This window comes from Mesoplodon bidens (assembly GCF_964165515.1).
Source record: "Mesoplodon bidens genome assembly, chromosome: 9".
NCBI classification, from domain to species: Eukaryota; Metazoa; Chordata; class Mammalia; order Artiodactyla; family Ziphiidae; genus Mesoplodon; species Mesoplodon bidens.
This window is the reverse complement of record NC_138166.1, coordinates 90,179,776-90,756,491: the sequence shown is the minus strand read 5'-3', so window position 1 is coordinate 90,756,491 and position 576,716 is coordinate 90,179,776. Positions and strand designations below refer to the sequence as shown.

The following is a 576,716-nucleotide window of genomic DNA, read 5'->3' as shown; positions in this document are numbered from 1 at the left end:
CTAGTGCCTCCATAGACCATTTCCGAGAATTCCACCTACTCACTCATCTTCAGCCACACTATTTCCATGGAGAGACCTATTTGTCTATTCCTTGTGTAGTACTGCACTTAGTGCAGAGCCAGGCATAGAATTTCCACTCAATAAATATTTGCTGAATAATTGATTTTATGAACAGATGGAAGAATAAATAATATTTGACTCCTGACTTGTTTGGCCAGCCCATTAAATTAGACCATAGTTCTAAAAAATTGGATGCCAAATGGTTCTCTTATTCCTAGTCCCTGTCCTGATATTCTGCCTTTTGAATCCATCCTTTTGAACTGGAGTCTTAAATTACTTTTTAAAGGATTCCATGGAAATTAAAGACATTCACTCTGCTTCTGCTTTAATGAATATCCCTTGTTTATCACTTAGGGATGCAGTAGGTAACAGATGGTCCATTAAAAATAGGTGCTTTGAGGAAAGGTTAATAAGGGTACTATGTACAAAGGTGATGACAGCGTTTAGGAAATCCAACAAAGAGTAGTGCAAGACCCTGGATAGTCTGCCACAGTTCTTAGCTCCAATCTATCTCTTCAGTCTGACTTTTCTTTGCAGGTATAACTACTTTGAATTGAAAAATTATTGCCAACTCTTGAGGCAATTGGTGTAAGAAATATGATTAGAACTCTTAGGAATGAATAAGGGAAATAAAAAACTAAAGTCTCAGTTTTCATATTCAATAATTTAACTTGAAAACCTCAAGGAGCTTCATAAGAATTTATCCCGAATATTTCTAAAGATGGCTATGATTTTTTTCATCCTCTTCTCCTCACCAAAAAATTAAAAAAAATTTTTTTAAAAGGGAAGATTTTAATTTTAGCAAGTTGGATTCTAGCTAGGAAAATACACAACAGATCTTGGTGGTTCCTGAACTACCTTGAAAAGCAAATATAGTAGTCACTTGAATGCATATATTATTTTGAAATAAATTTTAAAATTTAATCATTGGAATCTATAGCTGGCCCTACCAACACCATTTGGGGACTGGTCTGCACTGACAAGACTTCAAGAAGCATTTGCTTATCTTGTGACAATATTCTGAAATTCTTTGGACTTGAGGACATGGGGAGGAGGAAGGGTAAGCTGGGACGAACTGAGAGAGTAGCATTGACTTATATACACTACCAAATGTAAAATAGATAGCTAGTGGGAAGCAGCTGCATTGCACGGGGAGATCAGCTCAGTGCTTTGTGATCACCTAGAAGGGTGGGATAGGGAGGGTGGGGGGGGGAGACGCAAGAGGGAAGGGATATGGGGATATATGTATACATATAGCTGAATCACTTTGTTATACAGCAGAAACTAACGTACCATTGTAAAGCAATTATACTCCAATAAAAAATGTTAAAAACAAATCTATAGCTAAAATAAATAAATAAAGTAAAAAAAAATTCTGAAATTCTTGATTCATACCTGACAGTACCTCTTAAAAGACTTTCCTTACAAACTTGAACTTATTAGGGAAGGGGAATACAATATCCTCTACTGTAAGCACATATGAAATCTACCTATTGTCTATTAATTTCCTACTGCCTGAGTGTGCTCTTTTAAATGTGAAAGAGCAGTCTGTTTCCTTACTTACAGGTGATCACATTGGTGTAGGCCAAATCATTTAACTTCATAAGTCACATATTCTTCATTTGAAAAGGGGGATAATAATGAGTACTGCTAAGAGTTAGGTATAAGGAGTAGTTTGGGGTAAAATACAGTTCACTGAAAAAGTCACTAGACATGTTATGAAGGGGTGTTTGTTTCACTAATGATGGTTTCACTGTTTTGTTTGAGGTTAGCAGGAACTCTTCTGTTTGAAGACTAATGTCAGAGTATCTGACAATCTTATCAAAAGTTCTAAAAATGCCAATAACTGTCAAAAACTTGAGAAGGTTTAAGGTGAAAAAAAGCTGTTCTGCCTTATCAAAAGCTTCAAACTCCTAAGAGCTGCACTACTGTCATACAATACCACAACACTAGTGGGGTGTCAACACAGAAATATATATATATGTGTGTGTGTGTTATATATATATATATACACACATATATCTTCCCTGGAAAGGAATAAGGGGATACCAATGTAGGAATATTATATTTTTTCTTTTTTCTGTCCTGTAGAATTTATCTACATTTTTGATAATGAAATACAAGATTCCTGAAAACAGATTTACTCTGCCACAATATGCAGTTTGGTCATAAAGTGCTTATCTTTTACTGCTAAGTACAACTAAGATATGGAAATCACATCTTGGTTAAAATAAGAGATGGTGCATTGCTTTTCTTTTCCTTGTTTATAGTGTAAAACAAGTTTATATTCATTCCTCATCCTCTTTTGTTCGATTAGTTGAAACACTCATGCTTTTCTTGATAATTTTTGAGATTTAGATTTTTGCCTGTATCGTATTTTTAGGTAGAAAAGATAGATGAATGAATTTACTCTGAGGGGCATTCTATTTAATTTCCTAAATGTATCTTTCAACTTAATACACAAAATAAGACTCCACATAGCATGAATTCTCTGGAACACCTACCTAGTGGTGTGCCCACTCTAATCCCAGACACACACAGATCAATCTCAAATCCTCAAATCACATGAGCTCTCGGCAGTTGCTTAAAGCATCATAGACCACAGATATCAACTTTCAACCCCCAGTGTCAATTCTAATCTTCTGTAAAATATTTCTGATGGTGATTTGTTTAATCTTTAAAGTGCTTAGAATAATGTAATATTTTGACTAAACCAATGAGATTTCCTGAGGTAGTACAGCTGGGAAATGGTATCATCAGGACCAGAAACCATTCTCCAGCAGCTGCCCTCGTGTTCCTCCACTTCACCAAAATAAAGGATGACCATATAACATATTATCCAAACCAGCACTTTTGCGGGTGGAGGTACAAGAGGCATAATTAATTACATCATGCCAACTGATGTAAACCAGTTCTTGACCCAGGAAACCAGGTCAAGTGGCTTCTATGTGCTTCCAGCTTGTGATAAACCATTTGTAGGATTTGAGTCCTGGCTGTACCACATACCAGCTGTGACCTTGGGCAATTACATGGTCTCACAGAGCCTCCAATTCCCTACCTATAAAATGGGTATAATAACCTCTCATTTAATTATGGCCAGATCTAAGTAATAAAATACGTGGCATATAAAATGAGTTATATCTGTGTAAGATACCAATAATTGTATTACTGTGATATGTATGATTATTCAAGCAAAAAACTAAATTAAAGAACTTGACCATATCCAGAAGGAAATGATAATTGCATTCTGGATGTTTCAAAGTTAATTCTCTGTTCTGAAGAAGTGATCCTGAGGGTCCAGAGGTGTCACTTGTTTTAGAAAAGCACCTGTGGGTTGATGAGATACTTAGTGCTCTGCAAAGTACAGTCCGAAAAGTCCTCAAATCTTTAGTCTCTATTACAGATTTCCAGTTTAATAAGTGTTATAAATATATAGCTTTTATTGAATGTTCCTCTTTTTTGGGCACTCTGCTAGGAACTTTTCAAACTCTACATAGTTACCTCTAATCCTCAAAATATTGCTTATATAAATATATGTAATTTATTGCATTACTGCATACATATAAATATGGATAATCTTTATATGCGAAGAAATTAAGTGCCTTTCTCAAGGTCAAATAACTAGTGAGTGGAGAGAGAGAGAGAACAGTGACCATGTATCAGGCACTGTCTCAAGTAGACAAATGCAAACATGGTATTTGTATTATAAAGTCTACAGGCAGAGACAAAAATTTATTCACATATTCTACAAACATAAATAATATTGCAATTGTGAAAAATGTGGAAGGATTTGATGGAGTTAGAAAATCAGGGGAGACATTTCTGAAAATGTCATACCTGATTTGAGATTTAAAGGATTATTACGAGTTAACTAGGTAGTGAAGGATGAGGAGAGCTTTTCAGAAAGTCATACCAAGTGCATGTGCAAAGGTCCTTTGGCAGGAGAGGGCATGATGAGGGTAATTGTGACATGTGCAATGTGGCAAGAGCAATGAAATCGCGTGAGAATGTGGTGAAAGGTCAGGATGGAGAGGAGGAAGGGGCCAGCCCATGAAGGGCTTGGAGAAAGGAATCTGGACATTGTCCAAAGAAGAACTCACTAACAGGTTTTAAGCAGGGGAGTTCAGATTTGCCTTCTGAACAGATCACTCTGGCTGCAGGGTACAAGGCGCATGGGATTGTGTCAGAGTTGACATGGCAGGGTCAGTTAGGCCACTTGCACTATGTAGTAGCATTAATGGAAATGGGAGAAACTTATGGATAATTTGATAGATTTGATATTTATGAGGTAAAATTGGGAGGATTTGAAGCATGCTTGGGTGAAAATCAAGAATGATGGCTTGGTTTCCATTTTTGTGCACTAAGTAGATGATGGGTTAAGAAACAGCACAATAGGGCTACTTCTGTGGGTGAACTCGTGAATGAAAGTTTGGATCTGGTGAGTTTGAGGTAAGTCTGAGATATCCAAGAGGCGTTCTGAAGTAGATAGACAATATGATATGCAAGTTTGGTGTTCACTGGAGACGAACGGGATGGAGATAATATTTATGTCTTACCACATTTAAGGGGATAATAAAAGCTGGAGTTACAGATGAGATTGTGTTTGGAGAGAATAATGAGATAAGAGAGAGCCAAGTACGTAGTTGAGGAACTTGAACTGACCATTGCTGGGAAAGCTGAAGCTGATACTTAATGACCATCAGGGAGGATATAGAGAATTCCTTTTTCTAGATGGAGGTGAGAAAATGTGGCAAAAGACATTCTGACCAACCCTGAGAAATGAAGAATCTAAGTTTATCAAAAACTTGAGTAGGAAAATGTCTGAATGGATCCTTTCCTGGGGCTAGAGTCAGCAACACCTCTTTGTCAAGGACATAGTCATCTCTAAGCCCATTCACTGTGGTACTTCTTATATATACCTGACAACATTCTGCAGTAGTTTGAGTGGGATTTGACTTGCTTCTCCTTATTTGGAAAGAGGAAAGGAATTCCAGGTCAATGTCTCAAAGTCAATCATGTGGGGAAAGCGCAAAAAAGAGGAAAGCTTCCCTACATACTTGGCCCACCAAGTATTTCTAGAAACCTGAGCACACCTGGAGCCCCTCTATGCAATATTTTAGATATTTGAGAAATGGAAAGCAGTGGATAGAAAAAGTGCTCTGGAGCAGTTTTCATGTGGTAGAGAAAGTGAAATGAAAATATTTGAGGGTAGAGCTAGATAGACCTCACACTAATTTGTATTGAAATTAGCACTTTATCAAGTGAGGAACTTGTCCTAGTTGGTATACTTTCTTAAAGAATACCAAGGAGTACCTAGAAGCTGACTTCCAAAATGTTCACAAGTGTATTCTAAACATGATGAATCATATGAGAAAAATATTTTATTGTTGAGTTTTCTGACTCGTATAATGCTCCATTTAAGAATACAGCTTGGCCAAAACACATCCAAGGACATAGCATGTAATTGTTATCATTTTCTAAGTATTTCTGGGATTTGGCACCACTGTTTCCTCAGCACTGAATTTGGAAATTGAAATGTCTTTGTACACATGCCTCATCGACACTTAAGCCAACACTCCTTCAGTACGTTGAATATTTTCCATTGCTTCATGCCTCAGTCCTTGTATTTGTGAATCACTTTCCATTAAATTCCTACTACCATCTCTTTTCCTTTTATAAATAAAATGCATAATATATACATGATTATACAGACCTATATAAATATATGTAATTTATAGCAATGCAATATATATATATATAGTATATACTATATATATATATATATATGACTAAAACCCTATCAGAATTACACTTAATTTATAGACTAAAACATATGTTTTCTTTAAGAATATACAGTCTTCAGCTATTTTAGTGTTTTCATTGCCTTTATTAAACAACCTCACTATGGGATTTGGAATTCACATACATTTAAGTAACTGTAGTTTAATATAAGATTTTTTAAAAGACTAAGACTTTACACCACGTGTGTGTTTCTTTCTAATGAATGTTGTATTTCTCACTCTTAAATAAAAAAGCAAAACAGTGGAGACAAGAAAGATACCAGGTTCCTTTGTCATGACAGGTTTTCAGGAATCATTAAAGCTAATGTAACCTTATAATCCTAGTTTGCCTGTTACATAAACTAACCTGTACATGGCCATGGAAGACTATTGGCTAAAACTGGATTCCTCATAGACGTGTGCACACTGAGCATAAACTTCAGCTCCCTTTTTCATCATGTCTGAAATGTCCAATAATTTTGTTCTTCCTTTGTCCTCCCAAGTTTGTGATCATGCAGAGCTTCTCACACACCGTCTTCAACAAAAGGCTTGTCAGGCTTTGTCTTCCAGATTTGGGTCCAATACTTAATCATGACAAATTCCCAGCTGATGGTGGTGCCTGCTCATGTCCCCACAAGGCCTCGCTTAAAACAGCTGGTTTAAAACAGCACATCAGTATGTCCAGATCTCTTCACAGGGTGACTGAGGGCTGGTGTCCACCACCTCGTGAACAGGGAGGGCCCAAAAGACCAGAGAGAATCGATGCTATGTTGTTCAGAAATCATTACAAATGGAAACCATCCTCTACACAGCATTTATTTCATTTACAGCAAAGCTTTTGCCCTTCGTCCATATTTTTGCTATGTTGTTTCGTTTTGATATTTAAAGCATATGTGTCATTATCAGCAGTTTTTCAAAAATTCTTTTTTTGCTTTCTGGAGTAGCAATGTCAACCACAGCAAAAATCAAAAACGAGCCCCAGGGAAACAGTAATTTTTGTGTTTGCCTCTCAAAACATTTATAAAAATTACTTTTAAAGAAATGTTAGTAGAGACTTTACCAAAAATATTAAAAAGAGATGAAGGAAATACACATACAAAAAAAATACAAAGAATTTGGAAAAAGAAAAGAATTTCTATTAAATAGGTATTGTTATTCCTTTGAGAGAGCTTAGGGGTAAGACTTTTTTTTCCTTCGTTGGGATTTATTTTTATTGCTCCTGGTTCATTCTTAATTTTATTCCTTATGGTTATTTTTTTCTGCTTAAGTAAAAAACTTTTTAGATTATTGCTTCTGTGTAGGGTTGAGAAAAAGTAAAATGCTTTTATTCAGCCATTTAATATCTGGTCTTTAAATGACCTCCTGTACTCCTTTATTCATAAACAGAATAGTGAGAATCCCAAGAAAAGTAAAAATAATCTGGTTGATAATTTTACTTTTTCTGTAAGATGAGACTTGCATTCCAGTCTTGTTTTTCAGGATACCAGACATTTTGACTATTTGACCATCTGTTGCATATTTGAAGTAAATGTCACTCCTAAGTTTTTATACCATTCAGAGGTATAAAGAGATATAAACCTAAAAAGAATGCCTGAGAGGGATTTTTGGAAGGAATATGCTGAGAAATTATCACTTTTTCTTATACTCAGCTCTCTAGATAGTCACATTGGTATTAAAAGCATCATATTGTACAGTGTAGACTGTTTGGTGGCACCCATCATGATGATATGCATTTGTAGATGTCTTCTAGGTGTTATATTTCAGGCATCTTTTCTCACCACAATCCCATGTAACCACTGGCATGCACCGAAGACATGGCTTTCAGATGACTGGGATGTATTGGTGGCAGACACAAAGCTAAGACTTATATGATCCTAAAGGCTATGAGAAAATTCTGCAGTTTACTGGCCATAGCACAGAGGAGACAGATGAATTTTTTCTTCAATATCATTTGGCTGACCTGAGGGTTCAATACCTTCTCTAGTAGAGTTCCATATGTTTTTGGAAGTAGTAGAAAGGTTATGCCTGTGGGCAGTGTCAAGATATACATGGTGAATCTTGTGTGTTTGTATGCATATGTGTATTTGTATGTGCATCTGTGTATCAGTGTGCATGTGTGTTTATATGCCTGAGTATGTGTGACTGCATATGTGTATTAAGAGGAGGTTGAAGAATTACTTCTAAATTGCCAATTAATTACCACTAATTCTAAATGATGAAATAATGGAATGATTTACTCTGAATACCCATATGAGGAGAATGTGTTTGCATACATGATCTGTGCAAAAACATATGATGGACATCATGTAAAGCGTATGTCTAAAGTAGCTTTTATTGGAGATATCATAGAATTCAAGCATCTGCTGTGTTTCTCTTTAAATTTTAATACGCTAATTTATCTTTATGTAAATGTATCAGTATGGTTGTTTTTAAACTCTGATCTTAAAATCATGGCACTCAAAGTTTCCCAAGAGAAAAAATATGAAGACCCTATTTATAAGTAAGCAATAGACTTTATGTCTAAGAAAAACTTTCCTGTGGATAGCGTTTTAAATGTAAATTTTTTACCATAAATAATAGATGCCTTGTTAATTATCATAATGCTTTGGTAAAAGTTTTCATTAGACTATAAAAATCAGTTGTTCTATGGAGAACAGTATGGAGGCTCCTTAAAAAACTAAAAATAGAACTACCATATGACTCAGCTATCCCACTACTGGGCATATACACTGAGAATACCATAATTCAAAAAAAGTCATGTACCACAATGTTCATTGCAGCACTATTTACAATAGCCAGAACATGGAAGCAAACTAAGTGTCCATCGACAGATGAATGGATAAAGAAGATGTGGCACATATATACAATAGAATATTACTCAGCCATAAAAAGAAACGAAACTGAGCTATTTGTAATGAGGTGGATAGACCTAGAGTCTGTCATACAGAGTGAAGTAAGTCAGAAAGAGAAAGACAAATACCGTATGCTAATACATATATACGGAATTAAAAAAAAAAAAAAGTCATGAAGGACCTAGGGGCAAAACGGGAATAAAGACACAGACCTACTTGAGAATGGACTTGAGGATATGGGGAGGGGGAAGGGTAAGCTGTGACAAAGCGAAAGAGAGGCATGGACATATATACACTACCAAATGTAAGGTAGATAGATAGTGGGAAGCAGCCGCAGAGCACAGGGAGATCAGCTCGGTGCTTTGTGACCGCCTGGAGGGGTGGGATGGGGAGGGTGGGAGGGAGGGAGATGCATGAGGGAAGGGATGTGGGAACAGATGTATATGTATGACTGATTCACTTTGTTATAAAGCAGAAACTAAAAGAAAAAAAAAAGAAGAAGATGTGGCACATATATACAATAGAATATTACTCAGCCATAAAAAGAAACGAAACTGAGTTATTTGTAGTGAGGTGGATAGACCTATAGTCTGTAATACAAAGTGAAGTAAGAAAGAGAAAAACAAATACCATATCCTAACACATATATATGGACTCTAAAAAAAAAAAAAGGTTCTGAAGAACCTACGAGCCGGACAGGAATAAAGACGCAGATGTAGAGAATGGACTTGAGGATACAGGGAGGGGGAAGGGTAAGCTGGGACGAAGTGAGAGAGTGGCATGGATTTATATATACACTACCAAATGTAAAATGGATAGCTAGTGGGAAGCAGCCGCATGGCACAGGGAGATCAGCTCGGTGGTTTGTGACCACCTAGAGGGGTGGGATAGGGAGGGTGGGAGGGACACACAAGAGGGAGGCGATATGGGGATATATGTATATGCATAGCTGATTCACTTTGTTATAAAGCAGAAACTAACACACCACTGTAAAACAATTATACTCCAATAAAGATGTTAAAAAAAATCAGTTGTTCTAAAATTGTGGTCCACATCAGGATCACTTGGGTATTTATTTGAAACAGATTCTCAGATCACACCTCAGATCTGCTAATAGGGCCCCACAACTTGCAGGTGATTCTATTGTGGGCTAAAGTTTTTGAGAACTTCTGACGTAAGGCATAATATAATATGGCCCTAGTAAAGATACTCATACTGTCACAAATGTTAAGTACCCACCTTACATACAAGGGCAGTAAGGAGAGTAAGACTTACTTTGTTGAAGATAATTAAGGATAAAGTGAATTATAACATTTTTATATACAAATAGTCCAACAATTGTGCAGATTTAAATTATCCACCTCTGCAATCCATTGTAATTCTTTCTGGACATAGACACAATTTATTCACTAACACCAGACTTCCCTGGTGGTCCAAGCTTCCAATGCAGGGGGCATGGGTTTGATACCTGGTCAGGGAACTAAGATCCTGCATGCTGCAGGGTGTGGCCAAGAGAAAAAAAAGGGGGGGGGATGAGATATTCACTAACACCATCCCTTATCTTATAATAATAACTTGAAAACAATACTCATTTAAAAAAATCCTTCAATATTACTTCCAAACATATCTACATTTTCAGTAAATGTATAGTTTAAGGATTCAGATGAGCTGCTGGGTACATGCAAGTACAGAAGATGGGTGCCTTTTTTCCTTCACAGTTTCCCATGACTCACTGTGTGTGTGTGTGTGTGTGTGTGTGTGTGTGTGTGTGTGTTTAAGAAGCCAAAGAATAGATATTCTAGAATGTCACTACTTAATAAATATCTATCTATATTCCACAACTTACCACATTGTGCTTCCTCCATTTTTGGATGAAAAAGACTGACATATATTATAAAGTGGAAACTTCTTCCATTATGATGGCAAGATGTTTTTCTCCTCTCAGTATTTCCAACCACCTAGTCAGGAATAGCATTTGACAATACATCAATACAGTATTCAATTCAAATTCTAAAAAATGAATTGAGAACGTTTCACTGGAACAATAATAAACTAATGAGAATTGACAGAAAATCCAGTTTTTTTTCTAGAAATGATTTTGGTTTACATAAGGAACAGTAATTCACAAGGGTGGACTATGGCATAAAAGGGAAAATTTCGGAAGTGGGTGGCCTTCCAAGAACGTCATAAAATTCAAAGAAAACTAGAGTTCACTGAAAAGAGTCTCTCCCATTTCATGCATTGGTATCTAAAGATTATCTAAAGATTATCTTTAGATTAATCTAAAGATTCCAATAGGAATCTTTCAAATGTTCAGTGTTTATGCTTTTTCTATTAAAATGCAAGCATCTCTTGGCATTGCATGCCCACTATCAGCTAACATCATGACAATGTTTGCTAAGTAAGGACTTGTGCTAATGGACCAAAGAAAATGTTCTGAGGAATGTGGGTAGTTGAGTGGACAAGGAAAGGATGATAATTGCTATGGAGAAAATGTAGGACACTTAGAAACAAACTATATATTTTGTAATTTCTTGGAGAAACTTTCAATATCATACTACAATAAAAATTTTTGGCCTTTAATGTATGGGATGCTGTACTGGCCCCAAACTGAAAAGAGTGGTTCGTAACATACAGTGGTTGTACAATTTTTCCTTGTTTTTAAAAGTGTAAAACATTCTGAAGGTCATCCCTTCCTCCCAGTATGATTATTTTTTATTTCACAAAAATCAGTTAATTTGGAGGAGAGCGAAGCTGTATGTCAATGAATTGGTTGCAATCTCATCAGGCAATCAGACGTGAGATCAACACAGCTGTTGGAACAGAAACAGCCAGGATGATTCTAGAGGACTGTCAGGAACACAGAGGCAAAAAGCATTGTTGTCACGTGGGGTGACACCAAAGATTTATTAATATATTCCTCCAAGAGATATTTAAAATAAGTGCTATGTTTCCCAAGATTATGACACAGTGTAATAGTAATATGGGTAGGGTTTTGGATGTTCTTTAATGTCTTCCTTCAAAAGCAAATACTACTTTCTTTCAAAATTGGGTGTATAAAATCTACTTTTGTTACTCTGAAGCAACATATATCATATTACATACTCAGACTTTGTGTATAATATATTTATTTGCATACAGAAATATGTATTTCTATTATACATTTTATTACTCTATTTATAGAATATGTATATTAAGCATACAGCATATTCCAGGAAGATACATTAAATATGCACACAGTTCATGCTGTAGCGTGCACCCTTTTAAGAGAAGCATATTTAAGAGGCATGGTATTATATATACATGCTGAACATACATTTTGCACAATTCATCCAGCTTTGGGTGCTTCCCTAATCTATTTGCAACGCCAGTGCTGTGATTGTTGAAAGGGATACTATCAAACTGGGGAAAAGGCAACTACCAGTGAACTAAGTAGGAGAAAATAAAAGTAGATTGCATTTCTAGGTATATGTTGCCATTGTTTTGAACTCCCGTCTCTCCCAATGTCAGATGTTTAGGGTCAAAAAAGTGGTGAATGGACAAAGAGCAGGAGTATGTGGGACCTCCAGCTTTGATATTCAAACCAGAAAGCTTATCCTATGTGGCTTATTATACTGATGACTTTGTCCTACCACTTGGGAGCTGACATTAAATTAATGATGAACGGGTAAAAAGGCAATCATTTCTTTTTTCAAGAAATGAACTAGCTTTTTCACATTCTTAAATTCCTCTTCTTATAAGACCGCTCTGGGATATTTACATTATTGCTATGAGGAAAGAAGAAGTTCTTGACAGATATTTACCTTTCCAGTGAAGATAAAGGAGATGAATCATATTGTTTCTGAAAGAGGCTGTTAAGGTTTTTGACAGGAAAAATAGCAGCTCCAATAGAAAGTGAACATATCAACTGCAACCATTTTAATAGCCAACTACTTCAACTTCAATTGACTGGACACTGTGGCAATCATAAGTGGACATTAAGATGTTGGAAACAATGTGCTATGTGCATGGTCTGGTGATTTTGGCTATATAGATGTGTCCTGCGTTCCCAGTCTGTGAATTACAAATACACCAGACTCAATGGATGACAGTGCGTCTGATACATGATTGGTGAACATTACCTTTTTCAAACAGATGAACAATTTGCATTGATATTCTAAGAGTGAAACAGGATTATTTTCCCACTTATATAAAGCAAGCTCTCGAATCCCTTAAAATAGGCCAGGGTTTCTCAACTTTGGCACTGCTGACATTTTGAGCCAAAAAATTTAGTTGTGGGGTCTATCCTGTGCATTGTAAGCTGTTTAGCAGCATCCCTGGCCCCTATATTCACTAGATGCCAATAGCCCTCCCTCAAGTTGTGACAACCAACAATGTCTCCACACATTGTTAAATGTCCCCTGGGAGGAAAAATAGTCCCTAGTTGGGAGCCACTGAAATAGACAAATCCAGCAATAGTTAATGCAAGCCTTTGGATGCAGTCTCCATATCTTTCTAATCATCTACTATTTTCAGTATTCTTTCCATTTTTCTGATTCCAGTTTACAAAGCTTCCATGATGTGTCAGTCTATATTCAATTCCTTTCTTTAATTTTTGATTGTTTCTCTTTCAATAAGGTTGTGGTAGATACGGTGAAGATCAAGAATAGAAGAAAGGAAAGCATGTAATGGCAATGGAGAGTAAGAGGCAGCTTGATTCACGATGAGTTGGATTGCTAGAGAAGGCAAAAAAGGACCCAAATCCTGAATCCTCAATCCTTGAATCCAAAGAGTTCATCCCAACTAAAATGATACGTTGACTTGAAGAAACAAAATAAAAATAAATATGGATTTTAAATGTAAAAGTTTACATTAAGGTAGAATAAAGATATCTGTATGAACTGATGCTGTATGTTTATAAATAGAAGATTTAGTTGGGGAAGAATGACTGAAGTTGTTGAAACAAGAAGTTATTTTTATAAAGGGTAAGTTATATACAAAACTTATTGGCAATTTGCTTCTTACTAATTGTTCTTTTTTGTTGTTATTTGCCTTGTGCTTTTTTTCAGCTCTCAAAATTTTTGAGATGCCATCAGTGAGGCAAGTCACACAAAATAACTCTAATTGAAGTGCTAAAGTCTAATACTGACAAATTCATCATGCAACTCACATGGATATTACTGGTCAAGTTATCATAAAGCCCATAAATCTAAAATGCAAAATGTGAAATTTGAAAAGGGTTTTATAAATTTGATTTCTATTGATTGGGCCATCTTTAAAAAATCTGACTGGAAGACTATAGCAAATATAGTAAGAAAAAAAAGTTGAGGGGTAAAAATAACTAAGTGTGAGTCAATATAATTGTATATTTATTTGGGGTACCAGTAAAAAGTCTTACATAGACAAGATTTATATAAAGCCGCCGTTGGGTAATCGTTTCTGATATGACTTTTCTATGGTCTAGAATTTAAAAAAATGGTGAGAAGTGGCACAGGTGCAGCCACTTGTGTTCTTTAAGATTTTGCTGAGCTCACTTGGCCTTTTTAGGTATCCGTAACATTTCTGCCATAAAGATTACTACTTCTATTGACAGAATTTTGAAGTTAAAAAATTTTAGGGAGAACTGATGATTTGAGGGGAAAAAAAGGTGGTTTCAGTATATGTTTTTTAATTACTCTATTTTTCTTTCCCTCCATAGGTCATAGGATGGTTATAAACCTCACTTATCTGTAAGTTGAGTATCATCCTTTAGCAAGCATTGAGGAGAAGGTTTTATTCTCTTGGGACTGACCCAAAAGTCATTGGTGCCACATGAATAAGTTAATCCTATTTAAGATTCCAGATGAATAAAGCAGCATCTTCCTGCTGACAAAGGCCAGGAGTTCATGTTTACAAGTTAGCATGTCATACATAGGTTAGGCAGATCAGGTTGAAACAGGATGCCCTTTCAACCTTCTATTTTCTTACCTCAAAATTCACCTGACCTCAGTAAACTTTCTCCAACAAGAATGACCATTGTTCAATTTGATGAAACCTCAATTTAAAAAATGACTTTGGTTTCTCAAGCATGTTTATATATTAAGTAGGCTATTCTATTAAAATAAGAGGCTAGTTTAGTAGAAAACCAGATTGGTGAAAATATTTCACATGAAGAATCATAAGTGAACTAAATTCTCATAGGGTTTTATACCCCCAAAGAATGCAAAAGACACAGTGGGCAGGGGTGAAATACCCTTTTTCATGGCTGTCTCTGTATTTAGTGAAAGTCCTGCAGATTTTGCCCTTACACAATGTAAAACAGGGAAGTATAAAAACCAACGCCATATGAGAAAAATAATGATGTAATTAAGCTTCTTGCTTGTTTTTGTTTGCTCTCTTTTGATGGTGGGAAAGGCAAAAAAAGATAAGCATTTATTATGTTGCAATTCTCCACATAAAACCATAACAAGAGAATAATATATGTTAAACACTCCGGAGGCCATTTCTACATCCTTTTTTGATCTTCTTTGTTCACTTCGCCATTGTATAATGGCTTTCTTTATGTTTAACTCTCCAGGTTAGTTTGTAACTGTGGCATTTCATCCTCATATGGACACTTGGGAACAAAAAAATGAAAAACAGGAGTGAGGTTATTATTCTTTTTGTGCAGAGATAAAATTATAGATTCAGAAGCCCTTCTTCAAGAGAGTATGAGAAAGCATAGATCATTTCTTAAATCCACAGTTCCAACATGTCTCCTTAATGGTCTCCTTGCTCCTAAACTGACAGGGTTTATAAGGTGCAAGTTTCAAACTGGAGCACAGGCACCATAAGAGTGTCACTGTTGGGCTCCTTAATTGCACATTCCATGATAAGACTATAAAGTGCAATGGCAGAGATTTGATAACTAGGAGCTCTTTTATTCTGTTTCTTTTCGCCAAGCTCCCCTTGACTACCTTCTTTCTTTACAAAGATGTTTTACCTTGTGGCGCCTATGTTCTTATAATGACACATGAGAAGGTGTTTAAAGGTCTTCTTGAAGGTGGCATTACAAAGTGCATAGCAGGCAGGGTTGATAGTGCTGTTGATGTAACAGAGCCAATAACCAATCGTCCACACTGTGTTGGGGATGCAGGGTGCACAGAAGGTGTTAATGAGCACCATGACATTGTATGGGGCCCAAGTGATGATGAAAGCCAACAGAATGGCCAAGATCGTCCTGGTCACTTTCTTTTCCCGGGAAGGAGGAGGCTTCTTTTTTGCAGGCTGCTTGGTCATCTTTACAATCTTGCGAGCAACAATGTTCTGTTTTTCATTTCCATTCTGACCTGAAGAACCAACTACCTCCACGGTGGTATTAGCTGGGGTACATGAGTCACCTTTTTGGGTCTTGGTGACAATTTTGATGCATGTTTGCTTTGAGTTCTCATCTTTGGAGTGGCCCAGGGAAGTGGAAACTGTGTTTTCATCCTGGGTTATTTCATCATCTCTCATATTAGAGGCGACAGCACTGACTGAGGTGGAATCATTGGAGCTTTCCTTTTCCTCCCCCTGGACACAGTTTTCAGTCACAGCATCTCTGGGAGCTTTGCCGTTCTGGATTTTGTTGTGCTCCAGGCCATCATCACTACCAGGCATGTTGTTGTTTTTTGGCTTCACTATCCTTCCTTGTACCAGACTTGGAGAAACTGGATCTTGGTTGGCCACAGGCTCCTTTTTGTCCTTCTTTATCCTGCTCTTACTGGCTCGGGATATGTGCCAGTATAACACAGTCATGATGATCACAGGCAAATAGAAAGCTGCAATGGCCGTGCCAAAGGTGACAGCAGCATTGGAAAAAAACTGGATGTAGCATTCCCCATCCTCCACAGTTCTCACCCCTACAATGAACTGCCAGAAGAGAATGGCCGGAGCCCAGAGGATAAAGGAGAGGACCCAGGCAGCTGCAATCATCATACCTGCCATTTTTGTGGTCCGCTTGACGGGATAGGTGAGTGGTTTTGTGACACAGAAGTATCTGTCAAAGCTGATGATGAGCAGATTCATTACGGAGGCATTGCTGACCACGTAGTCCAGGGCTAGCCAAAGGTCACACACCACAGGTCCCAAAGGCCAGTAGCCAATCACAGTGTAAAGGGTATACAAGTTCATGGAGAAAACACCAATGATGAGGTCAGCACAGGCCAAGCTGAACAAAAAGTAATTGTTGACGGTCTGGAGGTGGCGGTTGACTTTAATGGAGACCATGACCAGGATATTCCCAATAATGGTCACCAAACTGAGGGACCCAGCCACAAGGACAATAAAAACCACTTCGAATGTCTTATAAGGACTGGTCAGAGCCAGGCCATTGTTAGAGGAGTTTGTTGAGTTATTCATTTTGTGTTCTCTAATCAGTAGCCAAGTAGCCAAATACACATTTAAACCTGCAGGGAAATAGAATAAAATTAACAAATACATAATATAAACATTGCTTGCAAATATATCAGATTTCTCTCTTTTGAACTACATTTTTTACTCCAAAATCTTCCTTCTTTCTCCTACAAGTTTATTGTGACTACCTGCCTCAATTCCCCCTATGAAAAGCAAAGACTTTAAATGAAGGATTCAAAAGATCCTTTCAGGCTGGCAATGTAGTCTGATGACATTCTGAATATGTTCATATCTAGAACTGAATATCTATCTATCTATCTATCTGTCATCAGTCAATTTAACTGAGCATAATATTGATGAATTGAACTAAATAAGCCAAAATTATACAAAACACTTTCCAAAGCATCAGGAGATTTCTGGTATAGACATAAAAATTAATAAACCAATAGGAGGACTAAATTATGGGGGAAGCATAAAACATATAATATTGTGTGTGACTTTTTCCACCAGGTTTCTCTAAGTGTTTTTCATAATAATACTGATAATGATAATAATAAAGATAATAACGATACTCCTTTTAGCCAATACATTCCCCCCAGTGGGTATTATTTTTTTCTGATCTCCATTTTACACTTGTAGTAAGTGTCACATAGCATATTCTATGTAGTTAGCAATATTCCATATCCTGCAAAAGAAATTATTTATCAAATGTATATTGATATGATTATACGAATTTTCTGATTTTTTTTCAAATCACTACTAAGTATATTATCTTACTGTTCTTCCAGACAAATCTTTGGTACAGTCAAGCTAGAAATTATATTTGTTCAGCAGAACAGGGCGCTGAAGCCCAGAAAGATTAACTAATTTATATAAGGTCACACATCAAGTGAATGATAGAGATAAGACTATGAACCTTAGTTTGTTCAATCATTCACTCATTCACTTTGTCCTCACATACCTATTAAGTAACTCAGGATTAAGCATTATGATATACTCTGGGTATTCCCTGATAATTAAGACAAGGTCCTTGCCTGTGAGAGGCATACGCTCTGGTGGCAGTGATGTGTTGGTAAAGGAGCAATTATTAAACTGGAGTGCACTTTCTGCTGCCCAACCCTGTTGTGTTTAAGCAAACACATGTTCACCATTTTCAGATAATATCATCAAAGTCTGGAGACAATTGAGCAATCTTTCATAAGGGACACTGGAAAGAAAGTTGAGTTTATCAAATGAGCTATGACATATTTCTGGGGACACAACCTCTGAAGGAAGTGGCCCAAGTTGACAAAATCAATGAGTTGTGTGTATCAGAAAGTAAGCATTGTTGAAAAGTTATTTGTTGGCATTTTGAAATTGAGAAATCTCTATTCATTCAGGTCCCCCTAATTACAAAGAAATACAGATGGGTCAGTGGTTTTCCCTTGAAATTCATGTAGAAAATTATTTCATAGTACAAATAGCATTTAAACGAAATGGATTATTCTTCTTGGAAAGCATGTTATCTTCAAGTATATTTTTAAAAAACAAGAACTTAGGAGGAATTTGGCCTTAATAAACAAGACCCAAAACTCAGAAGCCATAAGAAAAATATATGTGAGCACTACATAATTATTTGAAATTTTTGCATAAAAAAAGTAAAAATAAAAATTGGGAAACAATATTTGTAAAAGCACGTGATAAAAAGTTACCTAATGTCCTTAATATAAAATGTTTTGAAATGAAATAAGGAAAGATGAGAAGACTAACAATCTAAAACATTGATATACTTGCTAGATGAAAGACAAATTAAATGTTAAATTTTAATCATATGAAAAGATATTCAACCTCACAATTTAAAAATGCAAATATGTTGTCATTAGTTGGGATATAAGAGGTGGTTTAGTCATTCCATGACCTACTATCCTGACCCTAACTCATCATTCTAAGCACCCTAAAAGGCAAAGACACCCAAATCCAAGTCACCCAAAGACAACTGTAATATAGAGTGAGAAAAGAAAATGCAGACACAAACAGTGGAAACCATTTCTTCATCCACAGTTGTTAAAATTATTGGACATTATTGGTTGGAGTTATTGGGGCAATTTCCTTGCAGGGAACCGTATCTATATCTCTAAAAATGTAAATACATTTATAAAAATTTAACATTGAAGAAACACTTGTCTCAGGAATACTACATATAGGAATTTATATTTCAGCTATAGTTAGAAAAATGTGCAAGAGGTCTACTCAAGGACGTCCATTCAGAAATATTACAGCAAAAAAAAACCACCTAGAAACATTAAAACAATTCATTGACAGAGGTCTCATCATAAATTTCTTAAGGAAAACATAAGGAATTTGAGTTTAATCCCTAAGTCATGGAGAAACTTTGAAGAGTTTAATCAGGAAAGTAGTTTTGATGGAATGGAATTTACCATATTTTGTTTCAAAATTCTCCATATTCTGTTTTACCCATCTCTGTGAATCCTATTACCATCAAGTTAAAATTCTTAGCTATCTCCTGGCTTCCTGCCTCTCCCACACTTCCTGCAACCATGACCTGTCAACTCTACCTTTTAAGTATCTTCTGAAGTTATACCTTGTTCCCATTTTCACTCCCATTTCCTTATGTTAGGCCCTACTTACTTGTATCATTGACACAATTAGACTCTTGATAAAATTTATAATCTTGCCCCCCTTGCATCTTTCCTGAAGTATCTCAGAACTTCCCTAAATATCCCACATTAAAGGCAATTACATGCAGTTATCCAAACACAACACTGTATGTTACTTCATGCCATTTTCCATCCTTGTCTTGTATCTTAAAAGAACCTCCCCCGCCTCCCCTCATCCTTACATCCTCACATTTCTCACCTGTCTGCCTCCTATTCAGCCTTCAGGCATCATCAACTCTATGAAACCCTTTTGATAGCTTTTAGCCTAGCTGTTTTTTCCATAGCATGCCTCATATCATTTTATTCTGTTCTGTTGCTCTTATTTGCCTGTTTGTCTAGAGTTATTTGAATATCAAGTGGAAAGCTGAGTAAATTATATTCCTCAGACTATACCCAACATCCTCATCAGTCTCTGCATGGTCCTCTTATTTTTATTTCATCAATGTTTTCCTTCTTTTCATTGTTATTTCTCACATCCCATTACCCCTTCTCTCCTTTAGAACATGTTCAAGTTGCTTGTACTATTTCTTTGGCTAGATATGCAACTCTGGAAAATATACATTTTTTCCCTTATGATCTTAATTTACGAAATGGTACTGTGTCTTAGATGTTGTTTTGTTTCTTTTTATTTTTCACTCCATTTTATGTTTTTATATTGCTCCAGCTATTTCAAATGCATTGCTTCTATTGATAATTCCATAGTGAGTAAATCATAGCATCTTTTCTGATACATTTCTCTAGTGATGCACATGCAGTTTGCCTCAAACTGCTTGAAATGGTGCTGAAATTAAAATTTTCCTATTGTGTCATGGACTTGAGTTACAAATTTCCCTATCATATATCCCAAGATAGGGACCAAGGCACTGGATGAAGGCATGGGTATAAGCCTTCTTCTGACTACAGTCATATTATTCTCTTGGATAGCTGCAGAGGATCCTACTCTGACCAGGTAAGTCCTGTTTCTTAATAACCTTTAAACAATTGTTATTATGCAACTTTGTAATATTTTCCAATCCCAGAGAGACAACATGCAGCTTTTTATCTTAATTTCTATTTCTCTGATTACTAGAGAGGCTGAGCACTTTGTTTCCTACAGTTAGTAGCCTTTCAGGTTTCAGTTTTTGTAGATCCCCTGTTTAGACCTTTGACCCATAGGACACTGATTGATACACTGTCTATGTAGTTTTCTTTGTCACTAACAAAACTGTGAATTTTGACTTCTGAGTCTTTGTAGCTCTACCATCCAGCTCACTGCCTCGAATATAACTGGTGTTCAAAAATGTTTGTTGAATCAATACAGGATCAACAATTAATATTATTAATTCAACCCCTATTTACCTAATCAGTGTAATTGTTTCAATACCACTGCTTTTGGTCATTACTTATACAATTGTTTATTCATGTAATTTATTTGAACAAAATAATTTCACTAATCCAATCATTATTCTAATGATTCCTTGTTAGCTAATATAACAGTAAGTTCAGAATTCTGGCCTCCTTATAAGCTTGCTTTTGTCTATTCATTAGAAAAGTTCATGGATATTTTTAGAATTGAGTTATATGTATGTTTCAAAATGTTCATTTTAATATTTTGATTGAAAAGTACCAAATATTAATTTTCCCAGTATCCTTTTTGACACTTTAATTTATTCTTCACACTCATTTTAATAAAACATAGAGCAATATTTATTTTATTTAAAAAATATTTTTGGTGACTTCCTCTGGAGAATTTTATATATATATATAAAACATTTAAGTTAAAAAATAAACTAGCTTGGGGCTTCCCTGGTGGCGCAGTGGTTGAGAGTCCGCCTGCCGATTCAGGGGACGCAGGTTCGTGCCCTGGTCCGGGAGGATCCCACATGCTGCGGAGCGGCTGGGCCCGTGAGCCATGGCTGCTGAGCCTGCGCGTCTGGAGCCTGTGCTCCACAGAGGGAGAGTCCACAGCAGTGAGAGGCCCGCGTACCAAAATAAATAAATAAATAAATAAATAAACTAGCTTGATCTCTTATTTTATGGAAATAAGAAACTGTAAGAACGAGTAAGGGATTTGGTTCTTGCCATAACTTCTGCTAAAAACAATATTATTATTCTAAAACTTTACAATAACATAAAGCTTCATGATTCTTATGCTTATGAGCATGCTTTACACTTTCAATTAAAAAAAATAATTGAAAGAAAAAATAATCTTAGGACTCTAAACATATGTTATCTCACTTAATATTAACAACTCTATAAAATATACAGAACAGGTCCTATCATCCCCTTTATCTTAAGAAGTAAGCTCAGCCTATATGAAGAGATTAAGTGAATTGTCTTGGTTTCAAGGCCAGTGAGTAAATGTCTGAAACTCAAATCAATGTCTTTACCCTTCGGTTAGATACTCTCTCTATTTCTCTCCCCACTTGAGGACTATCCTCTACCCAACAGAGGTTGCTAGCTAAGACAGATTCCATTCTAGGGTCTTGGAATGCTTATTCAAGTCAAACATAGTAAATTTATACAGTGTTAACATACTTAGTTGCTATCGTACCCTCTAAAATTTTAGAGTTATAATATTTACTTGTTTATACTAATGCTATATGTAAAAATGGAAAACATTCACTTAGAAGCAAGCACAAGTATTTGAAGAATGGCATTCCTTTCTCCTCACGTGATACACAGGCCTACGTAAGGACTGTTCCTCTTCTATTAAAGAAAACAGCTTTCTTTCATAAAGCTCTAGGCACCTCTGCTGTTTACAGTTCTGTAAAAGTTTTTACCTCTGATGTGGCATCATAGGATTTTATTAAAGCAATAATTGTTACATCATTGATGAAAAAACATAATCACAACAAAGTAAACAATGAAGATGACCTTTAAAGGACTCAATATCTTAATATGGCAAACGCATAATAATCCATTTGTTATTTTACTGCTAGTTTATGACTAAGTCCTGAAAATACTACAGAAACTTAAGAGGAAAGAAAATTGTGTCCTTAGCTTCTTCACTACTTGAGTCCCTATATGTAGCAGTGAGGAATGTAGCGGTTTAATATTATCCTGGCAAAGCTGTGGGTGCTAATCTCTGCTCTTAATTATTAGCTATGTTTTTTTCTTCTCAAATAAGAATAATAGCAACCCTATTTTTCATCTAGAGTTGTGGTAAGATCAAGTGAGATAATGTCTCAGAACCCTGATCTATAAATGTTAAGTATTAAATAAATACTATTAATATTTACTATTGTTAAATGAGTATAAATTAATCACCTTTCCTAATAGTACAGAAAATTGTGTGTGTGTGTGTGTGTGTGTGTATGAAATAGATTAAGAGCGAGGAAAAGTGGGGTGTAGTGGTACTGGTAATACTAAGTTATCATTATCAATGATATTAAGTTATTAATAATATTAAATAATCAATGATAATAATAATATTGATAATAATACAATAAATGTTGAGCATGATTACTCTTCACAGCAACTCCTGAGGTGATGATTATTATTATACACCTTTTTATAAATATTGAACTAAAGATCAAATAATTAAGAATCAAATTGAGATTCAAACCCAAATTACTTGGCTCCAGACTCAGTATTTATATTCATTGTTTATCTGAGGAACAGTTTTACCTAGCAGCCAGTGTGAGCCCCCCAAATTTATCATAATTTATTTATGACTAATCCAAGTTCAAGTTGGGTCTTTGGATTAGACAACAGCAGATCATGAGGTCCGGGCCAATACTGTGACTTTGGACAGGAGATGTTCACAATGAGACAAAGAGTTAGTAAGTGAGGTTCTGCACATGAAAATATGTGACATTTAAGATTAAAACATTTTTCTAAAAGCAATCATCATAAAAACATATCACCAGGTAAACTGATATGTAACTTCTCACAAAATTTTCACGTCAACTACACAGAAGTTCTAACATTGACAGTAACTGATCTTTTGGAACTGTTACAGAGAAAATGCTAACTTAAATGATTTTTAAAAAATTTCATGGGGGACTTCCCTGGCGGTCCAGTGGTTAAGACTTGGTACTACCAATGCAGGTGGCACAGGTTCAATCCCTGGTAGGGGAACTAAGATCCCGCATGCCGTTCGGCACGGCCAAAAAAAAAAAAATTCTAATGTATATTTGAATACACAGCGAAAATTTGATAAAATAAATGGGGTTTTCTCCACACTCTGCCCAAGTCAGGCAAGATGCCTGATATATAATGATCATTTTCACAGGTGCATACACAACATAATAAGCTAATAATAAATTTATTAATACATGTGTAACCTAAATGCTAGAATTTTCTGCACATTATTTTATTTAATTCTCACAATACTCTGAAAACAATAATCATCTTTTCCAGCTTTACAGATGACTGTGATCAGACAGCTGGCAAATACTAGGGTTATGGTCCAAATTTAGGTATCCGACTCCTATGGTCACATTCTTTCTACTACGTCATACCAGGAAACAAAAGCTGATTTATTAAAAAAAGCTTTCTAGGGTTTCCCTGGTGGCAAAGTGGTTAAGATCCGCCTGCCAATGCAGGGGACATGGATTTGAGCCCTGGTCTGGAAAGATCCCACATGCCACGGAGCAACAAAGCCTGTGTGCTACAACTACTGAGCCTGTGCTCTAGAGCCCGCGAGCGGCAACTAGAAGCCCACGTGCCTAGAGCCCGTGCTCCGCAGCAAGAGAAGCCACCGCAACAAGAAGCCCGTGCACCGCAATGAAGAGTAGGCCCTGCTCGCCACAACTAGAGAAAGCCCGTGCACAGAAACGAAGACCCAATGCAGCCAAAAATAAATAAATAAAAATTAAAAAAAAAAAGCTTTCTAGAAGAATTTTAAAAATCAGGAAAAAAGGAGACCATGGTTGACAACAAGTGGACTCCAGGGAAAGAAGATATGTGGTTGCATAAAAAATTTTCAGAACAAGAAGTCAAGAGGAATTCACATAAACCTGAATTTATGATTGTTTATATTTAAAGTTTCTTTTAAAAATGTAATCTTAATCTATATGCTTTCTATAGATTTCTAACTTCTGCTGCTATTTAAATACATTACTAAAAATGGCAAAGTTTTCTGGGGTTTGTTTGTCCCTCTCTTTCAGACACTGGTCTCTAAGAAGCAGCCTAATCATTGAGCAAACACTAGGGATAAAATCATCAGCCTCGCCAGTGTTGCCTGAAATTCCCTCAACTGATAGAGTAATAAGGCCCATTTTAGCTTTTTAAGTTGCATATATAAGGGCTAAACACCACAGTCTGTCCTGAGCTAATTAAAAGTTGACTTCAACAATATTATGCTTAGATATCTAGCTTTCAGTACAAGATAACAACTATTATAAAAAACATGAAAAATTATAAGGATGATCGAATAAAATATCAGACTGTCATTAGAAACAAGACTATACCAGGAACAAGGAGCTAGCAGACAGTCTAGGAGACTTACCCATACCTCTTCTCTGCCTTAAGAATGAAATGGTAATTTTACACCATGTTATCATCAGTTAGAAAGCAAACGAAGCTTATTTATTTTTAATTTTGTAGTATATATTTCTAAATTAATATACTATATTGTATAATGATCTGATGAACTAAAATCTAACTGTGTAATTTCCCTGACGTGGAAGAGTGACCATTGAGGTATATAGTCTATACTCTGTTTTAGATCTTCTACACATTCAATCAGTCCCACTAATTTTTAAAACCTTTGATATGGGAATTTAATAGGCTTGAGATTATTCCTACATCAATGACCGATCACTTCTGCCATCAATGGTGTTGGAGAGAAAAATAAAGAAAAGAAAAGAGATTTGGGGAGAGACTTTTTAAGGAAGTCTTGGGAAGCAAAGTCCCTTTTCTCTAAAGAGAGCTTTCAATGTACAAAGTTTTGATACTGATGTAGTAGATGATATAATTTGCTTATATTGTGATGACCCTTACAAATCTTGAATGTCTTTCAATTTTACTTAAAGGAAAAGAAGAGTTCTGTTCCCGGGGCCCAGGAGACAGTGCAGCTCTGATAGCTGATAATATTGACATTCCACACTCTGGTACTTTTTCAGCATCAGACAGAAATGGAGTAAATTTCCACTTTTTTTCCCCTTTAATCAGGTTTTCTTTCAAGTGACACATTAGGAGTCAATACACATATCGAGAGCTTTTTCGATCTGAAAAATGAGCTCCTGAATCTCACTACATGAGCAGCTATGCTGGGGGTGGTGGCCGCAGAGAGCAATGGCAGCCCTGCTAGGAAACCAGAGCTTTCTCTGTTTCTTTCTTCATTCTAAAACAGCTTATTGAATTTCCGTTATGAACAGATCTTCATTTGCCTTCAAGGGCTGTGGAGGATCAAAGTGAAGGAGTAACGAGTGACCAAACAAAAAATAGAACACATTCTCATCCACAAAGAGTTTATAACCTAGGGGACACACAAACTGCTAACGAAATATCCAGCTACCTAAAACAACTCTGGATGAATACAATGACAAGTGCCAGGGCTAAGAAAGGCTGGTCAGATTGGGGTGAAAAAAATATAGAAGGCTTCCTGGAAACCTTTCCTATTATTTCTATCTCCCTTCTCTTTCTCTTTTTTCCTTCCCTTCACCATTTGCTTTGTGTGACATTTTTCTTTACTCTGTTCTCAAGATTGCGCATTATATATCTTTCAGGAAAGTGCAATGTACTTTGGTGGATATCCACCCCAGTGCATTGGGGCTGACCACCCGCAGGTTCAGAAACACAAAATAAAACTTAGCCGTTGACTCACCTACACCGACCTTTTAATTATATCTGAAAAGATGTGTTGAAAGTATTCTGAAAGCAATGTGTAGAGTTTTTCTCATTTAGAAAATTACAGCCAAGTATTGCAGACTTTACTGGGTATGCATTACATAAAATATTTGAAAAAAGAAAGCCTCACTTATAACATTGCATTTATTAGGCCTTACGTTTTGTGCACTTCACTGGATGTAAGTTGCACTTTCATAAAAAAGAAAAAAATTTAAAAGCAAATGGTAAATAGGCATGAAAGTAGCTGAAACAGCAATTTGATCCGCACATTAGTACAAATACAAGAGAATTCATGAATTTTTCCAGCGTGAAAACCTTAAAGAATTTCCAAGCCCTTATTACAATGTAAACATGTTTGCAGTTTTGGCTGTCTGTCAAAAATAATACTATTCTTCGTGATGCTGGGACAAACTTCAACTCCATGTTCGCCAAGCTATCTCCTGCCTTCTTCAAAACACATCCTAAACAGCACTTACTCTAGAAAAATGTCATGACTAAGAGGGAAAGAGACCTAACAATGATTTAACTAGTACCCTTGTCCTTGTCTCTATGTCTGTGGCTCCTTTTAGTTATTTTTTTAACACAACCCACCTCCTGCCAAAAGGGAAAAGTGGTCTGGACAGTTATAAACAAAGCATGATCTGGAATAAATCACTCTTTTGACTTTTCAAAATGAAATTCTACCTGAATAAGCACTGCAGCACCCTTTCTTTTCTGTACCAGGAATTTGACTGAACTCCAACACTGATAATCAACATCATCTAGTAAATGGGGCTGACAAAATAGTGCATTCTAGACCAGACAGCAGCTAAAGTGGAGAAAGCCCTCTGTCTAAAGGTTTTTATGTCCTCACAAGGAAGAGGAGTGAAAGGAAAATGGGAGCAATCCTCGAAGAGCTACTGAAAGTTGTATATGATTAGGCAGCTGTATTTGAATTGATGCCTGTGTCTTTCTTACCATCTTGAGAAGTTGGAAATTTGTATATTCGGCTTTCTGTATTCTGTTTTGTTTTTTCCTAAAATAGGCAGGCTGCTGGTTTAATAACTTGAAATTAGTTAATTCATTGCTTGAATTAAACATGTGAATCAAATTTGCAGAGGGATTGAGGCTTGTTATGACGCTGATAGAAAATTCTAGATTGAAAACTGTTGTTCTAGAGAAGCTGAGGAATTCCAAACAATGCATCCCTTTACAGATTCTTTTCAATGGTGCACATGCCTTCTGCTGAAAGCTGAGACTGAGCACAAGCACAAGGCAACATGGAGTTTTGGATAGTAGCTCAAGGACAGCTTTGAAGAGAGGAATGAAAATTAGTTTAGGCTCAGAGAGAAGTTTAAAAGTAAGTTAATAGTTTCCTTTCAAGAGTAGACTGGAATTTTAAAGAATAAATGGGATCAGAAGTTGTGTAAAGATTAGGAGGTACAGGAAGAAGTGAAATTTCTTCTGACTATAAAGAAAATACAAATTTAGATAAGACATTTATAACAGGTATGTAGAGAAAAGGACATTTAGTTGTACTTAGGAATCTAGTATTTATTTTAAGCGTGTCTCTGCTTAAGGTTGCCTTGCGTATGGAAAGAAAAAAAAGTTAATCAATGCATGTGTTGCTTTTTTCATAAAAACCCACATATGAAAGGTAAAGGTAAGTGGATTGTGTTTTATAGGCATAATTTTCTTGCTTATAACCTCTGAAAAAAAATGCACCCATGTGTGTAAGTTTAACAGACATCATCATTCCTCTGGTAGTAAAGCCTAGAAATAGGCATAGAGTCCAAAGGAACAAAAGACTCCATAAGGTTGAATCTTGGGTCCTTTAACTTTTCAATGACAGAAATGACACAGGCTTCTTATACTTATGATTCATACCAGATTCAATGAAGCTATAAAAATAAAGTAGTAACAAAGTGTAAAGAGTAATGGGCAGCAACTATTTTTATTGTTTCCAACTGAAATACAAAATGATTGTTTCCTCAGAGTCTGATTGCAGCCTATTTCTAGAACGGAGCAAAATGACCACAGTGTTATCCCACTAAAATGTGAAAAATGAGAGCATGGAGAAGATTAAAGTCTTTACTAAATGATCTAATGGCAATTGAGATGAGGCAACATAAAAAGCTACATCAACTCAGCAAAGATTTTTGTATCCAAAGCTCTAATTTAGAGTTAAAATAAAGCAAGTTGGTCAGAGAGAATGAAGAACTTCATGTGGTAAATCAGGACAGTCAACTCTCCTACCTGCTTGAACTAAAGCCACTTTCTTGGTGATAACCACAGGCGAAATCATGACATAATTTACGATATGTGATACATGTGTCACATAGGCCATCACATGCTGCTCTAACCCTCCCTTCCCCCAATCCCATTCCCTTTCTTCTCCCAACACCACAAGTTCAAGCCCAACTAAATACTTAAATCAACTCCTCCTCACTTTCAGACTCTCCAAACACTTTGAAAAATCAGATTCTCATTCAGACTGAGCTAGAATTATAGGCCTTAACCTTTACTTTTCCCCAGGAGGCAGGTTCCATGTTGACCAAGCCCAGTATGAGGCCATGACAAAAATGACACTTCCTTTCTCAAGCTATACCATCTTAGCTAATCATTACCCCCAACACAATTTATATGCCTTCATCCCCACCATGTCATCTAGTAAAAAAGCAGCTAAACGTTGAGCAGTCCACATTATAAAGGTATTGAAATACAACGTCTAGACCTAAATAATGCATGAGAAGGGAAGATTGTCAAATAGACTGTAAATGGATTGAGGCTCACGCACACGTCTGCTAGACAGGATGCTCAGTCTGTCAAGCACAATTATACCATCAGCTAAGCAGTTTTAGTTTGTGCTATCTGCTGGGATAGGATTATATCTAGCTGGACCTCTAACAGAGCATGTTAGAAGAGGATCCTGTAAGCAATTAATCTCTGAAACAATGTAAAATGAAAGGAAATAGGAAGCTAAGAGAAGTTGCCCTGGATTCCTTCACCTAACCACTGTGTGTGCAAGTGTGAGCCAGCTGTCAGTGTGTTAGCTGAAGAAGAAGGGATTCTAACCCCTTGAAGAAGAAAAGAAAGAAAGAAAGTCTCTGCTCTTAAAATGACAGTAGTCTAAGGAAAATTCCTCATAAAGTATCACTTCCTCTTGAGGGAGAGAGCAGCAAAGACCCACCGGACCTAGATACCCCTCTATCTGATGTGCCAGCAGAAGGGCTGGCCTCCTGGCTCCAAAAGGGTGGTCTAACTTTTCTTTCTGTAGCCTTTATACACAGATAAGCATAATGGGTTTCTGGATGCAGGAGATAAAGCTTTGGAATTAAACCTGAGACTGAAACCGATCTCTGCTAGTTTCTAGCTGTATGGACTTAAAAGCTTAGAGCAACAAGGTCACATGATTTGTGAATATGCATAAAATGAATCTGTGACTTACATTTACCAGATTCTCTAAATGCTGTTTAGAAAAACTATTGTTAAAATTTCATTTTAGCAGTTCTGCTAATTTAAAGTGAATACTTTATAACAACAAAACAAAAATATTCATTCTGTCAAACGCTAGCTCTCTTGGGTGAGTTTTTCCAGGCCTTTTCTTGTTTACCCATGCTATTTCTTGTGACTTCTTCAAAATCTTTATCCAAATACTTATCTGCTACATGTTTATTCACTCTGCCCCTCATCCATCCTATCTTCAGCGAGTGTGGCATGTAAGAGACAGCACAGATTGTCTGAGGGACCACCACAAGGGGCCGATTTCCCAATCTCTAATGATGTTACTCCTCTGCCATGACTGGCTAGAAATAAGAAACATTATTTATGTTATGGTTACTACAAAACATTTATCTAGAAATACTATTCCACAAACAGCAGACATAGCCTCATCGATGAGGTTGGCGCTGACCTCCAATTGCAAGATGAGGGATCAGGACCTACAGTACTGCTGGTCTTTTGGGGATCAGAAGGCCCACCCCAACCTGCTGAGCAGGGCCCCTCCAGTGTGCCATGGCACACTTCACATCCTTAGCCTGTGTATGAGGTCTATGCGTCTCTCAGTCAGTCTCCACTCTGGTTCACGCTTGGCCATCAGGGAACATTTCGTCCAAGTGTTCCAAGGAAAGACTCATTTGTAGGCAGCCTCTTAGTCTCTGTTCTTCATAATAAAACATCCTCAGTTTTGTGTCTGCATTTAGGAATGTAACTTGTGAGCAGCCTGCCTCTGGCTCTTCCCCTGTTTGGTTGCTTTCAAAGCCCACTGTAAGGCTGGAAGGTGACAGCTTGACCCACTTTGCTACGTGCTTTTTCTTTTTCTTTTTTTTGTTATTGTTATTAAAACAACAAATTACTATGTACACAAAGCAGAAAGTCACAGTGGTATAGCCCTGTCTAAGACAGGGAAGAGAAAGTATCCAAACTACAGAAATACCCAAAACAGGCATGTTGGGGGGTCGGGACTGTGAAACTGGGTGGGGTGAATTTTCATTATTTTTGGCACAATTCCTGGTACATCCTCAGATTTCCAAACTGTGTTTTAAAATAAAGATTGGGAGCCACTTGAATAAAGTTTAATTTCTATTAACATATAATTCCAAGTTTTATAACCAAGTTTTTAACAGCAGACCTATAGCTAGCTCCTTTATTCTTACTATGAACTACACATTCTTACTCAACCAAAAACAAATCTTTAAATGGTCACTTTAAAAGACTCAATGGATTTACAGAATGCAAACAATATTTTCATATGTTGAGGTTAAATGAATTTAAAAAATAAGAATTACTTTCAAGAAAATGGAAATTCCTTGAGTATAAAAGCCAGAGAATAAGAAATCATGAAATGTAGTTTTGTACATGGTCAGGGTTTGGATGGATAAGAGCAACAAGGTAGAAAGACCCTTATTTTGTAACTCGAGGGTAAAGCAAAGTGAAAAAAAGATGATTTGAAAGAAAGATAGATTAGGGAAGCCTTTGAGAATATTTTGTTTAGTTGCTTTAAAAAAAAAAAAAGGATGACAAAGCTGAAAAGAAGAAAACCCTGGTGATTGTGGGTCTAAACAATTAAGAACAATTGGTACCACTGTTGAGGCATGAGGTTAAGAAAGCAGAAAAGAATGGCATACACGCGACATGGAAAGAGAATGGCCCTAGGGTTAATCTTGCAAATAGGAGGGAAAGGGTTAAGGATGAGAGTAGATTCCATTAGTTTTGGAGATGTCAAGGAATAGGGTGTTTAGGAAACTTCCTAAAGGCTCTCTATTGAGTATGAGAAAGGTGGGGTATGGCAGAGGACCTAAGGAGTATGGAGACTCCACGGCAGTGAAGACCACTTAAGTAAGATATAATAAACTATTGATGACATTGATCAAGCTGGGATCATGAGATCTCATTGACCAGGATCTCTAACTGGATTTCAATTTCAAATCGATCTATCTCATCACCTGAGTCACTGTCTGTCTATAGCCCTGGCTAGACCTAACCTTCTGACCATGAGTTGAGTACCTTCCCTTTGACAACCCCAAACTCAAGTCAGGGCATATAAGCACACTCCAAAGTTTCTAAATTCTCCAAGAATAAGTTTTCTCATTGCTTGTGCAGTGAAAACACTGGCTCAGCAGATCCATTTCAAGAATTAAATGAGATAACATAAAGGAATTCAAACCAAGCCTCCTAGTCCTGGCTCCTCAACATTTATCCACAGGTATAAGTAAAAGCTTAAAGTTGGCTCTGGCTAGGTTGGGAGGAGAGGTGAAAAGAGAATTACTTTCACAGTTTGTAAAATTGTCAACTGTACAATAGGTCTGCTGGAACTGTTGCTTAACTACTTTCTGTTATTTAGAAAGTATATTCTTGAATTTCCATGAATTGCATAGATTCCCTCTACTTATCCCATATGATGACAATTTTCATGAAGTCACAACCTCTCTCAAATAATCACCATTACTGAATTCTACAAATTTGTAATAAGTAAATTTGCTAATAATTGTTTCCTGTTCACCAACATGAATCAGAAACTGATTCTAAGTTGCCGTATAGTAGCAGTGTACATATTGGGAAGGCAGTATGTGCTATGTTTTCTTTTTACCTATCCTGTTATGTAGAGCAAATGGCACCAGATTATGAATATACAAAGCAAAAAGGTACCATGTGTTATGTATGACTAGCATTTAACTATAATATTAACACATTTTTGAAGGATAATAGTAAATGGCTTTATTAATAATGACTCAAATGCTTTCCATTTTTATGCTATATGATGAAAAATAAATACATGAAAAAGAAAAGAAGTATATAAATATTAAATAGTGTGAATGGGGCAGTTTAATGACCAAATTAAACAAACCAACCATGTGAAATAAGCCTCGGCTCAAAATGATCAATTTATCTGAGTGAGGGTTCTCCTCTAATTTTAAAATTTGATATTGTCCAATACTGGCAGCTGAATGACTCTGAGGAAACTTCCCTGCTGCCCTAACTTTTACACCAAGAAACCACCTATTTTGCTCTCTTTTTGCTGGCTAGTGGCTGGTCCTACTGTCTTGTCCTTCTGAGCCTCTGTGTGTGTGTGTGTGTGTGTGTGTGTTTGTGTGTGTGTGTTTTCTTTTTTAATTTAGGAACTTGAGGGTGCTATCTGGGAGGGGCTTTTATTTTGAATCTGTTTCATCTCAAAAGAAAAATTTTCAACTATGCAAGATGGCGTCTTCTTTAGGAATTCAAGCCAACTGACAGTAGACACATAACCACTCCACACACTCCACTTCTCACACTGATCTCTGTTTGTTTTTAAACAGCAGTGTTGGTCTAAACTCATTCAAAGAGAAGGGGTCTGTGATGTTAAAATACTTGCAGCCTCAATCAGGAGATGGTGTTTACCTACCTGAGTTTGATTTTTGTCCTTTGTGGCAGTGAGGATGTTCAACTCCATTGTCTCTTTCAGCTTAAATGCACTGTAGGATTCTAATTTTACTTTAATTCTCTTAGGATCCATATAATGCTGACTGGGAGGTCAGAAATGACCATCAGTGATTTCGGCCTTAGATCTGTATTTTCCTAACTACTGTACCGCATGCACCTATAGAGAGGAAACAGCTCTGTCTTGAGTTTACACTATTTGGGTTTTGCTGTACTTACTGAAGAGACCTCTGCTCTGTGTCAGCTGGTTTTCTTTGGCACTATCACCCTGCCTCTCACCCCCAACATTCTGGTACATCTCAGCTTCCCTCTGTGACCTTTTATCCATGCAAGCTTGAAAATTAGATTCAAATTGCTATCTGTATCTTCATTTCACTCTCCATATTGAAAAAGTACAAGCATGAGCTAATTCTCTCAATCTAGCTCCATATTTATTTACCAACTCATTAAAAAGCAGCTTTAGCACTGGAGCAAGAGATCATGTATTAGGGAAGGAAAGCAATTTACTTGGCAAGTTCATTTGTGTATTCTCTCCAAAGTCAGGGCAAAGGTTTGTCCTTGGGATAAGAGTGTTTTCTCACCCAGTCTGGTCTCTCTGGCTGTTTGATTCCTCAATTAACTGACACCTCCGGGCTGGTGATTTCATCCTGGACTTATTTAGTGAACAGACTAGAAATAGTCGTCCAGTGACTTACATGTTGGTTTTATAGTTATCACTGTAATCGCTGCCTAAATATTCCTGCAACAAAGGAGGAAAGCGAAAGGAAGGCTTCTGGAGAGGGTGTGTTTGAGATATGCAACACTTTGCAAAGGGTATTTTGACAATTTCAACTGGAGGCTGGAAATCTAAACAAAAGTACAAAATCAGACAAGAATCAATTGGCTCTTGTATTATGTTTTGTGTTATAGAGCAGAATTTAGTGCCAAGTATTTCTGCATTGTCTCAACTAAGAATGGTGTGTTTTTCTTTTTCACTTAAAAAGTACTTGAGATTTATTTATGATATATTTTTGCTCTGCTTACAGATTTCCCTCTGCCCTTGACATTAAAAAGTAAAAATTATCATGATTTTTTTCTCATTTTTAAATTAGTACATTAGAAAAGTAAACCAAAATAAAAAGATTTTGAATTATTCATACTTGACTCATAAGAGCTATTATCCTCCTTACTTGACCATTCAACAAATAATTTTCTTCCACCTAAATTCAGGGGATAAAATAGTGAATAATACTGACTTGTTTCCTGTTGTCAAAGACCTTACACAATCATCGGAGGCACCTGTGAACTTTTATTTTTATTGAGATTTTGTTGTATATCTTCCTATATACATGCACGTGAGCATGCAGTGAATACAATCACCTATAACTTTAGAAGTCTCAGATCACATGGTAGACGTCAATTCACTGTCTCAGTGGGGCCAGGTAGGGGACTGGAAGAGTGAGAAAAGCAAGGTGCATGGCTGGTGGGCCTGGGAGAGAAGGAGAGGCAGAGAACCTCCACAGTCCAGCCCCAGCTGAGGGTGGGAATGTAGTCACAAAGTTGTCGGATGTTCAGAATTGTAAAGGTACACTGGAAATCCGGGTTCCTATGTGTATTCTCCCAATGTATAAATCTTTGCTCAATGTTATAAAATACTGACAAGCAAGGAAAACAAGTCTGTGTGTGTACAGATTTGGCCTCTAGGCCCCTACTTTATGACCTTTGACATTTACTGGCTGATAACATTTTCAAATAAAGATAATAACAGACTTTAGATAATCTTCTAATGCATCATTTTAGTGGGTACATGATATTTAGTTTTGCGGTCATATCATTATTTATTAAACAATCTTTTATTTGTGACACTTAGGTCCTTTTCAGTTTTACACTCTAATACACAATGGTGCGCTGAACTTTCATGTACATTTTCTTTCTTTTATAGATCACTAATTGCTTTCTTAGGATAAACTCCTAAAAGTTGGATCATTAGCCAAAATGATCTACACTTGCTGTTTTTGATAGTAAATTCCCACCATCAACTGATGATTATGTTATTTTCCTACAGCTAACAAAAATAAGAATTATCATTAAAATAAATTTGCAAATCAGATGAATAAAATATCCTATCAGTTTGAAGTTTTAGCTATCATTTTATTGACTTGTGAAGTTTTATATTTTTCATGTTACTGACCATTGACATTTTTTATTGCCCTTTTTACATGGGAATTTTTGGACATGTGTTATATCTATTAATGTTTAAATTTATTGGTATCATTCAAACATTCAGACTTTCTCCAGTCCAAATAAGTAAATATTTAAGATAATTTCCTTTAGCTGTTTCACGTATTTTATACTTGAAATTGCAATTTATATGGATTATATTTTAGAATAAGGTATGAAGATATGTAATATTGATTTTTTTCCCCAAATAGCTTAAATGTCACTCCAGGAACATTTATTAAATAACTTACAGTTTCTCCACAAATTTGAAAAGCTAATTCTACCATCTAGTAAATATTTCTATAAACTTAGATCTATTTCTGGGCTTTCTATTCTATTCCATTATTTTATCCATTTTATCCTTGTACCAGTATTTAATTTTATTATATATTTAGAAGCTCTAATTATAAATCTCATTTATTAGTGCACTGTTTTTAATTGTTTACTATATTTTCATTCTTTTTATATAAACTTTAGAGGATTTTGTGAACTCCTTTTCATTATGGAATTTTTACTGGACTGTTATAAATGAATTTGGGAAAAACAACGACTATGTCGTATTAAATCTTTTCATCCAGCAATGTTTTACCATTCATTCAAGTTTTCTCCTTTGTCCCTCTGTGATGTCTTGTAGTTTTCTTCATATATATTTAACATGAAGCATATTTGTATATATCTTGCAAAGACTGAACTTATTTATAGTTGTACAATAAATATAATTTTTTGTCACTATATTTCTAATTGTGATGTATGCATATGCACACAATTCATATAGACTATAAGGGATATGTTCATAAAATAAAATTATTTTGTATTTGGCCACTTCTATATAATGTATATAGGATATATTCATATGGGAAAGCTATTATTTTGCATCTGGCCTCTTTCCATGTACAAATAATTGATATATCAATTAAAAATCGTGCTTATATATTTATTAAAGTTCATATTATTCCACAGACTTATCATCTTTGAATGAGGATTACTGAAATAACTTGGTGGCTATTCTCTTGCCACCAAATTTATTTTGTATAAAACTAAAAGTTTTCCAAAATGATAAATACAGCACATAAATCTGCACAGCCCCTCTTCCCAATTAAATCAACTATTTCACTCTATAATTAACTGAGATTGTATAAAATCTAGTACCATTTATAAGTTAGTTTTTCTCAAATAATTTAAGATACTTATAAACATTCTTATCCAAAATATTTAATATATTTGCCTTAACCACATATAACTTGAAAAATAACCTAATAATGATGACAATTCTTTGAGTAAAGACAGTAAAGCTAAATGTGCCTCTGTGTTGGAAAGGAGCAGAAGGCACTTTGGAAAGTGCCTTTTGTATTGTATTGTATTGTATAATGACATAAATACCTCTGTATTAAATAAGGAATTGATGTGGCTTATGTGTTGTGGCCCAGCAAGGTTGTAATAGTATTTTTTAAGCCAAAGATATAATACTGATTAACTTGCAATGCAAGAGTACCTCGAAAATAAATTTCATATGGAATAACCACTAAATGTCAGTAAATGCAGACACAAAATACATTACTGACTCTTCTGAATTACCATTGATGTTTGAGCTCTGACACTTTTGACTATAAAAATGACAGGTTTATTTTTGTTTTAGAATGTCCCCTCATTCTCCCTGAGGTCTGTCACATTGTGATAGGAAGGTCAGGGAAGGGGTTGGAGCCCGGCAGCAGGTACACTCAAAGAGGCAGAGAGAGCATTTGGAACAGCAAGGTCCTGATTTCGCCTTTCATTATTGAGTCCTCTGCACTTACATGGCATCGCCACAATCACAGAAGCAAACAGCCTTTAAACAAAAGAGTGGAAAGATGATCACACCCGTTTTTTAGCATTGTGTTTATGAGCTAATTGACTGAATTTTTCACTTTTCAGTTGGTGGCTGTGACTTGTATGTGGACTGATTTTGTGAGCTCTTTCTTCTTTTGAAAAAAAAAACAAAAAACAACTATAGAAAGCATTTGGGGGGTCTGTATTTTTCCCCATCTTGCTTATTTCCTCTGCTTTTGGGTTCTATTTCCTTGATCGTAGACTTCTGGAATAAGAATTTGATGGCTAATGTATGTGAAAGCTTTTATTAATGAAATAAGGTCAAAACCTTGCACCTACCCCATTTCCATGCTCTTCTTAGCCTGGGCTTATTTTGTTGACAAGCAGAAAGGTGCTGGGCTAGAGTTGGTTGCTTTCCCATCAACTGCCACCCCAAACACTTCTCCACACACCTGCCAAGAGGCTGTGGCTTCACCTTCAAGGGAGTTTGTGCATGTCCACAGCCTTATGTCTCTCTTCACATTCCCTAGGGAGCTAGTACTGAAAAGAGCTGACATTTTTTGAATATCTAAAAAGAATAGGCCTGATGTCAAGGGTCGTACTATTGTTAGCCTTTTAGGTTTAAGAAAACTAAGGAATAGAGCTGCAATGAACATTTTGGTACATGTCTCTTTTTGAATTATGGTTTTCTCAGGGTATATGCCTACTTGAGAATGGACTTGAGGATATGGGGAGGGGGAAGGGTAAGCTGTGACAAAGCGAAAGAGAGGCAAGGACATATATACACTACCAAACGTAAGGTAGATAGATAGTGGGAAGCAGCCGCAGAGCACAGGGAGATCAGCTCGGTGCTTTGTGACTGCCTGGAGGGGTGGGATGGGGAGGGTGGGAGGGAGGGAGATGCATGAGGGAAGGGATGTGGGAACAGATGTATATGTATGACTGATTCACTTTGTTATAAAGCAGAAACTAATAAAAAAAAAAAAAGAAAAAAAAAAAAAGAAAACTAAGGAACATAAAAGTAAGTAAGTTTTCCAATGCCAGCTAGTGGTGGTGCTCAGACCTGAAGCCAAGGGGGTCTGATAGCAAAACTTTTTGCTCATGATCAGGTAAACTTCTCACTTGTCAGAGCAGAAACATGCTATTTCTCTCTCTCTCTCTTTCTCTGTGTGTGTGTTTGTGTGTGTGTGAAGATAGTTGTAACTCGTCTCTATAAATAAAAACACCACTCAGTGAACTGGACTCATTATAAACTCATCAATATCTACCAAATCTATTATGATTAATTTTATGCTTCAATGTGGCTAGGCCATAGTGTCCATTTATTTCACCAAACACAAATCTAGATGCTGCTCTGAAGGTATTTTGTAGATGTGGTTATAATGTCTACAATCAGTTGAATTGAAGTAAAGGAGATTGCCTTCAATAATACAAGCAGGCCTCATCCAATCAGCTGAAGTCTTAAGAGCAATAACTGAGGGTTTTGGAGAAGAAATTATGCCTCAAAACTGCTGCATCAATTCCTGTCTGAGTTTCCAGCCTGCTGGCCTGCTCTACAGATTTCAGTCTTGCTGATCCCCATTAACTGCACTGAACTGCATTAAAATGAATCTAGTTAGCTAGCTAGCTAGCTAGAGTACATCTTTGTTATTCTTGGTAGTTATACTCTATAAAGCCCACTTGGATACTAAATTAGTGAATCCCAAACAATTGCTCCTAGGGGAAATATAGGGTTAGGTTCCTGCAAGCCTCTGGTCACAACATTTTGTCATTTAATCAATATATAACCTTGTTTTATGTATGTGTATGTTACTGTTTAAAGACATCTTATTTAACATATATTGTTGATTCATTAACAATAAACTCATAGCCAACAGCACTATAATTTATGTCTGAACGATGCTTATCTAACACATATCTTTTCTCCATAAGGCACATCACAGCTTTCTTGTGCTTAGGAATCTTAGACAGCACTGCAGCACTATGCTTGACGATCATTTCAAACAGCAAAATCACCAAGAAAAAACACAAAAATGAGAAAAATGTGACACTAAATGGACCAAGAAAAGGACACAAGAAGACACAGTATCACCTTTGACCTCAGCTGGGAACATGTATGTCAGGTAACTCAGATTTTTCACTTCTTTATGTGTGTCTGGAAATCACCATAAAAGCACCACAAGTGTTGATTTGAGGGTTACAAAGGAATTTTAGCAAGTAGTGAATTCACGAATAAGGAATCCATTCATAATGAATATCAACTGTGTATATATATAGATATATATACATACACACATATCCTGTTGGTTCTGTTTTTTTGGAGAACATTGATACAATGACGACATCAACATAACCTCAAATAAAGTGACATTTATATTAATTATGAATAACTGAGTGTAGAAAATGAAACCAGAGCCTCGTGAAAAATATTAATATTATGCCCAATTTAACAGTAGAACTTATTAGACTTAATCTGATAATTTGCAAATGTGCACCTGAATTAAGGACATACAGAGAGAGATTAAGCCTGTATTTATACTTCAACCTATCATATGGGGAAAACATTTCAAATTATTTGTTAGGTGTAAATTCAAAACCTCGATTGTTAGGCTGCCTGTAATCATTGAGTATACTGAATCCACTTACACCTATGGACACTACACATACTGATAAACTGATCTGTGTTGCTTCACTCATTCCCCTTAGTTCTGTTACCAACCATGAGTATCACATGTGAGATAAAAATTCACTGACTGAAAGGGTTTTTTGGTGCTTTACATGTGTGGTTGAACATGTATTATTATTATATATAAATTAGAACTTAAACATATGTATACTGTTAATATATATGTGATCTACAACTTTTGTAACCAAACAATAGAATTTTGAAATGATATATTCTCAGTGTTAGTCCTCACCCTCCTCTTTATTCCCTCCTCTTTATTTCTCCTTATGAATGTGATAGTCTCTGTTACATGGTCCTCTGGTTTCCTCTTACCTCACAATTCCCTTTTCTTTAGTACTGGGATGAAGTTTATCTCTTTAGTAGTCAACAGATAAGGGTCAAGAGCCTATGTACTAACCAGAATGGAGGTTTGTTTGATATCAGGACGAATATCCAAATTCAGAAAATTCTGTCATATTAAGCAATGTGATTAAAACCGTGTATGGGTCCTCTTCTTGATAAGTTGAATCAGCTTGATTTGGAACAGCAGATACATCTTAATGAATAGCTTGTCTTTGGCCTGTGCTTAGTCTCTTTAGGCTGCAGTTAATAAAATATCCTAACATGGCAACCTAGATTAATTTCAATTTTTAAAATCATAATAGTGTCTGATGTTCAATTTGACCTGACATATCTACCTTTCCAAAGGATTATTGTGACTTTATATAACTTAAATTTGTGTCTATAAAATGTGTTAATTATAGCAACCATGGTTTGCTTTCATGATAAAGTGTATTCGCCAAGTCCCCCTCACATGGCATCGTTCAAAATTGATTATGCACATAAGTCTATCAGGCATACATGGCAGAGGAACAGTTTCCATCACAGAGAAAGAAAACCAGGAGAACACTGATAATCTGTGTAAATATCTTGGAAAAATTGTATCCCCTCCAGACCTCTAGATTGTAGGAATGGAAAGCTAACCCAAGCCTGGCAATGTCCTGAAATAGAATAATTATGGTACCCATCTCAACAATTTGCTGTAGGAACTAAATAGGACCATGATAATGTGGTAGGGAGAAGTCTGAGAATATTTAGAGAGGCAAGAAATTGCAGTGCATATAAAGTTCGTGGTGCTGGAAGTGCAAAATTGAGTCTGGGAAAGGTGAAAGGAGGTGGCTGAGAGAAAGAAATTAAATTATGGAACATTCCTGTGTCCTGCTAAAGAAACTCAGACTTTATGTTATAGTGGTTGGAGACCTGATGAGAGGTTCTATACAATGGATAAATTTGTATTTTAAGCAGATCTATGAAACCATTGTGCAGGGGATGGATTTGAAGGGACAAGATCACTAGCAGGGAGAACAGTACCTAGGCCACAGCAATGATCCATGACAAAGAACAGACCTAGGGCAGAAATGGTAGGGATGGAAAAGAGATGCTAGGTTTTAAAATGTGTGATTTAATGTAGAGGATGAAGGAGGAGTCAAAGATAATATACACGTTTCTATCATTAGTGTGAACTTGAAATAGCAGAGGGACTTGAACCCCTTACAAAAGGCTAATGAAACTACTGTGGAGATCACTGATGTGTATCTTTAGCAGTGAGCTTGCAAGACAAGGTGGATTTTATTCTCATCCTGTAAAACACTTCTTGATTAAGCATCTGGCTTTGAATAGGTTTGCATTTACCATGTATCACACTGAGTAAGAGCCCTTAGGTCCTGATGACCTAAATTTGAATTCTACTTCAATCATTAATTACTGTGTGACCTTGAATAAGTTAAGTAACTACTTTAACCTTCATGTTTTTAAATATTAAATACAAATAAAGAAGATCTATTAAATGGGAGGAGATATACAAAGGCAAGATGCAAAAAGTAAAAACCATATAGGTAAACATTATTGAGTCCTACATAATTTACTCCAGGATGGATTTTCCAGTAACATGTATAGAAATAAATATGTAAAATATGAAGTCAATGTAGCATTGTGGTCAAGAGGATGATTTCTAAAATTAGACTAATGAGGACTAGGATCCTGGCTCTATCATTTCCTAACCACGTGACTTTCAATGTTACATAGTGTCTCCATGTGTTAATCTCCTCTTTTATAAAATGGGAAAAATGGTACCCAGCTAATAGGTTTGATAGGAAGACTATGTGAAAGGATAAATATAAAGCATGTTGAATGTTTCTTTAAACTTATTGCACTGAATAAGTGTTAATTATTGTTATGAATATATAGATTTGTCTATAACATACATGTATGTGTGTATATATATAAAATATACACATACATATATAGACATTTATTTGGCTGTACCATATGAAATTGCTAATATTAAACCATTTTGAAAGACAAAAATGGGAATGATTTATAGTTTAATCACATATAATATGTGATAATATTCAATCATATATATATAAAAATATATACATATCTAGTTTCTTTTTTTTTTTTTTGCTTGTCTTCTCAGGCAAGCAATGGCTTCAGGACATAGTTGAATTAACTAACCTCTAAATTACTGTTTGCCTACTCTGTTACCATTTTAAGAGAAGCAGTAAAGAGTGGAGGCTGAGGCAGACTGTACCACTGGATTCTAACTCAGACCTATGTAACCTGGGACAAGTTATTTAACCTCTCTAAGCCTTGGTTATCTCCTCTACAAAATGAATAAATCATAATATTGCCAGAAGCATTAACTGACATAAAGTATGTAGAGTGCATAGCATAGAAGCCAGCAGAGAGTGAGCAAACATGTTAACTATTACTACACAAATTATTAATTATTCACTAAAATTCCATTTTCGACAGATGATTACATTACTGTTTCTGTCATGCAACTTTTTCCTTCCCCACACCGCCCTCCTGCAGGGTTTCCTTCCCAGATCTCACCTTCCTTCTCTTCCCTCTTCTTCCCTTTCTTTAATTTCCTTTCCTTTTTAATGAGAAACCACTCTCACTGACTACATCTGAATTCTTCTGGATATATCTGTCTATAAAACAACTTTTCCTGGAAGAAAATACATTGATTTTGAATTTTTTAAAAAAATTTTTAGGGGGATGAGATATCTTTGAATTTTTTTTTTAAGTAAGATATACATACACATATTCCTTCTCATTCCAGAAGGGAAAAATACTAATACAAAACCAATCTATGAGCCTTTTTTCCCTACCTATTTGCCCGTAAAAAAAAAAAAATGTAATAAAATAAAAATGTTGAAACTCTTGGGATCAGTAAAGAGTGTTATACATAGTCCCTGAAAGAGAGAAGGGCCTAACTGAAGCCTGAATGTGGTTAAGAGAATACTTAAGTGGCTCCAGAGAGGGCAATTTGGTTATGACTGAAAGAGGTGGGATGCAAATTTAGAGGCTGATCTCCTGGAAATAGTCATTGGTAGCCCAAATTGATGCACCCTTGCCTGTGTACAGTTTATTCATTTGCCCTACCTCAGTCCATTGGCACAGCTGTAGTCACTGTGCAGCGCAGGGGTAAATGTACCTATTTGAGAGGCTCTGAGGTCTGTACTGCTAGGACCATGCTAAGTAAACATTGGGTGTGCAATAAATGGTGTCTGGTTAATTTAATAACTAGAAGAAAACCTGGGCATAGCTTTGAGAGAAATTTTCTCCAGACCCATATTTTGACCTCTAATTCTGCATGGCAAGGGAGGAGTCTCTGGCTTCAGAATGCACAAATGCAGGACACAATGGGTAAACTATGAGACAGCCCCCATCAGGTGCAGAAAGAAGCAGAAGCCTAGGGATCACAGAGCTGGGGATGAGTCTGAAGCAAGACAGGGAACCCTCTGAATCGCTGTCTGGAGCAAAAGAAAGTTCTGAATGTTGGCTGCTGCTGCTCTAACAGTCGCCCTGATGCTTACTCTGGAGCAGGGCCACAGAGGAAAGGCAGGTGTGAACCTGGAATTCAGGGAAATGAGAAACGGAGAAAGGAGAAGAGGAAAAAGAAAGAGAAATTAAAAAAAGAAAAAATATCTGAAGGCAGTAAGAAACTGTGTCAAGGACACTGGAGGTACATTTACTCAAGTAGAAGAGCAAACCATTTTTGTTTGGTTTGTTCTGGTTTTACCTGTTTGTTTTGGTTTAACTTAATACAAGGAAGGGTATGGGATATTTTGCATAGGTTTACAGGTGGAATTTAAGTTAATAAATGAACAAAAGAAAGAAAGAATGAATGAATGTCCCAATAAACAAATAAATCCAATATAGGATGTGTGTATCTCATATACAATCAGAGGGATTTTGAACAACATAAAACCTCTAATTACACTACAATTGGAAAGGGTCCCTATAGATAAAGGAGGCCCAGATAAGGTGTATATTATGCAGGTTCTGCTGATTGAACCTGATCAAGAATGGACCTGCTCCAGGGATTGAGGGAAGAATTATTTGACATTTTCTTAGCTGTATGTCTTTGCACATTCACACCAAATTTTTAATAAGATAAACACTGTCAAAATTACAATCAAGCAAATCATGGAAGGGCAAACATAGCTGATCCTAATTGGCCAAATATATCTTAATGGATGAACCAAAGATGTGAGAAGTAAGGAAGTCTGTGTCTGGCAGACAGTTGCGCAGTTTACTATGAATTGAACTAACCTATTTTCAGGACCTTGCAGAACCAGTATATACACTCTGCTCTTTTACTGCAATGAGAGCCTGTAGCTTAGACTCTATTGATAATAGGATTGAGTCCATACACACACTGCTTAGACATTTTTGGAGAATGAATGACAGAGCAGGAGAGTATTAATATAAATAATTTAGTCTCAGAGAAAAAAATGGAGTACCTAGAGAAGTAGAGTAGGATACTTTATACTTATTACTTTTTTAAAACTGCCCAGATAAGGAAGTGCTTTGGTACTTCCATAGACATTGGTTCAACTTAAGAAATACTTATGGAGTGGGTTCAGGGCCTGCTGAAAAGGGTGATCATCTTCATTTCCATCACTGCCTAAATGAGTCATAAATCAGCTGACTGTACTTCCATCTATTTTTAGAATGGTGGAGGGATGGGCCACTTGATGTAGTTGTTGAGGATCCTTTATATCGAAGAGAAGAAATACGAGGCATCATCCATTCTCAAGATCTCTTCCCTTCTAACCCTTTGTGCTAAGGAAAAGCTATTAGATTTTGTTTGCCTCACTCACTGGTTAAAAAATTACCTCAAAGGAAAGCTGGCCTTCGCCAAATGAATATGGAAAATATTGATGTAATCTTACATGTTCTTCATCCAAAGAGGTTTGTAAAGTAATTGAGTCCCATTTAACTCAGCAAATCTACCTTAATATTGGCTATCTCTGGTGTAATACTACATAAGGAACTTACAGAAATGCTCACATTAAAATATTTCCTGAATATAAGATAAACAAGTTAGGCTACACTGGAACTATCTCTAAAATGCTGATTAAGGTTCTTTCTTGGAGACATTCCCAGGAGACGGAAATGTAATGCTGTCTTAGATTGGTACAAACTTCACTGGTTTCTTCAATACCATAACTCAGGATATTGCAGATATTAGAGGTGGCTTTCATACTGAATTCTAACAACCTCTAAAATCCTAGTAGCTGGTCAAAAACTATATGGTTGAAATGCACATGTTCACCTGCAGATTTCACCTCAACACTGTGAGTTGAAGATTTGGAATCAGGGCTTCCAACACCTTACATGATGCTAGAGCAGCATGTACAAAGTTTGTTCTATAGAACACTTGTTCCATGAGCTGTTAAAAGATATTCTTTAGAATAACCATTCATTTCATTGTGAAATAAATTTGGGAAAAGTCACACCCTCAATTCTTCTTTTGGTGAGTCACTATTTACACTGCTTTATTAAAAATGCTGCAGTCAAGAAAACATTAACTTAGCTTATTTCAATATTTCTCAAAATTATTTGACCAGAATATCTTCTAACAAGATAAATATATGTGTGTGTATATGTATATATATGTGTGTGTGTGTATGTATGTATGTGTATATACATGTATGTGTGTATATGTGTGTGTATGTGTGTGTATATGTGTATGTGTGTGTATATGTGTATGTGTGTGTATATGTGTGCATATATGTGTGTATGTGTATATATATGTGTTGTATGTGTGTTTGTATATATATGTGTGTGTATATATGTGTGTGTATATGTATTTGTGTTTGTGTGTGTGTGTGTGTGTGTATATATATATATATATATATATATATATATATATATATATGCCATAGAACATAGTTTGGGAGCACTATGCCAAATGAATCAATAAACTGATGGGCATTGAATTGAAATAGTTGAAGTTTCCTGGATATTCCAATGAATATTTTACCTCTTTGCATTAGTACATACTGTTCCTTCTCCCTAGAATGACCGTCTGTCATTAGTAATCCACCTACTCCCCTGCCCTGTCCATATATTGCATGAGACCCTTCAAGTCCCAGCTTAAAAGTAATTTCCTGTGGGAAGTCTTTCCTGATACCTCAAGACTACATGGGGTGTCCCTTCTCTGATCTTTCCTAATACTGTGAACTAGCTCTATATTAGCATTTACAACTCTTTCTACTCCTTTTGAAGGAACTGACTGTGGCTTGTTCTCTGTTGTAAACCTACCTCTCTAAAGACCCTGTATGTGGGAAATGATAAACAAACATTTGATAAATAGACGAGTGGGAAAAACAAAAATCAGAGAACCATATCCTCAGACAGGTTTGGCTGATCAGGAAGAGATGTAATAATATCTTGTGGAGAGAGGTTCAGGGAATCAGAGGAAACCACAGCTTCCCTTTAACTTTAGAAATTTATCCCAGAGCAAATGGATATCACATAACCATTAAAATGATAGAATCAGTCTACCGGACATTAAACTCTTAGTCATGTGGACAAGAAAGCCCTTGGGATAATTTTTTCCAAAGTTGCTTACCAATCTGCTTTAGAGGGCAGCCATGCGGGGAGCTTCTCTTGGATTCCAAAACAAACAGATGTTCTGTCTCCAACAATGTTGCCGAGCTACTTATGTTTTTTTTTCCTTAAGAGCCAATAGTAGTACACATAGTACAATAGGAATTTTATGCATTTGCATGGAGGAACAACTACACTATTTTCATAGTCAATAGACTGCAACATTTCCAGAAACAAAACTCTGTGAATGGAATTAAGAAAATGACTGTCCTTGAGGGAAAGAAACTCGCTAGTGGACCCAGTTAGAGAATTAGGGGTGTTGTTCCAGGGACCAAGTTGATTCAGGCCTAGTTGTGAGATCCATCTCTGCAACAGGAAACAAGAGTCTCTCTCTTTAAATAAGCTTAAATTTGACCTGAATGAACATCGTGCTCTGAGTAAAAGTATTGGGTTGGCTAAAACGTTTGTTCTCATTTTTCATACCATCTTATGGAAAAACCCGAATGAACTTTTTGGCCAACCCTATAAGACCAAAGGCTCATGTAGGGCTCTCCTCTATAGTCACAAACGTTCAGTACCTCAAAGTCTCAGACAATAGACTCCTCAGCTTTTCCTTTTATTTTGTCTTCAAATAACAAACCTTATGCCAGACTGTGCCCAGTTCACAAACCTGCTCTCTCATACATTACTGTGTCACTTGTGCAAGTTCCCTGGCTACTTTCTCAGTTCACAAATCTAGAAAGTAGGGATGATAATAATATCATCTACATTATTGGGTATGATCAGGATTAAATTCGTTATTAGGTGTCTGGCACTTATAGTAATAAGCACTTAGTAAGTGTTAGCTATTATTAATTTCATTTGTATTAATAATGCTTAATAATAATAATTTATCATTCATAAAGTGGCAATGTCACTCACTCCCTCTCTTATTCAAAATCTTCTAAGATATTCCCAAATCTAAACACCTAACGTTGAAAATAGGCTATCTCATACAATACTTCAATATTCCACTATTTCTTGTTATTCAGTCTAAAGCTCAGCCTAGAGATTTCCTAAGTATACCTCTAACATGCTTAGCCCTTAGTCTAACCTTCAGGTTTTGTACATACGGTTCCTTTTTCATACTATATCTTTTCTTCTCTCTGATTAGTCAATATCTAACCATTCTTCCAGGTCTAGTTCCAATGGAACTTGATTGGAAAGATCATTCTCCCACCTCTATAATCATGATACTTTATCTTCTGAACCAAACAAATAACATTGTGTCACACACGGGTACTGATGTATATTTCACATAGACATATCTTAATACACTCATCTTGAAAATACAAACAAGAATACCATTATTCTTAAGTGTATTGGAATTTCCTGATCTACCCACAGTGTGGTTGGAAAAGGTGATAAATCACCCTACTCTATTTTCTTGTTTTGTTTCTGTCAGTTGGCTCTTGTATTATGGGCACTAATCACATTTTTTTTTTCCAAACACTGCACCAACTTGCAAAAATGAGGCCAATAGGAAGAGATAAAACAAAAAGAAATATTTTAGCACTCCTAATAAAGTAGCAAATATCTGCTCCTTGATATTATAGACTTTGTTTGAAGGCAGTAAAAGATAACATTTTAATATTTGAGAATGCCAATGCGATTATTTTATTGTTGAATTTTATTTTGTTTTATTGGGGGCACTGCAGATTAGTTTTTCCCAACCTAAAAAGTAAAACTTTACTCTCTGCCTCCTTCCCCACCTTTTGTGAAAATAACTACTAATTAGCTCCTTTCTCCTTCCTTTCCTCCTGCTCTGTCCTTCTCTACTGGGATCTGTGATTGAGAATGTATGTATTTCTTTAATTATAAATATAATTTTATTTGGGAAAGGGCTATGGACCATGATTACACCCATTTACCCTACTTTTTCAGAGTAAGGAGAAGGGGGAGAGTTTCTTCTGTGGGAGTCGTGTGCCTCTCCAGAACACAAGCAGGAAACAAGAAAGTGAGTCCTAAGTCACTTAGGAGAATTACTTTTCCTATAGAGTGCTATATGTACCACTTCTCTGATACCAGTTTACATCCTGACACCTTCTGCAAGGAGTCTTCTTCAATTATTGCTCATTCCTATAAGCTTTAAAGTACTTACTTTTGAAACTGCATAGTTTAGCAACTAAGTATATGCTGTCTTGCATTGTTCAGTCTGTGAACAAGCCAGAAACCTGGAAATCATCCTTAAATCTCCCCACATTAAATTTTTTTAAAACTCCTTAGGACACTATCTCCTTTATATTCTGTTTATTAGTCACCACTTTTGTATTATTACCATCACTGTATTAGATCAGAGTCTCACCAGATCTCACCCTCCAAGGTCACCCAACTGGTATCCTGCTTTCAGTCTTACTCATTCAAATATATCCTCTACTCCGGCTCTCAATAACCTTTCTAATTTACAAACTTAACTATGCCAATTTGCTGTTGTAAATTACTCTACAGAGAATAAAATCCCAACATGAAATGGCTTACAAGACCTTTCATGAAATGGCTTCTGCCTGATTGCCAAGCCTTGTCTCAAGCCAGTACTATATTCTCCCACACTACACACTTACCAGAATAATATACAATAGCAACACTAAGTTAGCTGCAGTGATTGTAATAAGACAGATGTACTCAAGCCAGTGTATTTTCATGCATTCTGTTCCTTCTAGTTGAATGCCTCACTGCTTAAATTTTCCCTCCAAATCTTGGCTAAAATGTTCCCGCATCAAATAAAGTCTTCCGTGACCACTCCAGTAAAACTTAAATTTTTTTCCTTATGATTTCCAGTACAATTTATGTGTTTTCATTCTAACAAATTTCTTGTTATGCAATGGTGTTTGCAATTCCATGTTCTCAATTAGAGCTTAGGGATAAGCAGTGAATCTTCTCTTCTTAGCACAGTGTCTAGGACATAGAAAGTTTTCAATATATATTTATAGAATAAATGAATAGCCTAACTTTAGACTTAAAATATATTGACCTGAAAACAAAGATCAGAATAATCCTCTCAGTGACAAAATCAGCATTGAGTGTTTGGAAGAAGCTTATTAAGTACATTCTGATAAACAGACTGATTTATTCAGATAACATAAACATAAGATACTCTCCAATTTTATTTCTTATGTTTATCAAGGAATTGTCCATTAAAAATTAACAAAAATATGAGATTGCAGCAGGCATTAGAGTGACAATATAACAAAATGTTTTATTCTCAAGAAAAGTAATTTAACTATTTTCCATTCTTGAGAATCAGACAAATAGTATACTGACTAGAAATTATTTGCCATCATGTTAGACTATTAGACTATTTTTATATTTTTTCTCTGTTATTTCATAATGGGATCAAATCATCCCAAGAACTACTTGGCTCTTTAGAAGGACAGACCAACAAATGGATACGATCATCATCACCACCACCATCACAACCATTATCAACACTGCCAACACCACCATCATTACTAAAATCATCACTATTACCACTATCATCACCACCACCATCACCACCACCACCACCATCACCATCATTACCTACCACTGTCATCCCCACCACCATCACCACCACCACCATCAGCACCATCAGCACCATCACCAACACCACCACCACCACCACCACCACCACCACCACCACCATCACCACCACCATCACCACAACCATCACCACCACCACCACCATCACCATCATTACTACCACCATCACAACCACCACTACACCTTCATCAACATTTAAAATACTGGCCACAAGCATATGTTAAATTCCAGCCTAATTCATTCAAAGCTGAACTCCATTTGGCAGAAGTATCAGCCATAATTTTTTTCTTTTTTCTTTCTCAAGAAATTAAATCTGAGAAAATGCTAGAGGGAATGGAATCACTGGCCTGGAAAAGCAGAGTTCTTGGCAAGCGGCAGACCGTTATGTCACTGACAGAAGGAGAGAGAATAAATAATGGAAGCGCCACAAGCTATTGTTTCTGGAAACAAGATATATCAAGTATTAGATGCTGTTATCCTCTAGGTTGGACAAAACAAGGCAGAGATTCAAAGAAGGAGGCTTAAAATGAACACAGATACCAGAAACTTCCCCCAAGGCAGAAGGTAGAAGAGGCATTTAAGAATAAGGATTTTTACTCTCACATAAAAAAAAAATAATCCTTTGGTTTTAACTGTAAGTGGATTTATGTGTTTTTGAAAGATGGCCTTTAATGAACTTTAGGAGAGAAGCCAGGGTAAAAAAGAGTCATACAGACATGCCCCCAAACAGCTGCATTTCTATTCCTCCAAGGCTTAGTATGCATAATGTCCAAATATCAGATCAATCAGACACAAGACAGTCAAACCATTTTGCCCTTTCTAGAATCATGTAAACAAAGCAGCAGGTTTCAAATAGTTAAACATAGAGTTCAGAGTTTTTAATCACCCTTTCCGCCCTTTAGAGATTAACACCAAAAATACAGATGCAAGTAGAGGATTCAAAGACAAAAAATAAAAAAGAAAGATCCTGAAGCTTGTAAGGAACACAAGACTCTTTTAGTTTGTCCTTTGTTTCTAATGCAGAACTTTACCCAACTTGTAAAAGAAAGATAGCAATCACCAATTGCTTTTGTAAAAAGTAAATCTATTCTCTTTCCTTTCATATGTTTTTCTTCCTGGCTCTTTTTATGACTATCGTTTTCTGTCATATTTTCCCAAAACTTCCTTAATGTATCTTTAACTTATCCATCTAAACTCACCAAAGTAGTGTGGTCTAAACTATGGGATGTAGTTAAAAGAGTATGGGAAGATGGTAGAGTGAATCTGAGTCCTAATCTATGTTGGCTACTCTCTGTGTGACTTAGAGGCAAACATTTTAGCTTCTGTGGACTTCTGGTCCATCATCTAGAAAATGAACAAGTTTATCTAGATGATCTCTGAGATTCGGTCCTAATTTTAATGTTTCCGGTTTCTAGGCTGGCAGATTCCAGCAACTGTCTTGAGAATTATTTCATTCAACATTCAACCTATTTTTTCAGTGCTTATAATTGCCGGACACTGGGCTAAATTTAATATTAATCAACAGGATGGAGAAGAATGAATTAATTTATTTTGCCCAATTTTTCCAATTATTTTTCTCAGATGTTTTGAAATTTGAGGAAGTTAAAAGAACATTATATTCACCTTCTCTGTTTTACAATGAAACCTGAAGAAACAATGGTGATCTTAGGCTTATGGCACAAGCAAAATCTCTGAGAGTCATTAGTGAGGCAGGTGAGTGAGACAGCATAACTGTGTCAAGTTATAAAGAAAAAGGTGAAAAGAGAAATGCTCTTTTTCCTCCGCATATTGACATGGACATTTTTACAGGGGTAAAAAGTTTTGAGAACCAGATCACATGGTGGAGAAATATATTTAGCCTGCTAGCACAAAGTAGGTGGTCATTAAATGCTGTTGAATGAATGAAGAACTGAAGGCAAATCAAGCCAAGAATTATTTTCTGAGACCTATGTGCTCAGTACAAAGAAGTCTATGACATGGTCTCTGCATTAAAGTAGAATTACAATATAGTTTGGAAGAATTATGTGCTCCCAGCCCTGTGTAGTCACGTGCAAGTTAAACAAAATATAGAATTGCAACAGTTTATAAGAATAATAGAAGAAATATAATAAGCTAAAGGTGGGTAGGGTTTGAAGAAGAGCGGAGGGGTATATTTTGTAAGGGAGTCATAAAAGCAGCAAGTGTCATGAAGAAAGCATGAATAAACAGATTTAGTTGAAGAAGAGGAGGTATATAAAGGAGTACAAAGAAATAAAGCTAGAAATATGGTTTGGAACCAAACCATAAAGACACTCTTTGTTATGGAATGAATGTTTGTATGCCTCCCTCCAAGATTTATGCACTGAAGCCCTGGCCCCAAAGAGATGGTATTGTGATGGGGCCTTTGGGAGGTAATGAGGGTTAGATTAGGTCATGAAAGTGAGACACTCATGATGGGACTAGTGCTCTTAAAAGAAGAGATAACAGAGAGCTCTCTCTCTCTCTCTCTCTCTCTGCCATGTAAGGACACAATGAGAACGCTTCTGTTAGCAACCGAATGGGTCAGCACCTTGATCTTGGACTTCCCAGCCTCCAGAATTGTGAGAAAAAAAATTATATTGTTTAAGCTACCCAGTCAATGGTATTTTGATATGGCAGCCGAGTTGAATAATGTACACTTTATCAAATAGCTACTGGGAAACACTGGTTTTGAGACAGTAGTTTTGGGAAGATAAGCAATAATTAAAGTAGCATTTTGAAAGATTAATGCGCTGGAAGGGTGCATGTTAGTATATGGGAGATTAGGAGGCGTCAAAGAGAAGGAAGATAGATTGGTGGCAGTGCCCAGTGAGAAGACTCTTATAATAATGAAATGCAATGATGTAATATTTGTGGGAACAAGGACATGAAAGAAAACACTGGGCAGAGGATAAGCATTGGAGCAAAGTTTACTCAAAGTGATACATAAAACCTGGTAGATGGTTTGGGGATGAGGTTTTTGGAATTAAGTGGAAAATCTGAAGTGGGATACTTTCAGGGTCTGGAGGTGAGCAAGGCAGTGGGTCAAGAATTTGGAGGCACATGGAAATCAGAGTGCAAGGTAAGGTGGTAACCAGGCAGATAATTAGGAATCAGATGAGTCTGGGTAAGAGAAACAAATCTTAATCTAAGGCTAGATAGAATATACGGAAGCAAAAAAAAAAAATAGACAACTTGGGATTAGATATTTAGGAGGTACTATTAGGTCAATAAATGTTTTATTCTTTAAAATATTTATGATAAGTCATCCCTCAGTCTTTGTTTAAACAATTGCAATGCTGGAAAACTTCCAACTATGAAAGTAGCTCATTCTACTTTTGTACAGATCTAATTATTCAGAAGCTATTCTTTATTCTAAAATGAAGTCCACCACCTTCTCCTAAAAAAAAAAAAAAAAAAAAAAAAACCAAAAACTTGATTCTATGTCTATTTTCTGCAGATATTTTAAAATATGTTTAATTTCTAAATAACATCCCCTCAAATAATTGAAGATGACTATCCCTGCCTCTTTCTAAGCAAAATATATCTATTTCCTTCAAACATTCATCATATAACATTGTTTCAATATTATATAGAACTGAATACAATATTCAAATAGGCTCTGGTGAGTGAAATTATTACTGGTCTTTCCTTGAGCACAATATTTCCATTAACGTTCATATGATCATAGAACATATTTGGTGTTACCGGTTTATGTTAATGTATGTTAATATTGGATCAAGACAGAGCAGTGAATACAATGTTTACCCATCTTACCTCTCAAACTCCCATTATGTGCCATGAATGTGTGTGTAGGGATGTGAAGCAAATCCACAACAGAGCTATAAAGCTATAAATAGTTTCAGCATTTTACAAAATTCTTAAAAGATAGAAACATTTGGGATCATATTATGAAAGAAAGGAAATCACAGGTTAAGACTATTCAGAGCATAAGTGTAGCTGTGTAGTTTCTAAAGTTTAGAACTCTAAACTTACAGCATGGACCCAGCAAGTGAAAAGGGACTAAGGAACAGAAAGGGAAAATCTAACAGAAATTACAGAAAGAGGGAACAGAAATAACATAAGGGAGGAAATAATAAAAGAAAGGAAGATTTCTAGATCTAAGTAAAGTTCCAGTCTTCAAGTTGGAAGGGCCTAATGTGTGCTGAGGATATATTTGCAGTTAACTTATAAAATGTCCAGATTTTCTTTATATGAATTATTAGCTAGATCTACTTCCCTGTACTTGGATAGTTGATATTTTGAACCCCTTTAAAATTTAATTTTGGTTTAATTTTTTTATTGTTCCATAAAGTCAACATATTTCTGAATTCTGACTCCAATATGATACCCATTCATTTTCCCTCCCATATTGGCATTATTCATAACTTTGCTAATCACACCCACTTTGTCACCAATGCATTCATAAAATGCTAATAAGCCAGACCAAGCAACACTCTAATTGGGTAAGTTAGCTTTTATGGTCCTTTCAAGAAATAATTAATTAATCTTTTCTGGATAAAACCGATCAATCGGTTTTGAGCTGTACTTTATCCTCTTGCTGTATTCTAGCCCAAACACAGATCCTGAAAAATATTGTTAAATGGCTAGTTATACTAAAAATGTACAAATATATAATATTCTTCTGTTATGTCAGTTCAGAAAACTCGATGAAGTTTCTATTTACACAGTGTTATGAATCCATGATTGTTCCCTGCAACAACAGATCCTAATTTTCAATCTGTGCCTAAGCCATCAGCCAAAACGTACAGCTTGCTCATGACGTCAAGTTCACCAGTATGTAGGTTCTTAAATTATCCTTTGTCTGCTTTGTGAAATATCAAGTCAACATTTCATCCTTCCTGTGTTATGACACTTCTTTCATCCTACAGCATTTTAAAGACACTGATTCCACAAGCACATCAACAAATCATTTTAATATCTAAATTTAGTTTCTACTTACAATACAATTAAAATAGTGGTTCCCGTGTCTACGTGAAAACAGCAAGGTATAGATCAGTTGTGTATGCTGCCATTTGTGTAAAAAGCAAGGGTAATTTTTATGCAAATTCCAGAATTTGTGGAGAATTATGCACAAAATTCATTCCATTCGTTGGCTTTCTGGGAGGAAACTGAGAGGACAAGAATCTGGAGGCTGCAAGCAGGAAAAATAGTACGTGACTCTATGTACCACATCGATTTCTATCATGTGCATCTATTCTTTACTCAAAGGAATTTTAAAAATTGAAAAAAAAAATCAAGCGACTTCCAGGTTTTGGAATTCTAAGAACCAATAAGACTTAAAAATAGGAACTAACATAACATTGCTAACTTTTAACTTCATTGCATAAAAACATTACAGCTAACTTACTTTATATGGCATAGTAACTACATATACTTTGCTTTTTATTTCATTCTATAAAGACACTACAACTCACATCTACCATCACCATCATTTCATCAAAAAAAACAAACCCCAAAATATGTGAAAACTGCAAAGACAAATGAGGAAAATATCAGAATAAAGGACACTTGAAAATTAGAGTTTTATTAAAAATTCAACTAAATTGTTTTTACCACCATTTTTTTTTATTTTGCAGAAGACAAACATTTAAGAGCCAGTGATTCAAACCACCGAGACTCTTCTACGCTAACTTTTCCTTTCTTGGCATCAATTATTATTCTGCCCTTTCTAGTTTACAGTATATTCTCCTCCTGAGAAAAATGCAGAAGCAGAACAATATTTTCTGAGTTCCATTTCCTTTCCGTAGTCTGCTAAAATTATACTGTATTCTATAAAGCAGGGGATCCCGCTTTTCTTAGAGCTCTTTCTCCAAATGAAGGTTTGTGGTTATTTTTGCCATGTACTTCAGCCTCTCTCTCTCTCTTTTTTTAAATAACATATCTTAGCTCTTTAGGTATTTTTCCTCCAAATATTATTCCTACATTCCAGCATGTTATTCTTTTGTATTTATTTTTGTCTATATGCTTCACATCCCAATTTGTATACGTACCCCTTTAATACATAAACTCATCATAATTATGGATTCTGTAGCTGACCACTGGGAGGCTGATTTAGGAAACTGTGCTATCAACTGAGATGAAACCTCTTTTCTAATTCATTTTTGCGTCTATAGGAGCTTCTCTTTCTCCATCATGACTGTTTTAATTATATATATTGTTCTCACTTTATTTTTTGGACCCTTCATTTATTTTTGAGCTATTTTTTTTTCTTTTAGAGTATCGGGCTCTGGACATAAAATTTTACTTATACCTCCTCTTCTCTTTTGAAGCTTCCTTTGCAAAATGTAATCATTATTATGTACAGTGAAATGGCATGGCCATGCTCTCTATTTCTTTTTGCTTTTATTTCACCTATCAATTTGCTTTTGTCAATGAGAATTAAATCCATACTAGCAATTCCACCATTACTACTTTTTCAATTTTGAGTTACGGAATCGACAGTAAAACAAGATATTTCCTTTTAGATTATTTCTATTTAGCAAAAATTGACTCCTAACCAATATGTAGATATTTGAATTCCCTCACCGTTAATATATGTTGTTTCTGTATTAGTTTGGATACCTGGATTAAGAAAGCATTTTGATGAGGTAGTCTGTATAAATCACCCTAAACACCACTGCTTCTGTTTCTCTATTAATTTGTCATAATTTAAAAGCTCATCACAATGCTTCTCTATATTAATTTATAGATTTCTATACTTTAATGTAATGCTTTTCTTGAAGATATAATTGACATATAATGTTATGTTAGTTTTGGTTGTATAACATAATGATTAGATATTTGTATGCATTTTAATATAATTCTTGATATACAAATTCCACCATTTATATTACATTTGTTTTCTTTAAACAGAGTATAACTTCTGTGGCATTGCATCAGCCGTGAGTCCTACTTAAGCTTTCCAATATCTGTAATAATCTATAATACCCAGAAAATAATTTCTTCAAATTATTTTTTAAAAGTTTCAGAAAAGAAAGGAGCTTAATTCCTTTCAAGGTAAGTAGAGAATTGTGGTTAGTTTTAGTTACTTTTAGTAAAGTGTAATCAATTATTTTATTATGTGTAGTTGTTCCATTGATCAGAAAGGAGAAGTATGATAACTGAATAGATGTCACAGAGAGAAGACAGACTAGGGGCATTGCTGCCTGTACTACAGACCCCTATGGACAGTATGCTCTGAATATACGCTATGAAGGTAGGGGCAACTCTATCTTAATGGACCTTTCAGCACATTTTTTTTTCTAACTGCAAAGGAAAATGTGGTAGAAATCCACTATTTCCTACAGGAGACTGAACAAAGAAAGAAGAAAGCATTTTGACCATGCTCACTAGTCTCGTAATATTTTCTAATATTTTTTGCAGGCAGACAGTTGAAAATTGTTTTGCCTGTAAACTGCCAAGGCCAACTAAGGACCATAATACAAAGGGTCCAAGCAGCCTTCTATAGGCATACAGAGGTCATAGAATGTCAAGATTTGGGTTAGGCTTCATTGCCTACAAAACCTATAGGAGAGTAAGAGTTAAACTTGCATTAGAAAAAGCTGAAGCAGAAGTTTTCTGCTAAATAGCAATAATATATAACTGTATTTTATGTAAAGTTTCTTAATTTGTTTCTAATTCTCTTTAAGATATATATTGATGTATAGCTATATTTACCCATTTCTTAAACATTGCAATTAACTGATACTTATAAATTATTTGAAGATTATAGTCTCATGAAAATACTGTCAGAGTTTACTTTTTTTCACTATATACACCTGGGCAAGAATTATTTGGTTAGCTACATTTTGGCCAACATGTGTGGCCCAGCAGCAAATAGTCAAACATTCAAAATAAGAATATTCCACGAATAAAATCTATTTCAATGACCAAATGTCATATGGACTCAACCAAACAGTGCAGTATACAAGTGGGAAGTAAAATGAAAGGACATAAGTGTCACCAAAAGAAGCGCTGCTTCTAACATTTGGAACCAATCAGAAATCTTCAATAAACTTCTGCTATAGAAAGTCTGTCCAAGTCTATATATACATATATATACATATATACACACATATATATGTATATATATATAGGCTGGTGGTTCTCAATTCCAGAAGCATATTAGAATCATATGGAAAATTTTTTAAATTAATGGTTTTGCCCAGGTTCCACCCAAGTGGTTTTGATTTAACTGTTCCAGCATGGGATCCCAGGCATTAGTATTAGGTGATTCTAATGTGAAATCAGGGCTAAGATCCCTGGTTAGGGAAACCATGACTCTAGGTGGGAACAGATGAACCACAGCTGATACATCTGAACTAGATTAGTGGGAAAATATATCTTGTACAAAGAAAAATCAATGTCATATATTAATTTCAGCATATTTTTCCTTTTATTTTCATCCTTGAAAACAAAATATCCTAGATCGTGGAGCATGCAGTAAATTAACTTCCTCTTGAGCTTCCATGAACACATTTTTCTGGTGAAGGATACATCACCCCCACTGCAATGTAACCAATGTTCCCCATAAATTGTAAATTCTTCCAGGATAGGGATCATGTGTTCTTTAACTCTGTTTCTTATTTGCTCATTACTATGCATGGTGCTTATGAGATAAATACTTGTTCAATAAATGCATTAATTAATGCAAAATATAAAGGGAATGGGCAAGCATTCCGGGACTGGGGTCACCATTACTCTGGCTATCCTCCCTTTATCTTTCATTCCTTTTCTTCTGGTCTAAACTTTGTGCTCTCTTCCCTTCTATTTCTTTCTTGTTTTGCTCTTCTTGAACTCTTGGACAATATTTTGACTCAAAGATAATTCTCTTTCCTCCAACACACACTTCTGCTCCCTTCTTTCACTCTTCCATGTAATATCACAAATCCAGTTCTACGAAGTTTGGCTCACATTCACTCTGTATATACTAACATAAGTGCTTAATCATAACCGTGTTAAGCCTGCACTACAATTTCTATCTTCAGTTTACCTACAAGTGGATAAGTTCTTTGAAAGCAAGCATTCTATGTTACATTCACCATCATTCCTACTACAAGATAGAGCATATTTTAAGCCCTTACTACTGGCTAACTTTCAGGGGTTTAATTATTTTTCTGTGAGTGAACTCTGAGTCACTTTGAGGCATTTTTTGGTAGTACAGAAAGTATTTTGAATACATTTATATTTTCATTAGGCCTCTACATTAGGTCTCTTGTAACAGAGATGCTGTTGTTTATTCCTAATACATGGCCATTCTCTAGCAGGTAAAGCATATCTTTTTAGTGTGTACTGTTTTTCTTTTTTTTTCCAAGCTGATTCTAAGTAAATGAAATACATACTCTTTTCAAAAATTTTATTTCTCCATTAACTTTGAATTGAAAGGATGTTTTCACATTTGAATGTGAACGGTCTAACAGATGACCTCAGGGACCAGGGCATGGCTTTTGGCTCTTATTTAGAGTTTACCTAATTTTCTCCTCCACGCCCCTCTCTACCACCACTCCACCCCCTACCACACATTCAGTTCACCATAATATTGTTACTACAGAGTTTTAAAAATTTGTCAATATGCCCCTCAGTGTAGTCCATCTGAGAACCTCCAGCTGTTCCATTACCTTTTACAGATGTTTGGAAAAAGTGGCTGAGAAGCTGGACCCTGAACCGCTTCTGGGCCTGGTACTGATGTCTGGTGCACAGTGGTGACCAAGTCTTCATGCCTGTTTTCCCCTCATCCCCTTCCTCTTTTCTCCACATACAAATGGCCAGCTCTTCTCCTGTGGGTTCCTTTCCCCTTCCTTCTCTTCATATTCCTCCCCCTCTACCTTCCTCTCAGCTTTCCATTTCTGGACCCCTTTCCTTATCTCTTTTCTCTAACAAAATTTATCTAAACACCTCTTTCAGTTAAAAAGAAAAATTTGAGAATTTACTCACCAATAAATTTACATAATTTATAAATAAATGAATAAATATAAATCTACTCCTGTCTTAATGCTTACATTAAAATATACCCCAGAGTATAAATTTTAAAGAATGAGAAAAAAAAGAAACAATATCTTAAAACACTACTTTTTAATTTATTATTTGAATGGGAACTTTTTCTTTCATTAAAAATGTACAATTAGAAATATCTTTAGTGAGGATAATTTGGTTGAAGACACATCATCTTAAAGTTATCTTGGGGTAACATTTTAGAATACACTAATTTAAAGGTTTCCTTCTAAGCTCAGTTTATTTCTATACTTATGAGATTGGTTTATTGAGTCTAACACAGTGAGCTATAAACATGAAATTGTAAGTATTTTATTAAGCACTGGCTCAACCATACTTGGTCAAATCACTCTTTAAGGTTATCTGAAGGTGATCCCAGCCATTTTTACTAACTATAATTTAGTCCACTCTACTTTAAGACATCCTCTGTCACCAGGGACTAATTCTCTGGTTGCTGAGTGGGGCTGGATAGTGATCTATTTGACTCCTCCCCCTACTTGAGCACTTTGGAATGAGTGAGTGGGGTGTTCTGGCCCTGGGACATTGTTTACACCTGTGCCCACGACCTAGCTCCTCTGGTGTTGGGAGTCAGGAAAAAGGAAGAGGGAAGGAGAAGCTCCTCTTGCACAGCTTTTACACCTGTGCTATGTACAGGTAGTCCTAAGTTCAGGTTCATTCCCTGGGCTTCTGGCAACTTCTGTCAATGTGGCAGTCTCCACGTGGCTGACCTAGGTGGTGTTCTAGGGCAGTGAGCAGCTTTATTCCAGCCCTTTCCATCTCCTAACACACAGAGAAGCAGTTTTGTCCATCTTAGGCCACTGGCAATATCTCACTCCTTCAACCCTCTCTCAGGTTGGGGCAAAGCTTCTTGGTGGCCTGGTTCTGGGACAACCACTGAGCTCCTGCCCTTCCTCTGCTTTCTGTTCTCCTTCATCTGGAGCCTTAGGAACCACTGGGGTAGTATCTGTACTACATGAGGCTGCCAGAAACTGGGGTGGGATAGTCCACCACCCTTAATTTTATCCTCAACGTATGCTCTAGCCTTTTATCACCCACTTCAAAAATCTCCAGAACAGAAAAATGTGGGTGCTGGTTTCTTCCTAAGCACATCTTCCATATTCCGGGGACACTGTGAAGCTCCCCTAACAGCTCTCTCACCAGTGTGCACATGTCCACTCTGACAGAGCTCAGTATAGGCCTGCTGGATTGGCAATCTTAGAACCAGATGTCAGTATCCACATGTCTCAGGCATCCTTATCTTAATAAACAAATTTCTTGTTACTCCGTCACCCGAATCATTTATCTTGGGCAAAAGGGCACAGATCCCTTTAAATGTATACACTGGGATATATTTCAATGTAAAAATTAGTTTGGTTTTAGATACATATTTATTCATTTATTTATATAAATTTATTGGTGGATAAATTCTCAATTTCTTTTTTAAGCTAAACGATGCCTATAGAGAACACTAGTAGAGGTAAGAGGCAAGGAAAGGAGTCTGGGAACAGATGATAAGAAGAAGACAGAAGGAAAAGAATATGAAGAGAAGGAAGAGGAAAGAACCTCAGGGGAGAGGAAGAACCAGTCAGTCATATGTGGAGGAAAGAGGAGAGGAAAGAGATGAAGCGTCAACAGGTGAAGAGGATGACTCAGGTCACCGTTTTTCACATGACATCAGAAGAGGTTCAGGGTCTCCAGGACACAAGTAAAAAGACAGTCTCTCAGCCTCTTTTTCCAGACATTTTCAAAGGCAAGGGAACAGCTGGTGGGCCTCAGACAAACTATACTGAGAGGCATACAGTCACATTCTTAAAACTCTGGAATAATAATTTACTGTCAACTGAAGAGGTATTAAGGACACAGCTGGTGGCCCTTTTTCTTCCAATCTCCATTGTAGGACTATTTCATGTATTTATGTCTCTTCCAAACCCCTGCACTTCCTTACCCTTCTCAGTCTCAGCAGATGACCTTGTTCCTCTTCTTACAGTAAAAAACCAGAAGTGAATTAAAGAAAATGTCCACTTGTTCCCACTAGGCCATTGACATAGCCAGGGCCAAGTACTCTGCCCAAGCTGCCACTATCAAGGGTGAAGTCTCTGCCTCTCAGCTAGGGACAACATCCACCTTGTTCAATAGGTTTCATTTTCTCTCATCTACTCCAAGATGTCTCTCTACTAACTTTCCCCTCCCCTCTCACCTGGCTATTCCCATCAGCATACAAATGTGCCTTAACTAATAATTTACCAAATTTGTGTTAGAAAATTAAAAGAATTATTTAAAATGATACCAGTGTAGGCAGGTTCAAAATGTGTCTCCAAATCGAACAAACTGCATAATATCAAGCAGTCACAGGGAGTGATTGTTACTTTTCCAAATCAGGTGATCAAATTGCAAATATTTAGTTATTAAACTTCTAGCTTGTATCAAAAATTAATTTGATTTTCTTAGTGAATGGATAAAAAATTTTTCCTGAATTGATAAAATGTTATAAGTAATTAGAGATGTGGCTTCAATAAAATCTTTATATTTTAGTTTAGATATGAAAATTTCTTATGCAGTAACCAAAGTCATTGAGAGGTCATAACATTTTAAAATTGGTCCCAGAATTCTACAAAACATCTCATATTCAGTAAAGAAAACTTTTCATCTGACTGAGAGGTGACTAGACACTAAAAGTTCAATATAATATAGAGACACAGTCTTGGTCTATGCCTTGTGGTTTTCTCAGATGTATATATATCTTTCCATATATATTTGTCACTTGTCATAGATTGTAACTCATTTCTCAGGTGTCACTAAGCAGTAGTTCAAAGATAATCCAATCTTTTTATAATGTTAAGGGTGTCATTTCTCTGACTTATGTGTTTGTCAGCTTGTTTAATAATTCTGGTTCATTTGCAGGAGCATCAACTCAGTAGACCAGTAGTAAGTCAACAACCTTGACATCAGAACCCACTGAATACTTTGCCAATAGTGAAACTACCTGTTTCTTTACTTAATAGAGCTATTTTAGAGAAAAACACCAGTTTACAATTTTTGTGTTGATAGGAGGGGGCTGCCTCCAACAGATGTGCTGGACAAAGCACAGAAATGGCCATTCAAAACCCTGGCTTCCTGCCCTGGGTGAGCTCCTGACTTATTTTGCTGCCTATCCAGCATAAACTGAAGTGGGGTTTTGGCAGGTCTACAGAGCTAGCCAAGATGGTTGTCAACCCAGGCCCAAATACCTACTTTTTCCATTAGGCCTTCCTGAGGAGACATGAAGGAGGAAGAGTCTCCCCAGTTTTCTCGAGCAGTGGGTCCCAGGGCTAACTGCACAGCACCTCAAATGTAGCCTCCGAGTAGTACAAGGCCAGTGTTTGCTGAGGCGTCAGTGGGAAGAGGGGTCATCATTCTACTGTTTGCATACATCCTGTGGTACAAGGGGTATAATAACAATAAAAGCAAAAGCCAAAAAAAAAAAAAAAAACTTGCTATGGTCCCATCCTTCTCTCTGTTCCCTGCCTATATTGATTTTTTCACTTTAGTTTACATTAAACAACCCTCTTGGCAACTGACTATATAGCCACAGGCAAAGGGAGGCTCCTGTGTCAGCAGTCCCCATTAATTTAATAACAAAGGATAACATGAGGATGCTCTAACAATAGAAAAGAAGTATACTATTGATAGTAATTTTCAAACCCTCTGGGCAGAGGGGGAGTGGGAATGTGGGCAGAGGCTTCCCATCTCGTTTTGCAACTAATAAGCTCCACTTATATCTTTTTTATATATATTAGTGTTCCATAATGGAGAATTTTGAAACCTGATCTATTTCCAATCTGGGCTTCCTGTTTCTATCTATACCCATTAATCTTAGGTCAGAGTGAAGCAGCTTCTAGATGACTAAGTATTGGCATTTCTCCTTAAACAGTATATTTATATTAAGGATCATCTAGAAAACAGTTCAAACTGAAAAGAAACAGTACATAAAAAAGAATGCATAAAAACCAAGGAAGAATTAAAACAAAAAAGCCACTAACAATCCTTTCTCTTTTTTTTTTTTTTTTTTTTGCGGTAGGCGGGCCTCTCACTGTTGTGGCCTCTCCCCTTGCAGAGCACAGGCTCCGGACGCGCAGGCTCAGCAGCCATGGCTCACGGGCCCAGCCACTCCGCGGCATGTGGGATCCTCCCAGACCGGGGCACGAACCCGTGTCCCCTGCATCGGCAGGCGGACTCTCAACCACTGCGCCACCAGGGAAGCCCCCTTTCTCTTTTTTGTCTAGTGAAGGCCATATGCTATTCTATGCCATTCCAGAATCTTGAAATAGACTGGATCCATCCTTTCACAAGATCACCCTCCTTGTTCAAATTCTTTTTAAATCCTACTCACTATGATGACAATTATAGTATCTTTCCTGTTCCCACCAAAAATCTACATCAGGGTAGACTGAGAATCTAAACATTTTTCCTTTTGAGTTATTTCTAACACCAAGAGTGGTACAAGGATGAGAAAAGGCACTGAGTAAATATCAGTTGATGCATTATCCCCATTTACTCAAGTAACGTAAAATATATAACAAATAAATTCAAATAAAAACTCATTATATATGCAGACAACAAGTGTAGTTAGTGTTCATACGGTGATTTATAACACTTTGCGTACATAACATATGTTGAATGTGCCAAGTTGAAATTCAAGCATCAAGAGAACAAGTCCTCATTCAGTCCTCATTGTTATCAACTTAGTTTTATGATAGTATTTTAAAAAAGAACTAGCACTGGGAATTCCCTGGAGATCCAGTGGTTAGGACTCCGTGCTTTCACTGCTGAGGGCATGGCTTCAATCCCTGGTTGGGGAACTAACACCCCGCAAGCTGCACAGCACAGCCATACATACATACATACATACATACATACAAATAAATAAATAAATAAATGAATAAATAAATAAAAACTAGCACCAAATGGCATAAAGAACTCCCCACACTTCTATGTGTGAGTAGTTAATGCAAAATTGTGACAAACTGCTCCAACCAATGCTTTCTAGGACTCCAACAGACTGACAGGACCAAATGTGTCTCTTTAAGAAAAGAACTTGAAAAGAAAAAGGCCATGACACTCCTCATGGGAATGAAATGGTAAACTAAGCCATGTTCCATCATGACTGTGGATATACAGCTCATGGTTGGTACTTGATGAATAATATGCTGATAATGCATGTACTAGAATGTATCTCATTTTACTCTGATATTGAAATTGAGACTTTGCCATTGAGGAAGTAATGAGTCAAGTAGGAGAGACTGAAGGCAGGAATATTCCAAGGAAATAAACATGTATCAAGTTGAAACATCAAAGGAATAGTTACTGCAAGTGCCATTTTCACTCACATTATTATTATTATTTAGACCAGCAGCATAATTTACAAGAATTGAATTAATGCATTGAAATGAATGGAATATAAGATATCTTGGCTAGTGAAGGATGCAGTCAGGACACATTTTAGAATTTAGTCATGACAAATTGACAGGAAAGGTGAATGCTTTTCTCAAAAAGGAGTAAAGAGAACACAAATGTTTAATACAAATAGTATTGAAGAAAATACAAATGTTTAAAACTCTTTTATGGCTAAATGGAATTTACAACTACTGCAGCAATAGGGAAACTGTGGGAGATGGTTTATCCTGCAGTTCCTCTACCTGTGAAAATAATTAACATCCAACTAAATTAAAATTACCATAGAGATCAAGACCTGCTCCATTTAAATTAATGTGCCCTGAAGAGGAGAAAACAATTGAAGCAGCCAGTGAGAAATGTTATTAGTGAAAATGGAGTCTAACTAAAGCATTTCTTTCTGTAACACATAGCACATGTCAAGGAATTTACAATAAAACTCATTACACAGATTCAAATATGTCATGACTTTGTTATATATCAAAATTAAGAGATTTTTTTGCTTATCTTTTTGCCCATTAAAGTATCACTCTATTTCTTTTCATGGCTATACTTTAGCTATCATGTATTTTTGAATGGAGGAAATATTCATGGGTAAGGAGAAGTGAAGAGGATAATATGACAAAAACACCAAGGAAAAACTCCCTTAGGGTACCTATGAGCACTTGCTAAGCTTCTCTTGGCCATTTTCCTTTCTTGTTCTGCACACCATCCCCAACTTTAACTAGCAATCTATACTTTTATCCTAGAACTTCTATTCTGAGCCCAGGCTCATATATCCTACTACCTACAACACAGACCCTAAAGGAACCAAGAAAGCAAAGTGCAGTACCAGCAGGGGTCATTAATATCCTTAGGCAGAGGGAAGAGAAGAAAGAGATTTCTGAAACCAGGGTGTAACTATGTGGGGAGGACTCCCTGACAGGTACTCCAGTCTTCAGTAGAGGGACAAAGCAATCTATAGTGACCTGGAAGAAGGACAGATAAGTTAATAAATACCATTAGCTAACTATCCTCTTGTTTTATGATGTACTAGTGTCTCTCATTGGTTGAACCCAATTGGCAGCTAAAGGGCAAGAGAACTCATGGATGGAGACTATATGGGTCAGCTTCCTGAGACACTAAGCATGATAAAAGAGTGGAGAATGAAATATATCCAGCACACCTACCTTTTAAAAACTCTTTCATTACACTTTCTTCTCAAGTGCTCATGGAACATTCTCCAGGATAGATCATACTTTGGGTCACAAATAAAGCCTCGGTAAATTTAAGAAAATTGAAATCATATCAAGTATCTTTTCTGACTATAAAGCTATGAGACTAGATATCAATAATAGGAAAAAAACTGTAAAAAACACAAACACATGAAGGCTAAACAATACACTACTAAATAACTAAGAGATCGCTGAAGAAATCAAAGAGGAAATAAAAAAATAACTACAAACAAATGGCAATGAAGACACAATGAGCCAAAACCTATGGGATGCAGCAAAAGCAGTTCTAAGAGGGAAGTTTATAGCAATACAATCTTACCTCAAGAAACAAGAAACATCTCAAATTAACAACCTAACCTTACACCTAAAGCAATTAGAGAAAGAAGAATAAAAAAACCCCAAAGTTAGCAGAAGGAAAGAAATCATAAAAATCAGATCAGAAATAAATGAAAAAGAAATGAAGGAAACAATAGCAAAGATCAATAAAACTAAAAGCTGGTTCTTTGAGAAGATAAACAGAATTGATAAACCATTAGCCAGACACATCAAGAAAAAAAGGAAGAAGACTCAAATCAAGAGAATTAGAAATGAAAAAGGAGAAGTAACAACTGACAGTGCAGAAATACAAAGGATCATGAGAGATTACTACAAGCAACTCTATGCCAGTAAAATGGACAACCTGAAAGAAATGGACAAATTCTAAGGAAAGCACAACCTTCTGAGACTGAACCAGGAAGAAATAGAAAATATGAACAGACCAATCATAAGCACTGAAATTGAAACTGTGATTAAACATCCTCCACAAACAAAAGCCCAGGACCAGATGGCTTCACAGGCCAATTCTATCAGACATTTTAAAAAGAGCTAACACCTATCCTTCTCAAACTCTTCCAAAATAGAGCAGAGGGAGGAACATTCCCAAACTCATTCTTCGAGGCCACCATCACCCTGATACCAAAACCAAACAAAGATGTCACAAAAAAAGAAAACTACAGGCCAATATCACTGATGAACACAGATGCAAAACTCCTCCATTAAATACTAGCAAACAGACTCCAACAGCACATTAAAAGGAGCATACACCATGATCAAGTGGGGTTTATCCCAGGAATGCAAGGATTCTGCAATATATGCAAATCAATGTGATACACCATATTAATAAATTGAAGGATATAAACCATCTGATCATCTCAATAGGTGTAGAAAAAGCTTTCAACAAAATTCAACACCCATTTATGATAAAAACCCTGCAGAAAGTAGGCATAGGGGAACTTAGCTTAGCATAATAAAGGCCACATATGACAAACCCACAGCCAACATCATTCTCAATGGTGAAAAACTGAAACCATTTCCTCTAAGATTAGGAACAAGAGAAGGTTGCCCACTCTCACCACTATTATTCAACATAGTTTTGGAAGTTTCAGCCACAGCAATCAGAGAAGAAAAAGAAATAAAAGGAATCCAAATCGGAAAAGAAGAAGTAAAGCTGTCACCGTTTGCAGATGACATGATACTATACATAAAGAATCCTAAAGAAGCTACCAGAAAACTACTAGAGCTAATCAATGAATTTGGTAAAGTTGTACAATAAAAAATTAATACACAGCAATACCTTGCATTCCTATACACTAATGATGAAAAATCTGAAAGAGAAATTAAGGAAACACTCTTTTACCAATGCACCAAAAAAATAAAATACCTAGAAATAAACCTACCTAAGGAGACAAAAGACCTGTATGCAGAAAGCTATAAGACACTGATGAAAGAAATTAAAGATGATACAAACAGATGAAGAGATATACCATGTTCTTGGATTGGAAGAATCAACATTGTGAAAGTGAAAATACTACCCAAAGCAATCTACAGATTCAATGTAACCCCTATCAAACTGCCAGTGACATTTTTCACAGAACTAGAACAAAAATTTCACAATTTGTATGGAAACACAAAAGACCTCGAATAGTAAAACCTATCTTGAGAAAGAAAAACGGAGCAGGAGCAATCAGGCTCCCAGACTTCAGACTATACTACAAAGCTACAGTAATCACGGCAGTATAGTACTGGCACAAATACAGATCAGTGGAACAGGATGGAAAGCCCAGCGATAAACCCATGCACATATGGTCACCTTATCTTTGATAAAGGAGGCAAGAGTATACAATGGAGAAAAGACAGCCTCTGCAATAAGTGGTGCTGGGAAAACTGGACAGGTACATGTAAAAGAATGAAACTGGAACACTCCCTAACACAATACACAAAAATAAACTCAAAATGGATTAAAGATCTAAATGTAAGGCCAGTCACTATAAAACTCTTGGAGGAAAACATAGGCAGAACACTCTATGACATAAATCACAGCAAGATCCTTTTTGACCCACCTCCTAGAGAAATGGAAATAAAAACAAAAATAAACAAATGGGATCTAATGAAACTTTTAGCTTTTGCACAGCAAAGGAAACCATAAACAAGATGAAAAGACAGCCCTCAGAATGGGAGAAAATATTTGCAAATGAAGCAACTGACAAAGGATTAATCTCCAAAATTTACAGGCAGCTCATGCAGCTCAATTTCAGAAAAACAAGCAACCCAATCCAAAAATGGGCAGAAGACCTAAATAGACATTTCACCAATGAAGGTATACAGATTGCCAACAAACACATGAAAGGATGCTCAACATCACTAACCATTAGAGAAATGCAAATCAAAACTACAACGAGGTATCACCTCACAGCAGTCAGAATGGCCATCATCAAGAAATCTACAAACAGTAAATGCTGGAGGGGGTATGGAGAAAAGGGAACCCTCTTGCACTGTTGGTGGGAATGTAAATTGATACAGCCACTATGGAGAACAGTATGGAGATTCCTTAAAAAACTAAAAATAGAACTACCATATGACCCAGTAATCCCACTACTGGGCATATACCCTGAGAAAACCATAATTCAAAAGAGTCATGTACCAAAATGTTCATTGTAGCTCTATTTACAATAGCCAGGACATGGAAGCAACCCAAGTGCCCATCATCGGATGAATGGATAATGAAGATGTGGCACATATATACAACGGAATATTACTCAGCCATAAAAAGAAACGAAATTGAGATATTTGTAGTGAGGTGGATGGACCTAGAGTCTGTCATACAGAGTGAAGTAAGTCAGAAAGAGAAAAACAAATACCGTATGCTAACACATATATATGGAATCTGTAAAAAAGAAAAATGGTTCTGAGGATCCTAGGGGTAGGACAGGAATAAAGACGCAGACTCAGAGAATGGACTTGAGGACACAGGGAGTGGGAAGTGTAAGCTGGGACGAGGTGAAAGAGTGGCATTGACATATATACACTACCAAATGTAAAATAGTTAGCTAGTGGGAAGCAGCCATATAGCACAGGGAAATCATCTCCATGCTTTGTGAGCACCTAGAGGGGCGTGATAGGGAGGGTGGGAGGTGGGAGGGAGATGCAAGAGGGAGGGGATATGAGGATATATGTATACATATAGCTGATTCACTTTTTATACAGTAGAAACTAACACAACATTGTAAAGCAGTTATACTCCAATAAAGATGTTTTAAAAAGTCACAAAGTAGAAAGAAATAAAAAAATAAAAAGCCTTTCATATTTTTCCTATGTTCTGATCTTCCTGTGTTGTTTGTAGTTCCATGAACTCATTGTACTCGGGAGAAATAATCAGAAAGGGTCTTCAGATAGGAATCCATTGAATGTGAAAAGGAAAACACAAGAGGGTTAGCCAAAAGGAACCAAATAAGCTGAATTAATAAACATAGATGATAAGATGCAAGTCCATGGGACCTTATGGAAAGACAGGTAATGTGGAGGAAGAAGCTGGCAGAATTGTGGAAGGATTTACCTTCTTTTGATTCTAGAAGTAAGATGAACAACAAGCAAAAGAAAGAGTGGTGAAAGTTGGAGATTCCACATAAAGCTAAACATGTATACCTAGTTTATTTGCTCAAACAGGTCACCAACTGTGAACAACGATCTTGTGGGGGAAAATATGCATATGTGTGTATAATAGAGTAGAGAACAGGAGAGACAGATTGGTTGACCTTGGACCACTTCCTCCTCCATTCTGGTAGCTTATCAAGATGCCACTCACAGTCTGTGTTACCAGAACACAAAGTTTTGACTGGCATAAGTAGCTGAGCTCTGAAGGCTTCCTCCCATGTTTAAAAAGCCATTTCTCCACCAGGATTGATGCCTTGTTACATATGTGAGCAGTTCATCTTTGGCCCAAGCTCCCCTCTCATCATCATGGTCAGAGGATGGAGGCACACTGGTAGGAAGAATGCAGGTGCCTCTTTGGGGCACTATCCTGCTGCGTAGACAAGTCCTCCTGCCTCCACTCTATGCTGCGTCACTGATGGTTCCAAGCTGAGGGGGATGTAAGGGTACCACCCTGAGCCCACAGGCACCACCATATTGAGGCTGCCGTGCCTTCCCCTGACTTGCTTTGTCAGCCTGAAAAAACTGGCTCATTTTTCAGGGCATACAATGCCTGATCTAGCATAGAACTAAAAATGTTTGTTCCCATGTCTGTTTCTGCCGCTGCCTATGAGCTCCCTGAGGGCAAGAATCGCACCTATCCTGTATATTTTCACTGCCTGTCAGGTGAATGCATAAATCAGGTATTCAGTGAACACTTGTTGATTGAATTACCATGCATGTGGCATAACTGTCCCATTTTATGTGAGATTTTACTAAATACGGGTTCCTAAGGACAGGTAAAATAAATTAAACCACTCCTATAACCAAGATATTTGTGATCTTGGAGAATCCCAGAAAAAAAGTGCATCAGAAAAGCTATCTCCATACTGAATTGCATTTTGGTAAAGCTGAAATAGAAGATAATGACCCCATGAAGCATCTGCAAAATCTATTTATCAATACCAGGGAGTCAGTGTTATTGCTACTGACAGCTAACCTAGGGAAAAGTGGAGCACCTAGATATTCAGTCTCTGAATATTTAAAAAAAAAAAAGAAAAAAGGAGATAGTCTATAAGGCTATGTCAGAAGATATCCAAGAGGGAGTTTCCTAGAGTATACATTTTGGCTACAAAGAGTAGAAGATACTGGTCTAGAAGTCAGAAGACCAGAGTTTAAGGATTTAAGGATTTAAGCACGCTGAACGATGCCCCTGGACCTCAGTTCCTCTTCTGTAAAACAGCATGTTTGGATTATAAGGTCTTCAATAATAGCTTAATTAATTCTATAAATCAATAAAGTAAATAAGGGAATAACAGTAAAAGAAGTAAGGAGGAGAAAAATCAAGAGAGGAAAGAGAGAAATTAATTTAAAATATTGCTTTGAAAAGAATGTTTTGCACTCTGTAATGATAGAACATAGTGTAATTATAAATATTATATTTTATATTGTCCTATTGGAAAGAAACAACTATTTGTCCTGTACCAAATATTGGAAAGAGATGGTTGGTGTCTTCAAAGGTCTCTTCTCTTCCCACACCCCCACAAGCCCATCCATCTACTTATGTCTTTCTGACAACCAGCCCACTATCCATAGGGTTCATCTCACAGAATGCAGTGGGACTGACCAATGGGACACATTCTGCTCCCACCCACCTTGAAGATCTGTGGTTTCATTGCAATATTTAAGGGGTTAGGAAGCCAGATCCTGTGCATCTGATAGGGGAGCAATTTGAGTTGCATACAAACGGCTTCATAAACACTATTTTCTCCTCAATCTGAGAGCCACTGAAGGAGGAGAAAGAAAAGAGCAAGAAGGCAAGATAGGGTGGCAGAACCTGGAGAACTGACAGCAGGAAAAGAGACAAAGAATGCATATAGACCACAGGATGCCACTCAGTAGAAAAATAGGATTTCCCTCTAGTTCATCTCAGCACATTGTTCAAGGAAAATGATTCGGTGCTTAAAATGATGAATAATGGGGGTGGGAAGGAGGGAGGAATGAATGAATTGATGAATGAGTGAACTCACTAAAATATTGCCCTTGTGCAGTATTCTTCCCTTCCAGATCTCAAGTTATTATTTGAGGATATCACTAGAAATGACACAAAATCACTTCCCCCTGTCTTCTCACATGCCAATCCCCTACTCCCTCTTTTCTCATATGCAATCAAAGGTGGAAGAGTGACGAGTTATCAAGTGTGTTATAAATACCATGAAACAAAGGCTAAGGAAGCTGTAGTAATAAAATCTAAATCTGACCAGCCAGCCAGCCTCTCTAGCAAGTCACATTTTATTATTTTCTGCTCCAACTGTCATTCCTCTAATGCCTATCATATATCTTAGGCAAGGTTTCAAATCATATCTACATTGACCCCCCCCCCCATCTTTCTCCAGACTGGGAGTTCTGTGCTAGTGGTTGCTTTACAACAAATTCCATGTATCATCAGAATTGACAGGGTTCCCTTGTAATTCATGTGTCTGGCACATTTTGCTACATTTCTGTTGGAAAAATAAAGCTGAGGTAACAAGAACCATCCTAGCTGGATATTCCACACAATCCCGTGCAAATGGCCTCACCCAGGTGCCCCTCTGTTTGAAGAGGAGGAATCTCAGTGGAAAGGAAGCCATGACATAAAATATTGGGTTAGTTCAGTCCTAGTTCAGGCTCTTCTACCAAGTTACTGTGGGTTTCGTACACCTTACTTCCTCTTCTTGATGCAAACTCAACATTTCTAAAATGGGAGTATCTTAATAGAAAAGGGCAATAACCACAATAGAAAAATGAACAAAAAGTATTAACAGACATTTCACAGAATAGGAAAACATTCATGATCAATAAATGAAGAGATGCTCAGCCTCATTAGTAATCAGAGTAATTCAAGTGAAGACCACCATGAGATACCACTTTTCTCCCAGTAGATATGGGCAACGACAAAGAAATATTATAATACCAAGTGGTGAAAACAATGTGAATGAACATGATCCCTTCTACACTGCTGGAGAAACTTTCTCTTCTAGAAAACAGTTCGGTCTTATCTTAAAGTTAAATATTTCTACTTTCTGTATCTAGTCATTCCTCATAGTATAGTATTATGCTATAGAAACAAGATTACATTTAAAGTCTGAATAAATGATAATTTATTTTTCTGTATTTTTACCTGTATACTTACCTGGATTTAAGGGTACAAAAAAGGGTAGATTCATAAATGAACAGATTGATATATGTATGTAGAGTTTTATATGATTATTTCAGACTGTTTCTACAAACATCTAACTTGATCATTTAAAAAGTCAGTGTTAGGCAAAGTTGACATTATGGCTATATATATATATATATATATATATTTTTTTTTTTTTTTTGCGATATGCGGGCCTCTCACTGTTGTGGCCTTTCCCGTTGCGGAGCACAGGCTCCGGACGTGCAGGCTCAGCGGCCATGGCTCACGGGCCCAGCCGCTCTGCAGCATGTGGGATCTTCCCGGACCGGGGCACGAACCCATGTCCCCTGCATCGGCAGGCTGACTCTCAACCACTGCGCCACCAGAGAAGCCCCATTATGGCTATATTTTTGAGATAAAGAATCAGACTTAGAAATTAATTGACTCACTAGAGAAAGTGTGGATCCAGAGTTAGATGTCAATTCTACTAAACTGGTACAAGAGAACGAAAGTTCAGACAAGCCTGGGTTTGGACTTCTGTACTAAGCCCTTGCTGGCATTACTAACCTTAGAAGAAGTATTTCACCTCTCTGAGTTTCTAGGTCTTCATCTATTAAAAAATGAGGATACACGTCCATGCCTCTCTTTCGCCTTGTCACAGCCCACGTGGACGTGTATACACTACCAAACGTAAGGTAGATAGATAGTGGGAAGCAGCCGCAGAGCACAGGGAGATCAGCTCGGTGCTTTGTGACCGCCTGGAGGGGTGGGATGGGGAGGGTGGGAGGGAGGGAGATGCATGAGGGAAGGGATGTGGGAACAGATGTATATGTATGACTGATTCACTTTGTTATAAAGCAGAAACTAATTTAAAAAATAAATAAATAAACTTTAAAAAAAAAATGGAAAAAAAAAATGAGGATAATTATGCCTACATTCTGGAGTTTTTATGAAGACTAAATGAGATTTATCTACTGTGCGATAAATATTCATTTCTGACTTCTCTACCTTCTGTAATAGGGTTTCTTTGCAATGAGCCACAGACAACAAATGCCATCTTGCTTCACCCAGTGCCTCTGTGTGAATGAGCACAGACACATCTTTAAATCATTGTTTCAATTGGCTAATGCTATCCTGTTCCAAATCCCAGGCCCTCTGGTTACTGCCTTCTTTCATTCCACCTTGGTTGCTTCCTGCTCTGAACCTCTGTGGAGCAACTGTGAACTGACGTGCCTCTACTTCCCATCCCCAAGGATGCCGCCTCCCTAGATTATCCATGGGAAACTGCTCATTTTCTCACTCTCTGGGCACCACAGGGCCTGTGGGGGGAGGATGTTCTTACTTCCTTTTACTGTTCAAACCCTTTCCTCTTCACCAAATAAAAACAATTTGACATTCCTGCAATTTAATCCTACCTCCTCTGCCACTTAGCCAAGTCCATGCTCACCCAATCACTTTTTCAGAAGATTTTGGCTCTTGACTCATGGTATTTCTCTGCATTTCTGATCCCACTAACTGCTTGGGTGATTTAAATATCCACACCGTTAATCCACTGAATGTCTCAGACTAACATTTCCTTGACATCTTCAACTCTGTTTGCCCTCACTTCCACTCCATTTCAGTGATCCTTTCCCATTGGCACAAGTGTGACTTTGTTGTAGCAGAATTATTCCATCTCTGAAATCTTAAATATTTTACTCTCTGACTACAACTTAGTATTCTTGCTCACTACTTTTCTTACTTCCAATATACTATCTTCTTAACTGTAGAAATATCTCCTATTAAGTCCTCTACTTTTCTTCCAGTTAATAACTTTAATCCTAACCTCATCTTCTCATTTACACCCCACTTAGACAACACACCACAGTCCCTTGTTTTACTACTTGGTATACCTGCATCCCTTGCTCCTTGCTGTTCTGCAGAATCCTTCTTGTGAACTATGTTATTCCAGATGCTCCAGCAGCAGAGTGAACTATTGTCTGCTGCTGCAAAAAGTCACCCAGCCATGAGGACTGGAACCATGATGAAGACAAGATCCCAATCTCACCAGTGTCCTCCTTAGTCATCTCTTCGTCCAAACTCCCTCAACAGCTATTTCAAATCTTCACTACTCTTCTCAAGTTTTCCCAACTCACAATTGTCTTGTCTCCTACAATATCAGGAACTGCAGCAATCAAGAGAGAAAGCATTAATCATCCTCCCTTGCCACCTGCTGACTTCTCTCCAGTTGTTCCTAATCTTTTCTCCTGACACTGTGGAGGGCAACCTCCCTTAGCTGCATTTAACCCCACCACCAGATCCTGTCAACTCCAACCTCCTCAAGGTCCTTAATCTCTCTGTTCCTTGATCTTTAAACTGTAAAGGATAATAATATTATTGGGGGAAATAATAATAAAAGAAGAGCTTCTTAGCAGCGATCCCAGATAGGAAGAATCCCTATCAGGTTAAGAGGTACATGACATAACTGAAGAAGCCTCCTGGGCAGATAGCCAGACCAGCAATGATGAAACAGCTATAATAAATTTTCCATGGAGAAGACTGTGTTGTTACTTAAGTTGATAAAAATCCATAAAAATCACTTTACTGCATGTCTACACTGATCTTTGTTATTATCAAAGTAGAACCCCCCCCAAATACCTGAATTACTGTATTGTTTTTACCTCAACTTCACGTTCTATCTGTAACATTATTTCTATCCTTCTAATACTCCTTCCATCCCTAGATATTAAGAAAATGGAAGAATTTTTAAAAAGAGACACACTTTTTTCTAGATTTAATGTCTCTTTTTATTTTTTTCCTTTCTCGGCCACCTGTACATCTGAAAACAATCATTCTAAACTGTTGTTATAGTTGATAATTTCATGGTGTTCCAAGTGCTTGCTGGCCTTAGACATAAGACTTGCCAAATCCTTCCTCTGTCTCTGAGACCATGATGGTTTGATCCAGTTTATAACTGGGGATGAGAAACTAAAACAATTTGATTAACATAAAATGGAGGATTTCATTTTTTTTCCTAATATGATTCCTCTTTTTTCTAGTTGACCTCTTTCTCACCCAGCCCTCCCTAGCCACTCATGCACCATTTTTTGGCACTTTCCACCTCATGCATCTTAAAGCTTTTCTCTTTGTGCTTATCTACACCTGTATATCCAGGCCTATAGGTAACTCCCAGGGGCCTGGCAGGTGAGGCTGCTTCTCTCCCAGTGTCTTTCATTCCTTGCTGACAGAGACACCTGTGTTTCCATGCAGAAAACCAATTTGGAGGGTCATGTTGGTCCTATTACTGTGGCTGTGGTTGGTAAGTGCATACTCCATAGCTGAGAGTGCTGCTACCTGCCACAGAGCTGTGCATGATTTTCAGTTTGGTTCTGTCCTTATGTTTGAATGTGTCCAGATATCCCCTTTTGTATACATAGGAAGGTGCTGTCTATTAGCCCATGTGTTTGTTTGTATTTATAAGTATGCACATTCTCTCCCTTTGTGACGTTTAGTTTGAGATACTTTGTATTTTCCATAAGTGGGCTTATAGACCATCTTAATTTCTGTTCCATTCTCCTGCTGAGCTCCTATGAGAACACCTGACACTATATCAATTTAAAACATGATCCTACCTTGAAAAGCTTGTTGGTTCCTGTCTCCGTTTTTTTTGGTGTTTGCAAGAACCTCTTTTTATCTTGCCCTAAAATGTTCCCAGGAGATAATACCAAGTTAAGGAATCACCAATTCAGGGACAGATTTTTGGTCAATGAAATATTAGTTTGGCATCTATTACCAGCCTAATAGGAACAGTATGCATCATAGATGCATAAATTAGCATAATTAGAGAATTATGCAAAGTAACTCTCTCTCTATATATATATATATAATTTAATAAAAAGGGACTAAATATTCTGGTGACAGAAAGTCATGTTCCTAATGTGTTTTTGTTTTCAATTTTTTTTTTTTTTTTTTGCGGTACGCGGGCCTCTCACTTTTGTGGCCTCTCCCGTTGCGGAGCACAGGCTCCGGATGCGCAGGCTCAGCGGCCATGGCTCACGGGCCCAGACACTCCGCGGCATGTGTGATCTTCCCGGCCCGGGGCACGAACCTGTGTCCCCTGCATCGGCAGGCGGACTCTCAACCACTGCGCCACCAGGGAAGCCCTGTTTTCAATTTTGGGGAGCAAACAGCAGTTGTAAGCTAAATTGTTTTCACCAAAAACTAAAGAAACAAATGAGGAAGAAAACATTGTATCAGGAATAATCAAAGGCATAGATAGAATAAAAGGAGGACAAGAGAAGAGATAAAATGTTTAACATGTAACAGATTTATTCTGCACAGCACTAGAGACAACCTCAGTAATGGCTGAGTGTCACTAGGAGACAGATGACCGTTAAAAGTAAGAAAGATCCCTGATGTCAGGTGTGCCCCTGTAATGGGATGGGCTGCACTGCAAAACAGGGCACTTCCCTCTACTGCAAGTGTCCACAGAAAGGCTAAAAGGCTGTCTGTTACAGGAGCTGAAGACAGAGCTCCTATGTGAGCTGGGCTTGGTGACCTCCAAGTTCCCTTCCAACCCTCAGAGGCTGTGATTAAAATGGAAATGTGAATACACTGCATTTCCTAGTACGGAATGAAGACTCTGACAGTAAGAGATTAGTCAATGATGTGAAGGACAAAGAGAAAAAAGGAGAAGAAAAGAACCAAATGAAAAAAATTCTCCGATGCATTGTCTGTGGCTGCCCCGGTGAGTGCCTGCAAAGCAGCAAAGCATGAGAAAAATCAAAGAGGATAAAGAGATTTGGGAAAAACTAAAATATTTCTCTGCATTCCTCTTCACCAGGAGGATGACAAGCAAAGTCCTGCCCTGGGGTTATTCTTCCTCGACAGTGAAGGTGAGCCTCTGTCAAGGAGTGATGTGTTAGATGAAAGGGTAAAGGGACAAGAGAACCAAAAATGCCAGACATCACAGAAAAAGGAGGCGAGTGCTGAGAGAATGAGAGAGCTGCACTTTGGGCTTCCCAGAAAAAAAAAATGTGTTTTATCTTTCAAAATAGGCACCTTGAAAACTGAGTCCTGCAGGGGGGCCCTGTCTGTCATTGGGTGTTAGCAACAGGACTGACGCTGGTCCTCCAGGACGGTGGCCAGAAGCGCCTCCTAAGGGATGGAGAAGCATGAGCTTCTGGAAGTTGCCAGGACACAAAAGCCTGCTTTTCCCATTGCACAAATCAGAAGTGAAGAAAACACTGGCTATGATTTGCTTGGATGGGGGCCTTCTTGTGAAAGGATCCAGCTCCATCAGAAGTTGGGGACCTTTAGTGAGATGACACTCATTCCCAATGAGCGAAATGCAGCAGACCGTATATACTGCATGCTTAACGTCTTTGTCCTGCTAGGTTAATGTGTGAAGAGCTATACTAGATGTCTGAAAGACTGAGACTCCTTGTACCTGCCCCGCCCAGAGTTTCAGCTCAAACTCTAAAGGCTGAACAAGTATTTTCAATTCATTATTTCAATAAAACCTCACAAGTATCAAAAAGTAAGATAAACTGGTCTCTGTTAGGCCTAGGAAATAGAGGCTTAGAAAGATGTACTTATTAGCCCAAAGACACACAGCTAGAAATGGACTGAGCCACGGTGTTAAGCCTGGACTATCTGACTCCAGAACCTGCAGGAATGTACTTTGGTGACTATGCAGAAGCATTCATTACTACTAGGATGCCTTACACTGGGCTCATAATTATCAACAACAAATGAAAAATAAAAACAAAATAAAAGCACAAAAATCTCAGTGACTATAGCATGGCATTTCACTTGACTTTTCCTGGAGTCACATTATATGTTTTCATCAAATCAGTCAAAGAAAACTAGAGGAAGACACTAATGACAGGTTGTAAAAAGACAAACATTTCAAGCCATGAAAAAACACAGAGGAAACTTAAATGCCTATTACTCAGTGAAAGAAGCTAATCTGAAGAGACTATATGCTATGTGATTCCAACCATATGACATTCTAGAGAAGGCAAAACTATGGAGACAGTAAAAAGATCGGTGGTTTCCAGGGGTGGGAGTGGAGGGATGGATAGTTAGAGCTCAGAGGATATTTTGAGCAGTGAAAATACTCTGTAAGATACTATAATGATATATCCATGTCATTATTTGCTTGTCCAAACCTATAAAATGTACCAGTGTGAACCCTAATATCCTAATACAAACTACAGACTTTCAGTGGTTATGATGAGTCAGTGTAGGTTCATCAATTGCAACTAGTGTAAGACTCCTGAGAGGGATGTTGGTAATAAGGGAAACTATGCATGTGAGGGAGCAGGGAACATATGGGGAATCTCTGTATCTTCCTCTCAATTTTACTGTGAACCTAAAACTGCTATAAAAGATATTGGGGGTGGGGGAAGGTCGAAGAAAAACCTCTCTCGGCTGCATGGAAGAAATGTATGTGGAAAACCTACCATACTGTCCAGGACAAGGTGGTTTCCTTTGCTTCAGTCATTGTCATTTTGAATGTCTTATTTGCAATAGTAGTATACAGACCTGGATATTCACTCACCCTCTTCTCTTAACTAGCTGTAGTTCTTGATAGATCATGTACCTGTTTAGAGCTTAATTTTCCTCACTTGATGATGAAGGGACAAGACAACATTATGTCTGAGGTCCCTTTTGGTGCTACAAGTTAATGATTCTAGATATTGGTTGCAAGCAGGTCATAAAATCTTCTGAATGCCAAGTTAAGGTATCTGGATTTTATCCTGCCTACCATGGAGGAAGCACTGAAGGGTTTTCAGTTGCAGGCTGATGTAACAGTGGTAGTATTTTTGGAAGATTAATCTCATAACAGGATGCAGGATGAATTGTACTAAGAAAAGCTTAGTGGTATGAAGTTCAGATAAGAGGTTAATGCAGTAAACCCAGGCCTGAGCAGATAAGGAGGCGTACTAGAGCCCTGTCCTGGAATCTTTATGTAGGACTATATTATTAGCTGGGCAGGGTAAAATCCCTGTTCTACTTGATAGTCCTTCAAATGTTAGGGGACAATATGCTTCTACTTGGTCCCTGCTGGGCCAGGTTAAACTTCCTCAGTTGTGTCAGCTGATCCTCAAATGAGCATTACTTCACGGGTAAAGTTATTTCAAAGTCAAGCAAACATCTACCACTTATCAGTGGTATTATATAACCTTTCTAACTCACAGTTTTTGCTGTGAGTTATATTGTTTGCATATACATTACAAAAACAACAGTATCTAATTCCCAGGGTTTCTGAAAAAATTAAATAGAAATGCATTAGCTCATGGTTGAAAGTTTAATATATGTTCAATAAATACTACCTCCTACTTCCCTCCCCTGGAAACATTCCAGATTGTAAGTGCCTTTCTTAGTTCGTGATTCAGAGTTAACAGGGATAATCATAATGGTTAACTGACTTTGTGCCAGGCCCCATTTTGAGCACCTGGGCTATTAAATCTCATAATAACTCCCTAAGCCACGTACTATTGTTAACTCCATCTTACAGTTGAGGAATCTAAGGTACAAGACAATTAAGTAACTTTCCCAAAGTCACACAACCAGTCACACAGCCAGGGTTTAGCCAGGCAGTCACACAGCCAGGGTTTAGCCAGGCAGTCTGATTCTAGAGTCTATGTCCTTAACCACTACATAAGGTTTTCTCTCCAGGACGGATCTGCCAGAGAGAGTGGTACCCTTAACTGCTTCCTGTTCAGTCACTACCTCAGATTGTATTCAAGGCGTTATAGCATCTGAATCACACCACTGATGTATTGATTTCGTCATCAAATTAAGTGACTCTTTCATAAAAACTGCTCTATCTTCTTCCTATTTGGCTTATTTTTCAAATTTTAGAGTGTAATAGTATACTTATTCTCTTAAATATCATCTTTTAAAAAAATAAATAAATTTATTTATGTATTTATTTTTGGCTGTGTTGGGTCTTCATTGCTACGTGTGGGCTTTCTCTAGTTGTGGCGAGTGGAAGCTACTCTTTGTTGTGGTGTGCGGGCTTCTCATTGCGGTGGCTTCTCTTGTTGCAGAGCGTGGGCTCTAGGCTCGCAGGCTTCAGTAGTTACGGCATGTGGGCTCAGTAGTTGTGGCTCGCAGGCTCTAGAGCACAGGCTCAGTAGTTGTGGCGCACGGGCTTAGTTGCTCCGCAGCATGTGGGATCTTCCCAGACCAGGGATTGAACCCGTGTCCCTTGCATTGGCAGGCGGATTCTGAACCACTGCGCCACCAGAGAAGTCCCTCTCTTAAATATCATCTAACCAGTTTGGGCTCATTATTTAAACCTACTGATGATGCTGAGACTTCTGATTCTAAATCTTAAAACTATTCTGTTCAGCTATTATTCTCCAGTGTTTCACGTTTTTTTCTGGGCTTTATCTGAACCACTAATAAATGTAGTCCAAAGCATAAGAACCAAGTACAGAACAAAACACAACTAGGGACTTGTTCTGAAACTAATACTGATATGCAAACAACATTAATTGGATAGAATTTTATATTTGGCTATGAAGTCACGTAGATAAATTGCCTTATGTTTCATGATACTTAATTTTCAGTATAGATTCTCCTGTAAGACTTCATCAAATGCCAATTTAAATTATACTAAAATGTGAGTTTTATTCTTTTCATGGTACCAGTTGTGTGACCTTTCCTTGTAATTCATTTAATTTAAATGAAGCTCTATCTCCTCACTTGAAAAACATGGATGGTAAGTCCCACTATACTTATTTTGCTCATTTTTTTGCTAGTCAAATTAAAGAATATCTAATATTATTTACTTGATATTTCACACCCATAATTTGATTTTAAAGAGTAGTAACATTTACATGGAATGCTAACATATAAAAAGTCCTTTTGTGTATTCTTTTCTCATTCAGTCTTCACGACAACCATTAGCTGGGTAGAAGAAATACTATTATCCTTGGTTTACAGATACAGACACATTAAAACTGAAGAAGTTAATTTCCCAAATCCACATAACTCGAAAGGGGCACAACTAGAACTTGAGATTAGGTCTGTTTAACTCAAGTACATATTATTGTTTTTAAAACAGGTAAAGCCCTGAATAAAACTACAAGTTAAATAGGCTCCACATCTTTGTAAGCCTATAAAAGAAGAGATAAAATAGCCATTCTTTCTAAAAGAAAACCGAACTACTTCTTTTAGAGTCATGGGGTTTGTCTTGTCTTTTAAGAGGACCTGTGTGACAGATTCTCTGCTACTTCTTCATGGGGACAAGTAGGTTGATGTCTGTGATGGCTAAGTGAAGCCAAAATTAGGAGCTGAATTTGTAAAACAAGACCAGCCAAGGTTTCCCTAAGCTAAAATCATTGTCTCTAGTGATCCTGTTCTTAAAATTGGAATTATTTAAATGTTAAACTTCCTCACTCTTCCAGCGCTCTTCTTTTAAAAGCTTCTGAAGCCATTAGCCAAAGGCCCAATAATACGGCTACTCTGAGGGACAAGCAACCTTCCCAGCAACAAATTATTCCAGTGTAGTGTGTAGAGATAGTATTCAGATCCTGACAAGAAGCAGAAGCAAGGGCCAGGTCACCTAACTCCATTCCACCCAGCTGGCTGAAATCTCCCAACTCCAGAAATGACTTCCACTCTTTCACAGAGCAAAATCCAGTGATCCAGTTACATCTACAGCCCCGCCCATGACAATGTCGATGCTTTTGCACTCACCATCATGAAACCATCAGGCTCAATTCCTCTTTATTTCTGGGACAAACTCTCAATTAGAGAACAACCACAGGAGATCTCCTCCCATTGCACTTCATGCAAGAAATGTCATCATCAACCATGTGTTTGGTAATGAAAGAAAATGGGATCTATTCCCCTTCCTAAACCCAATGGTCATGTTTGATGTCAAGTGTGACTTCAAGACCTGAATCACTATCTTTTCAAACCCATCTCATATATCTAAGTCAATCAAAAGAAAATTCTTCATGCTTCTCCATTTGGGTAAGTGCATATGGCTCATTTTCTCATCAACTTACTTGAAACCCTAATTATACTGAACCAGATGTTGTGTTTAACACCAATGGATGTGGCAAGCAGTTGGCTTTTGACAGTGACACAAATGTCAATTCAAACTGCTTAGTCTCTACCCAGGGAGCTGGAATTCAATGCAATCACAATCATTGCCTCGTCTCTTATTTTTAGCTTGTTAAATAAAAAGAGTGACCAAGTGGTGAATGTACTGTAATAAAGTGAATCTACATGCAGGATAGATCATAACAAAATCATTACTATCCAAAAAAAAATATTTGAGAAAGAAAATAGTTTCACTAAATTCTTAAATAATTCTTATTAAATTAATACATTCAGTTTGGCTTCTTATTCATATATAGAATTAAAGTGAGAAAAAAGAAATTTTGTAAAAAGCCCAGATTCTCCCTAACTCTAAAGTTATTTTGTCTTGAGCCTGTATGTTTGAGTCAATGAGGATGATAACTTCATTTATGTAGCCATTGAGAACTACGATCATTCTCTCTATAGAGCACTGAATAAATCAGAAAGAAATTATCAAAATCTAACTCTTTTCATCCTAGTCAAAACCTCTGTTTTTGGGCCAAGAGAGAATAAGAAAAGCCAAAGTATATTAGTATTCAGAATGTAATGGAGTGCAATGTACTCCTAGTTTAAATAACTGGGCTTGTAAGAAACTCTATTCATGTTGACTAGTTTGATAGAAATGGTTTGATCTTGGGACTTGAAGGCATGTATGATCTTGATCTGTTTGAAATAGAGCACATTACAGGAGAGCAGTAATACAAAGTCTCCAGCTATATCCAGACACCTCAATATAGAGCCTTTTCAACATATAAAGAAAGCAAGTAGAGACATAAAGAGGTAATATGGAAGAAAATGCCAAATGTACTATTAAAAATGTTGCAGATATTTGAAAATTATAATTGATTTGATCTCTGACTACAAGGTAGCACAAAGTAATTATTGAAAAATTAGAAAATGCAGAGAAGCAAATCAAAATGATAGCTGTACTTAAGGCCCATATTACTTCATTCTTCATTTTTATGTATACAAAAAATTCAGACATACACACACAGACACAAGGATCTTAAAGCATTTAGCTATGATTGATTTGTATCTGTGATGACTGGTTTATGAATTTTGAATTATGTTGTTCATTTAAAGGCAATTTTTATATTAATATTCAACTAAACTCTTAGTAAGTGCATAGTAATCACTTATTACAACCAATTATAGTACAATGTGGTGTGACATTTGTAGTTTCCACCTTTGTTCCTGATTATGGGAAATTTAAGACTAAGTGACATTTAAAATATTCCCTTTTCTCTAGTTGTCTGCATCTGAGTACATACATATCTTAATCTAAAGTATTTCATAGGCATAGACACCATTCAGACCATCAGCAATAGTAGTTAGCTACTTACTTGATATTAGAAGAGTACATGGCCTTGGAAAGGGATATTTTATATATGTTGATGTATTAGACAGTAATTAGTTTCATGGGCTAGACTGATGATGGAAAATCCTCACCCTACCCAAACATGGATTTGAATCTTGCAAACAAGTTTTTTTGTCAAGAGTTACAAATAAGAGAGCCTCCTAGTGGAAGAGTAGGGGTGCTAAGGCAGTGACAGTTGTAGGGTAAATATTTTTTAATGTAAATGTCACTGAGGGTTAATGGTGGAGGCTCTGACTTTGAGTTAGATCCATTCTGCCTTCTCTGGGAAGACAAAGTTTCCAGAGGACTGGTGTTTAAGTGAAGAGGAAATGAGCTGTTCCCTGTCCAAATCTAGCTAAATCTACCGTATTCTCTGAGCTTCCATGGATACATGAGCAAATCTTAAAGCAGTAGTGTTCCTTTTTGATTAAAATAACAATAGATGTTATGAGCTTGAAGATGGCTCCCTGTCTTCAGTTTAATTTAACCTGATAAAAGTAAAAGAGAATTGCAGAGTGGGGTCACCTAAGAAAACAGAACACTCTGGAACAGCCCCCCAAAAGACTTCAGCCTCAATGGGAACAGCTGCTCTCTGAAAGGACAATTCAGAGTTCAATACAAAGTCAATGTGTAAATCTCAGCCCCTGTAGCTGATTTTCTTTATGCTTGTTTAAACCTCACCATTTTCAGTTGCCTGATACTACCTACTATTTAATCAAATCCATTTAATTTCAAGTTATCTAATCTACTGTTTCACATCAGGGCTACTGTGCACTTACTCCACTGAGTACCTTGTTTAAGCCCTCATTTTGTAATTGATGCTGTATGCTTTACGGAAGAAAATAGTTTTCCATCTATCTATCTATCTATCTATCTATCTATCTATCTATCTATCTATCATCTATCTATTTATCTATATACAGGTCTGTTTCTGAGGTCTCTATTTTATTCTTTGGGCCAATTTGTTTATCCTTGCATAGAGGTACAGGGCTTTAATATAAATTTGTAAGTCTTAATATTTGGTAGAACAAAAATTTTCAGTTTCCCTGGCTCTTTATTCCTCCATTGAAATTTTAGAATTTGCTTATAAAGTTCCATAAAAATTCCTATTAGAGATTTTAATTAGAATTTCACTGAATCTAAAGCACAATTAAGGGAGAATTGATATCTTTAAAATTCTGTCTCCCTAACTTTGAATATAAATCTAATCTCTGTTTATTTAGATCATTAATGCCTTACAGTTTTAATGATTTACTTGTTCAAGTGAAACTATTTTTTATATTTATTTCAAGGCTATTGACAATATCTGATACTATAGTAAATAATGTCCTTTGTACAGTTATATTTTCTGATTATTTGTGGCTAGGGCATAGTAAGGCAATTTCCTTTTTGCATATTAATAAACAGGTCTATTATTTCTAATAATTTACTTGGAGACTGTCTTGGTTTTCTACGTATTTTGTCACATCATTTGTAAATAATGACAGTTTTAGTTAGTCCTTTCTAAACTTTATTCTTCTAATTTCTGTTTTCTTGTTCAATATGCTGGTCACGACCTCCATTTATTGGCAAAGCAACTGTAATGATAGTGGGCATCTGTTTTCATTCCTGATATTTAAAAACATTTCTAGTGTTAAGTATATCATTTCTGAAATGGAATGGCACCAGATAGCCGGCTCATTGAGTTCTATCTCTTTTACTAGACTGCAAGCTCTTCAAAGACAAGTGTTATTTCTGTGTGTTCCTATTTCTATATTGCATAGCATGGTGGGGGGGGGCGGTTACAGAGTCAGGCATGACCTCTAAGCCAGTCATGTCCAGTAGCAATGATGATGTCTCCAATCTGGATCATGTAACCAATGTCCAGTGGTACCTCCAGTGCGGACAGAACTGTGGCTGTTCAGTTCTTACCTATTAATGGATTCAGGAAAGTAATACAAGGCCAAAATATCTGATCTAATTTTATGTCAACATAATTTTTTTTCAAAACTTTAAATCTGATCATTTTTATTTCTTTGAGAAATAAATGTAGGAATAACATAGGATAAAGAATTGTAATAAAAGAATTCTTGCTCAGCAATGATTAACTAAGCATCTTTTTCATTTCAGGTATTGTACTAAGTGCTGGGGATGTGATGAATCATAAGGCAAGCCTTAGTCATAAGGAATTTTCTATTCACTTAGGATAAGTTTCTCAAACTTGCCTGCATATTAAAATCACCTGGAGAACTTTTAGAATATTTTGAGGCCCAGTGTGTACCCCATACCGATGAAACCAGATGCTCTGAGTGTGAGACGTAAGGAGTATTTTTTTGAAGTTTCTCAATGATTCCAATGTTCAAGGATGAGAACCACTGAGTTAAGGAGTCTGGCGTATAAACGTAAGACATTTCCCAACTCTAGACTATACAGCGTATGTGCCAACAGGATGATAGAGATAAGAAATGAAGACTTGGGCCTTGAGAAAATAGTAGAAATGGATTTGTGTGTGTCATATCTAGGAACTCTTGCCTAACCCAAGGTCACAAAAATGTACTCCCATTAATCTATTTGTTTATCTTCATTTGTTTATTGTCTTGACTACTTTAGTTTTCTAGTACATCTTGAAATAGGAAAGAATGAGTCCTTCAAATACGCTTTCCTTTTCCAATATTGTTTTGGCTATTCTGGGTCCCCTTGAAATTTCATATGAATTTTAAGATTACCTTGTTAACTTCTGCAAAAAGAAGTTTCTTCAAAAAGACATCTGGAATTTTGATAGAGATTATTTTGAAGCAGTAGATCAATTTGGAGAGTATTGCCATCTTAACAATACTAAGTCTTCTGATACATGACCGTGGGCTATCTTCCTAATTATTTAGGTCTTCCTTCATTTATTTCAACTATGTTTTGTAGTTTTCATAGTACAAATTTTGCACTTTTGTTAAATTTGTTTCTGAGTGTTTTGTTATTTTTGATCTTATTATGAATGGATTGTTTTCCTAATTTCATCTCAGATTTTTCATTGTGAGTGCATAGAAATGCAATTTTTGGTGTGTATTGGCCTCGTGTCCTGCAACCTTGCTTAACTCACTTATTAGATATAATAGCTTTGCTTATGATTTTCTATATAAAGATCATGTCAGCTCTAAACAGTGATAATTCTTCCTTTACAATTGGATATCTTTTTTTTCTTGCCGAATTGTCCTTGCCAGAATTTCTCATACAGTGTTGAATAGAAGTGGACATCCTTGTTTTGTTCCTGATCTTAGGGAGAAAACATTTAGTTTTTCACCATTAAGCTTAATGTTACATGTGTTATTTCGTAGATACCCTTTATCAGGTTGAGGGCTTTCCTTTGTATTCCTACTTTGTTAAGTGTTTATCCTGAAGGGATGTTGGACTTAGTCAAATGTATTTTCAGTGTTTATTGAGATAATCATGTGTACTTTGTGTGGTTCATTGTTTTGATAAGGTGTACTACATTAGCTGATTTTTTAGATGTTAAACGAATCTTGCAAATCTGAGACAAATCTCACTCGGTCATGATGTGTGATCATTTTTATATGTTTTTGGATTCAGCGGCTAGTATTTTGTGGAGAATTTCTGTATCTATATTCATAATAGGTATCAGTCCATAGTTTTCTTGTTATGCCTTTGTCTGGTTTTGGTGTCAGGATAATATTGACCTCATAGAAAGGGTTGGACAGTGTTCTCTCCATTTCTGTTTTTTTCTGAGTTGGTAAAGAATTGGTGTTAATTCTCCTTTTAAACATTTGGTAGAATTCACCAGTGAGATCATCTGGGCCTGGCTTTTCTCTGTGGGGAGTTTTAAATTTACGAATTCAATCTTCTATTTCTTCTTGAGTCATTTTCATTAGTTTGTGTGTTTCTAGGATTTTGTCTTTTTACCTATGTTAACTCACTTGTTAACATAAAATTGTTCATTGTATTCTTTTATAGTCATTTTTATTTCTGTAACATCAGTAATGTAAATTTTAAAGCAGCTTATTATTTTTATGGTTATTATTTTATCAAATGAAACCTACATAAAACACCAATATATAAAACTGATGAGACAGCTCCTCCAAAAATCTCAGCAGCTCGATCCCCTTGTCCTCTCTGGGGGCTCCTGAGGCAACCCTAAAAGAACCAGATTACCCTACAGAACACAAGTTAAAAGTCTTGTATGTAGGGCTAAGCATTATGTTTGTTTGTTTTTTGTTTGAATTTTAGGTGTAGCCAGGATATTCTTGTTTTGGGATCTGGATGTCTGGACTTGAAATGTATTTTTCAGTCACTTCTCTGGAAGTGAAAATTGAAGCAAGACGTTTAAGTAGTTAAGGAAAAATATGCAGTCTTCAAAAGATCAGGTCAAGGAGGCAAGTCTGGACCATGTGAGTGAGGTCTGCAAAGTAAAATGGAAAAAAACAGGCGCATCCAGGAATGCACAACATTATAGGGAAACAGGAAGTAATTTCAAAAAGATCTTTGGATTTAGTATCTTAGTACACTATGGTACTTTGAATGATTTACAATCAACTGTCACCAATCATAATTATCTGTCCCTTTAGGATATACCTCACTCGGCCTCCTCTCTGATGGTACCCAAAGGCATCTTCATAACTCCAGGAGATCCATGCCATTTCTAGTTGCTGCCTTAAGCTGCTCCCACAGCTTTGAGGCTTAGAGCTTGCCACTTTAGGAATCAAAGTCTTTATCACTTAACTGCTATACTTAGTGCATTATCTCTCTCTAGGTTTCAGCTGTTCCTGCTGTGCATTTGCTGGAACAAAAATTCCTTTCTGTCTTTGTGCCCAAAGTAGTTCAACTGAATTGAAAGCTCAAGTATTGTCACTTCCCAACATACTTTTAAATTCTCTTATCAGAAAAGACACATTTTTGAATTTCCCATTTGTTATTTATGCCAACTTCCAAAAAGGTTCTGAAGATGTTTATAAGCATTAACTATGCACATATCTAAGCCATTGAAACCGAGAAAAAAATAAAATAACTTTAGGAATGTAAATAAAGAGATAATTGTACCAGAAAATTTAGGATAAGACAATTCTTGTGACTGAACACGCTATTAAATCTCAAGACTCCTACAGATAAAATAAAGTGGGAATATTGAATAAAGACATTTCTGCACATTATTTTTTATTGTGTAACAAATGATAATTTTAGTTGAAGAATTAATGTATCAGCCAAAAAAAATTCTCCTAGAAAAGTGTCTCTCAAATTTAATGTGTGAACAAATCAGCTGAGGATCCAATTAAAATGCAGATTGTGATTCAGAAGTTTTGGGGCCTAAGCATCTGCATTTCCAACTAGACCCCAGACGAAGTTGAAGCACAATAAGATCCTTTTGGAAACTTTACTGCTGGCACACCCATATGGCAATTCAGCAAAGAACAATGGCTAAATAATACCCAAAGGAACTTATAGTCCTAAAGTTAAAAATGATATAAAGAAAGCAACTAGCAAATAATCTAGAATTTTAATTACTGAATTAATAATGCCCCTTCTCATTCAAAATGCATTTCAGACTCTTAACTTACGTTTAACATAAAATTTTCGAGGATGGCTAGTGCAAAAAAGAATAGGCAATGGGAATGCCACATAAAAATTCACATCAACTGAAACAAATAGATTGCAGCTCCACCTATCAGCCAGAGTAACAGACAAGGAGGAAAAGTTGCAGTGATTTGAGAACCTGACCAATCACAAGTATCTTCTATACTGACAAAATAAAGTCCTTGATTAGCCACAATATGCAGTTTTGTCACTGAATGGCAGAAGTCACTATTTATTTGTTGAATAAAAGAATAAATAAATTAATGCAACATATGAAACATATAGTTTAGAAAAATCTACAAACCAGATAGTATGGTTGTATTCCTTTAAAGCTATGGTATATGAACAGAAATAACTCTTAAGAAATTAAAATTCAGCTAGATTATCACTACTACCACAGGTGCCCATTCTCTACCATCAACCATTCTTTATTTCTTTGTTCTAATTGTTTCCCACATGTAGCATATATTGAGCTTTCTTTTAAAATATTATTTGACAATCTCTGTCATTTAATGGAACATTCAGTCCATTCATATTTAGTGTAATGACTAACAGACTTGCTATTAATTTTTCCATTTAATATGATTATTATTTATTCTCCTATGTGGTTTCTTCTTTATCTTCTTCCTTTTTGCTGACTTAATGGATATTATATTCACTCTATTTTTGTCTTTGTTAACTTGGAGTTTCATTACTTCTCTCTAATTAGTAATCTTTTTATCTCAATAAGCAGACACATATATTTCCGCTATTTGAAAACAGAATACCAAGTATTCCACTCCTCCCCCAACTTGCTCTGTTCTTCAGTTCCACAATTATTTACCTTCTCCATGAGTACCTTTTCCCCTCTATGATTCAGGGTTTCATTGTTCAGTTAACTCATAGGTTATCATCTCCCGCCCACATGGAAGCTCTGGTCTGAGAGAGATGAGTCTGAAAGTGGCAAGAAGGAGAGAGGAAATAAAGGAGTGGTCAAAAGTGGGGCTCCCTCTTCTTTCCAGGGCCTGAATTTCCTGAAGGAACTTGGAACCTGATAGAGGTGAGAACCCTGGAACCTGGTAGAGGTAAGGAGGTGGCTACTATATATCTTTATTTCTTCCAGCTTTCTTGAATTAGCAGTGAAAACATGGGTGGGCTGAGGCAGAACAAATAACTTCCTTCTCAGGTAAATAGCTATGTCAAAAATTAAGAGGCAAAATATACATTTCTTCATGCTCTATTCAGAAAAACTATTGTGCTTTTGGAAGCAAAGACAGAGTTCTAATGGTTTTAATTTGGTTCAAAATTAAGAAGTTTGGGGCTTCCCTGGTGGCGCAGTGGTTGAGAGTCCGCCTGCCGATGCAGGGGACATGGGTTTGTGCCCCGGTCCGGGAAGATCCCACATGCCGTGGAGAGGCAAGGAAGTCTGGAGACTTCATACTGTTTTCCATAGTGGCTGCACCAATTTACATTCCCACCAACAGGGCACAAGGAAACAAGGGTTTCCTTCCCTCCACATCCTCACCAAATATTTATCTCTTGTCTTTTTGACAGTAGCTATTCTAACAGGTGTGAGGTGATAGCTCACTGTGGTTTGATTTTCATCTCAATAAAGCTGAAAAAATTAACAAGTTTGGCTTAATTCAATTAGCAAATTTGAAGCTGCTTCCACAGAACAAGTTGGTAGGGAAAAAAGGTAAAATTACTAAAGGCTCTATACTTCTATTGATCATGGAAAATGATATACTGTGATATAATAGGAAATACAGTGTTGGTCTTTGCTCTGGTTCCTAGCACAAGAATTCTAAAAACCATGGAATTTTCTAAGTGATATAGGTGATAGAAGCATCTTTTGTTCCAAAGAGGCAACACTTGGTGGGTGCCTAGATAGCTTCAGGCTGGGGGTTGGTACCCAGAAAAACAAAATAATTAGAAGCCCCAGCCCCAGTGTTTAGAGAGAGGAGAGGGACTGGAAATTGAGTTAATATTCAATCATGCCTATGTGATGAAACCGTCCTTAAAAAACTCTAAACGACAGAGTATGAGGAGCTTCTGGGTTGATGAATGCATTCACGTGCTAGGAGGGTGGCCTACTTCAACTCCACAGGAACAGAAGCTTCTGTGCTTGGGATCCTTCTTGACCTCACCCTATGTACCTCTTCATGTGGCTGTTCATTTGTACCCTTTATTATATACTTTATAATAAGCCAGTAATAGTAGGTAAAGTCTCTCCCTAAGTTCTGAGTTACTACAGCAAATTACTGAACCTGAGGAGGGGGTCATGGGAACTCTGATTTACAGCCAGCTCAGAAGTACAGGAGGCCCAGGACTTGAGATTGGCATCTTAAGGGAGAGAAGTCTTGTGAGACTAAGCCCTTAACCTGTGGGGTCTACACTAACTCCGGGTAGTTAGTGTCAGAATTGACTTGACTTGTAGGACACCCATTCAGTATCTGGAGAGTTGGAGAATTAGCTGGTGTGGCAAAAAAAAAAAACCCACGAACATTTGGTGTCACATGTTAGGAGAAAAAACAGTTCATAAAGAAGAAAGAGGTGTCCTTCACCTCATCTTGTATACCAGGAAACAATAGAATCTAAGGAGAGGGGGAGTTCCTTTCCTTGTGGTCCTAGATCAGACATAGCTGAGAATCAACATCAGTGTTTACAGTGCTTTACTCCCTCAAGAAATATATCCACATACATCTGTATTCCATCCTCAAAGAAGCCCTCTGAGATAGGCGCTATTCTTGTTTCCATTCCCATCTCAAGTTACATAATCTTATTCTCAGAGGTTAAATGTTTTACCCCTGAAACAGAAGCCAATATGTGGTTTAGCTGGCATTCAAACAAAATATCTGAGTCAAAGTTACGGGCTCTTCCCAATATATAACATTGTCAACAATGCTATAGCTGCAGCTCCTTTGCTATACCATCCTTAAATCATGAGTGAATTCTTCTCTGAAGAATATTTACGAAATAATCTCATTTAGAAAGAAATAGCAGCTGGAATAGCCGCACTGCTAACTCAGTCAATCATTTCCATTATTTGCAATGAATACAAGTAAAGTGTGTGCATATTAGGAACATTGTTTCCTCTTATGTTTTGAAGAATTAAGAAGCATGTGACCATGCTCCAGGATCAACACAGTTTGGGATGTGCAACCCCCCTCAACATTCAGAAAATAATCACTACGAGCTATTGAACATCTACTACTTTCCAGTCTCTATGCTAGATAATTTCCATATTTCCTTGACTTTAAAATCCAACAAAGATATTATTACCCTCAACCTACTCTTTGGAACCATAAAGCTCAAAGAGAGTAAATAAATTACCCAAGGTCACACAGCCAGCAAACTGGGATTTGACCCCAAGTTTATCAACAATTATAGCAACTGACAGCAATGTTTTCTTTCTCCTTTTCCTTCTTCTTCCTTGGCTAATGTTTTCTTATTCTCACACATTTGTTTCTCCCTTTCTTGATCTGTTCTGTGGTATAAGGTTCTGTCTACCAACACCATAGAAAAAGAAACAGTTCCGTTTCTGGAAAAAGACCTGGGGTACATTACGTAAAGCCTGATTTCTACTTAGACGAATAGGAATCCTCATACCACAGGCACTGCAGCATATCGGAGAAATACCCCAACATTTATAATTCTATTTTCAGGGTCTATATCATGAGCCTACTTTCTAGGATTAACCAACTTAAAGTAAGATCCTGTGACATGATGAAATTCTCTGCACAGAATTTAAGAATTTCCGCTCTTATTCTTCTATTTAAATTTTCTAGTAGTGATGAGAATGACAATGAGGGTGTACCTGACTCCCCTGAGAAACACAACTCTATTGATCTTGTTTCCACACTGACTTCAAATAGTTTGTTACTTCAGTGAAAACATTACTTTGGAAATGCTGCCCATAGGTGAGGCATTACAGCGTTACTTATTCTATAATTTGTATATTCTGACATAAGTATTTCCTAAAGGCCTTCATGCTTCCTGAGGAGTCTTTAAGAATATAATTTCCTCAATAATATTTGTCTTCATTCTTTAAGCTGTATTATCTAAGGGCCCATCAACACATGGTGATGATGATCACTTTTGGTTCTAAACTAACAGAAACCTTAGCATTTAAAACATTGTAACATTCCCCCCCACATACACCCATTTTGCACACAAAGAAACTGAGGCTTGGAGAAGTTCAATGACTTGTCCGAGGTCATATAGTCACATAGTTTGCTAGTAGCACACCTGAGATTATAACCCAGGTGTTTTGGCTCCTTGTCCAGAGCACTTTCTGTTGCACCACCCATTCCTCTGTCTGAATTAGAGGTAAAATAATAATAATGAGAATAAAAATAACAACTAATTTTGAGTGCTTACTGTGTATGTAGTCACTGTTTTAAGAGCTTGATACAATGTGGTTTATTTAATCCTCACTACCAACACCATAAACTGGGCACTGTTTATTATTCTCATTTTAATAATGAAGTAGTTGATAAACTACTCGAGTTGATAAACTTGCTCGAGATTAAAGATTATATTCCTTAATACGTGAGCCAAAATTTGAACTCACACTTTCTGACATCAGAAGCTGCCCTCCTGTTACACTATTAACATATTCAAAGGTGTGAACCAATTAGTGACTTTAAGGCAAACAGAAAATGTGTATTGTTTTCACTTGGATGGTCGAGACTGCAGCGGCAAGGGGATCCACTAAACCTGCTAGTTTAGGAAGCACGGCTTGGTTTTCTAAGTTTATCCCTGGGTATAAATAGAATTTCATCAATTATGTCTCCATACATCTGACAGCTGCAGCAGGAACACCATCAGGAGGCATTGCAAACGCTCGAACTGCCTTGTTCCTGGACGGTCTCAGCAGAGTACAAACTAAAGTCTGCAGAGGAATGGAGGCAGGTACAACAGACTCCTGGGACTCAATTCTTTCCCACAAAGAGCTAATTTCTTTCATACCGTCCATTCCCATCACTTCCTTTGAAATGTTTCATGTTACAACTTTCATAAGCAATTTGAACTTCACTGTCTCAGCTAAGAGACTTGGAATAATGGGGCTCCTTATTTACCTTAACATCTAGTTAGAAAAACTCAAATGTGTAAAGTCCAAGATCTGACAGTTATAAAGATAGATAGATTTATGTGATGGGATAGAAAGCATGAATTTTCACACTGGGACAGCTACTGCACAGCACCCCATCTCAGATACTGGCACCAAAATATATATGACTTTACCTGTCCATGAGCAGAGGTCTACTCCTGCCTGACACTTCATAGGTGCTCAAAAATACTCGTTGAACACGATGCTTTGTGACGACTTAGAGGGATGGGATAGGGAGGGTGGGAGGGAGGCTCAAGAGGGAGGGGATGTGGGGATATATGTATACATATAGCTAATTCACTTTGTTGTACAGCAGAAACTAACACAACGTTGTAAAGCAATTATACTCCAATAAAGATGTGGAAAAAATGCATTGAATAAATTAGAGTTGAATTTTAAGTAGGGGCTAGAAGAACCAGATCAAAGCCTAGGATCGGAATTTAAAAATTGTAGACAATTTCCTCCCAAGAGGCGAATAGAAGGTGTAACCACATCTGGCAAGCAGCAGTATGGAGGAAGTCAGAAAAGGTTTTAAGTCACGATAAGGAAATATTCAATGTCAGGCATGTAATCAAGAGAGGAAAAGGGGATGCAATGAGCCAAAGACAAGGAGTCCTGCAAGCGAAGCAAGAGCTGCCTTAGACAAAAAGCCCTGAATATTTTTGCAGCTACAGGAAATGCCAGTGATTAGCTTCCTAATACCCAGTCGATGGAGGAATCCTGCCATACTTAGGAGATTTTGGAGAATCATAAAAGACTATATCTCAAAACACTCCTATTACCTATCATGGATCTACTAACTTTTAACTTTTTTGAAGCTGTTTATGCTTTCAGATTGTTCCAGTTTTGGGGAGAAAAATAAGAGTCATCAATTAATATACTCACTGGGAAGTTAAACCTTCATTTACTCATCACTTAATTGGTCTGTGACCTTGAGCACTGATATATAACTTTACTGAGTCTTAAATTCCTCTATGTAACATGGGGCTAATAACACCTGAGGAGTTAGACATAATTTATAAATAGCACCTAGCTCAGCTAACTGAGATAGAGACTTGAGTTTTTATTTGACCAGAAACCCAATATGACACAGGTATGATAAGGCCAACACAAACACAGACTGCATTAATAAAAGTATGGAGTTCAGGGCTTCCCTGGTGGCGCAGTGGTTGAGAGTCCGCCTGCCGATGCAGGGGACACGGGTTCGTGCCCCGGTCCGGGAGGATCCCACATGCCGCGGAGCGGCTGGGCCCGTGAGCCATGGCCGCTGAGCCTGCGCGTCCGGAGCCTGTGCTCCGCAACGGGAGAGGCCACAGCAGTGAGAGGCCCGCGTACCACAAAAAAAAAAAAAAAAAAGTATGGAGTTCAGATCATGAGAAATAGTGGTCTCATTGTAGTCTTCATTTTTCAGAACACTTACTTCTGGAGACTTATGTTCCATACAGCCCACCACATTTTAAGATGAACATTAACAAATAGCTGTGTATTAGTTACTTGAAGGAAGGGATCATGTCTTATATATCTTTATATCCCTTATAGTTTCACACACAATACCCTATATTTAATAAAAGCTTGATCAATGGTGGCTGAATGGATGAGTGAACAAGTGGTTATAAAACTGTGACAGAGCTGGTACAATTACAGAAGCTGGTTTTGGAGAAGAATAAGTGAAATATTAATACTTTTTCTCAAATACTCTGTGTTACTCCAGAAGGTGGAACCACAGCAGAAAGATGGAATCTATGAAAAATATCGGCTTTCCGTAAAAAGAAGCTTCATGACAATTAGAGTTGTCTGGAGCAGAACATGGGTAGAAGTGAAACTGCATTGGAAGCGTCAAGCATGGCGTGAGTGACCAGGTCAGAGGTGGCTGAGGGGATTTCCACATCGTGTAAGGAGTCTGCCGACATAAATGTTTGGGTTTATTCTATTAATAAATCTATGATGTTATGATAACTTATCCCAGCATGTAAAGTAATTGCCAACCTAGACTTTTCCCAGAGTATCAGTGGGGCAGAATTCAAAAAGATCTTAGAAATAATGTGTATACACACCACACACCCACACAGTTTTCCCTTAGGAACCTTGTATTCAGATTACCAGGTGGGAAATTACTTGTAGCCTACTTATTTGCAGGAGAAGAGAATACCAAAAAAAAAAAAAAAAAAAAAGCAATTCCTTTTATTTTGTTTCTTAAATTATGAAAGCATTTTTTAGTAAAAACATTAGAGAGCCATCTGCAACACTAGTGAAAATATCATTAGGATACATGGTATATGCACGTGCTCACTGAGATACTGGCACATAGGTTGTACTATGTAGCTTTGGGGGTTCATTAATGCAATGCAAATCTCTTTGTGTTGAGTCTATATTCATGACCAGTTCTTTCTAAGAAGCCACTCATCCCTCAGTGCTTAACTTTGGCTAAAAGAAGGTAAACAACAGATTAGATTAAAACAACTCATCAATTGCTTGACTGATGAGGTATTTTCACCCGACTCATCCAATCAGTTTGTGTAGACATAGCGAGGAGCACATGCTTGAGACAAGGTGAAGAGCTTACAGTCTATGTCAGGACCACTGTGATCACAATAACTCAGATTCTGGCTTGGATACTTCACATCTTTACTGCTCACGGTAGAAAAAAATGGTAACTTGCTTGAGTGTCTTTTTAAATCATTTATGACCTCTGTTTTTGTTAGAAGCATTCGTTATTTTCCCTGTGGTTGCCAGATGGGTGGGTAGATCACTTAAAGGAAACATCTTACATAAAATCTGGATCAGATTTGCAATAATGACCTAAAATCCCTCTCCTCTACTAAATTTACAAAATGATATTGTGATTAAAATGTATTTAAGGGTTAATATTTTCCAGGCATTTAATATATGACATTAGTCACTTGGTCATACAATTCTCCTTCTGCACACATCCTATTATAATCTCCATTCAACAGATAAGTAAGTTGAGGCTCAGAGGATTTGGCAAGTATTTGAGAAATCACTTTCTCTCATCCCTTTTTAAAGTGTATTTTTTAAAAAAAAATCAATCAAACAAACAAACAATCCCCAAACGGTCTTCTGTCAAGCTATAAACCTCAGCATAAATGTAAGGAAAGAAGAAACAACTCAACATACAGGGCCTTTGGTAATGAGAATGGAGTGCCAGTAAAACTCTAATTGCTCTCAGTTGCTGAAGAGGGAGTCAAGGATTGCATCCCAGAGGAATGACATCAAAATCAACAATTGAAAGATAAATTGCCATTACCCAAACCTGTCAGAGGGAGTAACCGGGGTGGGGAGGGGTAGGCAGGATACAGAGAGAGTCCAGATCATGATGACTGTAAAGTTCAGGGAGGGCAGGAATATGAAGGAGCTGTACAGGGAGAGTGTGTAGCTGGAGAGAGGGTGGAAAGACATAAACCGGGATAATAAGCCATGGCAGAAGATCCCACAGGATACTGAATGTTACATAAAGAAGCTTTGGCTTTTTACTAAGAAGTACAAGAAGAACATCTTTAAACCAGTGGACAGATTTGCATTGTCAAGTGGTCACACTAGCTAGCATGTGAAGAAGAGCAGGGTCAGAGAGGTAGCCTGGTTAAAAAAATGTTCTTACAATAATCAAGAGGAAATATGATGTGGCACTGAACTAAGGTAGTGGCCTTGCCACATGCAGACAGATTGGAGAAAATTGTTTGTGAGGTAGAAATCATAGATTTCTGATTGATGAGATGTGCTGCAGGAAAGAAAGCAGAGACATCAAAGTTGCTGCTTGAGCAAATGAAGTTTAGGAGAGTATAGAACAGATAGCACTGATCTGGAAACAAGACCTGTGAGTATCTCTGAGGGCCCAGTGGAGGCTGGAGGTCATGGCTTTTAGTGGCCCCAATATTCATGGAGGGGACATTTCCAAGACACAACTTGGAGGGCAAAGTATAGCATCAGAGAAGGCAGACTTCCTTTTACTAGAAAAAGGAATTTTCTGAATGGGAGAAAGTTTAGGGTATGATGGGAGTGTGTCCTAGTCTAGGAGGCAGTGGGGAAAGTGATTTGAAGTAATAACAGAGTATTGAAGTGACAGGTTGTGGATTTAAGCCACTGAAGGGAGAAGGAAGCTGACTTTCTGAAAAAGTGGAGCATCAATGGCAACCCTGTGGTCCATTGGGGAAACTGTACATTGTTTCATAGGGTTACAGAATTTATGGGTGAGGAGAGAGAGAGAGAACAAACTGGACTGGTAAGAAGATACATAATTTTTAAGACCTTATTAGAAAATGGACTTATCCTACAGGTAATGGAGATTATTGAACGATTCTATGAAAGAAGATGACTTGATGGGAGTTGCAAGTTAGAAAGAGCACAATAACTTCATTTTGGATATGAATGTGAGACTTGAAATTATTAATACTAACTGGTCTTTCTAATAATGATTTTTAATTTAGATAAACCATGTTCATTAGACCCTTAAAATATAGGGGAATGTATAACATTTAAAGAAGTATTTCTACCCAATTGAAAGTTTTAATAAAAGCATCTTGTTCCTATAATGATCCTATTTCAAAATTTTAAATGTAATGGAGTATACTCCCATTGTTTGGAAATTCACCTACAGAAACAACTTTTTCCCCCAGTAATGCTGGACAAATGACTGATTTTATACAGTGCTTCGAACTGAAAACAGGCAAAATAAAATGTTATGACATGTCCTAGGGGTCTTCAAAAGGTTATCCATTCAGCATAATATAGAGGAAACGGCCAACTTCTTTCTGCCACATTGCACTTCAGAAATAGCTAGCTGCACAAAAGTTATAAATGTTCATTGCTTGGGAAAAGTATTTGGACCATTGGTAACAGCTATTTCTCTAGATACACCCAGATTTCCATTTTGTAAGAAACCATTAAGCTTGATTTTTTCATATTCATATCTAATTATGCAATGACATTAGGGGACCTCAGTGTGTGGCTCTCCCTAAGGGGAACTACCACCAATGAAAACTATCCATACCTGAAGAAGCAGCAGCAATGAAGTGGGCTGTGAGTGTTGCTAAGATACCTTTCCCATGGTATCTGATTTAAATTGTCAGTTTCCTACTGACCAGGAGTGAAGGACAGGGTCATGAAGCTCCCACAGAAAGATATATCACTGGACTGCTGGAAATTTCTCTACAACACCAGCCTTGAGAGTCAACCTTCTTGCTGACAACGTCAAAACTCACTTCAGGGGAAGATATTCATCACATGATTACAAACTCCACTTTATGAGCATGAAAGTTTAAAGATAACAGCATTGAGATGGATGAACATGGGGGTATAAATTCTAAAAGGCAGTATATAAATCTTAGAATTTCAGTATAATCTTAAAATTTGATAACCTAACATTTTATTGCTTTTTACTCTTAAAAAGAATGAAACAATGAAGAAATTAGTAGCTAGTAATTTTTAGGTCAAAATTGTATCAAATATCTATATGTTACATAGAGGGTATAATGCATGAGCGGAAGTAGTGAATTTCAACTTTCTGTCTCTCCTGAGGTGTTAGTAATTTAATTCATAAACTCTTCCAAGAAACTGAAGGGCATAAAGCTTTAAAGTGAACAGTGCCCAGCTTCGGTGGTTTATAATTTGACTGGAAAGACAAGGCACTTTATTCCCCAAGCACATGTTGGATCTTTCTGTTTCTTGTTTCCTTCATTCATTTCCCCCATTTCTTAAAAGCTTTCTCTTCTACTTTCTCAGCATAAATCACAGTTACTCTAAAACAAAGGCCTTATATGTTATATGCCCATTTCTAGTGAATTTTCAAGTTGATTGCCTCTTTTCTATGATGCGTTATCCACTAGGTAGACTATGCACATGTTTAAGACTCCAGGAGAAGAAACCAAAACGTCCATATCCAATATGACTCCACTTGCCTCTTTTAGGCTGGATCTCACCTACTCCCTAAGGCTAACAACCCTGATCTTACTGGCTAACTTAGCTATTATGAAGGGAGAAAGGTTCTAAATGGGCAAATGAGATGGAAAAAAAATTTTTAATCCTGTATCACAGCTTCTCCTAGGCTCTTCCTGTATTTTCTAGGAAGATGGTGACATTGATTCACAATTGGCATTTATGCTTAAGACTGTACTTTAGCTACGGTGTAAGCTATCAGCAATCTACCACCCATGCTAGTTTACCTCACTCTCTCCTTGTGAAAGGTGGTAAACTGTGCAAAATAGCTCTGAGGATTTGGTAATGCAGAGTGGAACCATAGAGGACACAACCAACTAATCTCCCAGGGCCCCTTTATAACTCTGAGACTGTGGACAGCCAGCAGACAGCCTCTCCTTTCAATGGGTTAAGCACTAGTATGTTCTCACATTATTATGAACCCATAGGAGGTGAAGAGATACATAAAGTTGATTATTCACACATTATTTCTCCATATCAGGTCATAGGAAAAGATAAGGAAGTTAGGAATCTGGTGACTAATGTTGAACAGAGAGAAGATTTGAACACTCAAGTCAGGAAAAAGGGAGAAAAGGGATGTAAGAAAAGAGGAAGACAAGCAGACAATAAGTGGACAAACCTAAAAAAGTACAAAAGGAAGCAAAGAAAAATGAGGAAAGTTAAAAATAGTGAATGTGATATAGTTGTATGTAGAAGTTATCGTGTATTCTTTTAAAATTCATAATACACTTCGTTCTGAAAAGGACGTTGTGAGGTTTTATAATAAACTAAAGGCAGGAGAGACGTTCAAGATGGTGGAGGAGTAAGACGTGGAGATCACCTTCCTCTCCACAAATACATCAGAAATACGTCTACATGTGGAACAACTCCTACAGAACACCCACTGAACGCTGGCAGAAGACCTCAGACTTCCCAAAGGCAAGAAACTCCCCACATACCTGGGTAGGACAAAAGAAAAAAGAAAAAACAGACAAAAGGATAGGGACGGGACCCATGGGAGGGAGCTGTGAAGGAAGAAAGGTTTCCACACACTAGAAGCCCCTTGGCGGGCGGAGACTGCGGGTGGTGGAAGGGGGAGCTTCGGAGCCATGGAGGAGAGCGCAGCAACAGGGGTGCGGAGGGCAAAGCAGAGAGATTCCTGCACAGAGGATCGGTGCCGACCAGCACTCACCAGCCCGAGAGGCTTGTCTGCTCACCCGCCGGGGCGGGCGGGGGCTGGGAGCTGAGGCTCGGGCTTCGGTCTGATCCCACGGAGAGGACTGGGGTTGGCGGTGTGAACACAGCCTGAAGGGGGCTAGTGCTCCACGGCTGGCCGGGAGGGAGTCCGGAAAAAAGTCTGAGCTGCCGAAGAGGCAAGAGACCCTTGTTTCAGGTGCGCGAGGAGAGGGAATTCAGAGCACCGTCTAAAGGAGCTCCAGAGACGGGCGCGAGCCGCGGCTATCAGCGTGGACATCAGCGACGGGCATAGGACGCTAAGGCTGCTGCTGTCGCCACCAAGAAGCCTGTGTGCAAGCACAGGTCACTGTCCCCACCTCCCCTCCCGGGAGCCTGTGCAGCCCGCCACTGCCAGGTTCCCGGGATCCAGGGACAACTTCCCCGGGAGAATGCACGGCGCGCCTCAGGCTGGTGCAACGTCACGCCGGCCTCTGCCGCTGTAGGCTCGCCCCGCATCCGTACCCCTCCCTCCCCCCGGCCTGAGTGAGCCAGAGCCCCTGAATAGGCTGCTCCTTTAACCCCATCCTGTCTGAGCGAAGAACAGATGCCCTCAGGCAACCTAAACGCAGAGGCGGTGCCAAATCCGAAGCTGAGCCCCGGGAGCTGTTCGAACAAAGAAGAGAAAGGGAAACCTCTCCCAGCAGCCACAGGAGCAGCAGCAGATTCAGTCTCCACAATCAACTTGACGTACCCTGCATCTGTGGAATACCTGAATAGACAACGAATCATCCCAAAATTGAGGCAGTGGACTTTGGGAGCAATGATATATATATATATTTTTTCCTTTTTCTCCTTTTGTGAGTGTGCATCTGTATGCTTCTTTGTGCGCTTCTGTCTGTATAGCTTTGCTTTTACCATTTGTCCTAGGGTTCCCTCTGTCTGCTGTTTTATTATTATTATTTTTTTAGTATTGTTTTTAGCACTTGTTATCATTGGTGGATTTGTTTTCTGGTTTGGTGTCTCTCTTCTTTCTTTCTTTCTTTTTTTAAATTACATTTTAATTTTTTAAAATTATTAATAATTATTTTTTTATATTTTATTCCTTCCTTCCTTCCTTCCTTCCCTCCCTCCCTTTCTTTCTTTCTTTTCTCCCTTTTGTTCTGAGCTGTGTGGCTGACAGGGTCTTGGTGCTCCGGCCGTGTTTCAGGCCTGTGTCTCTGAGGTGGGAGAGCCTAGTTCAGGACATTGGTCCACCAGAGACCTCCCAGCTCCATGTAATACCAAACGGCGAAAGCTCTTCCAGAGAACTCCATCTCAGTGCTAAGACCCAGCTCCACTCAACGACCAGCAAGCTCCAGTGCTGGACACACCATGCCAAACAACTAGTAAGACAGGAACACAACCCCACCCATTAGCAGAGAGGCTGCCTAAAATCATAATAAGGTAACAGACACCCCAAAACACACACCTGGACGCAGTCCTGCCCACCAGAAAGACAAGATCCAGGCTCATCCACCAGAACACAGACACCAGTCCCCTCAACCAGGAAGCCTACACAACCCACAGAACCAACCTTAGCCACTGGGGACAGACACCAAAAACAACTGGAACTGAGAACTTGCAGCCTGCGAAAAGGAGACCACAAACCCAGTAAGTTAGGCAAAATGAGAAGATAGAGAAACACACAGAACATGAAGGAGCAAGGTAAAAACCCACCAGACCAAACAAATGAAGAGAAATAGGCAGTCTACTGGAAAAAGAATTCAGAGTAATGGTAGTAAAGATGATCCAAAATCTTGGAAATAGAATGGAGAAAATACAAAAAACCTTTTACAAGGACCTAGAAGAACTAAAGAGCAAACAAACAATGGAGAACAACACAATAAATGAAATTAAAAATTCTCTAGAAGGAATCAATAGCAGAATAACTGAGGCAGAAAAACAGATAAGTGACCTGGAAGATAAAATAGTGGAAATAACTACTGCAGAGCAGAATAAAGAAAAAGGAATGAAAAGAAATGAGGACAGTCTCAGAGACCTCTGGAACAACATTAAATGCACCAACATTCAAATTATAGGGATCCCAGAAGAAGAAGAGAAAAAGAAAGGGACTGAGAAAATATTTGAAGAGATTATAGTTGAAAACTTCCCTAACATGGGGAAGGAAATAGTCACTCAAGTCCAGGAAGCACAGAGAGTCCCATACAGGATAAATCCAAGGAGAAACACGCCAAGACACATATTAATCAAAGTATCAAAAATTAAATACAAAGAAAAAATATTAAAAGCACCACGGGAAAAACAACAAATAATATACAAGAGAATCCCCATAAGGTTAACAGCTGATCTTTCAGCAGAAACTCTGCAAGCCAGAAGGGAGTGGCAGGACATATTTAAAGTGATGAAAGGGAAAAACCTATAACCAAGATTACTCTACCCCAGCAAGGATCTCATTCAGATTTGACGGAGAAATTACAACCTTTACAGACAAGCAAAAGCTAAGAGAATTCAGCACCACCAAACCACCTTTACAACAAATGCCAAAGGAATTTTTCTAGGCAGGAAACACAAGAGAAGGAAAACACCTACAATAACAGACCCAAAACAATTAAGAAAATGGTAATGGGAACATACATATCGATAATAACCTTAAATGTAAATGGATTAAATGCTCCAACCAAAAGACAGAGAATGGCTGAATGGTTACAAAACAAGATCCGTATATATGTGGTCTACAAGAGATCCACTTCAGACCTAGGGGAACATACAGACTGAAAATGAGGGGATGGAAAAAGGTATTCCATGCAAATGGAAATCAAAAGAAAGTTGGAGTAGTAATTCTCATATCAGACAAAATAGACTTTAAAATAAAGACTATTAAAAGAGACAAGAAGAATGCTACATAGTGATCCAGGGATCAATCCAAGAAGCAGATATAACAATTGTAAATATTTATTCACCCAACATAGAAGCACCTCAATACATAAGGCAAAAGCTAACAGCCAGGGGCCTCCCTGGTGGCGCAGTGGTTGAGAGTCCGCCTGCCGATGCAGGGGATGCCGGTTCGTGCCCCGGTCTGGGAGGATCCCATGTGCCGCGGAGCGGCTGGGCCCGTGAGCCATGGCCGCTGGGCCTGCGCGTCCGGAGCCTGTGCTCCGCAACGGGAGAGGCCACAGCAGTGAGAGGCCCGTGTACCGCAAAAAGAAAAAAAAAAAAAGCTAACAGCCATAAAACGGGAAATCGACAGTAACACAATCATAGTAGGGGACTTTAACACCCCACTTTCACCAATGGACAGATCATCCAAAATGAAAATAAATAAGGAAATACAAGCTTTCATTTACACATTAAACAAGATGGACTAACTGATATTTATAGGACATTCCATTCAAAAGCAACAAGATACACTTTCTTCTCAAGTGCTCATGGAACATTCTTCAGGGTAGATCATACCTTGGGTCACAAATGAAGTCTTGGTAAATTTAAGAAAATTGAAGTCATATCAAATATTTTTTCCAACCACAAGGTTTTGAGACTAGATATCAATTACAGGAAAAATTCTGTAAAAGTACAAACAAATGGAGGCTAAACAATACACTAGTTAGTAACTGAGAGACCACTGAATAAATCAAAGAGTAAATTAAAAAATACCTAGAAAGGAATGACAGTGAAAACACAACAAGCCAAAACCTATGGGACGCAGCAAAAGCAGTTCTAAGAGGGAAGTTTATAGCAATACAATCCTACCTCAAGAAACAAGAAAAGTCTCAAATAAACAACCTAACCTTACACCCTAAAGCAATCAGAGAGAGAGGAACAAAAAAACCCCCAAAGTCAGCAGAAGGAAAGAAATCATAAAGATCAGATCAGAAATAAATGAAAAGGAAATAAAGGAAACAATAGCAAAGATCAATAAAACTAAAAGCTGGTGCTTTGAGAAGGTAAACAAAACTGATAAAACATTAGGCAGACTCATCAAGAAAAAAAGGGAGAAGACTCAAATCAATAGAATTAGAAATGAAAAAGGAGAAGTGATAACTGACGCTGCAGAAATACAAAGGATCATGAGAGATTACTACAAGGAATTCTATGCCAATAAAATGGACAATCTGGAAGAAATGGAAAAATTCTTAGGAAAGCATAACCTTCCAAGACTGAACCAGGAAGACACAGAAAATATAAACAGACCAATCACAAGCACTGAAATTGGAACTGTGATAAAAAAATCTTCCAACAAACAAAAGCCCAGGACCAGATGGCTTCACAGGCCAATTCTACCAAACATTTAGAGAAGAGCTAACACCTGTACTTCTCAAACTGTTCCAAAATATAGCAGAGGGAGGAACACACCCAAACTCATTCTATGAGGCCACCATCACCCTGATACCAAAACCAGGCAAAGATGTCACAAAGAAAGAAAACTATCGGCCAATATCACTGATGAACATAGTTGCAAAAATCCTCAACAAAATACTAGCAAACAGAATCCAGCAGCACATTAAAAGGATCATACACCATGATCGAGTGGGGTTTATCCCAGGAATGCAAGAATTCTTCAATATACGCAAACCAATCAATGTGATACACCATATTAACAAACTGAAGGAGAAAAACCATATGACCGTCTCAATAGATGCAGAAAAAGCTTTCAAGAAAATTCAACACCCATTTATGATAAAAACCCTGTAGAAAGTAGGCATAGGGGAACTTACCTCAGCATAATAAAGGCCACATATGACAAACCCACTGCCAACATCATCCTCAATGGTGAAAAACTGAAACCATTTCCTCTAACATCAGGAACAAGACAAGGTTGCCCACTCTCACCACTATTATTCAATGTAGTTTTGGAAGTTTTAGCCACAGCAATCAGAGAAGAGAAAGAAATAAAAGGAATCCAAATCGGAAAAGAAGAGTTAAAGCTGTCACTGTTTGCAGATGACATGATACTATACAGAGAGAATCCTAAAGTTGCAAACAGAAAACTACTAGAGCTAATCAATGAATTTGGTAAAGTAGTAGGATACAAAATTAATACACAGAAATCTCTTGCATTCCTATACACTAATGATGAAAAATCTGAAGAGAAACTAAGGAGACACTCCTATTCACCACTGCAACAAAAAGAATGAAATACCTAGGAATAAACCTACCTGGGGAGACAAAAGACCTGTATGCAGAAAAGTATAAGGCACTGATGAAAGAAATTAAAGATGATATAAAACAGATGGAGATATACACTATGTTCTTGGATTGGAAGAATCAACATTGTGAAAATGACTATACTACCCAAAGCAATCTACAGATTCAATGAAATCCCTATCAAACTACCAATGGCATTTTTCACAGAACTAGAACAAAAAAATTCACAATTTGTGTGTAAACACAAAAGACCCCGAATAGCCAAACCTATCTTGAGAAAGAAAAATGGAGCAGGAGGAATCAGGCTCCCAGTCTTCTGAGTATACTACAAAGCTACAGTAATTAAGAGAGTATGGTACTAGGACAAAAACATAAATATAGGTCAATGGAACAGGATAGAAAGTCCAGAGATAAACCCACACGCATATGGTCACCTTATTTTTGATAAAGGAGGCAAGAGTATACAATGGAGAAAAGACAGCCTCTTCAATAAGTAGTGTTGGGAAAACTGGACAGCTACATGTAAAAGAATGAAATTAGAACAGTCCCTAACACCATCCACAAAAATAGACTCAAAATGGATTAAAGACCTAAATGTAAGGCCAGACACTATCAAACTCTTAGAGGAAAACATAGGCAGAACACTCTATGACATAAATCACAGCAAGATCCTTTTTGACCCACCTCCTAGAGAAATGGAAATAAAACCAAAAATTAAAAAATGGGACCTAATGAAACTTCAAAGCCTTTGCACAGCAAAGGAAACGATAAACAAGACAAAAAGACAACCCTCGGAATGGGAGAAAATATTTGCAAATGAAGCAACTGACACAGGATTAATCTCCAAAATATACAAGTAGCTCATGCAGCTCAGTATCAAAAAAAGAAACAGCCCAATCAAAAATGGGCAGAAGACGTAAACAGACATTTCTCCTAAGAAGATATACATATTGCCAACAAACACATGAAAGGATGCTCAACATCACTAATCATTAGAGAAATGCAAATCAAAACTACAATGAGGTATCACCTCACACCAGTCAGAATGGCCATCATCAAAAAATGTACAACAGTAAATGCTGGAGAGGGTATGGAGAAAAGGGAACCCTCTTGCATTGTTGGTGGGAATGTAAATTGATACAGCCACTATGGAGAACAGTATGGAAGTTCCTTAAAAAACTAAAAACAAACAAACAAACAAACAAAAAAACAACTAAAAATAGAAGTACCATACGACCCAGCAATCCCACCACTGGGCATATACCCTGAGAAAACCATAATTCAAAAAGTCATGCATCACAATGTTCATTGCAGCATTATTTACAATAGTCAGAACATGGAAGCAACCTAAGTGTCCATTGACAGATGAATGGATAAAGAAGATGTGGCACATTTATAGAATGGAGTATTACTCAGCCATAAAAAGAATTGAAATTGAGTTATTTGTAGTGAGGTGGATGGACCTAGAGTCTGTCATACAGAGTGAAGTAAGTCAGAAAGAGAAAAACATATACCATATGCTAACACATATATATGGAATGTAAAAAAAAATAAAAAATGATTATGAAGAAACTAGGGGCAGGACAGGAATAAAGATGCAGACGTAGAGAATGGATTTGAGGATATGGGGAGGGGGAAGGGTAAGCTGGGACGAAGTGAGAGAGTGGCATGGGCATATATACACTACCAAAGGTAAAATATATAGCTAGTCAGAAGCAGCCACATAGCACAGGGAGATCAGCTGGGTGCTTTGTGTCCCCCTAGAGGGGTGGGATAGGGAGGGTGGGAGGGAACCGGAAGAGGGAGGAGATATGGGAACATATGTATATGTAGCTGATTCACTTTGTTATAAAGCAGAAACTAACGCACATTTTAAAGCAATAATACTCCAATCAAAGATGTTAAAAATAAAGTAAAATAAAATAAAATAAAAATTTTTAAAAAGAGCCCGCAGGGCAAAGTCAATAAATAAATAAATAGATAGATAGACAGATACATAAATAAATAAATAAAGACATATTATAGAGCCATCAATAACAGGGTCAAAGGAATAGGAGTCATGAAAAAGGAGGCATAAGTGGTACATAGGAAATCTGTAATAAAGAAAACTTCTAAAATGGAAATCAAAACATGGCTCTCAACTTCAGCTTTCTGAGAGCTAAAGACACATATACGCACGCATTTACTGGTTGCGGTGGGAGGGAAAATACAATGAAATGTTAATTTCTCTTAATCTTGGATTGCAATAGGAACTTACTTTTTGTGTCTTTATATGAAGATCCTTACATAATATAATAAATATAATAATATAGTAAATAGCATTTTTCAGTGGTTGTTTATAAAAACACAGGTACATTATATGCTATAATATTAAAAGTGAGGAAAATTTTTAAAAATGAACCACTAAGGAGGAAGTGGATAGATAAATAAAAGGGAAAAAGGTGAGGAAAAGATAAACTTTAAAGTGGAATGTACATACAGAAGAAAAAAAATAAGAAAGAAAATATTGTGAGAACTTAAAATGTTGCAATACCCACTCAAAGAAAAGGACAGAAAGGGAATAGCCAGAAATTAAACCTTCAACTGAACTAAGTATTATGGTCCCCAGAATCCATATCATGAGGGCACATTTTAGATGAGACACTTTAAATATTTGAAAAATTCTTTTTTTTTCAATGAAGTCCTGGACAGACCCATTATAGAGTGAATGCTTCTCCACAGAGAATCATAGGGTGTCTAAAATGAGGATTAGAAAGCACCGAGCTGATCGGTGCTTTGTGACCACCTAGAGGGGTGGGATAGGGAGGGTGGGAGGGAGACACAAGAGGGAGGAGATATGGGGATATATGTATACATATAGCTGATTCACTTTGTTATACAGCAGAAACTAGCACACCATTGTGAAGCAGTTATACTCCAATAAAGATGTTAAAAAATAAATAAATAAAGTAAAATGAGGATTAGAAAACAGATGAAGAACTATAAGCAAGGCTAGTAAAATGTGTTCTTATTTTCATTTATTCTTCTTTCTAAGATAAAATTTCATTTCAAAGTGATGCAGCTGTTTCTCAAATTGCGATGCTAAAGGCAAATTAGATTGAATTTATGTGCTTACACCACTCCCAATAATAATAATTCTGATATGAAAACTAAGATGGCAATTATAGAGATGGTCTAAGAGGAAAGTTGGAACAACATTTTTCCTAATAAGAGGTACCTAATGCAGATGAAATAGTGAAAAGAATACAGCAATGGTTCCTGTAAATAGGACCTATACCTCACTGATTACATCATCCACTACCCTATTTTTTTAAGATCATTACTCAATTCAGCACCTATATAAAAGCACCTACACGGGCCAGGCTTGGAGATGGACAGAACTCATACACAGATGAATACGACACAGTCATTAGAATACAGGTAACTCTTCCTGGCTTCTATTTCTAAGTAACAAAATGTGATTCTCCAATACACATTTTAGACTATCTCAGGGGACCAAAAAAAAAAGTTTCTTCTTGCCAAAATGTCTCGTGATTTGGAAAACATAGTTGTGCTTGCCACATTTCCTACTGTTTGGTGTCATGCTGTACTGAATTCACTGAGGCTAGTCATTGGCAATGTGGATGAGAATTCTGTCACAAAGAATAATAGTAGGCATTTCTCTGTCAGCCTTCCTACCTGAGCTTCCGAGAATTTTGCATATCACTACCAACATGATTCTCTCTTTCAGTTTATCAGTTGTGACCAGCACTTGGAACTTGTTGACATATGTGGATCTAAAGAAGAAATTCCAATGGAACCGTTATGAGATTCCTCAGTCCCCCTGTAAAGAAAAACATGTTCCAGTCCTTCAAAAGTCTTTGGGTTTCTTAAAAATATACATACGTGACATGAAGAGTGATCAATATGCCCAAATTACTGATCACTTCAATTTAAAACCTATCAGTCAATTCAGGGAAGGTAAATTAGTCACGTCAATGATTCATTATAGTCTCAGCACTTGAAAATTGAACAGACTTTTCTCAGTGAATTATTCAGTAAACTAATCTTATGGTGTGCATGCATAGCCTTTATTAATTAATCCCACTGAACCTAAGATTGATAATGCATGAATGTACTCCGTCACTTTACTCAAGTAACATAACTTTACTAAGGCATTTCTCCTTGTATTCTACTTTCCCTAAACTATAAAAAGGAGCCTTGCAATAGCTATACATCTCTCTTCCCAAATACAACTCTTTTCTCCCCAAGTGCATTTCTTAGAGGAATGATGTGAGCATTGTAGTAGAAGTCTAAGTTCATTAATGATGCTAACTCTTAAAAGGTCTATAAGTCATGCTCTGGATTTAGTATGGACATTTTGGCGGGTGTATTAACCAACCCCTCCCTCTAGTCCACTAGGGTATCACATAGGAGCTTAATTCTGTTCTGAAAAGAAATCGGCCAATTATCTAAAAAGAACTGAATGTACCCAAGGACTTAATTTGCCATTCACTCAGCAGTCTACTTCATTATAATAACAAATGTTTGGCAGTAACTTATAGTTTACCAAAACCTGTCATTTGCATTATCTCTTTTGTTCCCCTACAATAGTTCTGTATGGGAGATAAGGTAGCTTTGCTTAATATTTCTATTTCACAAATGAGGAAACTGAGGCTCAAAAACCCACTGCTTATTAAAGCCATCCAACACACCATCAAGGGAGTGCTTGAATCAGCAAGCACCATGTTCCTTCTCCTGTATAATTCTGCCTCTTTTTCTTTCTGTATTTTACTGGAGTCTGTTCTGATTCCTTTCAGGAGCTGCTCCAGGTGCAGGTCATGATGATCCTACATGATCCTACTTTCAGACAAGGAAGAGGTGAAGTCATTCCCAGGTGGGGACCCAATGTGAAAGCCTTCTAGCACCCTCCAAAGAGCCCTGCTCTGCCTTTCTGAAATAAGCAGACTGACAGTGTTTATTCTTTTACTAACCACTATAATATGCAGTAACAAATGAAAGCTGTAATTGTTTTTCCTCCAAATATAACCCTTCCTTAGATGTGTTTTATGACTCCTTTGCAATCAACTGGAAGGTAGATAAGCCTGAGGTTGCCACTTCAGTGATTTCATAATCAGTTGAGAAAAAGTGCATGAACCAGGAATGAGACTGACAATAATGAAATGAGATAAAAGGAAGTAGAGGTAAGCAATTGCAAGTGTATTTTTGGAATCCTGATGCAAGATAAGAAATTTAGGCATGAGAGGAAAGAAGTTCAAGTCACGTTTCACTTGTATTGTTTGTGTGATCTTTTGCCATAATGTCGACACTTTTCATTCAAAATGTCATATGGCATTTAATGAAGGACCAGATAATGAATGAACAGTAGGCCTTGTTCTTGGCACGTTGTACTACCAATCCAGATAGAAATAGTTTCTGTATTTTGACATGAGTTTTGGGAAATAAGCCTAAAGTGGGCAGTAGACTATATTGGAAAAAGAAAAGCATTTGCAGTCAGATTCCCAGATCTGATATCCACACATTTTGTCATTTCTCTTCAGCTTCATTATCTTTAAAAAATAACACCCACTTCATAGCACTGTTTTGAAAATTAAATGTCATTAAAGTTATAAGCACTTAATACACACATAGAAATGGTAGTTGGTTATTAGTCTTCAGCAAAGTTACATTATGTTACAGGTTTCCAGTCTTGGAAGGCAGAGACAGTTCAGCTTTATTTGCTGTGAGCATCAGCTGAGAAGGAATATCTCCTCAAAAATAGACAAATGTGCTCTCGAGACCTCCTCCAGAAACTGAGAGATGACTTCAGCAAGATTTCCAAAGACTTTTTTTGCCTTGGAAAATTATTCCTTTAAACAACTTCTTCTTGCAGAAACAGAAAACTGATATTCTGCCACGTGAATAATAAATGGGCTAAAACATAACTTATTTTTATCCTAAATCTTTCATTCAGAAAGATGCCAGCCACAAAGAAGGCTCTTTAAAAATATTTATCATATAAATCAATAGAATAGTCTTTTATATTATGAAAGTATTTGGATAGATATTGAATACTCATTAAGTTAGACATTTTGTAAGGAGTTTAATGTATTAAAATATATTAATTAACAATTTATTTATTATAAATTAATATATAAAAATCAATTTCCAATTGCTTTCTGTGTTTTTTTCCTCTTTTATTTCTACCTAATAGTAATGAACTAAATAAAATTATAGTAACAATACTATAATAACTTACTGAGGCTTATCATGTGCCAGGCATCACAGCAAGCTCTTTGGCAGATCATCTCACTTATCCTCCACAGCAACCCTGTGAGATAGGTATCCTTATATTATCCCATTTCACAAAGGATGAAACTAAGGCAAAGATAAATTAATGTTATGTATGTTGGTATTAAATTTATTTAAAGTCAATTAGCAGCTTTGTGGTGGTAATGGCAAATATTTATCTGTTTCAGTTATCTTCTCAAAATTAATATGGTATTTCCATGGGATAACTTAGACTCTGGTCTTATTTCTCATTAAAAATAACAATACTTTAGTTGGTAAAGGTTTTACTAACCAATAAGCTATGTCAAGAGTCAGACGTCCTGGGTTCAGGTTTTAGCTTCGCTACCTCTTGATGAGAAAGAGGAGACCTACATGTACTTGGTAGTTGTTCCCACCAATGTAGAGTGACAGTACTGTTGAGTGTGGTGAAGAGAGTACACTGAAAGGACGACGGGAAGAGGGCATGGGGGTTGAGTTCCTTCAGGAGAGGGAGCAGGATTTATTTTCTGTGTATCTCTAAGAGCAATATTTGTTCACTGCTTTGGTACACATGGGTCAGTAAAGGGCCATTTCCTTGAGCATACTTGGAAATTAACAAGCAATAAATGTAATTCCACTTCTTTTTCTCACTTGAGTACACAACACTGCAAGTGACTAAGGTTAAAGCTAGATCTACTGTCATTTATTTAAAAAGGAAACCCTTCAGATTTTTGTTCTTTAAATATTATTGTCCATAAATTACTGGGAAAACATGTCAAAAATTGATGGAAACACAATAGAGAATCTAAGCTACTTGTGGTATGTGCTCAATAAATATTTGTTGAATTGAATATATTTAGAAGGAGGGAATAAGTCAAGCAATAACTATTTAATTCTTTGACAGCATTCAATATTAAAGAAGTAAATATTTAAACCATAAAGAAAACCACAATGTTACTAAGGGAGAAGAGGGTCAGAATCATTTAATTATCTTTTTCTGATATTAAAAAATGTTTTTTCCTATAAAGAGCATCTCATAGAAAAGAATAAAAATTAGAATCTGTGTTTTAATCACATTTTTAGTGCACAAATTGTAACAAAGAAATTATTCCAAAGAAAATGAAAAATCACCATTAGTCTATTATTTTATTTTTTGAAAACACTGTCTATAGGGATAGATATTCAATATATAAGAATGAAATGGAAGAATTTAATGGGTAGCCATTGAAAATTCAGGGGGCTCTATTGAAAGAGCAGACCCCTTTGTCCACAGAATATATAAAAAGCTGCCTTAAGACTTTTTCTAATCTATATTGATTAGAATACCATAATCTGTATAGAGGAGAAAAACAAAAACAAATTAAACTGAATCATAACACTACATACTTTTCATGTACTAAATGTTAGCTCTGCATCTTTGTTGTTGATTTTGCTGCTATTGTGTTTAAGAAACTATCAATCTAAGATATTATATTAGATATATTATTAGGTATTATATGTTCAAGTATGATGTTAGTTATGTGAAGTGACAAAACATTAATTTTTAATCTATACCACTGCTAAAACCCAACATTTCATTTGCTGAATAAAAACAACTCACTTCCCAAATGAATAATTTAGCATCATTGTGTAGTAAGGTTGTTGGTTCTGTTACTTACACTTATACTAAGGCTATTTGGATGGGATCGATCAGAAATAACTAATGTTTTATCTGGAAGTGACAGAAATCTTGAAATGTCAGCTCCACTACTCAGGAATAGAATTTGTATATTGAAACAACTAAATTATTAAGAAAAAACTAAATTAAAAACGCATCAATCCAAATGACAACTGAGTGACAATAATTTGAATGATTTCATTTGGCATCCTCTCTCTCATTCCCATACACACACACACACACACACACACACACACCACTTAACTTTAATTAACCACACCAAAACCTAAGTCAGTCAGGAGTTAGGAACTCCTCATCACCACAAAACATCAGTAGCACAGAAAAATAGTAACAATAATAAAAGAGCCAGGTTCAGGTTTTCAAAGATGGGAACACGCCATTGAAAGGTGAGAGGAGAGAGCGACCGCAGGTAGGTTCAGTGGTGCCTCAGTACCCACACACCTCCAGTCATGTTCCCTTCTTTGTCCTCCTTTAGTAAACACGAAAGGCTTTATTCTGGGAATCTCAGTGATGAAAAGAGATTCGCAGTCTTCATTTCTTACAAAGGTGACAGGTGTAATCAACTGAGCCAATAAGGCATTTGGTGCTTTCATATAAGGACCTTAAAGTTCTGAAAGATGATTCAAAATCCTGTCTGATTTTGATATAACTACTTGGCTTCAATTCAAACTCTCAGAAAATAAGTGTTAAGGTCATGTGGACCTAGAATGTACTAAAATAATCAATATGTATATGTTTATTATGCTAATCAAAATCATAGCTAATTAATATTTACTGAGTATTTATTGAGCCATGATACTATATGCAGAACTGGACAATACTTTAAATATGAACAAAATGATTAGAGGGGGAGCCCTTTGCTTGAATTACCTAGATATTCTGAATGCAATGTTGTCTTTGCTCTTTTCTACTTACATACTCCCCTAGCCCTAGCCCCAACCCAACCCCTCAATTTGGCACACACCATTACTCACCCAAGTACTCTTGGAGTGTGTGTGTGTGTGTGTGTGTGTGTGTGTGTGTGTCATTTTATCTTGAAGGGGAAATTTATTCATCAAATAACACTTCTTTCACCTATATTGTTGGTTATACTCTGCAAATGATCTAGTACAAGATGATTTCAGTACCTTAAAGTCAGCATTTCTCTAACAAAAATGGTTGTTTATCCATGCATATTTGTATAGATTTGTGTCAGTTACATGAGAAATAGGTATAAATGTGTGCGTGAATTAAAGAAGAAAGTGCCTCTAAAAGTATACACTCGAGTAAGTTTGTGTATGAGACTCTTGGTAGACGTGCTTCAAGAGTGTGAGTTTCAAGAATGTGTTTGTTCTGCATGTGTATGTATATGTGTACATATGTGTTGTGCTTGCATAGATATACATGGAGAAGATCTTGGGATGCAATTTAGCATACTTATCAACCTGAACTCTGCAGATGAATTTCTCTGCATTCAAATCCCAGGACCAAGACTTATAAGCTGTGTAACCTTGAGTAAGTTATTTGAACTCTCTTTGCCTTGGTTTCCTCATCTACAAAGTGGGCATAAAATTTTACCTACCTCTTGGAGTTGTAATGAGGATTAAGTAAAGTAATCTTTTAAAAGTCTTAGCCCTGGCACATTGTAATCAGTAAAAATTGTCTTTTATTATCTCCTCCCCTCCCCAAAGAACACATGCTCTGATAAATATAAATGTGCTTGCCATGTATGTGTCAGAGAATAACACTGGCTATGCCTTGTGTGCATTTATTATTTTCTCCTTTCCCCCACCCTCATAAGTGTTGACACCTTCCCCATCATTAGAATAAAGTAATAGTGGTAAGAATAGTTGGAAGCAATTATTGAGCCCAGGGTAATCCCTGAGTCAATGAGATGAAAGTTAAGTGAGGATCATATGTATCCCTGGCTGATCAGCATATTAAATGTATTAGCACAATGAGCACACACAAAAATAAAGTGGAAAATCTAGGCAAAGACTTAACTCTTTGAGAAAGCAAACTTGAAAACCCATAATTCAAAATAATTTAAAAACTTCCCCGTTGTTCAATACTAGTATAAGTGGCTCTAGCATTTCAAATTCTATGTATATTAAGGCAATCTCACCTACGTATTAGAGGTGCAGACTTATCTTTTATCCTCCCAGTCTACTCTCATATCTGTTTTGCCTCTTCCTTTCACTGACATACGAAGATTTGTAGATAGTGAAAATAGATTCTCTGCTTGTGTTTTCACAGGATATGTATCAACAAAACAACTTAGATTTGCAGATAAACACTGATTCTGTCAAAAATTCCACGTTGAAGATCAGGATGGGCTTGTTCATTTTGAAAAAAAAATTGATCATTCAAAATTTAGTCAATACACATAAGTATAATTGCTATGGTCAAAGAGAAGAAAAGAGATGAAAATTCTTCATTTACTGTTAATTAGTCAGAATGCTCTATTCTACCTAATGTATCAGGGTAAAGGGCCTCACCTCTGCTAGTCAACTGCTTCAGTTTTCCAATTTACAGGTCTGTAAAATCTTTACCACCAATTGTTTTAAAAAAACAATTTATAGATTCCATGTACATGTGTTAGCATACGGTATTTTTCTCCTTCTGACTTACTTCACTCTGTATGACAGACTCTAGGTCCATTCACCTCACTACAAATAACTCAATTTCATTTCTTTTTATGGCTGAGTAATAAAACAATGGTTCTGAAGAAACTAGGCGCAGGACAGGAATAAAGACGCAGAAGTAGAGAATGGACTTGAGGATACGGGGAGAGGGAAGGGTAAGCTGGGACGAAGTGAGAGAGTGGCACGGACATATATACACTACCAAATGTAAAACAGATAGCTAGTGGGAAGAAGCTGCATAGCACAGGGAGATCAGCTTGGTGGTTTGTGACCACCTAGAGGGGTGGGATAGGGAGGGTGGGAGGGACACTCAAGAGGGAGGGGATATGGGGATATGTGTATATGTATAGCTGGTTCACTTTGTTATACAGCAGAAACTAACACAACATTGTAAAGCAATTATACTCCAATAAAGATGTTAAAAATAAATAAATAAAATTTGGCAATTTTCTAGATAAAAGAAAAAAAAAAGAAGGAAGACTAAAATAGAAGTGTTGCCTTACAGCTTAAAGATGGCCGGAAACAGCTGCTTTTTAAACTGATGACCCCCCTCCCCAAGCTCTAAGCACATGATGCTCTTATTCTAAGGTATCTTTTATCTTCATAATTAGAACTGAGAAAATTAAATCCTATTCCTGAAAAAAACAAACAAACAAAATTTATAAAGGCTATCATAATACAATCTGAAAATACATTTATTTTCAGATAAATAAACACCATTTTTATGCCCTATCTTACTTTACCTTTAGTTCAAAAGTGCTAAAGCATTGAAGAAGTGTTGCACCATACTAAAGAGTAAGCACCGTGTAATGGTGCCCTTTCATCTCCTAGATGTTTGATCATGAGCAGATTACTAAAGGCTCAGTTATCCTGTCCCCTAAAAGAAGGATGATGATTAAAACTGGAATCTCATACCATTGTTCTGAGAATTAAATGAGATAATGAGTAGAAAGAACTTAGCATTTCAGGCATATATTAAGTCCTCAGGCTTTTAGTAGCTATAATTTTTCCTATTTTCTATGCCTAAAATGCTCTTTTCCTATTTCCCAAGTAGGAAACTGTTATTCATACTTCAAAGGTAAACCCAAGTGATTCCTTTGTAAATCCTTTGTGACATCTCCAAGCAAGTCAAGCAGATTTTTCCTTGTGGAGAAATAGGGAAGCAACACTATGGAAAGGCAGAATGATATTGGTAGAAGAAACAAGAAAAACTGGGTAAGGGAGGGATTCTATCTTGCCTAGTGAGCTCTTTTTTGTCTTTCCTGAATCCCTGATGGTACCTTCATAGTCTGAGGAGATGAAACTTTTGGAAAGGAAAACAAGGGGTTTACAAACTTGAAAAAGTGTAGGACTAAGATATTTTCCTTGGAAATTTTGGATCTTCCCCTCTCTTATTCTTTTCCTGGTAATGCCTATTTTGTAGGTACTTTTGGCTGAGATGGAGTACAAAACACAAGCGTGTAACAAGGCTGGTTTGAGGCTCAAGGAAGAGGCACAACAGGGCACTTTTCATTTCATTTTTAAAATGTACTCCTTTGCCATATGATCCAGTAATTCCACTCCTTGGCATATATCTGGAGAAAACTCTAATTCCAAAAGATACATGTACCCCATGTTCATAACAGCACTATTTACAATAGCCAAGGTATGGAAGCAACCTAAATGTCCATCGATAAATGAATGGATAAAAAAGATGTGGTACATATATACAATGGAACACTACTCAACCATAAAAAAGAATGAAATAATGCCATTTGTAGCAACATGGATAGACCTAGAGATTATCATACTAAGTGAAGTAAGTCAGAAAGAGAAAGACAAATACCATATGCTATCACATATGTGGAATCTAAAAACTGATACAAATGAACTTATTTACAAAACAGAAACAGACTCACAGACATAGAAAACAAACTTATGGTTACCAAAGGGGAAAGGGGGTGGGGAGGGATAAATTAAGAGTTTGGATTAGTAGATACAAATTACTATATATAAAATAGATAAACAACAAGGTCCTACTGTACAGCACAGAACTATATTCAATATCCTGTAACAAATAATAATGGAAAAGAATATGAAAAAAAGTACTCTTTTCTGGATATGAAAAAATTCAGGATTTAGGATGAAAAGTAGGACTCTAAATATAACTAGAATGTGCTAGAACATCCCTGATTTTGTGTTTCTTAATAACTGGAATATCAAACAAAGTGAGGAGCTTAGAATATTTCACACAAACATCCATCCAGTGAAGTGATAGTGATAGGTTCTCAGGTTCTACGAAGGCAAAGCATCCCATTTATCTCCCAGAGAAGTGACTCAGCTGTTGGTTCTGCCTTCACATTATGGACTGGTTAAGAAGCACTTTCAATCTTGAGGGATAGAAAGTTTTGGATTTGAGATTTTTATAGGTATCTAAGATATTCATGTGTGAAGGCAGCAGAAAGATATATACATAGATATGTATTGGCTCAAGAAATATTAAGTTCATTAAAACAAAACTAAGTATTTGACATTTTTCAAGAGATTGAATCAGAACAAACAATTTAGAAATAGAGAGATCTTGCTATACAAGGACTTATAATCAATAGAAACCAGTGAAACAAGGAGTAGTAAAGTAGTGGTTATACAGTACCAGGCAACTGATTGAAAATATTGGAATAAAATAAAACATGTATAGATGTATATGCATAAATAATAAAAATTCAAAAGTTTAATAGCAATAATTTCACTCTAAATCTTCACATTATATCACAAAAGATCTGAAACTGAGTGTGAAATAAGCATGTTAATTCAAAATATATTACGTTTTATCCTTGGCTTTGATAATTACCATAAAAATAATGATAAAATATAGTTTTTCAAAGTAAAACTAAGAACAAATTAAATTTTGAAAACAGATAAATACTCTTTAAATCACTATGTTGAGTGAGAGATTTCAGAAAGCAAAAGACAGAGAAGGAATGAAACATAAAGGAGGTATAAAATGAAAGCAGAAAAAAAAATGAGAGAAGAAAAAATATGAAATGATTAAACTACCAATTTAAAAGCAAATATTCAAGGATCAAAAAATAAATAAAATCTAATTATATGCTATTTTAAAAACTGACCTGAGCAAAATGGTACAGAGAATTTAAAAAGTATGACAAATGTTTCTCAAAGTAAAAGAAATGGGTAGCAATATTAGTTTCATATAAATTAGAATTACAAGTAAAATGTTTTAAACAGAACAAAGTAGTAATAATTATGTATAAAGTTCAAATATGTATTAAAAAACCTATTAGAATTTAACCAAAATAAATAGGTGTAAGGAATGCAAATACAAATACAAATCAGGTAAAATTTTTTTAAAGCAAGAACAGAAAGAAATGAATAATATAATGAATATGGGGAATGGATATGAATAAAACATGTGTTTATATGTGTGTGTGTATAACTGGCCCTCTTCAATAAAGAATAAAATTTCCTTTTCAATTATTCAAGTAGTTCAAAACTGAAAAACTGAGAAAATTTCAGAAAATAGATATTATAAGGCCACATTTCTGACCAAAATTCATTAAAATCAGAAGTGGGTAAAGAAAATTTTAAATAAGAACAACAAAAGCAACAAATACTCAACACTTTAGATGTTAAAAATTAAAGCGATTATTGAGTTAAAAAAAAAAACAAAGCACAATTTTCAACAAATACTACTATTTGTGTTGAACATTTGATTTTGCTGTCATTGTACTACACACTTACAAATATATTATCTTATTTAATCTTGCTAAGCACTATAAGGTAAGTATTTTCACTATAAATTACAACTGAAGACACCTAGTGAGTTAAAGTTCCTTTCACAATATGTGCAGAAATCAAACCTAAGCCTGCCTCCTTCTAGGCTCATGTTCTTATTAACTAGACTATATTTTAAACTTTTAGATGAGACCAAAGCAATTATTAGACACAAATCCGTAGTTATAAATGATCTCAATACTAAACAAGAAGGATTTTTTAAAAGAAGGAAACTAAGTGTTCAAAGTCAAAAAGTTATAAAAAGAAGTGAAACAAAAATCCTTATGGTATTAGAACAAAATAATATAAGAAATAAATTGTAAAATCAAAACCAATAGAATTAAGAAAATTAAAATTCACAAAACTCTGGAAAACCTTAACAAAAAACCTGAGAAAAATAAAACTGAAAAGAGAAAGAATCATATGACAATTATTTGATAAAAATTGTATGTATTTTCATTAAATAGATAATCAATAGGGAATCCATAATTTACCAAAATTAATTAATGAAGATATATAAAATATAAATAGGCAAACACCTTTGAAAATGTTATAATCAATATTTTTAATTTTTGTAAAAAATAATTTGGACTTTATACTAGAAGTTTTACAAGTGGGCCATTTGAACATATGAAGAATTGATAATCTTCATGCTCTATAAATTCTTCACTGGCATAAGAGAAAAGGGGAAGCTACTAATTAATTTTATATAATCAGTGTGACTCTAATATAAATATGAGCCAAATACAACTAAAAAAGAGTTTTTAAAACTTTAAATCAATCTCAGTTATAAGTGTAAATGCACAAATCTTTAGTAAAATAGTAGCAAATGTAATTCAATAGTACATTAAAAGAATAACATATCATGACAATTAAAGCCATTGAATTTGGAAATATATTAATATTAGGAAAACTAAAATTTGATACATCACATAGTAGTCCCAATAAAACTATATTTATATATACATATAAATACCAATGCATTAAAAACAAAATATTTGACAAACGTAAATTCCTTAATTTTTTATATATAACACCTTCCTTAAATCAAACCCCAATATCATATTACTGGTAAAAGACTTATAGAATTCTTATTAAAATAAAATAAGAATGAATATTTCAACATTGTTATTGTGTTATGATAATACAGTTATGTTGGCAGTTTTATAACATTAATATAAAACATCTACCCAATTCAAAATAAATACAATAAATATATTTATTGCAAAGTGAGGAACATTTTTTATTATTTATGAATAATATACTTAAATACCAATTAAGTCCAATAAATTCAAATTTTAGAAAAAAATGCATTGTTCTATATGCTAGATTGACCTATTACTAAAATTCCTTATATACATAATTAAAATCCACAAATAAATATTTGACTTATACCCCTGTTATTTTTAATTAGCTTTTATAAAAATATATCTTTTATGCTTATTTCCATCCTAATAGAGTACATTGTGACACCACAGCTTTAATAATATCCACAAAAATAACATGTAATTCGATGCAGAGGTGGGAAGTTTATTCCCATTGGTGAAAGAGGGAAGAGTAAGATGTCTTTTTAAAGCAGATTTGCATGTACATTATGGAAGACACCAATTTAATTCCTGAGAAGATGGGGTTAGAAGTGTCCGCTGCTTGTGAACAGCTCAACAGCATGGAGTCCTCCAGGTTGGTGTATCTCTAAACATGACCCACCTGGAGATCCATGGTGTCGAACAATGAACTTTCCAAACCAGCAAGGTCTCCAAAGAGTGAAGGGAGCTCTTCTTCACCACCGTTGGTTGGAGAACACACAACCTACATCTACACTAGCCCAAATTAGTTTCTGTCCTTTGTCTTCTATGTCAGAATTTACTCCATCCATTTTCCATTTCTGGCCCATTTTTAAGCTCCTGCCTATGATGTATACCTTCCAGACTCCAGATTAATCCTGGGCTTGGACATTTGCTTTTGATAAATAAAAATGAACAAGGAAACTAGCAAAAGATTGCAGGTTGTATCTACCTTATCAAAAGGGTCCAGAGAGTACAAAATTTTGGTTGCTGTATAACAAACATATTACAGTGTACTTGGTGGCCAAATATATATACATACATCTTGCTGTGGAATTTCAAAGTTCAACAATGTTTCTGATTGTGATTGTCATCTATACTTAACACAGCAGAGAAAGGATGTCCAGTTAATAGTCATGTGTAAAGTCTGACATGGGGTTGGAACTGCAACTGGCTTTTAAGGGCCTAGTTGTTTATGATTTGTCCTTTCACATTCAGTGTTGTCCTAAGTCCCCCTCAATCTAAGATGCTCCATTCTCCCTGTAATCTGCTTCTAGTGCCCCTGGGGCTGCATTTCATCGGATCCTTGAAGTCCTCTTCTGCCCTGCTCACTTGTGCTGTGCTGCTCGGCTCCTCACAGATGGGCATACCAGCTGTTCCAGAGCCCTGCAGTTACATCTTCTCCAAACATAGCCATTGTCCCTAGGCTGGACTAAGGTGTAGGAAAAGAAAGTGCTTGCATGTATGACATGAGTTCATAGGACCATGGAAGGACTGTGTTTAAATACATGTATGCCATCTGCTTCCAATATTTAGAGGCATTTAACTGAGGTTATGTCTGTTACATGCCATTAGAGAGATAAAAATTAAAATGCACATACCCTCTGAAGACACTGTAGGTTAAACTCTCACTTCTTATGAAGTAGTATCTAAATCCAATCTCTTCCGAAATTTATAGAATTATTATTTCTAAAAATGATTCTAATTATCTTAATTACTGGCAACTGGCTACAAAATAGATGGATAGAAAGATAGGTGGATAGATAGATAGATAGGAAGATGAGTTTAAAAGAAAGATCATAGTATGAATGTTAGTAGTAAAAGATTATTTTCATATTTTGATCTAAGAGTAGGCTTGGATGGCACAGAGAGGACTCTGGAGCCTGTTGAAAGCCATGACAAGAGCAATGATCTGGTAAGGGGAGGCTGAAGTATTATAGACAGCTCTTCATTCATCTAACCAAGTCTAACTAAGAATATCATTTCATTACAGGAGGAGAGAACTATCGAACTTACCAACAATTCTTCCTATCATCTGGCTATGTAATGGATTACTAAAATCAGACATATGTACACACTTCTGTGTCATAAAACCTGGATTTCAGTCTCAGCTCAGGGCTCTGACAATTTATAACCAGCAGCATCTTAGCAAGTCACTTACTCCTGATTCCATGCTTCTCCATGTATTATTTGGAAATAATAACAGGAGTTTATGTGAGATATGAATAAGATAATATATGTGCAAGTTCTTTGTAAGTTGTAAAGCTTACACATTTAAGAAATTTTTAATATTGTTATTTTAGTAAATGCAACAGATCAAGATGGTAAAAGGCTTGGCCCGTACAACAAATGGGATCAAACATCACCTGTATGTTTCTAATAATAGTAATGGTAAGAAGGAGGAAAAATGATATAAGAGAATGGCCATCAAGATCCAAAGATCACTGAAATTCCTGATACTATATTAGAGGCTCCTGTGAGCAGATGCTGATCTGTTTGATTCACTCTGCCACTGGGCCCAGCCCAAAACAGATGCTACATAAATATCTGTTGGATGAAGAAATACATGCTTTCTTCCCTTCAGTATTTAGTGTGTCTGTTTTCAAATCTACCTAGATGGCAAAACCTGTGCATCTGAATTGCCTCAATCCATTTCCATCCTGAACACAGATGCAAACCCACTGTACCTTCCTGTTTTTCCAAAACCAGGGGTCACCACCCAGTGTCCTTAATTTTGTGCAATTCATAATTGTTTGGATCCTGAAAGGATGTTTTCTCTCTCCCAGCAAAGTGGTCACCATATAGGAGTGCCTACACTCCAGGAGCTGTGCAAGACAATCCACTGGCTTGCAGGAAAAATTTATTTTTATCCCAGCCTTTTAAAAAATTGTGCGTATATACAATAATATACGTAAGAGAGTGATAACCCATCTTTCTATATAATTTATAAATAAATAAATACTTATATATTGATCAGGACTCAAAATATTGCTGTGATTAGGTGTATGTAGCTGATATTCTCAGTCCCTACCGGTATCACACATCTTTCAGTGTACTCCTGCTGACTTCTGAATACCTGTATCTGCTTCTCTGTGTCCAAGAGCTTTTACAGGAGCCTAGGATGTCTGCTCTACCCATCCCTTGTGGTAAGCTGGCAATGCCCCAGGAATTTTTAGATCCTAGTTGTAGCCTTCAACTAATGATTACTTCAGCCACTGGTATATAAATATCCCAGCTCCCTCAATCCTCAGGCAAGATAAGTATGAGGCTGGTAATTTTGCACCATTTCATATAATTTCCCATGTATTCAAGCTCCAGTCACGCTCTTGGGTGCCCAGCTTAATGGAAAACTTTTTATTGGCTGCTTCTCCTTCCCTGTTTCACATTCCCTCTTCCCTTGCACTTACTTCCCAACCAGAAGTAGGGTCTTGTTTCTGGGAGAACCAAAGCCAAAGCAGGTGTTTGTTCGAAATCATTCAGAAGCTAGTGCTCCAAACCATGGCACCATCTTATTGATTGTTCAAGGCAATCTGCTCACAATCACTGACAGAGCAAAATCTGTCCTGTTTTACTTCTCTCTATGGTGCAATACAGTTGAAAAGTGGTATAATACCAAAAAAAGTTGGGGGTGGGGACTTCAAAACATTTAGGTAGTCTTAAGACTTGTTTAAGGGTCCCTCTTTCCTTTCACTAGTATCTCCAATGTCCACAATGGGCTGCTCTCAGATTTTCAGTGAGATAGAGACAGAAGAGATACCTCACTTGGGCTATGTTAGTGTCAGAAATAACCCTGCTTTTATTTTTGGGTAATTACTTTTCTCTTACTAATTCATGCAAACAAAATCATGGATAACTGGGTTTCTGTGTTTGTTTTTATTTATTTAAACAGATTTTAATACCTCCTCAAAAACAAAAGGAAACATGATGACAACAATAAAAACTAAGCACTCCTGTTTAGAGGAGATTATTCTTCTTGATCAGATACTTTTCAGTACTTATCTTCCCTTGGTAATTTGCTAGATGTTTGCATGAAAACATGCTTTTTTAAACTATGAATTGTACCCATATCTACTGTTTCTCACCTAATCCATAATACTCTCTATGTAACTTTCCTTCTAAATTTTAACTCTGAAGATTTTGCAGTTCTCATAAACAGTTCTTTGAGTTCAAGGAACTGTAAAACAAGAGTGGATTACTACATTTTATATTTTACAATGTACATAAGCACACTGGAGAGGAGTATGCAGAATTTAATATTCTGCATATACGTCTGCTGCATTTTTTCTAAAGGGAGTAGTGGGATACTTCGCAAGCATCTAATATTAATGCCTGCTTAATTTCTTAATTAGAGTGAGTGACATGTATTCTGACTTTCAGTGAAATGAATTATATGCTTAAATGTCACATTTCTTATGGAAAAATTCTTAAAAAAGCACAACCTTCTGAGACTGAACCAGGAAGAAATAGAAAATATAAACAGACCAATCACAAGCACTGAAATTGAGACTGTGATTAAAAGTCTTCCAACAAACAAAAGCCCAGGACCAGATGGCTTCACAGGTAAATTCTAACAAACATTTAGAGAAGAGCTAAGACCTATCCTTCTCAAACTCTTCCAAAATATAGGAGAGGAAGGAACACTCCCAAACTCATTCTACGAGGCCACCAGCACCCTGATCCCCAAACCAGACAAAGATGTCATAAAAAAAGAAAACTACAGGCCAGTATCACTGATGAACATAGATGCAAAAATCCTCAACAAAATACTAGCAAACAGAATCTAACATCACATTAAAAGGATCATATACCATGATCAAGTGGGGTTTATCCCAGGAATGCAAGGATTCTTCAATATATGCAAATCAATCAATGTGATACACCATATTAACAAACTGAAGGAGAAAAACCATATGATCATCTCAATAGGGGCAGAAAAAGCTTTCAACAAAATTCAACAGCCATTTATGATAAAAACCCTCCAGAAAGTAGGCACAGAGGGAACTTACCTCAGCATAATAAAGGCCATAATGACAAACCCACAGCCAACATCATTCTCAATGGTGAAAAACTGAAACCATTTCCTCTAAGATCAGGAAAAAGACAAGGTTGCCCACTCTCACCACTATTATTCAATGTAGTTTTGGAAGTTTCAGCCACAGCAATCAGAGAAGAAAAAGAAATAAAAGGAATTCAAATCAGAAAAGAAGAAGTAAAACCGTCACTGTTTGCAGATGACATGTTACTATACATAAAGAATCCTAAAGATGCTACCAGAGAACTACCACAGCTAATCAATGAATTTGGTAAAGTAGCATGATAAAAAATTAATACACAGAAATCTCTTGCATTCCTATACACTAATGATGAAAAATCTGCAAGAGAAATTAAGGAAACACTCCCATTTACCATTGCAACAAAAAGAATAAAATACTTAGGAATAAACCTACCTAAGGAGACTAAAGACCTGTATGCAGAAAACTATGACACTGATGAAAGAAATTAAAGATGACACAAACAGATGGAGAGATATACCATGTTCTTGGATTGGAAGAATCAACATTGTGAAAATGACTATACTACACAAAGCAATCTACAGATTCAATGCAATCTCTATCAAACTTCCAATGGCATTTTCCACAGAACTAGAACAAAAAATTTCACAATTTGTAAGGAAACACAAAAGACCCCGAATAGCCAAACTTATCTTGAGAAAGGAAAACGGAGCAGGAGGAATCAGGCTCCCAGACTTCAGACTATATATACTACAAAGCTACAGTAATCAAGACAGTATGGTACTGGCACAAAAACAGAAATACAGATCAGTGGAACAGGACAGAAATCCCAGCGATAAACCCACGCACATATGGTCACCTTATCTTTGATAAAGGAGGCAAGAGTATACAATGGAGAGAAAACAGCCTCTTCAATAAGTGGTGCTCGGAAAAATGGACAGCTACACGTAAAAGAATGACATTAGAACACTCCCTAACACCATACACAAAAATAAACTCAAAATGGATTAAAGACCTAAATGTAAGGCCAGACACTATAAAACTCTTACAGGAAAACATAGGCAAAACACTTTATGAAACTTAAAAGCTTTTGCACAGCAAAGGAAACCATAAACAAGACGAAAAGACAACCCTCAGAATGGGAGAAAATATTTGCAAATGAAGCAAATGACAAAGGATTAATCTCTAAAATTTACAAGCAGCTCATGCAGCTCAATATCAAAAAAACAAGCAACCCAATCCAAAAATGGGCAAAAGACCTAAATTGACATTTCTCCAAAGAAGATATACAGATTGCCAAGAAACACATGAAAGGATGCTCAATATCACTAATCACTAGAGAAATGCAATCAAAACTACAATGAGGTATCATCTCACACCGGTCAGAATGGCCATTATCAAAAAATCTACAAACAATAAATGCTGGAGAGGGTGTGGAGAAAAGGGAACACTCTTGTACTGTTGGTGGGAATGTAAATTGATACAGCCACTATGGAGGACAGTATGGAGGTTCCTTAAAAAACTAAAAATAGAACTACCATATGACCCAGCAATCCCACTACTGGGCATATACCCTGAGAAAACCATAATTCAAAAAGAGTCATGTACCACAATGCTCACTGCAGCACTATTTACAATAGCCAGGACATGGAAGCAACCTAAGTGTCCATCGACAGATGAATGGATAAAGAAGATGTGGCACACATATACGATGGAATATTACTCAGCCATAAAAAGAAACAAAATTGAGTTATCTGTAGTGAGGTGGATGTACCTAGAGTCTGTCATACAGGGTGAAGTAAGTCAGAAAGAGAAAAAGAAATACTGTATGCTAACACATACATATGGAATAAAAAAAAAAAGAGGTTCTGACAAACCTAGGGGCAGGACAACAATAAAGACGCAGACGTAGAGAATGGACTTGAGGACATGGGGAGGGGGAAGGGTAAGCTGGGATGAAGTGAGAGAGTGGCATGGACATATATACACTACCAAATGTAAAATATATAGCTAGTGGGAAGCAGTCGCATAGCACAGGGAGATCAGCTGGGTGCTTTGTGTTCCCTTAGAGGGGTGGGATAGGGAGGGTGCGAGGGAGACGCAAGAGGGAGGGGATATGGGGATATATGTATACGTATAGCTGATTCACTTTGTTGTACAGCAGAAACTAACACACCCTTTAAAGCAATTATACTCCAAAAAAGATGTTAAAAAAGTCACATTTCTTAATCAACAAATATGCAAAGATGTAACATATCTTAGAAAAATGTTCATATTGTTTATCTCACTTGGGTAGTAGATGGAGATCAGGCAGGTTAATAACTGACATCCTCACTACAAAAATCCATTGAGTCTAGAATCAGTAGCTTAGGTTCTTCTTGGGGTGCAGCCAATTAATGGCATAAAAAAGTTAATAAGTAGTCATTTGTGGTCTATGCTGTAACAAAAAGTTCTCTCAGGTATCCAATTGTGGGGTCATTTTCAGTTTGCCAAATGATGGAATTTCAGTACCAAATCAGCTTTTCTTTTAAACTAAGGAATAAGAGCATCATGTGTATAAGAACCCCCTAAAATAAAAGTGTTCATTTTTGAGAGCAATAGTCTATGCCCACTAGCCTAGTGCTAAAATTATACAGATTGTAAAGTTTGAGAGATTACTAAATATATATTCAAGATATGGAAATTCAGAATTGCATACTATTCCTTAGTGGTAAGAGTCCTGAGAATAAAAACTGTGATATTTTGATATAGCACAAACTCACCATGAACCATAAATCGTCCAATTGAAACTGCAGCACATAAAGGATGCTCAGCATATAAATTAGAAGAATTTTCTACTCTTTTGTAAGTGTTTTATGTCAGTTCTTATGTTAGCAACCAGATTTGAAGCTCTTTGAAACCTTTTACTATTGTGTCCATCTTTATAATTAACAGTGTTAGGTTTCTTTAACAAATAAAAACAAATAGTATTCATTTTAGCCTTTTAATTTACTGCTTTGTATAGACATATCATAGCATCACTTTCTCTACCTTCGAATCTACTTCACTCAATATATATTGAATAAATCTTTAACGTCCTTTCTTTTTACTATGTGTCAAAATATGTCTCATCCTTTCTGATCAGCTCCCTCTCTCTCTACCCTTGAAAGTGAATTAGTCACTGGAACAGTCTCATCCTTTCTCCAACAGGGTCACAGGAAGGTCTCCACATAATCTATTAATTAACACACACACACACACACACACACACACACAACTGAATACTCAATTTAACTGTCTTATAGATTTAACAATGTGAGAGAATTAACTGCATGAATGATAAAATCAATGTATCAAAAAATTGGTTATTGATATGACCTAACAATCTCTTCTACTAGTTGTATTTAATACTTGTCATTGGAGATAGCATGTCATCAGATTAAGAGTATTATCTAGATTTAACATTGCACTGAAAACAGTTAGCAACTGATAAATTTTTGTTTTCATTTCTATAAGCACATGATGCTAACATGAGCTTATCAGACAAGCATTCCAAAAAACCATCTCTATGGACTAAGAGAAATACATAAACCTTGAGAAAAAGATTTCATAATCTTCAATGTTAATTCTAACATTCTGTTCTTCTGTTAAATTCATTATCAACTCTTCAGGTAAAATGTCTAATGACCAGAAATAAGATCACTTAGAATTTATTTACTGCCTTTGCTGTGTGGCCACTGATGACATCAGTAGCAATCCCTAAGTACCTAAGAGAGGAATGTATATCCTAGCATAAGCCATCTTTTGTGATCTCACTACAGAAACGGGCCGCAAAATTAGAAAGGATGTTGATTTTAGACAGAGATGACATTTAGAATTTTATTTTCTTTTGGCCAGCATTCTTATTTCTAAAAAATCCTGATAAAAAACACATTGAGGGGAGAAATAAATGAAGGATAAAAGTGGGGAGAAATAGTGATTAGGTTTATACGAAAGTAAAAATGAAAACATGCAGATATGCAAATATGAGCTCTCTCCTGTGAAATACCACAAAAGCCATGTCTGTTTTCACTTCTTATGACTACTTTTAACGCTTGCTATAAATGGCTCTAACAGTGGTGCAGCCATGACCCTTTAATTATACTCTGAGTTACACCTAGGTATTCAGAAGGCAAACACAGAAAACAAAAAGCAGAGATATTAATAAAAGATAAACTGCTTTCAATTAAGAAAACTGACCTAAAACTGCTTTCCAGTTCAGGAGCTCATTTATTGTAAATCTGCCTTTGTTTGTCACCACTTGGCAATTTTACTTCTTAAAGGGACATAGTGTGAGAGTTTTTGAGTTTGGGAACAAATGTGAGTTGAAAATAAACTGAATATATGAATATACATACACAATAGCAGTTTGCCATGCATATGCCAGTAAATAACTAAATGTATACCTTCAGTTCAGATCTCTCTACTAAGACTTGTATATCCATTAGCTTATCCTAACACTCCTCTAAGTAGGTATTGCTTTTCTCAAACACAAATGTTCAAACTAAAATAATCATCCTTCTTATTAAGTCTGGCCCCAGCTCTATCAGCCCCATCGCCTACCCTAGAAACCTAACTGCTCTTCAGGCCTCATTATTTTGTCCAACCTACCACTATCACCACCACCACTCACCCAATCACCCAGGCCAACCTATCCTTTCTTTTTAGTATTTTTCCAATCCATCCCCTCTTTGTATTGACTTGGTTTGGGGGCCATGGCCCTTTCTTACCATGGTGACTTATTTGTCCTCCCTCTTTTCAGTCTTTCTTCTGTCTAAATCACTTTGCATTCTTCAATCACAGTCATTTTTCTTAGAGACCAATCAATCATTTCTCTCCCTTGATCAACCCTTTAATGATGCCTCGGTAAGGAAAATATTAAAGACTCTTGACAGTGTGTCATTGCCAACCTATGCAGCCACATTTCCACCACTCACCGCCCATCACTCTTTAGTCTAGTCGTTCTGGACTACTTTAATAAACACATCATTTTCTGTCCTCTGGTGATTCTTCAACTTCATCTGAGGTTCCATAACCCTAAAGATGTTCTTGTGTACTTTTCATTTTTAGCTAGAACCACTCTGGATACATGGATGTGAGTGCACACATGAACACACACACACAGACACACACACACACACATATGAAGGCAGAATTACCAACTCTAAAAGCACTGGGGCCTTATAGCTCTCTGGGTTATACCTGCTTACAACTTAGTGAATAATCTTCCAGACTGGAGAGTACCACGTTCTAACTAGAAAAATAATCCTTCCTAGTGAGAAAATTAATGTTGCCTTTAGATACACTGGAAGATTTCATCATAATGTTGGACTAGACTAGGGAATTCAGAGAAGTCATGAGACTTGAGAAAAGCAAGACTTGCTCTAACCTCTTATAACCATTGAGAAATCATGTCCCATTCTCAGTGAATTGTGGGGCAGGGTCTCTCTTTGTAATAGAAAACTGAGACTGACTTTCCAAATGTCTCTGATGAATATCATCTCAGATCTTCCAGAGGTCACCTACTTCAGTGCTTTCACTTTCAAATGAGGAGACTGAAGCCCAAATGAATGTGACCCTCTCTCTCAATAGTTCTACTACTACTGTTGATTTTTTTTTCCTTTAGAAAGATTTAGAGGTAATTTTCCCACTGCTCCTATGTTTTCATTTCCCTCTTGCATTATCTGTGAAGAAGTAGAAAGATAAGTCTTTATTATACCATTGACACCCTAGACTATATGAAGCATGGAACAGGTAACAGAAATTTTATATTCAAGACAGCCCACCCAAAAGTCCCTCCAACCTGTCACAAATCACACATTCCCCCAGCTCCCTGACACGTGTATCAAATTAATTGATTTCACTGATGGTCTACAGCTTCATGACTTGCATGGCCAGAAGCAGAGTTTATATTCCTAAAACTACTAGAATCCAATCCATGTTTATATGATAGTGACTATGCTGTTTTTCCTCATTAAATTCTTTATTTGGACATCAAATATATTGAAAAAATTGTTTACAGGTGCTTGAACATCTCACTGGATTCTTTACTTTTTAAAGGTGTGAAAGAGGTTTATAAGTGTGTTTTATTAAACCAAGCAAAGTGTGTCAAGACAGAATCACTGCAATAACAGTATGCATCAGTGAAACGGCATATTAATCCATCAAACACAATTTGGCATCTGAGCCCTTTGCCATAAAAAAGGAAAAAGTGATTTACCAAAGGAATATCATTTTAGGGGCTATGGGCAGGGTGAGGAGGGTATAGTAGTAGGGAAGTTTCAACTGAGTGAATCTTGCTAGTGCAACCAACAGAGATAGAGGGGAATTGGCAAATTAAGACAGAAACTCCAATTGTTTACTAACAGAGTTATATTTAATTTCAGAGAATCCATACTAAGAAGTGTAAACTGGAGCATAGATAGAAACAGTATGGCCAGAAGAGCAGAAACATCAGAAAATGTTCATAGAACCTGCCTATCAATTCTGCATTTTAAATACAACTCTGGACTAATGGAGAGATGGAAATGGAATGAGGAAAAAAAGGCTGTAGTTACAAGTGTACACCAGGAAGAAAAATTGGGGGACTGAATTGCTAAAAACTGGAAGATTTCAAATTACATTTTATTTTAAGAGGGTTCTACAATGTTTTCAAGGCTTAGATTCTCATTATACATGTTCTAAAGTATGTATTATAGGACACATATAAATTATATCAAACTGGAAAAATGAGACCTATTTTAAGCACACAGTTTTATATTTCTACCCACAGGCCTGCTGTGAAAATCAAATGAGAACAATATTGTGAAAATATTTTGTATAATTTTATAACATTTTGAAAATATTATTTCCAGGAATATTTGAATCCATAAAGATAAAATATTCTGCCCTAATTTCCTTTGCTTACCCTAGAAAAAACTTCCCAGTCTAGGATAAGAAGAGATGCCTAGATATTCCAAAGCTCTGTGAGTTACGGAATACTGACTTAGGGGGAAAAAACATTTAAAATAAGCTGCAGTACAAATGTAAAGCCCATTCAACAACAGCCTTCAGTTTGTTAATTTTATCATGTCCCTACTTGACAACAATGACCATCAGGTGAAGAAATACTTGCCCTTTCTGAAGAATTCTTGGGGATTGATGGATGGCCATAGCTAAGTGTTGGATGATTATGGAACGTATTAATAGTTTACATATGGTTTATAGTTTAAGAATATTAAGAACATTTTTCCAATTGAAAAATAAATGCATACACATTGTACAAGTTAAAATAGAACTCCAAAAAACATAAAGTGAAAGTCCACTATGTTTTGTTCTGAGAGATAACCAATATTATGTTTTCTGTATGTCTTTTGGGATTGTTTTTATTTATATGTTACCTTTTATATATCTATTATGATAATCATGATGTTATCACTGGTATCATCCTATATACAGAGTGGTCAGAGAGGATATTTTGAGATCAGATACTTTTGTTTTATGATATAAATACTTTGTAATCTCCTATGGTTTTGCATAATGAGTCACATGAAGGGGTGTCACCTCCAAGCTAAGCATAGTTCGATGATGACAGAACCAAGAAGAGCCAAGAGGGCTTTTTGATGGGGAAGACTATGGCTTTAGGGTGAGAAAAAAGATAGCATGAATTAGTCAAGAGTCAAGAGCAGAGGGAGTGTATAGCCAGAAAAAAAAGAAAAATTGAGGAATAGAAATAAAAAAGAAGTACAGAATAAAATAGGAGTATTTATGAAGAAGAGTGTTCCAGACCAGTAATCAATTACAATCACTTCATCTACCAAGAGTTCCTTTCCTCCTTATCTACCATCTTCCTTCTTTTTAGGAAGGATGGAGCTTCCAGGTCAATGCAACCCCTCAGCCCATTCCCTATTTGCCTTGGGTAGAAAGGTAGTCTAACAGCAGAAGCACAGTTTGGAAATTAAGCTGAGGTGGTTCTATTATCAAGTAAAAGCCTTCTTTGAAATGCCCATAACTCATCCTATGAAAGACTGCAGGATAGGAGAGATCCATCCACTTGGCTTCAAGGTTGGATCCAGGAACCATAATATTCAGTGGTCCCAACGAGCTTGACTGTGAGGCACAACCTCTTGATGAAGTTAAACCTTATCAGGGAGCAACCGAGGAAGGGGGAAGTTAGCCCTGGTAACCTTGTCCTAACTGGTAAGTCCATGGCCTAAATGATGGCGATGACCCACTGGTAGAAGGAGAGAAAGATATGCACCATTATCTATGTCATTATGATCAACCAATAGTATTATTTTAATTGAGGTAAGTGATTGTTTCAGAAGCCCTGGGGCATAATGGAAGGAAGGCATTTGCTTCCTGCCTTTTCAGAAAAGTCTTTGGAGCAGTCTTTGCAACACTGTCCCCAGTCTAAAAGGATCAGCCCTAGAAAGACAACAGGATTAAGGAAGATGTGGGTGCCACTGTCAGTGAAGTGGGGGAGGACAGAGGGCAGATTGTAAGAGGGTGACGAGCAGAGAAGAGGATCATTCCCAGAAGTCTGATGATAATTTCAAGGAAGTCAATGGAATGGCAGCTTTGAGAAGAGAGAAGAGCAAAATAGAGGGACTTTTGTTTGTTTCATAGGATGGAGGATAGAAGAGGTAGGAACACTTAATCTAATTTCATTGTAAAAAACTTTGGTTAGAATTCCTTATTATTTTTCCTTCCTTGGCATCACTCTTAGACATCTTCAAATACATACAAATTTTCTCCATCTTGGTGCTTAAGCCTTAACATATTTACACCCAAATGAACTCATTGACACTGATTTGTCTGTTTGTTTATTTGTTTTTAAGCTTAGGCCTTAATTCTCCATTCTGCTCATGCCATGGATCTTTCCCCTGCCCTTGATCTTTGTTTACTGGTTTGCACATTCTTGGTATTCAGGGACCATCAAGCATGATAACACAGCTAGGGTCTCACAAGACCAATATCATCTCACTGAAGAGCGAGACAACAATTTTCCTTTGTCATAGAAAGTAAATCTTGTTTTTCCAATCTTCTTTTTTTTTTTATAAACAAAAATTTTATCAAGTCACATTCAAAATGCATAAGAAGGGAAATGACTTCTACCTGTTTTCAAAAATATCTCATTTTTATTGTGATGACCATGAAGCTCTTTGCACTTTTCTGAATATATAGAATTTCAGTTTCTCTGTATGCTATGTAATATATACATATCAAAACTTTACCATTTTAACCATTCCAATCTTCTTAAAGTATATTCTCAATTCATGTGTCAAAGCAAGGACTATAATTGACATTAAATAAATTAAATGAAACACAATTCACCAACTATCAATAATTTAAGAAAAAAGGATTTCTTTGAATATAAATTATCATCAGAATTACCCAATGCATGTGCCTTTCCCCTCAGCTTTCAAAGTCAAACTTGGCATTTATCTAAGATGATATCATTCATTCATTCATTCAACTAGTATTAATATCTACTATATACCAGATACTATTTTAGGCCCTGATGGTTCAGTGGTACATTAGAGTTCTTGCCCCTACCTTCTAGTGGGATATTAAAGACATAAACTAAAAGTTACATAAACAACTGCATTAAATTCTAGGAAGGAACTAGACAAGGTGCTAAGATTGCTTATAAACCAAGCCACTATTTTAGACTGATTCACAGGGAAAGGCTTTCCGAGGAGTGGCAGACAATCAGACTGAATAATGAGAAGACGCTTTCCATGCTAAGCATGAGAAGGTTCATATGAAGGGAACAGTAAATGGTGTAAACTCTAAGCAGAAACCTTCAAGCAGAAACGGGCATATCATGTTCAAGAAACTGAAAGACAAACCAGTGTGGCTAAAACCTCATGGAAACAGAGACAGCAGCCCAAGATGAGTCTGGAGAGGTGCGAAGTTCTAGAGCATGCACTGAAGATCATGATAAGGAGTGTGATGAGGGGAGGGAGGGAAGAATCAAACATAAAGCATCACAAACACTCCCTCAGCCAGGTAATCAGGCTTAACATCATCAATAATAAGTCATGTTGATAGCAGATACCCTTGGTCTTCTCCCCAGAAAACCACAGCTTTAATCTAACCATAAGAAAAACACCAGACAAACCAAAATTGAAGGACATTCTACATAATCCATAACCAGGACTCCTCAAAGCTTTCAAGGTCATCAAAAACAAGGAAAACCTGAAATTGTTACAGAGTCAAGGAGTCTAAGGTGATAGACATGACAACTAAATATACTGTTATCTGGAAGGGATCTCAGAACATAAAAAGGATATTGTGTAAAATTAGGGAAATAGTATCAAAGTATGGACTTTAGTTAGTAATAATGTATCAATATTGGTTCACTTGTGTCAAATGTATCATATTATGTAAAATCTTAACAGGGAAAACTAGGTGAGGAGTGTAAGAGGATTCCTATACCATTTTTGTAACTTCTCTATTAGCTCCTCTGAAACTACGCTAAAATTTAAATAGTTTATTTTAAAAACAGTGAGCCCTGAGTTTCTAGACCTAGCAAATTAGTTGATAGTAGTGCCATTTCCTGAAATGAGAAAGATAAGGAGACAGTCGATAAATGTAGGGGGAAGGGAAAACACATTTTAGGAGGTAGCAACATTTTTATTTTGAAGCACCTTAATTTGGAGATGTTAGTGAAACATCCAAAGAGAGATGCCAGGCAAGTGGGAATGGATATCTAGATGACACCTAAAGAATAAATGAGAAAGCAGAATAGTGGTTTCCAGGAGCTGGTTGAGGGTATAGAATAATGGATACAGAGTTTCAGTCAGGGATGGTGAAAAATTTCTGGAGATGGATAATGGTAATGGTTGCATAACAATGACAATATACTTTATGTCACTGAACTGTGCACTTTAAAATGGTTAAAATGTTAAGTTTTATATTATGTATATTTTGCTGCAATTAAAAAAAAGTAAAATTACTCTGGGTGCAGGAACACAAGTACTTATTTCATTACCCCTTTCTGTATTACAAATGTGATAAAGAACACCAAAGTACACACTAAAAGTGCTGTAAAGAATGATGACGTTTGAGAGGGAAGCCTATTCTAGGTGGAAGGTCAAGGAGAGTGTCTCTGAGATGGTAACTTTGAGTTGCTTCATCTTTTTATATGTGTCCTTCCCAGAACCTCTTTTCTTTAAACACTGTTGGCCCCTGTAGGACCACTTCTAAGGATGATAATGTGACCTAGAGACAAAGACACTGGCTTGCATTTGAATCCTAGCTCCAGCTCCTACTGGCACTATGGCCTTGTTTGTGTTATTCAACCTTTCTAAACCTCTTTTTCCTTACCTGTAAAATGGAGATAAAATTTATCTTTAAGTTTGGTGCAGACTGAGTAAGGTTTTATATATATATATATATATATATATATACACACACACACACACACACATATACAGCAATTGGATCATAAGATGTACTCAATAAAGGGCAGCTTTAATATAGACAGTATATTTGAAGAGAGACATCTGTCATAGTCTCCTTCAAGTGGGCACAGCCAGAGTGGCAAACCCTGCACTCTCTTCAGGCTGGAAGGATCTATATCTCACTAGAGCAGAACCCATGGTTTCTGGCTATCAGGATGAAGGCAGTCCTCTGGGGCTTCTCCCTAGAACAACCCTGATAAACAGACTGTTGCTATTCATGATCTTTCTGCCTCTGAGTCACAAGCTCGCACTACTGCAGAACATGGCAATTTCCTATTGAGTACTGACACCCTTTTGGGATTCTGCAAAAGAAATCTACTTAATTTGAAACATAGCCAATGATCATAAAAAAATACTCTGTTCAGAACCTTCTCTTTTTTTCTCAGAATATACGATCAATATCATCGGTTATTCTTAGCTATGCACTCACAGGCCTACACTGCCTTATACTACATGGAACACCGCTGAGCTGATATCACGGTTCTGATTCCATGTGACCACACCTTTCCTTAGATTACATGTCAGTCACCTCCTTCCCAATCTACCTCAGCAGGATACAAGTCAGCACTTCCAGAAATCATATTTAAGTGCAAACTAGACATTTCTTAACTCTCCCCAAGGTAAGGAATATATTATTTCAGTTCTGAAGGAATTTCTTTGAAAATCTGGCAATAACTTTAACCCATGACTTCCAGGTTACAAGAAAAAAAAAAAGACCTACAGGACAATTAATTGTGAGGTTCATGCTGAACTTTGATGGAAAACAATGAGGAACAGCTGGCTATGATAAGGTATGCTAGGGCAGGGAGAATTCTTTATATTCTTCACTGAGTAATCCTAGTCAATTGAGAAAATATCCAAGGTCTCATATCTGCGTTATGTTTGTGAAATAACTCTGGGTCCAAAAGGAATAAGTTAAGTCGGTCTAACAATACAAGAAACATAATTTAAAAGTATGTTCAATATAGGAAAAATAGCATCCCGGTAACAGTACTATACAGATAAACTAAATAAATACAGTTGGAGATTTTATCTGAATCTCAAAGTGTTGTAAATAACAATAATAATTTTAGTGTACTTCATTTGTATAGCATTTTAAGTGGTTATAAAAGGCTTCCAAATTTATTTATTTTGATTCTTGAATAATCTTATGAAGTCAGAAGTATGGTTATTGGTAATATCCATTATAGAAATGAAGAAGCTGCAGAATTGGAGGATGTCCTGAGAGTCACTTTTTTGGAAAAAGATACATTGTACTTGGGTTGGAAAAACTGATTTGTTTCCTGGTTCTGCCATATACTTAAAGTTGAGATTGGGCAAACTCTTAAACATTCATATTCCTCACCTGGAAATGAATAATTAGCACTACCTCACAGGATTATAAATGTAGCAATAGAAGCAAAAAAAAAATGTGAAGGCAGTAAGTGTTAAACAGGCATGTAACAGTTATTCTCTTCCTTAGCTCAAGAAGAGCTAGGCATGCTCCAAAGTCAAATCACCTCTGCATAAGAAGGAGGGGCTCCCCTGTGCACTCAAAGCTACCTGCAAAGGGCTAGCATTCGATTATGGCTGGGCATTCAATCTCACACCACCAGCTAGTCTTCTCAGAACACATCTACGCATCAGCACTGAACACTGTAACAATATTCAAGATAAATACTTCTGAAGGAAATGAGGACAGACACATAGGGCCATGAGACAGAAAAGTTCTTTTTTGAAGAGGTGACCAGTTTTAACTGAAATAATCACACTAACATTTCTTTGAAGCTCCCAAGTCACTTTATTAACAAGAATAATGATTCCTATGATTTTCCCATTGGGGGAAATAAAACAGATCCTAGCCCCAAGTTAAACTAAGGAAAACTGTGAGGCAAGGGGCTCATCAACAGACAGTCTGAGCAGGAAATGCTAATCCCTCATTTCTCAAAATTCATTCCCTAGCAGAGAGAACTTTTGCCCTGAGGACTGAGGGCTGATAACTGGTGTGACTTGAAAAATGTTACTCTTAGTCATCTAGGTAATTTCTTTCTGAAAACCTGCTAAAATATTTCTCACTGAATTCCCATAGCTTCCAACAGCATAGGTCAACTGTTCACTTTAGGCTGAAGCAAGGATTAAGCCAGGAAGGTTCTCAGAGGTTCTCACATCTCTCCTCTCCCCAGTACAGACATGGGCATGAATGTATACATTTATCAGATGTCACGGGAAGGGGGGATTTTGCTCCTGTCCATTTTAAGACAGTAAGGCCTTCCTTAAGTTTCACCATTAGGAGCCCATGGACTAAGCTGTGATTTGATACTCTAGTCTTGTGGGTTATAACAGTGCACAGGTAACATTCAATTGTTTAAATACAGCAGGGCAAAGCAACACATCCAGCAGAGCCAGGGTAAGGAAGAAAAAGAGGGCTAGAATTGTTAATCTGTTGCTGAGGTAATTGCAGTATATCAGTGAGTCCCAGAGAGCACTCCTTAGGGCTTCCAGGGGGAAGCCTTATGTTTCACCCAGAGGATTCAAAAATCCTATAGGTAGCTTTACTTCAAATCTGCCTTTCCAAAGATTCTCCAGCTGGGGTTGTCTCTGTGAATCAAGGGAGGCCATCAGAGCACCTCCCAGGACAAAGAACTTTTCCTCTCTATATCTATTTCTTCAAATGTAACGTGGAGCCACAGTCAGATAATGAGATATTTCCAGGTAAAATGTAAAACATATATATCCAGGGTATCTCACAAAGGGGAGCTGCTTCACAGAGATCAAGCATCAGAGACTTCGTCCTCATCTCCCCTGAGTGGACACTTGGTTTCCTGAGGAGGTAGACAGAATTATTCCTATGAGGCAGGGTTAGTGGGGGTTTGAGTTCCATAATGAATTCCCTGTTTTTTGAGGGTGAGTTAATTCAAGAGAAAAGTTTGGATCCATCATTCTTAATTTACATTTCTGTAACCCATCTAGAAGATTTATCACCAACGAGTTCCCAGTTGACTTCTGTTGCACACTCAAGGGCATTTTGGGCAATGACATAGTGGCTTTTCTGTGAGGAAGGAAGGAAAACACAACCGGATAAGAGTTGGGCTTTCTGAATTCTCATCCAAGCAGTATCGCCCTGGACAAATCACCTGAGATTGCTGATTCTGAATTTCCTCAATTAGTTATTATCCCCCTTTTAAAGTTTTTATGAAAATGAAATGAGGCAATGGATCTAATAATTCATTGTAAAATTGAAAAGTGTTTTTTAAACATAGTATTGTTTATTTTAAACTATCATGTAATAACCCACTAATATGACTTCAAGAGAGTAGCAATCAAGAACAAAGATGAAGAGATGGACATGTGTTCTGAAACCCAAACTGAAACACCTGATCTACTAGGTGTATATCCATGGGACAACAGAATACAGAATTTATCAATTAGAACCACTACAACAAATCAAGTTTCCTTATAACCCAAACTACATGATGTTAGGCTATTATGCTTCACCCATTTTGCCTTAGTTCTAACTAAGTAGAAGTAGTTACACTTTGAGAAGCAATACAAGTATCTGTGAAGCTCCTTCTAAAAGAAGGGTCAGAAAACTTTTTTGTAAAGTGCCAGACAGTAAGTATTATAGACATGGAAAGCTGCATTTGGTTTCTGTTGCTCATGTTTCTTTTTTTTTTTTTTAACAACTCTTTAACAATGCAGAAACCATTCTTGGCTAGAGGCAGTACAGAAACAGAGGCTGCTCTAAAACAGTGCAATGATGAGCTTTGGGAACTCTAAAGACATGCAAATATAAAGGGTTATCTGCTCAAATCCACACTATTCTTTTTCTGACCTCCCAATGTGTACTCTACATATTTTGATACTTTTTCTTTACTCTGTTGTGATAGCCATTGCTTGATAAGTTATAGTAAAGTACAGCTATTCTCTTCATACTTTATATATACATATTTATAATCATTTTATATAAATATATACCTTCAAAATACCTTATATACAATAAGTACTCAATTATAATGTTCGTTGTTGAAGCCATCTAGTCTATGATATATATTTGTTACAGGAGCCCAAGCTGACTAAGGCATTCCCCATTAATCCAGTAAAAGCATCTCACTCTTTAAATGCCCTATTAAATGAAACTTCAGTTGGGTTAGTCTCACCTTTCTCCTCTACTATTGCAGGAGTCCTAATACCTCTATTATAGTACCCATATATTGTGTATGATTGTTTATTCCTCACCTCATCTCCAAGGATAGTTTGTAAGGGCTGGTTATTCATCTTTGTATCCTAGATGTCCAACAGAGTACCTGGATGTGCCTAATTTTGCAGTAAATGTTGAACAATAAATGAATAAACAAGTATTTCCACTGTATCAATACCTGTCCCTTACAAAGCACTTACATGTGCTTTCTATACAATAACTGATAATATTGAAGGGAGATAGAAAAGTAAGCTTTAAATACAGAATGAAAATGATACTGACATGAGTGATGGATTGTTTTTCTCTGTTTTAAATATGGATAATATCCTCTTTATATGAATACATATATATATACATATGTATATATATGTATGTGTATATATATATATATATATACACATACATATATATATATATGTGTATATATATAAAATCTCTGGAATTTGAGCTTTTTTCTGGGAGGGGTGGAGTCGAAGGGAATTCCTAGTCCGGCTCATCTTTTTGAGCAAGCTGTATTCCGTCCAGCCCTCTCTGAAATCCACAGGTGTTCCACAGACAGAGAAGGTAGAAAACGTTGGGGTCTGATTGATTCTCCCTTTCCTCCATCGTTAAGGAGGTGCAATCTGCCAAAGGATTGCCATCCCTATCCAAATCTTTTTTCTCCGAACTTACATGAAGATGAATGAAACATTTTCTAAAAAGGTGGAGGCAAATTAGCTTTCAGTCTCCTCAAATACAGTTTCACTGAAAACAAAGTCTCATTTGCCTTCTGATGCATTACTTACTGGTACCAGCTAATGGCACCAGCTTGTTGATAAGTTTGGGAGCTCACATTGGAGAAAAATAAAACAAACAAACAAAATGATTTCTTGAGATTTTTGTTGAAATGTTTCATTTAAATTTCAGGTCTTCATTTGTGTGGAATTCTCTTCTAGTGAGGCAAGACAAGCAGCTTTATTTCTTGGCAAAAAAACCTTTGATTTTGCCACTCAGTAACCCCTAAAGAGAATACAGTATTTACAAACAAGGCTCTGACATGTTCTCCTATAACTTTCTTGTCCTCTCAGTTTCAAACACCTCTTAAAATAGCTTTGCAAGTGCCTTCCCAACATTCCCCATGAGCACATCACATTCCAGTGTAAGTGACAGTGGTCTGAGAGAGCATTCTGTCACCTCATTGTGAATTTCTCTGGACCATGAAATACCCGGTGTCCCAGACAACACCAATTTTTAACTCATCTCCAATTGCTTCTCCTCTCCATTTTCCACTGACATAAAACAAAGCAAAAAGACAACCAAAACAATGGGCATTTCATTTTGAAAATATTTGTGGCAAAGCTGATTACATTTATGGTTATCAAGACTTCAGGATGAAGTAATCTGCTATTTGGGAAAAAAAGTACATGGACAGAATTAGGAGAGATGACATCAAACTACAGCTTTCCAATTTGTCCCTTTTTCTTGCACTAAAGATACTGCATGAACAATTTTTGCCAATTTGGCAGTACAGTGACAATTGAGTTTCCTAATGACCTCACAAAATGGAGAAACAGAATAAAGAGGTGGATTTCGATGTCATTTCTAAAAGGCTTCATCTATCATATTTCCATCTGCTTTTAAAAATTTGTCATACCTCTCCAGGGAAAAAATGCATTGTGTAATTTGTTTTCAAGTATGTTTTATTATGTAAAGTTAAAAGATTGAGTTGATATCTTTTGATGAGCATCAACATTATTTAAAAAAATATTGGTCCAAATAGATAACTGCAAGGAGTAATGAAAACTCTATTTACATGCAGCTCAGTAGCACAAATGAATAGATGAGATCTCCAAAGCTTCTGGAAAGCAAGAAAGTAGATACTTTCAAGATTGAAGTAGCTCATTGAACCAGGTTTGATCCTCAGCAAGAACCCAGAAGAATGACATAATGGTCAGTCCTTATTATGACAGGTTGGCCCCCGTATCATACCTGTCATTAAAGTTTTGACATTCACTCTTGTTTAAACCTCAGCATTTCCAACAAAATCTTACCACTAAATCATGAGATCCCCCCCCTTTGCAAAACATCAGAGAAGCAGAAAGGGGAGATGGAAAAAGAATCAGAAGTCCCACACAAATGAAAAAGACTATCAAGGGGATTATATAGCTCAGATCTTTCTTAGAAAGAATTAAACTCAAGGATTAAAAATAATCACATGGAACATTTCACAGGGGTAGTCATGATGGGGTAATGAAATTGAAAATGGATTGGGTATCAAGATGTTCAGGCCCCAAATCCTGGCTCTGTCACCTTAAATCATTGTCACCCACAGGACAACCCACTACTGTTTCTTGCTCACAGTCTCCTTAACTGTAAAATAAAGGTAAAAGATTAGATAATGTTGAACACTTCACCAAACTCTTGACTCTATGAATTTGAAGGAACTAAAGGCAAACGAGCAACAGTACAATGGTCTCCAAAATGAATATTCTTAACCACTACTTTATACTGCCTGACAGTGGAGTATGCCTTTTGGGGGACACTGGAACATCAAGTCAGGGAAAGACGTCCAAGCCTTTTCTTACTAAGCTCTCTAGTTGGTGGTGAAGGCCAGTGGAAGTTTCAGGCTGCCAGGGAGCACAGTTCCACTATAACTGCTGAGGCTGCAGCAGTGTTGCTATGGGAGAATGCTAAGCTTGAGTAAGGCACGGGGTAAAAGCGGGTGTGTGAGTGTAGTACCTTCCCCTAGCAGTATTCCTGTGTGATGATAGAGAGGGGTTGGGTAGAAGGGATAGTGGGGGCATAAGCAATGTGATTTGCACAAAGTACATGTTAAGTAATTATTTGTTGAATAAATGAATAAAAGAACAAATAAATGCATACTCCAATTCTATGCATAAGACCAAGGCTATACAGTATGGCAAGGTATGCAGAATGGTACTCCATTTCATGATGTAAATGATTCTCCATCTTTGGTCATATATCTTGTACATGGAGTCAAGCAAAAAGAGTCAGTGGTACTGTAAGTCCATCCTAGTGTGAAAAAAAATGGTGTATTTAAATCATATGTGATCTGTGCTAGCTAAAATTTGTTTCAACATACTCTACACATAATAACAATCCAGATGGGTCCCTTTAAAAGTTCATGTAGCTTTTTTCAAGACTCCATCATCCAGCTCGGGGGGCGGGGTGGGTGTGGATGGCAGCAGCAGCCTTAGAAGGAGGCCCAGCAACTGCGCAGCCACCGCGCTGCTGAAAAGTGCTCATGCCCTGTCCGTGGGCCACCCGGCCATAGGCGTGACAGGTGTGTGAGTGCGCACGTGCCAGGGAGACTGCGGCCCCAGCCCCAGCCCACACCAATGAGAGGGCCCGGCCAGCCCTGGGCTGCGTGGGTGGCTGGTGGGGAGGGGGTCAGCCTAATTGTGTCACTTTTCCCATACACCCGCTGTTGACTCGTCCTCCCAATGGGGCAGAGAGCTGCCACACTGTGCCATACTTGGAGGGACAGATGATTAAGTGTAAAGGAGGATTCTGGCAGTTGGGCTGATTATATGAAAGAAGACATAACACATGTTTAATACTCAGCAGGATGCTTGGCATATAAGGCAAAAGGAGACCTTCAAGATGGCAGAGGAGTAAGATGTGGAGATCACCTTCTTCCCCACAAATATATCAGAAATATATCCACATGTGGAACAGCTCCTACAGAACACCTACTGAACGCTGGAAGAAGACCTCAGACTTCCCAAAAGGCAAGAAACTTCCAATATACCTGGATATATATATATTTTTCCTTTTTCTCATTTGTGAGTGTGTATGTGTATGCTTCTTTGTGTGATTTTGCCTGTATAGTTTAGCTTTTACCATTTGTCCTAAGGTTCTGTCTATCCATTTTTTTTTAGTATAGTTTTTAGCACTTGTTACAATTAGTGGATTTGTATTTCAGTTTGGTTACCCTCTTCTTTCTTTCTTTCATTTTTTAATTATTTCTTAATGTATTTTATTTTTAATAATTTTTTTATTTTAATAACTTTGTTATGTTATTTTATTTTACCTTATTTAATTTTTTTCTTCCTTTCTTTCTTTTTTTCCCAATTTTCTTCTGAGCCATGTGGCTGACAGGGTCTTGGTACTCCGGCCGGGTGTCAGGCCTGTGCCTCTGAGGTGGGAGAGCCAAGTTCAGGACATTGGTCCACCAGAGACCTCCCAGCTCCACATAATATCAAACAGCGAAAGCTCTCCCAGAGATCTCCATCTCGATGCTAAGACCCAGCTCCACTCAACGACCAGCAAGCCACAGTGCTGGACACCCTATGCCAAACAACTAGCAAGACAGGAATACAACCCCACCCATTAGCAGAGAGGCTGCCTAAAATCATAATAAGATCACAGACACCCCAAAACACACACCCGGATGTGGTTCTGCCCACCAGAAAGTCAAGATCAAGATCCAGCCTCATCCCCCAGAATACAGGCACTAGTCCCCGCCACCAGGAAGCCTACACAACCTACTGAACCAACCTTAGGCACTGGGGGCAGGCACCAAAAACAACGGGAACTATGAATCTGCAGCTTGAAAAAAGGAAACCCAAAACACAGTAAGTTAAGCAAAATGAGAAGACAGAGAAACACACAGCAGATGCAGGAGCAAGGTAAAAACCCACCAGAAGAGGAAATAGACAGTCTACCTGAAAAAGAATTCAGAGTAATGAGAGTAAAGATGATCCAAAATCTTGGAAATAGAATGGAGAAAATACAAGAAACATTGAACAAGGACCTAGAAGAACTAAAGAGCAAACAAACAATGATGAACAACACAATAAATGAAATTAAAAATTCTTTAGCAGGAATCAAGACCAGAATAACTGAGGCAGAAGAATGGATAAGTGACCTGTAAGATAAAATAGTGGAAAGAGCTACTGAGAGCAGAATAAAGAAAAAAGAATGAAAAGAATTGAGGACAGTCTCAGAGACCTCTGGGACAACATTAAATGCACCAACATTCAAATTATAGGGGTCCCAGAAGAAGAAGAGAAAAAGAAAGGGACTGAGAAAACACTTGACAAGATTATAGTTGAAAACTTCCCTAATATAGGAAAGGATATAGTCTCTCAAGTCCAGGAAGCACAGAGAGTCTCATACAGGATAAATCCAAGGAGAAACACGCCAAGACACATATTAATCAAACTATCAAAACTTAAATACAAAGAAATATATTAAAAGCAGCAAGGGAAAAACAACAAATAACATACAAGGGAATCCCCATAAGGTTAACAGCTGATCTTTCAGCAGAAACTCTGCAAGCCAGAAGGGAGTGGCAGGACAAATTTAAAGTGATGAAAAGGAAAAACCTACAACCAAGTTTACGCTACCCAGCAAGGATCTCATTCAGATTCGACAGAGAAATTAAAACCTTTACGGACAAACAAAATCTAAGAGAATACAGCACCACAAAACCAGCTCTACAACAAATGCTAAAGGAACTTCTCTAGGCAGGAAACACAGAGAAGGAAAAGACCTACAATACCAAATGCAAAACAATTAAGAAAATGGTAATAGGAACATACATATCGATAATTACCTTAAATGTAAATGGATTAAATGCTCCAACCAAAAGACACAGACTGGCTGAATGGATACAAAAACAAGATCTGTATATATGCTTTCTACAAGAGACCCACTTCAGACCTAGGGGCACATACAGACTGAAAGTGAGGGGATGGAAAAAGATATTCTACGCAAATGGAAATCAAAAGAAAGCTGGAGTAACAATTCTCATATCAGACAAAATAGACTTTAAAATAAAGAGTATCACAGGAGACAGAGAAGGACGCTACATAATGTTCAAGGGATGAATCCAAGAAGAAGATATAACAATTGTAAATATTTATGCCCCCAATATAGGAGCACCTCAATACATAAGGCAAATGCTAGCAGCTATAAAAGGGGAAATCGACAGTAACACAATCATAGTAGGGGACTTTAACACCCCACTTTCACCAATGGACAGAGCATCCAAAATGAAAGTAAATAAGGAAACACAAGCTTTCAATGATACATTAAACAACATGGACTTAATTGATATTTATAGGACATTCCATCCAAAAACAACAATACACTTTCTTCTCAAGTGCCCATGGAACATTCCCCAGGATAGATCATATCTTGGGTCACAAATGAAGCCTTGGTGAATTTAAGAAAATTGAAATCATATCAAGTATCTTTTCCGATAAGAAAAAGAGTAGATATAGGACTAGGTATCAATTACAGAAAAAGACTAGATATAAGACCAGATATCAATTACAGGAAAAAATCTGTAAAAAATACAAATACATGGAGGCTAAACAATACAGTACTTGATAACCAAGAGATCACTAAAGAAATCAAAGAGGAAATCAAAAAATACCTAGAAACAAGTGACAGTGAAAACACGATGACCCAAAACCTATAGGATGCAGCAAAAGCAGTTCTAAGAGGGAAGTTTATAGCAATACAATCTTACCTCAAGAAAGAAGAAACATCTAAAATATACAACCTAAGCTTACACCTAAAGCAATTAGAGAAAGAAGAATAAAAAAAAAACAAAGTTAGCAGAAGGAAAGAAATCATAAAGATCAGATCAGAAATAAGTTAAAAAGAAATGAAGGAAATGATAGCAAAGATCAATAAAACTGAAAGCTGGTTCTTTGAGAAGATAAATAAAATTGATAAACCATTAGCCAGACTCATCCAGAAAAGAAGGGAGAAGACTCAGATCAATAGAATTAGAAATGAAAAAAGAGAAGTAACAATTGACACTGCAGAAATACAAAGGATCATGAGAGATTACTACAAGCAACTATATGCCAGTAAAATGGAGAACCTGGAAGAAATGGACAAATTCTTAAGAAAGCACAATCTTCTGAGACTGAACCAGGAAGACATAGAAAATATAAACAGACAAATCACAAGCACTGAAATTGAAATTGTGATTAAAAATCTTCCAACAAACAAAAGCAAAAACCTTTTATGATAAAAATCCTCCAGAAAGTAGGCACAGAGGGAACTTACCTCAACATAATAAAGGCCATATATGACACACCCACAGCCACCATTGTTCTCAATGGTGAAAAACTGAAATTATTTCCACTAAGATCAGGAACAAGACAAGGTTGCCCACTCTCACCACTATTATTCAACATAGTTTTGGAAGATTAGGGTAGTAAGAAAGTTTGGATGTTTAGTAGACTAATGGCATAAAATCATCATTAAAAATACTGATTGGGCTTCCCTAGTGGCGCAGTGGTTGAGGACGCCTGCTGATGCAGGGGACACGGGTTCGTGCCCCAGTCCGGGAAGATCTCACATGCCGTGGAGTGGCTGGGCCCGTGAGCCATGGCCACTGAGCCTGCACGTCTGGAGCCTGTGCTCCGCAATGGGGGAGGCCACAACAGTGAGAGGCCCGCGTACTGCAAAAATATTTATATATATATATATATATATATATATATATATATATATATATTGATTAAGTTCTGCTATGTGCCAAGCACAGAGCCAGTCATAAGATTCAGTCATGAGAAGAAAAACTTTAAAAACAACAAAATACAAATCCTGCCTTTATGAAGGCTGTCTCTTCTAATGAAACCAGAGAATATCAATGACAACTTCATTCATTGTGTAAAGGAGTTGAATAGAAGGTACATGTTCAAGTCAAAGAGTGTTCCCAAGCAAAGATATTAAAAGTCAAATTTAAAAGGCCTCTTAGGACTTGTCTTACTTTTCAAATAAATTAAGAATGCGCTGACTGCTACTGGTAAAACAAATCAAGTTTATGCTCCATTAAGGGTCAGTAAAAGTATCTTGGGTAAGTTCTCGGGTTTTTTTCTTAGCTTCTTCATGAGCGAGACTGCTGAGGCTTAGAAGATCAACTGGGAAAGAGAAATGGAAAAGGAACAGCTCTGTGATGTCCTTTCTTCCCTCTTCTCATATTTACAGACTCAAAGGAGCCGAAGAGTTGCCTACACTGGATAAACAAACCATTTAAGTCTTTCAACAGAGAGGTGAAAGATTTCTGTTGCCTGAATTACAAAAAAAACCTTGTGAAAAATATAACAGTGGGGAATAAAAATAGTTAAATAAAAACCACAAGATGGCAAGTAATGATGCTCTTTTCTCCCTAAGTTCTGAAATAGAGATTGGATGGGTTAAAGGAAGAAGAAGATAGAATTAAGATATTCAGAGCATGAGTTCTGTGGCTATTATTGAAAAATCCAAGAATTTTAAAACATGGAAATGTAAGATTAGGAAAAATCAAATACAAGAGTAAAACAATATAATATATATAATGAAATGAAAAAAAATTTTCTCTTATGCATAGCTAAAATTTATCTTCAAGGAACAAGAGAAAACATTTACTGATTTAATGAAAATACCAAAGCAAAGCTAATGCAATGGAATGTTATTCAGCCCTAAAAAGAAATGAGCCATCAAACTAAGAAAAGACATGAAGGAAACTTAAATGCATACTACTAAGTTAAAGAAGCCAATCTGAAGAGGCTACACACTATATGACTCCAACTAAATGACATTCTGGAAAAGGCAAAACTATGGAGACAGTAAAAGGATCAGTGGTTGCCAAAGATTAGGAGGGAGAGCGGTATAAATAGGGGGAACACAGTGGATTTTTTAGGGCAATGAAAATACTCTTTATGACACTATAATGGTAGATACATGTTATTATACATTTGTCAAAACTCTTAGAACATACAATAGCAAGAGTGAACCCTACTGTAAACTAGGAACTTCAGGTAACTATGATGTGTCAATGTCAGTGCATTCATTATAACAAATGTACCTCTCTAGTGCCTGATGTTGATTGTGAGGGAAGCTGTCAGTGTATGGGGCAGGGGTATATGGGAATTCACCGTACTTTCTACTCAGTTTTGCTGTGAACCTAAAACTGCTCTTAAAAAACAAAAACAAAAAACAAACAAACCTAGAGCAGCAAGTAATCTTTCAATAATTATACAGAGTAATAAAAAATCAGTTTGAATTTTAGATAACTGATCTATTGATATCATTTCATATTCAATTATACTGAAATATTAAAATAAGAGCACATGGGAGTTTGGGAGAAAAAAATAATTTTTAAAAGTAGTCAAATATTTGCTGCAAGTGGAATGAATAAGTCACACTAATTTAATTAAATGAAGCAAACAGGGATAACGACGTTTAGAAAATCTGACCGGTATATGGCACAGTGATTTCAATGATCTGCAATTCCTAAGTATTAGGGAAATCAGCTAACGGATCTACAGTCACCATCAATTTTTTCTAAAAGTGCATCTCACGCCAAGAGGTGCCAAAATATAGGAATTGGAGCAGTACCTATTAAAGGAGAAGAGACCAGGGCTACCAATTATAGCCTGCACTCTAGATTCAATATCTACTAAAATAATGGGACTAAATCAGAGGGAAAAATATAACAAACCTTGTGCACTGAAAAAGCTGCAGAGAGGCAGGAGCAATTATGTAGCTGAGGATTGAGAAACCGAAGAAAGATCCAAGAGGAACGGATCATGGGAACTCGCATTGCGATAAAGAAGCTAAAATAAGCTAGTGAACATCAAAGGGGAGACGTTTGCCAACCTGTTTCTTCCAGGAAAATGACTCCTGGGATTCAATCTGAACACTTATGTGATAGAAAGATGTCATTTTATTTTGTTTGAATATGGAAACTTGCTGGAGAATAAATATGACCTCTTTTCTATATCACTCCTTGAAAATAAAAGTCATGTAAATTTTTAGTAAATTCTTACAGAGACAGAAGCCAAGGAATCTCCTTTTAAATAAGAGAAGTTTAAAGAGGAATGCTAAGGATGTGAATTTCTTGAAGAATGTGTTATGTAACTGTGAGGGAGAAGAACAGTTATCACTTTAATTAATTAGGGCCCGGTTGTTGCTCCCTTGTGAAAGATAATCCTTGATTAAAAGTGTCAGTATGTAAAAATATTGACTGATATTGAAATGTAAGAGTGTGAAATTTCAATTAATTGTAAAAAATTAGCTTGTATTATCATTTACCAATAGACACTAATGATTCTCGGAGACTTGGGACATACAAACAAATAGTTAGAATTGACAGTGGACACGTAAACAGGAACAGAATTAATCCACTGATGGTTCATCCCTCAGAATAACTAGCTCCTTTGGCCTTTTGTTTTATGTCCTCAATGCAGAGGTTAATGTTAAGTCATAGCAATTGTTTTGTAGAGGAAGGGAATAGATACCACAACAGGAAACAGAAGAAGATCAAATAATATTTTAACAACACATAGTGCTTTCATATTCAACAAAAATGTTCCAACATATATACATTTTATACTCATGAAATCATATTTTATGCCTTAGCAATTCCATACCTGGAAGCCTTATTGAGACTCTTTTCCCCTCTGTGCCTAGAAAGAGCTCCCAGGGGACTATGAAGGAAAAAGCACCTTCAAACTTGAAGACTATTATCAGACTAAGCCAGGAGGTGAGTGGCCAAGACAGACTCTAAATCTACCTGAGACTGATTCCTCCAATATAAACTCTGTTTTCATGATTCCATTTTCTGAACTCAGAGTGTGATATGCTTCCATTTCTTTTTTTCCCCTCTCTCTTTTTCCTTGGCTTTATCAAAGTTAGATGCCAAATAAAATAATGGGATATTCTTTTGAAGAAACTGCTTCTGGTAGTAAAACAAAACAGAAAAACCCCAAAAAACAAAATTTTAAAACTTATCTTTGACTTTAGATGTGAGACTGATGCCCAAAGCAATGAACTCACTCTTAGACCTAAACAAGCTATTTAGTGTCCACAGGCAACAATTTCTGCACTTAGAAAGAAAAAACAACCATCTACCACGTCAGATTGGCGTGAGGTATAGGAATAGTATATGTAAAGAAATGGCACAGGGCCTAAAATTTGGTAGACACGCAAGAAAGAATGGCTATGATTTCATTGTTTTTAATTGTCATTGGTATTGTCAAAGAAGAGTATCTCATCCAAAATTCTGAAATTTTCCCTAACATGGAAACCTTCAATCATGAAAAATATCCCGTCGTGCTCACTTCAAAACAAACACAAAACTTTGACTCCTTGAATGACACCCATCAGCCAGAGACAACAGAAGTTAAACCTACATCATCCACAGCTCTCCCTGCCTTCAGTACTCCCAGCACACAGTATAAAGGGAGAAAATAAGTCTGTAATATTTCGGCTTACATGTGAAGACATAACTGCCCACACCACTGATAAAATCTGATAGCAAAGTAATTTCGACGATGAAGCAAGAAAACAGCAGGCAGATCTGGGAAACACTGTGGCCTTGGGGCTGCTCTTTATCTTCTCCCTAAAATGAAACCAAATGTCCTGATGCTCTCCAAAGAACACAATTAAGTAGAGTTTTCCTATCATTTCCTATTTTCATGCTGGTTATATGGTAGCAGGGCAGAAGGGGGCATAGAGTATTAGAAAATCTTTATCACGTTCAACAATACGAAATTGTATGAAATTTATGTTCTTCCCTTACCAATCAAGTTACTCCATGCTTAGCTTTTATAAAGAGTAGGAAAAATTAGCCTTTAGGTAATTCTTTAGCTCCCCATTTCACTACTTTTAAGAGCTCCTTAGTAGTTAATTAAATAAACAAGAAATAATAGGCTTATCTTCCTATATTATTTCATCTTGTTTACTGGCTTGGCATAGTTGGTGAGGTAAGGGAAAGCTTCGTTGTTTTACTAAAGTGGAAGACATTTTCGTGACCAAGGGTGAGCAATAACATCAGGAAAAATCATCATCTTTCCTCTTCCTAGAAGACGTGTTATATCAGCCTGTTATTGGGGATCATCACAGCGAACCAACATTTTGCAATAGTAACAGTGAAATGTATCCTCATTAACATTTATGACAATTCCCCCACTCTCCTCCACTAGAGCTGGGAGACAGGAAGAGGAAGAGGGTCTGGTGCTTGGTCCAGCTAGATTAGTAATGAAAACCTAGACAGAACACCAGATAGGAGAGTACACAGAGGAGCTTTGGAACCATGAAGATATCTTCCCAAGAAGGTGTCAGAGAGAAAGAGGGATTACGGACAGGGAAAATGAAACAAGGCAGAGGAAAGACATCAAAGGCTTATTTCTTAAATAGCCAGGACTGTTTTAACTCTAAGGACATAAGGTATGCATATGGGACTGTACCCCATCTAAACAAATAGGTATCAGTGTCACATGACATGGAAGAGAAGTATCTTTATATATGGATGTTCTCCTGAATTGTGACTCATCAAATGTAACTGAAAAATCAGATAGTCTCTGGCCACAGCTAAGCTCTCAGTCTCAATGGCCCACACAAGGTGGAAAACTCATCTGATGATACTGGCAGCAACATGGGTTGAACATCTAATCTTCATTCCTCTCCAATGCCCTTTAGATGCCAATTCTTCAATCTGGTATTATTTAAAATGTGGCCCTGTGATTATCCACCTCAGTATCACATGAAGTGCTAAACATCCAGATTTCTGTGTCTGAGCCCAAATCTGCTGACTCAAAATCTTTGCAAGAAGAATAGAGTATTTCAAGGACTCAACCTGTGAATAAACCTCTTTTAAAAGACTTCTTAGAAGACTTTTAAATAGTGATTCAAATAATTCAGAATCTGGTAATTTAAAACACTATACCTGATGACTATGAATGTTGACTGCTGAAAATGTAGATCCAGTCCTGCCATGAGATCAACATTCAAGGGTGTATAGGGTCCTCAGTTTCAGAAAAAAGAAGTTCTGCTTTTCTGAACCCAGTAAACACAGATAACATCAAAATACTGCCCTGCTACCACACGATTGGCTGTTTATTTTCACTGATCTTAAAAACACGGATCTTTAGTTTTGCTTTTGTTGCACATTAGCCATGGTCTGAAAATTTGACTTTAGTATTTGACCTATGGAGATGCCTATAACTTGCTTGATACAATAAAATGGAATGGGGAACGAGGCATATTTTTAGGGTTACCTAGTATCTATACAAAACACTGGGGAAAAATAAAGCTCTGTATTAATAAAGCTCTGTTTCTAACACACTTGAAATGTATATTGCTGTCATTTATACAAATATGGCCTCTGTTCTCATCTTAGATATCATCAGCATCCCTAACAAGTTCCAGTTGGTGCCCCATTACCAGCACCAGGTAAAAATCGTTCAACTTGCCTAGCAGTCTTACAGGTTAACCTTTTTGTAAATAGTTCATCTTAATATCCAAGAAAACAACTCTGCCAATCCCAGAGAGCTCTTTAAAGTGAAAAACCCTAGTTTTCACCTTCCAAGGAACCTGGCTGGGACTATTAAATGCCCCAAATGTCATTATTATTATACTGACTACACATATCAACGTAACAAACACATAATGAATACACAGACTATGTCATGCAGTGTACCTGACTGTGGGAAATTAAATGAGATTATAGGATGTTAAATATTTAACAAAATATCTGCCACACCATAGCTTTTCTTACCAATTATTATTTGTTTGGGGGATGACTAGTATAAGTGTGATATTTATCATTGCTTATTAGTATTATACTAATAATAAATTAGATGAAGAGAAGGAGGAAGAAGAAGAGGAGAAGAATAAAGAGAAAAATAAAGAGCATATTGACCAATATTTATTTTGCATTTACTCTGGGATAGCCATTATGCTAAGCTGTTTGTATGTATTATCTCCTTTTGTGGGGGGAATGGAGAAATGGCTAACATATAGGGCTTGGCATAAAGGCTTTGATCAGTTATGGAAGATTTCATGTGGGTTTGACTTTAGAATTTATCCTAGACAGCTGAGAAACAATAGAAAATTTTTAACAAGAGAATAACATGTTCAGATTTGCATTTTAGAAAGGTTATTCTGGCAGTGTGAGGCATAGATTGTACTAGGGAAAGACTGGAGGTGGGAGACCATAGAAACACAAGGCTCTGGTGGTAGTTCAAGTGAGAGATGCTAAAGATCTAAAAAAGATGTGTGGATGGAGAGCAGGGGATGAATTCCAGACAAGTCTCAGGGATAGGTTTGACTTGATGACACCATTAGATGATGACAGTAGAACTGGCGTGAGGAAGAAAGAAGACATGTTTAGAGCATATCAACCTCACTTCTAATTTGTGAGTAATAATAATATGCAGATTGGTATTCACACAATAATATAGAGCAAAACTTCTAAGTTTCTCACATAACAAAACAACAAATTATACATACAAATTATTATCATCATCATTATCACTATTATATATCTTATCCAGCAAGAACAAATGTGGAGAATGGATACATGTATATGTTTGGCTGAGTTGCTTTGCTGTGCACCTGAAACTATCACAACATTGTTAATTGGCTATACTGCAATATAAAATAAAAAGTTAAAAAAAAAACCCCAATGTTCCCATTCTAAAGATAGAACCCTTCCATTTTGAAATTTAAAGACTTAAACACAGAAAACATTCCACTAGCTTCTTCTTCCAGAGATATCTCAATATCTCCCACAACAAAACTCTTTGTTTCCCATAGAAATATTTTCACAATAATGTTAAACACAGAAGGGTATAAATATCCCCCGTTTCCCATAATTTTCTAGAATTCTACACAGCAAACAGCACTTAATACGCACCAGCAATGAATGTTTCCTACTAATCTCTTTTCTTAAAAACATACTAATTCAGAGTCTTTCTTGCTTTTGTCTACCTCAAATTATCATTGAAATTGAAATTCAAAGTTTAAAAAAATGATGTTCTTGCCCTCTCCACAGTAGTGTGCTTCCTGTTACCGAACACCAGAGGGCGCCATTCAGTGAATGCCTGGATTTGGGAGAGGGGGAAAAACAAAGAAGGAATGCCACTGCTAATAAAGAGACTGATTTTTTAGGGTGTACCCTTATCTACCATGAAACATTACCATGGTAACAGCACCAGTTAAGATGATTGTATATTTAGGTCACAGTATAAAAGAAGGAGCTTGAACATGTGTGCAGAAAAAGGGAAATGAAATAAAGTCAGACAAGAATATATCAAGTGTAGAAGGAGGCAAACCAGGCAGAACGTGCCTCAGACTTTGCTAATTGCAGGCTCACAGAGTCACATCATGCCTTTCAAAGCAAAGGTGGATGATCAACTCTAACTAAAATCAGAAGTTGCCATTCAAACTCAGAACCTTAAGCACCAGCAACCTTAATACAAAGAAAGAGGAACTCATTTGGAGAGACAGCTAGATGGAAAGTTGGGATGTGTGTATTCTGAGGCAGTCCTTGGTTAGCTGCATCACAGTGGGAAAACCTCTTCATCCACTTCAACGCTTAACATGGATAATATCAAAGACTCTCTTTCATCCTTTAGCACCAGACAGAAGAAAATCTCAGTGTCGCTATAGGTGAAAATAGCATCAGCCAAAACATCAGGTGATTTCATTGTCCCTGTTTCCCTCTACCACAGGCAGTCACTGATTAATCAGAACAAGCAGTTTGTGTCAACTAAGAATCTAGTTGGCGATCAATCTTTCTTGCTTAGGGTTTACGGGATACAACAAGAATATGCGGAGTTGAACTAAAAGAATGGGGAGAACATTGTTGAACTCTGAATACCACAGCTGTGATTTCCCCAAACATAGCGGAAAATGTGCAATACAATATTCATCAGCACAATATAAGACAAAGACTGGAGTCCAACACGCTTATGTTTGAATCCAGGGGCTGCGACTTACTAGCTGTGTAATCTCGGGCCATTACCTGACCCCTCTGAATGCTGGTTTCCTCTTCTGTAAAATGGGGACAATAACATCTACTTCATAGGATTGTTGCAATGAGAAAATGAGAAAACTGATTCATCTATTCACTCATTCAACAAGTATTTAATAAACTCCTAGGATGTGCCAGACACTATCTTAAACACTGGGGATAAAGCCCTGACAGAATAGATGATATAACATATGTGAGGTGCTTAGGACACTTTCAGGGACTTAGAACACACTCTATGAAAACGCATTTCCAAGGAAAACGACCTGCTTTCTGTGTCCCACACAAAACACACACTATCACCACCACTACTGCCATGTGACCAAGATGAACTTTGGGGTATGCAGTCAGTACACTTGCTCTGACACCTTCTCAGGAAAGCAGTCCCAACGTCTGCTCAATGAACCAAAGGTAGACAAAATGGGGACAGGTGACAGGGAATGAAAGCCAGGTGGTAACAGTCATGAGGAGGATATATTGACAGTGTTTGATATAGAGGAGTCCACTGAGGAAAACAACACAGGTCCGCATCATAAAATGCCAACCCAACTCAAATATAAGGTTAAATGAAGAAAACCAGGTCCCTCAAGGGAACTGTGTGAAAAAAATGTTTCTGTCAGTCTCTTGGAGACTGACATTACTCCTACTGAGTAAACTGAAGTAAGATTAAGATAAGAGTAAGAGTGGGGTTTGAGTGGTCATATTTAGACCATTACTCATGGGCATTCTCTCACAGGCATACCGCAAAAACTGCCATGGGTGATGGAGGTTATTATAGTGGCTGTTAATGGCATGCCCACAGATTCTTGCCCTCATTTTTTTCACCCATTCCCTCTTCAATTCCTTTATTCTATTGCCCCCTCTTCCTCTTTTGCACTTGCTTTAACTTTGTTCACTGCTGTGGGTCAGAGAGCCATGTGTCTCCTGATCAGCCTGCCTGTCCTCCTCCACTGAAGTGGGTGCCATGCCTTCCCTGCCTTCCCTGGGAGCCAGCAGGCTGTGGTCTGCTGTTTTCTTCAAAACTCTGATGCTGCCCTCCCTCTTCCGGTGCCCTGGGCCCTGGGGGCTGGCTACCCTGAAATTAGAATTGTAAAACTCCCACTGAGTGTATATCCAAGTGCCTGATGTTGGGGGTTATCTGGGCAAAGAAGGGGACAGGATCATGTTTGGAGCAATGTGGTTTTTAAATGTGAAGATAGCAATCTCTGCCCCCTATGCTGACAGACCGGGGTGGAGGGGACTCCTTCCAAAGGGACTTTTACCAATGTTTGACTGCTAGTCTCTTGTACATCCATCCCTGAAGTCAGCTGAGAGCTAAAAACACGTTCTGTGGTTCTCTTGAACTTAAACTAGGATAGGGATATTCAAATCGACCTATTTTCTCACTCCATCCCCCCCACCCCCAGACACCCTCAGACACTTACATAAACAAACACACCTTTCTTTTGTAGGAAGACCAAGCATCTGTCAGGAAGCTCACCCTGAAGTTTTGGGTCCACAGACTTTACCCCACTCCCGCCCCATTTCATTCACAGAGTTTTAAAACAGTAAGCTGAGGTGGTTGGAATTTCCATGCCTTTGTAGGGTCGAGTTTTACTTTTCAGTTTTAATTGGCGTAATTGTTTAGCCTAGTAAAACACAAGTTGCTTATCCTACTGCCACAACTGGACACATTACTAATAACAGTAATAACGATAAAAATTCACAGGGCATTAATTTATTACTTCTTGAATCCTTAGCTGCCAAATCCTGCAAAGCTGCAACATTGTTGGCACAAAATTCTTCCATCCATTTGCCAAGAGTCTCAAAAGTCCACTTTCTGAACTGCAGCCTAATACCGTTCTTACTGTGATCAACTGGTTTACTTCTATGATTATGACCTTGTTGTTATCACCCCGAAGATCACACACACACCCCTAACTGCAGTTTCTTAAGTGTGTCATCATCCTTATTGTTTGCTTATCAAGGAAAATGTACTCTATATATCTCCTTGCTATACAGATTGCCAAAAATGCATACATATATACAGACTGCCAACAAAATACAATGGGGGGCCTTTGGGGCACAAGGCCGGGTTGAACAGCTGGAGTTTATGAGCTGCCTCACTTTCAGAGCCCTCTCAAGACTGGTAAACTCGAATGGCCTGGAGCGAAGTGAGGTGCTGGTCCACTCCAGCACCTGGCCATCTGAACTTCCCCAGAGAAAGGCTGCCCCCCAAGGGTGGGCAGGCGCTGAGGGTCTGGGGCGCCGCAGCATCGGGTCCCTTAATGCTCTGCGCAGCCGCAGCCGAGCTCGAGCGCTGGGGGCCTTTTCCCTCAGTGTCTCCCCCCGCCCCACCCTCAACCCAAATTCAAGTTTTTCCCAGGCCTTTCCGATTGCCCCACTGTTTCTCTCTGCAGTCTGGGCTGGCTCCCCTCGCCTCTGGCCCAGCCCTCGGAGGAACCAAGGCCACCGCCGGGATCGTGCTATGGAGGTGGCCATTGCTGCCGGCACTCGGGGCGGTCGAGCTGGGGACTGTGTGACGGAGCGCGGGCGGGTGTGCCGTACAGCATGTAGATGCGTGTTTGTGTCGCTGGCTGCGTGTACTAGGGGACAGGCAAACTACACGAACCCACTGCCACCCAGCGCTAAGAAAAAGAGCACAAAAAGCAAAACAAACCAAAAAAAGAAAAGATGAAAGGGAACTAGAAAGTCAATGCAGGGGATTCCGGAGCTTGAGGACCTGGAGGCGCCGTGCTCTGGATGGGCTCGCCGCGCCTGGTCTGGCCGACTTGGAGCCCTTGGTGGCCTCCATCACAGACATGCCATGGCCGTGAACTGACTAAGGACACGGTCGGGAAGCTCGGGTGAGATGTCAGAGGACAGCTCTGCTTGCCTTAAGCGTTTACCTCCATTTCTCTGCTCTCCTCCCACCTCTCCGTCCCGAGTGACCCCCCAGAGATATTTCCATACAGGCAACATTGGTCTCAAGGCCTGGGTCTGGTGAGCTTGGCAGACGCTCCTGTGGACGATTTCGTGGCTCAAAGTAGCCTCCAAGAGGGCGACGGGCAGGAGGGTAGAGAAAGTGATGGGGGCGCTGGAAGGAGGCTGGGGCAGTGGGTGTGTGCTGCTTTCTGAGTCAGGGATTTCGGGGAATCTTGAATCTTGACCTCTTAAGAGCTCTCCTAGGCATGCAGCCTCCTGCCCCGCGGGGGGCGCCCCAGGGGCGCGGGGCAGAGCGCACAGGTGGAATTTCTGCTCGATCTCCCCTGCGCGGGCTTGGACCGCACCTCGCAGGTTCCGAGAGCTACAAGTTACCTGCAATCACCCGGGTCCTCAGGTGTGGACTGCGAGGGACACTGTGGGTGCAGCTGTTCGCAATCTGTGACCCCGAACCCCGCCGGGGTGGCCCAGAGCCCATTGTGAGGTGGCTGTCGGCGAAGCCCAGGCACGGTCCGGGACCTCGCGGGCTCCGGGCTGAGACCCTGTCCTCAAGTCGAGGCGGACAGCCGAGCTCGTGTGCGGGCCGAAATGGGATGAACCTGGTTGCAGAAAGCTGCCTCCTCCTCTGTCCTGGGACCCTCTCCTCATTCTTATTCCCCTGCCCCTTGGCCATGCTCCTTGGACCGCAGTACCAAGCCTCTCTCCAGCGACTTGGCGCGGGCGCCCAAAGGGCAGTTCAGAAGGCGGAACCAGGGGGCCATATGGAGCCAGAGGAGCTGGGCCTCCACCCCAAACGCCTGGGAGACGTGGCCAGACCCCAGACTGGAAGGAACGTGAGGGGCAGGAGAGGGCGAAGCTCTCTCGTCTTTTCCTTGACGGCCTGTCGGGGAGGAGGAGGGAGTCGGGTGACAGTGGAGGGAATGGCGGGCTGGGAGAGGGAGCGATGTCCCGGCCGGCGCGGCCCCCAGGCTACCTTTGCCGCCTTCCTCCAGACTCAGGGACCCGCGGAATCGCATCCTTGTCCCGCGCTCTGCCTCTCTTGCCCCTTCTTTCCAGACCCGCCATCGCTGCCCTCAGTTCTCCAAGCCCCAGAAGCCAAAGTTTCCTTTCGAGGATCTGCACTTGTGGAGGAATTCTCCAATTCCCTAACACCTGACCCCTCCGCGCCCGCTCCTGGCAACTGGGAGGGACCCCACGGCGCCAAGGTCCCTGGCGCTGGCAAGCAGAGAGCTGAGCAGCGCGCTGTCCTTACCTGCCGCCGGATTAGCTCCAGGTGCCTCCCCGGGCTGCAATATCCCTGGTGTGGGCTGGCGGGAGCGTAGAGGAGCCCTTCGCGGGTTCGGGGCTCACCGGCCGGGGAGCGAGCTGCGCTGCGCTCAGAGTCCGAGGCCAGGCGCCGGCTTGCTTTCTCCCTTGATCTTGCAAGCGAAAAGGAAAAGATTAGCTGGTGCCGCGACACCCGGAGGGGTGGGGCGGGGGAGGCGGGAGGAGAGCGGACCCGAAGGCTCAGGCCAGAGCTGCGAGGCTCGGGCGCGCGCTAGCAGAGTCGCGCACCCCACACCCGTCCCAGTCGCTTGACGAGTCTGAAACCCCTTTGCGGTGTACACTGGAGTTAAAGTGACACTGCCTCCGCCCTCCACACCAGAACACCAAAGGAGAAGCAAAAAAGGAGTTTCAAACCTGGCTTTCACGAAGAAGCTGAGTCTGGAGAGCAAGACCGAACAGAGACCTGGCTGGACTGGCGAGCTGGGCGGGATTCATTTCTTCACCAAAGTGCTTGGGGAAGTAAGGGAAGTAGTAATTAGTGTAGGGGCAACTAATTACTAATTAGTTCGGTTCCTCTGGCGATCTCCTAGTGGAATCTGCAGTTTCAAGGCTCTGGCCAACCCTCAGGCTGGCGCGCGTGTGCGTTCGTGTTTGTGTGTGCGTGTCCGTGTGTGTGTGTGTGTGTGTGCACGCGCGCACTCGCTGGAGCGGGTCTCTGCGCCCGGGCACCTTTGGTATAACAAGAGAGCGTGCGTGTGTTCGTGAGTGTGTTCGATTAGCTGCAATGGGCGGACAATTTCTGGAGAGAACATTTACAATTTCTTTCAATATGACAGGATTAGTTGCTCCTCCAATGAAATCTTTTCTGCTCTCTGATTTGGCGGTTCTTCTGAGCAAATATGACAGCCTTTTCTCCAGGCTCCTTTCTGCTCCTTTCCACGTCCATCCCCAGAGCCGAGCTCTCCATCTGCAATTTCTACATCAGAGTGTTTACAGTTACTACCACCACCCAGTCCCATTCCTGCAAGTATGACTGCTGTAAAGGTGACATGACATATTGGGAAGGACGCGGTGTTGCTTTTTGATTGCTGAAGATGCTTAAGCCCGGTTTTTCCAGGTGGGAAAATCTTAGAATAAATCCTCTGTGCTTTGTAAACATATAATCGTGCTGAACTATTCACGGATTATTTATTTTTCTGGGACATTGGCAGATGTATAAGAGGAAGAGGTAATTTTTTTCTTTCTTATTTTACACAAGGGTCAATGCCCATGTTTCTTTGACTAATAGGCATTAGATTACAAAGTATTTATGGTGCTTTATGGAATTTGAGATCTCCATGAAAAAAAATTAGGATACAAAGTTTTTGTGTTAAATCAGTCTTAGGTTTTTATTTTTTCATTTTAATGAGAAATCCATTCCAAGAAGAATACTCATTATTTTTAGGTACTAGTCCCAACTGATAAAGATACAATGATATGATTCTAAAGTATAGTTGAGAACAAGACTTGCTTTTGTGAAAGTATGTGTATATAAAGATAACATCAGTGTACGATACGTTATAAGGCTACATTTTCTTTCATCCACCTTCGGCAATCAAATGAAAAGAGCTGAAATCTTAATTGATATATCCAATTAAGTTCAGTTCAAATCTTGATGCCCAGGCCATTGCTAGCTGTCAAAGGGAATACAGAATAGCAAAAGTCACTGTCCCTGTCCTTTATAAGCTCCCCATCTTATTGGCAGGGAAAGACAATCAGATGACAATCAAGATGAATAATTATGCAGCAATATAAATTCATTGATAAATGAAAATTATGTAGATTAAAGGGTCTGCCCTTTCTGTTAACTCATAGCTATCACCAAGCAGGATGTGGCACAAACTTTTTTGGCTTGACTGAAGTCACCCTGAAATAATGCATTATATCCTGTGGCTCTACCTTCAGCCTCCACACCCTCACATCCCACCACCACTGGGAGATTATAAGATACATATGAGAAAATCAAGACAGCTCTGTCCAGTCTTGACCTCAGCCTCCCCCAGCATTTGGTTGTTTACATTAAATATCTGATTTTGTCATTTCTTCTCTCTTAGGTGATCTTTTGAAAATGAATTCACATTTTCCTTTCTTTCTCCATTATTTCTGACTATTAAGCCTCCATAAACCCAAGAAGTTGCTTGGATCTTTAAAACAAAACAGAACAAAACCACATAGATATCCCAAAGCAGAGAAATAAAGGGGAAGGAATTCCTGGCCAGCAATAGAGAAGAAACCCCAGTGATCTGTTGCTATTTTGTTCTTTCATATCATTAATGCTTTTCATATCATAATATTCTTTCATATCATTAATAAAACAGGGCTACACATTCCAAAAGAGCAATAAAGCAAAACGCCAATGAAATCTAATGAATATTTTCTCAAACTTGAATAAAACAGAGTCCATGGATAACTGAACTACCATGTTCGATAGAAGTCATGATACTTGTGGCCTTTTGGAGAGGAGCTGCAAAAGGAAACAGCATTTTTAGCAAGCAATCAGCAATAATGTCCATTTTCTTCTTCTAGGTCATCACTGAAAACACTTTTTTTTAAACATATACTTGCATCTGTGCCACTCATTGTGTGTTTTTGGAGAATTATTTAACTGCTCTATGCCTCATATTTTTAATCTGTAAAAGGGATACAGTAATAGTAACTCTCCCCTGAGGTTTTTATAAGGAATAATAGAGTTCTTTCATGTAAAGTTTTCAGAAGAAGGCCTGACATATAGCAAATTAGCTATAATTATAAGACTGTCAGTCAGGATTTGAAAATAGATTCTTGGGTCATGCCTCTGACCTACTGAATCAGAATATTTAGGAGTGAATCTTGCCAATGGAAACCATACTGTTTCTCAATTTCATGCAACAAGCATGTTAAACATAATCCATCAAAACACCGACCCAAAGAAATCCCATTTTCCCCCTTCTAGTTTCTCTTTCTATACAAGAAAAGATCATGTGTATTCTGAGCATTTTATTTTTATTTCTTAAGACAGTTCACTTTCTGAGATAAAAGAGTACTTCCCCTTGGGCTTCCCTGGTGGTGCAGTGGTTGAGAGTCCGCCTGCCGATGCAGGGGACATGGGTTCGTGTCCCAGTCTGGGAAGATCCCACATGCCGCGGAGCGGCTAGGCCCATGAGCCATGGCCGCTGAGCCTGCGCGTCCAGAGCCTGTGCTCCGCAACAGGAGAGGCCACAACAGTGAGAGGCCTGCGTACTGCAAAAAAAAAAAGAGTACTCCCCCATCCCAGGAATATAGCTTTTACATTTATTAGTAACCCACGATGTGGAACATTTTCAAAAGTGCTTTCTAAAGTCTTTATAGAATGCATCTATGGGTTTCCTTTTATCTACATGCCTATTTTCCACCTCAAAGAACACTAATAAATTAGTAATTTCCACTTGTGAAGCCAAACTTCATTACCTGCAACCTCAGAAAGTTACTTTTAGGCATGTGCTAAAGAACTCAGATGCTCGAAAGGGATGACTTTGAATCTCTGACAAAGTTCCATTTTGAATAAGACTGTAAATAAGATCACCACCAACATGAGGAGAAGGTGAATAACAAGTCTCACTTCTGGGAAGGTGGTGCATATTTTATTGTGCCATGTTGATTTCAATGTTGTAGCAATAATTAGACTTCAGTAATTAGATGCACAAATCAGCACTCTGTCATCATAAGCACATTAAGAGGGTGACGAGTTCAACTCAAGTGATTTCCCACCAGGTTATGGCGTCCATAATATTTTCTTAATTTTCTGCTTTCAAAGAACCAAGAAAATGAATGTGCGAGCCTTGCCTCTATGGGGAAAATGAGCCAGGAGCAAGGAGATTTTGTCTTGTCTTCATCTCCCACTCACACAAACTGTTCAAGATTTGAACTAGGAAAGCACAGCATTTGTCAGCAGGAGGTTTGGGAAAGGCGGGCTGATTTTTCTGATGTATGCCAAAGGAACCTATCTTTTCCTTGACCTCAGTTTGAAATATAACAATCCTGGGTTAAAAGTGAACCTCCACTAGATGACAATCACTGCTTAAAATGGGTGCTACAGTTGCCCTCACTGTTTTGAAATCTTAATAACAGTCCCATAATAGACACACTATTCTTCTTAGAGTTATTTATTTTCCCTGCAAACCTTTCTAGAGAGTAATTTTAAATGCTTCTATTCTTTAGCTAAAAAAGATTATCTTTCTCTCCTAGAAAATCCTAAGCTTTCTTTTTCAGTCCCTGCAATAGGAGTTTCCATATACAAATGAGACTGATTCTGAGTAACAATGCTTGGTGACAGTTTAACAAACAATGCTTTGCTATTTTTTTCCTTCTCCGTTTTTCTTGAAGCTTGGCATCACAGCTGTTTTAAAACTCTTCCTCTCCAAGCAGTGATGGTGTTATCCAAAGCCTGAAAACATTTACTGCTGCTGGGTCTAAAATATTTAAAATACAGAGCTCACTTTCGAACAGGGAATACAAAGAAGGGGGACAAAATGAAACACTCCCCTCTAAGATGTTAAGCAGCTGCAATGGTGATAAATCAGTGTTAAGAATGCAGGAGAAAAAGGCCACATGGGGACACGTGTTTCCTAGAAAAGCATTTAGCGTCTAGGCATTCCTCCTTCCAGGATGTAATGCCCAGTTCCTCTTTAGAGGTGAACCTCTAACACAGGGAGAACAAACATTTCAACCACATCAACCTCAGGGTAGATTTTGACAAACAGCTTAAATTTCCCCTTTTCACAGCCTAAGTGAGATGCTGGAATCTCAGATGGAGATAAGATTCTAGAAAGTTCAAAGTGAAAGTCTTATCAGACTCTTCTAAGTGGGGCCCAAATTATTTGAATCAATGTGTGGTAAAGAGTAGGCTAGGAAATCTCAATATCTTTTCAGTCCATAGGGAAACTCAATTTCTTAGAATTTAGAGTCAACTAGTCACATACTCATGGGAATTCAAATAATTTCTCAGATCATAGTTACCCGGTTCTTAAGCTAACTAAAACTGTCCTTCAAGGGACAGGTGGAAATTTTAAAACATTTCAAAGATATCCTGGGAGGCACCATCACAGAGGACAGAGTCCTCACTAAATTTGATCTACTCTGTTTCTTAAGAGTGACTGAAATAATTGTGACGCACAAAGCAGCCTTCTGCCAAGCAAGACTCAACTGAATGTAGCTGATAATGTCACCCCATGTAGACTTTTTCACTTTAAAGACACTCTTTCTCCTACTAGTGCTCCCAAAGAAGCATTCCCTGATTTACCGTCCCTAATAAGACAGATCCTGGACACTTTGTCCTTTCTTGCTCATTTACTCAGCAAGGTGACTGGGATTTGGGTTTAAGGGCCTCATTTACAAAATCTCATGAGCTGTATTCTATACAAACCTGCAAAAAGGAATGAGGCAAGGTCCCAGGCGAAGTCAATGTATGTGCTACATTTCTACAAGGCTTTTATTGACAAACGCTTTCTTAGAAAGGGAGTTCATTTTAAAAGGATGCCCAATAAACATGCACTGGTAATCACTGAACATTTTCAAGAACAACCACTCAATCTACCCTTAAAGTCCACAGCTGACACAATGTGCTCTCCTTTTATTGATGCCAGGATATGGAGCAGACAGATTTCCCTGCTTGATTGTAATCCCATGGAAATGTTTCTTTCTTGAGCAAGTCTCACGTAAACAAGCTGCCATTGCTTTGCTTCCTTCTGCAGCATTGTGAATTGCACGAGACACTTCTGAGAGTAGAGTGTTTCTCAGAAGCCTATTATAAACTAAATGTGAAGTATGGAAATTGGCTCAACAAAATTAGTATATCATGCAATATTCTCTTAGATACTAGGGCAACAAAAATAAATAACTAAGAAAGGCTCCTGCCCTTCAGAAAGCTAACCCCGTTGGAAAGAACAACAGAAACAGAAATGTTGTTCTTAGGTTCTTGTGATGAAACTTTTGATGCCATAATCCATGAGGGATTCAGGAAAGGACCTGACACTTCTCTATCAGAGAGCTGATTCCATAGGTGGATTTTACATAAGGTACTCTCCCTGGGATTTGGAAGCTATGACAAGTTAGATCTTGGGGGTGAGAGACTCTGGATGATGAAACAATACTTAAAATATTTAAAGCAATTAGCAGGAAGATACTGTTAAAACTGAAGACATATATTAGTGACCATATATTAATGAACAGAATATCCCACTCCAAAACATGCCTCTTTGGAATATTGATTATTTTGAGCTGGTTATTTTTGAGAAAAGGCAGACATAAGAAAAGTTCTGAAAACTGAGTAGCAGTAACCCTTTTGTAAGAGACCTTTTTACATTTGTAAGGGAAATCTCCATTTGTAAGGGTATCTTCCTCTCTGTACCAAGAAGGATGACTCTAAAGCTCTAGAAACAAGTTTTATCAAAGGTGAAGGAGAAAGCTTAAATCTATATAACAACCTTATCCTTATTTACTGTGCTTTTCCTGGTAACCTTCCACAACTGGCCTCTTCCGCCACCCCACCCAACACCTTCTTTTGCCTTTAGTTGGAGATGTTATTTAAGATGATGGCTTGGGCCATTTCAGAAAGTTACTCAGTTTTCCTAGGTCTCTCATGTATACTGGAGGTATACATGTTATTAAAATTTTGTTTGTTTTTTTCATATTAATATTTTATTATAGGGGAATCTCAGCCTCAGCTAAGAACCTAGAAGGGTAGAGGGAAAATTATTTTTCCTCCCCCACACCATCTACCAAAACTTGGGCACATGCTTTTGTAGTATCCAGGGTAGACAAATGTAACTAATATCTAATTTCCAGAGTTAGTTAATGGAGAAGACTAGAGTAGGACAGGAGCATCACTACATACTTTTTGTCCAGGGCACTATGCTCTGGGATGTACTTCCAATTTCACTGTAGCTTTTATTATACTAATTTTGTCTTGTTTTGTGTTTTGGAAGTAATAAGGTGACTGTGAAGTTACTTAGCAGTGAGTATCTCTGGCACATGGACATTTCTATAATTTGAGAAGAAAACTCTTGGGCACGGCCGTTACAGCTTATTCTAATTATATAATGGCATTGGGGATGAGAGTAATGTTACTAAGAACTGGAATGCAGTCCCTGTTTATGGAATGCACTTAAAGCAATGGAAACATTTTTGAGCCATAGTTTATATTTTCAGTTTGCAGAATAATACTAGGCTTATCCCTGAGAATGTTCTCTTAGGTTTCTATATGTCTTGCCCTAGAGCTGGTCCAGAGTGATGAGTGAGAAAATGAAAATGGTGCAAGAATGTAAATTTTCAAGGTGAAAGTGGGAATATGCCGCCCAGTATCTAAGAAGAGCAATGGTATATAGAAAGCCTTTTTATCATCATATAAGAAGTAGGGATTACCTGGACAATACTAGGAAAGTGAAGAAGATGAAAAATTGCTAAGTTATAAATAGTAGACTTGCTTTCAGGGCCAAAACATGGGAAAGATGGGATCCAAAACTCTTCACAGAGCAAAGCAAGGTTCAGGTTCAAACTTCACCACTTATTAGATGTGACCTTGGACAAAATGCTTAATCCCTTTACACCTGTAAAAGGAAAGTCAAAATGGAGCTGGTATCACTAAGAGAGCTCTCTAAAATGGACCCAGAAGGCCACTGAGGAAGTGTGACTTGTGTACATCTTAACCCGGATGAAACCTGACCTTTTGATCTCTTATTGTTTCAGCAGGCATCTAGAACATCTGCCAGAAACTCAAGATACTTATCGGACACTTACCCTAAAATAACTTGTGACAGTCTATCTACTCATCAAACCCTTACCCTAAAATAACTTGTGACAGCCTATTCTTTATTTTTATTTATTTATTTATTTATTTATTTGCGGTACGCGGGCCTCTCACTGTTGTGGCCTCTCCCGCTGCAGAGCACAGGCTCCGGACGTGCAGGCCCAGCGGCCAAGGCTCACGGGCCCAGCCGCTCCGCAGCACGTGGGACCCTCCCGGACCAGGACACGAACCCGTGTCCCCTGCATCGGCAGGCGGACTCCCAACCACTGCGCCACCAGGGAAGCCCCAGCCTATTCTTTAAAGACAAATATTTCCTTTCCTGCATCAGAGTCAATCACAACTCTCTCCAGACAACTTATCAACCTAATGGCTTTTGTCTTTGTAAGACCCTGACTCTTTCTCTTCTCTGATCTTACCCAAATCTGTGTTTCCTGAATTGCAGTTTTTAAGACCCCAAATAAAGCTCTTTGTCCTGTGTAGTCTTGATACTTGTAACTAATGTGTAGAATCTGCCCCAGAGTCGTCACGTTGATTAAATGAAACTGTATTTGCGAAAAGTATTTTGTAAGATGTGAATTATTATTGACAGTGGATATGTAACTAAACTGTGATGTGAATGACTATTTCTTTTCTCCTTACCCATTCCTACTTCCCCAGGCAGGTGTTTCCTCCTTAATTAAAAATAATGTCTACTTAGGAGAATATTAGCCAATATGTGGCTGGGGGACAGGGAAAGTTTGGGGCAGGGTGTTATTCTTGTTCACTCAAGTTATATGTGTAACCTTACTAGAAAGATGAAGCAATCACTGGTGTCTCCTTTCCTTTACTTATTTAGTCTTATCAGCTCCTGGTATGGAATGTCAACGCAAGGTACCCCTTGTCCTTATATGGCTCTTAATGAAGAAATGAAATTTTCGCTCCAAAACAAAGATGCCTGTCCTGCCCTGTGTCAAGCACAGAACTCCCCACAGTTGCTTTGCTCTGGCTTCCAAAACCATGAGTACTCATATCTGTTAGCTATAGAAACTAGTTTCTAATCCTCTAGACCATAACTACATTCTGATAGTAAAAAGAAACAGACTAACTCCTTATGAATCTAAGCTTTCATACAAGGATTTTTTTTTCTGACCACCTAAATTCACAAATGTTCTCTCATTCCAAGCCTTTTTGCCCTTAAACATTTTCTCAGTTGCTACCCTACTCTTATGTGTCCTACTGATTGGTTTGAGATTCACCAGATAATTTTAACCGCAACTCTCTACTTCCTAGTGATTCTGTGTAAGTTTAGACTTGGACTCTTCCTTCTTAAATTTAAAAATAAAAAATCTGGTGTGAACCATGTTTCTCCTGTCTCTTTTAAACGTAACAACATTTCTTATAAATCAGGGTGTGGTTACTGCACTTGGGCTGTAAGCATGGTAGACCCTTCCCCTAATCACCAAAGCAGTTTTCTTTAAGTATATTCAATCTCAAAGTTATTTTGAAGTGGTTAATTGCTCAGAACTTGAACACCTAAAGGGAATATTTCTCAGGCTACAATTATATGAATATAATTCTCATGGAGGAATTTTAAAACTTTTATTAAAATATGAGCTATCTTTGGCACTGGCTTATTACCTTTGGCCAGAATATTAATATGCTATTAACATAAATACATTATTTATATATCATTAGAAATAATCCCAACACATTAAACAGTTTTTTACTATGACTACTTAGTGACAATGACTTATTCTGCAATGTTAGAATTGGTAAAGTTTCTTACTTTCCCTCCAGAACTTCTGATTGTTATATTTATTTCTAATCTGGAGATATCCCTGGTGAAGTTAAGTTGTAAACTGAAAGAAAATAATTGAATTAACAGACTAATGAAGACAGAATAATAGGAATAAGTTCTAAAATTGATTGCAGTAGAGGGAAAGAGATTAGGGTGGGGAGAGGGAATGTGAGGAGACATCTTGAAAAAGGCACTTACCAAGTGAAACTGAAACCAAGCCCCTCTAAAACCTAGTTCCCCTGCCAAATTTATGATTAATCTCTTTACCTACAACTTTACTTCCTTTCTTGTCCTGCCCCTGTTACCCTCAGGATTGAGGAGTATCGAAGAAAAGGGGGAAGTGAAACTGAGCAGGACCCTGCAGGGCCTTCTCAGGTACAAAACCTCTTCGTGTCCCTCATTTCTTGTTTGTAGAAAAAAGGCTTTAGTCTCCTAGGCCTTCACTGAATTCCAAAGAGCAGACTCGAGCAGTTACTAATTAGGGAAGTGAGGGAACGCAGAAACAAAGGAAAAAGAGTCAAGCAAGAAAAGTAATGATAGCTTAAACAATAGGTCAGTAATAAAACAGAGTCCTAGTTCCTCCTCAAGGGATATACATAATAATCTAACACATATCTTTGACTTGTTCTGCAGAAAACAAGACCTTCACCCTGGTGGAGGAGGTGACCTCACGCTGACCAGCACAGCAGACCCCAGACTGGTTGGAACCGGAAGGTTGATGGTTAAGATTCCTGAAACATCACCTTGTCACCTCACCATCAACCAATCAGAAGAAAGTCCATGAGCTGGACCCCTCACCCTGAATGTTGCCTTTAAAAACCCTTCCTTGAAAGCCATCAGGGAGTTCAGGTCTTTTGAGCATGAGCTGCCCATTCTCCTTGCTTGGCAACCTGAAATAAACACTGTAATTTCCTTTACCACAACCCAGTGTCAGTAGACTGGCTTTGCTGTGTGGCAGGTGAGCAGCCCCAAGTTCAGTGTGGTAACAAAATTAGATGTCCTAGTGGAGCCATTACTCATAATCTAAAAAAACAACTAAGAACCAACTCCTGGTGTCTATCACAAAATACATCCATGGGAAGATGGAAGACTAAAACAAGCACTGTCAGAGAAAGGCAATGAGCCACTGCTGTTTTGTGCTCCTTTGCTAAACTGCTAGAAACTACAATATGGCTCTCATACTAAGCTGAAAGTTCTCAGCTCCTCAAATGTGTCTTATAAACCCATTCCATTGAACTGTTTAGGTAAATATGTAGCAGAAACAAAAATAGTCTTGAAAAAGCTTCTATTTCTGTTTGCTTTTTGCTTTCTCCCTTTTGGGGTGACAGTTCTCTCTGTAAACTGCTTTAGAAACCTGGTGGCATAGACAAAGAGAACTTACTCAAAACAGCCTGGAGGTGTGCTGACAGGGTGGAGGAGAGACTTGGAATGTACAGCAATCAAGTTGCTAAGGATAAGCGTCAGAATATAATATCCAAAACCAGCTTGCCATTGTATTTCTCAAAATGGATCCATGGTGAACCAGAAAAATTAATCTAAATGTTTTATTAAAGATATAAATAGCATCTTCTCTGCCAGTTTTACAAAGCACAGCAGTGCTAGGGAGACAGCATTTTTTAAGTATTTCTATGTGACTGTGTATAAACACGCAGAGCATTTATTTAGCTTTCAGTTAGCCCTGAAGGATAAAAGTGACTGTCTAGTATAGACAATACTTCATAATACAATTCCAAACAACATGAATTTGTAGATGAATGGTTCTTTTGGACTTAAGTCTAGAGTCTCCCTTCACCTTCTCCTAAGTCTGCTCCCATCGTTGCCAATGTTTATATTTTTCCTTAATAGTGACCATCTTGATTCACTTAAAAATAACTTGTCAAGCAGTTATTTATGTGCATACTTCTGTGTCATGAGATCAGCAAATGGCAAGCTTCAGATTCTTGTAGAAAGAATGTACCTTGTACACAGTATTGTCCTATTGCAACGGGATGAATTGGGTTTATATGCACATGGACACATCTGGAAACATCAATCAGCCTCTTGTAACTAGGTCCCGTTACGCACTGGAAAGCCTCTCGTATCATGCACATAGAGGACTGCTCATTTGGTCAACATCAAAGGATTAACTCACTCTATATTGTTGAATTACCCCAGTACTGTAAATTTTTAATTTTAGTCTTCATAAATTTAAAAACAAATGTTAACTGCTTGATAGATTTGTTCTAGAATGTATTTCAATATAACCTGGCTTCCTAAATGCAGTGCAAAAGTGATGGCTTAGTAGGAAGTGCCCTGCATCCTAATCCTAACTCTTTCAAGTTATATGGCTTTAAATAATTTATCTCATCCATCATTCACTGTCTTCACCTGCAAAATGGCAGTGTGTTCACCCTAAGTGATTCCAGATTATTTTTAAAATAGTTTAATACCTCAAGATTTATCATATTATATTTTGAGAAACCAGCTATTTATAATACTCCTTTGGCTAAGTTTATGATGATTTTATAATCTTCAATGTTTTAATATGTACTAAGTTTTTAGGTAGAATAACGCCTCCCCTTCTGGAGATGTCCACATCCTAATCTCTGGAACTTCTGACTATGTTACTATAAATGGCAAAAAAAAAAGCGAATTCAGATGGTGAATGGAATTAAAGCTGCTAATCAGCTGACCTTAAAGGGAGATTATCCTGCATCATTCTGTTGGGTCCAATACAACACAAGCATCCTTGAAAGTAGGTAACGAAGACAGAAGACTCAGTATCAGAGTAATGTGATGTGAAAAGAATTTGGCTGGCCATTACTAGCTTTGAACATGGAAAGAGCCATGAGCCAAGGGACCCAGGCAGTCTGTAGAAGCTGGAAAATTAAAAAAACAGAAAAAACAAAAACAGATTCTCTCCTAGAGCCTCCAGAAGGAAGGCAGCCATGCTGACACCTTGATTATATTCCAGTGAGAGCTATACTGGACTTCTGAACTACTAAACTATTGAGACAGAGATAATAAACTTGCATTTTTTTAAGCCACCAAGTTTACGGTATTTTGCTACAGCAGCCATAGCAAACTATATACCAAGTTTCCACTAGTGTGCAAAATGATTTAGGTATTGTAGATTTAACCTGAATTTAGCTTGTCCAAATTTCCAGGTGAGTGCTTATGTTAGTAGTAATATAACTGTGCCAACTATTGTGCCCCCAATCTCAGCTAAGTATAGTGGCTACAGTCACCTTCCCAGAGTGGGAGTGGGGTGAGGGCTGCAAAAGTTTGCGGAAGCCGTTTATTGCTGCTAAACGTTCACCACTTAGGACAGTTTGGCCATATTTACCAGTTTTGAATCAGTACCTTGGAGAGAGGACAGGACACATTGTTTCTTAATAGATTATTGAGATAGGCCCAAATGATGAATTACTCAGTGGTGCCGGCCTCTCTCGAGATCTCTGAGATTTGGGGAGTGACGGGGCTATCATAACCTGAGAAGGAAGTATAAAGTCATCTCCATTCTGAAGCAGTACTTTCCTCACCATCAAGTGCTCTCACCTGGCAAAGCCAGTTGGAGCCAAAATGTCAGATTTTCTCTGAGCCAGTGCAGCATAGCACACGAAGCTTCTGTGAACTTTCTTAGTCTGAATTGCCTTCCTATGACTCCCCATGTGTTAATCTCAATATCTGACTTGAATGTCATAGTCCTTACTTATAATCTGTCTTAGTGCAGCAACCCTCTTGCCTTAGAATAAAGGCAAACTGAGCTCACTACTAGAAGACTTGGATAGAAGATGGTACGGGTTAAAAAAAAAAGGCAGTTTGCGTTATTCATTCATTCATTCATTCATTCATTTAATAAACAATATTTATTTATTGCCTATTCATAAGTCATGCATGGTTCTATGTGCTAGAGATAAGCTAAGTTGACTAGGACAGAATTTTGCTTTCATGGGCATCTTGTCGGGGGAAGTAAGCAATAAACAGCTAGCTAGATAGACAGACCTATAATATCGAACAATGGTGATTACCATAAAATGCAGATGCAGAAGCAAGTGAAAAGACTAGTCTAGATTATGTATTATGCTGTCTGCCAAATATTTATAGTTCTCCCTCCACACAGGCACAAGGTCAGACTGCAGTGGTTGGGGAACGGTCATGTGATTAGGACTAGTTTTGAGATCTGAGTGGCGCTGATGTGACTCAAAGCTGAGCATTTAATTACCAACGTGAGAACCACCAGGACTGTCCCTCCCTCTGGTATAGCAACTGCAATGTTCAAAATGGTAGAAGCTCCATAGTCTGGGTCCCTGAATGACTCCTGCTAACCATTGTGGATAAATAGTGAGTTGTAAAATAAAACTTTGTTATTTTATGCCACAAATATTTGTCTTTTCCTCCACGATATAATCTATCTCACTCTGACTGATAAAGATCTTCAGGAAATGCATGACACAAAGGAGCTGAAATTTCATCAGAGACATGACTGATCATAATTGAGCAACGTTAAGTTCTGGAGTAAGAATATTTCAGACAGGGGAAATAGCTAGTGTAAGGGGCTTAGAGACAGGCACAAGCCAGGCTCGAAGAAAGTGCTGCACAGCTCTGAACCAAGCTTGGACATGGGTCATATCTCGACAATGCCAGTTTGTTTTTTTTCTTCTTGCCTACTAATTTTTATTTCTTCACGTTACTATTTATTTTGAAAAACATGGTAGATGTTTGAACCAGTATTTTTAATTCTTAGAACTCCGACCCAGAAATATAGCTCAGGACCTTTTTTCTTACCTATACAATTATTCTAATCAGATGCAGTCACTTTTTGTCACTATCTTTACACTCTGGCCTAAGTTCTTCTCATAATTTTCTTTGTAACTTTGGGGCAATGCTTAGGAGCTCATGTAGCCTCTGATTCACTTCAATGTCATCATTTTTAATCCCTTTATTTATTAAATAAATATTTATTTACAAACTACAATATGCCAGATTCTGTGCACAGAATCTGGTGAAGAAAGATAGAACTTGCAGGGTAGTGGAGAAGACAAATATAATCACACAAAAATAATCACACAAATTCAATGGAAAATGACAACAATGATAAATGTAATGAAATAAAGGTATGTTGTTCTGAGAGTACATAAAAGGAGGATTTGAATCTGCCTGGAAGGTCAGAGAAGACTTGCCTAGAAAGTGAAGCTTGAGTTTACATCTCACAGATTAGAAGGAATTAATCAGGTAAAGAGTGGAAGAAAATATTTGCTAGGAAAAGGGAACTTCAGCTCAAACCTTCTGTGGTGGGAGAGAGCCCTGAGGATAGAAAAAAAACTAAAAAATATCCAGAATGGATAAAATAAGGAAATTTATGGGATGTCTTTCATGAGAGGAGATGGGTAGGGCAAGCATGGAGGGGGAATGCGATGCATGGCAGTGTTTGGGAACACTGCCTTTACAATAAAATTTATGGGAAGCCACTGGAGGATTTAAGTGGGTAGAAGGAAAAATGACTATAATCAAATGTGTTTTTTAAAAAAATGTTCAGGTCACAGTGAGGAAGATGGATTAGAGGAAGGCAAGAGCAAATGTGGATAGGTCGACATGGCTGCTGCCTAAGATCAATTAACAGATGATGACAACTTTGGGGCATTGTGATGGGAATAGAGAAAAGTGATGAATTCCAAAGTGTTTCGATGAGGTGAATTTGACATTTGGTAAAGAGTGAATATGATGGAGGAAGAGGGAATTCTGAGGATGACACTTTGCAATCTGAATGGTGATGCCACTGACTAAAGCTGGAAACACTGGAAGAGAACAAAGCTCTGAGGAGGTTTCATGTTGACATACTGAATTTGAAGGACCTTTCAGACAAACAAGAGGGGATGACAGATAGACAGTTGGAAATACAGATCTGGAACTCAAACAAAGGGCTAAGCTAGATATGTAACTTTGTGAGTCATTTGCTCCTAGGTGGTAATGGAATCCAGGGGCAAGGCTGAGACTGCCTAGGAGACATCTTAGAAAGAGGAGGAGCAAGGGTGGGAAGCCAGGGAAGATGAATGAAAGATTAGCAGAGCAAGGAGAGAAGGAGCAGAGTGGCAAGATTAGAGCTAGAACTGGATCCGGACACATGTCAGGAGGTCTGGGTTCCATCCACCATGGTCTGGGATCAAGGTGTTAGAGAGTCCGTGCTCCAGTACACAAGTTCTCAGTAAGAGAATTTACTTCACAAATTAATGACTCAGATTATCTGAATTCGAGAAGGAAGGACAGTTCCCTTCTCTGAAATTAGCTATTGCTCTTTTCCGCACAAGTTGTCCCAAGCTTGAGAGTTTATATATCACAGATTCATTCTAAGAACATGACCACTGTCATACAGTGCACTCAGGGATGTGCAGGTAATTAACATACCTATGGGAACAGGAGACCACGTAGCCTTGTGTCTTAGGACTGAAATAAAGCAATAACTTACTTAGAAGATAGACTTCCACCAGATGCAGTATTTGGGACATATGTATATATATTCCAAGCAAACAAGCAGATATCTCCATTGCTTTCAAAACAGATGTTTAAGAAAAGAGCATAATATATGTTTGTGGGGGAATTTCTCAGACACTTATAGAACTTCTATAGACTCTGCTATCTGATTTCCCAACCCATAGAAGGTTAATTGCATCCAATTATAAACATTAAAGAACAGGCTTACAGATACTAATAAGAATGGATGACTAGAAACCTGGAAAGAGTGAACAAAAAAGAAAATCAAGAAAAGATCTTCCTGAGATATCAAGAAACAGAGCTCTTTCGGGCTACAGTGAGAACACACAACCTTTCTTACCCCAATTGCCTGTGAAGCCTTTGCTGTATTACAAGTTGGCTAAGTACTTTTGAGTCATCCTGGTGATCCTGAGGTTGAATTATGTTAACTCTACTCTTTAGAAGGGCAGAAAAGCTCATACACATTGCAAATTAATTTCTTTAAAAAAATAATGGCACTTGAAGAAGTAAACTTCAGTCATTTTGAAAATAAATCTTTTCCAAACCTCTCACTTCCATGTGAGCTATAAATATATAAGCATGCTGTAATCAATGCATTAGCTAATAGTATTAGTATTTCCTGCATTTAGACATTAGCTAGAAGTATATTTAAGCCTAGTGAGTTTGCTAGGACCATCATAACAAAGTACCACAAACTGGTTGGCTTAAACAACAGAGTAATATGGTCTCAAAATTCTGGAGGACAGAAGTCTGAAATCAAGGTGTTGGTAGGGTTAGTTTCTTCTGAGGGCTTCAAGAGAAGGATCTGTTCCAGGCTTCTCTCCTTGGCTTGTAAGGAGAGGCTTCATGTTCACATGGTGTTCTCCAAATTTGGCAAGTTTGTATTCAAATTTAGGGCACACCCTAATGACTTCATTTTAACTTGTAAAGACCCTATTTCCAAAAAAGGTTACATTCTGAGGTACTGGGGTGAGGATTTCAACATACGAATTTTGGAGGGACACAATATTATCCATTGCACTTGATAAAGATGCAAAATGAATAAGTAAACTAATATGTTATATTTTCTATCACCTGTTAATGTTGGTCAAAGACATGCTCTTCAACTTTTATTTTAGTAGTGCTGATGGGTTGCTTTAAATTCACTTGTCTTATCTGTTTCATGATCAAAAGAAGTGTTTAATAATCAATGATTAGCCACTGTGTTTCCATAATACTTACCACAGTCAGCCTGGTGCTCTATTCTTCCATAAATATCCCCTCCTCTAGTTCTCTTGTAATCTTCTGGGGACATGGGCTATGTATTGATCATTTATGTATGCTTGTTGCATCCAGCATTGTGCTTTGTACATGATAAGTCATTAATAAGCATTTTTGAGGTGAACTGAATTGAAATGTTAGTTGAGATAATAAGTTTTCTAAGTGACTGCAGAACTGTTTGAAGTTAATTGATTCACACAGAAGACTGCCTTAGTCTCATTCACCAGGGTCTAATTAAATAAGGTAATAAAAAATTGACAAATGGTGGTTCAATTAGACCAATTCTGTTTCTTGGACATTCATTGGCCCTGAATTTCAGAAGTGATTTTAATGATCTGGGATGATCCAGTCTCATGCCTATAACAACGAACCCAAGGGTTTGGTGGTCTGACAGTCCTCAAGAGTCAATCCAGTAGCATCTTGTACCTGGGTAACGAGGCTGGCACAATTAAAGTTAATCATACCTGATATAACTTTCTCAGAAGCTAATTAAATGAGGGAAAAAGTGTTGTATACAGCTTCTACATATTCACCAATTTACAGGTCGATTCTGATGTCATTTTTAGGTGATACAGTTTTCAGTTCTAACACCACCTTTTCAAAGATACTTTCCTGATCGCATAAAGATACCTCTCTGTATCATTCATTTTCTACCACTTTATCCTTTAGAAATTTTCTTTTTAGTGATGACCACTGTTAAACATAATCTTTTATATTTTTGTCTATTATCTTCTGATCCATGTTTCCCAACCCTCTATTTGAATATAAACTTCACAACAGCAGGTGCCTAGTCATTACTGCTTACTGATATCTTGTTCATCAACCCTGGCTAGAGTAGAAACTCAATTAGTATCTGGTGAGTACGACTCTGCACGACTCCCCTGCTCCCGAACCAGCTCTCTGACCTCACATCTTACATAACTCCCCGCTATTCATGCCACTTAAGCCCTAACAGTTTCCTTGTTCTTCTTCAAACACGTCAGCCACCATGTCCTACCTCAGAGCCTTTGCAGGTATATGTCATATCATTTACTTGGAAAGTTCTGACCACAGAAATCTGCATGCTTTGTGCTTTCACCTCTCTTAGGTCTCTTCTCAAAATAATCTATAGTCTTTTCTGTATAAAAGCCCCCTTTGTCTTGGAGACTTTCATGCTTTGTTTGTCTTATTTTTCTCCATAGCACCAGTTACCACCTGACGCAGCATACATTTATTTGTTGTACTGAATGCTGTGATACACCACTTAGATGTCCCTTCAGGAAGCAGATACTCATTCTCCAAGCTGTGGAGACTGTTACCTGCTCACAGGTTATAAACCTGCTCCACTGGAAATTGGCCTTGGTTAAAGGAAGCTGTCTCACTCAAGGTTTTGTCCCTTCCTAGGGGTAACCCACATCAAGTACATGGTCAGTGCCAAGGCCATCCCAACTCTAGAAATGCCTCTGGGGTTTTCTGAAGCCCTTGTAGCAACTAAGTCTCAGTTTAGCCTTTCCCTCCACCCAAACTTGCTTCACTTACTCTGACATGTGTTGATCCCTAATAGACTTCCTGCACACAATCTCCATTTCAGAGCTTACATGGACTGTAAGCTCCCTGAGAACAGGGACTTTGTCTATCTGATTCACTCTTATTTCCCGTTGCACCCCTCAGTGTCTAGAACAGTGCCTGAAAGGAGCTTGGTTAATATTTGTTGAGCAAATAAATGAATGAGAAGACAGTCATCTCTCCTCCCAGAGAAGAATTTATGGACATGGATGAATTCTATATGTTTTCACTGGGAGACAATACAGAGCAACTTTCAGGAAGGTTATTCAACTCCGTTGAAGTAAGAATGCTGCCACACTATGAACAACCCCTATGGACGATTTATCCTTCATGTCACAATTCCAGTTTTTAGTGTTTTCACAGAAACATCCAGAGTTACTCCCGTGTGATCTCATAGCTCATTTGACTTTCCTACAAACTATATGAAGAAGGCATTTGAGCAATTATCTCTATTTTCTAAATGATAAAACTGAAGATTAAAAAGGTTAAATTGACTCCTCTAAGGTCACTTATTAGCATATAGCAGAACACCCAAACTCAGGTCTTCTGAATTTTTGTGCCATGTTCTTTTTCATTCTTTTGCTAACAATAAATCCAGTTATTAGTGACTGTGTTAATTTCATGTAAATATAAATATTTATAAGCACACACACAGATCTGACTTGCCTAACTTTTATAAAACTTAATGTCGGGGCTTCCCTGGTGGCACAGTGGTTGAGAGTCTGCCTGCTGATGTGGGGGACACGGGTTCGTGCCCCGGTCCAGGAAGATGCCACGTGCCGCGGAGCGGCTGGGCCCGTGAGCCATGGCCGCTGAGCCTGCGCATCCGGAGCCTGTGCTCCGCAACGGGACAGGCCACAACAGTGAGAGCCCTGCGTACTGCAAAAAAACTCCCACAAAAAACAAAAAACTTAATGTCCTTGTTTAAGTGACCAGGTATCCTTCTTTGACTAAGACTCACAAATTACTCTGTAGAGTTGAAACAAGTAAAAAATTAAATAAATCTATTTAATTAAATCTATTGCTTTTAAGATTCATTTGTGAAGTTCTTAAAACTCACTGCAGGAAACAGTAATCATTATGCCATTGATCTTCAGAAGTATTCCTTCTAAGAGCCACCAATTAGTCCTGTTACTATAGAGATGCCAATATGGCTTGTCAGTATAACTTTCTTGCGTAAGTCTAAATTTAAATAGAAGATATGCACAACATATTTATCATACTACAGATGTATTTTATATTAATATAGAGATCTGTCTTTATGCACCCATGTATACATACACAAAACAAAAAAATAAATTTAACCAAGACATGTATAATAATTCTAGCTGAGCAGCTTTTAAATTACATTCAGTATTTTTGACTTCATAATGGATCACCTGAATCTCGAGGCAAATCAGACTAACATCTAATGATATTAAAATACCAAAGCTGTTTTAGAGAAACATTTTTCTGAGGAATGAGTAATACGAACGTGTGGCAGCCATGCCATACAGTCCCATAGACCGCTCAAACCTCCTGCTGGGTTGAGCTCAGTTGACTGGTGACCCTAGCTGCTGTCCTGGATCACGAAGGCCATACTTTCCATAGACTGCTCTAGTGAATGACTACGCCTGGCAGAGGTGCCAAGGCAGGCTAAGCTGGCGAGATGTGGGACTACTCCAACTAGTGGCTTTGGTTCAAGGACTCCATGTTGACCTGGCTAAACCATTCTTTGAACTGTGCAACAGTCCAAGATTCTTTGTACCCAATCCTCCTTCCTTGCCTCTTAACTTTCAAAAATGTTAGATGTGTATTGCTATCTAAAGGATCTCCCTGCCTTGCCTGCTTCTTCCTCCAGTAAATAAATCTCTTAGATGCAATCTAAATCCATATAGGCATTTGCTCCTCAGCAGATCCATATTAATGCAAATGATAAATATCCGTGTATCAGCAGAATGTTCCACTTCCACCTCTCCACTTCCTATACTCAAGCACAAGACCTCAACATAACTTTCAAAATAACCAACGTTTTGACTATTCCTCAATAAGTGTCAAGAAACATCCAGAAATGACTCCAGTGTTATCTCAACCATCACACAGACTATATCCATCCTCAGGATGCGCAAAAAAGAAATTTTTCCTAATGTGGCAATTTTTCATGGTTAATTTTTGGCATGGTTACAGTATGAAAAACGACTGTGGTTGGTATTTCTAGAAATCGTTGCATGGTATGGATCCGATTGGAGAAAAGTAGTATAATGTTTCTTTAGCTTGGGAGGAAAAAAATGATATTCAGCTCTAGAAAAAGGAAAGAAGATTTGGGAAAATGGTGAGGCCATTCTCATCATGATAGCTTATAAGAATGACATAACCACCAGGCAGCGTGTCCCTGCTGGGCATGCTGGAGGGAGAAATGTATCTTCTGAGTGACAAGCTTCACCTTCAGTGAGGGACACATGCAGTAGCTTTATTCCCTGATATATAGCTAGTTACATTATAAACCTTATAATGCAATTATAAATAAACCAATTTTTTTTTCTGGAAACCACTTACATTTACTCAGATGTTCTATGTGAAATTGTATGAGAAAGTACTCTTTAGTAATAATTACATCTTGGAACATATTTTTATCAGAGTAAGTACACTGAAAGAGATATGGGCATCTACTCTGTTTACTCCGCTAAACAGCCTTTGGGTAAGTTTACCTTTGGGTAAATTACCATAGGCTCTCTGAGTTAAAGTTCCCTCATGCAAAACAATGTTGTAATCCCCAGCATCCTTCCTTCAAAGAGTTGTGTATATTCCGTATGCTAATACATATATATGGAATCTAAAAAAAAAAAAAAGGTTCTGAAGAACCTAGGGGCAGGACAGGAATAAAGACACAGACATAGAGAATGGACTTGAGGACACAGGGAAGGGTAAGGGTAAGCTGGGACAAAGTGAGAGAGTGGCATGGACATATATACACTACCAAATGTAAAACAGATAGCTAGTGGGAAGCAGTCGCATAGCACAGGGAGATCAGCTTGGTGCTTTGTGACCACCTAGAGGGGTAGGATAGGGAGATTGGGAGGGAGATGCAAGAGGGAGGGGATATGGGGACATATGTATATGTATAACTGATTCACTTTGTTATAAAGCAGAAACTAACACACCATTGCAAAGCAATTATACTCCAATAAAGATGTTAAATTAAAAAAAGATTTGTGTATATTCAGTTGAGTTGAAGTGTTTATAAGGGCCATGTAAATGAGCAAAATGTACAAAAATAAAAAATATTTTCCTCTTTACAAAAGAAATCTGTCACAAATTTGACAAAAAAAAAAAAAAAATTTAACCCTTCCAGTATTTCACTTGTTAAAACAAAAATTTCAAAATTTAAATATGGGTGGGGGAAGCTCCGTGTGATCTTTTCTGTGTGTTGTACACATGCTTTGTGGTTTTCTATTTTTAGTGCAAAGTGTTTGTGTTGGCTAATGTTGGGCAGATCATCCCATTTCCATTTTCAGGCAAGAATACAGATTTTTAGAGGTACCCCGTACAGTTTATAAATAAATGACAAGGATCTAATATATATCACCCAGAGCTTAAATGTGAATGCTCCCTCCTTTTTTTCCCCAGAACAGGATCCTATAGTGACATTCACATTTCTATTTAATATATTTTATTCCACAAGCTGAAATAACAGCAACAAAATTACAACAAAATCTTCCAACCCCCAGGCCTCTGTTATCTACCTCACTTTTGCCTGTTGACAAGACCCCCAAATAACCCTTCCCCCTAGTTCTAGTCCCTATTCCTTCATATCACTGCCACATTACAGTTCCTAAAGCATCAGTTTGGCAAGGTAAGTCTCCTACTCCGAAATCATCAGTGATTTCCCATTAGATAAAGCTCATCCTCTTTAGACTGACATTCAGAGCTATCTACCATCGGAGTCATACTTCCCTTTTCAGCAATATTTGCCATTATCCTTCTGTATGAACATTTTTCTGTGGGGGGAAAAATGGTTTACTCACTACTTTCAGAACTAAGGATGTACCATTCCACCTTCTTATTCCTCCTCCCCCAGAAATTTCATTCCTCCTCAAATATCACTTAACTATTGAACTGAAACGGTCTTGGGGGATACTTGTCTGAAGTCCTTTATTTTAAACTGAGAAACAGAAAGATTAGGCAGACCTAATTCCTTTAGTGGGTGAAAGCCCCACATTCTAGACCCACAGCTTAGAAATCTGATGTCTATGCTCTTTTCACTGTGCCAGCAACCTGCAGTGAGTTGGCAACTAAAATGAGGCTAATACCCACACCCCATGGATTCTAAAGCAGTGTTCTCTGAGAGCTAACTTAAACGTGACCCCTGTCATTACTCCTTCATGATTAAACCAGTTGGGAATTCACTCTAGCTTTTCTGAATCCCTATATCACTTTTTCTGTCTCTATAATTCACCTGAATAATAACATGTAGTACTTTGTGGCATCTCCTAATTTTTCCTATTGATTTTTAAATTACAAAAGTACTACCTACTAGCTATAATAAATTGAAATTGCATGGAGATGTATAAAGAAAAAATGGAAAGACCACTAACTTCTCTACAGGTTAGCCACCAAAGTAACAACTGCTAGAATTTATTATTGTTTAGACTTATTATTGTTTAGACTTATTTTTCTATGCATCTGTAGTTAGTGTACCTAGAAAAAAAACCCAGTCTGTGCTTCACAGAGCTCATATTCAGTCCTTCCCTTACACTCTCTCTTTTGTTGTCTCCTCCAAGTGCACATACACACATGTACCCACACACACACAGGCCCATGCACACACATTTTAATGTGATCATAATATATATAATCTTTTAGGTTGTTTCCAATGTTTTGCTATAACAAGCAATTTGATGATGACTATTTCTGCTCTTATATAGAATACTTATATAACATTTAGAGGAGAAATTTATCAAAAAGTAATTAGGTCAAATGTATATACACTTAAAATGTAGATAATGTTTTATAACTTCCCTTCCAAAACTCACCAACAGTTCATATGAGGATTTATTTTTCCTCATACTCAACTGGATGGCTCCAGTTTTTCCCAAGCTGACAAAAAATTCTAACATGTTATTATAATATGTATTGTGTACATGAATTGCATTTGTTTGGTTATTTATCTTTTTAGCTGTTTTTAAGCCATGTATCTTTTTTCTGTGCATTTTCCTATCTTTTTATTATTTTCAACATTTCTTCCATTTGTTTTCTGAGCTTTCTTTTACATATTTTCCCATGAATTAGCTTTGTTAAATGTTTTTCCCCTTATTTAAATCTGGAGTGAGAACTTAAGGCAGAGATTTTCTTTTCACCTTTGTTTTTTCAGGGATTTTTAACACAGAACTTGCACAGAGTAGGTGTTTACTACGTACTTATAGCTTGTTTTTCATGGTAGATTGTCTAGCTGTTAATTTTGAGAGCTAAATTAAACAGAAACAAGAGATAACTGAGGACAGACAGATTAGATTTATGGGTTTGAGAGGATTAGCTGTGTCCATGACAAATTCTTTCTTTAATTTAGCATGGTGTCCACAGAGCCAGGGGTGCAGAGCCTACTGACTGGATACTAAGTTTAAACTCACAGTGGGCTGTAGAAGGAGGTCAGCTTTAAAAAAGTTCATGGAGTTAGGGACATTCATTTCTTTTACTGACCTATGGAGGCACTGCCACTTAGAAAACAACAACCTTCTTCATTACTTATTCCACTGCCTATATCCCTCTTCACTACATAATCATGCACATTTTTTTTTGATTTATTTTATTTTATTTATTTTTTATTTTTTATTTTTTTGCTTTATAACAAATTTAATCAGTTATACATATACATATGTTTCCATATCCCCTCCCTTTTGTGTCTCCCTCCCACCCTCCCTATCCCACCCCTCCAGGCGGTCACAATGATTTATTTATTTATTTATTTATTTATTTATTTATTTGTTTGTTTGTTTGTTTCTGCTTTATAACAAAGTGAATCAGTCATACATATACATCTGTTCCCACATCCCTTCCCTCATGCATCTCCCTCCCTCCCACCCTCCCCATCCCACCCATCCAGGTGGTCACAAAGCACCGAGCTGATCTCCCTGTGCTCTGCGGCTGCTTCCCACTATCTATCTACCTTACGTTTGGTAGTGTATATATGTCCATGCCTCTCTTTCGCTTTGTCACAGCTTACCCTTCCCCCTCCCCATATCCACAAGTCCATTCTCAAGTAGGTCTGTGTCTTTATTCCCGTTTTACCCCTAGGTTCTTCATGACATTTTTTTTTTTTTAATTCCGTATATATGTGTTAGCATACGGTATTTGTCTTTCTCCTTCTGACTTACTTCACTTTGTATGACAGACTCTAGGTCTATCCACCTCATTACAAATAGCTCAGTTTCGTTTCTTTTTATGGCTGAGTAATATTCCATTGTATATATGTGCCACATCTTCTTTATCCATTCATCCGATGATGGACACTTAGGTTGTTTCCAGCTTCCGGCTATTGTGAATAGAGCTGCAATGAACATTTTGCTACATGTCTCTTTTGGAATTATGGTTTTCTCAGGGTATATGCCTAGTAGTGGGATTGCTGGGTCATATGGTAGTTCTATTTGTAGTTTTTTAAGGAACCTCCATACTGTTCTCCATAGTGGCTGTACCAATTCACATTCCCACCAGCAGTGCAAGAGTGTTCCCTTTTCTCCACACCCTCTCCAGCATTTATTGTTTCTATATTTCTTGATGATGGCCATTCTGACTGGTGTGAGATGATATCTCATTGTAGTTTTGATTTGCATTTCTCTAATGATTAATGATGTTGAGCATTCTTTCATGTGTTTGTTGGCAGTCTGTATATCTTCTTTGGAGAAATGCCTATTTAAGTCTTCTGCCCATTTTTGGATTGGGTTGTTTGTTTTTTTGCTATTGAGCTGCATGAGCTGTTTATAAATTTTGGAGATTAATCCTTTGTCAGTTGCTTCATTTGCAAATATTTTCTCCCATTCTGAGGGTTGTCTTTTGGTCTTGTTTATGGTTTCCTTTGCTGTGCAAAAGCTTTGAAGTTTCATTAGGTCCCATTTGTTTATCTGTGTTTTTATTTCCATTTCTCTAGGAGGTGGGTCCAAAAGGATCTTGCTGTGATTTATGTCATAGAGTGTTCTACCTATGTTTTCCTCTAAGAGTTTGATAGTTTCTGGCCTTACATTTAAGTCTTTAATGCATTTTGAGCTTATTTTTGTGTATGGTGTTAGGGAATGATCTAATCTCAAACTTTTACATGTCCCTGTCCAGTTTTCCCAGCACCACTTATTGAAGAGGCTGTCCTTTCTCCACTGTACATTCCTGCCTCCTTTATCAAAGATAAGTTGGCCATATGTGCGTGGGTTTATCTCTGGGCTTTCTATCCTGATCCACTGATCTATCTTTCTGTTTTTATGCCAGTACCACACTGTCTTGATTACTGTAGCTTTGTAGTATAGTCTGAAGTCAGGGAGCCTGATTCCTCCAGCTCCGTTTTTCGTTCTCAAGATTGCTTTGGCTATTCGGGGTCTTTTGTTTTTCCAAATAAATTTTGAAATTTTTTGTTCTAGTTCTGTGAAAAATGCCAGTGGTAGTTTGATAGGGATTGCATTGAATCTGTAGATTGCTTTGGGTAGTAGAGTCATTTTCACAATATTGATTCTTCCAATCCAGGAGCATGGTATATCTCTCCATCTATTTGTATCATCTTTAATTTCTTTCATCAGTGTCTTATAATTTTCTGCATACAGGTCTTTTGTCTCCTTAGGTAGGTTTATTCCTAGATATTTTATTCTTTTTGTTGCAATGGTAAATGGGAGTGTTTTCTTGATTTCATTTTCAGATTTTTCATCATTAGTGTACAGGAATGCCAGAGATTTCTGTACATTAATTTTGTATCCTGCTACTTTACCAAATTCATTGATTAGCTCCAGTAGTTTTTCGGTAGCATCTTTAGGATTCTCTATGTATAGTATCATGTCATCTGCAAACAGTGACAGCTTTACTTCTTCTTTTCCAATTTGGATTCCTTTTATTTCCTTTTCTTCTCTGATTGCTGTGGCTAAAACTTCCAAAACTATGTTGAATAAGAGTGGTGAGAGTGGGCAGCCTTGTCTTGTTCCTGATCTTAGTGGAAATGGTTTCAGTTTTTCACCATTGAGGACAATGTTGGCTGTGGGTTTGTCATATATGGCCTTTATGATGTTGAGGAAAGTTCCCTCTATGCCTACTTTCTGCAGGGTTTTTATCATAAATGGGTGTTGAATTTTGTCGAAAGCTTTCTCTGCATCTATTGAGATGATCATATGGTTTTTCTCCTTCAACTTGTTAATATGGTGTATCACATTGATTGATTTGCGTATATTGAAGAATCCTTGCATTCCTGGAATAAACCCCACTTGATCATGGTGTATGATCCTTTTAATGTGCTGTTGGATTCTGTTTGCTAGTATTTTGTTGAGGATTTTTGCATCTATGTTCATCAGTGATATTGGCCTGTAGTTTTCTTTCTTTGTGACATCCTTGCCTGGTTTTGGTATCAAGGTGATGGTGGCCTCGTAGAATGAGTTTGGGAGTGTTCCTTCCTCTGATATTGTTTGGAAGAGTTTGAGAAGGATGGGTGTTAGCTCTTCTCTAAATGTTTGATAGAATTCGCCTGTGAAGCCATCTGGTCCTGGGCTTTTGTTTGATGGAAGATTTTTAATCACAGTTTCAATTTCAGTGCTTGTGATTGGTCTATTCATATTATCTATTTCTTCCTGAGTCAGTCGTGGCAGGTTGTGCATTTCTAAGAATTTGTCCATCTCTTCCAGGTTGTCCATTTTATGGGCATAGAGTTGCTTATAGTAATCTCTCATGATCTTCTGTATTTCTGCAGTGTCAGTTTTTACTTCTCCTTTTTCATTTCTAATTCTATTGATTTGAGTCTTATCCCTTTTTTTCTTGATGAGTCTGGCTAATGGTTTATCAATTTTGTTTATCTTCTCAAAGAACCAGCTTTTAGTTTTATTGATCTTTGCTATCGTTTCCTTCATTTCTTTTTCATTTATTTCTGATCTGATTTTTATGATTTCTTTCCTTCTGCTAACTTTGGGATGTTTTTGTTCTTCTTTCTCTAATTGCTTTAGGTGCAAGGTTAGGTTGTTTATTCGAGATGTTTCCTGTTTCTTAAGGTGGGATTGTATTGCTATAAACTTCCCTCTTAGAACTGCTTTTGCTGCATCCCATAGGTTTTGGGTCGTCGTGTCTCCATTGTCATTTGTTTCTAGGTATTTTTTTATTTCCTCTTTGATTTCTTCAGTGATCACTTCGTTATTAAGTAGTGTATTGTTTAGCCTCCATGTGTTTGTATTTTTTACAGCTCTTTTCCTGTAATTGATATCTAGTCTCATAGCATTGTGGTCAGAAAAGATACTTGATACAATTTAAATTTTCTTAAATTTACCAAGGCTTGATTTGTGACCCAAGATATGATCTATCCTGGAGAACGTTCCATGAGCACTTGAGAAAAATGTGTATTCTGTTGTTTTTGGATGGAATGTCCTATAAATATCAATTAAGTCCATCTTGTTTAATGTATCATTTAAAGCTTGTGTTTCCTTATTTATTTTCATTTTGGAAGATCTGTCCATTGGTGAAAGTGGGGTGTTAAAGTCCCCTACTATGATTGTGTTACTGTCGATTTCTCCTTTTATGGCTGTTAGTATTTGCCTTATGTATTGAGGTGCTCCTATGTTGGGTGCATAAATATTTACAATTGTTATATCTTCTTCTTGGATCGATCCCTTGATCATTATGTGGTGTCCTTCTTTGTCTCTTCTAGTAGTCTTTATTTTAAAGTCTATTTTGTCTGATATGAGAATTGCTACTCCAGCTTTCTTTTGGTTTCCATTTGCATGGAATATCTTTTTCCATCCCCTTACTTTCAGTCTGTATGTGTCTCTAGGTCTGAAGTGGGTCTCTTGTAGACAGCATATATATGGGTCTTGTTTTTGTATCCATTCAGCCAATCTGTGTCTTTTGGTGGGAGCATTTAGTCCATTTACATTTAAGGTAATTATCGATATGTATGTTCCTATTCCCATTTTCTTAATTGTTTTGGGTTCATTATTGTAGGTCTTTTCCTTCATTGTGTTTCTTGCCTAGAGAAGTTCCTTTAGCATTTGTTGTAAAGCTGGTTTGGTGGTGCTGAACTCTCTCAGCTTTTGCTTGTCTGTAAACGTTTTAATTTCTCCATCAAATCTGAATGAGATCCTTGCTGGGTAGAGTAATCTTGGTTGCAGGTTTTTCTCTTTCATCACTTTAATTATGTCCTGCCACTCCCTTCTGGCTTGTAGAGTTTCTGCTGAGAGATCAGCTGTTATCCTGATGGGGATTCCCTTGTGTGTTATTTGTTGTTTTTGCCTTGCTGCTTTTAATATGATTTCTTTGTGTTTAATTTTTGACAGTTTGATTAATATGTGTCTTGGTGTATTTCTCCTTGGATTTATTCTGTATGGGACTCTCTGTGCCTCCTGGACTTGATTAACTATTTCCTTTCCCATATTAGGGAAGTTTTCAACTATAATCTCTTCAAATATTTTCTCAGTCCCTTTCTTTTTCTCTTCTTCTTCTGGAACCCCTATAATTCGAATGTTGGTGCGTTTAATGTTGTCCCAGAGGTCTCTGAGACTGTCCTCTGTTCTTTTCATTCTTTTTTCTTTATTTTGCTCTGCAGCAGTTATTTCCACTATTTTATCTTCCACCTCACTTATCCGTTCTTCTGCCTCAGTTATTCTGCTATTGATCCCATCTAGAGTATTTTTCATTTCATTTATTGTGTTTTTAATCGATGCATGATTCATCTTTAGTTCTTCTAGGTCCTTGTTAACTGTTTCTTGCATTTTGTCTATTCTATTTCCAAGATTTTGGATCTGGGAAATAGAATCTTGGATCAACTTTACCATCATTATTCTGAATTCTTTTTCAGGTAGACTGCCTATTACCTCTTCATTTGTTAGGTCTGGTGGGTTTTTATCTTGCTCCTTCTCCTGCTGTGTGTTTTGCTGTCTTCTCATTTTGCTTATGTTACTGTGTTTGGGGTCTCCTTTTTGCAGGCTGCAGGTTCGTAGTTCCCGTTGTTTTTGGTGTCTGTCCCCAGTGGCTAAGGTTGGTTTAGTGGGTTGTGTAGGCTTCCTGGTGGAGGGGACTAGTGCCTGTGTTCTGGTGGATGAGGCTGGATCTTGTCTTTCTGGTGGGCAGGTCCACGACTGGTGGTGTGTTTTGGGGTGTCTGCGGAGTTTTTATGATTTTAGGCCGCCTCTCTGCTAATGGGTGGCGTTGTGTTCCTGTCTTGCTAGTTGTTTGGCATAGGGTGTCCAGCACTGTAGCTTGCTGGTCGTTGAGTGAAGCTGGGTGCTGCTGTTGAGATGGAGATCTCTGGAAGATTTTCGCCGTTTGATATTATGTGGAGCTGGGAGGTCTCTTGTGGACCAGTGTCCTGAAGTTGGCTCTCCCACCTCAGAGGCACAGCACTGACTCCTGGCTCCTCAATTTGGAATGATTTGTTGTCTATTCATGTATTCCACAGATGCAGGGTACATCAAGTTGATTATGGAGCTTTAATCCGCTGCTTCTGAGGCTGCTGGGAGAGGTTTCCCTTTCTCTTCTTTGTTCTCACAGCTCCTGGGTCTCAGCTTTGGATTTGGCCCCGCCTCTGCGTGTAGGTCGCCGGAGGGCGTCTGTTCTTCGCTCAGACAGGACAGGGTTAAAGGAGCAGCCTCTTCGGGGACTCTGGCTCACTCAGGCCGGGCGGGAGGGAGGGACACGGAGTGCGGGGCGAGCCTGCAGCGGCAGAGGTCGGCGTGACGTTGCACCAGCCCGAGGCGCGCCGTGCGTTCTCCCAGGGAAGCCGCCCCTGGATCCCGGGACCCCGGCAGTGGCGGGCTGCACAGGCTCCCGGAAGGGCGGTGTGGACAGTGACCTGCGCTCGCACACAGGCTTCTTGGCGGCTGCAGCAGCAGCCCCAGCGTCCCACGCCCGTCACTGGGCTCCGCGCTTTCAGTCGTGACTCGCGCCCGTCTGTGGAGCCCCTTTAAGCAGCGCTCTTAATCCCCTCTCCTTGCGCACCAGGAAACCAAGAGGGAAGAAAAAGTCTCTTGCCTCTTCGGCAGCTCCAGAGTTTTCCTGGACTCCCTGCCGGCTAGCTGTGGCACATTAGCCCCCTTCAGGCTGAGTTCTCGCCGCCAGCCCCAGTCCTCTCCCTGCGCTCTGACCGAAGCCCGAGCCTCAGCTTCCAGCGCCGCCCGCCCTGGCGGGCGAGCAAACAAGCCTCTCAGGCTGGTGAGTGCTGCTCGGCACCGATCCTCTGTGCGGGAATCTCTCCGCTTTGCCCTACCCAGTTATGTGGGGAGTTTCTTGCCTTTTGGGAGGTCTGGGGTCTTCTGCCAGCATTCAGTAGGTGTTCTGTAGGAGTTGTTCCACGTGTAGCTGTATTTCTGGTGTATCCGTGGGGAGGAAGGTGATCTCCGCGTCTTACTCTTCCGCCATCTTACCCGGAAGTCTGATTTATTTTTTAATACGATGTCTCAACACTCAAATTATCATCGCTTTGGAGAACAATTTAATCTCCACTAAAGTGGGTTCCTTGGCTCTAAGGATTTGTCCTCCTGTGAAATCTTCTTCTTAAATACAAAATATTCTGTATAGATTACTTGTATTGTGAAAGTAACTCTGTATTTTAAGTGATCTCATAGGATAGGAAGTCTTCTTAGGTATTAAGACTCTGAGTAGATTATAATGGAAGAGACCCACTGTGCTCAGGCCTCAAACCTCTGAGATTCTTTTTTTTCTCCTTTGGGCTTAGTCCGGTTTCATTTGCTCACAGGGGGCCGCATGCAGAGTCCACACACCCAGCACTTCAGACCGGCTAATCATGCACATTTTAAGGCTCCTTCCTATTTTGTTTTCTCACGTGTGAAACTGATACCATGTTTGTGGTAGAAAACATGAACTACACTTAACATCAACTGGTAAGAGCTAAAGGCATATGCTCAAATCCATTTCCTTTCTCTTGATCAGATGAGAATATGCCCCACTCTTTACATCCAGTTGAATGAAAAAATAATAATAAAATGAATATGCATAATGGGTGGAATGAGAGGGAAAACCATAATCTGTACCCTTTTCCTTGAAGCTTGCATCTATCTCAAGAAGGGACTTAGTCTCCTGGTGCCAGCTGCCTCTGCAGCTCAGGGTAAACCTACTTCTTTATATAGCTTAAGGAAGTAGCTACCCAGGAAAAAAAAATCCATGAAATCTAACTCAAATGTCTGTCAAACTGAATATTCTTTCTGTTCTTTCACTGAATTATGTACTTTTCAATGAAAAGTATAGGAAGAACTTGGAGAAATTTCCATCATTTTTTTTTTTTTTTTTTTTTTTTTTTTTTTTGCGGTATGCGGGCCTCTCACTGTTGTGGCCTCTCCCGTTGCGGAGCACAGGCTCCGGATGCGCAGGCCCAGCGGCCATGGCTCACGGGCCCAGCCGCTCCGCGGCATATGGGATCCTCCCAGACCGGGGCACGAACCCGTATCCCCTGCATCGGCAGGCGGACTCTCAACCACTGCGCCACCAGGGAGGCCCTCCATCATTTCTTAACATCCAGAGCTCTCTCCAACACTGTCAAGAGTTCCTGAGTAGGTTGCTGCTTTTCTCAGTGTTCCCAGGGAGTACAGACACACATCACTGCTCTTCTTCCCCATCATTTCCTCTGCATCCCCACTCCCACATCACTAATTTCTTCCATCCATAATGTGAACCACTACCCAGTTACTCCATGCCACTCATTACCTTGCTTTGCTGTCCCTTTTCTGTCATATAGCCCAACAACCCAAGGATAGAAATTGGTAGCTGTGTATGTGATTCTACATGCTTTATTTATTTCTCAAGAATATTGAGGGAAAGTTTACAGCCTTTCAGCTCATCAGAAGAGTGAACACAGTTCTACTCCTGTAGCTTGAACTTGCTCCTTCCTTTGTGTTACAATCTCTTTCACTCTTCTTGTGTAACGTCTTTACCACCCCCTTGTAACAGTAGCATCTCATCCTAACCCTGTACTACTATATCACTCCTCTGTGTTTTACTCCAGCTCATCCTTTGGTCTAATTATCAGAATATTTCCCTCTGATAGATTTCCCTTTTTTCCTTTTCTCAGTGCTTTGGTAACTTTTGTTTTTTAGGAATTACACATTCTTACCTGTGTTCTGAAAGGCCCTTTAGGCAGCAGCCCTTGATATTTCTTACGCTGGTTTGTTACATAAAGGTTTCTAAAAGAGTTGTTAGAGAGCCTGTGAGCTCTGTGATTTATGACTATTGCTCAAGCAGTAGCATAGCTGGAAGAATTGAACAAAATACAGAATCTCAAGGGAAACAAAAAGCTAATGTAAAATGCCATAAACCTCTAGTTTCAAAGGGCTCTTTACAATAATCTAGTCAAGAGTCAGTATTTTATATAAGAGGATACTGCAGCTCAAAGATGATAAGTAATTTACCTAAGGTCACACAACTAATGGGTAGCAGAATGAGGAAAAGGTAACTGCACCCAAGTCTCCTGCTTACTTAGGTTCCTTCCCCTATTTCTTCCATTACAATCACTTCACCCTTTTTCAAGGTCCAGAATCAAACACAGGCTACATGAACCCTCTCTCATTTATCTAGGGGTACACAGATCTCTGGCACACATCAAGAGAGTTTCTTCCCACGGAAGGGAAGTCGGTCTGAGAGCAGCTCAGGAGCTCACAATTGCGTTGTTTTAAGAGCAAACTGCCTCTCTGTTCTGCCTTCTAAATTATAGGGAAGGAAGAATCCAAGTTCCTAATAGTTTTAAATAGACTGCATTGAATGGCATGCTAACAATGAATAACCGTGCCATCCAGGAGAAGCTCATCATCATTCTGGCAGACAGGGACTTGGGGCCAGACCCAGAAGGGAGCTGATGACTCTCAGGGTCCTTGCCCAACTCTAAACCAAAGAAGAAGGCAACAGAGTTTCAAACTGCCTTCCTGTAATAACATTACCAGTTTTATGCTTGGAAAAAGGCGACCTGACTAGCTACTCTGGGTAGCTCATGAGAGCTGCGTGCAAGCATTTTCACTGGATTTGCAAAGCTGCTCTCTCCAGATCTGTTTCAAGATTGCAAGACAACTGGAAAGGGAAGTGGGAGAGAAGTGGATGAAGAGGGCGCCTCCCCAACTAATAACATCTATTTCAGGAAGGTTCATACTTATGAGTACTTAGGTCCATGAGGGCAAGCTACCTTGGACAGAAAGTGGACCTTACTTATTTTAAGGTACCTTATGCATACTATGATTGGTGCCTTGCTTTTTGTTTTCCCTCTATGTATTTAGGGGCTTAGTAAGGAGGGATTCTGAGGGACGGAAGGGAGCATTTTTAACTGTAGACTCCAGATATTCTTTTTTTTAAACATCTTTATCGGAGTATAATGGCTATACAATGGTGTGTTAGTTTCTGCTTTATAATAAAGTGAATCAGCTGTACATATACATATATCCCCATATCTCCTCCCTCTTGTGTCTCCCTCCCGGTCTGAAGTCCAAGAGCCTGATTCCTCCAGCTCTGTGTCTCTTTCTCAAGATTGCTTTGGCTATTCAGGGTCTTTTGTGATTCCATACAAATTGTGAAATTTTTCGGTCTAGTTCTGTGAAAAATGCCATTGGTAGTTTGATAGGGATTGCACTGAATCTGTAGATTGCTTTGGGTAGTACAGTCATTTTCACAATGTTGATTCTTCCAATCCAAGAATATGGTACATCTCTCCATCTGTTTGTATCATCTTTAATTTCTTTCATCAGTGTCTTATAGTTTTCTGCATACAGGTCTTTTGTCTCCTTAGGTAGGTTTATTCCTAGGTATCTTATTCTTTTTGTTGCAGTGGTAAATGGCAATGTTTCCTTAATTCCTCTTTCAGATTTTTCATCATTAGTGTATAGGAAAGCAAGAGATTTCTGTGCATTAATTTTGTATCCTGCTACTTTACCAAATTCATTGATTAGCTCTAGTAGTTTTCTGGTAGTATCTTTAGGATTCTCTATGTATAGTGTCATGTCATCTGCAAACAGTGACAGCTTTACTTCTTCTTTTCTGATTTGGATTCCTTTTATTACTTTTTGGCTAAAACTTCCAAAACTATGTTGAATAATAGTGGTGAGAGTGGACAACCTTCTCTTGTTCCTGATCTTAGAGGAAATGGTTTCAGTTTTTCACCACTGAGAACGATGTTGGCTGTGGATTTGTCATATATGGCCTCTATTATGTTGAGGTAGGTTCCCTCTATGTGTACTTTCTTGAGAGTTTTTATCATAAATGGTTGTTGAATTGTGTCGAAAGCTTTTTCTGCACCTATTGAGATGATCATTTGGTTTTTCTCCTTCAATTTGTTAATATGGTTTATCATGTTGATTGATCTGCGTATATTAAAGAATCCTTGCATTCCTGGGATAAACCCCACTCGATCATGGTGTATGATCCTTTTAATGTGCTGCTGGATTCTGTTTGCTAGTATTTTGTTGAGGATTTTTGCATCTATGTTCATCAGGGATATTGGCCTGTAGTTTTCTTTCTTTGTGACATCTTCATCTGGTTTTGGTATCAGGGTGATGGTGGCCTCGTAGAATGAGTTTGGGAGTGTTGCTCCCTCTGCTATATATTGGAAGAGTTTGAGAAGGATAGGTGTTAGCTCTTCTCTAAATGCTTGATAGAATTCGTCTGTGAAGCCATCTGGTCCTGGGTTTTTGTTTGTTGGAAGATTTTTAATCACAGTCTAAGTTTCAGTGCTTGTGATTGGTCATTTACATTTTCTATTTCTTCCTGGTTCAGTCTTGGAAGGTTGTGCTTTCCTAAGAATTTGTCCATTTCTTCCAGATTGTCCATTTTATTGGCATATAGTTGCTTATAGTAATCTCTCATGATCCTTTGTATTTCTGCAGTGTCAGTTGTTACTTCTCCTTTTTCATTTCTAATTCTATTGATTTGAGTCTTCTCCCTTTTTTCCTTGATGAGTCTGACTAATGGTTTATCAATTTTTTTTTATCTTCTCAAAGAACCAGCTTTTAGTTTTACTGATCTTTGCTATTGTTTCCTTTATTTCTTTTTCATTTATTTCTGATCTGATCTTTATGATTTCTTTTCTTCTGCTCTGTGTTTTTTTTGTTGTTGTTGTTCTTCTTCCTCTAATTGCTTTAGGTGTAAGGTTAGGTTGTTTAAGACTTTTCCTGTTTCTTGAGGTAGGATTGTATTGCTATAAACTTCCCTCTTGGAACTTCTTTTGCTGCATCCCATAGGTTTTGGGTCGTTGTGTTTTCATTGTCATTCGTTTCTAGGTATTTTTTGATTTCCCCTGATTTCTTCAGAGATCTCTTGGTTATTAAGTAGTCTGTTGTTTAGCCTCCATGTGTTTGTATTGTTTTACAGTATTTTTCCTGTAATTGATATCTAGTCTTATAGAGTTGTGGTCGGAGAAGATACTTGATACAATTTCAATTTTCTTAAATTTACCAAGGCTTCATTTGTGACCCAAGATATGATCTATCCTGGAGAATGTTCCATGAGCACTTGAAAAGAACATGTATTCTGTTGTTTTTGGATGCAATGTCCTAAAAATATCAATTAAGTCCATCTTGTTTAAAATGTCATTTAAAGCTTGTGTTTCCTTATTTACTTTCATTTTGGATGCTCTGTCCATTGGTGAAAGTGGTGTGTTAAAGTCCCCTACTATTATTGTGTTACTGTCGACTTCCGCTTTTATGGCTGTTAGCACTTGCCCTATGTATTGAGGTGCTCCTATGTTGGGTACAAAAATATTTACAATTGTTATATCTTCTTGTTGGATTGATCCCTTAATCATTATGTAGTGTTCTTCTTTGTCTCTTGTAAGTCTTTATTTTAAAGTGTATTTTGTCTGATATGAGAATTGCTACTCCAGCATTCTTTTGATTTCCATTTGCATGGAATATCTTTTTCCATCCCCTCACTTTCACTCTGTATGTGTCCCTAGGTCTGAAGTGGGTCTCTTGTAGACAGCATATATACAGGTCTTGTTTTTGTATCCATTCAGCCAATCTGTGTCTTTTGGTTGGAGCATTTAATCCATTTACATTTAAGGTAGTTATCAATATGTATGTCCCTATTACCATTTTCTTAATTGTTTTGGGTTTGTTGTTGTAGGTCTTTTCCTTCTCTGTGTTTCCTGCCTAGAGAAGGTCCTTTAGCATTTGTTGTAGAGCTGGTTTGGTGGTGCTGAATTCTCTTAGCTTTTGCTTGTCTGTAAAGTTTTTAATTTCTCCGTCGAATCTGAATGAGATCCTTGCTGGGTAGAGTAAACTTGGTTGTAGGTTTTTCCCTTTCATCACTTTAAACATGCCCTGCCACTCCCTTCTGGCTTGCAGAGTTTCTGCTGAAAGAACAGCTGTTAACCTTATGGGGATTCCCTTGTATGTTATTTGTTGTTTTTCCCTTGCGGCTTTTAATATATTTTCTTTGTATTTAATTTTTGATAGTTTGATTAATATGTGTCTTGGCATGTTTCTCCTTGGATTTATCCTGTATGGAACTCTCTGTGCTTCCTGGACTTGATTGAGTATTTCCTTTCCCTCGTTATGGAAGTTTTCAACTATAATCTCTTCAAATATTTTCTCAGTCCCTTTCTTTTTCTCTTCTTCTTCTGGGACCCCTATAATTCAAATGTTGGTGCATTTAATGTTGTCCCTGAGGTCTGTGAGAGTGTCCTCAATTCTTTCCATTCTTTTTTCTTTATTTTTCTCTGTGGTAGTTATTTCCACTATTTTATCTTCCAGGTCACTTATCCTCTCTTCTGCCTCAGTTATTCTGCTATTGATTCCTTCTAGAGAATTTTTAATTTCATTTATTGTGTTGTTTATCATTGTCTGTTTGCTCTTTAGTTCTTCTGGGTCCTTGTTAAACATTTCTTGTATTTTCTCCATTCTATTTCCAAGATTTTGGATCATCTTTACTATCATTACTCTGAATTCTTTTTTACATAGGCTGCCTATTTCCTCTTTATTTGTTTGGTCTGGTGGGCTTTTACCTTGTTCCTTCATGTGCTGTGTGTTTCTCTGTCTTCTCATTTTGCTTAACTTACTGTGTTTGGGGTCTCCTTTTCACAGACTGCAGGTTCATAGTTCTCGTTGTTTTTGGTGTCTGCCCCCAGTGGGTAAGGTTGGTTCAGTGGGTTGTGTAGGCTTCCTGGTGTTGGGGACTGGTGCTTGTGTTCTGGTGGATAAGGCTGGATCTTGTCTTTCTGGTGGGCAGGACCATGTCCGGTGGTGTGTTTTGGGGTTCTGTGACCTTATTATGATTGTAGGCAGCCTCTCTCTGCTAATGGGTGGGGCTGTGTTCCTGTCTTGCTAGTTGTTTGCCATAGTGTGTCCAGCACTGCAGCTTGCTGGTCATTGAGTGGAGCTGGGTCTTAGCGTTGAGATTTAGATCTCTGGGAGAGCTTTCACCATTTGATATTACATTGAGCTAGGAGGTCTCTGGTGGACGCATGTCCTGAACTTGGCTCTCCCACCTCAGAGGCACAGGTCTGACACCCGGCCAGAGCATGAAGACCCTGTCAGCCACACTGCTTTTGGGAAGTCTGAAGTGTTCTGCCAGCGTTCAGTAGGTGTTCTGTAGGAGCTGTCCCACATGTAGATGTATTTCTGATGTATTTGTGGGGAGGAAGGTGAACTCCACGTTTTACTCCTCCGCTATCTTGAAGGTCTCTCCCTAGACGTTCGTTTTGTACCAACAATCCTAGTATGGAAAGTTTGTGATACTGTCGTATGTTTCTTTTTTTACTTGACACACAGGATTATTTCTCATTGGGGGGGAAAAAATCTCAAAAATTATATTGCTTTAGTTTAGATTAGACTTGCGAGATAAAATACAGAACACCTAAATTTGAATTTAATATGAACAACAAATAAATTTTTAGTATATATTGTCCCCAAAGTTTCATGCGGTCATAAGTACATTTTTAAACCATTTTTTAAAAACTGAAGTATAGTTAATTTACAATGTTGTGTTAGTTTCTGGTGTGCAGCTAGGTGATTCATGTATCCTTTTCAGATTCTTTTCCATTATAGGTTATTATAAGATGCTGAATATAGTTTCCTGTGCTATACAGTAGGACCTTGTTGTTTATCTATTTTATATATGGTAGTTTGTATCTTTTAATCCAAACTCATAATTTATCCCTCTCCCACCCTTTCCCCTTTGTTAACCATAGTTTGTTTTCTATGTCTGTGAGTCTGTTTCTGTTTCATAAATAAGTTCATTTGTATCTTTTTTTAGATTCCATATATAAGTAATATCATATGATATTTGTCTTTGTCTGACTTACTTCACTTAATATGATAATCTGTAAGTCCATCCATGTTGCTGCAAATGGCATTATTTCATTCTATTTTATGGCTGAGTAATATTCCATTGTGTATATATATATATGTATATACCACACGTTCTTTTCCCATTCATCTGTCAATGGACATTTAAGTTGCTTCCATGTCTTGGCTATGGTAAATAGTGCTGCTATGAACATTGGGGTGAATTTATCTTAGGGTATTAGAGTTTTCTCCAGATAAATGCCCAGGAGTGGGATTGCAGGATCATATGTAACACTATTTTTAGTTTTTAAGGAACCTTTATACTGTTCTCCATAGTGGCTGTACCAATTTACATTCACATCCACAGCTTAGGAGAGTTCCTTTATCTTCACACCCTCTCCAGCATTTATTATTTGTAGATTTTTTGATGACGGGCTGTCTAACTGGTGTGAGGTGATACCTAATTGTAGTTTTGATTTGCATTTCTCTAATAATTAGGGATGTTAACCATCTCTTCATGTGCCTACTGGCCATCTGTATGTTTTCTTTGGAGAAATGTCTGTTTAGGTCTTCTACCCATTTTTTGATTGGGTTATTTGTTTGATATTAAGCTGTATGAGCTATTTGTATATTTAGGAAATTAATCCTTTGTCAGTTGCATCATTTGCAAATATTTTCTCCCTTCTGTAGGTTGTCTTTTTGTTTTGTTCATGGTTTTCTTTGCTGTTCAAAAGCTTTTAAGTTCAATTAGGTCCCAGTTGTTTATTTTTGTTTTTATTTCCATTATTCTAGGTGATGGATCCAAAAAGATATTGCTGAGATTTATGTCAAAGAATGTTTGACATAACACATAAAGAGTGCCTATGTTTTCCTCCAGGAGTTTTATAGTATCTGGTCTTCCATTTAGGTCTTTAATCCATTTTGTGTTTATTTTTGTATATGGTGTTAGAGAATGTTCTAATTTCATTCTTTTACATATAGCTGTCCAGTTTTCCCAGCACTGTGTATTGAAGAGACTTGTCTTTTCTCCATTGTATAGTCTTGCCTCCTTTATTGTAGATTAATTGACCATAAGTGTATGGGTTTATTTCTGGGCTTTCTATTCTGTTCCATTAACCTATATGTCTGTTTCTGTGCCAGTACCATATTGTTTTGATTACTGTAGCACTGTAGTATAGTCTGAAGTCAGGGAGCCTGATTCCTCCAGCTCCATTTTTCTGTCTGAAGACTGCTTTGGCTATTCAGAGTCTTTTGTGTTTCCATACAAATTAAAAAAGCTGTTTTCCTAGTTATGTGAAAAACGCCATTGGTAATTTGATACGATTGAATCTGTAGATTGCCTTGTGTGGTATGGTTATTTTAACAATATTGATCCTTTCAATCCAAGAACATGGTGTATCTTTCCATCTGTTTGTGTCATCCTCAATTTCTTGCATCAGCACATTATAGTTTTCAGAGTACAGGTCTTTTGCCTCCTTAGGTAGGTTTATTCCTAGGTATTTTATCATTTTTGATGTGATGGTAAATGGGATTGTTTCCTTAATTTCTCTTTCTGATATTTCATTGTTAGCATATAGAAATGCAACAGATTTCTGTATATTAATTTTGTATCCAGCAACTTTACCAAATTAATTGATGAGCTCTAGTAGTTTTCTGGTAATGTCTTTAGGATTTTCTACATATAGCACCATGTCATCTGCAAACAGTGACAGTTTTACTTCTTCTTTTCTGATTTTGATTCCTTTTCTTTCTTTTTTTTCTCTGATTTCTGTGGTTAAACTTACAAAACTGTAGAATAAAAGTGGTGAGAGTGGGCATCCTTGTGAAAAGCTTTCAGCTTTTCACCATTGAGTATGATGTTAGCTGTGTGTTTGTCATATATGGCTTTTATTATGTTGAAGTATACTTCCTCTCATAAGTACGTTTTAGAAGTCTTCATTGTTTATCTGAAATTCTGATTTAACTGAGTATTCTTGTATTATTATTCTAACTCTGGCAACCCTCGTTTAGATATCAGCATTGAACCAATTGTGGATTATTCTGCCTCTGGAATTTTAAGAAGTTGTAAGAAGCAGGGAGCTCCTGATACAAATCAATTTTATAGATTCCTTGGGAGGATAATTGGCATAATGCATAAAAGTTGCTAAGCACAATTTTTGGCAAACAAATGCCCAGTAAGTGGCAATGACTTTTCCCCCACCTTCCTCTTCATCCTTCAAAAATATTTATCAAAATATTAATTATAAGATAAAAAATTGTGGAATATTCAACAATGGACTCCTACTCAGCAATATGAATAAACTCTGAAACACATTACAGCATTGTTGAATCACCCAAATATAATTTTGAGTAAAAGTAGCTATGTAAATGAGATTACATTATATATTAATTGCATATATGACATCTGAGGTGGATCATTTTGGATGTATCTCCACCATACAACAAAAGTATTTTTAGTAATAATCATAAAATTAGATGAAAGATAATAATTGAGGAAAAAACAAGGCAAATAGTTAAAAGTAAATGAATTAAAAATCATGTTAGTAAAAGTGATAATTAAAAACATTACAGTAACATGGTAAAAATGAATAATATATATATGATTTTATTTTTATAAAGTGTTCCTTACATGTTTTCATAATTGCATGGGAAAGTGTCTGAAAAACTATACCAAAATAGTGACTCTGATTATCCTTTTTTGGTGGCATGGTTGGGTATTTTCTCTTTGTTTGTTCAATTACTTAATTTCAAGAAAGCATAAGAATTAAAATAAGTAATTTTTTCAGAAAGAAATTTGCTTTAGTTTTGCATTAGCTTTATTTTTTTCCAATGAATATATATTTTCATTTGTAGTAATAACAAGTAAAACTACGTTTCAAAAAGAGAACACCATCTTCCGTATTCACTTGTCTGAAATCAGAATTAAATATTAACAGGTAAACTGTGATGCTTTTGTAATGCCCTCATGGTGGTGCACATGACCACACTCCTACTGATGACTGATGTGTTTTACTGAGTGAGAGACAGGAGTCTGTGGAGTATGGGGTAAAGGGGGTGATGAGAAAGAGAGAGAGAGGAGAAAATTCCACTTGGTTATGATTTTGAAAATCTCTTCAATAAAAAACAAAATATAAACATTATGATGAAACAATAATGTAAAAATTGAAATAAATATGTATGTTAAGCTAAAACATATTGTCTTTTTCCAAATATTTAAATGTTAATGATTAATTTCCATCCAGATTTGAGTAGCTTGTATCTCTTCAGTTAGAGTTAAAAATTTTCTAGAGTGCCTTGAAGGCTCCAATAGGAATGGCTATCTTTGGATAAATAACACATGCCAAGTTGACTTTTGGTCCTTGATCTTTCAGTGACAATGATTGTCAGCCATGAATGGACATACCGTCTCCAATGGAGTATTTAAAAAATCTAACTATCTGGGCAGGATGTCAGTCCTACTGATTCAGAAATTCTGTAGGTGCATCTCTGAAATTTTATTTTTAAAAATTCCACAGTCCATGTTGATGGATAGCCAGGGTTAAACACCATTGCTCTAAGCACAGAGACCTACACTGTAAAAGAAATAAAACCCCAAAGATGGCATTATGTTTTCTTCTCATAATTCTACAGTAGAGCACTGGGTTTCTGGCAACTTTCTTTTATGGGAAGAAGCTAGAAGAAGGTTAATTATGCTCGTGGCATCTTTACATCAGCAAAATAACATTGTGTTTTATAAACTTTAGGGATCATACCATTTTTTTTTTCCTAAGTGTGTTGATACGGTGAATTGCAAGGAATGGTTTTTCAAATATTGAATCAGCCTTGGATTCACATAGAAAAATACTATTTGCTCCATTTGTTTCTTGTTCCTTTATGCCTCTTTTTTTTCTGGCAGCTTTTGGATTACTTATATATTCATAAGAATCTATTTAATCTCCATTATTGGGTTATTATTTATACCTCTTTATAATCTTAATAGTTGCTCTAAAGTTTACAATATGCATATTTAATTAATCACAACCTACCTTCAAATAATATTGTATGGTTTTGCATCTAGCATAAGAATCTTACAAATGACAGTAGATTGCTCCTTCTTATTTTTGTGCTGTTATTGTCATCTGTGTTATTTCTTCAGTTATCAACTCAAACACATTGCTATTACTTACACAGGAGGCCATAAATTACCTTTTAGAGCAATTAAAACGTTAAAAAAAGTATATGTATATTTATATTTACATTTATATTTATGTTAGCCATTTCTAGGAATTTTTATTTCTTTGTATAAATCTAAGCTTTTAATCTTGTATCATATTTGGTCTTCCTGAAAACAATTTTTAAAAACACCTTGTAGTGTAGGTCTGCTGGCAAAGAATTCTCTATTTTTAACTAAAAAAAGGTTCATTTCTCTTTTCCTTATTAAAGATATTTCACTAGGAATAAAATTTGGGGGGTTGACAGCATTTTACTTTTAGCACATTAAACATGGTGATAACTTTCCTTTGGGCTTGCAAAATTTCTGACAATAAGTCTGCTGCAATTTTTCCATTTTTCCTGTATACATCATGTATACTTTTGTTCTCTGTCTTGAAGGTATATTCTTTGCCTGTAGATGATGAATATAATATATCTAGGTGTATTGTGTTTCATTTCCCTTGGTGTTCATCATACTTGGAATTCTCAAAATTTCTTGTATCTGTAGTTTGATGTATTTTGCTATTTTTAGAAAATTCTCAGCCATTATCCCTTCAAATATGCATTCTGTCTCTTTTTTGTTGGGGGGGTGTATTATATGTATGTTAAACCATTTGACATTGTCTCAATTTGGGATGTTCTGTTTTCGTTCTTTCTCTCATTTATTTCTCTTTCTGTTTTAGTTTGGGTAATTAACGTTGAAAAATCATGGGCTTCCCTGGTGGCGCAGTGGTTGAGAGTCCGCCTGCCAATGCAGGGGACACGGGTTTGTGCCCCGGTCTGGGAAGATCCCACATGCCGCGGAGCAGCTGGGCCCGTGAGACATGGCCGCTGAGCCTGCATGTCCGGAGCCTGTGCTCCACAATGGGAGAGGCCACAACAGTGAGAGGCCCACGTACTGGAAAAAAAAAAAAAAAAAAAAAAAAAAAAGAAAAATCATCAACTTTACTGATTCTTCCCTCAGTTGTTTTGAGTCCACTGCTGAGTCTGTCAAAGTGATTTTTCACCTGTGTTACTGTGGTTTTTACTTGTACATTTTCTTTTGATTTTTTTCGTATGGTTTCCATCTCTCTGTTGAAATGTCCCATATTATGGTATTTTGTCAACTTCCTCTGCTTGAGACTTGAACATATTAATAATAAGTTATTTTCAAATGCCTGCTTGAAATTTCAAAATATTGATCATTAAGTCTGCTTGTGTTGACTGCTTTGTCTCTTGACTATACATTGTTTTCTGTCTGCAAGTTTTGGATGTCTCACAACTTTTGATTGATTACTGGCCATAGTTTGCAGGATAGTAGGACTGAGATAATTAGTGTTTATGCCTGAAGTACACATGCTGCTTCTACTGCTAGACCTTCAGACTGGAGATTTGAGTCAATCTAAGAAAATGTTGAACTCTTTGGGGGTTTTGTTGTTGTTATGATTATTTTCAGTGCATCACTGGTTTCAAATTCCTTTGATGTCATCTTATGCTTAATGTGGAGATTGGTGTGAAAGTGTATTTTTCTCAAGTTTCACTGGATAGAAGCACTGCTTTAGCTATATCCAACATATTTTGAGATATTATGTTGTTGATTTTATCGCATTGATAATCTTTTTATTATAACTTTTAACTTCTTCTTTTACTTATAAATTATATAAAAATGTGTTGTTTCATTTCTAAATATTTGGGATATTCCAGATAGCTTTCTGTTATTAATTTGTAATTTAATTATTTTGTGGTCAGAGACTATACCTTGTATGATTTCAATTACTTCATATTTATTTAGCTTTGTTTGTGGCCAAGATCATGGTCTATCTTAGCAAATTTTCTGTGTGTACTTGTAAATAAGATGGGTATAACATTGTACAAGTCTCTGTCAGGTGAATTTTCTTGAACTTTTGTATTGTTCCCTATATCTTTATGTTTACTAATTGTTTCCTTGATTCGTCAATTTTTTCGAGCTGTTGAAATCTCCAAATATAATTATAGATATGTCTATTTCTCCTTTCAGGTCTATACACTTTGCTTCATGTGTTTTGAAAGTTTGTTATTAGGTGCATAAACATTTGAATTGTTATGTCCTACTCATAAATAGAGGGCTTTATTATTATAAAATTATACCCTTTATCACTGGTAATATTCCTTGTTCTGAGTTATACTTTGAAATTAATAAAACTGGACTAGCTTTTTTGAAATTAATATTAGCATGGTGTATATTTTCATCTTTTTATTTTTAATAATTTTTAAAGTATTTTAAAATTTTATTTTATATATATACTTACAAATATAAAAATATTATTTACATTTATATTTAAGTGAACTTTTTGTAGACTATGGTGAAATCTAGCTTATTTATTCAGTCTGAAAATCTCTGCCTTTTGATTGATGAGTTTAGGTTATTTACATTAATGATTTATTTTCAGGGTTAAATTCCAGCAACTCGATAATTGTTTTCTATTTTTTCAACTGTTCCTCATTCCCTGTTCCTCATTTTCTTTTTAATTTGATTATATTTTATGAATTCATTTCATATTTTTTATTGGAGATGTACAGACATATGCGTGTATGTGTGTATGTATATATATAAATATAATTGTTTGATTTTCTTAGTGGATTCCTTAAGGTTTACAGTATACTTTTCTAATGTACACCAGCACAGATATTGTGCAAGGATTCTACAATATAGTATATTTCTATTGTACCTCCATCTGTCATTGTACAATTGTCATATATTTTTTAATAAAAATTTTTATTTTGAGGTATCTGTAGATTTACATGCCATTTGAAGAAATACTACAGAGAGGCCCTATGTAACATCCATCTATTACCAAAAGGTAATATCTTAGAAAATTGTAGTACAATATCCCAATTAGGACATTGGCTTTGATGCAGTCAAGACACAGAACAGGTCATCAACTCAAGGATACCTCATGTTGCCATTTATAGCTACACCCACTTCCTTTCCACCTTAAAATATTAGAAAGTCAAATCCAGCAATATATAAAAAGGCTAACATGTCACAAACAAGTGGAGTTCCTCTCAGAAATGCAAGTTTGGCTCAACATATCTGGTGCCAGACAGCAAGGAATTACTCAAAAATCAATGCCAGTGCATGTCAAAAGTCAAAGGAACCAAACTGAAAGAACTCCAATGGCTACAGCTGTAACAGTTTGAACAACAAAGTAAGTGATTACAGTACTGGCTTATAATTCCCCCAAACAAAATAAATATCCATGAGTCCATGTTGATATAAGCAAATGAATGAATAAGTAAATAAATGGAGGAGAAGGGACAAATCTTTCTTACAGGAGAATTCCAAATGTTAAATATAGAAGGAATGAGGAAAATAAAAATTCACCTCAGTAATAACTGCTCCAGGCATGATCCACCAAGGCATGCTAAAATTTATGGGTGAAACTTCAAGAAGTAACAGGATATTTGCACAGCATCAAAGTATCTCCCCCAAATATATATATATATATATATATATATATATATATATATATATATATATATATATATATATATATATTCATTGCTATGGTGGTTCTAACAGATGTCCCCAAATTATTTGATATTCCTGTCTCCAAGAGGTGGAGATTCATACCTCTCCCTTTGGTTGGACTTACTGCCTCTCTTCTAATAAATAGAGTATGAAAAGGAAAAAAAAAACAGTAAGTTTACAAAGGAGAACTCTCACAGATCTACACTGACAAAATTATCAAAGTTAATACTATCAGTACTAAGTCCTATTGATATCATGTACCTCCTAATATGTGATAATGATCAGAACACTTCACTTCTGTAGTATGTTTCCCCCAAATCCATAATCTCATTCCAGTTATTAAAAAAAAACAGACAAAACTAAATAGAGGGAACACTCCACAAAATACTTAAGAAATACTTTTTTTAAGTATCAATCATGAAAGCAAAGGAAAAAACTAAGAAACTGTCACCGATTGGAAGATACTAAAAATACATGATGATTAAAGCAACATGGCATCCTGATTTGGGTCCTGAAATAGACAGCAGTAGTAGAAAAATTGGTAAAATCTGAATAAAGTGTGTAGTTTAGTTAATTATATTGTACCAATGTTAGTTTTTTAGTTTTTATATACCATGGCGATATAAGATGTTAATATTTGGGGAGCCTGAACAAAGGGAATATAGGAACTCTTTGTATTATCTTTAAAACTCTTCTATAAACTTAAAATTATTTCAGGATAAAAATTACAAAAACAAAATTCCTTATCATTTGTCTACATGGCAAAAATATGAGCCCCAACCACCTCTGTCACTCTCACTCTTCTTGCCTTAGCCAGGACCTCTCTCTTCTAGCCCCAGTACTTGCAGTGATGCTCCCTCCTAACACATGGTTTCTGCACAGGGTATAGAGGTTTTTCCCTCTGGCAGTAATTTAAGCTCTTATCTCCCTTATGAGTGCAGTAATCCCTTACTCACCCTTCAGACCTCAGATCAAACAGCTATGCTTCACTTTGGCACCCATCACTGGAACAAATCCTTTTATAGGCTGTCATATATCATGTACCATTCCTTCATAGCCATAGTCATAGCTGCAATTGTGCATTTGTTTGCATAATTATTTATAAATATTTGTCTCTTCTACCAGACATTAAACTTAATTGTCAGGAACCATATATACTTTATTTTTTTAACTATTGGCAAAAGATTTATGAAATCTAAAATTTAAGAAGAAAGAACAGCATGAATCAATCAAATATCCTCTTTGATGAATGGGATAAAGTTTGTTTGGAGTTCCTTATGAGCTGATTTTTAAAATATAGTATTTGATGAGCTGTGACGCTTGAGCTAATTTTTTATCAATTTCATTTTCTTTTTTTATTTTATATACATATATATTTTAATTGAAGTATAGTTGACTTACAATGTTGTATTAGTTCCAGGTGTACAGCACAGTGATTCTTTTTTAGATTCTTTTCCCTTATATGTTATTACAAAATATTGAGTATAGTTCCCTGTGTTATAAAGTAGGTCCTTGTTTGTTATCTATTTTATATATAGTAGTGTGTATATGTTAATCCCAACCTCCTAATTTATCCCTCTCCTGCCCCTTAACCCTTTGGTAACTATATAGATCAATGAAACAGTATACAAAGCCCAGAAATAAACCCACCCACTTATAGTCAATTAATCTATAACAAAGGAGGCAAGAATATACAATGGAGAAATGACAGTCTCTTCAATATACAGTGCTGGGAAAACTGGACTGCTATATATAAAAGAATGAAATTAGAACATTCTCTAACACCATATACAAAAATAAACACAAAATGGATTAAAGACCTAAATGTAAGAGTAGATACTAGAAAACTCCTAGAGGAAAACATAAGCAGAACACTCTTTGACGTAAATCTCAGCAATATCTTTTTGGATCCATCTCCTAGAATAATGGAAATAGAAACAAAAATAAACAAATGGGACCTAATTAAACTTAAAAGCTTTTGAACGGCAAAGGAAACCATAAGCCAAATGAAAAGACAACTTAAAGAATGGGAGAAAATATTTGCAAATGATGTGACTGACAAGAGATTAATTTCCAAAATATACAAACTGCTTATACAGCTTAATATCAAACAAACAACCCAATCAAAAATGGGCAGAAGACCTAAATAGACAATTCTCCAAAGAAGACATACAGATGGACAATAGGCACATGAAAAGATGATCAACATCCCTAATTATTAGAGAAATGCAAATCAAAACTACAATTAGGTATCACCTCACACCAGTCAGAATGCCCATCATCAAAAAGTCTCCAAATAATAAATGCTGGAGAGGGTGCGGAGAAAATGGAACCCTCCTACACTGTTGGTGGGAATGTAAATTGGTAGAGCCACTATGGAGAACAATATGGAGGTTCCTTAAAAAAATAAAAATAGGGCTTCCCTGGTGGCGCAGTGGTTGGGAGTCTGCCTGCCGATGCAGGGGACACGGGTTCGTGCCCCGGTCCGGGAAGATCCCACATGCCCCGGAGCGGCTGCGCCCGTGAGCCATGGCCGCTGGGCCTGCGCGTTCAGAGCCTGTGCTCCAGAACGGGAGAGGCCACAGCAGTGAGAGGCCCAAGTGCCGCAAAAAAAAAAAGAAAAAAAAAATAAATAAAATTAAAAAAAAAAATAAAAATAGAGCTATAATATGATCCAGCAATCCCACTCCTGGGCATATATCTGGAGAAAACCATAATTTGAAAAGATACATGCACCCCAATGTTCACTGCAGTGCTGTTCACAATAGCCAAGACGTGGAAACAACCTGAATGTCTATAGACAGATGAATGGATAAAGATGTGGTATATACATATATATACACAATGGAATATTACTCAGCCATAAAACAGAATGAAATAATGCCATTTGCAGCAACATGGATGGACCTAGAGATTATCACACTAAGTGAAGTAAGCCAGACAAAGAAGGACAAATATCATATGATACTGCTTTTATGTGGAATCTAAAAAAAAAAAGATACAAATGAACCTATTTACAAAACAGAAATAGTCCCGAAGACATTTATACTTTAATTTATCCAGTGCTTAACAGAGGCTCTGGCACATGGTAGGCACTCAATAAATACTTGTTGAATAAATGATCTAGTCTTTTACATTCCTGAAGCATTCCAAGTTGTTTTACTACTTTCCCACGAAAGAGGGAGGGAGCACTTCCCTCTCTGTCAAGCATGTTGGCAGGCAAAACATCTAGTTATAAAAATTGTATAAGGAAATACTTCAAATGGGGGATCTTTTAGGTATTCTGAGATCCTTCCTTATAGGAAGCAGAAATGTGGCAGATCCCTTTGTTTCTTTCTGCCCAACCCCTCAGCCCAGCAAAATTGCAAGCAACTCTACTATCAGAGTTAAGTATTATGGCTCCTTCAACAACCACTTTCACTCCATGGATAAAGAATAAGAGGATTCAGACATGCTTGCAATGCAAGCTGAGCAAACCATTGTCTCCCCTTTCCTTCCTTCTTCTTTTTTTTTTTTTTTTTTTTCCCTTCGGTTGTTGCTGTTGCCATTGTTAATTGAAAGAAGTTAAAATCCATTTTGCAATTTGCTGTTTATCAGGCAAACGATCCTTTCAGGCAATTCCCAGTGGGAATCATTCTACATTTATATTTTAGGGACATTCCAGTTCAGTGACAGCAGATGGCACATCATAGATAAAATTTTAGAAAGATAGACAATGAAATGCATTCCAGAAAGATAACAAGGTGGCCTTTGCACAGGAAAGAAAAAAAAAAAAAAAGAGCTAGAAATATTGTTTAGAACGAAAACCTTTACACAGGGAACTGGGAGATGTGGGGATGTGAAGAGAGGGAATGTTAACCCTCTCTTGGTCTGGATTTTGAAGTACTGCTTGTCACAGGGCTAGCTTATTGAGAATGGGAATCCTCTATGTTGATTTAATTTCTTGTGGCATCTATAGATCTTTTTTGGGAGTTGAGGAAAGAGTAAGAGGACCTTAATTCCTCCTGGCACTCAGAATAGACTCTTTATACCTCCTTATGCATATGCTATTTATTATTTGACTCTCTGCAGGACTGTTATTAGACATTAGTTGCTATAAACAGAGAACAAAATAACTGGTCCTTTATTAAAAATATATCGGGTATTAATGAGCTGATAGAAAAAATTTCAGATGACAAGTATTTCCCTGATTTGTAAAGCTCAGCTCATTTCTTGCATGGCTAATCTTGACTTATTTTATAAATCCTGTTAAATAGATTATGAAGAGCCCATGATGAGGAATTTTATGGCCTCTTCATAATTTCTTAAACATATTTTTCAACAGAAAGACATTTATGCATATATACTATGTCAGTGTTTAGAAGCAAAGTAGAGAGTAAACATCATTCACCTATAATCACACCATCCAGACAGAGATAATGCCTGCTCCTCCTGCAGGTTTTTAAGTTATGATTGCAAAGAACAATTTTCAACACTATTTTTATTAATTCATTTACTATATCCTAAGTATTTTCTCATATCATGAACGAGTCTTTCTAAATCAAAGGGGATTGGGTCTACAGTATCATATCAGCTGAGTGCACAATTAAAAAAAAGAAGACTTAAACCTCTGAGACGTTTTTAAGCACAGTCTAATGCATGTGCTGAGTGGGGACTGGGTGAGGTCACCTAACAAGATTCCACTTTCTCTCTCCTATTATATGCCAAGCACAAGAGCTGAATATACTGCTACAGATGCAGTTAGATAAACTAGCGAAAATATTTACAGGCAAGAGTTAATTTTAACAAAGATCCTGCCATTTCAGTTGGGGGTTTACCAAGGATTTCCCTTAAAGAAAGACGAAGAGGGATTTTCCACTTTGGGTATGATTTTATGAGCACTGCCAAGTGACTGTTCACCTTCAAATTGCTCAAACATTCTTCTACAATTTTATTTGAAGTTCTCGGTCTTCAGATGGATGTTTTGGATGAGACACTGACTGCTCCATGAAGTCCTCAGTTAGAAAGGTAAGTAGCACAGCATAAGTCCTTGAAGGAATAAGGGATCACAGGAATGACACATTTTAATGGGGGCTGGAAAGTGGAACAAAGGACATGGAGGTACAGTTCATAATGGAGTTCTCAATCGTGGAGCACTAGCCAATAAGATGGGGCCAGGAAAGTGGGGATCATTGGGTAGGCTTTTGCAAACTGAACATATGAGACATGTAGAGACAGAAGGAGTAGGTATATAATACAGAGAGGAAGATGTAGGCAGGAGGACATGAGCATAGCAGCTTCATGAAGTTTGCTGGATATGGGAAATCATAGGAGTGATGAAGCATTAAAGTCAAGGTCAGAATATTTATTTATTTATTTATTTATTTATTTATTTATTTATTTCTGGCTCTCTGGTCTTGTTGAGCGTTTGTGTTATTTAAGATAAGTTTATGTTTTTAGTTTATTTAATGGAGGAGAAAATACTGAATGAGAGAGTAGGGCAAGTTTTGGGAAGCACTTTTTCAATACTTTCATCCAGTGCTTTGCTGGTAAATGTCTGACAGTTAATTCTCTGGGGGAAGGAAAGGAGGAAGCTCTGATTTGTATCATTTGCTGATGTTTATGGTATAAATGTTCCTATCCTGGACAATTTCAAGCTACCAATGGGACAACAGCTGGCTCCCCAAATTCCTAAAAATCTAACAATTGTCTCTGCTGAGCTGTTATGACCTGGCTCTAGCATACATCTATTTTGGGGGGGGGGTTCTTTTGTTTTTTCTTTTTACACAGCTCAGATAGAAAAGGCATTCATATCCCACTAGCAAAAAGTCAGAAAGATTAATCTAGTTTCCCTCCTCCCTCTTCTCCTGCAGGGGTCAAAAGTAAATCTGCAGGTGAAAAGGCAGAAGCACCAGGAGCCAGGTAGCTGGGCTCCTTCCCTCTTTGTCCACTAATGCTTACGTATTTTACTGAACTATGACCCCATCTGGGTTGAGGAGGTCAAGAGAAGAGCCAGAATCACTTAAGAAAGAAATAGCTAATCCTTCCTATAAGGATATAGAAAGATTGAATGAAGATTAGCTCTAAGTGGTATCCCAGCTTTGAGAGCTTATAGCAGCAGTTCTCAACTCTAAATGAAAATTAGAATCAGCTGGGGAGCTTTTAAAATGGCCTAAGACTGATTTCAATCACCAGAGATACTCCTTTAATCAGTCTAGGGTGGGGGCCTGGGTATTGGCATACTTTAAAGGCTCCCCAATTTTGAGAACCACTGGTTTATAGGTTGCTTATAGTTATATTTCTAGATAGATGGTAATGAGCAGAAACAAATGTGTGGAGAGGCAGTTGGTGATGTGTGAAGTTAGAGATGTATCAATATATTTATGTTTTAAAAAGATAGTCGCATTATTATACTGAAACACCTAATAATATTAAATAGTGTCATTTTGGCAAATTGATGTAAACAGAACCAGGCTAACATATTTCAGTTTTGTTAAGAGTTGTCTTTGAGTTTACTGTTTTCCCTGGGACAGTTTCTAAAAACTCTGAGTTGCAACCCAATAGGTGCTACATCTTCAAGTCTTCAGTTGAACTTCTACATAAAAGAAAAAAAAAAACTAGGTTTTTTCTGTCTATGTTTCATAATGACCCCAAAGTCAGAAAGAAAACAATAAAGACCAGTTAATTACACCACTCAGAGAAGTGTTAGACCACATATGCCGGACTTGCAAGAATGACGCACAATAGTTTTGTGACACTCATCTACCTCTAAGGCTAGGAGAGCAAAGGAGTCACAACTCTTCTTAGAGAAGGTTTTTTAGGGGTCAAATTTTGAGTGAGTTGAGGTATTTCCCTCATACCCTCTGGAGAAAGGGGAGAGGGTATTTTATTCTCACTTCCAAATCAGCTGAGAAGGGTTTTAATAGGGTCACTCAGAGAACTTGAGATATATCTCTTGCAGTCTGGAGGAATACAGGGGATAGATATTTGTCTCATCCTCAGATATTTAAAGGCAAAAGTTGTGGCGGGCACTTATGGGAGAGGGAAAGAGAAGTTTCCATGGGAGTCAGCTCAGCTTCCACTAGAAGCAAGGCAACATGTGTCTTTGCTTTGGATACTGAGAGCCATGCAGCAGGGAGCAGTCTACAGGCCATTTTAAAGGGATCTTATCCAAGAGAGCTTCCTTCCAAAGAGAGGCTACCTCAGTAGAAATAAGATGAAGGAGTACCCTCAGATATAGAATCAGAGGGGACTATCTTCATTGAGCATGTTGGTGTCTGGCTGGAACTGCTGCCCATCTAGAGAGAGATACAACCAGGAAGAAGGCCAGCCTTTCAGTTGGCTCAAGGTTTGGTATCCCCATGGTAATAATGTTGCTACAGGCAATTGTCCTCAGCACAAACCTGTCTCTTGGAATTTCTGTTGCTTACTATTCCCAAAACAATTCTCCTACTTTTTGAAGGTCTGAGTGGAATTGTGAACCTAGAAATAAATGTTTTAAATGTGTTCTATCCAAAATGTAATTCCATTTTGGGGGGAGTGGGCAGAGGTTCTCAAAGCATCTACTTCGCATTAACACCAAAACTTTTTAATATCATGTTTCATTGCCTTCATTTCCTCTGCATTTCCTTAAGGAGTATCTCAAGTTCATCTTGCTCATCACTAATTTAATTTTCTGTAGTGCTTCTCTGTCTTTATTTGTTCTCATACATATTTTACTTCTGCCCTTTTATTTTTAATTTTATAAGCTACTGTAACATTTTCATCAGCTGTTTATTCACATCTGCCTCTCATAACTTTTTCTCATTTCAAACTGTAGTCTTATCAATTCTTTGTTCATTTCTCATATCTTAGAGGTCATATTTTCTTAAATTTTATTGAGAACACAAGAACTGACACAGCCTAAATTTTATGTCTGTATCCTGAAATACTTCCTCAAAAGTATGTTAACCCTGCATACTATTTTCCTTTAATGTTGCAGATATTATTATTTATACTCTCTATTATCTATCCTTGAAATAAAAGCTACCTTCTAGCAAAGCATAATACTCATCAAGGGAGAGATGAAGATAAAGATAAAGCTTTTTCTTCTTAATTGCTATCACTGTACCTTAATTGTTGTTAGAATCCTCTTGGCAGATATTAAACTAGAGAACTAGTAGATAAATATACTGACTAGTCAAATTTTACTGGAGTGCAAAGTGTTCTGAAACAGAGAATCCTGGACCTGGTGTGTATTAGTCAGATTTAAAGTAAGAGACATGTGACTCCTCCTTTCACTTGAACATGTAGAGACCACTGTCAGGTTATTAATTGGCTGAATATCAATGTTGTTATATCTTAGAGAACAGAGAGGTCTGAGGAGAGGGAGAGAGTTGAAGGAAGAGCTGGTTGGTAAAGCAGTCAGAACACACATAACATTCATTGATTAACTTTGCCGTCCTGTATGGGTGTAGTTTGTGATGCCCCACAACAACAACAGTAACATCAAAGATCACTGATCGCAGATCACCATAACAAATACTATAATAATGAAAAAAATTGAAATATTGCAAGAATTACCAAAATGTGACAAAGAAACACAAATCCGCAAATGCTGTTGGGAAAATGGCACTGATGGACTAGCTTGATGCAGTGTTGCCACAAAACTTCAATCTGTAAAAATTGTAATATCTGTGAAGCACAATAAAGTGAAGTGCAATAAAATGAGGTACGCCTGTATAGGACTATATCATATCTGAATAGAGAGAGCTTTACTAACTCTTTTGAAATTTACATACTTTTTATTTCCTTTTCTTAACTAATTGCTCTGGCTAGAGCTTCTGGTATGATATTAAATAGCAATGGTGGGGCTTCCCTGGTGGCACAGTGGTTAAGAATTCGCCTGCCAGTGCAGGGAACATGGGTTCGATCCCTGGTCTGGGAAGATCCCACATATCGCGGGGCAACTAAGCCTGTGCACCACAACTACTGAGCCTGCACTCTAGAGCCTGTGAGCCACAACTACTGAGCCTGCCCGCCTAGAGCCCGTGCTCCGCAACAAGAGAAGCCAGCTCAATGAGAAGCCTGCGCACCACAACAGAGAGTAGCCCCTTCTTGCAGCAACCAGAAAAAGCCCACATGTAGCAACGAAGACCCAAAGCAACCAAAAATAAATAAATAAATAAATTCATTAAAAACAAAATAGCAATGGTGAAAGTGGCATTCTTGTCTTGTTCCTGATCTTAGAGACAAAGCTTTCATTTTTCATCACTAATATGATGCTAGTTGTGGATTTTTCATATGTGTCCCTCATCGTGCTGAGGAAGATTCCTTAGTTTTCTTAATGCTTATATCATGAAAGGATGATGTATTTTGTTAAATGCCTCTTCGGTGTCAATTGCAATAGACTATGTTTTTTAAAATATGGGATATTATATTGATTGATTTTCTTTTATGTTCAAAAGCCCTTGCATTCTGGGATAAATCCTACTTGGTTGTGCTGTATAATCCTTTACTATGCTTTTGGATTCACCTTGCTAATATTTTGTTAATGATTTTTTGCATCTATATACATAAAAAATATTGATCTGTAATAGTCTTTTATTTTGATATTTTTATCTGGCTTGATATCAGGGCAATGTAGGCCTCACAGAATGAGTTAAAATTTTTTCCATAATCTTCTATATTTTGGAAGAATTTGAAAAGTATTAATGCTAATTCTTCTTTAATATTAGTTAGAATTCACCAGTGAAGCCAGCCGGTGCTGGACTTTTCTTTGTTGTGAGGTTTTTGATTACTGAATCAATGTATTTATTATTAGATTTATTGAGGTTTTATATTTCTTCTTGAGTAAGTTTAGGTAACTGTATGTTTCCAGGAATTCATCTATTTCATCTAAGTTATCAAATTTGCTGGCATACAATTGTTCACTGTATTCTCATAACCGCTTTGGGTTTTCTGCAATGTCATTAGCAATACCCCCACTTTTATTTCTGATTTTATTTATTTGTATCTTATCTCTTTTTTTCTTTGTCTGTCTAGCTAACTATTTGTCAAATTTGTTCACCTTTCAAAGAAACAATTTTTGGTTTTGTTGATTTTCTATGTTGTTTTTCTATGTTTTATTCATTTAGGTCTGCTTTAATCTTTATTATTTCCTTCTGCTAGCTTTGGATGTAGTTTTTCCATTCTTTTTCTAGCTCCTCAAGGTACAGAGTTAGATAATTGATTTTAGATCTTTCTTCTTTTTTAATGTAGGCACTTAACAGCTATAAATTTCCCTCTAAGCACTGCTTTTGCTACAACCCATATATTTCTGTATTTTATGTTTTTCTTTCATTTATCTCAAGGTATGTTTTCTAATTTCCTTTGTGACTTCTTCCTTGGTTCATTGATTGTTTAAGAGTATTTTGTTTAATTTCCACAGATTGTGGCTGGGGCTGAGGTCATCTGAAGCATTATTCACTCTTATACTTTACACTTGAGCTGGGAAAATGCAAAAGCTAGAACAGCAGTTGAGAATTTCTATCTCACTGTAATCTCTCCAAATGGTCTCTCTAGCATAGCAGCCTCAGGAAAGTCAGACTTCTTTGGGGCCTCCAGGATCCAAAGATGTATGTAACAAGAGAGAGCAAGGAGGCAACTATATCCCTTTGATGTCCTAGATTTAGAAGTCATATAGCATCACTACTTCCCTCTATGTGTCAGAGCAGTCATAAGCTCTGATGAAATTCGAGGCAAAGGAACATAGTCTTCATCTTATCACTGTCTCACTTAAGAAGAGCTAGCAATATGAGAGATATTTTTGTGGTCATTTATTTAGTTAAATACAGTATGAGACAGTGTGATAACAATAATATCAATTTGAACTCCAGATTTTTTTTTAAAGTTTATGTAATGAAGCTTTTTTTGATATGTAAAATAATAGACTTACGGTGGTAGAAAAACACAACCAATCATTTCTGGTGTGTTGTTAATCTTTTTTTGGTGTCTATCTCAAATCACGTATTTGAATAAATTATATTTATCTTTGCTACATTCAATGATATCACATAGTAATTTTAGTGTTGTCATTTGTGCAAATAAAAACGAAGTGACTAATTTTACAGTCCTCATCCACTCTATTACTTTCTTCAAGTAGGTTTTCTGGGCATAGATGTAGCTACACAGAGATAAACAGAATTAAGAATGGAGATACAGAAACTCAAATGTATAATCATATTTACTTACATATGAATTTATATTTTACCTTGTTCTACAGAACTCATTCAGGCCTTGCTTTCTTCACACAAGGTTTACTGGGTGTAGGTATAAATACTGAGGAATAAACATATGAAAGAAGAAACATGGAAACACAAAAATGTCAAATAAAATGTAGAATCATGGGGCTTCCCTGGTGGCGCAGTGGTTGAGAGTCCGCCTGCCGATGCAGGGGACACGGGTTCATGCCCCGGTCCGGGAGGATCCCACATGCCGCGGAGCAGCTGGGCCCGTGAGCCATGGCCACTGAGCCTGCGCGTCCGGAGCCTGTGCTCCACAATGGGAAAGGCCACAGCAGTGAGAGGCCCGTGTACCGCAAAAAAACCAAAAAAACCAAAACAACAACAACAACAAAAAAGTGTAGAATCATGTAATTCATATATGGATGCATATTTTGCCTCATTCCATGATAAGGACTTGAATTGTCAAAAAGATATGTGGGGCTTCCCTGGTGGCGCAGTGGTTGGGAGTCCGCCTGCCGATGCAGGGGACACGGGTTCATGCCCCGGTCCGGGAGGATCCCACATGCCGCGGAGCAGCTGGGCCCGTGAGCCATGGCCACTGAGCCTGCGCGTCCGGAGCCTGTGCTCCACAATGGGAAAGGCCACAGCAGTGAGAGGCCCGTGTACCGCAAAAAAACCAAAAAAACCAAAACAACAACAACAACAAAAAAGTGTAGAATCATGTAATTCATATATGGATGCATATTTTGCCTCATTCCATAAGGACTTGAATTGTCAAAAAGATATGTGGGGCTTCCCTGGTGGCGCAGTGGTTGGGAGTCCGCCTGCCGATGCAGGGGACACGGGTTCATGCCCCGGTCCGGGAGGATCCCACATGCCGCGGAGCGGCTGGGCCTGCGCGTCCGGAGCCTGTGCTCCGCAACGGGAGAGGCCGCAGCGGTGAGAGGCCCGCGTACCACAAAAAAAAAAAAAAAAAAAAAGATATGTGAACGAAAAGGCATCAGTGTTGAACATTCACAGCCTCAACTCTTCTGTTTGAGAATACAAAACAAAGCAAAAATTGCTTTTATCATTATGCATTGGTTTCTGAACTTGTGCAAAGTGGCATAAGAGGTAGTACTAGCTGGATGGATTTACATTGGGAAGGGCATGGTAACTCTGTAGAAGAAAGGGCCATAAGTCAAGAGAGAAGTGATGAGAATACAAAAGTCCTTGTGTGCTGGATTTTAAAATGGAGGATGGTTAAATGATAGGTGAAGCAATTGACAACTGAGCTCTACTGAAGGGAACTTGGGGGAGATAGATGGGTAAAAAGAAGAGTTAAGAAGTGTTACACTGTGAGTGAATGGAACTCTAAAGAGGATTTTCATTTAAACTGCAACTAGAATTTAATCACCTGTTCAGTCTTTTAGGCTATTAAGTTGTCTTTTTTTTTTTTTTTTTTTTTTTGTATAGGACACCATGGTAAGACAGAGCAGTAGATTAAAGACCTAATTGTTTTACTGTCTGATCAATCAGGGTATTCATGAAAGAGGAGCAACAACTCACAGAATACAGTGGAAAGAGTACTTAGCTGGGAATAATGAGATATGAGTTCTCATCTGGGTTCAGGAAGAACAAAGGTTCTTTCTGCCTCTAACCTGCTAAGATTCTGTCTTATTTTAGTTATAAGACAAAAGAAAGATATATAAAATATGTATCCATTTGGTCTTATGCCCTTACCACTTCCAAACGCAAATTGTTCACAAGTAAATGTGCAAGATTAATTATAAATACATTTCTGCAACTGGCAATCAATCATGATATAATCTTCATTTTTCAAAGGAGTTTGGAATACATAGATATATATTATATTGAATATATACATATATTATATATAATAACATATATAATACAAGTAAATATTGGTCTTTGACTACAAAAAGTTTCTAGGAACTTAAAATAGACTTTTAAAAGACTGTCTTTTCACCATGACCACATCTATAAGTGAATCCATTTCTCAGGCAAATTATCTGGCTCTCTTCAGCAATTCATCTTCACTCAACTGATCAGGCAAACTGAACCTGTGTAATTATTGTAGTTATCTGAGGGACCAATTCAATTGGATTTTAATTTGATGTGTTTTAGATCAACAGACACAGTTTAAGGTGTCTGGGAGATGCATGAGGCAATTATCCAAAGAGTTTTAAGTTATTATAGTCTTATTTGTTATGAATTATTTCTCATTAAAGGAAATATATTTGGAGATAATTTTTTCAGTAATGAACTTACTGTGCCTTGTAGACTATTTTAAAATAATCTTTGGGCCTATATTTGTTGCTAACCTATAGAAGCATGATGTGGTAGAAAGCTCAGTGATGTAGGAATCAAATGACTGGGTTGTAGTCCTGCCTAAACTACTAACTTCAGGAAAAGCTCATAATTGCTCAGAGTCCAGCTTCCTCATCAGTAAAATGATAGGATTGAACAAGAGGACGGCTACACTTCTTTTCACCTACAGTATTCTATGACTGTGCCCTCTTTTAATATGCTTGCTCCAAAAGGTATAATAAGTTGCATCTGGAAGAGAAATAAATGTTGAAGTTGATACTACTGTCTACCTGCTCCATTCTTATGTCTCCCCAAACTTCCCAAATGAATCAGGAAATAGCACCACAGTTATCATAGTAGGGCCCAGCCCACATATCCAGCCAATTTTCACTACAGAATACACACAAATAGCTCTTTGGAAATTAAGGAAATACACAAGTGCAAATATTTGTTGCTGATCTTAAAAGAGAGGGCAAAAATCTAGATCAAAGTACAGAAAATCTACACAGACAATAAAAGAAAAAAATCATAGAATATGGAATATATTTTAAAAATACAAGTCTATACAAAAGTCTTTATTTTAATATTTAAAAGAAAGAATCACATGTTCATTCCCACAGCTTTTCTTTCTCTTTAATTTAAACTATAGATATATTTTCTCTTTGTTTTGGTATAAGCTTACTTTGGCTCTCCCTGGAAACCTATGTATCTAGTAAAAACAATAAAAAGAAATTAAAATGTATATATTTAAATGTATTATAAATAATTCATATTTTTTAACATCTTTATTGAAGTATAATTGCTTTACAATGGTGTGTTAGTTTCTGCTTTATAACAAAACGAATCAGCCATACATATACATATATCCCCATATCTCCTCCCTCTTGCATCTCCCTCCCACCCTCCCTATCCCACCCCTCTAGGTGGTCACAAAGCACCAAGCTGATCTCCCTATGCTATGTGGCTGCTGGGCGGGGGAAGGGTAAGCTGGGATGAAGTGAAAGAGTGGCATGGACATACATACACTACTGAATGTAAAATAGTTAGCTACTGGGAAGCAGCAGCATAGCACAGGGAGATCAGCTCGGTGCTTTGCGATGACCTAGAGGGGTAGGATAGGGAGGGTGGGAGGGAGACGCAAGAGGGAGGGGATATGGGGATATGTATGCATATATGGATGATTCACTTTGGTGTACAGCAGAAACTAACACAGTATTGTGAAGCAATTATACTCCAATAAATATCTATTAAAAAAATCTCAGGGTCTTCTGAGTGCAGGTCCCTATATGACTACACAGTTTGCATACCATGAAGTCAGCCCTACATAATCATCCCTTTTCCTATGATATTTAGATAAAATGAATTTTTGTTTGCTTATAATTGTGTATTATTAGCTGTCAGGCTATCTTTGACTAGAAGCTACAAAATGTCAAGGATTATATTCCATGGATATATTCCACTCTGGTTGTTACACATATTACTTATATTCTCCAAAACTGATGTATTCCCATCCATCAAGATTATTTACATAAAGTCCATGCATGGCATGTAATAAACTTCCAATAAATGTTTAACAGCAAAAAAAAAAAAAAAAAAAAAAAAGGATAACCTAAAGAGGGAATTGGCCAAAGATGAAAGTGCAGCAAAGAAGTGAAGAGGGATGATGGGAGACATGGAACTTGAATCTAGCATAAATGGAGTTATAGAAGAAACAACAGACCGTGAGAATGTTGACACTGCCGCCCTCTGAGAGCCTCTAGACATGCAGTCAGAGGAACTCAGTAAAGGTCAACTTTTCATCATAGATGAGGAATGTGGTTGTGGCGAAAAGGATGCAGGCCTCTCAGAGAAAGTGACACCTACAGAAAACCTCCCATTAAAAGGCCTCTCAGACATACTTCATAATATTAAAGCATAAAGGATACAATGTTAGAAGCTGATCCAGAATTAGACTGGAGTATGGCAATTTACCCAGGCACTGGAAAGATACTTGCTCTATATTGTAAGTTACAGTGATGAGAAGGAAAAGGTAAGCACTGTTCAAATTAATCTTGGTAAGTTTTTTACACAGATATAAAACACTTTAATTCTCAAGTTTCCTAATATTTTAAATTACAGTGTACTAAATAAATACATATTTAGTGTAATATTTAAATAAATACTTAATGAGTATTTTATTATTTATGAATAAATTTATAAATTAAAATTTTTTATGATTGTATTATAATAATATAATTGTAGATACATTATTTAAATTGTGTTTTAAAAATTAATAAAAATACTGTAAGTTTATAAAGTTATAACTAATAAACACATCTGTATTTATTAAATAAATAGTTTTATTATTTTTTTCATTTTCCTATATATTTATGACAGAGTTTTTAATATTTTGACAAAAATTTTTTAAGGTTAAAGAGCAATTATGATTTTTCCCATTGGTTAACATTGCTTTGCACAGTTTTGGATTACACAGTCATTTTCATGGTCCTGAACTACTGTGCAAGGTGAAGAGAGCCTGTGTTTGAAATTGTAATTAGCTGCCTCACTCCTTCCTCTCCTTTAGTCCTAATTCCTTCAGGCAGCTGCATTTACTTCTTCTAGCTGTGTCTTGTGATATTTATCTCCACATTTTCAAAAATGTGTTATAATTGCTTTTCCATGACTCATTTTAATTTTTCTTATTTTCTACTGCCTTGTTTTGGGTTCTTTTTTATGGCAGTGTAGTATTTCATTGCTATGTATTATTTTTTTGATTAAATAGAATACAATTTGTTTATTCATTCTACACTTGATGGGCAATTGGTTATATGTTCCTGTTTTTACCTATATAAATAAAGTTTTTAAGAACATTCTTTCATATGTCTTTTGACATTATTTGACATTGACATCTGAAGCATCAATATTTTATTTGCACAGCCATAAATTTATTTTTGACTACATTTACTTCAGAAACCATAGATTTTTTTTAATGGTACACAAAATTAAATTCATATAGTGAATTCCAGCATACATATCAGCTTTATACAACATAATCAGGAACACAACCACTATGTTCCTTAGGGTTTGTTGGTAACAATTTGTTTTCAAAATTACATATAAAAGAGTGATGTTTATCTTCATTAGTGCTTTCTCTTTTATCAGATCAATGACCTGTTCTCTTGGTCCTTCCTGGCCCTGCTTTAGGAGGTGACAACAGAAAGTTCATCTGAGAAGTCAGCATTTGTCTTTGGTTGACAAGATGTTCAAAATTATATTTTAATACCCAATTGATGTATACTTTCAGAGCTTTTAATTATCTCCTAATATTAAAAAAATCTAAATCTATGTATATATTAATGATTCTATTAAATATACATTTTGTCCTTATAAGCTCTCTTATGGAATGTAAAAAGATTATCAATAGAATATTAAATGAACATGTTATTTGAACACTGAAGTATGATGACTAATCACACTCATTCTCCATGCCACCCCACCACCAAGAGCAGAATCAGTTGAGAGAGATTGATATCAAACAGAGGGGTGATCAAAGTATATAACTCTCTACTGGTGAAACTGAATTGGAGAATACAGACTGCCCTGTGGCTGGTTATTATTTCCCCTGGAATTAAATTTATCCTCCTAGAACTGCATTTCCCCCCACATCCAGGGTACACTGTGCCACAGGAAGCGAAACAGAATCCTTGTATCCTAAAGACAGGCTGCTCTGAGAGAGGGGGAAATGCTGGCTGGGTTCCCTTTGTATAGAGCCCTTCTCTAAGCTTGTCTGTCAAAAAAGATCAATTTGAGACAAGGCTACAGTCCCAAATTTCCTAAAGGACCATGGTAGGACTGTGGAGAGAAAGTCAACATGTGGGTAATATTTATATAGTGTTTGCAATGTGCCAACGTCCCTTCTAAAAACCTTTGTATTTACTGAAATAGTTAATACTTACAAAACTCTACATGATATTTCCATTTCAATGATGAATAATTGGAGGCATAGAAAGGGTAAGTAACTTGCTCAAGGTCACACTGCTAGTAAGTGTCTGAGCTGAAATTTAAACCAATGTAGTCTATGTCCAAATTACATAATACTTCCTACAGCCTGCAATTTCTTTTTTCCCCATAATTTGAGGGTAGAGCAGTGTCCCTCAAGGGAGAAAATCAGCTCCCAACTTCAAGGGTCACTTTTTCAATATAGAACATCACATCTTTATCTATATTCCTGGGACTAATATGAGTTCATTTTTTGCCCCTTGCCCTTCCACACTCAGGATTCTGAAATGGGTCTGGGTCATGCATTAATTAAGTTAACTAAAAGATTACCCTATACCCCAATGTTGTTATCTCATCACTATCATGATTCCTACTTCAAATGTTTCCCTACCATTGTATTAAATATAACTCAGTAGAGGTTACTCAATGAACACAAGTGACTCCATAAAATTACTATGATTTTTTTTCATAAAAAACCCAATTTTGAACAATATGAACTCTTCTCCATTATTAAATTATCAAGGAAGAATTAAAAACCAGAAATTTAATTTTGCTCTAGCAGCTCCAAATCCTAAGAAATTAAAATCCTTAAACCCTCTTTTCCAGTTATTTATTCTGGTTAGTTTCAGTCTTGGTCGGGGGGGGTTCTCAGTTCCTGGTGGAGTTGGGGGTTCTGAGCAGCAGCAGCAGCCTGAGTTCTCTTCTGCGTAAAAATGTGTTGGATGTCACCCAAATGTGTGGGATACACCCAAATGTATATCAATCAAACCTATGTTTCTCATGGGTCCAGACTTTTAAGTGTTCTAATGAATTTATAGATCAAATATGTATTGTCTCTCCTTGTCAAATTCCACTAAAACATAGTTACAAATAAAGTATCTATATACACACATATATATGTATACTTATGTATGTATGTATATATACATACATATGTATGGATGGATGGATGGATGGATGTATACATACTCACTGGTATAGAAAAAATGGGGAAAGGAAGGGTTCAACAGATGAAAGGCTTTAGTATACTTTAGGTGGACAGAAAGCAGATGAAGGAATGTGACTGACTCAACTGAATATGGGTGACCCTGTGAGAATACAGCACCTGGTTCCCCCCACTCATTTCTGAAAAGCTTAGGACTTGGAGGCAACAGGCACCAGAAAAGATACAGGGAAACTGAGCTAAAAGCAAGGGGAGTTTGGAAAGAGTTTAAAGTAAAAAGTTGGTATCCTGGTCAGGTCTCCCCTGCTACCCTTTAGCCCTGATAGACATTATCTGGCCCCCTGCATTAGGAGAGCAGGCAACCAGGGAAGTCCTCAAGCTCTTTTTTTTTTTTTTTTAACCTTTAAGCCTGGCTTTGGTCACGTTATATGAGAATGTTCTTAATTCTGGTAGTAGAACTCAAGGTCACCACTATTTCCAATTCCAGATCCAGGAAATATATGACTTCACACTGAGTTTACCTCTTCGTGTTTCCATTCTCTTTCTGATTCATGGAGATGCTCATCTTGAATTTGAGCATTTCTTTATTTTATTTTTTTAAAATTTTTATTGGAGTATAGTTGCTTTACAATGTTGTGTTAGTTTCTACTGTAGAGCAAAGTGAATCAGCTATACATATATATGTACCCCCTCTTTTTATTAGTTTTTTAAACATATCTCTCATTGCAATAAATTATAAATGTAGAGGGCAATAATTTCCTCATTAACTTCTTCTGCCATTTTGAAATACATCTGTCATCATTATACACACATTTAAACACACACATACAGACACACACAAAGTATTGATCTTTCAAATTCAGTATCTTTGCAATAAGACAGATTTGGGGCTGCTAGGTAGGCAGACCCTTACCAATGAGCATTCAAGTGAATATATAGGCAAAGTGGTATTAATGGAGTTATTGGTCTTAAAATGTCTTGTTGAATTTTAATGCTTAACAAGATTTGTCATTACTACAATGTATTGACCTTCATTTTATTTGATATCATGTTTCACAAAAGATGTTAGCTAATTGCATCAATAGGATAAATAAGAACATGAAGTGTAGTCTACTCTAAAAATGTGCAATCTATTTTCAAGCTCTTTTGGGAACTAATTTTGCAGCAGATGTTTGCATACAATGTGCTAACGTCAAACGGTGATTATTTTATTCTTGGAGGAAAATGTATCCATTTTGGAAGAGCTTATACATTCCCTAGAATAACCCCAAGTATCTTAGATAATTTTTTTCTATAATTTCTTATATTTTAAAGATATTTGGGTCATTCTTATCAGACTTAGGAGTTTAACTTGAAAGGCAATAGTTTAGAGGAAAGAGAACAGATTTTAATGTTAGACACATCTGTGATCTAAAACTCACCTCTATTATTTTCTAATTGTGTAAACTTAGGCAAAATTAATTTCTCCAAGCCTTAGCTTTTGTTAAGCAGAGATGACAATGACTATCTTATTTCTAGTACTTCAGTGGTTTAACTGAGATAATGAATATAAACTTCATAATATGGGACTGATATAGAGTTGATGGCCAATACGTGTTAGTTTCAGTGTCTATTTATCCCATATCTGTGAGATTTTATCTTAAAATGCAAATGTGACAATTATGTGCTTCTCCTTCCAGTCATTCTTAATGAGTAAGGTTATGCTTACCAGCTCTTGTACCCCTGCATGGCAGAAAAAAAAAAGCTGGATCAAAAATAGGTATTACTTCCTTATGTATGCATATGTGTTTCTACTTCTCATTGCAGCTTTGGAAAAAGGGTGGTATTTTTAAGATAAGAGCTTGTGAGAAACAATGCAATTATTCAGTCGTTCTGAAAGATGGCCCAGGAGGTATTGTTCTGCTTACATAGGCTCTACAAATAGATAACATCATAATGAATTTTTGTTCTAAGGAGATGTTTTATACCTCAAACATATTAAATATAACAAATGCCAAATGGAATTAAAGAGATGGAACAAAACTCAGTACATTTGTTTCCAATCTAAACTCATCCTTGAGGTACATTAGGACAGAATCCGAGGTATTCTGCCAAAAGAAGGTTTCTTTCTTTTAGTTCCACAAACACCATGTTATGCTATGCATACAGGTGCTTCTCTGTGAGTAGGTCACCATTTATTTTGTAAATACAAATCAGGTAGAGAATACTTGAGCAGGAAATGCTGAAGGTATTACTCTAATGTCAGTTATTTAGGGTAGGAATTTGCAAAAAATGTCATCTAGGAAAACACACACACACACACACACACACACACACACAAACTTTAAGCAAGAAGACCTGGATTCAAATACCAGCTTTAACTCTTTCTACTCCTATGATCATGAACAAGTTAGTCTTTCCAAACTTCAGTTTCGTCACTCCTAAAATACATAATTTTGACAGTCTAACATTACATGCCACATAGATAGTAGATACTGAAACATATAGGTTACTCTCCTTTCTTCCTTGTGTAGGTAATTTTATACCTCCCATAGAAAGCCCTTAGGCAGTTTCTGTGATGAATGCAAGAATTCAAGTTTCAAAATACCAGTGATAGGTTTTTGTTCACATGTGTGACTCCTGCTTCTAGAATTTATATTATGCAATAATCAAGTCAATTGAAAATAGTAAATTAAATATGGAATTAAATGTCATTAAAGTAGTATCATTTTTTGATTTGGTTTAATCTTCTTGATTTTCATTTTCAAGGAAATTAGGAAAACACAAAAATTTGAAGATGAAATACACAATTCAATAAATGTTTGTTACCATATGATCCAGAAATTCCACTCCTAGGTATATACCCAAGAAAAATGAAAATCTATGTCCACACAAAAACTTGTACATCAATATTCATTGAAGTATTATTCACAACAGCCCCAAAATAGAAACAATCCAAATGTCCATCAACTAATGAATTGATAAATAAAAGAGTATATCCATACAATGTTGTATTATTCAGGAATATAAAGAAATTAAGTACTGATATATGCTACAACATGGACAAATCTTGAAACATTCTGCTAAGTGAAAGAAGCCAGTCATAAAGGACCATACATTGTATGGTTCCACTTATGTGAAATATCCAGAATAGGCAAGTCTATAGAGATGGAAACTGTATTGCTTAGGGCAAGGGGGGAGAGTTGGAAGGATTGTGAGATTGCGGGGTAGGGGTGAATGCTAAGGGGTATGGTGGGGTTCTTTTGGGGGGTAATAAAAGCATTCTAGGGCTTCCCTGGTGGCGCAGTGGTTGAGAGTCCGCCTGCCGATGCAGGGGACACGGGTTCGTGCCCCTATCCCGGAAGATCCCACATGCCGTGGAGCGGCTGGGCCCGCGAGCCATGGCCGCGGAGCCTGTGTGTCCGGAGCCTGTGCTCCGCAACGGGAGAGGCCACAGCAGTGAGAGGCCCGCGTACAGAAAAAAAAAAAAAAAAAAAGCATTCTAAAATTGACTGTGGTGATGAATGATCAACTCTGTGATTACCTTAAAAGCCACTGAATTGTACACTAAATGGATGATTTGTATGTGAATTATGTCTCAATGAAGCTGATAAAATAAAGCATGATTTCTGCTATAGGTGAAATAGACATGTTAACAAATAAATTATGATGGCTTCTGTTACAAAGAGCCATTTAATTCATTCACTCATTCTTTCATCATACAGATATTCAGTGAGCATCTACTCTGTGTCAGGCACCATGTTGGGAACAGGACACATACACAGTGGTGAGCAAAATAGATATGGTTTCTGTCCTCATGGAGATAATCACTAATAGCACAGTGACTGGTGCTCCATTGATTTCCTTTGTTTAGAAAAATGAGAGCATGACTCTATTAATTTCTGGGAGTTAATTCCCAGTTCCTGTGTTCTTAATGGTATTACTTTAATTAAGTTTTGCATAAGACGTAAAGGTTTCTCATAACAGTATTTTTAGAAAGAGAGATGGAGTCAAAAAACCAGAAAAATAAGGTACTTCATCTTAGAAAGACCTTGACTCTGGCCTCAAATGTGATCATCTTGGACCAGCTATATAGACTTTTTTTCTGATATTCAACAGTCAGAAATGGTAATAATTTGGAGTTCAAGAGCAAAAATATAGAGACTTGTATGATCAACTAAATAGCTTATTTGCCACAATTTAGGACAACACTGAATCTTTCACCACCTCTGTGCTGCAAAAACCTCCTTCATTAGAAAGAGGTAGTTCAGTGTGTATCACAGTCCAAAGGACATATTGGCAAGAAATGAAGATTTAGCGGAAGAGGCAAGTCAAAATCTTGACCTTTCCTTTTCTCTGTTATTTAGTTTATCCCAGTCAGAATCTGTATCCTTCTTCCAATATGGAGAGGTCTCTTCATGTCTTATTTGTCCCATCCACCTCTCCCTTCTACCCTTCCAATTCACTCAGAAAACTAAGCAGAAATTAGAATGAATCTCAGTAAGAAAAGGGCATGGGACAAGGACTTATTTTAGTCTAGACTAAAAGGGATTTTACTGATACTACATAAATACGTTTATGAGGATATATGCTGTGGATATTTGGAGCCAATGTGCATCAAAGGAACCACTGATCTAGTTGACAGAGTATAATCTTGACACTCAGGAGAACTTGGTGTTCTGACTCCTGCTTTACCACTAACTAGCTGTGTGATGTTAGGCAAATTACCTCCTCAATTCATTAGCTTTTCTCCTTTGTTGATTGAAGGAATTGAACCAGAAGATCTTTCAGTTCCTTTTAGATCCAAAATTAGTATTTCCTTCATAATGTTATAGTCAACTTATAAATTATTCTTCTTATATATTTTGGAGTATAGATGTGGATTAAGAGTATAGGATTTGGAATCAGATAGAGCTGGGAGTGGATGTATATCCTATCATTTATTAGAAAGCTGTTTATGCCCTGGGAAAAGTTTTTATATGCCTCATTTACCTCATCTATAGAAGAAGAAAATAGAATGACCTCATAAGGTTGTTTTGAGGATTTTCAATGACACCCTATACAAAAAGCACCTGGACTACTCTATGTGCTCAATAAATGAAAGCTATTACTATAATTGATCTAGACTAGATGAATTCATTTTATGTAAAGTAGTCTGCTTAGCATCTTTGGTATTATATTTCTCTTATACACAAGGTGTCCATCTGATACATTATAATATTGCATTTTCTTAATATGCTATGTGTCTGTCTCTAGTATATGACAGCCAGAAATGACTTCTAAGCTACAGGCCAATCTCTGAGCCAATGAATTGCTCCAAATACTTGGCTGCTATCTCCTCTCTGTGACCTTCTTAAGAAGATGTCTATACTGACAATGTGGAAATATCATGGGGGAAGTGAGATGTAGGGAGAGAGAAGAGAGTGGAGTTATATAAAGAACACTAGAAGTTAGAAGAGAAAAAGTAAAGGATATAGTATAAAAAGGAATACCTTAGTTTGAATTCCTTATGCTATTATGTTTTCCAAGTCTTTTACAGACACCAAAAATTATTTTTATAATAGGAAACATTATATAACTTATATATAAAAATATATCATTGTATGAAAACAGTACTTTAAGAATTCAAAGTAGCTCTTGAAGAGAGCAGAGCAGAGCCTAACTGGATTTCTTCTCCCTTGTTTAAGATCAGACCTAAGGCACGCACATACAGATGCTTTACATATATCTCACCAGCCATGCATATATTTATAGATATGCTTCCAAAAAAGAGGCACATCTCTACATCTATTTACAGCTGAACATAGGTTTGTATTCACTAAACATAACAATCCTTTCAATCAAATAGACACATACACAAACTCTTATTTGTATTCATCCAAATACACAGACATGCAAACACTGATGCCCACACTTGCATAAAGTATCAATATCTATACCAGCTGAAACTAATGCTTCAGTTTAGTGAAAGGAAGAGAGGGGTTTTTCTCACAACAACCTTTAAACCTTTGTAAGTACAGGGTTTGTTGGGTTTTTTCATTTGTAAAATCTGGCTGTGTAAGATATCCTACTCACTAAAATTGCTTAGGATTTTGAAGTTAAAAATAAATGTTATATAGATAAATTAGTGTTCGCATCTCCCTCCTAGTGTTACATGCAATGACTTCATAAGTGCTCTAGGATAGTGTAAAGTAATGAGCTTCTGGCCTCATTACAGCAGTTTGCTGGGCTGGCCTCTGGGAAACAGCAATGGGAACAGCCTAGAGTCCACGGAAGATGCTGAGGAGATAATGTCCTCTTTGGAACAAAGACTATAATCTTTGGTCCTATAGACTTATTTAAGAGTTCAAATGAGCAAGTTACAGATGTGCTAATGAAAGGCCCAAGAAATATAGCTGATGGGCATAACAGTGATTTTAACCCAGATGTTCCACTGGGTTAAAACAGCATTGTTAGCAGTAGTTCTCAAAATTCAGGTTCTCAAAATCCCTTGGAGGCTTTACTAAAACACAGATTGCTTGGCTCTGCCCCCAGAGCCTTTAATTTAGTAGCTCTGTAGTTGGGGCTGGAGAATTTGTCCTTCTATCAAGTCCCTAAGTGGTAATGATGATGCTGGTCTCTAGACCACACTTGGGAACTGTGCCTTAGAGAGGCAGAAAGATTTAAGGAAGAAGGATGTATCAGAATCTTTCAGGGACTTGAGGTGTGATCTGAGTGGACATACGTAATTTTGTAAAGTTCTGTAGGGAATTCAACTTCACTCCTCTCTCACTCCCAATCCCAACCCTCCAATCCTGCCCCAACCATACTGACAACTAACTACTGGGCTAGGTAAATTATGTGGTTTCAATCACAGAAGCAGATAGTACTAGCTTTAAAAAAAGTCCAGAAGATTGGAAGTATGTATTGCAGATAAAAAGTTATTATGAAGTGGATACACAAAATGGACAGGAGCCCATAGCATTTGCCTCCTCTTTGCCAAGCTACCATAGACTTCTGAAATAAATACTGATTTCTTTTTTATACTAATGTGAACTTAAAGGTATGAAGTGACATGAAAGCCATAAAGCAGAAGAAGGAAACTTCACATTTATGGAAAATTAGTGCCAAAGATTTGCTCGCTGGTAATGTTGATTAGATGTTTTGTACTCTTGGCCAATTAAATCAGCTTCCATACCACAGTGAGTAAATGATGGTTTTGAGTGTCTTGAAGAGTAGAGAGAAGGCAGAGAGAATTAAGGAAAGATCTAAATGATAGCAGAATGCTTTCCTTTTAAGGCAAGACAAAGAAATATCCAGAGGACAAACTTAGGCTTCAGCTTCTGAGATGAATGAAAACGGTTTTAGCTCTCAAAGCTGTAGCTATGGAGCAGCTAGTCCTCACGGTACTGAGTTAATGATGTGGCTGATTGCTTCTATGCACAGAGTCATTATGACTGATACTGGGCAAGTTGCTTAACCTCTTTTGGTCCCAGTTTCCTCATCTGTAAAATGAGGAAATCGGAATAGATGATTTCCGAAGTCCCTTACAGGTCTAACATTTTATGATTTAATGCCTGACTGGCAATGCAACCTCTTAAGTGCCACTGTGCATAGCCATGCATGACTTAAAACATTCCTGTGCAGGGTGCTAGCCTGTCTTCATGATGGAAAGTAAAGAGAGCTAGCTTTAAACAAAACAGTTAAACAATCCAAGTTTTATTTAATCTTCTTTAAGTTTTGTTTAAACTGACTCTCATACCTTTTTTTTTTTTTTTGGCGGTACGTGGGCCTCTCACTGCTGTGGCCTCTCCCATTGCGGAGCACAGGCTCCGGACGCACAGGCTCAGCGGCCACGGCTCACGGGCCCAGCCGCTCCGCGGCATGCGGGATCTTCCCGGACCGAGGCATGAACCCGTGTCCCCTGCATCGGCAGGCGGACTCTCAACCACTGTGCCACCAGGGAAGCCCTCATGCCCTTTTAAATTCCCTTTCAGGCAACCTGGGTTTCCTTGCATTCACTCATTACCCTCTCTTCACACTTCGCTTTCAAAGGCATATTGGGCATTGGTAAAAATGTAGGCAATGTTTTTGGATAACTGATAATCTCCTTAAGGTGACAGTAACACTAAGTGCAGACAACAATTAAAAATCCAGGGGAAGAGCCTGGATAATCAGGTTTAGAATACCAAGCAAAACATTGGCAACACATTTGAGAACTTGCCCAAAAGGGCTGGAGATATGCTTGGTAAAACTGAATGGATGAGAACCTTGATCCTCAAACACATGCTCACAGGATCCAGAAAAATATCAAAACGTGTTGACATAAGGGGCTAAAAAAGTTCAAGCTTAGTGAGTTTGGGGTAAAAAAATACTGAAATAATTGTAACCACATTGTCATGGGGGTATGTAGGCATATAACCAGGGGAAATCCTGGCAGAATCCTTCCCACTGCACTTGAAATCTTACCTTGAAATCTTCCTCTAAGGCTGACTCCTGAGGAAAACCTGATCAGTTGGTCTAGAATCCCTGAAGGCTCAGCTGTATTTTTCTGAACACCCTTCCAAACGTCCTTCCATTTCCTAAAGAGGAACCGTTTGAAGGACCCTGAGCTGGAGGGGAGAGATGGAGGAGCATGTGTCCAGGACTTTTTGGCTTTGACCCAGACACCTGAACTTGGAGCCTTCTTTCCTGAGCACTGGTTTGCCTCCATACCTAGGTCACTTCCCTGTGCTTCTGGCTCTTCTCCTCCATTTTGTAACCACACGTGGTCAAGCACATGGTCATGTTCTGATGCTTTTGACCATCTACCTAAACCCGAGTGACTTAGAGTTACTATACTCACAGTCCCTTCATCTAGAACATCTAGTATCAGGTCTTCAAGACAGAGAATAACTGAAAAGGCTCCCAGATAATTCAAGTAAGAGGCAGAGACATAGAAGAATAGGAAAGCACAGCAAGAATCCTTGTGCTAGGCTGTAGTGGGTAACATGAGTGAGTCAAAATTCAGAATCAGAACATTGCCTCTGAATACATGTATTAGTGGATATATATAAATACAGTTGTAATAACTGATATAATTTAAAGATAATATAAGTAATAATAAAGGAAAAAGAGTTTTTAAACTTGGCTTTACTATGAAAGAATAATAGTAACTTCAAAAATTTATATAAATAAATTTTCCCAAGTGCCTAGTATTACATAAAATAATGAAATTACGTAGCAATTAATCTATCATATTACTAACGACTTACAGCAGTTTGCTCTGAGTTTTGTATGATTACAACATTAAATTCTGGTCAAATATTCTATGATTCTATGTCTTTATGGTTCATTTTTGGAGGAAGTATAGTTATCTGTTCATAACTCAAAAAGAAATTAAAGGGAAGAGTGAATGATTAAACTGTTTTGTTTATAGATTCAGTTTGAAAGATAAACAAATATTGGCCTCTTTAAGATCTCCATTGAGAGTAAAACTACTGCTTTTATCCATTTTCAAAACATTAGAACTAAGCTATTCTTGTGTGAACTGGGATGCAGCTCAGCAGCCCAAGTTTTGTTCTTAATTGTTCCCTTCATGCAGACATGGCCTGGAAGAAAACCAACAACTTGATCCTTTTATTTCTATATCCACTGGCTGGAATAAACCCAGGTTGAATATTTTAAAATAATCACAACCAATTTTGCTTTACTCTTCAATGATTTTATATTGAATACACAATTTAGAGTCCCTTATAAAATTATCAAGGGGTGTTCTAAGAGATTCAGATGAAGCTTTTGATTAATTTTAACTCCAGTTCACTCTTCATATTTTAGCAAAGTGTGAAAACCTACACTGCTTTCCAGCTGTCCTTGGCTCTTCATAGACTAGCTACTGGTCAGAGATAATGGGCAGCATATCTAGATGTACTGGGATACGGCTGAAAGGGGGACACGATACACCTAATTTAACTAATTCAGGGACCAACAGAACACAGCACTACTATGAAGCACAGAGTAGGCCACACATTTGCAAAAAAAATCCCCTACTTCAGGTAGAGGGGGACATAGGAGAAAGCGATCGATGATAGTTTACGAAGACAATGACAAAGGGATGCTATAAAAGTGAGAATAGCATGAGAGTAGAAAAGTGTTTTCCAACTTTTAACCATTCATGTTACAACTTCATGCATTTGCCACATCCACATACCACCTGAACCTGTAATTTAAGTAATTTTACTTAAATATATTTAAATAGACTCATTTAAATAATTTTTAAAATTAGCCTCTTACTCTGAGTTAATATCCCTGGTCACCACGCTCCCCTTCCTTACATCCACATCCCTTGAGATCTTTCCATCAAGAGATAGCATCTACTTCTCTATCCTTAGAATCTGGGTAAGCCCTGTGACTCACTGTGGCCAATAAAATGTGGTAGAAGCATGTTATGCCATTTCTGAGACATTAGGCCTTAAGAGTTCACGCACTTCTGCTTTCTGCTGGGACCCCTGCCTCCACCATGCACTAGTTTGCTATAGTAATGCCTAATTAATACAACCATCTACAACTTTTGTAGTCCTCCTTCCTCAGTTGAAGATGACCTTGGATTGAGGAGGATGGAACCTTGGCAGAAACAGTAAGGAGCATTTATTTTCCTTTCATTGCTGATCATTTCTTCCTTTATAGAGAGGTCAGACTCCTACTTAAGGAGTCTTAAGGAGGTTGATTTTGAGGTAAGACCTGCTTATAAGGTGCATTTGGCTCTGGAGGAATGAAGAGGAGACAAAGCAGCACTATGAGAAAATAAAGGAGAGACTTGCCACTATGGATAGGCCTGGGGTGAAGGTCTAAATTAATAGGGGTCAAGATGAACTTTATCAAAGCTCAGCTCAGCTAAAAGGAAAACAGACCTGGATAAAGAACAGAAATACTGTTCAGGAACATAGTATGCATTTAGCTAATGTGTCTTTAGAGATAACATTGAGATGTGTTAATATAGTTAATTTTTGTTTGTTTGGAGTCTCATATGAGAACAGTACTAGAGTTAGGTGGCAGAATATCTATGCTAGGATTTCCCAATATGATGGACATATCCAATATGACAACAATTACTCCATCAGCCAAGTCTAGGGTACAGATAACAGTGCTAGAAAATTGAGTGGGAATACTGGTAAGTGAAGATTCTAAGTTTTCAGTGTGCTTTGAGTTTCCTTTTTGCTTCTACCCACAAAGGAATGGAAGGAGGTACTTCCTCCAAATAAACCCAGGTGATGTGAGAAATTCAAGATGAAATTTTAAAGTATACATAGACTTGTGCTTAATTTTTTTCTGGAAAAAGTTAAAAGTGATAATCCAGCTGAAGCTGCCTATGAGAGACAATGGAGAGGAAATGCCTATGAGAGGAAATGGTTAAAATGGGAGCGAAAAACCTGTGGAAAAGCCTGAGGATCACTACCTTGGCCAGGTGATCATGTTAACATCAGTGATTACAAATCACGTAGGTAGTTGTGTATTCTTGATATGATGTGATGAAAGTGGCACTTTACTTCTTGGTTTTCCTGCCCCCAAACCCATAACCCCAGTCTCATTATGAGAAAAACATCGGACTAATTCCAATGGAATGGCATCCTACAGTATACTAGACCAGTACTCCTCAAAACTTTCAAGGTCATCAAAAACAAGAAAAGTCTGAAAAACTATCACAACCAAGAGAAACCTAGGAGATATAAGAATTAAATGTAATGTGATTTCCTGGATGGATCCTGGAACAGAAAAAAATTAGGTAAAAACAAGGGAAATACAGATCAACTATGGATTTTAATTAATTATAATATAGCAATATTGGTTCATTAACTGTAGCAAATATACTATACTTATATAGTATAAGAGGTTATTAATGTGGGAAATTGTGTATGGGGTAAAGGGTGTGATGCGGGAACTCTGTACTATCTGCTCATTTTTTTCTGTAAATGTCAAACTGTTCTAAAAGATAAAGTCTATTAAAAAAAAAAAGTGGTAGCACATGGATGAGTAGAAGAGCCCATCAAATGGATGGTGAGTTTACCATGATTTCCCTCCATTATCTCCAAGACTAAACTCAATTCAGCCTAAAATCCTGAAGTGGGCATCGGAGCAGATAGAATTTTAGGAGAAGCCCTCTAGCTCTGGCTCAAGGATCAAGAAAGAGTCTTCTAAAATTCAGATACAATGGGGGTATTACCCATTTTTTATTTCTCTTCTTTTTCTCTTCTTTGTTTTCTTACATTCTAGCCTCCAAACAATCCAATAGTTTAATAGGAACAGGGGTGATGGGAACCCACAAAAGCCTAACACTCTGAAAGAAAAGAAACTTTCTCTCCTTATCAGAGGAGTTATGACCCCAGAGGGCAAGGGAAAAACTCTTGTTACTTCTCTGTGTCTCTGTCCTTCTGTCCCTTGACCCCAGACACAGGCATAGTCCAAAGAAGTACATAAAACAACAAGGTACATAAAGCCTGGTTTCCTCAATGGAACAGCCCAAAGGGAGTACTTAGAAGATTGTAGAGAGGGAAGAACATGGGACTGTGACCTCCTAAAGTCCTATATGAACACCTGGGCTCATCTCTAAGCTGAACATGTATGAAATTGACCTTAAACAGAGCACAAAGACTCTGATAACCGAACTGTGGAATGGACCACCATTCAAGTACCAGTCTGGCCACTGGGTGGTGCACACATGGCATAGATCCTAAAAGTAGGGCTAAGGCTTTGAAAACTGAACTGATACTGGAATCACAACCCACAGAAGGTAGGTCAGGACTTACAGTCTGAACCCAATCAGGATGATTGCTTGCTTAAAAATATAATTAGTATTATCTACATAAATTAAGGCAAACAGTCCCATAACATAAAATTCAAAAAGTTCAGGATATCATCCAAAAGTACTTAGTCTATGAAGAACAAGAAAAATCTCAACTTGCATGAGAAAGAACAATCAGACTTCAACAATGAGATGACACAGATGTATCATTTTTCTATCTAAAGAAGAGCCATATGGAAATTTTAGAACTGAAAAACATAATAACCAAAAATTTTTTTAAAATTCAATGGATTAGCTCAATAGCACAATAGGGAAGACAGAGGTAAGAGTCAGTGAATTTGAAGATTTTGAAGATAAATCAGTAGAAATTATTCAGTATGAACAACAAAGTGTAAACTGATGGAAAAAATTAAATAGAGCCTCAAGGACATATGAGAAAATACCAAAATGTCTAATATTTTTGCTATGAGTGTCTGAGAAAAAAGAGAAAGAATGCAGAGCAAAAAAAAAAAATTGAAAAAAATAGACTGAAAACATCTCAAATTTGTCAAAATAATAAACCTACAGATTCAAGAAGCTCAGCAAATCTTAAAAGAAGAGGCCCCCCAATCCACATCTATACATATCATAATTAAACTGCTTACAACCAAAGATAAAGGAAAAACTCTTAAAAGCACCCAGGGGAAAATAATGCATACTTTTACTGAAATGATGTTTCAGATGACTGTGGATGTCTCGTCAAAAATCCTGGGGCCAGAAAAATGAGCAACAGTATTTCTAGAATGTTGAATGAAAAGAAGTATAATGCAGAATTCTATATCCAGCCAAAATATCCTTCAGAAATAGAAATGAAATAAAATATTCTTAGATTAAGGAAAACTAAGAGGATTTGTTAGTTGCAGACATGCTGTAATAGAATTGTAAAACAATTCTTAAGACAGAAGAAAATTGATACCAAAAGGAAACTTGGAACATCAAGAATGAAGGAAGAGCAACAGAAAAGGTAAATATCGGGGTGAATATAATAGATTGTTCTCCTCCTACTTAGTTGTATAAAATATGTTTTGACAGTTAAAAGCAAAAATTATAACACTGATGAGGTTTTCAATGTTTGTGGATGTAATGCATAAATGACTACAACATAAAGCAGTGGGGAGGGTAAAAGGATCTATATGACGGGAAGGTTCTCCCTGAAGTGGTACAAACATCAGTAAAGTTAAACATGTGTATTCAAGTTAAGATGGAAAAAAAATTGTTTATCATGAAATATATCAAAGTGTAAATAAAATACATATGTATAATTTAAAGAATTAAAAAAATGTGTATTCAAATGCCTAGAGAAACCTCTAAAAATTGTACAAAGGGAAATGCAAATTAAAACTGCCATGAGATACTTCTGTCTACTTATTAGAATGGCTAAAATAAAATATCCTGACAACACCAAGTCCTAAAGAGGAAGAGGAGCAACTGGAACATTGCTGGAGGGAATGAAAAATGGGCCAGCCATGCTGGAAAACAGTTTGGCAGTTTCTTATCAAGTTAAACTCCCACTTATCATGTGACCTACAATCTCACTTTTAGGTGTTTAGAGAAATGAAAACTTATGTTCACACAATTGTACACAAAAGTTTATAGCAGCCGAAATGGCCTTCTGTGGGTGAATGGATGAACAAATTGTAGTACATTTATACGATGGAATACTACTCAGCAGTGAAAAAAGCCAGGAGCTATTGATATATATAACATCTTGGAAGGATCTCAACAGCGTTTTGCTGACGGAAAGAACCCATTCTCAGAAAGTTACATTCTATTTACTTAACATTCTTGTAAAGAAAAAACTGCAGATCAGATCAGCAAGTTGCCAGGTTTAAGGGTGGAAGAGAGTGTGACTACAGAAGGATAGCAAAAGAAAGTCTTTTAGGGTGATGGAACTGTTCTGTATCCTGATTATGGTGGTAGCTATACAAATTTAAGCTTTTTAACAGTCACAGAACTGTATACACACACGTTAATTTTACTGTGTGTTAATATTAAAAAGTATATTTTTAAAAGGCATTCACAGAGATAAGAACAAGAGTAAAATGAGGAGCCAAATGAAATCTATACCTCTCTGAGCACTGAAGATAATAATATAGAATATCCTGTTATAAAAAATATCTTTTGAACTTGAGAGGTCAGAGAAAGCAACCCAATAGTGCTAGATTCACAGAATGTTCTTCATCTGTTGGCCAAATCAAATTAAACAAATCACCAGGACAGATGGCATTCACTCCAAATGTTTTGAAGGAACCCTTTTAATGAGAATGTGGTTCATATCCTCTTGAGTTTTTCCGGTCATAACCTGTTTCACCTCTGAATTTCCAGCTACCGGAGCACCTACAGACCTTTTTATTTTCTGGCCGTTTAACGACAATCATAAGCACTTATAAATGTGAAATATAAATTAATGATAGGGGAATCCAAAAAAGGAGGGATAAATTTAGATTGCCCCTATAGCATTCAGTGAATGATTGTTCATAGAAGTTATCCTGAAATAGTTCTATCTGATATCCAGTGGAGGGGAGAGGCAAAGATGAGTTTTTCAATGAGGACCACTGATGTCTCGGATGCCAATCTCCAAGACCTTGTGAAACTATCAAGCAGAGGAGGAAAGCACCCACAATCATGAAGGGAATTTGAGATAATATAGAGTACACACATAATTGCCATAAAAATAGGAGGAAAAGAGACATGCTGTAACAGAATTGTATTACAGCATGGGTAACACAGAAATGAGAAATTGATGAAAAACTTTGAAAGTTGTCCCTTATAATTATGTCTTGTATGCATATTTATTCATTACCTTCAGTGGAGAAAGGAAATGAATAAATAAAAAATAATAAAAAAAAGTTTTCTTTTTTAAACATCTTTATTGGGGTATAATTGCTTTACAATGTTGCATTAGTTGCTGTTATATAACAAAGTGAATCAGCTATATGAATACATGTATCTCCATATCCCCTCCCTCTTGCGTCTCACTCCCACCCTCCCTAACCCACCCCTCTAGGTGGTCACAAATCACCTAGCTGATCTCCCTATGCTATGCAGCTGCTTCCCACTAGCTATTTTACATTTGGTAGTGTATATATGTCAGTGGAAACTTTTCACTTCGTCTCAGCTTACCCTTTCCCCAACCTGTGTCATCAAGTCCATTCTCTATGCCTGCGTCTTTACTCCTGTCCTGCCCCTAGGTTCTTCAGAACCATTTTTTTTTTTAGATTCCATATATATGCATTAGCATATGGTATTTGTTTTTCTCTTTCTGACTTACTTCACTCTGTATGACAGACTCTAGGTCCATCCACCTCACTACAAATAACTCAGTTTCGTTTCTCTTTATGGGTGAGTAATATTCCATTGTATGTATGTTCCACATCTTCTTTATCCATTCATCTGTCTATGGACACTTAGGTTGCTTCCATGTCCTGGCTATTGTAAATAGAGCTGCAATGAACACTGTGGTACATGACTCTTTTTGAATTATGGTTTTCTCAGGGTATATGCCCAGTAGTGGGATTGCTGGGTTGTATGGTAGTTCTATTTTTAGTTTTTTAAGGAACCTCCATTCTGTTCTCCATAGTGGCTGTATCAATTTATGTTCCCACCAACAGTGAAAGAGGGTTCCCTTTTCTCCATACACTCTCCAGCATTTATTGTTTGTAGATTTTTTGATGATGGCCATTCTGACTGGTGTGAGGTGATAACTCACTGCAGTTTTGATTTGCATTTCTCTAATGATTAGTGGTGTTGAGCATCCTTTCATGTGTTTTTTGGCAATCTGTATATCTTCTTTGGAGAAATGTCTACTTAGGTCTTCTGCCCATTTTTGGATTGAGATGTTTCTTTTTTGATATTGAGCTCCATGAGCTGCTTGTATATTTTGGAGATTAATCCTTTGTCTGTTGATTCATTTGCAAATATTTTCTCCCATTCTGAGGGCTGTCTTTTGGTCTTCTTTATGGTTTCATTTGCTGTGCAAAAGCTTTTAAGTTTCATTAGGTCCCACTTGTTTATTTTTCTTTTTATTTCCATTTCTCTAGGAGGTGGGTCAAAAAGGATCTTGCTGTGATTTATGTCATAGTGTTCTGCCAGTGTTTTCCTCTAAGAGTTTTATCGTGTCTGACCTTACATTCAGGTCTTTAATCCATTTTGAGTTTATTTTTGTGTATCATGTTAGGGAGTGTTCTAATTTCATTCTTTTACATGTAGCTGTCCAGTTTTCCCAGCACCACTTATTGAAGAGGCTGTCATTTCTCCATTGTATATTCTTGCCTCCTTTATCAAAGATAAGGTGACCATATGTGCATGGGTTTATCGCTGGGCTTTCTGTCCTGTTCCATTGATCTATATTTCTGTTTTTGTGGCAGTACCATATTGTCTTGATTACTGTAGCTTTGTAGTATAGTCTGAAGTCCAGGAGCCTGATTCCTCCAGCTCCATTTTAACTTCACAAGATAGCTTTGGCTATTCGAGGTCTTTTGTGTTTCCATACAAATTGTGAAATTTTTTGTTCTAGTTCTGTGAAAAATGCCATTGGTTGTTTGGTAGGGATTGCACTGAATCTGTAGATTGCTTTGGGTAGTATAGTCATTTTCACAATGTTGATTCTTACAATCCAAGGGCATGGTATATCTCTCCATCTCTTTGTATCATCTTTAATTTCTTTCATCAGCGTCTTATAGTTTTCTGCATATAAGTCTTTTGTCTCCTTAGGTAGGTTTATTCCTAGGTATTTTATTCTTTGTGTTGCAATGGTAAATGGGAGTGTTCCTAAATTTCTCTTTCAGATTCTTCATCATTAGTGTACAGGAATGCAAGAGATTTCTGTGCATTAATTTTGTATCCTGCTACTTTACCAGATTCATTGATTAGCTCTAGTAGTTTTCTGGTAGCATCCTTAGGATTCTCTATGTATAGTATCATGTCATATGCAAACACTGACAGCCTTACTTCTTCTTTTCCAATTTGGATTCCTTTTAATTCTCTTCTGCTCTGATGGCAGTGGCTAAAACTATGTTGAATAATATTGGTGAGAGTGGGCAACCTTGTCTTGTTCCTGATCTTAGAGGAAACGATTTCAGTTTTTCACCATTGAGAACAATGTTGGCTGTGGGTTTGTCATATATGGCCTTTATTATGTTGAGGTAAGCTCCCCATATGCCTACTTTCTGGAGGGTTTTTATCATAAATCAGTGTTGAATTTTGTCAAAAGCTTTTTCTGCACCTATTGAGATGATCATATGGTTTTTATCCTTCAGTTTGTTAATATGGTATATCACACTGATTGATTTGCGTATATTGAAGAATCCTTGCATTCCTGGGATAAATCCCACTTGATCATGGTGTATGATCCTTTTAATGTGCTGTTGGATTCTGTTTGCTAGTATTTTGTTGAGGATTTTTGCATCTATGCTCATCAGTGATACTGGCCTGTTGTTTTCTTTCTTTTTGACATCTTTGTCTTGTTCTGGTATCAGGGTGATGGTGGCCTCGTAGAGTGTTCCTCCCTCTGCTAGATTTTGGAAGAGTTTGAGAAGAATATGTGTTAGCTCTTCCCTAAATGTGTCATAGAATTCACCTGTGAAGCCATCTGGTCCTGGGCTTTTGTTTTTTGGAAGATTTTTAGTCACAGTCTCAATTTTAGTGCTTGTGATTTGTCTGTTTATATTTTCTATTTCTTCTTGGTCCAGTCTCAGAAGGTTGTGCTTTTCTAAGAACTTGTCCATTTCTTCCAGGTTGTCATTTTATTGCCATATAGCTGCCTGTAGTAGTCTCTCAGGATCCTCTATATTTCTGTAGGGTCAGCTGTCACTTCTCCTTTTTCATTTCTAATTCTGTTGATTTGAGTCGTCACCCTTTTTTCCTTGATAAGTCTGGCTAATGGTTTATCAATTTTGTTTATATTCTCAAAGAACCAGCTTTTAGTTTTATTGATCTTTGCTACTGTTTCCTTCAATTCTTTTTCATTTATTTCGGATCTGATCGTTATGATTACTTTCCTTCTGCTATCTATGGGTTTTTTTGTTTGTTTGTTTTTTTGTTCTTCTCTAACTGCTTTCAGTGTAAGGTTAGGTTGTTTGAGATGTTTCAGGTAGGATTGTATTGCTATAAAATTCCCTGTTTGAACTGCTTTTGCTGCATCCCATAGGTTTTGTACCATCGTGTTTTCATTGTCATTTGTGTCTAGGTATTTTTTTATTTCCTCTGTGATTTCTTCAATGATGTCTTGGTTATTTAGTAGTGTATTGTTTAGCCTCCACGTGTTTGTATTTTTTAGTTTTTTTCCTGTGATTGGTATCTAGTCTCATAGTGTTGTGGTCGGAAAAGATACTTGAAATGATTTCAATTCTCTTAAATTTACCAAGGCTTGATTTGTGACCCAAGATATGATCTATTCTGGAGAAAGTTCCATGAGCCCTTGAGAAGAACATGTATTCTGTTGTTTTGGGATGGAATGTCCTATAAATATCAATTAAGTCCATCTTGCTTAATGTGTCACTTAATGCTTGTGTTTCCTTATTTATTTTCATTTTGGTTGCTCTGTCCATTTGTGAAAGTGGGATTGGTAAAGTCCCCTACTATGATTGTGTTACTGTCGATTTCCCCTTTTATGGCTGTTGACATTTCCCTTATATATTGAGGTGCTCCTATGCTGGGTGCATAAATATTTACAATTTTTATATCTTCTTCTTGGATTGATCCCTTGATCATTATGTAGCGGCCTTTTTTGTCTCTTGTAATAGTCTTTAAAGTCTATATTGTCTGATATGCGAATTGCTACTCCAGCTTTCTTTTGATTTCCATTTGCATGGAATATCTTTTTCCATCCCCTCACTTTCAGTCTGTATGTGTCCCTAGGTCTGCAGTGGGTCTCTTGTAGAAAGCATATATACGCATCTTGTTTTTTCATCCATTCAGCCAATCTATGTGTTTCGGTTGGAGCATTTAATCCATTTACATTTAAGGTAATTATCGATATGTATGTTCCCATTACCATTTTCTTAATTGTTTTGGGTTTGGTATTGTAGGTCTTTTCCTTCTCCTGTGTTTCTTGCCTAGAGAAGTTCTTTTCACATTTGTTGTAAAGGTGGTTTGGTGGTGCTGAATTCTCTTAGCTTTTGCTTGTTTGTAAAGGTTTTAAGTTCTCCATCAAATCTGAATGAGATCCTTGCTGGGTAGAGTAATCTTGGTTGTAGGTTTTCCCTTTCACCACTTTAAATATGTCCTGTCACTCACTTCTGGCTTGCAGAGTTTCTGCTGAAAGATCAACTGTTAATATTATGGGGAATCCCTTGTATGTTATTTGTTGCTTTTCCCTTGCTGCTTTTAATATTTTTTTCTTTGTATTTTTGGTAGTTTGATTTATATGTGTCTTGGCGTGTTACTCTTTGGATTTATCCTGTATGGGACTCTCTGAGCTTCCTGGACTTGATTGGCTATTCCCTTTCCCCTATTAGGGAAGTTTTCAACTATAATCTCTTCAAATATTTTCTCAGTCCCTTTCTTTTTCTCTTCTTCTTCTGGGAACCCTACAGTTCGCATGTTGGTGCATTTAATGTTTTCCTAGAGGTCTCTGAGACTGTCCTCAATTCTTTTCATTCTTTTTTCTTTATTCTGCTCCATGGTAGTTATTTCCACTATTTTATCTTACAGGTCACTTATCCTCTCTTCTGCCTCAGTTATTCTATTGATTCCTTGTAGAGAATTTTAAATTTCATTTACTGTGTTGTTCATCATTGTCTGTTTGCTCTTTAGTTCTTCTGGGTCCTTGTTAAACATTTCTTGTATATTCTCCATTCTTTTTCTATGATTTTGCGTCTTTACTCTCATTACTCTGAATTCTTTTTCAGGTAGACTGCCTATTTCCTCTTCATTTGTTTGGTCTGGTGGGTTTTTATCTTGCTCCTTCTACTGCTGTGTATTTCTCTGTCTTCTCATTTTGCTTAACTTACTGTGTTTGAGGTCTCTTTTTCAAATTTGCTGGTTCACAGTTCCCATGGTTTTTGGTGTCTGCTCCCAGTGCATAAGGTTGGTTGAATGGGTTGTGTAGGCTTTCTCCCAGTGCATAAGGTTGGTTGAATGGGTTGTGTAGGCTTTCTGGTGAAGGGGACTGATGCCTGTTTTCTGGTGGATGAGGCTGGATCTTGTCCTTCTGGTGGGAGGACCATGTCAGTTGTGTGTTTTGGGGTGTTGTGAACTTATGATTTTAGGCAGCCTCTCTGCTAATGGATGGGGTTGTGTTCCTGTATTGCTAGTTGTTTGGCATGGAGTGTCCACCACTGGAGCTTGCTGGTTGTTGAGTGGAGCTGGGTCTTAGCGTTGAGACATAGGTCTCTGGGAGAGCTCTTGCCAACTGATATCACATGGGCCCAGGAGGTCTCTGGTGGTCCAATGTCCTGAACGCAGCTCTCCTACTTAGAGGCACAGGCCTGACACCTGGCCGGAGCACCAAGATGTGGGTGCTCCCTTCTCCCTTTTCATCTTACTCCTCCACCATCTTGAAGGTCCTCCATGAAAGGCCTTAAGACAAAGTTTTGTTTAAAGTAAACACTGCTCTTTTTGTGTAAGTATCAGGCAGGATTATTGAAGTAATCTTCCAAGGAGCAACTCCATTCTCTATTGTTACCAAAGACTGACATTTTTATAATTCTCTTTCCTGTTCTCTTTGACACTTTTATGAAAATCCTGACATGACCTACCTTGGAAGAAAATAGATTAATCAGACTTCAATGAAAGTCACTTTTTGAATGTGAGTGATTCTCCTCATTTGGCTGAGGGCTAATTGGCTAACAGGGTAGCTGTTTCTCTCCCAAATGTAGGAAGATCTTGAGACAGAAATTGATCAGGCTGTTTTAGTGCTTTATTTCAGAAAGGAGATACAAAGTTTCTAGGTCTGGAAATGAGAACAAATGGGAATGGGAAGAGAAGAATTTTGACAGTTCAATACAGAGAAAATTGTTTACCTAATCAAATGGTGATTCATTAAAATTGATCATAGATTAAGAATTCTTTGTTCCAGCTACATGATAGACTATATATATATATATATATATATATATATATATATATATATATATATACATATAAAATTAATTCTCCCAGCAGCCTTATGAGTTTGGTGTAACAGAGCCTAAGAAGACACTCATTGCAACACTTATGTATCATCTATCCATTAACAAGTAGTGATGGAGCAGGTGAAATTTAACAGTTGCTCTGATGGGCTGGACTGAACATAGCAGAGAGAGTCCCTCTCCTTAGGGAGCTTATGTTCTATGCGGAAAACAGAAATTAAAGAAATAATTATGTTCATGTTCTAGGAACTTTCTAATGGAGCAACTATCCAAACACAGGGATCAGAGAAAGCCTTTCCAAAGAACTAATATTGAGTTTAAAATCTGAAGAATGAATATCAGTTACCAAAGCTGGGCTGGATGTCTCTTCAATGTGATGTTGTGGCCCACCCACCTCATCACTGTATCCTCTGCTTAATTCCACTATGTAATCCATCAAGGTATTGCTTCTGTCCTAACAGTTACATGGTAGAAGCAGCATTAAAATAGATGATGAGATCTGAGGGCACTGAACAAGAATCTAAATCCTAAACATTAACTCCATTTCCTGGTTAATGATTTGGGAGTTTTACAGATAATTATGTTTTCATGAGTGAATTATTAAAATATAAATATTCCTAGAATATAGATAATAACTGACATGAATGTGGTGGTTACCTGGTGCCAAGTTCTATACTTAGGGCTTTACACATATTAATTAAATTCATTATTATAATCACCCTATGAGGCAGACACTAGCATTATCCCCATTATGTAGATGAGGAAAATAAGGCACAGAGAAATTAAGAAAATCCTTTAAGAATACACAGCAAGTAGGTGGTGAGGTAGGATTCACAGCTAAAGTCCATTTTCTTAACCTCTTAACCTCTATACTCATGTATCAACCAGCTGAAAATGAGATCCTATAATTACAGAAGATAAAGATAGTTGTCAAGGAGAATTTAAAGGGAAATGGGGGAAAAGAGTGAAAGGAAGCAGAAAGAACCAGTTACAGAGGGATGATTCAGTCCTGATATGAGAGATGAGAAGGGGCAAAGAAAAACTCCACTTTATAAAACAAAATGCTGCCCTAAGTAGGTGTTTTCATTTATACTAACTGTTACACTAATTTCATTAGGTACAGTTTGGTGGTCCAATGTGAAACTTCTTGGAGTAAAACAGTTCTATAAGAAAACTTGAAAGCTATGGCCCTAATCTCCAGAAAAATTCAAACATATATACTTTTACATATATATCACTTTGAGGATTTTCAGTCCTAGAAGTCATCTATGAAGATGACCATCTCAGGGACCCTGTTTTTTGTTATTCTCTTAACTGTATTGAAATGATTTTCTCAAAATGCTAAAGCCAGGAAAAGAATCTGTCAGCGGTATTTAGAGTTTACAACAAAGTTAATGATAAGGTTCTAAAAATGCTAACTATCAGGGAAGCAATAGAGAAGAATAAATCGTTGTAATGTTAATGAATATCTGTTCTTCCTGTGTAGCCTTCACTCCTGCTACTTATAAGCAGATGGCCAGGTCATTATATTCTTCATTTTATATGCTTGGTCGAGTAGGAAGTAGAATTTACATTTAAAGACATTTCTAGTGGTTTTTGTAAAAGCCCAAAAGTTTTTCAACTTTTATGCTAGATTTCTAGAAGGGGACAAAGAAAGAGGAAAAACTTTGAGGGAAGGAAAAGGGGAAAATAAATGAAATTACGGCTTGGGGTGGGCCCTATTTCATGCCATTTCCCAAAAAGTTGCTCTCACTGGTGGTGACTTCCAGGAGCTTATGGAAAGACAGGACCCTAAGCACTTCTTAGGCCTGGACAACTTTTATGTCCTAAGTACGTCACCAAATAGAGAGTTGCCAGAGAGTTATGACCATATGCAGGCTTGGAAAATACATTGCTCAGTGGCAACCCATATAGACCTATGTCTAAAAGAATCTTCTGGGGACTTCCCTGGTGGTGCAGTAGTTAAGATTCTGCACTCCCAATGCAGGGGACCCGGGTTCCATCCCTGGTCAGGGAACTAGATCCCACATGCATGCCACAACTAAGAGTTTGCATGCCAAAACTAAGGAGCCAGCAAGCCGCAACTAAGGAGGCTGCTGGCCTCAACTAAGGATCCCGCCTGCCACAACTAAGACCCGGCACAACCAAATAAATAAATAAAATAAATATAAAAAAAGAGAATCTTCTGGAATATTTTGTTCAAAACAAGATGCCAAGACCTTTGTATGATTTGTGATTGGAGAGGCAACCCCTTCAATAACTTATACTAAGTTTCCAGATGAGGCTTTAAATCCAATTTAATTTAATTTAATGAAAACTAACATTTTTGTATTGTATTTTGGCACACTTTATTACAAAATGAATATTGATTTTATGCAAGAGGTGGGAAATTTCACATTTGGTGAAGACATTTTGATATTGTATCAGATATTCAAATCAAATTGAAACTCCAATCAAGTAAACTAAGTACTAAGATGAGTATAACAATCGTAGAAAAATCCCTCCCACCTTTACTCTCACCTCAAAAATACCCACTAGCCCTCACATAGTCCTCTCTAAAAGCAGGAAGGCGGATACAAATGCACTTTACATTCTAGTAGAAGTTAGACTATGGAAAAGGGTACGGGAGAGGAACCAATGAGGGTAGGTCTTTCTATTTTCTAGTTTTCAAACTTAATTCTAACTGAGAAACATGTCCTGGAGCTTGAACTGAAAATAGAATTGGAGAAACTACCATGTTTTCTGAACATAGTCTGGGCTGCCCCTTTGGCATGATCTGCTTTGATTCCCTTCCAGCTCCTCTCTCTCTGCTGTTATCTTCTAATGCACCAAATGTGCCTTCTGCAATTAGCATGCCAAGCTTTCTGGCTGACCCAGTGTCCTGGAATGAAATCAATGTTAACAGTTCCTGTGATTCTGGTTGTTTTTGCCTTACTGATGTTTCCTTCTCCCTTCATCCCACCTCCAAACTAATTTTCATTCTATTTGAAAACAACCCAAAATGATGAATTATTTTGTGCTTTTCTGCAGTGGTAAGATTTAATTGGGTTTCCCTGGCTCAGTTCAATTCCTGGCACAACGAAGTCAAAGCCTTGAACATCAGGGACAGATAAGAGGTAAGATGGTGAATAACGTGTCCTGAGCACTATGAAAGTCTGCTGAAAACAATTATGTCACCCACGTATCTCCCTTCACCTTTCTCTCTCCCGTTCTTTCTTTGTTTTTGTGTTGGCAAAATATTTCCAGTATTACATGGAATAACATTAGGATGCAGAAATGTTGTGAATAGCATTAATATCAAAAGAAACTAATTACTTTAATATTCTGGTTCATAGGAAAATAAAATAGTATAAACCTCTCTGCAACTTTATAAAGGGAGTATTGATAATATTTGGTTCTTTCTATTGAATAAAGAAGAGTTAAAAAGAAATGCCAAGCATACCATTTATCTGCTGAAGTGTAACAAGCCACTGTGATTCTGATGCTCATGGGGCAGTTCTGCTGTTTTTTTCTGGGCTCGTCACATGGCTGTAGCCAGCTAGCCCCTTCCTTGGGACTGCAGGATCCAAGATGAACTCACTCCTATGTCTGGGCTTTGGTGCTGCCTGTCGATTGGGGGTCTCTCTCTCTCTCTCTCTCTCTCTCTCTCTCTCTCTCTCTCTCTCTCTCCCTCCCTCCCTCCCTCCATCTCTCTCTCCCTCTCTCTCTCCCCCTCCCTCTCTCTCTCTCTCTCTCTTTCTCTCTCCCTCTCCCTCCCTCCCTCTCTCTCAAAGGTCTTTCATCTTTCATAGGTGAACTTCTAATTGTGCTGGAAGCATTCCAAGGGCTCAGAGATGGAATCCATACATCTTCCTGAGGCTGAGGCTGCAGAAACTCACACAACCTCATTCTATTCAAAGGAAGTCTTCATGCCAGCCAAAATTCAAGGAATAGGGGAATAGACCACACCTTTTGATTGGAAGACTTGCAATAAATGTGCGATCATATTTTATCTACCACACTGAGCAAGTAAAAATTTATATCAGAATTATATGTCTAAATGCCAAGGTGGGCTTCTTGAAGGCAGTGAATATTTATTATATTTATTTTCACATTTCAAGCTCAGAGTGCTACCACATAGTAGATCCCATTATCTGTCTGTTGAACAAGTATTGGTGCCTATGGATTGAGAAAATGTAACAAAAATAAAATAATGATAATTCCTTATGATTGACTACGTAACTTAGTTTTTATGGTTGTTTGTATGAAGTCATTTATTATGTGAGATTAATTTGGGTGGACCTAGAAGCTCTCTTTTAGGGGTACAGAGTAATTTGGAAAAAAATGGCTTGAGGCATTTTAGACTGGAAGTATAACATGTATAAACATCAAAAAGGTGGAAAGACAACTTATACGTAGAGGGCAGTCAGCATATTGTTGAGTGAATAAAGGACTATCAAGTTTGTTGAGCTGAGAAGTGGAAACCAGTGGATTTTTTAAAGGCAAGACAGATAATATCAGATCCAATGTGATAGGTTAGAGGAAGATGTAGAAGGGAATTACTTTCAAAAAGTGGCTCAGCACTTTCCTATTAAGAAGTCTTTACATTCAAACACTGGTTCTTCCACTCAAACAAGTCATTCACAAGTGCTAAATTTAAAGGGGCTACATGGAATACTAAGGAAGCTGGAGTAAATAGAGTTTGTTTTGTATCAGGCTTAAACTCTTTGCTTCTAGGCTCAACCCTAAAGAACCTCTGACTTCCTCTAATTTTGACTCTCCCATTCTCAACACTCTCTACCTGTCTGACCACTGCCACACAGGCCACCTGAGGGGTGATGCTTCTCTGTGATTCTCCTTATGCACCAATTGCAGTAAATACCATCCTGCACTTTGCAGCCTAGGAAACAGTGCTCACTTGTTGGCCATACTCTGTATCCCTAACCAAACTATACATTCCGTAAGGACAGAAAGGTTGTCTAGTCATTTTCCTCTTCTTGCCCTCAGTGATGGTATTCAGTAAATCTCTAACTTAAAATAAACAGAAATATCTTACAAGTATTTTTCTTGCATAGTGGTAATATGCATGCCTTTTATTTTCTCTAAAATGTATTAACATGAGCAAAGCATTTATACCAGTGCCTGACATAAGGAATTGCTAAATGGTATTTTATTGTCCTTACTACCATTATCATTATTACTTGCACATAACTTATAAGCAGATCAGATCAAGGCAACATCTCTCATTGTAGATCCTCTGTCAACCACGGGCAGACTGGCCACCTGCATTAATTGATTTAGGTAACAAATATTCATTGTACATTTCACATGTGCTAAGTTTGCATTTTCAGTGGTAAGCAAAATAGACATGGTTCTTCCCTCCGTGGAGCTTACAATCTGGGTTTGGGGTTGGGGGAAGTACATAATAAGTTAGTGAAGGAGCAAATTACAAATCTCAATAAGTGTTATGAATGGAAAGGAGAAGGTGCTATGTATGAGTACATACGACAGAGGGCAACATACTAGACCAGGTGGTCAAGGGATACCTTTCTGAAGAAGTTACACTTAAGATGAAATAAAAAAATAAAATAACATGGTTCAAGCCCAGAGAACAGTGGTAGAAGAACAGTGTAAACAGAAGGAGTAGCATGGGGTCAAATGCATAAGATGAAAAGAGAGTATAGCAACTGATAAAATAGAAGAATTTCCCATTCTTGGTCTCTGAAGCTGACTACCTAGGTTTAAATCTTGGCCTTTTCCTTTGCTAGCTGTGTGATTCCAAGCAGTTTATTCTGTGCCTCAGTCCACTCATTGATAAAAAGAGGTAATAGTAATTACCTTATAGGGCAGCAGTCCCTAACCTTTTTGGCATCAGGGACCGGTTTCATGGAAGACAATTTTTCCATGGACGGGGGTGGGGGATTGGGGGGATGGTTCAGGCGGTAATTCGAGCAGTGGTTCAGGTGGTAATTCAATCGATGGGGAGCGATGGTTAGCGGCAGGTGAAGCTTTGCTTGCTCGCCCGCCGCTCACCTCCTGCTGTGCAGCCCGATTCCTAACAGGCCTTGTACCCGTACCGGTCTGCGGCCCAGGGGGTGGGAACCCCGGTTATAGGGTACTATGGGGATTAACACGAAAGTGCTTAGCACATTGGCTTAGCACGCTATAAATGCTTTATCAGTATCACTGGAGAAAACTGGGCTGGCTGACTCATTCAGTCAACTATGTGTTGAGAATATACTGCGCCAGGCCTGCTGGTGATGCTCCTGACATACCTGGATCACTGGCCCCTGTATCTCTGCTACTAACCTCTCTTTTTTCAGACAGAAGCACGACATCACTTTGAATGTCTTGCTTTTTGGGTAAGAGTTCCTCAGCAGAGCTGTTTGGGTTCTTAATGATAAAGGCTTACATTTTCCATTCATACCACAGCCCTCTCTTTCCCAAAGCTTGGAATTCTGTAGGTGAAGCTTGGAAGCAGGGAGCGCCTGGGAGAGGTTGGATCAGTGGGCTTTCATGCGGTCTCACACTGCACCCTCCCCAGAATCTCGCACTGTTCTCTTTTACATGCTGCTGCCAGCCTGCAGTTTTATCTTCACACACAGTTTCTCTCTGCTTGCCTTTTATCCCTCCAATCCTCTCCATGTCTCAGAAATCTCAGCCGTATCTCAGACACACAAGCCACAAGTCTTGCCTCCTCTGGCCCTGGAATTTTCTCCTGTGCCCTCAGTAAGAACAGCGTGGAATTCAGGACAGTTAATGCTCTGAATCCTGGACCAAAAGCAGAGAGAAACAATGGACAGAGCCTTCTCTTTCCTCCCGACCCTTCTTTCATATTGACGACTCTCATAATCGTTTCATCCGTTTCTCACAGCAGCCCTAGTAGAAACCCCAATAAACACCCTGATGTTGGCTTTTCCTCCTTCCTAGAGTTGCCCTCACAGTTGCTTCCAGTGATAGCCCGTCAAATTATTACTTACACTCCAGCCCCACAAATAATGGTCACCTCTGCACCTAACAGTACTTTTTATTTTTCCTTCCTTTCTTTTTAAAAATACAAATATTATGTAATTTTAGAAGCTATCTAATAAGAGCCATTTGGAAAATTGAAAAGAAAAGAAAATATATTAGAATATATATATATTTTTTTCTCTCTAGTATATTTTATTCTCTCTACATATATGTACACACACACACATATATACATCCATACACATATACACAAACATATATATTCTTCCTCCATGAGTCCTTGTGTTTAAAGGGAAGAAATGAATTTCTTTAAAAATTTGAGAGTACTACTAACAAGTACACATTTTAGAAGTACAAAGCAGGTAACTTACTGATGTTTCCTCCCTCTGTAGCATTAATGATAGTGGATGCACACATGAAACTCTGAGAACAGCATTCTAAGGTTATATTCAGTGTGCGTTCCTGATATACCACCTGAGAATCCATCCGTATGTCTTTTGCTTAGGAGATATTTTTGAAAAATATCACAGTCCCCTCTACACCTAATAGTACTTTTTCCCCCTTTCTTTCTTTTTTAAAATATAAATACTGTGTAATTCTAGGAACTATCTTATAAAAGTCATTTGTAAAACTCAAAATAAAAGTTACTTAATCAGAAAATCTTTATATATCAGCTATGTAGAGAGACAACTCATTTTCAGCATTTTTTCAAATGCATGCAATTTCAAGTAGTCTGTCTTTTTGTTTCCATGAATGCATTTGTAAATACATGTTTAAGCTTAAATACATTTACCACTTTAAATATGTAAACTATTATTGCTCACTATCTTATCATCATCTATTCTCTTATCTTCATCTGTTCTCTTGCTCCAAGACCTCATCTGTGATTATCAAAGGATATAACATTTTGACAAAATGAAAAGGTAAAGATTACTGACTGGAAAAGCAAGTTACAGAAATACATGGAGTGTGTTGAAAAAAGAAAAATACATTTATGTATGTGTTATTCATCTAACTCTGAGGGACAGATTTATTATTTACTTAATTCTAAGTGAGAGAGAGAAAAGAAGAAGGAGGAGGAGGAGGAAGAGGATGAGGATGATGATGATGATGATGATGATGGGGAAATGAAGAGGAGATCCAGAAAGTATACCCTAAGGTATTAACACCGAGTATGCATTTTTATTATTGTTCATGGGTTTTATTATCTGTACTTCTTATTACAATGCCCATATTTTAGCTTCTACCAAAAAATATACATGTATATGACAACTTACACATGTATATGACAATATATACGTATATATATGTGTATGTATGTGTATGTAACAAACTTGAAGAAAGCACTGATTTAAGTTTTGTTTGAGGCAACTATTTTACTCTTCTGAAAAAGAAACAAAAGAAACACATAGTCTCTTGCCAAGGATAAATCAACTCAGATGCCCACAAGAGGTTTCAAGTTTGCTTGGAATTTCCAAGTTCGTGAATGTTCAGTGGTCTTTAAATTTGGAAACCTGTTTTTCCCATTGCTAATAATATATCTTATGAACTGTCCTACACAAAGCATTAGGTACCCTAAATAAACACTATAAAAATAACCTCCTTTATTTATGGTCATGCTGTTTCAGATGCCCACAACCAATTGTCTCCCCTGCTTTAGAGGCCGGAACCCTTCTTATCTCTCTTCATTTCACCCTTGTCACTCCCAATTCTCTGGCAAGTTTGGTAAACACTAAAAATAAAATAGGCAATATATAGAAAGATGATAAGTAAATAATATATGTAATTTATACCTTCAAATCTTCTTCAATGTGTTCTTTGAGTTAGTTTTCCAGCCTGTTGGATCAAGGAGTCTTCCTTCTTCACATTGTACCACGAATTCTCCCTTAAAAAAAAAAAAGGAAAGGAAAGGAAGGAAGTTGAGAATCAAGCATATGTCACTGTTAATGGAATGATGGAGTCCAGACTATGAGACACACTCCCTGGGATTCCCAGCAGCCTTTGCAACATCTCTAGGTCACTTACCTTTAAGACCCCTCTCCTCAAACTTCACAACCCTATTACATTCTACAGAAGGCCTTTTTTAGGGGCGCCATTCTTTATTTTTATACAGAGCAAATGACTTCCATGGTAAATTTTGGAGGGGAGAGGCAGACCCAGTAGCTTGCTCTGAAAGATTCCTAGAAATAAAGAAGTAAAGGATAAAAGTTCTTTCTCTCCCTCTCTCTCTCTCCCTTCCCCTTTCGACAGTGAGTATAGTTTTCTTTCTGCAACTGAAGAGAGTCAGGCAGAGGGCTGGGTTCCCTGAGAAAGATAAGTGTGTGGGCACTCTAACTCTATTCTTTGTGATGGCTGAGAGCCTTGCCAGACTGCTATAATGTAAAGATACTTCAGAGAAGCAAGGAAATATTGTGAAATTTCATTTACTTAATGGCTTACAGATTGAGTTCCATACAGCCTTGAATATTGTACAGTTTACCTTATAACATATTGTACTATTTTTTAAAACTGTATAAATGATTCTTTCTTAAATAAACGTAGTATTTTTTTCTTCTTTTGAATTAACTAGTTCCAAGTGACCCATCACATCAAAATCATATGTGGAGGGAGAGACCTTCAAGATGGCAGAGGAGTGAGACGTGGAGATCGCCTTCCTCTCCACAAATACATAAGAAATACGTCTACATGTGGAACAACTCCTACAGAACACCTACTGAACGCTGGAAGAAGACCTCAGACTTCCCAAAAGGCAAGAGATCCCCACATACCTGGGTAGGGCAAAAGAAAAAAAGAAAAAACAGACAAAAGAATAGGGACGGGACCTGAACCTCTAGGAGGGAATGTGAAGGATGAAAAGCTTCCACACACTACGAAGACGCTTCACTGGCGGAGACGGGGGTGGCGAGGGGAAAGCTTCCGAGCCGCGGAGGAGAGCACAGCAAGAGGATGCGGAAGGCAAAGCGGAGAGATTGCCGCACAGAGGACCGGTGCTGACCAGCACTCACCAGGCCGAGAGGCTCGTCTGCTCACTCGCCGGGGCAGGCGGGAGCTGGGAGCTGAGGCTCGGGCTTCGGAGGTCGGACCCCAGGGAGAGGACTGGGGTTGGTGGCGTGAACACAGCCTGAAGGGGTTAGTGCCCCACGGGTAGCCTGGAGGGAGTCCGGGAAAAAGTCTGGAGCTGCCGAAGAGGCAAGAGACTTTTTCTCCCCTCTTTGTTTCCCGGTGCGTGAGGAGAGGGGATTCAGAGCGCTGCTTAAAGGAGTTCCAGAGACAGGCGCGAGCCGCGGCTAAAAGCGCGGACCCCAGAGACGGGCATGGGACGCTAAGGCTACTGCTGCCGCCACCAAGAAGCCTGTGTGCGAGCACAGATCACTATCCCCACCTCCCCTTCTGGGAGCCTGTGCAGCCCGCCACTGCCAGGGTCCCGTGATCCAGGGACAACTTCCCCGGGAGAACGCACGGCGCGCCTCAGGCTGGTGCAACGTCACGCTGGCCTCTGACGCTGCAGGCCCGCCCCGCACTCCGTACCCCGCCCCCCTGCCACGGCCTGACTGAGCCGGAGCCCCCGAATAGGCTGCTTCTTTAACCCCGCCCTGTCTGAGGGAAGAACAGACGCCCTCAGGCGACCTACATGCAGAGGCGGGTCCAAATCCAAAGCTGAACCCCAGGATCTGTGCGAAGAAGGGAAAGGGAAATCTCTCTCAGCAGCCTCAGGAGCAGCGGATTAAAGCTCCACAATCAACTTGATGTACCCTGCATCTCTGGAATAACTGAATACACAGTGACTCATCCCAAAATTGAGGCAGTGGACTTTGGAGGCAACTATATATATATATATTTTTACTTTTTCTCTTTTTCTGAGTGTGTATGTGTATGCTTCTTTGTGTGATTTTGTCTGTATAGGTCTGCTTTTACCATTTGTCCACAAGTTCTGTCTCTCCATTTTTCTTCTTTTTTATTACATTTTAATTTTTTTATTTTTAATAATTATTTTTAATAACTTTCTTTTCTTTTCTTTTTTTCTTTCTGCCTTTTCTTCTGAGCCATGTGGCTGACAGGGTCTTGGTGCTCCGCCTGGGTGTCAGGCCTGTGCCTCTGAGGTGGGAGAGCCAAGTTCAGGACATTGGTCACCAGAGACCTCCTGGGTCCACATAATATTAAACAGCAAAAGCTCTCCCAGAGATCTCCATCTCAATGCTAAGACCCAGCTCCACTCAATGACCAGCTCAATGACCAGCTCCACTCAATGACCAGCTCCAGTGCTGGACACCCTATACCAAAAAACTACCAAGACAGCAACACAACCACACCCATTAGTAGAGAGGCTGCCTAAAATCATAAGGTCAGAGACACCCCAAAACACACCACCAGACGTGGTCCTGCCCACCAAAAAGACAAGATCCAGCCTCATCCTCCACAACACAGACACCAGTCCCCTCCACCACCAGGAAGCCTACACAATCCACTGAACCAACCTTAGGCACTGGGGGCAGGCACCAAAAACAACGGGAACTATGAACCTGCAGCCTGTGAAAAGGAGACCCCAAACTCAGTAAGTTAAGCAAAATGAGAAGATAGAGAAACACACAGCAGATGAAGGAGCAAGGTAAAAACCCACCAGACCAAACAAATGAACAGAAATTAAGCAGTCTGTGTGAAAAAGAATTCAGAGTAATGATAGTAAAGATGACCCAAATCATGGAGAAAGAATGGAGAAAATACAAGAAACGTTTAACAAGGACCCAGAAGAACTAAAGAGCAAACAATAATGATGAACAACACAATAAATGAAATTAAATATTCTCTAGAAGAAATCAATAGCAGAATAACTGAGGCAGAAGAACGGATAAGTGACCTGGAAGATAAAATAGTGGAAATAACTACTGCAGAGCAGAATAAAAGAAAAAGAATGCAAAGAATTGAGGACAGTCTAAGAGACCTCTGGGACAACATTAAACGCACCACAATTTGAATTATAGGGGTCCCAGAAGAAGAGAAAAAGAAAAGGACTGAGAAAATATTTGAAGAGATTATAGTTGAAAACTGCCCTAATATGGGAAAGGAAATAGTTAATCAAGTCCAGGAAGCACAGAGTCCCATGCAGGATAAATCCAAGGAGAAACATGCCAAGACACATATTAATCAAACTATCAAAAATTAATTACAAAGAAAAAATATTAAAAGCAGCAAGGGATAAACAACAAATAATATATTAGGGAATCCCCATAATGTTAACAGCTGATCTTTCAGCAGAAACTCTGCAAGCCAGAAGGGAGAGTGGCAGGACATGTTTAAAGTGATGAAAGGGAAAAACCTACAACCAAGTTTACTCTACCCAGCAAGGATCTCATTCAGATTCAACAGAGAAATTAAAACTTTTACAGACAAGCAAAAGAAAGAGAATTCAGCACCACCAAGCAAGCTTTACAACAAACGCTACAGGAACTTCTCTAGACAAGAAACACAGGAGAAGGAAAAGACTACAATAACAAACCCAAAACAATTAAGAAAATGGCAGTAGGAACATACATATCGATAATTACCTTAAATGTAAATGGATTAAATGCTCCAACCAAAAGACACAGACTGGCTGAATGGATACAAAAACAAAACCCGTATATCTGCAGTCTACAAGAGACACACTTCAGACCTAGGGGCACATACAGATTGAAAGTGAGGGGATGGAAAAAAATACTCCATCAAATGGAAATCAAAAGAAAGCTGGAGGAGCAATTCTCATTTCAGACAAAATAGACTTTAAAATAAAGACTATTACAAGAAACAAAGAAGGACACTACATAATGATCAAGGGATCAATCTAAGGAGATATTATAATTCTAAAGATTTATGCACCCAATATAGGAGCACCTCAATACATAAGGCAAATACTAACAGCCATAAAAGGGGAAATCGACAGTAACACAATCATAGTAGGGGACTTTAACACCCTACTTTCACCAATGGACAGAGCATCCAAAATGAAAATAAATAAGGAAACACAAGCCTTAAATAACACATTAAACAAGATGGACTTAATTGATATAGGGCATTCCATCCAAAAACAATAGAATACACTTTCTTCACAAGTGCTCATGTAACATTCTCCAGGATGGATCATATCTTGGGTCATAAATCAAGCCTTGGTAAATTAAAAAAAATTGAAATCATATCAACTATCTTTCCTGACACAATGCTATGAGACTAGATATCAATTACCGGAGAAAATCTGTAAAAAATACAAATATATGGAGGCTAAACAATACAGTACTTAATAACCAAGAGATCACTGAAGAAATCAAAGAGGAAATCAAAAAATACCTGCAAACAAATGACAATGAAAACATGATGAACCAAAACCTATGGGATGCAGCAAAAGCAGTTCTAAGAGGGAAGTTTATAGCAATACAATCCTACCTTAAGAAACAGGAAACATCTCAAAAAAACAACCTAACCTTACACCTAAAGCAATTAGAGAAAGAAGAAGAACAACAACAAAAAAAACCCCCAAAGTTAGCATAAGGAAAGAAATCATAAAGATCAGATCAGAAATAAATGAAAAAGAAATGAAGGAAACAACAGCAAAGTTGAATAAAACTAAAACCTGGTTCTTTGAGAAGATAAACACAATTGATAAAGCATTAGCCAGACTCATCAAGGAAAATGGTGAAAGGACTCCAATCAATAGAATTAGAAATGAAAAAGGGGAAGTAACAACTGACCCTACAGAAATACAAAGGATCATGAGAGATTACTACAAGCAACTATGCCAACGAAATGGAAAACCTGAAAGAACTGGACAAATTCTTAGAAAAGCAAAACCTTCTGAGACTGAACCAGGAAGAAACAGAAAATAGGAACAGAGCAATCACAAGCACTGAAATTGAGACATGATTAAAAATCTTCTAAAAATCAAAAGCGCAATAACAGATGGCTTCACAGGCGAATTCTATCAAACATTTAGAGAAGAGCTAACACCTATCCTTCTCAAACTCTTCCAAAACATAGCAGACAGAGGAACACTCCCAAACTCATTCTACAAGGCCAACATCACCCTGATACCAAAACCAAACAAAGATGTTATAAAAAAAAGAAAACTACAGGCCAATATCACTGATGAACATAGATGCAAAAATCCTCAACAAAATACTAGCAAACAGAATCCAACGGCACATTAAAAAGATCATACACCATGATCAAGTGGGGTTTATCCCAGGAATGCAAGGATTCTTCAATATACGCAAATCAATCAATGTGATACACCATATTAACAAACTGAAGGATAAAAACCATATCATCATCTCAATAGATGCAGAAAAAGCCTTTGACAAAATTCAACACCGATTTATGATAAAAACCCTGCAGAAAGTAGGCATAGAGGGAACTTACCTCAATATAATAAAGGCCATATATGACAAACCCACAGCCAACATCATCCTCAATGGTGAAAAACTGAAACCATTTCCACTAAGATCAGGAACAAGACAAGGTTGCCCACTCTCACCACTATTATTCAACATAGTTTTGGAAGTTTTAGCCACAGCAATCAGAGAAGAAAAAGAAATAAAAGGAATCCAAATTGGAAAAGAGACACACTTCAGACCTAGGGGCACATACAGATTGAAAGTGAGGGGATGGAAAAAAATACTCCATCAGTGTAAAGCTGTAAAGCTGTCACTGTTTGCAGATGTAATGATACTACACAGAGAGAATCCTAAAGACGCTACCAGAAAACTACTAGAGCTAATCAATGAATTCGGTAAGTAGCAGGATACAAAATTAATGTATAGAAAACTGCTGCATTCCTATACACTAATGATGAAAAATCTGAAAGAGAAATTAAGGAAACACTCCCATTTATCACTGCAGCAAAAAGAATAAAATACCTAGGAATAAACGTACCTAAGGAGACAAAAGACCTATATGCAGAAAACTATAAGACACTGATGAAAGAAATTAAAGATGATACAAAGAGATGGAGAGATATACCATGCCCTTGGTTTGGAAGAATCAACATTGTGAAAATGACTATACTACCCAAAGCAATCTACAGATTCAATGCAATCCCTATCAAACTACCACTGGCATTTTTCACAGAAGTAGAAGAAAAAATTTCACAATTTGTATGGAAACACAAAAGGCCCCGAATAGCCAAAGCAATCTTGAGAAAGTAAAACGGAGCTGGAGGAATCACGCTCCCAGACTTCAGACTATACTTAAAAGCTACAGTAATCAAGACTGTATGGTACTAGCACAAAAACAGAAATATAGATCAATGGAACAGGATAGAAAGCCCAGCGATAAACCCACACACATATGGTCACCTTATCTTTGATAAAGGAGGCAAGAGTATACAATGGAGAAAAGACAGCCTCCTCAGTAAGCGGTGCTGGGAAAATTGGACAGCTACATGTAAAAGAATGAAATTAGAACACTCCCTAACACCATACACAAAAATAAACTCAAAGTGGGTTACAGATCTAAATGTAAGACCAGACACTATAAAACTCTTAGAGGAAAACATAGGCAGAACACTCTATGACATAAATCACAGCAAGATCCTTTTTGACCCACCTACTAGAGAAATGGATATAAAAAGAGAAATATAGAAATGGGACCTAATGAAACTTAAAAGCTTTTGCACAGCAGAGGGAACCATAAAGAAGACCAAAAGACAACCCTCAGAATGGGAGAAAATATTTGCCAACGAAGCAACTGACAGAGGATTAATCTCCAAAATATACAAGCAGCTCATGCAGCTCAATATCAAAAAACAAACAACTCAATCCAAAAATGGGCAGAAGCCCTAAATAGACATTTTCCCAAAGAAGATATACAGATTGCCAACAAACACATGAAAGGATGGTCAACATCACTAATTGTAATTGAAATGCAAATCAAAACTACAATGAGGCATCACCCCACACCTGTCTGATGGCCATCATCAAAAAATATACAAACAATAAATGCTGGAGAGGTTGTGGAGAAAAGGGAACCTTCTTGCACTGTTGGTGGGAACGTAAATTGATACAGCCACTATGGAGCACACTATGGAGGTTCCTTAAGAAATTAAAAATAGAACTACCATATGACCCAGCAATCCCACTACTGGGCATACACCCTGAGAAGCCATAATTCAAAAAGAGTCATGTACCACAATGTTCATTGCAGCTCTTTTTACAATAGCCGGGACATGGAAGCAACCTAAGTGTCCATCGACAGATGAATGGATAAAGATGTGGCGCATATATACAATGGAATATTACTCAGCTATAGAAAGAAAAGAAATTGTGTTATTTTTAGTGAGATGGATGGACCTAGAGTCCGTCATACAGAGTGAAGTTATGTCAGAAAGAGAAAAACAAGTACCATATGCCATATGCTAACACACATATATGGAATCTACCAAAAAAAAAGGGCTCTGAGGAACCTAGGGGCAAGCCAGGAATAAAGACACAGATGTAAAGAATGGACTTGAGGACACGGGAGTGGGAAGGGTAAGCTGGGACGAACTGAGAGAATGGCATAGAGTAATATATGCTACCAAATGTAAAACAGAGAGCTAGTGAGAAGCAGCTGCATAGCACAGGGAAATCAGCTTGGTGCTTTGGGACCACCTAGGGGGTGGGATGGGGAGGGTAGGAGGGAGGTGCGGGAGGGAGGAGATATGGGGATATATGTATATATATAGCTGATTCACTTTGTTATAGAGCAGAAACTAACACACCATTGTAAAGCAATTATACTCCAATAAAGTTGTTTGAAAAAAAATCATATGTAGAAATTTTAGGCTGAAAGACAATGAAATTATATTATTCCTCTAACTTCAACATAAAGCAAGATTTCACCCTACTGAATCCTCCGGGAACATAACCCAAACACAGAGGTTGACTTTTTTTTTTTTTTTTTTTTTTGCTGTATGCGGGCCTCTCACTGCTGTGGCCTCTCCCGCCACGGAGCACAGGCTCCGGACGCGCAGGCCCAGCGGCCATGGCCCACGGGCCCAGCCGCTCCGAGGCACGTGGGATCCTCCCGGACCGGGGCACGAACCCGCGTCCCCTGCATCGGCAGGCGGACTCCCAACCACTGCACCACCAGGGAAGCCCCCCAGAGGTTGACTTTTAAGAGTGCTTTTCAAATAGGAGAAGCTTGCAAATGTACTTCAATTTTTTAAAAAATTAGCTATTTTTGTTATTCTTTTCTTTAACTGAGAATGAGCAAAAAATGTTGTTTGACTTATTTTTGTCCTTAGAGAAATTTCAGTTTTCTTTGAGTTGTACATTCAATGAATTCTGGGGTGAAGTGAAGTCAAAAAGCTTTTGTCAAGAACTTCCTCCCCTATGTAACAAGACCTATGTTGAACAAAGACACTGCAAAGAATTGTTTTGTTAAATAAGAAGTGAAACTAATGTCACACACTTATATTATTCAGAAAACAAAATTAATGATAGTCATATAAGGATTGTCAAAATTCAGAGAAGTAAGCAATCCACACAGGCCAGAGGAGGGAATTATCATTGATGAGATAAAATGTACTTTGGGTGATGGGCTTAATTTGGTTACATGAGGGAAAGAGTGTTTTATGACCAAAGTGCAGGTGGAGGGTATCAGGGAACGGCTGGTGGCAAGGAGGAAACTGGCCTGCCTGGAATAGGCATTTCATGTGAAAGAAAAGTGGGGAAGTTGGCTAAGTGTGGACTATAGGTTAGGGAAGTAGACAGGAAAGGTGGTGAGATAAAAAATAGGGCAAATCCTTAAGTACCCAAATAAGAGGTTCAGATTTGAACATTCAAGTGCTAAGAAGTCACTGAAGTCTTCTGAAAAATAAGGATTGTCATCTCTATAAAGGAGGGCAGAACTAAGATATGAAATATAGGAAAAGGAAGGGAGAGACAGCTTTTTGCAATTTTCTCTACTGGTAATGAAGATGAAAGTGATAGACACTGAAATGGAAACATATTAACCATAGTAGCAGCAACAATACAGCCACAGATCACTAGAGAGTAAGGAGTCAGAATGATATATACCTCACTTTGACCATGGTTGAGTTTTTTACGGCACTAAATGGGCTCTTGGCCGTTGAAACAATACAGGAAGAAAGAGTTCAGGCAAAATACATTATAAAAGAGAGATATCCTCAAAGCATGGGAAATACTCTTACTTTTTCCTGTTATAAATGGCTGAGAGGATGAGGGAAAATTTTGTCTGTTTGAAACTAGTCTATTGTAAATCAATCAATTAAATTAATTAGCTAATTAAATTTATTTTAAATTAATAGTAGTCAGCTTACTTTATTTCCCCAGTTTCCTGTAACCAGTTCGTTAGTCCTCTTATTGCCAGATTAAACCCTTTGCTTATGCAACATGGTCCTCTTCTAGTGTTTCCTATCTTACACTATGGATTTTCCTCCCTCCCTCAACTTTTCTAGCACCTGCTGTGCTATTTTCATATTCAGTGTTCCTCTCTCTCTCTCACTGCACCACACTGTACACTGTAAATGTCTTGCTGTTCTCATAATTCTACTCTTATTTAGCTAAAAAGTTCCTCCAAAAGATCATTTCAGATTTTTTCATTTCCAACTTTTTCATTTTTCTCCTCTGAGCTCTTAATTAATGATTGAATTGACATGATGAAAGAAAAAAAAACCTACATGAGCTTTATTATGCACTTGTCTTCATTAAAGTTAAATGACTCTCTCTAAAGTTATCCTTTCAATTCCCAGAGAATTAATGTTTTTCACTTCCCTAGGCTGCATTCCCTCCCCTAAATGCTGGAACTGATCACTTCTTGCCTCTTCTGGGGTTTTGTTTCTACCACAGATATTCCATGTGCTCTTAAGTAAATTTTAGCTTACTATATCTTTTAGAAAAAAAATACACACAATTTACTGAGAGAAAATATTTGTTTTATTAGCCAATGAAATTTTAAATGTTTGGTTTCCATTTTCCAAATTCCTATCAGGGATTCTTAGGCAGGATGATTGACTAACCATCCATGACTACCTCTCCTCCTTCCTGAAATCTCATTGAAATGTGAGAAAACTCTAAAAACTCTGCACAACTAAATCCGTTGTACCACTGCAAAACCCAAAAGGGTATCATTAAATTATCAGAACATCAAGGATTTTCTTGACAGTATAAAAGAGATTGTTTATGAAACTCAACCAATCTTAGTCACCTGCAGTTCATGACAGATTAAAAATAAAAGGGCACCCAAGTAAGCAAGTTTACTCAGCAGAAATTTCAAAGTTTTCCAATTCCCAAAGCAGCTGGAACTGGGAGTAGGACTTGCCCTGTCAGGTGGTTGATTAATTCAAGGACTGTGGAATAGTTGGAGTAGTCTCTCAAAAAGGAATTTTCCTAGAAGATAAAACTAAGTAGAGCTCTCCAAGTAAAATGGAAGTTCTGCCCTAGGAGACTCTGTAAGGAAATTAAGTCAAGAAGAAGCTGATATAATGGACAAAAAACAAACAAACAAACAAAAAACCCCAAACAAAAAATCTCTTGTACCTATAAATTCCCTTCTCCTTCTAAAGAAAACCCAGCCACACACAAACTTTCTCCCCATTTTAATCCTGCCCCCCATCCTTGCTCTCAGTCAGTGACCTTCACAATCAGGGTCAGAATTCACTGTGGGATAAAAAGCTTACTTTACCTGTGATTTAAAGACACCTGAATGTAACATGTTGCTACAACTGGGCTGTTAGTTAAAATTGGGAACAAACTAAAACCTCAAACAACTGAGAGAAAACAAAGGTAAGAAAGACAAGGGTAAGAAAGAGAGACAACAGAGTGAATAAATAAAAGTCCCAGGGAAAGCTAAAGCAATAAAGGAAATAGAAGGTAACATCCAATATAGGATGTTTAACAACCTCAGAGATTCTAAAGGATCGCATATCTCGAAAGCAAGAACTGGCTACCATAAAATAGAAGTAACTAAGTAAACTGGGGTCTTGAGAATTAAACTGCAATAACAACAACAAAAAAAAACCCCAACTTCAGTGTTAATAAAGTAGAATAAGGAACAGCTGCAGAGTGACATTTGTCTTAAAGACTATATACAGAGGCATGCTTCAAAATTAGAGATGAAAATGAATGAGAGGTGAAATTATCAGAATGCAATTAAGAAATATGGAAATGGATCCATGAAATCAAATAATCATTCTAGAAGGAACAATTAAAAAGAGAAGAAAACTTATCTTCTAGAAGAAATATGTGGTGCAATGAGCAGAACTGTCTAAAAGTGACCCTAGGAATTCCCTGGCAGTCCAGTGGTTAGGTCTCCCTGCTTCCACTGCAGGGGGCACGGGTTTGATCGCTGGTCAGGGAACTAAGATCCCGCAAGCCGTGCAGTGCAGCCAAAAATAAATGAATAACATAAAAAAAAATAAAAGTGACCCTAGATGTTATTATAGGTTCCCCAGACAAACTGGCTTCTTCCACTTCTCTCAGGTGTGTTGCACCAAGCTTGGCTTCCTGTAACAGGCCAAAGGCCACCTGGTGCTAGGCAGCTGGTTTCTCAGACAACTCTTGTAAACAGCTTGAACTGTTTCCAGACTACCCAGCATGATTCCAGACTACCCAGTATCAAAAGATTATTTTCTTTCCCTGAAAACACTGTCCTGCTTGCACCATAACAAAGCAGATACACAGGGGAGAGTGACCTTCAACAGGATCCCAGCCTCACACTGCAGGCCAGGAGTACCCAGGTCTCAGGACATTCTTCTGCAGGTGATGGAAGAATGGGAACCTTCTTCCTTTGCTTGTTTCTCTTCTTATTGAACCTGGACCTATGTGTTGTCCTTTTCCTCAATAAATCCTGTTCCTTAAGCCACACAAAATTATGTTGTGATGTATCATAGATGGAGACCTAGAAGGGACTCACCATGCACAACAAATTATTATTGAGTCTTCAGAGAAAAAGGCCCACCAGATATTGGTTATTTAAACATATTTTGGAAAAAGATACGATCTTCAGGGATAAAAGGAAATACCTATATTTTCATTTTTTGGATAGATTACATTTATAGAACCAGTTAATCTTGAAATTAATGGAATTCCAAATGTATTTCAAAGAAAAATTAAAAAGGAACTCAATAGGCCAATTTTAAAATTCATGTGGAAGATAAAGGGTAACAAATAATGAAAAAATTTTTGTGTGAAAATATAATGTGTCGTGTAGTGGACACTGTGCTTTTCTACCCAGATCCCTCTTGTGGACCGAAGGACACCTTCCTCCTGCGGCTTCGAGTTCTGCCAGCAGATAGCCCCCAGTAGCCTGTCCTCTCCAGGAATGTCTCTCAGGGGAAGAAACCACTTCACCCAGAGTCTGTGGTCCTTCTAAGAGGCAGCCTGTATCCAATTACTAGTTGATGCAGGAGTATAATAGCTCAGCCATCCCACTTCAACTTGGGACATCTCTCGGGGACTGTCTCTTTCTTCAGAGCTCTCTGTGGGGTTAACTGTGGCTGAACATGATGTATGAAGCACACTTTCTCCCTCAGCCCATTCCTGCATCAGTGTCTTCCCCACAGATGCTGATCACCAGAGCACTCACTAATAAAATTCCTATATACTAATCTCCATCTCAGAGTCTGCTTCCAGAGAACCAGACTTGCCCTATCAGATGTAGATATCACAACAGCAAAAGACAGCAGTTAAACACAGTGATACCAATTTATCAATAGGCAATTGAATCAGGAAGAAATAGAAAGGCAAGAAATAGACACACACATATACTATGGTGATTTGGTATGTCACAAAGGTTATTTTTTTTTTTTTAACTTGGCCAGGAAATAATGGACTTTTAAATAAATGGTTGGGGACAATGATCGTCTATACATCAAAGGAAAACATAATGTAGTCAATTTTCAACTTTATATAATACACAGGAACAAATTACACATAAATTAAAGATGTAAACATAAAAATCAAAGTATGAAAATACCTAGAATTAAGCATCAGACAATATTTTATAAGCTTGAATGGGATGCGGGTGTTAGTATAAGGCTTCCCAGACAAAACACAAAATTCAAAGGTCATTTTAAAAAATGATTGTCAGATTTTAAATTTTAAATTTTTTACCTTTGCATTTTGACATAATTTCAGACACACACAAAGTTGCGAAAGTAATACAAAATATTACCATATATGGTTCCCCCATGCTGAAGAAAAATTGTCTAAGAAATATTTAGTATGTTTGTTTTTCACGAAGATATGATTTAGCAGTTGTGAAACTACTTTATTTGTATTCTAGGACTGAGTAAATACATAAATATATTGTAGATAATGAAAACCAAGTTTCTCACAGTCAGAGAAAAAGTTTATTCTAGTGAGAACACTAGAATAAATGCTGTGGTAATTGGTGGTATTAGTAATAATTCGTGATTATAGATAGATAACCACCCAGGCCTGGATATCTCCATGGGGCTCAATTCTTCAAAATTAGATTTCATTCCATTTCTGTTATCTTGATTCCGTATATTCCCACCTTTCCCCAATTTCAATTATTTCCATAACTAATTTAAATGTGTTTGTAAGCTTGAATCTTCCCTTAGAAATTTCTCCTTGCTAACTCAAAGGAATCTCTAACATCTGAAATCAAATGCAAAGTAATAAAGTGAAATAAAATATTCTAGACAATGTATATGAGAGAAAAACTGCCTTCCCTAGTCTCACAAAAGTGTCTCATAATAAAAATTATCGGGCTTCCCTGGTGGCGCAGTGGTTGAGAGTCCACCTGCTGATGCAGGGGACACGGGTTCGTGCCCCGATCCCGGAGGATCCCACATGCCGCGGAGCGGCTGGGCCCGTGAGCCATGGCCACTGAGCCTGCACGTCCGGAGCCTGTGCTCCTTGACGGGAGAGGCCACAATGGTGAGAGGCTCTCATACCGCAAAAAAAAAAAAAAAAAAAAAAAAAAAAAAAAAATCAGCTGTGTCCTTAAGGATAGATTAATTTTTAACTTTTCCATCTGGATTGGATTAATTTTCCTTTACTAACATAGCTTTGACCTCACGTTTGTACCATGTGATTACACCTGTCTAACTTTTTAGAAGAAGTGTGGGTCCAATCAAATCCTCTTTGTGTAAATTCAAATTAAAGACAAAGAAACTAAGAATCAGAGTGTGGCAACTGCGAGAAGCAGTACTTGGAGATATGGACTTTGGGGCTATGGTGGCCATTTTGACCCATGTGCACCAATGAGGCTTGCAGTAACACTGTTGGTACAGAAGACAGAAGTGGCACAGGAGACCATGTATTTGCAGAGAGCGTAAGTAGCTAGAAATTTATATATTTACTTGTTAACTTTTCATGTCTGGTAAGGTCTGACTATATCTATAGTTAAGTTTAACTAAATGCTCGTAATTCTTTAATATAGAATGCCCTCCTTGCTTAAGCTACCTTGGGTAGGTTTTTGTTTGTTGCAATTAAACAATTATCTGTTAAAATTGTTAAAAAGCTAATTAAAATTGTTAAAATTGAAGTAGGGTAATGAAAAGTAGGGTAATGAAAGAAGTCACTGCAATGTGGATCTTTAGTAAATAATAGTATTTACTATTAATTTAAACCATGTATAAATACATTTATAAGTAATAGTTTAAACCATGTGTAAATTCATTTATAATATACAAAACGGAACAAAAAGTTATCATATTGCTGGTAAAATAACAAGAATGAAGTCTCTGTACTGATGTTTCCTCCAGTTTGTTGTGGAATTTATTTCTTGATAGGTATTCTATGTTCGTTCAGACTTTAACCTAGATGTTTTTAATAAAGAAAGAATATAAAAAGAAGTGCTTCAAGGATTTGGAAGTTGAAAAGAGACATATATATATATACATATATATATATATATATATATATATATGAACATGATCTTCAATGGTCCTAGCATATCCGAAAAAATTTGTGTTCAATATAATTCTCTAATGTATGCTGATAACCTGGAATCAAAGAGCTGAGAAATACTAAGCTGAATCTAGTATTATAAAAAGGAAATCATCAATAATAATAGTATTAAAAGGTACCCTTTCCAGAATTCAGGGGAAAAAATTCTCCCCTTCCCTTAAAAAATAATTAGGATGCTTTGGAATGTTCTGCATTTCCCTGATCAAAAGCATTTTAAGCGAAACTAGCTCGATCTGAGGAACTAAAATGTAAGCAAGTACGATCTGAGCAACTAAAATATAAGCAAGTATCGAATAATTGAGGAGAAGCTTAGTAGGGTTAGGGAGTTATTTCTCTCAAGAATCATTTTAGAAGACCTGAAGCATGCAGACAGTGACAATCTATTAATTTTCCTCATAAGCTGCCTTATTTTTTCCACTTAGTGGTCAGCAAATGCAAAGCCAACTACCAAACACTCAACTTTGAATATTCACTAATCAATAGACAATTATCTCTGACTGAGGCCAGGATGAAAACAACACAAGAAATAAACCACTATCTCACCCTTACTCCATTCTTCACTGTATCTGCACTCTCTCCTGGAACGAGCATTCTAAGCATTTAGTGATAATTTTTTGAAACACACACACACACACACACACACACACACACACACACACACACACACTTCCATATAAAATTGTCTTCTCAGAATATTTCACAAGGAAAACTCACTTTTCCATTGTGGCCAACCTATAAACTCAAAGTCAATACAATAAGCAATTCAGACTAGCAATAAAACTAACATATAGTATAAAATTACATTGATTTTGTGCTAGATTTTTACATTTTTTGTTACAAAAATTAACATATGCATTCTTATCCTCATTTTACAGATGAGGAAACAGAAGTTCTAAGAAATTAAATCTTATCCAAGGTAACATAATTAGATACTAAGTGATTAATCCATCTTAAAACAACCCTTTGAAACATTAACCACCCACTTTTGCCTCTGTCCATGAGATAATGTAGAAGTATATTGCTTTAGGTATTTTGCTAGCAGTATTTTTTTAGATGGCTCTATCAATTGGTATAAAGCAGTAAAGAAGGAAAAATAAATTATATCTATATTCATTTTACAAATATGAAACGTAAGCTTAACTATCATTCTACAGAAATGCATTCTTTATCATTCTGATATTATTACAGGTTGTCCATTTTAGAATGACAAGGTAGGCTGTCAATCTGTCTGAAGTTTACCTTCCCTAAAATATGATCATGTCATTTTCATGCTAATTTTTACATAAATTAGACTGTACTTTTCACTCATGTTTTTGTGCTGCCTCATATCCACAACCCACAAAAACATATTAGTGTCTCAGAAATACTTGAGTAAAACATAAAATGAGTAACGAAAGGTGTAACATGAATTATACAACTCAGACAATTGTCTCAAATTACATCAAGCATGAGAATCTGGTATGAAAAAATAAATTTGTTAATATAGTGACAAATGTACAAATGTGAGTATTTGTATAAGCACCTATATCAGAAAATTACAATCAAGATATCTGAGAGTAAATATCTGAACATAGGATACTATTAGATGGGAGAGTCAGCTGAACAGCTTTGGCATAGAGCCAGTGAAGTCTCCATAATTAAAAGTAAAAAAAAAAAAAAGGAAAACCTAGAGGGTTTTTTCCCCTGAATTAGTAGAAAAATACAATTCAGCAAAAAATAATTAATTTTAAAGATAAAGACAGAGAAGAAACAAAAACTATAATTATAGCACTCAAAATTGTAGTCCTGAGACTTAAGTATAAATCACAGTATGACAAGATATTTGCAAAATCAGGTAGAAAATTAAGAATTAATGTTCTGTTCAAAGAGAAAACTGAAAAAGTTATTGTAAAAATTCTCCCATTAAATGATGTTGGTTATCACATAGTGGTAATGAAGTGCATTACAGAAGAGCAATTATTATCACAAGATCACTCCATCAGATAGTTTTGTTTATAGCTGTGCAAAAACCCCTGAGGTACAGAATATGACTCTGCTCTTAGAACATATGTGGTACCTATATCAAGGAGATGGTCCTGGTTAGTATTTGTTTGATCTGCTACTAAAACCCAAACCACTGGGAAAGAGGTATTTCATTTCGTTCACATATTTTATGTACCATAACTTAGCTGGAGAAGGGGGCATTAATGCCAGTAGTAATGGAGAGTTATCAATAAGTGTGCCAAGTGAGGGCATTTCTGTGTGAAGAGAAGATGCTGACTATGAATACTGTCAACTAAAAAAATGCATAACCTAAAATTTGAGAATTATGTTTTATTTGGCAGACAAAACCAAGGGCTTAAGCCTGGGACTCAGCCTCTCAGAGAGCTCTGAGGACTGATCCAAAGAGGTGAGGGAGGAGCCAGGATATGTAGGAGTTTTTGCAACAAAGACCAGGTAGTCAGAACTTCAAAAGACTACTGTGAATTAAAGAAAACCAGACATCTAAGGGACTTAGCACTTTTTCTAGTACGGAAGATGCAAGAGTCTGGGCTCAGTGAAATCATTCCTTTGATATGCACCTTAGCTATCTGGGGTCAGTATCCTGTTCTTTCCCATCCTGAGTTCCTCCATGGCTCACCACAGGGGAGAGGCTGCAATGGCTTGCTTGATGGCTGCAACATCTTTTGTTTACTGATATGGCAGGCAACATTTTTCATTCACAATACCAATCCACACAGAGTCTTATTCAGAGACAATGGTTGAGAGTCAAAATTAGATTTTTGGATCATAATTTGGTGATGAAAGAAATGGTAAATATCTTAAATTTGTTCAAAGCGTATTCTCTGGGTCTACATCTTTTCAACATGCTGAGTGAGGAAGTGGGCAGCAAATGCAAACCTAACTTCCCATATGAAGGCTAGTGCACTTCAAAGTGAACGATGCTCATCCAAATTTAAAGAATGAAATATAAGGTAAAACTATTGCTTAATGAATGATTCTAATATCGAAAGTTAAAGTGTCCTTTGAATTTATGTGGCTTGCTCAGGTGGCACAGGTTAGTGATATACTCAGCATGTTGCAGGGTCCAAGTCTGTTATTTAAGCATCACAGTATTATTTTTATTATTGGAGATAAAAGAATGGTACATCTTAAGAAAAAAGTCCATCTCAGGGTGTATTAGTCAGAGTTCTCCATAGAAACAGAAACAATAGGAGTTCTATCTATCAAGAAAGATTGATTTCTTATGAGGAATTAACTCACATAACTATGGAGGCTGAGAAGTCCCACATCCTGTCATCTGCAAGTCTGCAAGCTGGAGACCCAGAAAAGTCTGTGGTGTAATTTAGTCTGAGTCTGAAGGCCTGAGAACGAGGGGAGCTCAGAGTGTAAATCCCCATCTGAAGGCAGGAGAAAATGAGATGAAATGTCCCAGCTCATCAGTGAGGCAGAAGAAAGGGGCAAAGTCCTCCTTCCTCCACCTTTTGTTCTATTAAGGCCCTCAACGGACTGGGGGATGCCCAGCCACACTCTGTGTTACTGAGTTCAAATGCTAAACTCATCTAGAACCCCCACTGACAAGACACACGAAGAAATACTGTTTAACCTGGGCACTCCTTCATCCAGTCAAGTTGACACATAAAAGTAACTATCACAGAGGATAAGTAAATAGATTGCTGATAATTTTATTTAATTTTCCTTCACGCTTTATTATTTTCTTCACTCACTGAAGATACATTATTAGACATGTTTTAACATTTATACCCAAATGATACTATGATATCCTGTTGAATACGGGATCCTCCCAAGGAGCAGACTAGGAATTCACTTGCCGTTATCCTTTGTGCTGAACTAATCAACCTAGGAGCTTGCAACTGAACCATACTTACCAACTTGGCATCCAGGGAGAGGCACTGAAAGAAGCTGTTGATTCCATTAGAATCCAACTATCCAGAACTACCTGACAGAAGCATCACATTCTGGATGCCTTTCCCAATGATCTGCAACTGTAACTTAAGACTATTTCACTTACTGGGAAATGCAAGCAGAAATGCAAGCAGAACCTGATTCATGGCTCAAAACTCTCCATCCCCAAAACGGAAAATAATGCTTATTTTTCTGTACTTGTACAGTAGAGAGAGAATCCCTATAGCTGGTAATGTGCTCACTTTGTAATTTTAGATTAACCAATTCGGAAGAGAAACTATGGGAGCTTCAGAGTCTTTACCTATAAATGAGCAATTCCTTCCTAGAAAGGGCTTTAGTAGGATAAGTTAAAAGTGTAAAAACCACTCAAAGTATCTTATGATAAAGAAATAATATAAATGACAAAATAAGCCAGCATATTTGGGCTGGAAGTGTTCTTATACATCATCTATTGATTTCTTTTAGAGGTCCAGAGGGTTTAATCTCTTACCCTGGAACACACAATTAGATAAAGGCAAATCATAGACTGTAACTCAGTGTTTTGGTCTGTCTCAGAGTTCAACGCTCATTCTCCCTTGCTCTGCAATACTTCTTTGTGTTTTCTTTCATTTAGACTGCCCTTCAAATGTACAACAGATATTTTGCTGAAGATGCTGTGTAAATTCACTTAATGTAATACTAATCATGTTGTACATATATGAGACTAAACTTTACACACACAAAAAAACCCCTATCTTGAAGTCTAAGGTAATAGAAATAATCATGTAACCTCTCTGAATTATGAGTTTGATTTTCATATATCAGTACTGTCTATATTTCAAGGTGTCTTGACCCTGCTGCATTTTCTTGTTTTCAAACAGTCCATGTTTATTATTCTCATTTTTGCTGCATTTACCATTTGCATTAGTTTCCTAGGACTGCTGTAAAAATTAGCACATACTCAGTGCCTTAAAACAACAGACATGTATTTTCTCATGTCCTGGAGGCTAGAAGTCTGAAAAATCAAGGTATTGGCAGGGCCACACCTTGTCCGAACGATCTGAGGTAGAAATCTCTTCCATGCCTTTCTCCTCGCTTTTGGCGGTTGCTGACAATCCCTGGTATCTGCCTCCATCTTCCCCTGGCATTCTCTTCTCTATATGTGTCTATATCTCCATATCTGTACCTCTCCATCTCCCCTGCTTATATGGACCGCAGTCATTGTACTAGAGCCCACCCTAATTCAGTATGATCCATCTTAACTTGATTACAACTGCATAAACCCTATTTCCAAACAAGGTCATATTCACAGGTGTCAGGGGGCAGGGATTAGGACTTCAACATATTTCTCTGGGAGACATAATTCAACCCACATTGTTTTGCGGCACTTGCTGTTGCCTATGTCTTCCTTCTGGAATGTTTCTTGACTACTACCTCTCTTCAAGGAGGCCCTCTCTTGGTCTCTTGGAAAAAGAAGAGTGTTTGTATAGAAGTTAAAGCAGTGGTTCTCAACCAGTCACAGGACATGTTTGCCAATATGTGGAGAAATTTTTGTTTGTCACAACTGGGAAGTGGGGGAGTTGCTACTGGCATCCACTGGGCAAGAATGCTTCTAAACACTCTTCAACGCACAAGGCACCCCCCCATCCCCACAATAAGGAATTGTGGTCCCTAATGTTAATAGCACCAAGATTGAGAAACCCAGATCCAGAGGTTTCACAGAGCTGTTAAAAAATACATTCACTTAGGATTCCTATTTCATGCCTTCAATAGAATACACATTGTTGAGCTGAGGTTGGTGATGGGAATTTGGAGACACAGACCTGGGACTGGTTGGACAGGACCTCACCTCACAGCTTGGCCTTACTACTCTACTGGTTATTAAGAACAGATGACAGAACCACCACGGAAACATTAAAAAATGACAAAAACTCAGGTTCCACACTTTGATCTTTTGAATCAAAATTGACAGTGGATTGTAGAAATCTACTGTTATGAAGTTTACAGTCTACTAGAGTAAGTCAGGGAGTAGAAAACACACAGGCATAATGTTGTTTTTCTACTATAGAAAAGGAAATAGCCTCGGGGAACCCGCCCATAAAAAAGAACAATGGGAATATAGTCCTCACATAACTAAAAGGGATAATTAAGGAAAACACTTATTATTTTATTTTATTGTAGGTTAAGTCAGAAGTAAACATGTCTCCATTTTTAGAGAGGATCAATGACTAGAAGAGGTGTGTGAAGAATGAACACAGGGAACCAACATCTCAGCCTAATTCTCCACTGTGTCTCCTAGACAATGGAGCTCTGGGCACCATGTTCACTTGAATACTTCCTGAGCATCCCATGGCCTTGAAACATGGCCCTTGAGCCAGGAAGTCTGCTTTGATTGGTGCTAACCTCTGTAGTGAGGTAACTGCCTAACATCTCAAACCAAAACTAGTAAGAGCGGTGCCTAGAAAATACTGGGTGCTCAATAAATGTGTTAAATGAATTAATAAAGAAAGAAATGCTCCAAAGTATAAGGAAAAACTTATCTGATCTTAGCTGTCCTCCAGAACAACCTAGCATGTTAACCTAGCATGTAACAAACAATGTGCCATGTTAGCAAAAGTGATATGGTTCCCTCAATCCTGCGAAAACTAGAATAAAGAGGAAAGTCTAAGAACTGGATAATATTATAACTGGGATGTTGAACAAGCATGATGAGTTAAATGCAATAAAATGAAAATATATTATTGTTTTTAACTATCTTTTTAAAATGAATTAGCTTACTCTAAGTCACAATGCACCATCACTATCTGCTAATGAGAAAGGCCAATCTTCTGTTCTGTCAGAACGTTGAACTTGGCCAACTCAGACAGTACTGCTCACCAGACCTTTCCTTTCTCTGTTCTACTTTCCCTTTCTTGCAAATAAGGGCTTTGGTCCACTGTGGATTGAATTGAGGGAGGAGGGTATATGCCTCTCTTGACAAGGAGAGTGAGTGACTACAAGTAGTGCTGCAGAGGCTGCCAGATATTTAAGCCTTTCTTTCTTGGGTACTTTCCTTGGTCCTTCAGATGCCCCCTCCTCCCTTCCACTGGGCCGCGGCAACTGGGAAATACACCTTTTTTTTTTTTATCAGTCAGCTGCTACCAATTTAGCCTCATGTTTGTCTCCTGGATTTACTCCACACAGAAGTCTCCCTGTTAAAATCCCCACCACTACCCCAGGCATTGTAAGAGGCAAGGTTGGAAAGGTCTCCAAGTCATCTCACTCTTTCAACTCTGGACCTTGGGAGAATTTATGGGAAAAACTCATGCATTCTTTAAGATGCTGGTTTCAGTCTTTGGTGAGGGCACAGTTTGCACTGACATTCCAAATCTTTCTTTCTTTCTCTCCCTCTCTCTCTATGTCTATATCTCCCCCCGCCGCTTCTTCCTCCCCACCCCCAAATGCTTCAGGCCTATAGCTACTGTCTCTCTCCTTAAGATAACCCAGACTTGTGTCAGACACTATCTACTGAGTAACCTAACTGCAGAGACTGGTTTCTTTGAGGCTGCCTGTCCTCAACTTGAGAGCAGAAGGCAGTAGCCCCCTCCTCATTCTTAACAGGGTGGACCCAAGAGAGTGGGTGGCAACTCTTCACATATCCACAATTATGTGTTTCACCTCTCAACCCATTTCTATCTTCCTTGTGAATTTGACAGTTCTCTATCTTGACACCTGTTGAGAAATGTCTACTCAGCAGCTAGCACATTACTTTGAAACTCCACATCTATTGGATCCAGTTGACTCAACTGAAACTGAGAAACAAAGAGGCCATTTGTATGAGGATCACATCCCGTTAATTGCACCTTCTTTTTTTACAATAGTACATAGTAATTTAGTAATTGGTAAATGGCTATATTCAGGTTTCCCCCTCATTTTAGTGTTTAATTTAGAGTAATAATTAAATGAAAAGGTGTGTTAACTTCTAATCACGGCTATGTAAGTTTTTGCATGGCCAAGACACCATGTCTTGATGCCTAGACAGATTAATTACTTAGTCTCTTGGGTGAAATAGCCGCTAGAATGCTCAACTAGCAAATAGAAATCCATAAAATGAAAGTAAAAAATATTACCAAAAATCTAAAATAAGTTTTAGCTTTGAACTCAGGTAGCCCATCTACTAATTCAAATAACTTAGTAAAATGAGACACTGGCAGCATTACATTTAGCAGCCACAGTGATGTTAAAATGTAAATTGTATTAGAATTGGCCTTACTAATCCTCCAATGTCTTCCACCCGTACGTAAAGTGAAAGCCTAGGTCCTTACCACAGCCTGTAAGGCTCTAATGTGATCTGGCCTCTGCCTACATCCAGACTTTTTTCCTCTCACCCCCCACTTAAATCACTATCTTCCAGACACACTAGCTTTTTACATGCCTCTTTAGCTTGTTGCTGTTTAGGGCCTTTGCATATTATGATGTCTCTGTGCCAGTGGTTCTTACCTGGGAGCAAGTTTGCCCTCCATGGGACCTTTGTCAATGTCTAGAGGCATCTTGGTTGTAACAACTGGAGTGGGATAGTGCTATCAGCAACTCTGGGTAGATGCTAGGGATGCTGCTAAACATCCTACAATCCCAGAATAACCCCCATAACAAATTATCATCTGCCCTCAAATGTTAATAGTGTCAAGATGGAGAAACCCTTCTTCTCTGTTTGCAGTGATCCACCTGAATACATCCCCATGGCTTCTCCTCCTTTTCATTCTCAGCTCAAAGCTTCAGAGAAACAAACATCCTTTCTACCACCCAGGCTAACATAGCCCAGGCCCCACCCCACCCATTCTTAGGTCACCACCATATCTTGCTTATTATGAAGTTTATTGTTTTATTGTCTTTATTCTTCCAGTCTCTGACTCTAGCAGGCGATTCCTTGTTCTACACATTCACTGCAATATACCCTGCATCTGAGCAGTGCCAGGCACACAGAGGTCTCCATTAGATATGAGTTAGATTAGTAAGACAGAGAAAAAAGTGCGTAAGAGAGAGTTAACAAATAGCTAAAACTTTTTAAAAGATTTTTTTTTCCCTGAAACACCTTGCTGGGCCAAAAAAAAAAAAAAAGTGGAAAAAGAGTTCAGGAATTGATTTATAAAAACAGCAAGTGTTTTCAGATGCAATGGATTAGCATCACTGATGTTTTAAAGTTCAGGTAAGTCAGAAGAGAGCTAGAGGAGAACACACTAATTTTTCAGTAAAAATAACATGTTCATACAGTGGCAACTCACACTTCCATGGAAGTAACTTAGCACTGCAGTGAATGAGTGGCAAGGTGGAGAAAGGCTGTGAGGTCCCTCAGGAGGAAGGAGAAGAACCACTTAGAGAACACTACAAGAGCTGAGGATTATACTTTCATTTTCTTGGAATTTAGCCAGTCCCTTTGCTATAAATTATTGTCAGATCAGTGGTTTATAGGTGCTAGATTTCTCAAAGCACACCAGATGAATTTCTTCTTTCTTTTTGGGTGCCTGAAAAGTAAAGATGGCATTCTTACTCCCCACTGGTTTGACGGCTCAGTCTTCAATTTCTGTTGATCAACACAGGAGGGAAGAGGACATTCCATTATGCAATTGAAATGCTAGTGAAATGTGATCATTTTTTAAATCATTATCCATGCAGGTCTGACTTTTAAGGCAGCAAGATTTTCCAATTTCCAAAACAATGGGTATGCAGGGGTGTGGAGTGGGATAGGGAGAAAACACCAGAAGGAGTGAATAGGTTAAATCTATAGCTTATGAAAATATCCTGATTCACCCCAGTTTTACCTTCAGTCAAGGGGTAGATGCTGTACAGATCAATGATGGGAATCTGTGAACGTCTCAAATTAAGTTTAAAATAATGTTTATGTGCATTTATGTTTGGTTCTCAGAAGACTCTCCACTACTTTATTGGAAGTTCTAACATTTTCTTTCTTTAGGTATTCTGCACTTGGGGAATATTCCCTATTTGGTGACACAGCGATCAATTACAAAATTAGTATAAACAGGGACTTATTTCGATGGTACGTTATTCACATGTTCCATTTTTAGAAAGTACAAAGATTTAGTAAAGAAGCCTGTGACTCACCAAAAGCCACATGGAATCTTTGGGCTGGTGATAGAACTATTCCTGAGCATCCTGTTACATCATCTGAGAAGAGAAGTGAAGAGAAGAGGGCAAGTGTTGTCTCCTTAGGGCAGGAATTCCAGCAAGCAAAATAAAGGAATTTATCTGATGCTATCTATAATTAGAGTTTATGGGAAGGAGTTAGGAGAAATATGGAAAAAAAGAGGACTACTTCAGAAGGGAATGATGAACGAAGCATGGTAAAGCAGGACAAACCTGGGAAATTCTGGACTTTTCACAACTGAGCAGTTAATAGACTGTAGAGTCTGAACTTGGAGAAGTAGAAGACAACCAGTGTGGAACTTTCTCCTCCTTCTGTCTCATCCCATATTCGTTTGTCATATTTAGGAAAGGAGCTTAGGTTTTATCTTCCTTCACTATGTTTGAAACTTGTGACAGGTGAGGAGGGATGGCAGTGATCAGAATATTGCCAAGTAAATTTGTAGTAAGTGGAAAATGCTAATAAAGAAAAATGCTAGAATTTCTGCATCTACCTGGACAAGGGATTATTTATATTAACTTTGCCATTTGCTTTACTTCACATAGAAATATACAGTACTTGCACAAAATTATCCCATACCTGGGATAGGGGTGAAATGGAGATGAAAATACTTTGTTACTTGGCAATCCTTACTTCCAGGAACCAAGTGAAGTTTCTTTGGGCACTGGATTTCCATCTCTATGACAAAAGTTTTACAGATAGCCAAATTTCTTTAGTGACTAACCTTTGACTTTTCACATCAAAAATAGATGATCCCTTTCCATAGAAAGATGTGTGAGTGGATCATATCTCTCTCTTTGAGGCTGAAAATTTACTACAAAGGTGATAAAAATGCTGATTGTATGTATTTATGTCGAGATGGAAAGGTAAAATAGGAATGTTCAAAGAAGAAAAACCAATGACTAGGTTGGATTTCACATCAAGAAAAACAAGAGATCCAAACATGCTTTCTGTCTTTAAGAGCATGTGGCATCCACACCCACATATTAAACAAAAACTAATGTGTTATAAGAAATATAGCTAGTAAAAAAAAAGATTTGATAATGAAGTCCTGAGTTACGTGAAAATAATAAAAAAGTATGATGAATAATTCTTTGTGAAAACTCTATAAGCAGTTCTGGGGCATCCGTCAGAGGAAGGACAGATGAGGACATAAAATCAACCCAATGAGCCTGTTTCTTGGATGCAGAGGAGTGTCTCCCAAGTTGCATTTATAGTGCTTGAGGGCATAGCAAATAAATGTGTTCTTTTTCTTTGATGTTCACATCTGTAGCTGTGTTATTCCACTTCAACCTTGGCACAGATAGCCATGAAGCTATCCTAGGCACTAACAGTGATCCCTCTGAGAGCCTGGCATAGCTCCCCATAAGAAAGCTCTCTACCTGCATATATGTATGGCAGGTAGTCACCTATATTTTAAAATTTGAGAGGTACTCAAAATCTTCATCATATTTTCCCCTATCACCATAGTGCTGCTAAGCTTTAAAATACCAGTAGTCAATTCTTTCTGTACAAATTTTCGGAAGCTTCTTAATAGTAAAGTTAATTATGCTAGTACAAATATTGATCCTAGCACCTTGTTAGCTAGCTAACTGGTAGCAGAGCTTTTAAGTTTTATTTTGTGTTATTTTATTTTTCTGACTAATTCCCTGTCATACAGTGAAAGGGATAAGCACAGACAGCTTCTGATGCAGAGTTAAGGAAGGGAAAAACAAGTAGGAAAAATTCTGTTCATCAGGTTCTGACTAGGATGGTAGAAACCCAAAACATGAAATACAAAGTACCTGATTAGGGGAGGTCCAAAGAAATTAGGGTGACAATTCAAAATATTTTTCTGGCTGTGTTTTCAGGTGATTTTTAGGGTTCTTTATCTTCTCTGAATGTTTCCACACATCGACTGTTATGTCAGACTCATCTTTTCCTTAGAGACTTCAATCCTGCAGTATTGAAACCGTTTAGTACTGGTTTTTCTCTAGGCCAACTGCATAGTGGTCAGTGTGGCATCTCCCTTCACCACCATTATGAAAAGTTCTCTCTTTTGAGTTACAGCCCCTATTTCCTGAATTACACACATCTCCCTCTTCAATGGTTTATTCCCATTGCTTCCTAGAAAAAGCACTTAGGATGTAAATTTTTGGAGACTTTGTAAATTGACTAGCAGTTTGACTGAGGATAGAATTTTAGGTAGAATTAACTTGTCCTTTAAATTTGAAAGTAATGTTTCATTAGAGTCAAGTTTCTAGTGCTGTGCAAAAAATTTAATTTGATTTTTATTCTTATTGCTTTTCAGGTAATGAGGGTTTTCTCCCCCTCTCTGGAAACTTTGATAATCTCTTATTGTCTTGTTTTTAGAATGTTACAGTAATATGTGTTGGTATGAGTCTGCTCTACTGTCATAAGCTTGGGCACTTGGTAGGCGTTTTTAATCAGCAAACTGTTATTTTCAGTTTTCAGTACTTCTCTTGAATTGTTCATAATTTCCTACCCTCTGTGTTCTCTGTTTTCATCAACAGAAGCTTTCTATATTTGGATTTTGACTTTGCGGCTGATTCTCTAACTTTATTACCTTACCTTTCCTATTATCTTTTTATTTTTGCTGTTATTTTTCTACTTTTTGGTAGATTTCTGAAACTTTATTTTCCAAAATTTCTATTAGCTTTTTCATTTTTTTTTTTTTTTTTTTTTTTTTTTTTGCGTTACACGGGCCTCTCACTGTTGTGGCCTCTCCCGTTGCGGAGCACAGGCTCCAGACGCGCAGGCTCAGCGGCCATGGCTCACGGGCCCAGCCGCTCGGCGGCATGTGGGATCCTCCCAGACCGGGGCACGAACCCGCGTCCCCTGCATCGGCAGGCGAACTCTCAACCACTGCGCCACCAGGGAGGCCCATAGCTTTTTCATTTTTAATATTATATTTTTAATTTCTAAGAATTGAGGAAAGAAAAGAGAGTTGTTTTATATTACTTTATGAATACCCTGGTTTGTAATTTCAGTTCTTTTTAATGAAGGGATTTAATATTAATGTTAATTATGGAAGTAATTTATCTTTTCTTATCTGTGTGTATGAATTTTTTCCTACTGCCTTCATTTTTTCCTCCTACTTCGGTTTTCCTCCTTTTTGTTTGTTTTGTTTGCATGCTATAGGCTTATTTTAAGTATCCAGTGATTCTTAACTGTCTGTTCTTATTTAAGAGTAAAATATCAGAAAGTTATTTGGAGGCAGGTTTTTTCAGTGCTTGGATTTACTGCAGGATGACCTGGATGGGCCATTTATTTGGGTAATCCCCAATTGAAAGATTTATTATTACTGTTTTCTTAACTGGATCAGTTTCTCCATAAACACTCAATTTCTTCCTTGGGAGGAAAAAACTTAGCTACCAGAATTTTCTTGAATCCAAGTAGGAAATAGGGGAGTGAGGTGTTTATCTTCTAAGAAGAAAACTTTCAATTAATCCCTCTGTTTTCCGTATGTTACTTCAGGCCTCAGGTGTGCTTGGTGTCCACAAATCTGGTTCTCTCTCATTTAATTTTTATCTTCAAATGGTTTGAGAGTGGAGCCATTACCCAAGCTGAATTTTTATACAAATATTCAACCAATTCTACTCTCTCAACCCCATATTGCACCCTCCCTTTTAGACCTATATCCAAGGTGAGTTTCAGAGTTCCTGAGGTTTTCTGGAATTCTATGGTACAAATCAGCATGATTCTGGTTCTGAGTTAGCCTCATAAATTCTCTCTCTCTCCGTCCCTCTCCCTCCCACCATCCATCAATCATGTCAGTAGTTTGTTGTTGTGTTATTTGGTAAGGAGGCAATAACTTGCTTTCCTTTTACTTGCATGAGTACTAAACCACTTCAAAAATAAGACAAAGGAGGTATACAAAAAACAAAATAAACATTGTGAAATGTTAATGCTGATATTAAATAGTGTTTCTTTTACCTACAAGAAGGTAGACTTCCTATTACTGAATCCTGCCGTGAAAAGACGTACCCTTCCAGCAGTGCTAGACAGAAGCAGGCCTCCATCCCTGAGACAGAGCTACTCACAGAGACCCAAAACACAACATATATCACCTGCTCTCTGCCTGTTTCTTAGGAAGAAAGGAATCTGCCGGCCACACAGGCCCACTTGCTCCTTCCAATCTACCAATCAGATAAAGATATTCCACCTGCCCTTGGGCAGAGTGAATAAGTAAATAGCAAGAGGCCAAGAGAATTATGCCAAAAGATCTCCTTTTATATGGAAGTAATCATCAAGAGTAAGGTAGAAGCATCACCACTTCCAATAATTCCCCAGGTTTTGTTCTTTTAACTTCTTGGCTTGACCATTAAAACAATGCTACCTCTTTCTTTAGAAGAGATTAGCTGTCCATCAAAATAATACTTCATGATGCATTTAACAACTGCTTATTTGGCTTTCTCTTTGGATATGGGTCAGAAGAGTGCATTAACTAAATCATCTCTAAGACCTCTCTGTACTCAAGGCTAAAAAGTCACTCTTTATTCTATTTCCCTTCTCAAATTATGCTACTTTCTTAAAGGTCCTCAATGGGACCAAATGACGTCATAAATATATTTCAATAATATATTACATAAAGTCACAATAATAATAAAATTCCATCAACACAGAGGTGTTTCAGATAGATATAGATGTTATAGATATAGATATATCTCCTGCCATCATCAAATTCCCTGGGAGAAAACAGATCCAACTATTTTTTTTATTTTTTGGCCACACTGCACGGCACGTGGGATCTTAGTTCCCTGACCAGGGATTGAACCCATGCCTCCTGCAGTGGAAGTACGGAGTCTTAACCACTGGACCACCAGGAAAGCCCCCTATATCCAACTATTAAATTCCCTTGCAAGTCAAACCCCAAAGACCAAAACACTTGTAGATCCAAAATTAAATTATATTGTTCTTATGTATTAATAGTGCAAAGAAATAAAAGTCCACCCCAATTTCTTATTTTTGCTGAATTTCAAAGCTCAGTTGTATTTGTCTCAGTGATCAAAAGTAGTGGATAAATTATAAAGCAATTATACTACAATAAAGATGTTTAAAAAAATTCTTAATTAAAAAACCTAAAAAAAAATAGTGGATAAAAGCACAGAGTCTGGATCAGATCACCTAGGTTAGAATCCTGTGGACATTACTTGATAATTGGATGACTATGTCTCTCAGATATCCAATCTGCAAAATGGAAATGTTAATCATATCCATCTGATGAAGTTAATGAGTTTTCCATAAAGTAATATCTGTCCTTAAAAGAGTGCCTGAGATATAATAAACTCTTAATACAGTTTTAATATAATTTCTTCAGCAGCTTCAACCTGGACTATCTTCCAGTGGAACTGGTAGGACTCCTCTGAGTCCTTGGAAATTAAAATGATCAATGCCAAATCTCTGAGGTTGCTTATTTTTAGAATCCATATCATTAACAGGACATCTAAGAATGTGATGACACCAATTCCACACCCACCAAAATAATACAAAGTCCTAGAGCAGTTACCCAGGCAAAATTATATTCCCAGAAGTCAGTGTCCAGAGTTGCTGAAGATCATAGCACATTCTCAACAGTAACTGTTGAGAGAACATTAATAGAGAATATCTTTCTTTAGTCTTAGCAACATTCAAGTAGTTCAGAATCCATGACCCATGATTTTAAAATGTTCATTAAGATGTTAATTTGGGCAAGTGCATTTTCTGTAAATGGTGGGGAGTAGAGGGAATCTATACACACAATCATTTCTCCTATAGAGTGGCATTTGTGTAATAGCAGCTCTGCTTATCAGATATTTTGAACTTGGTGCCTTTCTTTAGATTCTAGTATCTTCAAAACTTCTTAGTTTCCTTTTCCATTTTGCATCCCCTGTGGCCATGAGTCTAGGACAGAACTGAGCAAAAGAGAGAGACACAGAGACGCTGTCTATCTGTAGACAGCTACCCTTCCAAATTGACTAAATAATTCCATATTTCTGAGGGCAAAATTATGAGGAGTGAAGAGAGATTATGCTACTGTGCACATGGTAGGATACCCCAAGAATGGAGATAAATTCCACTAACATTTTTTTTTCACACAACTTAACATTTGGTCTTGTGGATAACTTCTTATCTTAGCTTTGTTTTCTCTTTCTCTAATTTATGTTCTTATATTTATTCATTTTCTTCCATCTACTTTCATTAGGTTAATTCTGTTTTTCTAATTTGTTGAATTGGACATTTAACTCATTAATTTTACCATTTCTTTTATTCTAGAATCCCTTTTAAACATCGTTTTAGCTGCATCCTACAAATTTGGGTATGGAGCATTTTGATCATAACTTAGTTAAAAATTATCAAATCACCATTTAATGTCTTCTCTGACCACGAATTACTTAGACTATTTTTAATTTTCTATTCTATGGAAAGTTTAATTCATCTTTTATTTTTGCTGTCTAAAAATTGTATTTGATTAAGAAAATGGGTTCTTTGTAATTCTAATTCTTTAATGTTTATTGAGACTTTGTAAAGTCCAATATGCAATAAATGTTATACCTGTCCCTTGTTTGTTTATAAAGACTGTATATTAGCTAATTGTTGGGTACAGTGTTCTCATGTTGTATGGTCTCTGCCCATGTAGACAGGGCAACCTCTAACATTCCTTACCCTTATCTCTAACTTTTTTTACCCTTTTGAGTCCAAGGAGACTAATCTCTTTGGACTACATCAAGAGGAGAGTAAGGTCGGATGTTTAGTCCTCCCTCACTGTGAGGCCACAGATTTCCCCACAGAAGGCCACAGCTTCTGTCAGATAGCTGTCTTCTTCAGCTACCACTATAGCTACACATTTCACTGGGCTCAGGAACACTCTCCTCCACTTGTTTCTTTACATTTAGAGGTAGTATGGTTCCACGCTATAGCTAGCTCCTGGCAAACTTCATCATCCCTTCTTGGTTTCCCTTAACTCCCTACTCAATTAACCCATATGAATGTGCCATCTGTTTCCTTCTAGGGTCATGGCCAATATAGTGCTATACATGTTTGCTCAATTATAATTATTAATTGTATTATTACTTTATTTTTCACCATTCCTTTTTTTGGAGGGAGGTCAATTATTAAGAGCAATGTCAAAAGATTAGTTTAATTTCCTAGTTCAATTCTTTAGAGAACTGTTACTTTTCTTATTATGTAGCCATCCTCTTTATAACTCATTGACTTTTGTTGTTTATATTTTACATTATAAATTTTTATTTTTTGAGGCCTAGTTTACATACAGCAAAATTCACCCTTTATATAGTATAAGTCCTATGTGTTTTAAAAAGGGCATAGTAAAGCAACCACCACTAAATCAAAATGTATAAAAGTTTCATTGCCCCCCAATTCCCTTATTTTTCTTTGTAGTCAACCTGCTCTCTCACCCCTCATCCTTAGCAACCACCAATATATTATCTTTTACTATAGTTTGCCTTTCTAAGAATGTCATATGAATGTAAACATATAGACTTTTCATTTAGTTTAATTCATTTGAGATCCATCTGCGATGTTGCTTGTATCAATAGTTTGTGCCTTTTTGTTTCTGAGTAATATTTGATTATATGTATTTATCATAATTATGCATTTACCTATTGATTAAATATTGGTATTTGGACTGATCCTAGATTTTGTCCATTATAAATAAAGCCATTATAAATAGTTGCATACAGGTTTTTATATTGATATATGTTTTTATTTCTCTTGGATATTTACCTTAGAGTAATATTGCTGGGTTGCAAGGTAACTGGTAACTGTATGATTTACTCCACGATAAACTGGTAAACATTTCCAACATGGCTACACCATTTTGAATTCCAACCAGTAATATCTCTTTGGTTAATTCTGAGTAATTTATTTGGGTATATAGTTTGCTAATTTTCTCTTTATATCTTATCTATATTGTTATCAAATTCACTGACAGTCTTAATTTCAATAATTATGTTTTTCATTAATAGAAGCTTTGTTTACTTGTTTTCCTATCTATCTGATAGTTTTCTACAATCTTGTTCTCTTGTTTTTGATTTACTTCTTTAATTATTTTATATGTAGTTTTGTATTCTCTCTGATATTTTTGGTGGCTAAGGTCTAATTGTGTCTTTTCCCCTGTTCATGATATTTACACTGCTTTTTTTTTTTGTCAATGTGAGCTATTTCCTAGTATGCCTGGTAATTTTGGATTATTAAGTCATGTTCATTGGAATTTTATATGTGAGAATCCAGTGAGCCCTAGGTTGAGGGTATACCTTTTAGAAATTATTTTTATTTGGTTTTGTTAGGACTCCAGAAGGCTGCTAATTCAGGCTAACTTTAAGTTAATTTTATTGACCTGAGTTTCTTTTCTTTGAAGGAAAATAGGCTTATGGTTTCAATTTCTTAGGGGACCCAAGGCAAAAGAAATGTTTCCTTCTTGTTTCTCATTTATGTCAGGCATATATTTTTTTCCTATCATACTTTTAGTCATTATGTAACCCTTAAAATTCTTAACTTTTTTCAGGTTTCTCAGTTCTATCTCTCCACAGGATCGGGGTGTACACCATGTCTCTTTTTCCCACATGGCTGCTAAAACCCAAACCTCTTGCTGAGGCAGATAAACTCCAGTTTCACTTACAATTCCATTTAAGAGTATTGTACTTTTGTTCTTTGGTTATCCCCCAAATCAGACATGTTATTATTTTACACAGCCAATATTTTTTAAAATTTAAAGAAAATTTTTTATCATTTTCTTCTCGCACTATTTCTTCTTATCTCATGGATATTTCCTCCTGGTCCATTTTCTTATATCTCATGCACAGGTGCTTTATATACTGTAGCTGATAATTCTAATATGTGAAATTCTATGAATGCTGTTTTACTGAATTTTGCTCATGTGACTTGTTTCCTTGTGTGTTAAGTGATCTTTGATTGTGATTTCATATTTGGTGGTTCTTTATCCACATGGGAATCCTATGAGGCTCTGACTTTGCTTTTGTGAGGCACTGGGGGAAGAGACTGTTTAATGATTTGAGGCCCATTTAGCTCCCCCTGCAATTCATGCAGGAGTTTAAGTTCAGCTACTGCATATTACAGCTGACTCAAGACTTATCTAGACCTTAGAATTAATAAGGATAACAGTGTTCTGGGCAACCAGTACAACAAACATGGCATACAAATAGAAACCCATTTGCCAACTCTGTGCATTTTTAAGGCATAAAGGATAATTCTCTAAGTTTTGAAAGAGTGATTATACCTGCCAGAGTTTAGGGCTCATTTCCTGGTAGCAGCTTAACATTTTACACAACCTGTCCAATCATCTTTTAGACAGGAGATACCTATCAGAATTAAATACATAACAGAAGAAGAAACTTAAGAGATCACACAAAGCAGTTACAGAAAAAGTAAATGACCCACCCAAGTTCATACATCCAGCTGGTAGTAGAACATGGACAAAGACTCGAGTTGGTATTAGGTGAAATGTGCTAAGTATTTCAACAGACATGAAGATCATATGAGCTAATCTCTCAGGATCTGGACATATGCAGCCAAAGGGATCAATTCTCATTTAGTTTTCTGCCTTCTTCCCTTTTCCATATCCATTATCTAACCCCAGTCTCCTCATTAATATGGATGTTTAGGCTCTACTTATACTTGTTATGGTGTTAAACTAGATAAAGCTGTTGCAAATGTTCTTTGCTGGTTTTGCATTTTAAAGATTATAAATCTAAATCCTGTTACAGTGCAATAACAAATGTTTATTTATATGTACTTCAATACCACATTAATCTCGAATACACTAATTTGTAACATCATTTGGGATGAGTTGAGCTGGCGTTCACTTCTGTTCTATTTGTGAAAAATGCATCTTGGAGCAATCAGACGGGATATGCAAACTTCAGGAACTGTAGTTAACCATTTTAAGAGAAGAAATTATTTTTAATTAACCTAGAGACTCTATTTTCGATAGTCTGCATGCTAATTACGAGTCTTATCTTTTCAATAAAAGGAGTCATGGATATTGACTAAGGCAAAGCTTTGTTAAACTGGTTCAGACTGCATGGCAGCTCAACTTTATTTAATTAAAAATATCAAAAATTAAGACATTACAAATTGAGAACCCACTCCAATATTTCATTTAACTGGAAAGAATTAGGAGGTTGGGCTAAGATTTTGAAAAATTATATTGTGAATTCATTCATAGTCTTACAAACTAAACAAAAATAGTAATAGAAATAGTTCATGCATGTCTTTGAAGAAGCTCGTTTGGAAAAAGAGCAAATTGAATTAAGTCAAGTCTAACCCTGTGAAATGCAGAAGAATGAACCTTGAGAGTTATTCAATTCTTAACTTCCTCTTCTCTCTCTCTTTTCTATGGAACCAAATACCACTGTTTGTTCTTTAAAACTCCTTTCATGTGCCAGCTTCTCTAGGCAAACTTTCCTGATTCAAGGTCTTAATTAGACACCATTATTCTGTTCTTCCAAAATACCAGCATAATCTCTGTCATAGAACTTCTCCCATGACAATTCAATAGTTGGCTCACATATATCCAGACATCACATATCTAATACTCCCAAATTATGGTCATTCAACCTTAATTTGCTTAAAGGTAGAAACCATGTCTTTGTTCTCTATACTCTGACCCAAACACACAATCTGGCACAGAGTAGGCACTTTACAAATATGTGGGGCATATAAGCAGCCAGAATTTAAAGTTCTGTTCCCTAGAAATAGACTGTAATTCTAGAAATATTCTATATGTTGAACAAATTTTATTAGCACAATTTTTATTATTCATACACTTTATTTCATAGGGAGTATTTTCAGAGGATCAAAAAAACTTATTCCCAATAGTTATTTTTTTTTAACTTATAGGTATGTTGTTTCAATGTATTTGATACTTTCCATAAACATGGCTAAAAACTTTACAAACTTCATACAATTAAGTAATTCTGACCCATTGAGTTAGGGAAAGGAGATTATATAGGAATAAGAAATGAGAGAAGAAAGTCAATTAAGAAGAGAAGAAAAGAAAGCAGAGATATAAAGCATTCTTTAAGAAACTGAGAAAGAGTCAATATCAATGCATTTTTATTAAATACCTACTATGAGCTATATACTGTATTTGATATCAAGTTGAATTTTACATGGATCCTGAATTCCAGGAGTTAGAGTCCTAACTTGAGAATAAAAGATGAAAAGTAACTAACATGTTACTAAGCCCTAGTCAGGGAAGAAAGCTACAGGAAATTCACTTCTGTACCCATTGTACTCCTAGCTAGTAGATGACTACTGATAGAAGGGTTATAGCTATTATTCTTGCTCGGCCACTAAGTAGGTAGAGAGCATAAGGAAAGTCGCTTAACCATGCTAACTTTCCGAAGTAATACCACCATGCAGAATGGTTATAAAGATTGAGTATTGAGAAGAAAAGTATAGAAAAAGGCCTGGTACATGGTAGGAACTCAATTTAAGATTTTAGATAGTGTGGTATTATTCTTTCTCTTTTATTTTAGATAATTATAGACTTCATTTTATTGGAAACATTCAAACAGTTTAAGAATTAGAAAATTCTTTATGTTCTCATAGAATTAAAGGTATTTTGGTGTGCCTGACATGTACCACACCAGGAATAAGTGTATAAGGCTGCCTTTATGTCAGAAAAGCTGGAATGGAATAATGACTTCTCAAAGTCCAGCTCAGCCCTGGGTGTCCGTGCTACGTGGTTTAATGGTGGAGGAAGTGAGTGATTACGTTTCCTTTCTGTTCTACGTTGCAATACCATAACTAATAAATCTGTGACACACGGGATTCCTGCTGTCCTGAAAACAATTACTGAAATCAAAATTCAGATGGCTCTTTGATCCTAAATTTGTGATTGCTCTTCCCATTGCTTCCTTTACTAAGGAGATAGATAAGAAAACAGAGGGAGGGGTCTTCCCTGGTGGCGCAGTGGTTAAGAATCTACCTGCCAATGCAGGAGACACGGGTTCGAGCCCTGGTCCGGGAACATCCCACATGCCGCAGAGCAACTAAGTCCGTGCGCCACAACTCCTGAGCCTGCACTCCAGAGCCTGCGAGCCACAACTACTGAGCCCACGCACCACAACTACTGAAGCCCATGCGAACTTACTAACATCTACATGCATTCAAAGACGTGAACAGAGTAGGTAAAAACATGAGTGAGTAAGCAGGAGGGGGGATAGGGAAGCAGGAGGGTAGGTAGGAGATGGATGGGGATCAAGTAAGATGATATGATAGATAGTGAAAGTAAATGTGAGTGATCTCCACAGAGGCCAAAGGATGCTAGTGTACAATACGTTTTAACATAGAACATGAACACAATCAGTTGTAAGAGCCAGAGGAATCACACCGCTTTTCAGGAGTGAAAATTCTAAATTTATCTGTGCTATTTGGAGCCATTATATGCTGTCATGTTGGCCTTCCCCGGGTGCTGGCTGTCTGATACCAACTGAAACATTTAATCTGAAAAGATGACATCTCGTGATTATTTATTTTCCCAAGAAAATAAAGAAATCCTTTTTTCTATAGAAGAGAATTATTCTGTGCCTAATAGCAAATGCATCAAGCCTTTAAATGGCAATATCTTGAAAGCATTCATCACATTCATCTTCCAAGTGCTTCCTTTGCCTGTTGTTGTGCGTTAGGCTAGAGTACCACTTGACACTCCACTCGACATCTCTGCAATATCATGTCACTGGGATGTAAATGTCCCATTTGAAACCAATCAGGAGTTATCATTTGCCAATTGAAAGTTCACCAGAACTTCGTCTATGATATTCTACCATCTCACCACTGGAAAGAATGTACAGTGAATATTTTGTAATTTATGGAATGAAATTATTTATGTAGCACAGAACATCCTTCAGACAGCTGTCTTGTTGCTGGGACAGTATGGACTCCCTCTAAATCAGCAAGCTTCCAGAGATTTTCTTAAGATAAATACAGTGGCCTGATAGCCCTGGGAGCTCTGCCAAGTGGTCTGGCCTCATGAGAACCGACCCTGCCAATGTGGAGAATTTCCCAACCAGCCTGTGCTGTTAAACAGAGATGGAAGAGCTGGCACTGCATGATGAATTGTCCTCATCTCTGAGGTTGGCCTTATGCATCCCCAAGGCTCTGGTTCTATGAGTTAGCAAAGGGAAGGCATGGGGAGATCATATTTTCCAGCTGCTTCCTATTCTCCTGGAGCCTGAGATGACTATACCAGTGATGCCATCCTTAACACCCTCGATCCTTCCAGACACTGGCATCAACAGAATGCCTGGAATAAGTAACATTTAATAAGTGCAAACTGCTTGCTAGGTAGAGTGCTAGTCACTTCACCTGCAGCATATCACTGAACTCTAATGATCATTCTAACAAATTGGCATTCTGATATTCATTTCACATATGGGCAAACTGAGGCTCAGAAAGGCTAAATAACGAAGTCCATCTTGATAGCAAGTGCAGGACCAGGATTCAAATCCTGTCAAGATGACCATAAAATCACAGGCATTTATCATGACGGGCCTTGACATACGAGTTCATGTCAAATGCAGTCTGAGTGCACCCACACAGCAGCAAACTGCAGTACATTCCAGACTGGGAAACATCTCAAGGGCAAGTCTGGAAGGAGGCAGTTTCAGAGTAAACACAGGGCATCTATCTCACCAACAGATGGCTGCCTTTGTGAATCTTCCTTCCAAGGGTGTAACTGTGCTGGGAGGGATGTAGATCTTCACCAGGCAGGAAAAGTCATGGAATAATCTAAGGAGGTGCCTGTTTTCTGGCAAATCTCACTTCTCACCAAGTATAGTCCCAGAGGCTGGAGTTGAAGGTGAGAAGAATGTTCTCTCATTTATTTTCTCAGGAGGATTGAAGGCCAACTTCCTGGATTGGAGGCAAGGCAGTTTTTCTCTACAACCACACTCCTGCCGCTACAATCCCCAGTGTGTCTGTTTAACACATATTTCAAGTTGTATAATTTAAGAAGAGAGCAAGTACATAATTTTGGAAGTGGAGTGACACTTTCAGAATTAACAGTGTTTCAAAGTTCCAATATTTTTAAAATAGGGCGTCAGGAAATAACTGAGAAGGGAGGGATTAGCTGCTACTTTTAACTATGTTTTCAGCAGTGGTGATGCTGAAAATCTTCAGCTCTGTTGATTTCAGCCCCAGTGTGTGGAATACTTGCTTAATTAAGTCCTTGTCTCCAGAATTAGATGTGAAGCACACAGTCTGGGCTCCCACCTACCCAGAGCACCATGGCCCATGTCCTGCTTCTACAAATAAGGATAGGATTGGTGACTAGATACACAAGCTTTTCCCAGGCACAAGGATGGGTGTTAGGCACACCACACATTTCTTCACATGAAACCTCCCTGCAATCAATAATAACACAGAAGAAAGATAGTTGGGTAGGGTTAGCAGGGCTCTCAGGGTATATTTCCAGTATAAAATTATCTGGCTCTTACAGAATCCTTGACTTCTCCGATAATACAGCAAGAAAACCACAGACAAAAACACACAAAAGGGGAAAAAAAACATTTCAAAAAATGATAAAAAATAAATGAAAAAGCAAGAAAGAGAACATTTTTCTCTACGTTTCATTTCTTAGATCAAAGAACAGATTGAAGATGCTAGAAGGTATCTTTGAAATAATACATTCTAACCATCACAGGAAGGGAATGGGACTTCTTTCCTTCCTTCCAATTTAATGTAAAAGCTCTGAGGGAAAAGATTTTTGTTAGCTTCTCTTCATACCTTTGGCAGTACCTAGCATGTTTCTTGTATATGATAGGCATTAAAAATACTTATAGAATTTATTGTATTAAATTGCCTTAAGTCACATAGTTAGAACAAGACAAGCAGAGGCTGGATGGAGCCTGGATTTTTTGATAACTAGTATTGTGGTTTTCTCATTACACTATACAGTCATAACTGAAAGAAAAAAAGTGTACCTATATATTGAATGCTATGCAGATTATAAAATCTCCAGTGATATCTTTTGATAATGGTGGTTTCATTTCTGCTTCCTGAACTTCAGCATATCCTAAACTACTCCTTCATATTATAAATTGCCACATATATTGTACTAATGATCTAATGATAAGGTGTGTAGGAACTGTTAAAGCACCACGACCTTACAGGGATTATCATTACTGATGAACTCTCTGCTCATGGGATTTTAGGCAAAACCATGCTTAGGCAGGATGAGTCAAAATTCTTTTGACCACTGAGGTTTCTTGTATCACCTCAAGCCAATACCTGAACATTTAGTCTCTAGAATTTTCAGAATATCATAGGAGCTTAAACTAAATACCATAGACAAATTAGAGTTATGTGGAGAAACCAAGAATAGAATGTCACAGATATTAAAAAAAAAAAAAGGAAACTTTTACAGAGAAGGAAAGGCAATAGTCTTTATTAGCAAGAGAAGTGGGCGCCGTTAACTGAGATGGGGCAAAGAAATGACAGAGATGGTGTCAGATGACTTGAAGAGGGAGCTGTCAGATGACTTGGAGGAAGCTGTGTAGAAGGGTTAGGGCTTGAATAATAAAATACATTAGACTTAGTCTTAGGAATCATTTCATTAAAGACCTTTAAACTATATCTGAAGACATTGAGAACAGAGAAAAAAAGCAGAGACAGTCAGTGATAGAACAAGGACTGGAATTAAATTTGTTTTAGCACAGATTTGCTATGCAGTTACCTGAAAGGGGGTGGCAACTCAAGGACAAGGATATGCAGCAAACTGATAGAAGTCTTAGAAGAGAAGGACGAACAGTGGGAGTGGCTGACTCTGAGGAGGAGAATCCTGTTGTTTAGTGAGAGAGGTCAGCAGGAAGGAATAAATACAACTGAGGTAGCTAAGGACTGCAGAAGATTATTTTAATTGTTTTTTAGCCAACCTCCATTTTTTTAGACTTGCCTGAAACTAAAAGCTCTTCTGAGATGACCATGTGGTATAGTTAAGTGAGTGTAGCACCAGGGCCTAGTTTTATGGGCAATCATCCAGTTTTCTAGGGGATTAGATGACAGAGCTAAAAGCAAAGTATTTTATGTCTGTGAACAAGCTGGATTACTGTCTGGCAAATCAGTGACTGAGTCCCACCTTTAAGAAGCTCTCTGGTTTTCTACTGAGAACAGAAATAATATTGATGCTTGATGCTTATAGTTTGTAATTGCAGGGTTACTCAACAGCTATGTGTACTTGTGTTTATTTTCATGGGGGTCTTTGCACTTTCATTCATGCCCAGGTGTTTGAGAGTAACAGGTAAATTATAAACGGTTTTTAATTTGTTATTTAACATTAAAAATATGGCCTTAATATAGGGCAGCAAAACCGGCATGTGCTTTAGAGCTATAAAGAGCAAGCAGTTAAAGTTGGATTTTAATCTACCACTTTATGTTTAATTTTCCTTACCTATAATATGGGGATAATAATAATATTATCTAGCTCACAGTGTTACTGGGGAAATTAAATATAATATATACAAAACACTAGCTCAGTATGGGCTCATAATAAACAATCTTATTATTGTTGTTGTTATTATTTTTTATTTGAACACATATTTGTGGGGGTTTTTACACAATCTAAGAAAGGAGTAGAGAAAAGAGACAGGATAATTAACATTTATTAAGTACCCACTGTGAGCCCTATGAATTTTTGTGCATAATCTCATTTTAGTAATCTCAACAGTGTCTCAGGTAGGTACTGTCATTCCTATTTGGACGTGAGGTTCAGAATGCTATATTTAACTTGCCATAAAGTCTCACAGCTTATAAGTGGCAGGTACATGACTAGAAACCAAATATGTTTCCATTTTAAATAAAGCACATGAATTATTCCTCTCATTTGGAAATGAGTTATTTGGAGTGAAAGTAGAAGGTTCATATGTGTCTATACTGATTTAACAAGTCTTCATTAAACCTCCACTTTAGTTGCTGGAAACTACAAAAAATCCCATAAGCAGTAGCTTGATCTCTGGTCTCTACATCCTTAGAGTCTGGGGAATGAATATCATCCTTGAATTGCCACAGAGAGACCCTCTCCTTCCTGGGGAGGAGGGAGGTACTTACACAAGCCCAAGCAAATGAAAACTGTCACCTGCACAGCCAAATCAGCCTGTCAGCCAGCCAGAGTCAGACACTGATTGCACAGCTGACATCTGTATCTCATATTAATCACAGTGTCCCAACTTGGCCAGAGACACAAAGACACAGACAAAGAAGCAGCAAATAACCCCAGCTCCTCTGTGGTTCTTCCATCTGTCTATCAGGAATGCATCAGCATGAGTATTACTAAATTGATATATTCAAGGGGAAAGAAAGGCCATCAACAGAAGAGCCAAAAACAATATCCCGATACATGTTAGATGTGATCAACATTCTTGTTCAAGGCAGTGTTTTTATAGTTTCATGCATGTTTGTCCTTAAAAATCGTGTGTGTGCTGTTTAATGACCGCCTCCCATTCCTTCAACTCTCATATATGAGCAATTCCATCATGCTCTCTTGGGGCTCTTCAAGTATGTACACTACGTCTTAAAGAGGTTAGTAACAGAGGACGATCAAGTAAAAAACTGATTTTGCTTTGATCAAAAATGAATCATTTATTAGAGTTCTCCCCCAGCTCATTTCTGACTCTCTTTAATTTCTATATAGGGCTTCCTCCCTGAGAATTTCTTTATATCCTACCCTAAAAAAGCACTAAAGATCCCCTTTACCTATCTTTCTTAAGTCTGAAGTTTCCGTTAAGCTCTAAGCATCCACATCCTTTCTTCCTCCTCCCTAGGCTCTATGTTACCTGCTCTAACTTCCAGATTAGTGGTCAGGCATATGTGATAGGACCTATTAAGGTGTCACATATACATATATGTTTGTGTGTATATACACATATGGATGTGTGTTTGTGTGTGTATGTACAGAGAGGGAGAGAGGCAGACAGAGAGAGAGTCAGAAAGAAACAGAGACAGAGAGAGACTGGTGTCATCACTAGGAACGTGGGCCAAATAGTTGCATTGTCACTACAGGAAGTGAAGTGTCTTCATGGAAGCTGCGATGCAACAATGAGGAAAGATTGAGGCAGTGTCTGTATTTATTCACTAGCAGTGGATTGGGACATTTAAAGTTTGTGAATGTCTGATTAAGTGGGATTTATGCATCCTACCATCTAATGTATCTTAATTAGCCCTTATAAAATGCAAAGAGCCCTAAGAAAGTTCCTTTAAGGAAATTGTGATTTGACCATAAGGCAATACGACTAGAATAAATAAACAAGAAAAGGTCTGAACTGACACTTCTATTTCAGTGTATCTGTGAACATCTCTGTCAGCAACTGTAGAGACAACAATATTTACTGCTGGTAGTGTGCTACCTGGCAGATATTAGAAAACTAATCATACAATCCACCTCTTCACAGTAAAGAAGATATTTTCAATATAGTCACCCGAAAAACTGATTTTTATTTTATTTTCCAAATAGCTAATTTTGAAAAGAAACTTGTATGATGGAGAGAATACTTTTTAAATTGGATATTCTATGTGATTTTGTTGTTGAATTTAAGCTAACTGAATAAACCTTATTTAGATACTTTAATAACTTAGAAATAAAACACAAACTTAAAAACATGATTTTCTATCCAATGTAAAAATTGTCTATGCAAGACTGGATTCATTTGTTAAACATATCAAAGTGCAATTTCCTCCTTTATGTTCACAGGAAAAATTTCTTGACCTCAGTGATTCTTACAGTCATGCAAGAATTATCGTGCAGTATAAATATACGAACAGAGGTATGCTTAAAGTAACACCATTTCTGGGGCAGGAATGTGTGCAAGTGGAGACATAAAACAAAAATTTAATATTCATAAGTTGGTCCTTTAAGAATGAATCAAGGAGACAGTGGAGAAGTTATTTCAGAGACCAAAATACGCCAGGGAACAGCCTTTAAAACATGCTCATGCATTCATTAAGATAACTGAAAGGGGGCAGCACTGGTGGATTGAAGTTTGCAAGGGGTAGGGAATAGTTAGACTGGAAGCTGGAGAGGTAAACAGGGCTAATCAAGATGATTCATTGTTCTCTTCTAAAGAGTATGGCCTCTTGGGGTGATAGGAAATTGCCTGGTAAGTAAAGCATCACAGTCAGATTTATGATATAGAAAGATTACCCAGGCAGGAAAATGGGGAGGGTCAGTAGTTTGGAAGCAGGTAAGAAGATACTTAAAGTATTTGGTAAGAAGATACTTAAAGTATTACGAGGTGACAGATATTGAGGTAGGGCTGGAAAAGAACCAAAAGCAATGAGGAAAGACATGAGGGGGGAAATGTAAAGACCTATAGAATATAAATAAATATTTTGTGATGGACACCCATGCTTGGCTGAGAAGGGAGAAAGGTCTAGGGCTAATGAAGTTATATAGAAGGATGAGAGTCACTAAGTTTAGACAACAGCACTAGGGATTTAGGAGTCAGGCATTTGGTTCTAGTTATATTACACAAAGATGCCTTCAGGGATCACAGGTCATCCAGTGTCTTCTATCAGAATTATTTTCTCCAATTTCCAAACAGGGATATTAACATCTATCCTATTTCTAATTCCTGCTAATATGATGAGCATTAATGATAGATAAAACAATGACACCAGGCAATACAATGTATAGATAAAGCTTGTTTATACAGAAAGCTAAACAAAGGTGTCCAAAATATAGAACTGTTCTAAAATTTTTTAAATGATCATGTTCTTTTAAAAGCTTCCCTGGTGGCACAGTGGTTGAGAGTCCGCCTGCCGATGCAGGGGACACGGGTTCGTGCCCCGATCCGGGAAGATCCCACATGCCGTGGAGCGGCTGGGCCCATGAGCCATGGCCGCTGAGCCTGCACGTCCGGAGCCTGTGCTCTGCAATGGGAGAGGCCACAACAGTGAGAGGCCCACGTACCGCCAAAAAAAAAAAGCACTCCATGAAAAATGCTGAAGAACAATTTGCTATAATACTAAGCTCTTGATGATGGTGGCACATGCCAGGCTGCAAATGACCAGTTGGTGATGTTGCAACAGTCCAATCTGTGCAACATGCGCAAGGCAAATCATTGTGACTGAGGATGGAAAATTATTCTGTTAGAGTCTAGATTGTGTTAGGAAAATATCATAACTTTTATGGAATAAAGATCACTTGCTATAGCATAGGAAATGCTCAATATGTATAGGCTGGTAGCCATAGTTAGGCATAACAAGAGCAAGCAGAAGACAGTAAGAAATTTCTTCAGAAGAGCTGCTGTATCATTTTTACCTTCAGGTTTTCCAGTGGTGCAAAAATCCACATGCCTAGTTGAAACTCAACATGGGCTTCTGGTCAATTACATTCTACCAAATTATAATGACACATTTTTGGCATTTTAAAAAAGTGCACTGAAAATTCTGGTTTTCAGTGTAAGAGTTATTAGGAAAATGTATGTGTCATGTTTAAGTCACTATAAACTTGGAGTTTTATGTAATATTTTTCTATTCTTATGTAACTTCAGTTGTTTTTATTAATATGAGGTCATGACAAATAGGTACTATGTTCTTCAACTGCATTCACGTGATACATTCATTGCAGATAAGTGCTTTCCAAGATATATGCTCTGAAAAACTCATTTATTCTTCATATTTTATAGGTTCCCCCTTTTTAAAAACATACTGCTATTTTGAATGAAAGCTATCTAAACTCTGGAAAGATCTTTACTGTAGTGTCTGGAGAGTCAGGAAAAAATGAACATTCAGATGTTGATGGTCTGTTTGTTGCAATTTATCACCACTCCATCAGAGAGCAAGAGACAATGTGTGAACAAGAAGATCTAGCTCTTGCTTCCATAATCTGATGGAGTAAACTAACAACTGGGATTCAGTACAGTAGGTGAGTCAACACTATGTGCCTTAAGAGTGGGAAGTAAAAAAGGACTAGCTGGGGAAAGGCAGTGTCTGGGAAGGCTCTTAGGGGAGGTGATAATTCAGTAAGACCTTGAAAGGTGAGGAGAGCTTGTCAGTTGGTAAGAAAAGAGAATTCCAGGCAGTTAGAACACATTATGCAAAAACAGAGAGATCACAGACTCTAGCTTGAGGTGGCCACATTGGAAGTTCATCTGACTACCCAGGGCACGTAGCGAATCAGGAAAGAAGGGGAGAGCCAGGTTCTCACATGAGGACACGCAAGACAGGAAACAGTCTCTCCAGTTCAACTGGGACAAGTCTTGTGTGCCAAGAGGAAGCACTTAACTTTGCTCCTCTTGGAAAAGAGGAATAATTGAATGTTTTAAGCTGAAAAAATAGTAATGTAATCACAGTGATCATTTTGATATCAATAAATAAATAAAATAGAAGAAGAGATATTGGTGATATGGAGTCTCATGAGAAGGCTATTAATATAATCAAGGAGAGAGGTATAGCTTTAGGGTACTTTATGTCTCTGTATATTGTTGTATCTTTGTGCTGGTGAGGGAGATATCATTTACCATTTTTGCAAATGGAAAAACCCATGGTGAGTTGAAGTAAATCATCTGTGGTCATTAAGAAATTAGAGCCCACTCTAAAATCTGCTTCTAAACCCTGTCGTTTCTTTCCAAAAACTTTGACCTCTTTTTCTTCTTAGCAGAAAGCAAAAACATAAGGCATAAATAATATTTATTGGTCAATTATTCCTCAAAAAAGCTGACAATTATTATTTTGAAATATTTATTCTAATATCTCATGCATTTTATGCTTTCAATAATTAAAACATCAACAGGGATTAACCTTATATCACAGATTACAAATATGCAAGTGTATGAAACAATAAGATTAATTTTAATTTCTACTTTCTTTGTTAGTTTATAAATAGTATTCCAAACTGAGATGTTCACAGGACAGAGAATGGGAGGGAAGTGATTTTTTTTTTAATACAAAACTTCTAGAGAAATCATAAAAGTGCCTCTAAAACTCCAAGGAGTCCAAACTCAACACTATGTTGTTGTGGGAGAGGGAACCTAATAGTAGAAATTTCAGAAATACTATGGAAATTCCAGACACAAGGAGTTAATTCTAGGACAACTTGGGTTTTTTGAGGTCCAGGTCTACAGGGCCATTAGAATTCTCTTCAAGGCACCTTAATCCTCTAACTCCGATAACAGATATAAATAGGTTTGAATATCAGTTCTGCCCTTACTAACAGGAACTTGAAGAAATTATTTAGCATGGCTTCCCTCCTTTACAAATCAATGGCAGCACTTACTTCATCAAAGGGCTGTTTTGAGGAGTAAATAATTTAATGCATGTAAATGATCTGGACTAGTGTCCAGCCAGAAGTGTGTGTTCAATACATTGTAGCTGTTATTATAATCATCTGTTTAGAAATCATAGAATCAGAGCTAACAGGAACTTCAGCAATTACCTAAACAACCACCTGATTTTGCAGTCGAAAAAACTGAGGTCTAGACAGCAAGTATTTCCCCAGGTCACACAGCCAATCCATCACAGAGCCAGGACTGTAACCCAGACCATTTAGATTCTGGTCTGGTGTTCTTTCCACTAAAACACACTAACTTCAGTGCTGCAAGATATACTGATACACTGTGAGTGGTTTTACAGCAGATGTGTGATGGTTCTGTCTGGCATAAGTGTATGTAGCTGAAACTCAAGCAATTTGGACGTGCCCAGGGGAAAGGGCAGAATAAATAAGAGTGAGCCTCATACTTGGGCACAGATTGAAGAATCAAGCATAATTATAATGTGTACTGCTCTCTTTCACTTTTGGATTCTTTGGGATTTACATATCTTTCCACATAGGAAGCTAACTTCTTTGAAAGACAGGTAGTGTGAGACACATGCCCTGAACTCCAGAGTGAATAGCAGCTGAAACAGCTGCTTGAGCCCCAGCCCTGTCACTGTGCACCCCCTCTGTCTCCAGGCTGACAGATAGCTGCTGGCAGCATCTGATCTGTCAGTATCTTCACTCCTCCAGAATCAGCAAATAGTCTGGGCCCTGATCTGAGACAAGGAAAAACAACAGCATCATCACTAGAAACTCTGCCACTGATGTACATGCAATAGCAGTTTATGACAATGAAAAAGAGTCACATAGTTGATAGGAAAGTTCATATTTACATTATAATTGTGTGAATAAGTGCCTGGCTCATCTTCAGGAGAGGAGAAAATCTCCCATCAGGACTTTGCTCCAACAGTGCCAGTTTCAACATTAATCATTTTCAATAAAGAAAGCCTTAGCTCTCTTTTAACAATGGAAACACAAATTTAAAAAAACATAATTACTTTAAATGGAAGGGGTATCATCACAATTCAATCAACGTTTATTTTCTGCTTAAAAGTCTCCATGTGTGACTAAAACAAGTTGGCTCTTCGTATTTTATTCTTAGGTGTTAAATTAGACTACTGAATTAGATAATCTCTAAGGCCCCTTTCATTCTCCATAATATTGTAACATTGAGCTTAATGGTTTAACATTTAATAGTATATATATATAACTCATTGTACTTCTCTATGATTATTTACCAGCCCAAAATAGGTAGGGTTCCCATTGGCCTAGAAATAGTCTTTAAGCACATATTTTATGAGCTCAGGCAATTTTACAGAACAGTTAAGAACTATTTATCCTCTTGATACACTGAGAGAATGATAGTTGTATTTAAGAATCAGGAGATGAGAAGAAATAACATAATATTTTATATTAAAAACATTTTATAGCTTCCCCAATACTTCTGTATACCATATTTTATATAATCTTCACCAAACCCCAAAAAGTATATATTTTCTCTCCTTTTTTTTCCTGTAATTCTGCAACTCAGAGAGTTAATGGAACTTGTCCAAAACACACAGCTTTAGCTACAACCTAAAACTAAGCCTTTGGATTCCAAGACTGAATCTCCATCACTAGTCTATGTCTTCCTCCTGAGGAGGGGATGGTGTCCTCCAATTAAATGCATATTTTTAATGAAGAAATGATAATGTTAAAGTTATCTATTTTCTTGACTTATTTAAAACTTATTTAAAATATATTAATATAAATACAAACTAACTATAAATTGTTTATCAATATAAACATGCAGCCAAAGAATAAATTAGTTCTGTAATGAAAAAGAGAAAATATGGATGAGAATATGTATTGGAGTGGAGAGATGGAAACAGGATGGGGAAGGGAATTATATAGGAGTCAAACTCCATCTGCAATTTTTTTAAAGAATATAAATACCATTATATATAAAATAGATAAACAACGACCTTCTGTATAGCACAGGGAACTATATTCAATATCTTGTAATAACCTATAATGGAAAAGGATCTGAAAAGCAATATATATGTGTATATCCGAATCACTTTGCTGTATGCCTGAAACTAACACAACACTGTAAATCAACTATACTTCAATAATGAAAAAAAAAGTTGAAAAAAAAGTATATATCAAATATGGAAAAAATACCAAGAACTGGCCAAGTTGTCACTTCCTTTTGAGAAGGTGTCTCCCTTCCCAGTACCAGGAAGTAGAGTGAATCTTATCGCCAGAGGTAGTACCCAGAGGAGTCTGCATAAACAGGACCTTACTAAACAACACTTATCTTTCATTTGTTTCCTTCCATAGAGTTACCTTCCCATAATTTACTGCTGCTAAAAGCCCAAACCCCCTTTCCTTTGTCTTGTCACCTCTCCACAAGTTTATTACTCTTTGGGTCTAACCACTTCTTTGGATCTTCACTATTTTTCTATGAAGAACTCCATATGCATAATAATAAACTGTTTCTCCTGTTAATCTGTCTTTTGTCAGTTTAATTTGTAGATCCCAGACACAGAACTTAAGAGTGTGAAGAAAAACTTTTTTCTCCCCTACACCCTCATAAACTTTTCATAAAATCTAACTTGCCAAGCTCTTGAACTGCCATTCAATTTATTATTGTAAAATTTATTTTCTATTTCTCCAGAATTAAAAAAAAAAAACATATTGTTCGTCAAAGACAATTTTTTCCAGAATACTGCAGGGACCTCAGAGTTGACTGACCCTTAGAAATGAGACTCTAAACTTCTGCTATCTGACAGGCCTGACCAAATACCCTGTGACACAGGAGGTAAAGAAGAATCTAATGTTCCCAGCTTCAACTCTGATTCTGACTACAGAGATACAGGAACCTGCTTTAACCAACAATGAAAGTAGATTTTACCTTGAAAATACCAGCTCCACAACAATGTGGTGCTAAAGGTGACAGTGTGTTTTGCTTGGTCATTTTCTGAATGTAACAGCACTTGGAGGATGACCATTTAACTCTTTTGTTATTTATTTAAGCAGTAAATTGAGAGGTGAATACACTGACTTCTTGAAAACTTTAACCACCTAGTGGCTCTAAAAGCAAAATAAATAGAATGAACAATAGCCAGAAGACTGAGTCATCCTGCAGAGAAAGCCTTCAAATGCAGTGTATTCGTCTTATTTTCCACTTTAAGAGCTGTGTTGTCTGGAGAAAAAAAAGATGAATGTAAAGAAAAAAGTTATATAAAGCTGTTCTTTTATGCTGTTATTTTCACAACTTATTTGTAAGAGGAAGACATCCAAATTATATGTGTGTGTGTGTGTGTGTGTGTGTGTATATATGTGCATGTATATATATATGTGTATATGTATATATATAAAATGCCCATACTTGGGCATTAATATCAGCAGATTAATGTATCACGCTTGCTTTTTTTTGCATTTCTATTCTCAAATGTAATGGCTCCAGCTACGTGCCTTCTGTTTTTACTCATGTTTTCAGACTATGAAAGTGATTACTGGGTCTATCTTCTTCTAGGGCATGAAAATTTTATGAAATCCAAACATATTTGAGAAATGTAAACACATTTTTATTGACTAAGGACTATAAACCAAGGATTGAGCTCTGATTTGAAAAAATTTTTTAAGTGCTTTATAGTATCAAAATCTGTTCTAATGCAACATTGCATCTAATCTTCACAATCCTGTAAGATAGATACTGCTATAATTCTTATTTAATAAATGGAGAACCTGCAATACAGAGTTAGTTATTCTGTCACATTTTAACAAAGGGTATATCTGGTTATTAACCATAGATTCATTTGCTGTGAGGGCTGTGAATAGCTATTTTGTGCCATATACGGTGCTGGGTGGTAGAGAAGAAAGAAAACTAACACAGAGTGCCAATATTAGGGAGAAACAGAATATTGAGGAGATAGACAACAAATAATTAAAACACAGTACTGTTGACTGCAAGAAAGTAAATCCAGAATGCTATGAAATTACATGAAAACAAAACAAGGCCGCTCATCCAGTTTAGCTCTGGGTATGTGTGTTAAGAGGGACTATTAAAAGGTAGATAATTAAAATTTTAAGGGCTGATGAAGTTAGAAAGGTCAAGGACTGCACAGGGCAATCAAGGCAGCAGCATCAGTACAGAATAAGGAAGAGACTTCTGCACGATCGTGGAACCATGGAATCTACAAGTGGTGCAGGATGGCTGGAGCACAGGGCACGAGAGGGGAGTGGCAACTAATGAGACTATAGATGTGAGCAGCCAAATGACAGAAAATTTTCATGTAAAGCTGAGGAGATTAGAAGGTAGCCTGAAGCAGTGGGCAAGCCATGAAGGTATTTTAGTAGGTACATAACATTCTTAGATTTGTTTTTTAAAAATTACACACTGGCAACAGTTGGGAAAAGAGTTTAAGGAGAGGTAAGATTGGAGACTGAAGCAGTCCAGGGTCTCCACTGAGGGCAGTGGAGATGCTGAGAAGAAAAGGGGCACAAAAGATATGAAGGCAGTTTCAGAACATAGGACAGGACAACTCCAAGTTTTCAGACGTGAGCCACTAGGTGGATACTAAAGATACAAAATGTTGATAGAGTTCAATTTTGGACAGACTAAATTTGAATGTTCAAAAGGGACATTCAAGTAGAGCTGGATATAGAAATCTAGAGGCCAGAGCCTGGACTAAAATTATATTTTAGTTCCGTCCGTGTTTACGTAATGAGGAAAGAGGATTAAATTCATCAGAGTATTAAAAGTAAAAACAGAAAATATTTGAAGAGAAATCTCTGGCCAAGAAAAATATGGAAATAAACTTGAGAGAGATGGAGAGAGAGAGAGAGAGAGAGAGGGATTTTGTGGAAAAAACTGGAAAACCAACAAAAAACCCAGACAGTTTTGCATAGGTTGGAAAGGTCAAAGGCACCAAGTACTATGGTGAAGTTAAGTCACTCTTGATAAAGGGTACAAGAGTGATGCTAGGGAAAGCACTTTTAGTAAGATGGCACAGATGGAATTGTGTATCAAGATTGATTTGTGTGAGCCACAGGTGAGAAAATGAAGACCACTAGCATAGACCACTTCCTGGAAACTTGGATGTGAAAGAAGGGATGAAATTGACCAGTACAAAATGAAAATATAGAGGTAAATCATGAACCCAAGTATTCTAACTCCAAATTTCTGTGTTCTACTACCTCTGTGTTTTTTTTTTTAAATCATGATTTTTTATAACCTATTCAGATTGTTTTCTTCTGAGAAGATTAGTTTAGCTGGTGGGAACTTGATGCTGATGAGGTGCAAGTTCTCCCTATACCCTAGCTTGCACTCTTGACCCTAGCTGATGGCCTTGTAAATGTGTACCTTTTGACTAAACAGAGAAAATGCAGAGCAGTGGGAGGCTCAGAAACCTTATTATTGTCCTGCGCAAACTAGGTCACAGATCAGTAGTATCCATTTTGCATAAACGGATAGGGCTCTTAATGATGGTAGAGACAGTGTGAGTCTTCAGAGATTCTGTAAAGACAAGTGCTGTGCTGTATTCCTAGGTTTCTAACCAGAACTTGAACAGCAGTAACCTCCTTTCTGCTCTCGTTTGCGTAGCAGCAGGACCGTCTAAGTAATAGTGTAGAGTGTTCATTGGTACCCTCTTATCATTTGTTGCCCAATTCCATGTGCTGTTTGACCACACTTACCCTAAAAGTCTCCTTCAGATGATACTTATTTAGTAAACCGGTCTTTTACGCTAGGCATAAAAGTGTTCTGAGACCTTAAGGGTTGGAACCAATCCTGCCTTCAGGAGCTCACAATTTAGTAACAGAGAGGAGAAGTGTAGTACACTTGAATTTGTAACCAAGCAGGACCCTACGGGGCCTTCCCGGGACAGACCCCTCCCCCACATGCTCTGCTGTAGCTCCTCTCTGAAGTACCTAGATAACAGCATTTGATGCACACTTCTTGAGTTGTTTTACAGTTGCTAAAACCACCACCAAATGGAAGAAATTAACTCCTTGATGATCATGAGCCCCCAGACCTACGAGCACCTAAGGAATGATAATGTTCACTGCTCTATTACCTCAACATCACCAATCAGAGAATTGTGTACAAACTGATCACATACCCTGTGCCCCCCACCCCTCACTTGGCTTTTAAAAATGCTTTGCTGAAGCTCTTCAGGGATTTCGGGGTATTCTGAGCACTGGCCACCCATTCTCCTTGCTCACACCTGCAATAAAACTTTCTCTGCTCCAAGCTCTGACTTTTTAGTTTGTTTGGCCTCACTGTGCATCTGGCACATGAACTTGCATTCGGTAACAGTTTGGCACATCTTCCTCTCTCTTATCTGTGTGGGAACTCCTATACATCCTTCCAGTCTGTGTCCAGGCCATCAGTTCTTTCTGGGGCCTTTAATAATAAGGCCAACAGTGGGAGCCACCCCCTCTTTTGCCCTCCCACTGTACACTTGACATATTCCTATTAAAGGCCTTGCCATGTCCTATAACAGCAATTGTTAATTGTCCAGCCACCCTGTTAAACCATGGTCCCCATGGGGGCAGGAATTTTCTTATTGATGTTTCTTTCCCCAGAGTCCAACCTCATATAATTAAGCTCCCGATATAAGACTGGGTGTTAACTAGACTTATTGTGGTGATCTTTCCATAATATACACAAATATTAAATCATTATGTTGTACACCTGAAACTAATAAAATATTATATGTCAGTTATATCCCCAGAAAATAAAAAGATTGTTGAAACTTTGTCATGAATATAGATGACTATAATACAGTGAAGAACTATAAATAAAGTTCTATAAGAGGTCAGAGAATGTGGTAATATTTGACCCGGGCCTGGAAGAATAAGTAAAATTTGGATGTGTAGAAATGGAGTGAGGGAGGTAGTCCATATAGAGGAATTAGTGTGAGCAAAAGCAAACATTTCACTGGAGCTTTGAGACATAGCAGGTATAGGAAGCTCAAGGGACAAGCTTGAAAAGAGAGGTCAGAATCCACCTCTGGAGAACTTTGTATATCAAGTCCAGGATTTTGCTCATCTATAACCACAGATACATTCAGGTATGAATTCATCCCTATAGCTGTGAAAACACACTAGTCTTTACATTATTATAAGAATGGCAAATATAAGACAGAAGTAGGACCAGGCTTTGCTCTTAATAGACACTTATTTTCATATGGAGTTTTGGGGGAGCTCTTTCAATTTATGGACTTAGGTTCAGAGACCACCCACTGAAAGATGGATATGTCAAGTCAGGAAGTCAGGAAGTTTCCATCAGGGAGACTATATGACTTCAGGATAGGTTGGCGGTTAGAGTCCAGAAGGTGAGTACTGTTCAGCAGTGGGAGGAAATCTTCCAATTCAAAGAATAAGGGCCAGTGAGTATTGGCTGTCTCACATGCGAGCACACCAAACATCTTTAAGACTGTTCACAGACAACAATGATAACATACACTCTGAAAGGGATAGTGAAAGTAAAGGACATGGTATGGCTTGTGTTACTGATACCTGGAATATTTCCAAGATCTCTTGCTTCAGGGATACCATTTGATCTTGGACACTTTTATGGTGACTTGGCTACAGTAAAACTCCCAAGCCTGGGATATGCTGCCTCTGATCTCTAAGGAGGCCAATCAGGTGTTGCGTCACTTTTGTTTTAGGTGGTGGCTGCATGGCCAGTAGTTTGCTTTTAATAAACTGGGGAATATCATTGGGGCTGATGCCTATATAGTCTCAAGAGGACCTTGGAATATTGTCCTTATAAAAGGTCCATCCAGTTTTAGTTGACTGTGCTTGAATAGCATGCAAATGCAAGCAGTTTCCTTGGTGGGGCCAATCTAAAAATATTATGAATATTCATCTGAAATTTGCTTAAAATACTGTCAGGGAAAAAAACATGGTGGTATAAATGAAACAGGAATGTCAGAGTGTTGGTAAAAGTTGATATTAAGAATGTATATGTTGACATTATAAGATGTGCATATGGTGGTTTAATATACTTTTTTCTTTTTGTATATATGTAAAATTTTAAAACTAAGAATTAATTTTTAAAAAGCAATATAATGGAATGTTGGACTTTAACAAGCAATTTACATTATGCTATTGTTTCCTAAATTCACTGATGATAACGTCACTAGCTGCAAAGTTCTGGACAGTTATTGTACACTCAGTGTGCCTTGCTAAAAGAAGGCAAACTTTGTTGACTCTTCTCTGTGGAAGAACATGGAAAAAAGCTGATCCAAGGATGCATACCAGGTACCAGTAACGGATGTGATTTGTTAAGTCACCATTATGATAAAAGTCACTGTTGGTCTATACAGCAGACACTTCTCTGTATAGACCTGACAAAGCACAGGAAGTACTAAGTACTAGTGACTTTTTTTAAAAGTAGTCAGACCAGGTTGTTGAACTGAGAGACAGTATTGTGTAACATCCCTGCCTGCATCAAGTCTTCTATATGGAGACTGATTGATTTTCCTACTCTTGGAAAGCGGTACTGCTTCAACTGCATGACTGTGGCAAGTTTTAGAATTACACTCATTTCTCATCAATGCCCCTGGCCAAATGTAATAAAGCCCAGCAGCAGGGGTCAAGTGATCTCATCCAACAAATGTGTCCTCTCACTAGTGCTGGATTTAAGGAACTCAGAAAGTCTAAATCAATTATGCAGTCTAACAAAAGAACAGTAAGGCAGTCTAGATAAAATAACTGGCTACAGCTTTATAAGCTCCAAAACTGAAGACCTATAAAAGGCCTCTCCACATGGTGGGGAGTAGAAAATGCAGCCTGAGATGTATAGTGGGAAATGGAGCCTGGGGTGAGAACCTAGCCCTAGCTCTAACTGATTGCTTATTGAGTGTGTCCCTACATTTCTCTTAAGTCTGTTCTGGGTCTCTGTATTCCCATCTATCTCCCAGACCTACAGGAGTAGCTGCCATAGAATAAGTTTCTTAGACTGTATGTGTTGACCCTGTGTGCAAGCTCTTCTTCTGGATCTTCCCAGGCTTTGCTGAAACTGTCTGCTAGTAGCCTTATTATAGTTGTGTGTTTGCTCATTTTTTGGTTTGTTTTTACCCTGAGGTGAATCCACTCTTTTGGAATACTCAGGTGATCCTTTTACCTCTGGGTTTTAGTGGACTTGGGAACCTACAGACATGACAGCTCATGAATACCACAACTACCCAGGTAGGAGGCATTTCAGTGTGACCAGTGACCTGGTCACTCTGAGGCTGTTGTGGCTGACAGCCAATATGATCACCTGGTTACCAGTCATCTTGTTGATCTGCCCTTATGGCCAGAAGGATGTTCTACCAGTAGGATGGCCTATTAAAATTCTTTTATCCATTCCTTAACACCATATGGCTATAAAATGTGGTATGTCCACTGTGGTCAGCAATGGCTTTACCAGGGGCACAGGAACACACACTGCTAGCAATACACTTATTATGGAAATTTATAGGCAGGTAAAGTAGCTGAACATATGTTATCCTCCAAGCCTTCACCATCCCACAGGAAGGAGTGGTTGAGCCAGGCACAGCTGGACTCACCTGGAGTGTGCTCCAGGAGATGGACTCTGCTTTCACCACTGTACGTATTTATAAGGTAGATGGGAGGAGTAAGGCAGTCCCTAGTTGACTGTATAACAGTGGGAGCTTCCTGGCTGGGAATAAGACCTTTTCATGCCTGAGTTTAGCTAGATGAGTTTGCATACTAATGCTCTTGGTATCAGCTAAGGATCCTGGGTACCCATAAACTAACTCAATCCGGCTGAAAGAGTTCACTGTTAAGCTTCTAGGAGGGAAAAGGCAGAGAACCCAATAGGACCATAGGAGACAATATATTTGTCTAGCCTCACTTATTAGGTATTTTTGCCATCTGTTTTTCTACCTGATGTTTCATTAGACCAATGTTTCTTACAGAATTGTCTTCATATCCCTTATATAACCATAATTTGGGGTGGGAGGGCTTATTAAAAATTCCAGTGTCTGAACCTTACCAGAATTCTACTAAATCTGACTATAGAAAGATGGAACCCAGAAATCTTCTATTTTAACAGGCTTCTCAAGTGATGCTCAGGGACACTGAAGTTTGAGAACTACCATTCCAGATCAGTGTTTCTTGAATCTATCTTATCACCCAAGACTCTTGTTCAAAAGACAATTCTCATGTGTCATTGGAGACCTACTGAATCAGAACCTCCAAGGGAGCTTCCAAAAATCAGGGACTATATCTAATTCATCTTCACATTAATTCTAGCCCAGTGTTCATCATACAGTACTTTTTTTTAATTAACTGAATTGTGGCTTGAAACATAACTGTGAAGGTAATTTAAGAACTCATTTAAGAGACAGTGAAAAAAATTTAGAGCCAAAGTATTAATTTTTTTTCAAGTAATGGAAAATTACTTTCCCAGGAGAAATAAATAGCCTGAAAGAAAGGAGAATCAAAATAGTAGTGATCTTAGGAGTTTAAAAAATTTGTTTCAAAGAGAAAAATATTAACCCATTATATACTGTGATGAGATCAGGTAAGATAGTGGCAGGGCATGCGTCACTCTCTGTGAACAGGAAGTTTCCTGACCACAGAGACTCAGTGTGAATCACAAGCTAAGGGTGGAGTCAAATCATTCTTGGATGAGAACTGAGTGAATGTCCAGTGAGGGAGGGAATTGGTGTAATTTATTCTATCAAAGGGTGTGGTGATAAGAGGAAGGAGAAAGATAGGAGAGACAATGCCTTCAACAGTAACAAATTGATGAAAATGATTTATCTATGATTACATGAGTATATTTGTGGATCAAAGGGAAAAAGTCAAGGGAGAGAGAAAATTTGGAGGCATAAATTAAATGTAGTTGGGAGAACGGATTAGATTAGGAAAGTGAAGAATTTTTAAGACTAGAAAAATGTCTGTTTATTATTACAGGACTTTTGCCATAATCCTCCATGTGGAACCCTGGGCATGGGTAAACCCCATTAGGCCAAGGCCTACATTTATATAACTGAAGTGGACCTTCATGACCTTTATCTCTATGAGTCAGTACTCTCAGGTATCATCCATCATCCTACCACTATATAATATTAGGAAAGACGAATTCAAGTTTCTCCCTATATTCTATTCCTTGCCTATGTCAGCCACCTCTAGGCCTTCATAGGACAGTAGTCAGGATAGAAGAAATAAAACCTTTCAAGTATGAGATTGCACCAGGATCATTTTTGTCATAATTTCTACATAGAGCAGTTAACCAACATTTTCCAGAAGAAAAGGCATTTAAATTTGAAACCTGAAGAATTAGTAGACAGTCAGTGAAGGGAGGCAGGATTGTTCCAGAAAGTGGAATGGTAAATGCAACTTCCCAGAGGGAACATAGTGGTCTTGAATAAGCAGATGTTTAGTGTGGTTGTAATAAATTATAAGATTAGTGGTGCATGATGAGGCAAATGAGAAGAGGGAGAATAAGACATTGTAAACTCCTATGGGTCATAATAGGGATTTTGGGACCTTATCCTTAGAGCAATGAGAAAGCATTGGAGGATTTTAAGCAAGATCCTGAAGGGTTTGGTTTGTATTTTTAGAAAAAACATCACTTGAGTTGTAATATAAAAACTGACTGAAGAAGACTGTAGAAGGAGTCAGGGAGCCTTATAGAGTTCTACTGGTATAATTCAAATGCAGGAATATGATAGTCTGAATTCCTTTAGTGGGAGTAAGGGTAGAGAAATGTTAATAAATTAGAGAGAGATCTGAGAAGGAAGCATTAACCTTCTCTTTAAGAATCAATCTATCCTTCCTATAGGAAAGAAGAAACTTTCCACCCACATTTACAATGTCTCCTCTCACAATCTTCTAACTTCTTACTAAGAAAGAAGAGATGGCTAACATTATCTGTCAAAATCTAAGATATTAAATAAACCACATTTATTTAGTTTATTTAAAGTTCTTATGCTTAGTGAACAAGAACCATGATGTGTCTTCATCTTTCACTTTCTGCCTTAATAGGAGCCCAGTCTCTAGGGGCCAAGCCAGCAAATCTTTTCCAAGTAATGGAATTTAGGGCCCCTTTTAAGGTCCAGCCATTATTCCATTTCTTCACAGACATGCCTGAATACATAAGCCCCAACAATGAGATGTGTGACAAGGTAAAAGGCATCAATTAACAACAAATGCTCTGATGAAATTTTTACAGGAGAGCCCTGTTTTATGGTTTGGATGAAGATTACTGATGACATAGGTTTGGCCCTGTCATTTTTTTGTCAAGTGGCTGATGGTAACATAGTTTCCTCTGCAGTCCCAGATGTTTTACACTAAATGGTCAAAGAAATGAGAGACTTCACTTAAGCTACTATTCTTCAGTCTACTTTCATCTTTGAAGCTCTCCATGGAGCATGGCAGGGAGACACATATTAGGCATTTGCTTGACTGTCAGTTAAATGATAAATATCAGTCAGGATGGACTGGTTTATACTGTCAAAAATAAATAAACTCTAAATGCTGGTAGCTTAACACATCAAAAGTATATATCTTGCTCCTGGTCTATGTCCAGTGTGGGCTGACAGGGAGTCTGCTCACCACAGTTGCTCAGGGAGCTAGGATATTAAAGCTTTATGTCAGCCTCTGCTTCCCAGATCATTGTATTCAACAGAAGTGAGAGGGAATATGGCTAATCCGTCACTGGCTTTTAAAGGATCCACTGGGAGAATATACATGTCACTTCCCCTCAAACTTCATTGTTCAAAGAAAGACTTAATTTCAAAATATCGTGTGGCACTGCAGTTCAGCCTTGAGCCTGGAAGGTGGAAAGCTGTAAATACTTGTTGAACATCTCTAATAAGTGCCATGTGACATCTTGTGTCTCATTTGGTTGTTGCATGTTTTGGACCCCTTTCAAAAGTTGAGAGGTATAATCAATGTAGTTAGTTAACTAATTATGAGGTAGAAGGTATAGAGGAGGAGTAATTCAAGAAAATTCTTAGGTTTCTGTCTTGGAGAATCCAGGAGGTGGTGGTGCCAGGTTATGCATAGAATCAAGGGACATGGTGACCCATGACCCCAAGGGACCTCTTCAAATTCCGTGCCTCATGTTATAATACACCCCCAGACAATGCCACATTACATCACAAATCCCAACATGGGAGAAATATTTATGACTTTTAGAACTGTGATAGCCATCATACTTGATAATACAAAAAACCTAGCTAGAAACATTTTGAAACATTTCACAGCATATATTTTCACAGTTGTAAAATTTCTTAAAGTAAATGACAAGTGCCATTTCATGGAAAGATGGAATACCATGTAAGATTACATTATTCCCCTAATCCCCACCCAAAACCAACCTATCCCAGCACTGCCCAACCCATTTCAGTCATATTATGCCTTTGGGGCCATTCATAGAGAGAGAGAACACAAGAGGCAGAGAAGGTTTCAGGGAAGAAACAAACTCAGTTTTTGCAAAGTTGAATGCTAGCTGCCTATGAAGCATCTGAGTAGAAATGTGAATAGGTAACAAGGCATGTGGGCTTGAATCTCAGGGGAGAAATCTGGGTTAGAAATATGTATTTAAGCATCACCAGTAATTGAACAATGTAAGTTAATATTCATATTTCTTTCCCCTCAGCCAGACTTTGAGTGTTACCATTTCTCCTGGGGTCTCATAGTAGATTCAGAAAGTTCCCTCTTAAAGGAACACTCTTAGTTTTATATTCCAGGTCATAAAACTTACAATTCTTTATTTCATTTGCATAAATGATAGGTGGGAAGCTGAAATGTTATTACACTGAGATGACAGTGGAGTCTTAGGTGAAATCAGATTACAAGAGAAAGTGTTATCTGAGTGCCCAATTAAGAATATCTCCAGGATAAGTTTTGTATTGGTAGAGTATTTTTCTAAATATTTGTTCAAGTAATACAGAGGATAAACAAGGATATAATTATTATAAATGTGGCTTGTTTAATAAAACTGCTATTTAAGAACCAGTAATATACTGACACTAATAAGGGGATTTATGTTCCTCAAATATTTGTCTCCATATGTCCTTCTTTGAAGCAATTTAACTCAGGCATACAGGCCTCTTTGGGAAACATCAGTACTCACGGGTGTGTGTGTGTGTGTGTGTGTGTGTGTGTGTGTGTGTGTGTGTGTGTGTGTGTGTGTGTGTGTGTGTGTGTGTGTGTGTGTGTGTGTGTGTGTGTGTGTGTGTGTGTGTGTGTGTGTGTGTGTGTGTGTGTGTGTGTGTGTGTGTGTGATCAGACCTCACATCTTTTACATTTCACCAATAAATATTCTATGAATCAATGAAAGAAGTTCTTGGAGAAAGAGGGGTAAATCAAAGATAAAGGTGGAGCAATACTCATGCTCTGAACTTCATTATCTTTGTTAATTATGTCTACTATTTTGAGGGAGGAGAGAAGTAATTAATCTCTGTTTGACTATTCTTTATGCATCCTGTCTTCTCTAATAATATTCTCTTACCAATTTATACTCCTCCCTCTTAAATATTTAAAAGCCTTCTAATTTTCCATCCACCTGTGTACCTAGGCAGATGTAGCATGTTTAATTAAAGGATTTGCCTTTACCTAGAGTTGATAATACGTTTTTTTAACCACTTCAGAAAAATCTTGCAAAAACAAGTTATTATAAAATGCTAAATTGAGTTTCAAATTTAAACAAGGTATCTGGAGTTATATTTATTACTGTGTTAAAGCAGTTCCAGGATTATCTGTGGTTTTACTTCTCCACTTTATAGTATCTGAATTTCCAAAACAGATTTGTGACCATTTATAGAAATTCAGAAAAAGAGATACTGAAACCATAAAAGTTCTAGAGATTTTTAAGTCCAAAAACTATACTTCTTTTTCAAAATGTGAAGACATAAAACCACAAGGAAATATAGTGACATAAGGAAAGTCGTAAGTTACTGAAGGACAGAGTTTGTACACTTTACTCTCTAATCAATGGTTTTTCCATAATTGTATTTTGCATGAATATTTAATGTCACAAAATATTTTTCTATTATAAAAAGATATTTAACATTTAATAGGACTTTCTATTTCATCTCAATAATTGAAATTTCTTACTTATCAAAAAACCTCTTTCATTGTTAAATTTTTTCTTCTTCTGTTATCAACTATTTAGATTATAATCTTTTGTCAGCTAAGAAGACACTCAAATGTACTGTCATCATAAATAAACTTTTCCTGAGAAGATTCTATTAATTATAACTTGTTCATTTGCAACACTTCCGCACAGTCTTACCTCTGTAGTTTCCCAAATTGCATCACCCCACCGTCTTCTCGGACATGCTTTGAAACATATCCGAGAAGAAACATGTTTTGAAACAAACATGTTTCAAAACATGTTTCAAGAAACAACTTCCTGTGTTTCTGCACAAGCTACTCATTCACCTCCATATTACAGCCATCAGTCTGCAGACACACAGATGGCTGGAAATCAAATTTTGCCTAATTTGACATAAATTTATCTACACTTGACTATAATCACACTTTATGCATCCAGACAGGATTATATCCAGGTCCATGTAGAAATGGGGAGAAGTGTTTGGTCTTGTACTTTTTAATTTCACCCTAGCTTTATAAAAGGGGATACATTTTCTCCCAATAATTGATCCATAATCAATATTGTGCCAGACTCAGGTACCAATCAGGATTTGACAGGTGGGATTTCCCACTTCATCACATAACAGATTCTGACTCTTAACAGTCTTTGGAACCAGTTTCCAAATAGTATCAGCATCAATGGCTTTGTTCTAATATACAAAGCCTGGAACAAAACATGTCTTGTTATAGGAGATGTTCATTGCAAGGATTTATTAAAAATATTTATTATCTCCTACATGCTAGGGTCTCTGTTGGATCTGAGCACACAGAGGGGATTGAGGACCTGTTCCTTGGTCTGACTGTTGGGCCCTTCTCTTCCCTTAAGTACCTGGGCTTATACTCTGTCCTATTCCAGCAGAAGGAGTTGCAATATTAAGACAAAAATATACCCATAACTCCTATAATGTCTTTATTCTTTTACAAGCAAAGGAAAGAAAAGATGACAAAACATATGAAGGAATACTGAGAGTGCCAGTTTCATGAATCATAAGCACCGTGTTACATTTCAAGCTATAAATTGTCACTATGATTTTTTGTTTGTTAGTTTTTCTGACATTTTTATAGTTCTAAGCCGCAGTGAGACAGCCTCTCATCTATTACAGGCCTTACCTAATATTATGTTTTAAAGCATGACAGCTTTAGCTACAGCTAAAATGAGACAACATGGTATCATAAAAAGAGGGCTGGCCTGAAAGCCACGGGTTCTAACCCTAGCTCCATTTCTAACAGTACATGAACTTGAATGGTTCTTATCATGTTCTAGACCTTCAATTTCTCTCCTGTAAGCAAAAGGCTGGAATTCGATGGTCTCAAGTCTCCTTATACCCCGAATTTTCTGATTATATTAGTTTGTTTCGAAAAGCTGGAGAAGGAAACACAAAAAGCCAGCTAGCCCAGTTGCAAAGGGAGTTGAATGCTGGCACAGGAATTCAGTACTGTATATGAAAATGTGATTATAGTACAATCATTATGATTCATCAAGACAATAAATTCCCTTGTTGGTTACACATACACACTCTCCTCCCCTTCCCACTCACAACTTTTACTTCCTGGTTTAAGAACAATCTAAAAGTAGGAAAAGGATGTGGGTGGAGTGGGAAGAAGGGAGGGGAGGGAGCAGGAAACGTTCTCTATTTGGAAGAGATTTTGGAAGCTCTTTTTCATGCTCATTTATACCACCTACGGTGCTTTTATTCTTCCTTGCTGAATGTTTGATTATCCTAACCAAACAGAAAGTAATAAGTCAAAATAGTTATCCTCTCTCCTTTTCAAGCATAATAAGCTCAGTTAGAACATTTCCATACATACACAAATGACGACTTAATTCACTGAATAAAATTAAAAGGAATCAAAAATTAAGAGTCTCAATCATGCCAACAAGAGACAAAGAAAATTTCATAATAAGGCAACTCAGTTTCTATGCCTATGGGTGAGAGAGAAATGACCAAAATTGACCTTTGAAAGCAATCTTCCACTTTTTGTTCTCTGATATAGTGAGTCCACTCTCATAGTAATCAAATAGCTTAAAAGCAAAGCTTGTAGGTTTTATAACATAAACTATTCAGCTCAGGGACTCTCTAGATGAGGGTATTTGGTTTTGGCATGATCTGGTTCACAGCAGGAAAATCTCTGGACTTGTAGTTCTCACATATTTGTGGGAAGCTCATGACAATAAGGAGGTGGGATTTAGCTGAACTTTCTGTGGACTTCAAAATTAAATGTGACTTCTGCTGGGAACAAGATACCACACACTCATTTCTCCTTGCCCCTTTTCACTAAATGCAACAAAAACTTGGGGGGGAAAATGCAAGAGGAAATCACAGGAGAACACAGAAAAATGAAAATACGATGGCAAACTAATTGAGGATTCTAGGATTGAGGAACAATGTAGTATCAAGAGCTTCTCAGGACCTCCCACCCAACCAAAGAAGGTGGCCCAGACTCCCCATCTCCAGACCCCAAAGCTGGCAACAGAAGGGCGACTGTCATGGACTAAATGTTTGTGTTCTACCAAAATCCATATGTTGAGGACAAGACACCCAATGTGGTGGTATTTGGAAGTGGGACCTTTGGGAAGTAATTAGGTTTAGATAAGATCAAAGTGGTGGGATCCTCATGGTGCAATTAGTGCCCTTATAAGAAGAGGAAAGTGAGACCTGTACTTTTCTCCATATGCATGAAGGAAGAAAAGGGTATGAGAGCACACAGAGAGAGGGCAGCCATGTATAAGAGGGCTCTCACCAAAGCCCACCATGCTAGCACCCTGGTCTCAGACCTTCCAGCCTTCAGAACTGAGAGAAAATAGATGTCGGTTGTTTCAGTCATCAATCTTTGGTATTTTGCTATAGTAGCTCCAGCTGACTAAGACAGTGGCCTGAGTAGATTCTTCTTCCCCTGACAGAACAGGACTTCAACACCAGGAGAGATGTGGCACCAGCAAGGAATTGATCAGGAGCTCAACTAACAATAATTGGCCAGTCCTTCCGTGATGATTCTGATACTCCCTGCCACCACCGAGAGACATCAGTGGCTGAGGGCACCCAAAGGGTATTCATTTAGTCATTCAGCAAATACGTACTTAACAGTTATTTTGTGCCATGCACTGTTCTAAGTGTTGGGATATGTCAGTGGAAAAAACCGATAACAAAATATTTATTGATAATTATACTTGAAGTTATATTTCAATTAAGAATTTTTAAAAGGCAAATGAAAAAGAATAATTTAAAGATTATCATGATAAGCTTAAACACAAATATTTATACACAGATTAAAGTTCAGATCTTCATTTTAAATCTAACTGTTTTCTAAGAAATTGGCAAAAACCTTAGATGGGGATTACTAATGTCATTGTTTCTTATCTTCTGCTTCATCACCCAGGCTTTGCATATTTTCTTCTTTATGCCTCACACAGCCATAAACCTGGCAAGTTTGTGACAAGTTAGCATTTCCCTTTATCAGAATTCTTAGTCTCTGTATAACAGTTATTCACTGTTTAGATTTTAAATACAGTTTTCTACAAGACTAAGAAGATTGTTCCTCCCAAATGTACTCTGTGAAATGCCAGCTGCCTGCTTTAATCTAGAAAAGGCATCTGCTGTTGTAATGGGTGGTGTTCTGCTCTATGATCAGCATCCACGGGCCTTTTACTTGTCTGAATATTCTGGGATCTGCCCAACACTGTGGCAATGGGAATAGTTTAATAGCTTCTAACTTGGAAGAAAAAGTAATTTCCTAACTGAATCCAAGCTTAAAAGATATTCCACGTAGAGCAAAATCATGGACTCTGTGTTATTCTATTAAACATCCAAGTGATTGCAGTTTTCTGAGGATTAATTATTTAAATATTTCAGGCTAGCTAGCTAACATATTCTCCGGCAAAATAGGACAGTATGCTCTTTTTTCCCCGCAGTGTATCATGTTTGCTTCAGATGTAAAATATTATCCATTCAACTTACAATAATGAGATGTTGTTTACCTAAGTTTAAAATGATTTATTTTGAAAAAATTTTTCTGAACAAACTTTTGGGGAATAATTTCAGATTTGTAGAATAGCTGCAAACACAATGTGGAGAGTTCCTGTATACTCTGTATCCAGTTCCATTATTAACATTTTAAATTATTTTGTTACATTTATGAAAACTAAGAAACTGACATTGGTACATTATTATTAAGTAAACCCCAGACTATTTGAATTTCATTAGTTTTACTGTGAATGTCCTCTTTCTGTTCCAGGACTGAATTATATCTCCCCAATCTCTGGTCTCTGACAGTTCCTCAGTATTTACTTGTTCTCATGATCTTGGCAGTCTTGAAGAGTACTAGCCAGGTACCCTATACAATGTCCCAATTTGGGTCTAGCTAACAGTTTTCTTATGATTAGATTGAAGTTATGGGTTTGGGGAAAGAATATGATACATGTGACATTGTCATATCAAATCGGGGAGAGCATGATATCCACAAGGCATCACTGATGATGTTAAACTTCATCACTTTGAGAAGATGTTGTGTGTCCGGTTTCTTCACTGTAGAGTTATTTTTCCCTTTCCCTGCTTTCTTTGGAAGTGTAGCTCTTTTATGTTTCTAGTTTTAAATGAATGAGTCACAGACAACAACATTTGTACAGCTACCACTCAGATTTCAATAAGGTTTAAAATTTAGTCATTTTTGCTCCACATATTTTTAATAACAAGAAAAATATTAACCTATGGAGCTTATATTCCTTATACGTTACTACACTATTTCATTTTCTTGCCTTGTAGAGACAAACTGATTAAAAATGAATGTTGAGTGAAAAGAAATAAATTTCATGTTGACAAATACAGTATGGCTAAATGTATATAAGTTTAAAAGGAGAAAAAGAACTATTTTATGAATATCTATGTATATAGTATTAAAATCATAGGACCAAAAATGTTTAATTTTTTTTCTTTTCTTAACTTTGCTTCTTAAACTCCCTTCTTTCTTTTGAGTTTAATTCTTAAGTATATCATTTAGTAATACTCCTTTAGCAAGAGTTTGAGAACACTGAACTCTCAGTCTTTGGTTCTCCAAAATTATCTTTATTTTACCCTAAGTACTGAATGATATTTTAGCTGAGTATAGAATTCTAGGATGAAAGCTAGTTCTTCTCATAATTTAAAGATATGGATCTGATAGAATGCTATGATCAAACAGTAATTCCTTTGAAGGTTAACTACCTTTTTTTTTCTTTGTTTACTTTCAATATATTATTTCATGTTGCATGATTTCACTAAATGTGCTTAAAATATGATTTAATTTTAGTTATGCTGCTTGGAAGTCAAGGTCCTTTTTTGATTCTCTGAGAATTTACATTTTGTGGGTGGCTCTCTTTCCAACTATGACTCTAGTCTATTGAAACTTTCTCTTAGCTGGTTGATAGAACTTATCCAGTTTCTATTTCTAGGACAAGGCAGCCCTTCAGGAAGTCTGACTTTATGGTGATTAATCAGGTTCATCTTATGCTTCTGGTTCAAATGTGTTTTTCTTGGTGTTTGAAACCTGTTCCAAGCCACTAAGCCTTACGTGGTTTTGATGTTTTATTGAGCGTTTGAATCTAAGCTCTCTCATTTCTATGACTTTCTTTTCCTCTTTATTTCAGGGAACTGATACTTTCTCATTCAAAGTTTTGAGCATGTATATTCATTTAAAATAAATTTTATCTTATTTTATTCAGAATTTCTAAGTGTTTATAGGAGAGGGAGTAGAATAGCTCTGTCATGTTATGACAGCCTGTCATATTAACTGGAAGTACCTAAACACCATTTCTGTATAAGATACTTTTTCCTTTGGAAATACAAAAAGAACGCTGACCAAAAATATAATCTCCACTTTCTAGATGCTTGAAGTCTAACTGAAGATTTCAGACACATACTCATAGAACATAAAAGGAAAAAATGTTATTAGGCAGCATTGCATAATGACTTAAATGGTGTAAATTAGTGATTAGAAGCCTTGACTCTTAAGCCAGAATTCCTAGATTTGAATTAAAACTCCAGCATTTGACACACATATGAAAATTTTTCATAAAAAAGGTCAAGACTGGTTTCAAAATTAACCTATGACAAGGGTGATTTGGCAGAAAGTGGATTTTCTGATAAGGATTTGCTTTGAAAAAAAGCTGTACTATGATTGGGACCCACCCCAAGAGCGAGAGTTGTATGCCCCAATGTCAGCCAAAAAATAGTGAGAATCTTGGGGACTAGATGTGGGAACCAATGCAGTAGATATTGCTAGACTGGAGCCACTCAGCCCTTGTCCAAGAGAACCATTGGGAAATAATAGGGACCAACAGAGTATCTCTTTGCAGTGGACAGCTGAAAAAGTCATGGACTAAGGAGATGCAACTGCTGGAAGCATAGAAGACATTATTTCACAGGAGTTGCATTCAGAAGAGTCCAGCAAGGGAATCTGCATGAAAGCAAAACAAGCTTAATATATCTGCCAGTCCTAGAGAGCATGAAGGTATTTTACAACAGTATCAGGCCAATACAAACTTCCTGCTTCCACCATTACCCTGACAAGTGGGGAAAGAGGTAGTCAGAAAAGGTAACCACATTCTCTTTCAATACTACTGACTGTCCCCTATAAAACACTGTTTGTGAGTCCTTGCATTACCTGAGAGTAAAGAGCAAAGTGACAGGACTGCCAAATTTAATTCAGTGGCAGAGGAAAATTTTCCCTAGTTGAACAAAATTCCAGGGGACAAAAGTAAAGTATTTTTCCAAACACACATTTCAAAGGCACTTTTTTCCTCTGAATCCTCTTTAATTGAAAATGGCCTTCCACTATTAATTTTATAATTTCTTCTCCATTCCAAATTTTGATTAAAATTTTAAAAAATCAATAATATGTAAATAGGATGAGTTATTCATTACAAGTACTGACATTACTATTGTTTTTCTAAGAGCTGAAATTGTCTTCTTTTATTTAAAGTGTTAATTCAACATACTGTATATTGTAATTTAACATGCTATTTTTCAGTTTCATTTTTTCCTTAACCCAGGCATTATTTAGGAGAGTTTTCTATTATTATTGCCATTATTATTAATTTCTGATTCATTGTGCTTATATGCAAAAAATAAATTTTTAGAATCTAATCTTTAAGGAATTAAGGTTATCAATGGATTTAATTTTTTAAAAGCCTCTCTGACCAACTAAAAAGAATAGATAGATGCCTTTGTAAAGTATGATACTTTATATATGCTACTTAATCTTTATTATTTTTAGTTCCCTGTCTATTTATTTGTTTCATAAACTGAACCAAAGGAAATACCAAACATTTTGTTTGTAAATATTTCAGCATATATGTCTATCAAATAAGGAGTTTAAAAATATATAACCACAAAAGCTTTAGCATACCTAACAGCCTATTATTTCCCTTATATCTTTCAATGCGTACTCCATGATCAAATTTCCCATTTATCTCAAAAATATTATTTTATGAACAGTACTTTTTTTTTTTTTTTTTTTTTTTGCTGTACGCGGGCCTCTCACTGCTGTGGCCTCTCCCGTTGCGGAGCACAGGCTCCGGACACACAGGCTCCGCGGCCATGGCTCGCGGGCCCAGCCGCTCCGCGGCATGTGGGATCTTCCGGGATAGGGGCACGAACCCGTGTCCCCTGCATCGGCAGGCGGACTCTCAACCACTGCGCCACCAGGGAAGCCCTGAACAGTATTTTTAAAGCAGGAAAAACACAATATCCTGCATTGTACTAGATTTATATGTCTCTTAAGCAACTGTTAGGATATATGCTACTTCTCCCCATTTTTTATGTTATCTATTTGTCAAATAAACCAAATCACTTGTTCTGTAGAGTGTCCCACTTTACGGATTTGGCAGATTGTATCCATGTTGTGATTTTAACATGTTCCTCTATCTGCCATTTGTCTTTAAAAGTAGAGGATTATTTAAATTTAGATGCAATGGCAAGAATACACCATAGATGGTGTTCTGTATTTCTTATTGTATCACATCAGGAAGCATGAAATGTCTGATTGTTCCATGTTTACTGATATTAACACTTATCAACAGGTTTGAGTGGTGCCAACTTAATCCATTCATTATAAAGTTCCCATCAATATTTCACTTATTGGTTTCAAAACCAATGGTTGCTTAGATCCATTACTTTATTACAGCCTGGAAACAATAATTTACTAACTGCATGATACTCTATTTAACCCTGGAATTCTTCTGTAAAGAACTTTTCCTCATCAACTATTTAGTTATCTTGGGGTACAGTCTGTTTAGGAAAAGCAGGCAAATGCTTTTTCTTCCCCCTTTATTTACTCCTTTGGAAAAAAAAGTGGGACTTCCCTTGTGGCACAGTGGTTAAGAATCCGCCGGCCAATGCAGGGGCAAGGGTTCGATCCCTGGTCCGGGAAGATCCCATATGGTGCGGAGCAGCTAAGCCCATGCGCCACAACTACTGAGCCTGCACTCTAGAGCCTGTGACCCACAACTACTGAGCCCATGTGCCACAACTACCGAAGCCCGCGTGCCTAGAGCCTGTGCTCCACAACAAGAGAAGCCACCACAATTAGAAGTCCGCGCACTGCAACTAGAGAACACCCACGTGCAGCAACGAAGACCCAACACAGCCAAAAATAAATAAATAAATTCATTAAAAAAAAGATACTATAGAAATCTCCAAATATGAAAAAATAAGTCTATTTTTGTTTTATTACAGTCAATTTTTTATATATTTGAGCTATTTCAAATAATACAGTTATTATTCTTTGTCATGTTCAAACTGTACCATCTTTGACCTGTTGGTGTTACCTTCAGATAGACTCTTTTGTCCATTTGAGACAACTATGATAGTTTTTAAAATAGTTTTCTTGCTTTCTGATATGACAAAATATTCCAGGTTTATCTTGCATATTTATCACCCTGAACTGAAATCAGCTTTTTCTTCAAGGAGTCCTGATTTATTTTAGTTAGAAATCATGTTTATAGACACAATCTGAGCCCTAGGGATGCTCATTTCTACTGGACTGTTGTTGGTTTTAAGCTTTTTAATGTACAGAACAAGGATATATATAATTTTAGAAAGAGAAAAAAAGTAAAAACATTATTTCATATTCACATTTAAAATAACAATGTTCATATTTAATCTCTTTGACTTTATATCTGTATCTCTGTTTATTTACCAAAAAAAAGGTTTCCCAGACATTAACAATTACTTCTTTATTTTATCTATCCCAAGATAAATACTATTACAAAAAAAAAAAAAAAAGAAAGACTGAGATCAGCCAAAGATTTACCTGTGGTTATATATATTTTTTTCATTAGGATACATATGCTTTGGGATATATGGTTAAAATAGTCATTTTAAAATAGCTTGATAGGGCTTCCCTGGTGGCCCAGTGGTTGAGAGTCCGCCTGCCGATGCAGGGGACACGGGTTTGTGCCCCGGTCCAGGAAGATCCCATATGCCGTGGAGCGGCTGGGCCCGTGAGCCATGGCTGCTGAGCCTGTGCATCCGGAGCCTGTGCTCCGCAATGGGAGAGGCCACAACAGTGAGAGGCCCGCATACCGCAAAAAAAAAAAAAAAAAAAGCTTGACATAGTTATCCAGTATGTTTATGTTAATAATTTCTTATACATTTAGGTTCATTTGTTTTACCCTTTCTTGTTAAAATTTATAAAAAGAACACTGGTCTTAGAGAGCCATATTATACCAAAATTGTGAACTACTGGTAAATTGAAACTCCCACCTACAACCTTTGGTTTCCCCCAAATATACAGAGAGATATAGATAGATAGATCTATCTATGCAGATATTTATGGATAAATATTTTCTGAACCAAAAACTGGGAAAGGGGTCTGACCACAGGACCACCTAGTTTAAATTGGCACTGCCTCTCCAAATCAGGAACACATCATTGTTGAACTTTAACTCTCTTCATGTTCTCTACCAGGTTATTTTTTAGCAGATGATGTCAGAGGATTTTTTTGACTCAAGGACTGAAAGATTTGAGGATCATAATGAAACAAAAAGATTAGAAAACTAAGGTAGAATCGGTAGTTTAGTCTTAAAGTCTCCAAAGGACTTAAGGGTCTTAATAGATTCATTTAAGCCACATTATTGCTTCTATAGGCATTTGAGTTATCAGGAGGATCAAGCTAGGAACCTGTACATCATTTTAATGTCACGAAATACAATGAATTCCAATTAGATTTTCAAAATATGCTTTTCTAAAAGACAAACCATATTGTGCTCATTTCCTGCCTTGACTATTACTCCTTTTCACTTCCTCCACTTTAAGAAGACATTTTTGAAATTTTACAGTTTCACATAAGCCTTATATGTAGTAAAAAGCAAGGATTTTTAAACTGTTTTCAGGCAAGCCTTAGAGCCCCACGTGCTGCTTCATGTTCCAGTCCCATCACGAGACTCTGAGTGGGTAGGAATCTGGACCTCAGCCCCGTTTTACTCAAAATAGATTCTTTTTGATATGTTTCATATAGAATTTGGTTCTTTGGAGGCTTTATTTGGAAAAAGAAGCATTTTCTCCTTAAAAAGAAATTCAAACTCTCAAATTCACCAGCTTAAAAATGGATATACTCTCCTCACTCTCTCCCTACGAACTGTTATAAACATGTTAAATACAGCCTTAGAGGAGGTAGAATGAGTGTTCCACACTTTTCTTTAGGGTAGTCACACAAGCACAAATCAGCTGTATTTCGAGTTCAGAACTCTCTACCCACCACAAAGACACATATACTTCTTACACCCCATGGCAAACCAAAAGCTAAATCTCATTTGTTTCTAAAGTATAACTTTTTTATTATCATTATTATCACCATCATCATCACCACCAGGTTCTTTTCCACCAAGACAAATAGAATACCCCTAGCAAGAAAAATTTTGCATGTGGGTGGGAAACACTACAGGAAATTCCCTGAAGTAGAAAATTGGCTCTTAAAGAACTTTTTTTTTTTTTTTTTTAGTGAAAAAGAAATTGGCCAATAAATTCTTCATAGGAAAAATCCTCCAACTTTGAAAATACAGTCTAAGTATTTTATTCTCCATTCTCAGACAAGAATCTCTGTCTTTGAACTTATTTCCTAATGATGTTTATTAGTGCTTGGAATACAAAGATAACTTACATAACAAAGAAATGTTATGCAGAAGAGCTTTGTAAATTTCAAACAAATGCCTGCCAGAGACCATTTCAGATAGTACATATTTACTTAAAAATAAACAAGTCGGGCTTCCCTGGTGGCGCAGTGGTTGAGAATCTGCCTGTCAATGCAGGGGACACGGGTTCGAGCCCTGGTCTGGGAAGATCCCACATGCCGCGGAGCAACTAGGCCCGTGAGCCACAGCTACTGAGCCTGTGCGTCTGGAGCCTGTGCTCCGCAACAAGAGAGGCCGCGACAGTGAGAGGCCCGTGCACCGCGATGAAGAGTGGCCCCCGCTCGCTGCAACTAGAGAAAGCCCTCACACAGAAACGAAGACCCAACACAGCCAAAAATAAATAAATAAATAAATAAATTAAAAAAAAAAATTTAAAAAAAAATAAATAAATAAAAAAAAAATAAACAAGTCATGTTATCATGGTTATCATTATCTTAAGACAATACTATTTATAGAGTTCTAGGAAATTGATATTAAATCTAAAAATACATTATCTTCTATTATATATCTTCAAATTCACATATGGCCTTATAACTTCTGTATAATCACATCATTTAAGTTTTCCTTCGTTTGGTTTAATAACACCATAATTTAAAATTAAAATATTCAGCAAGAGCACTCACTGTGTTACCCAAACTAAGAAGACAGAATCTTGATTTGGGGACCATTCATTATAACTGGGGTGGTTATTTTGGTGCATCAAATACAATGCCAGAATTTTCCAAATTTTAATATTCCATTGAAGGCTTTTCTTAACTATATTTGAACATGACAGGTCATGTGTTTTCATTTTGGGGTTGAAGAAAAGAGTGAAAATAAACATTGAGTTCTCCAAATAGCTTAAGGCCTGGATGGGGTCAGTAGTGGGGGAAGAGAGAAAGAAAGGACACTCATATTGGACGTGGGGTATGACTCCCAAGTTCTGGTCACCTTCTGTTTACCTGCTAGTTTATTTTGATGGGAGCCCTCCCTGGGTACCAATGCCAATGTGTCCAGCTGCTGTGGCCCACTGAGAGTGTTCTATATTGAATTGGGCTGGCTTTCTCCTTTCTTGTTTCTGTGTCTTGCTTCATTTTTCCTACTGTTTGGTGTTTAAGCTTCATTATGGATCAGGTGGTCCTTAATGAAGACTCATTGTCCACTGTAACAGCTGCTTCATCTTAATTTCTCTAGTACTGTCCACTGTCCCATTCATTTGGTGTTGGTACATGGTCTGTACTGCTAATATTTTAAAAAATTATTTTAGTTTAGGGTAATAATTAAGAGTCAAGGCTTTGCATACATTATTCTTGACTCTGGGTACAATGTTGTATAGCAGATCTCTAGCGCTTACTTACTCTGCTTAACTGAAACTGAACTTGCCTGTTCATTTTTAACTTCTGTTTCCCCTTCCCCACAGCCCCTGGCAACTGCTATTCCATGCTTTGATTCTATGAATTTACCTCTTTTAGATACTTCAAGTAAGTGGAATCGTGTACTCTTTGTCTTTCTATGACTGACTTATTTCACTTAGCCTAATGTCCTCAAGGTTCACCTGTGTTGTTGCATGTTGCAGAATTTCTTTTTGTATGAGTCTGCCAAAATTCATGGTATTGAAAATAATTTGGGACTAGATAGAGGAGGTGATTGCACAGCGTTTTGAATGCACTAAACGCACTGAACTGTTCCCTGTGAAATGGTTGATTGTATGTTATGTGAATTTCACCTCATGGAAAATAACTAATTTTTTTGAAAAAAAAACCTCATAGCATTGCATACCTCAAAGGTGTGAATTTTACTACATAGAAATTATACCTGAATAAACATGACTTTAAAAAAGAGTAAAGGCTTTGGAATCAGATGACCCTGGATTCAAAGCCTGCCTCGGCCACATATTAGCATTCTATGAGCTTAGGCAAATTATTTAAACTCCCTGCTGTTGAGTTCCCTCATGTGTAAAATTGTAATAGTAATAGTATTGAGGTGGTGTGAGCTGTGGTGCAATTAAAATGGCATCATGATATTTGACCAGAACTGCAAGCCCAAATCCACCCTTAATGAAGTGACCTGTGCCTACAAAATCCTTGAAGCTAGCACAAAGCCAGCTGGGATTCTGAGCCCAAACACAAGGGGAACCTGGGGACTAAGCCTGGAAAAGTATGGGGTTTTTCCTTTTTTGACCTCAAACAAAAGCAGGTCAGGCCTGTTCCATTTATATCTACCTGAAAGTCTAAATTTCATTTCAATTCAAGATTTCAATGGTAAAAATAAACAAACAAACATATAAATAATAAAACTATACCTCCTAGTGACAAGGGGAAAGGAATGAGAAAGGTGAGACCATTGGTCCCAAAGTCTGGAATGGAGCCAGCTCAGGCCACTGTCAAAGGCCTGGTCACTGAATGAGAGTGGGCAGAGAGGAAGCTGTTTCTATTTGGGTGTTGTGTGCAGATCCTCATGCATTACGATACAGTTCCAGCATGAAACATGAAATTGGGTCCAAATTTGGACACTTCTTAATTGTGATGGGGTAACTTGACCTTAACACCTACTCATTTTTAGGGAATGACTGAAGAGAGGATTGAGAAAGGAGCAGAAAGGAGTCTTGCGTACCTTTCCTTAGAAGCCAACAAATCTCTTCCTCACTGGTTCATTATAGAGATTCAATGAGATAATTCAGGGAAAGCACAAATAACAATGCTGAAAATAGACCCTAGCTACCTTAACTAGGAGACGACAGAAATATTTGTCGAATTGATTATATCATTTTGTCAAATTGTCTTTCCTGCTTTCTTCCCTTTGTCTTCGCTGCAGGAAACTGAGTTTCAGGCTGCACCATGACTTTGTAGGAGATGGCTGCATTTTAACCTCTTTAGAAGCATTTCCCTTTGAGCCTCGTGCAATCAGCACATAAAGGTAAAACGATCTTTATCATCGCTTTGAAAAGCTCAGGACCATTCTAATTGCTTAGCAGGAGAGAAGGTCTGTGCAGAGGGCTGGAGCGCTAAGATGATCAGCTATTATGAAAAGGGTTACATGTATCTTAGCTCTGTTGGTTCTTTGAAAATCAAAAAGTCTGACAATGCACCCTGGGGAAGCAGCTGTGCCTGTGCTTTTCAGGCAGATGAGCTTAATACTTGCCATAGCAGTGATTTCAGGCACACTGCCTTTCTGGAAATGAGACTGTATTTAAAAGAACAGGCTCTTGTTATCTCTTTTCTTTCAAAGAATAGTGACAAAAGATGGTCTTTTTGAAAGGGGATTTTGATGTTTACTGTCACTTAACATGTTTGGAAATGTAGGACTAACCCCACAGATACTGATCATTTTCCTCCTAAGTACTATGCCTGCACTTCTGGAAGATGTCAACTTAAATCTGAATCTCCCTACAATAGAGATTTTCCTTAGGCATGACCCACTGAAAACATAAGCAACAATCAACAGTTCCATTCCTGATGCTCTTTTCCTATAAAACATAACTTCTTGTTCAGTAAGTAGCATAAACAAAAACATTTTTATTAGATATTTGTCATGACCTTTAAGGATGCGTAAAATAAGAGGTTGTTTAGGGAAAGATTGAAAGAAGCATAAAATGTAAATATAAACTGATAACTTAGATACAAAATCCTCTTGCTGTCAGTCATAAATCATCTCTTAACTTTGGTTTTCTTTTCTCTTTCAAGTGAAACTTTGACTTTCTCTCATTACAGGCTTTGGAAAAATGTATGCCTGACCAGTTAGTCACTTGTAGTTTATGTTTTGGAAGTTAGGACTTCTCACACTTAATTCAGCTTCTCACTTAATTGAAAGTCACTAATGTCAGGGCTTCTCACTGGTTTTCATGATCACTTAATTAGCCTGCTCTGTTACACAAGAGGAATTAATCTTATGTTTTCTTTCACTCTTTATGTTCCGTATTTCTTGATTTTTCTAAGAAAATATATACCACTTATTTTTTGACCTACGTAAAGTCTGTATTAAATTCTATGATAATTTCTTGCCAATAAGAAAAAAGGTTAACTTATCAACCAATGTGGTTATTAATTCAATGAACTACCTCTACTCCTCCTCATCAATATTTAACTAACATTCCATTACTTCTAGGTCAGGGCCTACAGTTTAACACTCTTTCCAAACTTCTAAAGGAAGCAATAATGTATCTCTAAACATTTTCAAAACCTTTATACAATACTTCTTAAAATTTGCCCATGCTTTTTGTGACTGCTGTGGAGAAACACTGAGCGTGCTGAAAAAAACAGGAAATGGATTTTGGGAATAGCAACCCAGAAAATAGAGATTCAGTGTTCTGTTTTCTCATACCTACAAAATATTTGCTTAAACTGTCCTATGAATAGAGCCTGTGAATGCACCACTCTTTTCTTATTTTTTTTCCTTCCAACTTATGAAATTTTTAAAGATCAACTGAGCTCTGAGGAGACATCTTAGGCGCCAGTGTAATGCTGCGGACTTTCAAAAAGGGGGAAAATCCATGTAAGAGCATTGTCTTTATTTGGTGTCTTAAAAATATATAAATCAACCTAAAAATCTTTGGCCAAAATTACACTTAAATTGTTTAAGATGGCTTTGATATCTGATGTAATTTTTTTTGTATCTTATTTTGACATCTGTTGTCAGTCTTGTGTAGATATTAAAAAGATGTTTCAGATGAGTATTAAGTTTATGAACTAAGCAAATGACTGGCAATCTAAACCTTTAGGTAAGTAGTCCATAATAAGATGCTTTGTTTTGAAATGTAGCAAAGATATTTTCTTCAAAATTGGATAGAGTCATATTCTTTAAATTGTTGGCATCAAGAAATTGAATAAGCTTTATATGAGTCCAAATTATGTAATTGTTTTCAGTGTTGGATAGCCAATTGTTGAAATGTATTAGCTATTCAAAGATTCATGATTATGGTTAATAAAAGAGCAGTGGATCAGCAAAGGAGAGAGAGAGAGTGAGGGGATAAGATGATGCACAGAGAGAGACAAGGAGAGAGAGAGAGAAAACATCATTTTTCAGCATCTTCCATGGTATGTCTGAGTGTGACTGAGAATATCTATGTTTAGCTTACAACTGTTGAATTAAACAACTCCAGAGAAAACACTGTTTGATTATAATCAGATTGTGTTTTTTCAGACAACAGAGCAGAGTGGTTATCTACCCTGGAGACAGGTAAGTCTGGTTTTAGCACTGGGAGGCTATTTAATTTCTCACACCTAAGTTTCTTCTGTGTAAAATCAGGATCATAATTTCTACTTCATAATGTGTTACAGGATTAAATGAAATGGCAAATTAAAAAGGTTTAGCATGGATCTTAGCACTGGTAGTTATTTTATTTATATATTATAATTAAGTAACTATTATAAGAAAAGCCATAAGTCTTAACGTCTATTCAGGTCCCTGTATTAATGAATAGGCAAGGCAGAGCAATTACTAAGAATAAAAAAATACATACACTAGAGTAATTGACTATGTGAATATCAACGTAGGTACAGATGATATATACAATGAGGCAAAGTGAGAATAGAGAGAGATGACTTCTGGAATGGCAGTGTGAAGAGCTTCACGGACCCTCTCCAGGAAGAAACTAAAAGCACACATCAAAGGAAGAAACATTTATTTAAGAAAATCTACTAAATTTCAGTAAGAAAAGCAAGAGTCTGTGGCATTTGAGCCATGACCCACTCCTGCTCTCCATCTAAGAGCCCTACTGGGACCAGAACACATCTCAAGACAGGCATCAAAGATTACCCCTGTAATGGGGCATGGATTTAATTGGATTAGACTTTAGAGCATTATTACAAACAACAGAGCGGTCATCTGGCAATTAATGGAGGTTAACAGCTGGGTGTGATACCAACAGAGGCAGACAGCATAACAGGGATATCAGGGAGAGAGACAATAAAAGAGACCCCAGTTAAAACCACTATCACCCCAGGGTGACTGCGTGCATGCCTAAGGCTGTGCCCTCTGAAAACTTATGGGGTACAAATGAAGCATTACTTAGAGGGAAATTTATAGTGGCAAATGCCTACATTTAAAAAAGAAGAAATCTCAATTCAATACATACTGCTTTTCCACCTTAAGAAACTATTAAAAGAAGAGCAAACTAAACTTAAAATAAGCACAATAAAGGAAATAATAAAGATTAGAGTGAAAATACATGAAATACAGAATAGAAAAACCAGAGAGAAATCAATGAAACCAAAAGTTGGTTCTTTGAAAAAAGTCAACAAAATTGACAAACTGATCTAAACTAAGAAAAAAATAAACAAGACTCAAGTTACTAAGGTTTGGAATGAAAGAGAGACATCACTACTGGCCTTGCACAATAAAAAGGATTATTAGGGAATACTATGAACAGTGTTATGTCAACAAATAAGATATCTTAGAAGAAATGGACAAATCTCTAGAAGGCCACAAGATTGTGTGGCTTTTGCCTAAGTGGAGACATACAGATCAATGTAATAAAGAGTCCAAAAACAAACTATTATATTCATGGGCAACTGATTTTTTTGACAAGGGTTCAAAGAAAGATAAATGGAGGAAGAATAGTCTTTTCAGCAACTGTTACTGGTACAACTGGATATCTACATGAAAAAGAATGAAGTTGAATTTTTTTCTTACTCCATCCACAAAACTTAACCCAAAATGGATCATGGAACTAAATGTAAGAGTTAAAATTATAAAACTCTTAAAAGGTAGTGTAGGAATAAATCTTTATGAACATATTTGAGTTAGACAAAGCCTTCTTGGATATACTGTCAAAAGCACAAGTGACAAAAGAAATGATAGGTCAAATTACAACAGATTTTTTAAAATGCTACAAAGGACACCATTAAGAAATTGAGAAGGTAACATAGAATTGGAGAAAATATTTGCAAATCATACGTCTGATAAGAGACTTGTATCCAGAATATATGAACTCATCACAATAAAAAGAAAGTTAACCCATTGTTTTTAAAAACACGGGTAAAGAATTTGAATAGATATTTTTTTCAAAGAAGACATTGATATGACCAATAAGTACATGAAAGAATGCTCAACATCATTAGCCACCAGGGAAATGTAAATTCTAACTCTAATGAGATACTGCTTCACACCCACTATGATGACTTTAACCAAAATGACAGATGATTACAAGTGTTGACAAGGTTGTGGAAAAACTGAACCATCATACATTGGTGGTGGGAATGTAAAACAGTGCAGCCACTTATATTCTGGCCATTCTTTAACAGGTTAAAGATAAAGTTACCGTATGATCCGCCAGTTCCATTCCTAGGTCTATACCCATGAAAAATAAAAGTTCCATCCAAAACTTGTATGTGAATGTTGGTAACAGCATTGCTCATAATAGTCAAAAGTAGAAACAACATAAGTGACCACTGACTGATAAATAGATAGAGCAAGTCTGGCACATCCATACAACAAAATATTACACAATAATAAACAGAATGAAGTACTCATGCATGCTACACCATGGATGAACTCTGAAAATACTAAGCTAAATGAAAAAAGCCAGTAACAAAAAATCAAATATTATATTTTTTCCACTTATAGGAAATTTCCAGAATAGACACATCTATAAACAGAGAAAGGAGATTAGTGTTTGCTAAGGGCTGTGGATGGAGAGTGAGGACAGATGAGATGGGAAATGACTTACTAGCTTTACAAGGGATTTTTTGGTGCTGATAAAAATGTACTAAGATTTGATTGTGGTGATGGTTGTATAACTCTGTAACTATGCTACAAACCATTGAATTGTAGACCTATATGGTTAATTGTGTGACAAGTAAATTGTATCTCATTAAAGCCATTTTAAAAGAAGTGAGAAAGAAATTGACACAAGTTCTGTATCAATTGTTTTAGGAGCAAGAGAAGGAGAAAATGGAAGAGCAAAGGAAAGGCAGAAGTGAGCAAGTTGGTGTGCAGGAAACTATTGATAGTTTTTGACAGGAGAGAAATAATCTCTGGTATAAAGTCAAAAGTCTTCAAAAACTTCTCTGAAAAGACACAACAATTTTCCTAGATAAGTATAGAAATTCTGGAGGTCAAAGCATTTCTAAATGGATAGAAAAAAACCTAAAACACTAATTTACTCTAGTTAGCAATAGATTTTAATTATTCTATAATCATAGTTCACATACTTTCATGTTATCAATAAATACAGAAAATAGTCTCCTTTTGATCCATTAGATACTTTCTTTGATTTAAATTCTTTTTCATCTGTCATGATTTTTTATTCATGTTCCTTTTGCAAGCTCTGAATATATTTGATTATTTTTGCTCCTACCAGTAGTAGTAGTAGTAATAATAATAATAATAATAATAATAATATCCTACAAGCAAAATTCCTTGCTATTAAATCAGCTTCTAATTTCCTTTAGAAGCCTACTTCCTCCCACCCCTTTTAATAGAGGGATAATGTTGTCTCCTTTCTAATCTCACACCAAATCTCATATCCAACTGTCACAATTTGAACATTGTCTATTCATGGACTTTACTATTATTATGATCTTAAAATCACAGTGCTTGAAAGTCACTCTAGAAATTATCTTGACCACTTCCTTATATTTATCCTGGTTTTTACCTATCTCCTTTCCACAGATAAAAATTCTTTGTTATGTCTGTTATTTGCTCTGATAGCTTACAATTTTACATGGTACAAAGCAACATTCCATTTTCAAGAGCAGTGGAGAACAGCTATCTCCTTTTAATATTCTTTTACATATGTAAGTGTTTCTACTGTCACCTTTCAGACCTCTGTTTACTGTAATAAATAGCCCTGATTTCATTTTATTTGTCAGTTAAAAAGACAAAATAGAACCAACAAAAATTGCTAAAAATCTGTACTTAGATGTGTAGGATTAAATAGGTAACATTTAATGCAATACTGTATTAAAAATAATAGCTGACATTTACTGTTCAAAGCAATTTATGTGTTCTATATCATTTAATATTCACAGTATTACCTTGAGGAAGTTCTACTGTTACCACCATTTCACAACTGAGGAAACCGAGGTACAGAGCTATCATTTGCTCTGCTCCAAGTAAGCACATTTTTCATTATTTTAACATTTAACAATAGAAAAGGTAGATTAAGAAAGAAAACTGAAAACACTCCAAATAATTGAAAGATCAATCAAATAGCTGACATTATTTTCTTCTGATTCTCTTAAGTAAATTTTAAAATATACACAAATGTAGCAAAAACAGTCTATTGAATCCTCATTTATTGATCATTCATCCTCAACAATCATCAACTCACCACCTAACTTTGCTTCATTTATAACTTTTGCTCAAACCCCTTAAATATTTTGATGCAAATCTCAGAACTCATTGATAATCCTATAATTTTTGCATAAACATTTATTATGTATCTCACAAAGACAGAGGTCCTTTTAACATAATCACAATACTAACAATAACTAAACAATACTCCTTTAATATCCTAGAATGTAATATTAGTGTTCATAATTCCCTGAAAGTTCATTTTTTTGACAGTTTGTTTGGATTGAAATCCAAATAAGGCCCATACATTGCAACTAGTTAATATGTCTCTTAATCTATAGATTTCCCTTTATTATGTAGGATTATTGTTATTTTGTAATTTGTTTTTTTAAGAAACCAATCCCTTTGGCCATGTAGCATCTCCTCCCATCTGTATTTTGCAGATTACAACACAGTGATGTATTTCAACAGGTCTTTCTCACAGTACTTTCTGTACTTTCTGTAGTTAATTCTAGAACCTTGATCACATTGGGGTTTTAAGCTTTAGCAAGAATATTTCATAGGTGGTGTGGATTTTTAATTAGAAAAATGTGTCTTTCTAGAGAATTGAGAATGCAGAGAAAAGTTTACTGTCCATATCAATTTAGTTAAGATTAAATGCAGGAGTGAATAGAGAAGAAAATTTTGCCTGAAATTTAACATCCAAGACAGACTCTAGAATGTGGACAGACTTAAACAGAGTTAAAAATACATGAATAAAAGTATTTCCCCGAAGCGCAGTCGAGGTTTATTGGACCAATCAACATGGATGAAGCACTTTCCAAGCCTTAATTTGAAATCTTTCAAACTGACTCACAAGTTACAAATAGATAGGCTTTGTTCTTTCATGGTTTGTGTTCTAACATAACATTCATTACTAGAGGTAAGTCTAGGATCATTTGTCACACATTTCTCAGTGACATTGTTTAATTTCTATAAAAGAGAGCATGAAATCAACTTTGAAAAGTAGTAAAGAGTACTGGCAATAAGAGCAATCGCAGGCTTTCTTGAGGAAAGAAGAGACTAGAAAAAAGAGAATTTGTTGATAGTATCACAAAATGAGTTTTTTTTTTAACTTTTGAAAATCTATAGAACAAGGGAAGCCTATTGCCGCTTAATTCTAATTCCAATTGTGTAGAACAGATTGCAAAAGAGAAAACCATTAGTCATAAAATTTGTAATTTCCCATATTCCTACCTAAGAGATATGCAGCTCCTATTTTTGGCCAACCTGAATCTTGTTAAATCTACAATTACTGGTTTTGTATGAAATGGCAAGAAATCAGGGAATGGGATTAAAACATGATCCCAGGGGGAAAATACCCTTGCAGTATGAATTTCTTTATATGTCATGGTTATTTTTCCCCTCTTCTCATCCAAATTTCATATGGAGCTCTGGTAATGTCACCTCCTTGGTAAGTGTGTTGGCAAAATACAGATTTCTATGCAGGTTTGTATGGAAATCAACTGTCTATTAAACTCTTCCTTCCACCACATTCTTTCATCTGTATTCTTTATATTGGAAGATGACTCTCAGTCTTAATTCTGCCTTTTTATTCCCTTCAGGGAATTTTTTTTTCCAATGGCATGGAGCTCTCTGGTATGTGAACCTAATTAGCTGTATAAAAGCAAAGTTCATGTTCAACTCTTTAATCTAGCTACATTGGAGGAACAAGAGGGTCTCGGAGTTGAAGCTCTCCATGGTTTTGATGGAATGTAACCATTATAAAGAGTACAATATTTCAGGACATGATACTTTTTATTCAAAAGACACAAAGGTTACTGGATATAGTAAAATTAGAACAGTCTTTTAGAGCCCAGGTTTATATCTCAGATCCATAACATGAATTTAGCATGTCTCTTACTCTTAAGAGTGTTTCTTCAAAAGTAAAAGATGAAAAGAATTTCTTGCTTTTCAGGCGAAGTATTAATATTCCTATTCTTATCAGTATCTCTAAGGGTGTGGCCTGGAGACATACATACATACACACATAGAGCGAGAGTGATATAGATGATAGATAGATATAGATATATAGAGTGATTTCCACAGGTGATTCTGATGCATATCCAGATGATAAATACTGCTGCATAGCACTATTTCATCACTGTTTTTATATGCATGTCGTTGATAACGGAACACATTTCCATAAGCTTATTGACCATTAATTTTTCGTCTTTTATGAGTTACCTATTCATGTGCTTTTGCTCATCTTTCTACTCAGTTGCTCTATGCATTTCATTGATTTCTGTTTATTTTATACTAACAATATTAAACCACCGCATATGATCTGAAATTGTTTTCTAATTTTTGCTTGTCATCTAATGTATTATGTTGAAGGTTTTTGAAATAATGTTTATAAATATTTCATAATCAATACTTGCTTTATTGGCATGTTATTTTTTTGTGTGAACGAAATACTTCCAAACCATGAAATCACATTAACATGTATATATAATATACAATATGTAATATATATACTATATATATACACAGTCAGTTTTAGCTTTCCATGGTAGTGCAGGATCATAAAAATGACTGTGCAAGCTGAAACTGGGAAAATGTTAATAATATATGGGGAAAATTTAATTATCATCTTTAAAATTTTTGTTAAGATATTAAAAACTGCCTTATTCTTGGTTATAAACATATGGAAAAATAAAAAAATAGTAAAATTAGTATTTCCTAATTATACTGTAATTTAAAATATCAGAAGAATTAAGAATGGAAGTTGAAATGTTTTATTTTGCTAAAAACAAACATCAAGAATAGTTTTTTTGTTTGTTTGTTTTTGTTTTTCAGCCATGCCACACGGCATGTGGGATCTTGGTTCCCCAACCAGGGATGGAACCTGTGCGCAGTGGAAGCACAGAGTCCTAACCACTGGACTGCCAGGGAATTCCCTCTCAAGGCACAGTGCTTGAATAGTGCTTGCCTTCTTGTGTAACATTTGACTCACAGGGAGTATCTTTTCTGCACTTGGGTGAATAGTCATTCTCCTTTTTAAGTTTGGATTAGCTTCCAACATTTTATCCTTCGCACTTTCAATGTCATGAAATATCTCCAAGAGTCCCTTTAAGGTGCAAGTTTTGCCAATGTCCCCTGCTCTCGGACAACTATATCCTTTTTCCATTATAACCACTTTTCAATTTTTCTTCCACCATTATCACTTTGCATTTCTAGGCTACTCTTTCATCTTGTTGACCAACTTCCTCTTTTGATTATTCATTTTTGTAAAATGTCACATGGGTTTATCACTGGGAGACAAGAAGGAAATGTAAAAACTTTCCTGTCTGTGCATGAACAGATGTGCAGTGACCAATTACCTATTGACTGTGAAAGAAATGTAATTGGTCACTGATCATTTGTCCTGATTTGTTGATTTGTGGACTGAAGAGCTAGTGGTGAGGTTTGTACTTTATGCAATTACTCACAGTTAATATACTGTGGTAACTGAAATTTAAACTGTCTTGTTGGATGACTAATATGTTTTAATTCAACCTTGGTAACAGAAATTCATGCATGTCAAATCATGCAAAGGGAATGCTGTCTGTATATAACAAAAATATTCAGTTCCTTTTGAGGTGTTATTTATTACATGTAACTTTATTAACTAGAACTTAAGAATTAATTTGCCTTCAGAGACCAGATTGCTACCAATAAGAGTACCAGTTATACAACAGAAAGTTCTGTTTTTCTATATAGGTTCCCATCTCTTTACAGATTTTGTGTTAGGTTTTTGCTCTGTGACTTAAGATCTCTGATGGGTCAAGAATAGTCTTTGGGGGACCAGGAGAAGATGGTGGAAGAGTAAGATGCGGAGATCACCTTCCTCCCCACAGATACATCAGAAATACATCTACACGTGGAACTACTCCCATAGAACACCTACTGAATGCTGGCAGAAGACCTCAGACCTCCCAAAAGGCAAGAAACTCCCTACGTACCTGGGTGGGGCAAAAGAAAAAAGAAAAAACAGAGACAAAAGAATAGGGACGGGACGGGAGGGAGCCGTGAAGGAGGAAAGGTTTCCACACACTAAGAAGCACCTTCGCGGGCGGAGACTGTGGGTGGTGGAGGGGGGAAGCTTCAGAGCCACGGAGGAGAGCACAGCAACAGGGGTGCAGAAGGCAAAGCGGAGAGATTCCTGCACAGAGGATCCGTGCCGACCAGCACTCACCAGCCCGAGAGGCTTGTCTGCTCACCCGCCAGGGCGGGCGGGGGCTGGGAGCTGAGGCTCGGCCTTCAGAGGTCCGATCCCAGGGAGAGGACTGGGGTTGGCAGCGTGAACACAGACTGAAGGGGTTAGTGCGCAATGGCTAGCCGGGAGGGAGGCCGGGAAAAGGTCTGGAGCTGCCGAAGAGGCAAGAGACTTTTTCTTCCCTCTTTGTTGCCTGATGCGCGAGGAGAGGGGATGAAGAGCGCCGCTTAAAGGAGCTCCAGAGACGGGCACGAGCCGCGGCTATCAGCGCGGACCCCAGAGACGAGCATGAGATGCTAAGGCTGCTGCTGCAGCCACCAAGAAGCCTGTGTGCAAGCACAGATCACTATCCACACCTCCCTTCCGGGAGCCTGTGCAGCCCGCCACTGCCAGGGTCCTGTGATCCAGGGACAACTTCCCCGGGAGAACGCACAGCGCGCCTCAGGCTGCTGCAACGTGACACTGGCCTCTGCCGCCGCAGGCTCGCCCCGCATCCGTACCCCTCCCTCCCCCCGGCCTGCGTGAGCCAGAGCCCCTGAATCAGCTGCTCCTTTAACCCCCTCCTGTCTGAGCGAAGAACAGGCGACCTACACGCAGAGGCGGGGCCAAATCCAAAGCTGAAACCGGGAGCTGTGCGAACAAAGAAGAGAAAGGGAAATCTCTCCCAGCAGCCTCAGGAGCAGTGGATTAAATCTCCACAATCAACTTGATGTGCCCTGCATCTGTGAAATACCTGAATAGACAACGAATCATCGCAAATTGAGGAGCAAGATATATTATTTTTTCCCCATTTCCTCTTTTTCTGAGTGTGTATGTGTATGTTTCTGTGTGAGATTTTGTCTGTATAGCTTTGCTTTTACCATTTGTCCTAGGGTTCTATCCATACATTCTTTTATTGTTTTTTTTTTTTTTTTACTTTTTAAAATTTTTTTCATAATAATTATTTTTTATTTTTTATTTTAATAACTTTATTTTATTTTATCTTGCTTTATTTTATTTTATGCTCTTTCTAGTTTTTCTCCCTTTTATTCTGAGCCATGTGGATGAAAGGCTCTTGGTGCTGTAGCCAGGAGTCAGTGCTGTGCCTCTGAGGTGGGAGAGCCAACTACAGGACACTGGTCCACAAGAGACCTCCCATCTCCACGTAATATCAAACAGCGAAAATTTCCCACAGATCTCCATCTTAACACCAAGACCCAGCTTCACTCAACTACCAGCAAACTACAGTGCTGGACACCCTATGCCAAACAACTAGCAAGACAGGAACACAGCCCCATACATTAGCAGAGAGCCTGCCTAAAATCATAATAAGGCCACAAACACCCCAAAACACACCACCAGACGTGGACCTGCCAACCAGAAACACAAGATCCAGTCTCATCCACCAGAACACAGACACTAGTCCCCTCCACCAGAAAGCCTACACAAACCACTGAACCAACCTTAGCCACTGGGGGTAGACACCAAAAACAACAGGAACTACGAACCTGCAGCCTGCGAAAAGGAGACCCCAAACACATTGAGATAAGCAAAATGAGAAGACAGAAAAATACACAGCAGATGAAAGAGCAAGGTAAAAACCCACCAGACCTAACAAATGAACAGTAATAGGCAGTCTACCTGAAAAAGAATTCAGAATAATGATAGTAAAGATGATCCAAAATCTTGGAAATACAATAGACAAAATGCAAGAAACATTTAACAAGGACCTAGAAGAACTAAACATGAAACAAGCAATGATGAACAACACAACAAATGAAATTGAAAATACTCTAGAAGGGATCAATAGCAGAATAACTGAGGCAGAAGAATGGATAAGTGACCTGAAAGATAAAATAGTGGAAATAACTTCTGCAGAGCAGAATAAAGAAAAAAGAATGTAAAGAACTGAGGACAGTCTCAGAGACCTCTGGGACAACATAAAAGGCACCAACATTCAAATTATAGGGATCCCAGAAGAAGAGAAAAAGAAAGGGACTGAGAAAATATTTGAAGAGATTATAGTTGAAAACTTCCCTAATATGGGAAAGGAAATAGTTAATCAAGTCCAGGAAGCACAGAAAGTCCTATACAGGATAAATCCAAGGAGAAACACGCCAAGACACATATTAATCAAACTATCAAAAATTAAATACAAAGACAACATATTAAAAGCAGCAAGGGAAAAACAACAAATAACATACAAGGGAATCCCTATAAGGTTAACAGCTGATCTCTTAGCACAAACTCTGCAAGCCAGAAGGGAGTGGCAAGACATATTTAAAGTGATGAAAGGGAAAAACCTGCAACCAAGAGTACTCTACCCAGCAAGGATCTCATTCAGATTTGATGGAGAAATTAAAATCTTTACAGACAAGCAAAAGCTGAGAGAGTTCAGCACCACCAAACCACCTTTACAACAAATGCTAAAGGAACATCTCTAGGCAAGAAACACAAGAGAAGGAAAAGACCTACAATAACAAACCTAAAACAATTAAGAAAATAGGAATAGGAACATACATATCGATAATTACCTTATATGTAAATGGATCAAATGCTCCCACCAAAAGACACAGACTGGCTGAATGGATACAAAAACAAGACCCATATATATGCTGTCTACAAGAGACCCACTTCAGACCTAGGGACACATACAGACTGAAAGTTGAGGGGATGGAAAAAGATATTCCATGCAAATGGAAATCAAAAGAAAGCTGGAGTAGCAATTCTCATATCAGACAAAATACACTTTAAAATAAAGACTATTACAAGAGACAAAGAAGAACACTACATAACGATTAAGGGATCGACTGAAGAAGCAGATATAACAACTGTAAATATTTATGCACCCAACATAGGAGCACCTCAATACATAAGGCAAATACAGCCATAAAAGGGGAAATCGATAGTAACACAATCATAGTAGGGGATTTTAACACCCCACTTTCACCAATGGACAGATCATCCAAAATGAAAATAAATAAGGAAACACAAGCTTTAAATGATACATTAAACAAAATGGACTTAATTGGTATTTATAGCACATGCCATCCAAAAACAACAGCATACACATTCTTCTCAAGTGCTCATGGAACATTCTCCTGGATAGATCATATCTTGGGTCACAAATCAAGCCTTGGTAAATTTAAGAAAATTGAAATCTTATCAAGTATCTTTTCCAACCACAATGCTATGATACTAGATATCTATTACAGGAAAAAAAATCGGTAAGAAATACAAACACATGGAGGCTAAACAACATACTACTTAATAACCAAGAGATCACTGAAGAAATCAAAGAGGAAATCAAAAAATACCTAGAAACAAAGGACAATGAAAACATGATGACCCAAAACCTATAGGATGCAGCAAAATAAGTTCTAAGACAGAAGTTTATAGCAACACAATCCTACCTCAAGAAACAAGAAAAGTCTCAAATAAACAACCTAACCTTACACCTAAAGCAATCAGAGAGGAACAAAAAAAACCCCAAAGTTAGCAGAAGGAAAGAAAACATAAATATCAGATCAGAAATAAATGAAAAAGAAATGAAGGAAACAACAGCAAAGATCAATAAAACTAAAACCTGGTTCCTTGAGAAGATAAACAAAATTGATAAACCATTAGGCAAACTCATCAAGAAAAAAAGGGAGAAGACTCAAATCAATAGAATTAGAAATGAAAAAGGAGAAATAACAACTGACACTGCAGAAATACAAAGGACCATAAGCAACTCTATGCCAATAAAATGGACAACCTGGAAGAAATGGACAAATTCTTAGAAATGCACAACCTGCCATGACTGAATCAGGAAGAAATAGAAAATATGAACCGACCAATCACAAGCACTGAAATTGAAACTGTGATTAAAATTCTTCCAACAAAGAAAAGCCCAGGACCACATGGTTTCACAGGTCAATCCTATCAAACATTTAGAGAAGAGCTAACACCCATCATACTCAAACTATTCCAAAATATAGCAGAGGGAGAAACACTCCCAAACTCATTCTATGAGGCCACCATCACCCTGATACCAAAACCAGACAAAGACGTCACGAAGAAAGAAAACCACAGGCCAATATCACTGATGAACACAGATGCAAAAATCCTCAACAAAATACTAGCAAACACAATCCAACAGCACATTAAAAGGATCATACACCATGATCAAGTGGGGTTTATCCCAGGAATGCAAGGATTCTTCAATAAACTCAAATCAATCAACGTGATACACCATATTAACAAATTGAAGGAGAAAAACCATATGATCATCTCAATACATGCAGAGAAAGCTTTTGACAAAATTCAACACCGATTTATGATAAAAACCCTGCAGAAAGTAGGCACAGAGGGAACTTTCCTCAACATAATAAAGGCCATATATGACAAACCCACAGCCAACATCATCCTCAATGGTGAAAAACTGAAACCATTTCCACTAAGATCAGGAACAAGGCAAGGTTGCCCACTCTCACCACTGTTATTCAACATAGTTTTGGAAGTTTTAGCCACAGCCATCATAGAGGAAAAAGAAATAAAAGGAATACAAATTGGGAAAGAAGAAGTAAAGCTGTCACTGTTTGCAGATGACATGATACTATACATAGAGAATCCTAAAGATGCTATCAGAAAACTGCTAGAGAAATCAATGAATTTGGTAAAGTAGCAGGATACAAAATTAATGCACAGACATCTCTGGCATTCCTATACACTAATGATGAAAAATCTGAAAGTGAAATTAAGAAAACACTCCCATTTACCATTGCAACAAAAAGAATAAGATATCTAGGAATAATCCTACCTAAGGAGACAAAAGACCTGTATGCAGAAAATTATAAGACACTGATGAAAGAAATTAAAGATGATACAAATAGATGGAGAGATATACCATGCTCTTGGATTGGAAGAATCAACATTGTGAAAATGACTCTACTACCCAAAGCAATCTACAGATTCCATGCAATCCCTATCAAACTACCACTGGCATTTTTCACAGAATTAGAATGAAAAATTTCACAATTTGTATGGAAACACAAAAGACCCCGAATAGCCAAAGCAATCTTGAGAACAAAAAATGGAGCTGGAGGTATCAGGCTCCCTGACTTCAGACTATACTACAAAGCTACAGTAATCAAGATAGTACAGTACTGGCACAAAAACAAACATATAGATCAATGGAACAGGATAGAAAGCCCAGAGATAAACCCACGCACATATGGTCATCTTATCTTTGATAAAGGAGGCATGAATATACAGTGGAGAAAAGACAGCCTCTTCAATAAGTGGTGCTGGGAAGACTGGACAGCTACATGTAAATGTATGAAATTAGAACACTCCCTAACACCATACACAAAAATAAACTCAAAATGGATTAAAGACCTAAATGTAAGGCCAGACACTATCAAACTCTTACAGGAAAACACAGGCAGAACACTCGATATGACATAAATCACAGCAAGATCCTTTTTGATCCACCTCCTAGAGAAATGGAAATAAAAACAAAAATAAACAAATGGGAGCTAGCTAATGAAACTTAAAAGCTTTTGCACAACAAAGGAAACCATAAACAAGATGAAAAGACAACCCTCAGAATGGGAGAAAATATTTGCAAATGAAGCAACTGACAAAGGATTCATCTCCAGAATTTACAAGCAGCTCATGCAGTTCAATATCAAAAAAACAAACACCCCAATCCAAAAATGGGCAGAAGACCTAAATAGACATTTCTCCAAAGAACATATACAGATTGCCAACAAACACATGAAAGAATGCTCAAAGAACATATACAGATTGCCAACAAACACATGAAAGAATGCTCAACATCATTAATCATTAGAGAAATGCAAATCAAAACTACAATGAGATATCATCTCACACCGGTCAGAATGGCCATCATCAAAAATCTAGAAACAATAAATGCTGGAGAGGGTGTGGAGAAAAGGGAACACTCTTGCACTGTTGGTGGGAATGTAAATTGATACAGCCACTATGGAGAACAGTATGGCAGTTCCTTAAAAAACTAAAAATAGAATTACCATACGACCCAGCAATCCCACTACTGGGCATATACCCTGAGAAAACCATAATTCAAAAAGAGTCATGTACCAAAATGTTCATTGCAGCTCTATTTACAATAGCCAGGACATGGAAGCAACCTAAGTGTCCATCAACAGATGAATGGATAAAGAAGATGTGGCACATATATACAATGGAATATTACTCAGCCATAAAAAGAAACTAAATTGAGTTATTTGTAGTGAGGTGGATGGACCTAGAGTCTGTCATACAGAGTGAAGTAAGTCAGAAAGAGAAAAACAAATACTGTATGCTAACACATATATATGGAATCTAAGGAAAAAAAAAAGTTCATGAAGAGCCTAGGGGTAAGACGGGAATAAAGACACAGCCCTACTAGAGAATGGACTCTAGGATATGGGGAGGGGGAAGGGTAAGCTGTGACAAAGTGAGAGAGTGGCATGGACATATATACACTACCAAACGTAAAACATATAGCTAGTGGGAAGCAGCCAAATAGCACAGGGAGATCAGCTCTGTGGTTTGTGACCACCTAGAGGGGTGGGATGGGGAGGGTAGGAAGGAGAGAGACGCAAGAAGGAAGAGATATGGGAACATATGTATATATATAACTGATTCACTTTGTTATAAAGCAGAAACTAACACACCATTGTAAAGCAATTATACTCCAATAAAGATGTTTAAAAAAAAAAGAATAGTTTTTGAATTGCAATTTGTCCAGCTATTTTTCTTGTCATAAGAGTGGGAGCAGACCTCTTCAAAGTTCTCTTCTCTGAGTAAAAACAAGAAACCTATGCAGGACTCCAAGCAGTACTTCATAGAGTCTCCCTTGACAGAGAGAGAGTAATGGGGGCACTGAGCACATTATGGGGTATAAAGACCTGGAGCATTGTTTTTAATTGAGTCATATTGGACAAAACATAAGTACCTATAGATAAATAAATTGTAATAAAGCCTATACAGCAATGAATTGAATAAAATTAATTTATACACATATAAAATTGAAAAATCTTAGAAATGTGTCTTCAAATGCAAAAAAAAGATACAGAAAAATACTGAAGGAAGCATTTACAATACGCATTGAAATAAATGCACATATAAGGCAACATTAGATACCCATTTTTTTTCATGTAGATATCTATATAGTTGTAAAAATATTAAGGACTGAGAGGTTACACACAACTTATTCATAAATTTTGTAAAATTAATTTGCAGAATTTCATGTATCTTTTAAGGCTGAATTAATTTCCAAGAAATGTAACACCAAGGAGTATAGATGACATTGCTTGCACCTTCCCGCCACATCCCAAGTGCCTAGAGGATGCATGTTTTCCTTTTCCATTTTCTTGATTTGGCTCGAAAACCTCCGTGTTCTCCCACCATTTTTTGTCTGTCCTTAACCAAAAGCCAGTGGTGCCTATTTCTTACTAATATCCTGACAGGATCTCTACAAGTAAACGGTATTACCCACCACCTCCCAAACCAATGTATTTGTTCATGCCAGTCTTTCTGCCCAGAACACATTCCTTTCCATATGGACAACTGACCTCTCTGTTCTTCTTGTCACATTTCTTATACTTGATCTTTAAAAAAAAGTTCTGTTTTTTTTCTCCCATTAAGCATGATACTTTACTCTTATAAAGTATCTTTACTCTTATAAAGATACTTTACTCTTAGTTATTTGTTTACACTTTCTACTTTGCTCTCCTTTGTTTGACACTGCATATCCTACTTCCTTTCTTTTATGAGCCCTTATATTCAATAACACATTACAGAAAAGCTACCTATTTGGATTGCCCCTCCTTTCTCTGTTTCCTCTCTTTAGGTGTTAATGAACTCTTTGTTCAGTGCTTAATGATGGCCATTGGCTCTGTCATCCTTTTAGGTCTCTGCTATTGGACACTGAATACTGAAAAGAAAATCTAAACAAAACGAACCCAACTCTGGATTATCGTTTATCATGATATCACACTACACTAAGAGTTAAAATAGTCCAAAGTTTTAATTTTACATGGTGGTAGAACTGACTACTCCTACATTTTATGAAAAAATATTTACTCGTAGAAATAATACGTGTAATAGTTTACATTTTATATCCAGACCCTGAGGTTTGTTTCTCACTTTGATTTGAGAAAACTTCATTCGCTATAGTCCATTTATATAACATTGTCAGCTTAGAATGGATTAGAATACATGTGATAAAATATTGGAACCATTTCCCTCTTGGTTTCTGTTTAATGTTGAAAATATGAACTAGGAGGCAATTTCAACTTCTTTCCCTTATGCTCACACATCCCAGACTGTCAGTTTAGGCTCTAGTCCAAGCTATGCTGGAAATTCAAGCTGACTTAGGAGCCTTTGGACCATTGCAATGCTTTTTCTATCCAATTTGTAGAAACATTCATGCCTAAGGTCCTTAGCCTGCAAAAGTTCATTTGGGATCGATGTGACAGGAATTTTAAGCTTTTGCTGGGAAAGTAAGAAATACAACATGCAATAGAAGCAAAGAATGGAAAAGATTAAACCAGTATATACTGACTTTCCCTATACTACCTCCATACAATATCTAGTTTTTGTTTTTCTTATATTTGGCTTTGGATTTAGTTTATCCATCCATAAATTTTGATTTTTATATATAAATTTTCTTTAAATATTTATTTTTGACAGTGACAATCAACTGAAAAAATATTAATTTTGGAGTGGCAATAAAACATAGTAATTAGCTTTGGCTATTGAGTAAGAAACATAAATTCAAGGCAGTGGTCTGAGTTCTACTAGCTATGTGACCTTGGGCAAATTATTTAACAATCCCAGACTCAGGTTCTGCATCTGTAAAATGGGAACTATAATAATAGTCATAACATTATTGTAAATTTATGCTGAGAATATGCCACCTCACTTCCCCTTCTGTCACTCAGAGAACAATGTTTCAATTCTCTCAGTTCTGCTCAGTACCCCAGGAGAATTGATCCCCAAGGATTTAATTATGTGGGATCCCTTTCCTTCTGTCTTTAACTAGAGTTAGTTAAGGAGAAACACAGCAGGATATCAAAGAATGGAAAGAGACAGAGTGGGTACTTCCCCTTCTGCTACAGACAATATTTGTGTCCTCCCAAAATTTATATGTTGAAATCTTAATCCCCAGGGTGACAGTTTTGGGAGGTGAGGTTTTGGGGAAGTGATTAAATCATAAAGGTGGAGCCTTCATAAATGGGATTCGTGCCCTTATAAAAGATACCCTAAAGAGCTCCCTCACCTCTTCTACCATGTGAAGACACTGCAAGAAGACAGCTATTTATAAACCAAGCAACAGGTCCTCACCAGACACCAAATTTTCCAGTGCCTTGATCTTAGATTTCCAAGTCTCCCAAAGTATGCTAAATAAATTTCTGTTATTTATAAGCCACTTGCTTTATGGTGTTCTGTTATAGCAGCCCCAAATGAATAAAATCCTTCTCCTTGGTTTAGCACGGTGGTTCCAGCAGGGATTGTGTCCCGTGACTTTTCTAGTTCCTGTTGGAAGCGCTCCCCTCAAAATCTTCAGATCTCTGAAGTGGTATCACTTTCTTTCCTTGTCCTTTAAGTTCAGGGATAGTAATGGCTTTCTACTATTGACAGACTCTAGACAGCTGAACATCATTCATTTGTCCCCTAACCCTGTCTCCACTTTTGGAAATGAACTTTCCATCCCAAAATAGCAGTTGTAAAAGCAGGATCCAGTTAGTTTTGTTATTTGGGGTTTTGATAGATATAAACTTCATAAGTTTATGAATAATAAGCATATTTCCTCTAAACCTTTGCCTATCTATCCAACATTTAATTTTCATTAAGGATTCTTCTGTCACTCAGAGTATTTATGTTCCCTCTTTATGAATATTTTCTATTTTTGTTATTTTTCTATTGAGAAGCAGTAAACAAAGCAGCACATAGACCATTAGGTACAGAAACACTGTGGATTTGAAAAAGAAAAAGTTAATAATTTTTAAATTATTTTCCATACCTTACCTAAGGTATTAGGTAAGGCTCTTCTTCAGCCTGAAAACACATTGAGAAATGCTTTTCAGGAGCCAGTCTGTGATCACATATACACATCACATGTGTATGATCACATATGCCTTGGGTTGCAGTTTATAAGAACAGAGTTAATGATTTCTCCTGATTGATTTTACACATTGAAGCTCACTCTCACTTTATAATAAGGCCAATTTATCCCATCAATATTTTTGACAGTCTTTTTCATGTTCCTATTCTGAGACACAGAGCAGACACCTCTAGTAGCCACAGGTGCCCTTGACTCCTATGAAACCATCCAAGGTCTCCACCAGCTCTCTTAGTTCTACAGGCAGAGGCAGAATAAATTATTTCCCTAGCACCTTAAGAACTGTGAACTTTGCTCCCCTCCTATAGTTTCATGACTAAAAATGAAGGCAGGGAAAAAGAAGAATTGGAACTGTTTGAACTACAGGCTTTCAGAGTAGCACTGCTGTTTTAGCAGATGCAAGTGCTTTATATTAAATGTGACAGGAGTTGCATGTCCTGAGCCAAAAGAGAAAATAAAATGTTTACTATTCAACTGGAAAGCTAAAAACCAAAGGCAGGGGGTGGGAGGCAAGTAGACAGAAAACGATGGATGAAGGTAATGTCATGGAGCTCAGTTCAGTAAATCTGTGCATATCCACATTCATATAAATCAAAGTAACTTGACCAGGCAGATGTATTGGATTTGTTCCTGCTGGCTGTCAGCATTTTATCTGAGGAAGTGGACAGAAACTAGCATAAGCTTTATCAAAGTTACTAATTCTCCAGCTGTATAGTCTGTTCCCTCAATACTTCCTGGTTTGAAATTCTTAGTTCCCTCAGATGAGGAAAGCACTACTATGATAAATAAAGGAATTCCTAGACTACTGAACACACATCAATCGTAGAGGTTGTACTTTGAAAAAAAATTAGTATGACTCTGCCATGTTTTTGGATCTTTATAAAACAGTCTGAGAAGGGATCACTGTGGTCCTAAATTAACAACCAAGGTAGATCCAGGGTGTTCCTAGCATTATTCATAGAAAGGCACAGTGTTGGAACTGTCCCAATGAAATGAACAGAATTACTCTAGGGAATATCTAAAACAACCAGGCCTCCATGATTCTTCTAGCTTTAGACAGCTCTTGAGAAACTTGAAGCTCCCAGAAACTTTGAGCCAAGTTAACAACTAGGTTGCATGTGAGAAGACCTAAAGGTTGAACGTGTACCCAAATGCTTGTCATACATGGATAGGCAGAAGCTCTAAAAATAATTTTACAAAATATGCAGAAGCATGAAACACTACAGACCCATTAAGGAATTATGTAAATTAGGGTGACTATGCACTTGAAAGAAACCAATACATTTATAAAAGTGAAAGGTGGAGTTATTAATAATTATGCCAAGAAAACAGGTATAAGCCATGTCCATTTTGGGTAAATCAGGATGTATGATCATCCAAACATAACTCAACATGCCTACACTATGGAGTATGTAGAAGGAGGTCATGGATTAAGACTAGGTATGCGGGAAGTAGAAAAATATGAAAAATCTTGAGTGCCAAAGATATTTGGACTTTCTCTAGAGATGCTGAGAAACTATTCTACAGATCCATTAATTTGGCAGATTGGATGCCATATCAATGTGTTCCTTTTTATAAATCTGGAAATCAAGGACAAATATCTTTTTTGGTTCTATCAGACTAAGTCTTCTAAGTTTTTTATGTTCTAGATATTTACCTACCTACTGAACACAAGTCATAGTATTTGGGTTAAAAGAAAAACATAAATGATCCTGACATAGTCCTTGACCTCTCGGGAAGAACAATTATTTACATAAACTAAATAGGTTTACTACAATGCAGAAGAAAATAAGTTAGATAAGAGAGTAGACTTAGGGTCTGTTTTCTATCTTTGTTTTCTACATAGTATGCAATATAGGACTATCTAAATAAGGGCTCAAAAAGTGTTTAGTTGGACTATTTGAACTCTAATTATTTTCATAAGTACAGTATTCCCAATAAAATGGATTATTAGGGTAAGATGCCTTGCTTATTTGCAACCCAACTGTTTGCAATCCATGGCACTCAGTAAAAGCCAGCATGCAGACAGTTAATTGAGAAATTGTATTAGCCCAGTCAACTTTGTCAAAATGCATTTTCTTTTTGGTTTTTATTTTCCTATGAAACACAGCCTATGGGATCAGTTGTTTCCAAGTGCACAGGCATAATCCATTTCCTAACGCATAGCAATGTAATGTGGGGGAGTTCCTTATGCAAGCAATTTTCTGAAAAATGTAACAGGCTACAAAGGAAAGTGGAGCTGGCCGTTTCTAAACAGTGCGAACAAGGCATGAGATTGTTTTACCTTCCAGGAACAACAAGATAAACATATATGTCATCTGAAATTATACCTGTCATAATATAATGAAACAGCACACGTGGGGTTTTCCTCCAAACTATGATACTTAGCTTCCTTACTTCTTTATAAATACTGTTCTAATCCTTTGATTCAAAATATGAATTTTCAAATTTCAGAGCTTAGTTATGTTGCTGGTTACTGAAAAACAAAATAATGTAAATGGGGGGAAAAGTCACCATTACAAATTAAACAATTATGGTATACCCCCAGTACAACACTTATTTACATAAATTTAAATATATGGAAGCTTGAAGCACTGACTAAGAGAGAGTATAGCTACAACCTAGATATATTTCAAGGTAGGTCTTAGTGTCCTTCCAAACTATGGATAAAGTGTTTTACAATGCTTATAAAATAATACATTGAATTGATGTCATCCTCAATTCAACTGAATGTATTGTAGATATGTACTACATAATTCAGAATTTTAAAGTTTCCAATGGAAATTGGGCATCTTTTATAGCCTCATAAATCCATTCATGCCTAATTTCATGCAGTAAGGGATAACATAGTAGCCTAAAAATGTTATTGCAGTTGTAAGGTTTAGATTATGAAAGGATTTTATAGGACCTAGAAGAATTTCAACTTGATATGTAAGATTTGGAAGAGTCATACAAATTCCTCAGATGATTAATATATTTAATATACCATTATCATAATATATGGACTTTCTCCATTACTGCATTCCACAGCCAGTAATATAAACTAAGAAATTGAGGTTAGAGAGAGATTGACCAGCAAATTCATTAGTAAGAAAAATCAAGATTAACCTAGAGGTCTCTTGAATCCTGATTTAGGATTCCTTCAATTAGGGATGAGAGAGAGAGAGAGAGAGAGAGAGAGAGAGAGAGAGAGAGAGAGTGTGTGTGTGTGTGTGTGTGTGACAGACACAGAGAGAGAGAGATAGGGAATTCACATTGAATATTAAAGATCAAATGCTACCTAAAGTCTCAAGAACATAATAATAAATATATTGCTTGTAGATTACAATTTTACTTCCATTCTTATAGCTAATCAGCTGTATTTTGGTTGTTTTTTTAGTTGTCAAGAATGAGCACCTGAAACTATTATAAGAACATGACACTTATGACCCCAGTGACCCCAATATGATATCCGATAACTGTTTCCATTTTACTTAACACTCATAGCTATAATCAATACAGTATTTATCATTTAAAAATCATCTTCAACATGGATAACCTAAATATAAATTAAAATATTATAAATTTATTAATTATTTGTATAATAACCCAGTCATAAATGTGCATCATTATTCTTCATTCTAACCATAGGCTACATGGGTCCCAAACAAAATATCTTGGAAAAGTTTAATAATTGATGAAGTATTTTTGTTACTTTTAATCAAGCTGATAGAAATGAGTTCATGGTTTTAGACAGGAAATACCAAAACTTTATGAAACCTTCCTCACTCACTAGCAAGAACAAAGAGGCTCAACAGCAGATGTCTAAATGGGAGATTAATCAATTAATTAAACAGTAGATTAATTCATCTTCTCACCACACTCCTCCCCCCCAAACTCATAAGCCAAGGCAGGATTTGTCCACTAGTTAGAATTTTAGTAGATTTCTGTACCAGCTAAATCTACCTTGGTGAGCTTGGCCTGAATTCCTCACCTCCTTCAGTGGGGCAGGTGTCTACCACAGATGGTTTCCTACTAGTCCTGGTGAAGAAAAGGCCAATTCTTTATACGACTTATAAAGCTGTATAAACACAGTTTATTAAGACTTTTGGGGTGAAAGGTACTATATAAATATAAGATATTAAACTGCTTAATCAAACGCACCTTTTTATAGCCTCCATTAAGCTGAATAAACAAAAATGCAAAAGAACATAATATATCACTGCTGGAATATCCATCAAAAATAGCCACAATTTTTCCATTTTTGGTTGGGTCTATTTGTACAGCCTTAAGTTACAAAGATTTCCAAATGGTTGTTGAAATGTAATGTCACTCCCTCACCTTCCCCCGACCTCTGTCACTCTGTAATCACTTTCTAAGTGCTAATGTAAACATGTCTTTGCTTTATGAGGCTGATACACAAACCTTCAGTTGGAGGACTTGTCTTTCACTCTGCACTGGATATAACATAAGATAGAAAAATGTCAATAGTCCATATGTAAGGAGTGTGAGGATGGGTATCCTACCTTTCATAGCCAACTAAGCTTCAGAATAAGTCCCAGCTTGACACCTGATGACTATGTTGAATGTAAGGAGAACTCTGTCATATGATTTACAAAGACCAGTCTTGGAGGCTGGGCTGGTTTTAGCCTTTTTTCTAGAAGTGGAGGAGTATATGTGGTATGGAAGAGCAAAAAGGAAATAGCTTCATAGGTCTGTTCCATTTGAAAAGTATTGTATTAGACTCTGAAATTCATCAAATCAAGTATAGCATACAAACAACTATTATACCGTTTAGAATAAGAAAATTTGCCAAAAAAAAGGAACAAAGTGCTATGTGAGTTTCCAAAAGGAAGAATTAATATGGGCAATGGGAAAGCCTTCTTGGTAGATATGGCAATAGAGAAGGGCCTTCAAAATCTGATGCCTGTTTGTTTGACAGGTAATTATTTGGGGAGGTTTGAAAATAGATTAAACAGAAAAACTATACAATGTTGGGCTAAAATTTAAACAAAGATTCTAGACCTTAGGAACAGCCCAATGGGAAAACACTAATGATATAGAACTGACCTCCCAGACAAACACAAAAGTAGTATAGGGTTAGCCGTTGGCCTGTAGCACACAGCTCCCCACATATTTTCCCTCTACTCTTCCTCACCACAGAGTACACAGCTCCCCACACCCTTGACTGTAAGCCTCCTCCTTGTAACTCAGGACTCTGTTCTTCTCACTATGTTGAACCTTCTTTAGGGTTAAAGGTATCTTACTCACCACTGTACTCTTAGCACAAAAATAGAGTGGGGTACAGAACTGGCATTTAATAAATCTGGGTGAATAAATGAAGTTATTGTGCACATGAAATGAATGGTGAAAGAGGCTACAGGAATCAGGGAACATAGGTGGAGTAGGGAATTATGGATCTATGTTTACTCTGAGTTTAAGACTTGCTCTTCTCTGACCCTAAACTTGGTACTGTTGGACCTCCAGAGCAAGCTTGTCCTCTGCATCAGGGCAAACTGCAGTGTCTCCAGGACTGGGATTGACAAGAAAACAGGAATTGGACAGGTGGCCTTTGGGTTGATGCATAAATAACACAATCTCAATATCATGGTCTTAACCCTCCAGCATCTATGCAGAAAAGCCCGGTAGGAGAGCAGCAGAGATAGGTGACAGGTGACAGGAGGCTGCTGGAGAGTACAGTTCAAGCACACAATGCATTGTAGACTTGAAAGAAAAAATGAGGGAAGGGACAAGGTGTTCATAACAGTAAGATCTTAATGGTTCTGATCTATGTTCTTTATCTTCATGGTCAGAAGAGTAACTGCATGTCTGAGAGTGTATACATAGTGGAATACTGAGGTGGAAAATAACTATTTGTTTAAGATGTAGCTTTGCACATTATAACAAGAACTCTCTTAGCTTTAAAAACTTTTTGTTAATCAATGTTTATGGTAGATGTTTGTTTTCATCATTTCCGGACAGGGATCACTTGGATCATGTATTTATGAAAATCTACCCATAGTCACATCTACCTATAGATACTTGGTATTTTTTGAGGTCCCTGACAAAACCATTTCTCTCACACACTTTTTAAAGTTAGGTCAGATTTAATTTAAGCTCTACTTCTTTGTACTGCAGGCATTCGTTACCTTTTTTGTCATGCAGAATGTTAACTTGGACAGCTCCTCCTGCTGGGCAAGTAGTTGAGATCTTTTTCTGTATTCCATTGGACTATTATTAGAATTATTCGTACTTTTAGAAGAGTCAGTTCTAAAGTCAGTTCTAAAGAGTCAGTTCAAATAGTATCTCTTCTAGAAAGTCTTCCCTGGCACCATGTCTAATTTCAATATACCAATTCAAGGCTTTCAGTAGACCCTACTTATACTGTAGTATTATTTGGACTACATGGTAACCATTGGTTTTCTTGTTCATTATGCTAAGAAATCCGTGAAACCTTAGAGTCATCCTTGACATTTCTCTTTCTCTCATAACCTACACCCAATCCATCAGGAAATTCTGTCGGCTGTACCTTCAAAATATATGTGGGATCTGGTCATTTCCCACTACTTCTTCTCTAGTTTTCTAGCCCAAGCTATCAACACAAGCCTGGATTTCTGCAATAATTTTCCAACTGGTCTCCCCATGTCTTCTCTTGATTCCAAGTAGTCCATTCTCAACACAGCAGCCAGAGTGATCCTTTTAACATGTCAGTCAGCTTAAATTTCTCTGCTCAAAACTCTGTCATAGTTCCCCATTTCACATGGAGAAAAAGCCAAACCCTGAAAAGGTCCACATCATGAAGGTCTCTGTACTCTCTCTGACCTTAACTCCTACTACTCCCTACCTGCTTATTTTTGGTTTCTTTATGTTACTGGATCATAATAACTCAGGGCTTCTTTACTGGCTGTTCCTCTTTCCCCAGAGAGCCGTAAGGGTAACTCCTTCACTTAAATCAATTCTGTGCCCAAGTGTCATCTTCTCAAGAGAGTGTACTCCTATTACCATTCTTAAAATCATGGCCTGCAACCCTCTCCAACACTAGCCCTCTTGAGCCTCCTTGCACTCATCTACTCATTTTCCCCATAGTGCTTTTACCTTCTGATATAGTACCTCTTGTGTTATTTATTTTCTGTGGCCTTCTTCTAGAATATAAGCTTCACCGGGGCAGGGATTTATCAGTTTTACTTACTGATGTATTCTGAATGCCTAAAGCAATGCCTGACAAATAATAAGCTTTTGATAAATATTTGTTAAATCAATGAGTAAACAAGTGAATAAGAAAATGATAATAGGGTCCATGAATTATTCCTCTATTTCTAGACACAGCACAGTGCCTGCCACACACAGTGGACACACAATAATTGTTGACAGAATAAATAGATGAATAAATGAATGCACAAATGATTAAAAGAATGGTTGGCAGACCTGGTGGGTACATAAAGATAAATAAAATATAGTCTCTAATTTAAAGATGTTCCTCATCTCTCTGGAAAGGGTAAGATAGCCAAATTACGCAATTATAAATATGCACCTAATGTTCAGAAATAATTACTAATCTTGTCTTTCCTGTTCTGTTCTGGAAATTATATTATTGCTGACCAGCATTCCTCATAATTTTCACCAAGACTCTAAGTATTTTTATGTCTTCAATTCTCTTTTACTCCATAGAATAGCTAATGTTTTCCTCTAATACAAAACTCTCAAATCATTCCCCATGGTTGGACATGGAAGTCCCCTTTTTTTATGTTCTGGTCACCCATTTCCAAATTGGGTGGGTGAGGAGGATGGTTTCCACAGCACCAACAAACAATTCTTAGACACCAGCAGAGGGTCTGAGAATTCAGCTTGATTCTGACACTATCTACCTGGTAGACAGCATCAGATTCCAAAGGCTAAAGGTTCTGTCACACAAGACTGCCCCTCCCTCACTTAGGATGCCAGTGGCAAGTCCAGGTTGTCACCTGTGCTTCTGAACTACAGGCTATAGATCAAAGTTTCCAACACTCCTCCTCCTTGAGTTCAATTAATTTGCTAGAGTGGCTCACAGAACTCAGGTAAACATTTTACTTACTAGATCCTCGATTTATTATAAAAGGAACTCGGGAACAGCCAGGTAGAAGAGAGGCATGGGGCAATGTATGAGGGAAAGGGCAGGGCCTGGAGCTTCCATGCCCTCTTCAGGTGCACTACTTTCCCTGAATCTCCACCTGCTCACCAACCCGGAAGCTCTATGAATCCTGTCCTTTTGTGTTTTTGTTTTCTGCTTTTTTTTTTTAGGGAGGCTTCATTACATAGTTATGCTTAATTAAATCATTAGCCACTGGCAATTGATTCAACTTCCAGCTCCTCACTCCTCCCCAGAGGTTGGGGTGGGAGGTTCCAAAAGTTCGAAACCTCTAATCTTATGGTTTGTTCCCTGGCAACCAACCCTGTCCTAAGTTTGCCTAAAAGGGCTTTCCATGGACACATATACACTACCAAACGTAAGGTAGATAGCTAGTGGGAAGCAGCCACATAGCACAGGGAGATCAGCTCCGTGGTTTGTGACCATATGGAGGGGTGGGACAGGGAGGGTGGGAGGGAGGGAGACGCAAGAGGGAGGAGATATGGGGATATATGTATATGTATAGCTGATTCACTTTGTTATAAAGCAGAAACTAATAAAAAATTAAATTAAATTTAAAAAAAAGGGCTTTCCAAAAATCACCTCATTAACATATCAAAAGACATCTTTATAGCTTTTAGCACAAAAAATTCCAAGGGTTTTAGGAGTTCTGTGCCAGAAATGACAAAGACCAAATATATATTTCTTATTATAAATCACGTCACACCCCCAAACAAAGAAGAAAGTCCTCTAGTCTTAGATGAGATAGTTACTTCTCCTTTAGAAAAGAGGCATTTGAATGTTTTGCTTTTGATCAATGTTTGCTCACAGTCTGTCATGTTTGGATTGATGGAGATGATTTTGTTTGTTTTGGAACATTATTTCCATCATGTAGATTTTTGAGTACGATAAGTAGAAAAGATAATCTACGCAATACAATTTTTTCTTCTGTAATTTTAAAATGTATTTAACTTACAAGAGGTGCTTAAGCGGGAAGAGTTCTCATAAATGTCAGCAAGAATATGAAGAGATGAGAAAGGGGAAACCTAGATAAACAAAGAAATTCTACCCAAATAGAATACAGAAAGTTTTGAAATGTGTGAAACTTGTGAATCCTTTCATATTCCAAAAGCAAGTCTTTCTGCATCTTGGTTTGAGAAGGTTCTCTGCCACTCCAAGCAAGAAAAGAGAGAAATGATAAAGCCAGTTTCTAAAGGAGATACTTACCGTTGCTCAAGATAGCAAGCAACAGTAGTATTAAGCTGTGATGAGAAATGCCTTTGTATGGTGTCACTCTGCACTATTTACTGTACTGGTCCCTTGGCTAATCAAATTCAAACTAACGTATTAAATTAGCCCAACATTAATCTCAAGGAAAAGTCCAGAGATAAATTACTGAAGAGGGCATTTAAATGAAGGGGGACACTTGGAAGATTATAGCGGACAGGGCATATAAATAAAGGCAAGGATGATTACATTCTCTTTTAAGCAAAGATCATGGAAATCTCTATTTGCTTGAGTTATGGCAAAAATCAATTAGTCTGTAACTGGAAATTTTTTTTTCTGTCAGACTGTACCAAGCCTAGGGGAAATCATTATGTTTGACATCACTAGTAAAATAGATAGTTTTTCAGCCAATATTTAGTTTTCTCCAAATAATATCATCTCCAGAAAACCATCCATCAATAGAAAGGCCTACATGTCTCCCATGTATAGATTTCTATCTGGTGTCACAGAAGAGAAAAATCCAAGTGAAATAATTAAAAAGAGAGACAATGGGTGTGTGCCTTAGTGGAGCATCAGATAATATTACCAGAAAGAGTGATTTGGGAGCTACATGGCCCAGGTTTGATTTCTTCACCACTCACTCTGAGACCCAGACAGGCTCCTTAATCTCTGTGGGTCTCAGTTGTCTGAAGTGTAAAAACTTTAAAATGGAGTTTACAGTATCTCCTTTCTAACACTTTTGTGAGAAGTTAACAATATAGAGTTTATGTAAATTCCAATTATATCGTGGCAAAGGATAATTACTTGATATATCATAGTTATAGACAAGATGACAGTGAACCTTTTAGAAAGGTAATTCCATGACAATAATTCTTATTAATCAGATTGTCAGTTAATATACCGACACATATTAATCTGTGTAAGACCACTCCCCCATCATCTTCCACCCTCCATACCTCTCTGGCAGGAGCAAAACAGCACCCAAAGCTCTTCGGGCTCCTAACAGGATGCCTACCTCGCCCCCTTCCCAGCAACCCAGTCCTGACTGCCTTAAAATCACCAACACCGAGATCACTGTGTTCTTTATAACTGTTCCCTCAGTCATAAAGAAACTCACAACCCCAGGTTACCCCTCAACCTCCAACTCCAATTCCCTAGAAATTCATTCTGCCTCATCTTTCTCCGTAACTCCCCAAACCCATCCAACTCTTTACTCTGGAAATTCAGTCAGCCATCAGCAAAATTCGCCATATTCTCCACCCGTTTTCTGTATTTCCCTTTTCAACTTCCTTTACTGAAATCTGACTTTCCCGGCAGCCCTAACGATTAATGTCTGTTTTGTCTTTCATTCCCTCCCTATCACTGGGACTCTGTACTCCTTGCTTCTCCCAGAACATCCTTCTTCTTTTCTCGCTAAAACAAAAATTTTTTAAAAGCAAAACAAACTGTGAATCTCCTGTAGTTAAACTAGACTACCACATCTCTCCTTGTTATAATCATTAATTATTGCCAAAGTGTCACTTGTGCTATTCCTTGAAGATTTTAGCTCTGGGCTGATTGTCACTTTTTGTAACAATATACTTGGGACAATCCTTCGTGGTTTAAATTTTCAAGTAAATGCTTATTTCAAAACCCAGACTCTTAATTTTTAATTCTCTAAAATGAGTTTATTCTCCACCCTACCACAGCCATAACTTCATGGTTATATCCCAGACTTTGTCAGTACCAAAAACTACAGCCCCTCAAATCTAATTTTTAACATCCCACGCTCCATCCTGCATTTCCCATCTTTCTAGCTCCTTCAATCCAGTGCCTCAACCTGTATAATTCTTCAACCCCATCAGAACCTATAATCCATTAATCCTGCCTCTCTTCACTGCCCCTTTTTCCCTCAGTCTTTTACTTCCCTCTCTAACCAGATGAAATATCATGGTCCAAATTATCATCACTCCTTGCATTCACATCCAATCTTTTGTCCCCTTCTCTACTCAGCATACTTGGTTAAATCAGGTGCTTTTGCTATTTTGCAGGTGAAAGTGGCCAGAGAAAATTACAGGCACACTGATTAGTCTTACATTCAATACATATTCACTAACCTCAAATGGACCCTTTGTGGCAACCCTTCCACACTTCCTAAAAGACAACTATTTCACAAGTTATTCTCTTCACACCCATAACCCCTCTTCCACGATATTTATGTTCAGCTGATGGCCTGGCTTCTCTTTCCCTAAGAAAACAGAAGAAATCAAAGAGGATCTCCACAATCTCTCACAATACATCTATCCACCCACCTATATTTATTTCCTGCTTTCCTCCCTGTTATGACAGTTGAAGTGCCTAAAACCCTAGCTGAGGCCTCCCATTTCACCTCTCGGTAACACTCCATCCTCTTTCATCCACTCAAAAACATCATCCCAGCAATTCTCTTTTCCTCCTGCAGTATCAACTTTCCCTTCACTGGAGCAACACTCCAGTGAGCATACAAACCTACTATAATTTCTACTACCTTAAAAAATAATTTTAAAAACCTCTTTTTAACCCCTAATCCTCTTTCATTTATCAACTCAGTTCTATGATATTTTTAAAATAAAAAATTTATTAAAAAGAGCTGTCTCTATCTACTGTCACCAATTTCGAATCTCCCTTGTCTCACACAAGGTTAAATCAGGGTTAGCTCCCCCAAAACACCACTGAAACTTTCAAAGACAGCAATGACCTCTTTTTGCCAAGTTCAGTGGTCACTTTTCAGTCCTCCTCTCACTTGACTTATCAACAGGATGCCACATTTCAATACACAGTAACTCCCTCCTCTAACTACTCAAAACAAAATGAGCCATCCAAGTCTTCTCTGCATCCCTCAAACCCTACATCCAATTCATCGTTAGATCTTTCAGCAGTTCTTTCAAAAGAAATCTGGAATCTAACTTACCACATCCAAGGCAGCCACCCGAGTCCATGCTATCATCATCTGGGGCTGGATAACTGGTGTGACTTGCTGACTGTCTCTTTGCTTCTATCTTTGTCTACAGTCTATTCTCATGAGTGCAGTGAAACTGACCCCTGTGAAACATAGTCGATTTCCACCCCCTTAAAGTAAGCTATAGCATGGGTCATCACACTACTGCCTGCAGGTCAAATCCAGCCAGAAGACTATAACACACAAGTCAAGAATCATTTTTATGTTTTTAAGAGGGAAGCAGAAGCAGGAGCAGACGTGGAAGAGGAGAAAGAGGAAGAGGGAGAAGGAGAAAGAGGAGGAGAGGAAGAGAAGGCAGAGCAGAGGGACAGGAGGAGGAGAATACACTCTAGAGACCTTATGCACCCTGCAAAGCCAAAAATATTCACTATCTGGTTCTTATTCGCCATCCCCAGACCTACACTAGCTGTCTCTCTCTAAATCTCTCACCTCCTCTACTTTAGCCATATGAATATTCTTGCTTTTTTTGTTTTGTCAGTATTTCAGACATGCTTCTGTCTCAAGGCTTTTGCATTAGGTATTCCCAATGCTACACCTTCCGCAGATAGCCACATATGGATGGGCATCTCCTCCTACTTTTGGCCTTCATTCAAATGCCACCCTCTCCAGGAGACCTTTGTTGATACCCCCTTTTGAAACTGCAACACTTCTCCTCCTTAGCACTTCCTATTTCTCTTCTCTGCTTCATTTTTCTCTAGAGCTCTTATCACTGTTGGTTCTCAAACTGGCCTCCATACAGGGAGGGCAAGAAGAGACCAAAGAAAGAGGCAGAGTACTCCCGATTGGTAGGCAGAAGTTCTAGTCACCAAAGGAACTTACTTACGAGGCTTGTCTTGGGTGCCACGAGATGAGTAGACTCCACATTCACCGCCAGAATCTTAAAAGTTTATGGAGAGGCTTTAAGAGGGTTCAGTCATGTATACAGTCCAGATGGTCCCAACCACACATTACTCTCTCAAGGCTGAGTCCTTGGAAATGGCTGTGACTGTGGGAATGTTGGATAGAGCGTACATTCCAAGGACAGGGGAGGGGGTCAGAAGCCTCCGATTGCCTGGGTCCAGCTCACGGGTTAACCATGGGTCAAGTCCTCTCAATGACTCCTCCAACAACTATTTAGCATACTGTATATTTAACTCATGTTTCATTGACTGTCTACCCCCAACTGCAATGTTAGATCCATGAGAACAGGGAGTGTATGCTCAATTTATTCACAGCTATGTACCCAGCATAATGGCATTGCCTCACACACAGTAGGGGCTCAAAAAGTGTTTGCTGAACCAAAGAAATTATATATGGTAAACTGCTAGTTTTGGGTCATATAAATATGCATATTCTCTACAGTCTTGTGGGTAAGATAAAAATGCCAATGTTCCCCCTTTATTTGCAATATATTTTGGTTGTGTTTGTTTTTATCATCCCAAGCCTCATTCTATTATTTACCTAAGCTGAACCCAGTATAAGAGGCAAGCACTCTCAGTGGGGATAGACAGGAATAGAATGTTTTATTATGCCTTTAAGTAACTGCTTCTCTTTGTCTAATCTTCTAACAATAAACTGACCCTGTTCTATTTACATATCTCTCTGCTTTTGTCTCCTGTTTATTTCCTCTTGATTTCTTCATTTTAAAAATATTTATAAAAGACAGAGAATAAAAGAACTAAAGGTAAAAAAAGATGACACTTTATATTCTAAGTTAAAGATTCAGACTTACAAACCAGGAAATAAAAAGAGTAAGTTAATGAGAGAGTAGAAGATGAGAAAAGTGAGCCTGTAGGCCATTCCCATTCAACAATGGTGCTAGCATGGATGATAATGCTGGAATATGGGGCTTAAAAAGAATGTTAGCAAGGTCATCATGGAAAGTTTGATTCTCATACCAACCAAGTAAAACCCATTATTTTCATTCATGATCATCAACCCAATTATAGATACAAATAAAAAATCAAGTATAAACCAACTTAAATTTGTGCTCACTTCTATAACAATCATCAAAGCACACGCTCTACTGATGATGAATTTATCACCAGCAAAACTCACTGGAGTCCCTGGGAAAAATAAGACGGAATCCAGGTGATAAGGTCTAACCTCTTGTTTTGTGCTTAGTTTAGTTCCACTTGCCTGTAGGGGGCCATGGGCAGAGGCACCTAACACATCAGATTAGAGTTTCCAGCAGAACCGCTGCCCCCCACACCTCCATTCAAGATGCAGCAGCGGTCAGGGCAGAGACGTACCCAGCACTTTGGTCTGAAAAGCCGTGAACGAAGTGACAGCAGGAAGTCCGCCCCTCCCTCCACAGATGACAGGACGGGTAACAAAGATCAGCAAAACTTGGGAGGACAAGTTGCACAACCAGAGAACATGCCCAGTGGAGCCTGACAGGAACGGTGCCTGCCTGACTGAGATCAGCCAGTTCCAGGATGAGCTGACAAGGGGCACGTTTCACTCTTTCAGCTCTTGCTCAGACTTGGGAGAAGCTAAAATTCAGGAACTTGCAGGGAGGAGAGAAGCCTGGTTAACTTTTGGTCAAGACAAAGCAGAGGGTATGAAATGCGCAGTTGAGAACATTCAGTCATCGCAGATGACAACCTTCTCTGTTCCAGGAAATGTGGTTCCTCTATTCAGAACTGGACCACGATGGATAGGGACTACTTGGTAGTTTTATGGACCAAACCCAATTTTACTAACACCAGCTCCTCCTGCAATCCAACCCTTTCCCTATGCGGAAAGCACTCCCTTTGGAACACTGTCCCCAGTAAAGCTCATGAACAATTCCTGGGACACAGAAATAGAATCTGGGTAATAAAATAAAGTCTAACCTTTTTTTTCTCTTTGTGCTTCCTACTTTCACTCTCTCATTTGGTGCTGGGGTCAGAAGCCTCACAGCCGGCTCTTCAGACCAGCGTCCATAGCGCAAAATGGATGCCGACACCTCACGCAGGCGGGCTGTGCGCAGAACCTCGGTGCACAGCACTCAATTCAAGATGGCAGCAGCGGGCCGTGTGCAGAGACACTGCACCTGGCACTGCAATCTGGAGACCGAGCAGCGCAGCTGTGCCGCCCGCGAGAGCTCTGCCCTCTCCCCACTGCCGTATCCCTATAAAACAGCCCCGCCCACGGCCTGTCAGGAGAGCATGCGCTCTAGAGCAGGAGTGTGTGCCTCTCCATTCTCTGATCAACAAATAAAACTTCCTCATGCTTCAGAACTGAACTCCATCTCCTTCTACTGGTGCGAGGGACACCAGGCAGGAGGACCCTTGTTGGGGACTGACTCGAAAGGATCAGTAACAAATTTACAGACACATCTTTTTTTTTTTTTTTTTTTAATTGCAGTACGCGGGCCTCTCACTGTTGCGGCCTCTCCCGTTGCGGAGCACAGGCCCCGGACGCGCAGGCTCAGCAGCCATGGCTCACAGGCCCAGCCGCTCCGCGGCATGTGGGATCTTCCCGGACCGGGGCACGAACCCGTGTCCCCTGCATCGGCAGGCGGACTCTCAACCACTGCGCCACCAGGGAAGCCCCACAGACACATCTTTAACACAAATTTCTGGACAATAAATTATCAACGCATCTCAGATTTCTGAGGCTCCTTCTCATTCATAATCTCACTAATTAATTTCCCTACTTTCCATTCCTATGAAGCAAAATTCTCCTGGCCTTCCCTGGTTACATTCTCTTTTAAGTGATTCTAATTTTTGTACAGTAATGTCAGAGGCTGTCACTGTCAATAGTCATCAGGAAACAGATGACAAACCAAAATTAGGCAATTTGAGGTGAGTTTAATAAAGGCCCGTTTTCAAAGATATGGGCAAGGTTCAGGGGGAAAAATGCAATGATGCAGGACCCCAGGGTTATGAGATCAGGCACCGCTTTTAGGACTGGAAAACAAAAAGGACAGGAGTAATAACAGAACTTGGAGAGAGTGTTCTACAGAGGGCCACCTAAGAGGAACTGTGACCTTCAGTAGAGAAGGTCACATGGGGAACTGGCAAGAAGTTCCTCCCAGCCTCTGGATCTCTTGCTGGTGCCTCCCATTGACAAAATCCAACCAGAAACCTTAGGATAAAAAAAGACTGCTGATGGAGTCTACACAGGTCGTTGTCCCAGGATGTTGAATTGGGAAAGAGTGGAGAACGAATCTGGAGCATTAAATGTCATCACTGGTTAACTGAAATCTGAGTCAATTAAATACTTTTCACAGACAGTTCCCAGATCAAGCAAAATTTACTCAGGATCACAGAGAAAGAATTAGCATGTTAAAGAAACAGCATATAGCTTTCAGTTCATACTGCAAAAGGCACTTAATATGTGGGATCAGATTCTCATTCCAGGTAAAATCCTGGGAGGATTTCTGAAATTTTTTCAGGTTAAAAGTTAATCATGACTATGTTCATAAATTTGTCAAACAGCATGACTAACAAACAGGGCATAAGAATCTTTATTAAATACACCTCATTCCTTTGCATCTACAGCACAAGCTCAGTGGGTTTCTGAACTGGAATAACAACTCCCTCTCTGTTCCTTTGCTCCTTCCAACCTTGCTCTGTCCCTGCTTCCATTCCAGGTCACTGTTCAGCATACTAATGCCAAGCCTGCTTTTACCCAAAGTGCCTGTTTCGTACGCTGTCATATATATACTGCCAGTTGGATCTCAGCCAGTGGAAGTAAATGAAATGGTTTTCTGTCAGACTGAATACTAATTATGTCTTCATGCTGAAGCTAGGTCTGCATAATGACATCATTTGCAACTAGGCTGGAGGTTGAAGCTCAGATAGAGTTTGCTCTGATATTTATGGATGTAAGCAAAGTGGGTCTATGCTGTGCAGTCTACCTGTTTTGTGTGGGATTCTTTGCTTGTTTGATAGATTTAGCTTTGAAAATACAAGGTCTTCTCTGGGCTACATTGTGGATTAAGTAAATTTTTCATTGCCTAAGTCAGTTGTCAAGACTTCAAACCCACAACTCAGTTCCCTAGGGAAGACTTTGGTACACTTTTTTCTTTTTTTTTTTGGTATTGTCAAGAGCCTGAGATCCCCTTCAGGTCACAAGTATATGCTCAGCATGATAAAATATCTGATTTTCTGAGGCAGCATGGTTTACACCTATTGGTAATTCTCAAAACTTTCCCATTTTGCACACTGTCTGCACCTTGACCTCATCAGCCTGTCAGAAATAATAATATCCTTCACCCTTCAAATGATGCTTATGTGTCTTACAGCATTTATTGTGTTCAATTAGCTAAATTACTCGCAAATCCATGTTTTGATGATAATGAGCAGAATCCTTCTGAGGCCCTCATTTTTCTCTTGGCATTTTAAGGTCTTTTTATAGGAGTAACTTTCCTCATGGGAATAAAAAGACAAGGAGCAGCCTAATGTTAAGCAATGCCCACTGGGAAGAAAAGTTTAGGTCAGGAGAAGACCCATGGTGTCCATTCAATTCAATACGTGCATAACAGAGTCCTTTCTAGTTTAAGACATCTTGCTAGGTATATGATGCCTAGAAAGACTAACATATGTGAATCCTATGTCCCAACATCTTGTAATTATATGGAATCATGGAAAGAGAATCAGGCAGGTTGCTAAGAGTTATCATTTTTAGGTCAATCTGTATTAATAGAGGTGTGTAGCCTTGGCAAACAATTTAACTCTTGCAGCCATTGAATAATGGGAATATAATAGATGATCACAGGTTTATACAGGGTCTAAAATTCTCTTCTCTTCTCAGGCTATAATATGCTTGTATTGAAATAATTCTTTTAAACTCTAAAGAATTTACTGTTATTATACAAACATAATTGCTTCCTATTGCTGTCAGAGAGCAGCCATTATCCCTTAACATCATGACATGTTCTACTGATTTTTAGAGTGGCAGTAAACAGAGTGAGGAACTCAAGACACTGGTGATTTTTAACATAAATATTTGGCCTATGATTTGAAAATCCTTTTTCCCAATGAGTAATCTGTACTGCTCAACCAGCCTACAAATGTCCCTTATATGGCCCATATCTATATTTAACTGAAAGGAAGTTTATGTTTCTTTCCACTTTTTATGTAGAAGCAGGCAAGAAGCACAGTCAAACAAGCAAATGTCAACAAGGTTCAAGGCAATGAAATATAAAGTCTGGGAACTCTGAGGTCAAATCTCCAGACCAGCACCCAGGGCAAATCAGTGACAATCTACCACTGACTCTTTTCCCAAAAATTCCTTTCTTATATTTGCTTTTGCCACTATAGCTACAAGGCATGACTCTAGGTGACCCTCCTGAAATTAAAAAAGCTCTGACCTTTTTAAGTTCATGTTCTGATGCACTCCGGGAAAAAATCATCTTCACTTTTGTAGCTGTGTTGGATAGTAATCCATCATGAGAGTGACCATGAGGAGGTTTTTAATTATACCATGTATACTTGGTTTGGTATAGTAGCTTTTTTCTTAAAATTGGGAGACTGAGATTGACATATATATACTAATATGTATAAAATGGATAACTAATAAGAACCTGTTGTATAAAAAAATAAAATAAAATAAAATTCAAAATATATATATATATATACTTCAGAGTTTTAAAACCCCTAGGTTCACTGGATTTCCTGAAAGAGGGGCCAAGATGCTGACCAGAGCTAATAAGCTCCCTGAATCTTGTACAAATATGCTATGTACAGTTGTGTTTTCTTCTGGTGTCCATGCCATAAAAGGAAGTTTTTAGAAATGAAAATATCTTCCAGAGAGAGTTAGCCAACACATAGGAAGCAAGATCAAATGGGCAATGGCTCATTATCAAAGCCTATCTGAAAACATGACTCACCTCCAAATATTTCAAGATCCAACAAATAGAAATAAAAAGGTCAGAGTAAGGAAAATCTTTCTGATCCTTTGTGCTGTCTTATGATAGCATGACCTCTTTGGGAAAACATGTTTCCCTTCCACACTGTTCAAAAAATATTTAAGGTGGTATTCAAGGATGAAGAGAATGTTGGAGAGTTATATGAATTAAGTGTAGACAAGAATATATAGGAGATAGTAGGTTCCTAGTGGTTCCATGATCATATGTCAGGGTGGTGTAGAAGGAACTTACAGATAGAAGGTTGAAGTAAATAATTCAGAAGAGTCACTTAATCTTAGTGTTAAAAGTGAGCTAACCTCTGGACCAAATATCTTACCCAAATGCAGAAAATCTTTCTTCAATAATTCTGATACAAGATAATCAATACTGGATTTTGCTGTTTGGTGTTACCCTTTCTGGTCAGTACTTCCTGGGGAAGTACTGTTCTGTTGGAGAGATAACCAATTTTGATAAAGTTCTTTAAACAGAGCTAATATCTAGCTCTCTTTAACTTCTCTTCACTATTCTGAGCTTTACAGCCTCTGGAACGGCCCAGGTGAAGCCTATTCCTTTCTAACATCAGCCCTTCCACGTAACTGGAGGCAGCTATTACGCTCCCATGAATCTTCTCTTGCACAACTATTAAGAACTTGGGATTTGAAGCCAAATAGAGTTGGGTCTGAATCCTGTACTCAAAATACAATAGCAAAAAACAAAACAAAACAAGACCATGATAGCTTTTTTTTTGGATAAATTACTTAAATGCTCTGAGTCTGTTTCCTCAGTTTTAAATGGGAAAATAATATTTACCTAAACAGGTTATTGTGAACATTTTTTTAAAAAAGGTATAGGGGCTTCCCTGGTTGCGCAGTGGTTAAGAATCTGCCTGCCAATGCAGGGGACACAGGTTTGAGCCCTGGTCCGGGAAGATCCCACATGCCATGGAGCAACTAAGCCCGTGTACCACAACTACTGAGCCTGCTCTCTAGAGCCTGTGAGCCACAACTACTGAGCCCATGTGCCACAACTACTGAAGCCCACACGCCTAGAGCCTGTGCTCCACAACAAGAGAAGCCACTGCAGTGAGAAGCCTGTGTACCGCAATGAAGACCCAACGCAGCCAAAAAAAAAAAAAAAAAAAAGAATAAATAAAATTTAAAAATATATTTTTTAAATGATATAAATTAAGAACATTAAATAAGCATAATCTTGGTGTATAATATATGTTCAATGAAGTTCCTCTCATATCCTCTTCATCTTCAGAATCTGATATTTTCCTTCAGAGGCCTATATTCTAGATTATCATATCACGATCTATTAAGTTCCCTATAATTTTAAATTCTAGAGGGTACCAAATCTTTTTATAGGTGAGAGGTAGATATTTATATCAGTGGTTTTCGACTTTATGTGATTCAACACCTCTTTTTATGGTAAGTAAATATTTTGTAATGCTCTCTTTCTATCGTGGAAAAACACTAATAGAAAATTTATCTACAAAAATAATTTCAAAAAATTAATATCCTAATTGCATTGTAAATGAGACATTTTTAAAGTGATATATAATAAAATAATGTGTACTTCAATATGTAAATGCTTTCACAAGACTACAATGGCAGACATAACAGAAAAGAGATTGTAGCACCTACAGATATATCTCCATAAACGCACCAGTTTCAAATGCAGCTGATACAGGAGCAAATAGTGCAGCTACCAATGACATAATTTTCTGAAATTGTAAACAGCCCCTGGTAAAGTTCTGAATAAAAACCAAAGAACGATCTTCCCTTTGACATAGAGTAGTTATACACCTGGAAAATTAATACCCTGCAAAAATACTTTAAGATTTTAAACTATGTGAAATTAGGTTTTTAAGCTTAGATGATTATAAATAATTTTTATTTATAATAATATCCTGTAGGATATTTGAAGGTCATAAATGATGTAGGACAATTCCTAGAAGGTTTGACCTGTCTCGTGCAGTGTAGTATGTCAGGCATTGCTGGCCGGTAATGCTCACCATACCAAAAGCATTAAGACAATTAAAAAAAAAAATACACACACAGATTCCCAAAACACCTCCATTAAGAGTCAGTGTTTGAAGGGTACCAGGTCTATCTGTACTCCTATTCTTTATCTGAGCCATTGTTTCAGGAGCAGCTATGTTATCATTTTGGTGACCTATATGGCAAGTTGTAAATTTTGAACCAGTGCCACTTCTTTCAGGAATGTCCTTGATTTTACCCCTTAAAATAAGCTGTGTCTGTCATACTGAGGTAATTTACATTAAAACCAAATTCTGTATCTGCCACTTATTTTTGCTAAATTTCATTTTCTTTGTTTATCTTTTCAGTCTATCATTTTGGATCTTGATTCTGACATATTATATTATCTCTCCCTGGTTTTCATCACCTGAAAATCAGATAAGTATTTTTCAACTGTCTTTATCCAAGTTGCTACTGAAAATGAGAAATCTGACATAACGAATGACAGTACTTTATGGAACTTGACTAGAAATTTTCCTCTGTTGACAGAGCTCATTAAACACACCCTTTTATTAATAAGTATATAGCTAGGGCCTCCCTGGTGGCGCAGTGGTTGAGAGTCCGCCTGCCGATGCAGGGGATACGGGTTCGTGCCCCGGTCTGGGAGGATCCCATATGCCGCGGAGCGGCTGGGCCCGTGAGCCATGGCCGCTGGGCCTGCGCATCCGGAGCCTGTGCTCCGCAACGGGAGAGGCCACAACAGTGAGAGGCCCGCATACCGCAAAAAGAAAAAAAAAAAAATAAGTATATAGCTAAAAGGGATCCATGAGACATATTGTCAATAGGCTTGCTAAATCTAAGATAAATTACATCTACAGTATTTCTCTTCCATGTGAAATTAGTAATATTACTAATATTACTCTCCACTTCTAATTTTAGGGCAAAATGCATACTCAGTGAGCCTTAAGTGGTAATAATGCACCTTTCTAAATCATTGCACATGGCTGAGTTTAACAGTAAGAATTCTGACATAAATATACACAATTTAAAAACATTACTGTATTAGTTTAGTTGCTCTAACAGCTAGACTCAAATCCCAGCTGTGTAATGCAACAGAAGTACATTTTTTACTCAAACTTCAGTCTGAGATAGGATGGAAGAGTTCTGCTTCACTTCTGATTCAGGCAGCCAAATTAACCTAGGTCATCTTCAATACATACGTCCCAAGCTCACCCTGAATATCAACAAACAACCAATAAAGCAAGGGAAAAGAGAGCAGAAAGTCATGTAGAAAGTTTTCATGCATTAGGTCAGAAAGTGGTATGTATCACTTCCGTCCACATTTTACTAGCTAGAACTCACCTGGTCACACCTAAGTTTAAGGAAGCCTAGAAAATATAATCTTGCTGTCTGCCTAGAAGAAAAGGAAATGAATTTTGGTAAACTAGTAGCTGTCTCTGCCAATATCATTCTTAGAACTGTACTAGGTTTCCTGCTCTGAGCCCCCATGCCTCAGGTGTCCCCACATTTTGGAATGCCTTCCTGAAAATATTCTAAGTCACCCTCCTGTGCCTGGAACTGGCCAGGGGCAGCAGGGTTCTCTAGGCAGTGCATTCTAGAGCCCAGACCTGGTGCCATGTGTGTCTCTTTCACTGGAAGCATCAATCTCAAAAATTTCTAAGTCCCATTCCAGCAGCTGGACCTGCCAAGGCTAATAGTGCTTTCCAGGTGTGGTGTCCTGTGTGCATACCTGAAGCTATGTGGGCTGCAGTTTCTGCTTCTGTACTTCAGGGTATTCTTTGACTCTCTACCCTGATTGTGGGGCTAACTGGATGTTCCAATGAGATAGTGCTGACACACTGGTTTAGGATAGCTTTTATCCAAGTCAGAATGCAGGACAAGCTCAGAGCTCAGGGCTACTAATGGTCTACTGTCAGCCCTTGAAAATGGGTCCCGTGTGTAAGCCCCTGAATGGATTCTCACCCCTCTGTGTTGGACCTCCTCTTTATATAGTACTGAGGGCAGCATGGATGCCAGCAGCCAATAACTACTCTTGGGAGCCCCACCATCGATACCCAAAGAGGTCATCCACCTTCTTCACAGATTTTACACCATGTTCCAGGCAATCCATCAGGAGTGGCTGCACCTAATTCCCCCGAAGGTGATGAGACCTTTACTCCACAATGCCATAGGGACCCTCTGATTAATGCCCTCTGGCCTCTAATCAATGTGGTGAGGTTGTGCTCTTCTGAGTCAGGCTTAAGCCGTGCTGGATGACAGATGAATATTCCTGGCATGAATGGAATTATTCTTCTTGCTTTGAACAGTGGATCCTTGCCTCTGTTCTCCACTGGTGGCAGTGTTTTAGAAGGCAGGGGTATGGGTGACACTGAATAAGACCACATTCTAGGAATGTAGTGATTATAGCCTAAAGTGTTCAAGAGAGGATATAGTTGGAGATGTGTTGTTTTATATTTCAAACAATAAATTTAACGTGACCAAAAAATGGATTATTGTTTATATTTTCCTTTATACTCTGGATAATATTTGCCTTTGTGTTCATCATCAGTGAAACGTAGTAATAGCTTTTGAATCATTAGAAACCAATATTCATGGGCTGCACAATGGAAGATGCAGTACCATGGGTAATGATGCAACCAGCATTAAATAAATGGCCTTAGGGAACTGCAGAAGCAACAAGATCCATATTGTTTCTATGCAAACAGAATTCTAAAAGCTATGGTATTGTGAGTATTAACAGCATTACTACCCTTTTCTCTCAGTGGGAGATATGAAATTAGCCAGGAACGATGCATTTGACAATGGATTGCATTGACCCATAGATCAATTTGGGGAGTATTTTCATCTGAACAATTTTAATTCTTCAGATCTGTGACTATGGCATGTTTTTCTACTTATGTAGATCTATAATTTCTTTCAATGATGTTTTTAGTTTTCACTGCATGCTTTGTTTCTTAAGTATTTTGTTTTTTGATGCTCTTTAAATGGAATTGCTTTCTAATTTGATTGTTCATTGCTGGTGTACAGAAATACAACTGATATTTGTGTATTGATTTTGTGCCCTGCACTCTTGCTGGACTTGCTTATTATATGTTTAGTATATGATAGTACTTGTTTCCAGTGTTGAGCAGGCAGTTTGTAACTCTGCCTTATGAGAATTTTTGCCAGTGTTCTCGTTCTTATATGGAGGAAAAGGGTTTTCAGAATACCTTACTCCACCAATCTGGAAGTGAGATATCCACATGCACAGTGCTTAGAAAGAATCCAGAGACACACAAAAATGCATACTATGTGAGCTCATTTATGTAATGTTCAAAGTCAGGCTTAAGTAATTATGGTATTAGAAGTCAGGATAATGATTTATCCTTTGGGGAAGCACCAGGAAGACTGCACAAGGAGGGTTTCTCTGGTGCTTGTTATGTTCAATAATCTGGATGCTGGTTACTCAGGTATGTTCAATTACAATATTCATTATCTGTATATGTATGATTTGGGTATTTCTCTGTATGTATATTACACTTCAATATGCATGATCAAGAGATTAGGGATATGTTTTTATGTGTTAGTGGGATAGGCAAGAGTCCTATAGATAGCTTCAGTGATATTTGAGAATGTTCTAGTGCTGAAGTTGTTAGGTTGTTCATGCATGTTCTTTTAATAATGCATCAAATTATACATGCATGTAATGAAGATTCTTTCATGTGCATCCAATATTACACCATAAAATTTATTTAAAATACTATCAGCATTGTCCAATAGTCTTTAATAGACTTTGAGGTTTAAATACGGCATAGTTTTCCACCCTTTATTTGGATATTTAGAGTACTTCCAATATTTTATTTTATGATGTTGCAATTAGCATGCATATAAATAAATTTTGAGTATACATCTGATGTTTCCTTAGGATATACTCCAAAAGTAGACTTAAGGGGTCAAAGCATATAAACATTTTAAATACTCATAAAATCAGACTGTACATAAAAATACATAAAATCAGATTGCTGGGAACGTTTTACAGATTAACTCTCCACTCTCCTCAGAAACACATGAGTGATATCACTTTTCTGCCTCCTATCAAACACTGGGATGAACACATACTTAAAAAATATTAATATACTTATATAATAATATTTATATATTTATTAAATATAATTGCAAGCTTTCAGTATGTTAAAGGAAGCATGTTATTTCATTTTATTGTGTATTTCTATGAGTAGCAGTTGTGTTGAATATTTTTCTATTTGTTTTATTTTTTATTAACTTTTTTTCTGAACTTACTTATTTTTATTTATATATCAGTGTTCCTATTATTCTTATTGATTTGTGAGCATTTCTGAACATTTCTAATTCTGTTTTCTAAAGTCTATGGTCCATATTTGAGTAAGCCTGATATTTAATTTTCTTTGATATTTTAACCTCAAATATTGTTTGAGCACATTTGCTAAGGTTTTGGCCACTTCCATTGCACCAAGCATCTTTTCACTGATGTTCAGAATGATGTACAGAATAGTTTTTCTCATGACTTCCTTTCCTTTCTTAAAATAAAAATTTCAGGCTCAATACCATGAAAGGTAATGGAGTGCTCACAGAGTTCTGTCTGTTGTGCCCCTTTCTGGGCTCTTTGCCTTTGAGAAAGATGCCAAGGGATGAAAACAGAACTTTATGTGCTCCTGCAGCCCTCCTCCCCTCCTCAACAGTTATAGTATCAACATTCAAATCTGTATCAGAGATCTTCAGAAGTAATCCCATCAAGACCTTTGTCCCTGTTTCTGTCAGTCACCATAGAAAATACAGGCTCCCCAGGTTCTCTCTCATCACGTGATTATGTTGCCTATATTGTTTATTAAGTCCCTGGATTGACACAATCTCATATTCCACCCCAAATCCCAAACTGAGTCACTGTGCCCTCTGGACCACATGGTCATTCAATTGAAAAATCTCATGTATCCTCAACCTCTTCTGTGAACATCCTCTAAATGCAGTGGCCGCTGGGAATATTTCTCTCCATGCAATTCTTTCAAGGGGTGCATACAGATCACTGCTCTTCATTTCTCCTTAAAACTCACTCCTTTTTATAGGTCTCTACAGAAATTCATCACCTCAATCTTTGAAGATATAGTACATGGATCACCGTATCTATCCCCACCCCTCTCTAAAAACTTCTTCATAAATATCAATGCTTTTAATATACAGATTGATGATCATTCCAATACCTCAGCCTCTCCAATCATTGAACTCCTCTCCTGCAATGACCTTTGCCTTCAACCAACCCCCACCACCAATTCCTGTGGTTGAACTGCCTTGACGTTGGCATGACCACTTACAGCATACTCTCTATTACCCAAATATCAAGCATCACCTTCCCCACTCACCACCTCCCACCTTTGCAGTTTACTCTTCCTGGCTCTCTCCTTCACCCTGCTGGTATCATCCTTGCTTTCCCAGGTTAAATTTCAGTTCTGCCACCACAATCACACCCTGCATTCACTCTCAACTCTCATTTTCCTCTCTCCCCACTGAACGTGTATGGAAAATCCCCAATCTTGGTTCTAATGAACTCTTTACCTGCTTTTTTTTTTCCAGCTCCTGAGTGGCTAAGTCAGGCAGGAGAGACACAATCAATCTCATTTTAAAATCGTGATCACTAATACCAAGTGGGACCAAGAGGTCACCCGCAATTCTGCAATATTTCCTCAAGCCATTCAGTTTTTTACTCCTCTGGATAACGGTTTTCTACTTTTCCTTTTGTCCTCAAGCCTTTAACCCCTTATAGTGAACTTCCTCATAATTAATCAAGTTATTTTAATTTCACAGAGAATACAGAAACAATCAGAAAGTAATATCTTCAACATCTTCCAACCTGTACCTGATCCCATATAGTCTGTCTTCCACCCAACACAATAAATGAATTCTCCATAATCCTATCCAAGAAATTCCTCCTTTTCTTTACTGGATACCATTATCTCTTCCTTACACAAGGGCATTCTCCTGAATTTGTGCCTTTCTCTCCTACATCATCTACTTTTACCTCTGAATCATTCCTAAAATACATGAGCATGCTAAAATATGACCCATGTTAAAAAAGCAAACCAAAAAACTCTTTTGTCTCCACATTGCACTCCAGGTATCACCCCATTTCTTAGGGCTGGATGGGATGAAGAGATTGGGGAAGGGGTGATAGCTAAAAAAGTATGGAGCTTCCCTCTGAGGTGATGAAATATTTTAACATGTATCTGTGAATATAATAAAAGGTGAAGGTTGCATATAACTGTGAATATAATAAAAACCATTAAATTGTTCACTTTAAATAGACGAATTGTATGGTATGTGAATATCTCAATACAGTTGTTAATAAAAAGCAAATAAAACAACTCCAATGAGATACCACTCCGCACCCACTAGAATGGCTATAATCAAAAAGATATACAAAAACAAGTGTTGAGACTATGTGGAGAAAATGAAACCCTCTTAACATTGCTTGTAGGAGTCTAAAATGCTGTAGCTTTGCAAAACATTTTAGCAGTTCCTCAATAAATTAAACACTGACTTACTACATAAGCCAGCAGTTCAACTCCCAGGTGCATCCAAGAGAATCAAAACATACTTCCATACAAAAATGTGTTCACAAATGTTCATACCAGCATTATTCAGGGTAACCAAAAAGTGGAGTCAACCCAATGTCCATCTTCTAATCAATGAATAAACAAAATGTGGTATACACATGCAGTTAAAAATTATTGAGTACTAAAAAGAAATGGAACACTGATAAATGCCAGAACATGGATGAAACCAGGAAACATTATGCTTAGTGAAAAAATTACAGTCACAGAGACCACAAATTATATAATTACTTTTGTATAAAATGTCCAGAATAGGCAACTTTGTAGAAAGTAAATTAGTGTTTGCTTTGAGTGGGTTTAGAATGGAGAACACAGAGTGAATGAAAATGTGTACAGGGTTTCTTTTGAGAGATAAAAATGTAAAATTAGATTGTAGTGATGACTGCACAGCTCTGTGAATATACTCAAAACCATTGATTTGTATACTTTCAATGGCTGAATTATTTAGTATATGAAATACATGAGCAGTTTAAAAAAAACAGAATCAGAGAATATGTATTTTTTTTAAAGTGCACACTTCCCATGCTTAGTTCATCTTGAAGACTCTATTTCTTCAAATCATATCTTAGGTGTTGGGCTTGAAAATTAAAAATGGGGCAGAAATTATTAAAAGTACATTCACAAAAGAAAGAGAGAGAGAGAATGGGAGGACATAGAGAGGAGATAGTAAATCATTAGACAATTATTTTGAAGGGTTCTCATTTGGACTGTGTTGACTCTGCAGCTCAGCAAGGGGAGTAGTTCCATGTTAACAATATTAAGTCTTTAAATTCATGAACATGAGAATTTTCCCCTTTATTTTTAGATCATCTTTAATTTCTCTCAACAATGTTATCTAGTTTTCATAATACAAGCTTTGTACTTTTTTGTTAAATTTATTCTTAAGTATTTTATTATTTTTCCTGCTACTGTAAATGGAATAGTTTTATTAATTTCATTTTCAGATTGTTCATTAAAGTGTATAGAATACAATTGATTTTGTACATTGATTTTGAATCCTATAACCTTGCTCAGTTAGCTTACTAGGTCTCACAGATTTTCTATGTTAAAGATCATACATTCTTCAAATAAATAGCTTTACTTCTTCCTTTCCATTTTGGATATGTTTAATTTCATTTTCTTTCCTAATTACGCTGTACAGAACTCCCAGTACAATGAAGTAGAGAGAGCAGGAACTCTTGTCTTGTTTATAGTCTTTGGAGAAAAGCATCCAAGCAACAATAAGTATAATGTTAGTTATGGGTTTTTTATAACATTGATCAAGTTAAACAAGTTCCCTTCAATTTCTAGTTTTTCTAGTGTTTTTATCTTGAAATGTGTTGGATTTTTTCAAATGCATTTCTCTTTCGGTTGAAATGATCATGTGCTTTTTGTTTTTTTCTCTTAATATAATGAATCACATTGACTTGCTTTTATATTATGAGTCAACCTTGGAACAACAGCAGAATATATATGGAACAGGTGTTAGTCTGTAAAATAAGCCGCAATGAATTTAAAAGGCTAGATAAAACCGTAATTCAAAAAGAGTCATGTACCACAATGTTCACTGCAGCTCTATTCACAATAGCCAGGACGGGGAAGCAACCTAAGTGTCCATCAACAGATGAATGAATAAAGAAGATGTGGCACATATATACAATGGACTATTACTCAGCCATAAAAAGAAATGAAATTGAGTTACTTGTAGTGAGGTGGATGGACCTAGAGTCTATCATACAGAGTGAAGTAAGTCAGAAAGAGAAAAAGAAATACAGTATGCTAACACATATATATGGAACTAAAAAAAAAAAAGGTTCTGAAGAACCAAGGGGCAGGACAGGAATAAAGATGCAGACGTAGAGAATGGACTTGAGAACATGGGGAGGGGGAAGGGTAAGTTGGGACGAAGTGAGTGAGTGGCATGGACATATATACACTACCAAGTGTAAAACAGATGGCTAGTGGGAAGCAGCCGCATAGCACAGGGAGATCAGCTCCATGCTTTGTGACCACCTAGAGGGGTGGGATAGGGAGAGTGGGAGGGAGACACAAGAGGGAGGAGATATGGGGATATCTGTATATGTATAGCTGATTCACTTTGTTATAAAGCAGAAACTAACACACCATTGTAAAGCAATTATACTCCAATAAAGATGTTTAAAAAAATACCAAGTATCTTCTCTGACCACATGGAATGAAATTAAAAATAAATAACAAAATAAATTAGAAATTCACAAATACATTGAAATTAAACAACACATTCCTAAATGCTCAATGGACCAAAGAAGAAATCACATGGGAAATTATAAAATACTTTGAGATTAACACAAATATAAAAACTTTAGGAATGTAATGCTTAGAGGCAAATTTGTATCTATAAATCCCTCCCTCTTGGACCTCCTTCCCACCCGCCTCCATTCCCACCCATCTAGGTCATCACAGAGCAACAAGCTGAGCTCCCTGTGCTATGCAGCATGTTCCAACTAGCTATCTATTTTACGCATGGTAGTGTATTTATGTCAATCCTAATCTCCTAATTCATCCCACCCTCTCCTCCCTCTCCATGTCCACATGTGCATTCCCTATGTCTGCATCTCTGTTCCTGTCCTGCAAACAGGTTCATCTGTACCATTTTTCTAGATTCCACATATATACGTTAATATACAATGTTTATTTTTCTCTTTCTGACTTACTTCACTCTGTATGACAGACTCTAGGTCTGTCCACATCTCTACAAATGACCCAATTCATTCCTTTTTTATGGCTGAGTAATATTCCATTGTATATATGTACCACATCTTCTTTATCCATTCATCTGTCAATGAATGGATAAAATCTTCCATGTCCTGGCTATTGTAAATAGTGCTACAATGAATATTGGGGTCCATGTGTCTTTTTGAATTATGTTTTTTTCAGGATACATGCCCAGTAGTGGGATTGCTGGGTCATACAGTAGTTCTATTTTTAGTTTTTTAACGAACCTCCGTACTGTTCTCCATAGTGGCTGTATCAATTTACATTCCCACCAACAATGCAAGAGGGTTTCCTTTTCTCCACACCCTCTTCAGCATTTATTGTTTGTAGATTTTAAATTATTTATTTATTTATTTATTTATTTATTTATTTATTTATGGCTGTGTTGGGTCTTCACTGCTGCATGCAGGCTTCCTCTAGTTGCAGCAAGTAGGGGCTACACTTCGTTATGGTGCGCGGGCTTCTCACTGTGGTGGCTTCTCTTGTTGCAGAGCACGGGCTCTAGGCACGTGGGCTTCAGTAGCTGTGGCACACGGGCTCAGTAGTTGTGGCTCATGGGCTCTAGAGCATAGGCTCAGCCATTGCAGCGCAAGGGCTTAGTTGCTCCATGGCATGTGGGGTCTTCCCAGACCAGGGGTTGCAGCAGTGTCCCCTATATTGGCAGGCAGATTCTTAACCACTGCGCCACCAAGGAAGTCCCTATTGTTTGTAGATTTTTTGATGATGGCCATTCTGACTGGTGTGATGTGATACCTCATTGTAGTTTTCATTTGCATTTCTCAAATAATTAGTGGTGTTGAGCATCTTTTCATGTGTTTCATGTGTTTTCATGTCACAGCAGTGAGAGGCCCGTGTACTGCAATCAATCAATCAATAAATAAATATACATATTGATTACACTCTGCTTCCAATTCTCCTTCTAGTCATTCCTCAACTTATGTCTTCTTTGGAGAAATGTCTATTTAGGCCTTCTGCCCATCTTTTGACTGTGCTGTTTGTTTTTTTGATATGGAGCTGCACGAGCTGCTTGTATATTTTGGAGATTAATCTTCTGTCAGTTTCTTCATTTGCAAATATTTTCTCCCATTCTGAGGGTTGTCTTTTCACCTTGCTTATGGTTTCCTTTGCTGTGCAAAAGCTTTTAAGTTTAATTATGAGCCATTTGTTTATTTTTGTTTTTATTTTCATTACGCTAGGAGGTGGGTCAAAAAAGATCTTCCTGTGATTTATGTCAAAGAGTGTTTTTCCTATGTTTTCCTCTACTCAGTAGTGAAAAGCTGAAACCATTTCAGCTAAGATCAGGAACAAGACAAGGATGTCCACTCTTTCCACGATTATTCAACATAGTTTTGGAAGTCCTAGCCACAGCAGTCAGAGGAGAAAAAGAAATAAAAGGAATACAAATTGGAAAAGAAGTAAACTGTCACTGCAGATGACATGATACTATACATAGAAAATCCTAAAGATGCCACCAGAAAACTACTAGAGCTAATCAATGAATTTGGTAAAGTTGCAGGGTACAAAATTAATGCACAGAAATCTCTTGCATTCCTATATACTAACAATAAAAGATCAGAAAGAGAAATTAAGGAAACAATACCATTTACCACTGCAACAAAAAGAATACCTAGGAATAAACCTACCTAAGGAGGCAAAAGACCTGTACACAGAAAACTATAAAACACTGATGGGGCTTCCCTGGTGGCGCAGTGGTTGACAGTCCGCCTGCTGATGCAGGGGACACGGGTTCGTGCCCTGGTCTGGGAAGATCCCACATGCCGCGGAGCGGCTGGGCCCGTGAGCCATGGCCGCTGAGCCTGCGCGTCCGGAGCCTGTGCTTCGCAACGGGAGAGGCCACAACAGTGAGAGGCCCGCGTACAGCACAAAAACAAAAACAAAAACAAACAAAAAAACACTGATGAAAGAAATCAGAGATGACACAAACAGATGTGGAGAGATATACCATGCTCTTGGATTGGAAGAATCAACAGTGTGAAAATGACTTTTATTACCCAAAGCAATCTACAGATTCAATGCAATCCCTATCAAATTACCAATGGCATTTTTCACAGAATTAGAACAAAAAATTTTACCATCTGTTTGGAAACACAAAAGGCCCTGAATATCCAAGGCAATCTTGAGAGAGAAAAATGGACCTGGAGGAATCAGGCTCCCTGACTTCAGACTATATTACAAAGCTACAGTAATCAAGACAGTGTGATACTGGCACAGAAACAGAAATATAGATAAATGGTACAGGATAGAAAGCCCAGAGGTAAACCCATGCAGCTATGGTCACCTAATTTATGACAAGGGAGTCAAGAATATACAGTTGAGAAAAGACAGTCTCTTCAATAAATGGCGCTGGGAAAACTGGACAGCTACATGTAAAAGAATGAAATTAGAACACTACCTAACACCATATACAAAAATAAACTCAAAATGGATTAAAGACCTAAATGTAACACATTTCCTAATTTTAAAACTAACAAGAAAGCTAGAGTAATCAAGACTGTGTGGTACTGGCATAAGGATATACATATACATCAATGAATTTGCATTAAGAATTCAGATCTAAATTACATTTATGCCCAGTTGAATTTGACAGGCATGTCTAGAAAACTATGTTAGGAGAAGAACTGACATTTCAACAAATTGTGCTGGGACAACTGTACGTCTATAAATAAAAGAATGAATTTGGACCCCTACCTCACACCAAACTCAAAAGTTAACTAAAAATGGATAACAGACTTAAATATAAGAGCTAAATCCATAAAATTCATAGAATAAAATATAAAATTAAATCTTTGTGTCCTTGAATTTGACAATTCCATAAAACTAAAAACAAACAAACCTTCCTACTTGTCCTTCCTATACCCTTTCCTTCATGAAAAAATACACATACATTATCATTATCATCACCAGTTTGTCTCTCAGCTCAGAATGCTTCTTTCCCTAAATCTCAAGTGCTGAGAATTCTCTCTCTGAATGAACCATGCTTCTACCTCCATCACTCCATATACTGTTTTAAATTTTCAATTTAGTCTCATAATGATTCCTAGTCCTTAATGCTTTCCAATTCTTAAAATTTTCTGTTCACATCTATATCAAGACTGTTTCAGGTTGGCTGTATCAAACCTTCTCTCTAGAGATCAAGGACTTCTCTCTTTCTTGGTACCCAATATGTTTAATTTTCAATTACCATTTTCAGCCAAAATAAACATTTTCTATTATCCAGCTTTTAATCCAAGTCTGTAAAGCAAGGTCAAAATATATATATAAAACAACTGATTGGCTGCATTACAAATTCATGCTATCTGCTATCTCAAATATAACTGTAAATAACTCCCCTAGTTTTTCTTAGTTGAATCTGTGTTTTCTTACATAGAGTTGCTCTCTTAAGAATGGAACATATGCCTCTTCACCCCACTGCTTGATCTCACCTCCTCCTTTGATGAAAGATGAACCCATCCCATAAGAACTCCATCAGCTTCCCTGCCATCAAGTTCAATGTGTTTCTATATCTGCCCATTACATGACCATTTTCTCTTATCTCAGAAGACCCAAGTATTCTTGTAACTTTTCAAAGTAAATCCTTCAAACTTTGTACTTGATAGTACTCTATGTCACATTCTATAGGAACTTTACATACCTACCTTCAATTTGTCTCACCAGTTGTTCTTCTTTGTAAAAGTTCAGACATTCCCTATAAAAATAAAATTGTCCCTATAAAAATTAAAATGCTACTTGCCCTCATTCCACTTTCTTTTCTAACAATCTAAAATAATTAAAATATTGATTACAGGGGCTTCCCTGGTGGCGCGGTGGTTGAGAGTCCGCCTGCCGATGCAGGGGACACGGGTTCGTGCCCCGGTCCGGGAAGATCCCACATGCCGCGGAGTGGCTGGGCCCGTGAGCCATGGCCGCTGAGCCTGCGCATCCAGAGCCTGTGCTCCGCAACGGGAGAGGCCACAGCAGTGAGAGGCCCGCGTACCACAAAAAATAAATAAATAAATAAAAATACATATTGATTACACTCTGCTTCCAATTCTCCTTCTAGTCATTCCTCAACTTACGATAAATTGTCTTCAATCACAGTACTAAAAAAAACTTCCCTCCTAATTGTCACTGACAATAATCCAGTGGCCACTTGATAGTACTTTTTCTTTTCTGCAGCAGCACCCCATTGAACAGTTACTGTCTGTGGAAATAATGACATCACTCCCTTACCATAAACTCAATTGATGGATTTTCCACTTTTTTGACAATTCCTCACTTTTATTTGCTCACTCTTCCCTCAATTTTTCCATATTTCAGTCCTTAACACAGTTTTCTTCTACAGCTTCAATTTTTAATTCCATGGATAACTCCTGGGTCTCTGTCTCTTACCTTCCTGATCTTTACATCTTTCCAGCTACATTCAGAAGACCTCCCCAAAACTGTACCTCAACACCAAACTTATCATGCACATTCTCAAACTTTATCTTGATCCTTGCTCTCTACATGAATCGATGTCATCATCATTCTCTTACTCGTTCAGGTTTTGAACATCAGGGTTATCATCTATACTTTCTCTCTAGACTCTCTCATATCTAATCAGTGACCAAATGCTACAAACTCTGCCTCTATAAGACTTTGACTTTTCTTAATTATCCAGTTCAGTAACTTTTCACTTCTTTCCTAGGATATCATAATGTCTATCAACCCGCTTCAAATTTTTCCACCCTTGAAAATTATGATCTACATTGCCATTGGTTGTTGTTCTAAAACAGATTTTATCAAGCCATTGACATAAAACTCAAATGTGACAATTAGGTACTTATGTACTTAATATATACTCTGTGCTATATACTCATATATACTCTGTGCCAGTACTAGCTAAACATGCAATATCTAAGCTACCCTTGAGTAGATCTCTGAGGAAAATAACAGTATCATCAAAAGAGAGAGATTAATGAATTTGCCACAAATCACAGGGTTAGTGAGTGATAGAGGTGAGAGGTACAGTTTAAATTCTGGTCTGTATCCAGAGATCAATACAGACTGCCAAGCAAACTAAAAAAAAAAAAAAAAAAAAAAGAAACTTCATCGGCTCTCCACTAAAATCTAAATTCCTAATCGGACATTCAGTCTCATCCAAAAGATGAATACCACTTATCCTTTTCAACTTAATATTTCTCTTTGCAACTTTCATTCTTTCTGCAGTAAGAGCTCATATAAATAAAATAGTACATAATATTTTTTGAGCTTCAGTTTTTATATCAGTGAAAGTTACATATAGTAGATCATCTCTGTGGACCCATCCAAATCTAACACTGTATGATTCTATACTACTTTTCACACTATAAACATCTCAAACTAATGCCCCACTTTTACTAAAATAAGAAACAATAAATAGCCGAGACTTTCTTTTCTCTGGCTTACACTTTACCCTCTACCCAGAAATTGCAATTCCATGACTCTATTTGTCCAAATTTTTCACAAATCTTTAAGGGCATGCTCAAATGCCACCTTCTTCATAAAGATTCGTCTGACACCATAATTATGATAAACTTATCCCTCTGAAACTGCTATTGAATTTGTACTTACATTGTAGTACAATACATACCACCTTACATTTTATTTAGCTTTGTACTTTCCTATCTCACTCGCTAGATGAAAAGGTCACTTAGTTAAGCAACTATATTTTACCCCGCTTACTATACAATGTACTTTGCTATGATGACTATGTTGCAAACAATGGCCACTCAATACATTTTTAATAATGAGTTGACTACCAACTCACTAGCTTAATTCACTTTCATATGTTTTTGCTAAATGGAAAAATACTTTAGCATAGTGGTTAAGTGCTCAGATGGTGACTATTTCAATCTTTGCACTACTACCGGCTTAAACTCTCTGAGCCTTATTTTCTCCATCCATAAAACGGTGAAAATAATAGCACGTACCTCTTAGGGTTTTGATGAGAATTACTCGAATCAATTCATATAAAGAACTGGAAGAGTATCTTCATGTTTTAAGCCCTCCGTAAATGTTGGCTATCATTATTGTATATTGTAAAACAAAAATAAGGGCTTTAAAGAGAGATCTAAAATAGTTTCCAACAAATTTGCTTTTATGTGCTTTGTATGGGACTTCCTGGCGGGTGAAAAATAACAATAAACTTAATTAAGAGGTGACTTTTCTGGTCAGTATAAAGGACAGAGCAGTTTTAATCCTGGCAAGAAGCAGTGTCTGGAAGCTTTTCATATTCAGTCATTTTCTTTAACATGAGTAAGTCGAGTGCTCCATTAGTTCTGGAGAGGAGAGTATAATAGAATCAGTTCTATAAGAGGGGCATTAAGCCCTCCTGCATTATAGGAAATTATTGAAAAAGGCTGCCAGGCTCTGATTTCCTTGCCAAAATATGGCTACGGATATTCAACAGTAACGTCAAGCTCGATAAAAATTTTTACTTTAAATAGCAAGAAATTCAAGTGGCAGCATAGAATGTGAATGTCAGTTTTGAGCAAGAGTAGGAATCAAAAAATATAGACACAATTCTGTCTTAAAGCAGATGCTTGTTAGTGCTATCACTTTATTTAGATGGTTTAATTAAGATGAGATGGTATTTCCATTGCTTGTTTTTAATTTACATTGCATCTGTACGGTAGAATTGAAATTTAAGCCAATATCAGCAGTCTATGTAAAACAGAGACTTTATCTTTTGAATGTTGACATCAAAGAAGGTCAACTCTATCATAGTAAACTGAGGAAAATTTAGCCACATCAGTTTTTTTTTTAATTACCTTCCTTCAGAATTAGCCTATTTCCCTTCAATGACACTCTAATACTACTACATTTCTTAAAGACACTAATTTGTCTATCCATTATACACTGCTTTCCAATTTGAGAGGGAAACTTTTGAGTTCATCTAACACCCGCTAGGAAAATCTGATGCCGGCACTCACCAGCCTGGCCCCAATCCCTTGTTATTAGTGAAACTCTGGCAGGACTTATGCTATAGAATGAAGAATAAGGCAAGTAACTGTCCAGAAGCAGGAAAGTCTCTCTACAATAGTGTCAGCAACCTCCCTAGAAGCAATATGAGACAGGGAGTGTGCATTAGGCTGACCTTTCTATGCTTCAAACTGAGAGAAAACATAACCCATTGATAGGGCATACAGACATCCCTTTAATAAAATATAAATTTGAGAAGCTGACTCCACAAGGATCCTTTCCTTATCAAATCTGTTCTGATTACTCGATAGTCACACTTCTCACACACACACTGCTCATATTCTCATCCACTGAAATGAAACAGACAAACGGAGCAGCCCCAGAGAGAATAATTCCCCAGCTGGTACTCCCTCCTGCTTCTCAAGCAGAACTCCATGGATCCATATGGATTCATATCATCAATAGATCCAGGTAACTAACATCAGCTCTCTCTTCCACATCCCATAAAGAGAGTTAGTTTTTCTTCCTTTGGCCTCAGTGTACTTTATCAGCCCAAACATCTCATTATGCACAAAGACATTTTTAAATATAAAATTCAAAAGTGAAAGTAAAATTATTCACTGCCACTACAAATATGTATTTTCCAAGAGCTTATATCTAACAGATTTCTTATTTAATCTTCATTTTCATTTAAAAATCTAATAATGCTTTTGATAATAGTGTTCCATGTTCCCTTTTTGTATCTTTTATTTAAAAAAATTTTTTAAACATCTTTATTGGAGTATAATTGCTTTACAAATTTGTGTTAGTTTCTGCTGTATAACAAAGTGAATCAGCTATACGTATACATATATCCCCATATCCCCTCCCTCTTGCGTCTCCCTCCTACCCTCCCAATCCCACCCCTCTAGGTGGTCACAAAGCACCGAGCTGATCTCCCTGTGCTATGTGGCTGCTTCCCACTAGCTATCTATTTTACATTTGGTAGTATATATAAGTCCATGCCACTCTCTCACTTCGTCCCAGCTTACTTTTCCCAATCCCCATGTCCTCATGTCCATTCTTTATGTCTCCGTCATTATTCCTGTCCTGCCCCTAGGTTCCTCAGAACCTTTTTTTTTTTTTTTTAGATTCCATATATATGTGTTAGCATATGGTATTTGTTTTTCTCTTTCTGACTTACTTCACTCTGTATGACAGCCTCTAGGTCCATCAGATTGGTTCTTCATTATACATTATCAGATCTTAATAATTCAAAAAGAGAGAGCAGTAAAAAATCACAAAAAAGAGATAGTGCTTAGAAATATTATTAAAGTAAGATAAGGGTGGAGGAGTTTTATCCCCACATTTTTATGAGACATATCTTTCCAGGAAGGCACCTAAGAGATAATTCTTAATAGTATCAATTCATGCTAAAAGAACTGATTTCTCTATTTTACTGCTTCCTACCACCCACTTGCCCACCTCAAATTCTTGGCTTAAAAATGTCTTATTGGTCACCTTATCTTTGATAAAGGAGGCAAGAATATACAGTGGAGAAAAGACAGCCTCCTCAATAAGTGGTGCTGGGAAAACTGGATGGTTACATGTAAGAGAATGAAATTAGAACACTCCCTAACACCATACCCAAAAATAGACTCAAAATGGATTAAAGACCTAAATGTAAGGCCAGACACCATCCAACTCTCAGAGGAAAACATAGGCAGAACACTCTATGACATAAATCACAGCAAGATCTTTTTTGACCCACCTCCTAGGGAAATGGAAATAAAAACAAAAATTTAAAAATGGGACCTAATGAAACTTAAAAGCTTTTGCACAGCAAAGGAAACCATAAACAAGACGAAAAGAGAACCCTCAGAATGGGAGAAAATATTTGCAAATGAAGCAACTGACAAAGGATTAATCTCCAAAATATACAAGCAGCTCATGCAGCTCAATAACAAAAAAACAAACAACCCAATCCAAAAATGGGCAGAAGACCTAAATAGACATTTTTCCAGAGAAGATATACAGATTGCCAACAAACACATGAAAGAATGCTCAACATCATTAATCATTAGAGAAATGCAAATTAAAACTACAATGAGATATCATCTCACACTGGTCAGAATGGCCATCATCGAAAAATCTACAAACAATAAATGCTGGAGAGGGTGTGGAGAAAAAGGAACCCTCTTGCACTGTTGGTGGGAATGTAAACTGATACAGCCACTATATAGAGAACAGTATGGAGGTTCCTTAAAGAACTAAAAATAGAACTACCATATGACCCAGCAATCCCACTACTGGGCATATACCCTGAGAAAACCATAACTCAAAAAGAGTCATGTACCAAAATGTTCATTGCAGCTCTATTTACAATAGCCAGGACATGGAAGCAACCTAAGTGTCCGTCAAGAGATGAATGGATAAAGAAGATGTGGCACATATATACAATGGAATGTTACTCAGCCATAAAAAGGAACGAAACTGAGTTATTTGTAGTGAGGTGGATGGACCTAGAGACTGTCATACAGAGTGAAGTAAGTCAGAAAGAGAAAAATAACGTATACTAACACATATATATGGAATCTAAAAAAAAAAAAAAAGAAAAGAAAATGGTCAGAAGAACCTAGGGGCAAGACGGGAGTAAAGATGCAGACCTACTAGAGAATGGACTTGAGGATATGGGGAGCGGGGAGGGTAAGCTGGGACAAAGTGAGAGAGTGGCATGGACATATATACACTACCAAACGTAAAATAGATAGCTAGTGGGAAGCAGCCGCATAGCACAGGGAGATCAGCTTGGTGGTTTGTGACCACCTAGAGGGGTGGGATAGGGAGGGTACGAGGGAGGGAGATGCAAGAGGGAAGAGATATGGGGACATATGTATATGTATTACTGATTCACTTTGTTATAAAGCAGAAACTGACACACCATTGTAAAGCAATTATACTCTAATAAAGATGTTTTTAAAAAGTCTTATTTATTTATAAATAAAGGAAATCTAATTTCAGATGCTGACTTGGGAAGTTAGAGAAAAGTAAGAAGTAACAATTCAAAGTTTACTTGAGCTCTGCCCCCTAATGCCCAAATTATATGTTTTATAATATATAAGGATATAAGTGGTGAAATATACAAAAATGGAATATAGAAAGAAAGCAGTTTAAATTCACTTTGTGATTTTTTTTTTCATGCTTTTCTTTCAGGAGGAAGAGACCAAGGATGACTCTAGAGAAAATAAAGCAGAGCAGGGTGCAGCAACAAATATCCAAAAACTACAGAATTACAGTTATGAGCAAGTGACGCCTTACATAAAAGAAATCACTACCTTTTTGATTAAAAGCCAGATTCAACAAACTTAGGAAAAGTGACCTAAACCAGGATCATCATACTTTCCCCACAGATCACTCTCTCCTGAATATCCCTTTCTACTACTGCCCTGGGGAGAAGAACCTAGAACACTCTGGTTCGAGCTGGTCCCCAAGACCCTCCCCATAATGGGCTCCAGCTTCAGGGAGATAGGGCTGAAACATTAAAGCAAATACAGCAAGAAGGAATCTCAGGCCACAAACTATATTCCTTCCTTCTCTGCTCCCTCCCTTCATTTTTTCCTGCCTCCCTCCCTCACTTCCTTCCTTTTGTTTAAGGACCTTTATCCATCTAGAGTTGTGTCTCTGCCACAGGGAGCATGCAGATATCAGATATACCAGCATACGTGTGTGTATTAGGGAGCTGGGGGAGCAGCACCTGATAGAACAAGTTGACCAAACATGAATCCACTAGGGCACTTGTCATCACTCCTGGTCCTTGGAGAGCTGACCACACAGGCTGCTACAGAGATGACACTTGATTCTATGCACATGACGCCTTCGGATCTGGGAGCTCTTTCTGCTATGCCTCCACCATATTAAGTGTAAAGCAACCATTCTATTCTGCTGCTTTGACAACATGCTAGGGTTTAGGAAACTGTGAGATTATCTAAGACTACCTCTGCCCAGACCCATTTCTTCTCTAGGGTCTTGACATCTCAAGGAGTTCTACACTCCAGCAAATTGGCTCAAGTCTCATTCTCAGATCCCACAGACCCATCAGGGAGTTCTTTCCTCATCCCAGGGTTTATCCAGCAGAACTTCCAGTCTGGAGAAATTGATGATTCGGCTCCAATTGCTTCCATTCCACTCTCCCAATTCTCTTACCTTTGTTGTGTGTGATTTTGTTTTTCCTCAGGACGTAAGCTTTTGAAATACAGCTTAGAGAGAAAATCCCTTTTTATTCTGAGTTGTTTTATCTATCCCTAGAGACAAGGAATGGAGAACAACTGAGCTACTTAATGATGGACGGTCAACAAGTTAATAAAAACTTTAGAAGAAAATAAATAGTTTAAAATGGGACTTCAAAAAAAAAGCTAAAGAATAACAATATTAAGAAAAGGCATAAATGTAAAGTAAATTGAAGTTAGATTAGTTTTCCTGCAAGGAATAGCTTTACTCTTTAGTTATGTCTCCTTGTCAAGTTCCTTTCATGGCTTCTAATAACAGACATTTTCTTCAGCTCTTGCCACCTAAATGCAACTGCTCTAATCTCTGCATGATCTGAACACTAAATATAAAACAGCAAGGAATCCAGGGATATAAAGGAGCCTCACCTTGACAAGATCCCTCTTCTTGATCCTGTGACCTATCTAGATTGTGATGAAATGCTAGGATATAAGTTCCATGAAGGTAGGAATCTTGTGTTTCTTGTTCATTACCAATTGCCTGCACTGAAAACATAGAGCCTGCTCCACAGGAGATGCTCAACAAATATTTATTGGATAAATAAATCCTATAAGATCATGTATTTATATCCATGAAGATATATTTTAGTAATAATCCCTGATGCTAATCACTATTCATTATTCTGAGGCTCCCTGAGGCACACAGGAAAAAAAACAAATAGACCAACAACAAAAAATGGTAGAAAACTATTTGAGGAGTTAAGTTGACAGCTAGAATAAGAGCAGAGATAAAGTTTCCCCTAGTGGCCTGGAGGACTACTCCCTCCATTACAGCCAGAGATCTATATATTTCCCCCAAATTTCAGGTGAACTATGAGGATGTCCTAATCATACAGCAGGTATGTTGGAGGGAAAAGCTTTTTTCAGAGATCTTAACTCACCCAAATAAGCAGTAGCAGATAGCTTCCCATCTTCTGCCAACATATTGTGAACCATAAAGGCAAAAACAGGTTTTCCATGAGGAAGATTCACCCTACTGACCATTCATAGTTGTCTTCCAAACCTGCTCCATTAGTCCCTCTCCATATTATACTCTAGAAATAGAGTACTGAAGTAGAGTTAGGATCCAAGTGCAAGCTAGACAAACTCCTGATATGAATCTGAGACTCATGAGTTTTCTTATTCAGCTAATGTGTTAGATCCTTTTTGTGATACTAACACTGATTGGAAGCTGAGTTTTTCATCAATACTTCCTGGTCCCAACCTTGAGTTCCCTTCTCCTCTAACCTTTTCTTCAAAGATCTAGCTGGCATGACTCAATGAAATATCCCTTTAAGTCACCAAGTTAAATTCACTTTAGTAAACTTAAATTTTTATGCCAGAGGAGTGAGTGTTTTATTTTTCCCCTAGTGACTATAAATGGGATATTGAAAATATCTCTTGAGCTATTCCTTGAGTATTATAACTAGAATACTCTGTTAATGGAAAATGAAACATACATCCATTATTAGTTCCATAATAATGTTAATAATATGAGCCAAACTCAATAAGCCTAACTAAATATGGATCTACAGAGTGATCTCCCAGATATGGACTAAGTGCTACACGCAATGATCCATTTTAACACACAACAATGCAGAACAATTCATGTGATGAGGTAGTTACATTCTGAGAATACTGTGGTTTTCATTAAAATGCTTTGTATAAAAGGACCACACGCAGAACATGGAGCTACACTCTCATGACTGGAGACAATCCAAAGCTATAAGGCGTTAGAAAACAGATAAAAGATTAGAGCCTATTAGAGATTCCTGAATTAATTAGGACACTTTCAAAAAGCTCTGTTATAGAATGCACTTCCTGAAAGCAGCCTGCTCTCTTGTCATCTCAAGCCTTTGCCGATTTTGCTATTTTTGCTTGAAACAGCCTTCTGGTCATTCTTCAGGTGGATGGCTCCTTTTCTCTATTAGAACTCAGCTGATACATCAACTTTCACAGGAAGATTTATTTAAGCCTCAGTCCCCTGACCATGCCAGATGCCTCTCCCCTAAGTTCCTAATTGTCAGTGAGTTTACCACTCTTACAGGATTTATCACTATATTGGCATTGTGTATATATCTATTGTGATGCCTCACTATGTCATAAGCTGCTTCAAGACAATAACCATGTCTTTATCTCTCTGGTTCCTGACCTTTTATTTAGCCTGGTATATAGCAGGAATTCAATAATCACATGTTGATGCCTCTTTCTTTGGCCAATTCTTCCGCATGGCTGAGTCCTCAATTTAAATATGACTTTCACCAAAACTCCTTTCTTGACATTTCAGGTTACTTTGACATCCTTGTGATATCCATACTAGCTTTATCACAATTTTAATTATACAGCTATTTGTGTGATGATTTTTTCAAACCTTCACCCATTAAGCTAAAAGCTCTAGAAGGACAGGCACCATGTCTCCCCTGCTCTAGTTCTATCCCTCATGTCTTACTGAACCCGTTATACAATTCACACTCAAAAAGTTATTGATTCAATTACTGAGACTTGCTACAATAGAGATGAAATCATTATGTTTTAAATGAAAGAATCCCTTCACAAATGACCACATTTCACATAGTTTCATTTTTATCAAATATCTATAATAGACAAATCTATAGAGACACAAAGATTAGTGGCTGCCTGTGATTGTAGCAGGGGATAAAGAAGAAAGAGGAGAAATGGGAGTGACTATTAATGGGAACAGGGTTTCTTTCTATATTAATGGGAATATTAAAAAAATTAGATTGTGGTGATAATATCATAACTGTAAATATACTGAAACCCACTGACTTCTACACTTTAAATAGATGAATATCATGGTAGGTGAATTATATTTCAGTAAAGCTATCGAAATAGTTGTTATATTAATAAATAAATAAATTAAAAGATGAACATGGGGCTTCCCTGGTGGCGCAGTGGTTGAGAGTCTGCCTGCCGATGCAGGGGACGCAGGTTCATGCCCCGGTCTGGGAAAATCCCACATGCCGCGGAGTGGCTGGGCCCGTGAGCCATGGCCGCTGAGCCTGAGCGTCCGGAGCCTGTGCTCCGCAGCGGGAGAGGCCACAACAGTGAGAGGCCCGCATACCACACACAAAAAAAAGATGAACATGAAGTTCAGGTGTCCCTCATTTAGTAAAGGGAATGTATTTCTGGAAAGGGAAACCCTGTTACCCAAGGTCCTTGGATCATAATCTCTTCAAAGATGCATTTCTGGCATAAAACACTGTCAATCATTTTGCCTTTCTTTTCATGTCCTCTGAATCCATGGGATGGTGCTTGCTATAGTTCCTTTTAACTTCTGGTCATGTAATTCATCTCCAGTCCTCCGAGGCTGCAATGAGTTTTACAAGAATTTCTGCCAAACCCTAATTGCCATCTGTTTCCTCATTATTTGAAGTCACCATAGGCCATTGAAGAAATTAGCATTTAAACAACTAGGAGTAGCCAAATGATTTCAATGAAATGTCCCTTTTCCTCCTCCTTCACTGTGCCACTTGTAACACATAAGTGATGGCTGTAACTCTAGCAGTCACTTTGGATAATGATGATGAGTTCCATACCTTAGGAATGTCAGGGTTGAGTGGGAAGAAGATTATGAAACTTTTTTCAGCTTAATTATAGCAAAAAAAAAATTTCAAAATACGATATTCTAAAATATGGATACTGTCTAAACTCTGAGGAAGTATCTTTCAAATCATGGAGAGAATATCTTATTTCTATATAGAATAATTGAATTCTACAAGGAATGCCACTGAATACCTTGAGGAAGAAAACATAAGCTGTCATGTTAGAAAGTGGCATTTAATTATTAATTCTTTTATTATCTGTGAGAACTTGGGGAGTTAATCTATCAGTAGGCCATAGCGTTTTCATCTGTAATACAGTGTTAATAACACTTACAGGGTTATCAAGGGATAAAAATTATGCAGTGTGTTTGATGGTAACCAGTAACTATCTGAGACATTGTAGATGCTTTAAACATGCTTCCAACATAATTACTTGAATCAAAAGGTAATCCAACCTTATCTTTCCAAAAGATAATAGTTTAGTCAATAACCAATCAAGAAGTGTTACTTTTGTACTTACCATGTACCCTAAAATGTGTTGGGAGTCATGGATGAAACAAAAGTAAAAGGCACCATTCTTGTCATCAGAGAACCTACACAAAGTTAGAGAGTCACGACTGATCCAGGAGAAACCACAATGAGCACTACATGGCAGTACATATTTAACATGGCATCACTTGCTAACAGGAAGCTTCATAGGCATATCAATGTGAGAGAGACCACTGGGAAGGAGGGTAGTGGGAAAAGTTTCATGTGAGAGGATGTACTTGATCTGAACTTGGCAAATCTTAATAGAAATATTTATATGTAATAATTCATCAATCATTTTCATTGTGTCAAAATACTAGTGTAATTAATTCCTCAGTTCCCCCAACCAGGGTAATTCATACTCTGGACAGAGAAAATATACTCAGAGATGAGAGTTAAACTATGGCTGCTGATGATACACTATCCAAGCCCATTCCCTCCCACTGCCATCAATGGTTAAATGACAAAATCAAAGATACTAAGTATCAGCATATAATTCTCCTGGCCAAGGATTGAGGGGACAATTCAACCATGGTAACATTAACAAAAAGGAAAGTCAGGAAATGTATCTTTTGCAATGGTGGGAGGGACAAATAGAAGGCTGGGAATGAATTGCATTCACTCATATGGAACAAAAAGCAAAAAAAGACAAAGAATAAAATAATGGAAATCACAAGTGCAATATAGATGAAAAATTCTTTGGAAAATGCATCCAAAGGAAACAGAAGGAAATGTGAGGCAAAATTTTTCTGTATGCTTAAGGAATTTAGAGATAACATGGAGTCCATGAATTAAGTGATGAAAGAGACCAAAAATAATGCAGGATATCAACAAAGTTTCAAAAATAGAATACAATGGAAAGGTAGCTGACAAGCTTACCAAAGAAACTGAAGAGGAAATTAAAACCTTTAAACTATTTGATATCCCATTAGAAGCAGAAAGGAATTGAATTACAGTAGAGTAAGTTTGTTCAGCAGTAGGAAAGTAAATCTTGGGGAAAAAAATAATCACATAAAATTCAGAGTAAAAAGATAAAGAGATCACAATGATTAGACAGAAAACAGCAATAAGAAGAAAAGGCAATGGATTCAATTTTTGACTAATTGCTCTTGGGAAAGCAAACTAGAACACATGGAGTAAAAAAATTTTTTTTCAAATATATAGTATAATAAAAATTTCCTGAAATAGAGAAGACCTGAAGAGTCAGATTCAAAGGAAAGATGATTGAAAGCAATGTGCACCAAAGGATATCCCAGTGAATTTACAGAAATCCAAAAATAATAAAGAAATTTCCTAATTATCCAGGCAAAGCCCACATGTCATTCAGAAAGAAAACTGAATAAGTAAAGCTGACCTCTGACTCTTCTCCTAAGCAATGTTAGATGCCAGGATGTTGATCTACAATGTGTTGGGAACAAAGAGATGTAACTCAAAAATTCTACTTGCATCTAAGTTTGAAAGACATTTTCATAAACTGGAAGACATTTTCCTAAGCAAACCAAAAAAAAAAACAAAATCAGGAAATATAGCAGTAATGTTTCCTTCATTTCATGCCCACTTGAAGATGGAAAATCCTGGGAACCAAAAGCTAAGGTAGAATAAACAAATTCTAATTGGTTAAGTGGTTAAATTATGGAAAGAAAAGCCTAACATAGAGCATTAAGCCTGTACAAATGTATAAAAAGGTCAATAACAATGTACCTAATGAGGACAAATAGATGGATATTTTATAAATTCTGAAAGAAATTTACCTATTTACTGTTGCTAATGGACTAGGACTTAGGTCACAGACATCCCTAGAGGAAGTGGAAAAAGAGGAGAGGAGGTAATATAAATGAACGAACTTTATTATGTGCTGTGAAGTCAATACATTCACTTTTATATTTGACATTAAGCATGTGTATATATACATACATGTTTACATAAGCACATTTCTATTTGACATATAGCTTCAAACCCATCAGTTTCTTAAGTTACACCGGTATTGCTAGATTTCCAAATCTAGAAATATTTCCAAATAAAAAATAACATAATAAACAAAGATCAGGTTAAAAAAAATAGAAAACTAAAAGCAACAAAGAAGAATAAAAAGAATCACTTATTAATTCAAACGAATTCCTACTACAATTCAGGCACCATGTGAAAATATGAGTAGTGTATCGAAAAAAGAGGGGATATATGTATACATATAGCTGATTCACTTTGCTGTACAGCAGAAACTAAGACAACATTGTAAAGCAACTATACTCCAATAAAAATAAATTTAAAAAAAGAATAAAAATGACATATTCCCTATCCCCGGGGAATTTAACAGTTCAAGAGCTTACACACACTCTCTCACACACACAGAGAGACTCTAGATTAAAATTTTCATTGCTTGAAAACTATGCCTTTTAATCTCCCGTGCAGCATTAGGGAAGTCTGCCTGTCATAATGGTATGTATATGGAGCACATGGTCATGCCTCCCAGGCAACATATCCATCACCTGCACTGATCAATCAGATCCTTCATTCATAAATAAGAATTTAAAGCAGAGGTTCACTGGATATTTAAGAGGAACTACCTATATGAAAAATAAGCAGGAAACTAAGTAAAATCCCAAATGAAATTGATAATTTAGAACATATATGGAAATTGTAATAATTCTTTTTAAAAAATATAATTTATTATCCTCAGGTAAATTTAAGGCAATATTGCATCCAGAAGCAAATAAGATGCTATGACATAGTTCTTGGCAAATGAATGTGTGATATAGAAAGGGGTAGGGGAGAGAGAGAAAGGAAATTAGGGGAGGGGAGGGCAGAGCAGAAGAGGGGAAGTCAGAGAAGGGAAGGGTAGGGTAGGGAAAGGGAGAGAAAGAAAGGGGAGGGAAGAGAGGGAAGTGGAAGGGAAGGGAAGAAGGAAGAAAGATCAGTGAATAAACTAAACAATAAAATGGATAGTACTAAAGTCCAAGACGGTAATTTGAAAGTTTAAATTTGTAATCTTCCAGATTATAGAGCTAAAAGAAATGGAACATATCCCCAAAAAGTAAGAGACAAGGAGAAGAACTCCAAGTTGGCCATCTGCTTAATAGAATGACAACTGCCCAATACACTAGCCACAGATGCTGTTGAATGCTTTAAATGTGGCTAGTCTGAATTGAAATATGTCATAAGCATAAAATACACAGAAGATTTCAAAGGCTTAACACTAAAAAAAAATTTTTTAAGCAAAATGTCTTAATTTTAATATCATTTAAACTCTTTTTACTTGTTTCCTTTTAGTTTTGTTTTTTTCTTAATATACCTACTAGAAAACTTGAAATGACACACATGGCTTGCATTATGTTTCTACTGGACATGCTATAAATGAGTTTCAGAAACAGAGAACAGAACAGAAAAATAAGAGGGTATTTCCCAGAGGTAATAAAAGATAATTGAATGAAGATGGTCAAAAGGTATAAACTTTAAGTTGTTAGATAAATAAGTACTAGAGATGTAATATAAAACATGATTAATATAATTAACACTGCTGTATGTTATGTATGAAAATTGTTAAGAGAATATATCCTACGAGCTCTCATCACAGGAAAAAAAATTTTTTAATTTTGTATCTATTTGAGATGGATGTTCACTGAATGTATTGTGGTAATAATTTCATGATGTATGAAAGTCAAATCATTATGCAGTACACTTTAAACTTGAACAGTGCTATATGTCAATTATATCTCAATAAAACTGGAAGAAAAAAGATAATATTTATACTGAAAGAGGCTGCCCAGTGCTAAGAAAAAGACCCACAGAAAGACACACACCATAGAACCTTCAGAACTCCAAGAAGAAAAACAAACCATTAATCTTTAAACAACTATAACCCAATAAAAAATAAACAAATATTAAAAAAAAATAATAATAAAAAGATAAAATCAGTGGGAGAGGGTTATCTAATTTTAGACATGCTGAGCTAGATTTTGTTGCTTGCCAGTTGTGTTAAATCATAATTAATAAAAATAACAAGAGCTCTGAAAAAAAGTATTAAAAGCTTTTTTTAAATCTACAAAAGTAATCTCATCTACATAAATTTAAAAAGCAGACTGACATCAGACTTCTCATCAGCATTACTAACTGTTGAAATATAATTTTTTGAATATATTTTGGTCTTAGAAATCTATACTCAGCTGTCAATCAGATATTAGACTAAATAAGACATTTTCAAATAGGCAAGGACTCAGAAACTTACTAAAAAATTATTTTTAAAATGTACTTGAAGAAAGTTCAGTAGAATTTTGAAGATATAAATATTTTAAAATGAGAAAAAATGGGATACAAGAAATAGTAGCATATAAATCATAATATAGGCCAAATTTGAATCAGTTGGAAGATTTTAAATCCCTGTGCTCAAACTATCCACCTTCAACCCTTGCAAAAAAAAGAAAAATCCGATGTCTACAAGTGAGACTTAAGTATCAGTATTTTTCAAATTTCCCAAGGTAACTGATATTCATTAAGTTTGAGAATCGTTGATGATTCTAAATGAATTCAAAAGGAATTTAAAGATAATCCATGAGAATACGACACTTCAAAATTCACCTGCAGGCAGTAGGTGACAAATTTACAATCACATTACCTTGTTCTGTTTTAGATAATATTCTTATAATCATAAAAATGTAAATGTAGTTTTATTGCAGTTAAATATTCAGACACAATCTTTAGAGAAAGCTCAGTAGACCTCATTATAATTATACAGAAAATGTCATTGCCATAATCCTTGACAATATAAAGATAATAATCTAATAAAAAACAGGGGTCAGAGAGGGAGAAGTAATGGCAGGGAATGTCATTACAATTACACAAAATTCTTTATTTTTCAAAAGGGGGAGTCAAAATATACCACAGAAATTTGGGAAATAAGAAAAAGAAGTATAATTTATAATTTATTTTGTGATATTTCATATATTTTAAAAGTATATATCACATTTATAACGTATACAGAAAATACCTCAAAGATTATATTCTACACATATAACTATAATGAAAATATAGATATTTATCCATTACCCAGCGTAATAGAATTTCACCTATTTAACTGAATTTCTTGTGTTCCCCACCAGTCATTTCCCTCCCACACTCAGTGATGTATTATCCTGAATTTTATGTTAGACATTTCCTTTCTTTATAATTTTATTACATTTGAATGTTTCCTCAATTCAATTTTTAGGTTTACATGTTTTAATCTTTATATACATAATGTAAAAAATAAGATTATACCTTAAAAAGTCTTCTCTAACATTTTTCTTTTTGTTTAAACATTATATTTATGAGATATGCTCACATAGTGTTATTTCAGTGTTTCCTAGCACTATAATATCAAATTATATTAATGCACCACACTTTTATTTCTCCACTCTCTTATTGATAAGTATTTGGTTTGCTTATCATGTTTTGCTAGTGCAAACAATTCTATACACATTCTTGTTTAGTTTCCTCATGAACATCTGTAAGGGTTTCTGTATCTAGGAGTGTGATTGTTAGATAAAAGATGTGCCCAAATTTACTAGGCAATGTCAATTTATATTTTCCAAAGTGGTTGTCCTAATTTACACTCTTACCGACAGGGTATAAGAATTCCTGTTTCATTACGTCTTCTCTAAATATTTAATATAATTAGTAGCTGTGATGGTTGTTCTGTGTGTATGTAAGTGTTTACTTATCATGAGTATAGTAAGGCATAAAATCAAATCTCATTATGGTCTTCAGTTCTGCTTACCTGAATGTGAGCATGATTTTCACTTCTACTTATCCGAATATGAGCATCTCTTCATAATTCATCAATCAGTTGTGCTTTCTTTTCTGTGAAATGATTGTTCATATATTCTGCCCACTTTTCTACCAAGTTTCCTTCTTGATTTGTAGTTGTGTGATATACACCTTTTGTTGATTACATTCACTGCAAATATCTCCTAATTTGTGACTTCCATATCACTTTTCTACTGTATCTTGTGGAACAGAACTTTAAAATTGAGTGATACTAAATTTAACAATATTTCTTTTGTGGTTTGTATGTTGGAGCTCTGATTTAGGACATTCTTCTCAGTCCTGAGGTCAAAAAACAAACACCCATATTTTCTTCAGAAAGTTTAATTTTTGTCCTTTCTATTTAGGTATCTCAAATGACCTAAAACCTAATGGATTTTCTTTTGTGTGTAGTGTGAGGTAGATATCCATTTTTTATATTATATGCATAATTCATGTTCCTAGCACCATTTATTTTATGTTCATCCTTTCTCCACTAATCTACAATACCACCTTGGTCAGATATAAAGTTTTCATCAATGTGGACAGATCTGAATCTGAACCTTTTCCTTTGATCTATTTCCAGCTCTCCAGCAGTAGAATACTCTTAATTATCAAAGCCTAATAATGAGCTTTGGAACCTGGTAAAGGAGGTCCCTCATATTGTTCTTTTTTAATTGTGTCTTCATCATTATTAAAATTTTGCTTTTGATTACAAGTTTGTGACTCTGTCTTGATTTTGATTAGAATTAAACTGAATTCATAGATTTATTCAAGGACAACTGATTTTCTTATAATACTGCCTTTCAAATAATTTATTTAAATCTGTTCAATGTCTTTAAATGAAGCTGTATAATTTTCTAAACAAAGACAATGCATCTCTCATCTCTTATGAGATTTATTTCTAGTTACTTGTATTAGTTTGCTCCATCTGCCACAACAAAATACCATAGACTGGGTGACTTAAACAACAAATTTATTTTCTCAGAGTTCTGAAGGATGGGAAAGCCAAGATCAAGGTGCCAGCTGATTTGATTTCACTGCTCTCTTCCTAGCTTGCAGACAGCTGCATTCTCACTGTGTCTCTACATGGTGAAGAGAGACAGAGAGCTCTTTGGTTTTTTTTATAAGGCCATCAATACTGTTGGATCAGAGCTCCACCCTTATGATCTCATTTAACCTTAGTTACCTCCATAAAGGCCCTATCTCCAAATATACTCACAATGGGAGTTTAGACTTTTACATATGCATTTTGGGGGGAAACAATTCAGTCCATAGCAGTACTTCAATGTTTGTTGCTATTAAAAAATGGTAATTTAAATGGTAGGTCTTAAAAATCATCTTTCATAAATCTTTTTGCTGGTATAAAAAAATTCAATTGGATCAGCTCCTATTTCCAAAGCTTCAGAAGCCTAGGCCCTCTAAACATGACTGCAGAGGGACACATCAGGCTGAGACCATCTTGCACCCACCATGTGATCCAGCCATTCCACTATTAGGAACCTACTCAAAAGAAATAAAAGCATGTCTATGCAAAGAATTATATACAAATGTTCATAGAAACTTTATTATTAATAGCCAAAAACTTGAAACAACCCAAATGTCCATCAACAGGTGAATGAGTAAACAAGTTTTAGTATAACCATACAATGCAATATTACTCAGTAATAAAAATGATGAACTTTTGATATATTAAGCAACATGGATGAATCTCAAAGTAATATGCTGAGTGAAAGAAGCCAGACAAAAAGGTTGAATATGATTCCACTTACATAAAATTATAGGAAATGCAAACGAATCTATATGACAGAGAACCAGACAGAAGTTGTTGGTGGAGGTTAAGGAGGGGGCAGGGTGAGAGAGAAGGACTACATGGGCATGAGGAAACTTCGGGGGGGTGATGGCTATGTTCATTATTTTTATTGTGTTTGTTTCACAAGCATATGCATATGTCAAAATTTATCAAAGTGTACATTTTAAGTATGTGCATTTTCTTCTCTGTCAATTCAATAAAGCATCACTTTTGGTATTTTTTGTGTCTATGAGCACTTACAAAGTTAAGTAAGAACCAAATTGAGCTTTTTAAAGATGGCAGACTGATCACATGTCAACTTCTCTCCATCCTAAGGGTAACATCACATTTATTGTAAAAGAATAGAAAACTTATAGTCATACAACAAGTAATAAATAGAAGATGGGTTATCTAAGAATGAGAGATTTCAGTAAGTAATAAAACAATGCAGTAAGTGATGCAACAGGGCAGAGCAAATACAACCTAGAATGTGTATAGAGGCATACATGGCTGAAGAGAAAGTTATTTGCTTGGAAGTACCTCAGGGGAACTTGGAACTGAGGAACACAAGATAAAACGGACAGATGGTGGGAGTGAATTATGATGCTAATGTCAAGTTGGAGATTCAGATTAAACCCTCTGCATCCAACATTTAGGAGTCCTAACATGTATTACCTCTGTCACCCCAGTAATGGCCAATCATTTCAGAAACGTAGCACAAGTACCCTGAGATCTCAAATGGCCTTCCATTTCCTCATGTTTAAATACAAACAAACACCTTTTGAGGAAATCCTGAAAACCGATGAAGACCAAGGTAAACAGGAAAAAAAAGTCCTAGAGAATAATGATGAATTGGGGTGGTGGAGAAAGTTACAAAATGTCTCTAACTAGTGTTTTCAGTTAGTTTATCTTTAAAATCAGGAATTTATGAAAAAAGGTCAGAGAACAAGGGAAAACTCTTGAAATTTTAAAACATGACTGGTAAAGAAAAATAAATAGAAGTTTTAGGAGATAATGTTGAGAAAACCATCCATAATATAAAACAAAAAACACAAAGAAATGGGAAAGAAAAGAGGAAAAATAAAAGAGCATCAATCTAGAACATCTGCCTAATAGAGAAAAGAGAAAATGCCAGGAAAATTATTAAAGGACAAATAACTGACATTTGCTCAGAGTCTCCAGATTGAAAAGGCCGCTGTAAATGAATAAAGGAAGACCTATCTCTAGGAATATTATTGTGAAATTTCATAACATCAAAGATAAAGAAAGGCCCTAAACGTGTTCACAGGGAGAAAATTGTCATCCCAAAAGAAACAATAACCAAATTGACACACTTTCCATCAGTCACACTAGATCCAAGAAGACAATGCAGCAATGCCCTCCAAGTTTTTTAGGTAAACAATTTTCACCATGAACTTCATACTCTACCTAATTATTAATCAAGTGCCGTTGTAGAATAAAAGTAGTTTCAGATATATAAGAACTTAGAAAATTTATCTCTCACCCACCTTTATGAAGTTAGTTAAGAAAGTGTTAATGAAACCAATGAGTAATCTAAGAATTAAGAAACATGAAATAAAGGAAGAAATCTACCTAGGAAAACATAGAAGGAATGTCAAAGTGACAGCTGTTTAGAAGTTTTAAAGAACAGCATCTGCATTAGAGGCAGAATTGCTGAGGGCTCTTGGAAGGAGGTCTCTGGGCAAAGGGGACTCAATAGAAGGTGGGATTTGCTGCAGAACAGGGAAAGGACAATGAGAATGTGATAAAGGCAAACAAGAGAAAAATTGAACATGAGTGAAAAGACATTAACAATTATAAGAGGAATAGGAAATACCAAAAACTGTATAAATATAGGATGAGTTCACTTCTTGGCTATGCAGTGAATAGTATTTTCACAGGCACTATAATGTAATTACTGTTCAATATATTTTTTAGAAACTCTAGAATAAATCCATAGACGAACCACACACTCAAAAAAAAACTTCATTGTGGTTTATAACATAAAATTCAATCTTAGGAATATTAAAATGAAAGTACATATGCCCCAAATTAGTGAAACTGGAGAAGTAAAAGAAAGGGAAGGGGTACTAATATCATCTTCTAAAGTGAAATGTCAAAAGATATAAATTATTTATCTCCCAATAAAATTATAAACCTTTCCCAGTCACCTTTAGCAATATCTTTTTTAAATTTTTATTTTATGCTGGAGTATAGTTGATTTACAATGTTGTGTTAGTTTCAGGTGTACAGCAAAGTGATTTAGTTATACATGTATCTATTCTTTTTCAGATTCTCAGGTGGGGGGAGGGATAAATTAGGAGGCTGGGATTAACATATACACACTACTGTACATAAAATAGACAATCAACAAGGACATACTGTATAGCACAGGGAACTCTACTCAATACTCTGTAATAACCTATATGGGAAAAGAGCCTTTAGCAGTATCTTTAGTTTTACCCAAATAAGACAAAAACAGAGGATATCCTGTAACATGGAAAGATGAGTCAAGATAAGCAGGACAAAAAATCCTCAGTTAAATGCCTTTAATATTTGAAGGAAAGTATTCCTGTCAGTTGCATGGATTAAGTGTCTCATGCCTCCCTGCTCAACTTACCTTCTGAGTGCACTCAGAAAATACTTGATTATGTATGCTTAAAAATGTTAATGTCACCAGTTTATTTATAAGTTTTTTTCATCTTCTAAATTAAAATCAAATAAGTTCCCAAAGTGAAGATTTTATCCAATCAAAACTAAATTCATGAAACTCAGTCATCACTGTATTCTATAAGAAAAGATGTGTTTTCTAAGCTCTATTTATTTTATCCAAAACAGTGTTATGTCCTGTTGATCTGTACCAGACAAGAGGAATGGAAATCTTCCACAAATAAGATTCCTGATATTGTCTCAAAACATAATTAATAGGATTTGTAATACATATTTTGGAGAGTGACACAGTAGAAATTAAAATTGCTTTATTATACTTTTATTGAAATATAGTGACCCTCTTTCCCTCACTTTATACTTCTACATTGTCTGATTAATAATATTGATACCGCTTTTCCTGTTTATATTGTTGACCTTTCCTTTAACTTCTTTTTCTATACAGTATTTGTGTTATACATCTTGAAGGTGTCAGATAGTAGTGTTATATTAATATAATTCCAAAACTGCTTTTATAATAAAGTAGCTACTATTTAAATATGTTGTCATAGCAGCTATACTTGCTCATATTTTATACTTAAAATTTTTATACTCCTTCTATTTTTCCTTGGTCATCTATCTTGCATTATGGTCTAGTTTTTGCTTACCTTTATTCTTCAGTGATTAGAAATTTTGATATCATTAAAAAAAATTTTTAATCAAAAAATTCAATTACCAACCTGAAGATTTTCAAATGTACATTTGAGCTTCCCATAACTTAATGAAATACATCTAATTTTTTGTTTATTTTATTGAAATGTCTTTCAAAGAGGTATGATGTTTTCCAAATATTCAAGTGGCTGTCCCTTATATTAGCTGCAAAAGTTCTTACCATCACATCCACACCATTCATCTATCTTTAAATCTCATGGTTATCTAACTATACTAAGCATTTTTTTTTTTTTTTTTTGTGGTACGCGGGCCTCTCACTGTTGTGGCCTCCCCCGTTGCGGAGCACAGGTTCCGGAAGCGCAGGCCCAGCAGCCATGGCTCACGGGCCCAGCCGCTCCACGGCACGTGGGATCCTCCCAGACCGGGGCACGAACCCGTGTCCCCTGCATCGGCAGGCGGACTCTCAACCACTGCACCACCAGGGAAGCCCAGCATTTTTATTTTAAAGAAATTTAACAAGTAATGGTTCTTCTTGACCATATGTAGTATATCCCTCCAACAAGCCCTTCATTCAGGTCTCTGTCATTCTGATAGCTCCTTCATCAACATAAGCTTTCTATGGAGAGTCTACATCATGGTGTGTGGTTCCCAACCACTAATTTACCTCTATACATGCCTTATTTTGTACCAGGAATTGTATTTTCTAACTAAGCACAGAAATAGAATTTCCAGTGAGGTATAAATTGTGTATGGGGTATTAAGAGAAAACATGACCTAACCAAGTTCAGGAGACAACTCCTAAATTTCTACCGAGAGGCTCTTTGGTATTGGAGTTTAGTTTTCAAGGCAGGTGTATACAATATTTTGTTGGCTGAAGCTGTTAATTAGATTGACCTAATCAACTAATTGTGATTTTTCTGTAAGCTTGTCCATGTAACAAACAGTAGAAATTTTTTTCCTATAGTAAAATTGTTGGCTGTTATCCATAATTTCCAAATGTAATTGAATAGTCTTCTCTTTTATTTGTCATTATTATTTTAACGAGAAGTTAGAAGAGGACGTAGTGGAGACTGTTGATCTCACTCTATTATATCCCAGATGCACTGAGGCTTTTATCTAAGTACAGCCTGATTTGCAAATGATTTTTAATCACACAGGACATGGAGTGAGAAACTAGCTCTGTGAAATCCATGGTAGCATACACTGAGACATGGAGAAAAGAGAAAATCATTCACCTAACAGTAAAACTGGAAAGAAGACAGCAGAGAAGAGACTTCAAAAACAATATATGGAAATTAATCAGAGAAATGGCAAGTTCCTAAAAACTGTCACTGAGGGGTAGAGGCTTACTTCCCTCTCAGTATTTCTCGATGGACGGTGAGGATGCTCTAGACCTGAAATGCTTCATCATTTGAAAGTGTCAGTTGTTGGAAATGTAAAGGATACCAGATAATTTATTGACCTCACTAATCAATTAATAAGAGCCAACTGTTAGCCAAAAAAGAAGATATACTGTAAGCCTTTGGAAACTTAGAGTTTCCTAAAATTACCAGCATTCAAATAAGATAATCTGGTATTTAAAATATTGCTAAAGGTAGCCATAAAAATAACTAATGGTATTTAGGACACCTTAGCAGATTCTAAATCTCACAGTTTATGTACATATGAAGATAAAAGCTGTATCAAAGGGCTTTGTAGACAGAGACCATTAAGTCTTAGGTGCTTAGAGGTAGCCTGTCAACATTAGATCTTTTGGTTAAGGTCAATAATCTCACCTATTTAATGGTAGGTTCTTTGGTCAGCAATTCCTTTTGAAAAGACAGCTTTTTAAGCAGAATTTTCCATATTATCTCTTTAGTGGAGAGCAACAGAATAGCAAGACGGGCATCTGACCTTACCTTGTCCAGCTTAGTGATGATAAGCCATGGAGATTCTAGCACTTGGCTCGTGGTCTGGAATTAATAATCATTTCTGGCAACTTTTCGGAAATAAATTATACTATAAAAAACTTTTGATCGTCACACCTCTGGTATCTGGTAGTGTGATAAGGGAGGAAGGGAAGCACAACCCATTAATGGGATTAGCTGCATCGATCCTGGGTACTAAGACAGCGAAAGATGCTCTCAGACCCCTAAATCCCAGCATGGAGAATGGTTCTAGCTACTCTACATTGTTCTGTTCCTTTTCTTGAAAAAGGTGTTTGATGCAGATTATTTAAAAGTATTTTTTTCCTAGAAAATAAGTCACTTTGATGAAAATGTATTGGTGAGAACAGTGAAATCATTTCCTCTCATGGAACAGTGACAAATCTCAACATAATTTTACTTGCGGTAACCAATGAGCCCTGCTTTATGCTCACAGTACTGTGCTAAGTACCTGGGGTAGAAGGACAGGTCAGGTGTCCTCCTCCTCCACCCCCATGATATACTGCACATCTCTCCACCATTGCACTGACTGTGTTGCAGTGGGACTGTCTTTACACATTTGCCCCCTCCCTCTACTGCCACTACCTTAGGTGTGATTAGTACTAAAAGGTGAAGCTAACTAGAAATCACTCTTTAGATTTCTTCAAGCCCAGAAGGATAACTATCTGCAAATCACTTTCCAGAAAAATACTCCTTTATTTTCCAGACATGTCACTAAAATAGCTGGAGATATTCAGCACTCCAAATTCTTAGTGAATTTGAAAAAATAGTAGAAAATATTAAAAATGAGACAGATGAAATACAAGGGGGAAAATATTCAACCTAGAAAAAGCAACAGGTCAATGCATTTGGTCAAGTGACCGTGCTACCATCTATCCCAGCACAAAAATCTTTGGTGTATCCAACTGTGCTCATAAATACGAATATTATAAAAATGATATACCTGTATATATATCTGTATACTCCTATTTTTATAACCATTAACTCATTTCAATTTTATAATCCTAACTTTATTTTTCTTTCAGTACTACAACACCAATACTACCAGAATGAAGTCAGTGGGTATCTATCTACTATTTCACATATTTCCTCATTCTTTAAACCATAGAGAAGCAAAATCCCCTGAGATTTCCCCAGATAGTAACAACTTACTAGCATAATCCTTGAGCTTATTCTTCCCTTTAAACATCTGTCATAAAGACTACAATCAAATGGAGATAATGTATGTTAAAGTACTGTGTGAAGTTTGAAACGTTATACAAATGTGAGATGGTATTTTTATCATAATTTACATGTATACTTGTCTCTCTGATTACATGATTTTGGCACTATTGTGGACTTTGAACATAGGGTCATTGAAAACAAATAGATGCTGAATCTAAAAGCATTATTTTGGTTGTTTGGGATTCTATGCTATTATTATTTCTCAGTGATACAAACTATTCTATTATCCAAGAAAAGTCCACCATGACAATTCCATGCTCCAACTTTGAATATGAAACCAAGTATTAAACTGTAACTCTCTTTCTTGGTTTTTATTAAACTCTCTGTTTTAGAAAGCAAAATCTAGAATTCATTTGGCCATGAAAGTGCCTCCTCTTGTTCTCTCAAGAAAGATACTCTAAACGTTTGACTTATTAGAGCTATTGGTCCCTATGTTTATAACTTCAACACTCATGATATAAAGACAACCCTGAGATATCAGGAAGCTATGAAGTTATCAGAGACTAGTAGAGTCCTATCAAAAGGAGTGAGAAGCCAAACTAAATGGTACTGGCCAAAGAAGGGACAACTTAAGTACCAATAAAGATAATAAATGAAATAGATTAAACATATTCAATACATTTAAGCCCATGAGGGCATAATGACATTAAATACAACACACATACCTCTAGTCTCCTTTGGGAGATGCTAGATAATTGATATTAAATACAACACACATACCTCCAATCACCAAACATCATATACCTCATAATGGAAGAGCATAGCACAGCACCACCTATGAAGTACTATTGCAAAAGTAAATAAGTAAATACGAACCTGAATCTGATCAAGTCTCTAGATCTAACTAATGAATTTTAAACAATTCAAAGGACAGAGAAACATAACATATTAAGCGACACCATGTGGAGGCAATCAGAAAATCTAAACTGTGAGAAGCTCTACAGGACAAACCCCCCCCATATATATATATATATTCAAAAACAATATAAAAATTCACAAAATTATAGAGATGAAAAGAGCCTTAAGAGACAAGAGACATGCAAACCAGTTACTATATATATATTATATATATATATACGGATTCAAACAAAATGAAAAAAATAAAAGGAAAGAAAGAAGGAAAAATAAAGTGAAGCAAAGAAATAAATATAAAATATAATTTGGGAAAGGTGAACACTATCTGAATATCTGATGATTCTAAGGATAATGTTTATATTGATATTCATTTTTAGTTGTAATAATGATATTATTGTTTTGTTAGAACAAAGAGGCCTTATCTTTAAAATATATATAACAAAATAGTTAGAGATAGAATGTGATTTCTGAGATTGCCTCAAAAATAATTCAGGCAGAGTGAGTAGGGTATGGATGAAACAAGATTGGCCAGGTGTTGAAAATGGTTGAATTCAAATGAATTGAAAAAGATAGCCATATTGAAATTATTGTACTGTTCTCTTTGCTTCTGTATATATTTTTAAATGTCCACAGTAAAATATGTCTTAAATAAATCTCCTGGTACAACTCTGCTGTCAAAAGTGTGAGAAATAGACTTGATGATGCTAAGAGCTTCGTAGATCATGGTTCTCAGTTAAATATCTTATTTTTGGCACATTGATGAAAACCAGAAAAAAATCAACACCCTCTCCCCAAATGGCCACAAGAAACCAGGTAGTCAAGATGTTTACTGCTGAGATATCCCCTCCTGTCATCTGGGAGCATTCAATGTTCATTTTTTGATCCAAAGATGTCTTTAATAATAATTGATAAAGTCTATCAAAATGAAAATTAATAGAAATCTATGAAAGATAATTTACTTCGGTACAATTATAAGTCAAAGTAATGCATTTCGGAAATAACACAGACATTTGAGATAGTTTAGCAGACAGTAAGTCTACTGTCTTCCATGGTATGGAAGTCAACCATACAATGTGGCCTCCAAAAAGAGAGTGGATATTTCATTGAATTCATAGCCATGTAACAGGACAAGGTGTCAGTCCCAACCTGCTCTGTCAGAACACACCTACAGTATCGTACCCATTAAAGGTAGCTTACCACATTGGAAAGGTTTTAGGATTAGTTAGATGGTTAGAAAGCCTAAATACCTACCACATCAGGAAATTTTGAAAAACATGCTTATCTTAGAGAAGAGAAGGTGTGGGGTGTGGGGGATGGCAGATAGGTCTAGCAGAGAATGGAAAAACTGCCAAATAGAATGAGTAGTTCCTCCCTACTGGGCCCAGTGAGAAAGGATCACAGGCAGTCCAGAGCCAGGGACCATAGGAAGCTTTCAACTGTAGATTTGCTTGCCAAAAACAGAGGTCTTCCCTCCCTGGAGGTGTGCACATACACCCTGGACAATCTTCTTGTGTTGTGTCATAAAAGGAATGATTTTCGGTTTCTTATAACCCTGAGAGTCTGAAATCAGAACTATACTTTATCATAACCATTCCGCTTGTTTGGCTTTTTTTTCCTCCTGTTCTAAGTGGCAGGTACTTTCAGGGATTATTACCAATCGATTTATGTCCAAATCACAGCTTCCATTCTTTAAAATTAACCACCTTTCCCTCCTCCTGCCTGATGTGTTCCCTCTTGTCATGATATGTGCCTTGGGGGATAGCATTTGATCACAGATAGGCGGTTGTTACCTAGTTTGAGCTCAGCAAGAAGCAGATGGTGACAAGAAAGAAAAAAGCTTCTATATATACACACCTAAGCATAAATGATGGGGAAGGGAAGAATCAAGAGAAAGAACATGGCAAGTAAATTGTAGCCATTACTTTTAAAGTTTTTGAGTGGAAATAAAAGACTTAGATTGCAGTATGTATAAGTAGAAACTCTGCCCTGTAGATTTAGGCTTCTAATTTACAGAAAAATATCAGGAACTTTAAGCCAGTATTTTGTCTATGTCTGTTCCAGCATCCTGCATTATTCCCTTGTCACTTCTTGGCCTAAAGAAACTGAGACTACTGTCAGCACTCTACAAACAAAGAAATATAATTAATGATATCGACTAGTATTGAAAATATTCTGAGATGATTGATTTCTGGCCCTCACAAGCCTTCTGACTTTTGTTTTGAAATATGTAGCGTCACAACTGAGTATTCTTTTTCCCTTTTTTCCCTCCAGTATACTAAATTGAACTATTTGTTAAAATGATAAAAATAGAGAACTTTCCTCCCAAGAAGAATACATTCTGCTTTTATATTACCCTAGATATTTGGCCAGATTTTATGAAAGCATGACATGACTAAACCTAATAAAACCTAATAAATCTAATGTACCCTGAAGACAAAATATTAGATTCTATTTATGTATGCCAGTGTAAAGTTATTTCTTTAATCACGTCATGCCACCACTAAAGCTAAAATAACTGGAAATGAATAATACATACAAAGATTGGGTTTTATAAATGTGTTTCAATTTCATAGCAGAATTTAACTTTATATACAAATATTAGAATCCAAGCTCTGGTCCCATGCTTTATTAGGTGTGTGATATTTGTGTAGTCTGTTTCCCTATTTGTGAAATGAGACATTAGGAATGAGATCATCTTGTTGGTTCCGTCTAGTTTCAATAGTCTTTGAAACTGAATTGAGAAACTAGAGCTGAAGTATATGTATACCTTATGTTAAAAAAAATTCATAGAAATACATGTGGAAAGATACTAGAAGAAAACATACCAAAAAGATAACACCCTGTTTGGCAGAGGGGGACAGGAAATAATTTATGAGTAATATATTTTTCTTCAATTTGTTTTTTCATATGTTCTAAATATTTTATAAATCACCATGTGATAGATGTATAATTGGGGGAAACAGACACTTTTTCAGTTTTCAAAAGCAATATTTATGTCAGGCGACTACTTTGTGTAAGGGCATGAGACATCAAATATTGTCAGCACAGAAAATAAGATTTGCTTCACATGTGTTCCTTGTTTAGGATAAGGTTCCAAATAAAGCACTGCAGCAAAGTAGTACCAGCTGGACAAAGTCAATGGTATTGGTAGTGTCACTGGGCTAGTTATGAGTAGACGATAAGAATCAGGGACTAGAATGAAGCAAACACCTAGTTTAGGCATCACAGTATTTATGCTGTAGTTTAAGCATAAAACACTCAAGTTCTAGTTCAAAATGTTTTGCTAGATTAAAAACAAAACAACAAAACAATGTTTGGCTCATAACATATCAATTTATATCCCACACATCACTGAAGTTCATCATTGGGGTTGGCTAGGCGTGGTTTCATTCATTTTAAATAGTTAGTTGGAATCTGAAGATTTTCGACACCCGTATCTGAGGTCCAGGACCTAGTTCCAAATTTGCCATTAATGACGCACAATTTGCTATAGATGAGTGAAGAGGCTGATTGTGACTTGTATTCACATTGTTTTAGCAGAAAGGAAAGGACAGTCTATTCTTCTGGCAGAGAAGGCGGGTTCATAAGAGAAGTAATAGAGGGTGTGATGCTTATACTGAATCCTGGCAGATGGGTGGGTGGTCCTTCCTAAATTAGAAAGTAGGGAAGACAGGCAAGGGAGAGATGGAGAGGGCATTCCAAATAGAGAAAGATAAAACAATAATATATTATGAAGAGTTTGTATCAATCACTATACAGTGTGCATCTCAACATTTAGGCAATGAGTCAGAGGACTATTCCAAGGCAATGACAGATTCAGATTTTACAAAGATTATTGTGACAAGCAGTGTAGAAAGAGGATTAGGGGGTTGGGGCAGAAAAGAAAGAAAGAAAAACAAACAGAAAAAAAAAGTAAAATTTTAAAAAATAAACCTGAGGCTCAATTTAATACTCTTCTCATGGTATTCATTTCTAAACTGAAAGATCATATTAATTGGAAAATATAAAATAAATATTCTCTTATATTTTGTCCAACTTCTAGGATATATCTGACTGATGCTATCATTCTATGCTGGGACTGGTTTTCTTTAAGCACGAGTTTCCAAAGCATATTAACAAAACTCATTGAGAAATGATCTCCTATTCTTCTGTTTCCTTAAAGCTCAGGAATGACCTATAACAAATAGAAAAGTAGAATAAGCTCTAGTAGTGAAGATAATTCTGAAGTCCAGGCAAGCTTTATTTTACTCTGTGTGGTTGAGATAGAACATCCAATCTGTCTAGAGAAGTCTTGGAGACAGGAAACATTCTGGACTATTTGAGGGAGTGTAGGTCATGAAAGGGGTAATTGTGGAATCCAAGCAGAAGCAAGAAGAAAGGAAAAAACTCATGAAACACATATGCTTTCAGAGAACACAAATGAAGGCCAAGAAGAATAAAAGAACAAGCCAAAAAAGAACAGTGACAGAGAAAGTAAGGCCAGAATGCTACACTGAGTGAGTCTGGTCAGGCTTAAGACTAGCAGCAAAGAGAGGTTCCAGAGGGCTCAGCCTTGTAGCGTGATTAAAAATGGACACTTATACCTATTTGAGTGCATCTACGATGCCCTGTGGAAAGTACAAGAATTGGTATAAACAATCAAGTTTGGGGTCACATCAGGAGAAAAGATCCAGAAAGCTGCAGGAGGAACTGGTGAATACAAACACGAAAGCCATTAACGAGAGGTAAAATGGTGGGAACCAGGGAACAGGAGAGACAACTGTGATCACAAAAAGGGCCGATCACATTTGCATATTTGATAGAAAAAAATAGCACTATAACTGAGAACTTCCTCCATGAACTTGGACAAAGTTATTTACCTTGTTGTTGGCGTCTGCACAAAAGAATGAGCATAATTATATCCTCTACAGCAGAGCTGTTGTGTTGCCTCAATTAGAACACTGGGAAAAGGCACTGAGACCATAGATGAAAAGCTCTATAGTAGCACAACTTATAAAATCAGGAAGAGGATGTGTGATCCCCCAGCTGCAACCATTAAACAAACCCTGTTCCTAGCACAGAGCCGAGGTCAATGGATGAAGCTGGTACACAAAAAAGGACTTTGGCAGCAGCAAGAGCTGCATTAATCAAAGTTGTGAAACAAAACAACCATCAGCTGCATTCAAGCCCCATTGTGGAAGGGAATCAATATTTGACAAACACTTTGTAAAAGGACACAAATTAGAAAGGGAAAACATTTAAAAATATTTCATAGGAGTCAAACAACAGGAAGTAAATACGCAAGGAAATGGTCTTAAGTGTCTCTGAAGGCATTCTTTGGCACAAATGCTGACATTACTCACACCCCATAAGCGAGAACCTAAACTTTGCTGTGAGAGTGCCCTGATATTTGTGATAGATTCTGGATCTAATATATCAATAAATATTCGACCTTAATGAGAAGAAAACTGTATCCAATAGCCAGACCAGGCAAATATCCATGGGTGCCAGATGCTTATTCCATAAACAGCTTTGATAAGTAATTCTAATTAGTAAGAAAAGCAACTGCACCTAGGAATTCAGTGATTCTGTGATGGACTGATTGTAGAGCAGGAAAAATATGACTAATTCATTGAATAATAAAAATAACTTTCATCTTGGTATGTTATTCAGATTCTTAGTGTATTGTCACACCGCAACACATTTTATTCTTATAGCGAGAGTCAGCAAACTTTTTCTGTAAAGAACCAGAGGATAAATATTTTAGGCTTGTAAACCATACAGTCCTCTGTAAGGTCGCTCATCATTCAACTCTCCAGCTGTTGTGTAAAAACAGCTACAGACAGTATGTTAAGAACCAGCTGTGACTGTGTCCCAATAAAACTTACACAAACAAATGGCAGGTTCAGTGTGGCTCTCTGTAGTTTGCTGACCCCAGCTCTATTGTGTAAGCCTAACTATCCACAAGGCCGCCACTTATCAAGTGAATATTGACAGTTAATAGTAATCCAAACTATATGCCAATAAAATGGACACTCAGGTAGAAAAGGACAAATTCTTATAAATGCACAACTTTCCGAGACTGAACCAGGAAGAAATAGAAACTATGAACAGACCGATCACAAGCACTGAAATTGAAACTGTGATTAAAAATCTTCCAACAAACAAAAGCCCAGGACCAGATGGCTTCACAGGAGAATTCTACCAAACATTTAGAGAAGAGCTAACACCTATCCTTCTAAAACTCTTCCAAAATATTGCAGAGGGAGGAACACTCCCAAACTCATTCTACTAGGCCACCATCACCTTGATACCAAAACCAGACAAAGGTGTCACAAAGAAAGAAAACTACAGGCCAGTATCACTGATGAACATAGATGCAAAATTCTTCAACAAAATATTAGAAAAGAGAATCCAACAGCACAATAAAAGGATCATACACCATGATCAAGTGGGGTTTACCCCAGGAATGCAAGGATTCTTCAATATATGCAAATCAATCAATGTGATACACCATATTAACAAACTGAAGGGGAAAAACCATATGATCATCTCAATCGATGCACAGAAAGCTTTTGACAAAATTCAACATCCATTTATGATAAAAACCCTCCAGAAAGTAGGCATAGAGGGAACTTTCCTCAACATAATAAAGGCCATATATGACAAACCCACAGCCAACATTGTCCTCAATGGTGAAAAAATGAAACCATTTCCTCTAAGATCAGGAACAGGACAAGGCTGTCCACTCTCACCACTATTATTCAACATAGTTTTGGAAGTTTTAGCCACAGCAATCAGAGAAGAAAAAGAAATAAAAGGAATACAAATTGGAAGAGAAGAAGTAAAGCTGTCACTGTTTGCAGATGACATGATACTATACATAGAGAATCCTAAAGGTGCTACCAGAAAAGTACTAGAGCTAATCAATGAATCTGGTAAAGTTGCAGGATACAAAATTAATGCACAGAAATCTCTGGCATTCCTATACACTAATGATGAAAAATCTGCAAGTGAAATTAAGAAAACACTGTCATTTACCAGTGCAACGAAGAGAATAAAATACCTAGGAATAAAACTACCTAAGGAGACAAAAGACCTGTATGCAGAAAGTTATAAGACACTGATGAAAGAAATTAAAGATGATACAAATAGATGGAGAGATATACCATGTTCTTGGATTGGAAGAATCAACATTGTGAAAATGACTATACGACCCAAAGCAATCTACAGATTCAATGCAATCCCTATCAAACTACCACTGGCATTTTTCACAGAACTAGAATGAAAAATTTCACAATTTGTATGGAAACACAAAAGACCCTGAATAGCCAAAGCAATCTTGACAAAGAAAAACGGAGCTGGAGGAATCAGGCTTCCTGACTTCAGACTATACTACAAAGCTACAGTAAACAAGACAGTATGGTACTGGCACAAAAAATACAGAAATATAGATCAATGGAACAGGATAGAAAGCCCAGAGATAAACCCACACACATATGGTCACCTTATCTTTGATAAAGGAGGCAAGAATATACAGTGGAGGAAAGATAGCCTCTTCAAAAAGTGGTGCTGGGAAAACTGGACAGCTACATGTAAAAGAATGAAATTAGAACACTCCCTAACGTCATACACAAGAATACACTCAAAATGGATTAAAGACCTAAATGTAAGGCCAGACACCATCAAACTCTTAGAGGAAAACATAGGCAGAACACTCTATGACATAAATCACAGCAAGATCCTTTTTGACCTACCTCCTAGAGAAATGGAAATAAAAACAAAAATAAACAAATGGGACCTAATGAAACTTAAAAGCTTTTGCACAGCAAAGGAAACCATAAACAGGATGAAAAGACAACCCTCAGAATGGGAGAAAATATTTGCAAATGAAGCAACTGACAAAGGATTAATCTCTGGAATTTACAAGCAGCTGACGCAGTTGAATATCAAAAAAACAAACAACCCAATCCAAAAATGGGCAGAAGACCTAAATAGACATTTCTCCAAAGAAGATATACACATTGCCAACAAACACATGAAAGAATGCTCAACATCATTAATCATTAGAGAAATGCAAATCAAAACTACAATGAGATATCATCTCACACCAGTCCGAATGGCCATCATCAAAAAATCTAGAAACAATAAGTGCTGGAGAGGGTGTGGAGAAAAGGGAATACTCTGGCACTGTTGGTGGGAATATAAATGGATACAGCCACTATGGAGAACAGTATGGCGGTTCCTTAAAAAACTAAAAATAGAATTACCATATGACCCAGCAATCCCACTACTGGCATATACCCTTAGAAAACTGTAATTCAAAAAGAGTCGTGTACCAAAATGTTCATTGGAGCTCTATTTACAATAGCCAGGACATGGAAGCAACCTAAGTGTCCATCAACAGATGAATGGATAAAGACGATGTGGCACATATATACAATGGAATATTACTCAGCCATAGAAGAAACAAAATTGAGTTATTTGTAGTGAGGTGGATGGACCTAGAGTCTGTCATACAGAGTGAAGTAAGTCAGAAACAGAAAAACAAATACCGTATGCTAACACATATATATGGAATCAAGAAAAAAAAAAAAAAAAGGTCATGAAGAACTTAGGGGTAAGATGGGAATAAAGACACAGATCTACTAGAGAATGGACTTGAGGATATGGGGAGGGGGAAGGGTAAGCTGTGACAAAGTGAGAGAGTGGCATGGACATATATACACTACCAAACGTAAAATAGATAGTTAGTGGGAAGCAGCCACAAAGCACAGGGAGATCAGCTCGGTGGTTTGTGACCACCTAGAGGGGTGGGATAGGGAGGGTGGGAGGGAGGGAGATGCAAGAGGGAAGAGATATGGGCACATATGTATAACTGATTCACTTTGTTATAGAGCAGAAACTAACACACCATTGTGAAGCAATTATACTCCAATAAAGATGTTAAAAAAAAAAAAAGGAGTCATGTACCACAATCTTCACTGAAGCTCTATTTACAATAGCCAGGACATGGAAGCAACCTAAGTGTCCATCAACAGATGAATGGATAAAGAAGATGTGGCACATATATACGATGAAATATTACTCAGTCATAAAAATAAATGAAACTGAGTTATTTGTAGTGAGGTGGATGGACCTAGAGTCTGTCATACAGAGTGAAGTAAGTCAGAAACAGAAAAATAAATATCGTATGCTAACACATATATATGGAATCTTAAAAAAAAATGGTCATGAAGAACCTAGGGGTAAGATGGGAATAAAGATGCAGACTTACTAGAGAATGGACTTGAGGATACGGGGAGGGGGAAGGGTAAGCTGGGACAAAGTGAGAGAGTGGCGTGGACATATATACAATACCAAATGTAAAACAGATAGCTGGTGGGAAGCAGCCACATAGCACAGTGAGATCAGCTCGGTGCTTTGTGACCACCTAGAGGGGTGGCATAGGGAGGGTGAGAGGGAGGGAGACCCAACAGGGAAGAGATATGGGGACATATGTATATGTATAACTGATTCACTTTGTTATAAAGCAGAAACTAACACACCAGTTTAAAGCAATTATACTCCAATAAAGATGTTTAAAAAAAAAACCTAACAAAAAGAGGCAGAAGATCTTTATAGCGAAAATTACAAAACAATTAAAAGATTTTTAAAAGACATTCTAGAGATGTACCATGTACATGGATGAGAGGACATACTATCATAAAGACATTGGGTTTTCTCCAAATTGATCCACAGATTCAATGAAATTCCCATCAGTTTTTTTTTTTTCATGGAACTTAGCAAGGGAAATCTAATTGTATATATATGAACTGAGGACAGAGAATAGCCAAGGAAGTTTGAAGAACAGCAAATCTGGTCTATTATTATTATAATTTTACATAATAATAGTATTATATAAAAGTATTATAGGAAACATATAATAATTAAAACCATGAAATTGGTGCATTATTAGGAAAAGACAATGATGCTGGGACAATGGTTATCCATATGGACAGAAGAATAATAAAATTGTATACTTATATCACATTATATAAAAGATATGTAAATTCTAGGTGAATTATAGATGGATCATGAAAAGCTTTATGAACTCACATCATTAAAGGATTGTTTAAATAAGGCAAAACCCCCGTAAGACATAAAGGAAACAACTGATAAATTTGACTACATTGGACTTAAAATTTCTGTGCATTAAAAGGGACCTTAGAGAAAGTAAAAATATAAGCCAGAGCTTGGAGAAAACAAATAAAGTAGATGTATGTGTACTACCATGTAATTTCACAAACACGATGTGGAATTAAAAGCTATACATGATGTGGAATTAGAAGCTATTTGCAGGAAAAGAAAAAAAAAGTAATCTAAGTGTTCATCAACAGATGATTAGATTAAAAAGATGTGTTGTATATATGGTATGGAATATTACTCAGCCATTAAAAACAATGAAATGTGTGGATGGACCTAGAGAATATTATGCTCAATGAAATAAGTCAGACAAAGACAAACAGCGTATGATGTCACTTAATGTGAAATCCGAAAAAATAATACAAATGAGTGTATATACAAAACAGAAACAGACTCACAGACTTGTGGTTACCAAGTAGGAGAGGGAAAGTGGAAGGGGCAAATTAGGGGTATGGGATTAACAGATACAAACCTGTCTATATGTAAAATAGATAAGCAACAAGGATATACTGTATAGCATAGGGAATTATACCCATTATCTTGTAATAACCTATAATGGAGTATAATCTGCAAACATACTGAATCACTATGCTGTATACCTGAAACTAACACAATATTATAAACCAATTTATTTCAATAAAAAAATATAACTTTGCCCTCTTCGGAAGCTTGCCCCACTCCCTCCAGATTAATCATCCCGTCACCTGATAGATCCCCTGTTTTAACTCTGCATAGTTAACATGGATATGAGTTTGCTATTTTCCTATTTGTTTATCATTTTTTTCTCTACTCCCCCCAACTCTCCAGGAAGGATATAAGCTCAATGAAAGCAAAGAGCTTATCTGGGATCCTTGGTACCTGGAACAGTATCTGGTACTTAGAAGAACCAGTAAATGTTGTTCATAGAATAAACCTATACTAGGATGGTGAGGGGGCTTTTCCTATTATCTCAGATTTTTAGCTAAAGCTTTGGAAAAGAGGCTTCAGCTATTTGGAACAGTAAAATGCATGAGGTCAGGCTCAGACATCTTAAACACACCTTGTGGAGACGGTGGCTGGCAGTGATGAGCAATAAAGGGACACAGGCTGGACTTTCACTTGCTCTTGGTCCAGCTTTACTTTGCTTGGGCAGGTCCTGCATAGGGTAGACACTGTAGTCAGTTAGAGAGTATATTTTCCACATCCTAAAACTATTTAGAGGTGAGATCTTTGAAAAGAGCTGGGCACAGAATCTCTCAAAATGTGCTCAGAAGACAGCCATCCTTTGAGTGCCTGCTATACAGATAACTATAATACAAAACATCAGACAGGTAAAACATTAGTTCCTTTGTCTATTATCCATCTGTCCTCCTACCTCAACAGTGATTATCTCACACTTGGGGGCCGGGCAGTGAGAGGAAGAGTGAAAGATCAAAAAATGTAAGAGAACAGATTATACAACTTTCCCATGCATTCTTAAGAGTCAGAAGAAGTGAGAAGTGTAAAGTGTAATCTGAATATGAGATTCCATTTTTAAGTCATATAAGACTGGATTTTAGTATCTAGCAGAGTTTTAATGACCAAAACGAGACGTTTTAATAACCAAAGTGAAACCATGGAATCTATAATAAGATGTCATTAAGGGACATGGAAATGAGATCCAGAGAACGTTTAAATATGGTGATTGGAAAAAATAAAACCATTTTCTTTTGTAACAAAATTCAAACCATTAAATAAACTCAGTAAAGGCACTTGCCTTTTCTTTTCCAAGCTTACTAGTCATTCAAAAATAAAGGGTTTCTTGTGTGCCAGTCAACATGCTCAACCCAGGAAATGCAGACTGAAACTTGCCCTCCATCGATAACCTCCTTCCACGTAGCCTCAGTCAGGCACACAGCTTGTTCACCTGGTTATTGCTAGGATCTCTTTAATAATGTTCAGAAGACAACTTTTCTCCCTCCCAAATCAAATATCTTTTCCAGTTCACTTAATGGTCCTCTATTGCCCCTAAAGCACAAGATTTAGAAACGTCCTTTTTTAATGCTTTTCCCCCTTGTTTCCTAAAATTAGTCACAGTCTCTCAATTAACATTCTTTCATGTGTTCCCTGCTTTCAACCATCACAGTTGCCATCCTAATCCAAGTGGCCTGAACTACTGTAACGAACTGCACTGGTTTCCCTCACGAATCAATGTCCATCTGAAGAGATGATGTACTGTATACTAAATTACTGAATACTATCCACACCTCCACCAATACAGTATTTCTTGCTGCTAAAACCTCAGCCTTACCTTGACAGCTCTCTACAGCCAATAAACTTGTATATTTCCTACCTGATCACCTCTCACTACTTTATGTAAACTGACCTCAGTTATCTATTCGCCTTTCCATAAAGATGCCTTTCCTTCCAACATTCTAACTTTGCTCATTGCATCTCCCTCTGCCTCTGAAGGGCCTTCTGAGGAAAAGAAATTTTGGGCATGAAACTGGGAGACAATATTCTAGAGCTGCCCAGGTGTCATCCAGACTGACATTCCCATAAAAAGGGGTCACATTAGATGATGCATTCCCTAGGATTCATCTAGACTTTAGAATCACAGAAAAAGGAAGCTCAATTCTAAAAATATTGCAATAACTCCTCAAGAACAGTGGCTCCCAAGCATCCTGTGATTCTGATTTAGTAGCTCTAGGATGGAACCTATACATCTGCAGTTTAACAAGATGACTAATTGAGTCTGTTGATCAGATAGGTATGGGAACGTTGGTCCTCTGCCCAAAGGTGGTTGGCCTGGGAGCCTAAGAGTCGGTGATGAGAGGACGCAATACATAGCACACACCACCGGTGGTACTGTCCCTGATTATTGACACAACATGGGGAGAATCACACTGTTTTGAACCCCCTGTTCATATACTGAATCTCCTAAGATCCACATAGCATCTCAACTAGTTTATGTTCCAGGCTTTCTTTAAAAAGTAGATCACTTATCCTTGGCTCCACTCCCTATAATGCACAAGTACATAATAATCTAAAGAAATGTAATCCATTAGCATGGCCACAAAGTCCTAATATGAGTAATTTATGATTCCCCTTCTGAAAAGAATAAGTGCACATCCCCTAGACCACACCCCTCCACCCTCCTGCACACAACTTCTAACTCTAAAAGAGTGGCCAGTGAGAAGAATTTCAGGCTCCATAGCAAAGGAGAAGGAGAAGGGGATGGAGGGGCCTTATCAGAGCCAGTGTTTCACCTAGCTGGGGGAATGGTCTTTGGATAGAGAATGTTCACACTTCACCCAGTTAAGCAGGCCGAGACACTAAGTCACAGAGTCATGGGCTGTTTGACAGGATCTGTGAAGGGGCATCTCCAGAGCTAACAGGTATCTTAGTAGTATAGCTACAGTGATGATTTGAATAGAATAGCATACTGAGCCTCCCTTTCACCTCTCCATTCCCACCCCCACTTATGTTAGGAAGGTCAGAAAGTTTGGAACCAGCTCAAACAAAAGCCTCTCTACTTTGCTCTCCAGAGAGTGCTTTGTATTTCAACTGGGTTATATTGTATTAGCACTGTCATAATATTATGGCAATTGCCACAGCACCTGGTGATTTAAAAAAAATCAATTCGGCAACTTTGTTGGAGGCTGTGAACTAGGTTAGACTAATTAGGGCTTAAGAAAGCCAGACTGTTCTCACCGCCCCTGCTGAGTCCCAGCCAAGAGTCATTCATCTGCTTCCCTATCAAAGCAGAAGACCAAGTTTTACTCCTCTGGGGAAGCAGAGGCCACACTCCAAAACAAACCCAGAAAATAAGTGGCCAGGGCTTTTGCCATTTAACAAAGACCTAATATATCTTTCATTAGTGACCAGTTAAAATTGTTTCAAATTCAACTAGTTTTTAATAAGGTGACTTAAGTAAAAGATATTTTCTCAAATAAAAACAAATCCAAGGTTAGGCAGTTCCAGAGATGTTTCAGAGGCTCAGCAATGTCAGGGCTTTGAGTGAGCATCTCTGTTATTGCCTCTCCTTTCCCCCATGGTCACAGGATGGCTGCAGTGATTCCAAGCAATATACCTTCATAGAGCAGTATCCAAGTAGAAATAAAGGGGGTAGAGAGAGATGAGCTGTTTTCATACCCTCTCTGAGGGAGGAAAATTTATCCCCCCAAAACCCAAGATTTCCTTACGTCACTAGTGTTGAGTTAGTCACATGTCCTCCCCTAGACAAATTACTGGCAAATAAGAATTTGATTAACATGACTGGCTTAAATCAATCATATTCCATATCCTGTGTTTTATAATCTTGCTGCTAGAACAAGGAATAAAGGCAGTGGCCCCTCTATAGGGAAAATGATATCTATACAGTGAGGAAGGCAGTGTCTTTCACCTTAGTATATGGGTTAGAAGGGACAGGGATGCTGTGCACACCATCTAGCTTTCATCAACATTTGCTAAGTGTTGTTAGCCTCATTTTTACGGTATCTGAAGTAAATGAGGGGTACACCACTGGGATGCTGAGGTAGAATTGCCAGCAACAATTCTTGGGGTCCTGTTGTGTTAGAAATGCAAATAGTAGGATGCCAAAAATTGCATTTAGAAGAAGTCACTAATGAAACTTCTTTTCCATTACATCACAAGACACACACCTTAGAGAATGTAGGGTGTCAGAGTTTCAGAGGGATGAGAAGTTATTTTATTGATAATATCATCAAGAGGCTAAAAGATAAGAGAAGCCTATGAGGGCCTGCTAGCTTACTTCAAAAGAGAAGGCGCCAAAGATCCTAAGTATTGTTAGACCCGGGAGATATAAGGATGGAGGAGGAAGTGCCAAGTCCCAAGCTTTTGTACGAAAATAAGAACTGGAGAGGGCAGGTTACTTCCATATCCCACTCTCATATCAGTAGCTAAGAAAACACTGAGTTGCAGTGAAAGGGAAAAGAGTCAATGCCTCATTAAAAGATGAGACTAAAGGTATGTGAGGCTGCAGACATTCCCACACAGCAATAATTGTGATTAGGGTTTTAGCAAACACTTCCTTCATCAGGTGTGACCAATGTTCTTCCCAAGACCAGGCCTCACAAGAGCTGCAGCTCTCTAAATCATGGCCTCCAAGTGCGGTTCCCAGACCAGCAGCACGACCATCATCTGGGAATGCCTTATAAGTGCAGATTACCAGGCCTCGGCTCAGCCCTCCTAAATCAGAAACTCTGGGGAAGAGGCTTAGCAATCTGAGATTTAACAGCACTCCAAATGATTTTTCTAATGCTTGCTAATATTTTAGAGCTGGCCCCAAAGTTTCTGGTATTTTAAAATATTCTTAACATTGAAGCCAGTATCAGCATGTTGAACTGGTTTGCTTGGTCCCAGTTCTTGATTTCTTTTTTGGTTCTCATTTCTGCCCACGTAACCCAGTCCCTAATGGATATTCATTCCTCTGCACTAAGCTGTTTTTGCATGGGACCTACTACAATATTTGTAGACTGAATCTAGAGATGAACTACAGCTTTGTCTTAATGAGTAATGCTTTTACATTAAAATAAGCTTATTGTTCTACTCTGTGAAATCACCGAGGTGTCAAACCAAGAAATGGTCAATGAAAATTAGGTAACGCAAAGAGCCCCGTCACCTAAAAGTTGTTTCCTTGTTCAACAGATACAAATGAACTTGTCTTTCTCGCATTTTCTTTATGAGATTAAGAAACTTATGTCCGGGTGTCCTGTCTAATGAAGAATTCCTATGGGAGTCCTTGGTCATGTTACTGAAGGGGATCCTACGCTATCAGCTCCGTTCTCCAGGAGAGCATAAACCACGGCTACCATCAGAACCACATTCATGCTATTCTCCAAAAGGGCCATAGCTAGGGGAAACCTATTTTCTTCTCTCCCAATAATAATGCCTGCAGATAAGGACAGCTGGCTAAAGTAAGTTCTTACATATTTCAGAGTAAGTTCTTACATATTTCCCTTCTCAGAAGTACAATTTTAAAAGGCATTGAAGACTCTTCTACAACTCAAATATAAAATGCACCCCTAAACGTTTGTTTCTCTTTGCCTTTGGTCCAATTATTCTATTTAACTATTTGTATTGAGAGACAGCTCTGGTCACTGGTGTGGCAGATAAAAATGGTATTTAGAAAAAGCTTTTCAAATAATTCCGACGTCCTGCCTTCTATCACTTCCTATTTCCCTAGTCCTCCTCCCCCCACCACTTGTTATTCTATATCAAGTAGACCACAATCTCTGGGTGAACACTTGGTATTCTCAGAAACACAGGCCCTAGTACTGTGCTAGAAATCAAGGAAGAGCAATGATGATGGATACCATCCAAAAATGAGATTCGAGAATCAAAGATCATATCTCTTCCAGTCTAAGGAATTTAAAGACAATGTCTATGCACAAAACTCATCTTTAGTTACATCCACACAAATACACTTCAGCCTTGCATAGTCCTAAACCTCCAGGATGCCCGTAGGTAAAAGCTAAAGAAACTAATGCTTGGAGGGTGGGAAGAGGGAAAGGGGATGGAATTCCAAGAGACAAGAAGTTATTCTAGCTAGAAAGTGAATTGTTGAAGCTATAATTGCAATGGATTGCCCTATAGTCCAAAACTGTTAGGATCTGTTATGGTTTCTCTTCTAGTTTTAAGAAGTAGTTTGTATAAGAAGTCTTACACAAATATTGAAACAGAACTGCCACTGCTTATGTATATTCATTTATTAGGATAGTGATAAAACTCTCAAGTAGATTTCTTCAGTCTTTTGTACAGCAATGCTATAAAGAAAGCAGCAGTGGTTATGGTTCTAGCTCCAAAAGCCAATAGCAATATAGTTCCTAGTTCCTTCTCCTCACCAAGGATTTTTGTAAAATGTTAATGCCAGAATGCTTAGAATCTTTCTTATCTATACTCTATGGTTAATCACTCCTTGGGATGAAGCTAATTCCACTTGGCCAGCACTATTGTTGGTGTCATGAGTAGCACTGGTCAAGAGAGGACCAACTAGCACAGCTGCCTCCATCTCTCTCCTAGAACTTCCTGAATTTGGTAATTAGACACGTCAGATGGTCCCTTTTAATAGAACATAGCTCAAGCCATCCTGAGCTTAGAGCATGAATGCTCAATAAAAAGCAATATCATACTCAAAGGGCCAAAATCAGTTTTTAGAGCAAAAGTCTTAGATATTAACAATGGTCATGGTCCTTAAAAGTTCAATCATACCTGAAAATTTCTTATTCCTTAGTATTTAACTTTTCTTAGAATTAACATTTTTATCCCTAAGGAAGTGATTTTGAAAAAGAAAAAAAGGTTGTGAGACACTGGCTTTGAGACTCCTACATCTTTGCTGATTGACTTATAAGATCCCTACTCTGCCTTGACCACGCAACTTTCTCCCAGTAGCTTTGGGCCAGCTTCAGGGAGGGATGTAAATTTTTTTTTTTTTTACAGGTTCGAGTCTCACAGCAGTTACAAATGTCAATGTTACCTTCTAGAGGAGACCACCTGGAAGATAACAGCAAAGAGCTATAATCCTTATTATACCTCTAGCCGATAAATCGTCAACTTTGACAATACTCATCTAGAAGGTTCACAGAAGCATAGTAACAAAATTCAAGCAGGGGAATGACATTCATTATTTAACTGGTTACTTTTTTTTTTTTGCCGTACGCGGTCCTCTCACTGCTGTGGCCTCTCCCGTTGCGGAGCACAGGCTCCAGACGCGCTGGCTCAGCGGCCATGGCTCACGGGCCCAGATGCTCCACGGCATGTGGGATCTTCCCAAACCGGGGCACGAACCCGTGTCCCCTGCATTGGCAGGCGGACTCTCAACCACTGCGCCACCAGGGAAGCCCTAACTGGTTACTTTTTATTTTGTGAAATCAAATTCCTAAAACTTGCATATAGAAGCTGCTGGCTCTAAGAAAAGTCTCTAATAGCCTTAGATAAGATTCAAAGTACAGGGCTTCCGTGGTGGCGCAGTGGTTGGGAGTCCGCCTGCCGATGCAGGGGACACGGGTTTGTGGCCCGGTCTGGAAAGATCCCACATGCCGCGGAGCGGCTGGGCCCGTGAGCCATGGCCACTGAGCCTGCGCGTCGGGAGCCTGTGCTCCACAACGGGAGGGGCCACAGCAGTGAGACGCCCGTGTGCCGCAAAAACAACAACAGCAACAACAACAACAAAAAAAACAAAAAAAGACTCAAAGTACAGCATCTTAAGGGATCAATTAGACTAGGTTTATACCAAATGACTTGGCCAGTGTTTAAAGAAAAGAAAAAGATGGTATAGGAGGAGAGAAAAGATTTAGTATGAAAAACGGTTTATTCTTTTCCTAAGAGAAAAATGAACATGATATTTGAGTGAATACAGTTATATTTATCCCAAAAGGTAAAGATGGCCAAAGTTGAGCCCTCCAAAGTGTTCTATGCATTCTTTTAGAGCCTAAAGTTCCTCTGATGATCTAAAACTCTTGATGTATTGTCTGCATGGCCAACATAAGACAATCAGTTGATTGTAGGGTTCAGTACCTAATAACGAAGAGGACAGCAAACTAAGTTCAAACTAGAAGTGTAGGTTTTTAGTCCTGAATAAGCTATAGTAGAAATAGGATAACTAACCAAGATAAGTTTGAGGAAGTATATCTGAGATTCTACTCCTGTTTATTATTCTGCCCCCATTACAGCTAACTCTACTCTTTTACTGGAGTTGGTAGTTTTTTTTGTTTGTTTGGTTGGTTTGGTTTTTTTTACACAAAAAAGGAAGATTTGGGGGGGATTACTGAAGCCTAACTTTGAGCACTAAAGAAACAAAGCTTCTGATAACTTTTAAGTAGATTGTAATAAGGTTAAATTGGAGCTGTCCAGCTTATCGAAGCCACCTGTGATATAGGTGCCAGGTGTCACCTGCATTATGAAAGATTTATATATTAAGATATACTAACTTTGATTATTTCAAAGCTTAGTGTTAGTGAATAAGGTATGATTTAATGGACAAAAGTATATTATAGGTTTAGTCTTTCCTTAAATGACTGATTAATAGTATTTATTCTAGACCAGAGTTTTTCAACCTTAGATGCACATTGGAATCACCTGGGAAGTTTCAGAATTACTATCTGGGTTCTACACCCTAAAGCTTCTGATTTAATTGCTCTGGGTTAGTGACCGCTTATTAGATGACCTGGGAAGCTCGTAAAAATTCTATCATGCAGCCAATGTTGAGAACTCTCCTAGATTCTTTAATTAGGAAAGAATATGATTTGAGAAACATGGATATTGATTGAAAACCTAATTTGCCAATTGTCTTAGTCATTATTAATAGGTGCTAACTACTCCCCTTTAATAATAAAAAAGACCTAACTCTCATATTAAAATTGTAAAGTGCTTAGTTCCTTGATACAAATGTTAAGCAGTTAACTTACATGTATGGTCACAAGTTATAGCCATTCTTTCCCTGCCTGTCCTAACACCTGGGAAAAAATATAACTTGTTTTATTCGGCCTTAAAGGGCTACTGATCTCTTCCTAACAACTGTATTTTTACTGAATTTGCCTCTACATGGTCATAGTGGTTTACACCTAAAGTTATTTAGAGCCATTGACATTCAGGTCAAAACCTACAGATACTCCAACAACTATACCCACAATTTTCATCATCTACTAAAAGAGCAAGCCTTGTTTGAAGAATCTGGGTCAACCAATGCTTCAGTAGTCTTCAGATGGCACGTAATATAGAGCTAGGGAATAATTTGTAGTTGAAACTTAGGTGGACTTGGACTCATATTTAGAATGTTAATGCTAGATCACCCATAACAGAGCAAGAAATGTAACTCACCAGATTTTGTTTGAGCCTTGGTAAGATGAAGGTAAAAACATCTTTTGATTGACCATCCACCAGTCAGCTAGATAATTAAAGAGCACTGGCTACTGAATTACTTTATAGCTGGGAATTGACAAGGGAGCTTCATGTAACTTACCCACTGAAAAGTCAATAAGGAGGGGCTTCCCTGGTGGTGCAGTGGTTGGGAGTCCGCCTGCCGATGCGGGGGACACGGGTTTGTGCGGAGCGGAGCGGCTAGGCCCATGAGCCATGGCCGCTGAGCCTGCGCGTCTGGAGCCTGTGCTCCGCGGCGAGAGAGGCCGCAGCAGTGAGAGGCCCGCATACGGCCAAAAAAAAAAAAAAATCAATAAGGATATGTCAAGGAGTAGATTCTGTGTTTGGAGTTCGCATGGCTACATATGAATCAATGGAGAGCCTTAGAGCAATATGACTCCCAGTGTGGACATCCGCTTGAATGTGAATAACATCCCTAAGTTGGAAGCTAGTATAATTCCTCTCAGAACTCCAAGATTCTGTATTGAGATATCACCTGTAGAGCAACTGGAGGTGAGGAGTAGCCTCTAATTTACTCATGCCTCTACCTACCAGTCATCCATCTCATGGTGCATTTCATTCTCTGCTGAGAGGACAGAGTAGAACTAAATGGAATCCACGTGGGTTGAATGGCTTTGCTGCCCACACTCCTCCTCCTGAATGAGACATTAATAGTAAACCAGCCAAGGGAGTTGAAGGGGGGAGTCATAATAGGGCAGTAACAACTATGAGACATCTCACCTGGTATAAGAACATTTTATTGGAATGACAGTTGGATTAGTTCTCCAGATACCAGAACTGTTGGCAGGCAATGAATTGTAGTGTAGAATTATGGCATATACCAGTGTGTCAGGAGTCATCTAGATAGAACCAGACAAATATTTGTCACCTTAGCAGGATGACTTCTTGGAAGGAGAGCTCACACACTGTAGCAATACTTTTTGTGGCATTTTCCACCATCTTTTGAAGAAGCTTTATATATAGCCGGCTGGTATCTATATGTTAACACCACATGAAACTTACATTCCAAACTGGTTTCTCCAGAGATTCATGAAAAATAACTGTGGCATACATCAATGTTAATGATATGAACTAAGAAAAATCTAGGTTTTAATCCTAATTCTGCTAGTTATCAACTGTATTGCATCAAATTACTCAAACTCTCTAAGCCTCAGTTTCTTCACCTATTACTTGGTGAAAAATAGTATCTACCTCAAAAGGCAGAGAGAAAGTAGTTGTTAGCACATTGCATCTCTCACTCTATTCTACGGGCAATTTATTCTCATAATTAGATTGTTTAGCTTGTAGAAACGACTTCTCATAGCTTGATCTATCATAATAATTGACTATTTTTCAAGGGTAGAAAACAAAAATGAAGCAACTTGAATATTATTCACAACATTCTCCACCATTTGGTTAAAGTTATAGGAGCTGGACATTACTCAGACCACCTAAAATGATGCTGACAGCAGCAAGACGAGTTCAAGTCACTCATGTACTTTACATCATTGTGTAAACATAAAGAAGTTGATTTGATAGGTGATAAGGTGAAGGTAGTGAGGTAACTTGACAACCTCTCAAAATAAGTCTTAGAAGTAACTAGAAAAAGCTACATCTTTTAAACAAAAGGACTCTATGCTTCTTGCTGTACTGCATTACCCCTCCTATTAGTTTCTTAATCAAACTATGGCATCTTGACAAACTCCCAGTGAGGAGTCTTACCTGTACTGCACTGTGCTATTCATGGAGCCCAACTTCAAAGATGGCTGCATTGTTTACTGAGTCTAAATAGTTGTAACAGCAGCCAACTAGGCTGAGATTCATATGGGATGGGCTCACCATCTTTCCTTTCCTGAACACTCTCTCTGAACAGCTACCACCATCTTCTCTTCTTGACACTGCATTTTAACAGGCAACCATGAGGAGGAAGACTTAGGAAGAGAAGTCTGTGGAGAAGCCCAAGAAAGAGAAGGGACATGAGAAGACTCCGGAGTGGCCTTCTTATCTCTAATCATGCACTTGGTGGGAACAGAACCTGAAGAAGGAAAACCCCAAAGAGCAACAGACCCTAAAGGATTCACTGCCAACCAGACTAATAGAAGCCCCACCAGGTACCCCTGGCTCATCCCACCTACTCGCTACTATTAGCTTCCTAGCAACCTAGAGGCGGTGGCCTTTATATCCATCCTCAAGTCATTCAGCAGTTATTGCAGGCCCTGAAGTTCAGGCTGGAAATAAAGGAGGCAAGAATGATAGTCTACAACTGGAATTCAGCCAGCGCCTTCATCATTTAAGAGCGAGCCCTGGGCTTCCCTGGTGGCGCAGTGGTTGAGAGTCCACCTGCCAATGCAGGGGACACGGGTTCGTGCCCCGGTCCGGGAGGATCCCACATGCCGCGGAGCGGCTGGGCCCATGAGCCATGGCCGCTGAGCCTGCGCATCCGCAACGGGAGAGGCCACAACAGTGAGGCCCGCGTACCGCAAAAAAAAAAAAAAAAAAAAAAAAGAAAGAGCCCCAAGGAGGAAGGAATCAGCTGTTGAAAGATTTTCAGCTCTCCTTAAGAAGGCACATGTTGTATCCCTTTTGAGAAGCTTGATGAGGCCTGGAAGGGAGTTATAACTTACAAAGATTCAAGGTATACTTTCCCTGTAATCAACAACTGCCTTAAGTTGCTGAATAATTTGATTAAATGGAGTTTTAAATCAAAGACATAAGAGTTTAATTAGGAACTATTCTTGTCCTACTGAAGTTAACAGGCAGCTGTGCTGATTTTATTCCCCTGCCAGGATTTTTACCAACTCACAGAAAAGAGGGACTTGGAAACAAGCATAAATGTGTAAAAGGAAATACAGTTACCAATGAAATAGGCCACGAGGTGTTTTCCACACTAGCCACTAGGACTGACTAGATAGAGGAGTCCTGTAGAAAAAACTATGGGTCCTGGAGGGGGAGGGGGAAGGGTAAGCTGGGACAAAGTGAGAGTGGCATGGACATATATACACTACCAACTGTAAAACCGATAGCTAGTGGGAAGCAGCCACATAGCACAGGGAGATCAGCTTGGTGCTTTGTGACCACCTAGAGGGGTGGGACAGGGAGGGTGGGAGGGAGGGAGAGGCAAGAGGGAAGAGATATGGGAACATATGTATATGTATAGCTCATTCACTTTCTTATAAAGCAGAAACTAACAAACCATTGTAAAGCAATTATACTCCAATAAAGATGTTAAAAAAAAAAACTGTCCCAAACAAGCAGAGCTGGAGGACACCCCTTCCATGTTTTGCTTGATGTATTTAATACTCCATTTATTTATCCCCATTGGTACCTTTTCCTACTTCCCAATATTTTAATTCTCTGGTTCCTGAACTTCTAGGCTGATAATTTTCAAATATCCATGTGCATAAAACACATTTTGCAAATTTTTTTAAATGCAGATTGCCCCCACTTTACCTCCAACTATGCTCAATAGGTCGGGGTGGGACTCCCTCATCTTTGGTAGATTCCCCCAGGTGATGTGACGCAGTTGAAACACTTCCTAGTCCCAGTGTTTGTGTTCTCTCAGTGCTTCACCCTCTACCACCACTATTTCCTATGTCCTATACACCTCAATCCATCTGTTACCTGTTTTTCCAAACCCCCTGCTTCCAGGACCACCTGATCAACTAGGAATCTTTGATCAATAAGAACTCTGGGACATATTAAAATATACAGGAAGGAAGGCAAAACCTGTGTAGCTGTGGCATTCTCCAAAAGGATGTTAGCATTTTTACCAAGAGGGTCAAATCCAAGTCACTCTGGATCCTGGGAAAGTGCCTAATTCAGGAGACTCTTGGAATTCTCTCTAGAAAGTCTCGATGGTCCCAGGAGTTTAAAACAGAGGTGGCTGCCCCAGAAAAAAACCTTTGATCACAAAACTAGAAGGGGCCTTTGAGACAATTTAGAACTTACACGTCAGAAAAGAAAAACTCAGAGAGATTAAGTAATAGAATCATGGGAAATCTGTTAGTTAGTGGTCAGGGACATTTCTGAGGGTACAATCTGGGTGACCGATCTCTTTCCGTGGGTAGTGTGGGTGGTGTGTGTGTGTATCTGTGCGTGTGTGTGGAGGACTAAAAACTCTGAAGAACATTACTGATCCTTGAATGGATCTGGCTGTTCTGGGATTGTAGCCGATTTGCCTTGTTGGGTCCACTCCAATCCCAACCACCATATAGACCTGCAGAGATCCACACTGGCCAGCAAAGACTGGAAAAGAACAAACAAGGAGTCTGGAGATCCTTATGTCTATAAAATCAACTTGCTACGATTTTGTCTAAAAGCCATATACCTAAAATGTATTAAGTGTATTCTACCTAATAACATAACATATGAAAACTTGAGGTCCAGAGATGGGATAAGGGCTCTCACAATCACCCATGTGCTCACGATCAGAATTATGCAGAAGCCCACACCTAATTTCAAACGGTTTGTTAACTGAGTGTTGTCACCTCTCCTGTCAAGCACAGTTATGGTCACTCTTGATGAGTGTTCCTGAGAGACATGAGTCTAATATTTTAGATAGTTTCAGAAGGCATTTCTGTAATAAAAATCTATGTAAGAATGAAGAATTTAAATAATAATAATAAAACAAGTACTATTCAAAGCTGTATGCCTTACCTGTGAAATCACATTTTGACTTTTGCTGTCCTGGCTCTTCAAGTAAGTAGTACTTTTAAACGCAATCCAGCCAGCTCCAAATTCCTTCCCCAAATGACAATCTTCTTGTAAAACGTATGTACACTGCAGTATGCCCCATGCCTAACGGAAGTAGTAAGTCCAACCTGACTTTGTCTTGTATATCTGCACTGTGTGTATATGTCTCTGTGTGTGCCTCTGTGTGTGTGTGTGTGTGTGTGTGTGTGCATGTGAGAGAGAGAGAGAGAGAGAGACTCTGATTTGAGTGTCTTTTTAAAGTGAGATCCTTAAGAGGGAAAAACATAACATGTTATTATTAATAACATTATAATTGTCAAAATGTATGAAAATATTCACAGTGAAAAGCCAAGTCACTGGCAGAACCAAGGATGGAACACTTGGGTGGAACACTTTTCCCCCACCATTCATTCCAAGAGGAGTAATTTTTCCTAGCCCCACTCTTGGCCCCTTTACTCACTCATTATTAAACCTGAGGATGAATCCTAAGCAAGCTTGTGCACCTGACACTTTTACCACCTGGGCGAGTCTCCCAAGAGATTTCACTGCTGCTACATGGTGAAAGTCTTCCTGGGTATTGGTAGGTAATTTGTTTTAATTCTAGAGTCTAGTATTAGTAAGCCCTTTAGGTAACAGATCTCAAGGCTTGTTATTTTTTACTTGTTCTCTTTTTTACTTTTCTAATTACACTGGACTTTTCTGAGATATATTTCATATGCAAAATAGAAACCCTCCAGAAAGCCTGTGGGAGAGAAGGGCACAGTGACACACAGCTCCCAGGCTCATCCCTCTGGGACAGAGACCCTGATACTTGGTTTAGTGGCAGCTCCTCCAAGGTCTTTCTCTAAGCTTGTTCAAGGACCACCTGGTTAGTAACTCCTGTGCCCTTCTATTTTTTTTTTTTTTTTTGCGGTATGCGGGCCTCTCACTGCTGTGGCCTCTCCCGTTGCAGAGCACAGGCTCCGGAAGCGCAGGCTCAGCGGCCATGGCTCACGGGCCCAGCTGCTCCGCAGCAGGTGGGATCTTCCCGGACCGGAGCACGAACCCATGTCCCCTGCATCAGCAGGCGGACTCTCAACCATTGCGCCACCAGGGAAGCCCTGTGCCCTTCTTTTAAGTCAAATTCTTGAGCCTTGCCTAGGATTTACTGAATTAATACTGGTTGTGGGGCCCAGAGATGCACATATTTTAAAAGTTTCTCAGGTTATTTGTTTTTATACAAGAGCTTAAGAACTACTACAACAGAAATACTTTCTTTACTGCACAATACTGTCCTTGCATGAGAGCACTTGAGATCTCTCCGGGAAGTTTCAAAAGCCCTCCTCCAATACACAGCTCTTCCAGCAAACGTGCCCTGATTTTATAAATTTCCACTTTCTAGCCCAGCAGTGTTTCTTAGTTGGAAGTCCATGTATAGACTAATAGGGGTCTGTGAAACCTCCAAAATGTATTAAATTTTACATACATATGAATATGTACATTTTTCTAGGAAGAGGGTTTATAGATTTCAAGACTTCTATAACCCAAAGCATTCTTGGAGTTGCAAAATTAGAAGATAATATCCATCCAGAAAGACTGATTTGTTTTCAACAGCTCTTTTGGGTCCCTAAACATAACGAAGTACAAGGCTTAGCAGTTAAATTTTTGTTAAATGGCCTTATTTGTCTGCATGTCAGTTCCTTATAATTAAGCATACTTTGACTAATTTGAATTAAGTATGCCTGCATTCTAAACTCCCCACGCTATTTGCCTTACACAGATAGAGAACACAAGAACAGGAATGTCTGTGCTCCTTTTTCAGTGTTAGTTACCTCTGAGGAGCAAAGGTATCTTTGCTTTTCTGTGGAAAAAATTAACATCTTCTCTGATGAGAGTCACAGATTCATCTGATAACAGGTGCAGAAAGAAATCTTTAAACTCTAGACAGATTAAGGATAAAGGAGGACCCTAGGGCACAAAGCAGATGTTGTAAGTAATCAAAGAGACAGAAATTTTAATCAGTTCTTCTGTTTTTCAAAGACAATTCTGTTTCCTGGATTAATAGGGAGCTGCTGTGAGGTTGAATTGCCCAGGTGTGGCAAAATACTGTCCTACCCTCCTAACCTGGGGAAGTTTAGAGAACTACATTCTTTCTAAAATTTAAAGTTATCTAGAAAAAACTTACTTGTTTATTTTTTAAAATAATAATCTCATTGACATATAACCTGTTAAGCTTTGGAGTTAAACAGAGGGTTTTGGGGCTTTTCTGGGGAGGGTACTTGGGGAAGGATACATTTTTTCTTCCATAATTTTCAATATGATAAAAATATTTAATACACAAAGTTGATGAACATTACATGAAAATATATGTAAAACAATTTCCATTTGGTGTTACTAGGTGTGACTTTCCTTCCCCTTACCAAGCTGAAATGGAGGACTAAACATTTTGAATGATCTGAATTTCATTCCAATAGTGTAGTAGGCAGCTTCTAAGATGTCCCCCAAGGATCCCCATTTCCTGATATCCATGATCTTGTGTAATCCCCACCCTTGAGTGTGGACTGAACCTTGTGACTTCCTTCTAATGAACAGAACATGGTAAAAGTGATGGGATGTCCCTTCTAAGGTTAGGTAACAAAAGACTTTGACTTCCATCTTTCTTGGCCTCTTTCTCTCTGCCCTTGCTCTGGGAGAAGCAAAACGTTGTGAGTAGCCTTATGGAGATGCTCACATGTCAAGGAACTGATATATCTGGCCAACTGTCAGTAATGCTTGAGTCTAGCCAACAGCCTTGTTAGTGAGCTTGGACCGGGGATCCACCCTGAGTGTGGGAATGACAGTAGCCCCAGCTGACACTTTTTTTTTAATGTTTTCTATATTTTTATTATAGTGTGGAGCACCAATAAAAAGAGGTATAATAATAAAACTAGGCACAAGCCCATAGTTTTCTGAATTTTTTAAACATTGAATACTTTTTGAATATTCATATAGTTCAAAATCAAAATAATACATAAAAGTACATGGTGAAAATTACTGCTTCCTTTCCTAGCCCACACGCATGTTCACCCTTCACCTTTCCTCTATCTTACTAGTTTCTTGTGTTATCTTTCTTTCTTTTTTTCCTTTTTTTTTTAACATCTTTATTGGAGTATAATTGCTTTACAATGGTGTGTTAGTTTCTGCTTTCTAAGAAAGTGAATCACCTATACATATACATTTATCCCCATATCTCTTCCCTCTTGCATTTCCCTCCCTCCCACACTCCCTATCCCACCCCTCACAAAGCACCGAGCTGATCTCCCTGTGCTATGCGGCTGCTTCCCACTAGCTATCGGTTTTACATGACACTTTTTGGTTGCAGCCTTATGAGTAACTCAAAGTCATAGGACTCAGCTAACCTGCACGCTGATTCCTGATCAACAGAAGTTTTAAGGTAAAAATTGTTTATTGCTTTGGACCACTAAGTTTTGGGGTATTTTATTACACAGCAGTAGATAACTAAAATAAATGCAAAGAAAGCATAATTCACCCTCATGAGGAAGAAACACTTCTTTCTCTGGACAGTGGTAACCCATTCAATCTCATTCTATAAGCCTATGGTTTTTATAATGAAAACCATTTCAAAGGAATTGAAGCTGCAAGGATGAGATGGGCATACAAAATCAGCTAAGGTAGCTTTTTCAAACATCACTTGCATTACTACCCTAGCTTCTAGGAAGTAAAATGATGATAATTTAATATATATTAACTGTTCTCTATGTAAAGTGCTGTATCTGAATCATTCCACTGAATCCTCACACGCACCCCAAGTGTTACTATTATGGACACTTTACAACTGAGAAAATTGACGTAAAGAGAGGTTGAATATCTTTCTCAGTCTACATAGCTAGAATTTGAACCCAGATCATCTTGAAACTAAAACTCATATTTCAAAGCACAGCAATCTGAGGAGACCTAACAAGGACTGGAATTAGTGAATAGTGAATTTATGGCTTTCTTTGCCAAGTCCATTCAATAATAATAGGGAAAATAATTTTCCAAAGTGCATAAAATCCTAATTAACTCTATTAAACTAACCTATAATTGTTTCAATGCACTCATAAAAATACATAGAAATATCAAACATGTTCTATTCATGTATAACATTTTTGTGTACTCTAATGACAGTTACACACAACCAAGAGATGTTAGAATTACATAGACCTATATATTAGACATATATAATAATGACATTTAAATTTTTTCTTTGCATTTTTCCTTCTCTTACTTGGAAGAGCAATTTTGACCAAAATCATAAAAAGCTGACAGAGAAAGAGTCCAACAATTTCATTTTCATACAGTCCAACAATTTCATTTTACAAATGGGAAAACCGAGGACATTATTTGCTACCAGTTAATGGTAGCAAAAATTAGAACCAGATCTACTGATTTGCAGTTCAGTGTATAGTCCGGTGCTGTGCATGGTCCAGTAAATTCGATATAGTATTGAAAAAGCACTAGTTTAATTTTTTCCAATAAAAACGTGGAATCAAATTAACCAACAATGAATTATTTAGCTCTCTTTGGAGAGATATATAAGATATATAAGATATAAAATTCGTATTGAAAGAGCAACAATAAGACTGACAGCTAATTCTTCCTTAGAAATAACAGAATTCCAACTATAATGGAAAGATCTCTTTAAAGTTCTTAAAGAAAAGCACTTAACTTCTCAACCTAGAATTTTACATTTATAAAAATGTCCCTCAAAAATGAAGGTTAAGATTAAGATGTTTTCAGGAAGTTAATCATTTATCACTACCAAGAACACTGAAGGGAGTTTTTCAGGCAGGAAAAAAATGGTTCCAAACAAAAGCACAATAATGTAAAAAGGAATAAAGAGAGAAAGGGCTAAACACACTGGCAGAAAATGAGTAATGACTGCATAAACGATCATAATAATGATTTGCAGGGTCTAAAATATATTTTGTATAAAAATGCATGACAGCAACAGTACAAAGACAGTAAAGGATAATTGGAGTTTAAGTGTTCTAGCCTTTGCATTTTTCTGGCAGTTGGTAATAGGACATATTTAAGGTGGATCTAATCGGTCAAAAATACATGTGCAATCTCTAGTCTAACCACTAAAACAGTAATAACACTACATATAAGTGCACACTGATAGAGAAGGGAAATTTGAAATTTTTCAAATATTTGAAAAATACAAAAATCAAGAAAAAAAAGGAACAAAGAACTGGTGAGTAAAAAACAAACAAAAACAATATAAATGTTATAGATTTTTTTTGTTTGTTTTTGTTTTTGTTTTTTTGCGTGGTACGTGGGCCTCTCACTGTTGTGGTCTCTCCCGTTGTGGAGCACAGGCTCTGGACGCGCAGGCTCAGCAGCCATGGTTCACGGGCCCAGCCGCTCTGCGGCATGTGGGATCTTCCCGGACTGGGGCACGAAGCCGTGTCCCCTGCATCAGCAGGCGGACTCTCAACCACTGTGCCACCAGGGAAGCCCTAATTTGAGCTTTTATCTGAAGAAGCTATGAAAAAAATAGCAAATTGAATCTAACAGACAAGAAAGGAAATAAAAATATGAACAGAAGCCAATAATAGAAAGCAGACATAAAATTGAGAACACCAACAAAGCCTTTGAGAATTAATTGAAATTTAGACATCTAACAATATTGTGTCAGGGTGGGGAGGTGGGTGGAAGAGTGGGGGAGAGAATACAAATTATTAAGATCAGGGATAAAAAAGCCACCGTTACTTCAGGTGCTACAGATGTCAAAAAGACAAGAGGATAGTGTAAGCAAGTTTATACCAATAATTGTGATAATTTGGGTGAAATGTACAGATTATCCCAAAAGTTGCATTATCACAGCTGACAAAAGAACAAAAAGAAAGTATGAACCCACAGTTCCTTGCCAGGGGGCTTTCTCAACAAGGTTACTCAGCTCATCAAGCCACCAAGTGGTACCTCTTGCTCCAGTCTATGAAGACAGAGTCTTATATAGTGTGTGACATAACCACAGGAGTTATATCTCATCATCTTTGCCTCATAATGTAGCCTAATCAAATGAGTGACATCCATAGCTTTGCCATATTATATTGGTTAAAATAAGTTACAAGTCTTATCCTTATGGGAGATTGAGGGGTGGGGGGAAAGGATATAGTACACAAAGGCAAGGATACCATGAGGCAGAGATCATTAGGGTTATCTTAGGGTCTATCTATCACCCTGTGCCCAATCACTTTGACTACTGGGCTTGTTATAAGAACATTCACAGCAGCATTATTTGTAAATGTCAAAAACTAGAAATGACTCAAACATACATCACAGTAGAATGGATAAGTAAATTATGGTATATTCTAATAATAGAAAATATACAACAATGAAAAATGTGAACTGTTGCTTCACTCAAAAATATGGCTAGATCTCTTAGACAAAATGATGAGCTAAAGACAACAAACACAAAAGTACCTGTGGTATAATTTCATTTATGTATGATTCAAAAAGAGACAAAACTAGTTGTGGAAATAACATCAGTGGATACCTTTTGGTTAGAATAACTGGTAAGGGCCATAAGGAAGGCTTTTGAGGTGAGGGAAATGTTTATGTCTTAGTCTGAGTGTTGGTTGAAAATTTATCAAGATGAACACTTAGATTTTGCACATTACTGTGTATATTCTATGCTTCAAAACAAAAATTATCTAAATCTCTTTAAATTATTTTAATTTCCTACACAGAAACATCAACTATTCCTGATTCTTCAACTCTTTATTAAGACTTTTCCTTCTTATTCAAATGGCCAATATGTGCTTTGAAAGAAACAAAGAAAAGAGGGCAACTGTCTACCAGCTTCTCTTCCGTGTGGCATTGGTGACCTTGTTTCAGGCATCATGCTTTCTCTTGTTTCACAACCATCATTCTCATGTTCTACAGATCCCATGGCCCATTGGTTAGGGTCAACAGTTTGTTGTTCAACTAAGTGACAATTCAACCAACATTCTTAAGCACTGTAGCTAGTAGATTACAGTGTAGCTTTCTCAAAGAGCAAAATCATCAAAAATAACAACAAAATCCACTCTGTACAGGTCACAGACGAATGGAAAGGAGAACCACAATGTGTAAAAATGGAAACATGAATTAAATTCTATAAATGATCAAGGAAAGAAACACTTTATGTAGAGAATACAGGACTGTCTACTCAAAGGAAGTGTCATGCAAACTGGTATGCAGGGATGAGTGGGCAATGCCCTGAACAAAATGGTGCCACAGCAGCTAATGTTTAACTAACTAACATCTACTTGCTGGGCACTGTTCCAAATGCTTTATATATATATATATATATATATATATATATATAAACTTACTTAATTTTCATATCATCCTAAGAGGTAGGAACTCTACTTTACAGATGGGAATAAACAGAGGTGAAAAAATAACTTGTCCAAGGTCACAAGCTGGAAGTAAAAGTTTAGAAGTTTGAATAGGAACTCTGGAAACCTGTGCTTCTAACTGCTTTGCAGCAGCGGTAAAGAAAACACCACCACCTGAAAGAGTGTGGCCTCCTCTGGAGAAGGCAAGCATCAGAGCACGGCTGAAGAGTGAGAGGTGAGGCTGGGATGGTAGCAGAGACCAGAGTGTCATTCCATAAACGATGTTTGGATTGATTAAGTGGGGAGCCATTGGAACACTTTAAGGTATTGAGTCACCGTAAGATTTTTATTTAGAAAAACCACATTGGCAGCAGTTGGGGTAGGAGGTAATGACACAAGAGGGGAACCTAAAATAACAGACAAGGTAAGAAATGATTAGGCCTTCCTGCACTAAAGCAGTGAGGATAGGGGTGAAGAGTAGAGGCTAGAGAAGGAGTTCACAAAATCCAGGCAGGAGCGTGGCATCAGCATCACTTGGAACCTCATAGAAACGCATACCTTCAAGCTCTGCCTTAGACATTCGCATCCAAAGTTCTGAGAGTAGGGCCCAAAAATCCGAGTTTTACTGATCCTTTTGAGTCATCTTGGTTCACACAAAAGTTTAAGAACCACAGGCTTAGGGGATTCAGTTTTAACCCAGGGTCCATGTTAGACTTACCTGGAAGGTGCTCAAGATTCATTGCCCCACCACCCACCCATTCTAATTTAGTAGGTCTGGTGCAGTGCTCCAGCATGTGAATTTTTGAAAAGCTCCCTGAGTAATGCTGATACATCCCGATTAAGAACAACTGAAACAAAAAATGGAATCTGATCTGGTTCTTTACTCCTCCATAAGTAGATACACACACACCTTGCAAACAGGGTATTCTCTGCTTCAGAAAATTCTAAAAGAGTAACTTGTTGATGTCTGCCTGTGAGACTATCTCTAAGTCTAAATCTTTACCTGGGGATGCCCTTTCGTGTCTGCCTATGTGCATAGGGATGATCCTGCCCTCTACTTCACATGCAATAGGGCCTTTTGATGTTTGAAATTCATCCAGCAAATAAAAACAGGAAAAGTGGCACATTTACTAAATGTTTATTTCTGAAATGCATCAGATAATGGTTTCAGAGTGAATGATTCAGTCCCTAATAAGAACACTGTATTAGCTAGTGAATCCAATTTAATCTGAATTCTTGGGAATATTCAAACAGTTTTATACTTGTCAGTACTGAAATTTAAAAAGCAAACAAATCAGCAACAGAAGAGAGGCAGGCAGCTGTACAAAGCTCAGCTCCATGGTGGCCTCATTTCATACTTGTCTCCCTTCATCACCAGACTCATCTTTCAGTGCTTCCTTAGACCATTTGAGTCTCTTTCTTCTAGGTTTGTACCACTGTTTACTCTTGAAACAGGCAGACGTAACTACATATGCAGACATTCCCTGTGGTTGGTGAAAATTTCAGAAGCCGTACTACCCCGGGGCACACTCTTCACCCTCAGTATCATCCTACCAGTTTTGGCACGAAGTCCAAACTCCTTAGCATGGCTTATAGTAGTCCATCGTGTAATTTATCATCCAACTCAAAGGATTTGAGAATGATAAGCGGTGCTAATAGTAATTACCATGGGATAATTGGGCGGACTGTGATAGCCCCAGTCAAATAGGAATCTCCATTAGCCTCCACACCTGGCAGTTCATGATCTAGTTACATAACCAGCACTTCATCAATGTCTACCTGCTAACACATATTATTTCTAATCAGTACAAAAGTTCTGCAATTCTTTATTATTACCCTTATTTTACATATGAGGAAATGCAAAGAAATTCAATAGCTTGCAGGACATTTTACAAACAGGAAAAGGCAGAATCAGAAGTCAAATCCCAATCTGTTTGGTTTCTATATCCAAACTTTTCCTCAGGTGGGTGTTTTTTTTAACAAGTAGTAACTTTCTAAAATAGAATAAACAAGGAGTTATTCAAATCCCCATGTATACCAGAACCTGTTTTTTAAGCTATGTATTAATAGCTCTCTTCCTGAAGAACAAATCATTCATAACAAAACAAAAAAAATTGAGACAGAAGTATATAAAGTCAATAATATAAGTTCCCCTCTGCCCCCACTCTCAGTCAACCCAATCCTCATCCCAAAGGTAAACACTCTTGGCAAAATCCTGTTTATATTTCCAAAAGTTTTTAAGATGAAAACATAAATGTGGGTTTCTCTTTTTTCCCATTTAACTTGGAATATACTATATGAAGAACTCTCTTAACACTCCATTAAGAAATACGGATAATTTTTAAACCAAAGATATAAAGTACTTTCCCATATAAATCTGCTGACAAACAACAAAAAACATTCACATTAATTCCTTAATTAAAGACTAAGAGACACTTAGCAATAAACTCATGAGAGTGGAAGGAACAAAATATATTTCATGCTTAGTAAATTTTGTTACTGTGGTTGGCACCCGCAAAGAGTTCAAAATATAATCATTGAAGGCTAAGCCTGTTATATGGAGGTTGAAGTATACATCTTTGACTCCTGGGAGTGGGTCAAGCCCCATGAAGCCCCAACTCTGCCACAAATAACCTGGGTCACCACACTATTATTCACCTGAGTCTCAGCTTTCCAAGTACAAAATCAAAGAGTTTGACTTCATAAAGCTAAAACCTCATGTATCTAGATGATGTTAATGCACCAGCAACACCAAACAGGGTCCTCCTTCAACCTCCCTCCTTCTCTGCAGGAGTACATTAGACAAACATCACCACCCTCTCTTGCCTACCAGCTGGGCCATTTTCCCCAAGACAGAGAGAGAACAGACATCCAAAAGAAAAACCTGCTGCAGAACTACTGAACTGTGGACGGGAGATCATTGCTCCCCTCACCCTACTAACTACTGTGCCTGCTCTCACAAAGATTCACATCTAGAGGAAGAAGGGAAATACAGTTTTCATGATGGATGGATCTTTTCCACTCTAAAGTTTCCTTCTTGTGAAGGGAGGTCAAAATAATATAACCTGTGGGCATTCTCCACCTGTTTACTCATTAGGGAGGTCCTTACATGTTTGATAAGTCTGGGAAGAATAACTGACTATGTTTATTATTGTGTTTAGGCTGCTATAACAAAATACCATAAACTGGGTAGCTTAAACAGCAGACGTTTCTCCCAGTTCTGGAGGCTGGGAAATCCAAGGTCAAGGTGCCTGCCTATTCTATTCAGTTCTTGGAGAGAGCTCTTCTCTTGACTTGCAAATGGCTGCCTTCTCACTATGTCCTTACCGTCCTTACATGGCAGAGAGAGAAAAGAGAATACAGACTCGCTTATGTCTCTTCTCATCAGAGTATCTTCCCTCCCCATGGCCTTATCTGAACTTAATTATTTCCCAAAGACCTTATCTCCAAATGCCATTACACTCGGGGTTAGGGCATCAACATGTGAATTCTGAGTTGGGGTACAGCTCAGTCCATAGCAGTATGCTCAGCTCCGTCCTTTTTCTTATCTTGGGAGTAAACCTGCCCACCAGAAATCATGAGGCATCTTGTGTCCATCTACACTGTAAGCCTCGCTGGGCCAAGGGGGATAGGTTACCTGATTCTTGAGTTTGGTATGGACATTTCCATTTTTTTCATAGAAAAGCCAAGTACTTTATGCTGATCTTTATCTACAGTAAAAGTGATATCCTGGACATACTGTACTTTCTGTTGTCCTATTAACCAGTACCAACAATTCTCCCTCCCTCCAACACATATAGGATTGTGAATGTCTTTAGCCATATGCTCCAACTGAGGAACAGTTGGTTCTTTCAGAGTATTTTTCCCTCCCTATGAGTACACACTTCTGTGTGTGTGTGTGTGTTTGGGTGTGTGTGTGTTTACTGGAGGGAGAACTGGTGGTAGTGGTTCATCCATAAGTTCATCCATAACTATACTTGGCTAGTATTCTGCACACACGCCACAGGCACTCATGGGCGGCAATCCGACTGTGCAGCACGCGCTTGCCTTTCATGTAACACGTCCTCCTCAACACATGCTTCTTTAGAAATGAGAGACTCTGTGCATGACTCACCAACATTCAAGAGTAAGGTCATTGGTAGAAAAACCAAGTAAGCAAGGCACACCTCCTTCAAAGAAAGGACACAGCCACCAAGAGGAATTCAAAGGGTCAATCCTATCAGTAAGAACACATTCAGGCAAAAGTCACAGAAAAAAACCCTTGACATAATAGGTTAAGAAATTAGGAAATATTTTAATCTCAAATGATGAGATAGCAGGGACAGCTCCAGGACTGATTTGTTCAAGTGGTTCCTTTATAAATCAAGAACTCAACATGTTTTTTTTTTTTTTACTCTGTCATCAACAATGTGTCAGTCACTCAAGGTAGCTTCCCTCATGGTCACTAAGTGATTACCACTGCTCCAGGCATCTCATCCATGGAAACATGACAAGATTTAGTGGGAAAAAGGGCATATCTCTTCCTATGTGTCCTTTTTTAAGAATAATAAATCCTTCACCCAAAGTCCCCCAGCCAATTCCTTACATTTCAGGAGCCAGGACTCGTTCATATTCCCCTCCCTAAACCTATCGGTGAAAAAAAGGTAATGATATTAGTATGATTCACTTCGGAAAATCAGGTGTTATACCTGAGTTACAATGGAAAATCAGGACTAAACCAGCAAGGAAGGAGGAAAGCCTATCAGGCTGGTAACCAGTAGTGTCTGTTACATTTACCAGTCAGGACTGATGGATAATGCAAGAATATGCTCTTCTTGGTAGAATGTATGACCACTTCTCACATCCAAATAAAGTCACCCATCCCCTGATGTGCACTTGGGGACTTCAAGGAAGATAGGAGACAGGGACTAAAACATTTGGGATGTTATCAGCGGCATCAGCATATTGAGATAGGAAGGCAGTGATCACATTTAATTAAATTATGTTAAGTCCTTTCCCAAATGGCTGGTGCTCTTGTTTCCTTTCATAAACGGATGAAATGAACACATAAATTATAGGACTACTCAAATTCCATTCCTTGGGAACTGTCACATAGTCCTTGCCAATGAATGCAGAGGGGCAGATATAGACCACTGACCTTAACAGAATTTCACAAAGACAGTAGCCTGGCCTGCTTATCCTAAGGTTTAAATTAGATGTGCTCTGCCAACACGAGAGAATCAGTTTGCTGTTCTGACAGCCCCTTTGCTGCAGCCATTTATGTAGAATATACACAATTATTCAAGAAGTGTTGGCAGTGATGTTATTCATATTAATTAGATCAGAACCATCTGAGAATGCTAAAATTTATCCTATTTTCAGCTAACAATTAAGGACTGTTGCATAATAATCAGACTCTTTAAACATTTCAATTTCCATTGACCATTTTAATTAAATTTAAGTTGTAATAAAAATATAGGATGTTGCTGCCCTTTTTAAGCTATTAAGAGCCAACTTGTGGATTGCTTAAACAGATAAAAAGAGACTGAGTTTCCAGGTAGTGTCCATGATGTATGGAAGGCAGAGTGATATGGTGTAAAAATGTGATATTCCATGAGAGAAGACATGAGTTTAAGTTTCATTTCTGCTGCTAACTCTGTTTCTTATAGATGTCAATCAATTACTTTCAAACTGCTCATCTCTGAAATGGGGACAATATTATCTGTTGCATAGGTTTGTTGTATAAAACACTCAGTGCAGTACCTAGCACATAGTAAGTACTTGAGGATGACAGATATTAGTATTTAATGGATATGAAATAACTTGCATATATGTGCCGCTATTAGGCTAATTAATCTGAACCTAGAAACACAGGTGGCGTTAACATTATTTTTATGGTCAGGTAAATTAATTTTTAAATGTATAAGAATTCAGACCACAACATCCAAAAGATCAAACTTAGAATCTCCTGTGATGGCTAGTTTTATATGTTAACCTGGCTAGGATACTGTGCCTAGATACGTGGTCAAACATTATTCTGGGTGATTCTGTGAGGATGTTTTTGGATGAGATTAATATTTACAGCAGTAGACTCTGAGCAAAGCAGATTGCTCTACATAATGTAGGTGGGCCTCATCCAATCAGCTGAAGGCCCAGATAGAACAAAAGACTGAGCTCCCCTGAGCAGGAGGGAATGCTGCCAACAGACAGCCTTCATACATGAACTGCAGCATCAGCTCTTCCTGGTTCCACCAGCCCACCCTGAAGATTTTGGACTTGTCTCAATGATCACCTAAGCCAATTCCTTAAAATAAATCTCTCTATACATGCACATCCTATTGGTTTGGTTTCTCTAGAACCCTGACTGATATGCCTCCTAAGACAAAAAAATAGCATGCCATGTGTTAGACCATGACAGCAGTTGGCAGTTATATTAGTATTATGACCCTTCATGCTAGGTAGGTTCTCCTCCCACCAGGTATGTCCCCTGCCAGTGGAGAAAGGGCAAAGTAAACCTTCCTTGAAAACCAGAGCCACAACCTATTACTCTCATTAATTCCCTTAAGAAGGACAATTTAGTCTTGGCAATACCAGAGGTTTAAAACCCTATTTACTAATTTCCCCAAAATATATATCTACCTGCATAATATCCACTTATCTTACATCTATTTCAGAATTTATTCAGGCTTCCTGTCAAAATGTATTCTCCAGCCTCTTAGCTTCTCTATTTCCTCCTGCCCCTTTTCTATCTATCTATCTATCTATCTATCTATCTATCTATCTATCTATCTATCATCTTCTGGTTTATTACCAGGTGTTGCCTCTCTATTTTGTTATTTTTCCTAAGGAACAGACCAACTTGTTAGATGAATGTAGGTATAATTTCTAATGGCAAAACTGTGGACACTTTTTAGCTAATTTGTGGGAATACCTCTATCCTTAAAGAAAGCAATACTTTTTTGGAAGTGGTCTATGTCAGGCCAGGATAAAGATTATGAAGTCAAATTAAATTACTTCATCAAAAAGAAGAACAAGAAAAATATGGAAATTTTTTCTTCATACTCCCAGGAAGAGGGCTAGAGAACTTAATGTTTATCTAGTCTTAGGAGTTTATCTCTTCGAACCTAGTTTACGTCCATTAAAACTAAATGCATAGTAAAACTGTACATCCTAGCCAGAGTAGAGGTGATGAACATAGTTTAGGTTAAGACAAATGCATAGGACTGAGACGTAATAGATAACAGTTCAGTGGCACTTGGAACTGGGAACTAGATTATGGGAATATAAGGCTGTGTAATAACTAGGTCACTTGTGTATTAACAAGGTCCTATGACCCCGGAGTTTATCCCTGCGTCCTCTACAAGTTACACTCTCAGTGAAATAGTGTATTATTTGGGAATAGCGTATTTGTGTTCCATTTTCCCAGCCAGGAAGAATATAGACACACCTGTGAGGTGTAAAAAAAATCCATTTTGAAATATCTATAGACAAAAGTATTCAAGGTGTGGATTTGGGGGAACTATCTCTCTGAATATCTGAAACATGTCAAATGTTCAGGCATAAGCACTGAAGGTTATCTTGACTATATTAACCTTTTAAAAAGAGTGTGAATACTTTTATCCCCGAATTTTGAGGGGAAAAAATATAGTGGAAAGAATTCTAAAGCTGTTCCTCCAAGATTCTGTCTCCTGGTTATTCAATCAAACACTATCTAGGTAGGCCTGTGAAGGGATTTCGTAGGTGTAACTGAGGTTATGGACCCTAAATTAGAGAAAGTAGCCTGTGTGATCCAGATGGGCCCATTCTAATTACTTGACCCCTTAAAAGCAGAGAAATTTCTCCAGCTTGAGTCAGAGGAGAGATGAGACAGAAGAGGTGAGTCAGAGACTCAAAGGGAGTTGCAGTCATCCTCTAAAAGCTGAGGATGACCCCCAACCAACAGCCAGCAAGGCAACGGAGACCTCTGTCCTACAACCACGTAGAAGTAAATTCTGCCAATAATCTGAATGAGTCTGGAAACAGATTTTCTCTCAAAGCCTCCTGATGAAAGCCTCGGGTGCACCTTAGCCCTGCGGGATCCAGAGCAGAGCTCCTGGACCCTCTGGATTCCTGACCTACAGAACAGTGAGATAATAAATCTGTGTGGTTTTAAGCTGCTAAATTTGTGAGAATTTATTATGGCAGCAACACAACACTAATCTAGTACTTTAAAATAATTCCTTATTTTCATCTATTTCCTCTATTCCCTCCCCCTCTACAGGAGCAAAAGCAGTTTTCAAAAAATCTGCAGGAGGAAAAATCTATGCTTTGCAGATGTGTCCTACAAATTTACATTAGCCAAGAACAAATTATTTAAATTAGTATTTTCCCCTAAAATCAGATTGATAAAAGAAACAAGCACACATTTTCACTGAGAAGAAATGACTCCAAATTCTCACTCTGCCATTTACTAGTTTATATGACTTTGGACACATTTTTAATCCCTTATAACATTGCGAGGATTAAAAATGATTTTTAAGTGAATCTCTCAATTATAAGAGATTTTAAAATAATTTTTAAAGTTACAGAACGATAAGACTCTATTACCTAAATTCATCATTTTGTTATTGCAGAAGCAATCTACATTTATTGTAAAACAAATATGAGAAAAACCAGATGAGACTAATTTTTTAAAAAAGAAATAAAAAAGATAAAAGCATAATTTGACATTTTAGAATAATTCCTGTTAATATTCTGGTGTAAATATCTTTCCAGACATTCAATTTTTGCAGCATATAATGCACATATAATAAACAGTGTGCATATATAGTATGGCAGGGAAATGTATTGATGATTTTTCTCTTTTTCACTGCTATTAAGACATCAGAAAGAATGAGAACTTTTTTCTCCCCAGGGAAACTAGAAATTGAGTTTCACAGACTGAATTTACCACATACCAGGGCTTCTCTTCCCCCTGCCTAAAGAGAGAAGAAGAGGTTCACTTAGGTCCTTGTGACAGGGACTATCCCAGGCAGCAGAGGATGAAGCAGGGCATCCAAAGGGAATGGCTGTAATGACCTCTCAGAAGGTCTAAATCAGACTCAGCAAAGATCCTATGCCAAAACAAACCCCTAGGTGATAAGATCAGAACACCTGCTACCTAAATATCTAATATAGTGAAAATTTAAAATGTGGCGTTTCTTACATCCAAAATGTGGTGGAAAAAAATCTTACTCATATAAAGTTTCACAAAAATTCTAGAACCTGCTTTTTTCACTTCACGTGTTAACCTTTTTTCACGTCAATAAATGTAGAGCTACAAAATCATTTTAATAGCTACATTATATTCTTTTGGATACATGTTCCATAATTTTTTATTAATAACATATTTTTGGACATCAGTTAAATCCAAATTTTCATTATTATAATCAATCGTGCTGTCAAGCTCCATTAACTTTAACATAATAAAAGGGTAAGTCAAGGTGACCTATGCTTTACCAAGACCAAAGCCAAGAAGCTGAGAGGCACGGGTGATGGGTCGTAACTAGGATGCTTATTTGCTTCCCCATGAAGGATGGAAGGTTTCTAGACAAGGTCTGCCACAGTGTATGGGCTCTATACAGCTTTGTGATGGCTTGCTCTCTGATACTTATTTTTCAGTGCTTTTTACTTTGTTTGGTTTCCTCAAAGACAGGTAGTATCTTGAGAGCAAGGCAACAAATATATTGCTTTTCATAGTCTCAGATTTTCTCCAATATTCTGCAAAGAGTAAGTGCACTAAAAAATTACATAATGATTACAATTATACTTATTTTCTTGGCCAAACACTTACTAAGGTAAACTATGGACTAAACTTATCTTTAAAATTATATTATGTCCTGGCTTCTCTGAAGACCATAAACCTGTGATGGTTGAGTACTGTTTCTAATATCTAAAATTTGATTTCATGATACATGTTTAGCTGATTGCTGTTTATTACGTCAGTTGGACTATGAATGCACCTTCTAACACCAACAAAGAGACCATTTTTGCTAGGGAGGCTGTGTGCCCAGGTTTTTTCAATTCTGCCCCTTCATGATTCAATAAATACATGTGATATAACTTGATAGGCTCATGTTTTACTATATTTTATTGCTCAATTTTAAAATTTATTATCAGTTTCAAGGGGTTGAACTTGCTTAAATATATGTAATTATATCCCCAAGAAGAAACTTCAAATACATTTAAATAAGTCTAAATGTTGAGCAAAAATTACTTAGAGAAGGGAAATCCCATGTATTGAATCTGGGCAGTGGAGTCTTGATATAATGCCAGACCAAATCAATGAAATATTTCATCAAATTTTTCGTTAGTCCCATTCTCTCCTAGCTAGTGTGCTTTTCAATCCAAATGGCTTGTTAGCTAGAAAAATTCAGACAGACAGCTGGTGTGTCCTATTGCCTGGCTTCTGGATGCCTTTGCACTGAACTCCATAGGCAAGCAATGAGCTCCCAATATTGAAGAGTTGTTATCTCTGAGTATCCAGGAATAAGCTCTCAGTGTAGAATCTAAATTTATCATCATGTAAAAACATGGTCCTTAATATCTTAAAAATATCTGAATAGTTCCATATAACTAGGAGAAGGCGGAAGTATCCAGGAGAAAATCAACAGTCACAGAAGACAAGCCTTGCCAACACAGTGCTGTGGGTTGAGTCCATCGCTCCCCAGCAAAAGTGTCTATCCAAACTTCACCGATTTTTAATTCCTTTAACAGGGACTCAAAAGTCCACCTTCACACAAATTCTTTAGTAAGTAAAGAACCGAGGAAAAACCAATGTTCTTCTAATCCCATCCTCAACATGTTACAAGTAAATTTTCTATTTTCAAACAGGATAGCTTTCAAAGAGAGAAATGTCATAAAAAGGATGCAATTCAAAGTGATGTGTATTGTAGGGGAGAGAAGTTTGACAATTTTGCCTTAGTTCTTCTTGGTGGGATAAAGAATAGAGGGTCACTCTTATACACACACATATACATGCACATACTGCATTTGTTTTGGTTTTTTAACCTCAAATTTCATTAAAGACCCGGGTGATGAAACTGTCTCTTTCTGAGGCCACATCCATGTATCACTGTGAAGCTACCAATACCCTCAAATGTGACCTTCCTGATTTGTCTGTCTCCCAAAGAGGCAAAATCCAATAAACATTAACATAAAGGTTATGTTAATTTACAGTAAATATGTGGAAGATTAAAAAAGAATCAGTCATGATTTTAACTGGCTTATCAGGATTAGTGGAGGGACAGACAAGATGCTGCATATACACCTGGAATGCCATGTGCATGCGCTCATGACCTCTTACGTTTTTCACAGGTGTGTACTTGGATACCACTGGAGGACCAGTACATTTTGTTAGGATATTCTCTGGTGAGCTGTAGATTGGGTCCTATGCACTGTTAACACACACACTGAATATTGCGAAATGAATGAGTAACAAGAAAAATACATTTAAACTATTTGATTTTCTGGTCCGCCTCAGCACAGACAAATAAAGGAGACATGGGAAAACTATTTGGGTCCAAATAGAATCTTAGCCTTCTAAAGGAGGAAGGGGCAAAATAGCTGGTGGCCAGAATGAATTTCATGTTAATAACACATACAACGTGTATGAACTTGAATTACTGTTTTACTTAGACTCATTCCAGTTTCCATATTAACTCACAAGAGTAAGATCTCTTGCAAGCCTTCAGACAAAAAATTGATTTATGATTTGCTAGATTCTGTTGCATGAGTCCTTCAGCACAATTGCTACTGGGCATGACAAATGGAAAGACACTGCCATTCTTCGTACTTTCATTTTGTAGATGAAACCTTTGATTTAACCAAAAATAAGAGACTTGCCCTCGAGAGTCTGAAAAATAGTCTTTGGAGTCAGTGGTATGCATCATACAAAGACTTCCGAGCAGGAAATTCTTCCTGTGCCGTTTTGGTGGAATAATGTATGCAGAAATGTTTCTTTGGATGCCAAGGCAGCATTGGGGCACCAACTGTGGTGTATTGAAAGAGTTAATAACTGAGTCATTTTGCTCTGTAGCCCTTTGGTGTGAAAAGAAAGCTCTACTTTTAAATAAATAAAACTAAATAATGATTTAATTTCTGATTCTTAGACCATAAGTGAGACCATCATTCAGAAGCCAACAGTACACTCTACCCACGCCCTGAATTAAAGCATTTGTGGCAAGAATTAGAACACTCAATGCAAATTCATTAACACTTTTGCAAACCCTCAATTTCTATTTCTCTCCCCAAAGATAAGTAATCTACTTAAGAAAGGTTAATGAGAAGTACAAGTGTATTCCATTTCTGCTAATCAATGTTTTTGGTCCAAAATGTTAAATATGGTTTTTAAGAGTATTTGTTGTCAGTTGTACAATCCAAGCCCAGCTTTAAATGTAGCATTATTATCTGATTTCCTAGTCCATGGGTTACATGTGAGGTTGGTGTAAATGAACAGAAAATTCTTTGATGATGAATATTTATGATATCCATGATACCAAATATGATATTTATCTATGCTACTCCCCAATTTAGGAAGCATGGGTATATATATATGTGTATATATATATATATATATATATATATATATATATAAAGCTGCCATTTTTATAGAGTACTTCAGCATGTCAGGTATTGTGCTATTTTCCATGAATTATTCATTAACTCTCACAGGAATTCTCTGAACTAGGTATTACCATCTATGTTTTGTAGATGAGGAAACTTGGATGTAAAAAATTTAAGTGTAAGTGATGAACTTGTAGCCTCATTTTTTTTTTTCTGACTTGAAAGCCATCTTATTTTGCTTTCAATATTTTGGTATAAAATGGTATAATTTTAATGTTTTTTCCTGATTTAAGTGATTTTTGAAAACAAGTAAGTTTCTGAATACAGTAAGGTACAGAAAGAACAAAGTAGAATTAGACCCCCAAACACCAAATTTATTATAATCATCAAGTTCAGAATATAATTTTTAAAAAGATTTAATATGTTTAAGAAAATGAAATAGGCAATCAAAAATATGAGCTGGTAACAGAGAGATGAAACCATAAAAATTTATCAGTTTATTTTTTTTTCCTTTTCTGCTCTACAGTAATTTTATTCATATCGCTGTTCAAAGCCCAACCTCACCATGGAAAACTATTTTCTCCTCAGCATCACTTTTTTTTTAAATCAAAATTTTCAAACATATACAAAAGTAGAAAAAAAAAGTAAAGACAATAATATAACAAATAATAATATAATAAATCTCCATTGGCCCAGTAACAATATTCAGCAGTGGTCAACTCATGGCCACTCTTATTTACCTACAGTTCCTCCCCTCAGCCCCCACTATCCCTACTGGATTTTGAAGTACATTCCAGATATCATTTTATTTAATCTGTAAACATTTCTGTATTTATTTCTAAAAGATAGTCCTTAAAATACATAACCACAGTACCATTATCACCGTTAAAAATGATTCCTATTTTTTAAATTGTCTTATAATGTTATTTTACAATTTGTTTTTATCAGGATTCGAATGAGATCCATACACTGCACTTGTTTTTATGTCTGTTAAGTCTATTTTAATCGGCAGATTGCTCCTTCATCATTTTTCCCCTTTCCTTGCAATCTATTTATCGAAGCAACTGAGCCATTTATCTTATATAGTTTACTACAGACTAAATTTTCTTGATTGCCTCTCTGTGGTGTCACTTAATATGCTCCTCTATCTCTTGTATATGCTGTAAATCAGTAGTTAGATCTAAAATCTTGATTCAAAAGTTTGTTTTTGTTTTGGCAGTAATGTTTTATGGGTGGTATTGCACACTTCTATTAAGAGATGTGTAATATCTGTTTGTCTCTCTTTCTTGATGTGAACAATTTATAATTACTGTCTAGATCCTTTATTTCAGTAGAGGTTGAAACATGGTAATACTCAAATCGTATCATTCTTTCTTCATTTATTTGCTAAGATGCATCTATAAACAGAACTTTCTCTTATCAACATTTGATTATCTTAAGGTATAATCCAGAAAGGAAATACAGGATAAAAGTTTGATTCTATTCCTTTATTCACCAGTTTTCAAAACAATGCATTGGATCTCCAAAGGTATCCAATGACACCATTATTTTTTAAATTATTATTAGTAGCTCATAGATTTAAACATACTTGACGTATTTTAATCTACTATATTTAATTTTCTTATTGATTATCAAATTGTCCTAATTTTGGCCAGTGATAGCTTTTTCAAGTTGACTCCTGGGTCTTTTTGGTACTAATAATCATGTAAATCTTTCTTGCTTCTTAATAAAAAGAAAATCACCTTTTACTTTTTTCTCTTTTTTTCACTTTTTAAAGTAAAGCTTCCTTGCTTTTAGCCATCCCAGCTGAGGCTCATACATGTGAGTAAGTGTAGCCACTCTGAAAGTTGTCCATTGCCATATAACTCTTTCTAGACAAAAAGGGTAAAAGAATCACCCAGTCAACCCACTGGAACATGAGAAAATAATGAATAATTATTGGTTTAAGACACTAAATTTTGTTTTTGTTAATGAAGCAACATATAATCTTCAATATATTATACTCACTTAAGTTGATCATGTTTTTAAAAAATTTTTACTATTACTTAGATACCACTGCATAGCAATATACAGAGCTATTTGACATTCTTTTATAAAGCTGCATAGTACTCTATTATATGGACTTAGCATGCTAGACAACCAGTACTCTAGTGATGGCATTTGGTCTGTTTTCATTCTTTTCCCATTACAACAATGCTTTAGTGAAAGCTTTGGTGAAAAGCACATGTGTCTTTTACATTTTTTCAACAAGGCTGTTTTGATAAAGAATAAAATACAAATTGTAGAAATAAAAAAAATTAAAAATCAATGTGTAAGTTAAAAAATAGGCAAATATTTCTGAAGACAGAACTAGTGAATTGGAACATAAATCTGTAAAATGTTATGGAATGCAACAAGAAGCCAAAGAAATGAAAAATATGAGAGAATGGATAAAAAACATAGAGAAAAGATGGGAAAATTACATTTGTGATGAGAGTTACAGAAGAAGACAATCAGAGTTTGGGGGAAAAGCAATACTTGGAGAGTTAATGGCTGAGAATATTCAAAATGGATGAAAGATATGAGTCATCAGAGTTGGTACACAAATACCACATAGTTTAATTAAAAGAAGTCCTTTCTAGATACATCATGGTAAAATTGCAGACACTAAAGACAAAGATTTCAAAGGAGACCAAAAGAAAAGAAAGAAAAGACCTGCAAAAGGGCTACATTTATGCTGACATCTGCTTTCTCAATAGCAACAGCAGAAACTAAAAGCAAATTGTATTCAAAGAGATGACAGAAAATAACTGTCAACCTAAAGTTGTATATCCAGAAAAAGCTGTTCTTCCAAAATGAAGGCAAAATAAAAATGCGTTCAGGCTTAAAATAAAGAATGATCCTTCGGAATTTCACCACCAATTGACCCTCATCAAAGGAAAGCCTAAAAGAGTACTTTGGGAGGAAAGAAAATGGTCCCAGAAGAAAGGTCTACTATGAAAGTTACACTGACAACCAAAATTAATTGTAAACACGTGGATGAATGTGTCAACACAGATATATATAAAAGTAATGTGTAATTTATAGGATTATCAAAATAAAATCAGATTAAAATACCAGATAATACAATGATATTTGGGAAATGGGTTATTTGCGTTAAAGTCTTCTAAGTTACTCGTTTCGATAGAAAATGGGGTAGACATTGATTAGTTTTATAATTAATTGTGTACATTAAAATTTCAAGAGTGTTATTAACAACCTGAAAATAGAGTATAAAACTTCCAAATAAGTAGAAATGAAAAAAGGAAAACTACAACAATTTTTTAATCTTAAATTGAACAAGAAAGATGAAACCAAAAAATGTACTGCCAATGGAGAACACAAATATGGTGATATGGGTAAAATTAAATTAAATTTAGTAATCCAAATAATTTAAATGAATTAAGCTTATTCATTAAAAGGAAAACATTCTCGAAAATTTTTAAATTTCTGGTACTATATTACTTACAAAATACATACACATATCATAAAAACAGAAAGGATGAGAAATTATGTACCAGGCAAATACTATCCAAAATGAAGCTACGGTTTCTTTCAGACAAATAAAACCAAAGGCCAAAGGCATTAATAAAGATGAAGAATACAATTCACCAAAAGATACATCAATTTGAAATCTGTTGGTACTGAATAATATAGCTTCAAAATCAGAAAAGCAAAAACTGAAAGAAATATAGGAGGAAATTGATAAATCTATCACCATGGTAGACAGACCTCAGTAATTAGTAGATCAACCAAATAAAAAAGAGATCATTTAATATAGAGAAAATCTGAACCACACATTAGCAGCTTGATCAATGGGTTTGTGTAGAGCCATGCATTCAGTGTCACAGACTACATTTTTCTTTAGCATAAAGGGGCATCTATGGAAATTGCCAAAACACTAAGCTATGAAACAAGTCACACACACACACACACACACACACACACACACACAAAGAGCAAAAGAACTGGAAAAAAATATAAACCATGATTTTCTAAGCACATGTAATTAATTTAAAATATACCAGAAAAAAAAATTCAAGGAAGAAATCATAATAGAAACTATAAAAAACTTAAAAGTGAGTAACAATAAAAATACTGAATATTAAAAATGTATTAACGGGCTTCCCTGGCAGGTCAAGAACCCACCTGCCAATGCAGGGGACACGGGTTCGAGCCCTGGTCCAGGAAGATCCCACATGCCGCGGAACAACTAAGCCCATGCGCCACAACTACCAAGCCTGTGCTCTAGAGCCTGCATGCCACAACTACTGAAGCCTGCGCGCCTAGAGCCTGTGCTCTGTAACAAGAGAAGCCACCACATGAGAAGCCCGCACACTGCAACGAAGAGTAGGCCCCGCTCACCGCAACTAGAGAAAGCCTGCCCACAGCAACAAAGACCCAATGCAGTCAAAAATAAAATAAATTAAAAAAAATTTTTTAATATATATTAAGGTAGTTAAAATTTTCCTTAAAGGCAAAATTTAGTGTTCAAACCTATATTTGAAATTAAAACAAAAACAAACAAACTGAAAAATAGTGAGCTATGAATCCAATTTAAAAAGTTAAAATAAACACCAAATATAGTGGGAGGAAAGGGACTGCTCTAGTCTGAATGTTTGTGTCTGACTCCTCCCCACCAAATTCATATGTTGAAATCCTAACTCCCAAAGGTGATGGTATTAGTAAGTAAGATCTTTGAGTGGAGACTTGGCCATGAGGGTTTCACCCTCATGAATGGGATTAGTGTCTTCATAAAAGAGGCTCCAGAGGATCCCCTGCTTCTTCTACCATGTGAGGACACAGCAACAAAGCACCAGCTATGAACCAAGAAGAGGAACTTCATCAGAAGGCTACCGTCCTGGTGGCTTGATCCTGAACTTCCAAGCCTCTAGCACGGTAAGAAATAATTTTCTGTTGTTTATTAGCCACCCAGTCCATGGTGTTATAGCAGCCTGCATGGACTGAAACAGGGATTTAGGAAAAAAAAGAATTAATAAAATAGACAAAAATACAAAGATACAAACTGCCAAACCAAACTAATACAGATACTCAGACAGTTTAACGTTGTATATATGGAATGTAACAAATGGAATCAAAAAGAGCATAATTTGCTTCTATTTAAGATAAGAAACAAAGAGAAATTGAGAAAAGCTGAGCTTATGTATTTTAATAAATTTGAAGTCTAGTGAAAGAGGGGCTGGTATTTGTCTCCTTACCCCTAAATCTAGAAATATGATTATTCAGACCAGAATCACTGAAAGAGCAGCCCTGGATGGAATTACATTTTTGTGAGATCCAAGTATCTAGGGGGAAGTATGAAGACAAAAGATCACCAGGGAGGCAATAGGGCTCCAGATGCAGGGAGGAAGAAGGGACCATCTCAATACAGACTTTCTGCAACTCTTACATAACGTGCAAGGATCACACCATATTACTCGGTGGGCAGATTCCTAACCTGTGGTCTGGCAAGCTTATGATGTGGAATGCTGTGCTCTGACTTTGAACTGGTTAACCATTTTCCTCACTACCCAACCCCCCTATCTTTCTTCTATGCTTTAATATTGCAAATCCCAAGAAAAATATTTTCCAAATTGTTCCAAGTAGTTGAGATAGTTGGCAAAACAAGTCTCTAAGAAATGTAAACTTCTGATCAAAGAAAATGTTGAATATGGTTTACAGTCAAGGTGAGTTTCAGCTTTTAGGAACTAAAAAGTTCATTAAAAGAGGCTGAAAATCTTCTACATCGAACACTGCATTTTATTAATAAGTTCAATGAAAATCAGCTCAGGAAATCACAGGAGACATTTTTTCCCCTTAACTCAGCTTTATTGACTCCCTTTGATTCAAAGCACCAATATTTATGTGGCAGAAATTTCCAATTGCCTCTTTAAAATTCGTTTATTTGATTTTATGTGAGAGACTATGCTATAAAGATAGTTCAGTGAGTAAGATTTTTGCACACATTTTCATAGAGCGTTTCTTCTCTCCCATCAGTAAATATATTCACCTGGTAGCATCCCTGACTCGGAGTTATTGCTGAGGAAACAGCTGGGACTATTCTTACATCCAGCAATTTTTTAGTAGGTAGGTGCCATTCTAAACAAACAAAAAAAAATAGGATTTGGGAGTAAGATGGAATAGCAACTTGGTGAAAGAGAGAAAAGAAGGGAGGGAGAGAGAAAGAAGAGAAGTTACTGATTCTCCTGGGGAGAATTTGAACAGATACTTCACAAAAGAAGATATATGGATGGAAAAACACGCACACGCGCGCGCGCGCACACACACACACACACACACACACACACACCCCAGAAGATGCTCACCATCTTTAGTCATCAGGGGAATGCTAATATAGACCACAATGAGTTACTACTACACATCCGCAGAGTGGCTTAAAGGAAAATGAAGCATTGGTGAGGATGTGGAACTAGATGTCTCATACACTGCTGATGGGAATGTAGAATGGTGCAGTCATTGAAAAATACTTTGCCAGTTTCGTATGAAATTAAACATAAGACTCAGTAATCCTGCTGCTAGGTATGTACCTAATAGATGAAAATATACCTCCATGGAAAGACTTGTACACTAATGTTCATAGCATTGTATTCATAATAGCTTAGAACAGGAACAACTCAAATGGCCATGAACAGATGAATGAATAAACAAAATACACATTAATAAAAAGCAATGAACTAGTGGTACAGGCAACATCATGGATATATCTCAAAAAGATTCTGGAAGCCAGATACAAAGAGTACATACTGCATGATTCCATTCATATGACACTCTAGAAAATGCAAACTAGTCTATAGAGTTATGAAGTAGATTGGTGGTTGCCTGGAGTCAGTGGTAAAGAAGAATTGAATGCAAAGGAGCATTAGGGAACTTCTGGAGTGATGAAAATATTTTGCATAGTGACTGATGTAATAGTTACATAAATGTTTACATTTACCAAAACTCATCACTTAAAATGGGTGAATTTTGTTGAATATGAATTATACCTCAAAAAATGTGTAAGGTTTTAAACATATACACACACAGAAGGTACTTAGGAAGAATGAAGAAGATGGTGAGGGAATTAGAACAAGCTTTATTTGCCTTTGAAAAATAGAATAAGTGTTGTTTTTGAAAACATGTCAGTTCGTGGTAGATGCAATAATTGCCATAGCACTTTAGGTAAAGTAGAAAGGAAAGGTGGCAGTCAGCCCTTTAGCTCTGAATCAAGTGGACAGAACATCTCCAGTGCATCACCACAAGCTTTTGTCCTTGGTCATTCTGATCAACTATTTTATCCATGACTTTACATTCTTTCAGCTCTACTATTTTATGATCCTGTGTTCTGCAATAATGTACTGAAATTTATTTGTCAAGCCTACAGAAAGGATAGCTAACTAATACTTTGGATGACAGCTTCAGGATTCAAAATCCTTTTAACATAGAGGAACACTGGACTGTAATCAACAAGATGAAATTTAAAAGGGCAAATATCTTGAAGTTAGGTTTAAAAATTCAGCTCTGCATACACAGATTTGGGATAATCTGGCTTCCTTTAAGGAAAAAACAACAACAACAACAACATACTCTCCAAAGGAGAAAAATCCTTTGTAATGGATTATATAGGTGTGTATGATTTCATTTATATAAAATTTTAGAAAATGCAAACTAATCTATAGTGGCATAAAGAAGATCAGTGGTTTCCTGGGGTCAGAGGTAGAGAGGCTATTGACAGGAAAGGAGCATTGGGGAACTTTGGAGGTAGGATATAATATATATATATATATATATATATATAAAATTTATTGCAAAATGATCAAGCCAGATTGTCAAATAACTATTAAAAATTTCATGCAGGGGCTTCCCTGGTGGCGCAGTGGTTGAGAGTCCGCCTGCCGATGCAGGGGACGCGGGTTCGTGCCCCGGTCCGGGAGGATCCCACATGCCGCGGAGCGGCTGGGCCTGTGAGCCATGGCCGCTGAGCCTGCGCGTCCGGAGCCTTTGCTCCACAACGGGAGAGGCCACAACAGTGAGAGGCCCTCGTACAGCAAAAAAAAAAAAAAAAAAAAAAAAAAAAAAATTTCATGCAATATTAAACTACATGAAGAGAAGTAAACATCCAGAACATTGTAAATCACAGCCTCATTGAGTTTTGTACTCGTCAAACCATATCTGAAATATATTCAATTATGAGTATCAGATTATAAAGAGGATACCTAAGAAAGACAGACAATCTGATGAGAAATTCTCCAAAACATGTCATGGATTAGAAGACTAAAGTGAAGAGAGTCATAGCAGTTTCCAAATATTTGAAGCATTGCAACATACAAGAGGAAGAGGAATAGAAAATATACTGGGGCTTCCCTGGTGGCTCAGTGGTTGAGAGTCCACCTGCCAATGCAGGGGACACGGGTTCGTGCCCTGGTCTGGGAAGATCCCACATGCCGCGGAGCGGCTGGGTCCGTGAGCCATGGCCGCTGAGCCTGCGTGTCCAGAGCCTGTGCTCCGCAACGGGAGAGGCCACAACAGTGAGAGGCCCGCGTACCACAAAAAAAAAAAAAAAAGAAAGAAAATGTACTGTCTTAAAAATTTAAGATCAACGTAAGTTTCAGAGAGGTAGAAATGCCTTTAAAATAAGAAAGAAGTCAAATATGACAGCTAGTTCATAAGGTCTGAGCTGTCTCTTGATGTACCATGTAACTTGTTATTGGAAGTAATTGTGCAAAGGATGCATGATCAAATTATAGAGATATTAGAATAGGAATCCTACCATTAGGTGAGAAGTAAGACTGTATGTCACTGATTGGAAAATGGAGTAGGTGGAATTCAACCCAACTTTAATGATGGAAAATATCTGGAGAGGCAAAGAAAAAGGGCAAGTGGAAGTAGGAGGAAGTAAGGGGAAAAGATAGCACATGTATTGATGCAATGATGCCAAAGTCAAAAAAATAAAAATAAAAGAATCAAATAGGGCTTCCCTGGTGGCGCAGTGGTTGAGAGTCCGCCTGCCGATGCAGGGGACACGGGTTCGTGCCCCGATCCGGGAGGATCCCACATGCCGCGGAGCGGCTGGGCCCGTGAGCCATGGCCGCTGAGCCTGCGCGTCTGGAGCCTGTGCTCCGCAGCGGGAGAGGCCACAACAGTGAGAGGCCTGCGTACCGAAAAAAAAAAAAAAAGAATCAAATAGTGTAGCATGCCACAAGACACCAACCTGCCTAAAATGCAGTGTTCTTGTTCAGGAATATTACCCTAATTAGCCTGCTAAGAAAACCCTTAATATTAGGACAGGTGGTTTGATACCTGACTATTCTGAGCCAAAAGCTAGAAGGTGTTACTTTCAAATACATTTTAGAGTCGAATGCCTTGCTTCCTTGCTCACATCATTAATAAAGGGAGGTAATTCATGGGCAGACATCCACAGATTTTGCTCATGAGATTAAGAAGGAAAACAGAAGAAGGAAGAAAGGGAAAGTGGGGAGAGTATTGAGAGAAAAAGACCAAAAAGATAAAGTAGAGTATCATCAAACCCAAATTCTAGCTTGAGTTTGCTAAATTCAATGTTGAACTCTAATTTGTATGTTCAGGGTCAAATTAAGAGGAGGAGGTAATGAATGGGATAATAAAGAATTTGTGGACAACAGAATAACATCAACAATCATAGCAACAACCGGAAGAGAAAAAGAAATGATCTTATGAGGAAAGGCTGATCTTTTGAGGTGATCCTCTGCGTCCAACTAGCCCATAGAATAGACTCTAGGCACTTGAGAAGCTCCAAGCTGATGTTTGTTCTGAGAGAAAGAGAGCACACAAGCACGTCTGAGGTTCTTTTATTTGCTCTCTTTGTGTTTCTCTGTATTTGTTAAGATGGATGGATTCTCTGCTTCATTGAGAATAATAGTTAAAGTGAATGAAAATTAAATGTTGACTCGGTCTGATTGAAATATAAATCTAAATACAGCAATGAGAGAGAGAATCAGGAAGTGAGGAGTAAGACATTCATTAAATATTTATATATACAGAAATGTGGCTTTTAAATATCTTTATAATGGGTTAGATGTCATAAAGCCATAGACATAACAATTTTACTTTAGCCTGCATATAATTACACCTATGTATTTAAAATTCCAGAAGCTGGACTTACCTACAGAGGCCAAAGAATTTTTATACCCCTAAAGCCTGAGGCAAGAGGTCAAAGAGCCAAAGCTCTTGTCATTTATATAAAGGAAGATGTGGAGGTTTTAGTCAAACACCTGTATATTCAAATGGCCGATACATGTATGAAAATCTGTAAAACTTCAGATCTAGTCAAATGAGTGCAAATTAAATTAATGATATTGTCTATCTAATGGATTGGTAAAAATTAAGATGAATCATATTTAATGATGAAGGGGGTGGTGGAATGGGCACAATAAAGGAGAATAAAGTTCTCAAATACAGTCTAATATAGTGTATGTATTTTTTGGCCCAGTAATTTCACTTCCAGAAAAATATTCTGAGATTAGGAAAGAGTATAAAGAAGTAAGTATGAAAATGTCTGAGGAAGCATTGACTGCTAGTGTACTACAGACAATTTAAATGCCTACTAAGAGGGAATTGGAGTAAATAAATTATAGTTTATTCATAAAGTGAAATACTAGGTAACTGCTTAAAAGGATGCATTTATCATTATGCATTAATATGCCATTATATATTATTAAGTGAAAATAAGATAGAAATATATATACAAAATTATATGCAGGGAATTCCCTGGCAGTCCAGTGGTTAGGACTCAGTGCTTTCAGTGCCGTGGGCCTGGATTTGATCCCTGGTCAGGGAACTAAGTTCCTGCAAGCTGCGCCGTTCAGCCAAAACAAACAAAAACTGCTATGCTATACTACATACTTGATATGTTTTAATTTAGGTAAATAATCTATGAAAAAGTCTAGAAGGATGTGTTTTTAACTGTTAATTATGTCTAGCTAGAATTATATAGAAGTTTTCACGTTCTAATCCATAAAGATAGGCTTTCACTTTAAAATTTTGAGCGTGTATTATTTTGTAATCTGCAAAATCAATTAAGCAATTCAATATAGTAGACTCTAACATCTCTTAAGTGAAGCTGTAGCCATACAGGTGGATGTATGAACGTAGGTGAACGTAGGTGAAATCACTGGAGTTGAGGAGTTTAATCATCTTTGAGGATAGATAATTGGATGTCGTCCACATGCATTATGATGGCAAGAGACCAAGTGTAAAGAAAGAGAGTGAATCATATTATGACTTTAGCAGAAAGTGATAGACAATAAGAAAGGCCATAGGGCAGTATTGAGGTGGCATGAATCTTAAATGACTAAGGCCTTTGGCATGAGGATGGAAAAGGAAAGTCAGGAAGGAGCAGTAGGGAACTGGAAGGATGTCCACACCACTCTAGACCCTGCTGCTCCATGCTGAGTGGTCTCCGAGGACAGGGCAACTATGGAGGCCCTGTTCCCTGAGGAGACCTAGTCAGAAGGGCCATCCAAGGAAGATGTTTCATTCATATAAAGATTTATTGAGCCTCTACTACATGCCAGTTACTGGATCAGTTCTTCAATAATAATTTAATGCTTATAGAAAGCACAAGGGGAAAGGTCTTGACTAAATGAAAAAATAAGGGAAGAAAAAGCAGATAATAAAATGGAGATAAAAGTTCATGATCAGATAGCTTGTGTGGGTCTAGTCTTCTGGATGGTGACTAAGGATAGTGATGATAATAAGGTTTCTATTATAAGGGCTGCCTGACAGGATGCAGGGGTGAGTCAAAAAATGAATGACAATTTTGAAGATTCCAAAACACTGAATATATAGAGATGGAAATGTCAAGGCATGAATATATCCTGAAAGCTAGAGAGACCAGATTAGGTGTATGACTTTATCACCGTCTAGACTCTTGCTACTCAGAGTGTGGTCCATGGACCATCAGCCTTGGCATCACCTGGGAGCTTGCTTGAAAGATGAAATCTTAAACTTACTGACTCATAACCTGCAATTTAACAAGCTCCCCCAGGTGATTCATAATCATACTAAAGTTTGAGAAATATTGCTCTAGAACATAGATTACCAACTAACTACTCAACCATAACTGGTGGAATTAGAGGTGGCGTTACAACTAGGATGCTAGGAATTATGCATAAACCTATATCCTGTTGTGTCTATGCAGCCATCTATTGAACTACTTACTGGGGGGAGTGTAAGGCTGGTGAAAACTTTTTTTTTCTGAGTTTCTTCAGAAAAAAAATGGGGGAGGGTGGTTGTAAAAGAAGACTCCAGAAAAACAGACCTGCAAAGCCATGACTATATGCTCCAAGAGACATTTGTGCCTAAGAGTGATTAGAAGTTGTTGAGAGAGCCATGAGGACTTACATCCTATTGAAGAGAGAATTCTGTTTCATAGAGAATTATAATGTGTACTGAGACTATATGCATGAGTTTAATTGGGCTCGTTGGCCTCTGCAACTGCCAGAACCCTTAGGGACCGGGAGACCTAGAGCCACAGGATAAGTGAATGTGCTGTTCCAGGGAGTAGGACAGCACTAGGAAAGGGAGGGTTGCTAAACTGCCCTGTGGTGACATTATGGCTCTAACGATAAAAGTCTACTTTATACTCCCCCAGACTCAGGCCAAGATACAATTTATAAGTGTATTACGAAGGAAGACATCAGCCTGGGCAATGAGGGTGGCCAGCAGGGAGAGGGTGGGGGCTTGAATTCACCTTAGTTTCCAGGGGGTCCACAAGAATCTGTCAGAGGTTCAACCTCAACCCACGGGAAGCCATCCCAACTGCAGGGCAGGCAGGAGGGAACCGAGAATCCCACCCTTGGAGAAGCCAGCATGTTAAGCTCCCTCTCAGGTGGGAGGAGTGGCTGATAGTCCTGCAGCTCCAAGACAGAAGTGGGGCTCCAACCGTTCAAAAGCAAGCTCCCCTTCTTCCCACCTTCTGCTAAGGCATTGCCCTTCCTAGAGGAATATTTGGGAGAATCTACTTCCTAGGGACAGTGAGCGCGCTGAGTTGAGAGGAGGAACATAACTTCTTTACCTCCTTTGAGAAAATCCCCTGGAGTTAGCTGTATGAACAGGCATTCCATGCCTGCTCAGAAAATCCTATCAGTGAACTTGCCTACACCTCTTCTTTTACTCATCCTTCCCGTGTCCACCGCTATCCACCATTAGTTTAAAAATAAAATCAGTTTGGGCATTCCTTCCCCTGGATATGGATGTGGAAATTAACTTAATGAGAAGTCAGAGCACAGCCTAGAATGGTAGTTTAACCAGGGAACTGGGTAGGAGTCTCAGTTAAACTGGTAGGCATAATATTTACTATAATATTTACTTTTTTTGTGCTCCTCCCTTTGGAGAGACACAGTGTCTATATAAGTGTCTCTATATTACTTTAAATTGAATTATTGAAGATACTGCCAAGCACCCTCATTTGAGATACCTTCATCTTTCTCAAATCAATATCTGTCTCAGGAGAGCAGTTAGAAATTAAAAGGGTGGAAAGGAAAAATATCCTTAGGTTATCAGTTTTTCATTGCATATTCAACAGGGGGATGGTAACTCAATTATTCTAGATCAGTTGGTAGCCCACTTGGACAAAAATGCCCTTCTTCAGCAACAAAAAGGGCTCCATAGGGTTGAGTTTGGCTGGAGAGCTCTGAAATGCCAGAAGCCCTGATTCAGGGGCATGAACAAGACAACCTTGCAGAGACTTCTTCACTCTACTGCACTTCCTTGGCATTCACTTGGATTTCATCATTCAAAATGGATAGACATCTTAGCGTTCTCTAAAATTCCTCAAATCCTTGGAGGAGCAAATCAAAGTCACTACCCTGTGTGTCCAGTAGGGGGCCAAGTGGTATCAGCATGATCCAAAGTAATTGAACCTGCCTAGGATCATTTTCCAAATCTTCTACACTTAATCTTAATTATACTTGTCTTCTCTTTGATTTCATGACAGTCCATGGAGGGACAGCTAAATTATGCTAAAATGATAGGCAAAGAGTGACAGCCCTGAGTCATAGTCAATTCATTTTCATAACTGAAGTAATCACTGATTCTTGCAACATCACTTGGATTGAAATATGGAGGACTTGTTTTGTTCTTGGAAGTTACTGAAAAAGCTACACCATGACATATCTGAGAGAATTATTCCTGTCATTGTAAAAGCAGATTCAGATAAACTGGCCAGTTATCTGCTTCATTATTTGCCCATTGTCTATCATGATAGCTGAAACAAAAATTAATGACAGAACAGTTGATTTAGGCGTGCTATATAAATAAAGCCTGAATGTATCTGCCATGGACATATGTTATTTTTCCAACTTTTATAAACAATGGATCAATTTGCTGGCAAAAATCTCTATAGACCAACCATTTCACTGGCTTACAAAACATTCCACCATGGGAGAGAAAGAGAAAGACAAAGAGAGAGAGATTTTTTTCCTCAAGCAATGTTGTCTTGCATATATGCAAATAAATAAATAAATGCTTTCATTTCTGCAGGGCCCCACTGAAAAATATAAAGTGTGCATTATGCTTCTGTGATACAAAGTATGGGCAAGTATCCAGCCACTTAAGCTTTTTTCATTAATTTTTCAATGCATTTCACATCTACCTACAATTTAGTGCACATAAACTAGAATAACAACAGTCAAAATATATGATGTCCACCCCCAAAATGAACCAGTTGGCAACTGTAAGCTGCTTCCATCCTGAAAAATGTGTAGTCACAGTCATTTACAGGGCAATAACCAATTGTTGGCCCCCAAGAAGGGACAAAATCGGGATGCACTATGTAATATAAACCTTTTATAATGACTCAAAACTCTTATTAAATTTATTTTGTGAATTCTATTATTTTAATTATTTAAATGTTAAGTCTTCTAATGTCAAACACCTAATTTCATAGTTTTATTATAAAAATTATCAGTAGTGACAGGAATATGATGGTGCAAGTAGTGAAATAAGGGGAAGTCATTTAGGGGTATTTAAAGATTCAATTAAACAGTCATATTTATACTTGTTTTTCTTTTTTTTTCTTGCTGGAAAAGCATTAATAAATCCACTTTGCAATGGTATAAGACTATAGGTTTTAACGTGCTTTGACTACATTAAATGTCTAATATTTTAAATCTGTCTAGAAGCGAGATATGACATCTATACGATGTCATATTTTAAACAAAGAAATAAGAAACCAGCTAAAACTTTTTAAAGACTCATAGGTCTAGCCTTAAGTGTCAATGGCCAAGGAATACAATGAGTAGGAGGTGGAAGGAAGGGTGAGTGGTTCCCAACAGCATATAGAAAGACAATGGAAATCTTGCAAGTCAATTCACATACCAAATAAGAAACTGTATGATTTACTGATAGATGATAAATAGAGAGATAGACCGATAGATAAATAGAGCTGAACAATAATCAGCATAAGGCATTTCACAACTCTATGAAAAGATTAATCTGATACTGACATCTGAAAAAGACCTCATAAAAGTATTCCTATAGCTGAGTCACTTTGTTATACAGCAGAAACTAACACAACAATGTAAAGCAATTATACTCCAATAAAGATGTTTAAAAAAATCACGTTAAACATCATTACACACATTTTTCTAAAAACAGAAAGACCTCATTATAAAATTGTCCTATGGCATGCATTTTGGGGCAGCTCTAAGACAAAGATGCAGCATAGATATTTGGAATCTGTAAGATTCCCAGATTGGACTGGTGTAAAATGCAAGCATGGAAGCAGGCCCAATGTTTCCCAAAGAGCACAATGCATGCTCTCGGAGGTTCCACAGATGGTTTCAAATGGCATATAGACATTAAATAGCATCAACCCCCATAGAAAAAGTTACTTCCTCTTCGATCAATATGATTATGTCAAGAAACAACTCTCGTTTTAGTGCCAATGTGTCATCAAAAACTCTCTAGCGTGTGGCAAACTACCCTTAGTAAACAGAAAACAAACGAAACAAAACAGAAAACCGGTAAGCAGAGGTGTATTTAACTGGCATCCAAATACACTTCTACTTCCTGGGTTGAAAGTCACAAACTGAGATGAAGGTCATGGTATTTCACCAAAGGTTTTCCAAAAGTGTGTGTCTTCCTCTTCTTGGACAGGAAATAACCTTTAGGGAGCTTCAACACAGACATGCCTTTAGAATTGACTGATACAAAGAGTGTTCTCTGTTTTCTTGACCTCTTACTTGTGTGGTCAAGATCTTTATCACATGAGAAGCATTTTAGTTTTAGTGTTCCATCACAACTGATGATGCAAGTACATTCAAGGGACATTAAGTTTTGCTGGGCTTTCTTTTCTTTCACATTTCTACCTTCAACCAGTCCTGATGTTACATAAGGCAGATATCCAGCATAATATTAAGGTAGATTTTCTGTCAACTGGAAATTGTTCTGGATGTCATAGCATGGATATAACAGTGATAGATTACCTGACCAGATCAACTGATCCCCTGCCGCTTTATACTTATTTATAATTAAAATAAAGTAAAATAATACAATAATAGCAACATCTTAATTAAAAGAGGCTAATAAATAATTTACAAAGGGAATGTGGCCAAGGTAACGATAAAATGAATTTTTGTTTGCCTGCCTGGTCAGCTTCCTGAAGTGCATCAGTGGTTCCAAAACTTTCCCATTAAGGAACCATGGCCCATCAGAACCCTGCACCTCAGGGACTCCACGTGGCTGCAAATGCCACACTCAAAGAAGCCCAGTACCCTTGCCTATGCTGCCTCTCTTCCTGAATGACATTGCCTGCCTCCTTCACATTGGAGTCTCTGCCAATGCTAGGCTCATCTTCTCCAGGAAGTCTGCTTCACTTGCCGTATGCAGTGTTAGGTTTTCTCTCACTCTATTCCCCTAGTACTTTACATGTACTTCTAACTTATAGCATACAACACACCATGGGCATATTTGTTTGCATGTCAGTTTCCCAGAAAAACACCCTCCCCTCAATGCAAGATGATGGAGGACAAGACTGTATTATTAACCATCTGTGTATCTCCAGCCACAAAACCTAGCAAGGTGTTGTCCTTTGGGAGCTACGTAATACGTCCGTGTTGAATGAGTGTATTAACGAATGACCTCAAATTTGCTGCAAAGTTCTGCACTGTGGGAAAATCAGAGAAATCCTCTTGCCACCTCTTATATATGGTGGGGGGGTACCGGGAAGGTCTGGTACATGAGTTCAGAAATGTAACTGAATGAATCCCCAAGCTGTGCTCATGAGGAATCCAAGAGGAGATGAAGTCCAAGTTTCTTATGCTTTAAAAATCCTTATTATTGAATATCTCCTACTTTAAATTTTTAGCTGAGAATGCTATATTACTACAGGGAACTTGCTTGTACTAACAGCCTCGCATTTGTCATTTAAATAGGACCCTCTATCATTTTTCCTTAGTTTGTTAGTAGCTGTCACGTATAAAATTACCACAAATAAAAGACGGAGGTGGAATATAAATGTTCAGAGACAACACAGCATGGCAAGCAGATGTGAGAAAGGAGGTTGCACAACACTTGCTGGTTCCCCAAGGGACGAGGAATTTAGGGCAAGTCACATCAGGAGCCTAGTGGCTGTTCAGCCCAGATACATACGTATATATGTATGTATATATGTATATTATTTTTTTCTTGGAAGTGTAATCTTTTTGGATCTATTTGATTCACTATGTTGTGCAGGCCTCTGCTGCTATAACTTAAAATACCATACCTCTTTTTGTTTCAGGAAGCTAAGGCTAAGTTACTTCCTGAAATCCCTCCTCGGCTTCCAGGCTCTTTTTTTTTTTTTTTTTTTTTTTTTAAGCATTAAAAGCACACACAAAAAAATCAAAACAGCATACAGGAATATAAAGTGAAAAGGAAGTTTCTACCCTTCTTCTTGTCCAGGCTCTTTTACCACAAAGAAATTTCATTTCAGCAAGGAAAAGCCAGAGAGGGAGTTTCCCGGGTGGGAAAGCAAATGAGAAGGGGAAGAAAAGAAGGACATATTCTGACAGAGTCAGGGCACCAAGGATTTTGTGACCAGTGTCACCAAAACACTTATGCCCAGGTTCGTGAATAGGGTAGGACCCTGCAAACATAAGACCTGGCTTGCAGGTCAGCCTCTGGTTCAGGTTAGCTGGGTAATTAAGGGCATGTCATTTCCCACTCTGAGATTCAGTTTTATTACCTATAAAGTGAGGAATTTGTCCTTTCCAGGTTTGATCTTCTGTGCCACAGGGAATGTCTATAAATTGTTGTTTCCTGCTTTAATTCGCATCAAATCTAGTAAATGGGAACCACTGACTTATTCAAGGGATATTAATTTGCCTCTAGTCTGTTAGGTCACGAGAAATAATGTGGTTAAAAAACAGAACTGGCATTTTCCTTCTTCTTGCCAATTCAACAAACGTCAGAGACAAGGAAAGGCTTTGCTTAAGACTGAAACAGCATGTTCTAACCGGTGCCACAATGTACAACATACATCACGGGGAAAGCACTGCCAAGCAGAGAAAAGCAAAACTTTAATTTTTTCCACTTGGAATTAAAAGTGTTTTTCATTGCATTTTCTGCCTACGGCTTTAGAGCTTCAACCAGGTGCTATACAGCTGATGAAAGAGAGCTTAGTGTTGGATGACAGTTTACATTTTACCTCCTTCGGCTCTACCGCAGAACGGTGAATTCAGAGTTGTGCCCTCTAGTGGAGAAACACTCTGATTGCAAGTTTCTTTTACTGGGAAGGAGAATCAGATCTTCAACCACTTGGGATTTTTGTGTGACGGGGCACCGTTTCAAATGATTTATGTCTTTCATGGTCATAAAGAGCACTCAAGACTTGGAGTTAAAGAGTCCCAAGTCTGAGTCCTAGGTTGGCCATCATGTAACTATGTAAATTTGGGAGTTAATCTCTGAAAGTCCCAGTGCTTCCATCAATTACCTGAGTTTTACCTTCCATGTTGCGCTGTTGTGTTAATTAAACGAAGTAATACATCCACGTGTGCTTTTTAAAATATAAACTATTTTTATTATAAGTAAAGTTAAAAAAATATTCAGTCCCTTGAAAGCCTAAACCAATATTAAGAAAGTACATCTCTGAATACTAGGTGAATCAGCATATACTTGAATTTTTTGAAAGCTTTTTTTGTATTTCTCCTCTTTGTCAATCTCCTCTCACACTTATCCAGCATCTTCTCTGAACTCACAACTGCATTATCAAGTAAAAAATCTTAAATGAACTTTGAATAATTTACTTAAGAATTACCTGAATTCAACTGAAGAGTTAGTTAAGAGATCTGCCAAGTTCCTGGACTTAAATAAAAACAAAACTTAAAATAGTTAATAAAATCAAATAATTTAATTTAAAAATGCCACCTATAGGAAGCCCACTTTAAATAAGAATATATAAAGTAAAAGTATGGTAAAAATATGACATTTTAACATTAGTCCAATTGAAGATGAAATTCCTTCCCAAAGAGCTTCTCTACAAGTTACTTCTCTACAGAAAAAGCACCTAAAATGTATGAATGACTATCTGTGGATGGTGAGATTATCCATCATTGTTTTTCTTCTTTTTATTGTTCTATGTTAACAATATATCACCAACATTATTAAGTTAAAAGCATTATCTCAAACCAATTCAAAGTAATGGGTAATTCTGTGTGAAGTGGAAAAATGGTGGAAATTGACATAGATGTTTGTCATTTTAACTACCTAACCAGGTATAAACCTCCCCTCCTCTGTCCCCAGTACTCTCCGAGAAGCACACACACCTTGTTACACACAAGACAGTAGCAGACTGTACTTGCAAAGCATTCCTCCTGTTTCCCCAGATGTGTTTATGTATCATCCCAGTCTACACACAGCACCTACCCTTCCTCCTGCTCTCCATCACACGTTTTTGAGATTAAGAACTTTTAAAATTAAAAGCATAGTCAGTAATTATGTAATATAACATTTTTCTGTTTGAAATAACTGATTAACATTCCACTAAAACCAAGCGAAGTAACTGATCTTTCCAGGTCTGACTCTATAGTAATACTACAGAATCAGAGAGAAAAGCCATGTTCAAGATTAGCAAGGAAAATGGATGAGGAGGGAATGTCAGGAGCAGGGCAGTGACACTGAGGATGGGAAGGTGGGGTTTAACTGGGGCAGACTTGAGGATCTGAAACAGATGGCAGAAGTAAAGTACACGTGGGAAGGAGAGGGAGGAATTAGTGTTCAGCCCAGCCCCTCCAAGCGCCCTGTGTCTTCACGTGTAGGTTCTGATGCCAACTTAAACCTCCGAGAAACCTAGGACTACAGAACTCCTGCACTCTGAGCCACGGGAAAGTTCTAGCCTCCCAGAGACACTGGATTGTCTTCCTGAAACCCCGACCAGACAGATCAAGGCCCCTTCTTCTACTTTCTCACAACACCCTGAACTTTCCTTCACGGGACTTACTACAATTTAAGTATAAATCTATTTATGTGAATAATGAACCTGGCAATCAAGGGGATTCTGAGAGAAGGGTTAAAATGGTCCCAATTTATACATGATCAAAAAACTCAGGACTCTACGGACAGACCCCCAAGACTGCTAGCCTGGTTAGCATTTCCAAACCTCTCCATAAAGTCAGTCCCAGACTTCTTACAAGTACGTGTAAAACCTCACAAGTCTGAGTTATTATCATTCAGGTTCAGAATTATTGTAAATTATCTCATCAAACTCTTTAACTTCTATAATAGATTTTCTAATTAGTGCCCTGAACCACAAGAAACAAAATAGAGCAAAAGAGAGAACGCATTTATATTTCTCTTTATTGAATACCTTTAATTATGGATCTAGAGCAACTCCATAATGAATAAAAAATGAAATTACTTGTAGCAGTGGACTTGCACTGCTCAATCCACATTATTCTTTCTGCTCTGCATAATCTGTGGACCAGAAACTAATTATGTAACTACCAATGCATCTACTTTAACCCTGAACCCTCACAGCATTAACCAACTAATCTACTCGGCACACAATCTCACCCACACCGAGAACCATAAACCAAAAGGAGTCCTAAAACCATGTGCTCCTTCTCCATTTGCTCTCCCTCCCCAAACATCTGAGCTTCCCTCCTGATGGCCCATCTGAGTTCAGCTTCCAGCAATCAAAACAGCAGCTGCACAGCACTCCCCCAACCAATCTAACTACAAGTTAAAGAAAAAAAGATAGAATGAAGAGATGATTGTAAAAAATTCAGTTAACCTCTTAGAAGCCTAGAAAATATGATTTCTCTCTAAAGATATCAAAATGAACTTTTGAGTTTTGCTAATCCATCCCCCAAAAGGAACTTTGATGGTGCTCCTACCAGAATTGCGTATATGAGGCTCTGAGGAATCGCTCCTTTGGTCTAGTTTGCCTTCGTAGCCCTCTTCTGTTTTCCAAAGACTTTCCTCCTTGTCAAGTATTTTCGGTCCTAGAAACCAAAGGAGGTTATGCTCCTTCTCTTAGATGAAAATTTAAGTCATGTATGGCTTTTATTTATTTTTTTAATTGGGGTATAGTTGTTTTACAATATTGTGTTAGTTTCTACTGTACAGCCAAGTGAATCAGCTCTATGTATACATACATCCCCTCTTTTTTGGATTTCCTTCCCACTTAGGTCACCTCAGAGCATTGAATAGAGTTCCCTGTGCTATACAGCATGTATGCCTTTTAAAAAGAACCCTGTGTGAGTGAAAATATACAGTATTGGGAATCCAAAAACAAAACAAAACAAATGAACAAATCTAGCAACACAGAAACAGATTCACAGATATAGAGAACAAAATGATGGTTGTCAGAGGGGAGGGGCTTGGGCAAAGTAGATGAAGGAAGTTAAGAGGTTCAAACTACTACATATAAAATAAATAAGTCACAGGGATGTAATGTACAGCACAGGGAATATAAATAATAATGTGTATGGTACATAACACATAAAAATATCAAATCACTATGCTGTACACCTGAAACTAATACTGTAAGTCAACTATACTTCAATAAAAAAGTAAATAAATAAAATAAAATAAAAAGGACTCTGTATGATATTATAATGGTGGTTACATATCCTTATACATTTGTCCAAACCCAGAGAATGTACAACACCAAGAGTGAACCTTAATGAAAAGCATGGACCTTGGGTGATTATGATGTGTCAAGGTAGGTTCGCCAGTTGCAACAAATGCACCACTCTGATGGGGAATGTTGATAATGGGGGAAACTGTGCATGTGAGGGGGCTGGGGGTATATAGGAAACCTCTGTACCTCCCTCTCAATTTTGCTATAAACCTAAAAGTGCTCTAAAAAAAGTAAATCTTTAAAAAAATAATAATAAAAAGAAATGTTTACCCCAAAGGAGTTTCCCTACACAAAATGTTTATCATGGAGCATTGATTTTTTTTTCTATTGTCATCATTGTCAATAGAGCAATGTACAGTAGGGAAGTCTCCCTGAAGGAGTTAGAGGGCTTTGTGTACAATCCCTTGTTTACTGTGCCTCATTTCATAGGGAAGCTTAATCACCTGCTCGTTGAAAGGTTCTCCCCACAGGTGTTTTATTCCCTCTCCAACTGTTCATCCTCATCCCCACTGTTAAGTAATAAAGGGATCAATACCATTAAGTAGGTCATGATGTTGAAACCTTATGATGAAAAAGTTTCTTTATGAAGATAATCCCCGTTTCACTAAAATCTTTACATCCTGGGGAAACAAAAACAACTACCTTTGTTATTACTGACCAAAAAAAACCAGACTAAGGGCTTCCCTGGTGGTGCAGTGGTTGGGAGTCCACCTGCCGACGCAGGGGGCACGGGTTCGTGCCCTGGTCTGGGAGGAGCCCGCGTGCCGCGGAGCAGCTGGGCCCGTGAGCCATGGCCACTGAGCCTGCGCGTCTGGAGCCTGTGCTCCGCAACGGGAGAGGCCACAGCAGTGAGAGGCCTGCGTACCACAAAAAAAAAAAAAAAAAACCAGACTAAAAGGTGTTTGTAGTATATGCACTTTAGGGTCTGTTTGCTCAGAATGATCCTCCTTTCTTTGGGACATTCCCCTGAGAGTATCTTTTTTGTTTTTTACCCCTGTGATGATGTCAGCATCATAGTGCTGTGATGTGGCTGTAACTGATTGGCCAGCAGTTGGCATCTCAATGAAGCTGGACCAATTAAGTGCTCACCTTCAGAAATCTGGGCTGGGTTCTGAGAGATGTCCCAGTCTCTGGGCTGTGATGGATTATCATGGGAGTGGCATCACTGTAATGTTCACACTCCAGAAGGGAGGTCCCCAAACTTCTACTGCAGAAATCCGTAAAGTATCCCAAGTTTCCATCCATCTCAAAGCAGAGCTCTTCATCTTTTTCCCAGCATCTGTGAGATACCACAAAATTCTTTCTTTCTTCTATAAGCCACCTCACTTCCTTTCTGTAATAAATAATAATGATTTGTTTAATGCATCTTTTTCTAAAAACTCATTAGGGTGGCACGAAGTGAAGCAAATTATTTATACTTAGTCTTATTTCTGATACAGGTTACCACCATTGCTGGTGTTTTTGAGAGGGTAGGAATGTTCAACCCTCTCCACACTTCCCTATAAAGGAACACTTTCTGTCCAGTCTCGTTGAGCTTTTCTCCTAGATAGGAAGAGTTCTTCATCTGATGGGCAGAATCTGAGACCATAATTCAGTCTTTATATCTACAGAGAGAGAGAGAGAGAGAGAGCACCGGGATACTATATCTTTTTTTTATTTTTTATTTTTATTTTATTTATTTATTTATTTTTTGCGGTACGCGGGCCTCTCACTGTTGTGGCCTCTCCCGTTGCGGAGCACAGGCTCCGGACGCGCAGGCTCAGCGGCCATGGCTCACGGGCCCAGCCGCTCCGCGGCATGGGGGATCTTCCCGGACCGGGGCATGAACCCGTGTCCCCTGCACCGGCAGGCGGACTCTCAACCACTGCGCCACCAGGGAAGCCCGGGATACTATATCTTGAAAGGCTTAGAGACTTGTATGTTCTCTCTCTTTGACTTACTAGGCCCATTAACATTGGGCTCTCTTGCCCTCTCTTGGTCTGTCTTCATGCTCCCCTTGCCCAGGCCCAGAGAGCATCCTCTCTCCAATCCTACATTTATGCTCTTATTTGGATTAGCAAAGCAAGCTATACAGATCTTGACCCTAACCCTGGTTGGGTAAGTAGACTGGCGATCTTCAGACCAGCTATTTTTAGATATGTCAGAGTCATGACAACTACTCAAAGGAGACTTTATTTAGATTTCCATACCTAACTTACTGAAAGGATTTTCCAAAATCTTCTAAAGGCAAAGCAATACATTTAGTTCAGATAGTGGGCATTTGGCCATTTATTTTATTTAATTGGTATTTTACTCCCTGTTTTCCCTTATATCAGAGCTTCTTAATCCAAAACTAGAGAGAATATTGGTAAAGAGTAGAATTTAGGCATTAAATTTCACCTCACATCCCTTTGGGGCATGATTCATTCTTGGTATGCTGTACACAGGTTATCCTGTATCCAGCTCAGTGGTTCTCAATGTGGGCTACTAATTAGACTCTCCTGGGAAGCTGTGAAAACTTGCAGTGCTCAGACAGCACTCGTGTCAAACTAAGCCAGAATTTCTCTGGGTGGGAACCAGACAGCAGTGAATGTGCAATAAAGGTTGAGAGCCACTGCTATGTCTACTACTCTTTCAACAACCCTCATGACTCTCCTGTTGTCTTTTGACAACAGGAATCTCCTGATCAACCAAAGAGCACAGAGCCCAAACAGAAGCAAGGAAGGGCTAAGGGAGTCGAGAGGAAAAAAAAAAAAAAAAAAAAAAAGTTGGGTTGGTGCACAGCAAACTCAGTGGGTTGTAGCAGTAGGAACAAAAGTCTTGTGCCAGATGATTTATTATAGAAGGACAAACTGCTTTGATTGGAATTGTATTGATCTCAGTGGACAAACTTAATGGGAAAAAAGATCAAGTTCTGAAATTAGGTAAAAAAACCCCAACATATATATATGCGATGAGAGAGAGAGGACTAAATATGAATAATCAAAGTTGAGAAAACTTAGGTGCATATCGGTCTGCTCGGGCTGCCATACCAAAATACCACAGCTTGTGTGGCTCAAACAGCAGAAATATATTGTCTTATAGTTCCAGAGGCTAGAGGTCCCAGATCAGGATGCTAGCATGGCCAGTTTTTGGTGAGAGCTCTCTTCCTGGCTTGTAGGTGGCTGCCTTCTCTCTGTGTGCTTACATAGCGTTTTCTTGGTATGTGCAAGGAGAGAGAGGGAAAGAGACAGAGACAGAGAGAGGGAGGGGAGGGGGAGGGGAAGAGAAGGTGAAGGGGGAGAGGGAGGGAAAGAGGGAGGGGGAGAGAAGGGGAGAGGGTTCTGGTGTCTCTTCCTCTTCTTATAAGAGCCACCAGCCCTATCAGATTAAGGCCCCACCCTTATGACCTCACTTAACCTATATCACCTCCTCACAAATATAATCACTTTGGGGATTAGGACTTAAAACATATGAATTTGGGGAATAGGAGGGAAGGAGGTTTCAGTCTACGGCAAGGTGTTTTGGTTCAGTCTAGACAAACTATAAGTCAATAATGATTGCTAAAATGTGATTGTATGTCAAGATACATAAAAATAATAGTGATTATTTATTGAAGTTTACCATGTAGCAGGCACTATAATACAGATAGCACACTTTTACCATATAACACACATGGACCTTTTTACACATTATATCATTTAGAGTATGGAGAGAAACAAACAGGATTAGCCAGAGAAGGCCTCTGGACACTCATAATAATGGAGAAAGAGGATTTCCCATTCCCAGTATGAGCTGGCTGTGTCTAGCTATTGTGTACCTAGCACAATACCAGGGCACCATATCCTCCAATAGCCTGAAGTCAATTTCTCAGAAAGTCACCAGGCACTAGCAGCTGGTTCTCAGACAACTCCCTGAAGCTGTCACCCAAGACCTGATCCTTTATTCCCTGAATGAAAACTGTTTCTCATATTTGCATTATATGCTGGTAGCTAAAGAGGCAAGGTACCCCCCCCAACCCCGCCAACACAAGCCCATCCAAAATTGTGCAGCTTCTCCCAGACTCCCAAAGGCATCTCTGTGATACGGGGCAGCATGCCTCTTCTTACTGAACTTTGGCTGGTCAATTTCCCCAAAAAAACCTCTTTCCCAGATAGAGCTGTTTTTAACCTGGTGCTTCTCTAACTTTTATAGGCATATGAAACATCTGAAAGATTTTGTTAAAATGCAGATTCTGAGTCACCCGGTTTGCAAGGGAACCCAAGTTTCTGCAATTTTAACGAGCTCCCGCTGCTGAAATAGGGACTGCACTCTGAGTAACAAGCATGTTTTGAGGAACATACTTTGTGATATGGTGGTATTTTCCATCTCTCACCTCCCACCTCCCCACCAGTCCATCAATCCTCACAGCAATCTCCTGAAATATTCTTGTGTATACTCATCATTTTGTGTATTAGAAAATTAAGGCTCAAATAGGCTATGGAATCATAGAGAAGAGACTGTCCCTGGGGTTTCAATTAAGTTGCTTTTTTCTTTTTTTGGAAAAGGGACACTGTCTCTCTTCTCTCATCTTTCTCTTTACAAATTCACTGATTTTATTCTGAAGGATTAAAACTCACCGTACGATTATAGAAGCGAACTCTGGGAAAGTACGTAGAAGGATCCTGGACTTTGATGTGAATCACAACTCACCAATCAATTCACCGTCTTTCCCAGACCTACATCGCTATAATTTAGTAGATGGCAGCTACGGCTGACTTGAGAAACAGCTATGGGGCCACCAGCCTGGTACTTTTGTAACTTTTTATGTTTTTCTTTCTTCTTATTTTTCATAAACCCCTTGGTACCTCACACACAGAAGGGTAAAAGAATGAATAAAGGTATAGATAAGTAAACGAGATTCCCATGTTAGATCCAAAGATTGAGTAATGTTACTCTCCTCTATGAAAACCAGCAGAGGGAGTGACAAACATAAATACACATACATATGCATATATATACACACAAACATATTTCTTACTGTTCAGTATCATATATATTTAGATTTAAATTTGTATAAAATGTACATAAAAGATAGATATGTACATATCATAAGAAATATGCATAAGGAAGCAAATATTTTTATCCCTTATGCATGTCCTTCGAATGGACTAATCAGGAGCATTTCAAAATGAAGGCAAAACCACATGATTCAAAAACGAGATAAATTAAACTCATGAGTTGGTCTGTATTCTGCCCACTTAAAATCATTTAGCTTGAGTTTCAAAGTGATATTGTAACCAGGTTCACTTCACTGAACCTATTTGCATATTCATCTGAATGCAAAGCACAAGATTAAAGTGAATTGCTGTTTAGCTTTCTTCTCTGGAGTTCTCTGCGGGATCCACCTCTTGCTGACAAGCACACCAAAGCCCCTAGGGAAGCATTTACAAAATGGGTTTACAAATTTGTTTATGTGCAGTACCCTCCTCACCAAAACAACAGAGATCACCATGATCCTGCAACTAAAGCAACTCTTCCCATTTAATCAGCTTCTCCTACTCATTTTTCACTCTACTCTTATTTTGTACACTTTTAATTTGAGCTTATCTTTATCCTATTTAACATTTTAAAAGTTACTTCACATGTGTAGCAAGATATCAAATATTCATTAGGTACCTCTTACATGCTTAGCTTTATGTTAGGCGCTGGTTTTAATACATTGTTTTCTTATTAGAAGAATGAAACATACACATATTAACATTTCGAATAATATAAAAGGCTATTAATTTGACTCAGTTCACCCCATTTTCAGTACCTCGTCTGAGTTTTAACCACTTTTAATTATTTCTCCTGCATCCTCCCAGAAAGTATATGTTTGTATGTGTGTGGCTGAGCATATATAGGGCACCCTAAGATGTACACGTATCTTTCTCTATTTTCCAGTAAATTGATTCCTCCCAAAACAAGAAATACAACCTTTAGTTTTTGGGTACTAGCCTCAAAATAGCACATAACACTGATTTTTGGATATAATAAGTGTCTGGCAATGTATTTGTTAACTCACCAGCCCTTGATATTCTTTTCCCATTAATCCATTCTAGCTTGGATATTTAACTCTGTGTATGGCTCTTCCTCTCAACTTCTACTACATTAAACAACATTTGGTCAAGTTCCAATTTAAACATATTGAATGAGCTTATTTCTGAAACATAAGGCCCCTCTTGAAAAGGATTATTCTGTAGTTTGTCTATTTTAAAATTCTACTATATTTTACTGGGTTTTTTAAAGGAAAGGCAATTGATAGCACTAGAACAGGCTTAACCAATGATTTTAACATTGGATCTGAAATGTTTTAATATTTAAAAAATCCCATTTATATATCATATGTTCCTTGACTCATTTATTTTAAAATAGTTGCATAACATGCACCATACCCAGAGACCCATGGTAATAGGAAGAGCGCTGGCTTTAGAAAGACCAGGAGAGGAAGGGAGAGCCTACAGCTCAGAGAACTGTGCTTGAGGTGGGACTGGGCAGGGAGCAGCCACATTTACAGGGCAGAGAAAGCTACAGCTTGTGCACAGAAAACAGGCAAGGAGAAAACCCAGAGGCGGCAATTGGGGAAACAAGGTCAACTTTGCAGATCAAATATGTTTACACAGGAAAAAGGGAAGCTGCCTGAGTAAGATTCAGATGTTTTAAAGAAAGGAGGCTGCTGTGGAAGTGAGTTCATCTGTCATAGAGATTTCTATGACATTGAAAATTGCAGTTACTGACCATGTTAAAATAACTGCATATTTAAATTGTTCTACAATAGATGTAAAAGAGGTTTAAAATAATACCAATTTTATTACTAACAACCAGAGGACTGAATAACCTTGAAAATGTGTTTGCAACTCTATTTGTTCTTAGAATATATTATATTAAATATATGCAGCCAAAGATTGTTTCTAAAGTCACTTGAAATAATTTATTCTCACAGTGGTTGATATCATCAACTTGATATATAGGTAAGTTCATTCATTTTGTTTTTCAATTTGTAGGTACTCTACTGTATCTTTTCAATTCAATTTAATTTTGAAAATGTAAGTAATTCATAAGTTTCAAAAGCCAACATTATTTAAAAAGGTATTTTCGGGCTTCTCTGGTGGTGCAGTGGTTGAGAGTCTGCCTGCCGATGCAGGGGACACAGGTTCATGGCCCGGTCTGGGAAGATCCCACATGCTGCGGAGCGGCTAGGCTCGTGAGCCATGGCCGCTGAGCCTGCGCGTCCGGAGCCTGTGCTCTGCAACGGGAGAGGCCACAACAGTGAGAGGCCCACGTACAATCAATCAATCAATAATAAATAAATAAATAAATAAAAGGTATTTTCAGAGAAAGCTTGCTTTTATATCTGTTCCCTTTTTGGAGTGTTTTATTTATTAAATACATTTGCATAGACATACACAAATGGTTGCATATCAAATATACTCTTCGGAACCCTGCTTTTTTCACTTAACAATACATCCTGGAGATCACTCCATATCAGCTGATGGAGAGTGTCCTCATTCCTTTTTATGACTACACAGTATTCCACTGTGTGAATGGACTATTTTAAATTCAACCAGATCCCTATTAATTGATATCTGTAACATTTCTAAGCTTATGGGTTAAAACATAATTTTTAATGGGTAGATTATATGGATATAACAAAACTGATTTAGCTAATATATTTCCAAACATTTATTTCCAATATTTTGCCATTACAAAAAAAATGCTCTAGTAATAATTCTTTAGCAAACTCTATACAGATCCTAAATTATTTTATAGAATAAGCTTCTAGAAGTAGAATTTCCGGTTTAAATTTTTTGCACTTATTTAATGTTTTATCTCCATTGATTTGGGTCCTATTTGACAGCCTATGACATATAATAATCCTGACAGTAATTCCCAATTTGACCATTCAGTAACATCACTCTGTCATCCTGAGTATAGAATTTTTTCAAATCTAAAACTTATAGATACCAAAAAGCTGAATTAAAAATAGAAATAAAAACTATTCTAATATATGAATATAGTCTCCACTATGGAAAAATGGCATTGAGTTCTTATACCTATAACATGGAGATCAGTTTGCTCTGTCAAACAGAATAAATGAATAAATGAAAGTTTTGATTGAAGGTGTTATACAAATGAATTTTATCCATAGAGATTGCTTCAATTTAAGTAGTTACTGCAGTGTAATATAAATATTTACTTTGGGTTTTAAGGACAAGTGTTTCCCTGTTTTATATATGCCCTTTTGCACATGGTACAAACGTAGAAAACTTTGAAACTATTGCCAAGTTTCTTAGAAACCTGAAGTTTGACTTTGCTGAAAAAAAGTAATGTGTTCTACACTGCTCTCATTGAGACGCCACCAGCAGGGATAAACTTATCTGAGTCAAGAGTAGAAATTCAGGGCCTCCCTGGTGGCACAGTGGTTGAGAGTCCACCTGCCGATGCACAGGACACGGGTTTGTGCCCCGGTCCGGGAAGATCCCACATGCCACAGAGCGGCTAGGCCCGTGAGCCATGGCCGCTGAGCCTGCGCGTCCGGAGCCTGTGCTCCACAACGGGAGAGGCCACAACAGTGAGAGGCCTGCATACCACAAAAAAAAAAAAAAAAAGAGTAGAAATTCAAGAAGGAAAGGGACCTGGGATTGTCTTCCTTCCTCTAGACAATCATAAAGACTTCAAATAATTTCCCCTGAAGGTATATCCCTCAGAAAACATATAGCATAGAGGAATTCACTCTGGAGGATTCCACATAAAGCCATTTGTACAGGAAGCCCTGGAGGAAATAGAAATGACTAGTCAATGTTTTGATTCTGACCAGGGAAACAAATAATGGACCTAGTTTGTATATAGGGAACTACAATACATACCCAGTGACAGATTATAAACATGTCAGCCAGTGCCTGAGAGAACAGCTGGTATAAACATAAAGGAGCTACTATTTACCAAAGACAGATTTAGCAGAACAGAGATCCTTAGCCAACAGAGACAATTAGTACCCAAGATCCCAGAAAACTATCTGAGGAACCATCTTATAGAATATTAAGATACGAAAGCAACTGTGTAACAGACCCCATCTGAGCTTCACAACATGTAAAATCAAAGGGATAAGAGATGTCGTGGAGTGGAAGATAGACACTATGAGAAAACAGGCTGTAAGCAGAGCTCCATTGGATGGAGAGAATAATTCTGGTAGGTGGAACTTCTAGAGATAAAGACTATGCCCTAATCAGTAAACTCAAATATCTTAATGAAATAAAAATTCATATTTTAAGGCAAGACAAGAAAAACATAAACATAAAATTTGTTCTGCCAGTTTGGGCCTCCTCCCTCCCCTCTACTATGCATTGTGCATCTGTGTTATGTATCAACCAGACCTCCCCAAAGGCAGAAAAACCTGCTCAACCATAAAGATCAATTTTTCTTCTTTTGGAGCTAGCCATGTAAATCCTTAGAAGATAATATTCCTTTCTCAATTGTGTAAGGGGTCACGATGACCCACCACTCGCCTTGTATGTGCAGATATCTTTGGTAAACTTTATGAACAATGCCAATATATCTTTTTCCTTAAAGATTGCAACTGGTGAAGAATAGACTGGGTCAGAGGAACTGAGGAGATACTGGGCCGCACCTAATGGAAGTTCTGAGCTTAAATACTCAGGACCTTATTAATGTTACTAGCTATATTACTTGTACCCTGCCTATTTTACTAGATCATTTTTTCTTGCATTACCAAATGTGTGACTGAGCCTCCAGTAAAAATACTGATGACTAGGCAGCTTGAAACAATTGATCAAATATATAGTTATATAAGGTCAATGAGTATAATAGTGTAACTCTAGATATGGGAAGAAGCAATAAGAGGGAACCATTTCCAGGATGATAACGGACTAGTAAGACAGGTGGCCCAGAGGCTTTTGGCTACTGTTAACAGGGCTAGTCCAGTAATAGCCCAATAAGTGGCTTATCAACGAAATCCTCACCTGACATTGGAATGAGCATTCTTAGTGCCGTGGGACAGACTGGTGATGAAATGCCTCCCAAACCTTAGTCAAAATTAAGACTGAAAGGGAAGGGATTGTAAAATAAAGAACGTGGCCCATTATCCAGTTCTACAAGAATCAAGACATTAGCCACTGCAGTCACTGACCTACAGTACACCCTGAAAGGAATTCAGGGCAAGGATCAGAATGAGGCACTTTGTGCTCTGGGAAAACTGGTAGAACTGGCCTTCAGATAGTTAGATCTCTTCAGGAGAAAATTTTATGAACCCAGTTTCTTGCATCTTCCTACACTCAGAAAAGCACTAAAACCATTAACTTAGAAATACTATTTCCTGCAAATAGCAGTAACCTTTTAACAAGATGTGTGCTTGAATTGCATGTACCCCTTGGCCAATATCACATATATATTGACCTCCCCACTTATCTCTTTGGAACAGTTTTCAGAGCTCTCTGGGTATTAATACTCAGGTTGGCACAAATAAGTTTTTCCATTTCTTTCTTAGATTGACTATTGATTAATTTTTTTGTTGACAATCTTATAGAACCAAACACATAATGTCAACAACTGCAGCCAACCAGATGATACACAGTGATGTGTAAGATGAGGCACTAAAGGGTATTCTCCCACCTAAAGACAAGAGGGGCCATGCTGGCTTAGCTAACAGTTGCCTCTAAGGAATTTGGGCCCCGTATTGCCATACTGTCTGATTTTTCAAGAAAAGCTAAAAAAGTTTTTGTGTGAAGAAATCAAACCGTTATGTTACCAACACAATTTTTTAAGTTTTAAAAAATTCTATACAGGCCAATCAAAACATGTCTCAGGCCCCCAGTTTTCTATCTCTATAACTGTCCTCAGGCTACTGAGCCTGAGGAAGCTGTTTACTGCTACTGGGCCTTACCATTCCCTTCTTCCAAAAAGAATGAGAGGGGCTCAGGAACAATGAACATTACAAGGGAAAGCAATTCTGTTTTTTTTTTTTTTTATGGGCAATAAATAGTTCTTATTTACCCTTGAATTGCAAAAGCTCCGTGACACCCAAAGTTAACAATGTTAGCTCAAGATAACTTCAAATATCTTTTATTTATTAAAAAAAAACCTGTAAAGCTGAAATAGGACTATAACTTTCCAAATTTCAAACTGGTTCATAATGGTGCAATTCAAGCCTTTTTCATCTTGCTAATGAAAATGCCACACTGACTAGGCATTTCATGCATTCAAAGATGCTGATGCAGTCCTCTCAAAAGGAAAGCAAAGACCCATCCCTTCTAATAATCAGTTGATTAATCTTCCCACCAAGATGACCAGATATTTTGACTGCACAGGTAGAAAACATTTACCTGTAAGGTCAGTCTAGAGAGTTTTGAGAGCACAAATTGGGAGTTGATATTTTACAGCTCCCAGTAGAGTATTAAATGTGTTTCTATCTCTTTTCAAAGGCAATGGCTATTTTTTAACCTGAAAACATTTTTTATATATAAAAAATCACCCTGCCTCTCACCACATTTCTGAAAATACGATTTTCTTAGAATGAGGGAATTTACAGTTGGAAAACACATTGGAGGTCATTCTGGTCAAATCTCTGATTCAGTGGGGAATTCATGCTACAGAACCCCAACAAATGACCAGTAGTCTCTGCTTAAGTAACTGGTGAAATTTAACCAGTCTCTAAGGATTTTGGCTCATATGGAGAATGGTAAAAATGTGACTTGGAATTTTTCTCTCTCCCCATCTCAAGTCCACACGTAACAAAGTGAAAGATCCCTGCTATTAACTCTATCATATTCTGCTCTCTCCTTAGTAATCCTCAGCACCAACAAACACCCAACAGGCTGGCGTCCCAAGCACCACTCGTGACTCACAAGTATCTGATTATTTCAAGCAGTGAAATATCACATTTGGCACCTCTCCTGAGAGGCAGCTGCTGTGTTTAGCTGGTGTGTGAGCAGTTGGTGGGTCCTGCCCACTGGCAGACCAAGTCAAAAATAGTTAGTGCCCACGTCAGCAGTCAAAAACCACACGGTTTCACTGACATCCTAAAATTTGTGGGGCTAATGTGGCCAAAACAAGGAGCAGAAACCCGTATAAAAAAAGGCAAACAACCTTTCTAGTCTTTTGGACTTTCTGTCCTCTTAAAGGAAGAACAAACCACTTGCCTTTATTTTGAAAGTTTTTTTGTTTTTTTTTTTTTTGCGGTACGCGGGCCTCTCACTGTTGTGGCCTCTCCCGTTGCGGAGCACAGGCTCTGGACGCGCAGGCTCAGCGGCCATGGCTCACGGGCCCAGCCGCTCTGCGGCATGTGGGATCTTCCCGGACCAAGGCACGAACCCATGTCCCCTGCATCGGCAGGCGGACTCTCAACCACTGCGCCACCAGGGAAGCCCTACTTGCCTTTATAGAATTGCTCTGAAATGCTTGAATCTGTGAAGAAGATATATTACCATCATAAATCAAATGAATTTATTATGGACCAATAATTTCAAGCTCAAAATAAATTATTTCAATTTTTATAGAAAAAATGTATTTGCTGTGGAAATTGGTCATTTTAAAATATTGATTTAATGTAGTATAGGATCTCCAATAGTAAGTGTATCTGTGGTTTCTAGGGCTCTTAAAATAATGTTTTGGAAGCTAGCTGTCCTCATTTTCCCTATTTGTGCCCATGACACAGCTATTAATCTTTAGACAGTTATATATTATTAAAATATCTTCCAATTAATGTCTTGTCTCTTCACTTTCTTTCTTGGTAAATTTACATGAAAAAAAGTACTTAATTTGATGCAGTCAGTTTTATTAATTTTTTCTTGTACATTTTGTTTCTTATGTATTTTGTCAAAGAAATATTTCCCATCATAAGGTTTAAAATAGTTTGATATTTTCTCCTAAAAGGTTTACAGCTTTGCCTTTCAGAAATAAGCCAAAATTATTTTATGTGTATCACGTGAGGTAAGAATCAAATTCCATTTTTCTCAACATGATAACAAGCTGTTAGCACCTATTTTCCCACTGATTGATAATGCCATTTATGTTGCATATCAAGGTGTCACAAAAGTAGATTCTACTCCTGGGCTCTTGAGTCAATTTCTCTATGAAGCATAAATAACACTGCACTAAATGCTGTAAATGTAAAGTAAGTCAATATCTTATAGAGTAGGTTCCCACACCAGATTCTTCTTCAGGAAAGTTTCAGCCATTTTTCTTCCCCTCAAAATTTTTAGAATCAGCTTGTCAAGTTTCTCAAAAATTTCTATTGGTATTTTTATTAAAATTGTGTTGAATCTCTAGCTTAATTTGTAGAAAACAGGTACCTTATGATACTAAATTTTCTACTTCACTAATTAGATACCTTCATTTATTCAATTCTTCCTTAATGTCTTTGAAGAGGTTTTATAATTTTCTCTATAAAAGTCTTAAACAGTTTATGTTAGACATATGCCTATGTACCCTTATACTTTTGTGCTATTGTAAAGATTATTATTTTTGAGTTACATTTCTGTTTGTTGATAGCATATAAAAATTCAGTTAATTTTTGTCTTATAGCCAGAAATGTTGCTAATTAATTCTAATAAGTCTGAAAACACTTTGGATTTTTTTATTTGGGCAATAATTTTCTGCAAATAATAATTTTCTTCCTTCCTTCTTTATATATTTTATTATTTTTCTTTTGTACTATCTTGGCTACCCTTAATATACTAAAACATAGAAAATAATGTTGAATAGAGGCAGTTTTGTTGGTTATTCTTGTCTTGTTCCTAATGTTACAGAAAATGCTTCTATTCGTCACTAATAATGTTCTTAAAAACATTTTAGTTGGTAGCTTTTTAAATTTATTTATTTATTTATTTATATTTGATTGCACCGGGTCTTAGTTGTGGCAGGTAGGCGCCTTAGTTGCGGCTCGAGGGGTCCTTAATTGTGGCTCGCTGGCTCCTTAGTTGCAGCATGCGGGCTTCTTAGTTGAAGCTTGCCACCTCCTTAGTTGCAGCATGTGGGCTCCTTAGTTGTGGCATGTGAACTCTTAGTTGTGGCATGCATGTGGGATCTAGTTCCCTGACCAGAGATCAAACCCAGGCCCCTTGCATTGGGAGCGCAGAGTCTTAACCACTGTACTACCAAGGAAGTCCCAGCTTTTTTCAGATTAATAAAGTTTTCTTCTGTTCCTACTTTGGAAAATATTTATAATAAATAGGTATTGAATTTTATCAATTTTTTCCAATTTTTGAGAGAAACATACATTTGTTTCTCCTTTGATCTGCTGATGTAGTGAATTTAATTTATAGACTACTTAAGAAAATAAAATTCTTTTGAATTTCTATGGAAAAGGCATTATTTATTAAGGATATATGATCTTGCTATGCATAGCTAGATTTAGTTTGCCAGTATTTTGCTCAGGATTTGTACATCCATGTTCCTGAGTAAGATTGTCTATTATTTTCTTTTCTCATGATGCTCTCGTGTGATTTTAGAATATAATATTAGCTTTCTAAAATGTGTTCAGAGAATATTCATTTTTCTATTTTTTGGAAGACGTATAATATTAGAACTACCCCTTGAAAATGTGATAGAGTTCTTCTGTGACACACTCTGCAACTTGTTTTTTTCACTGTGGGAAGAACTTAGATTACTCAGTTTTTTAAAATGTTATAGAAATTTCCATGCTTTCTATTTCTTCTGGAGTCAGTTTGGGTAAATTATGTGTTTCTCAGAATTTGTATATTTCATTGAAGTTTTCAAATCTGTTGACATAAACTTGTGAGTAGTATTTTCTTATTACCTTTTCAATCTCTTCCATATCTGTAATTACAACCCTTTCCTATATCTAATTTTGGATATATTTGTCTTCTTTGCTTTGGATGGGCCTCATCAGATGTATATTTTATTTATCTTGTCAAAGAACCACTTTTGGTTTTGTTATTCCCACTTATTTATCTTTGATTTCTTATTTTGTTAATTTCTGTTCCTAATGTAATTACTATTTTTCTTCTATATTCTCTTGGGTATATTCTGCTGTGCTTTTACTCTCTTCTTAAGATGAATAGTTAGCTCACTAATTTTAAATTCTTCACAGTAGTAAAGCCAAACAAATATTTGTGACTAACAATTACAGATGTTATATTTCTATAGTTGCAGAAATCTCAAAATATCATTTACAACTACTATAAAATTATAATTATTAGCGCTACCACTAGATCTTATTAATAAATTGATAAGAAGCACATTTATTTCTAAATCACACATATTTTAAAAAAGACTTTGCTAACTCTATTTTATGTAATTGGTTTTATTATAATTTTATATATTTTATTTTATGCATTAGGGATCACAATATAGGAAGGAGCCTATAAACTCACCAGATTTCTATAGAGGAAAAAACAGTGTAAAATCTCTTTGGTACAGCTTAATGCAGGATTCACAGGTTTAGCCTCAATGTTTTGCCAGGAGCCGAAATCTCTAGACACCCAAGTGTCTTTGTAGGTGTTTTCCTTCATGTAACCACACTTTACCATTCCCTGGTTTGCTTTCTTTTTCACAACTTACCTTTCTCTAGTGCATTTTCAGCTCACTGGGTTTTATTTTTGTTAGTTCCCACCCCCTTGGATATTTCTTACTTTGTAGCAAATCCAATAACACATTAAATATATATCTGGTAATTTATCAAGTATCATATTATATTTTAGCAAAAGGATCCCTCAGATTATGTAATCCATTATTCTGCTAGAAAAAGATATCTCATCCAGAATTTTCCAACTCTTACTTAAGATGGGTTGGGAGAAAGATCTACCATAATTTATTAAAAATTCTGACCTTCAGATATATATTCAAGATGGATTCTTCCCCTTGAAGAGCAATTTTCCCTAGTGAGACTTTATACCTCTTATACATCATCTAGCCTGAAACACTCTTTCCTGATGGCAAAATTCAAATTTTTAAATATGGGAAACTAGTCCTTGGCTTTTAAACATCTATTGCTGCTTCCTGTTTTGATAGGGATATACACAACCTTGTCTCTAGTGAAACAGAATTCATATGAATGGCACAGACGACTCTTGAAGCTCCGTGCCTTGATCTTCCATCTGGGCATGTCCTCCACCATGCCTTGTCTGCTCCTTTAGCCTCACAGCCAGAGCTTTAAAGGTCTCAGAATCCTGTGTTTCCTCTTACATACTATAGTATTCATACTGACTGATCATTTATTTTTTCTGTATCTTTCAAGATTCTACATCTCTGTGCCATTTTGTTTAGCTTCCTACCTAAAAGTGTAAAGGCATGTCACTTGTAGAGGAATAAGTCTTTGTTGTTTCTTGGAACATAGTAAAAGATCTCTCTCTCTTTCTCCATATATACATATAACATAAGATATTAAATAAGTATACCTGTATGTGTATGTATATATATATATATATATATATATATATATATATATACACACACATATATATAGCATAAGATATTAAATATGCTTGGGTCATAATTATTTTTCTTTGTTTTCAAGTAATTCTGCATCTGGTTGCTCTAATTTATATTTCCCCTCCTGATTACACTTCACTGGCATTAGTTATTATAGTTCTATTTAGGCTTTTCAAACCTGATAGGCAAAAAATGATTCTTGTTTTAACTTACATTTTTATGACTAGGGCTGTTGAATATTTTATCTGTGTTCTTAGAAGAGTTGACTAAGTTATTCTAGCACAAAATCACTCTCTTTTCAAGTGTACCTTATTTTTCAGACTTAGGCCAGTTTATGGTTACTTTAATAATTAACTACCTATTTTCATATAATCTTTTTGAATGAATTCTAGGAAGTCATTCTTTTCAAAAGTGATTAGGTCCAATTCCTATTGCCTTGCTGTTCAAATTCTTTTATTGTTTCTAACTAATTTGTTTTAATTACCTAGGGATTAAACTAAATAAACTGAATGATTTGAAGTACCTGAATAATGGCATCAGCTCTTTTTGGGGTATAACTGCAGCCTTAGTATATTTTTATAAGACTTCGAAATAGTCATTTGACTCAGTTGTGGCTAAAAACACTTAGAGATGTAATTGGAGGAGAGAGAGAGAGAGAGAGAGTCAAATCCAGCACTCCTATTTTGTAAATCTGGCAAATAATATCCAGAAAGGAAGGCTGATTTACCAATATTACAGAGAAAGTTATTGGTAAATCTAGGGTTAGAACCCAAATATCCTGGCTCTTTTTCTACTGATTTATAACCTTTTTCCCACCACACAAATTTTTCCAAATTGGGAAAAGGAATTATGACAAATAATACATTTTTTATATTCAGATAGACATTTGTATTTGGACTTCAGAAAAATATTAAATTTTCCCTGACCAAGGATGTCAACCCACTGGGGTGGGAGGTATATGTTTAACCCACATTGGTTTTTGTTTGATATTTTCAAACTCTTAAAAGACAATCAGGCAATATACCATTTAGGAAGTGTGTCAGATAAACTGCAATAGATTGGGCCTGCTATAAAGATGTCTCTGGCATATTTTTAAAACAAAGCTATTTCAGTGCCACTATTAAAAAAAATAATAAGCTTAACTGGAGTTAGTGACTTAATGAATGACTTTTTTCTGCACAACATCAAACTAAACATGGAACTTAGTCCCTACATCACTTACTCCCAAACCCAACCCACACAAATAATGTGGGTGTATAGTAGATCTTGTTGAAAAGCTGGAGTCTGCTGCAGCTTCAAATTTCTAACTAGACGGAGATTATGCACATTCAGCAATCAGGTTGTAAGAAGAGGTATGTAGGAGACATGTTTTGAAGATGATTTTGCATATGAGCTCACTATTTTGGCTTAGATTGTGTTTTTCTTTGAGGGATCAGGAAGGCATTTGGATCCAAGAAACTTCTTTACACAAAAGAACTTTCTGGTCAGCCTGCTATCAAATGTGTGTCCTGGACCTTTCCCGTCAACATGGCATCCAGTACACATCACGTTACGCCTTCTTCCTCTTTCTCCTTTCTCCCTTCTCTGCCTTCTCAGCTCTCTTTGCACTTCATGAAGAGCAAAAAAATCTTTTCCACTAGCATATTTGCTCTTTTCTCAGATGCCTTGGCACCAGTATGCCTTCTGCACACACTTAGATAAAATTCCAGCCAACGACAGTTCACTATATAAGAACAATTCTAATGCCAGCTGTTTAGGTAATGACATTTTTTCACTATATTATACAATAAGCAGAGAATCAGCTATGAGACATAGGGTTTACCACAGCACTTAACAATCTCTAAACTCTGAACAATCTCTAAACCGTAGCATTTAATAATCTTTAAACTCTGCTTATCTTTCTCTACTTCCCTAAATTTGTTCCATTCCCAATCAAGTGCTTCTCTAAGAAAGTAAACATTCTCTTGCTAATTCTACCCACTTCTTATCTTGTTCTCAGGCCAAGTCTTTCTCAGCCCTCCTCTCCACTGAAGAGGCCTTTTCTCCCAATTTCCTATCTGGCCCCAAATGGCTGCCACCCCTTGCCTAGCTTCCCTAAATCAAGGAATAATTAATCTAATAATCCCCAACTTTTTACAGAATTCTGAAAACATATTCTTCTCCTTCTTTATTCATGGTTCTCAATTTTCATCTCAAGTACCCAAATATCTATTACTGTTCTATTCTAGATTTTGGAGCAAAAATGGTGGTCTCCCATTTACATGCTCCTGTTAGCACATACTGGCAGTAATTTAAAATTCCTACATTGAAAACACCGCAGTGAAACTCTTTTTTCTACCAAAAAAAAAAAAGATGCTAAATAAACAATGAGGGTAGAGAATTTTCTTCAAAAATGTCCATATCTTTGTAATAGTGTTATACTGTTTCTCCCAAAACCAAGATGACAGATTTCATTATCCTCTCAGATCCTCTCAGATCCTCACTTTTAAAAAGAAATATTTAATATTCATTCTGCCTATGGTATCATATTCTGATCTCATTTCCCCCTGATTTTCAGTCTCTAATAAAAGTTGCCACTCAATCCATATGTAAAACCATCTTGTAATAAGGGAATTTAATGTCACTGGGAGAAAGATTTCTGTTGTGCTCCGTTAAGTAGCATGGTAGGTGAAGCAGCATTTGCAAAGCTTTTACAAGGGTCTCTGCTTCAGTACTTCCAAATAAATTGTTTCAGGAGTCTTCAGATCCATCACATCCTTTGATTATGTCCCTTCATTGTGAAAATAACTTTCATTTATGGATGTCTTAAATCAGGCACTGTTTTCATGAAATATTCTTTCTCTATAGTCCATATTTCTTCTTTCTGCCTTTTAATATACCTATTTGGCTAGCCAAAGAAGGAATGTAATTCAGGGGGAGTGGGAAGGAAGGCAGACAGGAGAGGGCACGAAATTAATTCTGAAGTGTTGCACAACCTAGCAAGTGTCAGTACAGGCAGCAGCATTATGCTCGACAAATAGACATTTTATAAGAAATACCACTTAGGTTTTAGTAGTGCTGCAGTGACCAGTCAGTTGAGACAGGCATGATATTGATGAACAGTGATTCATAGGTGAGATTGAGTGCAAAAGCCTCATGTATCTATGACTTCATGGAACTCTCCAGGTTAGAGTTTTCTTTTTTCTCTAGTTCTCAAATTATTGAAAATGACATTGGCCCTCTCCTTCTAAAGGAGAGATGTGCTTTTTACTAAAAGAAAAAAAAATACTGGGAAACATTTTTCTGGCCATTTCATTTTTTTTTCATGGATGACCTCAATTCATTCAGAATAACCTGCAACTTCAAACTACCACATAAACACCTAATACTTAGTCCTTGGAAGTTGGAACATTTCAGCTCAATATATGCCTAATATCACTAAGCTTGCTGCTACACATAATTTTTGTTGTTTTTCAATTTTAGGATCACTTATTAGCTGGGGGCTAAGAAGGAAAAAAACATGCATTATCTTGAAAAGACAAGAACATGATTGACAAGCAAGAACTGGCCCCCAAGCTAGTTCCAGTCAATTTCTCAAACAAAAGATCCATTCTCAATCTTTCTTCCCACATGAAAGAGAGCTAACTACGGGATTCTTACATAATCCAAAGTCTGAAGGACCACTGGAAGCCAGAATTGAGATGTTAACTCCACCAGGTAAGGGATAAACCTAACAGTTCTCCACTTGGATTAAAAGGAAACTACAGATGTAAAAGAAAATCTTCAAGGTACCAATTCTGACATTCTATTCCTAGCTAATCAGTATGATAAGTTTTCTATGGTTCCTTGGGTCTTCAGAAATCCTTACCTTTTTTGCATTTATTATCAATATTCCTTCCCCACACTTTAGTTATGTATATACCATGTGACCCTAACTTAACATCTTAATGTGATGACATTTCAAACCCTATCAAGTAAGTAGAAACAACCAAATATGTCTTCAGACACTGAGAAAAATCTGCTTCCATTTTTTGTAGGTTAAGTAATCCCCAACCCAATAACGTTTTCCACAGAGAATATTATTCTCTAAATACAGTGGTTGGTCTCTTAGAGAATCTTAAAAATGTCTACATATATATAAGCTAGTGGAGCCCATTAAGAGTCTAACTAGTTTCTGACTAGTGAATATTAATACAACTTATTCTTCTTAATATTCTAATGTAGAAATACACAGTTGAAAGAGTCTTATCTCCTACTGATCTTCAGTATCCCACAGGTACAAAAGTAGGCTTGTAGCAACCCTTCCGTGAATTTCAACCACGTGGAGAAGAAACCATGAACTCCCACGACTACCACCCCCTTATGAGGAAACTCATAAGCCCTTCCTGCTCCTTATTCCATGAATTACCAAGGAAACTGCGTGTCACATAAATATACTTGGTATTTGAGAGGTATTCCTTGAAGACCTACTCTTTCATTTGTTTTGAACAAGGTCTTTTCACTGACGCACAGCTAAGTAACAGCAAACTCTAATCAACAGTTCTCTGAATTCATAGAAGATCCTTGCAGTCGGGGAATGTACAATGCCAACAACATGGGAAAATTTGGTGCGAGCAATGGTCCCTCCTAGCAAGTAACCTGTTACTCAAAAGTGCCTGAGATTGGTCCAGGGATCAGAGAATGCTTATATGCTGAATGTCTTACAAGCCTCTTAAGAAATCTATCATCCTGAGAAAAATCAAGCCAGGGATACAGTGATTCTCCAATTATAAAGCCTCAGTGCTCTCTTCATCCTCAGAGGCTTTCATTCCCCTCTTCTTCCTCCCATGCCAAAGTCCCAGCTCCTTTGAAGTCCAGGCTCCAGTGTAGGGTATCAGCCATTCACGCCTCCATTTGGTATCACATGGCACACAGGGAGGGGGAGCTTTAGATACTAAAGCTAGAGTACGAAGGGGATGGAAAAAATCCTCACAGTTGTCTGGGCTTCAGATTTCATACTGAAAACCAGTAAGAATTTATGTACTACAAAGGTGACTCTATTACCTACATATTTCCTATTTCTTATATTGAAATACTGTCTGTATCTGTCCTAGTTTAAAGCTCACTTAAAAAACACTACTAGCATAGCCAGGCTTCTGGAAGAGAACAGAAATAGAAGTGGGAATGAGGAAAGTCATTCCAACATAAGTTAAAAAGTAAATTGTAATATTCATTTATCCACATCCAAAAATGTTTTTATTTTTACCTTAGACAATTTTGAATACATACAAAAGTTGAGAAAATAGTATAATAATCCTTACACACCCATCGCCCAGCTTCAACAATTATCAAGCTCAAATTGTTTTGAAACAAATTCCAACTGTTGTATCATTTCATGCATAAATATGTCAGTATGTACCTCTAAAAACATAACATCATGACTCCGTTTAAAACATAACTACAATAACATTATATAAAACATTAGCAATAATTTGTTAGTACCATCAAATATCCAATTAGTCTTCAAATTTCTCCAACTGTCTCATAATTTTTTTACAATGTATTTGCTCAAATTAGGATCAAAATGTACTGCACTTGGCTGATACGTCTCTTAAGACTTCTTGAATCACAAGTTCTCCACTCCATATTTTTTCATTATAATGTGTTTGTTGAAAGAATGAGAATATTTGTCCTGTGTTTTTGGCCCAGTCTAGATTTTGCTAATTTTATCCCTGTAGTCATTTAGCATGATTCTCCATCCCATGTATATTAATTAGATTCAGGTTCTTTTTTTTTGGCAAGAATACCTTAGAAGTAGTTTATGTACCTTTATTAGAAGGCACTTAGTGGCTGACTGTCTCTATTTTGTGATGGTACAATGCATTGTAATCATTACCTAGATTTTTTTTTTTTTTTTTTTTTTTGCTGTATGCGGGCCTCTCACTGTTGTGGCCTCTCCCATTGCGGAGCACAGGCTCCGGACGCGCAGGCCCAACGGCCATGGCTCACGGGCCCAACCGCTCCGCGGCATGTGGGATCCTCCCAGACCGGGGCACGAACCCGTGTCCCCTGCATCGGCAGGCGGACTCTCAACCACTGCGCCACCAGGGAAGCCCTCATTACCTAGATTTTTTTAATTCATTGGGGGAACTCTGAAAGATTTAGTCAAGTTCTAACCTGTATATCCTCGAAATAAGAACTGAGGACTCAAAGATAAATAAGACATGGTCTTGCTCTGTAAAATCTTATAATTTAAGGTGTGGGGAATAACAAACAGGATAGAAACCAGCTGTTATAATGCCAGGCAGGCTCTGCCCATACCAGATAAGTCTATAGTGTGAGGCTGTCTTATAGAACAAGGGACACCAGCCAGGCATCAGAGGAAAGCATCCCAGGTCAAACAACACCAGAAAAGAGTTGTGCAGAAAAGATCATTGGGAGTATATGGGGAAACCCAGCCTCTCTGACCATCAATGCTTTTTTTTTCAGTTATACAATGAGAAAGCTGATTTAAAACTTCTCTAAATTCCTTCTACCTCTTAAGTTCTAGCAAACCATGTATTTAACCTATAATATAGCCAAAATACTCACATATTTGTAGCAAAAGGATAATTAGCAAATCATATAACAAAATTCAGTATGAAATAGTTTGCTATCCACTTCTCCAATAAAAATTTCAGAGAAAAATAAGCCAGTGGTTAAGATAGTTGAGGCACTTCCGCAAAGGATTTCTCACTAACTTCAGAATATGATCACTCCAGTTCTTCACTGAGTTAAATTTAACACTGAAATATGATTTCCAAGCACTCAGTGGATTGTGGGCAGGGGTATAAATTAGAATAATAACGTTTTGAGGAGGAAATTTGGAAACATCTGGTAATAATATAAATTTACATACATTTCTGGCAATGTAATTTAAGCAATAAATTCTATATGAATACTCACACAAATATGCAAAGAGGACAATTGTAGCCTTATTTGTGATACTGGTAAACTGAAAACAATTACACCCATCAATAGAGGACTGATTTTTTTTAAGATAATGATTTGTTGTCAAAAAGAATAAGCTAGATCTCTACCTACCTATATGAACATCACTGCACAATCTCAAGTGAAATTAAGCAGTATGCTGAATGTCCTGTTTAATTCTTACTTTTTATTCTTATTTTAAAAAGTATCTTTCTACTTGTATATCTGTATGTTTCTATGTATATTCATGTTTTTAGTAGAAAATGTCTGCAAGTATAAAACCAAACTTTTATCAGTATTTACTTTTAGAAAGTAAATGCTATTATTTCTATATTATTTGTATGCTTTACCTGTACATATTGTTTTTCAAATTAGAAAAAGGGCAACTATTTTTTTAACCGACGCTTTTCTTTCCCTGGATACATTTCCTTTGTCTCCTCTCTCCCTCTCTTCTACTTTGAGCCCCCCATCGTATTAAGCATGTTCTATCTTACCACAAACTCTAAACAATAATAAAACCCTTGCTTGACTCACATGCTCCTCTAGCTTTTGCCCTGCCTCCCTCCTTCCCCTCGTAAACACATCCAATTTTGAGGCCACTCACACGGCTGTCCCTCCACACCTCCCCTTCACTTTTCCACCCAACATCATTGGGTTTCTATCCCCATCACTCCACTGAAATATCCTTGGTAGCAGTCATCAATGGCTTTCTGATGGTCAAACAGTACGGGCCATGTGGGATCTTCATCTTGAACCTCCCAGCTACACTGAACACTTTTCAGCACTGTATTCCCAAGGTTTCCATGAATTTCCTCCCCGAGGTTCTGTGACACCATCCTCTTGGCATAATTTCTATATCTGTGCCAGCACATCCAGAAGTCTCCTCTCATGAATCCTCTTATTTGGGTTACTCCCCAAATTTTCTTTCCTTTGTCCTGTTCCTCTTGATTCCATCCTCTCTCTTACCCTCAGGTACTTTGATCTACTTTTCATGCTCTCTCTCATGTATCTTCCACATCTCCCTCCATCACCTCAAGTCATATCACCAACATGCTCATGTCACTCCATAAACACACATATACACTCACACACACAGGCACACACTCCTCCTATGCCCTCTGTTCTCTACCTCCACACACTGTGATTTTTCAACTTTTCTTCTTTCTTTCAAAGCCAAGGTTCTTGAACAAGGATACAGCACTTGCTATTTAATCATTGCTCATTCCTTCTTCAGCCCAAAGGTGGATTTGTTAAACAGCAAATGAAGCTGTATGTCAGGGGCCCTCATTGCATGAACCCCTTCCAAGGCCTTATACATGGTTTTGAATTCATAATTGTGTGTTCCCCAAAAATAATGATTGACACAGTAGGCTCTCAACATGCATTTGTGGAATAAACTAGTAAATAAATTAATGAATGTTTAATATGTTTCAATAGAATTAGATTGGGAGTCTTCTTCCATCTATATTTTTCTACTTAAAGCATCTTTTAAAATTTAATCATAAGTTGAATACCCTGTTCTCTGTCTCAAATGAAGCTATGGTTTGATTCTTTTTGAATATTTTATATTCTTAAAATCTTTCTTTTCATCAGTCTAATCAATATGTATTCAGTGCCACATGGTACATGTACTAGGGTCTTTGGGGTTCCATGAAGAACCAGACAATGAAAGATATTCTCACCAATCAGGTTAATATCACCTGTGATGATCAGTCACACCCTCAAGCTTGAAGAGAATTTATTCATGGTAAAAGAATCAGAGGTAGCACAAGGAAGTGAAATATCTATGGAGATCTAATTTCAACAAATAGCATTACAAAGATTGACAGTGAACAACAAAGTTAGGTTATTGGAGTAAGAGATCTGAAAGCCTGAATTCATGACCCCTGAACCTCAGTTGTTTTTTATCTAGAAATTGAAAAGATAATTCCTTAGTCTGCTGTTGACTTCACCCCTCTCCCCCCTCACTGTGAACACATATCTAGGATACCCTGAAAAGCATCACACACAGGAGATGTTACAGGAGAAGGGACACAGAGATAGGCAAGAGAAGAGAAGGTACATTTGATGATACCAGGATATTAACAAAGTATATGTTATACATAGGAAACATAGCTGGGATAAGGTAAATTTGAATCATGCTCCAAAATGAAGCAGACAGTTGATGAATATTCTCTTCCTTCTCTACCACTAGGAAGTAAAGTTATCATATGACTATGAAGATTCAGGGGAGAGGGAGGTTTGGAGTGTTTTGCTCTCTAATGCTCACTTTCTCTTTCTCTCTTTTTCAGAGGGGTTTGGTTCATGAGGAAACTGGATCTCTACAGAACACAGATTGGTCCACATTGGAGTCCAGAAAAAGGGAAAAGAAGCAAGTAACAGTGTACTAGGACTTACTCTGCATTCTTCCAGGTCTTAGGCTCAAAGGATAAAATTAAGAGAAGTTGTAGGTTTTCTTCTAGGTTGGCCTGCCTAGTTAACTTGAATAGGAAAACAGGCAAGATTTCAGAGGTGGTATTCTGAGCTAGAGTAAGTATTATTCATTTTAAGAAAATTCTACTAAAGAAATAGTCTACATATATTAATTTATGCCTTCAACAAATACTAAATGCCTCCTCTGAACCAGGCACTGTCCTAGTCACTGAGAATACAGAATGGGCAAAATATACAAAAGCCCTGTCTCCACTGGGCTCACACTGCAATGCAAGCAGCCTGGCAATCAACTAAATAAGTAAAGCTTTAGAAGTGCCAGGTGAGGTAAGTTCTATGGAGAAAAATAATGCAGAGGGAGTAGATGGGGAAGGTGGGCAGAGATGGTCATTTTACATAAAACTGGTTCTAGAAGGCTTCACAGAGAAGATGACATTTGACAAAGACCTGGAGGAGATGAGGGAATGAGTCATGGGCACTCTGGGCCTACCTGGGAGATTAACTTTCCAGGAAAAGAGAACAACCAGTGTCAAGCTCCGGGGAAAGAAGAGTTTTAGAGGAACAAGGATATGACTCAGTAGGAGGAAACAGATGAAATGTTCTGAGTCACATATTAATTGTAGAAACTGAGTGACAGGTACACAGGGGTTCAGTTTGCTATTATCTTTGCTTTTATACATATTTGAAATTTTCCTTTTTAAAATTTTTAAAATAGAATAAGCTGGATCTTTTTTTTTCTTCTTTTTTTTTTTTTTTGCGGTACACAGGCCTCTCACTGTTGTGGCCTCTCCCGTTGCAGAGCACAGGCTCCGGACACGCAGGCTCAGTGGCCATGGCTCACGCGCCCAGCCGCTCCGCGGCATGTGGGATCCTCTCAGACCGGGTCACGAACCCATGTCCCCTGCATCGGCAGGCAGACTCTCAACCACTGCGCCAACAGGGAAGCCCCAGATCATTTTATGAAATAAAAAACATCCTAGTTCAAAATAAATGTTGGGCACTTCAAATCTGATGTAAAAACAATGACTTTTAAAGAAAACCTCCATCCATTCATATTTGTGATGATCAAGGATTTCCATGCCCATTTTTGAGCATTTCAGTCATGGAAAAGGCACTGGGTTGGGAGAGTAGAAGCAGGCATTCTAGGTTTCTCTTTGCCACTAACAGACACTGTGACCCTGAACTAGTGAACAGAAGGACCATGCAGTTCTGTCTCCTTCTCTAAAATAATAAAGGAGTCAGACCAGATGGTCACGAAGATTTCTTCCAAATCTAAGACATAATCTTTGTGATGGTTGATTTGCATTAATTTTGATTTTAGTGACTGCCGTGAAGCAAACATGCTACTAAAGGATAAAAAATAATTGTACCAATCCAGAATCCTGAGAGATCCAAAAAGCTGCCTGAGAATTAGGCAATTCCATTATTTCCATTCCAGACTCTTTTTACTACAAGATAAATGTAGAGAATAATCTCTTTAGCAGAGGTCTAAAAACTTTTTTAGTAAAGGGCCAGATAGAAAATATTTTAGGCTTTGTTGCCCATAAAGTCTTTGCTGCAACTTCTCAAGTCTGCCGTTGTGATGCAAAAGTGACCACGTGGAATATAGAAATGAGTTGGGGGATAGGGGCTACGTTTCAAAAACTTTATTTACAAACCAGGCAATAGGCAGCATTTGTCCCACAGGCTAGAGTTTGCCAATCCTAGATATTAATATAAGGATCTTAATATAAGCATCTTAATAGAATCAGATAATAATATAGTTCGTAAGTCATACTCATCTGCTTCACATTTAACGCTCGTTTTCCTGTAGCCTAACAGTGACTAACAATGAGATCTAATGCTGTCTATTTTTATATCCTAAGTCCAGTCTTTTCTCATCGTTCCACTGCTTCCACTCCAGTTCAAGCCCTAACATCTCTTGCTTGGATTACTACAGCATGCTTTAGTTTTTGCCCTGTTGCAATCTATTCTCTACCCAGCAGCCAGAAAGACTGCCTGAATGAAAGAATCAGATGATTTCAATGCCTGCTTAAAACCCTTCATGGCTTCTGGGACCCCTTACCATGGCCTCTTAGGCCCTCTCAGGACCTCCATGATCTGCCCTCTCTCCAATTTGATCCCAAGTCACTCTTCCTCTCACTTTCAATGCTCCAAGTTGTCTTTCTGTGTCTTGAACACACTAAGCTCATTCAAGTCTCAAGGTGTCTGCATTTATCACACCCTCTGACTGGAATGCCTCTTTTACAGATCATCATGTGGCTGCTTCTTGTTCAACATTTATGTCTCACTTCAAATATCACCTCCTTGAAGAGGCCTTCTCTGACCACATATCCTTCCCCTCATCATTTTGCAAACGATCGCACTTTTATATTTCTTCCGAAAACTTATCAGCATTTGGAATGATACTACCTATGTATCCGTTCACATGTTTATTGTCTGTCAATTCCAATATATTGTGAGTTCTGTAATGGCAATGATTTTATCTTATTCATCCCTGTATCCCCAGCACCTAGAACAGTGCTTGATATTTAATAGGCACTCAATATGAATGGAATACATGAATAAATTATTCTTTGATATTTTGTGTTTTTAAGAGCCCATTTTTTTCCTTAAAATGGAATTATGCTGTATACTTGTGTTTCTTAACTGTTGTAACAAATGGCCCCCAAATGGTTCTGACACAGTAAAAGTATATTTTTGTTCATATACAAAACTGAGCAGATAGACAGCTTTACAGTCCCCTTCATCCGGTCATTCAGAAGCCCAGGATAGTAGAGGCTCTGCCATCTTAAATAGGTGGCTTTCCAGGTTGTCCTGAGGTCTCTCTACTTGAGCCAGCCTGACGATAAAGAGTATTTAAAAATAATAATAAATTCCAGTGGATATTTGGGGGAATAAACTTGTAGGCACATGTCACCTCTGCTCATACTTTATTGACTTGAATTCAGGCATATTGCTACACCTACATGCAAGGATTTCTGGGAACGTACTTGCTGCCTGGGCCGACCCTCCCGAGTGAGAACTACCCTACTGGAATGGGAGCACAGATTATTGCTGGATGGCTAACCACCTCTGCCAGAGTTCCCATTTATAAACTACAGTATCTCAATATTCACCTGTCAGCCATCTTATTTTGAACATCTTTATTGGAGTATAATTGCTTTACATTGTTGTGTTAGTTGCTGCTGTATAACAAAGTGAATCAGATATACATATACATATATCCCCATATGCCCTCCCTCTTGTCTCTCCCTCTCACCCTCCCTATCCTACCCTTCTAGGTGGTAATAAAGCACTGAGCTGATCTACCTGTGCTATGTGGCTGCTTCCCACTAGCTATCTATTTTACATTTGGTAGTGTATATATGTCCATGCCGCTCTCTCCATTCATCCCAGGTTACCCTTCTCCCTCCCCACGTCCTCAAGTCCATTCTCTACGTCTGCATCTTTATTCCAGTCCTGCCGCTAGGTTCTTCAGAAAGTTTTTTTTTTTTTTAGATTCGATATATATGTGTCAGCATATGGTATTTGTTTTTCTCTTTCTTACGTCAATCTGTATGACAGACTCTAGGTCCATTCACCTCACTACAAATAACTCAATTTCCTCTCCTTTTATGGCTGAGTAATATTCTGTTGTATATATGTGCCGTATCTTTATCCATTCATCTGTCGGTGGACACTTAAGTTGCTTCCATGTCCTGGCTATTGTAAATAATGCTGCAATGAACACTGTGGTACATGACTCTTTTTGGATTACAGTTTTCTCAGGGTATATGTCCAGTAGTGGGTTTGATGGGTGGTCATACACTAGTTCTATTTTTAGTTTTTTAAGGAACCTCCATACTGTTCTCCATAGTGGCTGTATCAATTTACATTCCCACCAACAGTGCAAGAGGGTTCCCTTTTTCCACACCCTCTCCAGCATATACTGTTGTAGATTTTTTGATGATGGACATTCTGACTGGAGTGATGTGATACCTCATTGTAGTTTTGATTTGCATTTCTCTAATGATTAGTGATGTTGAGCACTCTTTCAGGTGTTTGTTGGCAATCTGCATATCTTCTTTGGAGAAATGTCTGTTTAGGTCTGCCCATTTTTGGATTGGGTTGTTTGTTTTTTTGATATTAAGCTGCTTGTATACTTTGGAGATTAATCCTTTGTCATTTGCTTCGTTTGCAAATATTTTCTCCCATTCTGAGGGTTGTCTTTCGCTCTTGTTTATGGTTTCCTTTGCTGTACAAAAGCTTTTAAGTTTCATTAGGTCCCATTTGTTTATTTTTGTTTTTATTTCCATTTCTCTAGGAGATGGGTCAAAAAGGATCTTGCTGTGATTTATGTCACAGAATGTTCTGCCTATGTTTTCCTCTAAGAGTTTTATACTGTCTGGCCTTAACATTTTGGTCTTTAATCCATTTTGAGTTTATCTTTGTGTATGGTGCCAGAGAGTGTTCTAATTTCATTCTTTTACATATAGCAGTCCGGTTTTCCCAGCACCACTTATTGAAGAGGCTGGCTTTTCTCCATTGTATATTCTTGCCTCCTTTATTAAAGATAAGGTGACCATATGTGTGTGGGTATATCTCTGGGCTTTCTATCCTGTTCCATTGATCTATGCCAGCACCATACTGGCATGGTATGCCAGTACCATACTATCTTGATTGCTGTAGCTTTGTAGTATAGTCTGAAGTCAGGGAGCCTGATTCCTCCAGCTCCGTTTTTCTTTCTCAAGATTGCTTTGGCTATTCTGGGACTTTTGTGTTTCCATACAAATTGCGAAATTTTTTCATCTAGTTCTGTGAAAAATGCCAGTGGTAGTTTGATAGGGATTGCATTGAATCTGTAGATTGCTTTGGGTAGTAGAGTCATTTTCACAATGTTGATTCTTCCACTCCAAGAACATGGTGTATCTCTCCATCTATTTGTATCATCTTTAATTTCTTTCATCAGTGTCTTAAAGTTTTCTGCATACAGGTCTTTTATCTCCTTAGGTAGTTTATTCTTAGGTATTTTATTCTTTTTGTTGCAATAGTAAATGGGAGTGTTTCCTTAATTTCTCTTTCAGATTTTTCATCACTAGTGCATACGAATGCAAGAGATTTCTGTGCATTAATTTTGCATCCTGCTACTTTACCAAATTCATTGATTAGCTCTAGTAGTTTTCTGGTAGCATCCTTAGGATTCTCTATGTAGAGTATCATGTCATCTGCAAACAGTGACAGCTTTACTTATTCTTTTCTGATTTGGATTCCTTTCATTTCCTTTTTGGCTCTGATGGCTGTGGCTAAAACTTCCAAAACTATGTTGAATAACAGTGGTGAAAGTGGACAACCTTGTCTTGTTCCTGAACTTAGAGTAAATGCTTTCAGTTTTTCACCACTGAGAATGATGTTGGCTGTGGGTTTGTCATATATGGCCTTTATTATGTTGAGGTAAGTGCCCTCTATGCCTACTTTCTGGAGAGTTTTTATCATAAATGGATGTTGAATTTTGTTGAAAGCTTTTTCTCCATCTATTGAGATGATCATATGGTATTATTCTTCAATTTGTTAATACTGTGTATCTCACCGATTGATTTGTGTATACTGAAGAATCCTTGGATTCCTGGAATAAACCCCACTTGATCATGGTGTATGAACCTTTTAATGTTCTACTGAATTCTGTTTGCTAGTATTTTGTTGAGGATTTTTGCATCTATGTTCATCAGTGCTATTTGTCTGTACTTTCCTTTCTTTGTGACATCTTTGTCTGGTTTTGGTGTCAGGATGATGGTGGCCCCATAGAATGAGTTTGAGAGTGTTCCTCCCTCTGCTATATCTTGGAAGAGTTTGAGAAGGATAGGTGTTAGCTCTTCGCTAAATGTTTGATAGAATTCTCCTGTGAGTCCATCTGGTCCTGGGCTTTCCTTTGTTGGAATATTTCTAATCACAGTTTCAATTTCAGTGCCTGTGATTGTTCTGTTTATATTTTCTACTTCTTCCTGGTTCAGTCTCAGAAGCTTATGCTTTTCTAAGAATTTGTCCATTTTTTCCAGGTTGTCCATATTATTGGCATATAGTTGCTTGTAGTAATCTCTCGTGATCCTTTGTATTTCTGCAGTGTCAGTTGTTACTTCTCCTTTTTCATTTCTAATTCTATTGATTTGAGTCTTCTCCCTTTTTTTCTTGATGAGTCTGGCTAATGGTTTATCAATTTTGTTTATCTTTTTAAAGAACCAGCTTTAAGTTTTACTGATCTTTGCTATCATTTCCTTCATTTGTTTTTCATTTATTTCTGATCTGATCTTTATGATTTCTTTCCTTCTGCTAACTCTGGGGGTTTTTGTTCTTCTTTCTCTAATTGCTGTAGGTGTAAGGTTAGGTTGTCTATTTCAGATGTTTCTTGTTTCTTGAGATAGTACTGTATTGCTATAAACTTCCCTCTTAGAACTGGTTTTGCTGCATCCCATAGGTTTTGGGATGTGATTTCATTGTCATTTGTGTCTAGGTATTTTTTGATTTCCTCTTTCATTTCCCCAGTGACCTCTTGGTTATTTAGTAGTATATTGTTTAACCTCCATGTGTTTGTATTTTTTACAGTTTTCTTCCTATAATTGATATCTAGTCTCATAGCATTGTGGTCAGAAAAGATACGTGATATGATTTCAATTTTCTTAAATTTACCAAGGCTTGATTTCTGACCCAAGATATGATCTATCCTGGAGAATGTTCCCATGAGCGCTTGAGAAGAAAGTGTATTCTGTTGTTTTTGGATGCAATGTCCTAAAAATATCAATTAAGTCCATCTTGTTTAAAATGTCATTTAAAGCTTGTGTTTCCTTATTTACTTTCATGTTGGATGCTCTGTCCATTGGTGAAAGTGGTGTGTTAAAGTCCCCTACTATGATTGTGTTACTGTCGACTTCCCCTTTTATGGCTGTTAGCACTTGCCCTATGTATTGAGGTGCTCCTATGTTGGGTACAAAAATATTTACAATTGTTATATCTTCTTGTTGGATTGATCCCTTAATCATTATGTAGTGTTCTTCTTTGTCTCTTGTAATAGTCTTTATTTTAAAGTGTATTTTGTCTGATATGAGAATTGTTACTCCAGCATTCTTTTGATTTCCATTTGCATGGAATATCTTTTTCCATCCCCTCACTTTCACTCTGTATGTGCCCCTAGGTCTGAAGGGGGTCTCTTGTAGACAGCATATATACAGGTCTTGTTTTTGTATCCATTCAGCCAGTCTATGTCTTTTGGTGGGAGCATTTAATCCATTTACATTTAAAGTAATTATCAATATGTATGTTCCTATTCCCATTTTCTTAACTGTTTTGGGTTTGTTATTGTAGGTCTTTTCCTTCTCTGTGTTTCCTGCCTAGAGAAGTTCCTTTAGCATTTGTTGTAAAGCTGGTTTGGTGGTGCTGAATTCTCTTAGCTTTTGCTTATTTTAAAGGTTTTAATTTCTCTGTTGAATCTGAAAGAGATCCTTGCTGGGTAAAGTAATCTTGGTTGCTGTTCTTTCCGTTTCATCACTTTAAATATGTCCTGCCACTCCCTTCTGGCTTGCAGAGTTTCTGCTGAAAGATCAGCTTTTAATATTATGGGGATTCCCTTGTATGTTATTTGTTGCTTTTCCCTTGCTGCTTTTAATATTTTTTCTTTGTATTTAATTTTTGATAGTTTGATTAATATGTGTCTTGGCATGTTTCTCCTTGGATTTATCCTGTATGGGACTCTGTGCTTCCTGGACTTGATTGACTATTTCCTTTCCCATATTAGGGAAGTTTTCCACTATAATCTCTTCAAATATTTTCTCCATCCCTTTCTTTTTCTCTTCTTCTGGGACCCCTATAATTCGAATGTTGGTGCATTTAATGTTGTCTCAGGAGGTCTCTGAGACTGTCCTCAATTCTTTTCATTCTTTTTTCTTTATTCTGTTCTGTGGTAGTTATTTCCATTATTTTGTCTTCCAGGTCACTTATCTGTTCTTCTGCCTGAATTATTCTGCTATTGATTCCTTCTAGAGAATTTTTAATTTCGTTTATTGTGTTGTTCATCATTGTTTATTTGCTCTTTAGTTCTTCCTGTTCTTTGTTAAACGTTTCTTGCATTTTCTCCATTCTATTTCTAAGATTTTGGATCATCTTTATTATCATTACTCTGAATTCTTTTTCAGGTAGACTGCCTGTTTCCTCTGCATTTGTTTGGTCTGGTGGGTTTTTACCTTACTCCTTCATCTGCTGAGTATTTCTCTGTCTTCTCATTTTCCTTAACTTACTGTATTTGGGGTTTCTTTTTGCAGGCTGCAGGTTCGTAGTTCCTGTTGTTTTTGGTGTCTGCCTCCAGTGGGTAAGGTTGGTTCAGTGGGTTGTGTAGGCTTCCGGGTGAGGGCACTCGTGCCTGTGTTCTGGTAGATGAGGCTGGATCTTGTCTGGTGGGCAGGACCATGTCCAGTGGTGTGTTTTGGGGTGTCTATGAACTTAGTATGATTTTAGGCAGTCTCTCTGGTAATGGGTGGGGTTGTGTTCCTGTCTTGCTAGTTGTTTGGCATGGGGTGTCCAGCACTAGAGCTTGCTAGTTGTTGAGTGGAGCCAGGTCTTAGCCTTGAGATGGAGATCTCTTGGAGAGTTCTCGCCGATTGATATTACGTGGGCCTGGGAGGTCTCTGGTGGTCTAACGTCCTGCACTCGGCTCTCCGACCTTGGAGGCTCAGGACTGACACCCGGCTGGAGCACCAAGACCCTGTCAGCCACACGGCTAATTCATGACATGGAAATTGGTGGGAAATTACTGCTAATCTCGAATATGACTGGTGCAGTTCTTAGAATGTAGAGTCAGGATTTTCCTGCATAAAATTCTTCAGTGTAATGCAAATTCCATTGCTGTCTGAAGAAGGAGGGAGTAGGTCTTTGCTCAGGACTTGTCTTGTGCGGCAGCAAGATGAGTAGATCTCCACACCTGCCAGGATCTTAGCTCATGTAGAGGTCTGAACTGAGTTCACTAGCATATACTGTCCAGATGGTCTCAGCACACATTGTTCTCTCGAGGCTGCATCCATGAAAATAGCTCCTGCTGTAGAAATGTTACCGACCCTCCCAGGTCGAGCCCCATCAAGGGTCCACCTGCCTGGTGGCACTGGTGCCAATAGAATGAGACTGAGTTCAGTTCAGAAGCAAAGGAAAGCTTTGTTTTTTGATCAAAGAATGGAGAGGCGCGTGCTCATGCTCTAGAGTATATGCTCTCTGCCAGGCTCCATGGGTGGGACTGCTTGATTTGCCCCAGACAGCTTTAAATGTGGTAGCTATAGAGCTAATGCCTAGAATGAGAATACACATACAAGCAATTTTCAAAAAGTCTACAGCAATTTAAACTTAAAAAAATAAAATCAAAAATGTTTGATATAAATCTTTATCCTTACAACTAATTTTTACATTTTTACCTTTTCTATACCTGGACTCAGGTGCTTTCTAAGTCTCACCTGACTTTGCCTAAAATTCCTTCAGTGCTATGTCCCAGACCCCCAAATTTTATCTTCCATGTTTCATTTTTCTCTGACCAGCTAAGAAGTCATCCATGTGATTCTCTAGGTTCATTCTCTCTCCCACCTCCCCAATGTGGTTTTCTACAACTTTCTCAAGATTTAATCTGGAAAAGTCACAATTTGTACTTAAAATGTTCACAAAATAGCTATGATATATGTATATAAATTATCCAAATGTTTTTTAAAATGTCTATCTCTCAGGAAAATGTATAGTTTTATATTACTCTTTTTTATTATCTGAATTTTTTAATATTCTACATATATTTTATAAGCAAAAACAAAATATATGGTAGCTGACTTTCAATCAACTCTAAAGCCCTTGTGTCACCTCTCTCTACTTCCCCTTATGCAATTCACAATGCCTTATTTGAGGTTTTCCTGCTTTTGCTATATTTTTAAAGAGACTTCACTTCTTGAAAGAGAAGAAATTAGCTTCTGATATTCTGCATATTGTATCTTCCTTTAATCATGTAACATGCTTGCCTGGCTTTAATATAAAGAAAGGTAGATTTGTTTTAACATCTTTATTGGAGTATGATTGCTTTACAATGGTGTGTTAGTTTCTGCTTTATAACAAAGTGAATCAGCTATACATATACATATATCCCCATATCTCCTCCCTCTTGTGTCTCCCTCCCACCCCTAAGAAAGATAGATTTTTATAGCTACAGAATCCAACATAGAATGGGACATTGAACAAGATTTTAGCTTGTCTCTTTATATCACTAGTAAGATTTTATCTATAAATGAACAATTCAGGAACCTCATTTTAAGTAGCAGTGTCAACCTCCTCTCTCTAATTTTCTCAGAACTGCCAAAAAGAAGCAAGACTAAAAAAACTTACTTAGCTTTTCCCTTTCCCTCCATTTAAGGGATCATGGCTATTACCAAACATTAGGCAATAGAGAGAAAGAAAAAGCCAAAGGATAAATAATCTAACAAATGGACAATTGGTTTCTGAATGATGAAGGAGGATTTACACTATGTGGCCTTTGATATCACATGGTCTTCAAGTTGAACAACTAATTATTGAACGGCTAGAAACGATTTCTCTCTGTCTCTCCCCAGATTCAAAACTGAGGAGTAGGCAAATGAGTCCCCAGATTCAGAAAAGCACACAGCAGGAGAAGGAGCAAGATAAAAACCCACCAGACCTAACAAATGAAGAGGTAATAGGCAGTCTACCTGAAAAAGAATTCAGAATAATGATGGTAAAGTTGATCCAAGATTCTATTTCCCAGATCCAAAATCTTGGAAATAGAATAGACAAAATGCAAGAAACAGTTAACAAGGACCTAGAAGAACTAAAGATGAATCAAGCATCGATTAAAAACACAATAAATGAAATGAAAAATACTCTAGATGGGATCAATAGCAGAATAACTGAGGCAGAAGAACGGATAAGTGAGGTGGAAGATAAAATAGTGGAAATAACTGCTGCAGAGCAAAATAAAGAAAAAAGAATGAAAAGAACAGAGGACAGTCTCAGAGACCTCTGGGACAACATTAAACGCACCAACATTCGAATTATAGGGGTTCCAGAAGAAGAAGAGAAAAAGAAAGGGACTGAGAAAATATTTGAAGAGCTTATAGTTGAAAACTTCCCTAATATGGGAAAGGAAATAGTTAATCAAGTCCAGGAGGCACAGAGAGTCCCATACAGAATAAATCCAAGGAGAAATACGCCAAGACACATATTAATCAAACTGTCAAAAATTAAACACAAAGAAATCATATTAAAAGCAGCAAGGCAAAAACAACACATAACACACAAGGGAATCCCCATCAGGATAACAGCTGATCTCTCAGCAGAAACTCTACAAGCCAGAAGGGAGTGGCAGGACATAATTAAAGTGATGAAGGAGAAAAACCTGCAACCAAGATTACTCTACCCAGCAAGGATCTCATTCAGATTTGATGGAGAAATTAAAACCTTTACAGACAAGCAAAAGCTGAGAGACTTCAGCACCACCAAACCAGCTTTACAACAAATGCTAAAGGAACTTCTCTAGGCAAGAAACACAACGAAGGAAAAGACCTACAATAACGAACCCAAAACAATTAAGAAAATGGGAATAGGAACATACATATCGATAATTACCTTAAATGTAAATGGACTAAATGCTCCCACCAAAAGACACAGATTGGCTGAATGGATACAAAAACAAGACCCATATATATACTGTCTACAAGAGACCCACTTCAGACCTAGAGACACATACAGACTGAAAGTAAGGGGATGGAAAAAGATATTCCATGCAAATGGAAACCAAAAGAAAGCTGGAGTAGCAATTCTCATATCAGACAAAATAGACTTTAAAATAAAGACTACTAGAAGAGACACAGAAAGACACTACATAATGATCAATGGATCGATCCAAGAAGAAGATATAACAATTTTAAATATTTATGCACCCAACATAGGAGCACCTCAATACATAAGGCAAATACTAACAGCCATAAAAGGAGAAATCGACAGTAACACAATCATAGTAGGGGACTTTAACACCCCACTTTCACCAATGGACAGATCATCCAAAATGAAATTAAATAAGGAAACACAAGCTTTAAATGATACATTAAACAAGATGGACTTAATTGATATTTATAGGACATTCCATCCAAAAACAACAGAATACACATTTTTCTCAAGTGCTCATGGAACATTCTCCAGGATGGATCATATCTTGGGTCACAAATCAAGCCTTGGTAAATTTAAGAAAACTGAAATTGTATCAAGTATCTTTTCCGACCACAATGCTATGAGACTAGATATCAATTACAGGAAAAGAGCTGTAAAAAATACAAACACATGGAGGCTAAACAATACACTACTTAATAACAAAGTGATCACTGAAGAAATCAAAGGGGAAATCAAAAAATACCTAGAAACAAATGACAATGGAGACACGACGACCCAAAACCTATGGGATGCAGCATAAAGCAGTTCTAAGAGGGAAGTTTATAGCAATACAATCCCACCTTAAGAAACAGGAAACATCTCGAATAAACAACCTAACCTTGCACCTAAAGCAATTAGAGAAAGAAGAACAAAAACATCCCAAAGTTAGCAGAAGGAAAGAAATCATAAAAATCAGATCAGAAATAAATGAAAAAGAAATGAAGGAAATGATAGCAAAGATCAATAAAACTAAAAGCTGGTTCTTTGAGAAGATAAACAAAATTGATAAACCATTAGCCAGACTCATCAAGAAAAAAAGGGAGAAGACTCAAATCAATAGAATTAGAAATGAAAAAGGAGAAGTAACAACTGACACTGCAGAAATACAAAAGATCATGAGAGATTACTACAAGCAACTCTATGCCAATAAAATGGACAACCTGGAAGAAATGGACAAATTCTTAGAAATGCACAACCTGCCAAGACTGAATCAGGAAGAAATAGAAAATATGAACAGACCAATCACAAGCACTGAAATTGAAACTGTGATAAAAAATCTTCCAACAAACAAAAGTCCAGGACCAGATGGCTTCACAGGTGAATTCTATCAAGCATTTAGAGAAGAGCTAACACCTATCCTTCTCAAACTCTTCCAAAATATAGCAGAGGGAGGAACACTCCCAAACTCATTCTACGAGGCCACCATCACCTTGATACCAAAACCAGACAAGGATGTCACAAAGAAAGAAAACTACAGGCCAATATCACTGATGAACATAGATGCAAAAATCCTCAACAAAATACTAGCAAACAGAATCCAACAGCACATTAAAAGGATCATACACCATGATCAAGTGGGGTTTATTCCAGGAATGCAAGGATTCTTCAATATACGCAAATCAATCAACGTGATACACCATATTAACAAATTGAAGGAGAAAAACCATATGATCATCTCAATAGATGCAGAGAAAGCTTTCAACAAAATTCAACACCCATTTATGATAAAAACCCTGCAGAAAGTAGGCACAGAGGGAACTTTCCTCAACATAATAAAGGCCATATATGACAAACCCACAGCCAGCATCATCCTCAATGGTGAAAAACTGAAACCATTTCCACTAAGATCAGGAACAAGACAAGGTTGCCTACTCTCACCACTCTTATTCAACATAGTTTTGGAAGTTTTAGCCACAGCAATCAGAGAAGAAAAGGAAATAAAAGGAATCCAAATCGGAAAAGAAGAAGTAAAGCTGTCACTGTTTGCAGATGACATGATGCTATACATAGAGAATCCTAAAGATGCTACCAGAAAACTAATAGAGCTAATCAATGAATTTGGTAAAGTTGCAGGATACAAAATTAATGCACAGAAATCTCTGGCATTCCTATATACTAATGATGAAAAATCTGAAAGTGAAATCAAGAAAACACTCCCATTTACCATTGCAACAAAAAGAATAAAATATCTAGGAATAAACCTACCTAAGGAGACAAAAGACCTGTATGCAGAAAATTATAAGACACTGATGAAAGAAATTAAAGATGATACAAATAGATGGAGAGATGTACCATGTTCTTGGATTGGAAGAATCAACATTGTGAAAATGACTCTACTACCCAAAGCAATCTACAGATTCAATGCAATCCCTATCAAACTACCACTGGCATTTTTCACAGAACTAGAGCAAAAAATTTCACAATTTGTATGGAAACACAAAAGACCCCGAACAGCCAAAGCAATCTTGAGAACGAAAAATGGAGCTGGAGGAATCAGGCTCCCTGACTTCAGACTATACTACAAAGCTACAGTAATCAAGACAGTATGGTACTGGCACAAAAACAGAAAGATAGATCAATGGAACAGGATAGAAAGCCCAGAGATAAACCCATGGACATATGGTCACCTTATCTTTGATAAAGGAGGCAGGAATGTACAGTGGAGAAAGGACAGTCTCTTCAATAAGTGGTGCTGGGAAAACTGGATAGGGACATGTAAAAGTATGAGATTAGATCACTCCCTAACACCATACACAAAAATAAGCTCAAAATGGATTAAAGACCTAAATGTAAGGCCAGACACTATCAAACTCTTAGAGGAAAACATAGGCAGAACACTCTATGACATAAATCACAGCAAGATCCTTTTTGACCCACCTCCTAGAGAAATGGAAATAAAGACAAAAATAAACACATGGGACCTAATGAAACTTAAAAGCTTTTGCACAGCAAAGGAAACCATAAACAAGACCAAAAGACAACCCTCAGAATGGGAGAAAATATTTGCCAATGAAGCAACTGACAAAGGATTAATCTCCAAAATTTATAAGCAGCTCATGCAGCTCAATAACAAAAAAACAAACAACCCAATCCAAAAATGGGCAGAAGACCTAAATAGACATTTCTCCACAGAAGATATACAGACTGCCAACAAACACATAAAAGGATGCTCAACATCTTTACTCATTAGAGAAATGCAAATCAAAACTACAATGAGATATCATCTCACACCAGTCAGAATGGCCATCATCAAAAAATCTAGAAACAATAAATGCTGGAGAGGGTGTGGAAAAAAAGGAACCCTCTTGCACTGCTGGTGGGAATGTGAATTGGTACAGCCACTATGGAGAACGGTATGGAGGTTCCTTAAAAAACTACAAATAGAACTACCATATGACCCAGCAATCCCACTACTGGGCATATACCCTGAGAAAACCATAATTCAAAAAGAGACATGTACCAAAATGTTCATAGCAGCCCTATTTACAATAGCCCGGAGATGGAAACAACCTAAGTGTCCATCATCGGATGAATGGGTAAAGAAGATGTGGCACATATATACAATGGAATATTACTCAGCCATAAAAAGAAATGAAATTGAGCTATTTGTAATGAGGTGGATGGACCTAGAGTCTGTCATACAGAGTGATGTAAGTCAGAAAGAGAAAGACAAATACTGTATGCTGACACATATATATGGAATTTAAGAAAAAAAAATGTCATGAAGAACATAGGGGTAAGACAGGAATAAAGACAAAGACCTACTAGAAAAAAAAAAAAAAAACTGCATTTGGTCTTAGTTCATCCTCCAAAAATAGGCCTTCATTACCCTTCCTAAATTGAAGAATCTCAATGTGTAAACAAAAGTAAATTGTCATTCTGATGTCTTTTCAGGTGACCCATAGAGACTGGTTGAACAGTTCAAACCCATGTAGTACAGGGCCTCTTCCACATTTTAGTACCATGGAGGCAAAAGTACGGCTCCCTCTCCTTTACCTCTTCCCATTCACAGCTCTCCAAACCAAGTCAACATCCTTCCACCCAGAAGTTTTATATATATACACACCCAAGCACACTTTGGACTTTTTCATATAGCATGACATGACTGGAGTTATTTATGGCCACAGAAGACTAGATCTGGGTGCATTGCCAAGCTTTCCATTCATCAAAATGGCAACATGATGGTGCTAGGTTAAACCTCTTGCTCATAGTTTAACCTGTTAGAGATCATGGATCCTTAGAGAATCTGATGAAAGCTGTAGATCCTGTCCTCATAAGATATCTGTAGTTATGCGCACACGCACACACACACACACACGCAATGTGATATCCGATTCAGAGTGTTCACAAACTTCCTTGAGGCCCATAAACCCCCAACTTTAGAATTTTGAGTCCCAAATTTAAGAAGCAATAGTTCCAGCTGTGTGACGAAATCAGTATCAGGCCATAATCTAGTCTTCCTTAAGGAACCAACCCCACCACTTTTTTCTTAAATTTCATTTTAGACATTAGATATTTAGATACTCGCTTTATCTCATTCTTCCCCTTTCCTGTTTCTCTCAATACCCATGTATGTATTCTTCTCACTGACTCTCTGTTCTCAACATCTTAATCTCTTTTGCAGTGTTTGTCTCTATCTGCATCTCTCTTCACCCCCACCCCACATATACACACAAAGATGGATGTCGTTTGTGAGTCCTATTGTAAGTCTGATTTAAGAATATGATACTTGTTTTAACACCATAGGCTGCATCTCCAGAAGTGCTCTATTCTGTACTCATTCAATCAATTCTAATTTTTCCAGATCATTTACATTCTTTCTATTGTTTTACTCTTGCTGAATATCACTCACTCCATCTGGACTGTCATAGCTTAGTGAGTGTGAAGTTCCGAGTGTAAAAGCTCTTTACTAACAAAAATTAGGTATTTTTTCGGTCTTCACATTGTGGCATGGCATAGCATGCTCCAGTGCACTGACTGCTATTTGAATCCTCAATCATATTTAAACATGTCTACCTAAAAGTGACACGTACAATAATACATGAATCAGATTTCCTGTCCTGATTTATTTTCTCTCCCCAGCAATGAAACATCACTGTGTGGTTATACATGTGGAACTACTGCCTGCACATTTCTATGTAAAATATAAAAAGGAACTTGCTCATGTGCACACATACACAGAAACACACACACACACACTCACACACAGACTTGTGATAAGGTAAGTCTGTAGAAGTGGGAGATTAGAGTGAGTTGAATGACTACAGAAAGGAATTATTGATTCCAGTTGACTAAATCAACATAAAGCATGGGAACTCACCTTAGAACCAAACGAAACTTCATCACTGTAAAGAATATCATCACCCTGTAGTGCTTTCATGGACATTCCTATTTTCTTTCTGTCTCTCTTTCCTCACTCTGTACATCTACATGTGTACAGTGCCCCTCATCCATAATCTGCATGTCCAATCACCCAGTGGTAATTGTGATTTGACTGTTACTAAGCTAATATAGTTATAAATCTCATTTTCATGTATTAACTGCAGCCACACTATTAGATAGTTATTTTTTCCCTATCTTAGTGATGACTTGGCTGTGCCATATTCCTCTACCTATGGCCACAGCAGCCCCTCTCCATGGCTATAGCTCTCCACATGTTGTGGTAACCATTTCTTCCAGTTGCCCCCTCAAGCCTAAGGGAAGTAAAGGAGCTTGTAATTTTGCTAGTCCTAGATGCTTCCTCATTCCTTGTTCAGTCTCTCAACCCTGCCTGTTCATCTTCGTTAATAAAGAGCCCCTTCATTAAACTCTTCTCATTAACCAAGTTAAAGAAGCACAGGCTTGGGCCTCCCTGGTGGCGCAGTGGTTGAGAGTCCGCCTGCCGATGCAGGGGATACGGGTTCGTGCCCCGGTCTGGGAGGATCCCATATGCCGCGGAGCGGCTGGGTCCGTGAGCCATGGCCGCTGGGCCTGCGCATCCGGAGCCTGTGCTCCGCAACGGGAGAGGCCACAACAGTGAGAGGCCCGCGTACCACAAAAAAAAAAAAAAAAGAAGCACAGGCTTTATTCAACAGCACAAAGGTAAACACTAAGAAAAATGATACATTTAACTAAAAGATGGGTAGAGAAAATAGAGAGGAAGGATAGGAAATGAAGAAATACCCTAATCTTATCATTGCTTCCAGTAAGGAGTCAATGGAGACCATCTAAAACCAAGCATTACAGCTCTTTTATAAAGTTATAGTTGTAATGATCATTTCTTTAACAACAAAAAATACACAAAACAAGGCTGGTCAAACAGGCAATTCAGTGAAATTTTTGAAACAGAAAGAATAGGGACTTCCCTGGTAGTGCAGTGGTTAAGAATCTGCCTGCCAATGCAGGGGACACGGATTCAATCCCTGGTCCGGAAAGATCCCACGTGCCACGGAGCAACTAAGCCTGTGTGCCACAATTACTGAGCCTGTGCTCTAGAGCCCACGAGCCACAACTACTGAAGCCCAAGCACCTAGAGCCCATGCTCCGCGACAAGAGAAGCCAACTGCAATGAGAAGCCTGTGCACTGCAACGAAGAGTAGCCCCCGCTGGCTACAACTAGACAAAGCTCAGGCACAGCAACGAAGACCCAACACCAGCCAAAAATAAATAAATAAAGTTTTATAAAAAAACAGAAGGAATAACTTAATAAGACAAAACTAAGACCAAAAGTATTTGTGATATGAGAATGTACTAAACTTGACAGCATAAAGAGATGTTTATAATGAATTACAAAGCCTTCTGTTAGCCTGTGACAATCACAAGGCCAGCCCAGATTCAGGGATGGGGGAGTGACTTTACTGACAAGAACTGCAGAGTCCCATTGTGAATCGTGTGGCCAGAGTCAGAGGGGAATTGCTCTGACCACTGGAGTGGGCCAGGACCACTGCCCCTTCAATCAGCCATGTTACTCATTCACCAAACTGCTTTCCAAAAGACTGGAAACAGTTTACCTTTACCTCAACAATGTATCAGAATTGGGACTTCCCTGATGGCGCAGTGGTTAAGAATCTGCCTGCCAATGCAGGAGATACGGGTTCGAGCCCTGGTCCAGGAAGGTCCTACATGCCGTGGAGCAATTAAGCCCACGATCCACAACTACTGAGCCTGCGCTCTAGAGCCGAGCCACAACTACAGAGCCTGCATGCCACAACTACTGAAGCCCACATGCCCTAGAGACCATGCTCCACTACAAGAGAAGCCACCGCAATGAGAATTCTGCACACCACAATGAAGAGTAGCCCCCTCTCTCCGCAGGGAAAAGAAAGCCCGCATGCAGCAAGAAAGACCCAACACAGCCAAAAATTAATTAATTAATTAATTAATTAATTAAAAAACAATGTATCAGAATTTATTTCACCACACAGGCTGTTTTGTTTTCTTTGGAGATTGTTTGGTGTTGTTTTTTTTTAATCGTGTGTGTGTGTGGGGGGGGGGTACGCGGGCCTCTCACTGTTGTGGCCTCTCCCGTGGCGGAGCACAGGCTCCGGACGCGCAGGCTCAGCGGCCATGGCTCATGGGCCCATCCGCTCCGCGGCATGTGGGATCTTCCCAGACCGGGGCAAGAACCCGTGACTCTCAACCACTGCGCCACCAGGGAAGCCCTTGTTTTTTTTTTTTTTAATAGGCTTGTATTCCTAATCTTCGTTTACTTATCTTTTCCACTTTTATTGTAAGGTATATTTCTAAGAATTTTATCCTTTCACTGATTTCTGAATATTAATTTATGCCTATCTATACTACTAAATTCTCTTATTGTTTGAGTGATTTTTCAGCATGGATTTTTCCAAGCATATGCTCATATGATCAGAGAACAAGTTTACATCTCCTTGCCAATTTTTTTTACCTCAAGTCCAATATCATATCCTGTAGTTTGTGTAAACTACTATCCCCAAAATATAGTTAAATAATAGTGATGTTAGTGGACACATTTGCTTTATTGCTTACTTTAATGAAAATGCTTCTAATATTTCTTAATTAAAAACTTGCTGGCTTTAAGATAAGAAGGATATATTTTATCTTAAAGGCTTTAAAAACCTTTCATACCCAGTAATCTAGTAGTTCCTAAGGTATAGGCCTGTAATGTGGTTTAGAATAATTCATAGATAGCAACTATTAGCAAAAACAATTGGAAAATAATCTGCTTCTTGAAATGAACTCTAAGAAAATAAAGTCAGCTGTATAAAAGAGTTGTATACAAAGATTTTTAGCCCTGTGTATATCACAGTAGGACAATCTAGTGCCATGAACTAGAGGTATGATTCAGTGAACCAGTGTTAATTGTGCCACCAACTAGAGGGAATATGACAGTCATTAAGACATACATTTAAGAAATATGTAGTTACATTATTAAATAAAAAATATAAATTATATTGTTAAGCATAAATATGTAAAAATACATATAGAAGAACAACATGAAAAATCATGTAGCTTTAGCTTTAACTAATAGAACTATAATGCTTAATCCTTTTTTGTACTTCTCTGTGTTTTAAAACTTTTCTTTAATGAGAATATATTGCTTTTATACTAGAAAGTAAACAGTAAAATTTGTTGAATGCAGGAAATTTGGTATCAATAAGGAGGCCAAGCATAAACTACTCCAACACTCTGAAGTTACTTTAATTTTAGATTTAAGCAAAAGAAGTGCAGCCAATTGTTGACAAATGATATATGCAGTTAATTGTCAGTTAATTAGTTGGGCTTATTTTTTTCAAAATTAGTTGGCAAGAGCTTCAACAGAATTAGTCATACTAACCAGATATTTTGGGCATTCATATGCTCAGCTGCAGAGCAAGGCTGTAGAAGGTGATTCTTCTACTCCAGAAACCAGAGCAACAGTTACAGTGGGTGCCTGGTTGTGTCCATTTGATTGTAGGGGGAAGAGTGATGTCAAGTCTTCACATTTACATTTTCTTTCCCAAATACATAAACATACCTCTACTTACTTACTCTTCTTCTTCCTTTCCCACCCTTACACTTTATAATTATCTAATGTAAGCTTCATATTTCTGTTCTGTTTTGCAGTCATATTTATCTTTGAGGGGCAATTAATCATGGCAAGGGAAATGGTGATGCAGGAAAGACTTAGCTCAAGACTCACCTAAAGAAGGTGGTGATTCGAGCCCCATCCATCGTATTGTTGTGCAAGCTTTAGAATTCCAGACAGAGGCAGTTTCTCACACTTCATTTGAGTCCACTCCTTTTTCTTTTCTCCTCTCTGGGATTTATTCCCTTTATAGCAGGTTGCACCTATGCAATGAAAATCATTCCGTTTAAAGATGGCGTCCAATGACAGAAGAATGGATAAAGAAGATGTGGTACATATATACAATGGAATATTAGCCATAAAAAGGAATGAAATTGGGTCATCTGTAGAGATGTGTGTGGATGGACCTAGAGTCTGTCACACAGAGTGAAGTAAGCCAGAAAGAAAAAAACAAATATTGTATATTAATTCATATATGTGGAATCTAGAAAAATGGTACAGATGAACCTATTTGCAGGGCAGGAATAGAGATGTAGACATACAGAACAGACATGTGGACAAAGTGGGGGAAGGGGAGGGTGGGACTAATAGGGAGATTAGGTTTAACATATATACACTACCGTGTGAAAAACAGATAGCTAGATAGCTAGTGGGAACCTGCTGTATAGCACAGGGAGCTCAGCTCTGTGCTCTGTGATGACCTAGATGGGTGGGATGGGGTGGGGACTGGGAGGGAGGTCCAAGAGGGAGGGGATATAGGTGTACATACAGCTGATTCACTTCATTGTACAGCAGAAACTAACACAACATTGTAAAACAATTATACTCCAATAAAAAAGTTTAAAAAATAAAATAAAGATGACTAAAAATAATTATTCAATCAAAATAGCCTGCTCAAGTGTCTGTCACCCTTCAGTTTTGTGTGTCATTTTTGTCTTCTATACCAACATCTTTCAAGTTTTTCTCTGATAAAATTTCTAGGTCTTATGTTCCAATTCTCATTTGCACATTGCTTTTCACATTGGCAGCTTGCCTTTCCATTATTTTTCAACTGAATACTTTTATAAATTAGTCAGAGCTTTTCATATTAACAACCTGACAGCTCTTTCTTTGTGTACTATCTCACTGACATGAATATAACTTTGATTTGATGTTGGACAAATCTGTACCATTGGTGAATTTCCAAATGTACTTCATAAGAGGAATATCACTCAAAGGTAGCCATGAAGTTACCCGTGTGATTGATTCTGTGTCAGTAGAATTCAGCCACAGACTCAGGCAGGACTAGGATACTTGATAATTATTTAATGAAAACATGTAACATTTAAATGCCATTTACAGCACACTTTCACATTCACACCTTATTCTATCTGTCAAATGACCTTGAGACTGAGGTATTATTGTTGCTAATAGCATATGAGAGCCAAAGAACCTGAGAAGGAAAGAGGTTGAGTAGCTGCTTTCCAAAGCCAGTCAATTAACAAATGGCAGAAAAGACATTATTTTTCAATCAAATTCTTATCATCATGGATGGGCAGTAACACCTGCTCCTGCAAAGTAAACCTATTAAATTTTAATAGCAATATGATCCTGCTACTGTGTTTATGTTGAAGCAAGGCTACTGACTGGTCTACCGTTAATATATTTTATTCATTCTTCTATCTTGTGTATGTGCTGTCTTTGCATAATTGAAACCAAACTATATGCATACATTATTATATATTTCTTTTCCATTTAAATTATAGCATGCTCTTTGCAAACATCATTTTATATGTCTCCATAATTGCTCATCTGAATAATTTAACCATCTCCTTAATCATTTAAGCCTTACTGTTAATCATATAAATGCATGTGTGTGTTTCCAGGATCATTTCTATGCATGAGGCATTTCACCTTATTTCCTTAGATAAATTTCTATCAGTGAGTGGAAAAGTACTACTACTTTTTAGGTTTTCAATACACTTCAGAAAATTGCTTTCCAAAGGGCTGTGTGATTAACATTCCCTCAGCAGTTTATGAAAAAATACTCTTGCAAGTATTGTTATTCACATTTTTAAAATTTAGATAAGTTCATAGTCCAAACATGTTATTTTGTTGTTTCAATTGACATTTTATGACTTGTTACTTAATATTTTCTCATATGTATATAGTATTTTTCCATTTGTATTTTCACTATTTAAATTGTTTGGTGACTACTTATCTTTTGGAATCTTAGTGTGTCTTATTTTAAGTGCACAATTTATTATGCGTGCCTTGTATGTTTGCTTATCAAACATTTTAACCCTGACACTGTAATATGTATTATAAATGTTCTCCAAATGTGTAGTCTGCTTAACAAATTTGTCTTTTAATTTTGAGCAACAGATTTTTTTAAAAACATTTAATTGTAGTGAAATCTACTACCATTGCCAAGGTAATTTCCTTCATTGCTTTTCAAAACAGAAGATGTCCACGCAGAGGGTTGATAAATATTTATTTATATTTTTCTGGTCTTTTATGGTTTGGAGCTTTATTAAACCTATTACTTTAAAACTTTCATTGAATATATTCTAGTGCTATTGAAAAAAACTTGCCTTGGTTAATTATTTAATAATTGATATTGATTAATCAACAGTCTTAGTATGATTTATTGAGTGATCCACATGTCTCTCATTGATTTGTGATGTTCAATCATCATATAATTGTCTTTTACATAAAAGAGTCTCTTTTGGTCCATTTATTTTGTCATTTTTGTTTAGCATAATGCCATTTTTATAGTTTAAATTATTATAGCATACAAAGAATTTAGTATCTGAAGAATCTACTCCCTGTTTAATACTTTTATTTCCAAATGTTCTTATCTGTTCAACCTTATGGAAAAATGTTCATTCCACACTTATTTACATTTTCAAGATCTAAGAAAATCCAGAAAAATAAATCAGTTTGTGAATTACATATTCTTCTCTGTTTCGGAAACCTCTTATATATTTCTTAGGAAGTTTTGCAGGATTCTTCATTAGATACTATTAATATCTGTGACTTTTTTCTCAAAAATATGGGGAAAAATAGACATACTTGCTCTGGGACTCTTCAGTATATTTTATTTTTAAATTTAAAGTCTTTTACCATGAAAGTAATACACAAATTTATTTGAAAAATACAAACTACAAAAAACATTTTCTTTTTTCTCAATCTCACCTACAAATGTGACTACTATTAAGCACTTTTAGGTATCTTACCACAAATTTTCTACGTAATGCATGATGTCTATATACACACAAACCCACATGCACACAGATATACATACATATGTATGTATGTATGTGTATATACATACATATATATGTATATACACATTTTGGAAATATTGCATACACAGTGTTTTCATTTTGATTTTCTCATGTTGTATTATGCCTTGGCAATATTTTTATAATTCATTAAACATTTCTATTAGTTGATATTGATTTGTTTCTTTTTCATTTTTGTGCACATGTGAGAAATTCATAAATTTTAAATACAAACTAGTTGGGTGAAAGGACAGGTGTTATTTTTTTTACATTTTGAAATACTTTACCAATCTACCTTTCAAAGAGGTTATGCCAGTTCTGTACCCCAGAAAATAGTGTAGGAAAAATACTCTAGCCCCATATTCTCTACAATGTGTATTACAAATATTATATCTAATCATTTAAGTTTGCATTTCTTAACAAGAGTATTTGTATTTCCCCAAGAGTACATTAAAAATTATACACATATCATTTTGAAAATATGCATTTGCTATGCAATGCTTTCTCAGTTCTAGCACAGGACAGTATTTTTAGATTGTATGGTTCTCTTATTTATCAATCTAAATTTACTTTAAATTATTAATTTAAGAAACTGGCCATGGTCCCTATAAGCTATTTCATATTTTAATGTTTTTGTGATACCAATATATAATGTTAAAAATTAGTAAAAGGTATTTATGAACAATTCAACTTTGTACTTTAATCTTTTATCACCCTTTTGAAAAAGTTTTAATAAAATATTTTTAGAGTAAATAATTAACTTCATACATCATGGACAAGAGTTCTCAAGTTGTCCTTATCCTTTTCTTTTTTAAAAAGAGTGGATGGTAAGAAGCCAGAAGATATGAATACAAACACTTTGAAAGACGTACAAATCTGCTGGGGTTTTCTCTCAGTGTTAAAACACTTGGTCCTGGCTTCCAGTCATTGTAAGGAAGCTGATGAACAAATGAAGGGCTCCTTACTAAAAGGTTAAATGTTATGGCCAGCCTCAGACAACAAATGCATCCAAACACCCAGTGGCCAGAGGAGAGGCGGGCCATAACAGGGAGGGTGACTGCCTTCAGCGAAACACAGCAAACTCGTGACTTGTTTTCCCATGCAGTATTTTTATTACTTCAATTTCTACGGAGAAAAAGGAAGAACATGGCTCGTTTGAGTTCAATTATATGATCTCAAAAGGGTGTCTTAGGTGGTTTCAATGTTTATGAAATAATGATTAAATTTTGTCTTTGTTTAAGCTACCATAACAAAGTACCACAGACCAGTTGGCTTAAACAACAAAAATTTATTTTCTCACAGTTCTAGGAGGCTAGAAGTCCAAGATTAAGGTGCCAGCGTGCCAAATGCCAAGGTGCCAGTTTCTGGTGAGGATTCTCTTCCTGACTTGTAAACAGCCAACTTCTCTTTTTTGTCCTCACATGGTGAGGAGAGACAGAGAAAGTTCTCTGGTATCTCCTCTTATAAGGGCACCAATCCTATCATGAGGACCCTACCTCATGACCTCATCCAAACCTAATTATCTCCCAAAACCTCACTCTCCAAAAACTATCAAGCAAATTGGGGAAGAGGGGAGGACACAATTCGGTCTATAGCATTCTGGGCCCTGATCCCTCAAAATTCATGTCCTTCTCACATGCAAAACACATTTACTCCAACCCAACAGCCCAAAAGTCTTAATTTGTTCCAACATCAACTCTCAAGTCTAATGTCTAAAATCTTATCTAAATATCATCTAAGTCAAATATATGGAGATTAAAGGTACAATTGATCCTGAGGCAAAATAAATCTCTAGCTGTGAACTACTAAAAGCAGACAAGTTATATACTTCCAAAATACAATAATGGAACGAACATATGATCGATATTTCCACTCAAAAAGGGAGCAATCAGGGACTTCCCTGGTGGTGCAGTGGTTAAGAATCCGCCTGCCAATGCAGGGGACACGGGTTTGATCCCTGGTCCGGGAAGATCCCACATGCCGCAGAGCAACTAAGCCCGTGTGCCACAACTACTGAACCTGCGCTCTAGAGCCCGTGAGCCACAACTACTGAGTCCACGTGCCACAACTACTGAAGCCCGCGCACCTAGAGCCCGTGTTCTGCAACGAGAAGCCACTGCAATGAGAAGCCCGCGCACCGCAACGAAGAATAGCCCCTGCTCACCGCAACTAGAGAAAGCCTGCGTGCGGCAACGAAGACCCAATGCAGCCAAAAATAAATAAATAATTTTTTTTAAAGGGGGAGCAATCAGAAGGAAGAAAGAGGTGATGGGCCCCAAGCAAGTTCAAACATAGCAAGGCAAATTCCATTAGATCTTAAGGTTTGAATATAATCCTCTTTGGCTCCATGTCTTGCCTTCTGGCCCCACTGGGGTAGCAGCATCACCCCCATGGATCCAGTTCCAAAAATCTGTATTAGTCAAGGTTCCCAGAGAAACAGAACCCGTAGGATATCTATATCTATATGTGTATCTATATATGTATACGTCAGTCAGATGGAGACCCAGGCAAGTTCATGGTATAGTTATAGTTCAAGTCCTAGTCCAAGTCCAAACGCCTGAGAACTGGGAAAGTCAATAGTGTCCGGTCTCAAAGCTGTCAGGCTCAAAATCCAAGAAGAGGAAATTTTTCAGTTCAAGTCCAAAAGCAGGAAAAGACCAATGTCCCAGCTTACACTGTCAGGCAGACTTTTATTCTGGCTTTTTGTTCTACTCAGGTAATCAACTGATTAGATGAGGCCCACACACATTAGAGAGAGCAATAGGCTTTACTCAGTCTACCAATTCAAATATTAGTATCATCCAGAAACACCCTACAAAGACATACTCAGAATAATGGGTGGCCAAGTGTCTGGGCACCCCATGGCCCAGTCAAGTTAACACATAAAATTAATCATCACAATGTGCTCCTTGATTTGTGGATTTCCTTTCACTACAAAGAGTGAATTCAGACAAGTATTATGTCTGTTTGATGAAATTCACCTTATAAATGCCTGGCTCTGGCTCATACCTTCTGTCTTCATAAACAGCATAATCTGCTTGCCAGGGGTAAGATGCTCAACATATGGATGTTTTAAAATCTCTAGCAAAATGTTTCAATTTTATGCCCTGGAGAAACAGCTGTAGTTTGTTAGTTTATACCAGTGTTATGGGAAAATGTTACATAAGTTGATATTTCAGGTAAACATTCCCATCTTTTTATTGACCTTCTAAGGGGAAATTTCTCCTCTACCCTCTTTAGGTCTCTGATTGGGCCTAAGAATTAAACTGACATAAGACAGATTAACAGGAGAAAAGCATAGAAATTTTATTTAGTGATTTTTACATGTCCATGGGAGACTTCACAAGAAGGATGAAGACCCAAAGAAACAGAGCCAAACACTTACATACTAGGTGAAACCAAGAGTGGTAAACAATGAAAAGGTAACAAGAAGAAGGGTTCGGGCTGGGCAATTAGTTGTGGAAAAGTAACCAGGAAGATTAGGGTTAGTTTAATAAGGTCTGTTTCTATAGATTTCTCTACCTGACTCCCTGTCTCTGCTGATGAGAATGTTTTCCTTCCTCCTGGTACAGAGTGAGTACCTGCTTTTAAGAAGAAAAAGGAAGGTCAAAGTGCCTCTCTTGCATCTGCTGTTTTTCAAGTGCCTTTAATTCAAAATAATCAATATATTAGAATAGCATATCTTGGCATGGCTTGATCTAAACCCCTACAATTTCTATCAATATCTATCCATAAAAGAAAGCTCAACTACAAAACATCATTAAAATCAAAATTCACCAGTTTACAACATTAAGTCAAATATTAAACTGAGAATATTAATCACTTTATACTAGAAATGGTAGCAGTTTGGTGTTGTGGCTTTCCACAGATCTGTCCTAGGAATCAGACAATCTGGGTTCAAAATACTGTCCTTGAAAAAGTTCCTTGCCTTATCTGATCTCACCTTCCTTGACTCTGAAATGGAGATAAGGCTGCTCTGAGAAGTAAATGAGACAATGTATAGGAAAGTCTTTTGTACATTCTGTTTCTAAAAATGCATTATTATAAAGTTTTAAGGATATTTTATTTTACATAAGTTTTGAAATTATCTTGCAAAGTTTTTACTTGTGTTTATAATGTCCATATTTACCATTTGTTGTTCTCCTTGTATATACAGATTAGATAATTTCCCAAAACAGTTGCAAGTTTCTGTCAAGAGTTTTCATCTATTTATCCATTCATCCATCAATTCATTAAATACATATACACATACACGTACACATACACACACATTCACACACACAATAAGAGGGAAAGAAAGTATTAACAAGTATTATGAACAAAAATAAACATGATTCCTGCTCTTGAGCAGCTTACAATCTAGTGGAGAAGGAAGCTATTAACCAAATAATCAAATAAATGCAAAATTGCAGTGGAGTGATGACATAAGAGGATTTCACCTAGCCAGGGAGATTCAGGAAGAACTTCTCTTGGAAAGGGACAATGGAACCAAGATTTATTTGACAGATGAATAGAAATTAACAAAGGAAAACCTGGAGAGAAGAATTGTTTAGTCTCAGTCAAAAACCTGAGGCTGGAGCATGGACAGTACACAAGAGAGAAATTCAGCCAGTAGATTTGGAATGAAGAAAACTTGAATGAGGGGATGAAATCAGGTTGAGAGGTCATTAAGCGCATTTTTAAAATTCATTTTGGGAACTGAAGGAAGAATTCTGATAATGAATTCAGTTGAGTAGGTTTGAAAAGTACTGAAGTTAAAAAAAAAAAAATTCAGGCTTATATCCAGAGAAACCAGGAGACAAAGAAAAGGAACTGGAACTTGCAGGTGTGGAAAGGTGAGCTAGAGTCCTGGAGATCAGCACTCAGAAACACTGCAGAAGAGAGTTAGCTGGGGGGCTGCCTGGGGGTTTCTGTCCTACTTTATGTTGTCAAACCACTATAGGATACCCTTGGCCTGGAGGAGTTTTTAGAGCCATAGAGGGGTCAGAGGACTGCAGAAAAGCCCTGCTACTGCTACAACTGCTGTGTCGTAGACCTTGAACCAGCACACACTACATCCAGAGAAGGTCCCTAATCCCCAAATCCACAAGTTTGGAGAAAGTCCTGTGGTTTCTCAGGTGTCTCACTTCCTCTTGAATTATGTTTATTTCAATTGTCACACTTTTCCTGCTTAGGTGTTCAGGCCACAATTCTTTTTTTTTTTTAAACTTTACTAGAATATTGTCTCTCAGTGAATGGCAATTTTTTTTCAAAAAGACACTAATATTATATAACTTCTAAAAAATGATTGCTTTTCACAAACAACAACAGCAAAAATCAACAAATGGGACTACATCAAGCTCAAAAGCTCCGGCATAGCAAAAGAAACAACAAAATGAAAAGACAGCCTACAGAATGGGAGAAAATTTTTACAAATCATATATCAGATAAGGGGTTAATATGTAAAGACCTAACACAACTTAATAACCAAAAACAATCTGATTTCAAAATAGGCAGAACTAAATGGACATTTTTCCAAAGAGGATATCAAAATGGCCCTTGGGCACATGAAAAGATGTTCAACATCACTAATCATCAGGGAAATGCAAATAAAAACCACAGTGTGCCATCACCTCACATCTGTCAGAACGGCTGTCATCAAGAAGACAAGAGACAGTAGGAGCTGGTGAAGAGGCAGCGAAAATGAACCCTTATCCACTGTTGGTGGGGAATGTAAACTGGTCCAACCACAATGGAAAGCAATATGGAGGTTCCTCAAAAAATCAAGAATAGACCTACCTTACGATCCACAATTCCACTTCTGTGAATATATTCAAAGGAAATGATAACCTGGAATTCAACCATATATGCACCCCTATGTTTATGGCAGCACTATTCACAATAGCCAAGATATGGAAACAACTCAAATGCTCATCAAAGGTTGAATAGATAAAAAAGATGTGGTATATATACACCATGGAATATTATTCAACCATGAGAAAGGAGGATATCCTGCCATTTGCAACAACATGGATGGACCTTGAGGGCATTATGCTGAATGAGATAAGCCAGACATAGAAAGACAAATACTGTATGATAACACTTATATGTGGAATCTTAAAAAGGCAAAAATGTAAAAATAAGAAAAAAAAATTAGAGCAAAATGGTAGTTACGAGGTGATGGGAGTGGGAGGGGTAAGATTAGTAGCGTTTAAAGATACGAAGTTGTAAAAAATACTAAAATAGCCATAGAAATTTAATGTACAGTTTATTGAACATAGACAATATTGTACTGTAAGTATGTTATATCATAAATATTGTTACAATGGCAACCATATTACAATTTATGTTTCAAAGTAACACAAAGCCTTAAGATTTATACAATGTTATACATCCAATTTATCCAATAAAATAATAATAAATAACAAATAAATAAAAACCATTGCTTTTGCAAGAGGAAAACAACAGAGCAGCCCTGAGAGGTAGCTGCTGAGGGTCATCCAGTGCCACCACTAGCTAGGTGACAGTCTTGGAGCATGGGCAGGCCAGACTCACATTTCAGCCAAATTACTGGTGACTTCTTGTTGTGCATCTTCAGTGGTTCTGAGCAAGGCCAAAGATGTATACCTTATTGTCCCTTTATAAGAATGTGACTAGGCTAAGGATGCCTGCAAAACTGAGGTATTTATGCTTTCTCTATTCTTTCTAGAAATTATCACAAATTCTTAAAATAGTGAATGTATAGAAACTGTCTTTTTTGCCTGTCAGAGAGGTAGTTTTAAATTGACTATTATTGCTTTGACCTAATTGACCTCAATATTTAAATCTAGAAAATACCACAATATTTAATCTAGAGAATACTACCTCAGCAAAATGAAATAAACAGAATCAAGAAAGAGAAAGCAAAGTAAAAGAGAAGGAAGAAAAGACCAAAGTAGCACGCTAAAAAAAAAGTTCTCAGATCAAAGGCTCATAGAGTAAGATTTATTGGGGGCACAATATAGCTAGTCAGAAGAGACTATTTCAAGTGGACAAATTAAATCATCTAACATGTAACTGAAGTCACAAGCCATAATTAATGTCTAAATTAAAGTTGCACATATCAACCATTCCCATCCAGGTAGACAATCTGTGGTTTTACTTTTTTTTTTTTTTTTTTTTTTTTTTTGCGGTATGTGGGCCTCTCACTGTCGTGGCCTCTCCCGCTGCGGAGCGCAGGCTCCAGACGCGCAGGCTCAACAGCCATGGCTCACGGGCCCAGCCGCTCCGCGGCATGTGGGATCTTCCCAGACCGGGGCACGAACCCGTGTCCCCTGCTTCAGCAGGCGGACTCTCAACCACTGTGCCACCAGGGAAGCCCTGTGGTTTTACTTTTAAATTGAAATAGCTGGACAGAAAAATCATCAAAAAGAATAACATGATAATTATATAGTAACACACTATAATTTGAAATAGGATATTGATCACTGGGGGTGATGGCGCATTTGTTAACGCACTCATGCATTTCAACATACAAAAGTGGGATGATAGATCTGGAGTAATTATACAGAAATTGACAGCACACTTATCACTGTTTGTGGTTATTTCATAGCACTGGCATTCCCATGAATTATGGCATGTCATCTCACGTGTATACAAATGTTAAATCATTTATGGCAACAATTGATCATTAACTATAGCATATGCTGAAGGGTGACACCTATAAGACATTCAATTAAAGGAATGAATTTGGTGGTTAGATTGTGCAATTAATTTGACAGGCATGCTGCAAGTTTTAAAGGTAACTCATATTTCACTCATTTTTTGTTCCCATCTATAAAATGTCACTGAAATAAGATAAATAAGCATGCTGAGAGTACGAACTATTTTTCAATCCAGAAATAGACTATGTTGTAATACCTGTGTTGGGGAATACTGACTACCTAATCTCTGGGAGGAATAGATCTATCACGTCACTGGCCAAGAGATGTGCTATCCTACTTTCTGAGCAGCTAGTAAGATTGGTTACTAATTACTCTAGGACTGAAGTAAAGAAAAATAAAATGATGGGAAAAAAAGAGCAACATAAAAAACAGAAATAGGTTTATGCAAAGAAAAAAGAGAATGGACAATGATCTAAGGAAGAACAGGGAAAAAGAAAAAGAGAATTAGATTTGTAAACAAAAGTTTCATTCAAATTTGATTTAATTCAACAAATATTTAAGGAGCATATACTAAGGACCAATCACCTTGACTATCTTTGCCAAAATCAAGTCTTCACTAAAGGGTCTTTGACTCATTTCTTCCTTTTCGCTTATACCACCACCACTTAAGTTCAAGAACTTAATTTCTTTTTCCAGAATTTTTTTAAGCGGGTCATATAAATTTGCTGTCTCTCAACTCTTGCATTTTCTATGTATCAATGCCAGATTAATATCTCTAAAACTGTCTTTGAAAACATTATTCCTCATTTCAAAAGCTCTCAGTTGCCTACGGGAAAAATTCAACTGGATTCAACTTTTTGTATTGATGGGAAGAGTGGTGTAAATGGGGTCAGTAGTTGTAAAGTGGCTCTCAAAAAAAAAAAAAACAAAAAGCCCTAATTTTTACATTAGTTGATCCATGGTGTGAATATTTCCACCATAGCTGGTTTCAAACTATCATCTGATGTCACTGAACCAGCTGGAATTCTGAGACCAAGTAGGGTACAGTGCAGGGCTGCCAACAGGAATAAATTATTCATTTTATCCTACAGATTGAATGTCAAATGCTTCCCCAAAAGTTGTTAGGCTCACAACAATTGCACATAGTAAATGCACATCATAAATAAAATAAAAATTATAAATCATAACTAAATAAAATGATATAAAATCCCTTATTTTGAAATAAAGAGGATTTACAACTTTTATTTTCCCCCACTAACTGCTAAACAAATATTTAAGAAACAAAAGTAAAGAAGAACCACCTGGATGGTCATATGTCTCTGTGGAGTCCTAGGTCACATTCATAGGCCAAAAAATATTTTTGCATACTCAACCTCTCTGGAGAAACTCCACTCCTCCTCAGTTCTCTCCCAGGTGATTCTGGAAACTGTGAACAGTTTCCGGTGTGTTCTGTGAATTGGCCCTCTTGCCTGCCATACAGTATAAGCCATTTCATGGCCCTGCTTGGCCCTGCTCTCTATGGATCCAGTCCCCTGTCTCTGCCAAGACTAAAGCAGGAAGTCTGCTGCTGGCACTCTCCAAAAGCACAGCCTCCACACCTGCCCTACTGAGGCACTGCAGAGTGCCCATGCCTGCCAACATCTCCACAAGGCTGCCAGTGCCCTATGTCAAGGACTGACATTTGTGCAGAGGGCAACTGTGTCTGATGTCTCAGTCTTGTTATCTGTGCTCAATTCCTTGTCTGTTTTCCTAACCAAAGCTGCTGGCATTGTCTTCTGTTGCTGTTAAATTTTTGGCATGAACGTTGCTGATGCTTTGCATTCTCAGTGGTCCAACACTGTTAATATTTTCTTTGTCTTCCATTGCTGCCCTCTCCTGCAAGCTTTTGACACAAGTCTGTGAGGCTAGTCAGAAGATGTCTAAGTGGAGGAAACCATGTTTCCACAGAATCACCCGTACAACCAATAATTCTGGCTGTGCCCTTCCATTTCCCCTTAGTTGGAGGTCTGCCCAACCAGTGTAAACAGGGGCTCAGGTTTCTGATTTGGCCTGAGGATGGGGACTGGCAAAGCTTTCTGGGCTGCTAGAGAGTTGGAGGGAGGTATCATTCAGGGCTCCCTGGCATTGAGTCTTCCCCCCAACCCCCACCCGTTAGGAGGTGGCCATGAAGATGCTGAACCAGCAAAGCCAAATCAGCGTAAGCTCTCCCTTACGATTGTTAGCACAAATGTTTTGGAATAGAAGCACAGGCAGAATGTAGAATAATTTGGCTTCCTTATGAATTCTGGTGTATATTTCCTGTACTAAAATTGTCATAGGCAACTATGTACCCCAGATGAGACTCTAGACAAAGGAAACACTGCACACAAATATACTGCCTTGACTCCTGCTTCCATCAGTATTACAGGCAAAATAGATCAAGAACTTACAGCACGTTGCTGCGTGGTCTCTTCCCATCAATCCGATCCATAGCAGCTGTGTTACGAGAAGGCTGCAGCACCCCCGCAAAGGCAGAATCGGGAATCAAGGGAACACTCCAAGGCATCAATTCCCAGGGTATAAGCACAAGCTAAACCAAGTCTAGAGTCACAGTCTTGTAAGCAGCCAGTGGGATAACCAGCTCAAGGCCCTAGGCAGTTCCTCTGAACCCCTGGCTCAGCCATGCAACCCCTCTAACGGGGAACTGTCCCTCAAACTGGTCGCCACAGACATGTGCTGCTCATGAAACGTCCTGCACCTCCCCCCACGCCTTGCAAATGGGGACCACTTAGCCGATTCTGGCCACTGGACAGTGATGAAAAGGACTTGTGTCCCATCTCAGCCAAAGCATGTAAGAGCTAACGAACAGCCCTCCAGCTTCCTCGACCTCTGCCGCGGTGACTGCAGAGGACACACACTGAGATGTTCTTGCTTCCTGGTGTCTGGGTAGAAGAGGGACAATGTGACGCCCAGCCCCACCATTGTGGGACTTTGAGTGAACAAACCTTTGTAAAGTCATTAAGATTTGAGGACTCATTTTTCACATTATATCCAATCAAAGTGTCACCGACAAAGCCCACTGGGGTCCCCGGGGAAAATCAGATGGAATCTAGGTGATGAGGTCTGACCTCTTCCTTTGTGCTTAGTCTCGTTTCACTTGCCTGTAGGGGGCTGTGTGCAGAGGGCTCGGACCGGCGTTCCCAGTGTGAACGGCTGCGCGACACCTCAGCTCCGTCAGCTGCACGCAGAAACGCTGCGAACTCTCCTCAGCGCAAGATGGCGGGCGGCGGGCCGAGCGCAGAGATGCTGCGCCCGGCACTGCTATCTGGAGCGTGAATAGCGCGGCTGCGCCAGCCCCGCGAGAGCTGCGCCAGCCCCGCGAGAGCTCCGCCAGCCCCGCGAGAGCTCCGCCCTCTCCCTGCGGAACAGATCCCTATAAAGCAGCTGCGCCAAGCGTCTGTGTGTGGGGTGCGGGGGACAGATAGCATGTGCACTAGAGCGGCCTAGCTCGTACGTCTCCATTCTTTGATCAAAGAATACAGCTCTTCTTTGCTTATGAACTAACTTGGTCTTATTCTAGGCTTGAACGACACTGGGCAGAAGGATCCTGTCAAAGCCTGACTCGAAAGGGTCAGTAACACAACCTCCTTTTACATCAGAAGATCTTGCCAGTCTCTGCTAATGAACCCATTTCCTTGGCTTGTCTATTCTTTACTTAAGATCCCATTCCTACTTTCTAGTTGATCCTTTGGATCTTCCCTTATTTCCTGGGCCATCTGTACTCAGAGTATGAACTTGACTCCCCTTGATGAAACCAAGGGACTCAGAGGGGTTAAAAAAAAGGAGGACCAGGAGAGATCCCCCAAGGCACTGTGTGCAGAGGTAGAGAACATTTTTTTAGGAAGTGTGGTTCCTCTTCTACACCTAAGCATTCCCGGAGAGAACTCTGATTTCAAACCAGAACCTTCATTATATATTTGAAAAAAACAACACATTATTTCTGTGTAAAAACTACATTCACAATGGCCAACTCTTTGCCAAGCTACATTTGACCACTTTTCCAGAGACAGAACCTCAGAGTATCACAAAATTCTTATCTCTGTGTAACTACCACTAGAATCAACATTATTATAGTACTCAGGAACTAGTTGACACTGTTAATACCCCAGCATTTAGAAACAGGAAATGGAATGTTCCCACTTCTACCTAAATGTCATGTGTAAATTACACTGGACAGATACCTGTGATGAGAAGAAAATAATTATGGATACAAAAATACCCTGTACTACTCTCTCACCATTTGAAAGGCATATAAAAATATTTATGAGATACATTAAAGAGCTTATTTTTCTAGTGTCCAAATCTAAATGACCATATCCAGTGTTCTCTAGAGTATATTTTTATAACAGTATCAATTTATTATAAAGGTCAATATTTTTTTCTCTTTCAAATTCTTTCAAGTGGATTTTTAAAGTCCATTTTCTAAAGTATTTAAAATTCTAATAAACCACTGCAAAATTACCAGGAAAGTCCTATGGGATTTTTTTCTAAAAACATACCATTTGATGCAACATGAACCTGAGTTACAGTAAAACATCATTAAGAAAAGGTCAGCTCTGAAAAACAAAGAAGACAAAAAAACATCAGGCATCTTAGAAACACTAGGGTCAACAGAGTTTATTCATGCAGTCTTTCAGAGTATAAAGCTTGACGTTCTTAAGTGTTAGTTTTCCAAGGAGATGAAAACACCCCTTTTGTGCTAAAGCCGATCTGGTATTCTCTCTTTCTCCCATCATTTTAATGAATAGTCACTTGGTTTGATTTCTTCCTTGGACGCTGTGTCTCTTGAACGTGTAAGGAGATTTTCATTGTCAAGACCACTTCTTAGTGATCTTTGCAACTACAAATTCTATTCTGGTATTGAGTGCTCCAATACAGAGATTTGTTGGATGAATAAATGAGTCTTTTCTGGGCCCTAAAACAGGCATAAAAGTGAACAATACTGTCAATTAGGTCACTTGTCTGCAAAGCACCACTAACTGGTTTGATGTTTTTTCCAATGAGTTTTCCAAACAGACCAGCTATTCCATTAATGATCTGGCTTGGGTGGAGTTTTCACTTGACACTGACACTTCATCCTCAACTTTCTACCAAGAATGGGTCAGGGTCAAGGGAAAGAACATTCTATTTGTAGGCTGTGCCTGGGTGTAGAGCGCTCTCTGCGATGAGTCTGGCTAAGTGTGTCCTTTATTCTTGGCAAGCTTTCGTTGATGCCACACTTGGTAGATGGTTCCTCTTGAGGCAGCCTGCCTGACCCAGAAGAACTCTAGATTTTGAGGTCATTGCTTTCTTGTTCTTGCTCTTCCCTGGCTTGTTTGCTTTCTCACAGAGGGATGATATTCCTGCATGCACTTAGGAGGAAAGGGGCAATGCTCACGTATTTTGAGAACACAGATCTATTTCTAGCTTGGATTAAAGCTGCCCTGCCTACAACCCAGACAAGATCACTATTCATATTGCAGTTCGGGCCCAAAGCCCCAGCTAATAACCTAGGTGTCCTTGTCCCGCTTTTATCCTTCATGCACATTTTTTTTTTCTCAGAAGCCTCACAAAAGTAGCAGCTATTGTATAATAAAGTTTGTACACACCTCTGGGATTCTGTCATTTCTCTTTCTGGCTAGAAAATTCTATTTCCACAACACTCCCCTTAACATAGCTTAGATCTGCTTCACTTCGGACAACTTAGCAGCATTGCTTCATATCTACACAAACCAACAAAAACAGAGTTATAAAGAAGCATAACAGTTGAAGATCTTATTCACCATTTTGACTGTCCTAGCCCCTTGTTAAAAAGAAAAGGGAATATTACAAGTCAAAATATGGTAATTTTAGTATTTATTCATCATAAGTTTTACAACAGATGATAAGACACCTGGAAATTTTTATCTAGTTTAAAAATATGAGAAATGGTGCTTGTCATATTTTTTTTTTACTATATGCAGGTCAATATTGTCCATGATGGAAGATCAGCTTGAAGGACACTGTCACACCTATCTCAGCAAGGAGACATGGGGGAATTATTTTTTTTAACCTCGGCTTAGCATACCCTCTGAATGGCCATGGTAATGTTTCAGTATTGTTTCTGAATTGACATCACCTGGACAGTGACCAATTAGGCGTACATAACTAGCAATTGCTAAATCACCATGGCCGGATAAACACACACAGAAAGGTCCTTTTGGGGCATTTTACACTGCAAAGACCCTCTTAGCACTGGAAAGTAGATTTGTGTAGAAAGGCCCCTGAGCCTACTTTGGCCAACTGTGGGGTCAGTAGGAAACACACCTAAGCAATGGAGAAAAGAGCAGCAGATTCTCAAGGGGAGATCGTTGCAGCAAACTCCTGTCTTTTCTCTCCATCTGCAGAAGCCAACAGCAATTGTACCTTCCATCTGTAACCGAAAAGCCACTTCCCTGCTGCCACTCTGTAAAGGTACTAGGTATGGAACCAATCCCAATCCTTTAAATAGAGAGTTGGGAGAATGATCTAATAGGAATTAGATCCGAACACAGATTCTAACCCAGAGTCTGCCACGTACCATCTGTGTTACCGCAGGTAAACTGCCTAACCTCCTAAGCTTCAGTCCTTTCATACATAAAATGAGTACACTTTGGATCTCTTAACTAGCTTTCAGAGCTGCTATAAGGATTAAAGCTCTGATTCTCAAGCTTTAGCATGCATCAGAATCACTTGAAGGACTTGTTATAACGTAGAGGGCTGGGCCCCAGAGTTTCTGATTTAGTAGGTCTGGGCTGGTGGTTGGGCAAGAATTTGCATTTCTGACAAGTTTCCAGATGCCACTGATGCTGCTGGTCCAAAGGTCACAGGCTGAGAACCACTGAATTAAAGGAAAAGAGATAGACCTTCTGATAAGACAAACCCCAGCATCTGTGCTTCAAGTCCTATCTTTTCCTGCCTTCTCAAATTTCTCTCATTCTAAAAAACCCTGTCCCCTTCCCAGTGAATCATCACTGTTTCCTCAGAGCTAGCCCTTAGGCTGACCCCATGTTAGGCATTCGATTTTTTAAAAAAAAAATCAATGAAATGAAGTAATATATTTTAAAGTGTTTAGAAATAGTAAATCAGTATATATACATGGGGACACGTGTTAATCATTGAGTAGACTATTCTGAAACAAAGATAGCCAAAAGTAGAGTGAGCCACGTGGGGCAATCATGACCCATGAGGTTCTTCAAGTATCCAAGTGTCTTCCAATTTGTTGCTCCACCATCTTTTGGGAGTGTTGTCTTCATGTACATGGTTAAAAACAGCTCACCACTATGCCCATAAAAACAGTTCACAACTATGAGCATATTCCAGGCCCACTGCAAAGGGAAGAAGGAATTTGGGAAAGGGAGAGGACCCATCCCTTCAGACATCCACTGGTCTACATTTTGACACCTTACCACCTACAGCTGCAAGGGAGGCTGGGAAATGTAGTCTTCATATGGTCCTTCATGTGTCCACCTATTACTAAAAGATAAAAACACAAATGTATACTAACAGTAGAAATATCCATAGGAGATCTTTTTGGCCACCCAAGTGTCTAGGTGAACCCATCATTCTGCACATAAAACACTCTCAACCTTCCTCCCACAAATTTACACCCTAACGATGCATCTTGTTCTGGCCTCCAGCTCAAAGGCCAGGATCTCTGACTTGTGCACAAGAATATGAAAAAGAAATTCCAAGAAGCGCAGCTCATATTTAAGAATATTATCTTGAAGTTGCACATTTCACTTTTCACATTCCATTGGCCCAAATTTAGTCAAGCTCTCCTGCAAAGAAGGCCAGAAAATACAGTTTCCAGCTGGGGGGTGGGGGTCATGTATTCTGCTAACTCCTAGGTTTTTGACTGAATTCTTCTTATAAAGCAATTTGGAGCAGACCTAATTTCCAAAAGGAAACTTAATTGCAGTTAATTTCTATACAGATATGTAACATTCATTTTTTATCTCTCACATTGCCTTGCTCATTATGGAAGTTTAATAACTCTTTGCTGAATTGTCATTTTCTAAATATAAAAATTAATAGCAGGAAACTGGGTGTGTAGACCAGAATAGTGTCATACTTTTGAAATAATTCACCAATTAGTTTAATATGTCCAATATGTCATATTATTTCTTGATCATTATGTAGATAAAACAACCAGTTAAGTTAGTTAAATTTTTAACATGATCAGATTTTTAGTGAGTACTATTGTGAACAGAGTCTTTCATGATATATAAGAAGGTGAAAAAAGGTGTTGTAATACCATTAACTCTACTAATGCCACTTTTGCAATTCAAATTAAAAAAATAGAAGGGCCAGAATTTATTTGTTTTCTGATGATCTGCCACATAAATACACACAAACAATATCTACCAGTAGGCAGAAATAGTTATCATTTATTAAACATCCATGCTGATTTGTGTGTTATTTTCTATGCCTCCCAATAATTCTACAAAGGTTGTCCTTTGTCCTTATTCTTAAAATAACAAATTAAAATTCAGAGAGCTTAAAAAATAATAATACAATAAAATTCAGAGGCACTGATATCCCACGTGTTTCATAATATCAAGAATTGATCTGCTGAGTGCTTAATGATTGAGTGGATAGTATATAGGTGCAGCCTCACCTAAGCAAACATTTGGGGCAATAAAGACTTGTATAAAATAAGCCATTTTTCTCTTATTTAATTGTATGATGCATAGAGAGTTCTGTCATGGTATTATGCTTCCCAGATTTTAATTCTATTTTTCTTTATAACTGGGGACATTTACATGAAAACAAGACTTTGTTTCCAAAGAGGTTAGCTGTTTATGTATTGCCTGAAGTCACGATTCTCCCTTTGGGTATGACAATTACTTCCATCATAACCAGCTGAGAAATGAAATATAAAAGCAAAATTGTTTCTAAATTAATGGCTTTTAAAAGTTTCCCAGAGAGCTGTCAGACAACTCTAAACATGTTTATGTTCCATATCAATTTCCAAAATACAAAAATGGTAAAACTATACTGAAAGGAAAGTAAATGGGAACCACTGTAAATAAATTAAAGTTTGCCATCTAGACAGAAACAGATTTCTAAATTAAAGAATTTAAAGTAGGATTTATGGTAATAATTGTAGCAGATATTGTTTTACACAAGCAAGGGTTTGTTTCCAACTTGGAGAGCACCTCCAACTGAGATGTCCTTTCACATGAGGTCGTTATCATCGGGGCCATAGGTCCCATGACTAAGCTGATGTGAGATGAAGATTTACATACTCAACACGCAAAGGAATCACAATTGATCAAAGTATACTCACACGAGCGTACACACACACTTGCACCTTCGTGATCGAGGCTCCTCTGCCTTACAATTGTAGAGGACTAAGTGTCCTCTGCCTTTCGTAAAGTACCTAATGTTCAGAGTGGGTGGCATTTAATAGTTCTCAAGTGATATTATTTGGAGAATGGGAATGCTCTTGAACCATTTACAATCATTAGGGTTGAGTGCATATGTACGCTTTGTACCCGAGCCCACATTTCAGAGATCACTTTGTCACGATTGACCCCACCCCAGTCTAAGCATGTGTACACCTTCAAATTTTGTTGTTGTTGTTGCTATAAGTAATAATCCTATGCGTGTTTAATGAATGGGGAATTGTGAATGCTAATGCTATAAGAGCCAGATCAACAAGAAAACAGATCAATCAATAGAGAACAAATAGGATGTAGGTGTTGAAAAAAAAAGAAACTAGCAGGGATCTGGGTTAACCAAGAACTGATACATGATTCTGGCACTGTGGTTTATGCACCCTGTTCTAGACTCACAGATCAGAAGGGTCCAGAAGAGCCTGGATGTGAAGGTACAGAGACTAAAGCAGTCAATAGGAAAACGCATAAGGTTAATGATAATTATTAAACCAATGGAGGTGTAGGTGATTCATATTTTATGTTTAATAATTATACTAACAATCGTAATTTTTATGAATTGACGATGAGTTGTGACAAGCTAAACAATGATTTATGGTGATAAATAAATTATGCAAAAATTGGAACAGAATTCTGAAAGAATAACTGGCATGTATAAAAACCAAAAGAGGGAGTAAATTTCAAGCTCTGAGCCGCCGCCATAATCCATGACAGAGGAAGGATTTTGTGTCCTCAGTGCTTGGCATGGCCTCTGACACATACTAAGTATCCAATAATCTTGGTGACATACATAAGCAGGCTGAGTATGTGATCACTCGCATGATTCATGAGAAATAGTGTCACTTACAGAGTTGAGAAATCAGAATAAGTTCTCTTTTTCTTGAAAGGGGAACCTGACAGACCAGCAGTGAAAATGGGAAAATACTGAAAGCATCCCTAGTGTTTTTGAATCTCTTATTGGCCCAACTTGGAATTCTCAGCTAGGGATGTGGCTCCAGGAGATATTTGACATTGTTGTGACTGGAATAGGGGGTAGGGTGCATTTAGTGGGTAGAGGACAAGGATGCTGTTAAGCGTTCTGCAATGCACAAGGCAACCCTCCCCCCACCCCCCGAAGAAGTATCAAGCCCAAAATGCCAATAGTGCCAGGTTTGAAAATATATTGACTCAATTTGACTCAAATGCATTCCTCTGCTCTTTCTGGCAAACTCCTATCCATCATTCAAAGTCCAGCTCACCTGTTTCCTCTTACCTGGAGCTTAATTGAACTACTCTTCTCCATACCTCTTAAGAGAATTAACTGCCTCTTCACCTGGGATTCCTTTTCCCAAAGTACATTTTACCTATCTCTAGCATTGAACTTATCACAAAGCATTGTTATTTGTAATTGTAGTTATGTACCACTTCAGCTGAACTGAAATATAAAAATAGCTACTATGAATTAAGCATAGGTCATATAACTAGAAAGTAGCAGAACTAAGATCCAAACTAGAGGTCAATCCCACTGTGATATGTGTCCTTCAAGTACAAAGATAAAAAGTATCAGGGGGAGGATAACCATCTTTGCACTTTTGAATCAGAGAAGGTGGAAAGATTCATGGCCAGTCTGTAGACCCACCCACTAAGATGAGCAGGGATAAGGGAAACAAGCCTATATGTGAAGACTGACAGTGGATGCCCTGGGGATAGTCAAGCAGAGTGTCCAAGTGGTATAGAAATATTTGGTCAAAATCCAAGCAAACAAGAATAAGTATAAATGATGTAGTCATTAAATAAATGAATGGGATGAAAAGATGGATAAACATGATTGTAGTCAAGTGTCCTAGCATGTACCACAAACCCCACAATAGGCAACCTAGGGGGTGATGCTCACTCTGAAGTGCAGGGAGATAGAATATCTAGGGATGGGAAGCCTGTCCTCACTCTGTGATTCAAGAACAGGTTCTGAGAGAGGGTCTGGGAGAAGTGATGCAAGACCCTGGACCAGGCGGAGGCAGCGGTGCAGGCTGCTCACCAAAGCAGACCTAATGATGTAAGCTGAGGGACGGGTGACAGGACAAGTGGGCAGGCACTGAGTCTGGGAAACAATGGGAGACCTGGTAGCAATTTTGAATGAAATGCCAGGGAGGGAGAGTAATCGGGATTCGCCTGATAATTAAGTTGAAGGCTGGGATGCTGGAACCACCTGGATCCATGTGAGGCCATGCAGTGGGAACCAGGAGCAGGGCTGAGCCCACAGGGGACTCTAGCTCTGTGAGACAGAGATGATAAAGCCTGTAGCCAGGTCAGGCCGATGAGAATCTTGCCTCTGGACTGGAAGTTGTATGATCAGTCTTGGTTTCCAAGTCAGAGCCCTCAAATCATTTAGAGAAAAATATTATTTTACAGAGAGATACAGATTATATTATAGACAAAAAAATTAAGAGCATGGGGGGAAAAATTAATTAAATGTGGGAAGATGTTAACACTTCCCCAAATGCAATAAATTTTTTGTACTCTGGGAAAATTTTCTCAAAATTTGAAATTACTTCAAAGTCCTCTGAGACCTCCTCCCACGTGGGATGGGAAGGGTGCTGTCCTTTGAAAGCTTTCAGCCAGGATGGGCACTTCATGAGCATCTCACCCAGTGGGTTGACCAGATTGATGGCGTGGTGGCTCAGTGGTGGTCCCACCATCTGAGAGGATCTGAAATTCTCTCCCTGTCTGGCTATTTCCTCAGAACCATGCAGGCAACAGACTCCCATTTCTATTATAACGACACAAGTTGTTCCCATTAAATTAAGTGATGGACACTGCATTAACCAGAAGGCTAATTACCCAGAGAAAAACAAAGCCACCAGTGGTCCTCACCAAATAATCCCTTCCCTAATCTCCCAGCAAGAATCTTCCTCAAAATCTTTTCTTTAAATTCCTACTGTGAATTAGCTCTGTGAGCTTGAAACTACAGAGGAGTGTGAACAATTCCATTCCATGTGACATTAGGGGCACTTCCAAGATAAGAACCTCTCTGTGCCCATGCGTTTCTAAGCACAGTGAACAAGCTGGCCTCCTATACAGACAACTGAGTCTGTCTATTTTTCATATGGCCTGGAAACCCCACTTGTATTAGGATATTAGTTGTGGATGCTCTTTTGTTAATTATCTCATCGGATATGTTTCTAGCCAACTCTAAGTAGAAAGGAGGAAAAAGCTGATTACACATAGCCAGTAGCTAGAATCATTTAAGCTAAATTAATAGGGTCTATAAATAACTTTGTCCTTCCTAAAAAAAAAACAACAAGGGATTGTGAGGTTAGCGAACAATCAGAGGAATGGCCTATTTTCCTCTTCAGGTTAGGTTGTCAGAAGTTGAAGAAATCTCAAATTACTTTCAGGGAAAACGTAACAACCCAGTGTCATATGCTGCATGCAGAGTGGATGAAATAAAGGCCTATTAACTAAAATTCCAATACCAACCCTTTACCAACACACTTGTCAGTCCTTCTTTCTGTAGCTACTAATACACTACATTATTTAGTTTTAATGTGATTTTTTTATCCAGTGGATTAGATCTTAGGCATTGCTGAAGCCATTGATTTTCCTGCTTTGAAAAATTTGTAAACCCTAAAATAAAAGAGGATTTCAGGATTTCTCATGGAAATACCAGATGTCCTTGAATCTGACACCATTCAATTGATTGATTTTAAGAAGCCCTATTATTTTATGTACCAACCAGAAAGAAAATCTCTGCCAATTAAACGATGACACATGTAAAATCACTTTGAATTTTACCACATGGAAATTAAGGAAGTTCTTTTAGGTGTATTTAACACAGATGTTTATTACTGTTGTACATACATATAAATAAAGCACACATGAAATATATTGGTTCGCATATATTCCTAAAACTTCTTTGCGTTCAGAGTCTGGCTCTTTTGTGATGTGACCTCTGAACTCAGAATTATTAATGTCCACGTTTTTCCATAGAGTACTGCTGATGCAGTATTTCCTTTTTTAAATTTTTTTTTATTTTTTTTATTTAACATCTTTATTGGAGTATAATTCCTTTCAAATGGTGTGTTAGTTTCTGCTTTATAACAAAGTGAATCAGTTATACATATACATATGTTCCTATATCTCTTCCCTCTTGCGTCTCCCTCCCTCCCACCCTCCCTATCCCACCCCTCTAGGTGGTCACAAAGCGCCGAGCTTATCTCCCTGTGCTCTGCTGATGCTTCCCACTAGCTATTTTGAATTTGGTGGTGTATATATGTCCATGCCACTCTCTCACTTTGTCACAGCTTACCCTTCCCCCCAATTTCCTCAAGTCCATTCTCTAGTAGGTCTGTGTCTTTATTCCCGTCTTACCCCTAGGTTCTTCATGAACTTTTTTTTTCTCTTAGATTCCATACATATGTGTTAGCATACGGTATTTGTTTTTCTCTTTCTGACTTACTTCACTCTGTATGACAGTCTCTAGGTCCATCCACCTCACTACAAATAACTCAACTTCATTTCTTTTTCTGGCTGAGTAATATTCCATTGTATATATGTGCCACATCTTCTTTATCCATTCATCCAATGATGGACACTTAGGTTGCTTCCATCTCCTGGTTATTGTAAATAGAGCTGCAATGAACTACCATATGACCCAGCAATCCCACTACTGGACATATACCCTGAGAAAACCATAATTCAAAGAGTCATGTACCAAAATGTTCACTGCAGCTCGGTGCTTTGTGACCACCTAGAGGGGTGGGTTAGGGAGGGTGGGAGTGAGACACAAGAGGGAGGGGATATGGGGATATACGTATTCGTATAGCTGATTCACTTTGTTATATAGCAGCAACTAACACTAAGTGAGAGAGTAGCATTGATATATATACACTACCAAATGTAAAATAGATTACTAGTGGGAAGCAGCTGCATAGCACAGGGAGATCAGCTCGGTGCTTTTTGTCCCCCTAGAGGGGTGGGGTAGGGAGGGTGGGAGGGAGACACGAGGGAGGGAATATGGGGATATAGGTATACATATAGCTGACTCACTTTGTTATACAGCAGAAACTAACACACCATTGTAAAGCAATTATACTCCAATAAAAATGTTAAAAAAAAAATCCTCCTAGAGTAAACACACAGAGAACTCACATCTAAACCCTGCAGGGCTGGCTAAGTTCTAATTTTATCCTGTCTACTACCTACACTACTTTTTAAAGTGGGGTCAGGGGTATTATTTTAGTTTATGTGCAAACTGTAATTCCAATATGAAATCAAGTGAAGCCATTTAAAAATCAAAGTTGATGTTAACAAGATGATCTATTTCATCCCCCCCGCCCCCGAAAGAAGCTAATGAATCACTGTGAATTTATTGTGGTAGAAAGACAGTGACTGCTGGCAATTATACTGATGAGCAGAAATCCTCACAAGTGGGTACTTTAAAGCAATTATTTTCCATTTGGTTCTCAAAAAGCCTCTGAGTACAACTAAGCTTTGATTACCTGGCATCTGAAAATATACGTTCTCAGAGGGGTATTTGCGATGATTATTTTAGTGGAAAGAAAGTAAACAGCTACAATTTGTGAAAGCTCAGTTGTGAGCCTCTTTAAAGTTTAAAATATGAATCGTGCAAAAGATGGAGCTCTGACTTAATAGACTAGTACCGTACTATTACATTATGTTCCCAACTAGAAAGAGTCAAAAATTTATTGGGCTCCTGAGGATCAAAAAGCTGTTTGAAATGCATTCTCTCAAGAGCAAACTTCTTCAAACTCAAAAGCCAATGGCATTTTTGCTAACAGACTCTCCAACTCCAAGCCCCAAACTTATTCCTCCATTTTTTCTTCTTGGCCCCAGGTTCATGAAGGATGTTGTATGAAAAACTGACAGCAGAGGTCGCTGGAACAATCATCGATTCCTCCAAGAGAGGGAAGCCAAAGGCCATCCAAAGAGGGAATCAGGTAGAGAGAGCATTTATTTTTCACGTATAGAAAGGCTGGGTGTTCTTATAAACGGATATTATGCCCCTCTCTGTCTAATTCAAATTCATTGGTGTACAGTAGAAGCCAAAAGGCCACTTTTAAAAAGGAGCGAGGAATGTGGACCAACCCAAGGTTAAAGACCATAAGAAACAAGTATTCAAATTTGTAAACTCAGCTTATTACTCCAGGTCTGGAGATGGTGCACACAAATACAGATGGACATGATCAACGTTTTCACTTGACTTCTCCCAAAATGGGGGAAATATTAAGGAAAATGCTGATGATGGAGTTCAACAGCTGAAATGAAGACAAGAAAAGGGGAGGTGTACTGGATTGTGTAACCAGTAGTTACCAAAACCAGAATCAACATTTTCATAACCATTTATATTTGCCAGGCACATCATGGTTTAATGCAGTGCCAACAAGACCATTTGGCCTGTGATGCTGGACCTACAAAAGGGGTCACTTGCCCAAGTTCCCACAATGAACAAATTGTGGAGCTTGGACTAGCTACCAAGTGTTTATTTCTCTGTACTTCGTTCTCAATATGAAAACAATACGTGTTCATTTTGGAGAAAGTAGAAAAAATATTGAAACTATTTAAAAAATCAAACTTCAATTCATAGAGAAATTGTTAACATGTTTTAATTTCTCGGTTTTTCTACATATTGCTTTGCCTACTTAATACCACTCTGTGTTTCTCTTTAAAATGTTATTATAAGCATTTTCCATACACATGAACATCCTATGTAATATGTGCACAGAATTTAAAAAATACTATTTCTTACTTTTCAGTTCCTTATGGTTGAGCATTTAGAAAGTCTTAATTTTTCACTGCTATAAATTATCTTACAAAAACATCAGCAATTGAATTTCTGGCCTTAAAGATAGGAACATCTTTCAAACTACACATATTCCCAAATTACCTTCTTGAACAGCTAAAACAATTTGTACTCTCAGCAGTGTCTGAAGTGCCCACCGCATGATACTTGCCAACATTGGGAATTCCTTTTAAGAACAATTTTGTATATTTAATTAATGCAATTTATATCTCATTTTTATTTGTAAGCTTTGACTATGAAATAACCCAAATACCTTTCTAATGCCTACTAATTATTGTATTGTTTCTTTGGTGAAGTAAGCATACATGGTCTTTGCCCATTTATTTATAGGAGTCTCAGGTTTTTTTCTCATTGATTTTTAAGACCATGTCCATCATGCTTAGTGCTGGAACCCTAGCATTGTATGGGATGAAATAAAAAATAATTGAATTACTTCTTTATAAATCAATATTATTAAGTATTTTTATATTAGTCACAATGATTTTTCTTTGCCATCTTTTAATTTAATGTGCACAGTTTAAACTTCTGAAAGTAGTTGAATCTGTATTTTCTTTTGCAAATTCTTCCATTTGTTTTAAGTATAAAAGGTCTTACCAAAAGTAGAGCTCAGATAAACTCTCAGAGTTTCCTTCTAGGCATTTTATGGCTTGATATTTATAAGTTAATAATGAACTGGAATTTATTTTAGTATATGGGATAAGAGTTGAAGACAACATTTTTATTTAAAAGTAAATGACCTAAACCCACTTATTAAATAACCCTTCCCTTTCCCAAAGATTTCTTAATAGATCATTTTCATATGTCTAATTCATATATGTACCAAAACATCTTTTTTAGTATTGTCCTGTTTCTTTGATCCTTCTGAAGATGTTTATGATTGTATCACATTGAATAATGTGATACAGCTTTACACTGATTTAATATCTTACAGCAATAATTTAACTCAATCATCTTTTCACATTAAATAATATATTCTTATCTGTATATATTCCCACATAATTCTAAAAATGTATTTAAATAGGGCTTCCCTGGTGGCGCAGTGGTTGAGAGTCCGCCTGCCAATGCAGGGGACATGGGTTCGTGCCCCGGTCCGGGAAGATCCCACATGCCACAGAGCGGCTGGGCCCGTGAGCCATGGCCCTGGAGCCTGTGCTCAGCAACGGGAGAGGCCACAACAGTGAGAGGCCCGCGTACCGCAAAAAATATATATATATATTTTTTTTAAATAATAAACGTTAAAATTTTTATTAGAGAAATATATGCACATATTTTTTAAAAGACGGAAACAAGGAATATGCACAATCATCTCCCAATTCACCCTTTCCACCCCTATTCTTTGTTCCTACAAGAAACTAGATTTCACTCTTCTAACAGTTTATGTTTTAAATTCATCTGGTAATTACCTCCAAGACTCTAAATAATACACTAATATATTTTAAAATTTATCTATTTCAAACATTATCTTCTTCCAACTAAACAAGACAGGATTTGAGTACATAGCTCTGTAAATCCCTCCCTGATTCTTTCTACTATAGTTAATCCACTATTACAATTCATCTCTGTTACCTTTGGAACTTTAAATCATGTATTTTAATATTTATTTCTTATTCAAACAACTAGAGATTTTCTCTGGATTTCTTACTTCACACAGTAAAGTGTTTATTGTCCCTGTCTATTTCATCACTGATCATTTCTGCCACTACTTCCCAACTTCTTTCATCCACACATTTATTTTAGATTGTCTCGTTTGATAAAATTTGTGTTCTTGTCCTACAACCATAGTTGCCTAGATTTTTCACTAACTTTACACTGTGATTCCACAATACTCACTATGACTGTTGCAACAATTCTTCTCCTACCCAGATAAAAAGTCAAGAATGTTTCCCCCTAAAGCTTTCACTCGCTAAAATGAGGCAGTGAGTTCTTTCTCACTAGGGCAAGTGGACTCAACAGGACCACTCAGAGAGCTAGTGAGTGTGCCCTGTATGTAGGTAGACCTAGTGAGCTGGCGTCTGACTTCTACCTAGAAATCCTAAAGAGGAAGAGATGGGGTCGCTGGCTGCTTTGATGGAGAAATAAACGAGACTTGGCTGTGCTGGAACTGTTCAGCATTCTCAGAGTTTGTTGGGGAATAAGTACATCCTGTAGACAAGAAAGAGAGAAAGTGAGAGACTGCAGAAAAAGAGAAAAAGAACCAGGTATTGTTTGACGCAAAGGGCCTAAGGGAGAGCCAAGTAACCAGTGGAAACAGAGATGCATTTGCCAATCTCCAGAGAACTTCAGCTGGGTAATCCCAGCAATGGAGAGAGTCTCTGAAGAATCCATTAAAAAGCATCCCTCAGGAGGAAAAGTGAGCTTCCATCCCTGGCCAGGTCTAGAGAACACAGGAGCTCGATCACAAAGGTACCAAAAGTTTCATGCCCTTTTCCTCTCCTCCCTCCACTTTTCCGACCTTTGAGAGGTAGAAACTAGTCAAGAAAAGGGAGAAAAACTACACTACAGGAAGAAATAGAAGAGGCCTTAACTTTAAAGCAAAACAAAATTTTGAATATTATATGAGATTGAACTTTTAAATACTGAGACTTGAATGGATAAAGAAGATGTGTCACATATATACAATGGAATATTACTCAGCCATAAAAAGAAATGAAATTGAGTTATTTGTAGTGAGGTGGATGGACCTAGAGTCTGTCATACAGAGTGAAGTAAGTCAGAAAGAGAAAAACAAATACCAGATGCTAACACATATATATGGAATCTAAAAAAAAAAAATGGTTCTGAAGAACCTAGGGGCAGGACAGGTATAAAGATGCAGACGTGGAGAATGGACTTGAGGATACAGGGAGGGGGAAGGTTAAGCTGGGATGCAGTGAGAGAGTGGCATGGACATATATACACTACCAAATGTAAAACAGATAGCTAGTGGGAAGCAGCCGCATAGCACAGGGAGATCAGCTTGGTGCTTTGTGACCACCTAGAGGGGTGGAATAGGGAGGGTGGGAGGGAGGCTCAAGAGGGAGGGGATATGGGGATATATGTATGCATATAGCTGATTCCCTTTGCTATACAGCAGCAACTAACATAACAATGTAAAGCAATTATACTCCAATAAAGATGTTAAAAAAAAAGGTAAAATAAAAAGAAAATACTGAGACTACGATTTATAGTGAGAAAAACTTTCAGCATTCCATAAAAGTTACCACAACCTGCCAGACTTTCCATCCAGGAAGGGGAAGAACTAACTCTAAAGACCAATTTCAATGGAAAGAGAAAAGACAAAAGTTATTTTACCATTACTTTTCTGCTCATTTAAAGCAACAATTGTTTAAAGGTTAAAACTCAGATGACGAGGAGGAACCAAGATGGTGCAGTAGAAGGACGTGCTCTCACTCCCTCTTCTGAGAACACCAGAATCACAACTAGCTGTTGGACAATCATAAACAGGAAGCTACTGGAACTCACCACAAAAGATACCCCACATCCAAAGACAAAGGAGACGCCACAATGAGACAGTAGGAGGGGCGCAATCACAGTAAAGTCAAATCCCGTAACTGCTGGGTGGGTGACTCACAGGCTGGAGAACACTTATACCACAGAAGTCCACCTACTGGAGTGAAGGTTCTGACCCCACGTCAGGCTTCCCAACCTGGGGGTCCAGCAATGGGAGAAGGAATTCCTAGAGAATCCGACTTTGAAGCCTAGTGGGATTTGATTGCAGGACTTTGACAGGACTGGGGGAAACAGAGACTCCACTCTTGAAGGGCACACACAAACTAGTGTGTGCACTGGGACCCAGGGGAAGGAGCAGTGACCCCAGGGAAAACTGAACCGGACCTACCTGCTAGTGTTGGAGGGTCTCCTGCAGAGGCAGGGGGTGGCTGTGGCTCACCTTGGGGACAAGGACACTGGCAGCAGAAGTTCTGGGAAGTACTCCTTGGTGTGAGCCCTCCCAGAGTCTGTCATTAGGCCCACCAAAGAGCCCAGGTAGGCTCTAGAGTTGGGTTGCTTCAGGCTAAACAACCAACAGGGAGAGAGCCCAGCCCCACCCATCAGCACTCAAGCAGATTAAAATTTTACTGAGTTCTGTCCAGGAGAGCAAGTCAGCTCCACCCATCACCAGTCCCTCCCATCAGGAAACTTATACAATACTCTTAGATAGCCTCATCCACTAGAGGGCAGACAGCAGAAGTAAGAAGAACTACAATCCTGCAGCCTGTGGAACAAAAACGACATTCACAGAAAGACAGACAAGATGAAAAGGCAGAGGGCTATGTACCAGATGAAGGAACAAGATAAAACCCCAGAAAAACAACTAAATGAAGTGGAGATAGGCAACCTTCCAGAAAAATAATTCAGAATAATAATAGTGAAGATGATCCAGGACCTCGGAAAAAGAATGGAGGCAAAGATCGCGAAGAGGCAAGAACTGTTTAACAAAGGCCGAGAAGAATTAAAAAACAAACAAACAGAGATGAACAATACAATAACTGAAATGAAAACTACACTAGAAGGAATCAATAGCAGAATAACTGAGGCAGAAGAACGGATAAGTGACCTGGAAGACAGAATGGTGGTATTCACTGCTGCAGAACAGAATAAATAAAAAAGAATGAAAAGAAATGAAGACAGCCTAAGAGACCTCTGGGACAACATTAAATGCAACAACATTCACATTATAGGGGTCCCAGAAGGAGAAGAGAGAGAGAAAGGACCTGAGAAAATATTTGAAGAGATTATAGTTGAAAACTTCCCTAACATGGGAAAGGAAATAGCCACCCAAGTCCAGGAAGCCCAGAGAGTCCCACACAGGATAAACCCAAGGGGAAACACACCAAGACACATGGTAATCAAATTGCCAAAATTAAAGAGAAAGAAAAATTATTGAAAGCAGCAAGGGAAGAACAACAAATAACATATAAGGGAACACCCATAAGGTTAACAGCTGATTTCTCAGCAGAAACTCTACAAGCCAGAAGGGAGTGGCATGACATATTTAAAGTGAGGAAAGGGAAGAACTTACAACCAAGATTACTCTACCAGGCAAGGATCTCATTCAGATTTGATGGAGAAATCAAAAGCTTTACAGACAAGCAAAACTAAGAGAATTCAGCACCACCAAACCAGCTCTACAACAAATGCTAAAGGAACTTCTCTAAGTGGGACACACAGAGAAGAAAAGGACCTACAAAAAGAAACCCAAAACAATTAAGAAAATGGTCAAAGGAGAATACGTATCGATAATTACCTTAAACGTGAATGGATTAAATGCTCCAACCAAACGACACAGGCTTGCTGAATGGATACAAAAGCAAGACCCATATATACGCTGTCTATAAGAGACCCACTTCAGACCTAGGGACACATACAGACTGAAACTGAGGTGATGGAAAAAGACATTCCATGCAAATGGAAATCGAAAGAAAGCTGGAGTAGCAATACTCATATCAGATAAAATAGATTTTAAAATAAAGAATGTTACAAGAGACAAGGAAAGACACTACATAATGATCAAAGGATCAATCCAAGAAGAAGATATAACAATTATAAATATATATGCACCCAACATAGGAGCACCTCAATACATAAGGCAATGGCTAACAGCTATAGAAGACGAAATCGACAGTAACACAATAATAGTGGGGGACTTTAACACCTCACTTACACCAATAGACAGATCATCCAAAATGAAAATAAATAAGGAAACAGAAGCTTTAAATGACACAACAGACCAGATAGATTTAATTGATGTTTATAGGACATTCCATCCAAAAACAGCAGATTACACTATCTTCTCAAGTGCACATGGAACATTCTCCAGGATAGATCACATCTTGGGTCACAAATCACGCCTCAGTAAATTTAAGAAAATTGAAATCATATCAAGCATCTTTTCTGACCACAATGCCATGAGATTAGAAATCAACTACAGGGGAAAAAATGTAAAAAACACAACACATGGAGGCTAAACAATAGGTTACTAAATAACCAAGAGATCACTGAAGAAATCAAAGAGGAAATCAAAAAATACCTAGAGACAAATGACAATGAAAACACGATGATCCAACACCTATGCGATGCAACAAAAGCAGTTCTAAGAGGGAAGTTTATAGCTATACAAGCCTACCTCAAGAAACAAGAAACATCTCAAATAAACAATCTAACCTTACACCTGAAGGAACTAGAGAAAGAAATACAAACAAAACCCAAAGTTAGCAGAAGGAAAGAAATCATACAGATCAGAGCAGAAATAAATGAAATAGAAACAAAGAAAACAACAGCAAAAATCAATAAAACTAAAAGCTGGTTCTTTGAGAAGATAAACAAAATTGATAAAACATTAGTGAGACTCACCAAGAAAAAGAGGGAGAGGACTCAAATCAATACAATTAGAAATGAAAAAGGAGAAGTTACAACAGACACCTCAGAAATGCAAAGCATCCTAAGAGACTACTACAAGCAACACTATGCCAATAAAATGGACAACCTGGAAGAAATGGACTTCAAAGACTAAACCAGGAAGAAACAGAAAATATGAACAGATCAATCACAAGTCATGAAATTGAAACTGTGATTAAAAATCTTCCAACAAACAAAAGTCCAGGACCAGATGGCTTCACAGGTGAATTCTATCAAACATTTAGAGAAGAGCTAACACCCATCCTTCTCACACTCTTCCAAAAAATTGCAGAGGAAGGAACACTCCCAAACTCATTCTATGAGGCCACCATCACCCTGATACCAAAACCAGACAAAGATACTAAAAAAAAAAGAAAATTACAGATCAATATCACTGATGAATATAGATGCAAAAATCCTCAACAAAATACTAGTAAGCAGAATCCAACAACACATTAAAAGGATCATACACCATGATGCAAGGATTCTTCAGTATGCCCAAATCAAGTAATGTGATACACCATATTAACAAATTGAAGAATAAAAACCATATGATCATCTCAATAGATGCAGAAAAGGCTTTTGACAAAATTCAACACCCATTTATGATAAAAATTCTCCAGAAAATGGGCACAGAGGGAACCTACCTCAACATAATAAAGGCCATATATGACAAATCCACAGCAAATTCATTCTCAATGGTGAAAAACTGAAAGCATTTACTCTAAGATCAGGAACAAGACAAGGATGTCCACTCTCACCACTATTATTCAACATAGTTTTTGGAAGCCCTAGCCATGGCAATCAGAGAAGAAAAAGAAATAAAAGGAATACAAATTGGAAAAGAAGAAGTACAACTGTCACTGTTTGCAGATGACATGATACTATACATAGAGAATCCGAAAAATGCCACCAGAAAACTACTAGAGCTAATCAATGAATTTGGTAAAGTCTCAGGATACAAAATTAATGCACACACACACACCAAAAAAATTAATGTGCAGAAATATCTTGCATTGCTATACACTAATGAAAAATCTGAAAGAGAAATTAAGAAACACTCCCATTTACCACTGCAACAAAAAGAATAAAATACCCAGGAATAAACCTACCTAGGGAGACAAACGACCTGTATGCAGAAAACTATAAGACACTGATGAAAGAAATTAAAGATGACAGCAACAGATGGAGAGATATACCATGTTCTTGGACTGGAAGAATCAATATTGTGAAAATGACTATACTACCCAAAGAAATCTACAGATTCAGTGCAATTCCTATCAAATTACCAATGGCATTTTTTACAGAACTAGAACAAAAAATCTTAAAATTTGTATGGAGACACAATAGAGCCCGAATAGCCAAAGAAGTCTTGAGGGAAAAAAACGGGAGCTGGAGGAATCAGACTCCCTGACTTCAGACTATACTACAAAGCTACAGTCATCAAGACAATATGGTACTAGCACAAAAACAGAAACATAGATCAATGGAACAAGACTGAATGCCCAGAGATAAACCTACACACCTATGGTCAACTAATCTATGACAAAGGAGGCAAGGATATACAATGGAGAAAAGACAGCCTCTTCCATAAGTGGTGCTGGGAAAACTGGACAGTTACATGTAAAAGAATGAAATTAGAATGCTCCCTAACACCATACACATAAATAAACTCAAAATGGATTAAAGACCTAAAGGTAAGACCAGTCACTATAAAACTCTTAGAGGAAAACATAGGAAGAACACCCTTTGACATAAATCACAGCAAGATCTTTTTTGGTCCACCTCCTATAGTAATGGAAATAAAAACAAAAATAAACAAATGGGACCTAATGAAACTTAAAAGCTTTTGCACAGGGCCTCCCTGGTGGCGCAGTGGTTGAGAGTCCGCCTGCCAATGCAGGGGATACGGGTTCGTGCCCCGGTCTGGGAGGATCCCATATGCCGCGGAGCGGCTGGGCCCATGAGCCATGGCCGCTGAGCCTGCGCGTCCGGAGCCTGTGCTCCGCAACGGGAGAGGCCACAACAGTGAGAGGCCCGCGTATGGCAAAAAAAAAAAAAAAAAAAAAGCTTTTGCACAGAAAAGGAAACTACAAACAAGACGAAAAGACAACCCTCTGAATGGGAGAAGATATTTGCAAACGAATCAACGGACAAAGGATTAATCTCCAAAATGTATAAACAGCTCATGCAGCTCAATATTAAAGAAACAAACAACCCAATCCAAAAATGGTCAAAGACCTAAATAGACATTTCTCCAAAGAAGACATACAGATGGCCAAGAAGCACATGAAAAGCTGCTCAACATCACTAATTATTAGAGAAATGCAAATCAAAACTACAATGAGGTATCACCTCACACCAGTTAGAATGGGCATCATCAGAAGATCTACAAACAATAAATGCTGGAGAGGGTGTGGAGAAAAGGGAACCCTCCTGCACTGTTGGTGGGAATGTAAATTGATACAGCCACTATGGAGAACAGTATGGAGGTTCCTTAAAAAACTAAAAACAGAATTACCATATGATCCAGCTATCCCACTACTGGGCATATACCCAAAGACAACCATAATTCAAAAAGACACATGCACCCCAATGTTCATTGCAGCACTATTTACAATAGCCAGGTCATGGAAGCAACCTAAATGCCCATCGACAGACGAATGGATAAAGAAGTTGTGGTACATATATACAATGGAATATTACTCAGCCATAAAAAGGAATGAAATTGGGTGATTTGTTGAGACGTGGATGGATCTAGAGACTGTCATAAAGAGTGAAGTAAGTCAGAAAGAGAAAAACAAATATCGTATATTAACTCATGTATGTGGAACCTAGAAAAATGGTACAGATGAACTGGTTTGCAGGGCAGAAGTTGAGACACAGATGCAGAGAACAAACGTATGGACACCAAGGGGGGAAAGTGGCAGGGGTTGGTGGTGGGGGTGGTAGTGGAATGAATTGCGAGATTGGGATTGACATTTATACACTAATATGTATAAAATTGATGATTAATAAGAACCTGCTGTATAAAAAAATAAATTAAATAAAATTCAAAAATTAAAAAAAAAACTCAGATGAGAGGTTGGGATAAATGACTTTTCAAACCAGTTTTAACCCTACAGTTCTGATTCTCATTTTTTAATTTATCTTTTATTGGTATCTATATTATCTCAAGAGTATAGATAGGACTATATACAAAAAATAAATGTAATTTTAATTGAATCATAATTATTTCCTCAGTTTCCATTGAAATTACTTTAGCTTCACGTCTACAATTTTTTGGATAACTAAGGAGTCCCAATTTCTATATCCTTTGAAAAAAATTTGAGTCATGTAAAAACCAATACTAAAAATTTACTAGAGAAGCTAATTTTTTTAAGTCCTCATGGTGTTTCCATTTTGATACAAATATTTGGCTCACTTATTTCTTTCATAATCTTTTATAAAAGGCCCTATACAGAGATTTTTTAATCCACATAGAATTGTTCATGTCCATTATTTCTCTCAATCAATAGAGTCTACAGGAAAGTATACTATATGATGTGGCCACACTTGCTGAGTATCACTGGTGAATAAATGACCATTTGTTGGTTGGAGCCACCCTGGCAGTAAAATGACAATCAAAAATACCATTTTCTTTTTATGTTTCTACAGTTCATAGATGTTTTATAGAATCATTATCCTCCGGCCTTCTGAATAGACCTTTTTTATCCTACACTTAACAGTTTGTTTATACTTTCTGCTTTTCAAAAGGGATGTAAAGCATCTTAAAATAAAATGTATGTATACAACAAAGGTCTGGGGGAAAAAATAATGTATCAAAGATATAAGGAGGAGTAGGAGAAAGCAAAAATGCTAAACATAAGGTTTGATATAATTATTCTGATTGCCTATTCAATTTTGCTCTGAGTTTCCTCAGGGCAAGAAGAAGAACAACAAAAAAATCCCAGGTTAAATACTTCTAGTTATTTGCTTGACGAAAGCAAACCAAGTCTAAGAGGGAAAAAGAGACAGAGACAGAAAGAGAGAGAGAGAGAGAGAAAATGGGCACGTGCATTTCTTCCCTGGTTATACATTTTAAATGGACTTACCAGATGAGACTGTATACAGAAAATAATAGGCAATGTGTCTTTGACCAAAATTATCTACCAAATACAGACAAAACCAAAGATATAACATTTGAATTTGATTTAGTGAAGGTGGTTGTTCAGGGGATAAGATAATGTGAAAGTTATGTAATACTCTAGTGCTCTGCCTTGATTCAAGGATAGAGCTGTCGATTTAGCCAGAGAAGTGAGTGGGTATCATGTTTCTCAGGCAATCTTATTTATAAGGCACTGACCTCCATAGGGTTTTAAGCAGAAGTCGGTGAGCAGATGGTCTGAGATCAAGCACTTCAGCAAGAGTCTATGAGAGCAGCATCGTTTGTCACAGGAGAACCATCTGTTCAATATCACATTGGTGGGTGGTGATGCCACTGCAACTGGTCCAGGGACCATGCCTTCAAATACACGGCCTGGGTGGCAAGTGTCCACCTTTTTCATAAATGAAAGCTCTACCATCTTCCATGCATCTCTGAAAATACATTGATTTCTTTCTAAGCTTTAAGTCAATAGAGCTGCATTAGTCTGACAAAAAACAACACGTTTCCAACACTATCCTGTGAAAAGGCTTGTAACTTCAAGCCCCTCAGAATGAAAAGCCTTCTTTCCAGAAGCAAGTTTAAGTGTATTCAAACTTTAAAAGCATAAGCATAAGCTATAAATTTTTTTCATGTGTGCTGGTCTTTCCCTAAGTTTTAAAAAAAAAAGCTCTTTAGCTCCTTGGTATTTCAGTATTTCAAAGCTTTTAAAGTCAAACCCCTAACGTAACCTGCTTTCTTTTTTTAAAAAAAAGAATTCATTTGTTTTAAAGTGTTTTGATCATGCTGGTATATTTTAAAAGTCAATTAACTGTAATCCAAACATCTCAAGAGAGAGGAAGAGTTATTTCTTTTTTTATCTAAAACCACAGAAACAAAGCCCTTAGTAAATGCATTTTCATGCTGTGCTGGTAATAGGTAGCATCCAGGCTAACTACTTAAATGTCATCCAGCAAAGTGCAAATCCAGTGTGTAGTTTGGAGGAACAAGTGTTTGAAAATCTAATACACCCAGATTAATGGCGAGTCATAGTTATGTACAATGATGTTCTTATGCCAAGAAAGGGTGCTAGCCAGATGAACTTGCAAAATAACTTAGAAAACTTGATTGGAGAGTTTCTTGTCTAAAAATGGAATATATAACCTATTAGGACTCTCTTAAAAAATTAATCAAAGTCCAGAAAAGTGTTTTATACTAAACTCTGAAAAAAGGTCACAATCATGTCTTGACAGCTGAATAAAACTAAGATAAAACCAAATTGTTTACCAGCTCTAATATGCCCTCAGCTGTCTAAATAGTCCCAACAGGGAGAGGAAAGTAAAAATGCAAGCTCACCAAACAGGGATATCCTAACAAATGAAGACCATTGGACCAATTAAATCTGTTAAGCATTTTATTCTATGAAAGTAAAAATCTCCCTGTAAGCAAAAAATAATTTCCCCCCAGTCAGTCTCTTCTCTGACCATCTTTGCTTCTGTAACCTGACTTAATATCGGCGGCATCTTTTGCAAATCTATCTCCCACTTAAGGAATGCCCAATCAGGTGCGGAATCCCTATTCAATGCACTGCAATATATACTAACACAGAATCAAAATTCATTACAAAACATATCTGTACATCAAATAGCAACCTGGGTGAATAACTACAAACATCAGGAATGCCACTATGCAGAAGAAAATGCATAAATATGTGGGGAAAATGAACAGACTGAAATTAGATATATAAGATATTGATATCTTTTACTTTACAAAAAATTCTCTAATGAGAATGTACTGACTTTTGTATAAAAGAGAATATCATAAAGATTAAGATACAATATAGTTGGGGAAAGAAAAACAAAAATGCACAAAATGGGGCTTCCCTGGTGGCGCAGTGGTTGAGAATCTGCCTGCTGATGCAGGGGACACGGGTTCGAGCCCTGGTCTGGGAGATTCCCACATGCCGCGGAACAACTAGGCCCGTGAGCCACAACTACTGAGCCTGCGCATCTGGAGCTTGTGCTCTGCAACAAGAGAGGCCGCGATAGTGAGAGGCCCGCGCACCGCGATGAAGAGTGACCCCCGCTTGCCACAACTAGAGAAAGCCCTCGCACAGAAACAAAGACCCACCACAGCAAAGATAAAGAAATTAATTAATAAACTCCTACCCCCAACATCTTGTTTAAAAAAAAAAATGCACAAAATATACCAAGGAAAAAATTCAAAAGTGGTATTATCAACATGTGAAAAGAATATGCTGTCAAATAAATTTAAAACTGTTAAGAAACAACCAGAGAGCTGAAGTTGGTTCAGGGTGGCTTCCTGAAGGAAGTGACTTTCTGGGCTCTAGGAAAAAAAGTTATCTTGCAGCAGAGCATGATAAATTTATGAGGATATCAGAAACACTGGAACAGATGTCATATGAGCTGGTAAGAATGCCAAGTCTGCAATACAGACAGTTGCCTACATATTGCAAGAGTATTTAGGGGAAAAAAAAATGACATTTTTTTTCAAAAGGAATTGGGTGGCAGGAAAAGCTTTGTGCTAGGAGTTAAATGACCTGGATTTTTGTGCTGGTCTTGCCACTTTCATGACTTTAGGTAATTCACATGAATTCTCAGTCTTAATTTCCTCATCTGAAAAATAAGGACAATAATTATACAGTCTCCCACCTTCTTTTGTTAGCGTAAAGGTCAAATGATATGATGTTTCTGAATATGAAAGTGTAAAGTGCTACTTTTGTGAAAAGGATTTTTATGAAGGACAGGTTAATATGCATCTGTCAAAATTTCCCTGTGGCCCAGTCTTCACTTCAAGACTCTCCATACACTCTCCAAAATGCACCTCATTCACACTCATGGCTTTGACCGCCATCTATATCCTGATGGCTCTCAAATCAATATTTCTAACTCAGCTCTGACTACTTATTAGATATTTCCACATAATGATCCAAGTGCACTTAAAATTAATGTGTCCAAAGCGAACTTACTCTCCTTCCTCTAAATTCCGCTTCATACATGGTATGTTCTATCTGAGCAAAATCCAAGGTCGACATGAGCCCTGTCTTAGGTCAGGCTCCAGGGAAGCAGACTCTGAGATGAATATTCATGTGTAGTGACAGAGAGAGGGGCGTGCTCCCAGGAGAAAGCTCTAAGGGAGTAAGAGAAAGCAGAACGGGAAAACGTGGAAATCAAGCAACAGTGTGATTTCAGCAAAAATTCTAGCCTCAGCCTGATTCCACGGGGAAGCCCTGGAATGTATGTTACATCTCCAGTTCATGTCACCTCAAGGCTGGGCAGCTGAGCTTTCATATTCCTGTACAGTCAGTCCCTGGCTAAAAGCCAGCTCAGGGTCGGGCTGGGGAAACATAAATTCTCAGGTACTTTCAGCCTCTGCACAAGTGAGTAAAGGGCTCCAGGAGCCATGGAGTCATCTCCCAAAGAGGCAAAAGAGCACAGAAGTCTGGGGAGGGAGCAGAGATCTGAGAGGATGTGAGTACAGTCAGTGTCGCTGGCATCCTCTGAGTTACCTGACCCAGAAATCTGAGGCACTCACTCTTGAGTCCTCACGCTCATTCATTCTGTGCATTGCTTCAGTCACTAAGTCCTACAGAGACCAGGATTCCTCTCAAAGTGATTCTGACCACTCCTTTGCTCTACTTTATCACATCTAGCTTGAACAACTAAGGACGGCCTCCTACCTGGTCACCATGCCTCCTCTCAAAGAACAGGCCAACTGATATTTCACAACACAGGTATACATAGATTTGATTTGTCCCTCCCTGTTTAAAATCTTTCAATATCTCCCCATAATTTTTAAGATGAAATTAGAACTTCTTAGCTTCACACACCCTCTGGCGATTTGTGCATTGGACTCTGTCTTGCCAGCTCATCAGTTATGACTTTTTGGTCTCAGCACCACTTACACCCTAAAAATTTATGTAAGACTCCAAAGGCTTTGGATTATGTGGATTACAACTACTAATATTTACTGTATTCAAAATTAAAACTGAGAAAAAATTAAAATATGTACTTATTAAATTTGATATGACATGGTGAATTGTAGGCCTCCCTTGGTGCAAAGCCCACATACACTCTGCTCACAAGATGCGGGGATGGATGCCTCTGCATCCAATTCTACTAGGACTGGACTCCTCCGTCCTCATCCCTGCATCGGGGAGAGGATTATGTGTCCTTCCTCTTTTCATCTCCCTCTTTCTGGACCAAGAACATGTGCAGATCCAGGAGCCCGACATACTTCCAAAAGCACACATGCTTGTATTGTATCAAGGCCTCTCACACCAATCATGACTCAACAGCCCTCTTCCAATTCATAACCCTGAATCAACACATTATATCCTTTGGTGTAATTTACCTCTGCTCCTACTCAAATCACTCCATCGTCCCTTTAGATGTCATCCCTAATGCCCTAGATTTCCAGTCTGACTTATGTCAGTGGTCTCCCCTAAAACTTCCACCCTAGAGGCTCAATTAGCACCATGTGCATGCTTTTCTTTCAAAGCATGAGAAACTTTTTACTCTAATCATTATTTTTCTTGTTTATTTTTCCCCCTCCACTGGCCTTTGAGACCAGAAACTGTGGTTTAGCTGAGTTTTCAATCCTTCTGTGAGCCAACCCATCCCTGTATGTGGCAAGTAGGGGGCAGTTGACAGATATTTGCTGATAAATGCTTGCTAAATGTTAGTTGATAAATGTCATATGGTAGTAGATCAGATTGGAATCAGCATCAGGTAAAGGGTTAAATTGTAGAAAAAAATTGAGAAGGGAAGCAGAAAGCACTTCAACAAGGAGGATTCGCTTGTCTGTTGGAAAAGGGATAAACCAGAAGAAAGAAAACCAATTAAAAGACTAATGAGCTAGTATGTACAAGAAATATTAGAGGCCTAAAGGAGGTTAGTGAAAACGGAGAGGAGAAAAAACAATTGAGATGGACCTAGGAGGTAGATTAGGTAGGACCTCATTCTTAAATGTGGTAGTTAAAAGAAATAGAAGAATGAAGACTTATACAAGGTTTCAAGGTAATAAAAATGCGGTATTATTTGGTCATGAGTTTTGGGTTATTAGAAAGAACATAAGCATTTGAGAGCTTGATTTAAAATCTGGTTTCCCCATTTAAAAGATACATGGTATTAGAGAAATTTCTTAAACTAAGTTACAATTCTTTTCGTGAAACATGTCAAAAAAGTAAAAGTTATAACTAAACCTCATAACTTGTGAAGCTAGATATTGTATAAATAACAGCTAACACAGTGCCAGACACCTAATAAATTATGCTAATATGTTTCCTTACTATTTGTTCTTTTACCCTATTTCATTTTTTTGCAATTTCTTTGATGTCTGCATGCTTTTGAACTGGAGCTAGAGAATATTCTCGGTAGAGAATACCGTTAAAAACCTGAGTGTTTGGCTTCCCTGGTGGTGCAGTGGTTGAGAGTCCGCCTGCCGATGCAGGGGACACGGGTTCGTGCCCCGGTCTGGGAGGATCCCACATGCCGCAGAGCGGCTGGGCCCGTGAGTAATGGCCGCTGAGCCTGTGCATCCGGAGCCTGTGCTCCGCAACGGGAGAGGCCACAGCAGTGAGGGGCCCATGTACCGCTAAAAAACAAAAAAAACAAAAAAAACAAAAAAAAAACCTGAGTGTTTTTCAGAAATACGTGATGGTACATTTACATGAACACAAAATAAAATGAGGGGCTTTGTTAAATTATAGGTGACCATGTGCCTCCAATCCTTTAATACATATTCTTACTTTCTCTTCTTCTCCCCTGATAAGAACTGCTTACATTTCAAACTGGACCATGAAGCATTCATTGAGGTGAAGACCCTAGCTACGTCAAGGAAACAGCAGAGTTGCCCTTGCAGATGCTAATGAGGACGAGAGGAGTAACATCTACTTTTTTTTATTGGTTTATTGCTTTTTTCCCCCAAGGCTAAGAGTAAGGCTCAAGGTGCTAAAGGGAGTGTTCCATCCCCCCAGAGCAATATCTTTCCATTGCTCTCGTCATAGGCTCTATCTGGCCCCTCATGAATCATTTACAGTTGGTCATCATTCTCACATCCCAACAACAGAAAATAACCCACAGGGTTGTATAAGCATGTTGTCTGTCCTTTTCCAACTCTCATTTATCTTTCCTTCATTCCATCTTCTCTCACACACTCAGTCTCCCACACCTACCAAAATAGCTACCTCTCCATTCTCAAGAGATTAAACTTCTGCTATGCACAAATGTACACGTCCTCATGTGTTTCTGTATCTGAGGATGTGGATACGCATCCTAAAAAGTGATTTCATTTTTTAAATCTTTACATCAATAATAAACATGGAGATAGAGTCCTTCCCTTTATCACATTTTGAAATGCTCCTTTTCTCATTACCAGTTCTTTATGTAGTTCTGACTTTCTCAAACACCATTTTAATTTCACGATCTAAAGAGAGGAAGCAAGTCATTTTTTCCAGTGTAGAACACGGATCCCCTTTCCTGTCCACAGAAGGTGTGCCTAGAGAATGATCTTTGCCTGTAATTACTTTTACCAAATATGTTTAATGGTGTCAATAATTTAGCTTTTGAAGGCAGCCAAGCTCCTTCCCAGATTGCTGGATGTTTAGCCAAATGAGTGGTACAACCCATGTTGGCGTGTCTCTGAAAAAGACATGACTTTGGACATCAAAGCACTATATACATACCATGGCTATAAGAAATGAATAGCTATTACCCAATTCCAGAACAGTCTTGTTTGTCAAAGGTAGTGATGTGTATATGAAAGTAAGTAACTCTCCAAGCCTTACTTCAAAATATTCATTCTTGGGCCTCCCTGGTGGCGCAGTGGTTGAGAGTCCGCCTGCCGATGCAGGGGATACGGGTTCGTGCCCCGGTCTGGGAGGATCCCATATGCCGCGGAGCGGCTGGGCCCGTGAGCCGTGGCCGCTGAGCCTGCGCGTCCGGAGCCTGTGCTCCGCAACGGGAGAGGCCACAACAGTGAGAAGCCCGCATACCGCAAAAAGAAAAAAAAAAAAAAAAAAAAAAAATATTCATTCTCTGAAATATATCACACTTGAAAGGCTCTCATGAAATTCAAGTACTTAGATCTATTACTAACTGAAAGAAATAAAGGTTGTAACAACTAAGAGGACTTCAATTTAGTAAATTATTTTAGTTTCTAGCAGAAGTTTAACTGTGGTTTTAATAATTTGACCCGGGCTTCCCTGGTGGCACAGTGGTTGAGAATCTGCCTGCTAATGCAGGGGACACGGGTTTGAGCCCTGGTCTGGGAGGATCCCACATGCCGCAGAGCAACTAGGCCCGTGAGCCACAATTACTGAGCCTGCGCTTCTGGAGCCTGTGCTCCGCAACAAGAGAGGCCGCGATAGTGAGAGGCCCGCGCACCACGATGAGGAGTGGCCCCCACTTGTCACAACTAGAGAAAGCCCTCGCACAGACACAAAGACCCAACACAGCAAAAATAAATGAAT

The 576,716-nt window shown here is 37.5% G+C and overlaps 1 protein-coding gene across 1 annotated transcript; it reads right to left on the bottom strand.

Annotated features, from left to right (window-relative positions):
- Window positions 1-15,628: 15,628 nt before the first annotated feature.
- Window positions 15,629-17,059, bottom strand: CHRM2 (cholinergic receptor muscarinic 2; the record flags this gene model as incomplete). Its single annotated transcript, XM_081243957.1, has 1 exon — window positions 15,629-17,059. The coding sequence occupies exon 1, from the start codon at window positions 17,027-17,029 to the stop codon at window positions 15,629-15,631; it is 1,401 nt and encodes a 466-aa protein (XP_081100083.1). The 5' UTR covers window positions 17,030-17,059.
- Between the last annotated feature and the right edge of the window lie 559,657 nt (window positions 17,060-576,716).